Source organism: Meriones unguiculatus, chromosome 9, assembly GCF_030254825.1.
Source record: "Meriones unguiculatus strain TT.TT164.6M chromosome 9, Bangor_MerUng_6.1, whole genome shotgun sequence".
NCBI lineage: Eukaryota > Metazoa > Chordata > Mammalia > Rodentia > Muridae > Meriones > Meriones unguiculatus.
Genome location: NC_083357.1, coordinates 61,239,093 through 61,788,113, shown reverse-complemented (window position 1 = coordinate 61,788,113; position 549,021 = coordinate 61,239,093). Strand labels below are relative to the sequence as shown.

Sequence of the window (549,021 nt, the reverse complement as noted above, 5' to 3'; positions counted from 1 at the left end):
GTGTGGAAAAACCATAGCCTCAGAAATTCGGTTGTCATTCAGCTCCTTGGCTGCTACTGACTCTGGGATGGATTCTGATGAGACAGGTGCATAGTTTATTCTTGATGTGTGCACTTCCTGGCGGAGTCCTTATGAGCTGGTGCCTATTGTGCCTAATTGTTTTATTTTTGTGTGCGGCCTCCAAGTGTGTACACATAAGTCTGTGAGGGCCGTGGGACACATGTGGAGGTCAGAAGGCAACTTCTGGTATTAGTTTGCCTTCGTCTCACTTGAGACAAAATTTCTTATTTGTTACTGCATGAGTTAGCTGTGGCTGGTCTGCAAACTCCTGGAGATTTCACTGTCTCCACCCCACGGGGTTTTACAGACACATGCCAAGATGTCTGGCTTTCCAGGGGTTCTAGGGATCCAGATTTCAGTTCTTCAGGCCTGTGTGGGAATCCATTTACCCACTGAGATATCTCTCCGACCAAATTGTGCTTAATTGTGTATACCAACCGATCAGGCTAAGAAGCTCTAGAATGGCATTCCCAGACTGCCTAAGGCTGGGCTTATTGGAAATTTCAAATTAAATTTCCCATGCCATTTGGGATGAGAGCGCTGATTCACAGATGATCAAGCAACGTTGCCCTCCTTGGCCCCATCTCTAGACTGGGAAACTGGCTACTCAAGAGCACACTGCCAAAATGAGGGCTCTGTGGTTTCCTTTCAAGGAGGCATGGGTCAGTCACACACATGCCCTCAGGGAATGCTCTACAGGCCTCTCTGCCAATAAGACTTAAGCCACGTTCCTGAGTCTAAGAACCCAGTGAACTGCATGGGTCATGGAATGCAGAATGTTCAAAATGCAGCCGGGTGGTGGCGGTGCACACTTTTAATCCCAGCACTCAGGAGGCAAAGGCAGGCAGATCTCTGGGAGTTCAAGGCCAGCCTGACCTACAGGGTGATTTCCAGGACAGCCAGGGTTACACAGTGATACCCTATCTCAAAACAAACAAACAAACAAACAAACAAACAAACAAACAAAACCAAACCCCCAAACAAACAATGTTTAAAATGCAAGTATATCTGTATATCAAAGAAAGGGAGTTACCCTGTATTGTGGAAAAGCCCCAGGATGGGGAGGATATGAATTAACTTGCCTAAGATCAAGCTGTTCAGTGAAGTGCTTGATTCAAATGGTCATTTCTTTTTCCTACACTGTGCTTTAAGGTGGTGGAATTACTGAGTGCCTGTCCCTTTGGGTTGGTGCACTACAAAGCGGGCAGCTTATAGCAAGACAGTTATTTATCATGGATGCAGAGGAGGCGGAATGCCTGCAGATTCTGCATCTGGTGAAGGCTCACTGGCTCCTGTGACGGCTTCCTACTGAGTCCTCACACGGCAAAGGGGGCCAGATGAGCTTTCTGAAGTCTCTTATTTGCGTATTTATTTATTTGAAAAAAAGTAAAGATTTATTATTTTACATGTATGTACGAGTGCGTTGCCGGCACATATGTCTGAGCACCATGTGCATGCTTGGTGCCTAGCCAGCGTCAGAGATAGACATCGAACCTGCTGGGACTGGAGTTGTGGATGGTTGTGAGCTGCCACGTGGGTGCTGGAAACCAAACCTGGATTCTCTGCAAGAGCAACACATGCTCTTAACCACTGAGCTCTCTTTCTTTCTTTCTTTCTTTCTTTCTTTCTTTCTTTCTTTCTTTCTTTCTTTCTTTCTTTCTTTCTATCTATCTATAAGACAGGTTCTCACGTACCCTGTCAAGCTAACCATCAGTCAAAGTTGACCTTGATCCTATCCTCCTCCTCTACCTTCCAAGTGCTGGGATTATAAGGCATATGTGGCTCTATTGTTTTACTACCACTGTTACTACTACTGTAATTATTTTGAGACAGAGGCCTTATGATGTAGCTCAGGCTGGCTTGGAGCTTGTGACTATCCTGTCTTAGCCTCCAAGTGCTTAGATTATAGGCATACCTCACCAACCTTAACCTAGGGGCCTCTTGGAAGAGTTCTGAGCCCATTGATGAGGCTCCACCCACATGACCGAATCATTTCCCAAAGGCTTCGCATTAAAGCACTAAACAGAAGCCACTTTGAGCAGTGTGTGTGCAAACTTTCCCTCACTGGTAGCCCTGACACCAATAGGTGACTTTAAACAAGGGCATTAACATCTGTCTCTTTGTTTTATTTAGTTTTTTGAGTTTGTCTGATCCTCTAGATGGTATGTGCTGTGCTGGAAATGGGTCTTGGAGCAGAAATGTCCCCCTCACCTCTAATGGTCTATGGTTGTGTCATGTTTGTTTCTCCATCTTATAAATTTGATGAATCAAACCAAGATCCTCAGTTAATTTCCTATTTATTTTCTAGGCCAAGTAGGAGTTTGAGGCTGTTCAGATATCTGGATGCAAGTCTCTGGGGTGTCTCTGGGCTGAGTCTACAGAGATGGTCCCCATCTCTTCTCTGGTCTCTCACAAAGAGCCTGTGAAGGAGAATGAGATCATGTCTGAAAAGTGAGCTGAACTTCTTGGAGCAAGAAGCTAATAATCCCACAGCCTAGGAGTGCCATTATCTGGCTCCAATTTCCAATCCTGATTCAAGGGCCATACTGAGTTTATCTTCCAGAACTGGTCAGCTCTTGAGTCAAAGAGCTGAATCCTCTTATTTTCCTCTTCTGAGTTTTCAGATGGTGACAAGAGCTTCTACTGCCATGGCAACGGGAGCTGTGGAAAACTTAACCCTGAAATGTGGGCCGGAGTTGACAGCTTTTGTGGCAGGAGCAGGCACTCCCTCTCTCCCCTGGCCTCCAAGGCTCTTCCTCCATTCCTACTTTGCTCATGGCAGCCAGGATTTAAGGGACCCAAAACCAGAGGCTCTGGGGTCATGCGGTGTCTGGTGTGAAGAATGGCTGCCATGCTTATTGGCTGCGTGACACTTGGCAAGTCACTTAACCTCACTGAGTCCATAGTGTAGGTGTATGACTTATACCATGGGGTAAACTTGAGAGTGCCCGACACACACGTGGTCTGTTTGAAGCGAGAACTCTAGGCTGTCCCCTAACAACTTGGGTGTTCATCTGTCTGTGAGTGTGGACCAGGACAAACTCCTGCATCTTAAGTAGGGAAGATTCTGGGAAAACCACCCTAAGGCTTTCTTCGTTATTCGCATTTCTTCGTAAGATGTGATAATATGAAGGACCAGGCATCTGCCTCCGTGGCAGAGTACTTATCCAGCCTGTACAACATCATGAGTTCAATCTCCATGGCTGACAATTTTTTTTTGTCTTGTTTTCTGAGACAGGGTTTCTCTGTGTAGCCTTGGCTGGCCTGGACTTGCCTTGTGTAGACCAGGCTGGCCTGGAATGTACAGCCATCCGCCTGCTCCACCCTCCCTGAGTGCTGGAATTATAGGCATGCACCACCATGCCCAGCTTTAAAAAATATATTTAAAAAAGGGAAAAAAAAAGAAAAAAATTGGTAATATGGAGAGAAGAAGAAATGTTCAACAGATGGCCAGGGAACAGAGAATCCCGCCTCTGTAGACCCGACCCACTGAGACATCCTGCGTCATTCACTTCTTCTCTGACTTCAGGCTTCCACTCCTTCCTATGTTTAAAGAGTGGATGGATCTTTGAAGACACACATCAGAATAGACTGCCTATCAGGGTCTGGATGAAGTTATCTTTGAAGAGGTGTTTTTCTATCCAGCTTTCCAAGGAAGGGAAGTCTACAGCCAATGCCTCCTCAGTCCACACGGGGCTTCACTCTCTGGGCCCAGGACAGGCACTGAACCTACCACTGAGGGGGTTCTGGCTCTAGAAGGCTGGAGGAAGGAGGGGAGAGGAGAACACAGACGCTTAGGCCCCAGCACAGGTTCTACCTCTGGATGCTCTCCTGGGCTGGACCACCAGCACCTCTCCAGAGTCCCTATGTGTCAGAGACAGTGTGAAAGAGGCATTCAGGAGCTCCCTGTAAGCTTCAGGACGCTTCAGGGTACTGCCTTGTTTCATCACTATGTCCCAAGTACATGGTACAAAGGATGTAAAGCAGAGGACAGACTCAGAGGGTTCAGCTGCTCATCGCTTGGTTCCCACCTGCTTGGGCAGAACATTATCCTGGTGGCAACCTACTGTGTAAGAGAGTTGATCACTTTATGGGCATCTGAAGTAGACAATAAGCCAGGAAGTGGCCTGGGATAATATACTTCCAAGCAGCCTCCATGTCCAACTCCATCTCTTCCAAGGCCAACTTCCTCCACTAGGCCTTACCTCTTAAAGTGGCCACAGCCTTCCTGAATAGTGCTCCCAACTGTGACTAAATATTTGAAACGTGAACCTGTGGGGACATTTTATATTTAATTTATGAGAGGCTACCACGCCTCATGGGGTCCTAAAGGCTACATGTATAAGGCTGGCTCATAGGTGATGATAGATTGACAGGAAAGTTTCCTTTTCGTGTGGGGCGTTAATCGCTTTCTGGAGAGATCTGTATTTCCCAACAAGCAGGTACTTGTGCACATCAGTATATGAAATACATGTTTTGTGCATCCCGGGGATTCCCAGCTTTTCTTTCTTTGTCCTGCTTTTCTTTCGGCTGCTTTCTGCTTCTCTTCCTCTTTTCCCCCCTATGGTTTTCCCTACAAGCCTGGCCCTCCCTATCTCTAGGCCCTACCTTGCTTTACTCTGGTTCCCCCTGTGAGCTGGAGACTGAGTGTTTTGGTCTGCTATGGGCAAACATCAGCCCAAAGCCTAGGAAAGGAAATCCCTGAGGGAGCTCAGTGGGTCTGAGGCTCTCAGTGCCAGAGTGCATGTGCAGAGGCAGGAAGCTTTTGTTGCCTTTTTGATGAACTCAGCCTCCAGGCTGGGGACCCTACTGCAAGACTCAACTTCTGTATGTTTGCCATGAGGGGTGGGTGTGGGGGAGTGGCTATCAGTGTACATACGGTGACATCATCTTATGTATTGAGACAGCTTAGGGTGCTTGTTAGAAGGGAATAAGCTGCAGGAGAACGTGATTCTGGGCGCAGGGTGGGAAGTCTGAGGTTGGTCTGAGGAGGCAGGCGCAAACAGGCACCTGGAGGTGTGCAGGGACGAGCATTTCAGGAGAAGGCTAGGTATGCTGCCCACGTAGAGGAAACATAGAGCGATCAGTCCCGTCACAGAGCTCTGTCCTGGCCCAGGCGCAGAACAACCCCCTCTCTGCCTGGGCTAGAGTAATTTAAATGTAATGGATGAGCTATGCAAATATTCCAGTTAATGACTGAAGAGAGAGGATACAGTTCCACACAAGGGTATGCCTATGTGTGGAACCGGGCTTCAACCGCACACGTAACATCTGCTTTTCTGACACACCTGGGATGCTGAAGTCAGGGGGACGAGGGTGCTGAGGGTGTGCTAAGCTGTGACTAGCATGATGGAGTGTGGTTCTCATGTTCAGGGGAGCATCCCCTGTCTGAAGGATGACTCCCCATGGCTGGCCTACAGATGTGGTAGCCTCTCAGTGAACAGAATGCCTTTCACATTTTGTGGAGGCAGAAAAACTTTAGTTAAGCTTGCTTACCATGCCTATCATGTGTCGCCTCTCTGTGCTCCCTACTTACTTCCTGCTGGCTTATTTGTGCTTTTTGTTGGTTTCTTGGGGACCTTGGTATCTCATACATTGCAACCTTTACAGGCTTGCTGCAATACTTTTCACAGTTCATGGCTGAATTGAGCTTTCATACACTTGTGAGTATATGTGTATGTGTGTGTTTTTGAGGTATAGTTGATACACAATAAACTGCCTGTAGCTCAGATATTCAATTTTATGAGTTAAAAATATATGCACCAACGAACACGTCACAATCAGCTAACATACTCACATCCCCCAAAGATCCCTTGGACCTCTTAGTCATCCCTGTTTATTCTACCCTCACCGATGCAATCTATGATCTCCTGCCCACCACCATAACTCGGCTTGTATTTCCTGGATTTCCCTAAGCAAAGCCATGCAGCATGTACTCTTCTTATTTTTAAATTTGATTTCTTACTCGGTGTAAGATTTTGGATCTTATCTGCATTATTTCTTGATTCCATGGTGCATTTTTTTTTTTTTTTTTTTTTTTTTTTTGCTGTTGTTGCTGACTATAGATATATCATTTTCCCAATGATGGACATTTGTGTTGCTTGCAGTTTATGGATATTAAAAATTATCCTGCTGTGAAAGTCTTTGGCTGTCAAGTAGAATTTGAACAGAATAGGCAGAGATCTACAGGGCCACAGAGAAGGAAGGGCCAGGACATGGGCAAGGGACAGTGGAGTACAGAGTTCATTCAGAGGGAAATGAGAGAAGATAGAGCTGACTGGAGATGTACCTCAGAGAACCTGGAATTTAGGCATGAGGAGCCATGACAATCTTCATTATCTATCTATCTATCTATCTATCTATCTATCTATCTATCTATCTATCATTATTTTTTCAAGGTAGGGTTTCTGTTTGTAGCCTTGGCTGTTCCGGAACTAGCTCTGTAGACCAGGCTGACCTCTAAGTCACAGAGATCTGCTGCCTCTGCCTCCTGAGAGCTGAAATTAAAGGCGGGCACCACCACCACGTTTCTTCATTAAGATGCAGAGGACGTGGTAAAATGTCCAGCCATTCATACTGACATCCCTTCAGTTCATATCAAGTGACTAACGTTCACACCGGTGTCCCTGAGTCCATACCGGATGAGCAGTGTTCACACTGATGCCCCCTTGGTTCATACTGAATGAGCAGTTTGCTTTCAACGCTGCATTAGGAAACATTCCCTTAAGCTTGGTGCTAGGAGTTGATGAGCAGCAGGGTCCCAGAGCCTTGGAGAATAGATGTTCTCTCTGACTCACATTTTTTTTTCTCCATTAATATAGTATGAAGAGTGTCACATAGACAGGAAGATCTGCATTCCGACAACCTCTGTAAAACACAAAACATGGATTTTATGAATAGATTCTACTTTTGAGTCAAGCCCGGTGGCACAGGCCTGTAATACTAGTCAACTTGGGAGAGGCTGAGGTAGGAGGATCTCAAGTTCAAGACCAACCTGGGCAACTTGGTGAGAACTCTATCTCAAAACAAAAAGCAAAAGGTGGCTGGGAATCTAGTCCTGTGGTAGAACAGTGGGTCAGCAAATGTGAGGCTCTAGGTTCAAGTCCCACTGCTGCAAAATAAATAAACAACAAAGCTCTAGTTCCACCGTAATTCCCCCTAAAATGTTGAGACTAAGTTAGTGTGGGAAAATACATCACAGACGAAACATATTCTCCTATAGATATCATCATGTGATCACAGGATGGGGTTTGGGGTGTGCAGCTTGCTGGGGGGTGTGCAAGTTGTCAGCCTGTGCATTGAGGAGCATAAGCAGCTAGAAGAAACCCCTCAAGTGTGTCAATCTCATTCTCATCTTTGCCCCTGGCTAACCCCAGTTATTATATAACCAGAGATTGTGGGGAGCCCCCGTATGGTCCAGACATGTAGACAGAAGGCTGCTGAGAGGGCCGATGTATGGGCACATTTGCTCCCTTCATCTACCCTCTGTCCTCCACCCTGCTTTGTATTTCGGGGCCATTCTTACCCACTGGCTTAGATCTGGCCATCAGGAGGTACCGCCAGGGGGAGTGACAGGGTCTTTATTGCCTTAACTCCCTCCATGCCAGCTGTTGCAGCCAGGACCAAAGGACCAAAGGCCACAGCTCTTCCTAATAGGAAGCACCCCACCACCTTTAAATAGCTATTTCTTCAGGTCCCAGCTACCGGTAACTTCCCAAATCCCTTTGGATGCAGGGCTGGTAATGAGGCCCCGATGATGGCAGCCCTGGGTACCACATCATCCCTCGCTAATTTTTTTTCTTTTCTAATCTTGCAGATGGCTTTATGAATTGTCTCTTTGTGTCTGTCCTTGGTGACCTGGCTCGTATTACCATCAGTTTCTTACCAGGACTGACTGTGTCAGAGAGACTAGGTCCTTCCTTGAAAGGTAGAGGAAGCCAGGCTGTACTTCAGGGAAAGACCTGCTAGCACAGTTTCTTCTAGCGTGTCCCAGCTGAAAGGAACGAGGCTGCATTTATAGCTGCCTTGACTAGTGAGTGATGCTTGCCTAGCAAAGTGGGTCACGGGCTTCAGACTTGTTCTAACTTCTCTTTTAACAGGTTGTTTTATCTCTAACTCCTGGTCCACTTTTATTAATTAGGCTGCTGAGCCCGTCATCTTTTTTTTTTAAGTTAATTAATTTATTTTTCATTCTGACCAGTTTTCCTTCCCTCCTTCCCCCCTCCCCTCTTCCTTCAACCACTCCTCCCTCCTTTTTCTTCAGAAAAGGAGAGGCTGCCCATGGATATCAACTAGCCTTGAGCCTGTCATTTTTTTTTTTCCTTACAGGGTTTCTCTGTGTAACCTTGGCTGTCCTGGACTTGCTTTGTAGACCAGACTGGCCTCAAACTCACAGAGATCCACCTGCTTCTGCCTCCCTGAGTGCTGGGATTACAGGTGAGGATCACTACACCTGGCTTAGCCCATCATTTTATACCTGACTCCTTTCCCTGTTTTCTACATTCCTTGCCTTTGGTGATATTTTTCTCAGGTTCTTGCTAAAGTTGTACAGTATATAAACTTTTCTCGTGATTCTTGGTTTCCAATAATCGATGGCAGGGTTATGAAGGAGCCTCTAACAGTGATGTGAGGCCAGGCACTTGATGATATACAACACAAATAATAATATCAAGGACAGCTGGGCATGGTGGCACACACCTTTAATCTCAGCACTCAGGAGGTAAAGGTAGGTGGATCTCTGTGAGTCTGAGGCCAGTCTGGTCTACAGAGCTTGTTCTAGGACAGACATGGCTACACAAAGAATCCCTGTCTCAAACAAACAACAAACAAAAAGCAAAACAACAACAACCAACATCAAGGACACTTGAACAATATGAGTGTAAACCAGAAGTAAGCTTGTTCAGGGGTAGTTACTGAATGCACACTCCGGGTCAGGCAGTGTTCTAGGAGCCAGGGAGAGGACTTCACACTGGGACTATTTCCTGCCTCATGCTATTCATATGCTGCTATTAATAGGAATAATTAGGTATAACTGGCTTATTAATGCATTATAAATCTGCTGTCTAATTAAGTAATTAAATTAGTGACTGCTTAGCACACACAGTGGGGATGTATTGGACTTGATGAAGTCAGCACTGAGGAATGCTGATATTTTGGTGGAGGTCATTGCAAGTTCTGTTACACACCAGCTCACAGTTGTGGCATGTGTCAGACAATATGGTCTGTGAGTGACAGAGAAGGGTGCAGACTGTGCCACAGGAGAAGCTGGTCTTCAGAGCCTGCCTCTCACTGTATGTGAGCCCAGGTGAGCTTAGGAACCTCTCTCCATCCTAGTTTAGTGGCTTGTCAGCTGGTATGCCCACATCGTGGACTTCTAGGGGCCATGCTTGCTCTCTGCCTGACAGCTGCCTATGTGCAGCCCTTGGTGACCCTTGATGTCCTCTCTTGACTTAGTTATTTTATTTTATTTTAGGACTTTGTTTAAAATTGTGTATACATGTGTGTTCATTTGTAGGCATGTGCACATGAGTGCAGGTGCTTGTGGAGACCACAAGAGGGCATCTGGAGTTACATGTGGTTATGAGCCGCCTGATGTGGATGCTGGGAAGGAGCTCAGGTCTTTTGCAAGAGCAGATGCTCTCTTAATGGCTGAGTCATCTCTCCAGTCCCCACCTCTGTCTTTGCTCATTCTGCATCCCCTCTGTCAGACTGGACACCTCCAAGGCAGCTCTCTGCCTCTCACGGGGATCACAGAGCCAATGACTGAGGTGATGACTGAGAAACAGAGCAGAGGTGGAAACCCTTCTCAGATGCCTCCTGTGGGTTAGATGGCGGGGCTGTCCCTCACCACAGGAATTGCTGTCCACCTCTGTAGTTGAGAGAATAGAAGGACAGAGAGTGCTGAGTAAATCAGATTAAGGGCACAGAGACAATAAGAAACAGAGTCAGGTACTGGAGATGACAGCCATGACAGTTGTATAATCATTGGAATGTGCTTGATGCTACAATTAAAAATGGTTGAAGTGGTTAACAAGCCAAGCAGAGCCCAGATTGAACCCAGGCACCCAGCACTGCATTGTTCTGTTTAATGAAGTTTAACGAAATTCTATATTGTGGCTATCATGTCAGGGGGCTGGGAGTCAGGTGAGGAAGACTCCTTGAGTCTCTAAATTGGGGAGGAAGGCAACTTCTTTCTCCCCATCTTTTCAATCTAGTTTTGTTCTATTAAAGCATTTATTTACTTGTTATTTGGTTTTCTGAGATGGAGGGGGTGCCTTCAGGTAGTCCTGCCTGGCCTCAAGCTTGCTATGTAACCAAGGATGGTTGGGAAGCCTTTCTTGTCACTATGCCTGGCAATTTACTTTTTTGTGTGTGCATGTGTGTGCCTGTATGAGTTTGTGTGTACTATTCTATGCAGGCACCTGCAAAGGACAGAGGGTATTGTATCCCCTGGGAGTGGCATTACAGGCAGTTGTGAGCTGCTAGATTTGGGTGCTGGGAACTGAACCTGGGTCTTTTGCAAGAGCAGTGTTTTCTAACCATTGAGCTATCTCTCCAGCCTCCTTTAAAAACAATTTACAAGTAACATGTATAGTGATGTGTTCACTCATTTTCTTTTCTTTTTTAAAATAAACTTAAAACTAGAATGCAAAGTTAATGATCAAAATAGCTTCTCAGCTAGAGGTGGGACTCTGTGTCCATCTTCCCACTCCATGCTGGGGTTTTGTCCAGCTTGAGGTTTCCTGAGTCTTGTATTTTCTGTCACAATTCTTAACATGAGAATTTTAGCTAAGATGGTGGCTGGGAAAAAAAAATGAAAAGGAAAGGAGATGGCTGCTTTTAGGTATGGTGGAGGAGACAAAAGGGAGACAGCCTTTTGTCAAAAGGGGGACATCTGGGAGAGTTCAGAGTGGGCATGACCCTGAGCCCTGGGGAGAAGGTGAGGGGCAAGGAGAAGAGAGAGAAGGGAGCCAGGTGCAGCAGCCAGGAAGCCCAAAAGTTACAAAGAGTGTGGGTTACCAAAATGGCTGGATTATAGAGAGAAGAGCAGCCCATCCCCCTAAGTTCCAGGTAGGGGTGTGTAACGCCAGGAGGGGCCTGTGACAGGCAGGGACAAAGGTGTGCAAGGAGCACCTGGGGGCCAGGTGCTTTGATGCGTTAAATAGTCACCTCGGCCATTTGTCCCAGGGTTGAAACCTAACAGTGACCCTCTGAAGTACTCACTGAGGAAGGCTGCCCACAGCCACCTCTCACTGGGGACAGCTGGCTGCAGATGGCTTTGCCACGCACATGCACATCTCTGGCTGGGATTTGTTCTCGCCAAGAGGGAAGCGCCTCAACTAAAACTCCGCCCCTCTCTTCTCTCCCGTGGTGGCATGGTGTCCCACAATTGGGCTGAGAGAAGAATACAAAGCCAGGTGTCCTGGTCTCACTTTGGGACAACTCCTTTGAAAGGGCCATGCCAGTCCCAGAAAGCCTGGTTTCAGTCTCCGTTGCCTCTACATCCTGAACCTGCTCCCACCTTATTGTATTCTTGGTGACATCATCGAACAAGACCAGACAAAGACTACATTACCTTTCCTGGAAGGGAGAATTCCCCCGAGCAAGGAGTGCCTCTACGAGGCAAACCTACTTTTCCAAGTCTCCCGTGCAAGGTGGCTCAGCCTTGGACTGAGAGGGCAAGGGATGAAGTTCAAGTCAATGAGTGCACCCCTGGGGTGTATATGCTTGTGATTCAAATACAAAAACTGCCCTGGGGTGACTTGGTTGGGGTTCCAGATCCAATTCAAGCTCCTCCTCCACAGTTGCCCGGCCTCACCCACCCTCTGGTTCTTGGCTGTCTGATCGGCAAAGGACCCCAGCTGCTCCTCTGCCTCCCGTCCCCTAATATTGCCATCTGTCTCATCTTCCTTCACTGAGGGCTAGGCTTTGGCAAGGCCACCAGGATGTCTGCTGTGGTGGCAGCCACAACAGCTCTGATGTCTGTGGGTGCCCTGCACGTGCCCCAGGCCCAGGACTTGGTTTCCCCGGGGCTGCCTGGAGTTGCTGAAGAGCACGCTCTAGATGTGCAGACGGTTATAGTGCTCCATGAAGTGTGATCTGTGATGCTTGGGGGTGGGGGGACACGGAGGAACTAGCAACTATTTGGCTCTGTTTGACCCTTCTCTGCCACCCTGGGCTGTCTAAACACAGAGCTAATGTGTGGCCGCTCATAGTCCGTTCTGTCAGTTAATAAAGTAACACACACCAAACGGCTTAGAAACAGCAGGCGTGTCCTCACCAACTGAGCCATTTCTTCAGCCTCCAGACATGTCTTTATGATGCTGGAGACCTGGGAGTCCCAAATCACAGCCTTAGCAGTGTGTGTCTGAGGAGGGCCTCTTCCTGCTCCTGAAGCCCGTGTCCTTGCATGGTGGCAGGAACAAACAAGCTTCCTGGAGCCTCTTTTACAAAGTCACCACCCTTATTCAAGAAGGCTTAATCCTCATGACCCAGTCCCCTCTTTGAGACCTCACCTCCCTCACTGTCATTTTGGGGTCTGCTTTTAGGCCACAGCATAGTGTTTCTGGAGACTGGCTGGTCTTTGTTGTACCCCTGCATCCAGCTGGGTGACCTGTCATCTTCTGTTTGTTTTTGTCCTTCCCAGCCTTGCTCCTCCCCTCTCTGTATGACCTGGGATTTTATCCCCAGCACCACTGAAAGAGCGACTTTTCCTTCAGGCTCTGCTCCCCAGGAACCCTGAATAGGACATTCCCTGGGGGTTCTGAGGTTAATTTGAATAGTATTTTCTATCTGAGTGTTGGGTCAAAGCAAAATAGTTTATAGTATTTTTGTTTCACTCAGTCATGGAAGACCTTTTCCCTTCCTTCTTTCCTTCCTTCCTTCCTTCCTTCCTTCCTTCCTTCCTTCCTTCCTTCCTTCTCTTTTTCCTCCCTCCCTCATTTCCCTCCTCTCTTTTCTTTTCTTTCTTTTTTCAAGACAGGGATTCTTTGTGTAGCCCTGGCTGTCCTGAAACTCTGTAGACCAGACTGGCCTTGAACTTTGAGATCCACCTGACTCTACCTCATGAGTGCTGAGTTTCAAGGTGTCTGCCACCACGTGTGGCTTAGGACATGCTTTTTACTTTGGCAGAGATGGGATTTTGTTTAATGCTGGGAGTAGAATATCCACTTCCATGCAGAGGTGAAAGGACTTGGGATGTCTCCAGAGCAGGTCGTTCTGACCTTGAATCATTTTGACAGTGAGACTATGGCTCGAGAAATAAGCATGCAGCTTTCAAGACTGCACAGTCTAGCCTTTGAACCTTGAAGGCAGAGGGACTTAACATAGCAATCCCCACTGAGACCTGCCATGAGCTAGCAAGAGCCCTGTGCTGTATACAAATCTTAGGTGCACTCGGAAGGACCTCTTCCTTTCCGAACTTATTTATAGGAAAGTACAGCCTGGGGATCAAGGCTACAGGAACATAAATATGGGGAAACATCAAGCTGCAGGACTATTACAGGGCAGGAAGCATAAATGGATGGCGTGCAGCAGCGTACAAACACCAGTGTTTGAGACAAAGGGGGACCTTCTCCTCCTCCTCTTCCTCTTTCTTCCCTTTTCCTCTTTCTCCTCCTCCTCTTCTTCCTCAAAGGAAAGGGGAGGGGCCTGAGGGTGTGGTGGACACTGCTGTCTTGCTCCCAGGAGGAGGCTGCAGTGGTGTAGTCTGAAATCTCAGTGTTTGGGAGGTTAAGGCAGGAAAGGCTGCATCTCAAGAGTAGCTTTGAGTCTGAGGCCTGTCTGCACCACATGAGTCCTTGTTCCCAAACCAAAAACCAGAACAGGGAACTCAGGTGAGACCACCAGCCTCAAGAGGACTATTCTGTCCACGGGTTCACCATGCCCAGCTCCTGAAAGACTTAAGACCTAGCAGTCATGACCTTGACCTTGCTCACTCTTTTCTCTTACTTACTCTACAGCAAGTGAAAATGTTCACAAGCTTTTCGAGTTAAGCTAGGTGTGCTTATATATTCTTAAGTTAGAAATGTACGTGTCACGTTATCTGCCATTGCTGTGTGTCAGAGCAGAGAAGGCTACCAGTCTTCCCTGGTTGGGCCTCCCTGGATGTGGATTGCTTCCAGGTCTTTTTGGATTTGGATTTCTTTCCTTGTGGGTACAAGCTACCTAAAAACTTCAGAGTCCAAGAGCTGAGACTTTTGGAAGCTACTAGAATGCTGAGCATTTTTTTTTTTTTTTTTTGTTTTTTTTTTTTGGTGCTGAGGATGGATCCCAGGATCTCACACAAGCCAGGCAGGCACCCTGTCGATGAGCTACATCCCCAGACCAGTGAATGTGTTTCACTTAGGTAGAGTTAGGAAGAGCTAATTCTCAAGAAGGAGGGAAAACTGATTCCCCACTGTGCTTTTTGCGTTGAGTTTCAATGAAGTAATTAATGCAGACTTGCCTTACAAACTATAAAGTACTCTGTGACTTGTAGTTGACTAAAGAAGGGATGTCAATGGGAGAGTCTCCATGAAGAGTTCAGGGAAAACACTGGGCTCAACAGAGCCATGTAAGGGGCAGAACTCTGGTTTAATTTTATTTATTTACTTATTTTTAATTTATTTTTACTAAGAATGTGTAACTGTGTGTGCTTGCACATGTGTGGGTGCTCATGCATGCACCATGTGTGTGGGGACCCTCAGAGGTTAGAAGAGGGCTACCTCACATGAGTGCTAGGAAATGAACTTAGGTCCTCTGGAAGAGCACAAAATACTCTTAGCCACTGAGCCATCTCTCCAGCCCCAGAGCTCTGGGTTTAAAAACATACATATATTTGCTTCTTATTTATCCCTACCCTAAGGCTCTCATGCTATAACCAGACATAGACTGGAGCCCAAGCCAAAATGAAGGGAAAAACATCTGGTCATTTTAATCAATCCAATAAAAACATCCTTATAAGTGGATCCATAAGATTTGGTACCCAGATGGCAAGGTAAATGAGTGGCTGAATTTTCTCATCCATCAGATAAGGTAGTGTGGGCTGTATAGATGCTCCTTATGAGGTCAAGGGTCAGGCAGCAGAGAGAGAATCTAATCAGGCTTAAGGATTGGATCTCCAACCTTAGGCAAGCCTGTGTTCTGACAGGGGTCTCTAAGGCTGTGGGTATAATCGGGGAAGCCAGATGAGAAGGAAGGAGCTCATGCAATTTCATTTTTCTGGGCACTGTCCAGAAAGCCCCTTCTGTATGTCCTTGTCCTCCAGCTCTTCCCAGCTCCAGTTTAATGTCATGGCTGATGGATCACTTCCTGAAGGATGCCTCTTTCTTAATGTATCCATTCTGTGCCCCCAGGGGACTGCCCTTCCTGGTGCTTTTCCCTGGATGTCTCCATCTGGGCCAAGGCACTGGACCCACATCACCCTGGGGGCTTTCATCTTAGCAGGAGTCCCACCAATTACTTTCCTTTCCCAGAATCACTTTACAGGCTGAGACCCAAGATAGGCTCAGAGGAGGAAGTTCAGGAAACAAGCTGGACTGATGAGGGCAAGAATGAGAAAGTGTGTGTGTGTAGACCTCTACGCCCTTATTATCTGAGGAATGTTATCCGTGCAACAGCATACAGCGACACTTGAGATGTGTTAGCTGCTGTGATCTCAATTATCACAATTCTCACCCAAGTTTCTTCTGACATGTTACTGCTTTTCACTTTGGGATGACCTGAGATCTAATGAGGTCACCTTGAAAAGGCTCCTGACCCTGACACTGACTCAGAGATAGTGCGCCACTGAAGTTTTCTCCTGCAAAGGTCTCCTGGGGGAACAGGGGATATAGCTCAGTGGTAGACTCTTGCCTCACATGTGTGAGGTCCAGGTTCAAGCTCCATGCTGTAAAAATGTAAAAACTTTTCCAGTAACTCCTGGGTTTCTCTGTGTCACCCCCAGTGCCTAGCCTGAAGTCAATGTGGATTCAATCTGTGGATGGAATAAGGACATTTCTCTCTTAGACATAGCAGGAAGTGTACCGTGGCTGCTTGGGTCAGCACCTGGAAGGGCATCATTAGGCCGTTGGTCTGAACAGCCCTCCAGGACTTCACAGTGAGTGTTGGCCACTGCTGCTGCAGTTTGGTATGAACTCCCCTGACCCCAGGCTTACCTTCTAGTGTAGCGTGTGTGCTTGGTGTCCACATAGATCAGGGGTGGGCATCAGATCCTCCTGGAACTGGAGTTACAGATGGTTGTGAACTGCCATCTGGGTCCTGGGAATGGAACCCAGGTCCTCTGAAAGAACAACAAGTACTCTTAACCACCGAGCCAATCTCTCCTTCTGTTCATCTTATGATAAAGGCTAGATAAGTTTTCAGCCTCCTTTATAGCTAAAAAGCAGTCATCTGAGAGCCCTGGTGAAATCTAGTTGAGATTTCTAAGGAAGGCCTTTGTTTTCCAAGTAGAATCGGTAATGTTATGAAGTCACTTCTGCTTTGTCTTTCTTGAGTATGGCTGAGATATCTGGAGCAGGGGCGTCCATCCCGAGACTGTTGTATAACAGCCTAACAAGCTAAAGATGGCAGAAAGCAAAGAGAAGACTTAGACTTCCTGCTGGCCTCGTGGAGGTCTAAAGAAGCACAAACAGCTACACGTACCCAGGAGCCTACCTCTCTGAAATGAAGTTATGTGGGCCTCCCAGGAGGGGTAGGCAGAATGTGAGAGCCCTCTTCCTGCCTGGTCCCAAGGCAGCTTGAAAGGAGAGGCTGGGCTGAGGCGAAGATGGGCTCGCTGTGAGCTGTCCACCATTGTGGTGCTGATCTGCAGGCTATTTGCAGTGCGGACTGAGGGACCTGGGAGCTGTCCCTGCCTAGTGCCCACCTCCAGGGCATCCTTCAGGAGTGGTCAAGGACGCGTGTGTGCGTGCATGTGTGTGTTTATCAGAATGATTGCCATTCCAGGGGCTCATCGTTTACTGGGAGAAGCCCCTGGGCTTGGCCTTCCAAAACCTCCCTCAAGCAGGGAGAATGGAATATGCTGGGGAGGGAGGTTGGGCTTCTTATGGGGTCTGGGGTCAGGTAAAAGAGCATAAATTCTTTTCCATCCCCTTCAGTCCTGGGGGACCTCTGGCCCAGGGAATGTGGGATACAGAGAGGGGTGTGTGTCTGTGAAGAGCAGGCTACCTGGTTTGATGCTGAATTTCAAATTCCCCGAAGGTCCCATCATGGGCCTAGGTCTGCGGTGTGCACCTAAGGCCAGTTTTGACAGTGAAGAACTTTGTTTTCCCGAAGATTCTGAGAGTTGAGTCTTTTCTTTTATATCCTGTCCCGTCTTGTCAAACACTGTGACATTTGAGACAGGGGCATACTTCAATTCTTTGCTTCCCACCACTCAGTAAAGAGACAACCCTAAGCATTTTTTTTTACCCCTGGTAGTTACTACTGAGAAACTGACATGGGGAAAAAAGGAAAACAAAACCCAAACATAGGTCAGTTGCTAAGTTACATGAACTCTTAAAAGCTTTGGCGAAATAGCTGGTGCTGATCTTGGTTGCAATCTAAGCACAACTTCTAACTGCCTCCACTTAACCCCTTTCCGGTCCTTCCAGAAGCTCATCTGTTGGCTTCTCATTCACCCTCCAGTTTCTTTGCCAGTTCACCGGCTTGATACATTTGTATCTTCACTTTTCTAAGACCTTTGGCAGGACCTGATGGGGAGAAGAGGGGCGGGGGAAGCTGGGAGCACAGAGACAGGAGGGGTTTACCTCTCCCGGGGTGAAAACTTCAAATCCCACCCCACCCAGGAAGTCCCTTCTGAAAAGGCCTCTGTGACCATAACCTTATAGGAACCATGGCAGTATTTAATACATAGCCCTGCGATCTAATAGTATTTTTTTTTTAATTTCCAGCTTATTTAAATTGAGACTTGCTTTGCATTGGACTTTCTTCGACTTATCACACTATATCATAGTCTTTCTCTCCACCCATTTAATTTTTTAAAATTTGAAACAGGGTGTTGCCATACGGTCCAGGATAGACCCAGACTCATGATTATCTCGACTGCCTTTTGATTGGCAGGCTCTCCGGTGGTTATCACCACCCTGACTTTCTTTCCACCTTCCTAGGCCAGGCAAACCCTTTACTCTTTTATGTACGTGTGCACGTGGCACATGTGAATGTTTGTATGTGCACATGTGCAGAGGTCAGGGACAACTTTAAGCTCATCCTTAGGGAAGCCAACCATTCCCTTTGAGGCAGGGCCTCTCGTTGTCTTCAAGTTCATCAGTTTGGTTAGAATAGTTGGCTAGACAGCATCAGGGACCCTGCCCACTCTGTCTCTATAACTATGGGATTATAAAGACATGCTACCACACACGGGATGAAAAAATGCATTTTATCTGCATGTGTATCTGTGTGTCTTATGCATGCTTAGTGTCTGCAGAGGTCAGATTATCAGGATATCAGATATCAGAGGTCAGGATATCAGATCTTCTGGGACTAGAGTTACAGTGGGTGCTGAAAAATAAGCGCTGGTCTCCTCTAAGGGTGGCAATTGCTCTTAACCACTGAACCATCTCTAGAACCTCGTGCCGTGCATTTTTGTACATGGGTTCTATGGGTTGAACTCAGGTCTTAAGTACTCCGCTGACTAAGATATCTACCTACCACCATGTGAACTCTATAAAGGCAAAGGAGACATCCCCCCCCCCAGTACTGGAGACTCAGTTTTCATGGAAGGAATGGACAGTTTCTTCGGTGTTCAGACTTGGGCTATCAGGATGGTTTACTGTATTTTGTGGCCAAGTGTGAGAACCTGAGTGACTATGGGGAACTAGAACCTACTCATTCCCCATTTCCTCATCCTGTTTTCTTTCTTAGAGCTTCCTCGCCAGGCTATCACTTGATAGCTCTTTTTATTTTGGAGTCCATGACTTACACTTGATTACTTAAAGACAGTCTAAGCAGTTATGCCTTTGGATTCAGCTCTGATTGCCTTTTTCTACCTCCCTTTCCAAATTACCTAGCTTTCTCCATTTTTCAATTTCCCATCTGGACTCCATCTTTTCTGGGAATGCATTCCAGGAAACACAGCACAGAGGCTGTCTGCCTTTGGCAGAGTCAAGATATGCAGGATTATTCAATTAACACTAAATTACTCGTGTCTTCCATTGCTTCCCACTAGAATACCTCTCTAGCTAGTTAAGAACTCACAGATGCCCCACAGGTAATTGAATCACCAGCATTTCAAAAACATTGTAGCTATCAACACTCGAAATTTTTCAAAAATCCTTTGACAATTTTGTACATTCATATAATGGATTTTGTCCCTTTTTATTTATCATTATCACCATGAATGTGTGCATGTGGGGGTCAGAGGGCAACTTTCAGCAGTCAGTTCTTGCCTTTCACCCTGTTGAAGCAGGGTCTGATTTGTTTCTACGGTGCTGTGGACTCAGGCTAGTTGGACTCTGAGGTTCTGGGCAATTCTGTGTCTGCTTTTCATCTTGAAGCAGGTTTGCAGGATTACAGATGCCTGCTGCTGCAGCTGCCTTTTTAATGTGAGTCCTAGGGACTGAATTTAAGCCTGAGCTGTCTTGCTAGCCCCAAATTTTTGTTTTTGCCCCTTACCTAATCTATTTCACCCTCTTCCTTCTCCTGCCTAAACGGCTCTTCCAGTAAGTCCTCCTCTTCCTCCTTCTCTCATGCCCCCTCCCCCTTTGGGAGCTACTGAGTTTAATTAGGGTTCTTTGTGTGAGCATGGGTGAAGGGTTATTTACTGGAAAACTGGCAACTTATCAGTGGCTACATCACTGGAGAAAAATTACTTCCTCTCCCCTCCGGTTGCACCAGCAGCCATTAACTACCAACCGTTCCTCAGGGAGGGATGGGGCCTTTGAGCACCTCTTTCATCCATGATGCTTCTTGGATGAAATGCATCATCTTGAAGGTAGGTGAGAGAAGAATCTAGCCATGATTCAAGCCATATCCCCTCATTCTCTTGGTCAATTACCCTTTTGGGTTCATTTTTTTAAACATTTATGCATATATAAGTGTGTGAATGTGTAGGTATGTGTATATGCATGCTACGGCGTACTCTCGAAGGTCAGAGGACAACTTACGGGAGTCAGTTCTCTCCTACCCTTTGGGTTCTGGGACTCAAACTCAGCTCCTCAGGCTTGGCAGCAAGCGCCTTCCTTATCTGAGTATCATGCTGGCTTTATTTACTTAGCTTTTGTTCTGCCTGCTTTCTATACTGTCCATCAAGACACCTACACTCACTGTGTATGCACCTACGCTCTCGGATCATAAGCAAAATGACTTCCCCCACCCCTTTCCTGCCTGCCTACCCATTTTCCCCAAGGCTGGGCTCTATTGCTTTTTAGGGTGGCTTCCTCCACCCCTAGACACTGTTTCCAGGACGCAGACAAGTTGCACTCTGTCAGACATCTTGGTGATATTCCTGGCGCAGTCAGTTTGGGAACTTCAGCTTTGTAAAACTCTAGATTTAACAAAAGCTTCATCAGTGGGGTGATTATCCACTCCACAAAAGATTCCTTTAAATAGAAAATTCCCAAAATGAGCTTAAAATAGCTTTCGTTTAACCCGAGTCCAATTTGTATGCCCTATACAATAACACACTGATTGTTAACAATGGGGTACACTTGTGCTTATTTATAGACTAATTGCTTGTTTGTCCTTCTAGCCCCCACTTCTTACCTAGGAGACCACAGCCTCCTCTTTCAAATTCTTCCAGCTTCTGTTCAGGAGAGGAGGCCATGTCTTTTCTGGGTGAAAGGGAGTTCTGCAGCTCTCAGTCTGTATTGTCATGTCAAGTCCTGCTGTCTGCACTACCCATGACCACAGGGGGTTTTCTCCAGCAGAGGCCAGTCCACACACAGCGGCTTCCATTTCTCTTTGGATCTCTCAGTGAGTAGAACCAGCAACTGCCAAGTCCACGCTTGGTTGTACCTGGTTTTCGGAGTGCTCCATTAGGGCTGTGCCTGTCCTGTTCAAGATCTTGGAGATAAGTGAGGGAAAGTCTATATCTCATTACCCCAAAACTAGATCAAGGGACCTTCCCTCCAGTTCCACGGTAGGTTTTTGATCAGTCTGTTTACCATTGCTGTAACAAAATACGCAGGACTGGAAACTTTATAAAAAGAGCTCAGTTTGGGAGGAGGGATGTCCACGGGGCGTGTTGCTGGTTCTGGTGAAGGCCCTTGGGGTATAGAACGTTATGGTGATCGTTACCATGGCTTGAGTATGTGAGGGAAATATCACATGGTGAAACAGGAAGCCAGGGAGAGACCAGGGAGGTGCCAAGATGGCTCTTTCATAACAACCCCCCCCCCCCGGGAACTGACCATCGCCCCAAGAGAACTGCCTTAAGTTCTTCTTAGAGTAATGTCCCCAGTGACTCACCTGTAAAAAGGTCCCATTACTCCTCACATCAGCACACAGAGGACCCAGCTTCCAACACAGGAACCCTTGGGGGACACACTCAGAACACACCCAGATCAGAGACAGTGTTGCATATTTCAGCGCCTGTGGTTATCACACCACAGTTAGAGCTGCAGCAAGAAGTGTTCAGAGGTTTCACTCATTACCTGGATATTTTAGATAAATATCTAGTCTATACATGGAGACAGTGGCCCCACAGGCAACCATTAAGATACTGTTTGATGAGAAAGTTTAAAGTGTATCATTGACTCGACTCGTAAGTGGTTCCCCCACAGCATCAAACGAGAATCTCCCTTCTTTGTGATGGCTCTTTAATTTCATTGCACAACTGAATCTGGACACTAAAGTGTATAGGTTCTGGGGAAATGGTAAAGTGCCTGGTCTACAAATAGAAGGACCTGAGTTCAGATCCCTAGCACCTATGTAAAGTCTAAGTGTGGCAGTGCGTCTCTGTAACCCTCACACTGGTGGGGGCTCGAAGGTGGAGAAGGTAGATCCCTACAGCTCATTGAGGAGACTGCCTACTTTCCCATCACTGGTGGGCTCTAGGCTCAGTGAGAGACTTCGCTTCAAAAAATAAGATTGAGAAAGTCACCTGACATCTATGCCTGGCCTACACAAACACATAGGTTTTGATTTGGTGTGTTTGGGATGAAGCCTAAGATTTGTATTTTGAACAAGCTCCAGGACAGTGCTGGCGGGGCTGCAGACCACACTTTGAACAAACAGATGCACCACTAGAGTGAGATTCTAAATGCAAGTCTGACCGACCATATCAGTTTCCCCCTTGCATTCTATCAGCTACCCCCGTCACCTCCAAGGTTAGGTCCAATGTTCTTGCCAGACATCCAAGTGTCCTTTATAATCAGCCTCTTGCCTTCTCTTTCTGTGTTACCTGTCACTTGGTGTTCACAATACTGGGCATGCTCTTTCTCATCCATTGGCCTGGAAACTTAGACTCCAGGAATCCCTTGCCTGTCAATTCATGCTTCTTGGCGCCTCCTAAGTCCCTGCCTGTCTTCCTTGGTCACACTGCACGACTGTTTTGTCTCCTTTTGCTCCTTGAGACATCGGCCACCTTTTCTTAATCTGAGAGTCTCCAGCACCCAGCACAGTTAGCTGCTGCACACCTGGCAAACATTTGCATGGATGTGGAAATGAACCTGAACATTTGTTTTTCTCCTCCCTGAAGCATTGCTTGCTTAGCTGAGGTCAGCCTGTCTCTGACTGTTGTTTGTCCAAACCTTGTTCTCAGAAATCTACATTTACGGTTTTGTCTGGGGAGATGTGTCCAATTCCATGCCCTGAGCATTAGCAGTGGTTCATCAGTTGCTGTTGTTGGGAAGATGTTACCAAATCAACAGGGCTCTTCTGGTGCTGGAGGGGAAAAGCCAAATTACTTTAAGAGAAGTATTTAGTTCTTTAGGTAATTAGGTTCTGTTGATCGAGGCAGCGGTTTTTCAACCCAAGCCACCCTTCAGAACCACTTGGAGGTCTTTTAAAAGACACCAGCGCCGGAATTCTCACGGAATTGGTCTTGGGTAAGGTCAGCATCTTTAAGGGCTACTCAGATTCACTGAGAGTCACTGTACCAAGTTAGGCGTCATAACCAGCAATCAGGGAGCTGTCCCAGTAATCAATGGCCACTTATGTGATGGCGGATTATCCAGCTGTTGTTCCTGTTTGCAAAACCTTGACTTAGATTTCCTCTCAACATTAGTAACATGGCTCTTGATCAAGTTTTTACCCAATCTCCCACCCCACCTTCAGTGATTCAGCTCCAGTAGCCCCATCATTGCTGGCTGCCATGTGACACTGACACACTGCCATCACGGTTCTCCCTATGCACATGCTCCACGCACCTTAGAAAGCCTGTAATGTCACAGCCTGCTCTTTCTCCTTTCCATCCCCGCTCAGAGGTAGCCTTTGGCATACCCTCTCCCAGTGGGTCTCATGTATGACTTCTGTTGTGTGGTGTGATTTTATGGTATCCCTTTTCTTCCCCCCCAACCCCCATAGCCGAAAAAAACACATTCACTAGCTGCCGTTTACAGCTGTTTCTAGGCAGCCTGTCATTTTGCTAAGAGGTCTTTGAAAAAAAATATTTATTTGTTTTTTGTTTAATGGGTATGGATATGTCCGTGTGTATGTGTGTGTGGTGCCTGTGCGGGGCATGGGATCCTCCACAAATGGAGTTAAAGACGGTTGTTAGCTGCCATGTGAGTGCTGGGAATTGAACTCCAGTCCTTTGGAAGAGGAGCCGTTGCCCTTAACAGCTAGCCACCTCTCCAGCCCCACTAAGAGGTCCTTTGAAAGAAAACCTGTCTACATAGATCCCACACAGGTTTGGGTCAAAAGATGGGTTGCTTTCCATCACCCCCAGAGGTGCTGCCATTTAACTTGGTTGTAGACACCGGTGTGTAAGAGGAATTTCAGATGAGGGCATGGAGGCAACCTCTTAGCTCCCCGGGCCAGTCTTTCTGAAGTAATATCTTTGAAGCAGTCCGTGACCTCAGGAGCTCTGGACATGACTTTAGATTCACAGTCATCTTGCAATAAGGCTGATAATGATGTATTTCTTCCTTGGCACGGGGAGCTGATGTCAGTGCTTACAGAACCTTACTCCCCAGGGCCCAGAAGAATTGGAGGAGCCTTCTGTGCCTTAAAGGGGATGGGCTGTCAAGAGTTGATTCACTTGCCTGGCAGCACACCAGACTGGGCAGCTTCCCAGTGCCTTCCTCACTGGGCTGAGAGTGGCCCACAGGACCCTGGAAGCCACATTCCCGTGAGGGAATGCAAAAGACTCACACAGCAGTGTTCCAAAGCACTGTTGAATATTCCTCAAGGCTGTTGCATTTCCTGATATTGGGCACATGGTAGAAGGGCTAGTTGTGGGGACAGGACATAGGCTGGTCAATTTCTAGAAAATTGGTATAGTTAAAAACCACTTCTTGTCCATTCTAGTTCAGCATTTTAGTTCAACTGGTTCCTTGAGTAGATGCTCTGTTACAGCACTGGATTAAGACGTAAAGTCCACTCAGGGAAAATTCCCAGAATAAATCACAGCATTCCTACTTCCCTCAATCACTATGAAATAAATGCTGATTTCGCATCTATATGTTAGAGGCATTGGCTTAAAAATCTCAGGTTGTGTGGCTGTCTTCCTTCCTGAGAATTCTAGATAGGGGGACTTAAGATTGAATCTTAGAGTCTAGACAGCAGGAAGAAACTTCAAGTCTTTGTCCCTCTTCCCCATCATGTTCTGCAGGATGGCTGTCCCTCTGTCTTCCACTAGGGGGAGCTCCGCCTTCCCAGGACCCTTGGTGCCATTGTTTGATGGCTTAAGCTACTCCTTCAATATAAACATATATGTATTTAAATTGTGCGGGGCTGGAAAGATAGCTCAGTGGTTAAGAGTACCAGCTGCTCTTCCAGAGGACCTGGGTTTGATTTCCAGCACCCACATGGCAGCTCAAAACCATCTGTAGCTCCAATCTCAGGGGATCTGACACCTTCTTCTGGTCCCTTCGGGTTCCGGGAGCACATAAAGCATGCAGACATACAGGCAGGCCAAACACCCATACATGTAAAATAAGAAATGATTTTATTTAAAGAAGAAGAAATTTGTGTAATACCTTTCCTAGCAGATTGCACACTCAACTCCAGTGTTCACTGTGTTAGAGCCTGCAGCGTTTCAGACTTGGAAAACCTGGCATGAGGCTTCCCGTAGACTCCCATAGACTCCCATGTCTTTCCAACCTTCTGTCTTCCACCGGAGTTTTCTTCCCCAGTTTTGTCGCTAATTATCCTACGCTTTTTGTCCCTCCAAACACTTTACCACTTACCTAAGAACTGACGTGTTTTAGATCTTAGTGCAGAGTACGTGACAGAGCAGATCGGCCGCAAGGCCTCGGGCTGACACACCTGTATTCTCATCCTGACCCCACGGCCAGCCACTTGTACCTTAGTGGGAAGCACCTTGTCTTCCTTGTGCCTCAGTTTCCTCACCTGTGAAATCGGAGCAATGGCAGTTCCTGCTTTACAGAGCTGCCATTAGAAACAAACAGTTGTGTGGTTTCCATAGCGCAACTTGTGTCCAATAAATGACACAGTTATGGTAACTATGGTTGTTGACCTCGAAGCAGCACTTTCTGCAGACCAGATCCTCTCAGACAGCTGGTGAAGGACTGTGAAAAGAAAACAGTGTTTCCAGGCTTAGGTTTGTAAAATATGTTAATGTTAAATAATTAGAAGTACAGAATTCAACCTTCCTATTTTTATTGTTAGAATTGACGGAAGCAAAAACATCAAGCCCCACACTGCTGTCTGTGTTTTAAGTGATTCCATTTCTTTGTTTTAAAAAAAGATTTTTTATTTTATTATGTCTACGGGTGTGTGTGTGTGTGTGTGTGTGTGTGTGTGTGCAGCATTTGTGTGGATGTGTGCATGTGAATGCTGCACATTCAATAGAGCTTCCTCAAGTGGCTGAGAACTACTTGATGTGGCTGTTGGAAATCTAAAATGGATCCTCTGAAAGAGCAAATTTATTTATTTATTTTTTACACAGGGTTTCTCTGTGTAGCCTTGGCTGTCCTGGAACTTGCTCTGTAGACCAAGCTGGTCTCGAACTCACAGAGATCCACTTGCCTCTGCCTCCTGAGTGCTGGGTGAGCATTATCACCACCCAGCTGCCGAGTGTTCTTGACCACTGAACCATCTTCCTAGCCGAAGCGATCCAGTTTCCGTCCTTGCTTGTCACGAACCGGGAGGGAACAGCTTGTAACTGCCACCAGCTCAGAGACACACCCTATTGCCCCTGTTTCAGATTTCTGCACCTGGACTCCTGTCGGAAGCCCATTCCTTCCTCGGGAAGAAGGGTTTTGCAGCCTTTGTCTGGGCAGCACCCGGGTAGTGATTTCTCTTCTTAGCATTTTGCGCTTTCTATAAATAGAAAGGATTTAAAAATAAAAAGTCTTCACAAGAGCTACTGATTGACAGGAACCACAGTTTTCTGTCTGCTTTTAAAAATATTCCTTTTCCTTGTGTTAAGGAATCTTCCTCATAAAGACAAGAGAAATTCACATCCTGAATTTCCAGACTTAGAAATCCAAAGGAGAACAAACTAGGGATTTTTCCAGTCTGTGTGTGTGTGTATGAGTATGTGTGGGCTTGTATGTGTGTGCATGTGTGTATGTTTATGTATGTTGTGTGTGTGTGTGCATATGTGCGTGTGAGAGAGAGGGAGCAAGAGAGAGAGAACACATACATGTGGAGACAAGATAGACAAGATGGCTGCTGTGGGTGTTGCTCCTCGGATGGTGCTCCCTTTTCTTAGAGACGAAATCTCCTCCCAACCTGTAGCTCACTTAGTAGCCTACACTGGCTGGAGAGCAAGCCCTGGACAGCAATGCCTTCAATCCTGTTGGATTGCAGTGTGCTCTACTGCAGCTGTTTTGGTGTTGTTGTTTTTAGAATTTAGTTATTTATATATATTTGCCTGCATGACAGAAGAGGGAATCAGATCCCATTACAGATGGTTGTGAGCCACCATGTGGGTGCTGGGAATTGAACTCAGGTCCTCTAGTTTGGGCGGCTAACGCTTTACAGGAGGAGGTGTCATCTCCCCGGCCCCTAATTTTCTGAGTTTGCATTTGTGTTGTGAGCTCTTTGAAGCTGTGTAACTCTTCCATGCAACAGTCTTCTGGACAAAAGTGTGTTCAAAGATAGCTGCGAGAAGTCCCACACATCCTGTGTTGAGATGTATGATCTAACTTGCCGGTGTTCTGTCTTTTAAGACAATGACAAAGTCTGTTTTGGAGAACCTGGTCCCCTGCGCAGGCTTCAGGTTTGACCTGCTTTACCCAGGGAAGGATGACCTGGTGACCTTCTCCTGACTGGGCATCCTCGATTTTTCATTTTAGAGTTGCTGCCAGAACCTAAGGCCAAAGAGAGGCCTTCCCACCACCCCAGGAATCAGTCAGAGAATTCTCTGCTTGGCCATTCAAACTGGATAAGAGCTGGGTGAACAGAACTGTGGGGGGTGAAATCAGCCGCTGGGATTTCTTTTCAAAGATCCCTTGTGCCCAGCCCATTCTGTCTTCCACATGGATTTCTGTGGTGGCCACAAGTGTATCTGCACTTGACTAAGATGAGGATTTAAGTCAGACAGTTGCTTCCAACTCCTTCACAGTGAGCAAATCTACTCATTTTACTATTTATTTTTAAACTATTAATGTTCATACAAGACTAAGGGTCAGAGGCCCTGTCTGCCTGATGTGAAAATTACTATTTTTAATTCTAACAACTGTGGGGCAGCTTGAATTTTAGTCCAGAACAGTCAAGTGACCCCATTTTAACAAGTGTGTTTGTTTTCCAGTAAGCCCCAAGAGATAAATTTTTTTTTTAATAGTCATTCTTACTGAAATAAGTAACGTGTCACTTTTCAGCTTGCCTGGAATATGCCTTTACAAGATCTGTGCTTGCCACCAGCCCTCAAACCAAGGGACAAGCTGCCAGAGTCTGTCACCAGTGACTGATCCTTCTCGGTGATGTGGGCCTGAGAGGAGTGTGGTCCCTCCATGACAAAAATCCCCCCTTCTGTCTCTTTGTCTTCCCTCCCTGGGACGGCCACGCTGTGCACCCCCATTGGTCTGTCGAGTTCCTGATCCCTGAGATAGCTAACTGTGATTGTGTTTGCAAACAAAAGCCTGTAGAGAAGGTAAGTTACAAGGACGCCGTCGGGGGAGTATTAATCCAGTGACACCGAGGAGGTCCTTCCAAGGAGAGTGTGAAACAGGAGTGGCCACATAAAGAGGCATCAGGGTGGTAGCCATCTGCAAACTAGGACAGGAGTCAGAGGCAGCCAGACCTGCCAGCACCCTGAGCCTGGCTCTCCAGCCTCTGGACTAGACTAGGGGGACTCTCTGTAATTATTGGTTCTGAAGTGCTGTGACTGTGTGCTGATTGAGACCATATACGTCTCTGCTATTGTGGGGCAGGTGTACCCAGCAAGGGCTGTTCCACAGGGTCTGAAGAGATTTTTTTTTTAATTAAAAATATTTTACTATTTTTTTTTTTTTTTTTAGTATGTGAAACTACGTGTGTGATTACATGTGTGTGTGCGCACGTGAGTGCAGGTGCTTGTGGAGGCCAGAAGCATCAGCTCCCCCCGAGAGCTGAAGTCATAGATGGTTGCGAGCCACCTGGTGTGGGAACTGAGAATGAACTTGGGTCGTCTGGAAGAATGGAAAGCGTTCTTAACTGCCGAGCCGTCTCTCCAGCCCCCTGGAGATAGTTTTGATTTTCACAGCTTGAGGGAGCCGCTGCTGGCATCTGGTAGACAGAGGCCAGGGCTGCTGTGGAATAGCCTAGTGATGTACAGAAGGCCTTCACAGCAAAGGGACACCTGGTTAAAATGCTGGGAGCACCGAGGCTGAGAATCCCTGCTGGGGGATCCAGCAACTGAGCAGTGACGGACTGGGGGCGTGGCTCAGGATGCTTGGTTTGAACACCAGTGTGGCATAAACCAGGCATGGCACTGCGGGTTTGCAATCCCAGCTCTCAGGAGGTCAAAGCAGGAGGATCGGAAGTTTAAGGTCATCCTTGGCTACATGAGTGAGTTTGAGAACAGCCGGGACCACCTGTGACTTTGTCTCTAAAATGACCGGGCAACCAGATAGATGGTAGAATTTTTCATTTCTCTGACATGACTCTGGGAGTTGGATTCTTCCTTCCAGGGGTCTGTCACTCACTCTAGAACTGCACGCAGGTCCTGGCTGTACAGTGTTGACCCTTGAAATATTTTTTGGATCTCAGGTCTCAGGGCCCATTCCCATCAGGGTGTATTTCCAAAGCCACTCCACCTATCCAGGACACAGCCGGCCCTGCTGTGGCTCTGGTAGGTGTTGGCAGCCGACAGTACTGTGGGTTTCCTGTCTCAGCTTCTAAGCCGAGGGCAGGAGAACTCAGGCGAGCCCTTGTGATTCTCATCAGAACCTTCATATGCCAAGTCCCTAAGTCTGTAAAATATTGTAAGACACACTCTGTGTGTGTGTTTAAAAAAAAGGGAGGGGGGGAGGACGAGGGGGATAGGAAGAGATTGTGCGTGTTGAAAACTGCATATTCAAACCATTGCCTATTTCTGCACCTCATCCTGCCAATTACAATCTGCTTGGTGGTGTGAAACTGACAGCCGGCAGCAGTGATGGAGACAGGAGGACCGGTGAACAAGGGCTTTGTGCATTCTCAGCTTCAGAGAGAATGTTCAGCGGGGCGGACAGGCATGTAACTGGCAGGTTTAGGAATCAGTAAAAAACCAAGGGTTGGAAGTCCTAATTTATCGTCTGTTTCAATACAAGGCTAGACACAGGCTATTTAATATAATGCATTGTTTTCCAGTGGAGGAGAGTGCAAGTTATTGATGCATTACAAATGCAGGCAAACGCATCTCATAAGCCAAGGGGTAGGTAATAACAATTGCAGAAGACTAAATTTGACTTTAATCCCCTGAAGAATTGCATGCGTGCAGCTTAAAATGATAAAAGCTGGAGGGGGTGGGGAAAGAGGAGAAAGAAGGGAGGGCAAGAAGCAGGCTGAGGGAGATGGGTGTGGGGGGGAAACTGACAGAGAGAGATGGAGAGAGAAAGGAGAGCTGATTTTTCTCTGGGGATCGTACGTTTCTTGGTTAGGAAATAGAGTGGAAACAGGATGAAAAGATGAAGAAGATCTTGTTTTGGTAAGCAGCATCCTGCTTGCCTGGGTGTGTTTTCTGGAGCAGCTCTGGCGCTATGCGTGGTCAAGCAGCTTGGAGCGGTTTAAAGATCTTCCAGTCCCTTAGATAATCCCAGAGGCAGAGAAAAAGAAACTCTGGGTCCAAGAGCACATAAGGCCTGTTCAGTGTCTCCCTCCAGGGGCCTCTGGGAGCCTGGCCACAGTGGGTGTTCTGTCTGTGGGTTAGAATTCCTCACTGTGGAGAATGATATTTCAGATATGGAGGTGCCCCGCGAATGCTGGCAGGGAGAGTGTGAATACTGGAGATGCTAGGATCCCCGCTTCCAACTGAGCCGTGAAAGTGGCTTTAGAGGGAGGAAAATAGTCTCCTCCAGCCAGCTGCGGTGACATGCACCTTTAATCCCAGTGCTCAGAGGCAAAGGCAGGCAGATCTCCATGAGGTCAAGGCCAGCCTAGTCTACATAAATGTGTTTCAGGCCAGCCAGAGCTACACAGTAAAACCCTGTCTCACAAAACAGCAACAACAGAACTCTCCCAACCCAAACTGAACCCCATTGTAAGTGACCAGGGTGTTGACATTCTAGGCAAAAAGTCATGTGGTAGGGCATCTTTTAACCTGGGCAGCCTGCTCCTTGGTGGAACGGGATCTAAAGTCAGTCATTACCTATTGGGGATATGCTGACACATTCATGTTCCTCTCTCTTTATGCCTGCACTCAGCTTAGAAGGGACTCATCATATTCCCCTTCCAAAGATGTAGAAACTGGGATACAGCTGATGATAGGTAAAGAAAGGCTTTAGACCTAGCTGTATGGATCGTGAGTACTGCTCAGTCACTGAGGCTGTTTCTTCTGGACTGAACAGAAGTTTGCTTTCCTTCCCACAGCCATCCACTGAGTGGTCCCTGGCGGTGCTGTGCCCGATGTTGGCTTTCCATTATCAACACGAGTCACATTTGCCTGGTTTATAGATGTGTTTGCAGGGCACCATCTGTCTTCCCTGGTGATCCAGTGACAAACACGGGGAGAAAGAAGGTTGGCACCAGAAGAACTTTCTGGAGCCGCTTTGGAACTGTGGCAGCCAAGTGTATCCAGCCCGGGTCATGGAGCACAGTGTCCCTGGTCGTAGCTGCCCGAAGTCACTGTCTGTGGGCCACTCAGAGATAAACAAATGGACTCACTCAGGAGAACACATGGTGCCTGCATCACCCCATCTACGTGCTTCAGATGGCTGAATGCTAAGGGGAGCCAGTAATTTCACTTCTCCAGGCTCTCTCTCTGATGTCAACATCTGCTAACTCTCTGATCTGACAGCGCTCAGCCTGGTTGTGATATTGCCAGTTCGTGTCCCAAGAAGTGCTTAGCCTGCAGAGAGAAATCCTTTTTATTTGGAAGAACGAACTTGACCATTTGCCTGTGACTATGGGGTAAGTGGACCTCATAGCCCAGGGTCTTACGCCCTTGCAACTGGCATGAATTTTTGTGTTTTGTGTGTCCTGGCTGTTCACTCACGAAGAATGATAGGGCCATTGTTTGGTCCTGGTATCCTTCTGGGAGGTGACCTCTCTCCAGGATATACACGGACTTTTAGGATGCTTCAAAGAGAGACTAATTAAACTACAGCAAACAAACAAACAAACAAACAAACAAACAAACAAACACAAAGCATGTCCTGAATTGAGTATATTATTTTCTTCTGTTTCTGAGAGCCGTTTCTATGGGTGGCAACTTAATTTTCTTCATCATACAAGCTTGGAAAATCAGATGTATCTTTGTCCTCTCTTGTGACTCCCACATCCAATCTGTCCTAGTGAATTTGAGTCTCAAAGCGTGTGTAAGGCTGGCTCAGGTCTTCCTGTCTCTTATTTGATCTGAGCAGCCACAGGAGCCCCTTATTGCTCTTCTTGCCTCTAGCTCTCCAAGGTTTTTGATGAGAAGCAGTTTTTAAACTGTACTTACCAAGCCCAAGGCCTTCCCAGGCCAGTGTTAAGACCTCACTCACAAGTGAAGGAGTCTGGATGAGGCTCTTGGGCCCTCATTGCTATCCAGCCAGTTCTAAGTTCTCATTTTAAAATATTTTTAGAGGTTTGAAAAACTTTTCAAGAGAAAACCATTGAAGGAAAACTCTATTTTAAAAATCCATTTTCAAACTTTTGGGTGAGATTTTTTTTGCTTAAAGAAATCCGTGGCTCAGATTTCTGGAGGGTATTGTGTTAAGTGGAATAAGCCAGGCTCGGAAAGACAAAAGCCCACGTGTTCTCACTTAGATACAGAGTCTTTACGAAGGTGATTTCACAGAAGGATGGACTAGAATAGTCACGGTGAAGAGCTGGGAAGGAGAATGGCAGGCGGGCAGGAAGAAGATACAATTGGGGAGGAGAAATAACTCTTGGTGTTCTATAGCAGAGCAGGGCAGCTATGTCAACAATTGAGTGACTGTTTTTAAAGTAGGTAGTAGAGAGCATTTTGAGTGTGTACAACACAAAAAAGTGATAAGTATTTGAGGTGAAGGGATAAACCAATAACCTTGATCTGATCATTGCTACACATTCTATTTGTATCCTGGAATATGACATTATACTCCACAAATATGTACAATAAAAAAAAAACATTAAAAATGTGTTGCAGTTCTACAATATCCCCAGAGGCTTGCGTTTTGAGCACATCTTGAACACTTCCTGTGACAGATGTTATTTTGGGAGAAGGTAGAAACTTCAGGAGATACGGCTTACACTTGGGGCTGTGTCTTGCTCTGGCCCCTTTGTGGGTTTCTCCACTGCTTCCTGTTCCCTGGGATATAAATTCCTTTTCTGTTGCTTGTCTGCAATGAATGAGCTGAAGAACTCTTCAACACATGCTCCTGATGCTAGGAGGCTTTGCCCACATAGACGGCAGCCTCTGAAGTGATAGGCTCAAACACGCCTCTCCTCCCATCAGTTGCTTTCAGGTATCTTCTCGGGGCAACGCAAAAGTTGCTGACACCGTGTGCAGCAGAGATCTGTTGTTAGGAGTTTTGAAGAGTTTTGTCCCAAAGGAAAGACACTGCTGAGGAGGTTGTGAGACACAGGTTCAGTCTTCTCCTGGCAGGCTGGGAGTGACTTTATTAGCTCTCAAAGGCTAGTGGGACCTACCACACTGAGCTTCTTCCAACAGAGGGTGAGAGACGGTGGGACTGAAGAGAGTGAAGGGAAAGATTGGCAAGGTTTGCTCTGTCCCTTGGAGGCTCGTTATCAAGACACCAGAAAGATAGGCCTTGAGAGGGTCTCTGCTGAAGCTGAGCTTGACATACCACCGTACTCCCCTCCCCCACTCTTGACCTGTGGATATGCTTCATGGACGTTCACAGAGGGCAGCAGCTTCTAGAGAAGACTCAACCCATTTGTGCTCTGCAAGTAAAACCCAATGTGACAAAAGCTCCATTCGAAGGAGACCCAGAAATGAAGAATTTGTGCTCCCACTGCCTGGTTTTTGGTGCGGAGAAGGGTCCGTCCCCTAAAACCAGAGTTAGGTGTGACCTGCCTCCAGCTGTGGCTGAGGTGGCACCTCTGCTCTTCAGGAAAGGGAACTTGAGACTGAGAAAGTTGAGATATCCGTTTGGAAGGATTTACTAATGTTGGTTTTCATGGATCTGAACAATACCACGCCTGGTTACTGGGAACCCAGTGTGTATGACAGGTAGCCTAAGGTTTACCAATCACATCCTGCCACAGCTACCACAGCTCTCCACAGCTCAGCCTAATGGCAAATTCCATGTTCTCGCTGCTGTGGCATGGCCTTTAGACACCATGGATTGTTACATAAGTGTGACATATCATTATCATCATCAGGTCATTACTATTGCTGAAGGACGCTGGTGAGATTTTTGGTTTCAATGAGCATGTCTTAGCAGACAGCATCTGATTAGCCTCACTTGGATCAAGAGGCCATCTTTGGTCCAATCACCTGCAGTTGAGGGGATGACGTCACTTGTCATCGGTCCTCAGCAGGAACGTGAGAACAGGAACTTCTTAGAAAGGTCATGGCAAGGCAGGAAGGGAAACTGATCAAGAGGTCTGATGTGTTAGTGTTTTCTGTGCGCAAGAGGGGTCAAAGTGCCAATAGGCAATGGGCCTCACTATCTGTCAAATACCCCTGAATATAAGAAGTGATCTCTCATATTGAAAAACGATGCACATCAAAGAATAACTTAATTTTGTTCTTAAAAAATAACTCAAATATTGCCTACAGGCTAATTCTCTCCTTAATCTTCACAATTCACATATCAGTTATTCTATGTGAAGAGAAAAGAATGGTGGGGAATGGGTAGGAGAAGAGAATTAGAATTATAGCACCAAGGGAAAAAAATATCCAGCATCCCTCTGTTTTAGCCAAGAACAAATTCTGTTTGTTGACTCACACAGACAACTGTTTTAGATCTGTACGTGGGACTGTCCTGTTTCTATGATCCAGGGTCCAGACATTGCACACTGGGCACTTGTCAGGCGGTTCATGACTGGGTATCACATGTAGACCTGAACAGAGTCAGGGGGGAATGTTCAGTTGGCATCGATTCTCCACCAACCGCTTGAAAGTCAAAGGACCATTTGGGGCAGAAAAAGAAAATGATTCATGATCTAAGATCATGTGTCCTTGAGAAGTTCCTGGTCTTAATTTAGTCTTTGATGTAATTACATGTTTTTATCAGGGTCAGGGTGCTAGGAGAGCAGGAAGAAATCTGACAAGTTTGTTCTAACACAATGGGGGATGTGACTTGGTCAAGTCTCGGGGCTGCTGTTGGCAGGCGGGGTGTGTCAAAGGCTTCAGATTGACAGCGTTTCTGCTGTGTGGGGAAGGAAGCGATTTCTATTTGGATTTGAAAATCACTTCCTGGCAAAAACATCAAAATTGTAAGTTCCCAGTCTTCTTTTAGTACCCTGGGGAGCACAGTATTACAAAGCGGAGGGAGGCAGGGAGAGAGGAAGGGGGGCTGTGGATGTGAACATTGCGGAGGAAAAATGACCTTCCCTGAGCCGATTCACAATGAGCGACCAGCAGAAAAGCAGGCACTTGCTCTTCTTTAAGTGTACCAGGTGAAGACGTTTCTTAAAAAGCCGACAGAAAGAGACGGATATTTTCTGAAATTAATAGTAATCACGGCGGCACCAGGAAGCAACCATTCCAGCACAGAATGGCACAGAACAAGAACACAGTCTAGGACACTGAGATTGGCAGAGAGAAGAAAATGAACCGTCCGGGGCCAGACAAAGGCTGTGCTTTGTCACATCTGATTAAGGGTTTCTACCCAGGCCTCAATGAGGAAAGATTGGAAGTTACTCTAAGAGCCCTGCCGTGGATTTCCTGTTGTTGTTTAAGTTAACCCTGCACCGTAATTCCCCCCTGATCTCTGTGGAATATAGCCTAACAGCCACAATGGATTCATGAAACTATAGCTGGTACCACAGGCAGCAGAGATTTTGTGTTTTCCTTAACAGAGATAATTAGGATGGAATTTAAAATAGAATGATCGTAACAATACACTGTAGCACATGCCAGCGGCGTGACTCTTGCACTTTGGGGCCATTATTGAGTAAGATAAGGATCTCTTAAACACAAGTATTGAGAGACTAGACAACTGATCTGATAACCGAGGTAGTACTAAGAACTAAGGAGAGAACACTGTGTACAGGGCAGAGTCCCGAGACAAAGGGAGAGTCATGTCCCAGGCAAGAGTGGGATGGTATAGAATTTCATCACAATGCTCAGCATGGTGCATAATTTCAACCTTATTATTGGGCTGGGCATGTGGCCTTAGTTGGCAGAGCAATTACCTAGCATGCACAAAGCCTGTAATCCTAGCACCTGGGAAGCAGAGATAGAAGGACTAGGGGTTCAAGGCCAACCCCTGCTGCATTTCAGTCAGGCCTATCTGAGACCTTGTTTCCCAGAGTCAGGGTCAGGAGCCTATTCAGTTGAGCTACCCAAATCTTCAGAGACCCTGTTTCAACAAACAACAACCTATCCCTCCAACATCCCAAACTCTGGCAATATTTTTGCTTCTGGAATCATCCATTTTTCCAACTAAATTTTTTAACTGTATTTTTGAATCAGGATTGACCATGGGTATACTGTATAGACCATGCTATATACAGCTCTTTACATTTTAAAATTAAGTTTATTTATTCTCTCTCTATGTGTATGTGTGTGTGTATATGCCACGGCATATGTGTGGAAGTCAGAGGATGAGTTGCAGAGTCATTTCTTTCCCTCCATCATGAGGTTCCAGGTATAGAACTCAGGTTGCCACAAGTGCCTTCACCCTCTGAGGCATCTCACTGTACCCAGCATATGTAGCTCTCATTCCATAGGGCACAATCACTGATTCACTGGCTGTCTTTGTGTTGTCTTCATGGTACCCTGACTCAGAGAGTTGTTTCAGAGGTCCTTATAGACCGATCTGACAGCTGGTTGGACTTTTCCGACCTCTGCAGGCAGCACGTAGAGTCACAAGTATTGGCCTCAAGGAAAATGGACTTAGCTTGGAGTCTTCACGTGTCTCTCTGCGTTCGATCATCCCTGTGATTCTTCATGGGGCTGATACTTTAGTTTCAGTTTACTGCTTTGATTCTATTGTCTGATATGTTTGCATTTGTGTGTGTCTGCGTACAGGGCAAATCAGTGTGTGTATGTGTGAGCGTTTGCATGTATGTGCACACATGCAGTGTCTTCCTCAATCGTTCTCCATCTCATGTTTTGAAACAGGGTCTAAACATTGAACAGGGAACTCACCAGTTTGGCCAGACTGGCTGGCCAGCAATCTCCAGGGATCCTCCTGTCCTCTCTCATCTGGTGCTGTGTCTGCCCTGCTTTTTTTTATGTGGGTTCTGGTGGTCACACTCAGGTTCTTACGCTCATGTGGCAAGACTTTACTGCAGGAGTCATCACCCCTTTCTCACCCCCTCCCCCAGCTCTTTCCTGATGAATCTGAAGATTTTGGGACATTCAGCATAAGGATGGGAAGGCATACAATGCGAGCAGCTTTGCGTAGAGGGGAAAGAAAAAGAAAGGGGAACAGGAAGGGAAAAGGTAGCCGCACGTCAGCGAAGGGAATTAGGCAGGTTATTACTGGGAGACTTTGGAACAAGGTGGGACTCATTTGTGAGGCTCAAGCAGGGCAGCCTGGAGCAGGGACTTCCGCAGCCAGCTGTGGGCTAGCAGGGTCCTTCCTCTTTGAGATGCATCCCTTTGTGTTTATAGATCGATTAGTCTTCTGACTTGTCTAAGTCTTTCCTTACAACATCTGTTTATAGGCCCTCGGGCAGAGCAGTTGCTCTGCTAACACATGCCCTTGACAGGGACACTTTGTGACAGACATGCTCCCTTGCCACAGCTCCTGGAAGCTGGTATGCCTGCCGGGCTTCCATGTGTTCAGACACTTGACTTTTTCTTTTCTTTTTTCTTTGTACTTTTTTTTTTTTTGGTATGGTGTGTATGCGCGCATGAATGCGTGTTTTGAATGTGTGCGTGCACCTGTATATGGTCGCATGTGTGTAAAATACAAGCTTTTGTGTGTATCTTAGCACACCCCTGGATGAATGCGAATAAGTGTATGTGAATGTGTGTTCACAAGCAACTTTACTCAGTCCTATGGAATTTCTTAAGTAAACCCATGCAGTACTGATATGGTTAGTCTGTTAGTTGTTCTGAAGAAGCTTTTGGGGCTGAAATGAAAGGTGGGCCACCATACTTTCATTATGGCATAGACATGGGTTTACAGGGCTCTGGACTTCAGTCTCCATGCCTGCATGGCAGAAATTTAACCAAGAAGCCATCTCCCCAGCCTATCTGCACGCACGCGCGCGCGCACACACACACACACACTCACTCACACACACACACACACACACCCTTGGTGTGGAGGATTGAGGAACGAAAAGCTAGGCAATTCTTAGGGGCTTAACTTTGTGAAAGCAACATGGCTGTAAAATTCTGTAGTCACTACTGGCTCTTTGGATCAATTCCTATTAGCTCTATTTTTGGTACCAGTGAATTGGAAAATTCCAGGTCATTTCCCTGTGAATCCTTCATGGAGTTTTAAGGTTTGGAAATGTCCTCCAAAGGCAAGGCACTGATGGGTCGCCAGCCTGTAGCATTATCAGGAATTGGTGGAACCTTAGGGAAGTTGGGTCACTGGGGGCATGCTCTTGCAGAGGACATTGGGACCCTGGCCTCTTTCCTTCCTCGACTTCCTGGCCACCATGAAGCAAACAGCGTCGCTCTGCCGCAAGCTCCTTGTCATGACAACTCTGCCACACCAGAGTCCCCAAAGCAGGGAAGCCAACTGGCCACGGGCTGACAACCTCTGTGGCCAGGACCTGCACTGAGTCTTTTCTCCTTTAAAGCTGAGAATCGTGGGTCTTTTGCTGTGGCTACGGAGCGCAGGCGTGTACATAGCCATTGAAGCTGCATTCTAGAGAGCAAGCACTTTTGGGAAAAGGAGTCTAGACTCAATTTTCTGGGACATTTTCATAGATTCAAAAGGCAATTTGAGAACATTTCCGCTCTGGCAGTGTCTGTTACTCATGACGTAACTGCAGGACAGAAGCCCGTCTCCCCTCCCCTCCCCATTACATTCTTCTCTCTTCCTCTTTGCCTTTGTTTAACGCGTCTTGTCAAGCCTGCAATCTTAGACCTTTAGGCTCCTGTGCATACCACTCAGAAACGATTCTATGCAGATCTGGTTATAATTAAACTTGCTTTTTCTCAACAATGTGGTAAGATTGACATTTTAGCAACCTAAGTTCTTTTTTCCCCTCCCCTGATAGAATATTATTATTTACTATTATTATTATTATTTTATTCAGATAAAGCCTGTGTTGTATTTTGAATGCTGGGAGAATGGATTTTTTTTTTTTTTCATTTGGAGTGTGAGGCAATTAGAGCCACAAATTAATTTCTCACATTAAGAAGAATGTTTTGTCGTCTGGTCTGCACCTGCTCAGCCCCATTTCCAGTCATTTGGAGGCTGCTGTCCTAAACAGGAAGAGGAAATACACGTACCGGGACAGAGGGAATCACTAATGGCTAATCGATAACCAGGCAGCGTTTCAGAGCTCTAAAGAGATGTGGCTGCAGGGCTGTGGAAAACCGGGGGACCAATTAGTTGCTGTTTCCCTAGTGTGGGGGTTACCGGAAAGATCCCAAGCTCAATCATCAACTGTCATTGCGGATGTCTGCACACTGCGAACTCGATGGTGGATTTTCCCTGCCCATCTTCGCCCTCTGCCCTTCCCCGAAAACCCTCTGCTGCTTCTCTTGAATTCCAGCCGCTGTCTGGGTGTCACTCTCCGCAATGTCATCAGGGCTGTAGGCTTTCCTTGTTGACCTGCTCCCTCATTCTCAGTTAGGGACAAGGGTTAGCTCCTAGCCCAGTATCTCTTCCTCCCTTCTGTTGCTTATGACACCACCAGATTTTAGCTCAAGGATGCTCTTTTGAGGTTGGGACAAAATACGACCTACACATTGCCCAAGTGGTGGGTCCTGACTAGTTAAGGGGAATCAAGGGAACTCCGTCTCCTTTGCCACAGAGGTTGGCTGAGAGGCCTCATCAGTGTGTGGCCTTCCCCTATCCCTGTGGTTGGCTCAGGATGGTCTAAACAGCTTGATGACCTGGGGAAGAGACCCTCATGCTTGTGTTGAATGAGGTGGGAGATGGGAGGTCCGGACACGTCGAGTGGATTTTACTCCATTGCCAGGTCCTCAGTTATACAAAGGAGTTGGTTTTCTTCATTGTTTCTGACATTTTGCGTGGAATGTCCTGGCAATCAAATGTCTCCTTAGTTACTATACCCCTCCGGTCACTCATTGCATCCTACCCATGATTAGGTTTTGGTTACATCTTAAATACAAATTCCTTGGCTTCCTGGATTTGTAGCGGATAGTTCAGTGGGGAGTCACTATCTTAGTCACTGGACTCAGCTGTATGTCAGAGTGAGGTGTGTGGATGTGTTCGAGTTTGTGAGTGTGGAGTGGAGAGGTTGACACTGGTTGCGTTTCTCACTCACCGCCCCCTACTTTATCTATCTATCTATCTATCTATCTATCTATCTATCTATCTATCTATCTATCTATTTCTGAGACAGGGTCCCTCACTGAGACCGGGGCTCACCTGTTGGCTAGATTCTGACAGTGTGCTCCTAGGATCAACCTGTTTCTACCTCACTAGTCCCTGGATTAGAGGCAGGTCGCCATACCTAGTTTTTATGTGCATGCTGGGGATCTGAACTTAGGCCCTTGTAGTTGCCTGGCAAGTTCTTTACCAACTGAGCCATCTCCCAAGGTTAACTTAATTTTTAAGAGGCTCCGTTACTTTTGAGACATCTTCTGGGAGTGCAGAAGCTTGATAACCCAGAGGTGAGTGAGAAAGCTGACTGCTCCTCACAAGGCTGTCAGATGTGGAGTGTGTTCTAGTTCAAGGAAGAGTCTTATGTGAGCGAGGCCCTTGCAGGATTCGCTTCACTCTAGTTTCCAAGCCTTGTGTTCTGTAATCTTTCTCACATACTCAACATGGCAGGCATGCCATGCTCCTTGTACTTCTCAAGTTCTGTATGCTCTACAGCTGGGTCTCTTCTCAATGCCTGTCTGTAGTCTAAGCCTTTGATTTAGAAAGAAAGCTCCCAGGATTTCTTCTGGAGAGACTCACCCACCTGTGGTCTCACTGGAGTCTCAGGATGTGTTGGTCTGCCATACGGGGACCAATGACCAATACATAGGCTTGACCGGGTCCAGGGATGAGAAGGACCTGACCTCAGCTCTTGACCTCAGCTCCATGTGCTGACACATGGAGGTCCAGCAGAGTCATGAGAAGTCATCCAGAGAGGGCTAAGTGGGTGGGACTACTGAAGAAGAGGTGAGAATTGGAGGGCAGGTTCTACACTTCGGTCTGCATAGCCCTGGGCTCACCAATTTGCTTTGTTTTGTTTTTCGAGACAGGGCCTTTCTGTGTAGCCCTGGCTGTCCTGGAATTTGCCCTGTAGACCAGATGGCCTTGAACTCACGGAGATATGACTGCCCCTGCCTCCCAAGTGCAGGGATTAAAGACGTATGCCGTCACTGTCCAGCTCACCGTTGTTTATGCTAACCAGATGGGAACCAGGAATTAAAATTAGAACCGTATCCTTGGTTAGGGGTGATAGCGGGACATGAAAAACTCAAGTCAGCCTAGCACGGGGGATTCATGATAACGTGGGAGAGATGGGGCATATAGGTAAGTGATCAGAATTACAAAGAAGAGATTGTGAGGCATTGTCCCTGACTTTAGCCCTAACCCTGTGGCTATGAGAGTATGAGAATGTGGTGGAGAGGCAGGACTGTGTGAGATTTGAAGAAATTCTACATGTAATGCTGGGAGATTGTACAGACTCCTGGGTCTGTTTTGTCCCTCACATCCTCTTTGTATTCTTTCTGACTGTGCTCATATTCTGCCTTTGTTTGTGTTGTTCCAGAATGTTTTTTGCAGCTTGCCCTCTTGTCATACCCCAGCTCATCCTAGTCATGTCTAGCATAGCATTGATTAGAACATTGTATTCTTATTTTTTAAGAAGAATTTATATATTTATTTTATTTTATGTGCATTGGTGTTTTGCCTGCATTGATGTCTATGTGAGGGTGTTGGATACCTTAGAACTGGAGTTAGAGACAGTTGTGAGCTGCCATAGGGGGGCTGGGAATTGACACCAGGTTCTCTTGAAGGGCAGCAAGTGCTCTTAACCAGTGAGCCACCTCTCCGGTCTCAAAACATTGTCGTCTTTTTTATTTTATGTAGATGAGTGTGCTCTGTCTGTGTGTACATCTGCATGCCAGAAGAGAACATCTGATCCCAGTATAGATGGTTGTGAGCCACCATGTGGTTGCTGGGATTTGAACTCACAACCTCTGGAAGAGCAGACAGTTTCTGAACCACTGAGCCATCTCTCCAGCAGCCCAACATTGTACTCTTAATTCTGTCTCCAATTTTTCTTTCCTCCTTTAACCCTAGGTTAAGTTCCACACTCCCTTTGCACCACAGGCACTGGGTACCGGGCTGTGGGACTCACATTTTACCATGTTGTCATGTGTCCGTCCACCTTTCTGTCCCACCAGACGGTGAACTCTTGGAAGCTCAGTGCCCTGGTCTCTCCAGCTCTGGAGCTGTAACTGTGCTTGCACATTGGCTCCGTTGATATTTCAATACAGTTGTTTGCTAATGAGCAGATAAGAATTCAGGGCACCACCTGGGACACAGGAGACTGTAAACCACAATGCTTGATGAAGACCTCAAACACTATCACCACTATTTAATACAACCGAACATCTCAAAAATCTTCAGATTTTACTAACCCTTTAATATTTATCTCGCTTTTCCCTCCAGACATAATCAATGGCTTCTTCCTTGGAACTGTCTTGGTGTGCTCCATTAGACTTTTTTTTTTTTTTTTTTAAGGATGGCTTTAGGCAAATCACCAGTTGTGTCTCATGTAACTGTCTCCCTTACCAGACAGAAGAGTCTTACAGGAGAGGGACACAGACAACATTCTCTTGGTTCTTTGAATCGACGTCAGCGCTTTCTTTCTTTTCCCTTCTCCCCCCTTTGTCTCCCTGTTTCTTCCTCTCCCTCTGTGATGGACATTTGAATACTTGCTCCCGAGATGGTAATGCTGTTTGGGAAAGCTTAGGAGAAATGGCTTTGTTGGAGGAGGTATGTTTTTGCTGGCCGGGCTTTGAGAGTTCAAATACTTATACCATTTCTAATTTGGTCATTCTACTTCATGCTTATGGTTCAAGATTTGAGCCCTCAGCTTCCTGCTTTGTCACTATGCCTTTGCTTGGCCATCATGGACTAACCCTTTGGAAGTAAAAGTCCAAGTAAAGTCTCCCTTCAATAAGTTGTCTTGACCATGGTGTTTATCATAGAACAAGAAAATAACTAATACACCTTCCTCTACCTGCTTCTCTCTTTCATGTGTTGTTTCTGTTTGGACAGAGGGACTCATTCTATAGCTAAGACTGGCTCCAAATTCACTCTGCAGCCCAGATTAGCCTTGAGCTCATGGTAATCCTCCTGCCTCAATGTCCTGAATCCTGGAATTATAGGCATGAGTTACTACGCTGAGCTCACATCAGTGATTTGAACATTGATCTTAGTTGATTTTCCATTTTCTGTCCTTGGGGCCAATATCTTTGTGATGGCTAATCTTCCCTGCCAATGTGGCTGGACTTAGAATCATCCAGCTGACACACCCCATGCCCGGGCATGTCTGTAAAGGAAGAGGCTTAACTTTGGAGGGAAATCTCAGCGTGATAATGGGTGGCACTGTCTCATAGGCTGGACTTCTAGACTGAAGAAGGAGAAAGCAGGCTGAGCATGGTGTTAATCTCTCTCTGCTTCCTGGCTGTGGATTCAGCGTGACCAGCTACCTTCTGTTCCTGATGTCACTCCCTCCCTGCCATGGTGAACTGGGCCCTCAAATCGTGAGACAATAATTAGCCTGTTTCCCCTTAAGTTGCTTTAGCCAGGCATTTTGTCACAGCAGCAAGAAAAGTGCCCACTATAATCTTCACCCGTACCCACTTCCTCTCCCCGCCAGGCTCAGAGGAGGCAGCAAAGCTCCTCCATCTGCCTTTATTGCATCCTTGGACTTGAAGATGTCAGTGGATTTGGAGCTGTCCTCAATCACAGACAGCTGGCGTATCCTTACCACGGATATATCAAGAGGCCTCCTTGATCACTGAAGAAGGGCCCTTAAGCCCAAGCTCTGTTACTAAATAGGAAATGCAGAAACCAGTGATAGGGTTGGAAGAAGTAGGCAAGAGGCCATGAAATAGGCCGTGCAGAGGAGAGGCTTTCAAGAGCTGGGAGAGTCTTGCAAGGACTTGTTAGGGTTTGTGCTGGGCCAGAAACATCCCTGATTGGGAAAGGATTAGGAAACGACTGGGTATGAGTTGGTGCATTTATTCAGATCGTGCAAAGCCTTGTGGGAGTCCCCTCTAGAGCTGACTTTGAACCAGTCCAGCTGGATATCGGGGGTGTTTGAATTTGAAATACATAGAGTGATCCTGCTTATTGATTCTGTTTTTCCTAGTGGGATAGCTGCTGTGTCCTCTGTCCCACAAAGTAAGCCCGAGTAAGGGTGAACACTGGTGACAGGGGAGGGAAGTCCACATTCCCAAGGCCTCAGTCATGGCAGATCCCAGATTCTTGCCCAGCATGGGGTTAGGGGTTTGTGGGCATCCCTTAGGACATTCTAAGTGCTTTGCTGGAAGCTGTTCAGATAAATAGTCTGAAGGAGAGCATGTTCCTGTCACTCATAGGCCAGGATCTGTTTCTATCACTACAGAAGGTATTGTCTATAAAGAAAAGGCTCTCTGCAGATCATGTAATGGCAGCTATCCATCCTCAAGGACCAAGAGTCCATGAACAGGGCCAAGAGAGATGTTTTGACCAAAAAGGTACTGAGACTTGGAGGCTGGGGGAAATGGTTCAGTTGGCAAAGCACTTGCCACACCAGGCATGAGAACCTGAGCTCAGATCTCACAGACCCATAGAGAAGGCTGGCATGGCAGTGTGTCTATAGTCTCAGCTCCGGGAAAATGGAGACAGGAGGATTCCCCAGGGCTCTCTGGCCAGCCAGCCTAGCCAAATTGGTAAAGTTCAGGTTCACTGAGCCATCGTGTCTTAAAAATAGGATGAAGAACTTTTTTTTTTTTTTTTTTTTTTTTTTTTGAGTATAAAACTGAGAAGGGGCTGGAGAGATGGCTCAGCAGTCAAGAACACTTGTTTTCTCAGATAGGACCCAGGTTCAGTTCCCAGTGCCCATGTAGCCGTTCACAGTCTGTGACTGTTACAGAGGATCTGATCCCTCTTCTGGCCTCTGCAGGCCCTGCTCACAAGCGATACACAGAAAGACACCCAGACAAAACACCCATAGACATACATACAGATAAGTCTAAAACATAGCAAAAATGGGGAAAGACACAGCATTTACCTTTGGTTTCTGCAAATACGTGGACATATAGATTCACATGTGTCTACGCACACATGCACAAATGAGCGGATACACACATGTATATAGGTTAGTTCCTTCTGTGCACAGCAGTTTCTTAGCTAAAGACTATTCCTGTGGGCTAATGGTGTACTCATGATAAGAAGGCTTGGGTCATGTTGCACCCCACCTCCTCCCCCAACCTTTGTCCCCCTCCTTCTTACATCTTTTACCAGACCCCGGATATGCTGGCACCTTGATGTTGGGCTTTTCCTGTTTCTAGAACTGTGAGAAGCCAATTTCCTCTTCACAGTTTAAGGGAAGTACAGACAGAAGGAAAAAAAAATGGCAGTGCAATCTGCTACCTCAGGTCAGCTCACTGTCCGTGTGCTGTAAGTTTGCCTTCCTTTTTCCTAGACACTGGTAGAAACTCTAGCGTCGGAGGGCTGCCCTGCTGTGAACCTCTTAAGGCCCATAGCTAGACTCAAGGTGAATGGCAGACAAATCTTATTGACTTACTGCTTGCTGTAGCCAGGATTTACAAGTGAAAACAGACAGATACCAAAATCAGGCCAGAGTGTCCGCCAACTTACTTTGTAGCTGAAGAGGCCTCTACTTTATGATTGCTGGAGTCACTGGCTTGTGTAACCATACCAGGTTTTACGTGGGGTCACCTGGAGAGCTTTAAATGGCATACTTCATCTAAAAAAAATTATTTAATAATGGGGAGAGTGCCAAGGCGACTGAGTGGAGGTCAAATCTACAGAGTCCATTTTCTGCTTCTACCATGTGGGTGGTAGGAATCAAACTCAGGGCATCAGTCTCTGTGGCCAGTACCTTTACCCAGTGAGCCATTGTGCTGGTCCTGACACATCTCATTTCTCATTCTAGACTCGGTGTACCGAGTCTTTGTTTTGTAAGAAGAAGCCTCACGGTCTTCTTGTCTTCCACCTCTGCCTCCTTCCTTCCCTTCAAAGATAGCTGCGCTGCGTTCATTAACCTCTTCTCATCCACCCATGGTTTCTCTATATGTAGATTCTATAAGCTTCAAAGGTAAGCCTCACATACATTTTTATGACCATGAAAACATGTTGATTGATATGCAAGCTGCCGACCTCGGCTGTATTCTCTGTGGACCTGCTAATATCGTTACCGTTTTGCTGTTCGCAAATGACTATGACGATGAGATGACTAGCCACTAGTTCAAAAGACCCTTTCTTTCCCATCTTCTTTATATCTTAGGCATGGCATTTGCACACTCGAAGCCATGCTTCTCTTGGGGTTAGTTCCCCGAACGTTTGTGCCTGTGTCCTCCTTGGTGGGACTTGGTCTGTCTTTTAAGTCCATGCCTCTACTCTTGTTTGGAGCCTTCGTTATTTTCTGGGTTCTGTCTTCAAGGGACTACAATCAGTGGCTTTGAACTCAGAAGTGTCCAGCACACTGGTTTGTGTTCCCTCTTCCCCAGTTTACTTCTCGCCCCTGATTTGGCTGCTCAGCCTGATGTCAGGCTGAGGAATTTCTGTCACTTTTTTTTTTCTTGCAACCTGTCATCTTTTTTGTTTTTCTCTTCTTCATATCTTTCCAAGCTCCTCATGCCTGGTGCTCTGAGATGTCATGACTTCGTGGGTAGGTGGGGAGAGGGGCTTTTCCATTCTTTGGGTTTTTTCTATAGGTGGTCTTTAGAAACACTTGGGTCCCTCAGTTCCAGCATGTTCTCTTCTATTATCTCCTTAAGCAGGTTCTGCTTTCTTTACTGTCTCTAGAACAGCTGTCTATATGATATTGGGCTTCAGGGATTGATTACTTGCTCCTGAAAATTCTCTTATTACTTGTGAGAAATGACCTTACATAACCATGCTTAATTAAAAAAAACTCTCACTTCTCAAATCCTTTTTCTTCTGCTTAGAGAGATACTTTCATTTTTCTCCTTTAGTCTCTCTATCACACTTTATATATCCCTGCAACTGCACAGTCAGTTTTTTTTTAATTCAAGAGCTCTTTCTTGTTCGCTCATGCTTTGCTTATTTATAGAATATAATTCTTAGTTTTACAACTTTTACTTTATTTTGTCCTTTATTTATTTATCTGTCTATTTATTTATTTTTAGTTCTCTCTTACGCCTTAAAAGAATCTCTTTCTCTGAGGGAGTCTTTATGTTTTTTTCTGTTTGATCTTTACATTTACTTTGTAAAAATTAGGTATTTTGCTCATACAAAATAACACGGCACTAAAGCGGGTGAATTTGGAGTTCTGTGTATGGAAGTGGGCTGGCTGGCTGTCAGACTCTGAATGGAATGGGTGGGGACTGAGATTGTGTGGGGTGGAGTTAAGTGAAAAGTTTAGCTGGATGGAGGAACGGCTAGCTAGATGCTCTAATTTTTCACACAGGAATTTTAAAGTCGAGGACAATGAAACGCTTTGAGTGTTCACGTGTGGGGCAACGGGTATGTACAGATGTGCATGCATGTACATGTGTGTATGTCTAGAGGTTAGTGATCAACCATTAGTGTCATTACTCAGTTGCTGGCCACTATGTTTCCTCACCAGCCTACGTCTCACTAGTTAGACTAGACAGGTCAGCCAGTGAGCCCCAGACATCTACCCACTCCTGGTTCCAATACTGGGACTATAAGCCTACAACAATGGGCTTTTAACCTTTTTAATGTGGGTTCTGGGATCAAATCCTTGTGCTGTGCAGCAAACATTTTACTGGTTAAACCATTTCTTCACACACAACCCCTCCCCCATAACAACTAAACATTTTTGGACGTTATCTTTATTAAAAAATAAATTGGTGGCTTGGATGAGAAGTGTCTCCACAGGCTCATGTATTTGAACATCTGATGGCATTGTTTGGGGAAGTTATAGAACCTTTAGGAGGTGGAGCCTTGTTGGAGGAAATATGTCCCTGAGGGTTTTGAGGGTTCATAGCCTTGCCCCATTTCCTCTTCCTGTTTTTAATTCCTTTGTGTACAGGAAATATGATCTCTCTGCTTCCTGCTCCTACTGTCTTACCTTCTCTGCCATTAATGGACTCTGTCCCTCTGGGTAGTAAGTCAAAATCCTGTTTTCCTTAAGTTACTTCTGGCCATGGTGTTTTTCACAGCAGCAGAGAAGTAGCAGAAACACATCCTTTGTTCATTAGGATGGTACTTCTTAAAACACGGAGCTAGCTGTGGTGACACGTGCCTTTGGTCATAGCTCTTGGGAGGAAGAGGCAGGTGGATTGCTATTGAGTTTGAAGGCAGCCTGGTCTACACAGTGAGTTCCAGGTCAGCATACATAGTGAGACCTTGTCTCAAATAATAAACAAACAAAAATAAACAGTGAGTGTAGCTAAGGCTGCAGAGAAACTATGAACCTAGTGCATTGGTGAGAATGTGAAATGGGTAACTGCTATGGAAATCAATGTGGCAATTGCTCAAAACAAAAAAATATGGGAACACAACATTTTGCATGTAATTCAAGCCTTCTTATAGGTACAAACCCAGTTGAAATCAGCATCATGAAGAGATGTTTGTGCTCACATGTTCATAACAGCACTAGTCACAATAGCTCAAACATGGAAGCCATCCACGTTTTGATCAACAGATGAACGCTTGAACCAAATGCGGTATATTGTGATATTCCTCAAGTCAGAGTGGGGCCGGGCCCTCATACATCTGCTGCAATTTGAGACCGTCAGACATCAAATGTGAATTCAGCATAGCCAGTCTTTGAACACCAGAGCTCAGTAACGTGGTGTGCTGTGGAGTGTTACTTGGTTGCCTGCATCGTAACCCGCCTAACCAGGAATTAGAGCTCATGGCTATTGCTCAGCGTGGCAAAGAGAGTACTGAATCACAAATCAGTAGCCTGGAAAAAACGAAACAGAACAAAATAAATCCCAACTTCCACAGTACTGTTTCTACTGTTATAAAGTCGAACGCTTACGTCATTTGTACACACAGTGAAATGTGACTGAGTCTCAGAGAGAAGGCAGAAGTGTCACGTGACACTTCTGTGACAGCAAGTGGGTGGAGCTTGAGGGCATTTTGCTGCTTGAACTGGACAATTTCACAGGACATTTAGAGCAGTCAAAAGTTACAGAGACAGACAGGGAGAAAGTGTTTGCCAAGGGCCAGGAAGAGGAGAGAATGGGAAGTTATTGTTCAATGGGTAGAGTTTTGGCTTTACCAGATAAAAAGAAGGGTGGAGAGGAATGCCAAAGATGGTGACAACCCCAAGCACATTGAACCGTGTGCTTAAAAGTGGTTAAGATAGTACATTTAACATTTTTTCTAGATTTATTTAATTTATGTGTGCGAGTGTTTTGCTTATATGCATAACTGTGTACCACATGCATACCTGGTGTGCTTAGAGGTCAGAAGAGGGTGTTAGATACCGGAAGACTTGAGTTATAGATGGTTGTGGGCCGCCATGTGAGTGCTGGGATTGGAATCTAGATCCTCTGCAAGAACAAGTGCTCTTTGGTAGCAATCTACTTTACCCACTGGACTATCTCACCAGCCCAGGATGGGAGTATTTCATGTTAAGTATATCTTATTCAAATTTTTAAAAATTGAAAAAGGAGTTTCCTCTTAAGGTTCTGATGGACAAGCAGTCCTGGCTGCAGTTGTTCTGTTCACCGTAGGAGGGAGGAGCTGGAGCAAATTGTCTGTATATTTATTACACTCAACCATCCCTCCTGTGCTAGATGTCACTCTCCACGCCTGTCCATAGTTTTCTGCATTCTCAAAGTCCAGGCTAAAATAAATCAGGTCCTGTGGATCCCTTCACCTGTGTCCCAGCTTGCCCTCCCTTTGTTTTCACTCTTTGGTCATGGCTTGTGTTTGTTACTTTTGCCTAATTGTGACTAAATACTAACATAACGACTTAAAGAAAGAAAGATTACTTTGGCTCACAGTTTCAGAGATTTCAGCCCATAGTCCTGTCTCCACTGATTTTCTGGTGACACAAAGCATCTTGGTAGGAGCATGTGGAGGCTGTTCTCATGGCAGAAAGGAAGCAGAGAGAACTGAATAGGAAGTTGCAAATGAGGAAGGAACTGGGGACCAGAGACAACCTTTAGGGAGCCCCAGTGACCCACTTCCTTCTTTTAGGCCCCATTGTAGATGTTAGATTTCTGCTAATTCTGCCTCACCCTTTCTTAATTTTCCAGAACCTCCTCCAAAAACAACATCAACTGGGGACCTAGAATTAAACCCTTGAGCTTGCTGGTACATTTGATACTCAAACTCTAATGCCATTATTTCATTTGCAATGTGTTTTCCAGCTACTCTTGGCACTCCTCTCATTCTCTTAGCCTTTGTGTTCATACCTTTCACATTTCTTTGTTTCACTCTTTCATGGGATTCTGAAAGGGAAGGAGATGGCCGTGTGTGCTGGTCACTTCCTTAACTGTCCAACCAGCATAGGCATGAGGTTTGTGTAGAAAGGGCGATTCTCTGCGTTTACTTTTACATTCTTCTACTCAAGGGCTGGAAGGAATGGTAAACTCCAGCAAATAAATCCCCAGATCTTCTAGATGGAAATGTGGACTTTAATAAATAACCTCCACCTCATACTTGTATCAGTCATAGTTCAGCTGGAGAAGCAAAGCCATTAGATATTTGTGTATTTAATTATTGTGGATATTTGACCTTACACAATTGTTGGAGTTGTTGCCTTTGTGTTTGTTCTCGGGGTAGGTATATGAATATGAAGTCTAGGAGGTTCAGGACAAGAACGAACCCAGAGGTCTGACCTGGTGTCCATGAGGATGAGCCAGATCTATGTCAGCACTTGCTGCCTTTGGCTTCATGGTACAGCTCTCCTACGAAAGAAACAAGTGTTCTTTGTCATAGGGTTAAGCGTACATCTTGTCCAAGACTTAGAGAAGCCGAATGAAGATCTTAGGGAGGGTAGGACAGCCTCAGCCTGACTGCTGTCCCGTGACACCACCTGAAACAGCAGGTAAGTGATGAGGAGTGAGAACGTCTTGGTCCCCTGTAGCAACTTGATAAACACGAGACTCCACCTTCTCCATCTGGGCACATGCTCCATCTGTGAGCTTACAGGGAAAAGGATTATAACAACCAGCTCAGACCGGCCATGCTGGCACATTACAGAGGCTTCCAGAAAAGAAAAATTACACTTAGAGAGACGACATACATTATCGGAAGCTTGATAATTCTTTTAGTGGCAGAACTTAGGCGAGAAGCCAGATTCCAGTGTCTTAAAACTTTCCTCCCTATTATAGATATGACACATTCTTATTAAAGACAATTTGAATAACAGGAAAATGAAGGTAACAGCACTCAATGTTCTTGGCTTTTTAGCTTTTCTCCTCCTGTCCTTTCTCTAGACAAAGCTTTATTCAATATGCTACATATATGTGTATACAGCTAGATTTTGTTATGCATTAGAATCTTTATCAGCATAGTCAGTACTAAGTCACTTCATCATTTCTTAAACAAACAAACAGCAACTTGATAACATTAAACTAGGCCTAGTGTCATGGCCTATAATCCCAGCTACTAGGGAGGTTGAGGCAGGAGGATCCCAAGTTTCAGGGATGCCTGATCTGCAGAATGAGTTCAAAGCCAAACTGGGTAACTTAGGCCCTGTCTCAAAGTGAAAAATACAAAAGAGGGCTGGAGGAGATAGTTTAGTGGTAGGGGCTTACCTAGCATGCACCAGGCCCTGGTTAAATTTTGAAGACAAAAAAGAAAAAGAAAAAGAAAAAAGATACAACTTATAGAAGAAATAGACATTAAGTAGGAAGCTGAGGCAGTAGAGTTTGAGGTCAGAATGGTCTACGTAGCAAAGCTCCCAGTCAACAAACAAAGAGGTAAAAACAAAAACAATATGGCTACTGCTATTGTTTTGTATCTTAGGAATATAAATAACAATGTGTGATTCCCATTTTGTCATTAGAATCTAAAAGCTGGAAGCCTTTATTCCAAAACTGCTCTCACCAAACATTATACCAATTTATCTGAAGTGTACAAGAATATCCGTCTTTCTAAATCTTGACATCCTTGGATCATGTCTTTCAAATATCTTTCTTAACAAATTTCGTTTTATCATTGTTTCACTTTGTATTGCTTTGATTACTGGAGAGGATAAAAATTTCACCTTTTCGTTAATTATTTATATTTAATTTCAGCAAACTGTTTGTTTATCCACTTACCAGTTGAGTGCCTTAATTTTTTGTATAATCCTTTGCTGTATGAAACACTTGTCATTTTGTTACAGGTGTGTGAGTGTGTGTGTGTGTGTGTATGGCGTGTGGTATTTCTTTCTGAGCAGTTCAGTTCTGAGCAGTTCTGAGTCATAACCACTAGAACAATGGGCTCCTGGGAACAGAAGTGGCAGCCATGTGGAGGGTGAGGACAGGCTGACATTTAGAAACATTCTGGTCAAGAGTCCCAATTGATGTTTGTTTAGTGAGGGTGCTGGTGTGAAGCCTGGCTGAGTCATGAGGTTTCCCAGATAACTCTTGAGCTGATGAGCAAGGCCAGGTGAAGCCTGTGAGAAGACAAAGAGGGGAAGGAAAGCTCTGGAGCGTCTGGCTAGGGGAGGCACTGAAAGGAGAGAAAGCAGCTCTGATGTCTTAGGGTTCATAGTCTGGGGCTGTGCCCGGATTTAAGGAAAGTGTTTTTGAAGAAAATTTAGATAACAGATGGACTTCATTCTATTGTGTAAAACAGAGGCAGCTACTTTGAAACATTATGCTGACACTCAATGTACAGAGATCCTGAAGATGTAAGTTGGGACGGAGTAGCCAAACCCCTTGCTTTTCAATGCACAGGGGGCAGCACATATAGGAAGGCATAGTTGCAATGAGTTCTACTCCGGAACAACCAACAGATTTTCCACATGTAGGTTAGGGATGTATAGGACACAGGTTCTTCTTAATACATGATAGACCATGAGTAAAGAATTGTATCTGCTCTTGTTTCCTATTGTCTTTGGTATCCTACTTAATTTTTTTTTTAATTTAAAATATATGTACGCATTTGTGTATGTCACATGTATGTAGGTATTCATGGAGGCCAGCAGAGGGCAGCAGATCCCCTGAAACTGGAGTTCCTGGTCGTTGGGAGCCTCCCTATGTGGGTGCTTGGAACTGGGTCTTCTAAAAGCACAGTAAGTACTCTTCACTGCTGAGCCATCTCTCCAGCCCCAGAACTGTGCGTTTTGTTAAAGACTCCCATGGCCGTGTCTGAGTTCACACAGGTGCCCTTTTCGAGACAGTTTTCAAGATTTATTTATTTGCATGAAAGAGACGCTCGGGGCTGGGGAGTTGTTTCCACAGTGAAGGGCGCTTGTTCTTGCGGAGGACCCAGGTTGGATTCCCAGCACCCACACAGTGGTTCACAACCACCTGTAGCTCCAGTTCCAGGGTGTACAACACCTCTCCTGAGCTCCACAGACAAACGTCAGACACACATGTAGTGCACACACATAAACGCTGGAAATACACTCATATACAGAAAATATTAAAAGATTAAATAAAAAAAGAAAGAGAAGCTAGGTAAGGTGGCTCATGTCTTGAATCCCAGTACTTGAGTGCACAATGAGATTGGGGCTATCCTGGGCTACAGCGTGATTCTCTGTCTCAGACAATAACAAAGTAACACAAACCACCTCAAATAAGGCTGGGCATAGTGGTGCGTGCCTTTACTCCCAGCACTCAGCGGGAAGAGCAGATGGATCTCTGTGAGTTCCAGGACAGCCAGGGCTACATAGGGAGATCCTGTCAAAAACCAAAAACCTAAAAAAAAACCAAACAGCTCTCAAACACCCCTCCCCATAAGACAATGGAAAACCCAAACCCAGAAAACCTTTCATTACTATAGCTGAGAATTAAGTGAAAACCATTTGTTTTTATTTCACAAAAAGCTGGGCTATCAAGCTCAACCTTTGCCCTGGTTTAGAGAAGGGGACTTATCTCTCTGGTGGCTGTTGGTATTGGTTTGCTCGCATCTCATTTTGTCCCACAAAGGGTTCGGGCTCTCCTGGCTTTGCCCTGCTGCCTCCTTTAGTGGGAATAATTCCCTTTCTTCTCTCCCCCATCTGCTGAGCTTCTACGCATACTCGGAGAGCCAACTCAATTATCAGCAGCTCTATGAAGCCTGTCCAGCCTACCAAGGCGGAATCAACTCCACCTTTCCCAACGCGTCACATTTGGATTGTTAATGGCTTCTCTTAGATGGCAGGACCCCCGAGGTCTTGTGGCATGCCTTGATAGATAGCCCCAGAATCTACCCCTCGTACCTAAAGGACAGCAGCCTGGGCCTCTCTCCGAGCATCTGTTTTCTCTCTGTGTTTCTACATAGAGGCTCTGAAGGTAACACATCGGGCCTGCCTCTGCTTCCTATTCAGGCCTTTCCTGGAGAATGGTCCCTTTAGTGAGGGTAGGCTCTTTAGTCAGCCTGTTTCCACCGTGAATGCAATCTCCTTCTCTGGGTGGATGGTTCTAACTCAGGGGAGAAACCCGAGTGAGTTCACGGTGCCCTGAATCCAAGCCCAGCTGTTACCTGCAATAAGTCTGACTGTCACTCTCCGTCTGGCTCCCGCGTCTCTCTACTGGTTCCTGACTCACAAATGGAAGAGATGCATTATCTATCGCTCCCCTGCCAAGCCCCCCAACACCTGACATTTGTGTAATGCGTTTCAGTTTACAAAACACTTCCACATCTGATATTTCAGGGGCTGTAAATAAGGCGCACTAGTGCTGTGGAGGATTGAGAGGGGATGATTCATTTCAGCTGGGAAGCCTGGGCTGCCTCGTGAGGAACCGCCTGTTGGTGGAGCTTGTTTAGATCAGGCTGGAAGTTTTGGACCCTGTCTCCTTTAAAGCCTGAGAAAAAGATCAGATCCCCAAGAGGGTGTTGTTCCCGTAGCTCACAGTGTCTGCCTTAGCCTCCACCCAGTGTGCTTTTGTGATCCGCAGAGCCAGCACGGCTCTGAGGTCATGGTTGAGGTCATGGTTGACACTCTGGTCTTCCTAACTCTTAACCGGGAGGCCCTGGCTTTGTCAGCCTTGTTGAATACCTTACTGTGATGTGAGCTGTTTGCGGTCCTGTAGTCATTCCTCCTAGGTTGCCACACCAGATCAGCTTTTGAGTGCCAGCAGCATACCTCACCAGATTTCCAAACTTCAGAAGCAACCGGGGGGGGGGGGGGGGACTCTTTGCTGGACCCCGGAAAAAAAAAACCTCCTGACTTTAGAGAGTTATTGCCGGGACACAGACAGCCAGACTTTGTAGACAGTATTGGTTTTTCTAGGACATAAGTCCACCAAGAGGTGTGCTAAAAGGCATTTGGGGACAAATGGCTTCCACAGAAATGGTGAGTTCTAACTGACATTGTTTTTCAAAATGTCAGATATGTGCTGAATTTCAATGCAAAGGGGAAAGGAAAAAAAAATTGAATTGAAAGTAAAACTGAATTGACAAGTGGAAGTGAAAGGGTCTATTTAATTCCGGAGCTTGTCCTCAACCAGGGTAAAATAACAAACCAGGCTTGTGATAAAAAAAGATATCTAATATTTATAAGGAGTTCGACATCTAAGGGATGATAAATTACGTTTGAGAGGAAATGCTACATTAGACAAATTTTATCTTGACACCGAACCCTTTAAAATGCCTGTAGAGCTTGCTGTGTACATCTGCTGTAGCCCACATACCAGTCTGTCCCTGGTAGTAACGGAGGGTTATTTTGCTGAGAAAAATCTGTTTGACTTTAGGAGCTGGAAGAAAGGAGAGGGAGGCTCAGAGATTGGAATCTAAATGAGTAATAGAGAAATTTCAAATGCCACCGTAGCGGGGAGAAGACGAAGTCAAGCCTGATAACTTGACACTTCTTTTTCACATTCAGTTCTTGTCTACGCAGTCTCCAAACTCCCCGTCTGCTTTCACATCGTTCAGATCTGTTTGGAATCACAATAGAGAACGCACGACAAAGAAAATCACCCCCGTGGAGAGCTCCGTTGGGCTGGGTGGTTATTGGAGGAGACAGGGCATCGGGTAACACCTGAAGGGGCGGGGAGTGTGAGGGTCTAGGTTAGTAGGGGATTTGACAGTTAATTTTGTGTCAGCTTTACTGGGCCCAGGGAGTAGCTGGCGGGGCATTGTTTCTGGGTGTGCTGGAAGGTGTTTCTGGGAGAGATTGGCTTATTGAATAAAAAGGATATACACTCACCGGTGTGGGGGAGCATCACCCAGCATGCTGAGGTCCCGCTGTAACAAAGACACAGGGGGAGGGTGGCTTTGCTTTCTCTTCTGGATGTCCATCTTCTCTGGTCCCCAGACACTGACACTTGATCCCCTGGTCTGTGGTTTAAAAATATTTTTAGACATTTATTACTTATTCTCTGTACCATGAGGGTATGTGTGTGTCGTGGTACGTGTGTGTTGAAGTCAGAGGACAGCTTGCAGGAGTTGGTCCTCTCTCTTGACAATGTGGGCTCCAGGGGTCAAACCCGGGTCACTAGGCTCAACCTGCAAGTGCTTCTACCCATGAGCCATCTCGCTTGTCCTGGTCATCAGATTTTGATTGTAACTTACACTGACAGATCTCCTGGCTCTCTGAGTTATTTATCACCACCACCACCATCATCATCATCACCACCACCACCACCATCATCATCATCATCACCATCATTAAACTGGCTTTTTGAGGCAAGCTTTCCTATACCCATCCTGGCCTTGAACCTACTTTATAGCTAAGGAATAGCACTGAGCTCCTGATCTTGCCTTTGTCTCCTTAGTCCTGTGAGGGAGCAACATTGGCCTGTGCCACCACGCCAACTCTGGGCTGGATTTACACCTCTGGCTCTGCTGGGCCGGCATCTACATGACAGATCACAGAATGTTCGGGCTTCCATGTCCCGAGAGCCAATCCCTTATAGAAAACCTTCCTCTAGGCATCTGTGTGTGCTCTCCTGCTTTCGCGGGTACCAGAAAGCCTGACTGACCTAGAGAGCAAGGGCGTAAGTGCAATTGCACGTGAAACATAGGTACAAGTGTGTATATATGTGTGTGTGCACATGCATTTACATATGGTCTGTGCACATGTATGTGCCTACTCTGGCGGCCACAACCTTCAGTGGGCATTGCTCCTTCTTGGTTTCATGATTCCCCTCATCCATCAAAGCTTCTGAGTGGACATGTGTGAAGCAAGTGACAGATAGGATTTTAGAACGAACTAGGAAAAGCGTTTAGTATCAAAGATGATATACTGGACACAGCTTTATTGTATAGATCAACTATGAGATGAGTGTGGTATTTTCACACCGAAAAGATACTCAGCATGGCACTCTGAATATTGGCTAGATCTGGATTCAAATCCAGTTTGTACTTCTTACCTTAGGAACGTCATTGAGGCCCTTTGAGCCCATTTTCAGGATTTGGAAACTGAGGATTTAAGAGTCTACCTTGAAGACTTGTTTTATAGATTAAATGTAAAAATCTATAAAGAGCATAGAAGATGTTAGATACTCATTAAGTTTTCAGCTTTCTTCCTAAACTTCAGATACATTTTATTTTTTTTTGAAGGAGAAGGTGTTATGCTAGATTTTTATTTAAAAACCGATTGATCTTTAGGCCTCAAATATTTCACCAAGGCATTAATTCTCAGTTGTAAAAAATGAATATGACCACAAATAGTGTGTCATTCCTTTTTGAAATTTTATTGAGAAACACCAGAAAATTTGTAGAGTTTGAGGAACAGTATGAAAAAAACCTGACAAGGTTTAATCTGTTTTAATCTGTAGTTAATGTTATCTCATTATGTATCTATCATCTGTTTCTGTCATTTGTCTAGCTGTCCACCCATCTCTCATCTGCTTTTCTATTATCTACCTGTTATTTATCTATCATCTATATATGTGTTTATCTGTATGTATCATCTACATATGTATAATATATAGTTTACCTATATACATATATCAACTACATATATTATATATAATATATTATATATCATATATATAATATATATTGTATATATCATCTACATATGTATAATATATAGTTTACCTATATATAATATATAGTTTATATTTGTCTATCATCTATATATTTATTTATCTATCTCTCTACTTATCTATTTTATCTATACATCTATCAGCTCTCTATCTGTATCTAGCTATATATCATTTCTCTGTCATCTATGTATGTATGTATCTGTGTCTATCTATCAGTTCATGATGGCACATAGCTCAGTCTTTATCTTTTCATATTCCAGTTTGTATTTACTAAGAATAAGGAATATTCTTTTCCCTTAGCATAGTCTACTTATCAAATTTAGCTAATTTAACATGGATAGAATATTATATTTTTTTATCTAATCTATTGTCCTAGCATCATTTCCCCAACTTTATCAATCAAAATGCTATATTTATTAAATATTTTTTTTTGCATGAACAGGACCCAGTGAAAGATTGGATGTTGTACATCCCCTTTAGTCTAGATTATCAGAAATTATATTTTATTGTCATTTAAAATCATTGATAAATGATATCCTTTTACATGGCTAGCCATGTGTTTAGAATCCAATAGAAAGGACCATGGAGTAGCCACTACTGTTTGTCTAGACATTCTGATGGCTCCTTACTGTTCACAGCAATAACTGCAAACACATCAACACGGCTGTCTAGTTCTCTGAAATCTACCCTATGATGTTTTATTTTCTCTATCAACCTGCTGAGCTCTGATTTGCCCAGACATCTGGCTAACCATTAATTCTGTGTCTGTGAAATATTTCCAGGAGATGTCATAATTGGGGTTGGTGGCCTGAACTAAGCAGTTTGCTTTCCCCAGTATGAGTGATCTCTTCCTTTCTATTGAGGGCCTTAATAGAATGAAAGGCCCCGTGGGTGGAGGCTTAAATCCACCCTGCTTGACTTTGCGCGGGAACAAGCATCCTTTCCTGCTGTTACTATTCCTCGCCCTCAGGCCTGTGGACTCCTTGCCTGTTGGGTGTTTGAACAGCACCATTGACTTCTCTGGGATTATAACTTGCAGACTGCTGGTTGCAGGGACTTCTCAGCCGTCATAATCACGTGAGCCCACACCTTACAACTCTGCCCGGTCATTCTGTAACTAACCTATTGGTTCCCCGAATACTGCATACTCTCACGCCACCTGTTTCTTATTTCCTCTGTGGAGGTAGCAGTGTGTAGCTGGAAAACAGAAGCTTGGTGCCTTGCACGGCCTGCGGTGGCGTATTCTAGTTTTGCCACTTGTGGGTTACACGATCTTGACCGTGTCACCATCTTCTAAGTCCTTGCAAGGAACATGGTGGCCGCTCAAAAATTATGGGATGGCACGAATACTTCCACTTAACAGGCTGTCTGGGAGGGCTGAATGCACGTGTGCAGACAGGTGCCCAGTGCACAGGTCTTCACAACTAGTCTGCTTGCATTCTTTCCTACCAGAGTCAGGCTGCAGTCTTCAGTCTCATGGGCTTCCTTCTGCTTTCATCTCTCGGCTGTGCTGGCGCAGGCATCCCCCCCCCCACTTTGTCCTTCCGCCTTTTGCAGGCCACCCAAAGCTTGAATACTTGCTAACTTTTGGCTCTAATGTTTTAATTGCTTGAAAATTGCTCCCCTACCATGCGTCTCCTGGCTCACCTACCACTTCCCCTCCCGGCTTCATGTCCTTCCCCTTGGGACTTCCCGTGGCCCTCCCCGTGTCTGTGTTAGAATTTTGTCTGGCTCGATTTCACACAGGTCTCATGTACGCAGCCATGGTCACTGTGAACTCACATGTACAATGGTGCCACCGTGTTCAGTAAATACTGTTTCGCTGTAGACATTTGCTATCTCCGGCTCTTAGGATTATTATTTTTTTTGTCCCTTCTTCCACAATGAGCGCCGCGGCTCCAGTGTTTGCGCATGTTTCATTAAGCTCCACTGATCTCAATATTCTCTCCACCTTCTAAATTTCAGCATCATTGTGTACTCATCAAAGCTTCGGTAAATACCAAATGAATGGCATCCCGGAATATTAAAGTTTGTGGGCTGGAGTAGGGCCGGAGAACGAGACTTCCCCAAGATAGAAGCGAAGGGGGTGGGGGCATTCACCGCTACTGACCACTGCTCAGCACCTTATGCTTTTCCTTACCTTGCTGCGCTGACCCTCAGACAACCTTCTGGGAAGGCTTTCTACCATCCATTTTGCAGACGGGAAGTTCACGGAATGAGGTCACAGAGCTAACAGTGGTAGAGGCGGCTTTCGAGCCCAAAGTTGTTTCCATAATTCTTTCACATCGGATGTCCGTCCAGTCCGAATTTTCTGTTTTCTGCTTCTGACTTGTGAACGACATCTTAGAGGATCTAGGAGAGCTGCGGGGGTCGGGTGCTCCCACCTCCTGCTGGATCTAACCTCACTTTTGCCTCTCTTGCACTAAAGTAGCTTCAGTGAGCCCGTGGCTGATTCGGTGTGACTCAAAAGGACAATTTTACATGCTTCAGCAGGAAAATTGTCTAGGCTAATAGGTGGTTCAAAAACCTTTTACAACAAAAAGCTCAATAATTCCCCATTTTTATAGTGTCAGTTGCAGTTAGCGGTTAACTGCCTGCAGTGGCTGCTCCACAAACAGGCGTTTAAGAGAAGGGGTTTAGTGTCGAGAGTTGCTCAAAATGACCTCTCCGGGGCTGCCCAGCAGGCTTAATCAGGCTGATCCAACCTTCAGATCCAGGGCGAGCTCGGAGAAGAGCACTTATCTGACGCTTTGAGCCATTCTACCGCAGTCTCGGGACACACCTCTGACACCCCGACCGGTAGGTTCTGAAAGGTCATAGATGTTGAGGTTGAGTCCCTTATATTTCGTCTCCCACAGCTCTGGGCACAGCAGCAGGTACATAGTAGGTACTCAATAAACACTAGCTGATCAAGATCTTGTAGCCCCAGATACTTGTATTAGAGGGGCACTTAAAGGGAGGTCAGATCTGCAGACGAGGACGCTAAATAATGATCCTTAAGCGCCGTTGTGAAACGGATTGTGTGGGCTCCTCAGGGAGGCACCACAGGAGATGTTTGTTGATTTCCGGCCCTGGATGTCCACTTTGTTGTCGCTCTTCAGGATAAACTTAAGTGATTGAATGGACCTCCTTTTTTTTTGACTCTCATTCTATTCTGGCCTCGCTTCTGATAACGTGTCATAGAGAACTGTGCCTGAATGAATGCTTCTGATGAAGCTTCTTGGGCTAGAAATGCTAAATTGCTGGAGATGGGTGACCCAGCATCCAGGCTCTTATATTGGGAGAGAAAGAAGTCAGATATTAGAACTGCTCTCCCCAAGTGTAAGAATAAACGCTAACATGAAAAATGATCTAAACAATGAGGTTTGTTAAAATTGTCAAGTTGCCTTGAGGCTTACTTAATAGAAAGAGATTCACACCTGGCACTGTAAACCCAGCCAGCTCCACTACCTGGAAAGGTCCTAGACCCTGGAGGAGAGCCTGCTACCGCCATTTCCTAAACCCAAACCAGTTCTAATGTAGTCTAAATACTTACACCAACAGCTAAGTGTGGCTTCTGCTCACTAATGGGTTAGTGCTGTGATTTCAAAAGCGGGTTTCTAATATAAAGATGGGTTGAACTTGGAACCATTTTTGTTCCACCTCTTCCTGTTTTTTTGTCATTCTGTGTGAGCTGAGTAGGTGATGGAATACTGGTCATCTAAAGAGGGGAGAGAGAAAAGCTAGAAGTGTTGGCCCACCCTTTGTCACAGACCTCGCGTGCCCTCTAGGCAAAACGGAAGAAGGAAGAGTTCTGATATGACTACGCAAGTCTTGCCAAGGATAGGCACAGTAGCATAACAACTGTTTTTTCCCCCATATTACCTCTTTCCCCTCCTATCTGATGCAGTGAGCATAGGACCAGCGTTTTAAACTACAAGTGTTGGAAGCAAGCTGATTCCTAGGCAAGGAGCTGGGTATTTTTAAACCTTGGCTCAAGAGTCCTGAGGGCCTGGGGCTGGTGGAGTGTGCCTCCAACCTGACTGGCAAAATCAGGGTTTCCAGTGAATGTAGTTGTTGCCCATTTGTTCTTTACTTCTGGCACCTTTCCCAGTCTCAGTGCAGCTGGTCTAAGGGCACGTACTTGTGAGACTCACATTGCTGCCTGCCTAGAATCTGGATGCGCACAGTAGCCAAACCTAATGCCCCTTCCCAACACGGGAAAGTTTGTGTACAAATGAAGAGAAGGGTATGGTGGTTAATACTGCTGGTTAATCTCTCTCTCCCTCTCTCTCTCTCTCCTCTCTCTGCACATCCCTTACCTCATGTAAGGACCAAAGCCATGCCAGCCTTTGTGTAAGTTGGTTCTGTGCTTTGCATGTGAAATATCCCCCAAAGACTTGTCAACTGGGCAGGATCTAGAATCACCCAGAAGGCAAACCTCTGGACATGTATGGGAGGAGACTTCTAGACTAGGTTAAGTAGGAAGACACACCCTAACCCAGCCATGGCACAGTCTCATGTAGTGGGCTTCCAGTCCTAATAAAAGAGGAGAAGGCAAGCTGAGGACCAGCATTCATCTGTCTCTTTCTGACTGTAGGTGTCACATGACCAGCCACCTCACACTCCTGATACCTTGATGCTTTCTCTACCAGTTCAGACCGTACCTTCAAACTGTGAGCCAACATACCCCTCCTCGCTACTTACGTCGCTTTTGTCAAATGTTTTGTCACAGCAGTGAGAGAAGTGTCAAAGGACTGAGCAAGTGTGTTATATAAGGAGTGAGGGAAAGGCAACATTTTATTAACAGCTCGAAAAATGGCAGAGCAAGAACTGGCATTGTCTCTTAGCTCAGTGACAGTAAATGACACCTGTGAGGGAAAGGCTTATTAAGACTGTTCTTGTTTCTGGAAGCTGGTGAGGTCCAACATACACCTGAAAACTAATGTGGTCTCACCCCAGAAAACAGAACCACATAATTTGGTGATGGACTGGACCAATTACTAATCCTAGAATGGCATTTTAACATTGTGCTGGTTATCCATTTTTTTTTTTTTAAAATGAGTGAACCATATTCGACAGTGTAAAAGAGCTGTAAAGATTTCATTCCCAGCAGAGCTGGCCCGAAAGTGTTTCTTTTCTTTTCGACTTTATCTTCTTGATTCCAGAAATAGAAAACATAAAGACATCCCCTCAAATAGCTTGTCTCCAGTTTGGGGCACATTTTCACCTTCTGAAGAGTGTATACAGAACCAGGGTTAGGTAGCATGCCTGATTGCACTTCTGTGGCTATAATATTTCAATATCTGTAGCCTTGGGTGCCATTCTATTTCAAATATTTTAGACAGTTTTATATACGAATCCTCAAAATGAGCGGGTGTCTTTTTGTGTGCTGATAAATTGACTGGGAGCTTACAGTCTCTGGGTAACTTCAGGATGGGGACTGCCATTACTTATGGAAAGACGCTTTCATAAAACTTGAAGAGGACAGCTCTCTCTCTTTCTCTTGCTCTCTCCTCTCTCTTCACTTCCTTTATCTCATGTAAGAATCAAAGTCATATCAGTTTTTGTGTAATAAGTTGGTGCTGTGTTTTGCATGTAAAATATGCCCTAAGGCACGCGTGTGTGTGTTGTGTGTGCGTGTGCGTGTGTGTGTGTGTGTGTGTACACTTGGTATCCAGCTGGTGCTGTTGTTTTGAAAGGTTGTGGAAACTCGGGGCCTGACTGGGAGCTGTGGACCACAAGCGGCCAGCCTTTGACAGCTTTAGCCCTTCCCTATCTCTGGTCTAGCTCTCCCCTTTCTGATCTGTCAAGCTGTGAACAAGCTTCAGTGTGAGCTGCTGCCACCACACTCCACACTGGCATGTGCGCCCAAATAAGCCCTTTCTACTTTAAGTTGCTTCAGTCAGGAACTTTGTCACAGCAATGAGGAAACTGATAGTCGGGGAGTCTCTCATTTTTAGCAGAAAGTTTCAGTTTACCCTGACCTCTGTGCCTCTGTGCTACCTTTTTTGTTCTCTCTCTTTCTTTCTCTCTCTCTCTCTCTCTCTGCATCTCAGCCTATGCTTCTAAAAGTTGCTTTTGGGCCTGGCGAGGTGGCTCAGTCAATAAAGTGCCTGCCATGCCAGGACAAGGGCCTGAATTTGGATCCCAAACACCCACATAAAAGCGAGGAATGGGGTTGGTAGCCCCATTTAGCAACTGAGATGGAGGGGTGCATCCTTGGAGGACCATTGGCCAGCCAACCCTGCTGAATCCATCAGCTTCAGGTTCAATGAAAAACCCTGCCTCCAAAAGTAAAGTGGGAGAGTCACCAAGGAAGACACCCAGTGCTGATCTCTGTCCTCCACATGCTGCACGTGAGTCCACCTATAGCACCTAACACACACACACACACACACACACACACACACACACACACACACACACACACGGTATGTTTAGAAAAGGATTGCTGCTATAATGTATCTCATTATCATACCCCCAGCCTTAGGAAAGTGTTTTGCTAGGTATGTAAGTTTTAAGTTGACAGTCATTGTTCTGCAACTTGAAGATGTCTATTGTGTCCACTTTTGAATATGACTTGATCCCAGTTGTGTAAACGTGTGTGTAAAAACCCACAGGAAGTAAATACACTGGCAATTATGAATCTTCGGCAACTGGAGTGATATGTCAGTGCTTCTTGTACTCTCAAACAGAAGACTTGTGTCTTCTTAGCAAGGTTTTATATGTGCTTGCTTCTTTTTTTTTTTTTCAATGCAGTTTATTCAGGAACATTGAACAATCCTCGGACCCCGGGGAAAGCCAGCCCACAGCTTAAATAGCCTCTGGGTAGCCAACCCAGGCGTGCCACGGGGGCAATGCAGATAGGTCCACATACATGGAAGCAAGCCAGATCCTCGGCCTTAGCCAAATGTGGAGTTGTTCGTGACAGAGAGCACTCACCATCGGGAAGGTGGAAGGCAGAAACCAGCTCCATCTTTAAGGCATAGCATTCCGCAGCTCTCTACAGTTCCCCCTTTTTGTTTTAGACGCATCAGGCAAGAGTAGAGGTCTGATCTCTGATATTAGAAATAAATTGGGACTTTGTACAGATGTTCATTTAGGTGTCATCCACCCAAAGAGCATCAGACCGTCCGATACCTTTTTCTCAGAGGCGGGACCTGGGGCATCAACACGCATGCAATCAGACATGCTCTTCTCTGGGTCCAAAGCGGCTGACCCTGAGTGCAGTGCTTAGCCTCGCATCCTGAGCGTATCATTTTAGCTTTTTATGGTATCCAACCATGCTTGGGGAGAATGTCCTGCTTCAATGGCTGTAAAGGCCTGAATGATCATGGCTGCATCACACTGTTGTGAGACTCTAATCTTGCATCTATACCACAGGCAAACCAAGGAGACCAACACCAGAAGGCCTGCTAACCCTCCCATGCCCGCCCATTCCTTCAGATGATTCATGGCTGCAGCAATCCATGTTGATAATCCTGTGGCTAGTCCTGCGTCCACTCCGGTAGAATTTGTGCTTGCTTCTTAGAAAGCACATATATGTGTGCTTTCTAACTTGAATATAAAATGAAGACCAAAACAGCACAGAGAATTAGGATGACTGAATATAATTATTATTATATATACTTTCAATCCATGGAGACCAATATTGCTTCCAAAAAAAGAAAGAAAGAAAGCAAAAAGAAATATAATAGGGCTGTGAATGGTGGCTCAAGCCTTTAATCCCTTTAATCCTTTAAGTACTTGAGAGGCAGAGACAGGTGAGTCCCTGTGAGTTTGAGGCCAGCTTGGTCTAGACCAGTCAAGGCTACATAGTGAGACACTGTCCCAAAAACATAGAACAAAGAAAGGAAGAAAGGAAGGAAGGAAGGAAGGAAGAAAGGAGAAAAAAATATATGTCTTGTTCAGTTATAATAGCTCAGCAGGTAAAGATGCTTGCCTCACAAGCTTGGTGACCTGAATTTGGTTCCCAGAACACACATAAAAGTAAGAGAAAACCGAGTTCACAAAGTTGTCCTCTGGCCTTAACACACCTGCCCGGCCATGCACTAGTTTTTGTTTCCTTATCTTTCACTGTAGATACTATTAATAGTGTCTAGTGTTGACACACATACAGATTTTAAACTAAACGACCCCAACCTCTTTCTTGCCTAACTTTTGCTTAATTTTATAGAAAGCTAACTCTAGTATTGAAAAGTATTTATCTAGACATCAGCAATCCCTTCGGTTTCTCTTTATTTTCTATTCCTTCCGTTAAATTAAAATAACATTAAATGTAATGCTTCTTTAATAAAAATAGAAGTTATATTATAAGCCCATTGTTATAAAAGTATTTCCCTGTCTAGTCTATGTATGCAGAGAGAGCTTCAGGAACTGTAGGTATTTTAATATTAATAATGATTTATTTCACATGTTAGTGTTCAGGCTAGATTTTAACTTTATTTTACATTTTCTATATTACTTGAAATTTTTATTACACATATATTATTAAGCAGTCAATGTATTTTTCTAAATGCAGCATCAGCAACTTTGCAGGGCAGCTTGCTCCTTTCTTTTCATGTGCTTTGCGTCTATAGCCTTGGATCTAGCCATCCAGCTAATTATCCAATGTCTGATCTGCCTCTACAGGGCTGTCAATCAATATATGCAAAGCCTTAGTCACCTGTAAAACTCTTCCTCCCATTGGCCCTGGGGATGGAACCTAGAGCCCCCTGAATGCTGTGCAAGCGCGCCACTACTGAGCTGCAATTCTACCCCTGGTTGTTGCATTTCTTGTCCTAAGGCTCTGCCCTTCAGTGCCTGGCCAGTTCTGGTTGCCCTTGTGGCCACCTCCATTACAGCCAGGGTTATCACTTTCTCTCTTTCTCCCCCTCTCTTTGTTGTTTCTTTTTCAAGACAGGGTCTTCCTATGTAGCTCTGGCTGTTCCTGGAACACATTATGTAGACCAGGCTGGCCCAGAACTCAGAGATCCACCTGCCTCTTCCTCCAGGGGCCTGGGATTAAAGGTGTGTGCCACCACGCCCAGCTGCCATGTTTTCTTCATGCCGGACCTCTATAACCTCTGCTCAGAGTGACAATTTTAGCCTAACACACTATACATCTTTGTTCCTAGCTTTGATTATTATTATTTTTTAATAATTCTTAGAAATAGCGTCTGCATGGGGATGCTAAGATAGTCCAGTGGGCGAAAGTGCATACTGACCTATATCCAATCCCTGCCTCTCTCAGTGGAAGGGAAGAAATGACCCCTGAAAGTCGTCCTCCGACCTCCACGTGTATGCGGTGGTGTGCCTGCACTCACATACGCCACACATATGTGTACACAAAAACATGAATACAAACTTAGAAAGAGAAGTGATCTCGAATTACAGGTAATTTTATATGGTTAAACGTGTTTCTGAAAGGGTCATTCTACTTGATGCTTCCATTGAACATATTCCTCGAAAGGTCTACCCCCACATTCTCTTGACCCTGCTAGCTATTTTCTTCCATTGCATGCTGTGCCTATCTGGCAAACAAAAATGATGTCTAATGGATGTCCTCATTAGTATTTTATTATTATTATTATTATTATTATTAGCGGGATTGAGTGCTTTTCAGGTTAGTACTGATTTTTTTTCTAAACAATTCAGTAGCGTTTTATAAAATGTGCTAACATCTGATATACGTAGATACGTGGATAAGTATGTTTAAGTGCTAATTCAGTGGAGAATATGGCTGGAGGACGTGATGGAGGTTAAAGGGAGGAGGCTTGACTTTGGTGATGGAGATGAGGATGTGAACTGGGCAGGAAGCAGGACCTTCATGCCCTGTTCCCATCTCCAACTTCCTTCTGCTTTTCTACCAGTCTTCTCCTTGAAAAATTAGCATAACAAGAACACTTTGGCCCAGTTAACTTACAATGTTCCTAGCTTATTTAAAATTTTGGGGCTATTTTGTAATTCTCCTAACAGGCCAGTTTCTATGTTTCCCTTCTACAGAATCAATAATTCAGGGAATTTGGCTGCAAGACTGTGACATTTGTTCCTGCATGACTCCTGTGGGGGGGCGGGGGGGTAGGGGGAAGCAGAAATGGATTCTGTGACTCTGCCGATGCTGCGGGAACACTAACTTTTGCTAGTATCTGTTAGTCTGTTGGCTTTTACCTTAAAGCCTCTACGTGCTCTAGTTTAAAAATAGAAACTCGAAACATACATCAGCAGGTTTTAGCCAAACTGAACCCCGATGAAAAGAGACCAGCCCTGTGTAATTCTGCGTGGAATTGAAATTCTTTGTTCTCTGTAGCTTTCAGATAAAAGGATTCCTGTGGGATGGTAGATAGGGCGGTTTTAATTTGGATCAACTGGACTTACTGCTGGATTTTATCCCAGCCGTGCTGTGAGGCGGGCTCTTTGTTTTCGGCAATTATCAAGCTAAGCCTAATTAAACTTGCTTTGCTTTGATGTACTGTAATGTTTTCCATAATTTTATATTCTGAGCCATTTTCCTAAGCCCTTGTTTGAAATCAAGGGTAGACTATAGATTCATTTCATGTCTGTCATGCCGTGATTGAGTGTGGCTCTAATCAGGTTAGGGGAGGCCTGGTTTTGGTCGATAGAATGTTCTGTGGTCACCATCATCATCCTGGTTAATTGTGCCTTTGCAGCTTGGACCTGTGGAATTATTTTTTAAATGCAATGTACTATAGATTGGTGTGAAAATGCAAAGGCTTTCAATCCTGCCAATTAATTATGGATCTTAAATTATTGAATGGGTTCTATTCTGTAAAATTTAATTGATTTCCTCTTTGATTGTGTCGTTCCCTTAAGGAGATATTAAAATTTTTATTTAACTTTTTTTAGTCATCTAGTATAGTTGACTTGTATATGCTTTTTTGGTATAGGCAGTTAAACAAAGGGTCTTCTTTTTTTTTCTGTATTTGAAAGCTGTTTTTCTTACTTAGGAGTGCATTCTTTTCTTCTCTCTGTCTTTGTGGGTACTAGAAGAGGTTGAACGGTTGAATTAAAATTTATTTAGTTTTATATTTATGGATGTTTTGCCAGGATGCATGTCTATTAAAATGCCTCAGAGGGTGGAAGAGTGTGTTGGATCCCCTGGAACTGCAGTTACAGATGTTTGGAAGCTGCCGTGTGGGTGCTGGGAGTTGAAGCCAGGTCATCCAGACAAGCAGCCATGTCCCTAATCACCTTATCATCTCTTCAGCCTGCTTGAGTGATTTTAAAAAAAGAATTTATTTTTATTAGTTTAGATTACCTATTTACTTATATATACCTGCGTGTGGGTGTGTGCCTGTGTGTGCAGGTGCCCTCAGAGGATAGAGGTGTTGGGATCTCTTGGAGCTTGGGCAGTCGTGAGCCACCCAGCATGGGTCCTAGGAACGGAATCTGGGTTCTCTGGAAGAGGGATAAATGCTCTTAACCTCGGAGCCATTTCTCTAGCCCAGACTGAGCAATTCTTAAAGAGCAGTTTTCTTTACCATCTAATGGATATAATTTCAAAACACATTTGCTTTCTGCAGCTGTCATTCTCCTTGGAGTTTGCGTTGACTCTGTACCCTTTGCTGCCTTTCAATACAAGTGTCACGGTTTTTGTTGCATTGACCTAACTTCCTGTGCCATTGAACTTCTAGTGTGGAGTGAATGTAGGCTAAAACCAACCAATGATGTTGGTTTTAGAGTCTACTATCAGCCTAGATGGCACAGGTGACCATAGTCAGCACACTGAACGACGCAATGCTTGTCCTTGTACTGGCCACAGAGAGCTATTATTATTATTATATATTTTTTTGTGTGTGGAAATCAGGAACTAAGACCTCAGTTATCATCATTGTAGAAAAAGCTCTGAATCGGTGGGCACGCTTTGATGGCATATGAGCAAGACTGTTGAAATGTGATCTGCACAGGAGCTCAGCCTTCGAAGAAGCTTAGCTTTGTGAATTCTCACAAAGAATGTCCCCACTTAAAATGCCAGTGACCAAAGAAAGTATGTGACACTCACTCCTGTCTTTCTGCCTATTCTCCAGTCACCATGAACCTGGAGAAAGAGACAGTGAGAATAAAGGGAGGGAGGATAGAGGGAGAGGCTCTTCACCCAGACTGAAGTCTGGTTAAAGTTGCTTGAGAGTCAGGAATTCCGCACATAGGGTCTGGATAGATGGCTCAGTGTTTAAGAACACTGGCTGCTCTTCCAGAGGACCTAGGTGCAGATCCCAGTATCCGCATGTAACTCAGTTCCAGGGGACCCAACAACCTCTAAGGGCACCAGCCATATTACAATGCACCCATGTACATTCAGGCAAAGTACTTGATCACGGAAAAGAAAGATAAATGTATCTTTTTTAAAAAAAGATTTCCACCATGGAGGTAGTAGCACATACCTTTAATCCCACCACTCAGGAGGCAGAGGCAGGTGAATATTTCTGAGCTGGAGGCCAGCCTGGTTTACAGAGTGAGTTCCAGGACATACAAAGCTACAAAGGGCAACCCTGTCTCAAAATCTCAAAAACACTAAACCAAACCCAAGCCCAAACATACAGTCAAAAAAGGTGTTCTAATAGAGGCAATTCTCTCTCTTCTTTCTTTCCTCCCTCCCTCCCTCCCTTCCTTCCTTCCTTCCTTCCTTCCTTCCTTCCTTCCTTCCTTCCTTCCTTCCTTCTTTCCTCCCTCCCTCCCTTCCTCCCTCCCTTCCTTCCTCCTTCCCTTCCTCCCTCCATCCCTTCCTCCTTTCCTTTCTTCCTTCCTACCTTCCTTCCTTCCTCTCTTTCTTGGGAAACAGGGTCTCAAGTGTCCTAGACCAGTCTGGAATCCACTATGTAGCTGAGGCTGGCTTTGAACTTCTGATCCTCCTGCCTCACCTCCTAAGTGCTGGGATACAGGTGTGAGCCACCACACCCAGCCTACTTTTTTTTAATAGAGATATTTCAAATAAGAATGTTAAAATAGCAGCAAGCCGCTCTCAAGGCCTACATGCTTAGCCTTACTCTGTTCCCAGCTGTAAACTTACAATTTCCCCGAGAATCTCCTAAGACTAGAAACTGTTCACAGTCAAAATGTAGGTCTCCCTTTTATAGTAATAACTACTCATTTTTACTATAGTGCAATCTGATTTTCTTCAGACCTTACAAGCCTGTGGATATAAATGAGGACAAATCAAAATATGTTTTTTCCCTAGTTTTAATGATATGGAGGTCTGTGGGCACTGCACCCACAGTGCCCATGGAGGACAGTGGAGTCTGAACCTCCTGGCTCTGGAGCTACCGGTGAGCTCCCTGAGATGGGTGCTGGGAGCTGAACTTGGGTTCTCTGCAAGAACAGCACATACTCTACACCATTGAGCTGTCTCTCCAAAGCATGCCTTAACTCCCTTGTGATCTGGTATGGAAAGGGTTTCCTCAACCGCTATGATAGTTTCTCCATCAGCCTGTGACATGTGAGCTCCTGTACGTACACACACACACACACACACACACACACACAAAGACACACACAGACACACACACACATACACAGAGACACACACACACATACTGATACACACACACCCAGACACACATACACACATAGACATACACACAGACACAGAGACACACATACAGACACATGAACACACACACACACTAAATGAGAAAGGCGTATGCCACCATACCTAGTTATCACTCCTTAGGAAGTCATTTACTAAAAAGGTTTCTTAGAAACTCTTTAAACTACGTGGCTTTAATAGTTACCGAAAATCACATAGGTGGCTGTTAAGATACTAAACTGTGGTTCCCTATCAAGAAGCCCTCCTCATGTCATGTGTTTCCTGTCCTTGCTGAAAGCCTGCCCTTTCCTCTCCCCTTTACCCTCCTCTCATTCTTCCTTCCTCCCTCCCTCTCTCCCTTCCTTAATGCCTGTAATTAAAATTATATTAAAACAATTTCTCTCTCCTCCCGCTCTTCTCTCTTTTCTTCCCCCCCCTTTAGAGATGGGGTGTTTAGAGACAGATTATATTGCCGTGGCTGGCCTGGACCTCTCTATATGGACTAAGCCGGCCTTGAATGCTCAGAAATCTGCCTGCCTTGTCGTCTTGAAGGCTGGGATTAAAGATGTGCACCACCACAACCAACATTAAAACAAGTTCCGTTATTATGATCTGATCGTAGAATTATTTATTTTATTTTGTGTATATGCATGCTTTGCCTGTATGCATATGTGTGCGCTACACGTGTGCCCAGTGCCCGTGGGAGTCAGAGGAGGGTGTTAGAGCCTTTGGAACTGGAGCTGTGAATGGTGGTGACCGATCAGGTGGGTGCTGGGAACTGATCTGGGTCCTCTTTGAAAGCACCAACGGCTCCTTTCTTACTGGCTGAAACCTAAAACGGTTTCTTTTGCTCCATGCTGACTCACCCTGGAGTGCCTTTTGACAGTCAAGAGTCCCTACTTCACCTGAATGGAGGTCTCTGAAGAGAACACAAGCCGCTGCAGGCTGGAACACCAAGCTGTGCCTCTTGGCTCTTGTTCCCCTGGACCACCATGCCTTCTGCCATACAGCTTAGTCTATCTGCTGTGACACATCATTTTCGTTACCACTATGTGACCTGCTCACGTCTAGTTTCTTTCACTCAGTGTTATGTAAGTGACACTGTCCCATATCATGCATTCACTTATAGTTATATGCTGTGTGAACACACCAGAATTCATCCATTTTCTTCCTGAAAAGTTGCCTTATGTGAAGGAGATGTGGGCAGAAGGCCCTAGGAATATGGAGTAAAATGGCTTTACATGTAAATCCTGTCTCTGCTCACTATCAGCAGGACATGCAGACAAGGACAGGCCCTGCCTCCCGAGTGCTTGGCTATTCTGCATGGGCGACCTTGTGAGGATGTGGGTCTGCCAACAAAGGCATGAAAATGAATGAGGACGGGATTCAAAACACGGCACATGAACAGAGAAACAAGGAGAGTACCTAACTAATATAAAACACAGGCACACTGAAAACAGATCAAGACCTTCCAGAAACGGTGAGGCTCAGGGATAGGGATGTCGGGGTGGGAGGGGGCAGGTGGTTTGACCGTGCAGGGAATTTACTATGCTGTCTGTGTCCATGAGTCTGGTTAAGCTCTACTCACAGGAAGGTGCTAGTCCTCTGTGGAAACAGACCAGGTTCGCTTTGCCGTTTGCTGGTTTGTGTCTCATTTTTGATCACGTTAAGTGTATTTTGTGCGGCTCCCATGATTTTTTTTTTTCCCAATCCTTGAAACAGCAACTAAACGGAATAAACCAATCATTATGCAAAACCAGTGCTCATCACAGCTATGCGAAGGTCTGATACTTCAGCCGGTTTTGCTTTTCCACTTTGCTGTTTAATTTTTTTTTTTTAAATCAGGATCTGTGGGTCCTATATATTCTAGTATTTTTTTTTCAGAATGTATTATAATTTATTTTTTTCATTTCCTTTATTGACTTGATTGAAGTTGCTCTGAAATCTCAATAATCAGCACACGAACATATTAATAATTGTGGCTAGGTCCCAGCAAGCGGTAGGAAGATAATTGCCAAGCTAATACCAGCACAATATATAAATTATTCATTAAAACATATAGTGCCTATTTGATTATGTTACGGCCTACCAGCAAAAACATGCTTTACTGGGGACTCTCGTTTTGATTAAAGAAATGAAGAAGGGCCATTCATTTGGGCAGACTCGGGAGGTAATAATTTGGCTGCTTTAGGGATTGATCTCAAAGGGAATGTAAATGATTGACAGATTTGAAAATAAGTCAGGGTGGGGTTGGGCTTTGTAGATCTCTGCTGCACCTCTGTGCTGCAGTTTGAAGGGCTGAAACAATAGGAATTTACTTTCTCACAGGTCTGTAGGGTGGGAATCCAAGACCAAGGGCTCAGCTCAGCTGACTTCTTGGCTTGTTGGTGGCCATCTTGTTTCTGTTCCTTATATGATTGTTTCAAGTCTGTGTCCTCATGTGGTTTTCTATAAGAATATAACCAATATGAGGGTCTACCCATTTATTCTCATTTTGCCTTAATTAACCCTTGTTAACTGGATAAATGTTTTACATTAATTAATTGTGTGTGTGTGCATGTGTGTACTTGCCCATGTCACAGTGTGCCTGTGGGGGTCAGAGGATAACTTTTGGGAGTTGGCTCTCTCCTAAAACCATGCAGGATCTCGAAGTCAAATTCAGGTTGTCAAACACCTTTATCTATCAGGCCCTCTTAGCTATTTCTTTAAAGGCTTTGTCCCCAGATGAAGTTATATTTGAGGGAGCAGTGTTACAGGGGTCTCACTGTGGCTTCCCCTCAGCTCCCCAGTCCTTTTGCTCTCCAGCAGGATGAATCAGACAGGAGCATAGTGTAGAAGAGAGCTGGAGCTCTTACAACATAATAGGAGATAGTCTGAAGGGTGAGGGTGGACCAAGACCAAAGGGACCACTGTGTCGAAAAACATTCTCATGGGAGTGACGGTAGATAATGGCCAGAGAGACCATTGTGCCACCCTATGTGTTAGGTGGGCTCTATAGTATTTTCCAAAATCTCTGAAACAGATGACTTTCCTGAAGGGCATTTTTTTGCTCAGATGATTGACAGGCCCATTTGGATGAAGGAAGACAGTATTGCCTTCCTTCTTTTCTAGAAAGCTTCTTGCTAGATAGTGATCTTACACTCTTCCTGGAAGTTCAGAAGTTGTGTTTCCACTTAACGGAAAGACCAAAAACTATGGATTAGAATGGATTAAAAAAGAATGAAAGAGAGAGAGGCAGAGAGAGAGAGAGAGAGAGAGAGAGAGAGAACAAAAATAAATTCATAAGTGTGGCCATGCTTACCAGGGTAGCTGGCCTTGATGGGCTCAGCAATGTCCTGCTGCCTCTGCCCTCTTTTTGTCTAGTCTATAGCTATCCTTTCATGGGGTGGCTGAACTTCTAAAGAGGAACAATTGCAATGTGTCCACTTTCTTAAAAATCTCTTTGTAAGCAGAGACAGGGGAGATGGAATGCAAAGCTGATCATGAAGACCATTCTCAATGGTTGTCCTTCAAGCCTGACCAGCTATCAAATGCTGGGGGTTAAACTCTACAAATAGGCATTTGGAGGGTGTGTTAGTCTTCTCGCTGATGTGACAAAAAGCCTGCCGAAAGCAGCACAGCTTGGCTCATAGTGTGAGAACACAGCCCACCGTGGCAGAAAAGCCTTGGTGGCAGGTGTATGAGGCAGCTGGTCACACTCCATCCACAGTCGGGAGGCAGACACAGAGTGATGCTCATGCCCAACTTGCTTTTGTCAGGGTTCCATCTGGGAACCAAGCCAATGGGATGGTGCAACCAACATTCACTGGGGGTCTTCTCTCCCCAGTTAAACCTTTTTCGAAAGACCCTCGTGCATATGCCTGGAGGTATGTTTTCTAAGTGATTCTAAGTCCAGCGGATTTGGCAGTGAAGACTAGCCACCACAGAAGGGGAGAGCTCGTCCCACACCACCCTCTTTTCAAAATGGTATTTGAGAGCGTTGGAGAGATGGCTCAGTGGTTTAAGAGCACTTCCTGCTCTAGCAGAGGACCTGAGTTCAGTCCCAGCACCTACATCGTAAACCCAGGATCCAAGGTCCTCCTCTGGCCTCACAGACATGTGTGCACTAGGCCAAAGTATATGGTCTACATGAGCAAACATATGACATTCTTGCACATTTATATTTGTTTGTTTTTCAAAATAGGGTTTCTCTGTGTCGTCCTGGCCGTCTGAGAACTTGCTCTGTAGACCAGGATGGCCTTGAGATCCGCTTGAGATCCTCTGCCTCCCGAGTGCTGGGTTTAAAGGTGTGCCCCACCACCGTCTGCTCCATTTCTTTGTAGAAAAGAAATACTTTAAAACAAAAGAAAAATGAAAGGCCTCTCTAAGATGGTAGATTAAGCTAGTGCCAGGATATCTGTTGATCTTCAAGTTTAGGGAGCAATTAAAGTTAGAACAGAAAGTCTATAGGTTCGGGGAGCAGTAGTTTCCAATAAGAAAATAAAACTGAAGAAGTAAAAAAAAAAAAAAAAAAAAAAAAAAAAAAGAAGTAAAAATAAAGAAAAGAGATGGGTGGCCCTGGGTGCTGTCTGATCCTTATGCGGTCTTCACAGCCTGTTGTTCATCCCTCTTGGTTCTGCCTCCCTTTTCACTCCCTGATACTGCTCTGGAGCACTGGTTCTTCACCTTCCTAAAGCTGCAACCCTTTCACACAGCTCCTCATACTGTGGCCAATCCCCAACCATAAAATTGCTTTTGTTGCTCTCTCATAAGCATAATTTTGTTAGTGTTATGCATTGTCATGTAAGTATCTGATATGCAGGATATCTGATACGTGACTACCCAAAAGGTCGTGGCCCACAGGTGGAGAACTGCTGCCTGGCATCGCACTAGGACTCGGATCCTTCCTAGGGAATCCAGACTCTGAGGATATCTTACTCATTGTGGAATTGGGCCTAATTGGAGAAGTGGCAATGTATTTACCTAACAGAAAGAGGTAGGTAGGCACTGTTTTTGAAAATTAATTTTCCAAGTTGGCACACAAAGCCCGTGGGACTCACTGTGGTGTTTTCACAAAGGCTTTGTTTTCACTCCCTCCCCTCTCTTGGTGCCTTCCCTGCCCTTCTGCTGGACCTCTTCCTTCCTCAAGTCGTCTTCCTCTGACGTCACGTCACACCGGTTCCATTACCTTATCCAGCCCTCCTTTTCACCCCCACCATGCTTTCCTTGAAAGAATTTTCTACAAATTTCAGTTTCCACCAAGGCATTGTCAGTTCCTGGGAACACTTTGGATGCACAGCAATTAGTAAACAAGGAGGCTGCTCGATTACCTCATGTGATGAGGGTCACCTGACTACTGAGCTAGACTGCGGGGTAAGCTTTCCGGCGTCCGGAGGGGCAGGAAATTAGTGCTTCCAAACTCTAAGTAGATAGGAATATTCAGGAGTTAAGAATGAGAAATTGAAATATCTGGGAATCCTCAGAAATTTCTTAAATCGTAACTTTTCCTGGCTCTCTACTGCCCTACAAACTTATTAATTTAAAGGTCATAGCTAGTGAGTATAAAATAGCAAATTGGCATATGATGTGATGATTCAATTGTCCAAAGAGTTTTTTTTTTTTTTTTTTTGCACAGAAAACAATCCATTCCATGTATTAAATACCTGGTTTATATACATTAATATGAATATTTGACAGTAAAAATACTGGGAGAACAAACCATTAGTACCAAATAAATAACCAATAAAAATCATTTAAAATGTGAACGATGACATGAACCCTCAGAGTTTAGAAGTCACCATTTTGAAATCTGAAATAGACATTTAAAATTTTTCTTATGTGAATTTGTATGTGTGTGCGTGTGTACATGTGTGCCCATACAATATGCCGCTTATATGAAGGTCAGAGGATAACTTGTGAGGATCTCTTCTCTCCTTCTACTGTATTTGTCCCAGGGATTGAATTCAGGTCGTCAGTCTTGGTGGTAATCACCTGTACCTGCCGAGCCATCTTTCCACTCCTTACATGGACATTTTAGACCACATTCATATACGTTACCCTACCCAATCACTTAGATCTTTGTTTCGTGATGGGTACTTCGGATTTGGAAAAGCTCTTTGGTTTGGGGGGAATCGTTAAGGCTGTATCCAAAATTATGTTCAAGTTAGAGTTTGTGCTGCCACAAATGGGTGTCTCTCTGTACCTCTCCCCTCTGGCTTCCAGGGTGCTAGGCAGTACATTACCGCTGAGCCGTATTTCCAGACCCTCCTTTTACCTGTTAAAGGCACAAACGTTTCACTTGCTCTCAGCAGCCTCGCTCTTATGTCGCTGTACGTTTGGTGACAGAATGGCGTGTCAGCATCTGGTTTCATCTGGAAGCACACCGCCACATTCTGCACCTCACTTACTTTGCGCTTCTTTTCTAGTAAAATCTTTATAAGAGACTGGTTTCTAGGACATGTGCACAGGAGTGTCAATGCTGGGCCTCCTTAGAGTGAGTATAGTTGCACTACACAGAGGATTATTTTGATCCACCCCACCCCACCCTCAAGACAGGGTTTCTCCGTGCAGCCCTGGCTGTCCTGGAACTTTCTCTGTAGACCAGGCTGGCTTTGAACTCAGAGACCTGCCTGCCTCTGCTTCCCTAGTGCTGGCACTAAAGGTGTGCACCACCATCGTCTAGCTGACTTACTTTGATTTTAAAGCTTCTTTCCTGCAGAGTTTTGAGATGGGACTCCAGTACCTTGAATCATTAGGAGGAATCTTTGCCGATTGTGAAAGGCTGTCAAATCGGTAGTGACCCCAGGCTGCTATTTTGATATAAAATTTTATCAGTTGTTGCTCATTAAGGGTTATTTCAAACAGTTTCCTGTGGTCTTTTATGTTTAGAATTTTCACTGTGAGATCTCCTTCAGATTACAAGGCATGGTGTCTAGCCTCTGACTGTATTAGGGCTGTTAGCAGACATGGAGAGAGCTGTGGTAGGCCAGTAAATCTATCACCCTGCAGGCAGAAGCAGGAGGATCATGATTTTGAGGCCAGTTTGGGCTACACAAGCCGATCCTGTCTCAAAAACAGAGAAGGTGGGTGGGTGCTGGGGAGACAGTCCAGTCAGTCAATGCTTTTCGTGCAAGCAGAAGGACCTGAGTTTAAATCTGGAACACCCACATAAAACCTGGGGTGTGTGGAAGTGTGCCTGCAGTCTGAGGGCTGGGAAGCCGGATAAGAGGCTGCCTAGGGCTTGGCTAGGCTTGCTGTCCAGCCAGCCTAGCGGAAGTGGTGAGCTCCAGGTTTAAGAACAAACAAAGTGGAGAAATGACTGAGGAAGACACCAGCGTCAACCTCTGGCCTTCACACACGTGTACACACATATGCTCACATGCCTGCACGCATACTTGGACACACAGACACACATACATACACACACACACAGAGAGAGAGAGAGAGAGAGAGAGAGAGAGAGGCATTCCAGAATCTGCTGCACAGACTGTACGGGAGACTGTGGTGAATCATTTCCTTGCCTGATGGTCTGATAGACTCACGCAAGGCCACGGTTGGGAAGCCACGTGGAAAGCTTTCTTGTGATTTAATTTCCATGAGACATTTCTCATAAGGCATCCATCAACGTGTGACTCCTTTCTGTTAATCCTGCAGGTTTTGTCACACTCAAGAGCAGTTTTGACCTGCGATAAACCCAGGTTTCCAATAGCTGGTGACTCAAGCATTTGTATTCATATTACCAGGGGCCCAGTGGATGGCCTAAGACCTGACCTGCATAAGGAACCCACACCTGCAAAAAGGCGTGAGAAAGCAAGTAGCCAAGCCCCACAAGGTAGCGGGTGGCTGCTTTAACTCTTGCTGCATTCGAGAGAAGGGGGCAAGAGTGAAGGATAAGGGATGGAAGACAGGGTGCCAATCATCAAGCCTTCTTTGGGATGAGAGTTGCAGATTGCACTTGGAGCCTGAGGCCACCATGCCACCTGAGGACACACTGGGCTGTACAGAAAATGGGCTGGCAATGGTCCTTCCACACTGGAAGGCAATGACCTCCACAGCGCTTCATTTCATTCCTTGGGTTTGTGAAAGAAAAATGAGCAGACATCATGAGAACCACCACCACCACCACCACCACAACAACAAAACGCTGTTTGTGTTTGAGGCTCAAGTAGAATGGACTCTGCGCTGTCACAGATAGTGGCTAAGGCGACTTTGAAACCCCAAAGCAGATGACCAGTTGGGACATGCTGGGAAAGAAGGCAGTGAAATCACTTGGATCTACCTGGCTGCCAAGTTAGACCTGGAGAGACTGACTCCTGCTTCCTTCTTTCTTCTCCGAATGGGCTCTTGTGATCAGTGGTGTTTGGCTAGCCTGGTTCAGGCTTCCAGAAAGAAGCTTCAGGTTAAACTGGGGGTGTGTACAGTGAGTGTATAGTTTCTGTACACAGAAAAAAAGTGTACACAGCCCGGTGTTTATGGGCTGGGTAAAGTGGCTCAGGGCTGGTGTTAGTGGGAATCTAAGAGCTTTTTGAGACAATTTTGTGATGTTGTATTGCAGATTTGGAAGGACAGCCAGCTGACTCTGGAAGATTCGTTAGCAAGTGGTATCTAATTTGGTAGTCAGAAGCCCCTCCAAGGACTTCTGTCAATTCTTGTTATTTTTCTTTTTGAGATAGGATCTCACTGTGCAGCCTTGGCTGGTCTGGAACTCAGTATGTAGAGCAGGCTGGCCTTGAATTTAGAGATCTGGTCGCCTCTGTCTGCCAAGTGCTGAGATTGAAGGTGTGTACCACCATGCCTGGCCTCTTAATTCTCTATGAGTGTGTCTTGAACACACATACTCTCACTGAATCTGGAGCACACCTATTCGTCTGGTCTTGCTGATCCGGGAACTCCTGTCCCTGCCTGTCGCTGCCTTCCAGTGCCAGCACCGAAGACTCACTACTCACCTGGCTTTTGGTGCCATGCTGGGGATCTGATGCTCATGCTTCAGAGTGAATGAAGCACTCTGCTAGTGGAGCCATCTCCCCAGCTCTACACCCTCTTGACACTTCAAGAGTTGAGTACAGTATTGTGAACAATAAGCACCAGGCCGCATACTCTACCCTAACCTTTCCATCCCTGACTCCCTCTGTGCAGCATCTCCCTTCTTCCTCGTGCCCAGCCTGGCCACCAACCTTTTGTTTTTATGCTTTCAGATAGTTTTCTTGGCCTTGGTAGTCTCTTCCATCCCAAGAGCCTGTTGTTGCTTATCTTCTTCCTAAATACACTCTTTCCAGATGCCCTAATCATCCCCAAAACATGATTTTGAAGCAACTCAAGGGCTCAACAGCTCAGGATTGTTTAGATATGGGTGATTTTTAAAAAACAGACTGCTATGCATCACTGAAGGAAAACAGCCCCGTGGAAGAACATTTGTCGACACGGAGAGATGTCACCGGTACTGCTCAGTCAATAAACCACGTTGTAACATTGCATGTATAATGTGATTCTGTTTGTACAAAAATAGATAAATACATAATGACATTTAAAGGAATGCTCACCAAAAATATTAGCAGTGTTTATCTCTGGGTGGTTGAATTATGTGTGATTTAAGTATTATTTTTGCTTGTCAGCAATTTCTAGTTGTTTTTTTTTTCTACAAGGAACAGATATTGCTAGCATAATAAAAAAGAAATATGTATCATGAGAAAAAAATTCTCTTAGGATATGAATCCTAGTCAGCCAGTTGACTGTGTAAAACTGCAATAAATATCAAACCAATTCCTCTCTGGCAGTGTCAGCTCTGCTGAGGGGAAGGAGCTCTCTTCTTGGATACTGGCTGGTCCTTCTTCAAGATATGCTTACCATTTTTTTTTTTTCAACACAAGGCTTCCCTCCTTTTTGTAGACTTATACTACAGGTCAGTAATTAATAGACTAGTGATGATCAAGTCTTCAGTATGGCATTATTTCATTCCTGTAGCTATTGTAAGGACTGACCTGCTGTCTGGCACTGGGACACATTTGCAATGCAGTTAGAGAGGGAGAATGTGAGAGACACTGAAGGCTGACTTGGGCCATGAGCTAATCTAACAGCTGCCAATGTGTAACATCTGGATGAGTGTTCTTCTTTAGCCTTGACTAGCCTCAAACTTGATATGTAGCTGAGGATGTCCTTGACCTTCTGATCCTCCTTCACCTCTGGAGAGCGTGGCATGATGCGTGTGCACCTCTATAACCTGTTATGGTACCAGGGAGGGAACCTGGTAGGGATGTATGCATACAAGGCAAGCACTGTACTAACTGAGTCACAGTCAGGGGCGGGGGTCTGGGGAATGAGTGTTTTTGAAGTTGTATGATCAATGTTCTAGTGTTATTATTCATAACATATTTTTGGGAGCAGATTGAAAATGATGGTCATGATTTGTTATGTACTGACCCTATGTAAATGCCATTTAATATATTATATATGTATATGTATTATATATATTCATATAAAACCTCAGCTTAATTTACTTACTTTCTTGTGTCTATGACCAAACACCTGGCAAGATGTAACTTTAAGGAAGTAAGGATTTATCCTGGCTCATGCTTTGAAGGTACAGTTTATCATGGTGAGGAAAAGCATGGCAGCAAAATGTCTTTTGGCTATGGTGACATCTGAAAGCAGAAAAAAAAAAACCCCAGGAAGTAAGGTGGGACATGTCCCCCAGTGACCCACTTTCTCAGGCTCTGCATCCAAAGATTCCACATCTCTCAAAACATCATTGCCACCAGCTGAAGACCAAGTGTTCAAATGCTTGAGTTTGTAGGGTAAGGTGACATATTCAAGTTGCAATAGCACTCTATGAGATAGACGACAGACTCAGAGAGGTCACTCAAAGTCAGTTGACAAGGAGAGAAAGAGGTTGGAGATCTGTCCTAGTTTGGGTTTCATTGAAGAGACACCATGACCATACAACTCTTATAAAGGAACAAATTTAATTGGGGTTGATTTACAGTTCAGAGGTTTAATCCATTATTGTCATGAAGGGAAACATGACAGCGTGAAGGCAGTCATGGTGCTGGAAAAGGAGCTGAGAGTTCTACATCTTGATCCACAGGCAGCAGAAGGAGACTGTGTGCCACCTTGGGTGTAACTATGAGACCTCAAGGGCCATCTCCACAGTGACGCTTTCTTCCAACAAGACCACACCTACTCGAGTAAGGCATCACCCCCTAAAAGTGCCATTCCTTATAACCAAGTATTCAAACACATGAGTCTATGGGGGGGGCATTCCTATTCAAGCCACAAGATCCTTTCTGTGTGGTTTTTAAATATGGCTGACAATGCATACATCAGAGTTATATCCTTATAGCAGACCATGTTTATTGCACTATGTGGTGGTTTAAATAAAAATGTTCTCCATAGGCTGATATATTTGAATGCTTAGTGTGCTGGATAGTTTTACATCATCTTAACACAATTTAAAATCACTGGAGAGGAGGGAACTTCATTTGAGAAGATGCCTCCATAAGATCAGGCTGCAGGCAAGCCTGGAGGGCATTTTTCTACTTAGCGATTGATGAGGAAGGGTCAAACCATTGTGGGTGGTGCCACCTTTGGGTAGGTGGTCTTGGGTTCTATAAGAAAGCTGGCTGAGCAAACCATGAGGAGCAAGCCAGTAAGCAGCACCCCTTCATGGCCTCTGTATCAACTCCTGCCTCCAAGACCGTGCCCTGTTTGAGTTCCTTTCCCGACTTCCTTTGATGATAAACAATTATATAGAAATGTTAGCCAAATATAACCTTTCCTCCCCAACTTGCTTTTTGGTTATGGTCTTTGGTCACAGCAATAGTAACCCTAACCAAGACACTTAGTCACCAAAGAGTAGAACTCTTTCATAGGATTAGAAGGATTAGGGGGTGCGGCCTTGTTGGAGGAAGTGTGTCACTCAGGGTGGGCTTTGAGATCTTCAAAAAAAGCCCACACCCAGATTTGTGTTTCTTTCTTTCTCTCTGTCTGTTGGATCAGGATAGAGGATTCTCAGCTACTGCCCCAGCGCCACGAATGCTGCCATACTCCACACTGTGACGATAATGGATAAAACCTCCGAAACTGTAAGCCAGTGAAATGCTTTCTTTCAGAGGAGTTGTGTTGGTCACGGTGTCTTTTCACAGAACAATGACTAAGACATGCTAAGACATTAATCTCAGTTCAGTCTCCTGTTTCAAAGGTGAGGCGATGCCACTAGAGGTAGTGCTTGAGAGATTGCTCCTCAGTCCTGCTGCGTCTTCAAAGAGGCACCCCCAAAATGAATGAGCACAAGTCACCGTGCAGCCTCCCATAGACTGCCTGTGAAGAACTTCACCTAGAGCTGAGAGCCTGTACATGTGTGGGATTTTCAAAGAATTAAAACAACAACAACAATTAATAATAATAATTCCAAGTATTTCGTGTGTGTGGGGAAATGTCACTTTCTTTAAAATTCTATTGCTTAGACAGCCTGAAGAGGAGTTCCTTAGAAACCCTTGACTTTTTCATATGTTCTCATCACATAAAATTAAAATGTGAGATAACGCATATGCTCATTAGCTTTAATTTGGCCATTCCGCAATGTTTACATACTTCAAAACATCATGGCTATGTAATAATATAATGATTACTGTCAATTAAAAATGAAAGAACATAGGACTGAATTAGGTGGGAAATATCCTGACTTGAGTCGGAGAGGTGGGGTTCTGTCCTTTGCCATCCCTCTGACCCTGAGCGTGTCACTTGAGCTTCCACATCTCCACATTTTTGAGGTGAATCTCTACCAGCACCATCTCCTTGTTTGAGGAAGGGTTGAAGGATCAGGCACCCAGCTCAGAAGTCTTTCTGAGCACCTGGCCTGTAGCGTCAATCTTCACAGAAGATGAGCTCCGAGAGTCTTCAGATTGTAAAGTACTTTTACTCTTTAAATGGCTGATTAACTCCCAGAGGGTAGTGTCTTTTAATGCAAGTCCCATACGTGAAATGAGGTGCCAAGTTAACAGTGCAGGGAAACAGAAGGCTCGTGTTTTTCCGCATAATAAACCGTGAAGAAATGAGGAGCAGGGTAAGCTTTGCAGTCTCTCCATCAGAGCTGGTGCCGTAAAACACAGACCGCACTAACAAAAATCTTCTTGGAGCCACAGTGTTACTCCGGCTGACAGGAGCACAAAGAGGGTTATTCAGGGGTGTCTTGAACTTGTCATTAAACTTGAAGACGGCTGGGGCCACTCTGTGCAGTCTTCGCATGTGAATCCTGGAGTTTGGTAGACCCTGGGTATTAGGCATTCTACAATCCATAAGGCACAATGTTTTTTTGTTTTTGTTTGTTTGTTTGTTTTTTAAAAAAAGACCACCCTCAATTCATGCCTGGGTCTTTGTTCTCAGTAAATGGTAGACGACAGAAGCAGGTTGTAGAAGGTTGCTTGGGGTGCTGTGGAAGCATGGCGGGTCAGCTCCAACACAGAAGAGGGTCTGACACGGAAGATGTCAAGCCTGGTACAATCCCAGGGAAGCCAAGTTAAGTTATCCACAGGGCCCCCACGGGTGCCCATAGAGTCTCCTCCATTAAGAGCCTTCTTCCTTCTGACACACTTGAGGTGGCAGTGTCTGCCTTGACACTCACAGGCTTACAGCTCTGTCACTCCATCTTCATAAGGCCAACTCATCTTCATGCCTCCATCTTCATACGGCCAACTCTTCCACATCATTAACCCAGGCCACCACCAGTCATACTAATCACAAGGCTCACGCCATTCCAATATGACCTCATCTTAACCAATGCAATCTGCAACAACTCTGCTTCCAAAGGTTATGCTTGGGGATAGGCTTTCCACATATTATTGTAGGAAACAAAAAAAAAATCAAGCCATGAGTGGTACTTTGGCATCTGGGTGCTTTTGCTTCTAATGGCCTACATTTGCAAAGTGCTCTGTCAGGGTATTTATATCCTTTATTTCGAAGAAGCTATTAGTTGTGGTGAAAAGAGGCAATATGCCTATGTTACAGTGCTGTGAGGAGGAAGAAATGAGGGCGTTTTAAGTACAGTCCTTTTTTAGCACGTAGTATGTGTTCAACTCATGTTAGTTCTTGTGTGATCTTATTTTCTGTTGCTGTAACGGAACACCGGAGCATGGGTAATGCTATAAAGAGAAAGGGTTTATTTAGCTCATCGTTTGGAGACTGAAAGGTCCTGATTGGGTGGCTGCATTTGTCCAGCCCCTGGTGATGGCTTCCCGGTGAATGGACTCATAATGGGAGCACACAAAAGAGGGATCACACAGCAGACATTCTCGTGGGCCCCTTGTGAGCACAGTACTCCCTTCTGAGAGCACATTGACAACGGTCTAATTACTTTGCCTTAAGCCCCATCTTAAAGATCGGACCACCTCTTCTCATCACTGTCTTGAAGACCATACTCACAGCACATGAGCTCTTGTGGGTACAAACCAATCCAAACCAGAGTAGCTATCCATTTCCTCCTTTTCAACAGGTGAACCACAGCAGGCAGTCTTGGGAGCTACATGGACTGTGGCAGGTGGAGGAAGATGGAAAAAGCAGCCTCCTTTGAGTTTAATGTGACATGCCATCTTCCTAGGGGCTTGGGGAACCACCCAATAGCTTCCTGCAACCTCAACAAATGTACTTCTACAGTCTGGGAAGCCAGCGAGGGAACTACAGGGAGCTGGGGTGGGAATTACCCTGTCTTTCATGGAGGGCAGTTCTCTAAGTCTGTACTGTTGGGTTCCATTGTGCCGTGGTTGGAACGTGGAGGTGGGAAGGCCTGGGGTCCCACCTCACTGAAGTGAGATTCCTAGGGCTCCTTGTCTTGCTCATATTCTAAGAGTTTGCTGAGCCCTGTTCTCATGGCTGAGCTAGGGCTTGGCATGCTTCACAGAGGCATGTTTTATCGCTCTTTTCTAATTTCCTCCTCCAGCCAGAAATAGGAGGAATTAGAATTGTTGATGTTCTATAAGGTGAAGGAATTTGGTTAATTCATGATCCACTCTAGACATTTGGAAGTCAGATGCTGCGACTCCTCTTGAAGGAAGTTAAAGCATCCACAAGCAAACAGGACATCCTTTCTCTCCACTCAGGAGAATCGAGGCTCTAAAACTGTTAAAGTCCCATCTGGTTCCAGCCTGTTGGGAGGTAGGCCTGGAGGCAGTCGGGAGGGATAGTAGCTGGGCTGTTTCATTCTGCTGCGATTGAATACCTCAGAGTGGCAATTTAGAATAAGAGGAAATTTGCTGGCTCATGGTTCTAGAGACTGGGACATCTGAGACCGAGTCAGTGGCACCAGGCAGGGCTTCATTATTGGGTTGCCACGTGGTGGAAGGGCAAGAGTGAGAGCCAAACAAACCCTGTTACAGTGTCATAGCTTCTGTGCTTCTGGAGGAGAGACCATCACAGTCCCCTGGGTACCATATTGGGATGCAGGGCATGCGGCTTTGACATTGCTCTGCCTGCAAGGGGTCCTGTGCTCCGACCTGTGGTTGGCTGGGGAGACCAGGCAGACCCATTCATTTCCAAAATACCTGGGAAATCCTGGAAGGGAGTAGCCAGCTCTCTGATGTCTCTTTCCTAAGCGAGCTTACCCTGTTCATTAAAGTTCTTCCTTATGACCTAGTCACATGTATAAGGCCTCGTTTTCTAAAATCATCCTGTTTGAGGTCAGGAGGGTAAGGGTTCCAAAGGATGAGGACTGGAGAACCGAGACCTCCAGGTCATATGAACATTTGTACACGTGTTTTGGTGTGACGAGTGTCTTTGTTTCTGTTGGGTAAATGCAGGACCAACTTTATCAGGAGTGTGTACTGTATGTGGCGGCACAGGGCCCGGCACTGATTTAGTGTCTTTGTCTTGAAATCCTTAATAATTTCTGAAAAGAGGCCTTGCGTTTGCGACTTCTTCTGAGCACACATGTTCCATAGCATTGATGAAAAAAATAATAATAAAATAAAAACCAAACCCACAAATTACAGCTCTCACCTCAAAGGGAATCAGAGGACATTTATTCTGGAGACAAATTGAGTGACCAAGGCCCAGAAAAATGGAGCTAGGTAAGCCCATGACCTATGTGGAGGCAGTTTTATGAAAAGGCACTTGCCACACAAACCTGATAACCCTCACTTTGACCTCTGACTGGCTCCGCAGAGTTGTCCTTTGACCTCCACACATGGACTGCAACACGTGTGCATGCACACTAATGACCAAGTTTAAAAATTACTACTTGAGTTCTATAAAGTGTGTATTTGCTATAGACTGTTTTTTTTTCTCTCTTAATTTAATTAAAATGAGTACAGTGTTGAAGAAGATATCCCCTTTGCAGGCGTGCCTTCGGCAACAATATAGCCGCCTTTAGACCCTGTCAGAAGCAGGATCAATTCCTCAGAATAAAGGCTTCCTGCAATCCTGCTATTTCACACCAAATCCTTTGCCCTTCACGAGCAACCAGCTATCTTGCTCTAGAGGAAAATTAGATTAATCTGAAAGGCTGTGCTCTTCAAAAAAGCTACCTTTGCTGTGGCTGCATTAAGATTTTTTTTAAGTATTTCCATAATGCAACCAAAACACAGTGTATAGAAGGAACAATCTCTTCGTTACAAAGAACGACTACTGCCTTCTGTGATTTTTAAAAGTGCCATGATAGAAATATTTCTGTTTCTTAAGTGTCCCAATAGACACAACACTCTAAAATGTTCTTTTGGACACATTTTAAACGCAGCAAGCTGATGTGCAGTAACAGTGAATGGACATCATTCAAATGTAGAGCTCCGTAAAGAAAATGTTAAAATTCACCCAGGCTGGGGATAAAAAGAAGCGAAGAGTCACTGATAGGCAGGAGGGCCACAGATGCTGCTCTACCCCCACCTCCCCTACACACAGGTAGAAAATCATCCCAACCAAACTGTCAGAGGACTCTAGCAAATACAGTCAAACCCGAGCCAGGTGTGGTGGCGCCTTCCTTTAATTCCAGCACGTGGGAGAGGTAGAGGCAGGATGGGTCTCTGTGAGTTTGAGGCCAGCCTGGTCTACTTGATGAGTTCCAAGCCATGCAGGGATGCATAAGGGGATCCTGTCATTTAAAAAAAAAATCAACAAATTCATTTCAAATCTATTAAGACAGGGAAGAACAACCAAAGTATGTTGAAAACAAGATTTTTTTTTTTTTTTTTTTACCCTCATAGGGATCAGGTTCAGGCTAATACTATTCTTGTATGGCCATCACTGTCCTCTTTAGGACGGTCCCTACTGATTCTCTGGAAGTGACATGGAGCTTTTAATATTAATAGAGGGCTCAGTCTCCTGCCATTTAGTACATTCTGTATAATGCTAAGATGTTGAGCTTGGTTCCATGAGCAGATGGATGTCGAGAGCATTTAAATGACAGAAAAATAAGTGTATTATTGAAACCTCAAGTAACAGACAGATTCAGTGAATCACCACAATGCCTTCCATAAGCACCCTTCATAATTTCTGGTTTCTCATTTTCATATTAACTAGAATGAATTTCTTCTAAAATGCAATAGGATGGAAGACACGAGGGGACACATTGACTTATTGATGAAAGAGAAACAATCCTCTCACCCCATAAAGAATCAGGTAGCCTTTTAATTTAGAGGTCCAGCTGAAGAATCATGCTGTTATTTCCCCAGGGAGACCGAGAATAGGATTTCCCGGTGGTTTGAGAGAGCCAGAGAAAGACGGAGGCATATTTTCTCACCTCCACACCTGCAGGCTCCCAGTCCCTTCTCATCTGCATCCCTAGTGCTGACTGGGTCCAGGGCTCAGTGCTCTAGTCAAGGGTGAAGATGAGAAGTGACAGCCAGCTCAGGATGAAGATGACAATTGCTCTGATTGGCCATGGGATGCTCATGCAGTCGGACACACGCAGTGGAAATTCTTATTTTTAGAACCCTCCATGGCATCTCTGTGACTCCGGATCTGCACCCTCACTGAGCCTCCCACGTGCCCTGATCCAGAGTCATGTCTAGGCCCCGCAGAAGATGCTCAGCAGTTCACCCTCCTGCAGGATTATCCTAACGCACCGGTCCTACAGGAGAATGTGCGTTTCTTCCTTTGGTACTGCACACACCTCAACGTGGCCTTTCCAGGGGCCGGGTCACCACTGAGCACTTCCCTTTCCCGTAACATTGGTTTTGATTTGTTCCAAGTCTACACCTTCTGCCTTGACCTCTTGCAGGGTCTCAGACATGCACATCCTGCCACCCGTGCTGTGCTAGCGCTGCCCCATGGGGACACTGATGTGACTGCTCCCAGCACCAGATTCATTAACTCTGTGAGTCTTTATGCTTGTCTATGCAGCCTGTCATCTCTCTCAGAGCAAAGTGCCTGGAGAATCTCAGAAACCACCCCCATCCCCATCCATAGACCACAAATCTGGGAGTTTCTGTATTTCCTTCCGGGAACAGGATCTGGGCACATTAGGCAAGAGCTCTACCACTAAGCTACAGCCCTAGCACTAGCTTTTTTATGTTCAAGTAGCAAAGACCTGTTATTATGCTCAACTGTCTCTGCAGGCCCGTCGCTGCTTCTTCAGCAGGAATCCCTCATAAAGTCTGGTCTGGAGTGTGTTAACCTAGCAGGCTTTCTAAGTCTTCTTACGCATCCTTTCAACACAGGGTGTTGCTTCTAAAAACCCAACCAATTCTGGTATTATACCATTGTCCTAGTTTAAAGTCACTTAGCGGCTCCATTACTAGTGAGTGGGACATCCTTGGGACAGGTTAATCACCCACAATCCCTGGAGTTGGCCTCTGACTAGTTTTTGTTTTTGTTTGTAACTTCACTCTGTAGCCCAGGCTGGCCTTAAACTGCCTATCCTCCTGCCTCTACTCCTCAGGTGCTGGGATTACAAGCACATGCCACTCCTCTGGGTCCTGGTCTAACTTTGCAGCCAGCGATGGCTTTATTGTTTTCTTCCTACCTGCTGCATTTCCTGCAGCTACCGAGTGGGTCTGGCTTCATTATACTTTGCCCTTGTGTTTGCCTGTGTGAAATGAACTAGCATCTCTCTGTTCTAGGCTGTGAAAGTCTAGCTGCTCTTCTGAAATGACCTCACTCTTGAAGACTTTCAGAGCCTCCTCAGCCTTCCCAAGGCAGGAGTGACCTCTTCCTCCCCGTGAGGTAACACTGCGTTCTGTAGAGATGACCGTGATAGGTAACACTCCATCCTGTATCCCTGTTCTGGGGTCCTCTCTCCTCCGAATGCTTGGCTAAGCTAGCTTTGCACCCGGGAGCTTGTTTTCCAGCATGGGAGTCCTTGGTCTCCCAGACAGCACTCAGTTCAGGGGCATCACCATGACCTTGAGGGTTAAGTATCACACAAAGAGGCGAGTGTTCTTGGCTTCGTGGAAGGAGGGGTGTGAGTGCGAACAATGTGTTTGCACTTCCCGTCGTCTTATGAGCGGATCCTAAAAGAGAAATTCTATTTTGGTATATGTTGTATGTTCCCGGGGGTGGGGCTAGGCAGCTGTGGGTGTTGAATATGGGGTGACAGAGATGTAGCTGGAGGGTGTCCTGTCTCGACTGTGGTGCATCTAGTCTCACACTCACGGAGCTGCTTTCGTAATTTGGCCTGTGCTTCCTGAGAATACAGGTCTCCACATGCTAGTTTTTATGACCCCCGACATGCAGACCACTCATGGTTTTCCTCATTTCACTGCAAGAATACACTCATCCCATTTTTGTCATCCCATTTCCATCACTTCAATCTTTATCATGTTGTTCTTATTTTAAAGTGTCCCTGGGTTAGAGCCATTAAGATTTCTCTCGGGGTTTTAATACTTACACATTCCTTGGGTACTAGCTCATCAAAACACACCCTATTAAGAGATGGCTAGGAAAGCACAGAGCTCGTAAGCACTGGGCATGTCTGCTGAATAGATGATGTAGTTACAAGTGAGAGCCACTAGATGGCTTAGGGAAGTGAATTTATCTCCAACTGAGACAGCTCAGAAATCGGGAATTTAAAAAGCAAGCCACGGGAGAACAATCAAAAGGCTCTCTGTAACGAACCCCAAATAACCAATAACATCCCCTCACTGTCACTGTGATAGGTTTGGACAGATTTTTGTAGTGAAAAATACCATTTTTTTTCCTTTTAATGTATCCATGCTTTAAGAATAACAGAATAATCACCAAAACTCAATCTAATTCCACAAATATTTGTCGACTGCTTAAGTCTCAATTAAACCTCCTGAGCGGCTTGTGGAAATGAGTACAAAGAGAGAGGAATCCATCCCTGCCTTCCATCTTCCATACCTCTTCCCGTGCCACCCGAAGCACAGCTTTGCTCGACATGGGAAAATGTATGGAATTCGGAAGGCAGAGATGGATTCTTCTCTCTTTGTGCTCGTGAGCGAAGGTCACCATTTCAAGGAGAAGCGCTGGTGGAAGGAAAATTGTGGCCTGGAAAATTTCCGTGTATAATTTGTAGGTGATCTAAGTAAAATAAAGAGAATACTGCAAGCAACCACAATATTTACGAACTAAGATGCGTTTTGTCCTGCATTTGCATATCAAAACCAGAGATGAAGTTATTTGATTAAAAAAGTCACCATCGTCATTTAAAAATAAGCCTAAATGTACTGTCATCTGGGAGGACACAACCATTGGTAGATTGTATTCCACTGCTTGTTTTCTTTTTTTACCCTGAATATTTGGTATTATGTAAAGTGTTTGAAATATGCTTATGTGTTTATTATTATTATTATTATTATTATTTGTAGCTGTAAGGAATTACATATCAGCCTAGTTAAAAAGAATTCCATTCGAGTGCCCCTGCTTGGAGGCCAGAAGTGGAGCCTGGATGTCCAACTCTATCATCCTCTGCCTTATTCCTCCCAGACAAGGTTTCTCCCTGAGCCTGCAGCTGGACTGGCAGCAAGTCAAATCGCTCCAGCTGTCTCCCTCCCCTGCAGTGCGGAAGGCATAGCTGCATGTGGAGGCCACACCCAGCTTTTTAGGTAGATGCTGAGAATTCGAACTCAGGTCCTCATGCTTTCATAGCAAATACTTTTACTCACTAAGCCATCCCCCCAGCTCTTACAGAACCTACTGTTTAATTGTGCATGCTAAAGAAGTCTTTCATAATTCTTCAACATAAGACTCGGAATAAAAGTTGAAGCAGAGTGGGGTGCGGTGGTGGCACACACCTTTAATCCCAGCGTCAGGGAGGCAGAGGCAGGTGGATCACTGTGACTTTGAGGCCAGCCTGGTCTACATACAAAGATCCTGATTAAAAGAAGCAAAGGAAAATAAGTCAAATCAGGTATAAGGGCCTTGTGAAAAAAACTCTTACATAATGTTGAGAGCATAACATGTCCTATAATTATTGGCTATGGGCTCAGAAATATTTGTCTGCTAATAAGAATTGAGCAAAACAAACTCCCCCAAACAGAGAACCAGATCCCTTTGAAATGTAAACTAAAACTGGACAATTAACTACTTAAAGCATTGATTTCATCTGAAGTGATATTTTTTTTTTATAAACCAGAAGCAGAAATTTTATCTTTCCCTTCCAGCTATGAATAAAATAATAGGATGAAGATTAACAAGGTTGCTTGGTAGAGAAAAACCTGAACTGCTTGAAATAGATTGTTTCCTCTTCAAATTTACCAAGAGGTGGTGCTTCATCTTTGCACTTATTTATCTTGTTAAACAAAGTGTTTATTTATTTTTCTCTGGGAAAATTCAAAATTGAAAAGTGTAATGGGAAAATGCAAAATGGCCAGTTAGGAACCTGGAGGCAGGAGCTGATGCAGAGGCTGTAAAAGGGTGCTGCTTATTGGCTTGCTCCTTATGGCCTGCTCAGCCTGCTTTCTTATAGAATCCAGGACTACCAGCCCAGAAATGGCACCAGTGTTCTTGCCAGCAGTGGTGACGCACACCTTTAATCCCAGTATTTGGGAGGCAGAAGCAGGTGAATTTCTGAGTTCTACAGGATAGCCAGGGCTACACAGAGAAACATTGTTTCAACCTCAAACCCCAGTGTCCTACAGGCTTGCTATATGCTGATCTTATAGAGGCATTTTGTCCTTTGAGACTCCCTCCTCTCTGATGACTCTAGCTGTGCCAAGTTGACATAAAACTAGCCAACATACCCTGTTTCAAAAATTAAAAAAGCAAATTATACACAGTACACACACACACACATACACACACACACACACACACATGGGCACACACGGCAGAGGGTGCAGGGGGATGGCAGGATGTGGATTTTTTTTTCTTTACTCTTATTTCCTTATGACTATATGACAGCTATGCAACTGGATATATCCCTGAAGGTTGCCAAGATATCTCAAAAGTTAAGGCAGAGAGCCATCAAGGACTCCTCAAACAAAAGACATTTTGTAGGCAGTGATAAAGTAGCTGCCTAGCATGTGTGAGGCCCTAGGTTCAATTTCTCATTTCTAGAACCCCCAAAATACAATTGGAGGAGCATCCAACTGCTCTCTCAGTTTGTCAAGAAGCTAGATGTGTCCTCAGAGTACAGGAAGAGATGGTCTGCCTCCGGGAGAGGTCCCTAGGACCTTTCCTCCAAAGCTAATGGAACCAGACTTGCCCATGGCTGTTGCTAAGTCTGTAATAGGGAATCAATTTTCCCCAAGGCAAGTGTCTGCCGACCGTGCATAGGAAATGCCTGGAGATCAGCTTTCTGCTCTTCCTATCTGGGAAAAGACTGTGAAGGGAGGAGTTGGGGTGTAGAGGAACCCCACTGGTATGCATGGTGAGGTGAGCCTCCTGAAGTCAGGGACATCTTGGAAGGAAATGAGATAAATTCATTGTGAGCCGAGAACCCAGCTTCTTAAGCTGTGGGTCATAACCCCATCATGTGGGGGCTTGAAAACAAAACAAAACAAAACAAAAATCTCCAAGCTGACAAAAATGGCAATGGTAAAAACTCTTTGAATGCCCAAGGGTAGAAAGCAATTCAAAATCAGATACGTAATGAATGTTTCTGCAAGCGCCAGTCCGTGTTGCATAGCGTTGCTCCACTGCAGCCATGAACGCAGAACAAACCCACAGCCCTTAACGCCACAGCACACAGCACACCAACAAACATTGCCTGCACCATCTCAGCTCAGATTAGAGACCCTTGTGTGGTATGCATGTGTTTTTACTACGCACACAGTTGTTTGCTTTCGTAGAAACAGTGGTTTGATTTCGGAGAACAAAGACATCCAGTATTTTCCGGCCATCATTCTTCAGTGTGTAAGTGTCAAATTTGTATTGTTTTGCATCAGAATGTATGGTTTTAACAAATACTGTTTGAGTGGCAGACTTGCATTTCATAAAACATCATTAAATATGTTTGTTTGTTTGTTTGTTTGGGACTGGACAGAATTTCTAATTCCTGAAAAGAGCTTAAACATGCTTCTGCCATTTTGGACTGTGTGTTTCTGTGAACTAGTGTTCTCAGCATTGATGATTATAAAATCAAAATGTCAGTCAATTCTGGAAGACGTTGGAGACGTCTAAGTCTTATAATATCAAATATTCACACAAGATGTAATGCTTCATGTGAGAATTAACAAGAGCATTTGTCTTATTACTATGCAAGCTTGCTTTTGTCTTTAATAAATAATAAATTTTTATGCATCAAAGAATTGCTTTAAAATACATCTCCTGATGATTTATTATCAGTAAATATTTGATCTGTAGGACTATTATATATATTTATATACCTGGGTCCTGTAAGTATTTCTTGCATGAGAAGGGGTCACATGTGGAAAAGTTTTGAAAGCCCTGATATAAAACACCCCTGCCTAGGTTTCCAGGGGTGAAGGGCTTCCTTCCAGCCAGGACCTTGTCTAGTGGTGGAGCTCCTGTGTCTAGTTGCTGTGCCATGGAAGTCGGACAGAATAGCAGTTTAAGGGTCTGCAAGGGGCCATGGGCAGAGCCAGCAGCACAACCAATGGAGAGACAGGCTGGCAATCCAATCACCAGAAGGTGGACCTGTTCCTTCATCTTTCCTCCCAGTCTCCAATCCTGAGAGAGCCTGACCCTAGCAAAGGGAGGAGGGGAAGATGTGGGTGAAGTCTCCTGAGATGAACCAAACCGGCCTGAGGGGTAGTCTCAAAGGGCAACCGAGAGGTGGCAGGACCCTCTGGGTATCACTGGGTGGGAGGGCGGACCCAGCTGCTGCACTTCGAGCAAAGCCCGTTCCTCTTCTCAGCTCTGATCTTTCTCAAATAATGGTAATCTGTTTGTAATTAGAGAGTCAGCAAAGTTCATTAACTGCTCATCATGTGCCCGGAGTTCAAACTATTTAATAAATGAGCCATTAAACTGCTTTATCTTTTTGAGTTTAAAAAAAAATTGCTATTAATAGTTGAGAGAGAAAGGACGAAGAGAGTAAACATCTGTTCACTGTCTAGAGATTTCAGTGTGGGTGTGCGAGGCTTCCTTCTCACCTCTCCCCCCCACTTTCATCTATTGTTTTGTTTGTAGACAGCATTTCACACTATGTCCCTGACTGGTCTAGAACTCATTATAGACCTGAGGCAGTCCTCCTATACCAGTCTCTCAAATGTTGGAATGACAGGAAGGAACCACACTATACTGTCTCTTCTCTTTCCTACACACACACACACACACACACATGGCAGGGGAGAGTATTGTACTTGTTACCACAGCATCAAAGAAAAAATATGAATGATATATGATATACCTGTGTCCCTTAGAAAAAAGACACAATTAACAGATTGCATTATTTATCTTCTTCATATGGTTATTTGACTGAGTTATTAGTGACTACTAATACCCAAGTAAGTGTTACCCAGTAAACTTTAAAAACAGTCTATTTAGGGGCTGGGGAGATGGCACCAAATGCTGAAATCATTTCCCGGTACCTACATCGGGCAGCTCACAAGTGCCTGTAACTCTACCTCCAGGGCATCCAATGCCCTCTCCTGGCATTGTGGGCACCTGCAGGCCCGCGCACACAACCACCCAGGCACACATGATAATAAAAACAATGATTAAAAATAGTGTACTTAAAACAGGTTTCAATGAGCTGCCCCCAACCCCAGCCCTTCACTGTCTCAGCCATTTAGCACACAGTTTCCAGAGCATTCTTGAGCATGAAGGTCCTGGTAGCTGTTTGCAGCAGGTGACCTTTCAATGCCACCTTTAGCCAGAGGAGCTTAAGAACCACCCACTGATGGACAGATCGCAAAAATGCTCTCTCAGTTTAAAAGACTTTGTGGTTCAATGAGTTTAAGGAACTTGTGATTTCTCCCTCCCGGTCTTCTTAATGTCGCAAGGATGAGGAAAAGGATGACACAGTAACTACCTTGTCAAAGGTCACAGAACTGGTTAATCCAAAACCAGGTTACCATCTAGGCCTTGGCTTGGATGCTGGATGCTCTTTGCTCTCTGCTCAATCCACCAACAAATGTTGTGAGTGGCCTCCAGTGCTCTGGGCTTGTCCTGTTCTTAGATAAAAGGGAGTAGCAGTACTCCCAGTTGTTACACTAGGCAGCCTGTGGAGTGCGCTCACTGGGGTCATCTTGTTTCATTAGCAAATAGTTAGAGAAGAAGAGATAATGTTGATAAGTTTGTTATCATCATTATTATTTAGCAATGTGTGCCAGTGCTTAATTCTTTACACAAATCTGAGGACAATAAGATAGTGAAGTAGGAGCTGAGGAGTCTGTCTTTCTTTCTTCCTTCATAGTTACACAGTCTGGGCTACCCTCAGACTCATGGCTCTCCTGCCTCTGAGTGTGGGAGGAATACTGCTTGTATCTAGCTCACTGAGCATACTGCAGTGATGGGGAAGACAGAGATGGATTCATGCAGATGGTCAGGAGATGCTAAGACTGGGCCATGAAGTCATTCTGCCAGTGTTGGCTCAATGCACACTAAGTGCCTGACCTGCAGCGGGCTTTTGGGAAGCGCTAAACATCAAATACTGATAAGCTCACTTCTTAAATAGAATGTACTGCCCTGTGGAGAAGATGCATCTCTGCCGATTATATGGCTAAATATCTTTACAGTCATAACTAATAGCTACATGTGGAGAAGTATTCTAGGCACATTATTTAATTGTCGTCAAGGAAAATCAACAAAACAGCGAGGTGTGGTGTTGCGTAGCCACTGTAGGTTCGAGGCCAGCCTGGTGTTTATAGTGAGTTCCAGGTCAGCCAGGGCTGTGTAGTGAGTCCCTGCCTCAAAAGAAAACAGATTAAAAACTAATAATAAAACCCCCAAGCAAACAAATAATACAAAGTGATTGTTTGGTTTTGGCAACGCTGGAGAGTGAACCTAGGCCTTCATGAAGGCCAGGCATACACTCCCACTTCGATATATCCCAGCATGTTTTTCCCCACCTCATTTTGGGACACGTTTTCATGAAGTTGTTCTGATTGGCCTAAAACCCACTCTGTAGTTCTGTCATGCCTGGAATTTATAATCATCCCATTTCAATATCCAAGGTAGCTTGGATTACAGGAGTATGCTGCTAGGGCTGGCGCTAAAACATGTCATCTAGGGGCTGGAGAGCTAGCTTAGGGGGTAAGAGCATTTACTGCCCTTTTGGAGGACTTGGGTTTGGCTTCCAGCACTCATGTTAGGTGGCTTACAACTGCCTGTAACTCCAGTTCCAGGAGATCTGATCCCTCTGGTCTACATGGGTACCTGTACCCATATGGTACACATACATCCACACAGGTAATGCGCGCACACGCACACACACATAAAAATAATAAATCTTCTAGCTAGTCGGTGGTGGTGCACACCTTTAATCCCAGCAGTTGGGAGTCAGAAGCAGGTAGAATCTCTGAATTTAAGGCCAAGCTGGTCTACCAAGTGAATTCCAGGACAGCCAGGGCTACACAGAGAAACCCTGTCTCATAAAACTAGTGATGGTGATGATTGATGATGATACATATTCTAAAATGAGATTTTGCTGCAGCTATTAAAATCCTCAAGCATGCCCTTAGGATCTTGGCAGGAAAGGCTCATGGTGTATGAGCTCATTGGAGACCCGTCTAGCTTGGAGCAGGAGGGAGACTGAGGAGCAGTCATTCTGTCTACAAAGGGGTCTGGACAGGCTCCTCTAGGCTGCCCTTCTTGCATCAGAATCTTGGGAGTCCACTGGTTGCTGAGCTCTGGTCCTCACAGTTCCATGTCAGCCACCAGGCAAGGAGATAGATCAGAAGGGAAGTGTGCACCTGCCTCTAAGTTAAGGGGGCTGACAGAACCACACCTCTCCTCTGGGACTGTCCCTTCATCTCAAGGCCACGCTTTGTCATTCTCACCCAGATGGATAGGCCCAACTAGAACCAGGTGGCTCTGGCGGTGTCCCAACAAGAGGTGAAAAAATGCTAGGAGACACATGAGTGTGTCTTGGGAAGGACCCTGAAGGGGGTAGGGGTTCTACCTTTTACCCAAATCATTCCATTCTGTGTTCTACTCACATCCAAACCACAAGTCAGTGTTGAAGAGTTGAGACATTTATATCTGTGTCTGCTCAGTCCACCCCAATTTGTTTTTTTTTTTTTTTTTTTGAACTTGGGTCTTGGGAAAGCTCAGATTTGAATCCAGGTTCTCTCCCTTAAGTAGCTGTTTGTTTGGGCATCTTTCTGAACCTGAGTTTCTTCATCTACAAAAATTTGAAAATGGGTTGGAGCGAAGTTTAAAAATAAAGCATGCAGTGCTATCAGGAGCTCCCTGTTTTGTAATGAAGGCTATTCTTATTTCATTCTCCTCTTAAAAATTCAGTAAAAATAATCCATGCAATTAATTAAATTCTCCAGACAGCTTTGTATCTTCTGGAGACAGGCCGTATATGAAGCCACTTGGTTATAAGTATGCAAATGTAAATGTCACTTAAGCTTTTTTTTTTTATTCATTTATAAGGGTGTCTCTCTACCGAGGTAAGTGAAACCTTATCTACGTGAGTGTGCCAGGGTACCCGTGCCGTATTTACAATTTAATAAAGAGTAAAGGTGACAGCTAAATGTCTGACACATGTTGGCTCTTGAGCACCTTCTCTGAGTCAGTGGCATTTTCTTCTTTGGAAGTCCTGAGCCCTTCATGTGCGTGACCCCACAGATGCTTGACCTGTCTGTGGTGGGACACAGCTTCCTCCTAAACCAAGGCTCTAGCAGAATCTAGGTGTAGTAGTAACACGAATGCATATTAAAGCGAAACAGCTGAACAGTGACATTGGTGATCAAGAAACAAGTATGCTTTCATTAGGGAAGTAGTATACCCAATTTAGATAACAGTCAACTTCTTAATCCACGCTAGATCAAAGTGTCTTTGTGTGGTGACTTCTTCCATCGGGTTTTTGTTGTTTTCTGGTTTGGATACAGAGCTCACGTAGGCCAGGCTGGCCTCAAGCTCTTGGTATAGCTGAGGCTGGCCTTGTACTCTTAATCCTCTTGCCCTCTGTCATGGTTTGAATAGATATGGCCCCCATAAACTCAGGTGTTTGGATGCTTTGCCCGGGGAGTGGCACTACTAGCAAGTGTGGCTTTGCTGGAGTAGGTGTGGCTGTGTTGGGGGAAGCGTGCCACTGTGCATATGTGTGTGTGTGTGTTGGAAGGGGGTGGACAGGCTTTGAGTTCTTCTATGCTCAAGCTCTGCCCAGTGTGGACTCCAATCCCTATGCCTGTGATCACAATGTAGAACTCTCAGGCACCTCTCTAGCACCATGTCTGCCTAGATGCTGTCGTGCTTCCCACCGTCATGACAATGGACTAAACTTCTGAAATTGTAGGCCAGTCCCAATTAAGTGCTTTCCTTTATAAGACCTGTGTTGGTCATGGTGTCTCTTCACAGCAATAAAACCCTAGCTAAGGCACCTCTGCTTCCCAAATACTGGAATTATAGGCTTGCACCATCATGCTTGCTGGCCCTGTTGGTGTGTGTGTCCATGTTCATTTGGTTGTATGCTTGTGGAGTCCAGAGATCAACACCAGATATCATTTCTTCATTCCTCAGGTGTGCCGTTTAATTCGTTTTATTTTTGAATGTATGTGTGTACATATGTATGTATATATTTCTGAGGTAGGTCCTCCTGGCCTGGAGCTCACCAACTAGACTAATTTGGCTGGGTAGACAGTCTCAGGGATCTTCCTGTTTTTGCCTCCTCAATGCTAGAATTACAAATGTTAGGTCCCAAGTGGCACCCCAAAATTGTAACACTGTCCTACAGAAGGACTTTGGTGGGGTAAACAGAAGGATTGTTACTAGGGAGACAAGCTTAAAGGCAGGTTTCTGTTTACTAGAAAATCAGATCTCCTAATGAGGTTTCTGTTTACCAGGAACCACTTTTAATCTTCCCCCAATGTCAACTGCCTCAGGCAAAGGCACCTGGTTCCTAATCAATTCCTAGATAGCCCATATACAGCTAAAAGATCCTCACCCTGCTGTCATATGAAATCTGCTTGCTTTTTCCCATAGTTTGCTTGACCCTCTGCCCCACTCCAAGACACCCTTGGTTAGTTTGATTGCCAATAAACCTTTCATTCTACCCATAGAGTGGTCCAGGTTGGTGGTTTCACTTTGCCCTCAGTTACAACAAGCTATGTTAACTTGCCCAGCATTTTTATGTGGGTTCTGAGTCTAGACAAACATCCCAGAAAGAAAACATGACTGAGCTCTCTTTAAAGCCCACTCACAACGGAAGAAGACCCAGGGTCCTGCTTAGTGGAAGACTCTTCTTCTAGGCTCTGACACTTAAGAGAAATAATCTATCTTTTTGAATGCATTGTAGTTTTAGATTTTTTGTTGTCCCAATGTGTAGACTGTGTCTTGAAGGATACAAATTACTGGAATTTGACAGAAAGCCTGAGTGTAATTACATCAGCATGTGTCAGTAAATTTGAAGGAAGGAAGTGGCTGGAGAATTGAAGGAATGTAAAGACTAGTCTTGAAAATAGCATTTCTCTCCTCTAAAAACAAAACTCAGAGATTGGGTATGGTGGCCACAGCTTTAATCCAGAATTTGGGAGGCAGAGGAAGGTGAGTCTCTGAGCATTCCATGTGAGCCAGGGCTACACAGAGAGACTCTGTCAATGAACAAACAAGAAAAGAAACAACTCAGTTAACACAGCTATTTTGCTAAATGAGGTGAGAAACCATTGTACAAAGGAAATCTTAAAGAAACCGAGATACTCTTTTCCTTAAAAAAAAAAAGAAAGAAACCATTTGTTTTCATGAGTGTAGCACAACCATTGAGAACGTTTAAACAATGTACACAGTACACTTAAAAATGTTTAAAGTGGCTCCAGAGAGATGGCTCATCAGGTAGAGGTGCCTACCACCAACACCAAGACTAATGTTCTGAGTTGGGTTTCTAGGACCACAAGGAAGGCAGGAGAGAAACTTTAGTAGAATCCCGTAACTTTGAACAAGAAAACTCTAAATATTGCATCTATCTATCTATTTATCTATCTATCTACTTATTTATTTATAGCTCATTTTCCCTTAGTAGGTAAGTAGAAATGCACACATCTTTTAAACATCTAAATATTCATGGACTGTGGTTCTGGGGTACCTAGCATTACATAAGCAGTTTCCCTTAAGGTTACAGGCTCTTCCTTCCCTTCTACAGTATTTAGTTACACAGTATTTCTTGCATATTTCCCGTGTTCCATCAACCGCAAAACAGAAAAAGCAAGTCAGTATACATCAAAAGGCAGTAAATAAGAAGTACAAAATATTTTCTTTGACAGCATTTCTTTTTTTTCTTTAGTAACCAGGACCCCCTTCAAGCCTGGAAAGGGACACCTTGGGATGCTTTCAGGCAAGGCCTTTGTAGAAAGAACTTGCTTGGCATAATTTCACAGCAAACAACAAACTGAGAGTAAACTGTTGATACAAGTTTGCCCAGGGGACTTCTATATTGTAAGGTAAACACCTTAATCTGTTTGACGTGGTGTGTCTGGCAAGGTTCTACGGAGTATGCTAATCCCCCTGTCCTTATATCATAGTATCATAGTCCCACATGAACACAGAGTGGTAACTAAAACCACGGAGGAGCTTAGGTTCAAAGCTTCAAAGCCCTGTGGGTGCTAATCCTCTATTTCTTCCTTCATGCGATACTATCCGCCCATTTTGGCAGTGTATAAACCCAAATCTCATAGACCGATCTCTCAAATAACTCATCTGGCCCTAGCCACCTGAAGACTAAGATTGGAGATTTCTTCTAGGAATATGCTCTCTCATGATTTCAGAATTAAGTCTGATCCGACTTCGCCATTAACTTCACCTCAACAGCGGTAACAAAGTATTTGTGCCCGCACCGTCTATTTTATGGACCGTGAGATGGGCGGAAGAATGTATTCATATGTACATATTTCCATATGTATATATAGACATACGTGTGTGTATATATATATTTCAAGTTGAGTACTTGATCCTTTGTGGTGTTGAAAATCATGCTGTGATTTCACTTCTGGTCGATTCGACTGATTATCAAGATGGTTCCAGTAGAAACAGACACATTTCCTAGCTGTCCGTCCACCCGCCTTCTTTTAAGTCTGCCTTTCTTCTAGAGGGCTGCCTTTTAAGGCGCACACACTGATTTCCCTTTTCTGCTTTGCGGTTGAGTGAGTACACCGCACCCGGAAAACCGCCTGCGGAGGTGGGGAAACGGCAGGAACTTTTAACACTCAGCGGTGGCGCGTAGCCAGTGCAATTTTTGGCCCGCGCCGCTTCTCGTACTCTGGGAACTTTGTCCCTCACTGACAGCCAGGCCTGGAGGTCGGCTCTGCAGAACGGACACGCCGCCCATGCTCTCCGCCTCCAGAAAGGCTCTCCAGCTCCTCTCCAGCTCCATCCCGGTACGGAAGATGGGGGACGCAGCCTCGAAGGTCATCAGCGCGGAGGAATCCTTGCCGGGACGCACGGAGCCGATCACCGTGGCTGGTAAGGCGGCACGGGCTCCGAGCATGCGCGCTGAGCCTACGCATTGCGCCCTCCCGGAAGAAGCCGTGCGGGACCTCGGGCGGGTCCTTGGTTTAGGTCTGCGCGTGCGCGAAGAGGCACCCCCACCGCGTGCCCCCCCCCCACACCCGGGAGGGGCGGGAGCTCAGCGGGGTAGTCTCCTGCCTGCGCGCTTCTCTTTGTTTGAGTCTCTCAGTGAAAGAATCTAGGCCTGCAGCTCTGTTTTTGTGGTTGGGAAGAGTGCAGTGGGAACCCAGCCTTAGTCTTCCTTCTAACCAAGGCCTCTCGGAGCGCCAGGCTGTGCCTGTTCCTGGAAGCGCTGGAGGGAGACCGAACGTTGTGGACTTAGGTTTTGAAGTGGAATTTTAAGTCAGAGCCGGTTGCAGGAATCCTCCCCAGTTTCTAGTTAACTTGAAGGGCTTGCTGGGTTGTTTCCTCCGTTTGCAGGAAGGCCTTGTTCTGTGGATGAGGCCTCTAGGAGGTGTCTGTGTGTGCTCACTTAAGCTCCAGGTGCACGTGGGAAGATCAGCTGATTACCTGTGTGACTGTTTTCTCCTTGCACCACTTAAGACCCAAGAGTTGAATTTAGTTTGTAGCTCTTGCTGGTAAGCGCCTTCACTTGCTGAACCACCTTGTCAGCCCCAATGTAATCTTTCTAGCCCCCGATCTTGGGAGTATTCATCCCTGACAGGTCCTCACTATCCCTTGTACAGAATCCAAATTCATTTACTTCCCACTTGGGACGGAACCTGAATATTTTGAGAATGTTTGGGGACAAAGAGAAAGATTTATTTGGTAACCCAGCAAAACCAGAAGAAGGTAGCGGTAACTGTCTTGACAGGTTTTTCAGGCTCCTTTTATCTTCAGACAGAAGCGGGTCAGGGAGAGGGGTTTAGGTTAGGGGATGACAGATCACTGTAGGCTTCTAGGCATCTCTCTGTAGTTTGGAGCGGGGCATCATAAACTTGTGGCATCTGTTGACCTGGCACAGACTCTCAAAGCCACTGAATACTTCTGTGGGCAGTGAAAATACCTTATCTTGATCTCTTCCGACTTGAAGGGGGAGGGGAGAGCTAGGAGAGTTTGCCAAGCCATTAACCTTGTGCTTCTCACTTCAAACAAACGTTTCCTAGGTGCCCACACAGAGTAGAAATATAGTTTAGTACAACTTGGAGGTCGCGGTACTGAGTTTTCTTTGAACCAGCAGTACAGCCACCGTCACAGGCTACATATCACAGGGGTTATCTGCAACAAAGATAGGGGGGAGACGTCTAGTATGTTACCCAGCTGCACAGCCTCCAAAATTAGTGATTTTTTTTTTTTTTTTTAGAATTCAGGTAAAAGGGGAACATGGGCAGCCATCTTATGTCATGTCTCCCAGGTATGTGGCAGGCTGAAGTGTCTCCAGGAGGGAGGGGTCTAAAGTAATTAACTGAGAACAAGGGAGGCTGGAGAATTTGATTAGGGTTGCCTTCGGTTCCAGCAACAGTGTGCCTCACTTTATGTTATGAATTTTGGTGACTACGATTTTGAAAGTTACGGACTTCATGTTATGCAGTGCAACTTCAACCCTCCTCATGTCTTTGTATCATCCATCTAAGTCAGTTGTTACCTGTATCCGATTCTCTCAAATATTCTGTGGCCAGTGTAACCCCCTCCCCCCCTTTTAGATGCCAAGGCCTACTGCCTGTTTAGGATTGCCTAGTCCCAGGTGTAAACTATCATCAAATGCTTTTGGGAACTAACCTTGCCATCTGCAGCCTAGTAGTAGATGGGTAATTTTGCAAGGAGGTAAGTTTCCAACCTTCATGCCTTTTTAATGTTTCTTTTCTCTGGGCTATATGGAATGGATGGAAACATGAGCAGGCTGGCTTGGGTAACTGGTTATTGCTTTTGTGGTAGCGTGCCAGACTGACAAGATGATAAAAGATGCACGAATGAAGCAAGAAAACACATAACAGGAACAGGATGTATGGTCAGAGTGGCATCTCAGCTCTGTGGTATTGGGACGGTCAGAGAGATATGTGGAGTTAGACTGATGGTATTTCTAGTCATCACACTTAAAAAAAAAAAAGGTAAATCCCAAGCAGGCAGAATGGTAATAGCTCCACACCAGGTACCATAGGAAACCACATTAATACATTTTGTTTTCATAATAATGTGATGATGCGTTATTCCCATTATGGATGTGGAAACAGGCGAGGGAGGTCAGATAACATCCATGTTAACTTACACAGTGGGGCCGGTATACGCACCTTGTTCTATATTTTCCGATATAACTGCTCTTTTCCCATGTAGGTATGTATAAATGCACGTGTATATTCTGTTTTTGACACAGTCTTAATGTGCATCCCAGGTTGGTTTTGAATTTACTGTTTAACCCAAGCTGGCTTTGAACTCTCAGCAGTCTTCCCGCTGCAGTCTCTTGAACGCTGGGATTACCAGCAGATAACACCATACTTGCTGTCTTTAGTAAAGAGCAAAAAGTGAACTAATGAGTGTAAGAAAAAGGAGAATTTCTCCATAATTGTAGTATGAGGAAGGTCTTTGCAGCCACAGCTAGAAAATCAAGAGACTGGTAACGAGATTGCGTGAAATGTCTGTGTGGGGCCAGAGAGATGCTCAGTAATTAAGAGCACTTGCTCCTCTTCCAGTGGACCTAGGTTCAGTTGCCAGCACCTACATGGTGACTCATGAAGGTTTGCAATTCCAGTTCCAGGGGATCTGACACCTTCTTCTGGCCCCTGGAGGCACCGCATTTACACAGTGCACAGACTTACGTGGAGAGAAAACACCAATACACATTTAAAAAAAAAAATCTTTAGAAAAGTCTTCTGTGTGACAAAAATCACACAAGCAAAGCCAGACGACAGCCCAGAGTACAGCAGCATGTACCAAAGGCAAGGACTGGTTTCCCCAATAGACCAGAAGCGTCTAGAAGTTTGTAAGAAAAATGCCACAGTAATTACAAATCAGGCAGATGTTTTGAACACTTTATCCCCAAAGAAAGTATAAGTTGTCCTTAAACATATAAAAATGCTCAAGTTCACTCAGTGAGGAAAATGCAAATACCGGTTTTCATTTTTTCAGACTGGCAAAAATCCAGAAACAATGATCCATTCTGTCGGTTAAAAAAGAGAGAGAAGCATGCACTCTTGTGTGTTGTGAGAGGGTGTCAGCCGGCTCCACTCTTATGGAAGGCAACTTGGCTGCATCTACCAAAAATTTAAATGCACATTTACCTTCGAACTCAGGAATTCAATTTCTGGGAATTTGCCTTCCAGATTTGCTCACACACACGCCAAATGAGGACAGCACCAGGCTGTTCGCTGGAGCTTCATCTGCAGCAGACAGAGATTGGAAGTGTCACAGGTGCCCGTCATCAGGGGCTAGCTAAATGAGTGATGGTTCAGCCTCAAGGATGCAGCAAGCAGGCGGAAAAGATGGGACATCTCTAGGAACAGAGAGATGGCCAAGGTATCTCTGCAAAGGCCAGGGCAGATCTGCATGCTATCTCTCATGTGGACAAGGAGCAGGCTAACAGTCTAGAGCCCAAGAAAGCTGGGAAAGGAAAGGCTGACATGAGGATGGTGGGGCCGTCTCAGCTTTTACAATTTGTGTTGTTTTAAACAACTTGCTTTGTCTAATGTGGCTTTGTTGTTGAATTAAACAGCTACTTTGAAAATGGTCTCTGCTGTTTTTAGCCCAACCAGCCACCTTTCTGTCATCCTTTGTCATGCTTCAACTTAAAAAAAAAATTGCTCTCTTTTTCTTGTCAAGTATATATATTTCCCCCAACTTGCTTTTGTAATCAAAATCTACATTTTGGCGTGATTTAAAAAAAAAATCTAAATTTAGAGGGTGAAATTGGAATAAGTTAATCCAAGTCATTTTACATTTCATAAATATTCATTTTTATTGAAGCGTCGATTGTGGTGGCATGATTTATACAAAGGAAGGACCTTTGGGGACAGATTCCTTCCGCTGTGGTGTAGAAGGCATTATGTGTTTCTTTTATGTGACTGGTGTACATAGATTTTTAAAAAAGAAAACGATAGGAAGCTGTTCTCTTTTTAGAAAAAAAAATTCCCTAGTGTGTGATTAATTTCTAAATTGTAGGACGTGGAACTGTTATTTTTCTTCTCGCATCCTGCCCATAGCTCTTAGATTGTTTTACGCTCTCTTCCAGAACCTTCTGTTTCCCTCCCGCCCCCGCTGGGGAAAGGCATTTCCCACCTCCCACCTTCTGATCTTTACCTCCCTCCCCTGCCTCTTTTCCCACCAGGCCCCCACGGAGCCCATCTTCTGCCTGACAGGATTCAGTGTTCCGCCTCTGCAGTCGCCCACGTGATCATATCCTTGTGGATTACTACTCTGATCTTTTGATTTATTTCTTCATTAAATGCTTGCATAGGTAAAGTGTTGTATTTCGCACTATTCCTTATTTTACTCTGTCTTCAAAATTTGCCTGGCTTGAATTCTGTTTCTCCTGTAAGGCAGTCCCTCCTCCCAAGGGCCTAAGTGACTGCTTTCATCTCCACTGGACAGACCCTCGTGAGCTGCTTCAGCCTCTTTCCCACCGGCTCTCGCATTGCTACTCAGATGTTCTGCTGCCCAGTTACCAAACCTGTGCCTTATCTTTCTATGCAGTAATGAGCTCCCGGAGAGAGAGGCCGCGTGTCACTCCTGGAAGGAGCCCTGTGCTCCCGGCTCGGGCTACAGTACATTAAAAGGGATGATGCCCACACCAGACACTCAGTAATGACTTACAGATACTGGGCAGAGAATGTTTAATGTCTGAAAACAGATACAGAAAAGATGGCCTTTCCATGTGTCCATCACGTGAGCACTGGAATGTGGAGATGCCGGCACAGCCAACCCTTTGTCTGCGCTCTGAGTTGTTGCCCCAGCACTGAAGCTGCGTCTGAGCCAGTTTCTTTATACTTAACCGGGGTAAGCTTTGCTTTTGGCTAGGATGAAAGGTGGGTCCCCCATCTCTGAACCCCAAGCACAGACTTTATCTAGACACCTACGGCAGGTCTCTGTGTTTGTGTGTGTGTGTGTATGTGTATGTGTGTGTGTGTGTGTGTGTGTGTGTGTGATTGTGATTGTGTGAGCTTAGCAGTGTCAGATGGGCCTGGACAGGGTGGGGCAAGGGGAGAAAGGAGAGTGGTGGGAGAAAGGAGAGTGAGGACAGCTGTAGCCATCTCTGGGAACCTGTATGGGTGAGGAGGCAGTAGTTTAGGTGCAGATTTTGGGGAGTGAATGGAAACCAAGCCTAGCAAGCCCAGAGAGGAGGCCTTTTTGCTGAGGTGTTCCCTGTTCTTGCCTCTCAATAGGTCCCAGGGGCTTCCAGCAGTGATCAGCCCTTTCCCGTGAAAAGCCCCTCTCTGGCCCTGCTACCTTGAGCTAAGTGAAACTGTGTTTCATCCAATGACGGCGAGAATACCGGGTTCTGCAGGAGGGGGCCCTGGGTCGTCAGTGTGTGTTGAGGGTGGGAATTGTCAATCTTCTCAAAGATCCTTTTTCCCTCATCTGTTCCTTCTGGGTCAGAGACTCACTGTAGCCACTGTGAACGCGTAGCATGAGAGAGCAAACTGCTCAAGGGCGTGGGGTTGTTTTAGGGATTGGGCCTGAGACACTGCAGGACAGCAGTTACTTGTTGGAGGAAATGCTGTGTGGGAGGGGCCACCAAGAACAGTGTGAGGTATGATAAACACATACATGAGCTGCATCGTTGTGACCAGCAGGTGGTCAAGAAATGGCACAGGGAAGGCTGAGGACTGCTCGGTGGATAAGGTACTCAGTGCGTGAGCACAAGTTGAGATCCCCAACACCAATGTGAAAAATGTGGCCCTTGCACTCATGTAATCCCAGCATTTGGGAAGCAGAGCATTTGGGAGCGGCTTGCAGGCCAGCCAGTCTGGCCAATCAGTGAACTCCACGTTTAGTGAAAGACACTGTTCCCCCAGACCTGATGGAGATGATGGAGGAAGACACCTAATGATGTCCTCTGGCCCCCACATACACACATCCGAGGCGCACCTGCACCTGCATGCAATGCTTGCACACTCACACCTGTCAGAAAGAGCAGTGTGGAAAACTGGACTGAAGTAATCTTGACAGCCTGGGTGCCGAGGTGCTGGACTCCATGGTCCTGGATTTTACATCACACCTGAAAGCATTACTGGCTGCATGGAATTTCTGCAGCCAGGCGGAAATATCTCCGGTAGGAGCGGACCACGCCTCTTGCCTTGTGACACAGTGACAGCTTATGGGCCTGCCACATCCCCTCCCCTAGCTCAGGGAATTAGCCCAGGATTGATTTCATGGGGCTAGCCTTCCCAGGCTGCTTGAAGGTTGAGTACTGTGGGCTCCCCAGTGAGGGAGCACAGGGTCGTCCTCACCCTGCAGTTCAGTTATTTCAGTGTATGTCCATTTCCTTGCCTCGTCTCAGTCTACATGGTGGCGGGAGGCTGCAAGTGTGGCTGCATCCCCGCCCCCACCCTCTGCTTTCTCCTCTCCCCAGTGCCTTGCTCCTTCATGGCACCGGCCATGCTCTCCTTTGTGTGCTCTGGAAGTCCACGTGGCACTATGTGAAGGTTCTGCTTTTCCATTTCCCAACACTCCCGGGGTGTGCAGGTCTTGCTGTAACAGGATGTGTGGGTGCCGCCGTGACTCCACACTCAGTAACGCAGCCCACTTTTCCTTTCACAGGAGGGGCTGGGTGTCTAGCTTCCCCATCTCCCTCACTGGCCCTTCTTTAGATGTCTCTCTTTGTGGGGAAGGTAGACTTTCTGCCCTGTGTTTGGCATTCAGTCTTAGATATATCTGTCCCTGTGTTTTCTGAACAGCCGCTGACAGTGGCCTGCTGGAAGAGCCAGGCTTTTGGATTCCAGCTACTGACTTATCCCCCTCCCCACCCAATATTCTGTGCAAACGCTCTTTCCCTTTGGTAAGATGTGTGATAGTGTTGGCTCATGTTACTTGATTTGGGGTCAGATGAAATCACGTAAGCTGGGCCTGCCATGAAAGGCAACAAAGTTGTTAGCAGTTTACGAAAGACATGAGCCTTAGATGACCCCCCTACCAGCCCCTCCTTTCTTCTCTCCCCTCCCTTTATATTTATTTAATTTGTGTGTTTCTCTGTGTATGTGTGTGTGTGGGGGGGGGGGGAGAAGACTCTTGCTTTGTTCTTAGGCTGACTTACTGTGGAGCTCAGGCTTGCACTCACAGTAGTTGGTGTTCCTGCCTCAACCTCCCCAATGTTGAGATTATAGGCAGAAGCTACCACTCCTAGCCCCCTCTACGCTGTCTCCACTGCATGTTGGGGAGTAACCACATAAAAACTCTTATAAACACACTACCTGACTGTCACCCCGGACAAGTTACTGGCGCCTAGTGCACTATCTGTCTGCATTTCTGTCCTTCAGAGTGTTTGCAGACTGAAAAGACACATGACTCTGTGGACTGGAAAGGGCCCAGTGGCCCCAAGTTCTATAGGCATTTGTTCAATAGTATTCATTATGTCTTGTTTGCTTCTTTTCTTCCTTAAGGGAGTGTTAGTCAGTTGATGAGTTTCTTGCTCTGCCTGAAGACTGGGAGCCAGATAAACAGATCTGAGTCTCTGTGATAGGAAATGAGATGCTCAGTCACGGGAACATGAACCAGTACAGTTGGTGCTTAGTGGATGCTAACTGGCAGAGGTGCTAAGTCTGGCATCTCCACACACACGCCATTGCAGCTTGTTGGTCTGTTCTCCATACCTGGCTCCTTTCTCGATGACATCCTTTCTTCACCTCTGGTTCTCCTTTTTCTCAACTCTCTTCCCTCTGCAACGGGTCTCTTTTGTTCTCGAGCCCAGTCAGACTCTCCTGTCTTCTTTTCTTCACCGCCCATGTTCCCTACAGCCCTATTGTCTGAGAGGTCCTTTGTTGTTATTTCCCCTCAGCTTAACTTTGCAGCAGTGACTCGGTTTGCCTGTGTATGTGCATTTTTAGTTTTCTACGTCTGGCGAGGCCTTATTTGTTTGGATCTCTCACATGCCTCTTCTTTGTTATATTACACAGTATCTGCGAGTTAAACAGGAGTGAGAATGTCTGCGCTTAGACTCCATGATGTAGCGTGTGCAAGTCGTTTGTTCAATAAAACCCTTTTTGTGTGAGTAAGTCAATAAATGTGAGTCCTAACGAATCACCACAAACAGGGTGCCGGCTTTCTAGCTTTCTTTGTAGCACAAGCCATCCGTTTTTAGACATTTGATTCTAGCCACTTGTGTGTGCCCAATGGCTGGCTCTCAAAATTGTTATTTAGAAGAGCTCTGAGCTCTCAGCCTCTGTGTTACGATTTGTGTTTACTGTTTGGTGAAGACATGTCTTTCTACAGATATAGAAACATACTGGTGGGTGCAGGAAATTGCCCCCAGGAAGACGACAGAAAGGACCTCTAAAAAGATCCGCAGTTATCTGCAGTCTCCCCAAGGTTGTGTTAACACAAAATAGACATTGTTTTATGATCGAGAATCACGAGATAATTTTATGATTTAACAAGTTCCGCACAGAACCTTTGCAAGCTTATCAGCACCTGAGTAACTGCCATGGAGACCACCCGGCAATTTGAGCCCCTGGATTTATTGCCTTCTCAGGCTCCTTGAGCCCCGCTCCCGGGCTTCTCCCCAGGGCCGTGCTTTCCTCTCTTGAGTTAGTGTGGAGCTACTCAGCTCATTTCTGCTGCAGTGGGGGAGTGGTGCCTGCTCTCTGCTCTGCAGAACTTGTCATAACCACACCAAGTGGTTGGTCCATGTAGGCAGTGACACTTGGGAGTGGATTCCCTTTGTGATATGTGTGTGTGTGTGCGTGTGCGTGTGCGCGTGCGCGAGCGCATGTATATGGATGCCATTTCTCAGGTGCATCTACCTTTTTTGTTTGTTTGAGACAGGGTCTTTTACTGGTCTGGAGTTTGCCAAGCAGGCTCGATTATCTGGCCAGCAAGCCCAGGGATCCAGCCATCTCTAACCTCATCCCTCTCGCAGTTATCAGCATGTCACCATGCTTGGCCTTTTTAAAAATTATGGGTTCTGGGGATTGAACTCAGGTCCTCATATTTTCAAGGCTAGCACGTTAATGGCCAGCTTCCCTCCCCAGCCCCAGAAGAGGGTGCTCCAGTGAGGGGCTGTTGGTTTAGTGGACGAATAGGCAGTTGGCCTTTGGACAGTGTCTAAACCATTCTTCACAGCCCCATTAGCTGCATGACCTTGGATTAATCCGCCTTAGTTTGTCCTTTCTGAACTGGAGACAGTGGCAATAGCTTCTCATGGGTGTTTCTGGTGACAGGTGGGAAAAAGCCCTGCATGGAGCCTGCTTCCTGGCAGGTGCACAGGTTCACCTAGGGACCTTTGAAGCACAGATCACCGCCATGCTGCTGCCTGCTTCAGAGAGGGCAGCTGTGTCTGCTTCTCATTCTCTCCCACCCCCTACTGAGAGAGATGAAGTACAAAGAGGGAGACAGCCAAGCCACAGCCTCATAGTGACCTTGATCCAGCGTGAGTTACAGTATGCATTTCATTACAGTTCCCTTCTTCCTGGCTGTTATTTCGATTCCCAGGATGCTTTGCAGATAAAAACAAAAATAAGGGTTTCTCCCTGACAATTTAAAAGGGATCACCCTTTTCTCTTTTCTCCTGGTTGTTTTTTTTTTTTTTTTCCCCACCTGAATATCAGAAGGGTCATATTTTGGAGAATTTTAAGGATACTGAAAATTACAAACTTTTACCTTAGTAGCCACAAGCAACGATCTCATCTTACTGAGTTACTTTGAATTTAGACAACTTGAAAACTCAGGTGAGTTCTGGTTCCCTGATGATGTTCCAGTGTGGAGACATTGCCAAAGGGCTGTTACATGGCAATGCTGTTTTGGGGCACATGACATATTTGTTGTAGTTTTGAAAAAAATCTCATGGGTATTTTAAGTTTAATCCATCTGATTTTGATCCAAATATAATCTACTCACAATAACCGGGAAACATTTGATACCAGAGAAGCCTGCTGGCATTCCTGAAGCTTCTCTCTGGGGAAATAAGAAATCACATTTCTCTAAGAAGGAATCACAAACCTACAATGTCTACTTTTCTGCTTATTTAACAAAGCCCGAGTTAAATATCAAACCAAGGAGTTCCAGACCAGTTATTTATTTATTTCTGAGTGGTTCTTTTTAACCATGCAAAGGGCATTTTCTTTGAGGCTTTTTTTCTCTCTCTCTCCTGTTATTCTGACAGTTTTCTCTGCTATATTACTTCACTCCCGAATCCCAAACAATGACTTCAAACAATTTGAGGTAATAAAACAGTTTTGATGTCTGTGGATTAATGGCTTCTGCATTGAAGACATTTCATACTGTCAGATGCTTGGACAGAGCAGTGCAATGTATTGCCTAATTTTAATTTTAAAACACATTTTTTTTTTTTTTTTTTTAAGAATTAGATGCTAGTCCTGCCTGAGTGTTTAGAAATTAAAGAGAGGGGACTCAGGACAAGGTACAGCTAGAATCTGCACTCTTGAAAGGCATGAAACCTACGGGCTGTGACAGCGCAAGCATCTGGGGTGGCCCCCTGTGAACTGGGAGAAGGCCTTTGCTGTTCTGAGGTGCTTCTCCTGAGCACCCCAATTTCTTCTGGGGCTTCTGATATCAAGATTCTCCCTTCTATATTCTAAGGATGGTTCCCAGCTCTCGCTGTCTCAGAGGAGGCTTTGCATGGCTGGCCTGTCCTTGTTCCTAAGGTTGTAGCTTACAGGCCAGAAGCCTTAATGAAGAGCTTGCTCTTGCCCCACAACCTCTGCTGCCCTCTGCTGCCCACAGCAAATGGCAACAAGCCCTCCAGGCCTCACCCTTCCCTGTAGTTCAGGAAACAACTCTCAGGCACATACTCTTCCTAAGATAACATCCCACAGGAGACAGAGTTCACAGCCTGGAGGTAGACTGCCTTTGATCAGCCCCACTTGTCAGCCCCACTACCCTGGCAAATTTTAGACCTAGGACAGGTTGGACAGAATTGTCTGTCTGAAAAGTGGGGCTAGCAATGTCTTTATGAGACCTTGGGTGACGTCTCACTTTGAAAAAAACTTGCCTCACAAGTGTGAGGACCTGAGCTCGGCTTCCCCAGAGCTCATGTAAGAAGCTAGGTGTGTTGCTTACAGTCCTGGCAATGTTGAGACAGGAGGTAGAAATAGGAGGAGCTCACTGGCCAGCTAGCCTAACTCACTTGGGAATCTCCAAGCCAATGAGAGAGCCCATCTCAAATAAAGGAAATGTCGTGGGGGTATCCAAAAAGAAAAAGAAAAGACATGGGTGTGGCCAATAAAAGGACTTTATTAGAGAGCTACTACACCAGGTGCTCAGGATTTCAGTATAGCTAGCCCTGAGCTTTCTCAGGATGAGTTGTTAAGCAAACTAACTCATCATGGGTTGACACCTCGGTTAGCATGAACAAAGAGTTAGCCAGAAACAGAACTATAGAAGCCAAAAAGTAAGGTTAGTACATTTAGAGGCTTTTCCAGAACTATGGACTTTGCTGGATTAGGTCTTCGGCTTTCATTTGTTTTGTTTTTTGGCAAGTGGTTCCGTCTGTGTGCTGAGTTTTATGGCCTGAATGGTTCTTCTGTCAAGGAGTTAGTTGTGCATGGTCTGGAGGCCTACCACAGGCTGACAGCCAAGGCTGTCCTCTGACTTCCACATGCGTGTAAGCATGTGTCTCCCCACCAGAATTTCCCTACACAAACATGCAAACACAGGCATGTGCACACATATCCAGGCCACACACAAAGATACATACAACAAATTTAGTACACACACACACACACACACACACAGCAACACACACACATCCAACACATAAATAATATGTCTATGAGTTGGAAGTGTTGTCAGAAAGACGAAAGCGCTGAAGGACAGCTCTGGAGTAGAGCATGGTACATGGTTGACCCTAGGCAAATGTCAGTTCTTGTTGGATTTGTTGCCTGTTTTTAGAGTTTGCCATGGACTGGCCTCTTCCTGAGTGTGAGAGCCACAACATGGTGCTGATGTCTGGAGGGCAAGGCATTAAATGTCACTGAAGCACAGAGAGAGACCACTCCTTCCCAACCTCTTCAGCCCTTCTGACTCCATCAGGGTGAAGAAATCTGCCCAGTGCTGGGCTGCATTTAACCTTCTCTTGTCTTTCTGTGACAGAGAGGCCTTGAGCTTACAGAGAGCTCCTCACTTGGAAAATTTGATGACATCATTGTTAACGAATTTGTTATTTCTGGCAAGTGATGTTGTATGTTTAATATAAACATCTCTTTAAAAATTAATCTATGGCACAAGGAAAAGAATTTTCCATAAGTCATTTTCTTGGTTATCAACTTGGCTACATCTGGAGTTAACTCTAAACCTAAGTCACTGGACATGCTGTGGGGGATTTTGAGTTAACTGGATCACTTGAGGTGGGAAGACCCCCCTTAAATGTGCACCACACCTTCTTGTGTCAGCCTTCATAAAAGATGAGGAAGAAGCCTTCTCTCCGCCTGCTTGCTCCTGCTGCAGGTCCATTCCTGCAGTGGCAGTGCAGCCTACTTTTCCGTGATTCTGACATACACTGAAGACCAGCGATGACACGCAGCCTTGTCAGGTTCTGGGGCTTTCTGCTGGGTTTCCCCTTCTGCCTGACAGCTGGAATCAAAAGGCTTCACAGCCACCAGTAAGCTGTGTGAGAATGGTGAGAAGAGCGGCATATCTGTGAATGCACACAGCCCAGGTACTCAGTATCCCACACTGCACAGATGACAGAGTTCTGTCTAGGACAGGACTGAAGAACACTTGAGCAGCTTCCGGGATGCTGTGTTTGGGGAGAGTGAGGTGTTCTGGGAAGAGGGGACATGGTGTACAAGCAATGCTGGCTGCCAAGATTTTGACTTCATTAGTGCCTGGTCGCCGGCAGTAAGTGCTCTCCAAGGAGCCAGGCTCCTGAGGGCGAGCAGAGACGCTGAGAACGCTGGAGTCAGCTGGAATCAAACTAAGAGGCTGAAGACGCACCAGGAAGTAGAGCTGCTGGGTGAATCCCTGGAACAGATTCTAGAGGGCAAAGGCTTAGCTGGTGTTTGCCATGTCCTGTATAACAGGTAAAAGGGCCCCCAGGGCTATTGCAAGGTGATTAGCCACAGCACTTGTAGACACTGAAGATGGATGGAATATTTTTAAAGTGTCTGACAGAAGCCACACAAAAGACTTGTATGCTTGTGTTCAGCCCATGGCTTTGAGCTCACTCCCCTGCTTGAGTAGGCTGACTCCAAGCATTCACAGTACTCACTCTTCCTCTGTCTAGACCATGAAGCTTTTTCCTGTCTACAGATTTTTCCCTTAGTGTACTCTTAATAAAAACAGCTGTATAATATATGACTTCTTCTTTTGTTTTTTTAAGACAGGGTTTCTTGGTGTAGCCTTGGCTCTTCTAGACTTGCTTTGTAGACCAGGCTGGCCTTAAAATCACAGAGAGCCACCTGTCTCTGCCTCCCTGAGTGCTGAGATTACAGGTGTGTGCCACCTGCTCATTCCTGACTTCTGGTATCTCATCGGTGTTAGAGAGTGTAGCAGGCTTCATTCCTCCTCATTGCTGAGTAAGATTCCACCATGTGTTTCTGTCATACTTGGTTAGCTTACAGCTGCTTGAGTTAGCCTCACTCTGGCTGGTGTGACTAATGCAGCTGTAAAGTTTTTGTACAGATGAGCTTTAAAGTTCTCTTGAGGTGCTGTCCAGGAGTGGAATGGCTGGCTCAAAAGAAACTTTATGTTTAAAAATATTTTTTTTACAGATTTATTTATTTATTATGTATGCAGTGTTCTGCCTACATGCCAGAAGAGGGCACCAGATCTCATTATAGATGGTTATGAGCTGCCATGTGGGTGCTGGGACTTGAACTCAGGACTCTGGAAGAGCAGCCAGTGCTCTTACCCTCTGAGCTATTTCTCCAGGACCCTATGTTTAAATGTTTTTTTTTTTGTTTTTGAGTCAGCATTTGTCTGTGTATCCTTGGCTGTCCTGGACTCGCTTTGTAGACCAGGCTGGCCTTGAACTCACAGTGATTCACCTGCCTGTGCCTCTGCCTCCCTGAGTGCTGGGCTTACAGGCATGTGTCACCACCACCCGGCTTTATGTTAAAATTTTAAAGACTTAATTTTGGTTATTTTTTCAAACGTGTGTATGATGTGCATGTGTGCATTCAAGTGTCAGGAGACTGTATCTGAGCCCCCAGAGCAGAAGTTATAAGTGGGTGTGGACCACACCAAGTGGATTCTGGAAATAAAACTCAGGTCCTCTGCAAGAGCAATGAATTTTCTCCAGGCCCTCATTGTAGGATCTTAAGCCTGAAACACAAAACAAAACACCTCCCCCAGCAATATATTCTGAACCTGATCTTTATCAGATATGTGATTTGCAAATGGTTTCATGTTCTGTAGGTTCTTATTTTACTTCCATTACAGAAAAAATAATGATTTTCTTTCTTTCTCCCCCTCCTCCTCATTCTCTCTCCCTCCTTCTCCCACTTCTTCTGTTTTTCTCCTCTTCTCTCCTCTTCTCTCCCTTTTCTCCTTTTTTTTTTTTTTTTGACTAGTTCTTTTGTGGGGATCATACTTTAGAAAGCATCACAGTCTGAGTCCCAGAGATGTATACCCATGTTTTCCTTTAGCCTTCTGGGGTACATTATGGGTGAACTGTCATAGCTGGCATGAAGTTGGAGTCCAGCTTCGTTCTTTCACATGTGGAGATCCAGCTGTCCCAGGTGCATGTGTGATATGCCTGCCCTGTTTCCCGTTTCAGCTTTTCCTTCAGCTTGTTTAAAGCTACTTGATTATAGTCTCAGTGGCCATCCATATGTCAGCACCACCCTGCCAGAATTGCTGTAATGTGGTGGTGAGTTTTGAAGTGGGAAATGTGAGACCCACATATCGGCTGCTTCATTTTCAAGATGGTCTTCGGATTAGGGTCAACCTGCCAATTTCGGCAAAGGAGTCAGCTGGGATTTCTGACATGTTTTGCATCGGATTGTGCCCATCGGTGTAGAGAGTACTGTGGCCTCCACAGTGTTGCTTCTCAGTTTGTGAACATGGCAGGAGAGCTTTAATGATTTCCTCCAGTGGTGTTTGTGCTGTTCAATGCACAGGCCTTTGGTTACACTTAATTCATTTATTTATTTTTTGTTCTACTAGGGTGAAAACTGGGGCGTTGTGCATGCTTGCTGAGTGTGTACCCTCCTGCTGAGATCACATCCCCAGCTCTGTCTGTTAGTGTCTTATTTTTATTCTCTTGTAAGTGTTATAGTTTTCCTACTTTCATTCTCAGATTGTTTATCACTAATGTATACACATGTAGCTGATGTTTATGGCTGATTTTATATCTGAACTCATTCATTAGCTCTATACATGGTTCTGTTAGATTTTATGTTAGGTGCATACACACATACACATATTTACATGCAGAACTCTGGTAGCTCTATATGTAAGACCTATTGTCCACATAGAGGTAGTTTTAGTCTGCCTCCCCTTTCTGTCCTGCTAAGTGTTCTAGTGTCCTTGTGACAAGAGCCATTGCTCCTCAGCTCTCTTTCACCATTTAGCCACATCCTCTTCTCCATCCAGTTGATTAAAATGTTTCTTTTCTTTTTTAACTGATGAAGGCTGTTTTGTCAAATGCTTTTCTGTGTCCACAGAATTGATTATGTGGCTTCTTAAGTCTGTCAATGCGATGTGTTGTGTTGACTGCTTTTGGTGTTAAACAGGCCTTGTGTTCCCAGAGTACAATGGCGCTTGGTCAAGGTTGGCAATCTTTTATATACATTGCTGAATTCAGCCATGATCTCATTAGTATTTGGTTCAGAAATTCCTCATTTATATTTATAAGAGATGTTGGTCCGTGGTGTTATTTTTAATTTTATTATTTCTTTTTGAAATTGACATAAAATTATACTTATGGAGAACAAGGTGAGATTTGAAATATGAACATGCTGTGCAGTGGCCTAGCAAAACTAATTAGCATGCACATCACGTCACTTGCTCATTGAGTATGTGGTGGAAATGCTGTGGGCTACCCTCGGCACTCGGCAAGTGTACCGTGTGTTGTCAGAACTTCAGCTGCAGTGTGGAGCAGGAGCGTTCTTCGACTTCTGCTGATTTACTTAGATGGTTGTGCTCTTTGACAATCTTCCTTAACCCCTCCCTCTCTACCATCTCAGCTCCTTGGAACCACGGATGCACTCTCTGCTTCCCCTTCTTTGGTGGGGACCACATTGAAGTGAGTGGCAGGTGTCCCTCAATTTGGGTCTATTTTATTTCACTGGGTACCTGGTACAGTCACAGGATTTACTCCTTTTTATAGACTGAGTAGTCATCCATCTTGAGCATATATATGTCTTATTTTCTTTATTTGGTTGCTGCTCGGTCCCACTGATTTCACATTTTGGCTTTTGTGAATACTGTTACAATCAACACACAAGCACAACCATCTTTTGAACGTGGCACTGCTGGATATTTACCAAAGGGGGTTGAGGGGCTTGTTGGATCGTTGGTTGTTCTCTTTTCAGTTTTTTAAACTGTGTAGCTCAGAATGGCCTTAAGGCCCCAATCTTGCTACCTTACTTTCCATGTGCTGGGGACGACAGGCGTGTGCTTCCGTACTTGCTTTTAGTGACTGGAGAACCTGCAATAATGTTTTTTTGTAATTGCTGTGTGTCCGCCAGCATTTCCTTTGTGCGCGTGCTCAGAAGCTGCTAGGTGTCCGCTCTTTTAGACACCGGAAATCTGGCCAGTGTCTCATGCTGGAAGAGAGGAAGCCCACCCCATGCTCATGTCTGTATGAGTATTCTGATTTCTGCCTTCTTTCCTTGCTTCTTCCCTAGTCTTTGTCATTTCTATTTTGGTTATTACCTTATCTTGAATGTCCTCATAAAACACATTTTGGATGTAATTCTCATTGTGAGGTATGAAAGCCGGGATGTAACTATGGAAGTGGAACATTGGGGGTAATTCAGGTTAGACAAGACATTCAAGCAGAAGGCTTTTCTGATGAGGGGTAAGAGCTGCACTAACCTATGGGTTTGCAGATAAGCATTCAGAAGGCAGTTTGACACTAAGCCCATGCAGCAAAAGAAAAGAAAATTAATAATGATAATAGTAATAATAACTTTTTTCCTAAGGCCTAGGGCATCCCTAGCCCTAGGTTCTTGGTCCAGTTTACAGTTTAAAATTCCAGGCATGAGTTCCCTTTTGTTGATTGGATTTTTCAATCCAATAAGAAAGTGATTGGTTGTTCCCATACCATTTATGCCGCCATTGCAGTTGCGTGCATAATTTACCATGATGTTCATTATTATAGTTCACAGGATGCACAGCTGGTGAGACTGTTGATGCCTTTTCTTCCTCTAGCAGTCTGCCTGGCTAGCAGGGAGGAAGTTTCTAGGGTAGGACCAGCATGATTTCTCTGTCTTGTGACCTGTATCTTCAGCAATCGAGCCTGTACCAAATTCTTATGGGCAACCAATGGTTGCCCACTTCTTTCTAGCCTCCATGTTTCCTGAGTAATCCTGTCATTTATTTATTTACCTATTTGTTTATTTCTTTATCATGTTCCTTTGTAATAAGTCACTTTTTTTGCGCTTTTGTCTTAGGTGGCAACAGTTCGACTGTGAATTTAAAATCTCCCAAGATCCCGTCCTTGTTTCATTATCCCTGTTTGAAAGGATAGCTAATGTTTCCCTTTGTTTCTTTAGTGCTTTAATTTAACCTGAATGGTGTTTCTATAGCATTCCCTTGATCTGTCAGCTTTGTGACGTAGCAGGGTGTGGTTTTGGGTTTTTTAAACCATCATTCACAGTTTTATAAAAATTCAGAGTGATGCTCGTGTGCTCTCTTCTCATGACTTGTTCACTCAGTTCTTGCTGAACAGCATTGTAAAGAGGTTTTTGGAAGACTTTCACTTTTGTTTTTTAGCACATCTTAATTTCTTTTTATTTATTTATTTATTTATTTATTTATTTGTTTGTTCGTTTATTTATTTTAATCACAGGTCATTCACTTGTATCCCAGCCGTAGCGTCCTCCTTCTTTCCTTCCCAATCCCTCCCTCATCTCCTCCCTGCCCCCTTCAGAGTCCACTGATAGAGGAGGTCCTCCTCCCCTTCCATCTGGCCCTAGCTTATCAGGTATCCTTAGGACTGGCTACAATGTCCTTATCTGTGGACTAGCAAGGCTGTTCCTCCCTCATGGGGGAGGGGGAAGTTCAATGAGCCAGTCATTGAGAGTTCATGTCAGAAATAATTCTTGTCCCCCTTACTAGGGAACCCACTTGGATACTGAGCTACCATGGGCTACATCTGAGCAGGGGTTATAGGTTATATCCATGCATGGTCCTTGTTGGAGAAACAGTCTCATAGAAGACCCCTGTGTCCTGATATATTTGGTCTTTGTGGGGCTCCTGTCCCCTCTAGGTCATACTAACTCCCCCTTCTTTCATATGATTCCCTGCACTCTACTGAAGTTATGAGTTATGAGTTAGTTATGAGTCTCAGCATCTGCTTTGATACATTGCTAGGTAGAGTCTTTCAGATGTTGTTTATGGTAGGCTCCTGTCCTATTACTTGTTTTCTCCTACTTCCAATGTCGATCCCCTTGGTCTTTCTAGGTGAGTATTGATCATCTTACCCCTGGTCCTCTTTCGACTTTCACTTTTTGTGGGTAAGTGACACATAGTCTTGTCTGTGCTGACACCACATCCAGTTGGTGACTGGAGGATATGAACAGATATTTTAGGAATGCACAGGGAGAGTCAATGAGAACTTCCTAGCCCTTCTTACTAGATGAGAAAATTAGTCTTGAAGAGATTTAGCAAATCCGAGACACTGAGATTATCCAAACGGGAAAGCAACAGACCCATGGATGATGAGAACTCAGACTTCTTGCCTCTTTGACTGAGAGTCTGGTCATTCCGGAGCATAGGTGTTCTAAGTCTCAGCTCCTGGTGCTGTCAACCAACAGAGCAAGCTGCCTCCTTTAGCCAGCTAAAAGAGTGAAGTTCACTCTGGTTGCTTTGTTTCAAAGAGCACACACGCTACAAATTTTACAAAGTGATGCATGCCGTTCAGTTATATTACTGCTAGTTTAGTAAGCAGGTGGTGGCTGAGACTCAGGTGTCACGGTAGGGTCATCTGTACATGCATACACATTACTAATCACGCTAGTGTTTTTGCCAGTCCCTTTCCTGGATATTTCTGTTCTGAGAAGATTTCCTCTTTTCCCTGCATTTCCAGAAGAATTCTGGGTATGGACAGTTTACATACAGTTTCCTTAAAAAATGAGAGTGACTGATCAAACAGAGCCAGGTTCATTGTACAGAGGATGAGGCAAGGCAGTTTAAATTTTTTTAATCTGCATGCCTCCTTTCCTATTCTCCCATGATTCTTTGTGTCAGGGCAAGGAGAAACAAATGTTAGAAAAAGAATGATAGTATGGGTACCCCTAAAGTTCCATCCATCTCCGCTTATAGCAGAGCTCAGCTTTTCAGCAGGCTGAGCACGCATCACATATGGACATTTCTAGAGAACAGATTCCCATCTCCAAGCAGCAAACATGTTAGCTCACTGCGGGGAACATGCTAGTGATGCCTGGGAAAGGTAGGGCACCAGGAAATCTGTAAGGTGATTTGGCAGCAGCCGGTGCTTTCATGCCAGGATCTGGGTACTGTCCCATAGCTTCCTGTTTTCACATGTATTAATTGATCCGCAAAGGACATCCTTTGGAGACAAGAATTCAGACAGACTGGCATAGTCTGGACCTCCGCCAAGACTGCTCGGAAGGTTGCCATACTGGGAGGGAAGGGGGAAGAGAGGGAGAAAGAGAGAGAGAGAGAGAGAGAGAGAGAGAGAGAGAGGGAGAGAGAGAGAGGGAGAGGGAGAGGGAGAGGGAGGGAGGAGAGGAGAGAGAGGAGGGATAGTGAGAGAGAAGAGACAGAGAGAGAGAGAGAGAGAGAGAGAGAGAGAGAGAGAGAGAGAGAGGCAGGCAGAGGGAGAGCTGAGGAAATTTAAAAAAGGCAAGACTTGGCAGGGCTCAGTCCTATCAGCCTCTTTTGTCTGTTTCTCTGCTTGAGCTTCAGAAAGAAAACCATCCTGGGATACAGGAAAACTCACAACTTTTTGGTTTTCAAACTTAGAAGGCTTTTGAAGTCTCTTGGGCTGTTGGAGAGTGTTGGTTCTTACTCTGACATTTAGTTACCAACATTCAGGAAAAAAAAAAAAGCCTGTTTCAAAAAGGCATCCTCCCCAGTGTCCATGCATTCGGGAAATAATGTATTTGATTTTATTTTTTTGCATGTATGATCATGACCGTGAGAAAGAGAATTATTGTAGAAGATGGCAAGGACAGTGTCTAATTAGAAAGAATCGTAATTTTCTACAAAATAAACTTTGCTCATCAATACAAACCTGCTTTCAAATCAAATCAGATATCCTCGGAGTTATGTTTGGAACGGCAGCTTTTAGACTTAAATGTTTTTATTTTACTTAATCTTCCCCACCCCATTTCCAGATATTGAGTTTTCAAGGAGTCTTTCTAAGATTTTTATGGCAGCCTGGCCAGGGGGTCTAAGTCAAAGTTGTTTCATCCATGTGTCTGAGAAAATGATCTCTTAAAGCCACAGCTTTGATTTCTGCAGCTTCATGCCGTCCTAAACTACACCCCCCAGCAATTAGTGACAATACGGAAGACCAGAAAGGCAAGCTGACGACACCCGACTTCGCTTGAAGGGCAAACAGGAACTGTGAGCTTGGTCATTATTTTTTTTTTTTATGTGTGTGTGCGTGTGCGTGTGTGTGTGTGTGTGTACGTGTGCGTGTGTGTCTTGCTTGAACCATTTTTGGGAGGTGGGTGGGGAGGTGTCTGCAGGGATGTTTGTGGTCGGTGAATTCGCGTTGTGAGGAGGAAATGAGCAAAGGTAATTTTTATGATGTTGGCAGAAATGGCTGGAGTGGTAAAGAATAGAAATGTAAACCTTTTGGGTAAGAAGCCGTGAGCTGTGTGTGAAATAGTTGGAGGGAAAAAAAAATTTCATCAGTTTTGAGTTGACTAAGGTTTTATCCAAGGATTCTGTATCTTGACTCTCTCAAAATGTTTTTTTTTTTAATGTGGAAAGTTGGTTGATCTTCTTTTTAAATTCTACCCATTATTTTACTTAGAGATATACTTCTCTAATTTCTTATTAATAAATATTTGCTCTGAGGCCTGCTTGTGGTAGGTTGTGAGAGTTTTGCTCTTAAACAGCCGTGTTATTACAGGGAAGGTTCACTGGCAGGGACAGGTTTTTGTGGACTACCCTAATTACCAGTAAGTATCCTCTTTCTAAAAAGCAGTGTTAAAATGGTGGGGCTGGATGGTATGTCCCTGCACTCCTCACTTTCTCTTTATTTTGTGGGCTGAGAGGACACTGGAAAATTGGCTGTATTCATGTAACTGCTGATCATTTAGGGGCAGTCTGAAAGATGCTCTGAGATCCATGCTTTCGTTTTGAGCTTGTACCTATCGATTTGTGATCCTTCGACAAAAACAAATTGTTCATTGTTTCTTGTTAATGCGCGCCTTCAACGATCGATTGTTGAGGCTTTTTTTTTAAAAATAAAATTATAGAGACACATCAGCCATCCTGGAAATGTCATTTAGTGCGCAAATATGATTTTAAAACATACGAAACTGAATGCAGGTGTGTGAAGTTAAAAGCGAAAGTATTTTCTTCCACCTCTTTAGAAAAAAAAACAACTAATCAACATTTTTATGTTTAATAAAGCGAAAGTAATAGTGTTTATTTGGGTTTCCCACACGACGACCTTTGTTTTATAAGCTCTTTTATCCACTCCCTTGCTGATATAACTAAAATGGATGCTGAGCCAAGGGCAGAGTGGTGGGCACTGGAAAGGGGCGCTTACATGACCAGTCACGGAATCCAGTCACAGAACATTCAAGTCCACACTGAAAACCGCAAGGAGTGAAAAGACAGTCCAGTGAATCGGCTCAGACCCCCTGACCATTTTCTTAGTTTCACAGCCACTTAATACACCCATTTGCCACTGTGGATTGCTAAGTAGGCAGATCATTTGGTTTTAGACTATTTTTTTCCCCCTCGAGTTGAGAGAATTATTATTTGCGAATTTATTTCCTAGCTACTTTGCAGCGAATTCAGTAAAAGAACAAACTTGATCTAAACTATTGTATGACTAATTATTTTCGAACAGAAAAATAAAAGTAAACAAATTAGAAAACAAGGATGTTGGAATACACCTTAAGAAATACTAAATTTTTGGTCCTGGTAAAACTGTATTTTATATTGTAACTGTGTTTTAGATTTGGTAAATGTTAGTCGCTCTACCCAACAAAGTTTCTTATCGATACATTCTCTGTGGCCTACTAGCTATATATCTTAAAACAAGAGAAGTTACGTGCTAGGGTGTTCACTGTTAACTGGCTATTAATAACTGTCCCTCAATTAAGCTTTTTATACAGCTCTGATTAAGAAATATATTCATTAAAGTTTTCAGAAACAAACAAATCAATTCAAGGTACACTTTTTTCTTTTTGATCCTTTAGACAGCAAACACATCAGCATTTATTAACATAGTTTCATTACTAGTTTGATTTTTAACGTATCTAAAGACTGTGGGCTGACTTTGAATGAAGCCATCCCCAGGCGCATGTGCATGACATTTGAATTTGTATTCTGTTTTATTAAGACGGAAATGGGATAACATTTTGCGCTTTTCCCACGACTGCTCTTAAGTTCCATTTCAGTGTAGGCACCGTTTACCCAAGCACCTAGTTCTGTGATCGAATGCAAACCTCTCAGAGGGGTTTCGTCCAGTATTTTATAATTATTCACTCTTTTATTCATTTATTCAACAAATGTTTACTGAGCATCCACTTCTGTATGCTAATATTTTACCGATGAAGTTATTTTGGGTAATTGGGAAGGAAGTGACTTAGGTGAATGGGAGAGAGAATAGATTTAAAAATCAAGCTCCAAAGGCCTGGACAGAAAAGAGCAGTGCTGTTATGGGTTTTATTTCAATAGATTAAGGGGTGTTTACTTTCATTGTACAATATACATATTTTAGAGCACTGTTCTAAAAAAAGAAAAGAAAAGAAAAAGAAAAATGGAGGTTTGCTCCAGTCGATTCAGTTTTAGAAGTATGGCTTTGACCACAGTTTTGGATACCGCATTTCAATGGCCAAAGCATTTCAGTGATTTGGGTCTTCTTACATACGTGTGGGGTGAACAATGTCGGGAATTAGATGGGAGGGTCAGGCCCACTGCTCACGTATTAGAAGCTACCTATGTTATAAGAGCGCGCAAAGATACAGCTTTGGAACAAACAGTGGGTGTTTATAACAATCTTCCTTTGTTTGCTTTGTTTTTGTTGTCACGTAGACAAGGATCAAGAAGCCCATCTGGCCTGGCTAAGCCAGCAGTGGTAGTGGGGCATCTTCAGAGAGTACAATGAATCTCCCCCCTGTATTATGTGGGGGTGGGGGTGGCTTGTTTCAGCCCCTGCATTGAACACAGTGACAGCTATATCCCATATATATATATATATATATATATATATATATATATATATATATGCTGTTCTCCAATATAAGTGAAGTAGAGGTGTAGGCTCTGAAGAGGAGTTAGACAACATGCTTTAGGGGATGAGAAAGGAGGCTGTGGTGGTGGCCATGATGTGGCTGATGAAATAATGATGGTGGAGGCTCAGCCCCAGGTGCTTAATGTTCAACAGCCATGATTAACTCCTACTGTAGGCTGGTGTGGAAGGGGACACAAATAACCGATAAGCGTGAATCACCCTACAGTAGGCCAAAAGCTGCTTCCTAATTCCATCTGCAAAGCCAGCACAGGGATGGGTATTCCATGGCCATGTTGGGTGTCCCACTGAAGGAATAAGCAGGAAGGGGCCTGGTTCTTATCTCATTTTGCCTCTCATGTTTGAAAAAGAAAGCGTTACTTGACTTGTTGTTAATCTTGACCTTGTGTTGCCGGTTATGAATTAAGAGGGGTTAGAGTTTAGCTGTACGTTCACCGTGACTACGGGGAAGACCTCCCCCACAGCCACCATTACGGACAATTAAAATAAAAGCCCCTGCATTCTTCCTGCTTCAAGGGTGGCCCACGGCTCCGAGTCTAATCCTGGACAGTCAGGGCACTCCAATGATGCGTTTTGAACTGTGGGAGGCCTAGGCCCCCTGTAGCCATGCTGTCTTTTCACTGCACCTATCAACACCATTCATGTCCCTCTTCCCATTATTCACTCCAAGGTACTGTCTTTCCTTTGAAAAGATCTAGTTGCTCCCCAAAAGCAGGTGTGCTCAAGTCTGTCATGCGCAGAGGAACTCTTCCTTTGAGGCAAACAGTCCTTTCACATACACATAGAGAGAAAACGTCCTGCAGAGCTTCAACAGCTTGGTGGGAGAATTTGTCTCTATCCTTTAGGCGTAGGGTTCTGGTCAAGTTCCGAACACCCGGTTTTCCATCTGTGAACAGGGCTCATGGTGTCTCCTGCAAAGGCTGTAGGGAGGAGGAATGAGGGAGTATACACAGACCGCTTAGCATAGTATCTGGTACGTGGGTATAACTGGGTAAATGGGAGATACTGAATTACTGTTTAAACTTACACATTTTTTGATAGTGATAAAATATGCATTACATATAATTTATCACTTCAGTCTTTTCTGTACTGAGTACACTGACACTTGAGTGCTCCCAAGGCTGAGATCCAGCCACAGAAATATTTTCATCTTGCAAAACTGGAACTCTGTACTCAGTAAGAGGTCTTCCCTGTACTTCGTGTTCCCTGTGCTCTTCTGTCTCCTCTTGCTGACAGCCTCCCCTCTTTAGTCCCTTGTGTAAATAGAATACTAGTGTTCTTTCTTCTGTAACTGACTCATCCTCTCTAAGCTAGCAGGTGCCAGGATTTCCTGCCTTTTGAGGACCGAATGATATTCCACTGTGCCTACCTGCTGTTTACCTCTTAATGGACGCTTCCTACCTTTTAGCTGTTGTGAAGGAGTCTGCATGGACAGCGGTGTGCAAATATGGTCTTTGAGACCATATTTTCAGTATTTTGAGTCTTATCTCTTGGAGCAGAATTGCTGGATTCATAGGCAGTTTTATGGCTCACAGCAAGTTACAAGGTTTGGAACTTCCAAGGCAGAAATGACGTGCCTTGAACTTGACTTCCTAGCATAGTCAGTGGTCTGATAGGAGGTCTTGACTGAGAGCTCACGAGGCCTGTCTAGCTTTGTGTGGGAATAAGGTCAAATACTACAATGATGCATCATCTCTAGATTATTTTGTGTTTCTCAGGAGTGTTCATCAAGGTACCACCCTGATGAAATAGTTTTTAGATTGTCCCAGGCCATCCTAGTCAAAATTTACTTGTTACACCAAGTGATGTCTTAAGCATCTTTCCCAGTTCTGTTTGGAGAACTTTTTGGGAGCCAGTGCTTTGGGTTGGGTCTGCTGGCAGCAGCTTTTTTGTTTTTCCTTAGTCTAGTGCTGGGACTACTGTCAGGATCCCCCTTTTACCTGTGAATAACATGCTGTCTGTGTGCATGTGTGCATGTGTGCATGTATACATGTGCTCCTGTGAGTGTTCATGTGTGTGTTTGTGTGTATGTGTATGTGAGTTTGCATGTCCAGCATATGTTCATGTTTGTGTAGGTGTGTGGATATGTGACTGTGGGTTTGTATGCACATGTGTGCATATGGAGGTCAGAAGTTAACATTGGGTGTCTTCAATTGCTCAACACCTTATTTTTTGAGACAGGGGCTCTTATGCTCACAGAATGGCAAGGTTGACTGGTCAGTGAGCTCCAGGGAATCACTTTGTTTCTGCACCTCCCTTTCCCAGCTCTGGGTTACAGATGTGCTACTGTCAAGACTCTTACATGGTTGCTGGGGATCCAAATTCAGGTCTTCTGCTTATGCAGCTTTCTCCCCAGTCCTGCCCCCCAAAGGATATCTTTGCTGGGTATAGAATTCTAGGTTGCAGTTTCTTTCTTTCAGCCCTCTTGTGCCCGTTTCTATTGTGTGGATTCTGATGGAGATCTGCTGTGATTTGCCCTTATAATATACACTACTTTCTACTGTGTGGATTCTGATGGAGATCTGCTGTGATTTGCCCTTATAATATACACTACTTTCTAACCTTAATTCTTGTCTTTAGTTTTTAAGAAGTTTGATTAAGATGTGTCTCATCCTACATTTGTCTGGGTTCATTCTGTTCTTGTCTTATTTATCTTCTTGAAAATGTAGGTTACGTCTTTTTCTGATTTGAGGGATTTTTTTTTTCAGACATTATTTCTTCAAGTGTTTCTCAGATATGAATGAATGAACTTTTGTTATACTCCTGCCTGATATACACTTAAACTTCTTGTGTGTGTGTGTGTGTGTATGTGAGTTTCCATATATTCCCACACATGCAGGTGCTTACAGAGGCCAGAGGAATTGAATCCCCCTGGAGTTACATGTGGTTGTGAGCTACTCAGCATGGGGGCTGGGAACTGAACTCGGGGTTTTTTTCAAGAGCAGTATGACTCCTAACCACGGAGACATCTCCCCGGGTCCCTACTTAATATTTTGGTTATTTTTCTTTCTTTTTTTTTATTGTTTGGATCTTCAGGTTCACAGCTTCATTTGTTTGTTGTTAAACCTGTCCAGTGAGCTTGAGTTTGTCGCTGCCTTTCATCTGCTCCCTCTTTACTGAGATAGTCTATCTTTCCCACTTTTTCCCATGTGTAATTTTTAACTTCATTTCTATGCTGATGCTTTTCAGTGTGTCAGATAGCCTCAACACCAAGTCACCTGGTCATTGACTTTCTTTAATTGTGTGTGTTTGTGGGTGTGGAGGTCAGAGGACTTCCTGTAGGAGTTAGTTTTCTCCTTCCTCTATGTGGGTTACATGCATGAGACTCACCTCATCAGCCATGCGGGGATTGGGCATCCCTCTGTGAAGTAGGGGAGAAGTCCACACTCCTAATTAATTTTCATGGTCATCCCAGGGTGTGAGGGGGCCTGGTTAATGCTGGGTGAAATGAAGTGTGGCTTCCAGTAGGTGATACTGATATTTTTGTGTTTGCTTTTGAACTCGATGTAATTAATAACCTGGACAGGGTCTGGGTGGCATAGCGCTTAAATTCAGCTTATATTGGTATGATGTTTTTTGTTGTTGTTGTTAACTTTTGTAGTTTTGCTTTTATATGTATTTGTACTGCATGTATGTATGTTTGTGTGTCTAGTTCCCATGGAGGTCAGAAGAGAGCATCAAATCTTCTGGGACTAGAATTACAGATTGTGAGCCTGTGGATTCTTGAGACTGTGTCCAGGTTCTCTGTAAGAACAAGTGCTCTCGACCACTGGGCTGTCTCTCCAGCCTCAGTGCAATGTATGTTTGGTCAGCATGTATAGTGACACAAACTCTCAGAACAGGAACTGAGTCTACTCTTATTTTTTACTCCCCTGGGATTAGTGTATGTACCTACAGTCACCAAATAAAACACATTCAAAGATAGAATAACAGTTTCTACTTTATTAACTTTGGAATTTTTTATAGTTCTTTTAACTAGCAAACGTGTGTGTATGTGCACGCGTGTATGTGTGTGTGTGTTTGGTATGCATGCAAGTGTGTGGGTACATGTGTTTGTGGGTGAGCATACACATATGTTTACATATATGGGACTGAGGCCTAAGGTTAGTGTTGGATGTTTTCCTGGTTGCTTTTCACATTTTTTTTTTTTTTTTTTTACTGAGGCAATGTCTTTTATTGAACTCTGAGCTGGGAGGTTTAGCTGGTCTTGCTTGCCAGACTGCCCCGAGGATTCCAAGCTTTGGCCTGGTAAATACTGGGATTACAGGGAAGCTACCACACCCACCTGGCTTTTAAGTGGGTTCTCTAGATACCAATTCCAGCCCACTTATGGCAAGTGCTTTATCTCTGCAACCATCTCCCCAGTCTTTCCAAAATCCTACCTGGACAGGTCTTCTGCTCCACTCCTCATTTACACATCCTGAGGTTTGAGATACAGCTTATCTCTAGAGACAACCACTGTATTAGAAGGCTGGTTAGATGAGGAGGATCTGACTGGACTCTGTAAGAGCTTCACTGAGGGAGAACTTTATTTGCTTAATTGGCTCTACTTTCACATTGAGAACCAGACTTTACAGATGATGTAAGGTCTTCGATAGGCCTTCAGTATCTCTGGGTGTCTGTCCCTGGCAATGCCCACAAGGGATCTTAGCAGTAGACCCATCACTACCTGAGTGATCTGGGGAAAAATTCTCAAACACTGATGGCTGATGTTTCCTGTCAGTAAAATGGCTGTCTTAATACCTGTATCCAAGGCTTGGCAAGAATACTAAATGGAGTAATGTGCCTGGAAGCTATTTAGCTGATAGGCCTCACACGGGCATGAGTGATAATGATCTAGCTTAGCTACTCCAAGCACATGCTGGTGATGGATAAAGATGATGTGCCTAACTCAGCGGCACACGCCAAGACGACGGCTATATGCGTATCCTTTTAAAATGCTTAACACATTTTTAGTTAGGAAAAACTTTCAAACACAGAGAACAAGGCAGAACGAATACCCAGTTACTCATTATCCTGGATGAACACATGGCTGTATTTATTTCCTTCAGGTAGTTGTTATTTTTGAGGAAGAAAAATCACTTGAGATGTAAACTAAAGCCTTGAAATTGGCAAACCTTCTGGTGCGTACTTTATAGTGTTTGCTCCACACATAGCTTTAAACAATGTAACTTCTATGTTACATGCTTACAGCTCCCACTAGCTTAGAAGTGTTTTTGAGCGCTTGCTCTCCTCTTTTGCAAAGCTGGTCAAGTACTGTAGAGATGCATCTGTGTTGCCAGCATAGGTCCATTGCAGCCCATCAGTTCTTTGGTGACCGGATATTCCGGTCTTCGCCTAGTGCTAAGGATGATGTCACTCTTCTCCTTGACATGTCACGTGGACAGATGTGAGCCATCTTGGGCAAGGCCTGCACTTGGGGCTCACGGCTGACTATGTCAGCTTTCCTCTGTAACACTGGCTTAACAGCTGCCCCAGTCTGTGCTGGAGCTGGAACAGCTTTACTACATCTTCATCCACACCTACTAGTGTCTGATAACTTCTTACCAATCTAGTGACCAGGCTGTACTTTGCTGTCAGTTTTATCTGTGTATCTGTGTGCTTGTTTGCTTAGAGGGATAGAGTATCTTTCTGGATTGGTAATTTGTATTTCCTTTTCTATATAGTATGTAGAATTAATATGGTTCTTGGCTGTTTTGTCATTATATGTAGCATGCTTTACAATGAGTACTTTATTACATAAATTATGAATTGAAAATGTCTTCTCAATCTTTGTTCTCTATTTCATTTTTCTTGGTGGTGGCCTTTAAATTTTTTTTTTATTATTAATTTTGTGTGTGTGTGTGTGTGTGTGTGTGTGTGTGTATGTGTGTGTGAGATGTGGTTTCATGTAGGCCAGGCTGGTCTTGAACTCCTGATCCTCCTGCCTTTAACACCTAAGTGCAGGGTTACAGGCGTGTACCATACACTCTTTGTGGTGAATTTTGAAATTAGCTTTGACATGTTTAAAACTTTAATTTTTTGTTCTCAGAGAAAATTTTTATCATAATACATAAACTTGCAGTTTACGTTTTTGAATGTGGCAGAGAAAGAAGGGACTAACTACCATTTCTTCCAATGTACAGGATTTGCATCCCCTAATAGCTGGGGGATAAAGTTTCGAATTTTCCTTATAGACTCAATTTGTTGAGTTTTGGGCAGATCCTGCTTCCTTGAAGCCAGCCATGGAGCCCAGGGCTCTGGTGAGGTAGTTTTGTTTGCAGATTCTCGGAACATAGGGCAGTCCGAGCCCACCAAACAGGAGCTCCCCAAACAGGAGTTCTCTGCCTTTAGAAGAAACATTCTTTTGATTTGATCACAACCGTTCCTATCTAGTGAGTGTTCTCTGTGCAGCGAGTGCTTTTTCCTTCCCCTCTTAGTTCTTCAAACAAAATAAATTAATTGAGAAAAGCAAACTGTTGGGGCCAGCAGGGCTGAGTTGTGGCTGAAGCTCTAGCTTGTCTTTTGTTGTGCAATCAAGTAGCACTCAGTCACCCAGGGTGCCACCCTCCCACCCAAACAAAACCTCTTAATCTCCCAAATCACTTTGCAAAACAAAAGGGCCCAGGGAGGCTGCAGACAAGAAGGGCGGGGTGGTGGATGTGACGCTCTGGGCAGTGCCCTCTGTTTAGTTGCTGATTACTGCAGAAATCTGTTTATGAACCTGTTTAAAACTTGGGGTGAGCGGACAGTTTCTTTACCATTTCTTTACCAGGGATCCCGGAAACAAGACCATTAGCTGCAGTCATCAATACGTTCTGAGTGGGAATTAATAACTGGTGGGAGCCACGGCTTGCCAGCCCAAGCTTGCTGGGCCAGCCTTCCAGACAGATCTGGCAAGACTGCCCTCCCTAAGGCCTGGGTCTCCCCCTTGGTGCATGCTGGCTGTCTCAAACTTGGTCCGAACTCAACTCGGAGTTGAGTGAGCTGTCGACAGAAAGGTGGGGTCTGGGAAGGGTCCACTTCCCCGAGCCTTGTTGAATTCTTCCCCTGACGTAGCATCTTTGTACAACCCTTCTCCGTGTGTCACAATTGAATGAGAAGTCTTCATAAAGAGTGTGATAAAGTAATACTGCTTGCAATTGCAGACTCTGCTTTTTCCATGTTATCTAAGCTATAGATAGCAGACAGACAGATAGACAGATGTTCTCCCGTCCTCCCCACTCCCACAGTGCCTGGCCTTCTTAGCGAGAAGGTTAGTGTGCAGACCCAGCCTTCTGCCTCCAACTCTATTGCTGCTGCTGTCTTTTAGCCCTTGTTCACTCTGTTAGGTGCTTATTAGAATAAGGTGCTATGTGCATGCAGATGCTTGTGTGAGTGAGTGTGTGTGTGTGGAGGTCAAAGGACCACCTTAGGTGTCTTTCCTCATGCATTGTATGCGTTTTGAGTTGTTTTTTAAGATAGTCTTTCATTGGCCTGGAACTCACCAAGTAGGCTAATCTGGCTGTCCAGAGAGCCCAGGAAATCTCTGTTTCCTCAGCATTGGGAGTATAAATGTCCAACACCAGACCTGTCTTTTCTGTTTGTTTTTCTGTAAGTGGGTTCTAGATCAAACTTAGGTCCTCAGCTTAAAAGGTAAGCGCTGCACCCAGCTGAGCAATCTCAAGCTCAGGTCGCTGCTGAGGCAGGTGCTTCAGCTTCTATTTCTTCCCCCTACTCTTCTTCTCTTTCTATTTCTTCCCCCGTCCCCTTCTTTTTCTTGTACCTTCTCCAGTAGGCCATCCATCCATTCTTCCAGTCAGCAAGCCAGTCCATCCTTCTGTCTGAGTCTCTCAGGATTAAATCATGAGACACCACACTCATCCCAGCTCAACTAAGCTCTCAGTGGAGTGGAGAAGGACAGAGAAGTTAACACAGCCTGGTGTGCAGCCATTGTGACAGCAGAGAAGGGCCTGGGCCAAAGGTCTGTCATTCCCTGGATTGTTTCTTTCCTTATGTAAAGGAACAACAGAGACTCAAAGAGTTTAGAGAAAATGAACTTTGAGAGTAAGAGGTCATCTTAAATATATACACAACACACACAACACAATACGCACACACAATTAGAAACATAAATACATCTTTTAAGGACTTTAGGATTGTATAGTGAAGAGGTTGTTGGGTTGGTCTCTTTGAGGCTGGATGAGATTCTGCAGTCTGAGCCACAGCTTCCTGAGATAGGCAGTTCCTGGCGTGGAGGCTGCACCATCCGCTCAGAGGGCCCCCACACCATCTCCCACCCATGTTCCTGTTAATGCTTCAGAAGAACAGATCTGTGAGGATGCAGTTCGGTTGTTTCTGGAAATATATAAAGGAGGAGGAGGAAAAGGAGGAGGAGAAAAAGAAAGAACCCCCCCCCCCCAGTGTACTATTTAAATAAAGAAAAGTTTCATCTCAAGAGCGCTTTCGCCATTTTCTTAACACTGTCCTTCTGAGAGCTCCTTACAAAAGAATGACAGTATCCGACCCTTTGCTGGGCCAGCACATGAGTTAGCTTCCAGACTAAGGCCAGAGGAGCTGGCAGAACTGCACCTAAGTGACCCCAGGTAGTTGGCAAGCTATTCTGCTTTTTGAAAAGACCTCCAGGGAGCACCCGTAATCTGCACTGCTTTCCTTCCCGGTGTTTAATAACCTCTGCTGCCAGGAAGCTCTTCCATTTAACCCGGTTCTCCCTTGACACAGTCAATCCCATTTCTCTTGCTGTCCTTGGTGGCGACAGAATAGCGGGTCATTATCTTCTTGATGATACCCTTAATGTTCTTGGGGATGAGGGAGGCTTCGGAGAACCTACACTTCTGTAAGTGAGATAAATATAACACCTCCCCCCCCCCTTCTCCCTCATGTCTTTCTCCAGGGCCTTATTTAGAAATAGAACTGCTGACATTTTGCCCTTGAGTTTCTGGATCCACATCAGGCCCACCTTGGACAACCATTGAAACCAGCACATCCTTTCATGTTCTCCCTTGAAGGTGATTCCCCCAATTTAACTGCTGTTTGCTGACCTGTCTGTGAGGCCCATTCTGGAGGTAGTAGGATGTGAAGAATGACTGCATCACACTTACCTGGGAGGAGGAACCCAAATGCCTCTGCTCAGGATGGTCCTCTGACATGCCCATTTTAACTGACATACCCATTTCTTCTTCATGGGCACAATTTTCCACTCTTGGCTTATATTTTAGTTGTGTGTAGAAATCTGACCCAAATTAATAATTCATCCCAATTTTATACACATATACAATGTGTTTCGATTACGCCCCTTCCTAGATACTTCGCTTATATCTCTTTCTCCTCTTCTCTTCTCTTCTCTTCTCTTCTCTTCTCTTCTCTTCTCTTCTCTTCTCTTCTCTTCTCTTCTCTTCTCTTCTCTTCTCTTCTCTCTCCTCTCTTCTCTTCCTCTCCCTCTCCCTCCCATCCTTTCTCTTCCCCCTCACCTCTCCTTCCCCTCTCCTCCCTTTTCTTCCCCTTCCTTCCCTTCCCTGTCCCTCTCCTTTCCCTCCCCTCTCCTCTTCCCCTCCTCTCCCCTCCTCTTCTCTCCTCCCCCACCTCTCTTAAAAAGCATACTGAGTCTAATTAGTGCACCCAGCATGTGCATGGGTATGAGACCATACAGTAGAACATGGACAGCCTACCAGGGGCCACAACCCTGAAGAAAGATGGCTTTCCCTCCAGCATCAGCCATCAAGTGTTAACAGTATGTCAGCTAGTGGTAGGGCAGTGTGAAGACCAAGCCCAGAGCCATGTTTTTTCTTGATTCATTTTATAAATAACTAAAAGGTGGTTGCCACATGCCAACCTTGTTCTAAAAGTGATGGGTGAACCTATCTGTTTCCACTCAATTCCTATGAGGGGGCATGATCTGTCTTCAGGTCTCCCCATCTTTTGCCAGCAATGTCTGACATTCTTAAACTGCCTGCTGGTTGGCGGTCACATCAGCCTCTGGGAATTTTTGCCTCCTTTTATTTTATTCCACTTTAGTTTCCTTTTTTTGGTTGTTTTCTTTCTCTCCCATCCTTCCACTGAAGCATAAAAGCAGCACAGTGCTTTCTCCTGGCTGCCAGTGCGTAGGCAGCCCTCCCACCTCGGCTGCCGAGCTCTTAGCAGATGAAATAAAAGTCTATTTATAACTGGTCTCTGATGGATTTCCTTTCTACCTGTGGTTGTGCTCCATCAGCAGGTGTGCCGAGCAGATGGAGGAGGGTTTTAATTTTTTTTCAGTTCAATTAGATCAACTCTCCAGGTTCAGACCAGTTCGTCCCCTCTCTCACTCAGTCTCTTCCTCTTGGCATTGAAATTGTCGAGCATAGCAAAACCTAAATTAAGGCTAGGAGATGAAGTGAATATGGTGGCTGCCTTTAAAGTAAGTACTTTGGCAGAGGAACCCTTGGATATCATAGGCTAAGTTAGTGTTAACCCTTTCCTTCCTAGTGCTTAGTTCAATGTGACTTCAATAGTATTCAGAGCATTGGCTAAGAACATCCATGCTTTCTTTGTTTCTTAAGATGCACAGTTGACAGGCAAGTGTGTGCCTCTGAAACTATATTATATGGCCTCTGAAAGAACAGTCTGGTAATTCTGTTTGTGTTATGTGGAATTTTAGTGAAGAGGCGAAGTCATTCATTTCATGAAGCTGATTAGACATCTTTTGGACATTGGAACTGCCCAGGAAAGTGTGTAGTCCAAAACAATTGCCAACATAGCCTTTGCTAGCTTTAGGGAGCAAGTGAAAAGTCAGTGAGCTTGAATCAAGTTAGGTGTGCTCGCCACTTTTATATCAACTTGACACAAGCTAGAATCATCCGAGAGGAGGGAACCTTAAGGGAGAAAATGCTCCTATAAGGTCTGGCTGGGCATTTTCTTAATTAGTGATTGATTGGAGATGGCCTAGCTCATTGTGGGTGGTGCCATCCTGGGCTGGTGGTTCTGGGTTCTAGAAGAAAGCAGACTGAGTAAGCCATGATGAGCAAGCAGTAAGCAGCATCCTTCTATGGCCTCTGCATCAGCACCTGCTTCCATGTTTTAGTCTTGCTTGAGTTCCTGTGGAGACTTTCTTCAGTGATGAAGTGTGATGTAGAAGTAAAAGTAAAATAAACCCTTTCCCCTTCAACTTGCTTTTGGTCAGGGTGTTTAATAACAGCAATAGAAACCTAATTAGGACATTAGGGCCAGGGGAACACATTGTCCCTTAGTGAGGTGATCATTTCTCCTTCTCAAGAGCCTGGATTTTTCATTCCAAGGCTCTCAGGAAGAACGATGAGTCTCACTACATTACACATACATCCACAGATCTCAGAGACATATCTTAGCTCCTGACCAGTGGCACCATGATATCTTTACTGATGCTCTGGTTCAGTAAAGCTCAGGCTTTACTCTGGTTCTCTGTCTCCCCACATTATTTCATTAATAAGCTGTTTGAGGATGAGTTTGAAACAAGCAAGACTTGGCCTATTCCAATGACATCTTTGTTTTGATTGAAAGAGACACAGGGAATAGAGAGATGGGTCAATGAGTAAAACTGCTTGCTGTACAACTAATAGGTCCTGAGTTTGAATCTCCAGAACCGACAAGAACTAACTCCCGACACATTGCTGAGTCTTATAATCCCAGGGCTCCTATGGAGAGATGAAAAATTGAGACATGAGAATGTTCGCAAGCCTGTGGCAGCTGGCTGGCTTACAGAACAGCAGAACAATGTAAAGAGACTATCTCAAACTAGGTGAGGACAGACACCCAAGGCCTCAGCATACACATGTGGTACATGTGCCTGACTTTACATGACCCATGTATATGCACATACACACATGCACACAATTATAGTAGACAGGCTGTTACCCTTCTGTTTTATGTCATTTTTAATTACCTCTGGATGAATTTTTTTCAGGTTGTAGCTTCTGTGGGCCTGGAGCTCTTTCTATAATCTCTCCCAGCTCATTAGCTGTCAAGATTCCCATGGGGTGGGTGTCTGGCGCCAAAAGAGAGTCAACCATGTTAAGTCTCACCACTGAAAGAAGCTTTAGAGTTTGTTTAGAGGAGCCATACACATAAGCTCACTTCTCACCAGCGTGGAGTGTTGATTACCTCTGGAAGAACCTCTGGAAATGTGCCCTGGGTCTTTTCACACTCGCCTGATGATGGCTTCCATATTTTTGCCAGGAGGGTCACTCCTCTGGTCCTTCCATTTCTTCTGCCTTATCTGTGTCAAGTGCCTTTCTCATAGTGGAGATGCCTCACTTACCGGCACCTGGTTTGGCCTATCGCCAGCAGGCTGTTTTCCTGAGCTGTGATGTGGTGGCCTGGTGGTTTTCCCTTCCGTTACTTTCCTATTCACACCCCACCCACCCCACTTTTTTTTTTTTAATCTTTTTAACCTTTGAGGGTTGTTGAGTACAAAGACTGATTAATTCCAACACGGGGCAACCTTTTATGTATTGAAAAGCAACCTTTTTGCGAACAACCAATTCTGCATGATATGGCTCGGCTCCATGGCCTTCCTTAGGTCTGCTGTGGTCAGCTACTGCTGCATTATGGGTGGCATACAGATAGAAAGGTGACATGTTACCTAGAGCAGCCTGAGAAGTGCAGACCATTCCTGTCTCTGTCCAAATCCTCTCTGTGTGAATTGTACCTTAAGTACCACTTGGAGACTGACTCTCTCTATCTGAGACTTGCCAAGTGTCCTTTCCCCAAAGCCCTCCTAACCAGGGCTGGAGCCTGGTTCCTAAAGAAGCATCCCTGCTGTTTTGCAGGTTGAATCCCATGACAAAGGATGGGACAAGATGGAGCATTCTGGAGAGAGACTGGGGAAAAGGCTCTCCAGACCCAGGGAGAAGCTTAGGGAACTAAAGGAGAAGCATTGCCTAGAAGGAGAGCGTGGTGGTTAGTCCTGGTTGTGCACTGAGTGGGACAAGCAGCTAAATTAGTAAAGCCCATGTCTGGGTGCGTCTTGAGTGTGATCCCAGAAAGGGTTATCTAAAGGAGGGAGGACCATACCCAATGTGGGCCACATATCTCTTTCCCTGGGGCCAGCGTGGATTAACATGAGAGAGCTTGGAGCACAGGCATTCTGTCTGCTTCCTAGCTGCCATGGGGTGAGCAGCCTCTGCCATATAATCTTCTCACCATCACATTCTGTTTCACTGTGGACCCAGACCCAGTGCTGCTGAAGACAATGGACCGAAACCTCAGAAAGCAAGGGCAAAATCAAACCCTTCCTCTATAAGTTGCTTGTGTCAAGTAGTCTGTCAGGTAGTGGGAAATTGACCCATGCAGGAGAGCACCCTTAGAAGGGTGTCTTAGTTACGGTTTTATTGTTGTAGAGAGACACCATGACCGCGACAACTCTCATAAAGGAAAACTTTTAACTGGGGCTGGCTTACAGTTTCAGAGGTACAGTCCAGTATCATCATGGCGGGGAGTATGACAATGTGCAAGCAGATATGGTGCTGGAGGAGCTGAGAGCTCTGCATCTTTATCTGCAGGCAGAAGAAGGAGACTGTGTGTCACACTGGGCACAGTTTGAGCATAGGAAACCTCAAAGCCAATCCCACAGTGACACACTTCCTCCAACAAGGCCACATCACCTAACAGTGCCACTTCCTATGTCCAAATATTCAAACACATGAATCTATGGGGCCATATCTATTCAAACTACCACAAAGGGGCAGCAAAGTTAGCCTGGAAATTCTGTACCTTTCCCTGGCTGAATCTTCAAGGCTCCTGACCCATACAGGCCAACATGATATATTTAGTTTAAAAGGTTGTGGGTATGTGGGTTCTAGGAGTATTTCGAGGGCTGGCTCTAAGATGATGCATGTTTCTGCACTCTGGATGTCAGGATGGACTTTAGCTACCGGGGTCATGTTTGTTACTCATCAAACACAGCATCTTATGCTCTTGGATAGTGACACAGGTCAAACAAATGGTCTTGCTCAGTTTCTTTAAGAACAAGCAAACACATTCCAGGGTGTTCATCACCATAGCTGTGAGGAGGCCCTAGCTACCTTTACAATATTTAAAAATTTTCATATTTTGGGCTATTTGTTCTGATGAGCCAGTTAGGAGTAAACCATCAGAGTAAACCTAAATTTGCCATCTTTTTCAGTTGTGAAAGAATCTCTGATTGCCTCAGTAATGAAAGAGCCCAGGTTCCTGTTCCGGTTTGCAGACACATAAATATGACATCTCATCTTGACCAGGGCGGAGTGTAAATACAAACATGGAAACCCTTCATCACTCTGAGGAGATGTTTAATTTTCATCTACCAAGAGAGATGAGGGTGCTAAGTCAAAGGTATCAGTTTTAGAGAAAGTCCCCACTGTTTTTTATTTCTGCTTTCCTTTCTCCTCAGGCTCACCGCAATGGGGTGCAGAGACTGGGGATCTTTGGCATACACTGTGGATTTTATGTGTCTACATTCTTGTTCTTGGTGACAATTCTTTATTTGTTATCTGGATAGCCTTGGTGGGAATATCCCATTGTGGGTGTACCTTTCTCATTATAGGAAAGACTACATACTAGAGGCTCTTCACCTCTTACTCAGAAGCCATCAGCTAAGTATTAGCTGTGTGCCATGAACAGGAATCCATGTAAGGGAGGCAAAAACTCTACATGAAGAGTTGCTCTTATATGATATAAAATACATCAGAGGTCACGTCTACATGTAATTTATGTGTTCATTGAGGGAGTACTGTGGGTCTGGCCATGTCTCCACTCAACAGATTTCTGTGAGTTTCTATTACATCACAGTGAAGTAGGAACAGTTTGTGAGGCCAGGGTACCATGGGATTGAGAAGAGCTGGTCGGACAGGTGTAGGAGTGGGGTTGAGTTGTGTTCAACCCCAGTAGGAGTGAGGACCACTCCTTCCCCGTCCCCAGGCCAGCATGTCCCTGTGGCACATGTAGTCTTTTGGCCCTCACCTCTGCTATCCTTGAGGTGGTCATGTAGCCTGGTGGTCCAGTTACAGATTACCTTCCTCTCTCCTTATAAGGTCATGCCTAGCAGGCAGCTAGAATTCTCAGCACCTTAGTCCCTACCAATGATGTATAGTCACCCCAAAAGCCTCTGCCTACTTCCCAAAGGTTTAAATAGCTTTTGTTCCCTCCAATTCAATGGGCTGCTCAATGAAGCCTACCTCCAGAGAAAGTCTGATTCTCACTTTGTTCATCCTCCACCAGAGGTCTCTTCATCCCCTGGCCATTCCAGCTTCACTTTCCCTCCCAGGCCACGGGTCTGATTGTGGGTGATCACACTGTTAAGGGAGGTGAGTGGGAATGACAATGCTTCAGTGTAGTCTGTGATATTTTACATGGCCAAGCTGCAGCCATCTTGATATTCTTATTTCCCACTGCCTTCCCCCTGCACTGCAGTACAGTCCTCAATTTGAAACTTTTGTCCTGGGTTTTGTAGTCGATAGTCACTCTTAAAGTAGTTTTTGGAGACTCTAGAACAAGTGGTTCTCAGCCTGTGGACTGTGACTCCTCTGAAGGTCAAATGACCCTTCCACAGGGGTTATGTAAGACCATCAGAAAACACAGATAGTTACATTATAATTCACAACAGTAGCAAAATTACAGTTATGAAGTAGCAATTAAAATAATTTTATGGTTAGGAGTCACCAGAACATGAAGAACCATATTAAAGTGTTGCAGGGTTAGGAAGGAAACACTCTGTACCCAAGACTTTGGGAGCCTCTTGTGAACATGGGGGATCTAGGGAGTCACCTTTTGGCCTCTTGGAAATCTCTATAGACTACAATTCTACCTCCTTATAGTGTAGCGTCCTAGCTGCATAAACACCCTTTAAGATCACTGGGAGAATTGAAGCTATTAGCTCCACAGAGACCCATTGTCTGGAGTATTATTTCTGGCATATTCTAATAGTGATATATAATTTGTCCATAAAATGAAAATCTTTATAATAAAATATGAACAGGCCTTTGTGGAAAGAAAAGAGTCTTGTTGAACAAGATGTCAGGACACAGCGGGGCCTGTCATTTGTGTTTTTGTTGGTCACATTCCTTGGCATCTGGAGAAAGTGACAGAAGACCCATGCATTCGTTTTGTACTGGTGGTGTGGGTTGAGTAACTCAGTTGTGGGGTGCCTCTTACATGGAGAAGCAATTGCTGCAAGGTGCTGCTGTGTGTATTTGGTTCTCTGATCAGCATGTGGGTCCCAAAGATGATTCACACCAGCCCTCGTCTTGGAGAGAAAACTGTTCAGAGATGTTATGGCAGATTGAAAAAAAAAAGTGTTGAGTGTTCCATTCTTGGAAAGTTCCAGATATTCAGTGAAGGCAAGCCTTTCTGCCAAAGAGAAAATGTGGCTGGAGGGTTATGTTTCAGAATTGCAAGTTGGGTAGAGTATTGAGGACAATGAAGTTTGGGGTTGTTCTATACGTTATCCTAAGTTCTTGGGGTAGGCTGGGATCATAAACGTGCACTCAGGGTGAGTGACTGACTGAAGTTGAGGAAAGGCACTTTCTATAAAGGTGTGGTCAGGGTTAAAAGACACCAATAGGGGTAGGTAGAGCCCACAGGAGCAGCTATCTGCTCCTAGGCCAGAAGAGGCAGCAGGAGAGTGCAGTTATGAGAATGGAATTCAGTGTTTCTAAGACTTTTAGAGCTCTAGCTTTGCTTAGGATCAGCTTTGGTTATGCTTAAGCAATTCTTCTGAAAGTTACTCTCCATTTGATTTTCCAGATCCCACTGACCCCTCTTCTGTGGTTGGATGGACTACACATATGCCCAAGGGCTTTCTAGCTCTCTGCCTCTGGTGTTGTTGGCCAATGGGAGACACTGGACAGCTGAGAGATTGGTTGGGAATTGATTCCCCTGATTCTCTTGCCTGTGTTTGGCTATGGCAGAATTCCTCTACTAAGGGGCACAATTACTAGAGCCAAATAAGAATGCTGTGGGGTTCTCATGGTTGAGATAAGTGCCTGCTCTTCTAATTGGAAGAGGCAGATGGATTGGAGACGTGGACCAATATGAACCACACATGCACACAGAAGCTTTTGTTTGCATTCAAATCATGTTCAGAATTTTAGAAGAACTCAGCGAAAGCTAGTAACTTAAAAAATGGCACTGGGATAATATGGATAAAATGCCATGAGGCTCTTGGCATGGCTGCAGCTAGTGATGGTGGGTGGTTCCTAGCTTTTTCTGTGAGGGAGGAGTGAGATGGTGGCGTGGGATTTAAGACATGTAAAGGTTTGAGACAGATGAGGTGGAGAGGGGACTTCTTGAAGCCTGGAGAAGGGCTCTATGGAGCATTGGCCTGTTTAAGGCTGGAGTCTATGACTGTCATTGCACCAGCCCATGCCTGTGGTATCCTCAAGCTGTGCTCTGTAGGTTGGGGTGGAAGAAGAGACAGATGCTCAGAACAGTCCAGGGATTTGGTGGGAGTGGATATGGTTGCAGCATAAGTGAGTGAAAATTTGTTTTGATTTATGGTTTGAGGGGTCACAGTCCGCCATAGCAGAGAAGGTATAGTGGCACCATGGTGGTGGGAGATTATGGATCAGCTTGTTGACATCTCTATGGATCATGAAGCAGAGATAGGATTGGTTAAAATAAGGCAGACTATAAATCTCAAAGGTTCCATGATCTCTCAAAATACTACCACCATCTGAGGGCCAAGTTTTAAAATATGTCTGTGGGGGATATTTAATCCCCATACCACATTCTTAAACTACTTTAGGATTTCTCAGTAGAAACTCCAACTCTTGGAGTTGTGCCTTTGGCCACTGAAGATAGGAATCTACCAGAAACATCACGGGAATGGCACCATTCTAGAAAGAATAGTCCACGTGTTACCATAGTAACACTGAAAGAGCTAATGGTGCTACCCAGCATGCTGCAGGTGCTGTTAACAAACAAGTTATGTGGGCAAGACTCTTACCTAAATAAATACATAAATTAAATCAAAGAATCTATCAAGCACAAGTCCCTCTAGGAGTCATGACAGCTTCCTGAAGCTGGTAAAGAAAAAATGAAAAAAGGAGGAAGCTAAAAGGAAAGAGAACAGTGCTCAGTGGAATCTGAAGCCTGCTCTGCCCAGAGCAACCCACTCCGTGGGAGCCAGACGGTAGGGAGCAGGTATCTGTGAATTCATGGCATGAGTGTAAAAGGATAGGAGAACTCTCGGGATGGGCGTGTAGCTCAGTTGGTAGAATGTTTGCCTAGTATGCATGAAGCTCTAGGTTCCATCCCCAGCACTCAAGAAACTGGGTGCAGTGGTGCATGTCTGTAATCTCAGCACTTGGGAGGTATAAGCAGAAGGCTCAAAAGTTCAGGGTCATTTTGAGCTACATGGAATTTTAGACCATGCTGAGATAAGTGAGACCCTGTACTAACCAGGCAAGCAAGGAAGCAGGCAAGCAAGCAAATCTCTCGCCTATGAAAAAGAAAGAGATTGATTGTGCTCTGGAGGAAAGGCACACCCAGAGAACAGAGTAGGGCTGAGACAGTGGAAGTGTGATACTGCCGGAGAGTAGCTATGATGACAATGACCATGTAAGGCAGTGTCAAATAATGGCTTCTTGGCTCTGGGTCTGCAGGAATGGAAGGGTACACATTTGGAGACAGCCACAATGAGCATGGTGTAAGCAGAGGGGATTCAAAGCTATAGAGGAACTTTATGGACACTGAGATGGTCCCAGATGATGTCAGGATTTGGGATGGACAGGCAGATGAGGAGACAAGTGGAAGACCCTCAGTAAATGAGTCAGCATTTCCATGGAGGTGATAAGAGAAAGCTGAGAAGCAGGGGCTGGTATGATGGTGTGGGCTGCCAAAGGCTTATGTTTAGGGAGAGGGGAAAGATGGCTTCTCCTGAGCCATTCAGGGAGTCTTTTTCAGCAAGTCCTAGCTTGAGCTTTTTGTTGGGTGTGGCACTACCATGTTTAGGCCACTTGCCTGCTCTAGGTTTGAATCCCGCAGAAAAGCTTTGGAGCCGTTACCAGATCTGAGATGCTTTCCCTGCTGCTCTGATTCCAGTTTGATATTAAATAGGCTATCTTCCATGAGACTTTAGTCGGCAAATAGAATAGGAGGTATGGCTAAATAGTTAAAATTATTTTCATCATTGTGATTGTGATCTGCCTTGCCATTTCCGACCAGATAGCCACTTATCTTCCTTGAAATTTTGCAAGAAATCTATTATTCAAGGATGCAGGCGTGATTTTGGGGGTGGTTGAGTTAAACATTTTTTTATGGATTAGATATGAATTCAGTAAAAATAATTGAATTAAATTGAGTGATATGAATAATTCATGACATGTAATTTCACATCAGTTCTGGTGTAAGAGTAAAGTGATCAGTTTGTGTGCTGGGAAAATGTATTTTATTATTTAGCAAGGTAGTGAACATTCGCTGTTTTGGAGGATAATTCATTTTGTCATTAAATAGAGATATTAAATTGTGAGAGCAAAGGAAAGCATACACTTCAACAAGAAGCCCTGATGCAATTCACCACTTTCCTCCTTATGCTGAAGCACTTGCTGCTTTTTGTCAGTCATGAGGCACCCCAGTGGACTGGCTTAGCCTTCTGTATTTTCCAGATGAGTCCAGTAATTTGTGACAGATTTTTCCAGGGAGCATGGAAGGCCGGAGCTTCCTTTGCAGCAGCTCTTGGTTGCTGAGAGACGTTCTGGCCTCCATGCCCTGCATACTACTGTCTATGGTTAGACTTGGGATAACTTCAGGGAGAGAGGGCCTCTGTCGACCGTTTGTATGGGTGTAGAGATGGCTTCCACTGACATCAGCGCCCTAGTGGGAGCAGTCTGTCCTCTGGTCAGGGAAACATTGAAACAGCAATGTCACTCATTTCTCCAGGAGCTCAGGGCACAAGATCAGACCTGGGGAGACTCTGGCAGGGAGCCATCACAGCCACAAGAAAGTTTTGATGACATGGAGGAATGAATGGGTTCGGAACCATTTGTTTAAGCAACTCCATTTCAAACCATGCACAGTTTAGAGGTCATGTTTATGTGTAATGGTCATTCTAATGGTCTGTTTTGTTTCTCAAGAGTAGCCGTAGTGTCCCAGGTGCAGTGAAAAGATGTTAGCGTAGGAACTGATAATTTCCAGAGGTCTTGTTAGAATAGAGAAAACCCTTCCCTTAACATTACAGACAGTCAATCACTTAGCTAAGGACCACCTCTCAGAAGGCATGCTAAAGAGGTGGGTAGAATAATTAGTCCTTTAATGAGATATTATTGTTTTTCTTTCCCACATTCCCATCCCAAGTATAGTAGCTTATGGGGCTACAGCTACACTGTTTCATAATTCTGCCTGATTTTCCAGATTATTCAAGAAAAGCATGATTTTCTCACTTTTTCCTTTCTATATCTGTTCTAAGCATGCTTTCCCCAACACTTTCAGCTTTGCCAACATTTTGGGCTTCCTCGTTCTTTCTCTAAAGGCCCCTACCCATGATGTCTGCTTGTCCATCATGTATTTGACCTTTATGCCAGTTTAAAAGCCTTGGCATTTTTCCTTCTCTCCTCCATACTTCTCCTTGGGACTGGAGGTTTATAGCTTTCCTGTCGTAGAGTTTTTGTTCTTTTAAACCCCAACAAAGTTGTCTATTCTTAAATTCATTTTACTAATGAGAATAAGAAACCTGAGGGGACCCTAACTTCCTCTCAATCATCTGATAATCATAGAGGGACCCCAAAATGTAGTCACATTTCCTGAAACCTTTTTTTTTTTTTTAAAAAAAAACACATTAAGCACAATCAATAAATTTTTGATACTGGAATTCAGGCACTTTTTTTGATTGATAAAAAAAAGAATTGGGTTACCACAGCAAGCTTGATTAAAACTCAAAAGTCTGTAGTTAAGTAAGAGAGATCAGTAATTTAAAAATGCCACACATTGAATAAATACAGGTAAGTAATCCAGATACAAAGACCTGATTCTTTTTATTTTTTATCTTTATGGTATATGGATATTTAAGTCCTACTGAAACTGGGGTGTTTTTCTCAGAGATTCTAGAAGGTTGGCTTTTGTATAGACCTCATGTGGGACAGCTTCTTTGGCTGGGATTATATGCCCCCTGCCCAGGGCTCTGAAGGAAATTTCTTTCTGAGCCACTGCACGCCATGGGCCTGCCTGTGGACCATGGTGCAAGCGAGGAGGGGAGGACAGAAGATTGGTGCTTCCTCTTGCCAGATGGCTCTTAGAGACCTTTAAAGTTTCTTTTTAAGATTCTGACAGGACTGAATATTAGCATATGTAGATTCAAGTGAACATTAGCATATGTAGATTCAAGGTCACATGACATCACTGCATATCCATATTTTGACGGCCAGACTCCATCCACTCACATTAACCTAGTCTCCTGAGGTGGAACCTTTGAGGAATTGTTTAGCGGGTCTCCCCACAGGGAAAGGGTGGCTGTTGCACCTGGCTCCTCTCCACCTGCAATAAAGGTCTTTGTTACTTGACTCTTCCTTTTCATGCCATTCATCCAACAAAAGCTCAGTACCTGCTTATTATGCAATGGGCGTGTAAGAGTGAATGGCTTTTAAAGCCTGTTTTGTTAATTGTACTTTACGTTGGCTTTCTACAGGACAGGGGCTCAGGAAGACATTCTGTCTCCTTGGTACACTTCCAAATATCTTGGCTATGTTTCTTCGGACTTTGGACTGAACAATGTGCTGTCTTCATTTTTCTGCTAGTTTGTAATCTCGTGTGTGTGTGTGTGTGTGTGTGTGTGTGTGTGTGTGTATGCCATGGTTTTACGTGTATGGAGGTCAGAGTACAACCTCAGGTGTTGGTGCTCACCTACTACCTTATTCGAGACAAGGTCTCTTGTTTACTACTCTGGCTACTAGGCTAGCTGGCCCCCAAGCTTCTGGGACTTGCCTTGTCTCTGTCTCCAATTTTGCTGGAGGAGTGCTGGGGTTACAGATGAACAGTACCACATCTGGCTTCATATGGGCTCAGGGGCTCCAAAGCCGAGTCCTTATACTTGCATGGGAAGTGCTTACCCTCTACACCCATCTCTTAACAGACAACCAGACATGCGTTTGCTTTGGCTTCTCCCCTCTTGAGGTTTGATTTCTGTTGCTATAATAAACACCATAACCAAAAGTAGCTTGGCAGAGGAAAGGGCTTATTTGGCTTACACTGTCCTGTCACAGCCCATCACTGAGGGAAGTCAGGGCAGGAACTCAAGCAAGAACCTAGAGACAGGTGACGAAGCAGACAGTTGAGGAATGCTGGTTTCCATGGCTTTTTCAGTCTACTTTTTTCCCTTGCCCGAGACAGTGTTTATCTGTGTAGCCTTGGATGTCCTGTACTCACTTTTGTAGACCAGGCTGGCCTTGAATTCATAGCGATCCACCTGTCTCTGCCTCCCTGAGTACTGGGATTAAAGATCTGTGCCACCATGCCTGGCTTCCGCTCACTTTCTCACATAACCTAGGTCCACATGCCTATGGTTGGCTCCACCCACAGTGGCCTGGGCCAATACATGAATTGGCAATAAAGAAAATGCCTAAATGCCTTCCAGACACAGACATGCCCACAGGCCACAAAGGAAACAGTTTCTCACCTGAGGTCTCTTCCTGCCAGGGACTTTGGGTTGTGTCAAATTGACCACTGGAACTAAGACATCATCTATCACAGAGACTCCTTGACCTCACAGTTCCTCTTCTCATGAGCTTTCCTGGGAGCGATGTAGTGCTGTGTGTTGCAGGTGGAGATATGGATATACATAGGTCCCAAAATAAAGAAGATTTGGAAAAGGTACTTGACTTCAAACATGAGACTTAAACACACATACATCTCCTAGGATTGTGAGAGAGTCGAATGAAGTGTTGCATGTATAAAGTAATGTGGTGAAGAAATGATTCGAAACAGTAATAAGTTTACTTGGGTTTTTGCTGAGCCAGTGCCCATTTCCTACTCTTGTTCCACAGCCTATGTTCAGGCAGCCCACGAATGTGAAGATGCAGGACCCTAAATTTCATCATGGAGAGGGGATGCCAAGAGCTGAGGAGCTATTGGCAATTGAGAGCTGCTGGAAGAGGGGGTGTCCATTTCCTCTAAGGATGTGGCCCCTGCTAGGCTGACTATACTCTGGTGGAAGGCCACTGTATACAGCCAAGCACAAGCTGGACTATGTGGGTTATAAAAAAAAAAACAAAAAAGAGGCCACAATGTTGGCTGGGTACAGACTGAGAGTGGATCTGGGGGAAGTTGGGGGAAGGAAAGTAAATATGATCAGAATACATTGTATGATATCAAAGAATTAATAAAAAATGAGAAAACAAATTTAAAAATCAGAAAAGAAAAAGCTGCAGGACCTTGAGGAGAAAAGGAAAACATCGGTATCAGGAAAGCCTAAGAAGGCACAGAGCCAAATCTCAGGTTCCATTGGCTTGGACGGGGCAGATGAGAAAGGAAGAGGTGCTGCTAACAGCAGCATGAAGTTTACCACTTTCAGTTCTCCATCCCAGCCACAGGAGGCTCGGAAAGCAAAGGACCGGGGACCAGGCCTTTGGTCCTGATGTATATCTATAACAGATAACATGTAATATGTAGTGGTAACGTGGATCTTAGACTTGTGTGGCTGTGCTGCTATCCATGCATTGGCTGGCAGTATTGATGGCCCTTGGGAATGACAGGGGATATGGGTGGGGGCAGGGCATGCAGGATGTACCTCAGGTAATTGAAATGACTGAGCTGCATTGCTGGCATTGTCAGGGATGGTAACCATTTGGCAGAGTGTAGGACACCCCCAGCCCTATGCCCGTTAGATCATTGTCCCAGTGAAGGTTCAGGTAAGAAATGCTGTTTATGGTGCTAGGGAATGCTTACCTCAGAGGCTGCTTAAATTAGAAGCTGCCTAAATTCCACCATAAAAGATAATTATTGTTCAGGGGAAACTGAGAGCCTGAACTTTGGCTGATATATGGCTCACTGGAAATGTTGCCGGAATCTTGAGCCCTATCATGACAGTCTTGGTATGTTAAATCTCACCATATGTAAATATCATTTCAGATTTGAGGGCAACACAGGCACTGTTCTCTTTCTATCAGTGTGGGTAAAATAAGGGCCATTACTATTTGGATTATCGTCCCTAGACTTTCTTCACCGGGAAAGTATTAGATAAAAATTGGTTTGGCTTTGTGGATGAGGCATTTCACCAGAAAAATAATGTTCATGTCACTCCATGTTCACATGGAACTGCACACACAAAGAAACTTTGGAGGGTTCTTTTGATATCCCACAGGGAAGTGGGCAGCCAATAATAGCATAGGGTTGTGGCTCTCACCGTGCCTTTGAAAGCATACAAAGAAAATGACAGTTACAATGGTAGCTAAGATAGGTGTGTGTGTGTGTGTGTTGCAGCAGCTGGAAAGGAAACTAGCATTCTTAGCAAAGTCCAGCACATTGTCTCTGTGGCTTTGAAGGCACACAGAAAGCTAACGACACCTCAGAGGAATCGCCTTCTACAGTTTTAGATGCCACAGATGCCAGGGATGCTAAAACTGGGATATAAAATCTTTCTTATAGGGCCTTTCAGAATCCCGCACATGCTTTTATTAGCAGGCTGAGCGTGGATATGGAAATGTTAATGGTCTGTGGAGCAAGCTCAGCTTGTTTTCGCCAACTTCAGAACCATAAAAGTTATTGGAAAGGACATAGACTCCGGCTTCTTCCTTTGTCCCTTTGTTTCCTGTTTATTTCCTTCCTGATGGGCTATCTATCACACAGCCTAGCTACAAAGGTGACTCTGATGTGGAGTCCTCTCTCCCGAAGCCGGCCTTGCAGAAAAAGGGGCATATGTGCAGTCTCATCCACAGTGCAACTTGGAAGGCCCAGGGATTGTACACAACCACACAAAGTCAGTGGAAATTTAGCCGGGGAAGAAATGCCTTCCAGCTAATGGGGTCAAAGCAGGCTGTACAGAGGAGAGAGATGAAGTAGCATTTAACTGTTTTCACTTAGGCAGGCTCTGGGCAGGTAGCAATTAACTTGCAGAGAGAGAGGTGATGATCACAGGGCAGGCGCTCTGCACTGGCAGGAGAGTGTTTGCAAATACCTAGGGCAGGAGTGATGGGAAGGGAAGGCCACTGAGTTAGAAGTTTCTTGACGTGTACTTCCGGCCTCTCAGAGAAGGAATTATTGGCTATTGATTAGGGGCCTGGAGCTGCAGACCCCACACAGAGATGCTCGTTTGCATGCATATAAACCACTGCCTCAGAAGAATATCAGAGAGCTTGCTGTCCCCCCCCTGCCTGTGACAAATCTCGCCTAGCATCCAGCCCAGAGGCTCCATTGCCGCATGCGTTCCTGACCTGGGATACAACATTAGGCTAGCCTGAACAGAGGAAATGTGAGGATGCCTTTTCCAAGAAGCGTAAACCCTGCTTTCTCTTTTATGCAACTAGCAACATCTATTGTATGTCATTCCCTTATAATGGAAAAAGCAGTTATTCTAATTGAAAGCATTGACTTTGTGGAAAAGACATGAACAATGGTGAAAAGCCTTTTAGGTAATCCCTTCCTTCCTTCCTTCCTTCCTTCCTTCCTTCCTTCCTTCCTTCCTTCCTTCCTTCCTCTCTCTCTCTCTCTCTCTCTCTCTCTTCAAAACAGGGTCTAACAGCCCTGGAACTCACTTTATATTTATAGATCAGGCTGGCCTCAGAGATCCACCTGCCTCTGCCTTGCTGTGTGTTGGCATTAAAGGCACCACCAGACCTGGCTTATGCAATTTCTTACTGAGGGCTTTGGTTTCTTAGCTGATTAAAAAGGGAGAACCAGGGAAGATCTGAATGTGTCGTCCCTTCTTGAAAGTTTCACAGAGTGAAACTGCCCAATTTGTCAATCAAATGCCCAAGGGTGATTGTCATTTTCCATTCATCTGAGTGTGCTGTTCATTGATGCAACATAGGTCCTGGTAATTCTGTGAGTAGGGAGTTGGGCCAGAGGAAAGGAAATCTCCATTCACAACACAAGCTTTGTATTGGTTGCCATTCTAATAAGAAACACCTCAAGGAAGGAAGGGCTTATTAGGCTCATGGTTGGAAGGCCCAGTCCATCACGGAGGGAAAGCCGTGGCAGCAGGAGCGTGAAACCGCTGGCTATGTTGTGTCCACAGTCAGGAAGCAGAGAGGGATGAATGCTGGTGCCATGCTCATCTTCTCCCTTTTGTCTAGTACCCCAGCACATGCAGTGGTGTCTCCCATATTTAAGGTGGGTCTTTCCACCTCAGTTAACCCAATCTATCTGTAAACTCCCTCACAGATAGGCTCAGAGGTTTGTCACCATAATGGTTTGTAATTGAGATAGAAACATGTAAATGAGTAACAACCTCAACAAGTTGACGAGATCAACCATCGCAGATTAGAACTCTCTGATGGCTTCTCTGCCATCACTGCTGCCAGATCTTTGCATGACTATAGGCCTGCCAGGCCATGCTCAGGTGTATTTGGGGCATGGTTTTCTGTAGCATCAGGACCTAGTTACAGTGATATCTTCGTGTGGGCTGCTCTAACAGAGTATGATAGCCTGGGAGGCTCAAACAACAGACATTTCTTCCTTGCTGGAAGTTATAGTTGCTGGATGAAGTTGTGTCCTTATTATAATTTCTACAAGGCCAGGTCTGCTGTAGAAACTTCCAGCTTCCCAGCCCAACGGTCTCTCTATATAAATGGCCCTAAAGCTCTAAGTGTGGAATTTAGTGAGGCTGGAAGTCCAAAAGCTGCTGGGTGCATCTGAGGTACTGATGGGTTATATAGTTGGATGCAGTTTTGGCATCCAAGGTCCAGGCACTAGTGGCTTCTGGTGAGAACTGCTTCCTGAGTTGCAGAGGACCACCTCTCTGCTAAACTGATGGAGGGGACACACTCAGAAAGGCACTGATCCCACCACAAGGGTCCTACCCTCGGGGCTGAATCACCCTTAAGAAACATGCCTCTTAAGAACATCACCACATTGAGCTTTTAGAGACAAATGCTCAGAAAGGAGAGTCTTCCGGCACCCACCCAAGAACAAAGAGCTGTCCTTTCTGTTTCCAGCCATGTCTGACACATGCAAGCCTACTGTTCCAGGAGCCTAACTTTGTAACAATAATGAACTCCCGGGACATGTAAAAGCCCGGCAATGATCCTGAATGATGGCTAATAGTAAGGAGCATGCTGCCAAATGCCAGCCTTACCAAGTCAGTAGCGCAGCCAGCATCACAGTCACAGGGCAGACAGGTCACAGAGTGAGTACTCATCAGTAGCTTTTGGACTTCAAGCCTCGCTAGATTCCACGCTTTAGGGCACTAAGACACTAAGACACAGACACTAAGGCTGGGACACTGGAAATGTCTACAGCAGGTCTGCCTGGCCTTGTAGAAATTGTAATAAGGACCCAGTGTTAGCTGAGTTCTATAAGAGTGCCGTTCAAAAGCCAGCACTGCCCAACGCTCAGGGCTGGAAAGTCACTGGAAAGATAGTCTGGAAAGATGTGGTTCCCGGGCCTGTGTTACCAATGTGCATCCTTGCTGGGCTTACAGGTGTGCAGCATCTCGCCCGCTAGGCGGGTACCTTTTGAACCATGTTTTCTTAAGGTTCCTTAGTAAGGGTGGTCAGAAGCAGTGGATCAGCCACTGTCCATTGTAGAGTGTTGACTCCTCATGTCTGCCCCCTAGGACTCATAATTATTGACACATGTTAGAAAGAGGAGGTCCCACAGAGGTGCCCTGGCTCCCAGGTTCTCTACCAAGAAGGCATTTGGCTGCAGTAATCTTGGCCACCCTCTTGCCTGCCTCCCTGTGGCAGCGCCATGTCGGAATCACACTGAATCTCAGGCATATCCCTGTTGAACATGTAAGGTCAAACTTGGGCTTCGTCACTCACCGTCTATGGTAGCTCATCTCACCTCTAGCCCCAAGATGGAAAAGTCACTGCCATCGTAGTGCTGGTGCTCAGTTCAAAGCTTGTGGCTTCTGTGAAGGGGTGTGCTGGAGAGCATGGAGCAGAGCCGACTATCTCAGTGGTGACCCCCTGAGGCGGGCTCTTCCATGGATGTGCCTTCTTACCCATTCACCCGCCTCTTCAGATCCTGTCTTGGAGTAACCTGTGTTGGAGTCAGGTTTGCGAGCTGCCTTCTGCGCCTGCGCTCACACTTTCCTCTCTCTGCTCTGCTCTTGGGAGTGAGTGACATGGAATTCTAGGGCCAAATTGGTTGCTCTTATTAAGGAAACAAGAAAAGATTTAGCCAGCCCCCTGCAGCTGGGCCTGGACCTGGGGCCCACCAGCTGGGCAAAGCCACACTTGACATCACCAATGTGGCTCTTGCTGGAGTCAACAGACAGACTGCATGCAGGGCTTCTCAGGCCAAGTGGTTGCTGCAAATTTTTATTCATACCTGCTCACAAGTACAGTGCCAGCGTAGTCTGTGTGACACACACCGGCGCTGTCTTACTGTCTGCTTGAACATTGTAGTGTGTCTTCCCAGTTTAAGATGACATCCTTCATCATGGGGCAGAGTGGCTGTGATGACCTACAAGAGACCATAGCCCACACAACAAAATAAACACAAAACAAAATAAACAGAACCACACAGCAGGTAGCCTGAGGTAATGAGGCTATTAACAATAGCCCTTGTGGGGCTAGAGAGATGGCTCAGTGATTAAGAGCATTCTTCCTGTGGACCTGGGTTCAATTCCCAGCACCCACAAGGCAGCTTATAACCATCTGTAACTCCAGTTTCAGGGGACCCAACACTCCCACAGGGACATATATGTTGGCAAAACACCGATGGACATATTAAATAAATAAATAAAACATTAAAAAATGCCAGGTGTGGGGCAAAACACCGATGGACATATTAAATAAATAAATAAAACATTAAAAAATGCCAGGTGTGGTGGTGCATGCCTTTAATCCCAGCACTCGGGAGGCAGGAGAATCTCTGTGAGTTTGAGGCTAGCCTGGTCAGAGAGAGATCCAGGATAGCCAAGGCTACACAGGGAAACCCTGTCTCTGAAAAACCAAACTAAACCAAAACAACACCCCTTGGAAGGAAGAGGAAGGGTCCTACTACTCTTATATGACCTTCTGACCTTCCCCCCAAGAAACCTGATCTGTAGTCTCTCCTTCCTCAGCTACATACTGGTTTTACAAATGTTAAAATATATGTGAGGTAAAGGGTGAGGGAGTCGATGAAGGATTGGCCTTGTGAGCACATGGACCGGAATTGAGTCCTTAGAAGCCACATTTAAATGGGCTCTGGTGGCCCATGCTTGTAATAACTGGCCAGCCAGCCTAGTCTAATTCCACATCAAACCCTGTCTCAAATAAGAAAAACTGTATGACGCTCGAGGAATGAAGTCTGAAGTTGACTTGTGGATTCTGCATGCATGAACACATATGTACATGCACACTGGCACCCATATGTGTATCCACCCACACAGGAGTGGGCACACGCTATAGGAAAAGGAGTTAAAAAGTTGACTGGAGGTAGAACTTTTCCATGGTGTACCTGCCCTTAAGTCATTCATGCTCCTGGAAGGAACCCCGAAAGACAAAGACAACTTTGGTCTGTCATCTCTCTGTTTGGGGGTGAGTACCTGTCTTCTAACCTTGGAAAGTCAGGGGACAAGAGCCCTTGGGATGCGGAGTTTCTTGTCTTGCGTGGGCTCTGGAGTCCTTTCTTGTGGCCCGTGGCCACTGTTCTGTCGGTGGACCACTGTGACTGTTACCTCTGAGCACTTAAGCCTCACTGTGACCGAAGAAAGGCCCTGAGCATTTTAGAGAGACAGGACTGGGATATCTGGGAGGACAAAGCTTCCTTTGATGGAACACGGCAGCTAAACCAAATATCTAGTTGAAAAATGTCTGCCAAGAGCCCTCTTGAATTCTTTGTTTAACAATGTCAATGTCATTACATGTTCTGTTCAAATTCTGTTTTACAAACAGTGCTCCAACTGTGGGCTTTCTGAGAAATCAGCCCCAGAGAACTCTTGCTGGAGTATTCTGTATCCGAGGTAGGCTGTGAGAGTTAGAGCTGTTGCCAAGGGAACCAACAGAGGAACTTAAATGAACAAATCCTGCAGTTGCATTTAAATTTTGTTTGACATTTGACCTGAGCTTTACTTGAAGGTAGGGAGCAAAATGGAGTAAAAATTACAGCAGTCAAAGATGAAGGAGATGGACACCCTTGTTTTAGAGCCAAGTGTCGATATTTCACTCTTTATATAAGCAGTGCATTTATTCTCTCTTTCTCTGTGATTGTGTGCGTGTTATGCTCATATGTGTGTAACACATGTGTGTTCACATGTATGTAGAGGCCAGTGGTTGACACTGAACGTCTTCCCTAATTGTACTCCATCTTATTTTTGAGACAGGGTATCTCACTAACCCGAAGCTTCAGCTAGCCAGGCCAACAATCCCTAGAGGTTCCACGTCTCCTTCTCTCAGTGCTAGGATTACAGGTGCACCCAGCTTTTGTGTGGGCGCTGGGGAGCAAACTCACAATTGCATGGCAGGCATTTACTCACCAAGCTGCATCTCCAGTCCCTCTCTCTTCCTGTGGAAAAGTCTTGGAGAAGCTCTTCCCATAGTATGGCCAGCTCGCTTGAGCCCCGCCCTCGATCGATCGGGGAGGTTTCCGTCTCTCGCAGGGGATGGGGGTGCTGACTTCAGAGAAAGGAGACGTGATGAAAGGAAATAGGTTTTTAATTGTCGACACTTGGATGCTAAGGTGGCAAAAGAAATGTCAGCGTAGTTGGTGGAGGAGCACTGCTCTGCCTCAGGTGGTTTTGCTTTTTGTCTGTTATGTTAGGTGAGAATTAATTCCGCGGTGTTGGAAAACAGTAGAGTCATATGCCACAGGTAATATTGCTGATCTCAGTTAGTTGTGTTGGGATGTGGGGCATGTTCAAGATATTCTACTAAGTGTTTAATGTACGTCCCCAGGCTTGTTTGCACGGCAGTAAGATGGAAGTGTGGCTCTCAATCCCCAGAATGCACCACACACCTCACCTGAAATTATGTCCGGCTGTGAGTTTGTTGTCCCCTGCACTGGGTAAACTTAGGCTGCACGGTATCATTTTGGTGAGCCAGGAGGTCCAGATATCAATAGTTTCATATGGCTCAGTCCAGCACACATCTGCTTATACCCATACTGGCAGACACTGTTCTGGACATTCACAGGCCTAAAAACATGGAGGATTTACCCTAGAAAGGCATCACAAACCATGCAGAAAGATAAATCTTTAGATGTTTCATCTGATCATCACCAAGTGAAAAGCCTGCAGATACTTAGGTGTGGTGGTCATGCCAGGCTTTCACACAAATAGGCGCTGGTGAGCGGGGAGGCTGGGACTGCCCCACGGCAGCTTCCAGGACACCATGTTTTCGGACATCAAAGCAAACGTGGCATGTGACGCCTCTGACTTAGAAGAAAGCAACACCTGAGCTCTAGGCAGCAGAGAGCTGCCGTGTAGAGGATAACAATGCAGGGAACAGGCTGCTTGAGGAAAACAAGGTTTATAGCTGGAAAGGAAGTGGGGGCTGTGCACAGCTCAGGTCTTTACACCGCCACATTGGCGGGAGAGCCTACATGGTGGGTAGGCCCGGCTGCCATCTTGAGCCACTTGGAGTTTCTTTCTGTCTGTCTTTCAGTCAGAAAGGACTGCAGGTCTACACATGGCAGCTTGGCTCAGGAGCAGGCTGCTTCTTGCTTCTGGACTCCCAACAAAGGGGTCTTGTTTCCTTCCCTGCCTTAACAGAAACCTTTACCCATTCTCAACAGGCTTCAGAAAGTTGAGTCTTGGAGAGAAATGGTTCCAGATTCAAGGCCTACCTTTTCCTCCCCCAGCCCTCAGAAGGGATTTTACAGATTGGCTGACTCTGCGCTCAACCGCATCCTCCCCATTTCTTTCTCTTCACATATAAGAATAAGGTTCCATAAGGCTCAGTGGGTAGAGCTTCCAGTGCAGGTGTGAGGGGAGGAGCTAAATCCCCAGAATGCACGTAAAGCCAGGTGTGGTAGTACATATCTGTGACCTCGGGGGTTGAGGGTAGAGGCAAGAGAATTTCAGGAATCTTTTGCAGGCAACCAGCCTGGTTTGTGCAGGGGTGAACAGCAAGAGACCACATTTCCAGCAAGGTGCCAGCTGAGGTTTGACACCCACGCCTGTCCCCTGACCCTTACAAGTCCTCCGTGATGCACGTACACATCACTCTCACACAGGAATGTGTTCACACAAATTAAAACTTTATCTATCAGACACGGAGGGAATGCATGTGAAGTAGCCATAGCTCACACACATCGCCATAAGGTTGTGGTTGGCAACTACTGGAAGGGCTGGAAGTCAGGGAAGTGTAAACGGCTTGTTATTTAAGCATACTTCTTCGGACATCGTGGAAACAGGCTGGTGGAGTCAAGGGACTTGATCAGGAGCACTGGTGCTTTTTGGAATGCATGCAGTAGTCTCCTCTTGCTGATCCTGAGGTGAGGCAGGCGCCATGTCCAGCCCAGGGTTAACAATGTACCTTTTGTCTTCACTAATGTCTTTATTAAGATAATAAACTGTGCTCCTCTCCAGTCACTGCGTTTCTCCCTGGTGCTGCCCCCTGAGGCACCTTAGCTCATCATTTCCACAAGCTCAGAAAGACAGCCCTTCCTCATATGGATGCATCGAGTATCGTTTTCTATGGAATTCTGCAGTAATCTTGATTTTGGCCAGAACCAAGAGTTTAGATCTGTCTCAAATCCATGCTAATCACTGAAGACTGTCCATGTTTGTCCTCATTACATCATTGTTCTTGCTGTTTTCCTCCTTCTGACTCTGGTTTTCAGAAACAGCCTTTTCACCTTTATTTCGCAATATTGTTATTATTTCTCAATTCCCTGTAGGTCAGTGTAGAAAGCAATGGGTTTCTTTATGACATTCTGATACAGACATGTCATTGTATCTCATTCTAATTTCCCTTTCCCCCATGTCCCCTGCTCAACTTAAGTTCCTAGTGCACTTTTAGAAACTGGCCTCTGTATTTGTGCATATAAAGAGGTCATTTATGAGCTTATTAAATTTAGACCTTTCTGGTGTGCGCCATGGTTGGTGACCATCATCTGAAAGATCCTTTTGCTGTTGAAAAGTTGCCACTTGGCTTCTTTTTACAGCAGAAAGAGCTGCCCCATATAGATCATTGAAATAGATGTTTGCTGTTATTCTGGATCCACTTCATTCTAAGGGGATTATGATAGATTGAGGGATGGTTACATGGAAAAATTATTTTGTGATTCATACATGAACCCATTAAAAAGAGCTCACCTGAGTTTAATTGAAACTGGTCCCACGATGTTTGAGCTTAAACAGATCAGAGTGGTTTTCTAACCTTATGTACTGTGGGGCATTGTACATCTCAATGGAAGGCTTACTTAGAACCTGTGTTAGTCAGCTGACACTATAACAAAATATTCAAGAGGATTCATGTGCAGAGAGAAAGGTTTGTTTTCACTCACGGCTTTAGATGTTCTGGTCTATGATTGGGAAGGCTCTTTGCTTTTAGGCCTTGTCTGGGGAGAGTACGGATGGTGATCTTGGGGAGCATATGGTAGAGCAGACTGATGGTCTCATGGCCAGGAACTAGAAAGGCAAGAGAAGGGGACTGGGTTCCCACAGTCCCTGATGACTAAAGGATCTCCCACTAGCTGTCTCTTCTCAGAGAGTCCACCACCTCTCAATAGCACCACCATGGGGTCCAAGCCTTTAACATGTGGCCTTTGTTGGAAATTCAGCATGCAAGCCATAACAGAACTGGGTGTCAAGCAGATGGAAGCCTTGTGTGTTTGTGGAGGAGATGTGAGGAGCCCAGAGTGCATGGTTGCAAGCAGCTCTGCTCTTTCCTGAGGCAACTTCCTGCACAGAAGTTTAAACACTGTTATGTGAATACAGCCACTGTATAAGATAAAGGAAGTGAGTCTAAATTAAAATCTTTTAACGGATGAGCTTCTGTGTCGTTTGATTTGAACCCAAAGGGAAAGAGGGGATAGCAAGGGCATCATTATCTCTTGTGTCCTCAGTTCTCACTAAAGGAAACAGTTCCAAGGGTAAAGGCCACACAGGTGCTATGTAAAGAGGTGGAGATTACTATGCAGTTCTCTTTGGTAGGGTGAGAGGGTTGTGTGTAGAGAAAGCCCAGCATTTCTGGAATGCTTTGCTATGTGATGAGATGGAAATGGGAAGCTCTTCGGAGGGGAGTGTGATGGAGATACACTCCCAGCAAGAAGACCAGGGAGACAGGCGAAGGTGAAGCTTCCTTGGAGGTCGTTCATAGTTGAGCTGGTATTAGGGAAGGGGACCAGAGCAACCTCAAGAGGGTCTTGAGTCACACACAGTGCTAGGGAGAATGTGTGGACAGATTCTTTCTGAGTGTCACTGTTGAGCAGCCTGCTGCGTAGGAGATATATATGACCACCGGCTTCCACAGTGGAACCATTGTCCCTATTTGGATCGAGAAATTAGAAGGCTGCCTTTATGTCACTATTTCTCAAATATGTCACCGTTTTAGTGACATTCTTTGATTCAATATCGTAGGCAATCTGAATTGTAACAATATGGTGCATTTCCCCATGGGGCTAAATTATGGTATTTGCATTTTGAATGCAATAAAAAGCTCTAAAAAATGCCATCCCCCTCCTGAATCATCCCTGGGAAGAGTGCTTGCTCACTGTTTTGTTTTTTGCTTTGTTTTTATTTTTTTTCATAATATCTGGATAAAATCAGTTGCAAAAAAACAAAACAAAGTCCTGCACCTATCTTAGCACAGCTGTGCTACCCCAGATCTGCACACAGAGAGGAAGATGCTGGGGAGAGATTTAGAGTGACTTATACAGTAGCAGTGTCCTGAGTAGCTGGCTGGCTGCTGTGATGACATGTTCTGGTGGGATCATTGTGTGCAAAGATGCTGGGCATTGTCTGTCCTGGGTCCAGAGAACAAGCTGAGTGTGGGTAGCCCATTGGTCCCTTCTGTCCTGTGTGTGTGTGTGTGTGTGTGTGTGTGTGTGTGTGAAAATCAAGGTCAGAAAGGCCCTTTTGTTTCTCCCGGTTTCTCAAGTGACAACAGATCATGTTTGGAGTAGCATGTCCCAAGTCCCATCATTTACATAGCACTTCAAAGATTTTCTGTTTATTCCTAGCTCATTTTCAGAGTTCAGGTGCTGTGTTCCCTATGTCTCGCTTGCCTATGCCTTTCTGTGCCTTCTGAGACTGTAGAAGGTTGCTGGGGCAGTAGCTAAGGGCCTGCCACTGCAAGCAAAACAACAAACAAAAGCCCCAGAGGAACACTCTTGTCCTACCCATTTTCCCTTTTTCTCTATTTCTGGCTGGGCTCTTCCTGCAGCAGGCATGGGTGGTACCTTTCCCATCAGAAGCCATGGATACAGAAACCATGAAGCAAAGCGACCAAAGCAAGGCTAACTTCTTTAAGAGGGAAATGTATATTACTTCCAGGCTTAAAAAAATGTGTGTGTGTGTGTGTGTGTGTGTGTGTGTGTGTGTGTGTGTGTGTAAAATTCTGTTCATCAAATGCTAAGAATAAAATCTAGTGCTAGCTTCTGGTCCCACTCATAAACTCACTGCAGCTATGGTGACCAGCACAAGACACACAGAAGATCAAACCAGTATGACTAGGATACATTCCAACAGGCAGCTCTGATTGAGCTCAGTGGATTACAAGTATAAAATACAATAATAAAATAGAAAATGAGCAGGCGTGAAGGAGGAAGAGATATGTTTGGGGTACCTGGGAAGAGAGCAGGGAGCTGGTCCTCACTGTGTGCCATACCCTTAGCAATGTGGTCCTCACAGTAGCCCTAGGAGGAAACTGAGGCACAAAGATGGTTCCTTATTCCTACTGTATTACACACCTGGTAAGTGATGAGCTGAGATTTGAACCCAAAGAATGTGGACTCATAACGGTAAATCTATAATGATACGACACGTGCCATCACTGAGGATGCCCCTTTCTCTCCCTGGCTCTCTGCACATCCGTTTTTTCTTACTACATGGCAGTGAGAGGTCACTGAGCAGAGACAAAGACTCATTCAGAGCTGATCTCCAGGAAATAACAGTTTAGCCTTCTGACTTGTTATGTTAGGGACTTGTGTCATGATTCTCAAGTAGTCATCACTGCTTTGTGCCTCTCAAAGGGATATAGATGGGTCCAAAGTGAAGAAATTCACCCTTGACAAATGCTTGCTTTAAAAGGATTAACTTTTTAAATTATTATTATTTTGACATAAAGTTAACGTGACAAAGCAAATTTGCTAAAGACAGTGAAAACTTGACTGTTTTGTATTTCAGATCAATATGGTATCCCAGGATTATCATGGTTGGTGCCTAGTGTGGAGTAGGCACCCAGGAAGTGTTGCCTAATTAGAACACAAGTCTTGGCAATTATCAGGCAGTAAGTGTGCTCATGGCTTTCATTACACACCATTATGTGACTGATCTTAGGAGCTCCTTTAAGCAAGCAAGGGCTACATTGTGATTCCCATTTCTCATATGGGGAAACTGAGACCCAGAGGGTTCTGTGAACTGATTGGGGTTTTAAAGGTGGATCCAGTCCCCAAGCACTACTGCCTCAAAGCCAAGTTCTTTACCACTGGGCCTAATTGCTCTTTAAGGACTGATAGCCATGATCAAATTTTTAGGGAAATAACAACTGAGTTTGTAGGACTATAGGGGCAGCAGAAGAAACTTGAAGCTCCGGGTTTTGTTTCCTGTCTTAGAATTTAAATATCTGCAGTGCTTAAGTTTCAGGAAGACTTTTTTTTTTTAGATTTTAAATTCTTTTTATAGAATGATGTGGTGTGTGGTGTGTGTGGTGTATGCTTATGTGTGTGATGTATGTGTTCCTGCAGATGTGTGCGTGTTGTGTGTGTGCTCTTAAGTGTTGAGGCTAGAGGCCAATGCAAAGTGTCTTCTGCAGCCCATCTACATTTTAGGTTTTGAGGCAGAGTCTCTCCCTGAGACTCTCACCAGTTATACCAGACTAGCTGGCCAATGAGGTTCAGAGATCCCTTTGCCTCTACCACCCACACCGGGGTTATAGATGCACACATCTGCGTGTGCTTTATATGTGAGTTCTGGAGGTTGGTACTCAGGTCCTCATGCTGCACAGAACTATCAGCCCCCAAATTTGTTTCTAGTGTCTCACTGCAATTCCTCCACAACTGATACCAAACAAGAGTCTTTAAATGCTGTGGAGTTTTGTTTTTTTTTTTTTTTTTTTTTGTTTTGTTTTGTTCTTTTTTTCCAGGCTACTTGATGAGACCTGTGAGCTCAGCCGTGGTGCTGGACATGGTAGTCCAAACATGCTCTTTGCCAGTGAACAGTCTCTATTCATATCCTCTTGGGTGTTATTTTGAGCAAATTCTGGGGGAAAACACTATTTTAAAATCATACGCTCTAAAAAACAAAGATCCCAATAAAAAATTTAGCAGCCTTGGGAAGAGAGAAGGAGCCTTCCCAATTCCTTTTCCAAGCCTTGTTTTACCTCTGTTTCCTGGGACTAAGCCTCACAGGACCATGCTTGGCTCTCTCAGTCCCTGCACCCAAGGGGTTAAGCACTGTTTCCCTGAAAGATGCTAAGGAAGGAAGCTCCCTTCCCATCATTTTGTTTTGTCTTCCTCCAGGGGAGAGGGAGCTGAGCTGAGCTCCCTACATATGCTAAGCATGCGTATTTGTCCCTCATTTTATGTGGGACCGACTGAAGAGGGGCATCGAGGAAAAAGAGGAAAGCCAATGCCCGTTGAGAGCACGGCACTCGCATCTTAATTTTAAGAGCATGCAGAAAGCCACACATTCTCAGCGAAGGGCTCTTTCTGGAGTAATCTTCCTGGTATGCCATCCCAGTCTGTTGTATAATTTCAGGCCCGTTGCCATGGCAACCTGCTTTGGTGTTACAGTGATTGTTAATCAGGATTTGTCCGTATTCCCCTTTCATCCCGAGCCTCTATAGCCTTATGGATTAAATCACAGTTCTCATTGACAGTGGCATAGATCAAACATTATGGCAAGACATAAAAATCCTGTCCGCTCCCCGTCATTTCCTGTTACCAGACTCGGTGAATACAAGCCGAAGCCTAAATTTGCAAGGGAACCAGGGCTCCTCAGGCCTGCTCTGATGGCTGCCCTCTGAATCCAGCATGCTAGTGGGAGGACCACTGGAGTTTAAAATTGCCTTGTGCCTGCAGGATCCACTCCATCTTTCCTGGGTGCGAACCCAGGAGGGAAGTTTCCACCTGACCTCAAGTCTCTTCTTGGGTCCCTTGTGAAAACACAAATGCCAGGCATCTGACCGAATCCTAACTTTGGGAGTGCCCTACTTTCCCTCTTTCTGATCAACCTTTCTGGGTTTCTGTTTGCTGCCTTTCTGTCTTCCTAAAGAAGGGAGGTCAGGTGCTTGCTAAAGCTTCCCCATCATGGGTCCTGGGAGCCCTGAGAGGCCCCTGGGCGGCCTTGGGGTGACTGTTCTTCCAACATTAGATGACATTCTAGGATTAGGAAATCGGCGTCTATACAGTACATACATCTGATCTGGTTGGTTTTCAGTGCGTGTTCATGTGGTGTTGTTTCTTGTTTCCTTTACTTATAAACACCTGCCTATGCAACACTCACACCATGTCTAGCCGGGCTAGAGCCTTTGCCATCTTTGGGAGAACCAGGTTAGAGGAATGTGGGAAGGTGAAACCGCGCTGCACAGTGTGACAGGTGATGTGCAGGGCTCCAGCTAGGAGGCCAAGCCACTGGCTGTTTTGTTAGGTACCAGATCGTTCCTCCATGCTGGTTAATCATGTCACCTGTGAAGCTAGCCTGCCTGGGTCCCGTGTCTGCCTCTACCCCTTTTCTTCTGTGCTTCCTTGGCAAGTGGTTAGAACCTCTCTGAGCTTCAGCCTGATCGTGGCTCCTACCTCCAGTCCGGTGTCTTTAAAGTGCTTTCCTGGCGGCTGACATGGTGTGAGTGTTGCATAGGCAGGTGTTTATAAGTAAAGGAAACAAGAAACAACACCACATGAACATGCACTGAAAACCAACCAGATCAGATGATCAGAAGAGGAGAGAGGTTCAGAAACCAGCACTTCCCTCCCCCTCCCCTTTCTGCTCCCAGCTTTCTCTCCTTGATCTCTGCTATGTGCCCAGCCCCCAAGTATCATTCTGATTGGCTAAATTAATTCTGTAGTATCCTGCTGTGAATAATTATGTTGATCCAGTGTGTATTCTGATGCCTTTTTTTCCCCCTTTGCCTAAATTATAATGTGACAATTGCCGCTCACAGCTGGCTCATCAGAGGTGGGCAGTTTGGGAATTGGCACATCTGAACACGCTTCTCTGTTAACTCTCTGGCTTGATTGCTTAAGACAAGACATATGTAAACCCCATGATTATTGCCTTTTTTTTTTTGGACTTTGCAAAGACTCTGCCTTCAAACATAAAGCTGCTGGGTTTGTTTTGGGGGAGGGGGACATGTTGGAGTTCCCTCTCCCCCCCTCCTTCCCCCTCTTCCCTGCGGTCCCTTTCAGACAATAAATAGCTGTCAGGCTTATGTCAAGGATGAAATTATAGGTGCACATGAGGCCTTGATTACATTGTTTTGGAGAGATTGCTATTAGCATACTGAAATGAAGTCTAATTTTTCACTGACAGAGCCGAGTCAAACGCAAGTGACAGTGGCAGGGCAGACAGTGCAAGCAGAGAACGGCCCACAGGCAGGGGTACCTGTTCTGTATCCAGGCAAGCATTTCTGAATTTAAAACACACAATAGAAACAAAATAGTCAATGGAAAGACTATCTCCTTGCTGGGGGGAAACCCAGGGGTACCGCATGGGACGAGGGGTTTGGGTTAGATGAGGCTTTGAGTGTGATTTCCACGAGCTTTCTTCCATCCGAAGGCCGTTGTTTAGGTGGTGGAGAGAGCCTGGGTTTGAACTGAAGTGTGAGCTGCCTGGAAGTGCGGCCCTTCTGCCTGTCCTGCCACCTCGACTAGGGGCTGTGATAGCGTGAAGAAAGGACAGACAGAGACCCGGGAAAGCTGCGGTCAGGCGAGGTATACACACCCCAGTGGAGTAGCACCTACTGCCACCCAGCCTTGAACCCCAGAGTGTTTATTGTGCACAGCACAGGGAGAGGGGTTGCTGGTCTTGGTAGGAAATCTCTAAAGGCCAGCCGTCTCGGGCGTTAAATGCCCAGTAGAGGAAGCTGCAGTTGCTCCTTTGTGTACACCCTAGTCACTCCCTCAAACTCAGACCCATGAAGATAGCTTTGCCATCCCTTTGAGGCTGGTCCACATGGAAAACAGCTTTGCCATTCCTGTGGGACTGAGGCATTGGAGTGGTCAGCTTGGCCATCCCCATTCAACAGCACACACTCAGGACTTCAACTCAGGACTTCATCTATCCCCTTTAGTGTCCACACCAAACGCAGGGCACACACCTTCTTGATATTGGCTCCTTATCTCTTCTGAGGATGCAAAATATGGCGTTTGGTCACTTTCAAAGTCTTTCATTAAAAAAAAAAAATTCCTTTCATGAGGTGTTCCTGAAATGTATGAAGGAATGGTATTTCATAGTGTGGCAGGTTAATAATTCTCTGTGTTGCTATGAGTGCCCCTGCTCATGGTGGTGGAAGTTCCAAAGCCATACACAGCCGGATGTGACTTGCAAAGCTGTAATCTCAGCACTTGGAAGTAGAGGCAGGAGGAATGACGGTACAGGCACTTCCTGGACTTAACTCCAAAACAGAAAGCCACCCCCACAAATGTACTCACATCTCTGTGTGCGTGTGTAGGTAGTGTTCGTTACATTCTGAAAGATTAAACAGCATCCCTTCACCACCATTAAAGGAAAAGTGGAGAATTAATCCATAGTAGCTAGAGAGAAGATGGCATTCTTCAGTGGCAAAGCTTGTCTCAGAAGAAGTCACAGGCAGACGATGGTGTTGCTTATTTGAAGTTTGTACCTACTGTGCAGAAGAGTCTGTACCGTGGTAATGCTAGGTGAGAGGGACACCTGCAGTTAGGAAGCATGTGGCAAGGACCCAAAGAGTGTGTGAGACAGCGTGGCCTGACTGCAGTGAAGGAAAGTGGGACTGGAGAAGGAGGCCGCTGTTTGCTCAGGGTGTTTGCCACTAGCAATGTAGAAACTGGCGAGTGAGGTCAGTTGAGGGAGAGGAGAACCATTATGGGGTTAACTGGAGGAGGGCACATTGGGAGTGTACCTCTGAGTGTGGGGAGGATATCAATCACGGAAGAGGAAGGAAGGCATCCCTGGCCAGGCACAGCCCAGGAGCACCCAGAAGCATGAGTGGGGAGGTGCAGAGATGCTCAGCATGGTGATGGCTTTGAGTCACTGGAGAACTGTTAATTAAACGACTCCAGCTGGCAGTCCTTAGAGACAGAAAGTAGACTAGTGGCTGCCTGGGGCTGGGACCTGTGAGAAATGGAGAGTCATTGCTTGAGAGTGTGGCTCTTCTCTAGGGGTGATAAAGATGTTCTAAAATGGAACATGACGTGCACGCACTCTACAACCGTGGGGACAGCCTAAAACCACTGGGTCGGACTGTAAGTGTGACTTATGTCTCAATTAAGCTATTATTATTAAATTTTTTTTTTTTGTGTTTTTAAAGCTCACACTGCAGTCCTGTGAAGTCAGACTGTCTGGGGAGGCCTTGGTCTTCTGTGAGGGTTGTCAGGTGATTGGGCTGGGCTTGGCTCTTCATCTAGAGCCCCAAGACTGGAGTGATGGAAGACACAGGAAAGCACTGCGGATCTCAGCTGGGACTTTCTGGCTGGCAGACTTGTGTTTCTCTTGGGAAAGCAAAGCCACTAGAAGTTTGAAGCAGAGGGGCAGTGTGGGGAGATTGCCCTTTGAAAATTTCCCACTGGCCTTACCTGCTACCTCAGCACTGAGGGAGGTCGAGGTTGCAGGCTCCAGTTCAGCCTAGGATACAAAGAGAGACCCAACCTCAAGCAAAATCAAAATCATAACCCAAGAACTTGTGAGTGGGGAGGCCAGAAGGGCTGGTTTTGAGCACTAGCAGAGAGACCTACTGTTGCCGAACCAGGCAGGACATGTGAGAGGTGGCGGGGGTGAGCAGAAGGGAAGAGACACCAAGAAACAGCCTTGACCAGGGCTCGGTGCTGCCTGGCTGGGGGTCTGAGGGAGCATTGGTTTTCCGGGTTGCATTCCTGTGGGGATTGAGGAGTCAGTGCTGATGGAGAGGAGACAGGAGGCATGTGTAGTTTGGCATCTGTTGGATTCCAGGGGACAATATTCCATCCAGGAGAGGACATGTATAATTCAGCAGGGAGGTGCAGTGTGGTTCTGACCCCAATCAGAAAACAGGCAGGAAACCGAGACTAGGGGTGTTCAAAATGACCAGGGGGATCCTTCTCTCACTAACTCCCTCATGTGGCTCAGTTTTCACCTATTGTCTCACCTGGCCTCCCTATTTGCTGCCACAGTGGCTCTCCTCTGAGTGAGTGGCCCTAGAGTGAGTGAATGAGTGAGTTAGTGTTGCTGTGACCTAACCCAGAGGGACACAACCTCCTCTTCTAATGGATACTGTTGGTCACACAGTCCAAACCTGGGGCAGGAATACAGAGTACCGAAAAGGGCACGAAGCCCAGGAGACTCAGGCATGGGGGCCTCTTGGCTACTGCTCTCCAATTTCTGGCACTACCCCGCAAGTAGTGAATGGTACAGAGCAATGAGTGACACAGGACAGGCTGTGAAGAGAGGTCCTCGGCTGCTCCTGGCCCAGGCTCATCCTGTGTTGCCTGGAGGACCCGAGGCTTTGTGTGCCAGAGGATGAATATGACCCAGACTCCCTGTCGCTTCTAGGAACTTACTTTGCCATCACAGAACATGCAGATTCCTGACCCCAACAGCTGTCCCCAGATACGCTGTGGGTGTTAGGCAAAGCTGCAAGAAAGAGCAGTGACTTTGCTGGGAAGAATGAACGAGTCTCCCCTATCACCCTATCACCGGAAGTCCCGATTTGGGTAGCTGTAAATTTGTCTGTTCCATGGTAACTTCCCAAGGGACTCTGTCATGGGCTGCTGTGACAGCCATCTACACACCCTGGCTGACCTTGGACTTGAGCCTCCTCAGGCTGGGTGCTGGGGCTGGGAGAGGAGCAGGTAGGATTGACTCTCCATTTCCTTAGGGGGCTGCATACACCCCCACAGCCTGGAAAGGGCAAGTGTTTTCAGAGAAGCATTAGAATCAAGACTCCATTTTTGGAAACACTGAGATGGGGCAGATCTTTATAAACAGTGTGAGGTAGATCCTCTAACAAAATTCACCCTTTTTCTTTATTCCATAACAATTTCATGCATGTTTCATGCATGCATATTTATCATATTAAGACTTCCAACCTCTGTTATCTCTTTCAAACTCCTTCAGGACTTCTTCCCTTTGATCCCCAATTCCTCCTTCCTCTCTGGCCTTCCCCTCTTTTTAAAATGACCCACTGACTTTAAGTAGGGTTGCTTGCATGAGCATGGATGGAGTGGTAGTAGTATTTCCTGGAGAATGGGCAACTTAGCAGTGTCTCCACTACTGAAGAAAAATGGCTTCCCTTCTCCAGCAACCACTAACTGCCCAGAGCTCTTCAGCTAGGGTGGGACCTCGTGAGCCCCTCCCTCATCTTCATTGGAATGTTGATAGGCTCAGCCTTGTGCAGGAAACCACAGCTGCTGTGAGCTCATGAGTGCAATGGCCACGGTCAGGTCCAGGAGACAGCATTATACAGCACTCCTCCTCATCCTTTGACTCTCACCGTGCTTATTAAGTATCCACCTTCTCCGTGGGCAGCGTTCCAGATTCCCAACGCCTGGGGTCGTCAGGACTTCTCTTGGGAAATGAATGATGTATATTTGTAATAGGAATACCCGATCTCCTTGCTTTCTGCTACTTGAAAATGCCAATGAGCTGAGATAGGAGTTGAATCTTTAAAATTGCTCTTTATTCAGAGAGCCTGCAATCTGGGAAAGGAGAAGATTAACATATTCAAACTCTGCCTTGCATCTCATCCCTAGCTAGCAGATTAGACAGGGGGTGGCGTGCTGGTGGGTTTTTGTCAACTTGATACAATCCTAGACATGTATGGGAAGAAGGAGCCTCAATTGAGAAAAATGCCTTCATAAGATTGGCCTGTAGGCAAGTCTGTAGGGCTGTTTCTAAACTAATGATTGAGGTGGGAGGGCCCCCACCCACTGTGGGTGGTGCCAGCCTGGGCAGGTGATTCAGGACGGTGTAAGAAAGCAGGCTGAGCAAGCCATGAGGGACAAGACAGTAAGCAGTTTTCCTCCATAGCGTTTGCTTCAGTTCCTGCCTCCGGGTTCCTGCCTTGAGTTCCTGTCCTAGCTTCCCTCAGAGATAGAGTCTGACTTAAGAATTGTAAGCTGAAGTCAAGCCTCCTAACCTAAGTTGCTTTTGGTCATAGAGTTTTATCACAACATGAAATATAGACAGAAACAGATAGAAACCCTAACTAGGACAGGTGAAGACAAGCCAGTCCATCGTTCTGGGGCTCAGGCTGTCAGTCTCTGCTCAAATTCAGCCACATTTCGGAAACTTGTGGTGTCTGAGCCTCCCTTGTTGCCATCCTTTGCAGCCTTCCCTCATCCTGTGTCTGTGAGCTTAAGCACTTCTTGAAACACTGAGTCAGGTTAGTTTGTACTGGCCAACTTTGCACTGCTCCAGAGGCATCTGGGTTGGGAGTGGGTTAACTCAGAATAAACAAACCACTAATTACGTGTGTGTGTGTGTGTGTGTGTGTGTGTGTGTGTGTGTGTATGCATGTGTTAATATTCAATACCCTGTATGTTCAATACCCTGACTCCTTTTCACAACGTGGAGTACAAATTTGTCTTTGTAATATGTGCCCTGTCACATTTATAGAGTGTATGAAGAGTTGGGCAGCTGGGCTAACTCCCAGGGGTGGCCTGACTGATGTTTGGAGCACACTGCCTCAGGCTGTGTCACTTTGGTGGTTTCATTCCTGTTCGTATCATGGGAAGAGGTGCCTCAGCTTCTTTAGCAGTGCTATGGTCAGCACCACCCCATCATAGGCAAACAGCCTCCGTTTCACACCTCAACAACTTGACGGCCCTGTCTGAGCTCCTTCTCATAGGACTATTGTGAGACCAAAATAAGAAAGCCTTTGGCAGCTATTAACACTAGCAATTCCATCTCTATTAAACTGGCTTTTCCTATCAAAGATGTTTATATAAGACAACTATAAAAATAGGCTTTTTGGGCCTGACAAGACAGGTCAGGGGTAAAGGTGCTTTGTTGCCAAGCCTGAGTTTGGCCTTGAACCCACATAGTGGAGAGAACTGACTTCCTTAAGTCACCTTCTGGCTCCTACACGTACATGTGTGTGCATGCACACACACACAGGTGCAAACAAGCAATTGAAACAAATGCAAAAACAAAAAAAAGAAGGTTTTTTGTTTGTTTGTTTGTTTGTTTGTTTGTTTCTATAGATGTTTGGAAAATATTTTAAAATGCATTCAAGAACAAGACCAAAGAAAACAGGTATTTCTTTTATCTTCTAGATATTTTCAGATGATCTTATCAACCTCCAGGCCTAATGACTTTTCCATACAAATAAAGAAGAGTTTTAGAATCCTTTTAACCCCAGCCTTTCATTATTCTGGCCTTTTCGCCTTCTATTTCAGGCTTTACATTTGCCAAGCTTGGAATTTAGTTCTGTGGCCTCATTTGTTTTGTCTTGATCTTATGGATGGAGAGAGTCCCGATTATCTGTGGGGGCAGCAGCAGTAGTGTTGTGTGCCTGAGGAGAGCAGGCAAAGCCCTCTTCTGACCCGGGGAGTCCAAGAGATGAGGTAGGTGGTAAGGGAGATACAGTCAGAGAGCAGGAATATGAAGGCCAACTTTAGGGGCAGCCCTTGGTTCTCTCAGTGTGTGTGTGTGTGTGTGTGTGTGTATGCAAGAGTGACCACATCAACACTCAGGACAGGAAGACTGGAAGCCACCTGCTGGCTCTTGTTGCATTTCTTGCTGGATGCTGCAACTGGGAGATAATAATGGGTCACAGGGTTTGGTTCAAAACAGTGATTTTGGAACACAGGCAGAAATTTAAAATCAAATCCTTAATGCTCGTGGTTATTTCTTGGAGGCCACGAGCTTCTTTCGGTTACAGGTGCAGGATAAAACACTGAGTGCTTTGCTAACTTTGCCTGAGATTTACAACGGATGATGCTCAGCCCATTGTTAACTATGGTTTCTACTGTATTTGCTTGCATCCTGTCATGGTTAGGGTTTCTATTGCTGTGATGAAACACTATGACCATAAAGCAATTTGAGAAGGAAAGGATTTATTTAGCTTACCCTTCCACCTTGTAGCCCACCACAAAGAAAGTCAGGATAGAAACTCAAACAGGGCAGGAACCTGGAGGCAAGGGCTGATGCATAGGCCATGGAGGGATGCTGCTTACTGGCTTGCTCCTCATGGCTTGCTCAACCTGCTTTCTAACAGAACCCAGGACCACCAGTCCAGGAGTGATACCACCCACAATGGGCTGGACCCTCCCCCACTAATCATCATAATCACTAATAAAGAAAATGCTCTACAGGCTTGCCTGCAGCCCAGTCTTAGGGAGGCATTTTCTCTGTTGAAGTTCCTTCCTCTCTGATGACTTTAGCTTGTGCCAAGTTGAGATAAAAACTGTCCAGCATTCACCCTGACGGGAGCTGTTAGTTTCTCTGGGATGGCTGCGATTCCTTTATAAGGTAGGTAGGATGGCTGAGTGAGTAAAGGACTTGCTGTGCAAGCATGAAGACACTATGGATCTTTAACACCAAGGTAAAAACCAAGTTTGGTGGCTCACATCTGTAACCCTGAGGCTGGAGGTGACAAGAGGGCAGCGGAGGATCCTGGGGGTTTGCTAGCCAATCCGGCTAATATGGTGAGCTCTAGGATCAGCGACAGACCTTGTCTCAAAAATAAGGTTGGAAGGGGAAGACCTCTGCTGGATCTTTGGCCTCCACAGGTGCCCACACAAGCATACCACACATATGTGCACGTGCACAAACATTGCATACATACAAAATTCTCTCAAGTACTATGGGAATTCTGAGCACAGAAGATGCAGGAACACTCACTGGGAAAGCTGCGAAGGGGGAAGACAAAGCTGTAAAGCAGCTCTTAGGATGCCCATTGTCCTCCCAGCTTTCCAGCTCCTTTCAAATCAGAGGAAGTGGATGAGACAGAGACAGTCACTAATTAGGTCTGTGAAGACTGTGGACTGGCACCATGGCACAGAGCAAGACCAAAGTAACCTGAGAGAGAAAATTCATCTGCCCTATTAGTACAAATGTGTGTACTTCCCTGATAATTACCATAGCCATTGTTTACTATTGCTACTCTATATTAATTATCTATTCAATGGTAATTAAATACATAACTTGAAGCATCATCCCCAAACAAATTACCTTTTATCAATTGAAACAAACCAATTAAAAATTTCAAAATGCAACCATGTAATCAACAGCTTAATACATGATAATTATGACCAAAATTTCAATTAATGTGTTAATATATGACCTCAAATCTCCAGATACAAACAATAACAATAATAAAAGCAGGCTCACATAGCAATTATGGCCTGGCTTGATTGACAGATATCCGGGAGTTTGTTTTTCTTTTTCTGTGTGACTTGGTAATTTGACTTCTGTCAAAAGAGCTAGCGTGTTCTCCCCCATGTTCAGAAGCCAGTACATAAGATGTGCGCATGGCGTGACATGCAGCCCTCTTACTCTCTGCTCCCGAGAATCTTTTCCTTGTCCTTCTGCTTAGCTGTGTCACTGTCTGGTACTCTGGCAGCTGTTCCATGAGCCTGAGGCAGGCAATATGGCTGAGTTTTTACAATGCAGATAGGGACAAGGTGGCACAAACAGACTCAAGTGGCTGTCCGATGTGAGATCCTGCCAAATGGTTCAAGTCAGATTCAAAGACCAGGCAATGTTTCATACGACCTTGTCACGACTGGTTCTAAAGGTTTTGATGGAGCCCATACTATTCTCCAGTGTGTGAACATAATGTGGGAGTGTGTGTGTGTGTGTGTGTGTATGTGTGTGTGTGTGTGTGTTTGGAGCAGAGGATAAAAAGGTTAAGTCATGGTGAGAATTCCTAATAAACTCTTTGCTTCAGCTGGGAGCCATAAACAAAAAGACAGGGAATGGAATAATCTTGTCTACACATGGAATGAAGGTCTGGAGGAAACTGAACTGGTTGGAAGAATGGAGCAGGAAGAAATTGGAATGGAGAATGTTCTGATGTGCTCGGGTTGGGCCAGAGCATCAGTTTGGCCAGAATTCAGGCTGGCATAGACTCACAATGATAATTAGGCCAAGAAAAGGAATGTTTCGTTCTCTCTATGAGACTTGATGTGAAGGCTATGGCTTGATATGTATGTGCAGGACACGGTAATGTAAACCTCCCATTACCCATGTTCCATCAGCTGATCTTTACTTCCTTGATTCTTGATGGCCAATTTTCTCCGAGATGAGATTTTATTCAAAATAGAACTGAGGGTGAATATAAAACCATCCTTCATTTTAATTAGTCTTCCCCTTCCCTTGGAAGCTCAGCCCACTTCATTACACTGATAGACTTTGTGTGTGTGTGTGTGTGTGTGTGTGTGTGTGTGTGTAGTGATCAGGAAAATCCTCCTGAAAGGTCAGACAAATTTGATTTAAGTTTGAAAATTATAAAAAAAATACCCTCTCTATATATAAATATATATTTATATATGTAAATATGTATGTGTATGTATATATGAAACAACACAGAGACACATTTAAGTGTGTGTACATAATAAAGCAAAATAAAACTGAATTGAGTCATAAAAGTCTAAATATAACAAGTGTGAAATCACTGGTGGGGGTTTGTCTTCATGACTCAGACCGAGAAATTGTGTGTGTCAATTTCTTTTTGCCCAATTTCCACCTTCTTGACAGGAGGATGAGTCACTGGTCTGAGTCATGACTCTCTAATGAATCCCAAGCAGACACTCAGCCCGGATGCCTGCAGACATTGGCTAAGGCAGCGATGGGGTACCGAGTGGATTGGGAAGTCAGCACACAAACACTTCTCTTCATTAAAGACAAATTCTCAGGGCCACCTGTTTAGTAACAAAACACCCTTAAAAATTATATCAAGAGGGACGCTACGCCTAGTGGAGTGGGTTGTTACAATATCTCACCCACCCCCACATACAAGAGCATTATTTACAGTCACCAAAAAGGTGGATCTAACCTAGCGTCTGCTGACGGATGAGCAGATAAACAAGATGTGAGTCTCCATATGGTGGGATGTTAGTCACTGAATTAGCAACTTTTCTGTTGCTGTGAGAAAACACCGCGTAAGGCGACTTTCAGATGGAAGAGTACAGTTGCTTTCTGCCTCCCGAGGGATAACAAGACTCCACGGCAGGGCGGCATGGTAGCAGACAGACATGGTGGCTGGAGCAGGAAGCTGAGAACTTACATCCTCCATCACAAGCAAGAAATAGAACTAGAAGTCAGGCAAAGCTATCAACTCCCAAAGCCCGCTGCAAGTGTTACACTCCTCCGGCAAGGCCACAGTTCCTAACCCTCCCCAAACAGTGCCACCAACTGGCGGCCAAGTGTCCAAATGCCTGAGCCTGTGGGGAACATTTCTCATTCAAAGCACTACAGTCAGCCTTGGAAAAGGAAAGGGATTCTGATACTTACTGCAAAATGGGAAAACAATGAGGATATTATGGAAAGAAAGAAAGATAGATGGATGGATGGATAGAGTTTGTTACAGAAGGATAAATAGAGAAAGGTCTAGTTTTGAGGCAGAATGGGGTTGCCAGGTCTGGCAGTGGTCTGGGAAGTATTGTTTAATGGAGTGAGCATGAGTCTTACAAGATGAAAAGTTCTAAAGACAGCTGCACAAAAATGATTTTATCACTACTGAACAGAATACTTTATTAATGAGGTGAATCTGGGGCAAGGACCATGTGAGGCTGTGCCGACATTTCAGGTCAGAATGAATATTTTTACAACAATTAAAAATCAATTTACTCTAAACTTGCCAAATATAAATACTTGATTAAAGTGGCAAATCAGATGTTAAATGCATCCTCCCACAGTTAAAATATGAAAATATAGAAAGAAGTGAGGCAACCTGTTCAGGGAAAGGCAGAAGGCTGACAGGCGCCTGGCTGAAGGAGGTGGAAAGGGATCACTGGGCTTTCCTGAGTCAGTGGTTCTCATCCGTACCTCCCTCTCCTCCCAACGGCTTCTCCTGCCTCCTTCTCACCTAACTGCTTGACCTATTTTTTTCCTTTCCATTGCTCCTTCTCCCAAGTTGGCCCTGCTGCCCCTCAACTCTGTGCCATCCTTGACCCAGGGGAAAACCCTCACTGTACTTGTGTGACTGGCTTTTCCTGTCACAGTGACAAAGTTCTTGACAGAAGCACCTTAACTGAGGAGAGTTGGATTCACGGCTTCGGGGGAAACAGTCTAGGGTGGTGGGAAAGGCGTGGTAGCTGGGGTAGCACCAGACACAGTGGCAGGAGCAGCAGGTGGTGGCTCCCTACCTGTTGGCTGATGAGGAAGCAGAGAGCTTGGGTGGGACCTGTCTCTGGTGGCAGATGTCCACCAAGTAGGCTCCACCTCCTAAAAGTTTAAGAATCCTTCAAAGCAGCATCAGCAGCTGTGACCAAGCTGTCAAATGTGTGAGCCTTTTGGGGGAGATTTGACATTCTAGCCATGACGATTCTATATATTGTTCCCACCTTCTTGCCTCCTTTTCTATTTAAAGTTGACCAGGTGGAAGGTCAATGGAGGAGGGGTGGCGGCGGCAGGGGGGAGCAGCTGAGTTCTAGTAGTCTTCCTTGTTTCCCGCTGGAGAGTTAGGATGTCAGAGCTCAGTGATTGCAGATAAGGAGGCTGTCCACCATCCAGACACGTGACACTCATCGTTGACCTTCTGTGTCTTCCTCTCATGGTGAGGGGTATGTCACCATGGCCAAACTGGGCAGCATTATACAAAGAGATCATGAGGTTGGTTTTGAAACTCATTGAATCTTATGCTCTCATTTTCAACCCCTTTGTTTAGGGCCAAGGTTTCAAAGTATCTGTTTCTGATATCAATTACTGGCACCTTACATCATATAGAGAGAAATTTCGACATAGAGTATTTGGTGACAGTAGTAATAGCCAATCATTAGTATAATGGGGGTATGCTTCAAAGTTTAAATTCAAACCACCACAGACATGCGCTCAGCCTTCGTCATAGATAGTGATGAGTAAGAGGAAACAATGGCCCAGGTTCCTCAACCCATCATAAAATGCAGTGACAAAATGCAGTGACAGATGAGGTTCGACCTTGAGGGATGAGAAACGGTCAAAAGCACTCACTAACTAAATTTGTATGGGTCAGGGGACTGAGAACTTTGCTGAAGAACCTGGCCCCTGCGGTTCTCACAAAGGCCGCAGTAGCTGTGACTGCTCAGTTACAGTGGTCCCTTGTCAGAAGTTCCTCAAATCAGTTTCATAGGATGCCAGCTTTGAGGTTGTGTTTAGATTTTATGGGAATAATATGTTTGTGTTTTAAAGGAGGCAGCTTATGGAATGATGTTAAAGACTGGGTCACACATTAATTGTTAGAAGATCACTTAAAGAAAATTATGTATGTATTAAAAAAGATTTTACTTTTTCTTGGAAATAGTCATCTATTGTTTCTATGGAAATAAGAATCCTAGCTAACGTGTTCTTTAATGTTGACTCAAAAGCTTCCCATCACCTATTTAAATACTACTGGTGCAGGAAAATTGAATGTGAAGGTGAATGTTAAAAGGTTCCACTCTTGTAAGTATGCACAGATTGGTGTTATATTCATATTTTAAGAGAACAAGGTTAACAGAATTAATTAAAAATCCTTTTATAATAAGCTTGCCAAAGAGATTTATTGAGAGGGTTAGATTTTTAAAAATTGTATGTATACATGTGACATGAGGTGCTAAATCAGTCCATATGCAACGTGTAACAGTTAAATAAGGCAATTTGCATCTCCTTGAATAATCCTCTTTCTTTGTTGGTGGGGAACCTTTGAACTCCTCTCTTCTAGTTTAAATAATCTTCTATTAAAACAAAAAATCCCCACACTGCAGGTAGTATAATGACAAGAGGCTGTGCAGAAAAACATTGACATTTTAAACAGCTATGTTGTGTTAGTGGGGCTGTTGATGGTAAAAGTCTGAAGCCATTTTGTGCATACCAGGATTTTCACACAGGGGTGTGTTTCGTAAGTCCTGAATTTGAATGGACAGTGCCAGTGTAAACTCCTATCCAGAACACTCCTGTCCAGAGCATGCAGAGGGGTGGGGTGATGTGTTAAGCACTTGCTGTGCCAGTGTAAGGACTGAATTTGAATCCGAAGAACTTAAGTAAAGGTGCATGAGGCGGTGTGTATCTGCAATCCTGGTGCTTCTGTGATGATGTGTGACACAGAGACAGGAGACTCCCTGGAAGCTTGAGGGCCAGTTCCTGTGTGCAGTTGCTTCTTCTATTGCTCCTGTGTGAGCAATAAGAAGAGGGCCTGTCATCAGACAAGGAAGAAGGTGTCCTCACCTGAATTTGTCCTCTGACTTCCACATACACACACACACACACACACACACACACACACTTCCTGGCCATGTCAATGAAAAGAGTCTAGAAGCTGTGCCCTCTCTGTAGTGCTGAGTATCTCCAATGGCCACGTCTTGCTCTTGATCACATTTTCCACCAAAAGAAAGTATTGGCAAGATGGTGGGTCTTGAGATGTTCTGCTCTGTTCAAAGTATGGAAGCGAGGAAAAACCAATGAGGTTGCATCCACGGGGCCAGCCTAGAAATAGCTCACTGGCCAGACTTGAGAGAACTGTAATATCAGAACAAAACAGTCATGATCATGAAAGTTAAAAAGCCATTGAAATCCCTTAGTGATTGGGAGCCAGGGAGAGAGGGAGGTTGGGGAAGTGCCCTTGTAGAGGTATGTCAGGTAGCCAGTACAGATGTGCTCTAAGTATACAGCCATCGTCACATTGTGACTAGCATGCATTGGCACCAGATGAATACCAGGACTATTGAGTCTCAGGCCAAGAAGGATGAGGGTAGAATATTCTCCTCGGGTTCCTGAGCAGGAAGTGGAGAGGTTGGATGCAGTCCTAGCCTGACAGTCAAGCATGGCTTCACTCACTATGGAGCTGGGATGTGGTAGGGCGGGAGACATACGGCTTCACAGGGTACCTGGCCAGGGTGCCATCCAGAAGTGATATGACATACAGTGTGTGCATGCGTGTGGGGAATTCGGCAGAGGGGAAGGGGCTGGCACATGGTACCGTGTAGGTTGTAGTATGGATTTTGGATCCAGTTGTGAAGCAGGACTTTACTGGAAGGTTTGACCCAATGGTTTGAAACTGACCTATTGGATAATGCATTGAGCTTAGACTGGAATGGGGTCAGTAAAACCAGCTGAGAGGTAAGTTCAGTGGTGGCCTCTGTGCTTGGCAGCCTGACGGGGGGGGGGAGGGAGGAGGGGAGGTGGTGTTAGTGAGGGCTGTACATGGATGGGGCAGTGGCCACAGGGTGGGTAATGTGGAATTGGGACCTGTGTGAGCACCGAGGTTCTGAGAAGCCGCCTGGGCATGGCTGCAGCAGTCAGTACCCAGGGACCTTGATTGTGGAAGGATGCCTGATAGGTGTACAGATGTGAGGTGTGGACTCATTCCTGCAGGCAGAGGCTGTGCATGCCAACCCTTCTTGTGTAGGTTGAGTTCAGAAAAAAGGAAGCATGGCTAGTTCTCAGCCTGGTCTCTGTACCAAGTCAGCACAGCACCGGGCAGGGCTAGGGGAACCCTGAGTCCTTTCTAGCAAGAACTGACTGGCACCTTGAAATCCCTGTGTCCTGGGCTGCTGGAGGAAGTGTTTGCTTTTCTAGAGCCCTGTGACGCCCCATTCCCTTTCAGCAGAGCCCCGTTCTTTACTCAGAATGGAATACACCAGACAAACGTGTTTTAGGGCTAGGTCTGAAGCCTTGCCTTTAGAAAGCCCTAGTTGTGGTGGCCAGGACCACACAAACCGAGCATGGTGGCACACCATTCAGGAGCTGATGGCAGGAGGATCAAGGTTGTTCTTGAGTACATAGTGATTTTGAGGCCAGTCTGATCTACATGACGTCTGTTCCCAGACAGCATCACCGACAAAGTGCCGTGTGGAACTCTTGGTGAAGTAGGTGATTCACTGTGGTGAGGAGAGAGGCCACCTCTTGGGAGGTGGTACTTGGTTGATAACGATTCTTGTTAAGTTGGTGCTTGGATTTAAATGCGGAGCCAGCCATGATCCACAGAAAGACAGAAGCCTACCAAGTGCCTGACTAAGGCAGCGCTTCCCACAGCATCTGTGAGCTCAGCACTGGATTTGGGGATGCTAGTGTGGATTCACTTGTTTATCTATTATTATGTGCGCTTGTGTGTGTGGACACCCATGTGGAGGTCAGAGGACAACATGCATGAGTTAGTTCTCTCCTTCCACTGTGTAGGTTCTTAGGGTTGAACTCAGCTCGCAGATTTGGTGGCAAGTGCTTTTACCTGCTAATCCATCTTATCCGCCTTTAGATTTGTGTGTGTGTGTGTGTGTGTGTGTTGTGTTGTGTGGTGCCTGTATGGTATGTTGTGTGTTGCATGGCATCTATGTGTTGTGTGTATGTGTGAGTATGTATATGTTATGTATGCTTGGTGTGTGTGCTGTGTGTGCTGTGTGTGCGTCTGATGAGGTGTTGTGTATTGTGTGTGTGGTATGGTGTGTGTGTGTGTTGTGTGTGTTTGGTGTGTTATGTGCTGTATGGTGTTTGTGCATTGTGTGTGTTTGGTGTGTCTTCTGTGTGTTGTGTGTGTGTTGTAGTATGTTCTGTGTGCTGTGTATTCTCTATGTGGTGTGGTGTGTATGGGTGTGGTATGTGTGTTGTGTGTTGTGGTGTGTGTGATATGTTCTGTGTTGATGTGTGTCTAAGGTGTGTGTATAGTATGGTGTGTGTGTGTGTGTGTGTGCTTAGGGGCACACATTTCTCAAGAGCCCTCCCCCCTTTTTTTTTGAGACAGGGTCTCTCACTGGATCTGGAGCTCTAAAGCTTCCTGTCCCACACAGAGAGAGCTTACTCGCTGTTTGGGTGCCTGGCTTATCTTCTAAACATTAATGTTTTCTGAGTCCATTCACATTTCTGTGCCACAGCATTGGACAGAGGCAGAAGCCTGTAAACTAGATGTAATCCTGTGTGTCCAGTTTTGGTCTTGTTCTCTGTGCCTTTATCCGTAGCCTGTTTATGGCTGCACAGCATTCCACGGGAGATGCTTACACATTGGAAAGAAGTTTACTGGTCATCAGAGGGACACACAAGCTGATTCCAGCCTTGTAGTTGTTGAGAGTGATGCAGTACACACAACAGTACCGACTTTACTTCAGCACACTGCTTGTATTCCCGTTGGCCCACTGAAGGATTACTGGACTGTGTGGAAGTTCTGTTGTTAATTTTTAAGGGACCTTTGTATGGTACCAAATGGACTGCACTGGTATCCCTGTCAGCAGCTTGTAAGGGTTCTCTTTTCTCCACCTCTGTGCAGCACTTGTCTTAGAGGGAGGGTGTGGTGCTTGGAGGTTGAACACAGAGCCTCGGCAGCTGCTCTCCCACACCAGCAGCTCATCTTTCTGTCTTTTTGCCAGTGGCCACTGTAATCGAGTATGGTACTATCTGGTCTCACTTGCATTTCCTTGGTAACCAGTGATGATGAGTATCTGAAAATGTATCTATTAGCTATTTTGTGTGTTCTCTCTTGAGAAGTGTATACTCTGCTCTGTTATGGCTTGAATCTGAAAAGTCCCTCACATGCTTTTAATGCCAGGCCGGAGATGGCAGTGCTGTTTTGGGAAGCTCCTTTAATACGGAGGGGCAGTGGGCAGGGACGTCAACGGCTATGCCCATCCTGGTTCCTGCCGGCTGGTTTGCTTTTGTTTGTTTGTTTGTTTGAGATGTGAACAGTCTCTGGTTCTTGTCACTGTGAATTGAGCTGCCCTACTTTACCGTCACTGTCGTGATGGATGAAAAAACTTTTCAAAACTGTAAGTCAAAACGAAGCTTTCCTTACCTACGCTGTTTGGCCACAGGGATGCAACGGTAATCAATACATTCATGGGTCATTAGTACTTTTTTTTCTTAATGTCGAGTTGCTTCGGTTTCTACAGTATTTTGGATATTAACCCTCATTGATGTGTGCTTTGCAGTGTTTCCCTCATCTGGGGTTTCTTTGATCTGGTGATCATTTCCCTTCCTTCCTGTGTTCTGCTGAAGGATTTAAGCTCACTTCTCTCTTTTTGCTCTTGTCTGTGTCTTTGAATTCTTTGCTAAAGAAAAAAAAACCTTTGCCCAGTTCAACATTATGGAGCATCTCTCTCTCTCTCTCTTTCTCTCTCTCTCTCTCTCTCTCTCTCTCTCATGGCTTGCATGTGAGGCATCAGTTCATTTGAAATTGATGTAGTGAGTAAGAGATAGGGTTGAGTTTCTCCAGCTTGGGATATCTGATTTTTGTTTTGTTTTGGACCAGTTATTGAAGAGACTTTTTTTTTTTCATCAATATGAATTCTGTTGCTTCTGTAAAAACAAAACAAAACAAAACAAAACACAACACAACAACAGAAACTCGGGTGTTGGTGAGTGGGCTTCTTTCTGGGTTGTTTGCTCTATTTTTGTGCCACTATCCTGTTTTCTGGGTCACTATAGGAGCAGTATATTTTGAGGTAAGATGATGGGATGCCTCCAGCTTTGTTGTGTTTGTTTAAGATTGTTTTGGTCTTTTGTGGCTCCATATGAATTATGAGGTTATTTTTCTCTGTGTGAAGAATGTTAATTGGTGTTTTGATGTGAATTGCATTGAATGTGTAGGTCTCTTTGTGGCATTTTAAAAACATTAATTATTGGTATTTTTACAATGGTAATTCTGTTAATCCATGAACATGGTATAACTTTTCATTGATATGTAGCTTATCCATTGGTTAATTTTCTTTCACTAATGTTTTATAGTTTTAGTGAGATTGTCAACTTCCTTTTTCAAATTAATTTTTTTTAGTATTTTAGCATTTGTACATAGTATAAATAGAATTACTTGATTTTTTTTCCAGACTTTTTTTATACTGATTTTTGTATGTTAATTTGGATCTTGTAACTTTGCTGAATTAATTTTAACACAGTTTTTAGACAGTTCCAGCTATCTGTAATGTATCTCATCACGTCATCTGCAAACAGGGACACATTGACACATATGTGAGCGTTCTTTAGTCCTCTCTCTCGCCTGATTGCCCTGGCTAGGACTTGTAGCACTATACTGAATAGAAGAGGTGAGTGGGCATCTTCTCTTCTGGGATACTAGTTTCTAATGGACTTTCCGCTGTTAAACTTTGAGAGGGAACGTTCCTGAAGTTTCTCTTTATAGCTCCAAGTCTTTTTAAAGCCCTCAGAAAAGTCTCGGCAGTCTTCTTAGCAGGGTGCTGGAATCAAATGCTTTTCTTCTTCTCGTTGCTCACATTTTGTCAATTGAATGTGTGAAAGAAGTTTATTTGAAATTCTCCATGGGCTACAGCTCTGTTACAGGGGGAGTGGGCTAAAAATATTATATATATATATAAAGCCAACAAGTGATTAAAAGCATAGCCCAAGAGAGCTGGTAGCTCACCCTTAAAGTGACAACATCTCTCCGTTGCATGTGTGGGCTTGGGGGTGGGGTGGGGAGGAGGTGGGTCCTGTGTAGCTTGAATTCTAGATAGTGGTCTCCTTTTCTCTTCAGGGATAGGCCAATTAGAAGGGGATGGGCAAATAAGTCTAATCATTAAAAAAAAAAAAAGGTGATTCTAAAAAGTCATTTCAATTCCAAATAAATAAATTTATAAATTCACTTAGGTTCTGGAGTAAATGGAAGTAATTAGGACTGTATTTGTGCAGCATTAATTAACATTACTAATTCTCTGTACATAATTATGCCAAATAATAATAACACTAATAAAATGTAAATATCAGATAAAAAAAGAGACCGCCACTGCCTTTTCTTTTTAAAGATGCTATATTACAGCATTGCTTGTGAACACAGTGTCACCCAGCTTCCAGAAAACCACCCTCTAAGCCCAGGCAAGGTGAATTCTAATGAAAATATGAACTTGTGGTATAAATCTTTGCTGCCTGGTTCAACGAGGGGCTGCCCAGCAAGCCAATAACTTCGTTCCTTAGAGCATTGCTGCGAATATTTATATAATTAAATATCATCTGCTTCCTCATTTAATTCCCAGCTTCCCCCCCTCACCCCCCCTCCCATGTCTGACATGCCATCTCCCTGGGCAGGCATGGCTGTGGTACTGATGGATCATCTTCATTACATACTTGGGTGATGAGTCCCTGAGTAACTCTGAATTTGATTTACCACATGCAAACCCTAGCCTTCTCTCATAAGCCCTAAGTAGGGCACGTTTTATGTAGCTTTCAGCTGGGTTGTTTGAAGTTTAGGGGGGAAAGCTGTTTTCACAAAACAATTTTGGACAATATTTGGTCTCTGAGGGAGCCCCCTTTACAGAGCACCAACAAGCTGTTGACACGAGTCCTTTCTGAGAAATAAGCGGTAGTGAAGAGCAAGCAGGGAGGCAGAGTCGGGGAGAGTGTGGGAGGCTGGGCTGTGCCCAGGGTGCATCTGGAGCCAGGTAGCTTGCCTTCGCTTACTGGGGCCTGTGTCTTCGAAGCAGGGGGCTGGAACATGGCTTACAAGGAACTGCAACAATAATTTGAAGGAGGAACATAGGCTCTGGAGCCGACAGACCCATGTGTGAATTCAGGCTCCGTGTCCACTGCCACAGGTCTGCCTATCTCTGTTGGCTGTAGGCTCTCCATGTTCAAAACATGAGCTCGTTGCTCATTTGACCCACCTGCAGTGAGAATTTTGGTGACTTTAAAAACATGTTCTGTAAACATGTGTTTTGTTTTAATCCCAGGTGTGGGATATGAGGCTGTTTCAGATTGTTCACAGCAGCCTTGTGTGTGCCCTGGCAGGGGTGTGATTTTTGCCAGATGCAGAGAGTTTAATTCCTGGGATTAGGGAGTGGGTATAAGTGGGAGAGCCCCAGGAGGGCTTGCAGCGGATGTGGCCACTACTACTGGTTCATCCTGCTGCTGCTGCTGCTGCTGCTGCTGCTGCTGCTGCTGCTGCTGCTGCTGCTGCTGCTGTTGTTGCTGTTGCTGCTGCTGTTGCTGGATTGCTGGATTGCTGGATTGCTGGATTGCTGGATTGCTGGATTGCTGGATGATTGCTGGATTGCTGGTTGTTTGCTGGACTGTTGGATATTTTGACGATGAGTGCCCAGAACCACTTGTTGATGGGGAGACTAAGGCTGGGAGATTTTAAGTGGCTAGGGTAAGGTTGCCTGGGCTGATTAGAGCTGTCACTCATGGCGGAGTTATGCATGGTAGAAGTCCTTGTATCACAGTACCTGCTATACACTAGATGTTCATTGATTGAGCAGCCCCCCACCCAGGTGCTAACATGTGGTGACTTTGAGAAGTGTTTAGGACCTGCTGGTGGAACCCTTACAAGTAAAGCCTATTCCCTTAGGAAAGGAGAGCATTTATTATTTAGTCTTTGGGACCATGTGATGCTACAGCAAGACATTCTTGCTGAAGTGAGGGCTTATTGACTAGAAGAGGAGGTCTCACCAGGAACTGACTTTGAACTTGTACTCTTCAGAATGAGGAACCAAACTTCAGCTGTTATAAGCCACCCAGTCTGTGGCAGTTTGTTACAGCACCTTGAACAGATGAAGACAGTGCCTTGGCATCAGAGATTATGTACTGAGAACCTAGGACATCCTTGATTCTGTTGCCATCTCTGTCCCTCTTGATAAACAGCACCTACCTCAGGGCTGCTGTGAGAAGCAGCTGCATGTCCTGATAGGTAGCAGTGGCTTCATGAGACTGGCAATTAGGCATACAGCTGGTGGTTTGCCATTGAGCTAGAGGGATGCTATCTGTGCCTTAAAAACTGGAGAGGAAAATGCCTGCTTTGGTGCAATCCATGAACCCAGATAAATCCTCAACATGGAGGATTAAGTGTGAAATGAGTGTGACATGCAGTAGAGACAAAATTCTATGGCATGGTAATGATGTTTAAGATCAAAGGCACATCTGTTTATCAATAAGAAGAAGGCCCTGGGAAGGCTAATATTGGATCCAGGGGCATTATTAGGGGAAAAGTGGTGAGTGTGTTAGAGGGCCCTCAATCCCTGTGTAGATGGACACTGTCTTCCTACATGGCAGCAGATGGCTCCATGGAGTCGCAAGGCATGATACAAATTCCAACATGGCGGCCTCCAGTGCCTGCCTGTGTTAGCAACTGAAGATCCCACTGTATTAAAAGAACTAGCCATTCTATGCCCCGAATCCTCAGCCCACGAGGGAGACTGATACTTCTGGGTCCCCTCCTAGAAATCTAAAATGGGTCATTCTCTTTGCCTTTCATCTCTTCTGCTTAATTTTCTAGGTCTTTTTCTTAAGATTTTGTTTTTCTATCATTGTCTTAAGAAATCCCATGTATCTCTTTAAAACAACACACTCTTAGCTGGATGTAAAGAAAAAACATGAGGCTAAGGTTTATGTAGGCATTTCTTCCACTACTCCTGAACTATCACTATTTATATCCATGGTTCTCAACCTTCCTAATGCTGTGACATTTTAACACAGTTCCTCATGTTGTAGTGACCCCAAACCATAAAATTATTTTGTTGCTACTTCATAGCTATAATTTTGCTATGGCTATTAATTGTAATGTAAATATTTGAAATTCAGGATATATGATATATGACCCCTGTGAAAGGGTCATGCAACTTCACCCCCTTCCCATCCTCCTGTCTTCCCTTTCTCCTCAGAAAAGGGGAGGCCTCCCATTGATATCATCCTGCCTTGGCATATCAAATTGAAGCAGGACTAGGAGCATCTTTTCTCATTGTGGCTAGACAAGACATCCTAGATAGCAGAAAGGGATCCAAAGGCAGACAACAGAGTCAGAGACAGCCCTGCTCCTGATATTGGAGTCTCAACTGAAGCTTGAGCTGCACAACTGTTCTATATGAGTGGAGGGCCATCCAGTCCATGCCTGTTCTCTGTTTGGTGCTCAGACTCTGTGGGCCTCTATATCCTCAGATTAGTTGATTTTGTAAGTTTTATTGTGGTGTTTTGACCTCTCTGGCTCCTTCACTACTTCTTCCCACTCTTCCACAGTATTCCCCAATCTGACTAATGTTTGGCTGTGGCTCTGCATCCGTTTTCATCAGTTGCTGGGTGAAGCCTCTCAGATGACAGCTATGCTAGACACCTCTCTGCAAGTATAGCAGAACATCATTAATAGTGTCAGGGATGGGCTCTCTCTCATGGCACGGGTCTCAAACTGGGCCAGTGATTGGTTGGCTAGTCCTTCAATTTCTGTTCCATCTTCATCCCTTGCAGGAAGGATAAATTGTGGGTTGAAGGTTTTGTGGCTGGGTTGGTGTTCCAGTCTCTCCATTGGAAGTCTTTTCTGGTTACAGAAGATGGCCAGTTGAGGTTCCATATGCCCCATGGCTAGGGTCACCCTCATAGTTTCCACTGTCCTAAGTTTCTAGGTCATTCCAGAGATGACTCCCCTGACCCCACTGACTTCAGTTCTCTCTCCCAGTATTTTTTCCTCCATCATCTCCCATGCTCCCTTGATCCCTGCAGGAGGAACTTTTTCGACTGCTATGGTTCTATTCTTGACCATGAAGTTAGATTCTCAGGGCTGGAGCCTCTGTGATAGCATTTTTAGGTGCTCTCAGGTGATGCTGGTGTGCATCTTAGGCTGGAGCACTGCCCCAAGGAGAATGCAACTGCCTCTCGTTTTGCATTGTAGTTTCTGAGCACAGGCCTCTAGTTAGGGTTCGTATCATTACATCAAATGCATTTGTTTTGCATTGAATTTGAGGAGAACCAACACCCAAATCATCTCTTCAATAGTGCATGCACTTTCTCTGGCTTAGGCACTCTTTTTAAAAAAATTCTCATTTTAAAAATTATGTGCATGTGTGTGTCTGTGTTGGGATATTTGCATGTGAGTGTTGCTGCCCAAGGAGGCCAGAAGAGGGCAGTGGACCTGTGGGTGTTGGGAACTGAACTTGGATCCTATGCAATAGTAGTGTAATCTCTTAAGCACTGAGCCATCCCTTCAGTCCCAACACTTAAAAACAAAACAAAAACCCTGGCAATTTAAAAGTCCAAGCATACTTAAGAACAAGAGTTGTGATCAAATAAGACTTAGGTCATATTCCCTGGCAAACATTGCTGAAAGGTGAGAGAATAGGAATGGGATGGAAGGGAGAAGATCAGGGAGTCTCTTCTGAGCCTTGTGTTGGAAAGTGAGTGGCAGTTGGTACACTTCTGTTACTCTATAGAGCTCTGTGGTCTTTGCAGGTTGTAGTAAGCCCCAAATCAGGACACACAGTCTTGAAAGCAGGGCAGGATATATGGGACCCCCAGTTTCCTCTTTAAATTGGAGATGCTGAGCAGAGAGTCCCACATTGGAAGGTGGCAGAAAGAGTAGAGTCATTGTGACTAGTGCCCAATAACATCCTGAACTTAGAAGAGATTGCGTGCTGCTATTGGGCCATGAATTTGGAGTCATGGCATAAACCACTGTGCTGCATAGCTCAGGGTACACAAAGGTTCCCAGGCTGATATGGACAAGGAAGGTCCCTTGGGAAAGGGCTGCACCATGACTGATGATGTCAGGGTACATGAGCAAGGTGACCCTACCTCCACCCAGAAGAGCCAAGATAGTCAGATGAGGTGGTGTGGAGTGAGTGGGTGGGGTGGTGGTCGCAGGCTTCTCCAGAAGGCTTACTTTCCCAAGTTGCAGGAGTGAATGAACTCAGACCTTATTAGTGACTTTACCTGTCAAAGGTTGACAACACAGGAGGTAGATTTTGGAATAATGGTGCGTGTATGTGTCAAATGACCCTTTCACAGGGGTCACATCAGATATCCTGCATATCAGATATTCACATTACAATTCATAACAGTAGCAAAATTACGGTTATGAAGTAGCAATGAAAACAGTTTTATGGTGGAGGGTCATCACGACATGAGGAGCTGTATTAAAGGTGTGCAGCATTAGAAAGGCTGAGAACCACTGCTCTAAATGGTTATCTACAGGATATGTCAGCTCTCTCTCAGCCCTTCTCTGCTAACTCCGTGTCAGTGTGTTCCCAGGGTGGAGACAAACCTAGACAGGTGTAGCCAACTTGTGAGAAGAGGAAGGACCATGTAAGTCAGCCTCAAATTAGCTGGAGAAAAGTGGGCAACTGTTCCTCGTCTCTCGGTCACACAAAAATCCTCCCCTCTCCCTTCTTTTTTCACCTCTCCATCCTCTTCCAGCACTGCCCATCCCAGCCTCTCTCCCGAGCAGGAATTAAATTGTTTTGTTTGGAAAGAAGTGTACTGGACAACATAGGCAGCCAGGTAGTTTGAACATGAAGATTGGTGTCCAGAGGCACTGGAGACAGCTACCGCCATTTCTATTGTGCTGGAAATCATGGGGCAACCAATGAAATCATCATCTCCACTATGAAATATTCAGTGTACAAGGTTATTAACATATAAAAGACTTATGGGCAAATCACTTTTAAGTATGACAAGGTCTCTAAATGTTCTTGGGCTGAGCACGGGGAAAAAAGGGATTGGTGGGGGCATTGTTTATCAGCAGCGCCATGAGGGAGGCTTACTTCTTCTCTTAAATCTGGCTGAATATGCACGTGTGCGCGGCATGATAATGACAGTCACGCCAGCCGGGAGATTAGCCGGGCTTTTGCTTCAGTGATTCCAGCATGCTAATTCAAAGGACAGGAGGAGGCAGGGGAGGCTAAGCACCATCTCCCCTGTATCCTAGCCTCTGTGCTGTGCCTTACGTGTGTCCAGGACAGCCCCACTGGGACCCCCTCACCGAGTTCAAAGCCTCATGCTCAAAGCCTGTCCTCTTGTTCTAATTGTGAGATAAACAATGAGAAGGAGCCAGACAAGTCGGTAATTGCAGCTTCCCACACAGTCCCCCTCTCCTTCAAGGGCAAGAGCAGTGAAGGTGGCCCAAGGAGGACCCCCATGTGTCCTGCTGCTGTTGGAGGTGAGGTGGCCTCCAGGTGCGTAGGTGGCCGGCTCTGTGAGAAGCTCCGTGGGCACACGGCACTGCTGCCCTTCTTAATGAGTACCTCGGATGTTAGACCCTGGCCGTCTGGGTCAGAGTCCCATCTTTGGGGCTTAGTAGCTTTGTGACTCTGGACAAGCCCTTTGTGCTCCTTCTCCTTCAGTTTTCCTACCTACAAGAAATGCCGGTTGTGTGTGGTGGCCCGCCTGTAACAGCAACCTCAGAATCTGGCGAGCGAGACCAGCCATATCCAGGAGCCTTTGGTTGATTAGGAAAACCTGCCTCGGTGAATATGGCGGATGGCAATCCAGGATCAGGCTCAGCATCAGCCTTGGGCTTCCACACGGATATGAACTCACAGACACATGTACCTCCACGTCACATTACGCACACATATTTGCCACACGCACACACGCACAGGAAAGTGGAAGGAATTCGCCAATATTTTGGTCATGAATCTGTGATGCTTTGACATCCCGATGACAACCTCTGAGGAGTGGTCGTGAGCCTCCAGTGCGTGTTAACCGTCTCTTTGCTTACAGTCCCTGTTCTATAAAATTGCGTTATTTTCCACGTGGAGTTCCAAGTTTGGCCGTAACAAAGGACATCGTCTACTTTGTTCCCAGCCCTCCATTTCACCGAAGTGATGTCTGCAGCCAGCTCAGATGTCCCCGTGTGGGTCTTTACAGATGCGTGGATTATCCTTGCACTCTGAATGTGCCAGTGTGACAGACAGCATACTGACATAAAAGAATAATATTTCTTTATTCTTGAGAATCGCATACATTTATACAATAAAATATGATCGTATCCACTGCCATTTCCCTCTTCCAAGAGCCCCCTCACCCCATGTCCTCTACAACACATCTGCCTCCCAGCCTCATGCCGACTAAATTCATTAGTGCTGCCCATCTACACGTGGGTGGGGTGTGTGGTCCCACAATTAAGCATAGGAAATCTACCAGTGGCCACACCCCCTAAAAGCATGCTTGTTGGAAGGTAGGAAAGAGAGAGGCAACATCAATTACATACTTAAACAGTGTTTTAAGCCTTCGCGGCAGGAGGAGACTGGTTGAGGGGGCATTTGTGTTCCGCCTTATAGGTCAGAATAATGAAATCCAGGAAGGTGAGGCCACTGGCCTGCTAGTACAGACTGAGGGAGGGCTTCAGCTGGAATTTTAAACTACTTCTCTTTAGTAGCTACCGCTCTCGGGTCTTAAGGCTTGCACAATATGTCTTCCACCAAGGTGGGAGACCCGACGCTCTCCCAAAGTGACAAACAGCTGAGGTTTTGCCAGAACAAGTCATTCACTTGGAAGACGTCTTGGCTATGCTAAGTACGTAGCAGTCCACCTGGCTTATTGTTTCCAGTCACAGTAATGCTCACTGCTTTCAGGGCATGTGCTCATGATAAGAATGTTGAGGAATTGCCTGTTCTTAATCGCTCTGTGATATGCGAAGGTTCTTAGAGGTAGAGCAAAGGGAGTGTTCTAAGTACTTTGCATTTATGTAATTTTTCTCATCCCTGCCTGTCTCGGTGGCTGAAGATAGTTCTATCTTTTAAATATTCAAATTGAGACAAGCCTAGTGTGGAGCTGGGGAGATGGCTCAGTGGGTAAGAACCCTTGTGGTCCAAGCATGATGACCTCAGTTTGAATCCCTAGAACCCGTGTACAAAAGCTAGTCATGGCCGTTCATAACTGTAGCTGCAGTGTTGAGGGTTGGAGGTAGGCCAATCCCGGGAGCTCAGTGGCCAGGTGGTCCAGCTGACAAGGGGGAGCATCATCAGGAGACCCTGCCTGAAGAGAACAGGGCGGGGAGTGATAGAGGCACACACTGATAATTCCTTTTGTCCTTTGCAGTGCATGCATGAGCCTTGGGTGTGTACAACCACACACATGTGGCACATGCATATGTACCACCAGTCCCACACAACAAACAACAAACAAACAAACAAACCCTAGTAAGACTAAATTGCTTTTGTTGGAGTCAGTGAATGAACGGAGAATCTGTCTGTGCCTGGGAAAGAACTGACTTGTTCTTTCATTTTTAAAGAAGCCTAACTGGCCAACTAGCCAATTCATCCATCAGGAAACTGGGAACCCCATCACTGCTGCAGAAAGCGAGGCTGCCTCAGCCAGGGCCCTGGGCAGCTGGGATCGGCACCCGTGTATGCCCTTTGTGATTCTTGACTATTTCTCTTTCTCATGTATTGCTGCTTGCATTTATCACTATTTGCTTATCTAGTTTGAATTTTTACAGCTTATTTGTGTGTGTGAGAGAGAGAGAAAGAGAGAGAGATACATAGAGAAAGAGAGAGAGAGAAGATTATATATATGTATGGAGAGAGAGAGGTGAGTGAAGGCATCTGGAATCTAGAAGATAACTTGTTTCAGAAATTGGTTCTCTTCTTCCTCTTTGCTGAGGCAAGAGGGTTTCTCTTGTTTTTGCTATGTTGCATACTCCAGGCAAGCTGGCTTCAGGGACATTCTGTTCTCCTGTTTCCATCTCCAGTTTCACTGGATTATGGATGCACATTACTAAATCTGGCCTTTAAAAATGTGGTTTTGAGGAGGTTTGGGTAGCAGGTGCCTTTACCTGCTGAGCCATCTCACTGGCTCCTGATTTCTTATTTTAGAACCTTATGTCATATGACATTAACTCAAAATACATCAGTCTACCTAAATGTGAGGCATAATGTTGTCCTACTTGAGGAAAACATTGGTGAGGGCCTTTCTGATCTTTAAAGACTGCAGGTGATTGTTAGGACATAAAAATAAGAAAACATTAAATAAAAACAATAGATGTGTCACCCTGGAGCTGTTGCTGAGGAAGATGGAAAGACAAAATCGCATTAAACTTATTTTATTCAGTGCCATATGCACTGTCTCCATCTCCTTCCACACCGAACTACTAATTAATATATAAGCTCATTTGTTTTTTTCTGTGTTAACCTTGTCTCCTCAGACCTGTTAAGCTCACTTACTGAGTTCTAGTAATATTTTTGTTTATTCTTTAGTATATTTATGTAGACTCTTACAGACTGAGTGTGTGTGACCTTCAAAATCCCAACTTCTGCCGGTAGCCGAGCACTTGCCTAGATGACTGGAGTCATTAAGCTCAGTCTTCAGTCAAACAGAAGAAAGTAGAGAAACCCCAATCCTCTGTGTGATGGTGTTGGGAGGTAGGGTTTGGGGATCAATGCTTATTATTGCTGACTGAAATATTCCCCACAAGCTCAGGTTTTAAATGCTAAGTGCTTTGCAGGCTGTAGCATCTATGGTAGTGAGCTCTAATATGTGGGGGCGGATTGCCGGGGAAGGTCTTTGAGTGAGGTTGTTGCTTTCCTGGGTTCCTACCCACTCTTTCAGATGCCTGTTCTGTTGCCATGTGAACAACCTGCTACCTCATGCTCCTGCCACTGAGTACGGAGCCACTCTACCCTACCTTCCCCATGACAGACTGAAACACCTCTGAAATCATGATACAAAATGAGCCATTCCTTTCTGAAGTTGTTTGTCAGAGATGTGGTCACGTGACACCAAACTGATCAATCCAATGTTCCCCCTTCCTTAAGAAAACACAAAAGACCTCAGAGTTCTACCTGCCCTTTTAATCACATGAGGACATGGCATGTGAAAAGTCAGCCATCTATGAGCCAGAAGAGGAACCTCCCCAGGCACCAGCAGAAGACAGTACCTTGATTCTAGACTTAGGGTGAGAACTCCATTTCAGTCGTGTATAAGCCACCTCTGTCAGTGTGCTCTTGAAGCCTTCATGGACTAAGACAGATAATCATGTCGCTTGTGAATACTGATAGCGTTTGCTGGTTCCTTTGTGTTTCGTTCCCTTTCCTGCCTTGCTGAGCTTGCTAGTACCTCTAGCAGGATGCTGCACAGGGATGGTGGGAATTGATCTCTGCCTAGCCTTTACCTGGTTAAGAAAGACATACCCTGTAGGCTCTTTGAGAGCTGTTTCTGTTATTTTGGTTGAGAAGATTACAAATCCCCTTATATCCCCTCATGCCCAAGCTGTTCTTCTAAAGCTGGAACACTGCAGAATGTGGGGGAAGCAAGCGCATACGCTGCCACTTGAAAGTCTATTTCAATGTGTTTTTTGAAGCATTTGGTCTCTGTGAGGTTGACCATCCCCCTGCCTGTCTGTCCTTATCTCCGAACTCCCTGACCCTGTAAAAACTGTGAATTTTAAGAGCATCAACTCCATTTTAAACATTACACTTGGAAAATAAACCTTAAAGAAAATGAATAGCTCCCTACACTGCCTTGTATTTGTATCAGGGCTCTTAACAAATGTTCCCCATCTAAGTTGCTTTGAGAGGAAACAAGGACTTTCTGTCTTTGCTGATGAGATACCAAAATAATGAACAAATTATTATTAGTGAATAGAAATGTATAATGGAATATACTTTTAAAGCTGTCAACACTGCTGTTGCCCAGCCATCAAATTGCTGCACGTTTGACAGCATGGGCAGACACTGCAAACCACCAGTGCAGAAGCACCCAGCTAATTACACAAGATGAGACTTTTGGAAAAGGCAAAATCATCAGCTCAACCATGTGAGAACATTTTGAGAATCATCTCCAAAGTGCCTTTGCAATTTGTCTAGCTGGTGGTGGCGCTGGTGCAGAGTTCTATAGCCCACTGCTTGGATCTGCAGTGTGCTCTGTTGTGCAGATCTGCCAAGGCCCTTCTCAAACAGTGTTATGGCTGCTCTTGTGGCTCCTATCGAGAAATACGACACAGTATCTTAGGTCCGAAGAATTTGAAGTAGGAAATGGAAACAGGAGCTTAAATTGTAGGACAGGGAATGTATAGTGTCACGTGCAAACATAGGGACAACAGAAGCAATGAACAATGTCTGATAAACATCCTCCCAGTGGACAAGGGGTGCTCCACTGTTGCTGGGGTTGGAGGAATGGAATTGTGATAGAGGTGTGTCGTGCTGTGTGTAGACAAAGGTAGTGGGGGCCTGGGCAGTGGAACAGAAGTTGGAAAGTGTGTGTCACCCCGCTCAGGAGATAATGGTAGCTGCTAATGGAGCTCATGGCTTCCAGAAGCACCAAGAGGCACCTTGGACAGGACCAGGAAATGCTGATTGAGATTGGAGGGATGCCTCTGAAGGACATGGTTATGGGACTTCCTTCTGGTGCGGACTCTGGGGCCTGGGTAGAAGGTTCCAGGTGTGGTAGCTGGGGTGATGAGGAAGGGTAGCTGATGGACAAGAGAAGATGGACACTGGCTAGAGAATAGAATATTAACTAAGAGCAGAGATCAGGAACTGTGTTGGAGGACAGCCAACTGATGTAGAGGATGGAATTGAACTCAGGCTAAAGGGTGGAGGAGAGGGGGTGAAGAATGGGTCAAGGCCAACATGGTGTTGGAGGTAGAAGCCAGAGAGAAGTTCTCAGAGAGAGGCTAAAACTGTAGGAAACATAGTCACTATGGTGCAAGAGACAGCCCAAATTCCAAGGTCATCTCACTTTTCTCCTGTCTTGATTTTGGCCGTTTCTGGCTGGTGTGGCATTGGGAGTGGTTCAGTCACCATAGTCACTTAGTGTTTACGCTTCCTATGATTCATGGTAACTATGGGAGCATAGTGACTAAGCTGCAAGAGGCAGAGAGACCATGGCTTGCTTCCTCTGCCACAGACATTTTCTTCATTTGTTGGTGTCTTAGTGTTCTGTTGCTCTGAAGAGACACAAGGACCAGAGAAACTCTCATAAAGGAAAGCATTTAACTGGGGGCTGGCTTACAGTTTCAGAGGTTTAGTTCGTTATCATCATGGTGGGAGGAATGGTAGCACACAGGCAGAAGCGGTGCTGGAGAAGTAGCTGAGGGTTAGACGTCTGGATCCACAGGCAGCAGGAAGAGAGAGATCTCGGGTCTGGTTTGGGCTTCTGAACCCTCAAAGCTTAACCCCAGTGATATACTTCCTTCAACAAGACCCCACCTCCCAATATTTTTAAATAGTGCCACTCTCTGTTGCCTAAGCATTCAAATATGTATCAAAAACATATTTAAATATATTGAAGCATATATGAGACAATGGGGGCCCTTCTTATTCAAGCTACCACAACTGGGCTTTACCTGTCAAGGGCCTGTTAGGTGCTGTTTTGAGTATGTTATGAGTATTCAATCCCAACATCTAGCACCAAAAATAAATAATAAGTCTTTATAGAAATAAGGAGCCTGTGACATACCAGGCTGGGGTGCTGAGGTACAAAGCTGAGAGGACAATGGGGAAGTTATATTGATAAATGACTAACTCATTTCCAAAGCTAGAAACAGCCACAGCCTAGACAGGAGAAAAGTGAGATGACCTTCAAGCTGGGTCTCCTCAGAGTCTGGAAGGTGAAAGTGGGGGATGGGACAGAAAAAACCTTCTAGATGGAAAGCGGAAGACACTTTAGGGGTGTGTTTTTTTTCCGTAGCCATCACTGTGAGCCCCTCTGCTCATAGTCTCTCAGAACAACATGTCTTATTTTAAATCTTAATACTTCTGCTTGCAATATGTGGTTCTTAAGCTCTTCAGAGAGAAGACAGCTACATGGCAGGTTGCCTCCGAGCCGGAGGCTCTATGCCTGCCTGAGGCCTTTGTTCTTTGCTGTGTGAGTCCAAAGGCAGCCCCAGCAACATCACATAATGCAATCCTTGTGAAGTCAAGAGACTGTGGTGGCATAGAAGCTGAGGGGTCAACTGACTATCAGGACACAGTCCAGACTCATGAGGCAACTTGGTCTAGCCAGATAGAGGTCATGTCAGGGCCTGATTCACCCTGTGTTGACAGGGACCTCACAGTCTCTCTTTGAACCCCTGACCTTGAAAACTCAGTTTCCTTGGAATATCTCCAGACATTGCCCCAAAACTGAAACTTCAGCTGCTCTCTAGGCATCTCCCCAGTACCCGCAAACGTATGCTGCCCCCCTCCGTGGGCTCCATGCCCAGGAAGCTTTCCGCTTGTCTCTTTTCTGGGCTTGCAGCCAGGCTCCAGTTTTCAAGATGCCGCATTTTCCAGATCCTGCCTTGACTAGCTCAGTCTGCAGCCCTCATCTCGTCGTCACTGTTTCCCTGTCATTCCTGTGCTTTTTCCTGCAGTCATCTGTGTCCCTTGTCTGTCTCATGTTGAACATTTGCATCAGAAAATGACTGCATTTCTATTTAAGTAGTACATGGCAGGCAACATTTGTCTCCACTAAAAATGATCTGGGCTCTGGGTGGGGCTGTGGAGATTGTTTGGTAACCTCAGGGCCCCATGGACTTGGGTGACTGCATTCAGCCTCCTCCAGCCATGGCTCCATCTTGGGCAGGCTTCTGAGGGGAACTCCTAGCCTAAGATGGATGTGTAGGGTAGATTGGGGAAAGAATTGGGGCCACCCTTAGTGTTTTGCGTGTTGGAAAAAGTACTGGCTGCTTGGTCCTTGGTGAGGTTAGGGAAAAGGAATAAACCTATGCCCCACCCTCAAAAGGAAAGAGGACAGGAGAGACACAAAAGATTTTCTGGCAGTGTGTAGGAGAGAAAGTGGGTTGGCTGAATGGCCTTCTAAGTGATTGGAGGGCAGGTGAGGGAGGACCTAGGTTGGACAGCACTCAGGAGAATAACAGCAGGCAGATATTGTCTGTGGACATAAGCCATGCTTTTCCACAGTGGAGTCATTTAAACCTCCTGGCCTCTCGATGGTTCTCTTCTGGCTGGGACTGCCCCTTCTCCAGATGCCCTTCCAACTCGCTGTGCCCTGCTTCCTTGTAGGAGCAAGTAGGAGGCCCACATACTCATAGGACACCATGATGACCAAATTCCCTCCCCCCACCAGAAGCCTTCCCAGCCTATCCTGAACACTATTGTTCTCCTTGGTTTCCTCAAGAATTGCATATTTCTTCTGTACATGCTAACCAGAAGTGGAAGATGTTGTGGGTTTTAAGGTTGTTACTCTGATCTCCCCAACTTGATGCACACAGCTAGCCAATCGCCATGATCATGCTTCCATTCTCCAAAGGCCAAAAATATAATATAGGAGTAATAAGTACCAGCAGCTTACATGTGGGATTCTTGGTTAAAAAAAATTTTTTAGAGAACTTACAAGTAAGTGGTTAATGGAAAATACCTACATTGAGGTGTGGCTAACATGACTGTCTCGAGTCTGAGAGAGGATCAGGTCTCACAAAGGTCTGTACTGCCAACACCTAGCAAGGAGCCTGCTATATTGACTGCTTCGTGAATGAATGCCCGACTCACATAAACTCTCATGTTGAGGACAATTGGTTCCATTTGGATCTCATCCTTGTGCATAGCTGAACACAGCAACTGGTGATTGAAGGTTTTTCAACTATGTAACATATTGGAGGAGGCATTTTGCTCTCTGTTTTTATCTTGATAGTTATAACTCTATTTCTTATTTTGAATATTTACTTTTGTAGCCTTATCACTCCATCACATTTATTTATTTCTGACTCATTCCTCACAATAGATGTGGGTGAGTGGGCCAAGGCAGCAGCATTTTATTCCATTCCATTTCATCTTTTATCAATAGTTAACTATGGACGCCTTTCCTGAGTCATCAGTATTGGCCTAATGGGCTGGAACAGCCTGAGTTGAAAGGTAATTACTTACTCTGTCGCTGATAGCCCAGACGAAACCAGGACTTATTAGAACTGTAGTAATGGAAATCTCTGTTTAATGCAGATCTTTTAAGCAGTTTGAGGGATCTCAAATTCATCTCTCTTTGCCATATGTTAAAATGTCACATCATGGTTTTAAAATTCAGGACAAGAACAGAAGTTTCCGGAAAAGCCTGCCTGTGGAAGAATTCTTGAGTCTGTTCTTTAAAAAATCAGAAGCATTTGTTCATCTCAGATGACAGCGTCTCCCAGAAGGGAGCCCAGTGCACACTTGCCCCAAGCTGTGTATCACCTGCAGGAAGAGGGTTCAGGTCATTAGTATCCAGCCTGGTAATCTCTGGGTGGTGGGTGTCCACCAGAGGCTGAGTGATTGCATGATGTGTTCAGGGTGAGTCCCAGGACCAGTTGCCTCCTCCTGTGTGCATCACACATCCTCGGGGCCTCAGGAGCTCAGCTCGATGTTAGCCTCTGTACACACCACTCTGTAAATGTGATCCAGAGATGTCTGCGAAAAAGTCCTTCATCCTCCAAACCCAGGTTCATTTGAGTGATGTAGAAGGACTTGATCAGGGTCCTGTGGGTTAACACTGGATCAGGCCCAGGTCGGAATGGAGTTCCCACCCAAGTTCTTGGCATATTCATAGATCTGTGCTACAGTGGGGACTTCTAATTATTCTCTGCTGCGTTTCCAAGCTATTTACCCATCTGCCTCCTTCCTGGGAAAGTCAGAAATAACTTCATTTTTCTCTGTCCGTAAGTTCCTGTGGAGTTGCGGATTGTACTGGGTGGTGTTAATATAAGCTGTTGCTTGTACTGACCCACAAGCCAAGTTTGCCCAGCCTAGAATGTGGTGCCTGGATTGGGCACTTTCCTTGTCATTGGGACAAATGCTTGTCAGAACAGAGGACAGCTTAAGAGATGTAAGGTTTATGTTGGTTCAGTTTCAGGAGATTTAGACCATCAAGGTGAGGAAGGAAGGCATGGTGGAGTTCTTGGTAATGAGAATGTACAGCTAGGGTTCTTCATATTTCAATGGCCAGCAGTGAAACGGTTTATAACCCTCAAAGGCCTGCTACCAGTGGCCTACAGATGCTATATGGACCTCAAGGCCACAAGGTTCTATCACTCCCCAAAATAGCAGCACCATTGGAGAGGGAACAACTGTTCAAACACATGAGTCTGTGGGGGAAATTTCACACTTAGCCAAAAACAGTGCCACAAAATGTGTCAGGCCTTTCCAAGCCTGAGCAGGTTGGTGCTGGTGCCAATTCACTGTGGAGGGTTTGGTTTCTGTTTTGCAGCTCTGAATTATCACACAGGAACAGCATAATCACTCAGAGTCATCTGACAGAGTACCTTAATGGTCGTGGGGGTACCAAATAGGATTCTTCAAAATCACGGCACTCTCACTATATTTGCCAGTCAGTTGGATGTGTGTGTCCAAGTCTCTGTATGTGTGCATATGTGTTTACGTGTGTGTTTATGTATGCATGTGGACAGGGGTCAGCCTTGCATGTTGCTCCTTAGGTGCCGTATGCCTTATTTTTCTTTGAGGCAGGGTCTCTCTCTCTGGCTGGCAACTTGCCAAGTAGGCTAGACTGTCTGGCTAGTGAGTCCCAGGAATTCACCTGTCTCTGCCTCCCCAGAACTAGGATTACACATGTTTTACATTTGGAGGTGGTAGTAATTCTGGGGATTAAATTCAGTTCCTTATACTTACAATCTAAGTATTTAACTGAGTGAGCTATCCTCTCAGGGTGTGTGTGTGTGTGTGTGTGTGTGTGTTTGGTATGTGTGTGCACACAGGTAAATGCTCTAAGTGTCCTGTTCTCTCGTTGTCTCTCTTGTTCTCTTGAGACAGGATTTTTTTTCCCCTGTTCTTAGAGCTAGCCTGGTGGTCAGCACACTCCAGTGATCCTCCCGTCTTCAATCCCATAGTGCTAGGATTACAGACATGTGTATGGCCATATCTGGCTTTTTTTTTTTTCCCAATATGGGTACCAGGATCTGCAATCAGGTCCCCATTCTTGCATAGCAGGTGCTGTTAGCCACTTTTTGTTAGGCCATTTCCTTGAAGTGCTGTGAGTTCACTAGGAACACAGAGATTCACAGTGATGCTAGGACCAACCTCCAACTGGGGAAGAAGTAGCCACATTTCAGTAGCTATGTGAACAGCTGTTCATGGTGTGTATCCACACTGACTATTTTCTACACGTTTTAAAGGGGTGATGCATTTCAGTAGGGACATCTAAATTTTTTTTTTTTTTTTTTTGACAACAGTGTAGTGATTTGAATGAGACATGTCCCTCCTAGGCTCTGATATTTGAACACTTATTCTCAGTTGGTGGCACTGTTTGGGAGTGGCTTAGATGGTGCAGCCTTAGGGTGGGCCACTCTGAGTGGCCTCTCTCTGTCTCATGCTCCCTTAGCTTCCTGCCCCTGCAGCCGTGCCTGCCTCTTGCTCCTGTTCTTCCCTACCATGATGAACTCTTTCCCCTCCGGTACCATAAGTCCAAATAAACTATTTTTCTTAAGTTGCTTTTGTTCATAGGGTTTCATCACAACAACAAAAAAGTGACTAACCCTCTTAGTTTACATCGAGTGCTGAGAGATGTTTTACTGATGAGACTTCTTCCGGTAGATCTACGGCAGTTCTGGACTATCTTTTGTTTGTTTGTTTACTCTTTTTTTTAATTTTAATTTTTATTAATTACACTTTATTCACATTGTATCCCCCCATAAACCCCTCCCTCCTCCCCTCCTAATCCCACCTTCCCTCCCTCTTCTTCACGAATGCTCCTCCCCAATTCCACTGATAGGGGATGTCCCCCTCTCCTTCCTTCTGATCTTAGTCTATCAGATCTCATCGGGAGTGGCTGCATTGTCATCTTCTGTGGCCTAGTAAGGCTGCTTCCCCCTCAGGGGGAGGTAACCAAAGAGCAGGCCAATCAGTTCATGTCAGAGACAGTCCCTGTTCCCATTACTATGGAACCCACTTGGACACTGAACTGCCATGGGCTACATCTGTGCAGGGGTTCTAGGTTATCTCCATGCATGGTACTTGGTTGGAGTATGAGTCTCTGGGAAGACCCCTGTGTTCAAATTTTTTGGTTCTGTTGCTCTCCTTGTGGAGCTCCTGTCCTTTCTAGATCTTACTATTTCCTACTTCTTTCATAAGATTCCATGCACTCTGCCCAACAGTTGGCCATAAGTCTCAGCATCTGCTTTGATAGTCTACAGGGCAGAGCCTTTCAGAGGCCTTCTGTGGCAGATTCCTAACTTGTTTCCTGCTTTCTTCTTCTTCTGATGTCCATTCTCTTTGCCTTTTGGGATGGGGATTAAGCATTTTAGCCAGAGTCCTCACTCTTGATTAGTTTCTTTAGATGTACAGATTTTAGTAGGTTTATCCTATATTATATGTCTATATGAGTGAGTGTATCCCGTGTATGTCTTTCTGCTTCTGGGATAGCTCACTCAGGATGATCCTTAGTTCTGGACTATCTTAACACCAGTACTGGAAAGGAGAAAAGCTATGGATGCCTTGGGTGCCAAGCTGGGAGCTCACATCACCTGCCTATAATCTGTTTCACACTCTCCTCAACTGGGTATTCATAATTTGGTAAGTGAGGGTTTTAAGAATTGGAGGCAGTCTTTTGGGTCCTAGTTGAGAAACAATAAAAAGACACGATCTTTTCAGAACCTGTTACCACTAGCTCTAAACCTCAGGAGCCTCTAGTTCTAGATCTTGGGTGCCTTTCGGTCTAAAGTTTGGGTATTCCTAGGTCTATACCCCAGAAACCTTTGGGAATAGACCTTGAATACTTTTAGATCTGGGCCCTGTATACTTTTAGTCTAGACCCCAGGCAATGCTAGATCTAGAACCCGGGTACCTTTGGTTTTGGTCATGGGCTGCTTTAGTTCTAGATCCTGGGAACCTCTAAGTTTAGATCCCAAATTCTCCCTGGTATGGCTGCTGGTCTCCCTGCCTATTGGCATGTCCTTCCTATCATTTTGTCTAGCTCCATTTTGCAGAAACACAAACAACTTTTTAAAGAACATCAGATCATTTCCTAATGAGTACATTTATACCCAAGGCTGGCAAACTTTGTGATTCTATCAGAGCAAGAAATCTTTGTAAATAAGAGGCTGGCTAATTATCCATGACATTTTAAATGTCTGAATTGTCCTTGAGCTGAGAGTGTGAAAATCCAAGGACCCAGGGGTATACACTCTCTGTAGATTTGCTTAATTTCACATACTCAGACAGTAAAATCAAATGAATCTGAGACATTGAACAATCACAACATTCCGAGCAGGAAAGCAATGTGAAGAACCCGTTAACTGCAAGGCTGCTAGTTTTGTATCACAGAACATACCACTATCTATAAAGACGCTCACTTGAGTAGCAATGAAGACATAAGAAATAAGCTTTGCTGATGGATTAATACTCAGCTGAGTGGCTGGACCAGTGATGGTAACAGCAACTTTAATCCATCACAGTATGGGAGGAATGGCAGAACTTCACAGTCATGTGCTGTTTCCTTTGTTGAAATCCAGAGCACTGTAGGCTGGCCAGGAAACCATGATGAATTAGAGACTCTTGGATTCTGAAGGGTGAGATGGAGTTAAGATGCTTGGGCTTGTTACATAAGGGTTGAGTAGAACATAGTAACACAGCATCTGGAACCACTGCTTACATCCGGTACCCCAAGCAGAGAAGCTTTTGTGCATGCATATGTATGTGTTTGTGTGTGTTAGTGTAGGTGCGTGCATGTCATGCCATGTACTTGGAGGTCATAGAATGAGCTCAGAGGTTGGTCCTTGTTTTCCACCTAGAGACAGTCAATTGTTTGCCACTGCACACCCCAGACTAGTTGACCTGTGACCTTCCAGGGATCCTTCTGTCTCCACCTATCTTGCTGTAAGAGCACAGGGATTACACATGCCTGCCACTATGCCCTGCTTTATACAGGCTCTGAGCATCAAACTCACCTGAGTTTGTCCTCACCTGAGTGCTTGATCACTAAGCCACCTCCTCAGTCCTCATGAAGACTTTTGTTGGCTTGTTTGTTGTTGTTGGTATTAAATTTCTGTGTATATCTTTTTCTTCCTCTGTGGAATATGGCTTTTAGGAGTTAATACATGAATGCATGCTTCTGGACACTTTGTGGATGTAGAGGCATCAGACAGTTAAAAATTCCTTATCCAAAGTTTTTCTAGCAGTGGCCACTGCACCGTGACACCGTGTCTCTTCAGTGTCCCTTCCTGTATCTATGCTGCTTCCCTGGGTCAGTCCTATCTGTTAAAAAATTGACTTATTTTTGTGTTTAAAGCAATATGATCATAAAGTAGGATCATCATCCTTTAAAAAAAATCTGTCACAATTCTTGAGTCTTTTATGATAACTGCAAATAATAGATAAGGGGTTCAGGCTCCCCTGAGCCCTGAGAATTGTTCTATTCATCCTTCCAGAAAAGGGGAAGGATAGAATGAGCTCCATGGTTCTGTTCAGCTGTCATAGTGCATCAGTGACGATTTTGCATGTCCTATCAGTGCACTCCAGGCTTTCTGAGAAGAAAGTTTGGGTTTTGATGCTGTAGTGTATCTTCTTTTTGTTGAATGGATGCTCTCTGCCTGCTGTCTATCTTGGCCTTATCTTGCTGTTTTTTAGGCTGACACTCTTAGAATGTGGTCAAGGCTTGAACACACCACTATCCTGATGGGGCATATAAGTTAGGAATGTGACTCCAGTTTGAAAGGACTTGGATTCGAATACTAGTTCCAAATTTCTCAGGAGTGGATTCCTCAGATAGAAGGCGGGAGCTCTGCTGTGGTGTGGGTTGGCATGAGACTTAGCAAGCTCTTGATAGTCCAGCCACCTCTCCGTGTCTGCCAGCTTCTCTGCACTAGTGCCTCTCCCCAGGGAAGGTTTCAATGTGCAGAAATACGACCATCAAATTGTTCTAGTAGGGAAAAACACTTTGTTTATTCTACACTCAAAACATGTCTAACACCAAATGTATGGATTTCTTGCATCAAAGCAGTCTCTAATTCTCTGCTTATACAGACTGTGTGTCCAGCAGCTATCCTTAGACCCGTCCTAAGTCCCTAGAGCTCCTGCCAGATTTCACATGTTAGGTCTCAGTCCCAGAAGACTACCTGATCCCTTTTTGGATGCCAGATACAAGCCATTGGCCTCATTCTCTCCTAGAAGCCAGGGGATGAGACTAGAAGTGCCAACCTTCTCATCCATGGTCCGTCCCCCTGGCAGCTCCCCCCTCCACTCCTCTGGTGTTCTAGGAGTTAACTCATTAGCATAAGCTCAAGGATGGGGAGAACTTGCTCTGTGTCACCTAAGAATGTGCCTCTTAGCCCTCTCAATCAGAAATTCTGAGAGTTTGAGGAGCTCTGTGCCAGGATCCAGGGCCAGAAACTATATCTAGTAACCAAACTCCCTATATCCCTTCCCTCCCTTTCTCCCTTCCTCTCTTCCTCCTTTCCTCCCTCTCTCCCTTCCTTTTTTAATCTTTGTGTAGTGTGTGTGTGCACATGTATATGAGAGTGTGCTCACGTGTGTGTGTGTGTGTGTGTGTGTGTGTGTGTGTATGCCAGAGCCAATGCTGGGAGTCTTCCTTCATTGTTGTTCATCTTGTCTTCAGAGACAGCCTCTCTTGAGCTCATGGTTTTGGATAGACTGGTTAACCAGCAGAAGCATAGGCTCCATTGTCTCTGCCTGTATCACTGCAGCACTAGAGTTTCAGATGTATGCCAATGCACCCAGCATGGGTACTGGGGAGCTAGACTCAGCTTCTCATGCTTTACAGCAAACACTTTGTCTATGGAGCCATCCACCTTGTGTCGGAGTTGAGTGCATTTAATGTATTTGTTTAGCACTGGACACTGTTGGATATTGGGCTTTAGTTTCTTCTGTTGGCTGCATTGAAGGAAATAATGGGAAACCAGGTGTTTTAAGAAGCTCGTAGGTTGAGATGTGCTCTAAATACTCTTCCTTGTTATTTACTATTTCCAAATATTGCCAAGTAGTTGAAAAATACCCTTTAGCTGACTTCTGAACTTGACCTCTTACCTTTAATGGTTTACCTTGATGACTGTCCATTCTAGCCTTCTTTACTGGACTTGTTTATGAAATACACAGACAACGCAGCAACTGAACACAAGACACTATCCTAAGCACTGGGTATAGGTAAGGGCAAGATGGAGAGAGCCTACACCCTCTGTGGGACATGGGAAGAGACGGAACAGAGCAAGTAGGTACACCATAGTTTCAAATATTATCAAATGTTATGAAGCAGACTAAGCTGCTTCAGACTAAGCTGAAGGGGGTATGAGAAGGGGGCAGAGGATGTTGTAGAACAAAGACTGGGCAAGGGAAGACTTCTCTGTGGAAATAGTGTCTAAGAAGAAACTTGAAATGAGAAATGAGATAAGCAATCATCTGTAGGAAGAATGTTCAGGCAGCTGTAACAGCAGCACAAAGGCCTCATGGGTAACATCTTGGCTTGCTCACATGATAACATGCTGTGTGGCTGAGAGAAGAGAGCAATAGAGAAAGGAAGGATGGATGGAAAACAGCCAGGTACAGAACATTGGAAAGGACCTCAGGCCAAGATGCTGGATATGGGATTCTTCTTAAAGATGATGTACAGCTGTAGGAAACCATTGCTTATGTTGCTCAGTGAAGACAGAATGCAGGGAAGCCCAGAGGGAAGATGAAGACAGAGTCAGGGGATTGGTCACTGGTAGAGGAAATGAAATGAACTAGCTGGATTGATGGAGGGGGTGAGACCTGATCACAATCCAGAGCCCCAGAGGTGGAGCCAGTGGAACCTTTTGGTATCAAGTGCAAGTGTCTCATAAGAGCACCAGGGTCCTGGAGGCCTCACCTCTTACCCATAGGCCATGCTCCTGAGAAGAGCAACACTCCTCCATGGGAATGGTACCTTTGCCTGACTAGGACCAGTGTGCATTTTGTCTGAGGGACTAGGTGGGGAGAGATATTGACTCCTTAAAATGCAGACATGTAAATGAAGTATCAGAGTGGTACGGAGAGAGCAGTGTCATTTTCTTGGCACATGAACCTGTCTACAGCTTCCATCTAGAACATTTTGAGGCTGGAGTGTGGGCAGGGAGGGGCAAGAGGTTTCAGTGGCTTGCCTGTTTTATTCTTAATAACAATGCAGTATGCTTTCTGGTTCCTAAGCCAAGTTTCAGATAATTGCTCATTTTATTTATAGAATGTCCAACAATATCCAAAATAAGTAGCAAAGACGTAGATTTTTGGGTTCATGGATATAAACAACATTGTGCATTAGTTATCTATTGTTTGGTATATTATACTCTAACTTGGCACCCTAAAACAGCACACATAAATGATCAGTTTCTAGGGTCCAGGGTCCCAGATACATGCATCTGGCCCTCTACTTCAGGGTTTCGCTAATGTGTTAGGCAGGGTTGAGGTCTTATCTTGAATGCTCCACCTAGGAGGGGATCCTTCAGGCTCATTGGTATGGTTATTGGATGGAACCAGTTTCTTAAAAGCTTTGGACTGAAGGTCTCATCTCTTGCCGGCTGCCACCCATAGCCGTCCTCAAGTCCTTGTTACACAGGTCTTCCCAGTGTATCACCTTGCTTTATCAAAGCATGAACGAGAGAGTGTCAGCTATCCAGATGGAATTCCAACTTTCTGTAGTTTAGTTCCAGGACTGGGGTTGCCTGAATGCCATATTCTATCAGTTGGAGGCAAGTTACTCAGGGAGAAAGGATTGTGCGAATCCATGAGTTTCACCTGGATGTGAGCCTCTTTGGGACAGGCATAGAGGTTCCCTGCCACAAAGTGATTTGTATCCGATGAGACTGTGTATTATAAATGTTCTCCTAGGGTAATACTACATCAGAAAGACCTTAGTGATCACACTGGACCCTCCTCAGGCTTTATAGGCAAAACCTAAGAAACTCAAAAGAGGTGCCGTGACATCCAAAACCACAGCAGCTCTGAGGCAGAGCTGGACCTTTTGACCTTCAGACAATAGGCAGTTGGGGTTGTTTTAGCCTACTTCAGGTTAGTTGTTTTTAGAGTTCACAATTCCTGCCTCAAGGAAGGGCTTCCATTCATTTGTACACTTTTTGGAGTGTGTGTGTGTGTGTGTGTGTGTGTGTGTGTGTATACACTCGCATGTGGAGGCCAGAAGATAGCCTTGATTATTGTTCCTTAGGCATTGTCCATCTATTTTTTTTTTTTTTTCTGAGACAGAGTCTCTCATTGTCCTGGAACTTACTAAGTACCTGAGTTAGCTAGGCTAGGCTAGTGGGCGGTGAGCCTCAGAGCTCCATTTGTCTCTTCCTCTCCAGTGCTGGCATTACAAGTATATACACTCCCAGCTTCTTGTTTGACAGGCGTTCCTGGGATTAAACTGAGGTTCTTATGCTTGCAAGGCAAGTACTCTACCCGTTGAGCCATCTTCTTAGCCCCTCACTTGTATACTCTAAACATACTGTTGTTATGCCCTGAACCCAGGCCTGCATCCAGATGGGTTGTTTTAATGGCCCATCCAGGGCTTTGTTTGAGACCCTGGGTACTGAGAGTTTGCTGAAGCTTTTCCAACTGAGGTCTGGTGTTTTCTCTTTTTGCTCCTTTTTATCAACATGCCTTTGAAGCATTAAGATGTAGTCTTGAGGTCTTTAAACACACTTCATGATCCAACTGACTCAGATCATGTCTAATATTTCCCTTTATGGTGTCATCTAAGACCAGAGGGGCACTATGTTACAAACCATCACTAAACAGTTTACTTTATCTAAAGTCTTACGCTTTGTGTCCTGGCCATCAGCATGTCTTTTTAAGGCCATTATCACAACAGATTCTGGAAGCATTAGAGACAAACAAGCATGGGAACTAACTGAAGGCAAGCCTGCAGCATATCCCAGCATGTGGTACTTTGGGCCCTTGTCCCCAGGGACCAAATGAGAACAATAGGCCAGGACACAGGGTCTGCAGAGTGCTGGGTCACTGCCTGAAGTCAACTGTTAATAGTGCCTAGATGGATACCACAGCAGAGATGTCTCAGCAGTGTTGGGAGGGTCAGCGTGGCCACAATCAAGGGCAGACAAAGGCACGAAAGCTTGAAGCAGTCATGGCTAGAGCAAAAATAAAAAAAAAATAATTCATGACTTAGAAATCCGGATTAAGTAAACAGTCACAATGATGAGTAGAGAGCAGGAGGTGGCCAAGCTGGGGCTGTCTTACACTTCCTTTTCTCCCTCCTCCTTTCAAGTTGAAGGTAAATGGTGTGGCTTACATAAGCTTTGAGAGTTTTTAATATTTTAGTATTTTCCAAACACTTCCCTGAGCTGTTCCTTTAGAACCTGGTATTTTAAAAGAAGACCCCTCTAAACAGCTACAGGGAACACTTAGGTTTGCCTGAATATCTGAGAGCATCAGGTCCATTTTCTTTACCCAACCCACATAACCACCATGGTTCATTAAACAGGATGGTCCCTGATAGATGGAGAGACCTAGAATCAGAGTCATTCAGTGATAGGTTTGAGCACATGCAAGCTTTCAGTCATGTCACTAGCAACGTTGTGGAACTAGACTCACACCTAGATTTCCCCTTGGTAAATCTGATGCTCAAATTAAACAGAGTGTAGACTGATGTCATCACCTCCTTGATGGAAGAAGAGAAAGGAAGGTTGAACTCAGGCAAAGAAGTAAGCACTGTTGAATAAAACATGAGAATAAGCAGTTGGTAAGTGTGATCTTATGATTATTATTGCCTGAGACCTGGTTCTCAACTGTTTTTTGTTTTTTTTTTTTTTCCTTATGTTCCTTCAGTTTTTGGTAAAGGTTCTCAACATTTACCATGACATCTTCTATCTTAAGGCTAAAGGGCTGCCATTGCCTTTCATAGAGCCCCTGCCAGTAACATCTCTGGAGATGGCTCTACTCTCTCGGTGAACACCAGTCCTCTGCAGGCAGTTAGTGGTGGGGTAGACAGCTGGCTGCCGGGTGGTTTATCAGCATGTCAGGTCAGGGTCTGGCAGACATTAGAATTCACTGGAAATGTCCCAAAGACTCAGGAACCTCATTCTGTTCTTTGTCAGCTGCTGGATGATCTAGAGTTTCCCCCAAAAGATGTTACCTGAGCATGTTGGGGGGTAGGGTAGACAAGTAGGTCAGATAATCTGATGCAGATAGATGGAAATGAGGTAGAAACCCTGTTTATGACTGAAGATGCCATGAGGGAATTCATGAGAGCTATGGGCACAGTTTAACCCCTAGTAACTGTTATGGGCCAAGGAATATTCATGGGTATCCTGGGAAGCCATTAGGAAGGGGTGTATAAGCAGAAAAGAGAAATAGCTGGAGGGATTGTGAAGTGGAAGGGTTATATGCCAGGACTTAATCCTTTGACTGCCTTTTCTGCCTCAATAACCAGGGATGTCTTCACCCTTGATCATGGGGTGAACTGACATTCAGTTCCCTTCCTCACCCTGGAACCCCATGTTCCTATGGAAACGCTCTCAGCTTTCAAAGCTGAGTCCTGCTGCTAGGACTGAGTTCCTTCACATGGGCCATCCCCTTACCCTTTTCACATTGACTCTGAGAGAGGGATATAGTTCCCAGTTATTCTTTGAGATGAGGACATTGATGCTCAGAGAGGTCACATGATCTGCTCAAAGGCACCATGCTGGTGGGGACCAGAACTTATCAGGGATGCATACTCAAAGCTGTAGCATGTCCTACCCTTTACTGCATGTTCTCCAACCAATGCCCCCTTTCTAATGGTTCAGTCCTGTGCTGGACATGGGCACGGTGAGCTGAGCTTGACTTCTGTGTTTCATCCTTCCTCACATAGCCCTGTCCATATGAGGACTCTTCCCTCTTCCCCCATTCCAACATCACGTCCTCATATTCCTCTCAAGCTGGTCTAGGACAGGGCTGGCAAACGAGTTCTGTAAAGGTCCAGATGGTTAATGTTTTAGGTTTTGTAGCCCATACGGTCTTGGTCACAGCTTCTCACCACTGCCATTGTAGAGTGAAGGCAGCATAGACAGTATATACACAAGTGAGTGTAGCTTTACTCCAGTAAAACTTTATTTAATGACACTTGAATTTGAATCTCATAGAATTTTCATGTGTCAAGAAGCATTTTTCTTCCTGATTGTTTTTCAATCATTAAAATATAGGGCAGAAAATACCAAACCCTAGCCCATGCACCATACAAAAACAGGAAGTAAACTGGATCTGACTGGTTGACAGTGTTTTGCCAGCACCTGTCGCAGGGATATAGGATGGTGGCCATTTACCTGTGGGTAAAATTGTCTCTGCTCATTCCCTTAAAAGCAGGTACAATTTAAAGCTTCCTGTGTGGGTGAAAGCTTTGTCACCTAGAGGGATTTTGGGCAGTGGTGGCTGGGATGCAGGGGGTGGGAGAAGTAACAGTGAGCGGAGAGCTGCCTCTGTATGAAATAAGGTCAGTCTTGCTGGGAGACTATTGTCTCTTCAGTGAAAATGTTAGATTTAAATCCTATATGCCATTTATCTTTGAGCTCTGTATAGAGAGAAAGGTCTTGCTTTGGTTTCCGTAAAAATACCAGGCTTAGATCTCTTTGTATGAGCTGTCATCAGCCATTCTGAGGGTTGATCCTGTAAATTCATGCTTTTTAGTGTTGGCAGAGGGATTGCTTTTGTTTTCGGACAATTTCCTGGTGTGTTCTTTTCAACTGGGACTTACATCAGGTTTCAACTTTAGCTCTGCTTTTCATCTCTGATGGGTTTGAAAGACACGGGTCCCTGCCATTATGCCACAGAGTACTGCTTTGGCGCCTTTTCTCTGTGGCGGAAAAGATACAGCCAGCTGCCAGCCATCTTTTGTGTCCATGAAGATTGCAATGCTGAGGTTTCTCAGCATTTGGTTACCAGGTGATCCATAGTGACCTGTCTGGGTCTTAGCCTGTGACTTCTGGATGGTCTTGAAGGGATTGCATTGTACCCACTTTCGGTTGTCCTTGGGGTTAAAATTTGCCCCAAATATTATCACTTTTTGCATAATTTGGACAGAAGCACATTGTGTTAGATATTTTCCTCCTTGCTGTGGTGAAACACCTGACAGAGGCAACGTGGGGGTGGTGGCGCTTGTTTTAGCTCCTGCTTCACAGAGAGCAAGGTGTGGCAGAGTCCCAGAGCTCCTGCTGGTGGCAGTGGGAGCGGGGGTGGGGCTCACTCACATCTGAGCAAATCAGGGTGCAGGGAGAGACAGGAGGAATGAACTCAGGCCAGAGGCAGAGATGGCCTATAACCCTCAATCCCCACCCTTCCTGACAAACGTTGGCCAACTAGCTTCCACAGCCTTCCAAAACAGTGCCACCAGCTGGGTACCAGCTGTTCAAATGTGTGAATCTGTGATGGACATTTCACAATATGCAGGAAAGGAAATGGAGATTCACACAGAGCTTGGTTTCGCTAGCACCAGGCCAGCTTCTTCTTCATCCCCACCCTGCCATATGCTAGAAGATACATGGGGGATGCTATAGCCAGGATTCTGTGGACGGGCCTGACTTACATAGCCACCCTTCAAGGAGACCATCCCATACTCAAAGGAACATTGATAGGGTACCTTTCTCTGCAAACTAGGGCGTGTTCATCTGGGTGGCAGGAATCAGTAGTAACAAGACATAACTTCCTTGTCAGTATTTCTTCCTAAAATGTTTCAATTATATCATGTTTTTTTTTTCATCAAGCAATACTTGTATGCTATTATTGGTTTAAAACTGAGTGTAGAAGGTTCTTTAACATCGTGTTCCCTGTTGGAGTGGATTTATTCTCCTATTATTTCTCTCTGAGGTAATTCCGTAGTGATTTTGTTTTACTAGAGAAGTGGGACGATCCTGTGTCTGTCCTTTGGAATGATTATGCACATAGGCTGCAAACTGAGGGACTTTAATTTGCATAATGGGTTAGCACTGTAGACCTGTAAGAATTATGCCCTGGGAAGAGAAGTCCTTCCAATTTGCTTTGTGCACTTTGAGCATTTGTAAGCTCACATTTTAAACAATTAGGTAATATATTTATATGTTTAGGATTTCTCACAAGGTTAAAAAAAAATACTTGTTTTGAAGTAATTTAAGAGCTGTACATTGAAAAGTAGAACAGAGTTCCAAGACGCTTTTCAGCCAGGGTCCTCTAATCCTCGCTGTGTATGGTCAATATGTCAAGTTCACATTGTTGTAATACTGTTAACTCAAGTGCAGACTTTTTTTTGGGATTTCACCAGTTCTTGTACTTTATTTTTGGTGTATGGCTTTATGGTATTTACCACACATGTGGATTTGTATTTAAAGCTTGAATAACCAGCACATGGAGTTGTCACCTAGGAAACGTTTTTAGTCTGTAACAATTAATAGTCTTCTTAAAAGGTTTTGTTAAGATCTTCTCATTATATGAAAAAGGCAATCTAAAAAAGTGTAGGTTTTGAGAAGAGCATTTGTTTTGAATCAACTTCTGTAATGATACATTTCAAGTGAGTGAGAAGGAAAGAATGGAGAAATCAATATTTAAGCTGTGAGCATGCCCACAATCTATGTCAGCTTCAATCAAGCCAGCTGGGTAGCCAAGAGGTAAGAGTTGACATTTATTTAGTTACACTTAGAATACCAAACTAATTCATTGCTGATTTTTAAAGAATTATGCCTTTGTCAAGATTTAAGTGGGCATTTGTCTACTTATTTATAGTGCCCCCTATGCTCACACCACATCAACTTAACCTTATAGTAAGTCATGAGTTAGATGGTATAAGTCTCTCAAGTGATATTTCAAAATTATTTTCAGTACTTTGGATCATTTGCTTTTTCTATATAATGCTTAGAGTCAATTTATCACTATCAGCAGAAACTCACCTAGCAAGCATGAAGCCCTGGCTTTGCTCTCCAGCACTGATGGGCATGGTGGCATACATCTGAAATTCCAGCTCTTGGGAGGTGGAGACAACAGCATCAAGAGTTCAAAGTCAGGAGCTGGAGAAATGGCTCAGAGGTTAAGAACACTGGCTGTTCTTCCAAAGGTCCTGAGTTCAATTTCCAGCAACTACATGGTAGCTTATAATCATCTATAGTGAGATCTGGTGCAGAATACTGTATAAATAAATACTAAATAAATAAATAAATAAAGACAGAATAAAAAAAAAAGAGAGTTCAAAGTCACCTTTGACTACACAACTGAGTCCAAGGCCATCCTGGCCTCTAAGAGACCATGTCTAAAAAGAAAAAAAATAAGTAAACTTTGGGAAGTATCATCTTAGGAATGTTGAATCTTCTAATCTATGATCATGGTATTCCGATTCCTTAATCTCCTTTAATTTCTCTCAGCAATGTTGTGTAGTTTTCTGGGTACCAGTCAAGAGCTCTCTTTTAAGCACTTCTTCTTATGTGATGCTACAGTAAATCTTTTCTAAAAGCTCAACTTCCACTTGGTCATTGCCACTATGTACACATCTAGTTTACTTTTTTGTATGTCGATCTAATGTTCTGTGATTATCAGAAGCTTTAATTTTGGATATCAGTATCTTCTTTTCTTAGGATAAAAAATTATACAATCATGGTTTTTGCATGAAAAGAAAGTTTTTCTCTTTCATTTTTTTCTTTTTTCCTTTTGGCTTGATTGTATTATCTTTTGGAACTGACAGGGACCGTCATTGCCATGTTAAATACAGACACGAAGTGTAAGCACACTCTTGCCTTGTTCCCAATTTAAGGCTAAAACTTTTATTTTTTGCAATTAAATATGGTACTAGGAAAAAACCCCTTATCCTATATTAAGTTTTCGTTCTAGTTTACCAACCCCCCCCAAAAAAAAAATTCACAAATAGATGCTGAATTGTCAAATGGTTTCAAGAATCCTAGGGAAGATCTAGTTATTTCCCTTGTTAGATTATTTTAAAAGGAAGCTGTAGAGAGGCAGAAGGCAGAAAGAGAGGCTTGGTCTGACCTTTTAGGCAAGAACATGTTTACTCATAGTGAGTGGGCATCTTTGTCACCACATGTGCAAATGGCCAAAATGCCCAAGGGGAAAATGACTTCTGTAGCCTGCAAGGGAAGCTGGGAAATGTAGTCTTTCAGCAGGAAACCATCACCCCTGCCCTTTAGTTTATCATAATGTAGTAAAATCTATCAACCAGCTTTCTTAATGTGAAAATGACAAGTTCTAGGGTCAACGCACTGGTTGATTCTTAGCCTTTTGGCGTTTCTGCATTCAGAGTTCTTCAAGGATTTTTGTGTTTATGTTCAAGGGAAGTGTGTGTGTGTGTGTGTGTGTGTGTGTGTGTGTGTGTTTGTGTGTGTGTGTTTGCTTTTTCTTCCAGTTTTGACTTCACGGTCTTACAAGTCTTATGAGCTTAAAAAAATTCCTTCCTTCTCTCTTTCATGAACTAGTTTACCTAAGACTGACAGTGTCTGTTCTTTAAATGTATCCAGAACTTTCCAGGGAAAACATATGAGCATGAAACTTCTATGTGAAAATTGCTAAATTTTTGTGTTACATGAGGAATCTGTATCTCTCAAAGTTTGTGCATTTTTAGTCTGTTGCTGCTGGCCTCCACTTAATAGCCCTCTGTATAATCTCCGAGATAACACAGGGAAGTTTGGGTATTGTTCATTTCACATGATTCCAGTATAAAGTGCTCTTGGGAGAAGGAACCAGGGAACATTGCTGGAAAAGGTCTCTCCCAATATTTCTTATGGAGTCAAAGTTGGTGTGTATGTATGTGTGTGTGTGGGGGGCACATCCACCAAAGCCTGCCCCGCCATGGTTCTAGAACATAGTTCCTGTCTTAGACTCAGCTCTGTGATACCCTTCCATGGGAAACCAGGGCCCCCGTGCTGCCCAGGCTTACACTGCTCCTGCTCACAGCTGTGCCCAGAACCACTGCAACTGCTCTGAGGCCCTGACCTGGATGGACTCCAACTGGCCAGGCAAAGTGCTTACACTGGCTGCATGTTGCCTGCCTCCTGAGGAAGAAAAGTTCGGTGTCTTTTGAAGAGCTCCCGCTAAAGCCCTCCTTCTCCAAGAGAATCGTTCCCTGACCACCTCCCTCAGCCTTAGTGTACAATGGCAAGGTTCCTCAGCCTAAATAGCGACTCTTTTATTATAGTTAGTATTATGGAGATGAGATTTCCCTTGGTTAGCCTGCTGTGGGGTTTCCATTGCCTAATTGGACACAGACTGTTATACAAGAATTTCTGGTAAGCACCACTTGAATTGAGACTTTTGTCACCTGTGATTTTTGTCCTCATTTTCACGAAGAGTGAGAGATACTGCTGTGTATTCACCTGACAACCGCTCCCAATGTCAACCACAATTAGTTTCCAGACTTGATTTTTATTCCCTTTACACAAGAGACAAAACAAGTCTGTCAGTGTGTCATGAGTAAAAGCAATCTAACCATCTTTGTATGTTCATATAAACAAGGGGGAAAGCAAACTCTCAAACTCAACTAAATAACCAGCCAACTGAGCAAAACTCCACCAAAATCCAGAAAATTCTCTCTATTGTAGTAAGGTCTTTGGCATGAATTTAAGTTTAGCTTCCCTGGGAATTCTGGGAAAACATTTTTCTTCATTGTTTTTCTAAGCCCCGCAAAGCAGAGATAGAACTTCCCCAAACAAAGCAGCGGGAAAAGCCACTAACAATCCCCTGGATAACACAAATGAATAAAAATTGCCAAAATTATTGCAAAAGTGCTAAAAGCTGGGCTTGGATGTTTTCTGCACCATCCCTAGACTTTGCTGGTTCAGAAATGCCTGCTTTAGCAATGCCAACACATGGGAGCAGGGACGAGGCACATCTGTGGAGAAAATAAATCACATAGTCAGTTTCCAACTTAGAAATGGCTTGCATTCCAGGAGTTGATTTGTGAACCAGTTAGAAAGGAAATGTATTTCTTTCCTATGGAAATTAGCTTTATAAAAAGTGGTTTGCTTTCTTGGCTTATGCAATTAGTTTTCCTTTGCAAAAAAAATTTTTTTTGCATGGTTTCCTTTATTATAACATATTACGATTTTATTTTCATACTTCTGGATAATAAGTAATTTCAAAACTCACAGCTTAAAACAACTTCCTATTATCTCATGGTATTTGGAGGCCATAAATCTGTGTGTGGCCTAGCTGGGTCTTCCAGGCCAGAGTCCCTCAGGGGGCTTGTATGTGTCATACGCTCTGTATCTTGTGGGTTTCACTTGTGTGACCTTTCACAGGCCTTAGAGTCTTGTCACAATGGCCTCCTGATAGAGCTGCCTCATCATATAGCAATGGATGCCTCCTACTGTAAGCCACCCAGGAGAGAGTAAGAGATCACTTAGGACAGAGGTCAGTTACTACTTGTGTTCAGAGCTGACCTCCCATTATTTCCTGTGTTCCATCCAATAGAGATACACCACTAAGCCTAGCCCACACTCAGGAGAAAGGCAACTAAGCCCCACCTCAAGACAGAGGAGAGCAGAGAATCCTTGGATATGCAGTGAGAACTGGGGAAGCATCTGTCCTTAAGCTCTCTGGGTGTTACCAATGTCACAGCCAGCCTGACATCTGGGTTTTTGCTTTCTGGGCGACCCTTAGCTTCATATCCTAATATGGAATTGGGCCTCAGAATTGGAAATGTGTGTCACATTCAAATGATGGTTATTCTAAAGCAAGTGATTTTTGCCCTAAGCTAGGAGGGACTGTGGTCTCAATGGGGCTGATATTTGTTTCTATAGTCATGTTAGTATCTGGGCAGTTTGGGAAGGTGACAAGTTATCAGTATGGAGGGTGATTTCTTGATGCTATGCAGGAGAAGGTATTCTCTCGATGTAAAAAATATTTCATAAATAGTGGCCAGAACCTGGGCCGCATAGTTATATCGAAGACTCATAGGCCCATGTGGGGTGGCTCACCATCATACATGCCAGCACTTTTATGGGGAATGGGCTCTATGTCTCAGGCATCCGCCTCATAAACTTGCTTTCAGTGAGACTCATTTTTTTAAGTTGGGGACTTGCCTGTGTTCCCTTGACTGCTTCCCCACAATAGTTTACCTTCTGAGCTATCAGTTTTGGGGATAGGACTGTGACAGAAAACGCTGATTACTGTAATTTACTCTTAGCACTAAGAACCTAGCAGACCTATCAAGATACAACTCTACTCAAAATCAGATTTTCTGCTGGGTCTGTACCAATTTCTTTTGTAGCTGAGGTTTGACGGATCACGGTTATCTGCTCTATCTCTGGGGATATAGGGTCTAACTCAGCTTTTCCAAAGCCCTTGATCCACTTTGGACCCCCTTCAGGCATATCTGTATAGAAGCTGATAGCCCCCTGCAGAGACAGACATCAGCTTGGCCCCAGTGAGGGCTTTCCTGAGTCCTATATTTTAAAAAATTGCTCCCATTTCATTCAGCAGAGGCCCAGGCAGTCATTAGGACATTTCCCCAGAAGTAACCTATCGCCGGAATCTGCAAGTGTTTGCTTGAACATACACACAAGCAAGATAATAGACACACAGCATTTTGCCCTTAGCGCTGTCCCTTTGTGAATTTAGATGCCCAGATTCATATGTAGAAAGCTTAGATGTCCTGATTAGCATAGAAAGGCAAATAAAAATAATCACAAAGGTCTTTCTGTGTCATTTCTAAAACCATGGTTGAGGATTTTTGTTCATTTTGTTTCTCAACATGTATATGTACTGAGTTATCCAACTTCTCTCAATTAGCCATGAATGCACCCTGTTATCTCAGAAGGCCAGGTCCTTAGACGGTGTCTTCAGAGAAGCCATTTCAAAGGTGCTCTGTCTCCAGGAAGAGTGGATTCTAAAGATCTCTTTCTTTCTCTCCCTCTGTCTCTGTATCTCCCCGCCCCTTGTGTGTGTGTGTGTGTGTGTGTGTGTGTGTGTGTGTGTGTGTGTGTGTGTGGTGGAGGTTGCTGGAGGGATGGAGTTGTGGGGGGGGAGGAGCTTGCCGCAGCACACATAGAAACCAGAAGACAGTTTTGTGGATTTGGTTCTCTCCTTACACATGGGCTCCGGGGATTGAATTCAGGGTATCAGGCTTGCCCAGCAAGCACTTTTACCTGATAAGCCATCTTGACGGCCTGGATTTTTAAAAAAATTCACTGCCATATTATTCAGTTGAAGGCGTCATCATAAAAACCTATTTTTAATAGAAGTATGGGATGTTCAAACCGATTTTAAAATCTAGGCGTCATGAACATCTAAGAAGTGTGTCCCCGTGATGTGGAGGAAAATAGCAAGTGTGACAAAAATGGAAAAGATGGAAAAGGGGAGATGTAGGTGGGGCAGAGAAAGAGTCTCCCTTTTCCCTCCTCTAAAATAAAAGAGAGAGAAACTAGAGGCATTTCTAGTTTTACTTTTAATCATCCCTGAGTCCTGCCTAGACTTTGGAGTGACTTATGTTTTAAAAATATTTTCCTCCTTTTAAACCTGCTTTGGAGACCAGGCAGCAGTTTTCAAAAGGAAACACAGCACCCTCTTTTCTTGAGGTCTCTTAGGGTGCTCTTAACCCCTTGGCATTTTAAGAAAGACACAATTTGTCTTTCTTAAAATCACACATTGTTAGCTGCTTTTGTGCTTCAGGTGGGATCTTCTGTGGACTTCATAGAAGGCTGGGTACAGTCTGAGCCCAGAGCAATTCAATAGCCTTCAGTGCAGGGACAAGGCTCTTGGGCTACTTGGGCTACTGAATGCTTGTCAGGTGCTTATCGTGATAATAGAGACTGTGAACGGTTGAAATGTTTGGTATTTGTATTTCCAAAAATGAAATATATCACCCAGAACAGAGCTCACAATAGGGTTTGTGATGTGTGTGTGTATGTGTGTTGTGTTGTGTTTTAAACATACCTCAGTGATCCATCTGTGGGGGCATTCTTATTCCACAGGATTTTTTTTACAGCAGAATGTTGCTGATGTTTTTTTTTATGTATTAACCCTGCACAAATATTTATCCATAAGCAAAGGAACAGAATCTCATCTTGCAGACCCAGTCTTTGCTGAGCCTTGTCCCGCCTCTTTATCAGTGCTTTGTTCTTAGAATCTTTTCTTCCTTTCTGATCTCCTGTAACAGACAATGACTTCAGAAACTGGGAGCCTCTCCATTTAGCAGAGGCCAGCATTGTAAAAAGCCAGCCATTGTGTTCACACCTACCACAATTTGTCTTTCTTAAAACCACGTATTTTTAGCTGTATCTGCTTCGTTCCCCGTGTGGAAGGAAGAATGAGCAGAGATGAGTTTGCTGTGAGGTTGGTATCACTATAGTCTGTGCTTCCAAGCACAAAATAATGTCAAACTTCCTTTCCTGTGGGAGAATAACAGCCACAGAACCTCAGAACCTACTCTCTGGTCCAGACCTAAGTGTAATGCTGCCCGATACTGCCAGAGATGCTGTGGGGAAGAAGGCTGTCCGCCGGAACAGATTGCATGGGGAAGGCTGGGCCCCACGGGCTCAGCTGAGTACCGGGCTGACCATTTATCACTGTCAGAGAGGGTGGGGGCAGGGCGGGGGTGGGGTGGGGGGGGTGGGGAGCCACCGGACCATTCCTGCTCGGCAGCTGACTGACAGCTGACAGCAACATGCGCCACCTTCAAGCAGCCTGCGTGTCATCAAGGGAAAGCGGAGCTACCTGCTTGAGCTGCTGACTTGCTCGCAGAGAAGAAAGAAAAGATCAGCAGAATGCTCTGGGATGTCAGTGAACTGTGAATTGCCGCCTCTGCACAGCGCAGCGCGCAATTGTTAGTGGAAGCTGATTTCGGTGTGTACAGGAAGCTCTGGGTTAGGCCCCAAGGAAATAATATGCCTGGTGATTGGATGAGAAGATGCCTCTGAGGTCTATGTACCTTAATTACATTCCGAGGACTTGACTGCGCTGTGAGGCTGTTATTTTAATATGCCCAAACTGATCTCCCTAACAAATATGAGGGAGAAAGTGAATAACTTTGCATCAGCCATAAACCAGGGCCATAAAGCAATGTGAACCAGCAAAGCTCAGCCCTCACCGTTCTTAGAGAACAAACATTTAAGAAACAATGTTAGAAGTATGGTTCCTCTGTCTTTTCTCAAAGATATGTTTTGCCTTGCATATTGAAATCTACACTGTGCTTTAGAAGCCATAGGGCACAGACATGTTAGTGTGTAAGGGACTGGACTTAGCTCCTGTAAGCCAGCATTTTCAACACTTCCACTCACAAGGGCATCACTGAATCCATCAGGCTGAAACACAGCTCTCAATCCATAAAGGGGCCTTATTTTAAATGCAATTTATACTCTCAAGATTACCTGTTTTTCAAATGTACATATGTGTGGGTGTGTGCATGCTATAGAAGGTGTATGTAGAGGCTAGCGTTTGACATAGGTATGTTCCTCTAGTGCTCTCCACATTACCATTTGAGACAAGGTCTGTCACAGAAGCCGACATTCACTGACTGACTAGACTGACTGGCCATTGTGTTCCGAGGATCCGCCTGTCTTCCCTCACCAGTGCTGGTGTTACGGACGGGTGCAGTCATGCTTGGCTTTCTTTATAGAAATGTTGGGCATCTGAATTCAGATCCTCATGCTTGGGTGGCAGGGACTTTACTCACTGAGCCATCTCCCCAACTGCAAGATGATCGGATCTGGATAGTCACTAGGCATTATGTTAACTTGTGTTAATGGGGGGGGGGGGGTATGTTCATGAAGTCAGGAAATTTCCACCCTATAATATTATATGCATTCCCAAGCGTAGAAGTTAGCTGCAGTTCTTCAATGCGATGATTAATAAAAACATCACCGAAGTGAAACACTCCAGATGAGAGGGATGATGATGGAATGCATTTCCTGTGGTGATGCGGTGAGCATGGGGGCCTGGGGGCCCTGGGGACTGCAGCAGAGCAGGGAGCTTTGAGAGCAACACTGCCCTGACTTAGAAGGCTGGGCTGTGTAGATCTGACCAGCAGTCCTAAGAAGGGGATAGCTGTGCTAGCTGATGAAGGGTGATGACAGGGAAGACACTGACATGAAGCACAGTGCCTGGCAAGGAACCAGCAACCCAGAAGCTTCCCAGTGTGCTTGGCTAGAGGACGGATTCCTCTGCTGTGCCATGCCAGGGCTGCCTCGTGCTCCCCAACCCCCACCACGCCCTGTCAACCTTCTTCATCCTTTCTGCACGGGCCTGTCTCTTCAGTTTATGAACTAATGAACTCATCAGCCCTGCCCTGGTCTGGAGCAAAGTCTCAGCCCCCATCAGACGGAAACAAATAGCCTGGCCACCACAGCTGCTTCCATTGCAAGTCCCTGAGCAGCTGAACCCTCAACCCTCGGGGCAAGACTGAGTTCATGGTGCCTGGAGCAGAGAGAAGAAGGGCCCAGAGTGCTGACAGGAAGGGCAGGCAGCACACTGGCCTGCTGCTGATGTTTATACAGAAAGGCCGGCTTCATTCTCTGGAGCTGCATGGAGCTGCATATGAGACTGAAGTCGGAAGAAAACATGTTTATTTTTAAAATACTGATTTTTAATGGTTTTTTTTTTGTTGTTGTTGTTTTATTTTTAGTTGAGTGATTATCAAATAAATGCTACTCAGGGGAAAAAAACTGGTTCCATGGAAGTCTGAAGCAAGAAGCACACACCCCACCCCACCCCACATTCCCCATGATGTAGCACAAGGCAACAGCCACTGTCCTGTTGTCATTTTTCTGTGCCTTTGTCCTTTCCTTACTGAGTAAGGGTCTTGTGACCTGCTCTCCTAGCCCCGTTCCCTTCGTGATGTCCCAGAAAACCCACCTATGATAATACTTTAGAAATGACTATATAACCTTCTGTCTTAGAGTGTCATAACTAACTTGTGGTGCTGCTGTTAGCCTTCACCAAAACACTATATCCCCAAACTGTAAGAACAGAATGGACAAAAGCAGATAGGACTCCAGTGCCCATGGCCATGCTTGGTTAGAGACTGTTCTTTCTCCTCCTCTAGGGTCCCCGCCCCACATCTTAGTGAGATGCAAACTGTCCTTGGCGATGTGGAAGGGACTCAAGGCGGGAGCTGGTCAGTGATCTGGAGGGACCCCTGCGCTGACGGTGAAAGAGGCTGGTCCAAAATTACATCTTGGTGGCTGCATGGGGACCCTACCTACTTCCACCAGATGCCTTGAATGTGTGATCCAGAAAAGGAGCAGTAAAGAGCTAAAGGGAGAGATTGGGAGACTTCCCTTTCCATCCCAGGCCCAATGATAATGTTCGCCGCGAGAGGTTCTTGCTTTAGAAGCTGTCAACTTGACACACGCTAGAATCACTTGAGAAGGGATTCTCAGTTGAGGAAGGAGTTGCCTAGCTAAGATCGTCCTGTGGCCATGTCTGTGGGGGCTTGTCTTGACGGCTGATGGCAGGGGGAAGACCTAGCCTGTTGTGAGCTACGCCATTTCATGGGCGGCCAGAGTACTAAGCAACAGGCATTTTCCTCTGCTCTTGACTGTGTCAATCCCATCAGGCAAGAATACGCCCACTATCACAATTCTTTTGAGCCAAATTTGAGGCAAGTTTTATTAAATATTGGCCAGAACTATAAACACTGGCCAGGTCCATACCTGGAATTCCCAGAGAATGGCAAAACACACTAGGCTACATTCTTCCTGCCTTCACCCCGTTGGGGACAAGCACACATCCTGCTGTACTTCCTGTCTACGTACCTTCTGCCTACACGTGATCAAGCACATCAAGCAGTTCGGACAACCAACCTTGTTTACAGAAGTGAAAACACATGGCTTGTTATATGAATAACAGCCCCCACCATTCCAGGAAGTTATCTGTCCTTGGGCAAGTGGTGCTTAAAGGTTAGAAGCACTTTTTTGTTTCATAGATCTCTTAAGCACAGCAATTTAAAACATAACTTTAGCTCTCACAACTGTAGATGTGATGAGATTAACTGTCTCAAGAACTTGCTACTAAGACTGCCCTGCAGTGAAGTAATATTACCTGGGATTATAAGCCAAATTAACCACCCCCCCACACACCAATTGCTTTCATCAGGGTATTTTGTGAGGGTGAGGGCGGAGCCCAGAAAAACCAGTTCCTACCACTGACCACCCTGAAAGTCTGGAAACATAAAGTAAGAAAGGAATTTCTCGCTAGGTTGGGAATACTGACAAGTGCTTGAGGAAGTGGCGAAATGGGATATAGTCCGGTAATCTTGAAATCGCATATAGTCCGGTAATCTTGAACCATTTGCAGGCTATTTGCCTTTAAGTCGGATTCTTGGTGAACAGTGCTGTGCTCATTTTTCCTGTCTGGTTCTGTGAGGAACCCCTGGTTCTGGGGATGGGTGTTGCTCAACCTAGTAATTCACTTCTCTACATTAAACTCCCGTGTATGAGAATAGCTTAGGTCACTCATCATGTGTGATTGTTACCACTGAGTGGAGAAAGTCCTGTTGTGGGGTGACCTTCCTGCAAGAACCAATGTTCTTAGGACCTTGTATCTCTGCTCCTTAAGAAGGGTGAGTGAGGTTTGGTGAAGTTGAGGCAAATCAGCCATTTGTCACCACTTCTGAGGCAGCCACTAGATGATCCAAGTGCCTATTGTAGGACTGAGAAGAAGTCTGACTTAAAGGCAAATAGCTGGCAAAAGAGATGATACAAAATGGAGTCATAGATGCTAAACTCTTGTCCTGCTTTCAGCTCTCAGACCCCTTTTCCTCAGTGTCTGTGGCTTGACATGAGGTTAGTACTTTGTGACGAGTTCTTGTTGCAGACATAGTCAGGTCCAAAACCCTTCCCACCTTGTGGCGACTCAGTTCCAGTGGCTGAGTAGGACTTCCGGGACAGCAGCCATTGTTCTTAGACTCTGACTAGGTGATATCTCACTGACTGGTGGGTCAGGAGGAGCTTGAGCCCAGGAGAAGCCTAAGGGTGGGCTCTGCTCTCCAGCCTTTCTGCCCCCTGCTATCCTCTTCATTCATAAGATACAGGTTTTAGCCATCATAACTTGAATACAAGTGAGGCAGCTTAGGGCTGGGTGGTTATATATGGATCTGAATTACTGCAGTCATGCTGTCAGGCAGTGTTTGCTGTCCTTTGTTCAAGAAAGCAGGCTGCCTTAACATTTGGGGCATCTTAGACTTTCACAGAACAAACTCCAGTGGCTCTAGTGCCTTCTTCTGAAGCCTGGAACATATCCCCGGAGCCCCTTTCAAAATGCCTGACAGAGTTGACTCTCACCCTTGCTTACATTAACCTTTGTGTTCCTCAACCATGAGGCTTTCAGAATAGATGAAAATCCACCACCCCCATCCTCAGATACCCTTGACAGAGGACACATCATCACCATGGGCTGCACACATGGCTCTGGAAGGGCCCCCACTGAGCAGGGAGCAGGGGCAGGGACATGTGCTCAGCCAGCCAGATTGGAGGCCTCTACCCTGCTGTGACTGGGCCACAGATGTCTCTGCCTGTCACCCCTCCTGTCTTTCCCTGCAGTAATCAATAGTGAGGACCCAGCTAAAGCACGGGGTTTGTGTTTGGTGAGCTAGCTGGTTTCTGCTGTGAATCACAGCACTGATTTTGAAGCATAAACTTGCGAATGCTGACATTTACAAACACCCATGCCACCCCCAAATCGTTAGCCAATGTAGTGTGTTTTAAGGATGCCTGACTTTTTGGTCTCCAGGTGCCTTAGAGATGGTGCCATAGCAGAGTTTCAATGGGAAATGCTCTTTTGGCTTCCGTGGACAAATCTTTCATTGCTGAATTTTGTTTGTTGAGACAGGGTATCTTATAGCCAAGGCTGGCCCCAGATTCTCTATATAGCTGAGGCTGACACTGAACTCCTGATCCTCTTGCCTCTACTTCCCATGTGCTGTAATGTCTAGTTTTTAAAGAACTCACATTCCTCACATACCCTTCCCACTACTCTCTCCTTCTACTAAAGCAGTATACTGTATTGCTTCTTATCTGAAAATTTTCCTGTTTTTTAGTGACCTGGGATCAACTATGACCAAAACAATAAAACAAAAATTCTAGAAATAAACAAAGAGTTTTAAGCTGTGTACTGTTCTGAGGGACGTGAACTATTTTCATGCCTACTTCCTTCAGCATTGCAGTCTTTCCAGAGGTAATGAGGTAAAAAGCTGGGAAGGTGACCCCAACATATGAGGATGAGACCTTGGCTCCCTGCTCTCCAGGCCAGCAGCTGGGCACTGTTACTGAGTGACTATTTTAAGTGTTCAGCTTTATTATGAGGGAAACATGTTCTTTGTATTAAAAAGAAAGTATGTTATAGGACTGTGCAAATGTCTTAGTTGTTGACATACTTCCCTCGCATGGAATACTGCACCATTCCACTCTGCCTAGGATATGGATCATCCCATTGTCTTCTCATACATTAGCCACTTGGCAGCCATTTTGGCTTTCAAATTGATGTTTGCAGAACTGATGTACTTGGGTTAAATTAACACTAATTTTACTTAATCATGGCCCCAGAATTCATGAATAATGATTCCAAGGAGGCACCAGGAAAAAAGGAAAAGTCAAAAAGCAAAGCAAAACAAAACCAAAAAGAGTAGCTTCCCTTCTCAAAACGCCATGGACAAACAGACAAGGAAGGACAGATTAATTCTGATACTATGTAGCAAGGCTGCCAGTCATATAGAGAAACACATAGTATATATATGGTTGGCACCGTTTGAAGTTCAAAGCATCTACTCTGCCACAGATGAAAGGGTACCACTACGTGGAATTTGGTCAATTATTGAGGGGATTTTACAGCAACTTATTAGTAGAAGTGAGGAGGAAAACAACATTTTTTTTTTTTTTGGTCCCATCTTTTAGTTTCATTCACTCAGCCAGGAATGACAAATGACTTTAATCCGTGTTCTGTCTCTGAACGATAACTGACTCTGGATTGTTTTAATGAGAAAGGATTTTGAGGTCACATTTGGGGATGAGAGAATGCTAAGAGTGATTAGTAATGTCTGCCATGAACACGGATGTGGAGGAGGAGGAGGAAAAGGAGAAAGAGGAGGAAGAGAAAATACAGCAGTTCCTGACTCAGGTCTTTTTTTTTTTTTTTTTTTTTTGTGAAAGCTCCCTTGCAGAGTCCAATGCTAGCCTGACAGTTGTGCCAGGCTTTACATACCTAACATAATTCTCAAAGCTACCCATGACATAATTCAAATGAGGAAACACATAATGTAGAGAATTTTCCAAATGAGAAGTCTCACAGAGGTTAAGTGATATGGCAAGGTCATATAGCCAGGACGAGGGAGAGGCCCAAGGTCAGGCAGCCTCCTTCCAGAGCCCAGCCTGTCGTCCCTAGCCTGTCCTGTCTTTTGCTTGCTAATGTTGCATGTACTGCTAAAGGGCTGACATAAGACTCAATGATCTGTATTCCAAAAGAAAATGCAAAATCAGTTTATGGAAACCATTATCTTTGGACCTCAGGCTCTGGAATAAAAGATGAGATAGGGCATCTCAGCAGAGAGGTCAACATAGACTTCCTCCTTCCTGTCCAGTATGGAACATTTTCATGCCTACTTCCTTCAGCATTGCGGTCTTTCCAGAGGTAATGAGGTAAAAAGCTGGGAAGGCGACCCAACATATGAAGATGAGACTTCGGCTCCCTGCTCTCCAGGCCAGCAGCTGGGCACTGTTTCTGAGTGACTATTTTAAGGGTTCAGCTTTATTATGAGGGAAACATGTTCTTTGTATTAAAAGGAAAGTATGTTATAGGACTGTGCAAGTGTTGGCATACTACCCTTGCATTCATGAGAACCTGAGCACACATAGAAAAGCGAGGTATGGTAGTGTGTGCTTGCCTTTCTGGGGCTGGAGAATAAGGCACAGGGGGATTCCTGGGGCACCGGCCAGCCAGCCTAACCTAATTGGTGACTTCCAGGCCAGTGAAAGTCAATGTCTCAAAAACAGGGCAGGTGGCACTTGAGGACTGACAGCTGAGGTTGTCCCCTGGTCTCCATATGCAGGCGCACACACATGTACATATTTATACTCCCACATACATGCACACAGGCAGATATAACTCTTCTAGTCACATGTCACAACAGACCATAGCTGATGGGAGCCCCCTAAGTAGTGGCAAGCTTTGTTTGCGTAAACATGCAGAATAGTGTTTAATAATCCATTTCCTAGGCTGTCTCCCATTAAGTAATATAGCAGTGTGTGTGTGTGTCTATTTATTGCATCAAGTAAGACACCATAATCTTTCCTATTGGCTTGTAAAGACTATTAATTGCTATCTGTTGCATTTATTAGCTTAACAAATGCTTGCTGAACACCTCTTTGTCACTACATGCTGGGATCATGGAGAGGTGACATGTAAGATGTGGCCTCTGCCCTCCTGAATTTACTATTCACTGGGAGATTTGGTTTTTGTCCATGTAATCACATGAATATTTAGTGCAGCCCTAGTGAGCAAGGCAGAGGTATCTGTAAGTAGAGGGAGGAGAGACTTTGTAGCCAGCCCTTACAGACTCTTGAAGGCCAGCAAAAGCATTGACTCTAGCCTCAGAGTAATGAGGAGCCAGTGGAGATGGGGGAAGTGTAGTTAATCTTGACTACTGACTTGATGGCATCGAGCCTTGCCTGGAAGGTTCATAAAGCATGCCTCTGGGTATATCCTTTCCATTAACGAAAGGAAGGGGGAAACCTTCCATGACTGTGGATGGCATCACCATGTAGCTTGTGGGCCCATGTACCTGGTAGAAGGAAAGAGGAAAAGGGAAAGAGCCCATACACACATGTGTGCTCTCTGCTTCCCTGGCTGCCATGATGGGGATGCTCTGTTCCATCTTGCCTTCCCATCATGACAGAATGAGAGTCTGAGGCTGAGCCGAGTGAACCATTCTTGCCTGAAATGGGCTGCTCAGATAGTTTTGTATCAGCAACAACAATTTTGATGGATACAGGTGGGTACTTGGGAGTTTATGTCATATAATTTAGATTTCTTTTTCATTTTGAAAGATAGCTGTGGTTACATTGGGAAGAGGGAAAGGGCAAGGGTCAGAGAAGGACAGTCACTGGAGGTCTGGCAGGGAGGTCAAGGGCACTGAGATAACACTGGTTTACATGGTAAAGTGAGGGAATGGGTGATTCTGAGGGCACAGGAGGTGAAGTTAGCTAGCCTTGGGGACATAGTATGTATGGGTAGTATAGGAGCAAGAAGGAGCAAGCCCAAGAGGTGGCAGGACGGGTGGCCTGTTCCTAAGGCAGTGATTCAGTCCAATGCCACCATGATGCCACAGGAGACACACCTTCTTTTGTAAGTGTGAGCTTTACTTGGGCTGTAGATAAGTCTCAGCCTGCCCAAGAAACCAATTGCTAAGGAATAAAAGTGTACAGAGAAGTCTATGGTTTTGTGGGTTTTTAAAGTTTGAAGTATTTTCATATTAGAAAACAAGAATCTAACAATGACCAAGGTAGTATCAAATAAAAAGAACTATCTCACACATTCACTGTGTTTTCACTCTCAATATTCACATTTCAGTCTATTGTCCTTGAACTCCACATGAATGGCGGAATAAAATTGTTTCCTCTTGCCAGTACTGCAGATTTTTAAAAAATTTCTTTATTGCTGTAAGTGGTGCTCAAATTCATTGCTGTCCCATCTGTTGAGGCCAGGTAGAGAGGGCATCAGGGCATCAACAAGCCAAGAAAAGACTCCATCCAAGTCTATCTTGGTGACCCAGTGAGTCTACTAGACCTGTTCACAGGACCACAGATTGATGACACCACTGGGAGTCCCACCACCAGCATGGAGGACTCATGAACAGCTGCCCCACTGGGAGTCCTTTGGGAAACTTTTACTGAAATCCCTCTATTGTTTCCCTCTTATGTAATCTAGGGAGGGAAGGAGGACCTCTTGATCTCCTGAAGGTTCCTAGGCTTACCCAAGCCCTCCATGAAGGAAGGATGTTAAGCCCGACTTCTTGATGATATTTGCTGTGATCACAGCTGCTCTGACTCAAGATGGTGATGGTCATGTCCAGTCCAGAGGGAACAGCTGCATTTGATAAAGTTGTGAATGTAATCTCTTAACAGAGTGAGATTTCGTTATGACAAGTGGAACTTTACATTCTGCTATCTATATTCTCTGTCTGTCTGTCTGTCTCTCTCTTTTTTTACCACCTACAATTTTCCTCGAGTTAAATCCTTACAGGTAGGGTTAGTGGGTTAAAGGAAGGAGTTTCTGACTCGTGGCATGGGTAAAAGTTACATTCCAAACTCACCAGTCAGGGTTAAGAGATAGGCCAGGGCTACCCTTAGGGCAAAGCCCTAAGTGACCGTATGAATGAGCATGACAGGGTCATTTTAGACCTTCCAGCATGTCTCTGCTGATTATGTCCAGTAGGGGCTAAGGGCCACAGGAAGCTGCTGAGCCTGCCACCTGTCTGTCTCTACTCTGGGCTGGCCCTTCTCCTCTGTTCCTTGCAGAGCAATGGAAACCCCTGAGTTGAACTGATGGAATCCTATAAACTAAAAGGGGTCTCAAAAACCCACAGGGTCTCCATCACCTGGTCAGTGCTGCAAAGGGTGCTGAGAAGCCTATGGTTTAGGTAGGAGCTTAAGGCCTCCTGTGACATGGTGCCCATCTCAATCTAGTGTCCTACCTTATCACACCTGGACCAGATGCTTCTGTGGCTCAGATCCTCTGGCACTCACTCAGGTTGTTTTCTTGTTACCCTTTGCCAGGGCTCAGTAGATCTCAGTAGATCTAGTGTGACCCTTAAGTCACCGAGATGCCAAGTGTCATGATTTAGCTGTTCCTCTTATATATAGTCTGTGTAAATACTTGTACTTGAACACTTCCAAGGACATGACTGCACATGCTCAGGTGGAACATTTGCCAGAGTTCTCTGTCTAGGGGTCTTGAGAAGCGTATGCCAGGAGTCCTAACCTGGAGGCTCACTACGTCTCTGCTAGCCCTTGCTTTGTGCTGGTAGTGAGACTTGGGGTCTGAAGGGCTGTTGAGAAGCACCGGATATCCATGAGGCCTCCAAGACTTGAATTGTGCTTGAACCACAGTGGGATGCCATGGCCTGCTGCTACAGTTCTTGCTTAAATGCCAACTTAATCAAGACAGTGATTGCTGGCCATCGTCAGGGGAAGCACCCCCACTCAACCTGGATTTCAGGGATTCCCTTGCTCTCCGGGTGTGGTCAGCTTCAGTAGGAATCCTCTGACCAGGGCTCTATTATTTTTTCAGTTGTCCAGGCCTACAAGAACTTAGACCCTGACATGTTCATTTATAATACAACATGCCTTATCACTGAGACTGAAACTCAAGTAAAGGGCCAGGGAGATGGCTGAGTCAGTAGAGTGGTTGCTCTGAAATCATGGGGGCCCGAGTTTCATTCCTAGAACCCGTGTAGAAAGCCGGTTGTGATGGCACATGCTTTTAATCCCTGCTCTGGGAAGGCAGAGACAGGTGTGATCTCTTGGGCTTCTTGACCTTGACCAACCTTGCCAAATGGGTGAGCTCTCAGCCAATGAGAGACACTGCCTCAAACAAACTAATAACAACAGAAACCCAAACAAACACAAGTGGGTCACACCTGAGGAATGATAGCCAAGGGTGGCCTCTGGCCTTTGGGTGTACATGCACATTAGTGCATGTCAGCTTCCTCGACCCCACATGTGGGCATGCACATATGTGCATGAACACACAGAGAGAGAGAGAGAGAGAGAGAGAGAGAGAGAGAGAGAGAGAGAGAGAGAGAGTTATAAAAACCCAGGTAAGTGAAATTCCCTTAGGAGGGTAAGCTTTGCTGTGTTCCTAACTCCTGACTAGAGCCGGGCTCACCGACACATTTAATGACACGTGTTAGTATGCATGTCAAACTCTACACTTAAACTCACATTTCTTTCTTTCTTTTTCCAGCCAAACACCATGTCAGTGGCAACAGAACGGTTGAACCTTTCCCAGAGGGAACACAGATGGCTGTATTTGGTAAGATATCAACTCAGAAAGAAAACCCAAATACTGTGCGAAGCTTCCTGCCAACTTTCTTAGCTGTAGTAAGTGTCCTCAGGGCTTCAAAATCTGGGCTCTTCTAGATATTTACAAGTCGTTACAGCCAAGAAAACTCTTGAGTTCTTAGTAATTTCTGGGCCCAGGAATACTTACTTTGTAGAATCCAGTATGTTTTCTTGTCTAACTTTGACAGCCCAGATATCACACTGTAAGTTTGCTATTTCTTTCATCCACACTGTGAATTAACCTAATTCTTTGAGCTTTTCTTTCTTTCTTTCTTTCTTTCTTTCTTTCTTTCTTTCTTTCTTTCTTTCTTTCTTTCTTTCTTTCTTTCTTTCTTTCTTTCTTTCTTTCTCTTTCTTTCCATAGATACATAACTTTGTAAAGTTGTTTGGAGTTATTATTACTCTCCCACCCCCAATCTTAACTGGATGGTATTGTTCTTCTCCATGAATTAATCACACTCATTGGTAGAAAACATTAATCAAAAGTATTTCAAGCAGAGCTGAGTCCAGTTCTTGGTTACACACCTAAAAGTTAGTTTGTGAAGTTGAGCTATTTTTTTTTTTTTTTTTTGGTTAATTCCAAACCATTTGGTGAAGAAGTCTTCTTTGTCCACATTTTCTACCTTCATAGCTTCTGTCTCCCACACTGCCTTCCAAATGTCCCTGCTTCTGGCAGCTCTTTGCCTGTCCCCTTCCCCTCCTCTCCCCCTTCCCTTCTCATCAGCTCCCTTCTGCCCTTCCTTGCTTCCACCTGTGGCCTTTTCTCTTCAGCAATACCCTGAGGTCCTCTCAGGTATGGCCAATTCTGACTTTCAGAACTTCAACTGGAAGTCGAGCTGTCTTATCCCTTTTAGATAAGCTATGGATTGCTGCCATTCTAGAAACATTTATGTCACCTGACTTGATACCTCCTTCAACAGCTGTCCAGAGGGATGTGTTCTTCCTAGTAGTCCCTGAAAGGACACAAACCTGCTTTCAAGCACTGAAGTATACTTGACTTGAAAGTCAGCCTCATGTCAACACAGCCCCTAAACAAGCACTTTCTTTTTTTAAATTAATTAATTTTTAAAATTAATTACAGTTTATTCACTTTGTATCCAAGCTGTAGTCTCCTCCCTCGTCCCCTCCCAATCCCACCCTCTCTCCTTCCACTGAGAGGAGAGGTCCTCCTCCCCTTCCCTCTGACCCTAGCCTATCAGGTTTTATCAGGACTGGCTGCATAGTCTTCCTCTGTGGCCTTGTTAGGCTGCTCCCCCCTTCAGGAGGAGGTGATCAAAGATCCAGCCACTGATTTTATGTCAGAGACAGTCCCTGTTCCCATTACTAGGGAACCCACTTGGAGACTGAGCTGCCATGGGCTACATCTGTGCAGGGGTTCTAGGTTATCTTCATGCATGGTCCTTGGTTGGATTATCAGTCTCAAAAAAGACCCCTGTGGCCACATAGAGAGCAACAGAACTAAAGAAGCACTTTTATTCTCTTAGTCCCAATGTAGAATCAGAGCTAAACCAGAGGAGGGAGTGTTGGGGAATTGTGCAGCAGGGACTCGGTGCTTCTTAGCAGTCAACCTTGCTCCAATGGGCTAGCACCTTTCAAAATGTACCCATCTGTGGTTAAAAATCACTGTGCTTAGAAAGGTTAAGTGGCTACTTCTGTTTCAGAAGAGGCACCTTGTAACAATGGACACTGTATCTCAGAGTCTGAAATGTTCATTGGGATATCTGATTTAGTCATATTAATCTTTCTACCCTAGCGGTTTCATTGCATCAAAACATCCTATTTATTGATATGCAAATCATCCTTGTGATTTGTTTCAAGTTTCTCAGAATTGACAACCCTGACACGTTAGATACTGGGTTCTGTTTTGTCGTAGTTTGAATATGGAATGTCCTCCAAAAGCTCCACTGGCGGCACTGTGGGGAGAGGGGTTATGGGTGGTGGGGCATAGAGGAAGGAAGTTAGATAGTTGGGAGTGTGCCCTTGAAGTAGCTGTTGGGATATCAGCCTGTCCTCCTCCATCTCTGCTTACCAGCCACTGTGAGATTAGCTGCTTTGCTGTACCACGGCCTCCATGCTGTTCCTTACCACAGGACTCAGGTGATGGGCTGAGCCATCATGGACTCAACCCACGGGTAGCAACTTATTTTCTCAGGCATGCTTGATACAGTGATGGCTAACGTATACATTGTTAAGAGTGACAAATGACACAGGCCTGTCCTAGCAGGCCTCTGTCTCCTCAAGTATAGTGGGAACGTTGACCTCAGAATTGGAAACATCAGGGCATATAACTCTGTGTCCAAATTCCTTTTCTTTTCCATTCCATATTGGTTTTCACAGTTTACTAAAACCTCACCAAACATCTTCACAGTTTGACTCAAGGCAACGCACTACTCTCTCCAGCCCTTAGATTTCTGTTGAGCGGATCCTGGGACCTTTGTAGGTCTGGACCCTTTGTTCTGCCTCCTCCCTTCTCAAGACTCAGGCTCATGTGTCATAGTGAGCCTGGAAAGTGCACTGCAACCAGCTGACTGGAAAATATGTGTGGTGGGAAAAAAGATGGCTCAGAGCCAAGTGTGCTAGCAATGCCTAGGATCCCAGCCCTTGGATCAGTGTTACAGGCAGAAGGATTGCTATACTTTTGAGACCCTATTAAAAAAAACAAAAACAAAACCAAAAACAAAAACAAAACAAACTAATGAACAAACAAAAGGAGATGGACCGCTTGTGGAATTCTTCAAGTTCACAATATCTAAAGGGCAAAATTATATAGAGCCGAAAATAGCATATGCCTGACATCTAAAAATTCTGTCTTTAGAAGTGCAGCTTGGCTCTCCCTGCTGCTTAAATGAAGTTCCCAATTTGGTTAAGTATATGCAGTCATTGCAGGGTGAGGTTTCCAGAGCTCTGCTCCTTTCATGTCCCTTGTCCACCTGGCCTACAGGAGATGAGAGAACGGACGGTTGGCGTGGGGAGGGCGCCTGTCATCCCCAGTTGCTTATAGCTGCACTGAAAAGGTCAGATTAAGACAGTACTTGACTCTGAAATATACAGGGTACTTATCTTGCCCGCGCTTCAAGAGGCTGGTGGGATAGCTTGGCAGTTGGCTCAGAGAGGTCATGTGAATTACTCAGGGACTGCTGGGTTTCTGGAGCGAGGGTTTGAGCTGGAATCGACTTGGTTTGGAACTGACACCCTCTTCCTGATGTCACCTTTCCCTGAACTGCTTGAAGGAGCCCCACCAGGACCCAATAGATTAAGAAAATGCCTTTCAGCCAGATCCACACACAAAAGCATGATTTCCAGCCAAGCCAATTTACTAAATTGATTTGTAAACTCCGGTGTATTCCCAGAGTGCTCTGAAGGACTCTTGAGAATGCAGCTTTTGCTGGGAAAATGTGAAGTCTCCTCAGACTCCCTCCCCCTTTCAATTTTAGTAGCAAATAAAGCAGACAGCACTGGCTGCATCTGCCTGCCTGTCAGTTACCCAGAGCAACAGTGGTACTTTTTACCTGTCCAAACTCCTCCTTCAGCTTTGGAGGTCTCAATACATTATACCAAGACAGTGTCACCAACTGTAACTTCATCTCGTGACTGAAGATTTGAACATGCTGAGTAGAATGCTGTCTACATGGCAGCTTTATGGTTTAATCCATGTTCCTGGTGACTGCTGAGCTGCAGTTAGGCTTTTAGATCGGCTTTGAGGGATCAAGGCCCACTCTGGTGTGAAAAATACAGATGTGTGTTTTTTTGCACCCGGTGATCAGAGATGGCTCCTTAAGCAGTTCCTGGCATTCAGTCTCTTCAAGTTATTTTTAACTCCAAATATATATATATATATATATATATTATCCTGCCTTTTGTAGTCCATCGGTGAAATTTTCCCCAGATCTCCTTCTCCCTTCACCAACTGCGCCAATGTTAACAGGGAGGCCCCTGGTGCCGCATCTCGTCCCTGGTGCTCCTCAGGCTTACCTCTGATGCTCACTTTGAAGTTTGAGAGAGCTTACACTCTGCAAAAGTGAAAGCGAACATTTTGCAGCTCCATAATTCCTCGGTCTGTGCTGTCTGAGAGTGCCCCGTGGCTATCCTCCCTCTAATCTGTACAGAGTTCCCATCAAGTGGTCAGAGAAGCTGAAGCATCTGGTCATTAAGATTTAGCCAAGTTGGGAGGCCATTATGAGAACATCTTTGGGCCAGCCCTCCATGCCAGTCTCAGGAAGGTTTTTTTCCACTCCCAATATTTTAATGAAAGTGACAACAGATGGCTGTGGGCCACTCTGCCCAGCAGAGCATCAGGCTGCAGCCTCCTGGGGTCTGGAGAATGTTGTCAGCTCAGAACAACCACTCCTTCTGAAGAAAACACCTCACAGACAAGAGGACGTATCAGAGCAAATAAAATAAAGAAGGATGGACAGTGAAGGAAGGGCAGGAGATTCTAGTCATAAGACAAGTTATATAAAACTTTAGGGGCTAGAGAGATGGCTCAGTGGTTAGTTAACAGCACAGTCCCCTTGCAGAAGGCTGAGTCTGGTTCCCCACACTCATGTCAGGTAGTTCACAACCACCTGTAATTGCAGCTCCAGGGGCATCTGATGCCCTCTTCTGGCCTCCACATGTACCTGCACTCTCACGCACATACATGCTCACATATAGGCACACATCTGTACACATAATTTTATATACTTGCCACCCAAACTCTGACACTCCCAGATTGAAATCTTGTCCTTGAAAACGATGTCTAGATTGCGGGTGGGTGGACACCTGTGATGCAAGCACGTGGGGGCCTGGGAAGGAGGATCACAAGGATCACAAGTTCCAAACCAAACTGGGTTGTGCAGTAAGAGAATGAGACTTCTGTCTCAATTAAACTTTTTTTTTTTTTTAAGAAAAGAACTAGAAATTGTTAAAATAAGTCTAAGCTTATAGGGGTCCAGGTAACTGGAATATAGCTTTTAAATACATGTTGAATAATGGGGATGTTGAAGAAATAACAAACTTAGGTATGCACTGAGGTTTAAAAGGGTTGTGAGCTAGTGAATGTTATCATACCCTCTGCTTGAGCTAGCTTGGAAGGCTTCCTTCAATATTGAGCTGCCCCTCTTTCTGAATGACTTTAGCTCAAAAGTCAGGTCACACTTTCTAGAACGGTGATGCAAGGCCCTTCAGGGGACCTTGGGGAACTGCCTACAACTTGTACTTTCATATCGTACTAACACAGTGAGGTGGGGGAATGTGGGGCAATGAACGCTCCATCAATGCAGGGATTCAGGCCATGCGTTTCTGACTCATGCAGGCAGTCAGGGGTTAAACAGATTTTCACGATCCCTTCCTTCCAATTGATGAGAGTTTACTGTGGCTCAAAGTGGCAAACCTATTTGCTTTTTTTTTTTCTTTGTGTGTGTGTGTGTGTGTAAATGTGTAGGGGTACATGTGTCCGTGTGTGGTGTGAACTTGAAGGTTAGGGGTTTGTGTCAGGTACCTTCCCCTTTTGTTCCCAACCTTATCTTTTGAGGCCTGGTCTCGCACAGAACCTGAAGCTCACCGATTAGCTAGGGCGACTGACCAGTGAGCTCTGCCGTTACAGGCATGCTCCACCATACCTAGATGTCTGTTTTTCTTAAGTGTGAGTGTTGAGTCTCTGAACTGAGGGTGTTATATTTTTTTTCCATTTATTCATGACAGGGTTTCTCTGCGTGGTTCTAGCCGACCTAGAACTAGGCTGGCCATGAACTCAGAGATTCACCTGCCTCTGCCTCCCAAGTGCTAGCATTAAAGGTGTGTGCCACTACATCTGGCCCTTAACCTATTCTTAAGAGATTGTTCCATATTCAAAACCCTCTTCTCTTCTCATTTCAAAGCCGACAGCTAAGCTGCTCAGAGGTAGGATCCAACAAGGGGAACTTTAATGTGGATTGTTAGGAAGTGACAGCAATTGCTGTCCCTTAGATTTCTGGGAGCCTGACAGTAGCTTTTTTGGGGCGACCAGCCTCTGAGAGGCCTATGATCTGTGTCAGGTTGTCTGGAGTGGGGGTGTGGTCTTCATCAAGGAGAACACATGCCAGTCTAAGACACCAGGGGACATGCTAATACCCTTGTCACCTGCTAGTGTTGATACCAGGCCACATCTATGCAGGCCTTTCCTGGATTAAAAAAAAAAAAAAAAAAAAAAAACTGATCACAGGGGTATGGGAACCAGCAGCTGTCAAGGGGCACAGGATGTACCTCACTCCTGGAGATACCTGTGTCGCCTTAGGAAAATGAGACCAGTGTCTCCATGAGGAACACATCACAAAACATCTTCCCCCTTGAATTGTGATTTTTTTTTTCTTTAAACAGTCCTGGTTGTTTGTTGGCCAGCTGAGAAAACAGACTCAGAAACAGCAGGCAATATGTCAGGCTTCAAAGGAAAATGTATTGGTGTCTCGCTGGCTTGCAGCCAACATTATGTTGGTAAATAATCAAATCCCGGTGTGGCGGGTCTCTCTCTGAACCTTGACTGAAAATTATTGAAGCTGGGTCTGGGAGGGAAAGAGTGGCAGCCACGCATTCCAGCGGAAAGGCTGAGGAGAATGACTGGAAGTGTTTGTAATTAAGCAGTTCATCTATGCCCACAAGACTGATGGGATAGCAAGCTGAGAACCAGAGCAAGTTTCCAAGATGGAGAAGCAATGGGTAGATAGAGATGGCATCTCTCTCTAGCTCAGTGGTTTTCAACCTTCCTAATGTTATGACCCTTTCATACAGTTCCTCATGTTGTGGTGACTGCCCCAACCATAAAATTGTTTCATTGCCATTTCATAACTGTAGTTTTGCTGTCATGAATTGTAGCCTAAATAGCTAATATGCAGGATATCTGATATGCAATCCCTGTGAAAGAGTCATTTGACCCCCAAATGGGTTGCAACCCACAGGTTGAGAACTACTTTCCTGGGTCATCTGAATTTCCTTAAAGAACAGTATTTGGTTTTTGGAGATTTTTTTTCTTTTGAGACAGGATCTCATATATCCCAGACTGGCTAGGATGACCTTGAACTCATGATTCCTCTATCTTCAGCTTCTTGGGCCTGCACCACCATGTCTACTTTATGTAGTACTGAAGTTGGAGGCCATGGGCTGGAGAGATGGCTCAGAGGTCCTGAGTTCAATTCCCAGAAACCATATGGTGGCTCACAACCATCTATAATGAGATCTGGTGCCCTCTTCAGGCTTGCAGGTGTACATGCAGACAGAACATTGTATATATAATAAATAAACAAATCTTAAAAAAAAAAAATAGATGGAGGCCAGACCTTCCTTCATGCTAGGCAAGCATTCTTCCAACCACACCCCAGCTTAGGAGATCTATTTAAGGCAAGTTCTTTTTCGTATCCTTTTCACATGTTGATGGTCTTGACTTCCCTTTTATTTCTGGATGCAGACAGGCCTGATGACAGAGGGATGGGGCATGGAGGCCTCTGAACCTGGCCTGTGGTGTGACTGGAGAAGTGCAGCTATGCTGTCGAGAGAGCAGGGAGCTTGTCTGGAGTGGGGAGAAGAGACATGGTTCTTGCAGGGATTTTCATTTTTTTTTTCACATTGTGACATGATATTGTCATCTACAGAGTTCATGTGTAAGAACCATGCAATCAAGTTATTAAAAAAATGTGTAATTTTAGAATTTTGGGATGGGTTGCCTTCATAACTATCTTAGACCTCTCTTAGGCTGTATGTGGGACATCCTGGTAGGGTGTAGTAAATGGAGTTTAGGTGGAAATTGTCTGTACTTGAAGGATGGTCTGGGCAGGAGTAAGACGACATTTACCACAGCAACACTTTATTGGTTTAGACATCACTTTTCTACTGGCATTAGTCACTTGCAATGTGTGGTAGCGCATGCTTTAATCCCAGCACTTGGGAGGCAGAGGCAGGTGGATCTCTGTGACTTCAAGGCCAGCCTGGTCTACAGAACAATATCCAGGACAGCCAGAGCTACACACAAAGAAACCCTGTCTGGGACCAACCCCCAACCCCCACCAAAAAAAGAGGGGGGGGGGAGAGAGAGCTCAAAAGTAAACCCTCTCAATAGAACAGCTGGGGAAATGTCCAGGAAGATCTGGGGACTCTCAGTGGAATTGTGCTATGGAAACCTAGGGAGCTGCTAGATAAATTTCTTGCTCCTTTTATGCACAATCTATGTGATAAAGAGGGGAGGACAAGGGCAGCATGGAACTTGGGTCAGACTGTTGTAGAAAATGCCTCAGGGGCCAAAGGGGACATGAGATCACCCCAGCACTGCTCACTGGCTCAGGAGAAGGGTGCCGAGCCAGCCCTCCCAGTCCAGGTAAACCATGGCCAAGGTTCTGGGGAGTGACCTTAGCTTCATTCAGCTCCGCTGGTTCCTGCTTCTCTCCTTTAATGCCACACAAGATAGCAGAGTGACAGCCTGTGTCCCGAGAACTGACTTCCCAGCACCCAGGTCCCAGCACTGAACTTCCTGCAAAGCCCTTCCTCACTGGACTGGACTAACCCAGCCCACATTCCTCCAGTGCTCCCAAGAGAGCTCCTCATCTCAGCTATGGAAGCAGCTGGCTATGAATCTTATCATCTCTCCTTTCTCCTGATCCCCACCCAACAGGCCTGTTCTCTTAATTTCTTTTTTTTAAAATAGGACAAGGATCAATTTATTTTACAAATGTGGTAGATATTTCTCAAATTTCTGAGAAAACATGCCCCCCCCCAAAAAAAAAAAAAAACCAAAACAGGCCGGGGGAGCACTCGCGTTTCTATTGTTTCTTTTCACATTCAGTTGTGTTTCTATTGTGTCTCTGCACTCAGGTTTCATAGACAGTAAACAGATGTAGACAACCGCAAAAAAACTGAATTGATTATTCAGCCTCAGTGAACCATACTAGCATTTTATTTCTGAGTACCGAGGATCAAACCCAGGGCTTTGTACATGACTGGTGAGCATGCTATCATTGAGCTGAACCCAAAGGCTCTGACTAGCATGCCTGAAGAAAACCTGAGCACCGCGGGTCAAGTACAGGAAATATAAAACATGACATTCTTTCTCTCGTTCTTATTCTCCCCAGCTATGTATCTCGGGCTTGGTTGTAAAACATGTGAAAATATGTACAAGGCATAGTAAAAGAAAAATAAGTACAAGGCTAGATTAAAAAAAAATAAAAAAGGGCGGTGAGATGGCTCAGTAGATACATGAGCCAACACATTGTGTACCATAATTCAGTTTTTATTTTTAAAAGACAAATTAATAAAAATAGTCTTGAAAAAAATTTAATAACTGTAGAAGGAGGCTAGAGGGATAGCTCAGTTAGTACAGTGCTTGCTTTATAAGTATGAGGCCCTGAATCTGATTCCCAGCACCTGTGGAGAGAGCACTGAGCATGGTGACACACACAGAAGTCCAGTTCTGGGGATGTGGAGACTGGTGGATCCCTTGGCTCAGTGGTTAGCAAGCCCAAGCCTGATTGTTGAGCTTCAGGCCAATGAGAGACCCTTCCTCAAAACACAAAGTAGGACAGTACCCAAGGAATGACACCCAATGTTGTTCTCTGGTGTTCACATACGTGTATAATGTACACCATACATGTATGAACACACACACACACACACACACACACACACACACAAACAGATTAAGCGAACATGCATGGCAATAAAGGAATACCTGGTAGAGAGCATTTACAGGCCCGCTGTTGCTCCACTCAGAGATCAAGGGCACCATGTTCTAATATCCTTATCTGCTTGCTGTTGTACTTCCTCCCTGCTATAGGGCCAGGAGCCAGCTAGTTCCAGGATAGGCAGTCTTGGAGCACACTTGATAAAACATGTCAGAGACAAGGGGTCATCCTCATTCTCAAGAGTCCACTTTCAACTAGTGCAAACAGCACATGACAGTTACCCATACAATTTATATCACGCTGCCCTATTTCATGTAACATAGGCTCTTCCGTGCTGTTGCAAATTACGGCATTTCATTCTCTTCTAATTTAAATTTAATTTTAGGATTATTTTATGTGTATGGATCTTTTGCCTGCTTGGGTGTCTATGCATCATGTGTATGCTTGACACCAAAGGAGGTCAGAGAGGACACCAGATCTTCTGCAGCTGGGGTTACAGACAGTTGTGAGCTGCCATGTGGGTTCTGAGAACTGAGCCACTGCTCTTAACGCTTGAGCTATTGCTTCACTCCTCCAGTAGTTTCATAGCTAAATAGTATTCTGCTTAGGGTATATATACAGCACCCTTTCTTTCTTCACTAAGCCACCATGGACACTGGTAGATTCCATTTCTTGAGTGCCTTGATCAGTCCTCCGGTGAACACAGGAACACAGACATCTCTTCCGCACTCTAATTCCATACTGTGTTCCATGGTGGTTGGGCTAACTTATATTCTGTGTTTGTTGGGGACATGACTTAGGGGTTGCATGTGCCCAAGTGTGCAGTAGCCAGCAAGGACATCTGGTCTTCTCCTCTATTTCAGTTCCTTGACAGTTTCTCTCACTGAGACTGGAGCTCCCTATTTTTCAGCTACACTGGTAGCCAGCAGGACCCAGTGACCCTCCTGTCTCCAGCACCTAGTGGGGGAGGTAAAGGGTATGTGTTGTTCTGTGGTGCTGGGATCTGAACGTAGATCCTTGTGGTTGTCCAGCAAGCCCTTTCACTCATGGAACCATCTGTGTGGTTCACAGTTTTAACAGTGTACACAAGGCTCTGCTTTCTACATTGTCATCAAATTTTTTTTTTTTTTGTCTTCTTAATCTTGGCATTCTTGCTATGGTAAGATGATATCTCATTGTGGGTGTGATTTGCATTTTTCCTCACAGCTAATAAGGCGAGGCACGTTTTCACATACTTGTTGGCCTTGTGTCTTCTCTTGAGAAATGTCCTCAGATAATTTTCCCATTTAAAAATCATCACCACCACCATCATCATCATTACCTTCATCATCACCACCACCATCATCATCATCGCCATCACCACCACCACCATCATCATTATCATCATCATCATCTTTATCTACTATTGAGCCATTTGAGCTCTGTATTTATTCTGTTTGTTAATCCCTTAACAGATGAGGAATAGTCTGTAAACATTTATGCCATTGTGCAGTCTGTCTCTTCACACTATTGCTCTTCAGAAGCAGTTTAATTTGATATACCTCATTCATCTCTTTCTGCTTTTGTTTATGCCTCGGAGAGGTCTTATCTGAGAATTGGTTGCTCATGTCAGTGTTTCCTTCTAGCAGTGCTGTGGTTTCCAGTTTTGGATTTATCTCTAACTCATCCTCTTTGAATGGGTTTTCCTTTAGGGGGCTACTTTCATGGCTATCCACTCTCCAGTAATTATTTATTGACAGATTGCTCCATCTTCACACATTCTTGGTACAATTTGTTAAAAACTCAGTTGGCTGTTACATGTGGAGTTATCTTGGGGTTCTAGCAAGGTGATGCTGTTTGGGTTAGTGTTGTTTTGCAACGCCTTTTGAAGTCTGGTATTATGATGCTGTTAACTTTTTAAAAAATCTTGTTGCTCAGGTTGGGTTTGAATGTGTTTTTTTTTTTTTTTTTTTCTGGTTTGATGTGATTTTAGGGTTGCTTTCTCCATTTTTGTGGAGAATGTTATTGATGTTTTGGCTGGGATTATACTGAACTCGTCAGTCCCTTTAGGTAGTTTGAACATTTTATCAGTATCTACTCTCCCAATATGTGAACCTGGGCTACCTTTTTGCTTTTTGGTGTCTGTTTCACTTTTTCCCCCTCAGTGTTTTATAGTTTTCATTGTATAGTTCATTTTGTTTCTTGGTTAAATTTATTCCTAGCTCTTTTTGTGGCTCTTGTTGAGTGGGATGTTTTAATATCTAGGTCACCCATTGTGTACTGAAACGCCACTGGTTTCTGTCTGCTGCTTTCACGTCCTGCTGCTTTACTGAATTTAATGAACATTTATTGACCACTTACTAACAACGAAACCATGCTGTAAGAGGTCTGTTTCCAGTAGAGGAAATATTGAGAACTAGGGAAAGTCCTTAGCAAGGAAGTTCGTGCAAATGGCTACTTGACACATGGTGCGGAGGTGTAGGGTGCCTCAGAGGTAAGAGCACACTACAACACCAAGTCAGGTGGCTGCTGGTGCAGCCCTGAGCCAGGCTGGCTGCAGAGACTCGTCACTTCGGGTGTTTCTTTTACCATCTTTCTAGAGCAAAATGGCGCCTGACCAGGTCACAAGGGCTCACACGGATACCCTTCAGCCCCATGCAAACACTCAGCTTGTCAGCTGTCCTGTTCCCGCCCCCATCTCGCCACCTGTGCACTAAATGGAGTGGCTTTTCACCAACCCTGCCATCTGTCCTCTTTCTTCCGAGAGAAGGAGAGCCACTTACGCTGACCCAAGTTGCCTTCTGCCATTTTACTGCTTCTCAAGAAACGCTTAAGCAGAGGGGCACACAGTGGCTGCAGATAGCTTTGGAAGCTTTCGGGAAAATGTCTCCATCTGGGGCCTCTTCCCTACGTCTGTATGCCCTGCAGTCTCTCTTAGGAGAGAGCTGGAACCGAGTGCATCTCTCTGTGGTAACTGGCATCCACTGCAAATGTCATGGCCGTTTGCTCATTGACATTCCATAGATCTCCCATCCCCTCTCAAAGGGGGAACCAACTTGTTAGTACCTTGCAGAGCGCAGAGACCATGACAGATACATCTGGGGAGCAGGAAAGTAAAGGATGTTCTTTGCCACATTGAATGCTGGTTCTGGTTTCTCCGGGCTCGTTGCTGGCCCCGGCCAGCTGCTGAGCAAACTTGTCAGGTTCTGCTGGCGCCCTGTACTCTCTCTCTCTCTCTCTCTCAGCCAGCCTCACATCCTCTGGAGCCATTTGCATCCCTGGAATTGAAGGTCTGTGTTTGTCAAATCCTTTGCTATCTTCTGGCACAGCTTGAAGCCACTGGCTCTCCAGCCTGGAGACGTGTTCTGTCTGGTTGCAGAGCCAGGCTTCCATGTGCCTGGGGCATTCTGTTCAGGGGAATGCAGGGCCTCCTCACACCCTCCCTGGGGAAGAATCTGTGGCTCTGCTGTCCTTTAAAGGCCACATACTCACTGGGGTACATCTTGAGGAAAGCAGATGGCCTTGGACCCAAAGGTGTCTAGTGAGGAGCAGGTGTAAGGGCTTGTGTTCGGCATGGCATAGGGGAGCGCCATCAAGCTCTCAGAGCTGTCGTCACATGGTCAGTGAGTCATCAGGTTATCATAAGGAAGAGAGGCTAACTTTAGTTTTTGTGGTCTCAAAGGAGCGGATTAGAGGGACAGTTGGCTCTTTGGTTCGGTGGAAGAAAAGCTTTCCAGCTGTTGTTAGATCTATCAAGGAGAACTGGGCTCTTTCTAGCTTCTACTAGACAGCTGATTGCCAGGATGTGGAAGGAATTTTGAACATTTGCAAGGCATCTAGCTTTAGATTAGAGGCAGAGCCCTTCGAGCCTCGGGGTTCTGCTTCTTGAACCTCTTTGATAAATAAAGACTTAAAAGAGCAATGCCAGGGAAGGGCTGAAGCAGGGCAGTGGTGCAAACCCAGAAATGCTTAATCCTGATGCTAAGGCTGAGTAATACGGACATGCGCATTTCTGGGCATGTGTTCAATTAGAGGGGAGCCTGAAGAGAATGCTTTATCAGGTGCAAGCAGCATTAGGAACGGATGTGGACAGAAAGCAATTAGTTGTCATCAAATATTAAAAATATCAATCAGCTCCTACTTGCTGAATGTATGGCATCTCTAATTAGCAAAAAGTGCTTTTAAATTTTGTAGCTTCAAGTAAGAGTTGTGGTAAGAAGGGCGTCTTGCTGAGTTTTTAAAGCAATGTGTAAAACTAAAGTCACTGTGGAAAACAAAGGGAGTAATTTTATTTTTATCATACTTTCATCTTCTATGAGGGTCAAAACACATTTTCAAACTCTTGCTTTCCTGTCCTCTCCTTCTTTGGGTCAGCAGTGGCTTGACTGGTTTCTGTCACTAGGGCCCACAGAGTCCCTGTTCCTGCCTTGTTCCCCTTCAGAACAAAGGTCTGTGCTGCCCATTGTGGCCAGACTTGAGTGTCCCCGGGATGCCCTTGTGGGAGGTCTCATCTGGGCATCACTTTGTCCCTTTTAAGAGGACAGGGAACTAGCAAGAAGGGCCTTGGAGATGCGTTACATACAGCGTATTCTGGCACCGACAGTCACTGAAGATGCAATATAGTTACATAATATTGGCCTCTGAGCAGCCGTCATCTTTATCAGATCAGCCGTTCCCGCTCGAAAAAGTCCATCAGGATTGGGCCCATTGGTTGACGTTCCCTCGGAGAAGGAGAGGCTGGGAAGGAGCCTTGGCCAAGATTCCCACCACCCCTCCCAAACATCTGTATGTACTCATGCACTCTGCTGTGAGGTCAGGCAGCCTCCTCCAGGTGTTAACAGTATGTAGGCTAGGGGAGCTAATTGGTGAAGGGGTTCAATAGAGTGGCTCTGGGGAAGCCATTGTATATGTTGGGTGGAGACTGTTCAGGCAGTGACACCTCCCGAGTGTTCTGTAAGGAAGCCCAGGGAGCTCATTGGTCCCCAGGGTGCACTTGTAGTTTAGTTTGTTGCTGGGACCATGTGAGGAGGGAATGGACATTGTATGTCCCCTGAGGGGAGGAATTGACAAAATAAATTCCAGCAGAGTGTCCTTTTAACTCTTTCAGGGTCCATAGGCTGTGTTTTTATCTAGTGAGTGATGCTGAACTCTCTGCAGAGAAAAGCAGCACAGAAGCTGTGTCTAGCTCACTGGAAGGGTGCTTAGCTTTCCAGTCCAGTGTCTGGGTGGCTGCAGGGGAAGAAACAGCAGCTTTTAATTCCATGTAAGCCTGGCTTGAATTCCACCTGCCTTGCTTCTATCCTTAGACAAGTGACCTCAGCAATCTGAACTTCCATCTCCTTCTCCTTCAAGTAATGCTGTGTCTTCTCATGGGGTTTGGGGGAAATCAATGAGCTCAATAAGGCTGGTACAATGTGTGGCTCCCAGATCACAGCTGATGGGGACAAATTTCTTCCTTCCGTCCTTCCTACCTTCCTTCTTTCCTATCACCTTTCCTCTTTTTCTGTCATATAAAGAGAAGTGCACCAGGCTGTCTATTGACCAACAGAATGATTTCAGTTCCTTGCTGGTGGTCTTAGTGCCAAAGAGACAATATGAAGGAAGGATATGAGAGAATGGGTTTCAGTGTGCCTTGTGTCATTCTAGAGCTGGCATCACTTGATAGTCAGTGTTAGTTTCAGTTGTCTTCTAGATGACCAGTGAAGACTTGTTGTGTGAGCCAGAGGCATGCCACTATGCCCCCATTGGACACCATCATTCTTCTCAGGCTCAGGATAACAGAGACCCTGCCTGTGGCAACACAGATGTGGCAGAGAAGGGACGAATGTGTGAAACATTAGGCTTTGAAAAGTTTTGCCTCCCGAGTGGTCATGGAAGGGATAGCTGTGTTGGGTGGTGACCAGAGCAGAGCCACAGAGGGTTATGAAACTCCAGATACGGAGGGTTAGGGGAGAAGTAGCTCTCACTGTGGGTGAGGGTGCCTGGAATGTGTGTGTGTGTGTGTTGAAAAAAATCAAAATTAAACTTTTTTAGACTAGCTGGGCTGTGGTGTGGTTTGCCCCTTTTAATCCTAGCACTTGGGAGGCAGAACAGGAGGATGTCTGTGAGAGCAAGTTCCAGAATAGCCAAGGGACACAGAGAAACCCTGTCTTCAAAAACCAAAAGAGAGAGAGTGTGTGTGTAAGTATATTAATACCACTAATAAAAGATAGCAAGTTTTCAAATACTGTTACACGTTGCTTATAAGATTGCATATCTGAAACAAGACATATGGAAGAGTTAAAAATAAAGAATAAGAAAAGATATGCCAGATATATACAAAGATAACCCAGGGGCATTATTATTAGTACAAATAGTTTTAAGAACAAGTCTTTTCATAGCATTCAATAGAGATAGTAAATAAAAGTGCAATGTCATAACAACACAGCCTACACTTACATAAAAAATAACAGAAAAAAAAGAGAGTATGAGATATAAAAGGATATTTCAGGTAGCTTAATCTGCCAGAATGTTGAATGGGCCCAGATGATTTAAGTTATGATGATTTTCTAGTCTGGAAAAAAAAAAAAAAACTGTACCTAAGCCATAGAGTTTCCTATTTGGCTTTAACTGTCAATTTAAAACAGCCTAGAGTCACCTAAGAATGGTAGGCCTGTGGGCATGTCTGTGAAGGATTGCTTTGATTGTTAATTGATGCAAAGGGTCCATTCTCTGTAGGTGGTATCATGCTCTGGGGGAGGGGTCCTGGGCTCTCTAAGAAAGCTAGGTAAGCATAGGGCTGGGATAGAGCCAGCAAGTAGCATTCCTGCTTCAAGCTCTTGCTTAAAGTTCTTGTATTGACTTTTCTTAGTGATGGACTTGACCTGAAAGTATAAACAGAAATAAACTCTTTCTTCCCTTACCTATTTCATTGATAGAAAGTCTCAATATTATTTGGTCAGAGTGTTTTTATCACACCAACAACAAGGAAACCAGAACAGAAATGTTTATAGTTTTCAAGTGCACGTGGAACACTTAGAAAAACTGACTGTTCTGGTTACAAGGTAAGTTGAAACAGGATATGGCGAAAGCCAGTTTCTAGCCCAATACAATAAAATCAGAAAGGAAGATGAAAAGATAGAACCATTTACAACCTCATATTTTGAAACTATGTACTCTTAATTAATCCATGTGATACAAGGAAATAAAATGGGGGCTGGAGAGCTGGCTTAGTAATTAAGAGCCCTTGCTGCTCATGCAACCTAGATTCAGTTCCCAGCATTTATGTGGTGGCTTGCAACCATCTGTGACTCAGTTCCAGGGGATTCCTTGCTCTCTTGTGACCTCTGAGGGCATTGCATGCACAGAATGTTCATATGCACTTTGCAGCCTAATGCGGCATACATGAGATGAGGGTTTAAAAAAATTTATACAACATATTCTGATCACAGTTTCTACTCCCATTTCCTCCTAGATCCTCCCCACCCATCTAGCTTGATACCTTCTTTCTTTCTCTTTAGAAAAAAAACAGGCAAAACAAAAACAAAAAACAAAACAAAAAAAAAAACAAAAAAAAAACGAACAATAAGAGCAAACAAACCAGAATTTTTTTAAAAAGCGAAAAAGCACAAGAAACACACATATACATATCAATCCAGATGAAACACATACACACAAGACCCATAAAAACACAAAATTAGAAACCATAATATACAAGCAAAAGGCCAGTAAGATAAAAATTGTCCAAACAAAGCAATGGCAAGACAACAAAGACACCATTGCGTTTGCTTGGTGTCAGCTGTCTACTGATGGGCATGTGCCCTACCCGTAAGTGTGGTTTATACACCCACCGAGGTTCCATTGAGAAAACCTGATATTTCCTTTGCAAGAAGTTGTCAATCTTCTTTTCTTAACTAAGAGAAAATTTCTTAGTTAAGGATGAAAGATCATCTTCCAAATTAACTGTTTTTTCTGAGCATTTTACAAAGGTACCAGCAAGTGGGTGGGTATGAAATTCTCATCTTGGAAAATCAAAGAGAACCTGGAGACAAACCAGCAGAACTAACCCAAAGAAATTTCTTTGGACTTTTTAAGTATAGAAGAAGTCTACTGAAATCAATGAGTTTCCCCCCCCCATCACTGAGTTTTTTTTCCCCATAGTAGAAAGAGGTGAGAACATGTAATAGGAGAACATGGTATTTATAAGAATAACACAAATCAGGGCACATAGAACAGTGTCAAGTAAAAACATGCCAACTTGTGCAGAAACTGTATCATGGTGTCAAAGAATATCCAACATTTTTTTTACACAAATGGAAAGCAATATTAGACTTCTGTGATAGAAAGACTCAACATTATTAACATGCCAAAACTTTAAAATTAACCTATAAGTTTAACACAGTTCTAGCCAAAATCTTTGGAGGGCATTTTTATGGAATGTGACAAGCTGATATTAAACTAAACTGGGAATATTAAAGGACCAGAGTAGCAATGAAAACTTTGAGGAGTAAGGTAATGAGATTCACTCTGTCAGGTATCAGGACTCATTAAGGGAGGATGATCAGCGCCCTCGATCTTTCCTGATACACCTGGTCTCAGTTTAGTGCTCTCCATGCAAACTAGCAATATGAGTTAGCCCTAGCGCTCTCCCTCTCTCTTCCTCCATCTCTCTCTCTCATCTGCTTCCCTTCTTTCTAACTGTCTTCAAAATATATTCCAAGGCCTGGGGAGATGCTCAGGCAGGTAAGTTCTTGTCTTGCAACCATGAGGCTGGAGTTCAAATCCTCAGAATCCATGTAAAGCTCAGGTGTGGTGGGGCATGCCTGTAACCGTAGGGCTGGGGAGGCAGAGGCTGGTGGAGCTCCTTGGCCAACCAGTCTAACTCAACCTATGAGCTCCACGCTCAGTGAGAGACCCTGTCTCAAAACACTAAGGTGAGGAGCAACTGAGGAAAACACTTGATGTCAACATCTGGCCTCATACACATGGACACACATATGTACATGTACACATACAAGCTACACAAATACATACATTTATGTGTATGGAATATATGTGTATATTACAGAGTCAGTCATGGCTCCTGTTTCTGCCACTAACTGATCTTCACTACCAGAATCTCCCACCTCACAACCAGCTTCCTACCCATTCTCTGTGTCTCTCTCGTTCTGTCTGTTCTATATAGAGAACAGCTGGAGATTCCTCATGCGGTCCCTGCTCGGCACTCACCAGCATCTGGCCATCTCTCTCAGATAAAATTCCAGGTCCTCATATCACCCATCTGTCAGGGCTGTACCTGATCGGCCTCTCCTGTGTGGGAACCTATGTCATCCTTCATGTCATTCAAGCCACACAGTTTCCTTCAGTGTGGCAGACTTGTTGGTGGTACTTGAGACTTCAGTCAGGCATCTCAATGATTGACCCACTGCCATGACATCTGTTTGAGGTCAGCATCTCTTTAGGACCCACTTTGAGTGCAGTTAAATTGCTGTCTCCACTGATCACCCTGATGTGGGTCTGCTCTTCTTTTTGAAATTCTTTTCTAACCCTCTCTGCATCATCTAGTTATTGAATTTTTTGTGTTTGTTTGTATTTATCAACTGAAATCTGTACCCTAGAAAAGGGTAAGATCGGGTCTGTTTCTTAGTTCATATACTCCAAGTACTTAGAATACTTCCTGGCATCCACCAGACACTGTATAAGTAGTAATCGAACACATGAATGACCAAGAGTGTAGTATGGGTGCCAAGATAATACAGACAAATGAATCCCTGAAAGAAAGTTATACCTATTGATGTTTTGAATGGTGGATGGGGTGGGATGGGGTGAGGGGTGGACTTTTATTAAGTAACTATTGGTTTGAGCTATTTGTTCTCCATATTAAAAAATTAAATAAATTGAATTCCTACCTTCCACCTCACACAACATGTACTTCCCAATACTCTAGTAACTAAAATGAAGAGGAAACATAGCTTTCTTGTTTAAATGCTCATGCACAACTACACACACTTAAAACCAAGTAATAGCATGGTTGTATTATGCTGGATCCAGTAAACTCAAGCATTTGTAACTACCCGTGGTATTATTACTTCTTGCTCATGCAGCTCCTCCTAGAGCTCTAACTGGAGCCTTGCTATCCTCCCCACCAGGGATCATTTCTTGCTTCCTATAAACATTAGGAGATTGACTGTCTTTTTACTTGCAGTCGATATTTTGGTAATATATCAGTTACTTTTCTATTGCTGTAATAAAATATCGTGACCAAGGCAGCCTATGTAAGAAAAAGTTTATTTGAGCTTATGGTTCTAGATGGATAAGAGTCCATGACCATCATGCCTTCTATGCCTCCCTAAACAGCTGAGGACTATCCTGGGGACCAAGTATCCAAATTCCTTTAGGCAATGGGGGAGATTCTCACTCAGACCACATATTAACTTACTGACCCCCATATTCTCATGGCCACCTTCCAGTGCAAATACATTTAGTTCAATTTCAAAAGTCCCAAGTCTTTTTTCCTCATTAATTAAGTTATTAACTTATATCCTGATCGAAGCCCTCTCCTCCTCTTTTCCCAGTCTCACTCTTTCCCCTCTTGCCTCATTCTCCCCCTTTCTCTTCTGAAAAGGGGAGCCTCTCCCCAACCCACCCCATCACATAAGTCACATCAGGACTAAGTGCATGCTCTTCCACTGAGGCCAGACAAGGCAGCCCAGCTAGGGGGAAGTGATCCAATAGCAGGTAACAGAGTCCATGTCAGAGAGAGTCCTTACCCCAGTTGTTGGAAGACCCACATGAAGACCAAGATGCCTATCAGCTACAGATGTGTAGGGAGGCATAGGTCCAATTCATGCATGCTCCTTGGTTGGTGCTTCAGTCTCTGTGAGTCCCCATGGCTTAGGCTCATTGACTCTGTTGGTCTTCTTGTGGAGTTCTTGTCCCCTCCAGGTCCCTTTATCCTTCTCCCAACCCTTCCATAAAACTTCCTGTACCTGTTTTGATCCCCTGCTGGGTGGAGCCTCTCAAAGGACAGTTATGCTAGGCTCCTGTCATGTGTGTCTTTCTGGGTCTGGGTTACCACTTTTGGGATGATCTTTTTTAGTTTCATCCATTTGCCTGCAAATTTCATGATTTCTTTGTTTTTAATAGCTGAGTAGTATTTCATTGTGTAAATGTACCACTTTTTTTTTTTTTTAAATCCATTCTTCAGTTGAAGGACATTTGGGTTGTTCCCAGTTTCTAGCTATTATGAGTAAATCTGCTATGAACATAGTTGAACAAATGTCCTTGTGGTATGGTAGAACATCTTTTGAGTATATGCCCAGGAGAGATATAGGGTCTTGAGGTAGAGCTATTCCCAATTTTCTGAGAAAGCACCAGAATGATTTCCAAAGTGGTTATACAAGTTTGCACTCCTATTAGCAATGGAGAAGTGTTTCCCTTGATCTACATCCTCACCAAGATGTGCTGTCACTTGAGTTTTTTATTTTAGCTAATGTCAAAAATATATAAAGAACTCAAGAAATTAAATACTAATAAGCCAAATAACGCAATAAAGAATGGAATACAGAGCTAAACCACGAATTCTCAACAGAAGAATATCTAATGGCTAAGAAACATTTAAAGAAATTCTCATTGTCCTTAGTCATGAGGGAAATGCATCAAAACGACTCTGAGAGTCCATCTTACACCCTAGTCTTTTACAGTATCAACAGTGTTTGAAAGTCTAAAATTCAAAGTCTCCTCTGTTAATCAAGACAGTGTCTTAATTGTAAACCCCTATAAAATCAAAAAGCAAATTACATACTTCTAACATATAATGGCACAAAATATACATTACTATTCCAAAAGAGAGGAATTCGGGCACAGTGAGAAAATACTTGACCAAAGCAATATGGAACTTTTGCGGGGCAAATCCCAAATCCTGTAGCTTCATATCCATTGTCTTGGATATGAAGGCTTGTATAGCTCCACCCTTCTAGCTTTGCTGCCTGCAACAAATACTCCTGGGGCTGTTTCCACTCCCTGTTGGCAGCTCTCTTTGGCAGATAACCCACAGATCTGGCGTCTCTAACATTTTGGGGGTCTTCAAGGCAATCCATGCATCACTTTCACAGCTTCATGCAGGAGCCTTTCAGGGCCTCCATGTCGGGACTCCTCTGCCACATGCCTGGCCTCGTGGCAGTCCTTAACCGTGGAGGAAGATTCTATAACACTGTGTTTTCTTCATGTCTCTAAAGCCAGAAGCATGTCGACAATCCTGCCAAGTTTGACTGCCTGCTTGGGATGGAGCCTGGCCTCCCTTAGATCACATTTGCAGCGTTTCCCCCTTTGTTGTTGATTTTTAAAAGCAGAAAAATTCTTTAGGTCTTTCCTTTTTAAAAGTTGGAAGCTGAGCTGGATGAAGTCTTTCCCTGAGGGCATCCCTCCCTTAATTACAATTCAGATCAGGCCTCTCTTAACCTCCTTGTCTGAGAGCCTTGGCTGCAACATTAAGATTTCTGGTGCTCTTTTTCTTATTAAACTGTATATTTTGTATTCCTTTTTGTCTGACTTGCTCTTTTTCATTGTAGATCTGCACAGGAGTGATCACAATAACTGTGTGACAGAGTCAATAGTAGGTTATCTTGCTCTCTCCTCCACCAAATAAATTAGTACATTACTCAGGCAAATTCTTAGGATAAGACCAGACAGCCATATTTTTTGCTAAAATATCTTAAGATTGATCTCTGGCCCCGCTGCTGATATTGCTCCCTTTGAAGCCCCTTGAGCTGGGCCTCCGCAGTCTGCATGGCTCTCAGTGCTACTGTCTTCTAAGCTCCTACCAGGATGGCCCATTAAGCTCTGCTTACCCTAGTCAATCACTTTTCTACTCTGAAGTCCCAATGTTTTTCATATTTCTCTATGAAACAGCATGGCAGAGTCTGTCACCACAATATCCTGGCACCAACTTCTAAATTAGTCAGTTTTCTACTAGTGTGGTAAAACTTTATGACCAAGACAACTTATGAAAAAGAAAGTTTGTTGGGGCTTCTTGGTCCAGGTTCCAGAGGGCTAGAATCCATAATGGTGGAGCAGAGAGACAGCAGAGAGGGGCTAGATGCTGACAGCAAAAGCTCGGGGTTTACTGCTTGAACCTTAAGCACAAGACAGAGAGAAAACTGGGAATAATGTAAGTCTTTAAACACAAAAATCTCACCTCCAGTGAAATACTCCCTTCAACAACAGTACCTCCTAAACTGTACCAAACAGCTCCACCAACTAGGGACCAATCATTCAAATACCTAAGGCCAAGGGGAAATCTCATTCAAACCTCCACAGCTTGCCCATTTCCAAACATACATTATATTTTAAAAGCCGGTAGAACAGCCAACTCCCCTATCTGTTGGGGGATGCTTCAAGACCCTTCATGGCTGCCTGAAACAACAGGCCATGCTATACCTAAGTACATTCTATAGGTTCTGTTTGGTGTATTGGACTTCCTATGAGTATCATTCTTGCACTTTGAGGCCTTCCCTAAAGCTGGCAAGTGGCGATACTAGCACTGACATACTGCCACAGTGGATCTGATATCTGAGGTGGCAATGTCACTAATGGGTGGATAGCCTACACAGGGTAGACACACTGGACAAGGGATGGCCCATGTACTTACTGGGAAAGGATGGAGTAGTGTGAAATCTCATACTACATGAGGTGGGCTACAATTTAGAAGCCAGGAACTAACTGATCATTTCTGGAATTTTCTACTGTATATTCTTAGATAATGACTGTTCACAAGAAAGCGAAGCCACAGATAGAGCAGGGCCACCGTACCTTAGAGATGGGTGACCCGGACAGCATGGGGCCAACTGGGGCCACAACGAAAGGTCAGGGAGGGATGGTGCTCAAATGGCCTTTTAAAATGGGCTCTGTCTGTGGAAGTCCGCGCCACCCTTACATGCCCTCACTGTTAATCACCGCACAGAGCAGCATTGTTTTATTTGTAGGCCCTCCTAGGCGGTTCTTCAGCTCAGCATGGTTCCTGTCACCTCAAGGGGCTGCTCAACTCCCTTTTTTCTTCTCCAGCCATTCCCTGTGGTCTTTGCTCAGCCAGGACTCTGCAAGAAAATCATCTTACCAGTGACCCCTTTGACACAGACATGGGACACTTCAGTTTTCAAGGTGCTCAGTGCATCTTAATGTTTACTATGAGCAAATAATTCAGTTGGCAACAGGAAAGATGGCATTAAGGCAGGCAACTCAAATAACATATATTCTTAATGCTGTCTTTACATGTTCAACTTTGAAAATGTTTATGTTTTTTATTTTTAAATGAATAGGAAGCTACTACAGAAAAAAAAAGTTTTTTGAGCATAGGGTCTCACTTTGTAGCCCAGGCTGGCCTTGAACTTGCAACAGATCTTACTATCCCAGATTTCCCTGTGCTGGGATTACAGGTGTTGAGCCTGTAATCCAGAGACAGAAAATCCTGAAAAATAAAAAAGTCCTTTTTACATATTTTATTCTGATAAAACCATGATTACAACTTTAGTATATTTCTTTTCAGTCTATTTTGGTACGATTATTTCTTTATAGTTATAATAAAAGCATGCATATAATTGTGTTTTTCCCTTTTAATTTAGCTGTAGATAATTATGATATAATCATATACATGCTGTACTATCAACATAATGGTAATTTTTACCACATTGAATTTCATTATTTTGATCTATCACCGTTGAAAGCTATTAACCTATTTTTGTTAGATTTGGCTCCCATTTTAGCAAGCAGAATATTTCTGAACACTGTAGAACTTTCTGTCCACCATCATTTTTAGTTACCATGTTGCTTTGAAAATTTTGGAAATGCCATGTTAACAGATGTCAAGAATGTCATGAAGTTCCATCAGAAGCCTAGCTAGGCTAGACCTGTGTGAGCCCGATGCATGTGCTGGTTCATCTGCTCTTATTTTACCTAAAACTCAGCGTGGTGGTGTTAAAGTATCTTTTATTTACCTAATTGTCATCTCCGTGGCTTACTGCCTCCTTCAACTAACCTAGCCCTAGTCCTAGAAGCTTCTGGCCTTCGTACAATCTAATCTAGGCCTAGCATGCTTTCAGCCTCTGAGACTTACAGCTGAATAAGCTCACCCCTTCTAGCTCTTTCTGAACTCTACCTGGCCAATTCAACTCCGCTGTTCTGGCTCAAACTCCTTTCCAAGCTGACTGCTTCCAACTGGCTTCTCTCAGCTTTTGACTTTTTGTTCTGCTTGGCCTCAAACTAACTCTAGTGATCTGTTTTAATCTTCTATTTCCCATTCTCTGGGTCATTCTCTCTTCACCTGTGTCTAGTTTATTCTCTTTAAGCTCTCTCTGTAAAACTCTCCCAGTAAAACTGCCTCTGAATTCCACGAACTGAACTGCCACAAACTCATTTCCACTGATCTGCCTCTCAACTCACTGACTCAACTGAACTGCCTGAACAACACTGACTAGAACTCAGAGATCTGCATGCCTCTGTCTCCTGAGTGCTGGCATTTAAAAATGTGTACCAAAACGCCTGGACCTAAGCTTTTGTTTACCTGAAACTTGGTCTATACCAGGCTGGCCTTGAATTCAGAGATCTGCCTGCCTCTGTCTCCTGGGATTAAAGGCGTGTCTGTATTCCAGACTGATCACACAGACCATGAAGGTCTTTGGATGGCAGCCAGGTTCTGAATTAAAATTCTCCCACATGGTGGTTTGGATAAAAATGTTCCCCACATGCTTTCCTTTTTGACCACTTGGTCCTCAGTGCATGATGCTGCTTGTGGACCATTTAGGGGGTGCAGCCTTGCTGGAGGGGGTCCATTGCTGGGGGAGGGCTTTGAGGGTTTATAGCCTCACCCCACTTCCAGTTCTTCTTGGCTTCCCATGTATGATTGAAATAGCATCTCTCAACTTCCTGCCCCTGCCGCCATGCCTTTCCCATCTTTGCAGACATATCACTCTTTAGAACTGTAAGCCAAAATGGACTCTACCTTAAGTTGCCTTTGGTCATGGTATTTTATCACAGCAACAGAAAAGTAACCAATAAAATCATGTATGCCTTAGCAAAAGCATCTAAAACTCGAGAGAGGGAACAGTCTTAAGTACGTATGTGTGGAAATAGGCCAGAGACTAGCAGGTATACTAAGCAGCCAGGGATCTTGCTGAGAAGGCAGAGGCCCTGTGTTTGGGGCAGTGCAGCATTTATGGTGTGTGCGCCTATGGTTTGGAGAGGCAGGCCTTGATTTTCATCAAATGCCAAAGAGATCTAGTAGCTGCTGGTGATAATGGCTAGTAAGCATGGTGATGGTGGCTTTGTTGATTGCCTGTGATTCCTTGTGATTCCAGCCCCCATCCAGACCCCCTCACTCACTCATTATGCTTAATAATAGAACTCAGAAGATTTTACTTTTGGTGACCCTTGCTTTATCACTTGCAAATTTATTGTAACTTATTCTTTTCTTTTTTTTTCTTTCTTTTTTTATCTGAACATGTCAGTGAAATTGTTAATTGGCAATAGCTGCCTCAATCTTTATTGATCCGGTATGTTTTCCCATTTCAAAGAACACAGCCTTATCTATCTTTGTTACAATGATCCTGAAGCTGATCATACATGAATTTCTATTAACTTATAAAATAAATGTGGAAATATTCTTAAAATAGTCACCCTTTTACTATGTTGTTGGGAAAAGTATATTTTTGCTAATATGCGGCTTTGCATGTTTTCGTAGAGGGGGGGAATAAACAGATATTGTATGCAAATAATCTTTAAAATTACTCTAAGGAGTTTAAAATGTTCATTATTATTATTATTGTTCACCGGTGTGTATGTTTACATGTGGAGGACAGACGACAGCATCCTAGGAACCGGTTCTCTCCTTCCACCTGTTGAGACCTCCTGTTATTTCTGCACATGGTTCAGGGTGATTCTCCTGTCCTCACTCCCGCCCCATTTGCTACAACAGCTCTGGGGTTGGACCTTTAGTCATCAGGTTTTCATAGCAAGCCTTTTACCCACTGAGCCATCTTGCTCGGACTAAATTATTCTTCAGTGCCCAAAACCTTTGCTTTCTAAGACAGAGCTTTGGGCCTCTTTGATCATCAGACAACAGGAGCAGCTTCTCCGATCCAAGCAACAGGTGTGGGGACACATAGTGACCAACTTAATATGAATATACGATTTCTCTGTTTTGTTCTCTGCAGGAATGGGCTGCTTCTGGGGAGCTGAGCGCAAGTTCTGGCTTTTGAAAGGCGTGTATTCAACCCAAGTGGGTTTTGCAGGAGGCTACACACGCAATCCCACCTACAAAGAGGTCTGCTCAGGTAGGGACAGTTGTTCAGTCACTGGAAGAACAGGGGGACTCATTCCTGCTGGTGGGGACAACATCTTTGAAATGTAAATATATTTAAAAATAGGCATTTTCTCTGACGTCTTTGTAACCATTCCTGTAAATATACCTCTTGCTTCTCACATAGTAGCTATAGAGGATGATGACTTTCTTGTGGAACGTATTTCATTTTTCTCCTGTGGGGGGAAAAATCACACAACACTTGGTTGATTGGAATAACTGTCCTTTTAGCTCAGCAAATGGGCTGAGCTCAGCTTGGCAGTTCTTTGAGGCTCACCTGGTCTCACTCATGGGACCATAGTCACTTGGTGGAAAGTTCAAGGACCAGCTGGTCTCAGATGACCTCATGTGGCAGTCAGTGCTGGTTCCTGGTCAGTGCTCATGGAGAAATGGGTATGTCTCAGCCTGGTGTGAGCAAATGCAGATGGCAGTCTGGAATCATGGACTTATGAGGGAGCAGGGAGGGACCTTGTTGAAAGATAGCCATGCTGATTTGTTGGCAAAGGTATGAATTTTGCCTTTGACTATTACTGCAGCAATGAAGGTGTTCCAAAAACCTATGTTCTTGTTTTTCCTGCTCATGGGGAAGAACTGAAATACTCCAGAACTAGGAATGTGGAACATGGAATACAGTCTTCAGTGGCCAATCCATATGTTTTTGCTTCTGTTTTAAAATTAAACATGCCTATGTAGAGCTAAACATAGAGATGCCAGTGGGCCCAGGAGATCATTCAGGTTTATTCTCTCAGGCCTCAGGAATGGAAATGAAGAGATGCCTTCCTGGAGTTCTAGATGTGGAATAATGGCTTAGGAGGAAAAGATTGCTAAGAAGACCCACAAGGGCTGGGGAGGTGAGCCACTGGGTAAAGTAATTTGCTCACAAGCTGGATGACTTGAGTTTGAATCTCCAAAACCCACATAAAAGCATCTGCAATCCCAGCATCCCTTGCCTGGAAATGGGAGGCAGAGACAAAAGAATCTGTGGAAGTGAGTGGTCCAGTTAACCAGTCTTAAGAAGCAGAGAAGAGATTTCTATCTCAAACAAGGTGAAAAGGTGAAAACCAGTACCTCAGGCTTTTCCCTCTGACCTCTCTATATATGTACACTATGGTACGCTCACAGCTCACATAGACACACACACACACACACACACACACACACACACATACACAGAGACATACACAGAGAGACACACATGTAAGCATACACATAGGCATGCGCATGCTCACAAGTGAGCAAAGAAACCTCTTAAATACCTGCTCTCCATACTATTACCCTCACTCTGCAAAGGCCAAAAGCCAGTCTGATACTGTAATAGCTTGTTTGTGTAGCCACAGGCCCTTTTCTGTTCCCTTCTGCCTCATTGGCAATATAATTGTGAATTACTAGGGAATTTCTATTGCATGCTAAGCACCGTAAGTGCCTTTTGAGGCTTTGTTTTCTTTCTCATGGCATGCCAGTCTCTACCCTTTACAGAGGCATGGTTGAGGCTCAGAGAGTTCATGTGAGTCACCCTCTGTCTTAGTTGCTCCTCCATTATGGTTTATGCCTCCCAGCTGTTGCTACAGCTTGGTTGTCCTCCATCCGGCCATTCACACTTCCTTCCTCTTTCAGACATAGTCTTTGGCTGAACTTCAAGATATATTACTATGTTTCTAAATGACTCCAATGTTGGAAGTAAAGGATTTGTTTTGTCCTACAGATGTTTGAATTTGAAAGTGAAAAAGGACCAATTCCTGTATGATTTGGTCCATGCAAACAGCTGGTATCAGGCTGCTAGAGTGAGTGAACACGGGAGCCAAAGGGTTTAAGAAAGAGAGCGCCGTCCATGCCATCCCAACAGGACTGCTAACCTAGGGCACAGCAAAAGGCATGGTTGTTATGGAAACTGATTCCTGGCTGCAAAGAGATTATGTTGGGTTCTACCCAGACGCAAAAGGAAAGGTGATTTCTTTGTCTGGAATTTATTGTTTTTCTGATTTATGAAAGTTAGACTGGGTAAAAGGTACCTATTGCCTAGGAGTGGTAGAACCCTCAAATCCAAAGTAGCAGGAAGGAGAACATAGCAAACAGCTAGGGAAGGAGCCAGTTACAGGTTTTTGACCGAGAAAGGGGTATATGGACAAACACAGGCCATTCACCTAGGCTCCCTTCTGAAGCCTCCTGTGCCCAGCTGGAAGGCAACTGAAACCCAGGAGAGAGTTCTGATAGGGCACACGGGAGAGATGTACATGTCTGCTAACAGCTGGGGAGGAGGAGACCTAACCGTGACACAAGGGTAATGTCTCTGTTGTTGTGACAAAATACCACGAACCGAGACAACCTATAAAAGAAAGTGTTATTGGGCTCATGGTTCCAGAGGATTAGAGTCCATGATGGTAGGGCAAAGGCTTGGCAGCATGAGCAGCTGAGAGCTCACACCTTGATCTGCAAGTAGGAAGCAGAGAGACACCCTAGGAATGGCACAGATATTTTGAAACTTCAAAAGCCTGGCCCCAGTGACACACCCGCTCCAACAAAGCCATACCTTCCTAATCATTCCCAAACAATCTCAGTAACTGGGATGAAGTATCCAACTCTATGAGCCTATGGGGGGGGGGCTGGCATTCTCATTCAAACCACCACAGGTGGGGACAGCTGTGGCCTCCAAACTGGATCCATTCCAGGCCATCCCCATCCCTGCATGCAAGCTGAGGCCCAGGGTGTGATACTTCTTTCAGTGTTTCAACTCGTGCAGTCCCTTGGGAAAGGAAGAAAAGGATCCCTGTGTTGAGGCACTGGAGTAGCCATGATGTGGGCAGGGGGAGATTGGTTTCAGACTTACAGGACGCAGAACAACAGGCTGGCCACCTATGACAGCGTAGGGGGAAGCCTAGGATCCCAGCGAGAGGTTGCTGAGCCTGTGAGTCCAGTAGGGAAAGGTGTTGCTGACAGCTCTCGGGGGCTCTGGGTAGACACACAGCCTGTAAGAGCATGGCACTCTGAAATGCTGCCATCCGCTTCTTGCTCTGCTCCATCTGCCTCAGAACCTACTTGTGTGTTGACGTTCTGTGGAGATCATTTCCTGAAAGAAGATACAATGAGATCAGGTCAGTTAGGCAGATGGACAAATTTCTCATTTCAATCCGAATTGGGAGCCACGCTTGGTGCATATGTCAGTCCATGGTGAGTTTAGTTTGCAGAGTTCATTCTCTGCTGGTTGGATTAACCTGGGGTGGCACTGGTGGGTGGAAATGGAGTTTAGGCCTTCAAAGCGGAGAGGCAGAAGGTAGGGCTTCATGGCTCCACCAAAAGCTACCATTGTCATCTTGCATTTCCCTAGAGGGCCTTCATCCTTCACACAGAGCACACATTCCACTGTAATGTGATTCCCTTATTTACCTTCTTACTTACAGACCTGTTTTAAAAGTGCTGATTCTCCTGGGACATGTGCCCACACTTTCCTCGCTCAGGCTTGTCAAATGCTGACTCAGTAGCACAGGCTGCCGTGATCTTCTCCCAGGAGTGCTGTGTTCTGGTGTTTGGGTTGTTTTGTCCTACAAAGTAGTACAGGTTGGCTTGGCACTTGCATTCCTCCTGTCTCGGCTCCCCAGATTCTTGGATTACAGGCATGCCCCTCCCCTATCTTGGCTATCCCAGGTATTTCAGGCCTGACTTTTGACCCCTCTTAGAGCCACGCTCCCAAGCCTTATACCATGCACATGGTCTCTGCTTAGATGTGAGATGGCCTTGCTCATGGCCCACAGATCTTGCAGAGCCACCATTTCTCTTCCCAAGGCCTGCTTGCAGTACAGTGATTTGAAATCCTAGTGGCCACCATTCCCTTCCTACAATCATTTTCTCTGCTAGAACTCAAACTGAACGACATAGCTGTGAGGAGTCTGACTTCCAAGAGGACATTTTCATATAAATACATACATACATAGGCAAGAGATAGGAATATATTAGTTACCATGAATATATTAGTTACATGCAAAAAAACATGATTCTGGATACTGGTAACACACAATGTGAAGATCATAACCCCAATTTCTGTCTTCTGGAACTTTCTTTTCTGTAGTCCATGAACTCTTGTTCCTGTATGCTTGCTTTAAGGGCTCTGGTTTTCTCTGTATGCACATGTGCCCTCATATAATGCGCGCGCGCGCGCGCACACACACACACACACACACACACACACACACACACACCATGCATTCTGCACACACTCCCTCAAAGGATTGTTATGCAGACCTGCTGATTAGCTGGCATGCTGTTGCCTCACTCCATTGATTCTAATTGAGCTATTCAGAGTCCTCAATGCCCTGGTAGAGAATTATTCTTACACTCTGTAATAACAACCATGCAGATGAAAATATGAAAAGGCATTCTGAAATGGGTAAGCACTTCGGGTTAATTTCGGCACATTAGCTAAACATACAAACCCCCCATTGCTGGTGAAGGCGCCTGGGCTGTGTATTCACTGAGTGAGGTCTTCTCATATTTTGCTTACAGATGTCCACAACAGTGCCATGTTTATCATTCTATTCAAAGGCCTTTTGAAGCCTCCTCAGCCAAACGGCACTAGAACCAAAAAGCAAGAAAGGGGCCAGGCCATCCTCCCCTCCCCCTGCCCCACCTCAGGACTCCCATGGTCACCAGAGCAGCCTGAGGAACAGCCAGACTGTCCTACAGTGGTGCCCAGCGGGAGCTCAGTCTGAGAGTAGCCGAGAATGGCAGTCTTTCTGTGGCCTCTCAGTGCTGTCTGTCCCAAGGCACCCCCACCCAACGTCAGTCTCCTCTCTTGTAGAGCAGGAGTGAAGCTACTTTCTGAAGCCATGTGGTTGTGGTTAAATTTTTTTAAATTTATTTTTATTTTATCAGTGTTTGCGTATCGTATTCAAGTGTGTCTATTTCGTATGAGTCCCTGCGTGTGTGCGTCAGGAGGATCTCAGGTGACCCTTTTCTTTTCTGCCTCATTTTCTTGAGACAGGGTCTCTCACTGAATCTAGGGCTCATTGCATGTGCTGGGCCAGGAAACACCGGTCTCCACTTGTCTCTGTCCCAGAGTGCTAATGGGTGTGCTCAGCCGTGCTCAGCCATTACATGTGTGCTGGGAACCTGAACTCCAGCCCTCATGCCTGCATAGTGATTACTTTTACTCCCTGAGCCATTTCTCCAGCTCTTCTATTTCTTATTGAAGATAAAATTACCTCAGGGTTGGGAGACGTCACAGTGGATAAAGGTGCTTGCCACCAAGCCTGGCAACCTGAGTCCCAGGATCTCAGGTGGAGGAAAAAGAAAATCAACTCACACAAGTTGCCCCCTGGCCTCCATAGAAGGCACTGCCCTCCATAGGTTAAATAAATGAATACAAAAATATTTTTAAAGGAAAATATTTCAAATCAGATGTGCCTTAGAAAATCTAGCATTTAGGCTGTCTAGCACTCTAATTCTTAGATTCAAGAAAGCTCATAGGTGTAGTTACAGGTATAGCTATAGGTCACAGTGGCTCTACAGGCCCAGTCCACCTCTGCCTATGCATTGGCCTGACACCTGTACCCCTCGTTCCTCTCACCCTCTTCTGGGCTCTTTGGAATCTTCTCCACTCTTTCCCCAAGTACCTGCTCCTGTTTCCTGAAGTGTCAGAGCTCCAGCTGGGCATTAAATCAGCGTTTCTCCATGAGGGTAAAGCACTCAGTGTGTCTTTTCAGCTCCAGGTAATTTCTGCAGTGTTTGGGTGGAGGTGTGAGGCTGCAATTCTTCCAGGAGTTAATGGCTCCATTCTTCAAAGGAGGGAGGGGCTTGTGAGAGCTCATCAAGTAATGCAGAACCCCTCAATCCCTCTCAGACTGCATTCACTCTCTCCGAGCATAGTCAGCCTCATTGTACCGCTGTCAATGCCAGTCAAGGGAAATTATCAACTTATTGACACATCTCCCCACATGCAAGAATCCTGGTGTTCAATCCTGCAGCAGGCAATTTGATGGCTTTTTGTCCCCTTTACTTGAGACATAAAATTGGGCCCTGAACTTGTCACAGACAGAATGAAAACACGTTTCTCTTTCAAGCAAACAAGGAGAAAAAAAGCTCAGAGGCCACGGAGCCTCAACCGCCAGAACTTTCAACCCTATGCTATTTCAACCAGCTATTCAGTGAATAGCCCCATTACCCAGGTGTCTGGAACACAGGTAGAGGAGACAAATATGGTTTTGTTTGTTCTAACCCCCTAACGATATACTTGGCTTCTTGACAAGGGGCATCCTTGACATGTGTCCATCCATAGGTAATGGTCACATCACAGCATTCAGGCTTGGAAGGGGCTTTGACCAGCTCCTAGTCTGATGGTTTTCAAGGTGGGTGACCACAGCATCAAGCTCCAGAAAGCCGCTGTGAGGTTTCCACCCGCAGTGAAGTGTGTTCCCTAAGTGTATTTAAACTACATAGAAACTGTTACAATTTGACCCTCACTGTCTGTTGGAGCTCTGCTGGATGTTCTGTTTAAAATGACTCTTTAAGATGGCTGCAGCCCACAGACACTCCTTGTTTTGTTAGTTGGGAAAACTGAGGCTGAGAGTGAGTGGTTTAACAGTGAGATTGGTGGTGAGGGGTTGATGCTCTCTTGGCTTCTCAGATCACAGACTTGCTGATTTAAAAAAAAAATCTTTTTTTGTCCTGTTAGGTGAGGTCAGCAGTGAAGGCTCTAGAGTAGAAGGGACTTCCAAGTTTGAAATGTTAAGAGCTTAAGGCATTGTTATTGTTGTCAGCTGTTCCTTGCCATCTTTCTATTAGGCTAGACTCCCCTAAAATGCATGATAGGCTTTCTCCCTTGTTTGTCCAGGATACATCCTAGCATCCCTGTGAATGCTGCAAACTGCAGAAGATCCTGAAACCTGCACGCATGTTGATGTGAAAACCACAATTCTCATCTCAAAGAGAAGTTTATTCTTGAGCCATTATGAGTGACCATGGCCCAGAAAAACAGATTTAGGTTACCCCAAATTCCATGTTTCTGTGTGGAAGCAGTTTTATGTTTTTTTTTTTTTTTTGTTGTTGTTGTTGTTGTGTGTCTGTTTTTTTAATAGAACAGAACAAAGACAGTCATAAATCAAGGCAACTTTAAAATACATTGGTTGGTACAGCAGACGTGTGGGTGCAACAGGATTTGGGGAGCTATCTTAGAGGCCCACAATGTCATCTGATGACATTTTTGACTCTTGGGTTGGTGGAAGCTAGTGCCCCGCTAAGTTAACAGCTTCTATGAGGTTTTTACTTATTATCCTAAGATGTGAGTTCAGAACAGATGGGGGCTGTTACATGAGGCTAAAGCTAGCCCAAGATAAAGTAATTAGCCTCTGAACCTGCAAACTTCCAGTCTCCCCCCAGCACTGAGATTCCCGTCGGCCATCACTCTCTGCAGATACAGATGTTCCTTCCAGGAGTTTGTTTTTGTTCACAGCTAGACACAGCTTCTTTTCAGGCATTTTCCTTCACATGCTCTATGCTTTCCTTGTGGAGATAGATTGGTGGTGAAATTCAGTTTATAAATTAGGCACGGCAAGAGAGAAACACCTCAGAACAGGACAATACAGTACAGTAAGTTATGTGGATGAGGGCTCTCCAGGCACTCTCTGTCCATCTCCCTCCCCCCACCATACGATATGCACCCTCCTTGTTCTCTCCCTCTTCCCCATCTTCTCCCAGTCATCTTACTATCCTCACCCTCCTTGTATGCCCTCCCCCCGTTACTATTCTTACCTTCCTTTGTCTTCTTGAGCCTGGGAAACAGAAACCTTAGCTGACCCCGATGAACAAGGCCCAGCTGTTCTGGACTTTCAGTGGACAGTGCTCATGACCAAGTTGGGGCTTTTCATGCCGGCTGCTCCAGCTGGAAGCGGAGCCGCGGGCCTGACTGCAAAGAGTTTGCAGGGGAGTGCCTTCCTTGCATCATCTCTTCAACCCCACCCTTCCCCTGATGCTTGCTGCCAGCACAGCCTGAACACCTGACCTGGAGGAGTCGCCCTCACAGCTGCTTCAGCTTTGTTGTCCAAGTGAAACCACCATGCTAAGCAAAACCCACCCTCCCTCCCTGCTGCTGAGTCCAAGCATGTCCTTATCATTCCCTGTGTCCTTCTTTCATGGACTCTGACGGAGTCGGGTGGTTTCCCTGTCTCAGGAAGATATGGTCTGCCACGCCCAAGGTCCCCAAAGCAGAAGCAAATTTGACCCAGTCTCCCCACACAGTTTACTAGAAATTTGTGCTTGAATTCAGCATGAATGTCAGAGAAGAGGAGAATTTTCCTATAATTAAAAAAACTGAAGGCTGGCACACACCACGTGGGAGGCACCAGGCCGCTGCTGTCCTTTGGTGGTGAAGGAGGTCGATGACTTCTTCCTTATGAACCCATTGCCCAGAGACAGCAATTATACATCTCCACTCCACTCCCAACCCCCCGTGACCTTGAGATTTTGACCTTCCTGGCTGGTTTGGTTAGCTGACCCACTTCTTTCTTTGAACAACTTAAATCCTTGCTAAGGTCGCAGGTCAGAGGTCCGCAGGTCAGCAAACTAATTAGTTAAGCATGTACTTTCAGATCTCTGAAGGTACCATCCAATTGGGCCATTAAAATGGAAAACAAATGGAAAGAAACAATCGCTGATGCAGCCTTTCTAACCCATCCAAACTAGACAGGGGATGTTCGTTCATTGTCTCTGGATTATATTCTCAAAGATTTAGAAGGGAGATTAAAAGAAAGCTGCTAGGTTAAGCACTTCTTAAAATGTAATTGCAGAAGCCACTGATGGATTGGCCTGCCCTGAAATTTTCACATGACATATAATGGAGCCGTAATGTACTATGCCAAGATAACCTTACTGTGGCAGGGGCCAGCTTCCCTGGCAATTTTATGTGATGAACTTGGATCTTAATTACTTCTAAATGACTTACAATTTTTACAGCCTTTAGAATAAGGTTTCTTTGTTGCTGTTCTCTGTAAATTATATTAAAAATAAATATCTGGGTCAATGACTACCCCACCCACTGAGCAAAAGTCATCCGAGGGACCCTTGCAAACACCCAGTGGTCACAGGGAAGGACCCAGGCAGCTGAGTGGCCCCCAGAAGGGTCATGGCCATTTACCACTGTCTACCTTTCAATGGCCTGGACTCAGCAACAATCCCTAGTCCCCCTCAGCTGCAGAGAAGCCTCTCTTAATGAATGCCTAACCTCTAACCCATTAATGAAAGCAGTTAATTTCTTTCACGAGTAAACTAGAATTTTTAAAACTGCCTGTCAAACATAGCCAGGGCTCTGGGGCCACTTAGAAGATCATAGTCCACAGAAATGAAAAAAAAAAAAATTTTTTTTAATTTGGTTAGTCAGTTCCTAGAACTCATCTTTCCTGTTTTGTTTGTTTGTTTGTTTTAAATTGTGTGAACATGCATGTACTCATGCATGTTCATGAATGTGCATGGAGGCCAGAGGAGAACCCTCGGTGTCTTCACTAGGCACTATCCATCTCATCTGAGGCAGTCTTTCATCAGTGAGGTTAATGCTTGGCCATTGAGCTCAATGGCTCTCCCTCCCGTTGCACATAGCTAGAATTACAGCTATGTGCCACCATGCCTGGCTTTTTCAGGTGGGTTCTGTGGACTGAACTCATGTCCTCATGTTTTGTGTCCAGAACTTTACCGATTGGTTGGTGTCTCATTTCTCAGCCCTTAAGTGAGTTTTAACAGTTAGATGAAACATCAGAATCTTTCCTGTGGGTGAAAACTTTAGCCTAGTATGAAACTATGTCCAAGTTGTACCAGCTGGAAGATGGGCCTTTCTTCCACACTGTCCTTGTTATTCTGGCTACAGATGGTTCCTGAGGACCCAGAAGGAGACTACTTTGTCCCTTAGCATAGGGCCAAAGACCACCACGCTCTGGGCTGAAACCCTGGGGGGCCAGCAGGCATTTCACACACCGGCACCTGCCAGAGCCTCTGTACTCGGTGCTTTCAAATGGGAGGCTGGCAGAGAGAAAGCACTGGAACACAGTGGAAGGGCTGTATACAAAGCAGCCATGCCTGCAAGGATTCCACATCTTTCACACAAGTGGTGTGATCTCCAGTGACCTGGGCCCACCCGTGCTCACTGCTAGTCCTGGAGGTCAAGCACTCCCAGCTCCTGTATCCAGGGATGCCTTCGGTGGGCCTGTCTTGCCCTGGGAAGATTGACAAATGTGCCTGAACCTGAGTATTTTTGTGCCCAAGGAAAAGCAAGGGCCCACCTCACTCCTTTGATCTTGTTTAAGGCTTGATTGTCTCCATTTGCTAGTTTGAAATGTTTTAGGGACAACTACCTGTCCCCAGCGAGGCAGGTTTTAAAATAGACAAAACCACATACTGGAAGCTGAAGCTGGTGGGTGGTGGGTGGTGGGTGGAGGGTGGACTGGAGTGCAGGAGGACCCAGAAGAATTGGGGTGTATCTTTAAAAAAAGCTATTTAAGTTAATAAACTTTTGTTTTTCAAGCAATTGAAGGTTCATAGCAAAATTGAACAGGAAGTGTGGAGACTTCCTGTGTGCTCTCCACCTTCACACACCTACAAGCACCCCATTTTCCATATCCTGCTCCAGAAGGCTGCATGTGTTGCCATGGATACACCTACCCAGACAGGATACATTAAGCTTCGTCTCAGCGCACCGCACATTTTGTAGGTTAGATAAATGTATAACCGCTTACCCCACCAGGGCTGCATTGCGCTGGATGGATCCATAGTCCTGAAAACCTGGGCCTGCTCTGTTCAGACCCCTGCCCTACCCCTTGACGACCAGCAAACTGTGCTTGCTCCCATCTCCATGTGTTTGCCTTTTCCAGACTGTCCTAAAGATGGAAGCAAGCAGCATGCATCCTTTTCAGACCGGCTTCTCTGACTTAGGAATGTGCACTGGAAGCTCCTCTGTGCCACTGGGGTTTTCATCAGCTTGACACAAACTAGGCTTATTGGGAAGAATGACCCTCAACTGAGGGTTGCCTCCATCAGCCTAGCCTGGAGGCAAGTCTGTAGGTACTTTCTTGGTTAATGGTTGATGTGGGAGCACCGCGCTCACGGTGGGTGGTGCCATTCCTGGGCAGGTGAGCTTGGGCTGTACAAGTGATCTGAGGAAGCTATCGGGAGCAAGCCAGTGAGCACCATTCCTGCCTCCTCTCTGCTTTAGTTCCCACCTCCCGCTCACCTCCCAACTTCCCTCAGTGAGAGACTGTTACCTTGGCAGTGTAAGGTAAGATGAATGCTTTCTTCCCCGAGTTGTTTTTGGTCAGTGTCTTATCATAGCAACAGAGAAACAAACGATGACATCCTCCATGAATTTTCATGGCTCAGTCGATGCCTCTTTTTTTTTTTCTCCAGTGCTGAATAATATGTCATTTTCTGGATATACTGCGGTTTATCCATCACTGAGAACTGATCACCACTGGCTATGCCTCTTGCATAATGAACATGCTATCTGAATTTCTGTGGCCTGTATTGGAGCAACATAACTTTATTACCTAATTTAATTTTAAGAGCTTCCGCTGGGGTAAGCCCCCAAGGGTCTGATGTGAGCCAAAAACAATTTTTCACGGGAACTCTACTTCTTCCATGGGACAGGCCTCTTTCATCCCAGACGTGTAGAATTAATCTGTTGTGTGGCCGAAGCCATCATCCTATGTTTATGGAAGTGTTATGAACAGTTTCCAAAGCCTGGATACAATGCGGAAGGAAGAAAGGCAGCTAGCTCGGCCTCCTCCCTCGGACTGGTTTTAGAGTCCCATTTGGGAGGCGACTCACTTTTGTCTAGAAATCATCTCTCAGACCTAAGACATCATCTTCCTCCTCCAGTCACACCGTGACTGGAGTCACGTCAGTGGCTCTGCAGTGCAGCGCAGGCAGGCACTGGCATGTGTGTCAGAAGGTGGAGGTGAACTTGGGAAGGAAAAGACTGCTTATATTTTTTGGCGTTCCCCACGTGCCAGGCCTCACGTCAGCCCCACCCCAGCAGCTTCTTTGGTTCTTATGATAGCTCATTAGGGAAAGGATGCACAGCAGATAGTGTGGTCCCTGTGGGGATGAATGCAGGACAGCGTTTGTCTAGACAAACAACAGGTGATGGGGCTAGAGTTGGTACTGCCCCATCTGCTGCAGGGTATTTATTTACCATCTTTGCTGTGTTTCTCTTAAAGAGCCCAAGACAGTACAAGTGGGTACTATGACAAGAACTCCAAGGTTGGCTAGATGCGTTCCTCTGTCCCCTACACAAAGACAAAGCAGTCACACACATTTACTGCTTCACTGGGCTGGCTGGGAAGCAGGTTACCAGTAAAGGGTCCTCTCATTGGTTGTCCTTTTCCTGAGGTCGTGCCATCTCGTCCTTCCATCTCTCCCGTGACACCAGGTGCAGAGCCTCACACACCAGAGGTCCCAGTCACCGTGTATTGGGCATTTGTTAGTACCCACAAGCTTTAAACCGGGCAGTGATCAAGGACCTAATTGGGAAGCCACGGCAGTGACTCTTACACCTACTTTTAAGGCCCAGGTCTTCAGGGTGACCTAAGAGAAATATAGAGGAAGCCAGGCTCCTTCCAAAGAAAGGGCAGAGCTGAGAGTCCTGTGCAGTGGGATGTGGAAGGTTGACCCTGGGATTTGGAGCAGTTGCAACAGAATGAAAGCTCCTTCAGATGAAGACTCACACTTGTCCAAGGAAAGCTGTGTGACCCTACTGCATCTGGGCCACTAGTGCAGTGGTCTGCAGTGGCAAGCCTCTCAATTACTACCCGGTCAGCATCCTTAATGCACATTTAGCACATGAACAGATTCTTTTAAAGTTTATTCACCTGTACATCAGATATTACGGTGACATGGAGGACCAGTTTCTGCCTTCATAAATGTGCACACACTCTATCTAAGAAAAGGCAACCTTTCAGAACAGTTGTAGGTTTGCAGGAGAATGAAGCAGGAGGTGGGTTAACAGATTTCCCAGGATACCCAACCCCTCCCAACGCTTGCACACTTTTCCCCTGCTAACATCTGGCGTTGTTGTGGAAACTTGCTTTCGCTGATGGAAACATCAGGATGTTACTATTAGTTCATGTCCCTGGTTTACATCAGGACCCTCTCTGTGTGAGCACGTATGGGGGAGGGGGAGCCTGCTGTCCATGAGCTTCGATTCACGTGTAAGAGCGTTATTGACCATTATAATGCCATGGAGCGTAGCATCCCTGCTCTAGAATGTCCTGTGTTTCTGTGTATTCATGCCCGGTCCCACAAACCTCTCGAGACCACTAACTTCTGGTTATGTTTGGAACTTCAGCCTCGTTGCTAGATACATAGTAGTGTCTCCATGTTTTCGTTTAGATTCTCTGCCGGCAGGATCTGGGGGGTCTTGCCCCGTGCCTCTTTGACCTGCATCCTTTGTACCGGAAGAACAGAGTGGCTTTAGGAATGTGGTTTTCAAGCCTTCAAAGCAGGCTCCTTATTCCAGACTGCTGACTGCTATCACTTACTCACTTGCCTCTATTGACCTGAAACTGGATGGTACCCTTGGCCTTCTCTGCCCCTCGCCTATTATTTACTAACACTCTGCCGTTTTGGTAGTGGACCCTGGATATTCTCCCTGACTTCACACTTCCTTTATTCCCTGACTTTTCCACGTGTTCTCTTTATGTACGGATAGAGGTGAGAGTCTTCTACCCCAGACCGCCACAGGCAACCATACATACATCATACATGTATACCACTCAGAGAACCATGGAAACACATTGCCCAGTTTTTTATAACATACCCAATGCTAGAATAATAAGGTCATTAAGGGCAATCAGCATTTTATTCCATCCCTGATTATATTCTTGATTATAGTTTGTTGTCTTTCTTAATATGAACATGGAAGGAATATGAAGCCTGTCTCCTCCACCTTTGATGAGGACAAGCCTATTCCTGGGTTGCAGTGGGAAACCTTGCCCACAGCCTGATTGCGTATTGTTTACCCCACCCCCTCCTGGGTGGGGTAATCATGGCTCCCGCCATTTCCTGGGAGGACACAGTGCTTAATCATGTAATTATGCTTCTGGACGGCTGTCCCAAACAACGTGAGGTACATTCTGCCATGTATAAGAAGAGCAGAAAGAGAAAAGAGAAAAAGAACTTCCTTTAGGTTTTTATTATGATGACACCTGGAAAAGAGAGAGAGAGAGAGAGACTGAGAGAGAGACCTAAAGACAAACAGTTAATTTTGGAGAGAGACAATAAACCAGTGTGAACACATCAGGGTTTTGGTTTTTTCCTCTTGCTTGTCCTTCCGTCAAAACACTGGCCCATGAGCAGAGTGTGACTCAGGCTGCATGCTGCACTTTTCCAGGGATAAGCTAGGCCAGTCATCCCTGAAAACTGAAGAAGGGCCCAGTATTCAACCTGATCTGTGCTTATGGCCACAGTTCCACATAGCAACAGAGACCTATAGAAATGGAAACTGGGATCCAGGGATCAGGGTTTGCATCCTGAAAGTCCCTTATACCAGGTAGGGGACCAAGTCTGAGTCACTTAGGGCCTCCCATTGCTCCTTCCTTATCTTCCGAACAAGGAAGAAGAATATTGTTATAGTGTGACCTATCCAGCACAGTGTTCCCATTAAGGCCGAAGGACCGGACATTCTTCATCCCTCGTTCAGAAACATGGACTTGGACATGTTCAGTCCATGTGGATTGGGGTCCTCCTCCTGGAACCTTGCCTCACCCCACCACCAACCATGAGCTAAGGACATCTCTTACATACCCCACTCCTCTCTGGTAGACTTTCCTCACGGTGTTTATTACACTACAGCGGCCCTCTCCTTCCGGAGTAGGAGTCTCTTCAAAGCCCTAGCGCTATGTAATAAACCCTGAACACCGAACAAGGAAATGAGTCACTTTGAGGATGAGCAGGCAGCGTCCTGTTAAAAGACTCAGTGGCTTCGTGGAGAAGACATTACCCCTGTGAACTGTAACGAGCAATTCATTTATTTGTTTTCAAACAGAATGGGGCACTTCATTCACTTTTCATGACATTATTTTTATTGACACTTAGGATATTTGAGTGTGGTGTGTAATGCTGAAAAACGACTTCTAAAATGAGTCGAAATGTGCAGAGAATTTTTATTCCTGGGTCTGGCCGTTCTCCACCTGACTTGGCTTCTTGTGGCGCCCCACCCTGTCCTCCACAAAGTATGCTGGTCGCTTGTTACACATGCTCACAACACCTGGTTGCCTTTCTTACTCTAGTTCTTTCTCTGTGTGTATGTGTGTGTGTGAGGGTACATGTTATGTGTGTGTGTGTGGGGGGGTACATGTTAGTTCATGCGTGTGCAGGTGTAAGTATGTGCGTGTGTGTAGGTCAGAGGACAACTTCAGGTGTTAGCTTCAAGCACGCTGCCCGTCTCCATTGAAGCAGGGTCTCTTATTGGCCTGGAGCTCACCAATCAGGTTAGGCTGACTGACCAGTGAAGCCCAGGGATCTTTGCGTCTCTGCCTCTCTAGAGCTGGCATTTCAAACATGAGCTGACGTGGCTGGCATTTGTGCATGGTGATGGGGCTTTCAAATTCAGGTTCTCCTGCCTGCAAGGCAAACAGTTTACCAACTGAGTCCTTACCCAAGCTCTGGGACAACAAAGTTCTTCGCTGCAGTCTGTCTCCTCCCTCCCTTGTCCGTTAAAGCAGGGCCTGGTATACAGTAAGGTCTCAGTAAATTGTTGTTGCTGGCTAAATCAGTGCTCCAGCAAGTTCTGCATGAGAAAGAAAAAGACAACAACGCAGATCTCAAAAGTGAGATCTTTCTTTGACGTCATGAGATTCTAGCACCGTTCTGGGACAAAGTCTTCCTTTTAAAGGAGACCACAGGGCAATTTTATTTTTTCTTCTTCCTTCTCCTCCTCCTCTTCTTCCTTGTCTTTATTGTTTTTATTGTGACAGGGTCTTACTCTGTAGTCCAGACTGGCCTCAAACTGTCAATCCTCCTGCCTCCACATTTCAAGTGCTGATATTATAGGTGTGCACCGCCATGCCCAGCTCATGATCTTTTTCTAAACAGACTGCACTGAGCCATTGCATCCATCTCCATATACTCATCAGAGCCAACCAACTGCTTCATGCTACCTTCCTAGAATCCAAGTATAATCCAACTTCAAGCTGTTGAAACGTAGTTTTACAGTGATAACCTTCTCCCACCTCCTGGGACCCTTATTTTTAGTTTTCTGGAAGACATGCAGATTGGAACACAATGACTCTAAGCAGATAAGACATCCCCTGAAACCTACCTGCAGGCTGCCTCTCTGTTCCTCAGGAGTCGTTTGTCTCCAGGTCTGAATGCTTCTCCAGCGCCCGTATTGGCAGCTGAAAATGGAGTGCCAGCCAATGCTGGTGCATTGTTAGTGCAGAATGCAACTGGCCACCACACGTTGTGTTCAGATAATGGGCAAGAGCAGAATTCATCCAAACAATGGTGTTCAAAGGGACCACACTGCAGAGTGAGCCGTTTAAACGGTTCCATTGTGCAACAGTCCTTTGTGGACCCTTCACTGGGAAAATAAAGGTTTAAAGGAATTTCATTTCTTAAAGAAACAGAACTTAGAATCAGAAATATGTTATGATATAGACCTGCCTCTTAAAACAAAACAAAACCAAAAACAAAACCAAAAACAGCTGTGTTACCATTGACTCCTGGATCGCTTTTGTTGGTTCTGTGAGGTTTTTAGTCACAGGATGTACAGGTGTATGAACATCAGGGATGGTTCCCTCAGGGGGCCACAGGGTGGTGATGGGCGGGGCACATAAGGACAGCAAATATGGCCACCAGCTTGCTGCCACTCTCGAGAAAAGCATCTTGTAAGCTAGCTGGTGGCTGTGTTAAGATTAAGCAGATTAATAGCATTGTGTCAGTGAAGGTGAGGGATCCAGGTCTTCCGGAATCTGTACATTCCTGTGTGAACCGAAGTCTTACACTGGGGTTAGGACTTTCCATAATATATTATTAGAAATATTTGTTTTGTTGTGTGCCCATATTTTAAAGTTATATTTATATGCCAGATTCTATTACAAGAAATAAAATAAAGTCCTCGATTTAGTGGGTTATTTCTAAAAAAGACATGAACTTGAGATGGGAGCTGTGTTGGGGGAAGGAATCGTAGGTGGATATGATTGTGTTTCATTATATACATGTATAAGATTCTCAAGAATAGGGCTGGTGAGATGGCTCAGAGGTTAAGAGCACTGTCTGCTCTTCCAAAGGTCCTGAGTTCAATTCCCAGCAACCACATGGTGGCTTATAACCATCTATAGTAAGATCTGGTGTGCAGGCAGTATATTGTATAAATAATAAATAAAATCTTAAAAAAAAAGATTCTCAAGAATAATACAAATTAATATAAAAATAAGCCAGGTGTGGTGGCCTATGTCTTTAACCTTAGCACTCAGGAAGGAGAAGTAAGTGATCTCTATGAGTTTGAGACCAGCCTGTTTTACATAGTGAGTTCCAGTAAAAAAACAAGTAAAATAAAGTTCTGCCTACCAACAGCTATTTCTTGCTTCTAGATAATGTACAGAGATGTGGAACTGTCTGTAAAAGGCAACATCATATCATTTGCTAGGGCATCACATGTCTACTTATGAGAAATTGTCTTCTTTTGAAGTTATACAAAAAACAATCCATAATGAACACATTGCCTTATTCATGTGATTAAATTTTCACCCAAACTTAATTATAGAAGGACAAAAAAAGGGAATTTTTCAGATTACTGTTTGGCATCGTGGCGTTTATCACCTCTGATACTGTCACAGTGATGGAGGCGATGGTTACCAATAGCAAGTCAGAAGTCATGAATCCATATCAGAATAGCGATGGCTCTAATATCTGGGCAGGATGCCAAAGGGGAGTCCAGGGTCCCTCGGTGAGTATATACAGGGTTCTCTGATTTCATGAGCATCAACATGAGGGCTTGGCACAGCGCATAACATTAGCGCATTCGTGTGTGAAGAACTGAGGGCCTGCTTAATTCCATAGTCTTTTGGGTTTTCCTCAACAGGAGAAAATTGGCCAGCAGGCTGAGGGACACAGTGTGGGAATCTGCAGCTGAGACCAGGTATCCAGGCTCAAAGGCGAGCTGGGTACTTGCCCACAGCCTGGCTGCACCTCACACAGACATAGAGTTGGCAAGAGTCTCACTCCATCCCTGCAACAGAAGCTTTGGTTTCTTTCAAACCTTCTCTTTCCTGGGACATGGTTTGCTTTGGCAGCAAATGACTTAAAGTTTGTCTGCAAGTTCCCTTTTTTCTTTACTTCACAGAAGAATAAAAGTTTTTTCCCTTTTGAAGAATGCTCAAAACTTAGTAATAAGAAAGCTAACAACTTTTTGAAAGTAGACAAAAAGCTCTGAATCGAGGCATCAGAGAAGACCTACAGATGACATATAAGAATTTTTCCTGAGATGTTCAACATCATTAGTCACCAGAGAAATGCAAATAAAAACCACATTGATCTGCTACTAGCATTCTGTTAGAATAGTTAAGGTAAAGCAAAGTTACTGTCAGGGGAGGAGACGACTCAGGGGATAAAGCACTTGCCATACAAGTGTGAGAACACGATTTGGATTCTCTGAGAACACGATTTGGATTCTCCAGGACCCAAGTAAAGCCTAACACAGTGGCTTGACTCTATAATGCCAGCACTCCTAAGGTGAGATGGGAGACAAAACCGGGAGGATCCTGCAAACTTGAGGGCAGCTAGCTTGGCATACACAGCCGGAGACAATAAAGAGACCCAACAATAGAAGGGGAGAGGACCAACACCCAAGGTTTTTTTTTTTTCTGAATTCTACATTTGTACCATGGCATGCACATACTCCCCCAAGCAAAGATTTGAAAACAGTGACTGTCAATGTTGCATACTAATGAGGGTGCTGAGCAACTGGAATTCATGCAATGTTGACAGGAATGCAGAATGGCACGGCTGCTTGGCAAAAACCATTTGGAAATATCACATGAAGTTTAATATGCATGAATCGTATGGCTAGGAAGCCCACTCCCGTACATTTACCAAAGAGAAATGAAAACTTACATTTAGATTAAAACCCTATACAGGAATGCTGATCGTATCTATTTCTCTAACAACCCCAAACTAGACACCACCTAAATGGTTATCAGGAGGTGAATGTATAAGCAAGTGATGGTATATCCATTCAGTGAGAAACTATTCAGCAAAAAAGGGGGACAAACCACTGCTAAAACAAAATGGGGGAGCCTCAAGACAGTTATGCTCGAATACATTTTTTCCTATACATTTTGTGTAGGAAAAAAAAAACAAGCAAAAAGCACGTTGCATTATTTAATTCATAAAATTTGAAATAATCTATAGTACCAGTGATGGCTTGCACTGGTGCGAGATTAGCACTGAAAAGGGATGTGTGAGGAGATCTCTGGGAGTGCCAGGCCTCCCTGTTCTTTACTGAGGCTACAAGAACTTCAAGGACAAGAGAATAGGTTAGAATTTTACCGTTCCTTTAAAACATGTACACATTTTTGCGCTGATGTCATGCAGAGCCTATTTCCTGTTCTTAATTCTCCATCTACTGTTAACATGGCAATAATTGTTTAGTCGGAACCACCATTGCGTAGCAACCTCTAATGAAGCAATGACCTCAGTGATGTCCACTCTGCTAAGAGCTCTTGACAGACATTCTGTGCTCACTTGAATCCCCCAGTTCTTAGCAACCCTAAGTATCTCGGCTTCTTCTGTTGCTGTCAGAAAAGGTTCTTGACAGAAGCAACTTAAGAGGGAGCTGATCACTTAGTGTCCACAGTCAGGAGAAAGAGATAGTGCAATTGCTTAGCTCACTTTTTCCTCTTTACACAAGCCAGGACCTAAGTCCAGTGAATGGTGCTACCCATGGTGGGTAGGCTATTCCCGAAACAATTAATTCAATCAATGTAACTCCTTCAAAGCATGCCCAGAGGTCTTTATCCCAGGTGATTCGAGATCTCATAAAGTTGACAACTGTGATTACGTATCACACTACATATGATCTATAACATATGGAAACAGAGCATCCTTTGGTGCATAGACATGACTCATATGGACCATCTCCTAATTTGATGTATGCTGGAATGTGCAGCATTATTTGTGAGAATTCATGCTACAGGATGGAAATTGATGGGGGGAGAAACAACCCAAGAAGAGCTTAGGTGGCATCAGTCAGGGAAGTTTGAATATGGGCCAGGAGCGGGCTGTTCTAGAGCACAGCTGCTAGCACTTTTAGATGGAGTGGAGTCCAGTCATATCCTTAAATTTATATGAACAGCTTCAATTCTTATTTTCAATTCTGTGTGACAATATTGAGAGATGATGTGAAAGTTTTGCCATCAAGCAAGGAAAGAGGAAGAGGGAGAGGCCTTGGTAAGGTAAGTAGTCTGCCATGGGGGCAATCTTTGGATTTATTTAACTGAGTTTTACCTTTGTATATGCTCAGAAACGTACAAAACAAAAATTCTATATATCCATCTTCCTCGAAATGACGTAGACTGTGAAACATAAGTAAACAGGTCATCTCAGATGCCGTCTGCGTGTGGCACACAGAGCAGATACCTGCCTGAAGACTTGGTTAAGTGTGGTGCTATTGCCATGAAAAGTTCACATTTCTCAGGCAGGCAGTCTGCGTCGCAAGGAGGCTGTTTCTTTTGTCAAAACAGTTACCGGGGATTCTGTAAAATGTCTTACTTAATTTTCACGAGGTCCCCGTCTCCAACCTCCCCAGTTCAGCCCCTCCTCCCCTTTTGTCTCTTCTACTCTCCACCCCATGGTATCACTCCCTCCTTCCAGAATTTCTCCTCTCTGACAGCCTTACTTTCACCTTTATAAGCTTATGTGTCGTGTTAGATGGTGTAATGTTTATCTCCAGAGAAAGAGGGCCAATCAGATGATACACAGAAGAGGGGCGGGAGAGAGTGAAGAATCGGCCCACGTGGCCTGGAAGCTGACATGTCCTGGGGGTTTCAGCTAGAGCAGCTGCTAATGTAGCTCCAGTCCAGACAAGCTGGCCTTTCAGTCACAGTTCAAAGGCAGAGAGAAAAGATTCAGTGTTGCAGCTTGGCCATTCAGGCAGGAGTTCCCTCAGACTTAGCCTTCACATTTTGTGCAGGCTTTCACCTGGATGCCACAGGTCTTATGTCCTTGATTCACAAATGTTCATCTTTTTCATAGACAACACCCAGGAAAAATCTTGACTAAAGGACATAGACACAGTGATACAGAAGACTAACCATCATGTTTATCTATGCTTTAAGAACAAACCCACAGTCTACACCAAGACCTCTAGATACCTATGCCACACTGATGCGTGTGTGTGTTTTGTTTTAATCATTGGCTGCAATTTAGATGCAATGCTGGGAATTGTCTCATCATATAGGCACCGTGGCTTGGAACAGAACAAGGAGGGATGCTTCATCAGTGAGACAGTTAGGAGGAACTCTTAACTTTTCTCATAGAAAAGTCCATGCTCTGGTGTCATTTGCAGTGTGACTTTGGCAAGAGTAAGCTGCAGGATGGATATGGGCAGTCCTGCAGGGAGACTTTCAGAAAGACAGCCAGGAAGAACAAAACAGGGTTATCAAGTCTCTCTCCCTCCCTGTCCCTCCCCCATCTGATGTGGAGGGGAGGGCAGGGGATAATGCTTCGTGTCCATTCTCACCTTCCACCTTGGGTGTGTTCTGGAGATCAAACTTATGTCGTCAGGCTTTGCAGCAAGCACTTGTACCCACTGAGACATCTCTGTTCACAAAACATTTTAATAATTCTTTGATAATTTTATTCATACAAAAAATGCATTTGTTTTATATTCACTGACATTATCCCCTTATCCCTTCCACCCTTACTGAACTCCATCTTACCAAGAAGTTCCCTTCTACTTCCATGTTGTCTCTTTCCTTCTCTCCCTCCCTCCCTGCCTGCCTGCCTGTCTGTCTGTCTGTCTGTCTCTCAGTGGTCCACTGCGTGTAATTAGGGTTGCTTGTATGAGGAGTGTGGGGTTCTTTATTGGCCACCCCACTGAAGAAGAATGGCTTCTTCTGCCAGCAACCATCAGTTGCCAAAAGCTTCTCAGCTAGGGGTAGGGCTTCATGAGCCCCCTCTCCCAGTGGCTTGATCTTATGCTGTGAGTCCATCTAAGTTTTGTAATAAAATGACAATATTAATGACTATAATTGAATATAGAAACCGCGCTTTCCCCGCCACCTTCCTCCATGCATCACAGTCCCCTCTTATCTGCATCAATGATACCTTTTTAGCAAACCAGGAAACAGTGTTGGTATCATGGCCACAGAAATGTGTTTTGCCCTGAAGTAGACACATTTCCGCACTTGCTCTGGCTGTCACTGTATTTTCACTTTGTACGTTGGAAAGTGTATACCCTGCAGCTCAGTGTTTGAATTCTGATCTTTCCCTAGCTAGCATACACAATGTGGTCCTCTTTTGTGGGACATTGCCCAGCAGTGATCTGAGCTTTAACTCCTGTCAGCCATGATCACCAGGACTGCTCATACCACACCTTGCACTGTACTGAACAGATGGGGTGGTCAGGAGGCTGTGTGTAAGTACACCCATTTAGACTTATGACATTTTCGGTGCACCATCTGTGAGTTGGGGTGTAGCATCCTTGTAAACTGAGAAACTTTGAATTTAGATGGATTTTTTTTAAAAAATCTATTTTTATTATTTTTAATTATGTGTGTGCATGTATGTGTGCAAGTGATACAATTTTAGATTCCCTAGACTTGGAGTTATAGGAAGTTGTGAACTGCCCACCATGGGTGCTAGGAACCAAACTTAGGCCCTCCGAAAGAGCAGTAAGTGCTTTTAACCACTGAGCTATCTCTCTATTCTCCCAGAGTGATTTTTAATGTTTACTGTTTGTTTGCAGAAAACAAGCTATTTAATGATCTTAAGCAGAACTGGGGTTTACGGTATGATGGATCAACACTGTATATTGGCTGAATGGCTTCCTATCTGGATGATGGAAGGGTACTCTCATAGGTCCTCCTGAGTCTCCTGAGAGCAAATGGCATAAGGGCCGTTTGTAGACATAAGGGCTGGAAAAAGCTTACTCTGTTGTCTGAGACAGGAAACCTCCAGAACCAGAAGAAAATGTCTTTCATTCTCCCATTTCCTCCATGGCCATCCACTGTCAACACTCTGAGCCATAATGTTAAGGCGCCATTCACAGGGCCAGCTCCATTATAAGAAAGCAGTGACAGAAGGGTGGCTTTGGAGCTTGAGGGATGCTGAGTTACAAACTGGGTTTCCTGCTAAGTCGAAAAGACATCTAACATGCTGTTGTCATCAAGAGTTTGGCTCTGTGTGGTGGGAGGGGGATGCATGGCAGCAGTTTTTAATACTGGAAGAACTGCCACGCAAGGGGCAGGGACTGTCATCACTTTTAAAGGGGTAACACTAGAAAAAGAGAGTAGGAAGCTGGCTCCTGTATGCCAGGAGGAATTTAGATGTGTTTGTTTAAGTATCTCCATCCCCCATCCTCAGAGTCATGGTACAGAATCCAACAACAACTCTTGTTGTTGTCAAGCTGTGGGACTGGAGGGGAGGTTAAGCTGCATGACCTCCAAGGTCAGTTCCAATCTGGAGGCTCTGTACACTTTCTTTGTTACTTAAGGTAAGGCATGACTGTGCCTCTAACAACCCACATCACCATTTGTTTATATTTACCATCCATCCATCCATCCATCCATCCATCCATCCATCCAATCAACCATCTGCTGGCCATCCATCCCTCTTTCCAGCCACCTACCCAGCCACCCTTTATCCATCTGTCTAGCCATCTGTTCACCCATCCATCTGTCCATCTGCTAGCCATTCATCCATACATCCTTCCATCTTTCTATCCATCCTATTTATCTATCTGTCCATTTATCCATTAATCTATGCTTTAAGACCCAGCTAAGTAATTTCACTCAGTTAAAATTAATGTTATTTGGATGCATTTATTAATTGGCTTTCAAGAGCTGTCATGTTAATAGAATTAACCAAGGGCATTATATACAAACCCATCATTTTAGTTCAGTTTAAATATTAGAACTGATGTTTCATTTGCTCACTTCTACAGATAGGAATCCTTCTTCCAAAAAATTCTCATTGTGTGCTAAAAGGTAAAACTATGAAAGTAAAGAAAATGAATATAACCACATCTAGGCAAGCATCTCAACAAGAACACATACATATTATACACTAAATGAAATGACTGCAAGTTAATCCTCGCACTGTTGGGTCTGAGTTTTGGATTGACATGTACAGTCGTTTAAAGAGAAAAAGCAGAGGCAAGTGTGTGTGTCTTCTGTAACAGTGGGCCAGGCCTTATTCCTCAGCCTTTTTGGAAATGGTTAGTAATGGTTTTGCTGTCCATATCTGAATATGCTTTCTTTTCTGGCCCTTGGGAGTTCTGGGAGACTGGAGTCCTAAAGCAGAAAGGAAATGGCAGAAAATGTTTCTCCTTGGTCAAAGATGAAGTCGCTCATAACGCTGACAATAGTCACAGCTAGCTGAGAAAGGAAGCTGAGCTTTTGGCTCTGGATCTGTTGTGTTCTTCCCGAGGACCGTTGGCCCTCAGTTAGGGGGCTCTGTGGGCAGTATGGAGCTGGTCCACTCTTTGTTTCTAAGCTCTGAAACGCACGGCTGGGAATGGTATCTTGATTCTGAAGGAAGTGGGACCCTGAGAACACACACTGACTGCCCTGGTGTCACTGCAGCCACAGTTACACATCTTAATGCATAGCTTGCAATGTGTTTTGTTCTAACCTACGTTTTCTGTTTCACCACAAAGGTATCCATCTTGCTTATGGAAAAGACAGTTCAGCTTGAGGAGGACGTCCCTTCTGCTACTGCTCAGGCGTATGAGTGTCCTATAGTGTGCGCATGCCGCTGTGTGTGGAGGAGATGGGCAGAGACAGGCAACTGTCCAGTGGTTGCTGTGCTGTTGCCTTAGAGTGAGCCTTTTTCTAATCTGTAACCTCTGCTAGTGGTCCTTGAGTGTGCATCCCGCAGCAGCTGCAGGGGCCTGGGAGAGCACGCCACCCATGCGGGCAGTGAGTTCGGTAATCATATATAATCCACCCCACAGAGGGCCGCCTTGTCATTGTTCAGGGCCCTTTCAATGTCTTGCAATTTCTTTTGTCTCCGCACTTCTGGTCGCGTCCTGAAAACTGTCAGGCTTCCGTGTTGCTGTGAGGACCGGACAATTCTAGCCTCACAATGGAGCTCAAATTGGACCAGCTGCTTCCTCAATGGAGCAGGCTGCCCATCTCTGAGGCATTAAGCCCAAAATTATTTCGAAAATTGAAGCCTTTGACTTGCTGTGGATTAATGTGATTAAGCGGGGCTTGCTTTAATTCATACTCATCTCTTCCTTTATTAATAACATCTCATCAGTCAGGGCAGCATGCATGTGCCCGAGACTGCAGAAAGTTAGGCTGATTGCAGTTTGTCTGTAAGGGGAGTCCTTCACGTTCAGAAGGAACTGATTCCAGGCTTCGGTTGGGTCACACTGAAACTGCCTGTTATCTTTAATGTTTTTTTTTTTACGGAAACCTAATAAGCAAATGAACCCTCCCCCCATCTCCCCCTTTATCCCCACCCCCGTGGAGGTCCCCATTTGATTTAAAGCTCCCTGTAAGTAATAAAGAAAGGATCTCTTTTTCATCTGGGTTGTATCAGCGGGTGAGATCTGGATGAAATACCCTTCAGGGTTAAGAAAGGTGGAATTAAAAGGGATTTGAAGTTTTTTTTTTTTTTTCTGTGTAATTGAAAGTGTATCACCACCACAATGATTATAAATCATCCAGTAGCTTTTCTAAATAAGGAAGTATTACCTCATTGTGTGAGACTTTGGTTTTTATAATGACAGCAACAGATCATAGTGGGAGAAATTAGGGCAATGTCTTAAAACCAGCTTTAATAAGTTTTAAGCTCTGTGAAATTATTCTGATGAAGTTTACTCTAGCAAACTTAAGATGGCAATAACACCAAGTCTTAAGTCAGTCTCTTGTAGCTAAACAAAGCTAACGAGTGTATTTGTGTGTTTGTCTTTAAAAATACTTTTTATTTGTGTGTGTGTTCATCCCTGAAGGTCAAAAGTGGGCACCAGATCCTCTGGAGTTGGAGGTATAGGTGAGCCACTCAGTGTGGATACTGGGAAGGGAACATGGGTCCTTTGGAAGAACAGAAAGCTCTTTCAACCACCAAACCATCTCTCCAGCCCCCAAATACATTTACTTACTCATTTATTTGTTATTTGCATAGTGGGTTTTTTTTTTCCATTAAGAACTGTTCATGGGCTTGTCCTGTGGTAGTGGACACCATCTTCAGCATCTGAGAACTATTCATAGTAAGCATGAGAAGTGATGCATACGCCAATAGTTTATTTCATGGTTCCACATTGTGTGGGTATATATATATCAGAATGTTAAATTATTTACTGCTACATTACTTTCCTCATCCTTGTGTCAAAATGCTGACAAAAACAATTTCAAAGAATAAGGTTTTGTTTTGTTTTGTTGTTGTTTTGTTTTGTTTTTTTGGCTGGTGGTTTGAGAAGACAGTGTCCTTTGTTACTGGACTTGGCCTATGACCCAAATCCAGTAACAAAATCGTAACAAGCTAGAATCATTCCCTTGTCCTCAATGGAGCAAGTAAAGAAACAAAGTAACTGAGAAAATTAGAAGAGGGACATTCATTAAATGTGGCCACATTGGGGAGAGGGAAAAAGAAGCCTAGTGACCAACCACCTCCCAGGGTCTTCATATAAGCCTTAGGTTTAAGGTAGAGGACAAGAGGTATGGAAAATAAATCAGTCCTGATCAAGGTGTGGGCCTACCCATCCTCACCCTAGATCTGGCTATCTACAGTCAGGGTATCTTTACTTTATCTACTTTTAGGGTATCTACAGTCCTTCCAAGATACCTGTATCATCGTGGTGGGGAGAGCATCACTCAGCTTATGGTGGTAGGGCATGCAGCTAGGGCTCCTCTAATCTTGTAGGCTTGAGCCAGAAGCAGAGGCAGAGATAAATTTTTAAGTCCTACCCTGCAGTGACCCACAGCTGCCAGCTGGGCATCAGAACACCTTTCTTCTTCGGACTTTTGAAGTTTTAGATTGGTCTCTCGGAGTTGTCCTCAAAGTACCAAGGCGGCTCCACATTCCTACCAGACTTGGCATCTGGATTGGTCCTCAAAATTCTGAGCTGCAGGTCTTGCAGGTGCCATTTGATTGGTGCTTATGTGGACAATGGTCATCTCCATGAGCATGCCTGGTGACCTGACCCTACGATTAGATGCATTATCTTTTCAGGAGTTCTTTGTGAAAGGGGTTGTTGCAAAAAGGGGTTGTTTAAGTTGTTGGTTGGTGAGAATCCTGTGGGTTTTAGCTCGTACTATAATTGTTTTCAGGACTCAGCTGCTAAGTGTCCATTTTGAGTGTCTCTTGGAGCCTGTCTATTCATTATGGCAGTGAGAATAGGAAATCTTACCTTGGTAGGTGGGGTGGTAGTGGTGGTGGTATATACTGCATGTCTCCCATGGAGCTGTTTGACATAGTTGGCTGTCCAGACTTTCATAATGAGTGAAGACGGGAGTTTGAACATTCATGTTAGAAACACACAATCTTTAAGGTTTCAGAAATCAGTAATATTGGGGTTATCAAGATGGCTCTGGGTAAAGATGCCTGTTGCCAAGCCTGACAACCAGAGTTTGATTCTTAAGACACGCATGGTGGATAGAGAACCAATTTCTACAAGTTGTCTTTTGACCTCCACATGCATAATATAGCACCTGTGCTATGTGCTGCACACACAGGTGTGCATGTATGAGCGCTCACACACACACAGACACACACATGCACACAGAGTGGTGTGGGGAGAAAAGGGGAGAGGAAAAAGGAGAGAGAGATCAGTAATCTCAAGACTAATTTTCACTGTGACCCAAGTGAGGCATCTCTTCTTTGGGGGTGACCTTGCTTGACCACTTGACCTCAGAAGTCTAGGTCCAGTGTCTCAAGTGCTCCTCTGCACCAACTGCATTTCACTCCTGCCTCAGCTCTGCCAAAGACAGCTGTAGCCAGCTTCAGGTGCCCCTAGATCTAATGTTGGGCAGTTCCACACCAACCAGGATTGTAATGCATAAAACCATCATTGTTGTAAGAAAAACTATTAATAACTCCAAATAACCCAACACCCAGAAGATGAGCTATTTTGTTGTTGTCTGTCAGCTGATGATCTGCTTCTGCAGTATTCTGAATTCCAGGCTGCATTCAGAACCCGTGATGCCCTGAGCCATGCTTTCTGGAGTGTGCTCCCTCAGATATCCCAAGGGTCTGCAGACTTATGAAGAGGCCAGTGTCTAGTGAATGCTTTGTCTTCCACAACACCACATGGCCGTGGAAAGTGGGGCATGCTTCCTACTTGCAGATGTGTGTCTTGAGTTCCCTTTTTAAATTATAGATGAAGACTGGAAGTCTCAGAATTGGGAAATGTAAGTGACTCGGTGGCAATCACAGAGTCTGACAGAGCAGCACGTGTGCTGGGTGGCTTGTCTCTTCTGCCAGTGGCATGGTTGTCTTTGACTTGTTAAGGATGTCAGCATGATTGACAGGAGGCCTTCCTGCTCTAGGCTTTTGTGTGTGCATCATCTGGTTTCATTGGAAGAAACACCAAATTTGGAATCAGACCTGATTGTGAATTCAGCTATGCCATTTACAGGCATGTGACCTTGGCAAAAAAAATATTGAACATTTTGCTATTTTATTTGTTTTTTTTCTTCTAAGCCTGCTTTATTCCACTGATGTGAGAATTTAATGAGATCCAAGATCCAGTATGTATTTATTTAGAACACTTTCAGCAATAAGCTGCAGGAATCTCAGCTAATACTGGCTTAAGATTGGGGATGTGTACTTTTTTTTTTAAATATATATAACCAGGAGTCAGAATGTTCCAGATGAGTAAATAAAATATTAAAACAAGTCTTAAGAATTCAGTTCCTATAATTTTGCTCTGCCATCCTAGGTTTTGGCTGTGTTGTCACTGTCACAGACTGCCTGCCACAGCTTTATCCATCATGATCTCAACCACAATATCCCAATGTCAAGAAGACATCTCTTTGTCCTTTAGTGAGGAGGACTTTCTAGAAGTCTTCCAACAAGCCACCCTCCTGTGTCTCTTGGCCAGAGATGTATCATGTACCCAGATCTAAATTAATATCTAAAAATGTGAATGAAATGGCCAGTAAGAGAACAGAGAATACCTTGAGGCATCCCAGGGACCCCACGTGCCTGCCATTCTCTGCTGTTAGGCAGGCACATCCGCAGGAAGACAGCTGTTGGATGGCCAGCAATCAGTGTCAGCCAAACCACGTGCCAGGACTTGCCTGATCGTTTAGTATAGTGACTGTGGTAGTTTGGATAAGAAATGACCCCCACGGGTCATGTTTTGAACACATGGTTTGCATTGATAGCCCTGTTTGGGAGGTTGTAGAGTCCTTAGAAGGTGGAGCCATGCACACTGAAATGTTTGTACTTAGGCATGTGTTTACCAGTGTGCATCTACAACTCTGGTGGGTGAGCTTCTCTAGATGTTTGCCTCATGGACACATAGAACAACTATGTTCGTCAGTCTCACTTCATATAGAGGCATATGATTTAACACAGTTCCCATTAAAGCTAATGTTTGAAAATGCTATAGGATTTAATGCTGAGATACATCCATGTGGATAAAAATAGTGTTCTTTATGAGTCTTTCAGCCTGCCTGCCTACTGTACAAATTTTAGGGCGAACAAATTCCTTTTTCCATAGTGCTGGTTTCACAAGAGATCTACTCTCACATGGTGATCTAATTCATCCTCGTCCTGATGACTTTGCATGAAGATTTTGTTTGCTCACAGGGACCCACAGAATGAAACTTAGAAGTCTTTCTAGGCATATTTTTACATCTGAAGAAATATAAAAATTGTGACTTTGTTTTACTGCATAATGGCTTCCAGCTCATCCTTGTAAGTGAATTGTGTGTATCGGCCTCTTCTGGCAGTCTTCCCCACCCCCACAGCATAAACCGTGGCATCATTGTGACAAATGAGTGGACACACACTATTCCCGTCATCTGTTGAGTGGTTGTCCACACACTTTACAATGCAGGTGCTAGAGGGAACAGAAGCCCATAGACAACGTGCTGTAACTCAAGCAGCTCATCATCTAAGAACAGAGACAATAGTTCTGATCTGGTGTACAAATAACTGAGGCTCTCCAGTCCCAGTGGAGAAAAGAGTTCTGGGGGTTCCCAGGAGTAAAAGGACAGGAAGGAGTCACTAAGGAGTTGGCCAGATGAGGTTGGGAAAGAGAGTGAATTCAAGTGAAAGCATCTAGCCTGCATGAGGAACTTTAGGAAAGGGTTCCCCGAGGATAGTGATGGGAGGAATGAGCTGTAAAGGATGATGGCACCAAGTCACACACCACACTCAAAACTATGTGACACCAAGTAAATTACCCACTAACACAGACATATGTTTCAAACTATTTCAAAAAGATAGTAAAGACTCATCAGCTTATTCCATCTTCTGAACCCCGTGAATCCCAGCTGACCTCAGCTCTCAAAGATCAATGCATTTAGAATCTGGTTAAGAAGCACTTGGTGGTTAGCTGCTTTGCAGAAAGCTCTGATCTTAGATGCCTAGGGTTCAAAGACAGAATGCAGCCCAAAGGCAGCCTTTCAGAAGATTAGGTCCCAGGGTTCTCCCAGAAACAAATCTCAGGCTGGTCCTCCTGTCTCATTGCACATGGGGAACAGTGGTACAGCCAACTCATTTTGCTCACCTGGAGGGAAGAGATGGCAATCCAGCCCAACAGGCCTCTTGGTTGAGCTTGTATCTGGTTCTGCCTCTTGATCATCAGCTCCCTTCATGTCTTTCAGAAAGCAGGCAGCAGGAACAGGAAACAGCTAGATGCTTAACTCTGCAGAGCCCAGGACAAAACAGGAGAGTCTGAGCACCAACTTCATCATAGGGGTTTTGTACTACTTGTATGGTTCATGGAGATAGTTATAGAACTCTTTAGACCAGCATCACACAGAAGGTTTCAGGAGATTTCTTTTGGGAAGTTAGATGGAGCATCCTTCCTACACAGAAGAATCAGCTAAGTGGATGTTTTGTCATGACCTCAGATCAAATGAAGTAGACTTCTGGGAACATCTAGTCACTTACTATTCATTCCTGGAATTTGGGGGGATGAGGTAGGTATAGAATTCCTGCTGGGAAGGACAGAGATGAACTCCATTTCAAGAGGTGGACACGCCACTAGGAAGGGTACACAATGTTAGATGCTAGGTAGATCAGCCACGCTTCCGGCCACCTGCGCTAAGCTTGTGTATGTCTCAGAGATAGACCCTAGAGATGACAGCCACCTCAGCATGTTTTCAGACACTTCTCTCCCACAGGCCTGAGGATGAGTCAGCGGTGTAGGAGGTAATGAGGTTCTTGTGCTCACAGATAAGCACTAAGAGAACCAGGGATATTAAATACACAGGGTTGTTCCTTGGAAGGAAGGGATGCATGTTCTGTTATCTGCCCAGAAGCCTGGGAACAGATGTGGTTATTAGTCTGGTGACATTTTGTTCTAACTGTGTGGTGGAGGGAGACCACAGTGGATCCTCCCTGAGGCCCTCATGAGCTTGTCAATCTATAGAACCTATCTTTGTGGAAGGTGTCACATGTGGTCAATCTATGGAACCCATTATGGAAGATGTCACATGTGCTTTATGAAGAGTTCCAATGTAGTCATGTCCGAAGCTTTATTGTGCACACAGGATTGAGTTAATTATCACCTGGCACATTTTCATCAAATTGTGCTGTGCTTGAATATGTTCAAAGGAAACTACTGAGTGTCGGGCTCCCAAAGTTTGCGTCAACACCAGCTTTTTAGTTGTATTGAACCAAACTACCTTCTTGCCTCCTAAAGATCTGTACTCTGCTGGCCATGGTGGTTGCAGAGTTAGTCAAGGGTTTGCCACACAAGCAGGTCTTAAGTTTGATCCCCAGAATCCAGTAAAATAGCTAGGTGTGAGGGCAGGAGAGGTGGCTCAGAAGGTAAAGCAGTACAAACATGATCACATAAGGGGGGATCCCCAGCATCCATGTAAAAAGCCAGGCATGGCAACAGCATGTCTCTAGCTCCAGCACTGGAGGAAGGTGCAACAGAGACAAGATAAATCCCTAGAGTTCACTGGCAGGCCTGTCTAGCCAATCAGTGAGTTCTCAGTTCTGTGAAGAGACCAGACCCTAGCTCAAAAACTAAGATGGAAAGTATTAGAGGACACATGATGTAGACCTTTGGCCTCTGTAGGCATACGAGTACATACAAGCTGGGCGTGATGCTGGCAATCGTGATACCAACACTAGGGACTAGAGACAGCTGGATCTATAGGGCTTCCTGGCTACCCAGCCTGCTTGGTGAACAGTGAGAGACCCTATTCTAAATATTGGTCTACCATTATGTGCCTGGAGCCTGTGGAGGTCAGAAGTGGACATCAGACCCCCTTGGAACTGGAGTCATGAATGTCATGAGCTGCCATGTTGGGGCTGGAAACCAAACCCAGGTTCTCCGCAAGGACATCAAGTGCCCTTAACTACTGAGTCATCTCCCCAGCCCTTAAAAGAGCAACAGACACTTCGATTGTAGCCCTTCCCGTTTTCTTCATTTTAACTTCATGACCAAATAAAGTTTCTGAATATACTGCCATCCTGAGGTCCTAGGCATTGAGCTTGATTATACAAGTCTAGCGTGAAGGACACAATGCAGCCTCTGACTCCAGGGGTTTTAGGATCTGCTTTTGCAATGAAAATGGCCACTTTCAAGTCTACATGTTAAGTCTTGGTTCTTAGCATGTGCACCATGCATGTGTATGTGTGCATACTTGTGGGGGGGGTGTGTGTATGTGAGTTCAAACCATTTTTTTCCATGTGGTTTAAGGGTAGGAAGGATCCGAAAGGTCTGTGGCCTCACCAATAGGCAAGGCTGGACTCTTTCCCTCTATCAGTCCTGGAGAGGTCAGAGAGGTGGGGGGGGCGGGGGAAGTAAGTGGACAAAGCCCAGAGCGAAGAAGCCAGCCCCATCTCCTCCTGCTCCATGCTTCCTTACCTGATGCATCCTCAGACAGGGCCTCCCCAGCCTTATCAACGCTGCTCCTGGGTCACGGTCTAACTCTTGATTAACCCAGCCATCCCATGGTGCTATTGCCATGGTTTATTTTCTCGTTCACTTTAAAGTTTGCTGCAGAAAGCAATCCTGTTTAACTTCCTGGCAGATACTTTCCAAGAATCAGGGCACACTCTCCAAACATTGTTTTAGATTCTGTCATTTACAAGGCTGAAAGGTGAAGGCTTGAAGGTTAGAGTTTAATAGAGTAGGGAAAGGGGGTTTCGGTCTCAGCCTTTGCAATGAAAACAATCGTTTTCAGGTGTGCATTAGTGTGGGGTCACTAGAAAACTCAGAAGAGTAAACAACTTGTGTTTGTGCGCAGATAATTAAAAGTTAAATTCTCAAGTGCGGTGTTAGTCAGGACTTGTTCTGAAGTGTGAAAATAAAAATTAATGCTGCCTTTTTGCTTTTCGGCGTGAATCACTGAGCTATGAGGTGGTCCAGGACTATACCAGGTGCTAATTTTTAGGGAAAATGGGGCATTCACTCCACAAAAGAAACTCTGTGAAGTTAGCTGAAGTTGCAAAGCCTAGGGAAGCCTAATACAAGGCTCTACCTACAGCAAAGCCCCTACCTCGTTGCAGAGAACGAGGCAGCGGGAGGCGCCGTCCACACCCATCGCAGCTCTGGGAAGGCAGCATTTATCGGCCCCTGCTCTTTGTTGACATTTTTTAATGAGCATGCGTGCATGCATCCATGCTTGCATGCGTGCATCCATGCACATCTGTGTTTGTGTGTGTCCCAAGGCAACACATCTACTTTTTCCTGTTCGGGCTATTTTTTAAAGTGCTACCATGCTGACCATATCTTGCGTGAATTTTGTCCTCACCAAATGTTTCTTCGTCCTTGAGATCCACCAACAGGACTTGTGGGCTCTAGTGCTTTGGCTTTCTTTTTCTCCCACTGACCACCTATTCCTTCCTGGTTCAGTATCTTTTTAAACTTACAAACATTCAGTTGTTCTTGCAGTTTGTATCCAAATCTGCAGGCTCCAAGATTTGAGCACTTGGTCTGGAAGTGCTTTCTAGAGAGGCTGGGAAAACTCTTGTGCAGGGGTCCTCGCTGGCAGGAAGAAGTAGGACTACAGGGCCCAGATTACGAGGTCATAGGCCAGTGCTGGTTCCCACCCAGCTCTCTGCCTCATAACAAGCACTTCAGCCACCAGGGAGTCACTTGTCACTGTGCCTTTCTCACCACGATGGACATCATTTTTCTCACTGTGTGCTAAAATCAACCTCCTCTCCGTACTTTGCATTTGTTGGTATTTTGCCACAGGTTGGTGAAGATTATTTTTGTTTTCCTTCTGTGGCTGCATCCTCACAGGTGCTCCTGCTAACTGCCCATCGGCTACTGTGTCTGTCTAAAGGTGTCTAAATTGCTGAGTCTCTGTAGTAATCTTAGCCATTGATTTCCAAGGTAGGATGTCCCTATTACCGGATGTATGTTTTGGTTGATGATGAGTCTATGGTTTCAAACGGCATCTTGTGCTTTTAATTTGCCTCCGTTTGGTTATAGTAATTTCATGTGTTTGTTGGCCATTTGTATTTTTCATCTGTAGAATCCTTCTTTATATGTATGACTAATTTTATTCTGAGATTTTTTTTTTGCTATTCCCTTCTTCATTTTAAAGAGTTCTTTGTCAATTCTAGATGCTTATTCTTTGATGCTTTTATGCATAACAGATATTTTTCTTTATTGTGTCTTGTGATAAGAAAATTTTCTTAATTTAATCTTTTTCTTCACAGTTCCTACATTTTGTATCTTGGCTAAAAATATTTCCTAACCCAGGATTATACTATAGTATAAGTTCCTTCTGTTGGCTCTGAAAGATAAAGAGTTTTTCCTTTTATAACAAAACTTTTAGTATATATAGAGTTGGGTTTTAATTATTATGTAGGGATCTAACTTTTTTAATGAACCATCAATTTCTCCAGAGATCTACCACAGAGACTTGGTCTTATTCCAAGCTTACTGTTTGCCGGGGTGTCTCTAGGCTGCTGTTTTCTCTTTGGGTCTATGTGTCTCTTGCTCCATGAAAGCACCATGGTGGTCATCAGTTATGCGTTTGAGGAGGAAGGCCTTTTCAGAGAGATTTTTTTGGGAGCATCTGGGCCATTCTTAACCCACTGCTCTGCCATACATACTGTAGAATCAACTTTCATGAAATGTGCTGAGGTGATTTTTATCACATTTGGGGGTAAATCTGCACTGCATGAAATTTTAGCATTCACATGTACTGCTGGGTTCGGTTTACGGTCGAGCTTGATTTGGTGTTTGTGCTTTAGTTCATTGATGTAATGGACTTAACTTTCCTTTCTCATACTGTTTGCCTGATTTTGAGGTTAAATTATACAAGCCTTGTGGAATGTGTTGGGAGGATTAACTCCCTTTTTCTATCATTTTGAAGAGTTTGCAAGCGATGGGACTATTTTCAGAGTGACTGCGGTGATAGTTGCCCAACTCTACATATTCTAAAAACCCTTTGAAGCATGCACTTTAAATGGGTGAATTGTATCTCACTAAATTTGTTACCAAAGGGAAAAGCATTTTCTATTGAAATCACCAATAAGTTAAAATAACCCTGGGCTCCATATTTTAAGTCTTCATGAGCCAATTCTTATCACCCCTCCTGCTTCCTCCCTTCCTTCCTTTTCCATTGGAAGTATCAATTAAGAAAGTTTAACTCATTATCAAAAAGGGTCAACTTAATGAAAATGAATTGGGATAGTGGACCCATCATCTTCCACCAAGGATCATGTGCCAGGAGTCTAGGCCGACAAAGCTTGATAGCATGGCAGAAATCATGACCATGGCAGTACCTGCTCACTGGCAAGCACAGCTTAGACCCTCTGGTCCTGAAAGCACAATGCTGGAATAATGCAGGTCTGGTGAGTGTGGGAGCTAACACACCCAGTACAACCCACTTCAGGAAAGTGCTAGACATATGGAACTGTCTTTAAAGGACAATTCTGGCTTGTGCTACAGGGAGAAAATGGTATCAAAGCTACACAATGACCGGCCTCTGTGGAGTGGGTCCTCTGTAGGGAATTCTACTTTGTTCTTTATGCCAGAAACCTTGACCCCACCCTGTGTGTGAAGCAAGGGCCTGCTTTGTGAAGGGGCGCTGATCAAGACCACAGCCATTATTGTGCTGGGAGCCAAACATCTGAAGCTTGTCACTGTGAACAATAGTGGAGGCTTCTTAGCCACATTTCTAATTATATTTCCTCTGCTTTCGAGATAAAGGGACAAAGAAATATGGGACTTACTTTTCAGGTTTTGAGGCCACTCTGCAGTGCTCTCTGTAAAATGGAGGGAGGTGATTTTGTTCTGTCACGGTGCTGTGAACAGAGCCCCTGCTTCCCAGCCCTCCACCTTGTACGTGTGGATGTCAGAGATGCATTGGGACCTAAAACAATTCATTTGTCCTTGCTAATGAATGGTAATAATTTATCATTTGTACTAATCAAAACCCTTTCATCCATGAAAACAAACAAGCTTTGCAAACAGTCCCCTCTCCCAACCTCTGCAGCAAGATCAGGCAAGTGTGAGCACTGGCAGTTTGGAGAAGTGGCGGAGGCTGAGAACATGCTGCAGAAGTCATGACCAGTTTGCCTGTGTCTTAGAAGTCCTGTTTCCAAGCTCATACTCACTGGCTCGGCTGTGGTTCACTGTGATAGGGATCTTTGGAATGGGAATCTATCTGCCCAGACAAAAATGACAACATTCATTTAGCAAGATGCTTTCAGGCATTAGCATGCCCACTGAAGATTGAAGTTGCCAGCCTTGCTGTCATTTTGGTTACAGGTGTCCATTTTGTGCTCCCTCTGTGGCCAACCTAATTGACTCTGAAGTCTGAGGTGACAGAAATAGCCATTGTGACACTGGGCTGGTTGCAAAGCCTTCTCTTGCCATCTGCTGGGTCCTCTACTCATTCTCTCCCCGACCCCTCTCAGTTCCTAATGCTTATGTTCCCCAGGCTTTGTGCAGTCTTGCCCATATCTGATTGTGCATATTTTTTTTAATTTAAGCTTTCTTTAATTGAGTTTTACTAATGTCACAAACTTATTTTTTAATAGAAATGAAGTTCTGAACATTTTCTAGTCTTGTTTCTTCTCTAGATTGATATCTGATTAAGTTATTCAACTATAAGATAAAAAAAATTGATCTAAATAAGTTTGGAGACAACATCAACTTTCTTGGTTAATGTGGCCATCAGCCGTGAGAAGAAACCGTGGTTGGGGGACCCAAGACTTAGGGAAGCCGCAGAATTCATCTGAGTCATTTTCTGATTGCAATGTCAATGTCCTTGGCACAGCTTCCCAGCACTCCATTGTTGAATCTATTTGGTGTGCTCCTAAGGACATGTCTATGGGGCCTAAATTAATTACAAGCTGTCATCAGAGCTTACTAATCAAATTTAAAAGATTCCCAATATCAATCTAGCCACAGCTGAGTTTGGCTCTATGGGAATCCATTGGTACAATAATTTAGTGGCTGCCCCTTATCTGGGTGTTTATGAGAGTAATATCATGGTCATTGAGAATGGTTTGATTAGACCCCAGTGAGCTAAGCTCCTAGAATTGCCTGGTTTGTGGCTATGCATGTATATGTATTCATGCATAAAGATGTAGCCTTCATTGCTTATCTGGTTTGCATCATTTTGAGGTAACAATATCGGGTTTATTTGTGTGCCCTGTGGTTCAACAGGGATCTTGGGCCTGAACAGGTGGAAAACCTCAAAGCTTCACGCAGGGAGGCAAAGGCACTCAGATCTCTGTGAGTTTGAGGCCAGTCTGGTCTACAGAGTGAGCTCCAGGACAGCAGAGGCTACACAGAGAAACCCTGTCTCTAAAAACCAAAATGCAAACAAAAACTAAAACAAAACAGTGCAATTTAGGAAAAAAAAAAAAAACTTAAAAAAATCCAGGTGTGGTAGTGCATGCCTGTAATCCCAGCACTGTGGGAGGCAGAGGCAGAGTTCTGTGAGTTCGAGGCCAGCCTGGTCTACAAAGTGAGTCCAGGACAGTCAGGGTGACACAGAGAAACCCTGTCTCAACAAACCAAAAACAACCAAACCAAACCAAACCAAACCAAAACAAAACACCAACCAACCAACCACCCCTCCCCCCCACCAACAACCCAAAGCTTCCCAGGCAGCTGGTAGTATTTCTATGTTCTGAATAAATCTGAAGACTTGGCTTTTAGTTACATTTCTCTCAAAAGTGGTTTAATGCGGGCGTGGGGTGGATTTCAGCAGGAATGAGCGTATACAGGAATTTCTCCAGCACTGCTAATAAACAACAGCTACATCCAGATAAGTCGAAGCCCCTCTTGCCCTGTGACCCTCGGGATATATTCTGTGTGGGGCGTTTGTATACCATGCACGCTAGGAGAGTATGTGGCCACGACACGGGCTCAAAAAACAAATGTCCTGTGAGTCAGATGCAAAGGGCTGTGTGGTTGTCTGTGGATGACTTTGGGCAGCTCCCATGGCCATCCTGTGCAAGCAGCTACTAGGTTATCATAGCAGCCTCTGAGGAGATGCTCTTTCTCACCCATGTCATTCAAAGCTGAGAATGCTTTTTTAAGAGTATGAAAAAGAACAGGACTTGGTTTCAAGACCTCTTTGTCACCATCATATCAAGGGGTCTCTAGCTGTTTTCTAGCCCTCTTGGAGCTGGAGCACACTTTGTATCACAAACCTCCTCGTGACAGCTTACCCAAACAAACCCACCCAAGAGCTGATCCTGCCAATACAGCTGTGTAAACCCAGATTCTAAATCTTAGAATAGTTTGAGGGTAAAGGAATGAAGCTGCATTATAACGTGGCTCATCATTCTTGGTGGTGTGCAGTAATAGCAGTTCCTAGATTTGATTGCTACAGGTACATTCCCAAAGCGCTTTGCATTGTCTGTGTACCGTTGAAGGCTTCTGACCCAGTAGGTAGCTAGTAGGGGATGGATGAGACAGTGTTGGTTCTCTATTTCACAGACAAATAACTTGTGGTTAAAGGAGGCCTGACTCTCTGTGAGCTGAACCTCATGAGGGTGTAGGGGCTTCTGACTCCTAGTCGGTGCCTGTTTAACAACCAACAATGCTTTGGCTCGACCCTTCTATTCATTGTGGAGAGATGAATAGTCACTAAAAGGCACAACATGGTCCCAGGATAGAAGGAAGTGGATTTGTACTCAGTAAAGATGGAAATTTTCAGCAACTAGGATATTCAAGCAGTGGCATGTGCTACGTTGTTCAGTGGTGTGCAGCTCCTGTGGATGGTGCAGTGGGGTAGGAGACAATATGACCCTTAAAATTCCGAGACTGTTTATAGCCATGTGCCCAAAATTTCCCTTTCCAGCTCTGAATGGAAGCACCCACGGAGGCCATGAGAACACCCAGGCCTATCCCCAGGAATCCTGGGGTTGGAATTCTAGTTGGGAGTCAAGGGGCAGGGGTAAAGATAAGTGTCAAAAAGTGCCACAGGGAGATGGAAGATGGTTTTGAGAACTTGCTGTTCTTGCAGAGGACCTGGGTTCAGTTCCCAGCATCCATGTTTCAGCTTGTAACTCCGGTTTCAAAGGATTTAGTATCCTCTTCGGGTCTACAAGGACATCAGAAACACACACATGCAGTAGTACACTTACCTACATGCAAACAGAATATTCATATACATAAAATAAAAATAAATAAATCTTTAAGCAATCCTACATTGTAGTATTTGTGAACTGCTTTCCTTGTGTAGCCCAACACACAACCTGGTACATCAGCTTCATTTCATACTGAGGGATTTAATCTCACCTGCTCAGAGAGTCCTGCTTTCTCAGTGTGCAATACCTGTGTTAATATCAGGCCATCCAGCATAGTTTGCATTTGTTCTTTCAGCTCCAAAAGGCCTGTGCCTGACAGATATGTCTGCTAATAGCTTATCCTGCCTACCCGTTTCATGGTAGAAAGGCTCTGGTGCAGCTCTGCAAAATGAGCATCAGCTACTTCACGCATGAACCCTTCATATACTCGTTGTCCCGTAAACCCAGCTCACCTGCTGTTGGCTGCCTCTGCAATCAGCATGTTGCATGCAGAAATGAGTAAAAAGCCTGTTCCTGTACTAGGCCCCAACTTTTCCCTTCACATATCTGTGGCAGTGGTGAAAACTGTTCAGTATCACCAAAAGTTAAAGTTAACGGCCTTCTTGGGGGATTTTTCTGAGCAAGTACCCACTTGTGGTTATATCAGTCCTCTGAGAGAATAGTCTCAGGACGATATGTCCACATAAAATACCTACTGGCAGATTCTGAAACTCCCCACCATGTCTCCCCATGGAGGACCAGATTAAAAAAAAAAATACAATCACTCTAACAGATTTTTTCCCCTGTTTCAATCAATAGGATGCTTTTTAAAGCCTACATTTTTTTTTCTTTTTTTTTCTTTTTTTTTTGTTGGACGCTTTAAGTGACAGGTGAGACAAAAGGAAGAAAGCCAAGATAAAATGGCAGCATAGACGCTCCTCAGATCCTATAATGAACTCCACAGGGCATCCAATTTTGATGTATTAGGACTTTTTTTTATAATGAGTACATTGTTAGAAATCGCATTTTCTATCGGCGGGAGCTGGAGATGAAACTGAGCTGACACCTTACCTCTTTGTAGTTAATTAGCAGGAGAGAAGTAGTGTTTTGAATCTCGTGTGGGAAAGGGGAATATTATTCATCCACCCTCTCTCCCGTCTTCTCCCTTCAAACACCTGGGTCTTTTTGTGTTCTTTTATTTGGTTCCGTGGCTCAGCTGAATCTGGTTGGCAGGGAAAGGATGCGGGGTATTGAAGAATAGTTATTATTTAATGAAAAAAAAATCTCTGTAGCTCACTTCTCCCATTCCTTCAGCCTGCAGGGTAAATAAAATAGATCTGGTCTTTTTATTCAACAGATCAGTTCCTTACCTAGACTGCGGCGTGAAGCAATGCACATGGGACAGGGGCTCCTTGTTGTTATTCTATTACCATTTGTCATCATTGAATCCTCAATACTTGGCACAGCATGTGGGACTTTGTGAGATTTGATTCATGCTTATAAATCAATGAATAAATAAGATATCATGTTGGCCCATCTGTATTGTTGTTTTGGTTCATTTGGTATCTTCCTCTGGGAGGTAGGATGCCCATTTTAGGATGAGAAGTGGAGCTCATGTTGGATTTGGGAGGTTAGAGGCAGGGCGTTCAAAGCACAGCATGTGCCATTAGGCTAGTGGACAGTATTTGGGTCTTTATGGACCTCCATCTGGACGAAGGCTAAATGAATGGTGGGAAAATTCAGTACACCTTGTCATCTGATCCATGTGTGTTTATTCACATTGTGTCTTGTGCCCCGTCCCAGGGAGGGACAGGGGAGAGCTGCAGGGGAGAGTAGCTGTTAGGTCTCTTCACTCTAGGAGCTCACTGTGTCCTGGAGGGGGCGGGGCGGGTGATAGAACACCCTGAAGACAGCTAGCATGGGAGTATTACCTGCAGAGAGCTGGCCCTATGGAGCCCCGTGGGACTCAGGGTCCAAGAAAGGCTGTCCATTGGTATTTGGAAGGAATCATTGTCATTTGAACTCCTTCTGGGTTCTGGGTTCTGGGTTCTGGGTTCTGGGTTCTGGGTTCTGGGTTCTGGGTGTAGCTCTCCTCTTCACAGAGACCCTTTGCATGACCTCAGGGGACATAACTCTGCTGAGGTGCTAGGCCCTGAGCTGAGCTGATCCCATTGGACCCCTGTGCACCAGCTCTTCCTGTGTCTCTCGATTTGGTATAGTTCTGGGGAAAGCTGGGTATCAAGAGGCCCTGGGAGTGGGGAGGTGTCCGCATTACAACTTAGAGGCTCTGCGGATAGGGGATCTGGGATCCGGTGGAGAGGGGACCTGGATCCAGGAGAGTGCAGGATCATACCTGTCCTAGAGCCCTGGGGCCAGACCAGGTGCCACATACCACTGCACAGAGGATGGGAGAGCGTTGTTGGCTGCTAAGTTCTTGGTTGTCCCTTTTGCTTGGGAGCTTAGCCTTGATTTTCCTAGCAGTCAAAATGGACTTTGTAAATTTTATATTGACAACCACTCAAAGTGGCAGAGAAGCAATATTCTAGGCATGGATGGGTTTTCTGTCTCTTATTGACAGTAGTAGGTACCTGGGGAATGGACAGCTGTGGGTCTTTACCAATGACAGGGCCACAAGAACTCCTCTGACAGAGAGATCAGGCCTGTTTCCCTTTATCCTTCCTGGAACCCCTGCCTTTGCTGAGATCTTGGCCTCACTGAGGATGATGCCTTCCTCTCCTCACCCTGCCTTCTCCAGCCGTAAGGAACATGCCCTTCTGTGACTCTCAGACATGCAAAGACACATGGGACAATCTTCATTATCTTCACGTTCCCTGTGGCCCTGAGCCATCTTAGCAGGACTCAAATCCAGTTTTTTTTCACGTTATATATATTTGGGAAAGGTCTCTTGATTTCTGTATCTTCGCTTTTTCCTCCACAGAGTGGGAATGATAAAGTTGCCTGCCTTGAGGTTATTTGTGAGTGTCAGCTTGGACCATTCATCTCAAGAGCTTGGCACAGATGCTGCCTGTCTATATTGTCATTATTACCAGAGAACATGAGGTCCTCATTCTCTACCTGCTCCTTTCTCTCAGCACAGACCTTTGCAAGGAGTGAATGACCTTTGTTTCCTCTGTCTTTTCCTTCCCATCTCTTCACCTGCTTCCTCCTTCCTTTACAGCTCTGCGCTTCCCTGTGCGTCCTGACCTCCAAGACAGCTAGTGTAAGACGCAGGAGAGCAGCGCAGAGGGATGACCCCTAAAAGAGCTCATGAGTCCACTCCAGATCTGTGGGTTTGGAACTATTAGAAATTATCTAGAGAATCCTGTAAAAGTACAGATTCCCAAACAAAAGAACAGTTTTTGAAATAACAGTAACTTATTAATCAGACCAATACCAAGAAGGCTATTATTAATAAAGTTGATATGGATGTGTTCTGTGTTGACATATGTCTACACAGCAGAGCTGATTGTAGAGCTGTCCTCCTTTGCAAGGCGGCTGTCCATTTTAGGATGGGAAGTGAGGATCACATAGGACTTAGGGGTCCCAGGAGTAAGGCAGAAGAGCATGTGTCCCTAGGTAGTGGACAGTGATGAATCTGCAAGGACTCGCCTCTTGATGAAGGCTGAGTGGGTATTGGGTAAAATCTAGTACAGAACGAATCTTGAGTATAACCCCATGCAGTCAAAGCTGTTAGTGTTCCCATTTTGCAGACGATAAAGCCAAAGCCCAGTGAGGAAGAGTTTCAGGAGGCGATTCAGCTGCTCAATAGCCAAGACGTTACCCAGCCTCCCAATCTCCCAGGATCTGCCTTGTCTGGGTGGCACCTGGCCACCCTTGCTCAGTGTGGGTCCCACTATCTCTTCCTAGGTGCTTATTTTGCAGGAAACAGCAGCCCGCTAACCACTCCTCTGAGGCCGCGCTCCTTCCTTTGGATCTGGAGGGCCAGGCAGAGGAGCAGGACTCTCAGAAAAGGCACCTACCTGGTCCTTCTTTTTCCTTTCAAGCTACTTTTGTCCGGCAGTGCGAAGACACCTGCTGTGCCACCGCTAACTGTTAACAAGCATGTTTGCACATCGCTCCCATCATGCTATTTGCACGATGGAATGTGAGGACGCAGCTCGAAATATTTTTAAGATCTGGCCTTTTTATCTCAGGAAGCACAAAACAGTGTTTGCAGTTTGGCCTCTGGAATGAAATTAGCTCAGCGCATTAGCTCGTTCCTGCCAAGCTGGAGCATTTCCATAAAGCTCCTGAGTCCCTTGAATCCTTTTGATCGTTTGCAGTGTGTATTTTTATACAGATTCTTTTGCTTTGGAGAAATAAAGTAAAGAAACTGAAAGGTGAATGCAAATTGGGGCTTGAACTTGAATGATAGTTTCCTTTAAATGGTCAGACTCCTTAAAGCCTCTTTACAAATAATGTCGGTGGCAATCATAGCTGTAAGTGTTTGCTAGGGAGTGGAAATCTTCCCTGGGCCGGCGAGGTGGCTCATAGGATGGAGCTTGCTCCAAAAGCGTGTGTTTGATCCCTGGAATATAGAAGGACAGGACCAACTTCACAGCGTTGCCCTCTGGCCTCCACACATGCAACCTGCATGTACCTCCCACCACTCACCTCTCCTACCACTGTTCCCCGACACACACTAAAAATTAAAAAAAAAAAAAATCTTCTTGACCCCACATTGCTATCACAAACGAAAAAGCTAATGTTTTTGACAGCCTGGGTATCCATTGCCGTACAGGTGCGACTTTTCATATAGGTCACTGCTTGTGTGACGTTTGCTCTCTCCTGGAGACTTCAGGCTCCTCTGTTCTGAAATACTTACTTGTGGTCATTGGATGGGCAAATAGCTCACCTCCATTTAAAACTTGGTGGGCTTGGATCCTGTTTCTTCCTAGATGTGTGACTTCTGTGAGAAAACCTGTGAAGAGGCCTTGGCTTGCCCACCTGTGGAGGAGGCAGTGCCTTTCTTGCTCCAGTAAACAGCAGTATTTGTATCTTGTGTTCATAGAAGCTAAGGGATAGGGGCAACTCAAGTGTCCATTGGCGGATGGATGGATAAACAAAACATGTTTTGCACATGGCACGTGGTGAGGTGCCTTCCTCACAAATTTAGGGGCCTTGGTTTGAATCTCAAGCACCCACGTACCAAAGCTTGGCACGGTGGCTCCTCTCTGTAACAAATGCTGGGGTGAGTGGTACGAGCCGGTGGATCCCTAGAACTTATTGCCTAGGTAGCCTAGCCAAACAACCTGGTTCCAGTTCAGGAGAAACCCTGTCTCAGAAAAAAATACTGTGGACAGTGATTGGAGGAAGAAACCTGATGCTGACTTCTGACCACCACCATCATATTTGGTGTGAAAAGCCATTGGAACCTGACAAGATACGGAAGTCAGAGCTGCAAGCAGGTGCTTCGCAAAGCAAGCAGCTACACAAGACATGTCCAACATTTGTAGTGATTGAATAAAAGCGGATAAATGCACACTAGAACATTAGGGGACCCTCTCTTATTGCCTGTAAAACCGCTTGGAAGTATGTTGGTGATGCTGAAGGGACGGTGAGACCGGCCTCAGTTGACCCATGACAGGGCAAAAATGACTAAGCCATTTCAGAAAGGTCCCTTGCAAATGTGGCAAGAGCCAGGAAGCTGTGCATGTACCCCGATGACGTGAGTCAGGAAATAGAGCTCATGAGGGTAACCCCCAGCAATGGGAAGATACATTGAAGCCCACAAAATGTACCCCGCCATCTCTACGGCAGTGACATACTGTTAAGAAATACATGTAATTAAATGTTGCCGTTCTGACTGCACAGAACAGTGGCAGTCATACATGCAATCTAGTATGCGTCTTTTGGCGGCTGTCCCGGTTCATTTGGCATAACGTGCTCAGGTCCATCTATGCTGTGGTGTATTCGGGAATGTCCTTTCTTTTGTCTCTCTGTGTGTTGCACGCGCACACATATATGAGCATGTGCATGTGTGTGTCATCTTCCCCTTAATACTTTTCCTATTATTGGGCCATTAATAACTATAGTAGTTAAATCATTCAAATGATTAAATCAGCTGTGTAATAGACAGCTGTTGTGCATGCTGTGTCTTCTAAGCTCTCACAACCCCCCCCCCCTTTTATATCTGTTACCATAACATCTACTTAGGGGCCTGGGAAGAGGCTCAGTAGCTAAAGTGATTGCCACTCGCCATGAGTCCACAGTTCAGATCCTCAGAACCTGTGTAAATGCTGGGTGGGCATTCGGCTCACCTGCAATCCCAGCCTCTGAACAGAGGTTGTCTTTGGCAAACTCTGGGTTTGATTGTGAGACCCGGCCTCAGTGCATAAGGCCGAAGAGGGCTCAGGTGATTGTGGACATCATCCTCAGGCCTCTGCAGGTACACACACCCAGACAGGAGCACCCACACGTGCGTGCTCACACACACACGTAAACACCGCAGGCACGTGGAAATGGAAAGAGCAATAGATAGATGTAAAATATGCTGATACTAAATTCTATGACCATGGTATCTGAATAAAATTGTATGGATTGACTATTTAATAGAACTTTAATATAGTAGCTACAAGTAACTCATTGTATTAAAAAACATGAAAAACAGGGCAAAGAAAAAACTACATTGACTATCAACAGGAAATTCAGTGTTCACTTCAGTAATATGAACCCACTCCCACTGAAGCGGAACCCTCTCCTCCAGCTATGAATTATATGGAGTAAGAAGATCACAGCAGTGAGAGAGACTGGCCCTCATGCTTGCCCGTGGGGCAGGAAAACACAGCCAGCTTTACTGAGGGGAAGTATGTATGGCACTGGGCACTAAGAAATTTCAATATTTATAAATGTTGATTCAGAAATTCCAGTTATTCAACTGTGGCTTGAGATGTTTCTGAAGTGTGGGAAAATATTTACATTCATGGTTAGAAATAGGATTTCGTGTAAATGTCCAGTGATAGAAAATGGATGAAGATGCAATCGGACAACCATCTGATGGGGTGTTATGCAGTCATTATAAGTGGCGTTTGCTCATACTTTATTGCAGTGGGCAATTTTAATTCTTCCTTGTCTCTTACATTTCTTACATCTTCTCGGCTTAACATTGTTCATAAATATTGTTCCTGTAACCCAAAAGAAATTTACATATTAAAAAGATTGGAGAGAATGGGAGAATTTATTTTCTTTCTGGGCTCAGGTTTTCTATGTTCACCTTGCTCGCTCTCCTTTGACATACTGAGTGTCCCCTGGATACGAGGTCAGAAGGCGTGTATTTTTAAGTTATAGCAGTGAAATTCACTATGCCTGTGGCCTTGGGTGAGCCTAAATTACCTGTATCTTGGCTGTCTGGTTTGTAAAATGGAGCTGCTGTCAGACACAACTAAAGTGAGAAAGCCCACGTGCCAGTGAGCCCTCCCGCCTGCTGAGGCTTAAGTTCAGAGCTCTCCCCAGACTATCTCACACTTGGCCATCTACATGAAGGACCATCAGCATTCAGTGAAGCAATGGTCAGGATTTATTAGCAGGACAGGACAGGGCTCCAGATCAGCCAGAGAGGCCAAGTGCAGTGTCTGGATGGATTCCATGGACTTCCGCTCTTTCTCCAGGAGAGCTGGGATAAGTTAATCTCCATCATTCACTCATGACAGTTGCCCAGCAGTGAAACCTAGCCAAGCCTCAGTGTCCCAGGATTTTGCACAGGCATCACTCATTGTGTCAGCGTGATCAAAAGAGTGATTGCCCAGTGTGGCTGGGGTCAGCCTCCCAGTTAGCTAATAGCACACCAGCCCAGGGCTTCATGGTTCTTTCTGCATGGTCAGTCCCACCTTAAGACTGCTGGGTTTAGTTTTCTCCTCATCCTGAAGTGCACTGTGAACAGTCTGTTTCATTTCTATTAGATATCTCAGGGTTTTTCTGTCAGGTACCAAAGGCAAAGGCCAGACCTCTCTTTGGAGAAGGCCAATCTCTTTATGATGCAGAAGGTGACAGAGAAGAAAGAGTGAGCAGGTTTGAATATGGAGATTGTGTCACGTGGGAAGGCCTGTTATTACAGGGTTCTGGGACTGGCCAATAGGAAGAACATGACCTTAAGAGCTATGAGGCATGTACTTCCCTCCCCATTGTGGAATCTTCAGGATTGCCTGTGAGAATAAACCCACTTATAGCGGGCTCTGTGAAAGACCTTTGCTAGCATTGATAGTGTTCACAGAGAGGAATTAGGCTGAGGAAATGCAGCCTCCTGGGTGTTTGACTCTAACTGGGGCCCCAGTGTCCAGGGCACAGCAATTGTGTCTCACTGCTAATTTATCTAATGGGAGTGAGTTCTCGGTGTAGTTCTGCAGGTTTCTCTCCCTGGTACTACTCTGATCTGTACTTCAGCTAAGCTTACTCCTTGTAATTTGGCGTGATGTAAAAAGAAATTGGGAAAATTTCCTTTGCAGCGTGTCCAGTCCTGAGCATTGGGTCAGACTGACCGGCTCTAGACTTTGTAAAAGTGAGATTTGAAAAATGAAAATCCACACTGGGGACGTGGCTCAGCAGTTAAAGCACTTGCTGCGGAAGCATTCGGACCGGAGTTCAGATCCCCAGAATCCTCACATAAAAACAGCAACCCGCCTATAATCCCAGCAGCAGGTAGAGATAGAAGACCCTCAGAGCAAGCCGGCAACAAGCCATATAATCCATCTCTAGGTTTGAGAAATCTTGCCTCTGTGAAGAAGGTAGAACAGTGAGCAGGAATAATTCCTGACATCCACTTTAAATCTCCATATGAGTTCCCACGCCCATGCACCCACACACCTGAATAAATGTGTGGAGTGTGGAGGGAGAAAAATTAAAATGGAGTTTAGTTCTCATATGAAAGGAGACAGAAGCCTTCTTCCCAGGAATCTCCAGGGAGGACAGCTCTGCTTTTGTAACTGGGGACAGAGGCTGGGGATGAGACCAGCAACTGAAATCCAATTACACTTATGGCCTTCCATCAGAGAGAAGAGTTCAGCTTCCATCTGCAGGGTCTTTTGAGCACCAATAGCTTGCAATGACTTGATGTTATCAGTAAAATTGGGTTGTATGTTCTGTCTCTCTTCTAGAAAAAACCGGCCATGCAGAAGTCGTCCGGGTTGTGTACCGGCCAGAGCGCATCAGCTTTGAGGAACTGCTCAAGGTCTTCTGGGAGAATCACGACCCGACCCAAGGTAGAGTGAGGAGTGAGCCAGTATTTAATTATCTTACTAATTACAGCTGGGATAATTAGTGTTTGAGCTGCATGGGAGAGATGAACCTTGAAATCACAGGAGCTCAAGAATATGATTGCAGACATTTACTGACGGATCGGGGGCGGGGGCACACGGGGAGCAGAGGGCTGAGAGAATAAAGGCTCAGCCACAGTCAGTGCTCCTCCCCCCTTTACAGCTGTCAGGGGTGGGAAAATTCCCACAGAGAAAGACGCTAGACAATGGAGATCCCTTCACCTTTGATTATTGCATTATTCTTCCTTAATGCAGCCTTTTGTCTACAAAATTAAAGTGTCTTTCCAGTAACTACAAAGTTTTCCTGATTTATGGTCCCTTTGTTTTCTAAGAGTTTAGCCTTTTGCATCTTTTGACATTATTGAGTTTGTTTTTAAAGAAATGTCTGTGGGTGATTACAGGAAGAAAAAAAAAGAATATAAAAGTGAAACACAGTATTCAATAGTCCACAATACTTGGGTTATTCAAACATTTCATTTGTCCTCCTTGGAATCTGTTATGTGGGGATAGTAATGCATTTTGACTACAAACAGTATCTGGTGGCCAGAAACATTATTTGGATATATTCGAAAGCAGAAAGTCCTCCATTGGGTTATATGGGGGCATCATGGGGTAATATGGGGTAATATTGGATAATATGGTAAGAGTCAACAGTGAAGGATTTATCCACCCCATCCTAGCTATTTTACAAGAGTGGCTTTGTCAGTGCTGTGCTTGGGCATGGTGAGGCTTGTGAACTGGGATCTTGAATGAACACCCTTTGCCCAGTCTCTGCCTACTCACAGAAACAATTTCCCAAAGGGAAACTGGGTTTGCCATATTGACAGTCTCTTGAAGGGTGGACATTTCCGTCTCAGATACCTTGGTGCTTGTGGTAAAATCTTAACATGGGCCCAACAAAACAAGTTGGTGGGCCTTAAGTGTGGTGTCAAGTGTGTCTCCCCAACATGGCCCACTAGAACTATCTATTACTAGAGTCACTTGTAAAGGTCAAAGGTCAGAGTGAAGGCAAGTACAGCCAAATGAGAGCTGTAGCTTGATCTGGTAAGTTAACCACGTAGATGAAGGCTAAAATCTGGGTAGAGCTGTTAGCATACTTCTTAAATCTGTTTATTTATGTTTCTTAATATCTCTTTCTCCCTTCTCCACCCCAGTGTCTTCCAACGGCCCAACACTGGGTAGGAGAGAAAAAATGTTAGTGAAGAGGCATAGTTTTTCTTAGCTGCTTCCTGCTGGCTAGGGCCGTCGGGTTCCTTGGGGCAAGTCCAATCTTTGTTTCAGGATATCTACAGCTTTTCATCCAAGTGCATCAACAGCAATCAGGAGCAGCACGGAGGAAGTGCCATCAGCCTTCTTTCTCAGGGCTCCCTTTTCTCTCTTTGGGCCCTGGCATTTATTCCCTCTCCAGAGTCCTCAGAACTAAACTATCTGCACAACATAGAGCTATAATGGAAGCATCTGGCTTTCTATGGGGGTGGGCCCTTGGTGGAAGAGAGCTGAGATGTGGGACAGTAGGTCAAGGCCTGCAGGGACAAGAGCACGACTGTCAGAAGGTTTGCCTTCACCAGAGTTTGGACCCCTGGTCTGCTCTAGCACACGAGGAAGGCTAGCCTGGCAAGAAGCCCTGACTGGTGCATATGTCCAAGAGCTCATGCGTACATCCAAGTGACTCTCCATGCGTTGACGCAGACATTCGACCATATGTCTGGTAAAGCCAGGAGTTGAAAGAATGCTGAGAACTTCTAAACCATCCAGGACCCCCACATCAGGAATCCAGACAGTCTGAGGCAAAGTCCCCGCAGGGAGGCGTGCAGCCTTTAACTTGGCTGCCTTATACAGTGTTCTGTTCCTGTGGAATCCCGGAGGCTTCACTTTAGCGGCATCTCAGACAAGGCCCGTGTGTCACTGGCTTTTCTATTTTTACCTCCTTAAACATCTTACCTGGTTCATGAGTCTTTGTCAGCAAGGTCCTGGTCCTTGACCATCCAGGAGAGCTTTCCTGAGGATGGCCCTTGAAGACTCTCTGATCTCTTCCACAATTACATTATATTTGCCTCAACAATCCTCGCTCACCCACCTCCTCTTGGTTTTATTTTTTGTTTTGTTTTGTTTTGTTTTTCTTTTTGTTTTGTTGTTTGCTTTGTTGTTGTTTATACTCTGTGTTATTTATTCTTCTAGAGTGGCATAAGAATGTATGAATGCTTAGATGGCTTCAAAAGCAGGCATTTATCTCCTCAAATTTCTAAAGGCTTCTCAACTTGTAAGTTTAAGGTCAAGGAGTCAGCAGGTATTATTTTTCCTGAGGCCTCTCTCCTTGGTGTGCTAACGGCCTTCTCCTTTCTGGGTCCTCACGTGGTCTTTCTTAGGTATGTTTCCTTGTCTTATAATGACACCAGTAATATTGGATTAGGGCTCACCATAGTGACCATGTTACACTTAATTACCTTTTACAAAACATCAGTCAGGCTGGAGAAATGGCTCAGCCGTTAGGAGTACTCTCTGCTCTTCCAGAGGACCCAGATTTGATTCCTGGCATCTACACGATGGCTTTTATGTCCCTTTCCAGCCTCCAAGGGCACCAGGCACAGACATGGTACACGGATATACACACAGGCAAAACACCCATACATGGAAAACAAAACGTTTGAAGAATCAAAAATATCTTTTTTTAATCTACAAAAGTAACCACATTCTGTGGTCTAGGAGCAGAGACTTCCGCCTGTGAAGAGAGGAGGGGTGCACTATTGAACTCTGTCACACTACTCACTAGAGTGACAGCACACAGCACTATTCACTGTGACAGCTTTGCCTGCTTTTCTTCTAGGGGTGTTTTTAATGCCATTCATGGACTCATAACCTGGGAGTGATTTAAAAACCCATTCAGGTGAACATCATGGGCCGCAGGCTTGCCTTTCAATGTGCTTCCCATGCCATTACCAGAATTACTTTGGGGATAACTCAATGCAGTGGAACATGGGCTGTTACATGAAAAGGAAAAGAGAAGGTGTCTCCCTTGGCTGGGATGCCAAGAGTAAGAAAGCCTGCTCACGAGGGAAGAAAGATAAGCAGAGCCACAGAGACGTAACGCCCAGCAGCAGACTCTAGAGGCCTGAGGCCTGTCCTTCCTGCAGCTAGCCTACTACGCTGCCAGCTCTCTCATGGCTTCCTAAACCCCAGAGCCATATACTCTCCCTGTTCTTCTTCAGCTGGACTGTCACTCCTGTGCCTTCGTTCACGGAAATTCAAACTCATCCATTTGTCTGATTTCATCGTTATGCTTACCATATTAGGAACTGTTGGCTATGCTCATTTGCCTTCTGAATCAGAGATCTAAGCCACCTGGTAGTAGTCTCACCATTGACTAAGAGGAAAGAGCGGTCACCAAAAAGTGCTTCTTCAAGACTTGGTGGCTTGGTTAGGGGCTTCCTCAGTAATTTGGAATTAGTATTCGGGATCTGAGATATGGGGCCAGAAAAATGTGTGACTCTCCTATTACCATCTCTGAACTGCTGTGGAAGCGGTTGTCCATCAAAGACCTTGTGTGTCCTTTGTCAGGAATACCATTTGGTGGTGGTAATCACTAAGTGGTCCAAATAGGTAGGAGGACCCAGCCCCTGAAACGGGGTGGGGGGATGTGTCCTCATAAGAAAAGAGTCAGAACCCAGTGGACCAAGATCAAATGAACACCCAGAAAAGTGTATGTAAGACCGCATGGCATCATCAGAACAAGTGTAAATGAACACTGGAAAAATAGAAGCCAATGCACAAATTCAGAGGAACCCTGGGTCATATTCCAAAGAATCTCTGAAGCTTCAAAGTGTGTGGTCATGTGTAACTTTTCCAAGGTTTGGACATTAGATTTGAAGTGCATTGCCTGAACGATAGGCAGCTGGAAGAAGAGAGTTAGCCTGTAAATGAACTTGGCCTGCCCCCCTCCTCATGTTCCCCAGAGAAATGGCTGTGCAAAGAGAGCAGCCAATGGTGTGAGTGAGGGACCTGAAGGCATGAAAAGTGGCTACCTCACACAGAAAGGGGACTTTCAGGAGAGAGCTGTGTGGTGGGTGTGGGAAACTCTAAGTTGCGAAGCAACAACCCCCTCCAGTTGCTTTTCCAGAAGCAAGAGTAAGCGATTCCTAAAGCCACTGGGAGAGTGCTCCCATGTGCAGGGAACTGCTTGTCAGCAGACAGACTGAATGTTGAAGAAGCTGAGATGGGCTGGCCTGGCCTTTGATGAGAGGGTACGCCCAGAAAACATGCACATCTCTCAAAAAACACGACTCCAGAGGCGCAGACCATGAACAGCATGTTGGAAGATTTTAGAAGCTTCTTGATAAAGTTGTTAGGGGTCTGAAAGGGTCACTCACATTTTTGGATTAGAATTTAATGTATATGGAGGGAAAGTAGAAGCCTTGGACGGTATTTACAAGTGCAGGGATTTTTGCTAATGTCAGAGGTCCTAACACAGAGGAAGCAGCATGAATTTAAGCTTAAAATCTCTTTTTAAGTGAATCAGATCCTTGGGACATAGAGGAAACAGGAAATGCTGTGAGTTGTTCTCTGCTTCCTGGGACTGAAAGCAGCATGCACAGTGTCTGTCCTTATGGGTAGAACAGAGTCCCAGAAATGGTTACCATTTAGAAGAGAGCAAAGCTGGCAAGAAATGGAAATTTTTGGTGTTTTAAGATACTCTTTTGACATCTTACCCAGGGTCTCCTTCTTGCTTAGCTTCTTGAGGTATACAGATTTTAGGATGATTATCCTATATTGGATGTCTAATATCCACTTATAAGTGAGTATATACCATGTGTGTCTTTCTGCTTCTGGGATACCTCACTCAGGATGATCTTTTCTAGTTCTCACCATTTGCCTGCAAATTTCATGATTTCCTGGTTTTTAATTGCTGAGTAGTATTCCATTGTGTAAATGTACTACAATTTCTGCATCCATTCCTCAGTTGAGGGACATCTGGGTTGTTATCAGATTCTGACTATTACAAATAAAGCTGCTATGAACATGTTTGAGCAAATGTCCTTATTGTATACTTGAACATATTTTGGATATATACCTAGGAGTGGTATAGCTGGATCTTGAGGTAGCACTATTCCTAATTCAGAAAGACAAACAGGATAGACCTTGGGAGATGAAGAAAGCAGGGAACAGGACAGGGGACAGGACCATGCCACAGAAGGCCTCTGAAAGACTCTACCCAGCAGGGTATTAAAGCAGATGCTGAGACTCATAGCCAAACTTTGGGCAGAGTACAGGGAATCTTATGAAAGAAGAAGGGGACTGGAGTGCCACAAGGAGAGCAACAGAATAAAAAAATCTGGGCACATGGGTCTTTTCTGAGACTGATAGTCCAACCAAGGACCATTCATTGAGATAACTTAGAACCCTTACACAGATATAGCCCATGGCAGCTCAGTCTCCAGGTGGATTCCCTAGTAAGGGGAACAGGGCCTGTCTCTAACATGAACTCAGTGGCTGGCCCTTTGATCATCTCCACCTGAGGGTGGTGGGGCAGCCTTACCAGGCCACAGAGGAAGATAATGCAGCCAGTCCTGATGAGACCTGATAGGCTAAGGTCAGATGAAAGAGGAGGAGGACCTCCTCTATCAGTGGACTGGGGAAGGGGCAAGGCAGGAGAAGAAGGAAGGAGGGTAAGATTGGGTGGGGACAAGGGAGGGGGCTACAAGGTGAATAAATTGTAATAAATAAAAACATTTTAAAAATTTTTAAAAAAAGAAAAAAAAGATGTTTTGGGCTGGAGAGATGGCTCAGAGGCTGTTCTTCCAAAGGTCCTGAGTTCAATTCCCAGCACCACATGGTGGCTCATTACCATCTATAATGAGATCTGGTGCCCTTTTATGACCTCCTGGCTCACATGCAGGCAGAATACTGTCTAAATAATAAATAAATAAATCTTTTTTTTTTTTTTAAATACTGTTTTGGGGCTGAGGAGCCAACTTAGCAAAATACTTGTTGTACATACATAAGGACAAGCATTGGAAGAGCCCAGAGCCCATGTCAGAAACTTGGTAGGATATCACCTGCCTGGAAGTAGAGACAGAAGGATTCCTGGAGTTCATCAGCTGGCCAGCTTAAGCTCTGGCTGCATTGAGGAGCCCGGACTCAGAAAAATGAACTGGAGAGTGATTAAGGAGAATAACTGACATCAACCCCTGGCCTCCATGTGTGTGTGTGTGAGAGAGAGAGAGACAGGAGAGAGAGAGAGAGAGAGAGAGAGAGAGAGAGAGAGAGAGAGAGAGAGAGAGAGAGCTGTCTTTCTATACTTACAGTGAGCCAGTACCAAGAGATTGTCTCTCATGGTTCAGCTTCAAGTGGAGTAACTGACCAGAAAACCTCAGTTTACATTTAGCTAGGGAAGAAGAGAACCTTTCACCTCATCTTCCAGTTACCACAACACCTGTATTTAGCCCAAACCCTCAAGTTTAGGCCAACACACCCTACATTTGCTTTCTGTCTTTACCCATGGGGCAGATATAACCTCAGATTTCAAAGGACAGAGGGGAGTGTGCCCGTTTATTACCACCTGGCTTCCCAAGTTGCTGAGATTACCCCGGGAATGTGGAAGAGACTGAGATTGAAGAGATTTGCTGTCTGGCCCCAGTTTAGACCCTCTAGAGCCTTGAGATGTTGGTCGAGAAATTCAGTTCTGAACTTCTCTGTTTTTCTTATCTGCTAAAGATAGGACCTCGCCTCATGGGGTATCTGGCATAAGAATTAAATAGATTAGCATGAAGACCTCAAGGCCCTGGCAGGCAGTGCTAGATCTTTCACAAAACAAAACATTATCACCAGATTTTGAGATTTGTGTTTATAGCCACACCCCCTTCATCTGCTAAAGGTTTGATTTTAGATTTGCAGGGATTCTCTTGTCCCTTGGGTGATTAGAATGAGTTCAGCATTGCTCGCTTTTTGATCCCATGACGCTGTTGGTGCAAACAGTGGCAGCAAGCTGGTGAACCTCCCTCATAGGCTCCTGAATTTTGCTGCTGAGACAGGAATGAAAAGATGTGGGTCAGGTCCCACCCTCTCATGCCTGGTCTATCTCCTTCCAACGAGTTAATACGCACACTGGTGATACAGCTCAGTATTCAGATTCCCGCCTAGGGCATAGAGTACTGACCATGGACCCTGGGCCAAGGCACAGTACCCAATGCTGAGATTCCAACTTATAAGTCTGATATCTCAATGACAAGCTATTTCATCTCATCTCTCTGGGGCCAGAAACCTCTACAGTTATTAAGAATCTTTTAGGAGCTAGCTTGAGTGATGAGAGTAGCTACCAGGCAGAGATAAAGAAGAGAAGAGAAGGCATGAAGAAGACAAAGGCATGACCTTCTGGACATGCCTCTTGTAGATAGGGTCTAAGAAAGCCAGTATGTAAGCAGATGTCAGTAAGCACACGCATAGCAGCAGTAGGGGCTTCAGAGAGTGAGTGCCAAAGCCCAGTCAGTCAGGAAACATATATTTAAGCTTTTGGCCAATGTCAAACTAGACAGACAGACAGACAGACAGACAGAAAGACAGACTGATAGATAGATAGATAGATAGATAGATAGATAGATAGATAGATAGATAGATAGATAGTAAAAGGAAAGAGTTAGAACTCAGAAAAGAAGGCAGGCTTTGCAGTGTTGTGTGGATGATACTCTGCAACTATAAAGGGAGGGGCTTTTGGGAAATGCAACATGTTATTTCATTAAGGGCATACTTAATCCTCCCATCTCCTTAGCATGTCTTCATGGTGAATCCTGAGGGCTGTGCTCCTGGCCAGATGATTGACAGGTGCAGTTGGATCAACCCGTAAGAAGGAGTCAATAGGACAGTAGCATGTGACATTCTAATCTGTGGAGCAGGTCAGAATGTCATGTCCCCATGCTGGGTCAGAGGTAGGACTCAGAGTCCATTGTTTTGACTTAGAGGAAGTAACTGTCACTCAATCAGCCTCACCAAAGTGCAGTACCTTCGATTCTTCATGCCTTTTATTCCCTTTCTAGTGAAGCTTCTCCTTTATAGTGTAACCAGGGAGATAGGAGATGTCTAAAGTGGATTGTGAGGAAGAGGTCCATCCTCAGTGGCCTCCAAGCCTGCTAATTCCTGCACCATTGCCCTTTCCTGATCTGCTGTCCACAGTATTAATTCACAAAACGAGCCCCTCTTCTGCTTCAACCTCCTCTTTGGTTGTCCTTCTCTTTGGGGCCATTTACAAACTCTACAGAGGCCAATGTGACCTTAGATTAACCCATGACCTTACATTAACTCCCTCTCTCTGATAGGGTGTCTCAGATACAGTGGCCTTCCTTTCTTCATTCTGTGTCTTGAAGAATGCCCCCAGCCCTTGACAAGCCTGGCTCCTTTTCCTCTTCATTTCTGCTGTCTTCCAAGAAGTCTTCCTTGATCTGCCCACACTAAAGTAGGGCTCTCTGCCCTCGCCACCTGGGTCACTTTCCACCAACAAGCCTTATGACCTTCTTAGCACCAAACCCAAACTAAATGATTGGTCTGTGTATCTATCAGGGCTTTCTAACTTGATAGAGAGTGTGTGTGTGTGTGTGTGTGTATGTGTGTAATTAGACTGGCTTATAGGATGTGATCCAAGTTGTCTAACAATGGCTTTCTTACCTTGGGGAAGCTGAGAATGGTAACTGTTGAGTTCATGCAGCTGGATGGCACTGCAGTTGCGATCTGGCACTGGAGGCCTAGAGAATTCCTGGATTGCTGCTGGTCTTCAGTCTACACTGAAATCCTGAAGAAGTAGGTTCTAATATCAGTGAAGACATCCCTCAGTAACAGTGTAAATGAACCTGCCAGTGAGAGGGAGGGCAAGCAACAAAAACAAATCCATGCAGGCTTCCTCAGCTCACACTTAAGACTGGTGTGTGTGTGTGTGTGTGTGTGTGTGTGTGTGTGTGTGTGCGCGTATGCAAGTAAACTTGTAGAGGCCAGAAGTTTATAATAGGTGTCCTGCCTATGGCTTTCTACTTTGTTTTTTGAGGTGGTGTTTCTCACTAAACCTAGTACACACCAATTGGCTAGACCGGCTGGCCAGAGAGGTCTGGACATCTACCTATCTCAGTTCCTCATCCAGCATGAGGCTTGCAGACACGAGCCAACATGTCATCTCTCCAGCCCTCCATGGACACTGAGTTCCCTTTGGTCTGCATATACACCTTCCTTACACTCATTCCATCAACCCTTACTCTGGCCATATCAGTGTGGTTGCCCCATAGCCTCTTTCCAGGTGCACGGACGAGCAGCCAGGGTCTCCCCCCATGCACACCCCGCATGCTGTCTACTGGGAAACATTAATTGCAGGGAGAAAAATCCCGTTTTCCTCCTGTTTCCCATCAAGTGGGCAATTAAGTGCTAGTGTACGTCTATCTGAACTTGCCAAATTAATATCTGAACTTTATTCTGCTGACCCTTTTAAGTTAGTGTTTTTTTTTTTTAAACAAGTCACCAGTTTTGAAGGACTATACTTTTTTTAGATCCTGTATAAGAAATCTATCATCTGCAAATAATTAGACAGTGGGAATGATATTGTATTGCTAATGAGCAGATGTGCATGCTTGCAGTGCGGGGACAGCTGCACACACACACAAAATGCAAAAGTGGCTCAAACCCAGCATTACAAATTCTGCAAGGAGCTTCATTCTTTTAAGAATTTCAGGGAACAGAGAAAGATGAAACAAAGAACCTGGTGGGTTTTTTTTTCTCTTTATTAATTGTTCTCTCAAGTGAGTTCTCCCTGTGTAGCATCATCACACATGTATCCTGCTATTTGTACTCCCAATCTCTCTTTCATGGAATGCTCACGTGGAACAGGTTTGCTCTGCCTTTCAGTGCTGTAAGGGTCGGGCACCTCCAAACTGACTGAGGGACTCTTAGGGGGTAGCATTTCCATGCTGGCCCCGGTGCTTAGAATCTTATGTATGTGAAGCCCTTTTTGATTCTTAAAGGCACCTGTGAAAGCTAGACCCATTCTGCAGATGGACAGACTGGCCTGGTGAAGCAAGAGGATTTGCCTGGCACCTGCTCCTACATTTCTATTATGTTGCAAAGATGGAATTCATTCCCCAGGGCTCAGTTCCAAGCCTTGTGCTCCTCCTCTGGTAAGACACGTGACTCTACATTGTTAAGTGATGCTTTCAGAGGGGAGGAGGCATGACCCACAGTGACTGGAAACAGCTGCACATTTGCCAGTGGCGGTGAACCCCTGCAGTGTCCATTACAATTTCATACATGCTGTTAAGGATTAGCAAGAGGAAGATAATTGGGCTTTTGGAAACATTCAGAGGAATCACACACATTTTACATCATCATTTAGAATTTGAAAATTTTGCACTTCAGCAATAAAATATGAAGTCAGAAGAACTACTACACTTCATATGAGAGTCCTAAATTAGGTAAGGAGGAGATCAGAGCTGATAGCATTGATGGGAACTGGAGTTTCTAGATTCTAGTAATGGTGGGCTGGGCCATTCAGTTCAGCTCAAACACCGAAAACTGCTTAAGATGTTGGATAAAATATTTAGAACACACTGAAAACATCACAACAAACAGTTGACAAAATGTGAGGAATGACCAGACTAAGATAAAAGGAAGCAGGAAGCAAGACAGGCAGAAGGGGACTGGAGACATGCATGTCCTGAGAGAACACTCCAACACCATAAAATGTGGGGTTTGGGGTTCTCACTGAAGACATTGGAGGTGTGAGAAGCGCAGAGCTCTTAAGTTGTTGGACACATAGGAAGCACTGCACTGTCCTTGGAAGTGGCCTGTCATCTCAGTCACACACAGAACATACACGAGGCCGGAAAAAGATCAGCGTGTCCAAAGGGTTTAAAATCACGCAGATCAGTATTCTCTTACCATTGCACCATTCTCTAGAAATCAGCAGCAGAAAGTGATCTAGAAGAATGATCTCATGTTAAAAAGAAAATTGAATTTCTAACTATCTTAGCACCTTAGTTTGCACGTGAAATGTGCCCCATGGGCTCCTATGTTTGAACACTCGATACCCAGCAGGTGGCCCTGTTTTGTGGGGTTGTGGAGCCTTCTGGGCGTGAGAGCTAGCAGGAGGAAGTGGCTCACCTCGGGGCAAGTGTGAGGCTTACAGTGTGATCTTTTTCTTGTCCTGCCTCTGCTTCTGGATCTACAGTTGGGTAAGCAAACAGATGTGGAAAGTTCTGCCACTATGTCTTTCCTCACTTTGAGGGACTGTGTCCCCTCAAAACATGAGCCAGAATAAATCCCTTTAACATTGCTTCTTGTTGTGCTGACAAGAAAGATCACTGGCAAAAATAAATAAATAAATAAAAATTTAAAAAACGATAAATCATGAAAATATTATAGAAAATATTTTAATTAAGTGATGATTCATCTTGTGAGAAGAAAGAAGAGCATCCATTTCAAGAAACAAGAAAACCAACCACAAAATAATCTCAGACAGTAGGAAGAGATAATTAAGAACATAAACCAATTATGTAGAGTTCAAACCAGCAGCAGAGATGACCATGAAAGCCAAGACTTTCCAAATGAATATGCATCTGGTAAAATGTTAGAATGGTTTGTCAACAACAATAAAACCAAGGCAGAGATTCCCAGTATGAATAATAATAAAAACAAAAAAAAATAGGAATGTCACTGGAGACACTAGAGACATTGCCAGACTTAGAGGATATCTGGAACAATGAACTTGAGAAGCAAGTTACATTGAAAACAAACCTTTTAAAAATAGAGCCCAACAAAGAGAAATGAACCTGGGATCCTTAGAGAAACTGAGTCCATACTTCAGAGGACCAGATACTTCGGTGAGTTTTACCAACATTTAAGAGAGAAATGGTTGCTGTCTTGAGGGAGAGAATGGAGGTTTGTTCCATTCCTCTCTGTAGTCCTGATCCCCAAGCTGAGCACAAGAGAAAACAAAATCACAGGATAGTCTGACCTAGGAATATTACACAGAAATCCTCAGTGGACCGTGGGCAAACTGAAATCAGTGACAACCTGAAGACAATGGCCTTGACCAAGTAGACTGCAGGGCACATGGTTTAACATCTCAGTGTTTACTGAGAAAACGGAACAGATTAAAAGAAAAACATGGCTACCAGAGTCGAGGCAATAAGGTATTCAGCACAGTTTGGTGTTCCTAAGTGAGAAAAGCATGGAAAAGAGTCTTCACAAAAACCTACTGTGTGCACGCACACTATTTAATAGTGAACTATTCAGAAACTGCAGCATGCTGGAACAACTACTGTAGTTTGTTGTTGCTATTTCTTTCTCACTCTGTAGCCCAGGGCAGCCTGGAACTCATTGTCAGGTAGCCCAAGGTGGCCACTATTAAGAGATGTGAGCTGTCGGTCCCAGCTCCATTACAGCCTCATGCTGGGGAGGGTTGAGGGGATCTTCCTTCAGACCTAAGTCAAGGAGAGAGGCAACGTGCATGACTGACTGCTGCTCTCTTCTCCCCAGCTCTCTGGGATGTCCTTGTCTCTGAGTGGTCACGTGACTGAGTTCTGACCAATGGAATGTGGCAAAAATGACATCAGCTGCTTCCAGTCTTAACCCCTAAGACTCCTACCCAGCCTTTGAGCTCTGAATGTGAGCGCCCACAGAAGCAATCTACCAAAGGTGCGACAGCTCCCACCAGCATAGACCCCGCCTTAGGCACTCAAGAAGCAGGAGGAGTTAGCAGCCCTCTTTACTAAATGAACTTTGCATAAGCAAAAAGTAAACTGTTAGGTTCAGCCATAAGAATTTCAGAAAGAGGTTCCTTGAAGATAAGTGTCATTACTAAATGTCTGATAGTGTTCACTTAGCCATGGGGCAGCTGGAAGACCCAGTAACGGGCCTGTGAACATGTCATTCTCCTTAGGCTATTTTTGTAAATTTAGTACAAACCCCAATGAACGCCGCAGTCCTGCTGCTATGCGGCTATTCTTACTCTCTCCTCCTCCAACCCCTCCTTCTTCAGATTAAAAAAAAAAAAAAGATTTCCAGTATTTATAAAAGCAAATGTTTTCTTATGTAACAAGAGCACAGGAACTTTTTCTTCTGCGTGTCTTGAGTGCACTGTAAAACAGCACCTGCTAGGCTGCTGTGGGTTGGATCTGGGGACAGATAAACAGACAGTGCAGAGTCCCTGAGCCCAGAGGTGAGCACAGACACCGTCAGCACTTCAGAATACTGTGGAGAATTGTTTAATTAATAAAGAGACTTTGTTTTGTTTTTTATTTTATTATTATTATTTTTATTTTTTGATTCTTAAGGGGAAAAAAATCAGTGGATTTTTTTTTAAGGAGTTTCTGCCTTATGCCATACTGCCATACACACACACACACACACACACACACACACACACACACACACGTACACACACGTTCCTTGTACATTTAGGACCTAAAAACCAATGGTATAATATGCAGGACTTCAGGTGAATGACTTCATTGTGATGTGGGGTCTGGAAGTATTTCCTATGAAAGACGCCAAAAGCGATAACCAAAAAGGCAAAATAAGTTTGACAAATTCACCCACGTCAAAATTTTGGCTTATCCAGATTTGCGCACCACAGACATTTCCCACTTTGCTCTCAGTGATACTCAAATAAGATTAGTTGAAACATTAGATCAGTAAAATATTGTCTTCTTTTTAGATTGTAACCATTGTCATCTAAGGATGGAGAAAACAGAACAATTTGAATAATAAATATTCTCTGCAAATAAAAAAAAAATTGGCTTATCATAAAGCACCGTAGGGACTGGAACAATGGCCCAGCAGTTAAGAGCACTTCTGCTCTTACAAGGGACCCAGGTTCAGTTCCCAGCACACCAGCGTGGCCCGCAGCCATCTGTAACTCTAGTCGCACAGGACCTACACCTTCTGGCTGCGGAAGGCAGCAGGTGTACACGGAGACCAACACTCCTGTACATAATTTAAATATAAATAAAAATTAAGCAAACGTAGAGCTTTTAGAAACACAGATTACTGCAAAGGAACGCGGCCAAAGTATTTAAATAGCAGTGGAGAAGCATAAAATGCAAAACAACATCATTATCAATTAGGAAAATACAAATTAAGATCATGTGAGATTCCATCATGAGCCATGCTGACTGACAGAAAGTATCAGACTGGAGCACAGCCTGTGAACTGGCAGGTCCTCAGAGCTTCAGGACTCTGGATAGAGCAACTCGGACTTTGTAGAGCAAAGAGGCTTTGTAAATCAGGCCACTGCTCCGGGCCTATGTATGTATGTATGCATGTATGCAGTTCCATTGAAGATGGGCAAACCCCACTGGCCAACAGCTCCATTTCCTGGTATGCACCCGTAAGGACGTCGTGTGTACATGTGGCGGAGTGCGTGCTGAGAGTGTTTTTGGCAGTCCTGGGCTGCAAACTCTCATCACAGGATGAATGCACCCATAGTGTGTGTGTGGGGGTGCTCTTTCAAGAGATGTTCCGAAAGAAACATGAGGGTGAAACCACCATGTAGTTTTATTTGTATAAATTTCAAAAGTAGGTCAAACTAAACTGGAAGACACTGTCATAGATGGGAAACAGGGAGGACAGTGGCACTTCATTCCTTTAGGTTGGTGGTCTTTGTCTGCGCATTCACGTCATGACACTGTCATATTACTGTGTACGCTTGAATAAACCATGTACTATGTTTTATGTACTTTGGTACGTGTATGTACATGCGTTATATACTTTTCTGTATTAACCATTGTCTTAGTTTCATTTCCTGTTGCTGTGTTAAAATAATCTGACACAAACAACTTAAGGGAGAAAGAGCCTATTTTTGTCATAGTCCAAGGTGCAATCCATCATGGCAGAGAAACCAAAGTCATAGGAGAGCTCAAAGCAGATCCCATTGATAGTCAACAACAGAGTGGGAGATGCATGATTACTAATGTGCAGCTCACTTTCTCCATTTTATGCCGTCTGGTTATGCTTGGTGTTGTTTCTGTAAACATCCTGAAAAGCTCACTGATGCTCTGTGCTGGCATTACATATGTGCCCAGGCTTTCAGTGGGTACTAGAGATGGAACCCAGGTCCTCATGCTTTACTGGCTCAGCCATCTCCCCAGGTTTTGGTAGCTATTTTGATGCCCTCTCTACCTTCCTTTTGATGAACCAACGGCTATCCATTCGCTTTCTCATTTTAGATTTAAAACGAGCTGTCAGCTAGAATTGACAGAATTAATTTTCCAGTCAGGTAAAGTGAGACTGTTCAATATTCATGGGGTTCATCTCAGACACCTGAGAGAAAGGCCAGGTGTGCCAAGAGGAGCTCTTGGGTTGTAGGAAGAAACCATGTGTCACTGTGAGCGAGGGAGGCTCACGACCTGGTGGAGGGTGCTGGAGCAGAGCGGTGCCCTCTCTAGTCCCAGAAGGGAGGCAATGCTGCAATGAGCTGTGTGACCTGTGGTCTTCTGTGACACCGAGTGTGTGGGTTTTCAGTGCCATCTCTGTGCAGTCAAACTAGGGGGTCCGCTCATAAGCCAGGAGTAGAAGACAAGCTTCCTGTGTGTGTGTATGTGTGAAATGACTGCAGTTCTGAGCCATTCATCAGTAGTTTACTTTCCTTCCTTCTTTCCTTCTTTCCTTTTTTCCTTCCTTCTCTTTTCTTTCCTTTTCTTTCTTTTTTTTTTTTTTTGAGACAGGGTTTCTCCTTGTATCCTTGGCTATCCTAGACTTTGTAGACCAGGCTGGCCTCCCACTCACAGTGGTCATCCTGCCTCTGTCTCCCTGAGTGCTGGGATTATAGGCGTGCATCACCACGCCTGTCCAGATTTTCTTTTCATTGAAATAGATTTTTGAAGAAGTAACTGGGGGTGTTCAGGATTTTGTAGAACAAGCTGTAGCTTCTAAGCCCCTTCCCATGATGGAGTCAAGCACGAACATAGGTGCATCATCCTAAGTGGGACCAAGCGGTGTTTAGGACTTTCTCTGAGCATGACAGAATGCGAGAAACAGCAGACTGCAAAGGCAGCCTGCAAACCAGTTTGAATGAGATCAGAATTGGTAACCAGCACAGAGTCAGTTAGTTTCCCTGATGCAGCAGCTCCTGAGGCTCAGGGATCCAGGCCTGTGATTGGAGGAGGACAGAGCCATAGAGGGGAGAACCTGTAAGGAAGAGTGAGAAGTAGAGAGGGAAGGAGAAATTGAGTGAGGATATGGTCTCCAGAGAGATCTAGGCCCCAAGCATAGGGGAGTTTGGGAGGTATGGCCATGTGCCCAGGTTCTGATCAATAAAACGTAACTAATGTTGCAGAGTGAGTCTTCTAGGAAGGCTGCTTAAAGATGGAGGAAGTCAGGACAGGCTGGAGGCTCAGTGGGTGAAGGTACTTGCAAGGAAAGCCTGGAGATCTGAGTTTGGTCCCCAGAACCCACATAAGGGTATAAGGAGAGAACTGACTCCCTAAAGTTGTCCTCTGTCCCCCACATATGCACAGTGCATGCACCTGCCCACCCCATACATCATACATACACATGTAATAGTAATAATAATAATAATAGTAATAATAATAATAAATGAAAATAATAAGCAAAGATGTAGGAAGTGAGAGGTTTTGTCCATTCACTTTTCCTCCTTCCCTCTCTTTTAGTCTGTGCTTTAGCCATGGCAGTTACAGGACCAGAGATGTTTTTTTCCCTTAAGAGTGAAGCTATGTGCTAAAAATAACTGAGTGAAAAGAGACATAAGTCCCTGGTGACCGTGGAGCCACTGACTCCAGACTCCAGTAAAGTTTCACTTATTTAACTGAGAAAGAAGTACAATTCTACCTTGCTCCATCATCTTTGTTTTCATCCCTGGTAACATGGATGCTGTTCCCATGGGCACCGTGAGACAGGACAGATGTATAGAGATTCCTAGGCAGTGTGACAGCCACACTGGTCACCAGCAAAGGCAGGATGCTACTTTAACCCTTCTCTTTTCTCCTGCCCAGATTTTTAAATAGAAAGCAAAAAAGACCTTTTGCGATTTTCTTTATATAGCTGAGAGCCTTATATCTAGACTCTATACATACTAATTTTAAATTTTACTGTTCCCAAGTCTGCTGCTTTAGATTTTAAATGTCAAAATGCTGCCTCGGGCTGGGCATAGTGGCACACGCCTATAATCACAGCACTTGAGGAGGCAGAGGCAGGCAGATCTTTGTGAGTTCTAGGTCAGCCTGGACAACAAAGTGAGTCTAGGACAGCCAACGCTACCCAGAGAAACGCTGTCTCAAAAAACCAAAAACCAAAAACCAAAACCAAACCAAACCAAAAAGCTGCTCTGGAACAGTCCATGGGTATCTTCATCAAACCCCTGCCCTCAGGGCTCAGGGAGCTACTTGGAAAAGAAGGTGGGAGGATCATAGGGGCCAGAGAGATGGATGATGCCAAGGAAGCAGTGTCTTCAGACACAGTGGACTGTCAGATATATGAATACACAGACTGTGGCAGCGTGCACAGGGCCTGCACAGACTCAAGCCGGATGGGGTTTCAACACTAAGAGGAGAAAGTGGACGGGAGAGTCCATTCATAACCGGAAACTTAGCTCTAACTGACAGCAGAGAAAACATTATTTTCCCACAATGGAGTCTCACTGGGTCTACAAACCACACTTGAGGGCAGGCCCCACGCCCAGCAGCAGATCCTGACAGAAAACAAGCCCAATGATGTTTTGGTAGATTTTTGTTTTGTTCTTCTTTTGCTTTGTTTGAGCATTTAAAAAGAAAATCTTACTTGCCTTCTGCTTGTATATCATGGTTTCTGATTTTATGGCTTTTATGGGTCTCGTTTTTTATGTGTGAGCACCTCTGCATTTGTGTGTGCTTCTTGTACCTTTTCTTTGTTTTTATTATCTTTTTTTTTTTTTAAAGTTGCCTGTTAGTTTTCAAAAGGGAGAGAGATAGAATGCATAGAGTTGGATATGTGGGGAGATGGGGATGATCTGGGAAGAAAGGTGGGAGGGAGGAAAGCAAGATCAGAACATAGCACATGAAAAAAAAATAGTTTCAATTTAAAATGCTATTCAACAAAACAATTTTTAAAAAAGCTTGCATTCTCACGAATTCAGAAGAAGTCAGCATGCAAGTGTGTGTATTGAAAATGCAAACATAATAATAAAAATTGAAATTAAACTTAGAAACTAAAACAAAACCACAGCGGTGGCCATAGAACTTAGTGAATACGAACACAAATATGGACGGGGAAGACTGCCGCAATTCTTCTGAAGCTCCTGGCCTCTGCCCTCCCAAGGATCTCACTTCTCCCTACCCATCTGCCTTGAACATGATAACATCAGAGGTCATGGTCCCTTAATATAAAGGAATGGGTCTCAGTCAGAGACAGTTTTGCTACCTAGGGGACATGTAGCAAGGTGTGGTGGTATTCTTGTGTGTCACAACTAGGTGGACACCAAAGCATAGGGCCTGAGGATGCTACCACGTGTCCACGAAGGCATAGGGCAGCCCAAGGACCAAGGCTCATCTAGCTTAGGGTATGAGCAGCGCAGAGGCTGAAGTGCCTGAGTGTAGAGAACACCCACTGTGTTTTAGCAGTTTGGTCGTCAGATAGTGTCATAAAAACACTTACTTTAAGGATATTAATCAATTTCTTCACTTTCCCTCCATCTTGAGAAGAGCCCAAGTTAGCTGTGATTTTCCCCCAGCTCCCACCCCAGTGACCTAGTTAGCACTGTCCCTAGCTGACAGCTTATTAGCTCCTGACAGACAAGCGCTCACGGAAGCCTGATGCCGAACCAAGATGCACATTTTGATGTTCTCTCCTGGGGTGCTGTGACTTAACGCCCAGGAGCCGAGCACATTTCTAATCTCACCCCCAATGGACTGTCTGAAGGAGGCTTTAGCTTGTCTTTGGAAAGCATTCTTAAGGAATAGCACATGGACAAGAGCTGGTCAGCGTGTTGGCCCTTGTACAACTTAAAGAGAGACTCAACAAGTTGAAACTCTCAGTCTGTCATAAATCTATGAACATGAGTATGTTTAATAGAGCGAGTTAAAGACCACTCCCATTTTTTCCATCCTGTTTTGCTCCAATAATGAAGAGTATGAAAGTGGTGACCCTGCCTTTGTTCCGGGCAGAGAAGGAGGAGTGAGATGTGGAGGAGCCTAGAGATGGTGGGATGACCCACCATGGCCACGTGGTTAGATAACCCACAGGACAAGGCTCTGCCAGCTCACTCGCTCAGTCTGCATACTGTGTCAGTGACTTTCTCATTTCTGTGACCAAAGATTTGACTGAAACAAAGGAGGAAAGGCTTTCTTTTTTTCTGGCCTGTGGCTACAGAGGCTTCAGGCCATGATTGCTTGGCTCCCTTGACTTTGAGCCCCATGGTACAGACAGGGCATAAGACAGAGGATGTTTACCCATGACATGGAACAAGGCACAAAGGGCTCAAGTAATAAACACCGCTCCCCCCAGTTACCTGCTTCCTGCAGCTAGCCCCCCTACCATTTCCAGAACCTTCCACAACAGTGCCAGGAGTTAAGAACCAAGCGTTTAACATGCTTGTCCGTGAGGGATGTTTTATACTCACATTGCGGCAACAGTCCTCAATGAGAAGCTTTTGTGATCTGGCCCCGGAACAGCACCCTGCAGCGGATCCATTTACTCTGGGTTTAACACCACACCCCCTGATGTATTGATCTCCTTAGGGTGGAAGACATTGGTAACGGGCTGCAGGAAACAAAGGGAAGGTTGAGAGGTGCTGGTAAGAGGTCGGTTACCCCAGGGTCAGAAGGAGCGGCGCTCATGCCAAAACAAAGATCAAGAGAAAAGTGAGATCAGCGAGAGAGAAACAGTGGGGTTGAGAAGAGGTCTGGGGGCCTTGTCACGAGCATGCTGGTGGGAATGTGGCACTACATGACTGAAGCCTGGAAGGGGTGAAGACCAAAGATTTGGCTGTGCAGACTCTCAGTGGGAATGAGGGAGCTGGCCTTCTGGAGGGCTCAGGGCAGGAAAGGGGCAGCTGGGCTCAGCATGAGGAGGACTAGGGAAGAGCAAACGGTGGCAGAGTGGTTAGGATGTAGTGAGGGACTTCCGTAAGAGCCCTGTTGTTGTGGGGGTAGTTAAGGAAGAAAGACACAGGGAAGTCCAGGAGAGCAAGGATGGATGGGTAAAACTGGACATAAGCCACTTACCGATTCAAGGTTCTTGTCAAATCTGATGCAGCTCTGTCGTCTTAGTCTGAATTGTTTTACTCAATTAAAATCTGAGTCCATGTGTGTGTGTGTGTGGGGGGGGTGTTAGGTTAATTTCTTTTGTTATGATAAAGTACCTGAGATAAACAATCAAAGGGGAAAGGAATGTGTTTTCACACGCAGCTCTGAAGGGTTACACCCATGGACTGAAAACTCTGAAATTGGGACCCCAAACCATGCTTTCCACCTTCCAGCTACAGTGATGGAGAACTGGCTCACCGAGGGTGCTCCCCAGCACGGTACATGTCATAGCGATAAATAAGTAAATTATCCATTAGGTGCTTTCATATAAAATGGTTGTTCATGGAGTATCTAGTGGATAAATTTACCCAAGTTTGAGGTATCTGTCACAATTAAAGACTTAATTTTTTAATTACGTGCACTTGGGGAAGTGGTGTGTGCACATTGACTACAGGAACCCACAGACTGTGAGCCACCCTGCATGGGTGCTGGGAACTGAATCGAGGTCCTCCGTGAAAGCAAGACACTCACGTAACCACTAAGCCACCTCCGCAGCTTTCTTCATTATAATTAAAACAAATAGAGTTCATGCTCGTTTCAAGAAACTGATGTCAAGATAAAATTGAAACAAGCACTTGGTGAAAGCAGCCACAGCAACCACATCCACTGCAGCCAGCACTATTGTCCCAGCAGCCCCCTAATTCTCCTGGTTCTCACCCTCAGGCATGCGCCAAGGCAATGACTACGGCACCCAGTACCGATCGGCGGTCTACCCTACCTCCGCTGCACAGATGGAAGCAGCCCTGAGATCCAAAGAGGAATACCAGAAGGTAAGACTCCTTCACTTTGGCCTCCCCAGGCCAGTGAGGCCTGGGTCAGCTCAGTGTTAGAGGGAAATTTGGCTCTGTCTACCTGTGACCATACACCCAGGCATATGTCTTAGCCATCTCTGCCAGCCTCTGAGCAGGGCCATTGCACCAAAGAAATGTGCGTAGTGAGAGTCTAAGAGTGGTCCACGTGTATTTGTCTTTAACATCAACCCATCCTGGTGACTATGTGGTGCTGTCCCTCAGTGAGAACCTGTTGAATCCACAGATGTTGTGTGTCTCTGTTCTGCAGCTTCGGTCTGGAATCAGGGCAGTGTCAGGGAGGCCTTCTCCTGGGGCCTGAGGGAAGGACAGGTCCAGACGCTTTCCCTGTAAATGCCATGTCTTCTTCCCTTTCCACGTGTTTCATCTTCACTCCTGCATTTATAAGAACACTGGTCATGCTCGATTCAGGCTAGCCCTGGTGACCTCATGTATGTAACTGGATGACTTCTATAAGGACCCAGCTCCAAATAAGGTTGTGTTCCAAGAGCTTACGGCTCCAACAGATACTTTCTGGAAGACATAGATCAACTCATGATATACATTTTCCATTGCCGGCAACCGTAAACTTAATCATAATAAAAGCACTTATCAGAAACATATACATTACATCATGAAATCATTGTTCTCACTACCAGCTCTCTAATCTTTTAGAAAAATCCCCTCCAGTAGAGATTTGGTTCTCTCAAAGACAACTTGAGTTGCTTTAATTTTTTTGAGTTTTGTGACGGTACTCAAATTTTAATTAAGATAGTTTCTGATTTAAGGATAGTAGACACTGCGGCGCCGTAAATAGTGTGGGATAGCCCCACAGTGGTAGAGGGGGCAATGAGGAGCAGGCTGGGATGCGGCTTCTCCCTCTGCTCAGTTCCACTGCGCTAGGAGATATGTCCGAGAGGGATCTCATCAGGCATCTGAGGCGGTGGTATCAGCTTGGCTGACACAGTAGGCAGATTGGGGCACAGTCCCTGTGAGTCTGGGCTGAAGTTTGTGACATTTCTCTTATTGTTATTATTTTTTTTTTTCTGGAGACTGTACCATCAAGAGGTCTTGATATTGAGCCAGGAACCAACGTGTCTCAGGATGTACCTGTGGGGGAAGGGGACAATGAGGCTAATTACATACCTGTACCTAGGTGGCCCCTGTGATGTCTGTCTTAGCCTGAGTCCCACAAGTGGCAGAGCCCAGGGTAAGGGGGGCTTTTTTTGTGTGGACTTTCTGGGATAGTTGGCACTAGGAAACATGATCAGAGGATAGGAGGAATAGAAGAGGGAAGGAGGAAGGCCCATGCTGGCCACTGCCTGCAGGTTGCTTGCGCCTCATGGAATCACCTGTTATTCCTGGAAAGAAGCTGATTTCCCTGAGAGCCATCACGCATGGTGTTACCTTGCACTTCCGGCTGTGGAGACTTCATCTCAGGGTAGGAGGCAAGAAATATATGGCGTGAGGATGAGAGAGGCATTATCAGCCCATGGAGCTGCAAAAGCCAAGAAGAGTCCCTGCAGGATAGGCCACAACAGCAACATCTGTGAGCCACGGGGCCTGAAGTGAAGCAGAAGAAGCACCTGGGATTGTGGACACGCTAGTTTCGTTTCTGTTGCTATGATAACATATCCCGACCAAAAGGAACTTCAGGGAGAAACAAGTTTATTTGCCTCATAGTTCCAAGTTACAGCCTGTCATCTCTGAGAAATCAAGGCAGGAACTTGAGTCAGCTAGCCATACTGTAACAAACAGTAGAGAGACAGAGAAAATAAACGCATACATGCTGCCTCCATGCTTGTGCTCAGCTAGCTTCATCCTCTCTTCTACAGGTCAGGACCCCCCTTCCCAGGGAATGGTGCCACCCATAGTGGACTAGGCCATCCCATATCAATGAACTTAGTGAAGACGAACCCCTGTACAGGCCTGCCCACAGGCCAACCCAATGTAGACAATCCATCACTGAGACTCTCTTCCAAGGTCATTCTGTGTTGTACCAAGTTGACGATTAAAGCTAACCATCACAGTGCGTAAGCAGCATCCAAAGCCGTCATCCACAAAGTGTCCTTCTCCCACCAGCTCTGCTCCCTAGCCAGGAAAGACAGCTAGCTCCAAAGGCTCAAAGCTGATCCCACCAAGGGGTGCTCTGAAGTTGTGATGGAGCTGAGGAAGAAGAGCTTGAGGTGACTTCCCGGAAGGACCTTGTGCTCTGATCATGTAGTCATGTGGGAGACAGCTTCAGACACAGGAGTTATGATCAGAGTGATGTGCAATACATAAACAGCTTTATAATGGCAGAGACAGTCATGATAGGATTGCAGCCACAGAAAAGGGTATTTACTGAATGCCAGTCACTCTTCTAGGCTTTATGCACAAACTGCATCTTTTACAGATCTTTGATAATTCATCTGCCAATTACCTATGTATCTGTATCATCTATCTGCCATTTAGCTATCATTTATTTATCTATCATTTATCATCGATCATGTCTATTACTAATAAATCTATCAATTAATCTATTTATACATCATCTGTGTATCTATATATAATCTATCTCTATATCTATCATCTATTTATCATCTATCTATAGTCTATCTATAGATAGAATTGATACACTTAGACACAGTTGTATCTCTCTGTATCTTTGTTTAAAATTGCATGTGTTGGTGTAATTCTGAATCTTTGTTTTTACTTTGGGAGTTTATGTAATTTTTTTGCCCTTTCTCTTCATTTAACTGATAATCTCTATAACCCACCTCCAAAGAAGTCAATGATTTGTCTATGAAAGGTGACACACTTGGATTTTACTTAAAGAATCCATCTTTTATATTTACCTTAAAACTACTCTGGCTTCCAAAGGGCCCCACACCATCAAGGTTGGTCCTAGATCCTGCTTTTGTCTCCTCAGCTGGCCAGAGAGCAGTCCTGATGGCCTTGCCTGTGCTCTATGCCAAGGCTGACCTTGGATAATTTCTGAAACAATAAAGACATTTACTCTTAAGGGCATAATTCCTTCACAATACCAGCTAGACTCTTGCCCTCCATAATCTTGGCCCAAACATCCAGGCTTATTTTAAGAGCACGTATTCCTTCCCTACATTCCACGCATCTTCTTTTCCCCTTCAGAGGTCGCCATTACAGGCCTTTCGCCCTGGCCATTGATCTTCTCTGGGTCTGCAGGGACCCTCATGTACTAACTATAATGTTGACTGAGGTTACTAATTTGATAGTCTCTGCTAGTTTGTCCCCCAGTGACCTGCAGGATCCGGCTTCTTCAGCAACTTCTTTATATGTGGTGTTGGAGTGACTGCGCTGCTTACCACAAAGCAGCCATTTGAACATAAAATTAGCTGATTTTATCACAGGGACCAATTGTTGAGCTAATTAGATGTGTAGGAGTGCTGAGGAGCCAGAAACCAAAAGTGATTTTCACTCCAAACTGTGGTTTTCTGCAAAGTTGGCCGAGCTGTCAGTCCCAGGCCCACCAGCAACCTGAAGAAGAATTTTTCTCACTTCTGGGCTGATGGTGGAGGTTGGAGGCAAGAAGGTCCAAGTAGGAGGGTCAGACCATCAGGAGTGAAACCCAAACTTCATGCTGGGTTTAATGACCTTAGCAGGGCTGAGTTCTGCTAATGGAACCTGCCAGCTACTTCATGTCTTGGTTAAGTGAGGACATTCAAGAAAATGGAAGTACCATCCTTTTGAGGGTGGCTTTTCAATACTTTCCTAATCTTGTCTTAATGTTTAAACCTCCTTCCTTAAAGAGGAAGGACTCTTGTGGTAGGATTATTTGTAAGCAAATAATTAGAGATATTCATAAATAGCATTGCTTGTGGATTATCTTACACTGTGGACAATTCTCCCAAATGAGTCTATCCTGAACCGACACCTTCCCACTCTCACCTGAATGAATCAGGCCCTAGGGGAAGGGGAAGGTGCCATCTATGTGGGATTCCTTCATTTAGGAATTAAGTATTTGAACTTCCAGCAGATTGTGGATCTTGAAATTTAGAGGTGATAGATATGAAGATAGTTGTGGCCAATCATATGACCTAGCCCATCCCAACTCCTCAAGACTCATGAATGATTCTTTGACCTGTTTTGTCAGGAAAGAGAAGAAAAATCAGGGTTTTCCTCTGTGTATAGTTTAGAGCATATTGGGCTCTAATAAGCACAAAATCTTTCTGGGGTATATTCTTAATTACTATATTTCAAATATAAAACAGTGTTTGAAAACCTGTCTCTTTAATCTCTCTGTCTATTCATCTGTCTGCTCACCCACCCATCCATTCATCCTTTCACCTACCCACCTGGCCTGTCCATCCCTCGACCCATCTATCTGTTTACACAACCTCTCATCAGCCTGTCTGCTCACTCACCTATTCATTCTTCCATCCATGCAGCCAGCTATGCCTTCAACATACAGCTACATTCTTTAAATAATTTCCATTATTCTATCTTAATTTTCAATTATTTGGCAATTTGTCATCTATCATCTGTGCATCTGATTATATGCAGTACAATGTATAATATAAAGAGAAACACCCAAAAAGAAATACACAAAACAGGATGTAATTATTGCCGCCAGCAGGTTTTAGAATAAAGGCTCATCTCTGATTATTTGAGTTTCTTCCCACTTAGACTGCAGCCAGATACTCCCCAATGCCACATCTTCCCGGCGAGGCCCTTACATGCATGGAGAGGTGTGTGTATGTGTGCGTGTGTGGGGCAAACACAGAAAGAGAAGGATGGAGAGGTATAACTCGAATTCTCTCCCTGTCTGTGCTACCAGTGAGGTTTCTGCCCTCTTCCTCTTGTGTGATATAAATGTTACCTCTATCCCAATGATACTCAGCTTCTTGGACCACAAGAGCCCCGTGGCCTCCAGATCCCTGTACCCAGTGTTTATCTCCACATCCTCACCCACACAACACGCCCCAGATTGAAGACTCTTTAACAAGCGAGTCTCCCGCCCACCACCGACTGCAGGTCCATCCATTGTGCTCTCCCCTCAGCACCACTTTTCCAGGCTTCCCGGGTGCATTAGTTTCTGTCCTCGTCGCTGTGACCAAATACTTGAGAAGCAGCAGCTTTAGGGGAAGAGGGTTTATTTGACTCACACTTGGTGAGGATACAGCCCCTCACAGTGAGGAGGGCATGGTGGTAGGATCTTGACTTGGCAAGTTGTATTGCCTAGACAGTCAAGAAGCAGAGAGGGAGGACAAGAAGTGGATGGGATTGAGGAACCTCAAGACCTGTCCCCGCTAGCTCACTAACCCAAAGCCCACTCCCCGCAAAGGACCAAACATTCAAATGCATGAGCCTCTGGGGGCTTTCCACATTCAAACCACAACCTCTGGATTCAGCCCACAGGCACAACTCCCATGTACCCGCTTCTCTGCCATAGCCACAGTCACCATCATCACTTAAGTACCACACCACCTGTTCCTGAACCAATCTACTTATAATTTCTGTATACTCTAACTGCCTACACAGGGTAGCCAGATCATGCTCTTCTCTGGTGTCTAGTTTTGCCACGGCCTCCCTAGTAGTAACAGACCCTACAGTGGTATGTCTACATGTAATCCCTGTCCAAAGCCTGGGGCCTTTGAATGAAGCTGTAGGATTTCTGGATGCCTGAGAACCACAGATTTGGATAGGGGTGTCCTTGCAAGGAATACTGTCTTGAGGCCTTATCTGGTTTTGCAAGGAGATAGAAATGTGCCTATTTATTCCCTTTACCTTTTTTTTTTTTTTTTTTTTTTTTTTTTAAGGTAAAAGGCCTAACTTAACACTCCTAAAATAAAGTGGCACACCAGAAAACAATTGTATAAAAAAATAACCTTAAGAGCTGGGGAATACTTGTGAAAGAAAAAAAAAATCCCTCTCTGTGGATATTACTCTCTGGAACTCTGGATCTCTGTTTCTCTGAATCTCTGAATCTCTGGATCTCTGGATCGCTCTCTCTGCTGCCTCCCTTCCTTTCTCATGTCTCCCTCTCCTTTCTTCTCTCTTTTCAAAATAACATTTGGATGGTTGACAAGAATGTTCTAGTACTATCTTAGTTACTATGTTTGAGCTTGAGTTAATTTCTCTGGGTAACAAATTCCCTTACAGATTTGCTATAAGAATTAACTGACATTTCACATATCTTCATTTTTCTTTTTCTCCTTCTTTTCTTCAATCCAGCACACATGCACATGCACACACCTGACAGTGACATTTACATCGCACATGTAATGATTATATATATATATATAAATGCTGAGTCTTTTTAGTTTCTGGACCCCCAAAATAGTTTTAATTATTCCAGCCCAGTACAGAAATCCATTACATTCAATGATTATCCCATAATCTCACCACTACCAGAACCGGACTGGCAACCTCTCCCACCCCAGGAGGTGCTCACAGATCCTATGTGGCTCCTTCCAGGCATCTGTAGGCTGAAAATGACTTATCTCTTTCCCTTCCACAGTAAATTAATAAATTAATTACCTTATCAAATATTAATTATGTCCTGATTAGCTGCCAGACTCATATTGTAGATGTTGTGAGCAGAGCTATCTGAAGAGAGATATTGGGAAGGTTGTAACCAACCAGGCCCCGTCCTGTCCCTGGTGCTCACGTGTCACACTGACCCTTCCCTGGAGAGGATCCCCTAGGACCTGTTCTGACATGCTCTGTTCTAAGCCATCATCCCATTCATCTTTGCGTCCTGGTACCCGCAACTGTGCGTGGCTCCTAGCACATGGCCTGCAAACATTTGTTGACCTAAATTAAAGAGATACTGAAGATGAACACATCCATCATCTTGTCTGTTATTACGGACTGAACCTTCCTGTCTTGTCTCTGTTGAAGCTCCTCGGCTGCAGCTTTCCCCTTCCCCTAGTGTGATGGTTTTTGATCTGTGTAATTTGGGTTAGATAAGGTCATAAGGGTAGAGCTCCCATGGAGGAATTAGTGTCCTTAGAAGAAAAGACGGTGGACACCGGGGAGCTACTGCCTTTCTCTTCGTGCTCCTGTGTCCAGAGAGGTTGTATAAACACTAGCTAACCATCTGCAATGCGGGAGAAGGAGCCTTGGAATACATCACGCCTTGCTACACCTTACCCTTTACCAAAGTCCACAGTGGTGCTGTGTGCCTTTCAGTCTGAGGTATTTTTCCAGAGCAGACCGAGACAGCTGTGTTGTGTGTGTTCAGCTCCGTGGAGGGCTGGGAAGAATCATAGCCTTGGATGGGAACAGCCAGCTGGGGCCCTGGTTTTGCCCTCACCCACCATGACCTTGGATCAGTCTCTGCAGCTCCAGTTCCTCGTGTGAAGCGGAGAGAAGACACGCTCTGAAAGTCTTCATAAATCTCAAGGGTTCTTAGCATTTTCCCTCCCATTATGCCGAACGACCTTCACACCACACAAGGGCATAGGGCAAGATCTGTTCTCCTACCTCTGTTGCTAGGAAACTGAAGCCCAGAGGGGTACATCCTCCTTCCCAGAACAACCCCAATAGAAAGTTTAGAGAGTTATGGTCCCTTCACTCAGAATTCCATGTGTGTTTCAGCCATGTTGCATGGATAATAACCGCACAATCTGTCTAGCAGTTTATGAATACTGGGGTGTAATGGGATGACTCCAGAGACAGGCTTCTAGCGGTGGCTGTGTCATCTTTTCCACAGGCCCCAAAATTCCCAGCGACTGTTAAAATAAAGGACTGCAAAATATTCCCTTTGTCACAAAAAATGGCAGGATCACTCCGTATTCTTTGTTCCCAGGGAAATGATTAGGTTCTGTGGCATTATATTCTCTCTGCTGCTATGTTTAAAACCTGTAAGCACCGCAAAGGATTCCTTCGTAAAGCCACCACAACCATTGGGAGAGCCTGCATAGCTCTGGGTGTCAGGAGCTGTTTTATGGCTTGGGGATTAGACAGCTTTTCATCTTTTAGAATTTTTTTTTAATTTGTGCTATTGTTTACAGCACGAAGTTATGATTTGAAATGCCTGTGGAAGTTCCTGAATAATTCATGCATTTACCTTAGGCTAAGAGAACCATCCCTGTCTGTGCTCTGCACCAGAAATGGAATTCCTGTTAGACCCCTCTTGGAGCTTGGAGGTTGTAATTATGGATAGTGTTATGAACTCTAAATAGAAACCTGTGAAATAAATATTTTTAAAATGCCCCATTTCTGTGAGCCAGGCATCTGCATTTCTGTGTTTGTAGCCAGACAGAGGGCTAGCTCTTTAGCCTAATGGCTCACTTGCCTCTTGGTGATTATTTTCATTTCCACTTATTACTGCATGTTAGACTCCCTGTGTATGAGTACAGATTGCCCTTTCTTGCACTGTATTTAGAAATCTCTGCATTACCCCTGGGCATTTGTTCATTAATAGGGGGTGGGGAGAGGAAAAGCTTGTAATAATGGGCTTTATGCATTAAACTGCGCACATCCACTCTCAGGCCCGAAGGAAACAAATCCGGTTTGTGTTACTGCCCCCTGGTGGTTGCAGATCTTCACTTCAGTGTCCAGGAAGCTACGTCTTCTGCAGGGGGATTTTGGGCTTGCAGTGAGTGGCAGCTTCCTAGAGCTGTGCAGTCCTGGGCACTGTCAGTCAGTCTTTCACTCTTGATCATTGCCTTTCGTTCAGGTGAGCCACAAATACCCAAGGATTTCAGGTGCAGGGCAGATTGCGGATAAAATACAGCAGTCTTGGCAGGGCTGGGGAGACGTTTCATTTTAACGGAAGTACAGACACAAAACACCATACCAACACAGGGTGGCATTTAAATTAATGAATACAGATTGCCCGTGGGGCCACCCTCACTCATCATGCAAGGGCATGGAAAAAGTCCAGCGACACCCACTGTGACACATGAGCAGATTCTAGGCTCTATCTAGATGAACAATTTTTTTTTTTATTTTATTTTAACTGCTGTGTGTTTAAGGTGTGTTGGGGAAGCTGCAGGGACTGTTTGAAAGCCATGATCTTTTGAACCTTGTTGCTTAGGTGAAGCTCAGAAAATGACAGGTATGCTAGCAGCTGCATTCTGTGCTGGGCTGCATCTTCTGCCGGTCTGTAGGCAGGAATGCAGGGCAGAATGGCCATGTCCTTGACAGATGACCTTGGGCTGTAAACCATGCTAAGCTTGGGTTTTCTGACTCTTTTAAAAACCAGAAAAACAGTGACTTCTTCTTAGGGAGTTCCACGATCCATCCGGTGTGCTGTGTATGCAACACGTCTGTCACAGAACAGGAGACACAATGCCAGATTCTTCCTGCTCATCTCTCCACACCCCAGGACACCTCTTTCTGAGCCTGCTCCTCTGCACATCCCCATAATGCTTTGCCTGCAACATTCACTTTATCAAACCCATTATAAGAGTTTCTGTGCTGTTTCTGCCTCTTGGTGATGAATGAGATCGCCTTGGCTCTGCTTGCCTCCCCCTCCTCCCGATGGCATTCCTTGGCACAAAGCAGCCACTCTGAGCATGCTGGTCCTGTGAATTAAACCCCAGTGCAAAATAACTATATGTAGCATTTCCCCATCCTCCCGCACATGCAATGACTGTCATGCTTCTGATTAGACTAGCACCTCAGCCTTCTCCCCCTTGTCTCCAAGTTCCCGTAGTCTTAGACTGGGGTCTCAGCATTGGGCTAAAAGCATAGAGGAAAATAGGCCACCGATGCCCGGCATTTTCCTAGTAGTCATATAATATCTTATCTTACCAATGAATACATGGGTTTATCACATTATTGTACACATATATACCAGTTCTGTGTTGGAGAAATGGAAAGTAGTGACAATTTTTTTTTTTTTTTAATGCAGCCATTTGGGTTCAGCTAGGATAGATCTATTTTAGGGACAAAGAGCCTTTGGGTTCAGACAGGTAGATCTATAAGCCTTGCCCCAGTTTAGTCTGTATAAAATGGCCTTTGGCATGATATGATCAGAGACCCCACAGGGAGGAGGAAAGAGACATAGGGACTCTTTCATTTCAGCGACAAGCTTATGAAGCCTGGAGCTGGGTTTGTCGTTGTCTGCAGAGCCCAGTGTGCTTGCCTTTCAATTTCCCCTTGATTGGTCTCTGCTCTGCATGATTCTAGGTTCCTTGGACTCACCCAAATGGAGCCTCCCGGCCAGTCCCTAAAAGACAGCAGAGCGCTGCCTGCTCGCGGCTGTGCCACCGAGGCGATGTTCATTTGAGGCTTGGAGAGATAACAGCTTTCATGTCCGCCCAGAAAGCTGTGAGCCTCCAGCACCTCAGGAGCGGAGATGAAAGGCCATTTGTGTTTGTGCATGTATGTTTAGAGCTTAAAGGACGAGGACAAGAAAGAAAATAGATGCTCTTGCTCCTCACTCCTTTCCAAATGTGACTTACTCCCTCTGGTGGGACCATTTAACTCCAAAGGCACAGCCCCTCCCCTAGAGCCCCCACCATGCTCCCCACCCCCAACACAAGCACAGCAGCCCATGTGACATCTGTTCTGGGCACCACAGAGCCATCTTCCCGTTGCCATGGCAGCTGGCGGAGCAAGCCCGCCCACTGGCTGCTAGTGGAGGAGAAAGAAAAGGCCCACAGTGTCGGGTCCTGCACCCTGCTGCCCTGCCAGTGAGCAGCCTTCAGTGATGCTGGGCCGTGAGCACAGTCACCCATGGGGGTCTCAGGGACCCCACTCAAGCCGCACGCATTGCCCTGATGGGTTGGAGCCAAGGTCAAGGTCATTAGTTTCTGCCTCAGGTGGAAGGCCTGTGAAGGACAAAGCAGGGTGTGCTTTGCAGACTGGGCTGGCGTCTTCACCTTGAACTGCTCCGAGCTGTAGTCTTTTGTAGTGCTGGGATTTGAAATTCGAGGTGTTCCCGTGTACTCTAAGCGCCACAATGGCTGTGAATTCAGGTGGGCCTGAGTTCAGCTCCCAGATCCTATCAGGTGATTCAGGTGGTTCGGGGTCAGGGCAGAAGGGGGCTGGGTTTCACTCTAGAGCTCCTTGCAAAGGGATGGTTTGCAAAGTCGTTTTCGTCCCACTGGAGTCATCTCCAAATGCACCCAGGCAGCTGAAACCACTACTGGCTTCAGAGCTGCAGATTACCCTGTCCTGACCTCATGACCCCGGAACCTGGTCTAGCATTTGGCTGTGCAGCTCATCCTGTTCTTATGATTTCATTAGTGAAAGCCACCACCTGGGTATCTTAGACCCTTTGTGCCTAACTTGATGCCTGTTGTAAATTAGCCAGTGACTGAGGAAGACGTCAGTGTCGGGATGGGCCACACAGAGAAGTTAGGTAAGCTCCGCTCTAAGTGGGGGCCTTCAGTGGGGTTCAGCCTTGTACTGCCCTGTGTAGCTTTTTGTTATCATTCCCCAGATTGTCCCTCATGTGAAAAATTACAAGTCTGTATTTAGTCTTTCATTAAATATGTAGGTTGTTTTCAGCCGTGTGTGTATGTATGTATGTGTATGTATATTTACATGCTTTCTTTTCTTTTTTGTTTTCTTGTTTTTTGGTTTTTGTTTTTGTTTTTTTGGTTGTTTTTTTTTTGTTGTTGTAGTTTTGTTTTTCGAGACAGGGTTTCTCTGTGTAGCCTCGGCTGCCCTGGACTTGCTTTGTAGACCAGGCTGGCCTGGAACTCATAGAGATCTATCTACCTCTGCCTCCCGGGGTGCTGGGATTACAGGCATGTGCCACCAAGTCCAGCTTACATATTTTCTTAAAAGCTGATGAATTTCTAGCCAGGGCCCAGTAACTAAAAGGCATTTCTACACTTATTGTTTTAGGCTCAAAGTATGCCTTGAAGAAAATGGGAACTAACATCTTCTCCAGACAGACTTAAAAGTTCCACCCTGGCCTCTTGTGTCTTTTTTCTGGTAGCAGGGCTGAGGCAGACCCTGGCCATTGTTCACAATACAGAGCCAAGAATATAGGGTCCAGGGAACCCCCCACAAAACCAGCCTGAACATGCTGTGCTGTGGGTACAAGTTTCAGAGTTGAGATCGATCACCTGTATGCAAAGGTACACTCGCACATCCTTTGTGACATCCACACATCATGAGGGTGAGCCAGCACTTCAGGAACCCGGGTCACGTTCAAGCAGGACCTTACGAGAAAGACTACCATCAGACCTCAGAGACCAGCTTCCATTCGCCGTACACTGATCTATATTCAGGCGGGTTCCTTTCGCTTCTTGAAAGTGGTTGATTTTTCTGGTTATAATAACAAACACCATTACGATTTTCTTGCTGATATCATATGGTTCATGGCCCCCATCTTGTCTTATGCTCCCTTTCAGCCCAGTCTTCCTCAGTCACACTGGGATGCAGCAAAACTGCTTAACTCCCCCTATGCAGCCACGTCAGGAACATGTGATTAAAGCATTATTAGTATGCAGCAAGGTGCCCTTCTCCAGCTAAATCAGTCTGCAAAGTGGTCCTCACCAGCGCACGAGCATCCTTTGTTATGAAGACAGGGCTGTGGATTTCTGGAGCAAGACTAATAGGACCTGGAGGTAGAAGGGAAATTAGGTGACCCAGCCAAGCAAGGGTTAGGGAGGCTGATAACAGATAAGGAAAAAAAAAAATGAACCCTAAGGTCAATCAAGGGGCAGCAGAGGGAAAGAGGGCCCTTCTGTAGGAGAAAAGGCAAATAGGATTGCAGGGACGTAGACCGAGAAGAAAATGCGGGCCACTGTGTGCACCTTGGGTGTGGAAAGGGAGATCTCGAAAAGTGGGCCAGGAGAGGGAAACAGTTCCAGAAAGCAAAAGGTGGTCCAGAAAACTCGCAGGGAGAACAAACGGCATTTCAGAGAATTTCAGGTATGCTCTGTGTGTTTCAAAGCCTCTCGCACCCATTGATAGAGTTGTGGTATGCTTCGGTGACTTATTTAACAACTTTTAGAACATCCTTATCTAATCCACATAACAGAACTAGCTGCCTCAGCCCCACCTGTCACACTGGGGCCTGTTGTGAGGCTCAAGGGAGGTTGCCAGCCGAGAGGCTCAGGAGTGCAGGTGCCAAGCAAGAGGTCCTGTGCTAGTTATGTCCCCTGGGTGTGACCAGAAGGTCCGAAGGAAACAGCTTAAATGGGGAGAGATTCGTTTTGGCTCACGTCAGCCACAACAGGAAAGGTGGAGGAAAATTGTGTGGCTGAGATGATGCACATCATGTCTGACAGGGGAAAACAAAACCAGAACCAAGGGCTGGCTAGACTATCAACTTCTGAGACACTCTTCCTGTCCCCCACCTCCTATATCCATTCCTGGACCCCCACCTAAAGGTTTCTTTGGTTCCCAAATATCTCCACCAGCTGGAGAATAAGGGTTCAAAGCCTGAGCCTGTGGGGAACGTTTCACATTCTCACAAGAGAGACCCTGCTTCTCCGGCCCTTCAGCATATGAGCATCAAGTGTAATTCACAGGCAGGTGACCAAGGGTCAGTGCTTGTAAAGTTCTCACACTACCATCCTTCTCTCTGACTGTGGAGGAAGCTTCCTTTGGAGGAAGCTTTGATGGGTAAACAACCTTTATCCAGGAGGGTACCCAGCCCTGAGCTGAGTCTGTGTCATGAATTGCTGGAATTTGGGGTTCAGGACCTGTACCAGCTACTTCTGCATGGGGTCTATGATGTCAGCCTGAAAGGACCAAGAAACAAGTCTTGTAGGCATTTCTGTGAGAGATTTTCTAGTTGTGGTTTCTTGAAACGAGGAGACACACCCTAAACAGGGCTGGTATCATCTATGGGTTACCATTTGGACTGGATAAAAGAGAAAGCAAGCTGAGCGCCAGGGTCCCTTTCGGCCTTCCTGCCGAAAAATCCTTCCAGATTTCCTCTCATCTCTAGAATTTGTTTTCTTCTGCTCGATTTCAACTTATTTCGTTATTTTTATATTTTTTAAGATAAAAAGATTACAAATTTTGTATAAAAACACCAAATGCTATGAAGTTCCAAGTTTTTTATATACCTCACAAGTTTTGTATCTTTATTTCATGAGTATTTTTTTGTATGCCCTAAGAAACGTCCTGTTTGACCTGTGGATTAAGTCTAAGTATACATACTGTGTAACACTTGAGGGCCATGTGACCAGCTGCTTCAAGCGCCTGCTGCCCTGCCTTCCTCTGTGGTAGGCTGTATCCTCCACCTGTGAGCTAGAAAGAACTCTCCCTTGCTTATCTTATTTTGGCTGGGTATTCTGTTGCCACAACAGGAGAAGAAAGCAGTACAGGATCTATGTGGAACTCAGTATATACATCAGGAGTCAGATTGACTCTATATCTGCCTGTCCTCGACTTGAGTTCTTTTTGGTTTGTGTTTCCTACAGTAAAGCAACAGGCTTTTCCATCACATTGTCTCATCACATAGGAAGGAGGGGACATGAGGGCTTGTTAGCCTGCTCTCTTATCTTCTCAAGCCCTCTTCCACCCCAGCCTCAAATTTAGATGGCTCCTCAAAGCAGCCATGCAGACATGACATCCGTTCTGTGTGGCATGGGAGATGGAGTCTTCGTGCATGCTGAGACAAAGAGCCCAAAGTTAGGACACAGCCCCCAGGTACATGGAGCCATGGTGGCCTGTTCCAGCTGAGCTTTGGGTCTGAGCCAATGCTGGCACCTAGACTCTTTCAGGCCCATAGCATCAGATTGCCAAACAGTGTCACAGTGGTCACGTGGACCTCATGCCCATCTTCTACCCATACATGAGGCTATAAAGTCACCGTGCCCACTGCAACACATTCAGTTCGGCTCTCAAGGTATTTTCCAAGAGCCAGTATGTTGCAGAGAGGGGTGTCATGGAAACCTGTAGGCGGAACCAAAATCACAAATGTGCATGGGTGACTACTGGGTGTGGAGTCACTGGGTGACACACCCATGTGTCACTCTAGTCACTCGGTTTCTCTAGTCACTCGGTACCTGCTTGTCCTCATACAAAGAATATTTCTCACGTGAGAATGAAAGTCTTATTCTTCAAGAAAAGCATGACCCTAAAGAGAGCCATCAAGGTATGCTGGCAAGGGCTTGGCTTCCAACCTCCCCAAATGCCATTTGTAGCTGAGTCCAAGCAGAAGTGGGTCCTCTGATAGGCTCTGAAGCTTCTGGAGCCCCACCCATATCCATGGAATTAGAATCTTTAGGGGTAGAGCTGATTAATGTGGATTTTTAAAAACTCTCCAAATGATTTTGATGCTGAGTTCAATCTGGCACCTCAGGATAGTGGACCTAAGATTTGGTATTTAGATTTTGGCATCAAATAAGACCCAGTTCCTTGTCTAACCCTGAGTAAATAACTCACACTCTGCCTTAATTTCCTAGTCTCTAAAATGGATCCAATCCTATGCTCATTGAGGATGGGCCCCTGGTCTAATGCCAGGCCCATTGTCTGCCTTCTAACCCCTAAATGTTCTTCCTTTTCTAAGATACCACAGTTCACATGGAAATCTTCAAAGATACCAGCAAAGTGAGTTTCCCTGGAGTTTTGACACGGACTGCTCAGCTGATGGGCAAGGAAGTTGTGGACCGGGAAGATGGTGCTAACTAGGAGAGAGTTATAGCTGTTTCCCAGCAATGTGTTTCTCCCTCTGACTCCTGTGAGGGATGAGGGGAGGTGAGCCACAGTTAGGAATTTAGGAGAGAGTTAACTGCCAGCCCCCTATGCCATGTGGGTGGCTGGGCCTGCTCATGGTGTCAACAAGGACAACTTAAGAGTCAGCTGTGCTTGAGCCTTTCTGGTCTTGCCTCTGTCTTCTGTTGCAGACTCTAGGCCCATGGATTTCCATTGTCTTTCAGGCTTAACCTTGAGCAGTGATTATCAGACCTTGGGCCTTTGGGACCTCTTTCAACTTTTGAGAATTATTCAGGAGGCCCCCTCAAAAGAATTTCTACTTGACATTTATCATCTAGAGATAGGAACCAGGCACTTTCTAAGGCCCAAGAACATGCCTCTGCTGCTAGAGTGAGGATGTCATCACATCCACGTAGCTCCTGGGAAATTCTACCTATACTCCTGAGATCATAAGGGCAAAAGAAAAGATATACCACCTTGCCATTTTAAAAGGCTTTGACATTGTAGACCCTGGGAGAGAGGTTGGCGGTTCTCATGGTCTCTGAGGCACATGGACCCATGAAGCTTGAGTACACAGAACATGCTCCATTCTTTCTTCTGTTGCCGGATGGTGGCATCTGACATTCAGATACAGTAGAAATGAGCCTGATCTGAGGCTGGAGAGATAGCTCAGCGCTTAAGAGCATCTACACCACAGCTCACACCATCTGTAACTCCAGTTCCAGAGTATCTGGTGTCCTCTTACCTCCCCAGGCACCAGGCATACATGCACAGACATATATGAAAGCAAGATACCCATGCACCTGAAGTAAAGCTATTTTTAAAGGTGTGTGTGTGAGAGAGAGAAAGAGAGAGAGATAGATAGATAGAGAGAGAGAGAGAGAGAGAGAGAGAGAGAGAGTATGTGTGTGTGAGCCCAAGCTACAGGTCCTAAACAAAATAAGCAAAGCTTTACTGGGACCTCAGCTGAAGCCACAGGGCATTAGAAGTGATGAGTTGTTCACCAGTCAAAGGATTTAGTGGCTTTATTGATTTTCTGCAGTGGACTAAAGTTTGGTAATTGTCCATTGGTCATGGGCACAGTTTCAAAAGATGTTTTTCCTATCTCGTGTGCAAGCAGTCTGCCCTAGAGGTTTGCAGGCTAATGGGTGGTTACATAACCCAGGAACTGCTGCGTCCTCTTTACTGCAGGCATCACCATCCTGCATAAACATCCTGGCCTATGGTCTAGTGAGGGCCTTTTGAGAAGGCTGAGGGACCTATAGATTCTAGAGTCAGCGAGAAAACACAATGGAATGGAAAAAACACATTTGCCCTCTGTCAGGAGACAGCCCGAGTTGACCCTGTGTTGTAGTGCTGGGGAAAGCATTTCTGTTCTGATCAACATGGCTGTTCATACAGCTGAATAGAATCAGCAAAGTGGAACAGGCAGTCAAGCCAGAGAGGCCTCGTCATTCTTCCTGTCATCATCACCCATCAGATAACTATGTATTTTTATAAAGTCCCCATGTTTAGGAAAGGTAGCCCTCAAGTTTCTTCAAAGGAACCTAGGCAGGTATTTCCCTGACCATCTCTAATGGAAGTGACGGGGAGCTGGCCATGTGTTGGTCAGCTGGGTGACCTCCAACTAAGAGCAAATGCTGTGACTTTACTCTGACAGTTGGATGTCCAAGTTGACACTGGGCCTACTGTAGGAATCATATGACATGAATTCCTTGTCAGTTCCCCCTTGCCTTTGATTGTTGTGTCCGTAGCCATTTCAAACCCGCTAAGTTTCTGCTTGTTCTAGTCAAAAGGGCCTCTGAGTCTATAAACATCCTGGGCTTGAGGCCTAAACTGGTCACAGTGGTATCTATTGTAAATTGTATGGTGTATGTATGAGTGGGTGGGTAGGTACACTCACTCATGTACATGTAGAGGCTAGAGGTCAATGTCTGCCTCTACCTTATTTCATTTTATGGATATTAATGTTTTCTCTGCATTTATGTCTGTGTATCAAATGTATGCCTGGTGCCTGGGAAGGCTAGAAGGTGTTATGGGAACCCCTACAACTGAATTTACAGACGGTCATAAGCTGTGATGCAGGTGCTCTGGGTCCCCTGGAGGAGCAGCCTGTGCTCTCCACTGAGTTCTTTGCAGCCCCCCATCTTATTTTCTGAGACAGGGTCTCTCACTGGAGCTCACCATTTCGATAGCTCAGTGACGTCTCAGTGTGAGGGTACTCCACTTGTTGAAAATGCCTCCGTCTGTCTCCCTTCCCAACAGTACAGAAGCAGAGCTGACACGGGATGTAATTGGTTGCACGTCAGAGGCAACAGCCCATGCCGCCTGTCCTGCAGGAGCGATTGTGTTCTGAAGGCGGCATGAAGCCTCATAATGAGCTGCGGATTGTATTATTACAGTTGAGCAAATGGAAGCCTGATTTACGATGATTAAAATTTGTTTCTAGCATGTGTTCTTCTCCATATTCCCCGCCCAGTGGAAAGTATATGTCTGTTGTGCCACCCATTTGCAAATTGCTTTCTAAAGCCATTGTCTCCTGATCAACAGTTCAGGCAGGAGACCGTGATGGGAGGGAACCCAGTGCTCCTTATTCCACAAATGTAAATGTGGCATTTTGCTCTTTGGGTGTGGATCCCTTGTGGCCATTGAGTACAGCCAACAGGCTTGTGCCACATCTTTAATACCTTTTAAATGGCATATATTCATTCGAAGGCTTCACGGGCAAACAGGAACATGACGATAAAGGGCAGAGATTTTTAAGTCAAGTCCTATAAATACCTCCAGTTCTACATATCCAGCCAAAGAGATCATCTGTACACTGTGCGCCCTGCTAACTCAGCTCCTGCTCTGACATATGTGTGTATTAATAATGAATGAATGAATTGATTCATCCTCTCTCTAGCTGAGCATCTCTCTGGGTGACACCACTTGTGGCTCTTGTTTATCCCAAGATCACTTTGAAGGAAGAACCCTCCACAGTCCCAAGTAGCGGCCTCTTACTCCGCACCGGCATGCGATCCTTACCTCGAAGCCACAAGCCTCTCATCCTGTCAAAGAGGAGCAGGTGTCGCCCAAAACAAGATGCAGGGGGAGGCCTGGGTTCTACTGCTGCCCTGTGCTCACAGCTGGGTGGCCACCAAGGCGAGGCCTTTGTTATCCCATCCTCCACTCAGCTGGCTGTCATCTGTCAGCAGCTGCCCGCCTGTGATTGTGGTTGACAGAGGCCGGTCATAGCCAGTGTGTTATGTACAAGAGAGTCACCAAGGAGTGGGTGAGTTAACTGCCCTGATTCCTCTTAACAGTTAATGGCGATAGAGCTCTTGCTCTTCTCGCTCGGACAAAACACCTGATTAAAGCTGCTTTGCTGTAGGGTTTATGGGTAGGTAGTACATTGCAGAGAAGGAGGCTCGGCAGTGAGACTGAGGCAGCTGGCCACACTGCATCCATAAGCAGAAAATGGAGAGAGTACAGGAAATGAGCCTGCTATAGAATCCAAGCCCCACCCCGAGTGGTCCCCTTCCCTCCAGAGAAGCTTCACCTGCAAAATCTTCCCTAACTCTCCCAGAACAGCACCAACTGGGCACCAAGTGTTCAAGCCCATGAGCCCATGGGGGCATTTCGAGTTTGGCTCAGGAGGCACAGGATCTGAGGCACTCGTGTCAGACTTGTGCCTCTTTGGTCCCTTCTCTCTGCAGTCTTTCTCCTTCATGAGTACAGTCAGATCTGGGACCAAATAACATGATGCAAGGCCCATGCATCCCTCCCATAATACATACTCCTTGCTGAGCATGCAAATACATATACTCCCTCCAGGCATCTACACACACTTATACATGTATGTGAGCACACATATTATACACTATTTCCATTCCCTACCCAGGGTGGAAATTGATTATGATTAGACATATCATCAGAGTGGTAAAGAACCCTATAAATTCAGTACCTTTTAGCCAACAGTGTTTGCACATCTATCAGATATTAGGCATGCCTTTTAGAACACAGCACAATGGAGTTGCATTGTAAGAAATGTCAACTTCAGAGTTCCTTTTCTTTGTTTTTTTTTTCCTTGCTGATGTTTTAAGTTCACAATAACACATTTTAGCCAGAGCTGGGAGGTGGCTCAGTGGGTAAGAGGGCTTGCTGTAGGAACATGAGGCCCACACAGGTCTACAATGTCAGTGTTGGAGTGTAGGGCAGGAATGCTAGAACCTGCTTCAGATTCAGTGAGAGACTTTCAAGAGGATAACATGGAGACTGATAGAGCAGGACATCTGGCATCATCTTCTGGCCTCCCTATGCAAGCAAGGGAACACACACATTACATATGCATGTACCACATCCAAACACACACACACACACACACACACACATTGGCCAATCACCAGTTTGTTTGCATGAAGTTACACTTAGATAGGGACCTGGAAATCAAATCTGCTGTTTGGGTGCAGCCTTGGTTCAAACTGGAGACTGGCTAGTCCACTGGGCATTTATCACAATGCAGTTGGAGTTCAGCTCTTGTCTTCTTCTCTGCTCCTGTTTGTGTTCATTTTCCTGTTCTCTGCGCTGTCTATAAGCCTATGCACACAGAAGGATAGTCCAACGTGACCTCTTTCTCTAGTAGGCATCTCATAAGCATCTGCAGACATTCATGGACCTTCCTTCTTCCACAGTGGCAAGGGTTGCATGATTTTGGCTCCTCTCCTTAGTAAACATGTAGTGTCGGCCACAGGCTGTTCATCTGCCTATTCTTTGGACATGAAGGGATGAGGTGAGCACTCAGAATGTCCCGCAATCCTGGCTTTACACTCAGTGTAGAATCTACCCTCTGTCTCATGGCTTATTGGTCTCTCATTTATTTATTTATTTATTTTATTTATTAAAAGATATTGTATTTTACTTATTGGTAGGTAGGTAGAGTGCCCATGGAGGCCAGAAGAGGGTGTCAGATCTAGAGCTGAGTCACAAGTATCTGTGAGCTATCTGCCATGGTCACTGGGAACCAAGCTCAAGGTCTCTGTAAAAGAAATATGTACGCTCTCTTAACTGTTAGGCCATCTCATTAGCTTCTTACTTGTCATTTCTTTTTGTTGTTGTTTTGTCTCACTACGTAGAACAGCCAGGCCTTGAACTCACAGATATCTACCTGGCTCCTGAGTGATGGGATTAAAGGAATATGCCACCATACCTGACTTTGCTGGCCATTGTTAATATGTGTGCTTGTCCCTGCCCTTCTAAGCCCAAACTCTCTCTCTCTCTATGCCCCCAGCATGCATCCAGGGGTTTAGAGGTCACATGTTCTTGTGGAAACAGGGAGAGGGTCTCAGCTCAGAGCTTGCTTTGGTAAGGCTTTAGCCACTGTAACACAGAGATCCAAGCACACAGAGAAGAGAGGCCTGAGAGTGGAGAAAAAGGAGGGCTTCACGTGACTGCCTAGGAAGTTGTAGGGGTGACACAGAGCAGGGCCACATATGTCATGGATTGGCACATGTTTGGCTTTCTTCCTTAAGACCTAAGTTGGAAGCTGGGGTAAATAAAGGTCCAGGAGACAATGAGCTGGGCTGGTTGCTACAGGGATTATTGTGACCTCCTGAGATGGCCACTGAATGGTAGGGTGGCTACCCAGGATTGTCACCGTGTGCCGCCTGGAACAGTCACTGTGGGCAGTAGGGTAACCTCCTGCGATGGCCACCATGTTCTTAGATAAAGATAAAATCACCAGAGACTCCCAGTGCCAGGCAGAATGTCAGTCTGGGGGAGCAGAAGAGAGATAGAATGCCTACAGAAACCCAAAGAATTACAGGCACTATATTGCTTCATTTTAAAACATGATTAGGTAATGCAAATTATACACAATAACCATAAATTAAAGCAATTACACACAAAGCAGAATACATTTATTATTTAACTGCTCAAGTTTATATTTAGAAATTGCTTTTGGTGGGTGACAGCATTCCCAGCAACAGTAGCTTCACCTTGCCTGCCGTGGCAGCTGCCGTGGGCTTACAAAGCAGCCATTTCAGGTTCTGCTGTTGTTGGGAAGTGGGGTTCATCTGTCCTCTGCAGCTTCCTGGTTCTGCACATTTGTCTGTGTGCACCCGACCTCATGATGCCCCTCCAGCTCAGGTCTTTCTCCTCTGTATGCTTCCCCTCCGTACCCCTCAAAGACAAGGTGCCCTCTGAACAAGTTGCTTTCAAAGTCCTGTACCCCGAGCCCAGGCCTGACACAGAATTAATGAGCACAACATTGGTGCTCTAAGAGCTTGGTTCAGACAGAATTGCTGTCTTCCCTTCCTGCTCCTTGAGGCCCCGCAGCCAGTGGGTTAGTCCATTTAACATTGCTATGACAAAACACTAGAAACAAGCTATTTAATAAAGAAATGAAGTGGGCTGCAGGGGTGGCTCTGCCTGGAAAGCGCTTGCCTCAGAAGCCCAAAGATCTAAGGGTGGATCTGTAGAAACGCGTGTAAAAATCTAGATGCGGTGGTGCACACCCGTGATTCCAGTGATGACAAGACAGGAGCCGGGTTCAGGTGGACGCCTGGAGGCTCACAGGCCTGCTGCCTCGCCTGTCTGGCAATGCTCCAGGCCAGCGAGAGACCCTGTCTCAAACAAAAGGTAGAAGATGCCCACGTGCCAACAACAGAGGTTGTCCTCTGACCTCCACACACATGCTGTATAAGCACTTACCCACACATGTGCCTGCAGACAATGTTTTACCGGTGTGTGTGCATGCATGTACACACACACACACACACACACACACACACACACACACACACACAAGAAAAGAGGCATTGCTTTTGTTCACAGCTTTGGGAGTCCAAGCAGCATGGCGCAGGCTCTGACAAGGGTAGATATGTACTGTGTGCACATCTCTATGTGCCGCTTGACCCCTCCCTATAAAGCCACCCAGGTGCAGCCATGGGCTTCTCATGAATACTTTTGATTGCCAACCAGATAGAGTTTAGAGTCACCTCGGAGGAAACCGTCTGGGCATGCCTTGTGTTTGCAGGGAGGACTGATTAAATGGGGTAGGAAAAGCCGCCCTGCATACAGGCAGTACAATCCCGCCATCTGAGGTCCAGAACTGAATAGCAAGGAAGCAATCTGAGGACCAGCATCCATCTCTCTCTACTCACTGGACTGTAGACGAGATGGGACCAGTGTCCTCATTCTCCCACTGCCACGCCTTCCCATCATGATGGATGATATGTCCTCTAGAACTTGAGCTAAAACAAACCCTCCCTTCCTCAAGTTGTTTTTGCCTAGGCAAAACCAACTTGTTTTAGACACAGAAATAAGACAAGTAACTCAGGCAGGGGCCTGTGTCCTAAGAACCCAGCCCAGCTGTATACACTGCTGTTCTCTGTACTACCACAGAAGATTTTATATTCAGACCATAGCCCACTTGTCCTGTCTAGGACAGATCATTTTTGAGCTCTCTGGCAGAGGCTCTTGAAGGCTAAAATGTCAAAGTCCTTAGGACCCTCTCTGATGGCCCCCTAATGTCACAAAGTCCAGAGTGACAAGGCTGCCCTAACTTCTGACTTTAAAAGCCAGGGGTCCTTCATTGGTTTTTCATCTCCCCGTAACCTGCCAGGCCATTTGGGGCACTTTCCCCCTTTCATATGAAGTCATGAGTCGCAGACCAGTGACCTTTAAATGGTCTTGGGGCTTTGGTCTTCTTTTCTTCAAAGCTTGAATTTTAATGCTTTTCAAACAAGTGTCCCTCCATGGTTCTCTTTCCTCGCCAACAGACAGCTGCATCCATGGGAATCTTTGCGCTTTCCAGTGCTTCTCAACCAGGGTTAGGCCACCACAAGCCTTCACAGCACCAGTGTTGGGCAGGTCAGTCTGGGTGCTCACTGCTTTGGTCTCACCGTCTTTGTGGCTTCTCGAGGTTTTTGGATGTGACACCCTTGGGTGGGAAAGAAGAACAAAGCCCTCCATACCCTGTCATCCTGTGAACCTCCTGGGTGAATTTCTGACTTCCATGGCTCCAGACCCACCATGGCTGCCTCTCTGAGTTACACCCACACCTCACCTCCATCCCCAGGGTTACCAGCCTCCCTGCCCCCCACCCCCAGTCACAGGGTCACTCAGGAAGACGGCTTGCCATAGTCAGCCAGCCTAGGAGTCAGAAGCATTCCGAAGTTATCTCACTGCCCTGCCCTGATGCTGACTGCACAAAACTCTTGATTCCTATTCATTCTTCAGATCTGCACTAGAATCGTAGGACAGAACAGCTCAGCTAAGCATCCTCAAGATGCCCCATTTGTGTCCAAGTGAGAACCTGCACGGTTCCCCTCCCTGAGTGCATCTCTACCATTACAACACTATGTCACTAATAATGAAAGCTTTTTTTCTTCTAAAAGTAACTCTTTTCTTTGTAGATGATCACACTAAAACATGAATGAGGGGACTGGAGAGATAGCTCCACCTTTAAGAGACCTGCTGCTCCTGCAGAGGACCTGGGTTCAGTTCCCCGCACCCACATAGAGTGATTCACAGTTGCTTGTAACTCCAGCTCCAGGGGATCCAATGCCACTGTCCTCCAGGGTACCTGTGCTTGTGTGCACATTCACACACACACACACACACACACACACACACACACACACACACAAAGACACACACACACAAAGACACACACACACACTTTATTTTTTATTTTATTTTTATTTCTTTTTTAAACATGGAAGATATCCCTGAAAGCCTGATACTTATCTCTTCACTGGAAAACTGGTTAAACCATCTCCCACGTAGGGCAACGCAGCCCGTAGGAACACTTGGCAGGCGGACTCTAAGACAACTTCCCACAGTAACTCGGCTGCTAAGAGTTGCCTCTCACAACCTGACTGCACACCGCGTCCCCGGAGATGGTGGGTGTGGCCAGGGCTGTCATTTCTACTAAGCTCCTGGGAGAGGCCCTGGCTTAGGGGTGGTGGGTGACTTTTCGTGGGCCTAGGCTACAACAGTCACAGTTAATGGGAACAGAAGCCATTTGTGTAGCTGCTGGCTCGGTAGAGACAGCGCTGAGAGCAGAGCTGACTGATGAAGCTGTGACTTCAGTGTTCATGAGCCAAATTGCCATGATTTCTAAATAAAACAGCAGAAAATGTGGGAGTTTTGGAGGAGGGGGAAAAATGAGCTGTACAAAACAGTTTCCCATTTCCTGATCCATCACGAGGCATCAACTGCTTTGTTGGCTGGGCCTGAAGACCCGGAAGAACTCAGCCCAAAAAAGTTGTAGCCGAGAGGGACAAGATGGAAGTCCTACAGAGTTCATTTAGTAGGTCATCTCAGGATCCAAAAACTGTTATGTGCAAGAACAGACAGGGAAGAAAACATTAAAAACGTGCATTAGAACTGTGAGCCGGCACGCCTGTGCACCATATACCCTGTGGAAAGCGAGTTTCTAGTATGCAAAGAGCAGATCCAGTATTTGAAATGAGTTCTTTTCTGTACTCTGGGGACCACAAGTTCAGCATTCAGCAAGACACTGGAGCTGGTGACAAGGGCAGGGGACAGGGCAAAATGAGACCACCATGCTGTTCAGCTTATAGCCCGTGGCTTTAATTTTGGTGTGCACATGGTCCGAGGAGTCAGCTCAATGCATAGGAGACCACAGTTGCAATTTGCTGGTCGGTCCCTTGTTTTGAACGCTTTCCTGAAGTGCCATTTTGTCTCGGTAAAATGCTCCCTAAAAATACTCAAATATTTTTAGTTGTAGAGTACAAATCAGATTGAGCTGCACATTTCCCTGGTGAGCAAAAGTGATGAGTTTGTGTTCATTAACTCAAGGCCATCTGGTGCAGACACACTGCAGTCTGTGAACCAAACGTGCATCAAACTCTAGGGATCAGAAAGCACGCCAGACCCAGCGTTTTGGAGAGTCGATAGCAACCAGAGGGAGGAAGAGGCCTCGGCTATTTTTTTTTCTTTGATTTTTTAGAAATCAGCTTCGCTGCGCAGTATATCAGAGCCTTCCACACTGCTCAGCTGGCAGACCACACTGCCTCTTCCTCACGGCCATCTGAACTGTCTTTGGGGTGTGCTTCCACCAGGCGAAGTCACTTCACCCATTTCCATCTCCGTGTGGGTGGGAGGGGGAGGGTGCACAACAGTCCCTCTCTCTCACTGTTTTTTCTATCACTGTGGACCACAGCCAGAGCACGCTTATGCGTGCACACGTTTTCACTGTGAGACAAAGACTTCGGAGCAAAGTCATGTTCAAGGGAGCTGCCACGCTCCGGCAGCTTGGGAGATGGAGCTGCCTTCTGCAGAGACTCAGCTTTGTGACTTAACTTCAGCTTCTTGGGGTCTCGCCCAAGAAAAACCCCTTTGGTAGCAGCGAGCTTTCTGGTTAGCACTTTGACCAGAGTTTGGCATGTGAATTGCTGCCGCTGGTTGCCACCACACTCCTTCCTGGAGGGGCTGAGAGGGGCCCCAGAGATGGAGTGCGTGGTGGGGGTGGAGGGGTTCTTCTTGGAGATCCCTCCCACCTCAGAGGCTGTGCAGCCCAGCTTTGGGAAGGAGGACCTGTGTCCTGGTGTCAGGAGTCAGCCCTGGAGAGCAGGATGACCGACTTCGGTGTGATTTCTGTGGGTCACCCAGACCCTCACCTTCCAACTCCAGTCCTGCCTTAGAAACCCAGACATGTTTGATGGGAGACAGTGACTTTGAGAAGATGAGGATCGTATTGTCTGTCTCTCCCCTCCCTCCATCTCGCCATCGCTTTCCACACCCACTCACCGCCCTTTACCTTCTGTGTTCTGAGATGTGAGGCACATCAAGAGCCTTCCACTTCAAAAACTCTTTTGAACCCTACACAGGACAATAACACAGAGAAATAAATAGCTATTTGCCCACGTAACGTGTAGGAAAAAATTTTGAATTTCAAAAACTGCAGAGATTAAACAATGAAACAAAATGCTTTCAAGATGCAAACAGCCTTATTCTGAAAGGGAAACAGGACCAGTGGGGTATAGAAAAATATCCCTAAGCACAAGGAAGAGAACCACAACAAGCTCTCATTGTTTTAAAAGTGTGTTGGCCCGCACCAGCATGGAGTTCTCAGTGCAGGGTCCTGCTAGGCTACTTGCGGTGGCCACCCCTGCCCCAGCTGCTCTCCGTGGCTTAGCGTCTGCAGATATGCTGAATGCGTAGGAGCACTCTGTCTTACCTCATGTATCTTTCTTTGGCTAGTGCCAGCCTTTATGTACATCATTTTTATTTTGCTCTGAAGCCCCGAACGAGGGTGCTCTTGCGTGCGTGAGGGCTCACCTCCCACTCTGCAGATCACTGACGCCTTGCTGAGCCTCTGTTGAGTTACCACGCACATTGCCTGTGAAATCATAACACGAAATAAACACCCAGACTCAGGACAAGTAGAAAGGGTGGAGTCAGTGAACTCTTAAGTTTTCTGAAAGGGAAGAATTGTGTTTTAGTCTTTGTTTACACAGTGAGTGTTTATCAAGGAAAACACAGATAAGCAACAAGAAGAAAATAAAATAATATTGCTAATAATATTTTTATGTTTATTTGTCAATTTGTGTGTGTTTGTCTGTCTATCTGTCTTTCTGTCTGTGGGATGGACTGAGATAGGGGGTGTACCTGCCAGAAAACATATCTGGATGTCAGGACAACTTGTGGGAGTCAGCTCTTGTCTTCCAGCATGCAAGTCCTGGATCATCAGGCCTCACAGAGCCGTGTTTGCCCACTGTACCATTGGAAAGTATTTTGACACTCGTGCTGCTTTTCTCTGGTAACGAATACCTTAAGCAATAAGATCCTGCTACGACATAGCTGTGTTTTGTAATGTAACTTTTCATGGATCCGTATTTTATTACTATGTACGGTAGTTACTTTTCTCTTGCTGGGGTAGAACACCATGAGCAGGGAGACGAGACAGAGTTTAGTATGGTTTATGGTCTCGGGGGTTCGAGTCCACCGTGGCAGGGTGGAGGCATGGCGGAGGGTAGCCAGGAACCGCGAGTTCACATCTTCAGCAGCAAGCACAAAGCAGAGAGGGAGAACAGCAAGTGACACAACAGCAAAGCCTACCTCCAAGGGGTGCCTCCTCCAACAGGGCCACACCTCCCCAAATGGTGTCACCAGCTGAGGACCAAATGTTCAAATATAGAAACCTCTGGGGAACATTTCTCTTCCAAGCAACCACAGTATCTTTCATACCTTAAATGTTATTTTATTGTGTTGTTATTATTGCAGCACTATGAAGCGTAGTGTCTGTTAAATCGATCCACCATACTTGAAATGGTCCAGTGCTGTTTGTCCTTTGGGTTGTTTGCATTTCCTCGCCCTGTTGCATGGATGTCAGTTACATGAACAGGTGCACAGACTGTTGTGGCTTTTGGCCTGTGTGTCAACAGCATCATGGACTTTCTTTATGGTCCCATTCACCCATGATGGGATAACTGGTCATTTGTGACAGCCGTTACTTTTCATCTTTACTTCCTTCAGGGCAGGGCTGTGTCTGTCTCCTTCATCATCTGCAGTGCCAGGATTCTTCCTCCAGCATCTCTCCCTCATCACTCCTCTCTGGTCCGCACATGTCCTGATGCATGGTTCAGGCAGCTTGCATGTAGGTGCTGAGTAAGGATGCGTGATTGAAAAGAGACGGTGACTGTGGAAGGACAGAGAGGAGGTGGGGAGAAAGCCAGGTCAGAGACTCTGGGAGATGAAGCATGTGTGGACCATGCTGTCACACCTTTGAGTCTCAGTTTCCTAGCCAGAGCCAATAAAGCCATTGGAAAGGATGCTCCACCTGAGGGCACTGCCGTGTCTACAAGTCCCGAGTCCTTGGTTCTTAATTATGTGTAAGAAATAAGAAACGATGGCACGCCATGGCAGAGACAGAGTATGGGAGTCTAGCCTGGCCTATCAACTCCTTTAACACATGAAGGATAGAGGCCTGGGCAGCAGGGCATAGTTGCTGTAGAGTCAGGCAGCCAGGCTGCTCTTGGATTCTGGGTTGGATTCCAGCTGCAGAAAGCAGATTCTGAGAGACTGGGTCTTGGGAGAGTGTCCACAGGAGACATGGACAGGAGTCCATCAAAGCTGAGGGCCTACACCAGAAAGGCCCAGCCAGCATGGGACAGAGATTCAGAGAGGGACAGTAGAGAATCCTTGGAACTTGACCGTAATTATCCATGGCCTCATTCTATAGGAACCGGGTCCTAAAGTCTCAACAACAGAGAAACTTAATTCTCATATTTAAAGAAGGGGATTTGAAGAAATGGCCTGTTCACACTGAAGCTGACAGAAGCCCAGACCCTTTACAGTCCCACGGTCAGGATGCACCCACAGGACAGACTATTGAGCTTTCACATTGACCTAAAACTCCTTCATGTTGCTGGGAAGCCTGGAGCAAGTGGTCCCCATTCGTTGGAAAGGATGGGTTCAGAGACAGGTAGGCTAGATAAACCAACTTTAGTTGGCAGTTCAGGGTGTTGTTTGTCCCATAGTCCACACAACTAGACCCTGACCTAATCTCTTTGGCAAAGGATGCTTATGCTACTTCAGTTTTTAGAACATACACATACGAAGTACGTGTGAGGAGAAGTGCCAAATACTTTGTGAATTCAAACTGTTACTTCAGATTCCAAGCCCTATAGTTTTCACTCAACTAATTTTTATCTCATTTGTATCTCTTTTCTTCAAAACCAAGAATCCTTATTTGAAAAAAAAAATCATAGAATTGGAACATCTCATGATTAGACCAATCATTTCAAAATATCAGTGACAATATCGACACCATCTGGGACAATCCTGAAAACACCTCAACATGTTTGAGGTTGTTGTCGTCCTTCCTCCCGTGTTTCACAGTTGTGTTGTGTCTTCACTAGCCGACTAGCTCACACGCATTGCTGCTCATTGCATCATCTTCCCCTTGTAGTTCCACCGGCCTTGGGCCTGCAGGTGGCTGCAGAGTTAACACTCACCTTCAGTCCTTATGCTGAGCCCCATCCTTGTTCCAGCTGCCTGAGACTAATTTCCTAGTCGATTCCCAGCAAAGGCTCGTGTCATGGAAATGATGTTTTCTGAATTCTTGCCTGGTGATAGCAGTGCGTGCCCTTACTGGAAGGCAGTTTTGCTGGATATAAAACTGTTGTTCACACTTCTTTTTCTATCATGGGTGTGAGTATATTGGGTATGAAAAACATAAGAAAATAATCTAAGCTCTTCTAGCATAAAGTGTTGCTGTCCAAAAGCACATGATAATTTTAATCTTTACTTTAAAAATCATGTGCTCTTTTAGCCTAGATGCCTGGAGGATATTAATCTTCTGATTTTAGCCCTGCAGACTTTCTGCGTCACGTTTTGGTACTGGTCATTCTGGGTTGACGATCTGAAGTATGCCATGTGACTTTCAATATGTCACTTTAAACCTCTTTTAATGTGAGGGGAACTGCCTTACCAAGCATGTTGATGCTTTTCTGTTTCTTGCTCTGGTTTCTTTTCTTGGGGACCAGTTCCTTTTCTCTATCAGTTGGATTTTCTTTGCCAGTTTTCAGTATTTGGCTTTTTCTCAAAGAAACTCCTTATCATTTTCCTCATCTCTTTTTTTATTTTTAAAAATGTATATTCTGAGGCTCAGTTGGTCAAGTGCTTTTCTGGTATATGCAAATGCCTGAGTTTAATTTCCAGCACCACATGACACAGGCATGGTGCTACCTACCTGCTGATCTAGCACTCAGGAAGTGAAGGCAAGAGGATCAAATACACAGTGACTTCAAGGCCAGCCTGGGCTGCACAAGATCCTGTTTCAAACAAACAAACAAACAAAAATACTTTTGTTTTGTTTTAAAACTTCTGTCTTTCACCTTTCGTTTCTTTTAAGGTATCATTGTTGTAAATATTAGCTCTTACGTTCCTTAAAGTTCTAAAATTATCTCAAAATGTAACTTAAGGTTTTCCATTAGGTTTGCAAAGCATTTGTGTCATTAGAAAGCAATGTGCTATGATTTTGATTGGTTGATTTTTGGTGGGCTTTTGTGATTCCTAAGGATGCTCTCCTGCACCCTAGTTTTCTGTTTCTTTGGGTTAGCTTTGACGAGGATTTGACCCCAGAGAATCTCCTTCTCCCACTTCCTCGGGCTCCCCCAACATAGAGGGAGGTGCCTGACACAGGCCTGTTTCAGACCTGAATTTTTATGTCTATGTAGGTCTCCTGAAGCTTTGGAAGAGGGGGTTCATCTGGCTTTTCTGGCTTTGGGGTTTCCTTATGCTGCTTCACGGAGTATAAAAGCCATGTTGTAGCCTGCTTTCAGAAGCATCCCTCTTAGTTCTCCTCACTTCTTTGGCTTGCCCTCTGTGGTTTCTGACCACTCAATAAGTATTTTGCTTGTGTGACTCTATGGCTGGGTAGAGCCCACCCCTCACAGCTTCAGCTGGATTTGCCTCCCCCTCCCCCCACTCCTGCTTGTCAACAAAAACCATGAATGTGTTGATGCTGGTCCCTCAGATCCTAATGGCTTCTCTCTGTTTTCTCTATCACGGATGGCTGCCCAGTGTCACATGACCACTGGTGACCTTGTCCATTGATCTGTTTTGTTGGTGTCCTGTCATCTAGTGTGGTTGTAAATGCTATGAGCTGTGGGTTTTGAGTTTAATTTCTTGGTGTGCCTTTGCTATGGACTTGGGGGCAATGCCGTAGTAGTTGCCATCTGCTCAGAACACCTCTCCCAGTGGGATTTTAAGGTGATGGCGGCAGAGCTTGCCATGGTTGTCCAGCAATGATTCATATGGTGTCCTGTATGTGACATGAAGCCAGCACAAACTGGCACAAAGCTATGTTTTGGCAATGTGTCTTTCCCCCCAAGAGAAGAGCTGTTCATTTAGATGACAGAGACGCAAGATCTGGGCCTTATCTGGGAAGAGGCCACCTCTAGGATGCAAGCAGGAGCTCTCTGCTACTTGTTCAGTGCAGACAGCGAATGACAAGTGTTCAGCTGGCTTTCTCATTTCCCCGTCTGCCGTTCTGAATGAACCTACCTGACCAGGGGAGAAGGGCTGGGCAAGCCTGTGGCTCTCCTGCCACTGTCTATTCCAGCACTTTCTTCAGCAACCACTTATCTGTGCCTTTGCTTCACTCCCTAATTATAAAGCAGTTTCCAACCCAACAAACAGCCTTGCCCAGCTAATAGAGCCAAGTAACACCCTGGTGGCCTCTGCCTTTGTCCTCTGAGCTCACAGCGCACACTCCTGTCTCGCCACCCCCACACTTAATGAGCAGAAAAGTATTGTTTCTTGAAGACATAATTCAAAAGACATTTTGCTACCTTCCTTGGGATAACAGGGCTTTTGAAAGGCACAGTGCTAGGGAAGACGGAGCCAAGAGCAGGGATGCCTTCTTGTTACTGTCATGAGTCACACGAATAGCTTCCTAGCCCCGATTTGGCCACCAGCTCTGGAGTCCACACCTAAAGTTCATTGAACTTGGTTTGAGAGGCTCGTGCCAGCAACCTAGAGCCCATGTTTCTTTTCCCAGTTTGAGCCCCTAACTCACCTTTAAGCACTGGTGGCTCAGGGCAAGGTGACAAAATTGCCCCATGGGCTCTGACTGTCCCCTGGCAGGGCGACAGATATCTTTGGGTGCTGGGGTGCACCAGCCTGTCCTCTCATTCACAAGGGTCCTCAAGATGGACACTCAGAATAAAAGTAGGAATTGCTCCCGAGAGACTCACGTGGCCACGCCCTGCCTGCTCAGGAGCCCTCTGCCTTCCTCACAACTCCAGCTGTTTAAATGTGTCTGTACAGTGCCCAGCTGCCTAGATAAAAGAACTCTCAAGAGAGCAGCGTTTGGGGGGGGGGTTGGTGATATGACTCGGTGGGCAGTGTGCTTGCTAAGCAAGCCTGACATCAGAGTTCAATACCCAGATCCCACCACGTTGTCTTCTGACCTACACACACACACACACACAGACTGTGGCGTGACATATACATTTGAGTGCACACACACACACATATACATGTATACATAAGTGAACACACATGTGCACACATATTGGCATGCATGTACAGACATGCCTATACATGGATGCACACACGCACACGTGCACACAATGGTAATAAATAATGTTCAAAGAGAAAATTACTCTTAAGTCACTCTGACTTCTGCCATGTGAACCATGGGTCTCTGACACACACTTAGCACCTTCAACATAAGAGTGTCACCCTTCTGTGTGTCTTTTCTAAGTGACACCTTTTTGCCATAGCCCTCCTTTCCATTTTCTGGAGAAAGTAACTCCCTGCACAGGAGCTTCGTGCTTTCTTTCACTCCGCTGTCCAACCGGAGTTTAATTTTGCTGAAGTCTCCCCCGGAAGCAGACTAAAAATGCTTGACTTGAGAGAGAAAGAGAGCTGAGGTTTCCATTCTGAATTTTCTCTAGCTTTCTGTGAGACTTGGATGAATGAGTTAAGTTTGCTGAGCCTCAGTTTTCTCACCTGTAAAATGGGTATAAAAAACCCCACCATTACTTTGTTGCCACAGGACTAATCTGATAATAAGTGTGTCTGTAGCCGTGCCTGGAACAGTGAAAACGATGAAAATGTAACTGCCTTTAACCGGAAGCGTGCCCACCAGTGAATGTGCCACTCACTGGCAGAGGGAAGCTCTGTGATAGTTGTGCCATAGGTGACACTCATCCCTTTACTCTTGTGTTGCTAAGGACATGTTTGACAGCCTGTCAAGGAAATCTGAGATACCCACAGTCACACTGTGAACAAAGAAACACAAACCCCACAGTGGGTCCAGCTTATGAGCAGTTAGCATTGAGGGTGGTGGGAACAGACCCCGAGACATCTCTGCCTCTTTCCTTCCCTGGGTTAGGCTTATGGCAGAGGTTTTCCATCCCTGGCTCTTTGCCTTGACCCTGGCCAGGCCATCCACCTAGAGGCTCTCACTTTCCTCCCACCATTGCCAGCAGAGGGAAGGGTGCTCTCAGAAGGGGTCCCTCCTGCAAAATATTCCTGCCAAAACCAGGAGATCACCTCACACCTGCTGGTCCTGGACCCTGCTTGACCTTGGAAAGGACCCTGTCTTTCCTTGTTCATTTCTGACCACAGTTCCCTCTCTCTCCCCCCCCACCACCACACCCACTCCTGAGATCTCTGGTTCCCACCGCTGCCTTCCCTCCCCACAGACTTAAATGTCACCACACAGCAACAGAAGGCCATGCTGTTTTTGCAGCATCTTGGGGGAAGGAATTTCTTTTTGATCCATTTGGTGTTCAGAGCACTCACGACACACATCCGGGAACCCTTGCCAGGCTCTCACTGATGTGGTTCTCATGGCTGGGTTGGGACAAAACCAGCAGAACACTGCTCCTCTCCTGCCACTCACAGCCTCCTACAGACCCCCTGTCTCCAGAAGCTCCGATCCATCTTCTGGTGGGAGAGGTCTGACCTAGTCTTCCTCTGGCCTGTGGACCAGGGGATACAGTCATCTGGCATTCTGCTTTGGACTCCAAGACAAAGGAAAGGCCCCACCAGAAGGGGAAGGGGCCCTTTCCAAATTCAGCTCTATGGACGCAGCCCCTCCCAGAGGAGCTAGGAGCACAGAGCCTTCATGTGCTCTTCATCCCTTCATGGTCTTTTTTTTGTCCAAACCCCACTAGGCTACATCTTGATGAGACTGTCTGCGGCCACACTGCATGCCTTCTGGGCAGGAACCACAGCAGAGACGTGTCTTTGTCCCTAGACACTAGGAGCTGCTAAAGATTTGCTGAGAGAAGCCGACTCTTCACTCGGCTGAGGGTTCAAGCCTGTGTCGGGGCTGCATCCTGGCCACACTCAGCTGGGGAGACTGCACACAGACTTGAACTTTCTAAGACACAGAAAACGTTTGCTCACCACTCAGGGCCCAGAGGAGCAATCCCTCTGTGAATTCGAATTCTGATCAGCTTGTCTTTCCTGCCAAGACAACCTGATTGCAATAGCATGACCAGGTCAGCCCTGCTCATCTCACCAGTGACTCTCCTAAGGACCACGGTGCTGAGTGTGTTAGGTTGCTCGCCAGCACCTCAGGAAGGGTTCTTGCTGGGTAGTTATATCACCCAAGCCAGGTCCCCCGCCTCAACTGCACCGGGGACCTTCATCCGCCTCACAGAAGGCCCTAACCCAAGCTCTCAAGGCCTTACCCAGGAGCTCTGCACTGCACCATCTTCGCCAGGCCATCTTTCTAGTCACTTTCAGCATCCTAGGAAGAGAGTTGAGGCCTTCAGCAGAGGCGTCCCTGTGTGTTTTCAGTACTTCACGACACAGAAAAACACTTTAAATAGTGCAGATCACACACGCACATACAAACACACACATTCTCACAATACTCACACAAAACAGCACACATTCACATACAATTACACATATGCAATCACACATGTACACAAACACACATTCACACACATACTCACACATAGAACACACACAATTACACATACACAGATCACACACTCAAACATACAAACACTCAAACACACACTCACAAATACACACAACACACACAAACACACTTACTCAAACACACACAGTCTCACACACATAGTCACAGACACATATACAAACACGTATACAATACACATATGCTCAAACACATATACAATCAAACACATATACAATCACACATACTTGAACACACAAACACACTCAAATACACACAGACTCACACTATACTCAAACGCACACACAAATACACATATACAAACACACATAAAACCAAACACATACACAGTCACACACAACTACACATACTCAAACATACTCAATTGCACAAATGATCTCGAACACACAATCACACATACAGCCTCACACATACCCACGCAAACACAAACACATATACACAGTCTCATATACACTCACATACATACACAGTCTCACACATATACAATCACACACAATCACACACACAGTCAAACACACACAGTCTCACAAACACACTCAAATACACACACAAACACTCAAACACATAGAGTCACACACACACACACACACACATACACACACACAGGAGTGCCTGTGCTTTGCTGAGCCTTTTTAACATTCTAAGGGGAGGCTGCGGGTGTGTGACCTTTTTAAAAACCACTCACATGTCTTCACTGACTTTGAATGGACCGCCTCTGACCTGTTTCCTCCCTGGGTCAGCACAGCAACACCTCGTCCCCCCCCCGCCCAGTGAAGGCGGTGGGGAAGCCTTTGTGGTGGGGATCTTTGGATGAGAGACCCCGCCTTTGTCAGGGCTGTTGTCTTCCTCAGACTCTGGCCCTTCCTCCCTACAGTGGTGCCTGCGAGGTGCAGGCTCCCTGCTTGGCGCTGTCATTTGCACGTGGCTGTTGAGTAACACACTCGAGATCCCCTTTATCTGCTTTGTCCTCGACTTTCAATTTCTCAAGGAGCCTAAGCTCTGCCCAGGAGACTGATCATCGGAAGCAAAATTAGAAGCTCTTCCTGAAGCTCTTCCCTTGCTCCTGACTTCTAAGGGCCTTCCCGAGTCTGCACAAAGCAACGGGAGAGAAAGAACGAGAATGAGCAGAGACCAGAAGAAGCAAACTTTCAGCTAGTTACCATTCTCCCCTCCCCAGCTCCCAGAACCGTTCTTAATTTCCTGACCAGCTTGCGCCCCTCCCCCGCTCCCTCCGAGCATCTGTGGCGGTTTCGAATTGAGCCCTGTACCTGCTGCTCCCAGTCCTCAGCATACCATACCAGTTGCATTGCCAAACAGCGAACTGCCAGCCATCTGCCATCCCAAGGCAGAATTTACATTGTTTTATCTTAAAATAACGCCTCCGGAATAGCAAGCCACGCTACGCATCAGGTTTTAAAATTGACAATCAGCCAGGATTAAAAACAAATACCAAATGGGCATAAAAAAAGAACAGGGTGTGTGTGGTGGATGGAGGGAGGGGGGGTTGGCATTTGACAGAGAGCTTATTTTTTGGCTTTTTTTTTTTTTTAACCTGACTTTCTACCAAAATAGCCATGCCATTTAATTTTATCTGCAACCGCAGGAGCTACTTATAGACTGAGATTATTAACGTGTTCCTCGCCTGGCTCTGCATAGAAACGCAGGTCCACGGGCCTAGAGCAGTGGTCCAGATCCCAGAGAGCGCTTTCTGCCACAATCCCGGACTGTCTCAGCCTCTTTGGGCTGGGCTTCCTTTCTGTGGCTCAGAAACACCATAGCCAGGACAAGCTGGAGTTCCCTGACCGAGGTACATGCTTACTCACTGGAGAAGCACACCTGAGCCCCAGCCCCTGGCTCTGCCTCCTGTGCTCCCCCTTCCCTTCTGAGCCTGTCTTGACCCGCCATTATACTAAAAGAAGGCCCTCCAACCCCCTTCAGTTCTTGTTTTGTTTTTTAGAGACAGGCTTTCTCTGTGTAGCCCTGGCTGTCATGGAACTTGCTTTGTAGGTCAGGCTGGCCTCAGATTCACAGAGATCCGCCCTGCCTCTGCCTCCTGAGTGCTAGGATTAAAGGCGCGTGCTGCCCCACCCAGCACCCCTCAGTTCTTAATGTCAACCTGTAGCAGCCTTCAGCTCAGGCCAGAATGAACAGGGGCTGGAGAGATAGCTCAGCACTTAAGAACGTACTTTTTTTTTTTTTTTTAACAGAGGGACCTGGGTTCAATTCCAAGCACCCATCTAACATCTACAACTCCAGTTCCAATGCCGTCTTCTACCTCCTCAGGCACCAAGCACCCACACAGTGCACAGACTTACATTCGGGCAAAACATCTGTACACATAAAGCAAAATAAAATACATCTTAAAAAATTAGAAAGAATGGACATACATATACCCACAGGGCTTGGGGCGGGGGACTCCTGGGACCTGTGACGTTGGCCTGTGGTCTCAGAGGATGAGCCACCGACATATCTGGATGGCTTTCAGAGCAGATGGTCTCAGGGGGATGTTTTATTCTGAAAGAGAGAAAGAAAAGAGACTTCGTGTTCCTTTTAGGGAGATGGTTCCAGACGAAAGCAGGTTGGGGGAAAGTGTGAAGTCTGAGTGGGCTGAGGAAGTACAGGACTCAAAATCTATACCCAAGACGCCTGCCTGCTGTTTGGAGCTGCACGATGGGTGTGCGGGTCTGAGCTGAGAAAGCCCAGCAGGACTCCCGCTGGTCAGAGCCAGGCCTCTCGAGGCAGGACCGCTCGGGAATATTGATTAGTATGCTAGACGATACTGACTAACTTGCGTCTCTAAGTCCTTCAACCTTCTCTAGCCAAGAAGCCCCCAGCTTAGCCAGCCTTTGATGCGGGTTGCAGCACGTCTGGAGTTGAAATTGCTTCAGGTTGCTTTAGCTTGTGACTAGCTGGGGGCACGGCCTTCTGAAAGCTGCCTCCCATCCCCAGCATGGATCAGGACCCTCTTCCCTCCCTGCAACCCTGACCTATGGTCTTATGTGCTGGTCTGCCTGTCCCTCTTGTGGGCCGAGAACCTGTACCTGACTAAGTCACCAAGGCAGCGAGCACTCTATCAAGAAAATAGCCATGTGCTAAGCCATCACACTGGGTATGCTGGGTGCATTTCTCTGTGACGTACCACAACTCATCTTATTATTAATAAAATAATCCTGCTAGGTGACGAGCTGATGCAAACACAGGGTACTGCTTTGCCTTGTCCATAGCTGCCAGAGTAACTGAGGAAACACTGGGACGTGTGGAGAATGTCCCATTGCTCTGTCCCCACCCAGCACCTGTGACCCTCACCATACCAGGGCATGTATTTGTCTCTGGGACCAGCCTGCCTGACACCTGTTGCCAACAAAGGGGAGGGTAATCAAGCTAAGAAGGGAAGCTGAGGAAACCCTCCACCAAGAAACAAAACAAAACAAAACAAAAAACAGCAAGGCTGACCCTGCACCCAACGCTCACTCGCTCAATCTAGTGGATGAGAGGTGGGTGTACTTGCTTATTACAAGGGACAGAAAAGGAGAGCGCCTGACTCAGGACACAGAGAAGACTTGTCTGTGCTAGTGCTTATGTATCTTAGTGATTAAATACTTAGTGATGAGTTATCAAAGGCCAGAACTGCTTAATAATCATTCATGTTATCTGTTAAAAAATTAAGATGACAACCAGGTGTGGTGGCACACGCCTGTAATCCCAGCGCTCTGGGAGGCAGAGGCAGGCAGATCTCTGTGAGTTTGAGACCAGCCTGGTCTACAAAGTGAATCTAGTACAGCCAAGGCTACACAGAGAAATACTGTCTCAAACAACCAAAAAAACAAACAAACAAACAACAAACAAACAAAACCCAGCAAAAACCCTAAGATGACTCTTTAAACATGTCTGTTTCCTTTTTCAAAGCATCGTCTTTGAAAAGAAAAGCAATACAGATTCCTACCCTCATCTCCAGCTGGAATAGAGACAGCAGTTTTTGTGGATAATCATAATCGTGACCCTACTGCCACCTAACGGTAGAGAGCCTTAATTGCAGATAAAGTGTCCAAAGATCAGACATTGTATTTTAAAAATATAATCATAGCAAACAAGAGGCCACCCACCTAGGGGTAATGATTTTGTGAGTTGTCATCATACCCTAGTAAGATATTCTCACCTTCTGGCTTTACTTACTTTTTTACTGGTGGAGGCTGCATTAAACAAGAGTCCATCTGGGAAATAATGTAAAAGAATCATTAAAATCTACAGTCTATCAGAAATTGGTTTTAGTGGTAAAAAATGTTCTTGAAAAATGAGATGCAGATTAAAATAACTATTAAAATAGGATAGTTCTTGTCTATCTATTATCATATGGATGTGCTGAGCAATAGCCAGATAATTTATTTGGCTTGATTAGGGTCTATTAATTGCAAAAGTGTTTTCAAAATGATAATAAAATAAAATTGTGTGTGTGAGAGAGAGAGACAGAGAGAGAGGGAGAGAAAAAGAGAGAACTGTTGATCAGTTTTCTGGGGTTTAAAACATTTACAGCAGGTGATAGGAATATATCTGTTAATTCATTCTTTCTGTGGTTATGAAAGCAGGGGGTTTGATGCTGCAGGGACCGCTCAGGCAGAGTTCAGACCTTATAGACCCTTCGCATGTATGTTCTGTTCTTAAAGAAGAAACTTAATGCTGAGCCCTTACTGCTTTATTGATAAGCAGCATTTGTATTGTGCTTTGTAGTAGCAGAACCCATTCTCGTGTCATTTTTATCCTCCCAACCATGAGATAATTAGTACCTGTGATGGTTAGCATTAATTGCCAACTTGACAAAATCTTCAATCACATGAGCAGAGTCTCAGTGAAGGATTGTCTACATTTGATTGGCCAATGGACATGTCTGTAAGGGATTGTTTTAATTAAGTTAGTTAATTCGGGAAGACCCAGCCAGTCCACTGTGAGTGGCACCACTCCCTAGGCAGGACATCCTGACTGGTGTAAGAGTGGAGAGTCTGAGCTGAGCACAAACAAGAAAGCTCGTGACCATGTTTCCCTGCCCTTGGCAGTGGATGTGGTGCAATGTGGTCACCTTCTTCAAGCTCCTGCCGCTGTAACTTCCCCACAGAGATGGATGCTAACCTAGAAGTGTAAGCTGAAACAAACCCCTTTTTTTCCTAAACTGGCCCCTGTCCGGTTAGGACAGGAATGGCCCCTTTATCAGAACAGCATAATTGAAACTTCGCTTTCTAGGCGTGGGAAGCATTCATTCAAGAAAACGAAATGATTTCCCTGTAGTCACACAGAAGTGTCCCAGGAGGAGGTGAATTTGCTTTCCTGACTCCATATCCCATGCTTCTCCCGCCGTGAGGTGTTGCTTCCCAAGACACACATGAGGGATGGAAGACTCTTCTATGATGGTGGCAGAGTGCTCTCCAGTACTGGTAGGAAGAACCTCACATCCGGGGGTTGTGAGGAAAGCTATTTTGTGCATGCGCTGTGTGGTGCACATGGCTTTTAATCCAATGCTATTATCCATTCTTTTTTCCTCTGACAGTGTCATACCAGAGCAGTGACATTATCCCCTCACTGTTCTCTTGGAAGGCAGAGGCCTGGTCCATGGCACTGGGAATTCTCTTCTGCCAACCCCTTTTCTTTATCGGCCACTTCCTGCCCAAATTGCATCCTGAAAATCTGAAGCTGCCTTGGGGTACAAGAAACCCCCCTCACCCTCCATGGAGAAGTCTTGTTGCTATCCCAGGGTTGATGTACAGGTTTGTTCTTTTGCTGAGGGACTTAAGTCAGCATGTGAAGTTACTGGAGCAGATAGATGTCCACGTTGCCATGGAGAATGGCAGTTTGTTCAAGAATGTGTGCCACACACCTTTATAGGCTAAGCATAAAGAATGTATCTTTGTTAGGATCCAAGCCTGTTCTCCACAGTCCACCCTGCCGAGGGTGCTCGCCCCGGGCACGTCACACCCCCAGGGATGACTTCAAACTGCATTCACACACTGCCCTCGTGCAATACCCAATGAAGATGCAGAGTTCTCTGCTTTGAGAGGTGATTGCTAAAAACTTAACTTGTTGGTTATTTTTATTATACGTAGTAACTTGCGATAAGATCTGAAAGGAAATAAATTCCAGAAAGCATTTTGAAAGTCAGAACAGGAGTGGTTTGGCTCTTCAGCCTCTAAAGATAATGTAACCTTAACATTAGAAAAGTGTAGGTTATGGGTGGGGCGCTGGGAATCTGTATTCACGGACTCTTCTTCCTGCTGGCTAGAAGGAGTGTCGTCAGACCCACACACTGATTCCTGCCTTTCTTAGCCCTGCATATGGCAAATACAAGAGCAGTACAAGCTTTCCCAGGAGGCCCCTAAGCTTAAGTGAGTGTCATGGTTTGAACGTGAAATTTCCCCACCAGCTGTCTATTGAGCACGTTGTCCCCAGCTGTTGGTTGCAGGACGTTTAGGAGCTGAGGCCTAGCTGGAGGAAGTAGGTCCCTGAAGAGTTGGCTTGAGGTTGATAGCCCAGTCCTGCTTTAGGTCTGGTCACACTCTGCTTGTTGGGCCTCGGAGATGTAAGCAAACAGTCTCGTCCTCCTACTGCCACTACAGCCTCTGGCCCCTCCCATCACCACTCCTGCCCCACCAGGATGGAATGTACCAAGAAACCCCGAAACTAGACAAGTCCTTCCCCATTTCTGAGGTTGCTTCATGCCAGGCATTTAGCAGTTAACATACAGAGTGACAGAGGGTGTGTCTCTCGTCCTCAGCAGTTAGGCTGGCAGAGTAAAGGGCAGGGAAGGCAGCTGGCGAAGAGGAGGAAGCGAGTCATCTGTCCTGATGGGGTGGGGATCCTTATCGGAGCATGGGAGGCCATCCACACTCTGCCAGGGCCCACTTGCCACCTCCCTGTACTCTCTGAGGCATCCTTGTTTGCTTTGATGCCACTGGTGTTCTCCTATTTGCTCTAAGATGGCATAGGACCCTACCAGTATCTGTGTATCTATGTAACTATGTAACTATGTATCTATGTATCTATGTCTGCCATTCATGCCCCTGCCTGAGAAGTAGCATCTTGGCACCTGCCCTCAGACTCTAGATCCTATAAACCTCGGGAGGTGGCAGGCACAAAGTCTCTTCAAGAACTGACTCTACTCCCTGTAACTGGGAAGTCTCTCTGGGCCTTCAGACTTTCCTTCCCACCCTCCTCAGGGTGAAACTGGATGTTGCTGACACCCAACAGGCCTAGGCAGAACTTTGAGAATTTGGAGCTTCTCTGCACTTGTGTTTGGTGATCAAACACCCAGGATGATGGCACAGCCCTGGCAGACTCATGGCCCTTGGAGGGGCCTTGTCATCCCTCCAGCCAGGCCGCAGCCTCCCACCTTTCACCTTCAGGCCCCCTGGGCTTCCCTGCTGGGCGAGGTAGGCTGCACAGTGTAGCCCCTGCCATATGAGCCAGAGGGGTCCAATTAGGAATTAAGAAAGAGCCGATTATAATCACAGGCCTCATTGAACTGAAAGTGTTCAGAGTAATTTTCCAAGTGAACTCTAGGGAGACAGTTTTCACTGTGCTTTGCAGATACGATAAACAGATAAACGTGTGTATGTGAGGGGGGGGGATCTGCAGCATATTATCTCAACTAAATAAGGAAGGGGGCTGCTTTCTCGGTTCCTAGATAAACAAAGCAAGTCTGTGAGTCTGACTTACACAACCACTATGTTCTTAGCAACAGAACTGATCCAGTCAGAGTGAACCTACCCTCCTACTCCCCTCTGGATGGAAACAAAGGAAGCCAGCCAGCAAGCAATTAAACAAAACGAAGATCAAAAACCGTAATGAACAACACTGAGCCATTCAAGACAGACTGGAGGTGCTGTAGGGATTTGCGAGAAAAGGTTCAAATGGTCAGGAAGTAATGATTGCAATAGGAGTCGCCCAGTTTTGAAGATTTGGATAGCTCTTCATTCCTTTAAACCCAGCAGCTTCTATCTTGATTATTATTACCTCATCTTGAACCTAGACTGAGAAGGTAGCTCAGTGGCTGAGTAGTTGTCCAGCCCTAACAAGGCCCAGGATCAATGCGTAGCTACACAAATCAAGAAGACAGGATGAGGGAGGAGAAGGAGGGTGAGGTGAGAAGGAGGAGGAAGAAGAGGAGGGAAAAGGGAAGTGAGAAAGGAAGGAAGAAGGGGAGGGAGGAACGGAGGAAGAGGAAAGTTGATAACAGAGAACTAATGCCAGTTTGATAAACCTCAACAAAATGTTTAAGCAGTGGAGGTCCTTGCCCTCATGGAATGAACAGTGTGTCAAAAAAACATGCTGAGTGATGACTGACAGGCATGATCATATTCGATGTTTCCGCTTCCTCCAGTCCATGAGGTAGGCACTGTTATTGTTACTTTCCAAAGTAAGATTAGACAAATCGTGGCGGGTGACTCACTTAGGTATTAGCAATAGCTCCAACCCATGCATGTGACTGGCACCAGCACCATCTTTTACCACTGCCTACAAGGGCCTTGTGGAGGAAGTGGGGCAGACCTGTTACTTGAATAGGGTCAAAGTGCGTCTGTATTGGGAGAATGCTGCTAGAAGGAAGCCAGCGTGACGAGAGGCACAGAAAAGCAAGGCATGACACGGCATAAGGAACCCAGGACCAAGCTGTACCACTGTCCTGGAAGGATATCGTGTCCAGGCCTCTGGGGATCAAATGGGTAAAGGTGGAGTGAGCTGGATTTTAAGAGACCTTCAAAGACAGAACAAGGATGCCTGGCCTAGCAGGGCAGGTCTGAAGCTTCAGAGGGTCTTCAATAGGATGACAAATTTATCTGAAAGGGTGTTTTGTTTTGTTTTGTTTTGTTTTGTTTTGTTTTGTTTTTCCAGACAGGGTTTCTCTGTGTAGCCTTAGCTGTACTGGACTGGCCTCGAACTCACAGAGATCCACCTACCACCTCTACCTCCCTGAGTGCTGGGATTAGCTGTGTGAGCCATCTCAGCACTATCCTAAAGGATCTTAAGTGAGGTTGTCAGTGTGATGCCCAGAGTTCGGGGTCCACGGAAAGCCTAGCCAGCCCCGAGGGCAGGTGTGAACTCATTCACTGTCTTTCCCCAGCGCTCCACTCAGCCTGCTGCTGGCTTCTTCCTTGCAAGCTTAGGGAGCGTGGGGGAGACCTTCCCCTGCTACCAGGCTGATTGATCGAGAAGTCAAGCTGCCTTATGTTCAGCACTGAGAGCTGATGGGCTTTTGTTCTTCAGGCCAAATTGCTAGGATGCTTTTCATCCCATCGGCTTTGCCCACGGAGCTCGTGAGAAGTACGGAAGTGAGCACTCAGACCACAGATTTGGGGTTTGTGGATGGAGCTGTGATAGAGGGAACAGTGGTCCTCAGCTCAAGGCCCGGAGCTGTCAGGTCTGTTGGCTGCTTCGGTGGAACTGCTGACTCCTCTTGAGCAGGCCTCAGCATCTTGTTAGAGAGCAATGATGAATCCCCAGTTGCTTGTATGCCAGGCTGCTAAGGCTCCTGACGAAGGAGCCCTGTGATGAGGAAGGTATTGATCAGAAAAGTCAGTCATGCAAACACGCTGTAACTTGCTCCAGCATGACATCAGTCTTTCTGCGAGTCCCCCCTTTTTTTTTTTTTTTTTTTTTTGCTGGAGTTCAGAACCATGCAGAAGGAGCTGTCCAGGTCAAGGTCTTTGCTTTGCAGCCTTCAGAGTCCTGCTGTGTCATTTGCATTTCTCGACCAGATTTGTCTTTGAAATTTCCTGTGCATCTGCATAGACGAGAGTGCTTTGGACCTGCCTTGCAGAGTCACACCTGCTCCCTCCCTTTCTTCTGCCCCCTTCCTCTCTCCATCTCCCATGCATTCAGAACAAAGCAGGGCTGTCACCTGCTCTCAGGCAGCCTGACCTCTGGTTAGACTAAAGCCACCAGGAGCAACCTGTACCCTCCTACACACAGAGGCCCACCCAGGGGTTGTCAGCTCAGCATCAGTGGACCTCTGGAAGGGATGCTTGGGCCTTTGATGTAGACGCAGCTTTGTCCTATCAGAGGCAGTCCCATAGGTTTTATTTGCAGACCAAGATCTACGTGTTTAAATTTGTTTTGTTCTTTGTTTTTATTTTATGTATGTATGTATCATTGTTGGTATTTGTGTGTCTGGCACGTGTGTGAGTACACACAACTGCCTGTTATTGTGTGCGCGTGGAGAACACTTCTCAGAAGTGATTCTCTCTTTCCATGTGGGGACCAGGGATTGAACTCAGATCATCAGGCTTGTGTAGGAAGAGGCTTTGCCTGCTAAACCATCTTGTTGGCCTGGCCTGTGTGTTTCTATCTCATTACCCTCTGGAGTGATTTTTGTGAGTCAGTGGTTCAGGGATGCCTCAGAAAGAGCAAGAGCAAAGGGCAGGCTACACACCCCAGCAAGTGAAACCCAGGCAAAGTCAGTGGGGGCTGTTTCTCAGCTGGCACCCAAGTCCCTAGGCTTTGGCTTTTTCTGAATGGTAATCCTTTACTAAACCAGCAACCGGCTCTCCTTGTCCAAGGGAGACCACTTCACAATACCAGAAAACAGAGACCAAATATTAGGTTTGAAACAGATATTAGGTTTCAAACCTGAGACAAATGGCTGAAGTGGCTATTTAATATATCAAAACAGCCCTGGCTGCCAGGTTTTCCCTGCATTCCCCAGTCCCTACCTGTTACCAGCTATGTCTGGCATAGCCAGCTCTCTACCCTGAGCTGTCTAGGCTGGGGGCATGGATGTCCTTCTCCCAGAGGCTCTTTACTATATAATCCAGAATTTCAGTTTCAGGCTATCTTTGTACCTTTGGGCCTTCTGGATACTACACCTTGTTCTCCTCTCTTCCCTCTGCCCACATGTGGTCATGTCCGCTCTGGACTCTTCTAGGTGTCTCTGACTCTGGCTATGCTCTTCCACATTTCTGTAATAAACTTTCTCATCCACCAGACCTATGAACAATCATGTCCTTTTCTTTCCTCTTTTCTTTCTTTCTTTGTCTCTTTCTCTTCCTTCCTTCCTTCCTTCCTTCCTTCCTCCCTCCCTCCCTCCCTCCCCCCTTCCTCCCTTCCTTCCTTTCTTTTCTTTTTCATTCAACAGACACACCCACAGTGTCGTACAATTGGATGACAACCAACAGTTTTTTTTTGTGGGGCAGGGGTGGGGGTGTCCAGGTTGTGAAGTAAGGACTGGACAAGTAGCCTTCATGATCGTTCCTGTTCTGTGATAGTTGCCTTGCCTTGACTTCTCTGAGTGCAGGAGTTAACTCTGACAATTCAAGTGAATTAAGAAACACCAGGGACATCGAGGCACACCCCCAGACACGCCTAAGAGGGTATTTTTAGAGAATTCTTAACTGAGGAGAGAAGACCCACCGAGAATGTTTATGGCATCATCCTATAGGTGGGCTCACAGACTGAATGCAGAGAGAAATGATAAAGAGTGCACAGGCGTCCCCCCTCTCTGCTTCCTGGTCTGCTGAGAGCTCCGGCCATACCTCCCAGCACCATGAACTCCACCATGCCATCCCTACCTGATCGATTGTACCCTCAAACTGTGAGCCGAAACAAGACCTTCCTCCCTTAAGTTTTGTCACAGCGATGCAAAAAGTAGCCAATAAACTGAGGAAGGGAGCCTCCCCTTTTTCTATGCCTTGCGCCTGAAGTGCCTGCAGGTTCCTTTAAAGGCTTGGTTTTCAGTCTGTGGTGCTGTTCTGATGGTTCGTGGAGCTTTTAGGAGCTGGGGCTGGCTGGAAAAAAAAAAAACAGGTCCCTGGAAATGGCCCTTTGAGGGTGATGTGGCCTCTTGGTCTGGACTGCTTCCTCTGCTTCCTGGTCCACACCAGATAGATACAGCCGCTCCAGCCACTGTACCTTCTCTATCATAATCAGACATGCTTCCTTCCATGCTTACATGTCTCTGCCAGGTGATTTGGTCACTGGGATGGGTGAGGCAGCTAGTACACACCTCTCCCTGGCCCTAGAATGGAACAGGGTGTTAAGCCAATCAGATCACAGGAGGAGACATTGTGGGGTAGATCTGGGGTAGATGTGGATGGAGAAGTTCCTAGCAGGGGTTCTTGCCCCTTCTTAGCCACCAGGTTAAGGCCTTCCCTCCGAAAGGCCTTGGTGGCTGTGTTTCCCTGGAACCTGGAATGAGGGTGGGTGGTGCATATTTTACTACTTCATTCAGGTTTCTGAGTGGACTCCCTTTCTGGTTGCAGGCTTATATTTTTGACATTCTAAGTAGCTCATTCTGGTTTAGAGGACAGAAAACATTTTTCCTGTGAGTGAGTCACTCGGCAGACATCAGACCCACTTGTAAACCCGAGGTCACACATGCTGTGCTAGTCAGTGTTCTATCAGTATATCAAAATACCCAAGGCGATCAATTTAAAAGGCGGAGACATTTATCTTATCTCAGTGTTGGAGGTATTAGTCTACCGCTGGCCCTGTCTCTGTGGGGCCTGTGGGGGGAGCAGGCGGGGCACAAACGGCCCACCTCACGGCATCTTAGAAGAGAAACAGGGAGGTAAGGGCTGACACCCCACACATCCCTTTCAGGGACTGACAGCAGTATCTTGAGAGCTCCACCAGGTCCTGCCTCTAAATGCTTCAGTACCTCCCAGCAGTACCTGGGGCCGGAGGCTACTTCCCAATCCATAGTGTGTCTCCCTCACATCTGTATTCCTGTGGGGAGCAGCCAAAGTCACACCTGTCATTTAGCTCCCAGGTTCCCTCAGGCTGGCATCTATATTTGCAGTGGAGTACAGATGAAGAAATTGCCCAGTGAAAGGCCCTGGCTTCTACTGTCCTCCTATCTTGAACCTCAGCTCTGACCGTACGTTCTTAGGCAGAGCAAATTGCTATTCTGTTTTGCCTTAGCTTCTCAATCTGCAAAAGGAGGACAATGACTGTTTCTGTTTTCTGGAGTTTGGCAAGTAGGAAGTTGTTAAGTTTAATTTTATAAAACTGTGTTTGTTTCTCGGTTTCTCTCTTAACGCAGCTATCACACAAATAATTGGGACTCCGTTATATTATTTAAACAAGCTTCACAGCACAAGAACTGAGTAGTTATTACTCTGTTTGTAATCCTCTAAGCTAATTTGGCTTCCTCTTTCCCAAAATCTCCAAGATACTTGTGCTTTGTGACTTTACCTGCTCCAGCTCCTCACTTGATATCTTCTGGACCTCTGCCCATGCCCCTACTTTCTCCTCCAATTCCTCCTCTGACTGGCAGGAAGTCCAGCCCTGTTCTCTCCTCTGCTCAGCAATTGGCTGTAAGCTGTGTGATTAGCATATCAGGGGACAATTGAGGAGCAGTGTTTATACAACATTGAGACAGGCGAGTCTCAGAACAAGGATTGCAACCAGATATGAGTGGTACAGATACCAGCATTTTAATTACACGTTAACCTTATGCCTACAGTAAATAGTGTTCTGTGTAAAGCTCGTAGGAGAATGACGGGCATAAAACATGCTCAATAAATGTTAACAGCCTTTGTTACAGTTTTTAAAAACTCAAAAGAAAGCCTACATTTTCCTCTTCAGTTTGAATTTTAAAATTGGTTTTAGTTGCCTTGTTCAACTCTTTTTAAACAACAAAAATTTTTTTTTATCATATTTAGTTATTTGTATGTGCTGGCCCGCACACATGCTGTGCTATATTTGAACAGGTCAAAGGCCAGCTTTCAGGAGGCTGGTTTCCTCCTTCCCCCATGTGGGTCCTTGGGACTGGACTCGGGTCCATTAAGGTTGTCAGCCGAGCACCTTCACCAATTAAGCCATCTCACTGGCCCACTTGACTCAGCTCTGACAACTGCAAACATCTGTGGCTGTGTCATCGAGCTGCTATAGGCTGAGGACCAAACATGGACAACTGAGTAGAAGCCCTACCTTAGTCTAGTCTATGCCTTAGTCTATCCCAGACAGAGACGCAGTCAGTATACGGATGCTCTCTGTGCATTAAGAAAAGCCCCTTAAACCTAGGAGAATGGGGTCTTCGACAGTCTGCATTCTTTAGGTTTGACGTGTAAGACTTTCAGCCTCTTGGGTGGGACCTGACCCACCCTCACGGGGTGCATTCACAGAAGCCATGCCTTCTCTTTCCATGGCTGTTTACACTGCTGCCCTGTATTGAGAGATCGTGGCGGGGCCTCTTCACGAACTGGCTCGCAGTTCCTTCTGGAACGGTTCCCCCTCTATACAGGTGGGCCCAGCCAGAGGGTCAGAAGCAGGCCAGTGTGCCCGCGTGGCTCTACATTAATTATACTTGACACTCTTGGCTGTCGTCCTCCCCGACCGGAAGGTGGCCTGGCTCCCTGTAAAGGGGATTTCTGCCAGCATCTGTGTGGGACCCCTGACTGGAACCACAGCTTGCCTTGTTATGAAGCAAATCCTTTGATGTCACATGCAGCCATCTTTGTCCCCACTCTGTCAGAGCCCTAGCCAATCCTATGACCATATCATGTGCCCTGTAGCTTGGTGGGTGACAAAAAGACACGTGGAACATGTTTGCTTTTGTTTTGTTTATTTTTTAAGCAGAAATGTACTTTGGTTTGGCCTCTGCCTACCAAGATAAGTACCAAAATGGCCCAGAGGCACCGAGGAAGCTGTGAACTGGGGATAAGTGGGCAGTCCATGTCTGTCAGAGCTGGCTTCAGCTCTCTGCTCAATGGAAACCTCTGCTGGGTCTCTACCTCTGTGGTAGGTTCACAGGCTAACTCCCAATGGCCAAGGGCAAGTTCAGGGGGGCTAAGTGCTGACCATGGAGGTGGCTGTGTCCCCAGGCTGTGTCAGTAGGACCCATTCTGCACGGTTCCTGGCCCACCAGGAAGTTTTCTGGCAATTCTGGCCTAGGAAGGTCCCAGTTTGGGTGTGAGCATTGACAGCTGCGTGTGAGCCCCAACCCTGGGAGCTCTGGCCTCAGCACAGAAGCATCTAATCATTGACACCTGCTCAGGATGTAGGCCCCAGGCGGCCAGGCTGGCAGACGTCTTTATTGGTGACTGAATGCTGGCAGCACAGACAGAAGGAGCTGTGGATGAGGTCATGCACCCTGGGTTCAGGTCTCAGCTCTGTCACAGCCAGCTGGACGGCTTCTCCCCTCCAGGCCTTGTGATAGAAAAGACGAAGGTCTGGTCTGAAGGATGCTCAGCAGGTAAGGGTGCTTGCCTCAGACCTGATAGATGGCCCTGGGACCCACATGCATACATACAAAATGAACGAATATAATTTTTTTAAATTAAAAAAGTAAAAACAAAACAAAACAAACAAACAAAAAATGCAGGGTACATTAGATCAGCCCAATGTCTCTTGTACCGGCAGCTCTGGGCCTTCGGATCCTTTGACATCAGAGAAGGGGCGTTGCCTGTGAGCAGCTGCCTCAAAGGAACGTCCTGTGTAGAGAGCCCTGCAGTCAGTCACCACACTGCCCAGAAAGCAGGAGGGCTAGCTTGCCACTGACCTGCCTGTAATGACCCTAAAGTCTCTGAGAGTTGCAGGGGCTTCCAGTCAAGGCCTTATCTCTGGCCATCTTGCTCATTTGGTGAGCTTGACCACGGGGACCTTGGAGGAGGCTCTGTTCCTATGGCCACGGGGCCTGCTGGCTGCAAAGACCCTCTCTTCTTCACAGAGGCCCCTTACAGGTGTGGTCCTATGGCCTCGGCACCATCTGGGAACTTTTTAAACGTGCAGATTGTGCCTGCACCTGCACTTTAGGCTCAGGAACCCTCTGGGGGGTCCCGAGAATCTGGGTAGTGACTGTGCACCCTGCGTGTGTTCTGGGGCTCGCTCAAGTGTGAGAGCCACTGCAGCAGCTCACTCCTCCCACTCCTGTCTGTGGGGCTGGCTTACATGTCAACCCTCTTCTTAGTGTTCAGACAATGCCTTGGCCAGGGTAGCGCCTTTTGAACTCGGAACCCATGCCTGTCACAGCCTTCTCTTCCTGTCTCTGTCCCTTTGTAAACATTATGCTTCTTACCCAAAGGGCTTCACTTCACACAGATGTCCTTGTGATGTCCACTCTCCATTTAGGTTATTATTGGCTTCTTCCATGCCTCCTAACCTTGGTGTGTGTCACTTCCCACTCCCGTCAACTGTAGAGAGCTCTCTCCGCCATGACCTGCTTTACATCCTTGACCGTCCTGCCCCGCCACATTTGGCAACTCGTCACTTTTCACTATTGGACAAGTCACCTGCCTGCCCAGGGCAGGATCAGCGTCTGGGGCATTCCACATGACCTCCTGTCAGCCCCATGTCCAACCTTGCCTATAAGCTGTAGAGGCCATTGGAAAAGATTACTTAATGAAGGCAGGCAGGGGTGGGGCGTGGAGGTGGATTAAAATAGCAAGCCACAAGGGAGCAGATCCTAGGTCCCTGTGCTGTCTGTCAGCTAGCCAGTCTCTGCCCTTCTCCAGTTCCTTAACTCTCCTCATCTTACTCACAGGTGGCCTCGGCAGAAGGGGAGCCAGGGCCGGAGCCCTTTGCTTCAGTGCCAGGCCTGCCTTCTGGTCATTTCCTGAGCATCCTGGTCTCCCAGCAGGAAGGCCCCTCCTTCTTCTCCTGTTCCTCCATGGACCCTAGCACTTCCCCCTCCCCAAGTTCATTGATTGACCTGTATGCCCCCTAATGGTAGGCCCTTTGTTTTCACAAGACCAAGACTTACTCTTGCATCAAAAGAACAAAGCTATCCTAAATGACTTGGTTAAAGTACAGGCCCAGAATCCATGTCCTGTGGGGACATCGTCATGCCTGTGTCACTCCTGTCAGTAGCAGTCTACACACGTGACCTCTGAGCCGCTCCATACTGCCCAAAAGACAAAATCCAAACTTTATGACATGGCAAACTGGATCGTAAAGCCAGCTCAGCCACCTGCAAGGGTCAGGTCAACACAGGAGATGTTGGCTTGCCCAGAAAACAGAAGAAGCCGAGCATGCAATAAACAGAAAGAATATTAACCTGTTCACAGTCACATTCAGTGTCATGTTCCAGGGAAAGAGAAACAGTAGCTGGCATTTTTGTTAGGGGTGAAGCCCAAGGTCTTCTATGATCTAGGGTTCCACCCCCATCCCTAGTACCCTGGAGCTTGTCTTTGGTTCCATGTTCTTCTCTCAATTGCCATCCATTCCCCAGCGGGTGCCAGTCATTCCTGAGTGGCGATGCTCCCACTGGCCTGCATTGATGTTCTTTTGCCTTCTCTGTGCTGTTTCCTATGCTTGGAGCATCTCTTCCCCTATTTGGGTGCTTCCTGCTTGTGCTTTCAGACTCAGATGGAAGGGCTGCTTCTTGCTGGAAGATTTTCAGGGCTTACCAAGGAAGAATGCCTGATTTGGGGCAGGGCCCCTGCTCAGGGCAGCTCCCCACTTGCCACCCCCCCCCCCTTTTTGAGAGCACCGCTACAGTCCAATTTGGAAACATCCCAAAAGGATTTCCCAAGGGCCTTGCTCATGAGAAGTGCTAATGACATGTGATTATCAGGCTGTTAGCACAGACAACCCATACTGGGCTCTAGACCCTTTTTATGGACAAACCAGGACAGGAAACAGCAATTATATTTAGTCAGGTTCCCTTTTGAGTCTCTCTATATATATATGTATGTGTGTGTGTGCGTGTGTGTTTGCCTTCTTTGTTCAAACCGTGACAAAAGGAGATGGTTGGGAGAAGCCAGCTCTTACACCACCTGCAGCAGCAGTTCATCTTATCTGTTCCCCTGGAGGCTGGGCTCCTGAGAATGAGAGCGTGTATTTTTCTGGCGTTGCCAGATTGAACCACGGAGCTATTCGCCTCATCCACCCACCTCTTAATGCTGAGGACTGTGGTAGCCAGCAGTCAACAGCGTCCCACTCACAACCACAGGCAGACTGTTTCCTTGCTTAAAGACCTGGATGTCCTGGCTTTCCTGGAGACTCAAATGGTCACCCTGGGTCTGTCTGCGCCCTGACCTGGCTTGGGCACTGGCCTTTCTGAGGATCCTAGAGGATAAGAGGCATGTCAGGGCTTTCAGGCAGCAAACATGAACAGATCACTCTAGGGAAAGTAGGATATAGTTGGAGAGTAGCCCTGATAAGCCTTTTCATCTTAGACAGGGTGTGGTCCAGGGGAAACTGAGGTCCAGTAAAGTTAAGAGGCTTCCCAGATATGGTACTGTCCCAGGGGCCATGAGCCTGGGGGAGGCTGTGGATTTGAATGGCTTGACTGTGGCTAACTAAGATTTTATTTTAGCTGGAGCAGAAGGGCCACTTGTTTCCCTTTCTGGATGCTGTCCAAGACCTCAGGCAGTACCAAAAGCTCAGGAGCCTTGATCTTAAAGATGGCCCCTCTCTAAGCCCACCAACTCTGTACTCTTCCCTGGTCTTTGGCAAGTCCATGGCCCTGGCCTGCCTCATCTTCTCCTGACACATGGAGTTTGAGGAGATGCCAGCAGCTAGAGTCCCCCAGTCTGAGTGTAGTGGCCAGAGCTGCTGGTGGCAGCTGGTCCCTCGGACCTTCAGGGAGGTCTACCTTGAGTGCCCTGTTCGCACAATGACCAGGCACTGCCATTCTACACCTGCCTCTCATTTAGAGCTCTGGTCTACAGTCATAAAGGTGGTGCCAGGCAAGAAAGCTGCCAACATTTCTCATAGTAATCTGTCCAATGGGCCTTCAGGGTCTACTAGCTAGAGCTTCAGGGGGCATGCTCAGTAGCTCTATTTTCAGATTCACAGGTGGCCGAGAGTGGCAATGGCTTAAAGAGATCATTCCAGTGCGAGAGTGTTTTCTGGACTCTCTTCTCCATAATGGAAACCCAGGCTGGCCTTGGAAGAGGTCCTACTCAGTCCCCAACTGGCTACTGCTACAGACTCAGATGGCCAGTGTCTGCCTCTTACCGGGTCACTTCCTGACCCACCCCATATCCACTCCTCACCCTCCCAGCCCACTCCTCTGTACTCCTTCAGCTCCCAATGTGTATTCCTCTTTGGAAAATTTCTATGGGGTATGTTGTATGGGGGTGGGTTGTGGGAGTGGTTGGGGCTGGCTCCATGAATGATGTGCTTGGGCACAAGCCTGAGAATCTGAGTACCATCCACAGCACCCACATAAAAGCCAGGTATGGTGGCTTGAGTGTCTCCTCCCAGTACTGGGGAGGCAGAAATGGAGAGATAGCTGCTGGCCAGCCCGCCTAGATAATCAGTAAGATGATGCCTGAGGGTCAACACCCATGGCTGGCTTCTGACACACACACACACACACACACACACACACACACACACACACACACAGAGACACACACACACACACACACACACACACACACACACACACACACACAGGAAACAGTTAGAAAAGAAGCATCCATTTCTCTTGAAGTTCTGGGTCTGAGACTAGAATCCCCAGACCTTCTTTTTTAGAAAAGGCAAAGAGTGTGGGGACTTCTCCTAGCATTCCAGGAGCATCCGTGAGAACATCTCTGTTAACTGACATGACTTTGGAGTCAGCATTAGAGGCCTAGTGACACTCAGAATCGCAGGGCCCATTGATGGCAGGATTGGGCTGATAAGAGAAAGTACTTGGCAGCTGTGCTGCCATCTGTAGCTGGGGCAGAGGTGGGTGTACAAGCCCAGAGGGCAGACCTATAGAGCCTACAAGAGTGGCTTCTATATCCATCAGGTTCATTACCCCCAAGCTGTGTGTGTGTGTGTGTGTGTGTGTGTGTGTGTGACTGAGAGAGAGAAAGAGAGGGAGAGACAGAGACAGAAAGATCGTGTGTGTCTGTCTGTGTGTGTGCATACATGCAACATATGTAGTCTAGTCTAACTCGAGCTACCTTAAGCTCTACCAAAGTCATTTAGTTCAGTTCTTGTGGCTGAAAAGGTCCCCGAAACATTTCAGCGAAATTACAGCTTCTTAATTTAACAACCTGTCACTTAACTTCTTTCCAGGTGGTTTCAGGTTGACAGTGAGTTTGACATTTGCACAAACGTTTAGGAAGCCATTTCCGACACTTTGAAATAAGAAGGAATCTAAAGGACGTTTACTCCGGGAAGCATGAGAGGCTTTATTTTTCTGGCCACTCCAAATCGAATCTCTCTCTTGGCCACAGTCCATGGACTCAAAGCCCAGTGATGGTCTGTAAAACTGTGGCTACTCTTAAGCTTCTGTGACTCCCCTCCTGCCCCGATGCCCTTTCACTGCAGCAAGTTCGGCTTTACTTGGGCACAGCTAAGGTGAAAGCATTTCCATGTTTTTCAGGGTTCTGTTGGATAGGAGGCCCTTACATCGTCATGCATGCACCCCACTCTCTTCCCAGGGGCTCAGGAGGGGGGAGACAAACACACTCACATTCTTGATGTTTACTCTTGTCTGTGACCTGGGGTCACCCCTGCTCCAGGCAGCCACACACTAAAATGTTATGACATTCACCTGCCTGTTACATAATAGCTATGAGCCTAGACCTTGCGGTTTAATTTAGCCTGGCATATAGGGCTGCGCCATCCTGAACAACATGTGACGATTCCTCTGTGCCCTTAAGGGAAGGGAGGGGCGGGAGCTCCCGATTTGAAATAGAAGCACGTCCTTATCCTCAAGCCGCTTGCTCTGCCACCTTCAAATCGCTGCAGATCAGAGCCAGGCCCCGTGCCATGCTGGCAATGCAGGACAGCCACCCCCTGCCCTGGAAAAAATTCTAGGGAACACTGTGAGGCAGATCTTGCGGTGGTCTGTCCATGAGAACCTTTCCGGGAGACAGAACAGCACAGAAATGAGGGCACAGGTTGCTTTCTGTACTCTCCTTGGGGAGGACAAAAGGGTGTCCAGAGAAAAGCTCTCAGCCCAGACTGTGCATGGGGTCACCGGTGTTTAGAAGCCCCCAGCCAAAGTCGGATATTTAACCTGGTTGTTTTTGGGGTGTGGCCAGGTAGAGAATCCCTGTGAGGTAAGAGTCATGTCAGCGCTATCTGGGAACAATGAAAGAAAAATGAATGATTCCATGACTCACCAGGATGTTTTTGTTATCGAAGGTACCATTAGAATGGAGTCTCAGGGTTTGGAAAAGCTGATTATGCTCAACTCCGAAGAGGGCAGAGAAGTAGGAAATCGGAGCCTAGGAGCAGGGTAGGGCAAGGGAACGAGATTGGGGGGGAGGATTCTGCCTTTATCAACCAAAAGGGTGGGATGGGAACCCCATCAGATATGGAGGGGATCCCATGGTGGGCTTGGAGGTTCTGGTCAAATCAGTTCAGTGAGATTCTTGTTAAAGCTGGATGGTATAGGGAGAAACGTAAAAGCCCAAAGTCAACAGCTTATTCGGAACAAGGATGGTCAGAACGCCACAGTGCAGGAGGAGTCAGAAGTATAAAGGGTGGAAGGCAACCCCCACGGTCTGGCCCTTCTGGGATGAGCAGCCTGACAGTGCACAAGACCCCTCTGTTGCTGGGATCTTACAGGGTGATCCCTGGCCTTCGTGTAAGGTATGGCATTGCCGAGGCTTGCAGGGCAATCCACATGGAAACTTCCAAGCAGCAGTGAGGAGGTATGGATAGAGTGTTACCCACGCGGGAGGTATTGGCACTGAAGTGGCGTCTGCAGGCCCAGGTGAGTCATGAATACCCTCACCTGTCAGGGAAGACATACAGTCAAGGTGAAAGACAGAACAGCGGCAACTACTCTACAAAGAGCAAAGGAGGAGCTTGCAAAGGTGACCAGAGGGGAAAGTGCCAATGGCGCATTGGTAGACACCCACTATGGCATGAATAGGGGTGTCCTCGTGTGCTCCTGGTACAGTGCATCCTGCCGTCGTCTGGCTTGTGTGTATGTGGTACTAATGGCCGCCCTGCTGGGTCATCCTGCCAGCTGTCCTCCAGGATCTGGCTATGCTGTACGCTGTCCAGACAGCCACTGTCCCCATCCTCACCCACCACAGGAAGCCCATGGCCTCCCAGAGCATTTGGGACAAGATAGAAGGCAAAGTGAACATTTATAGAATAAGGCCGGTCATGGTGGTGTGCGCCTTTCATCCCGGCACCCCCTAGGCAGAAGCAGATGGATCTGTGAGTTCAAAAAACGAGCCTTATCTACGCAGCAAGTTCCAGAATGTGAGACTTGTTAGAGAGTAGAGACTGTAGCTCTCCTGCTGTTTCTGTGCATTGTAGCTTATTTGAGCCTCCATTTTGAAGATGAAAAACATTACAGACATAAGATCAAATCTAAAAAAAAAAAAGAAAAATACCCACAGTGGGACTGGGGACATGGCTCAGCTTGCGAAGTGCTTGTTGCACTAGCATGAGGGCCCCAGTTCAATCCTCCACAATCACCTCCATTCTGCTCTTGGTCCAGAGCTCCACTTTCTGCTTTCATCTTTCTCTTCTACCTTCTCCCGAGATCTGGTTTGTGGTATTCTTTTTGCTGTGGGTAAATGCCCTCAGCAGCCAAGCATGTTCTGCAATTACAACACCCCGGTGGCTAAGCTTGTCACTGTGAGTCTACATCATGCTGGAATCAGTGCTGTGGCCCGTGGCCATCACCGTTCCCATTGCCCCTTGTTTTGCTCATGGATGGTATTAGAGGAGTAAAACTAGGTGACTTCAAAAGGCTGTTTCCACCCTAAGAAAATGACTTGTATGCCTGGGACATGCACTTCATGACGAGGGCAAGGCCTTTCTCACTACCCGCAGCCGTCCCACGTGCCAGAAGAATTCGGGAGCATCGGAAAGCAGCCTCCCTACCCCCAAAGCATTTCTATTTAGCATGAAAAGCTGGGAGGCCCTTCTTCTCGGGCAGTGAGTGAGCTATCTGGCTGCCTGCTCCTGGCTCTGGTTGGATTGGTTGGATGGTACCGGGTTGACAGTTTCCTCCACAAGGGTGGACACATCCTCGCTGCCTTGTTTTCCATAGTGCAGTTTTTAGACACAGGGCCCGAGTGCTAATATGTTCTGTAGAGCTGACAGGAATCTCTTAGGTTTGGGTGAAAATGGGCTTGCCTTCTAGGCACAAAAATACCACGTCAAAGGGAAAGGCACAATAGTTCTGCGCATGGCATGTCCACATAAGGCTCTGGACACAGGCGAACCCCATGTTGTGCCTAGTGCCTTGGTGTTGTTGGAGACCGTGGCAGTGGTGCCAACAGAATGTGTGCTTTGTGGCTGGACTGGAGATGGTCTGTAGTATTCAACTGCCGAGCAGAGTTGTGCTCAGAGGTGGCCTAGATACAGCCTGGAGTAGCCTCTAACCCGTGCAGAGGCAGCTGCCGTTACATCATCAGCACATGGGTATGGACGGACGGCTCCATGAGTAGCAAGTAAATGTGCATGGACTTGAATCAGGATGATTTTGTGACTGTTCTTAGGGTCCCATGTGTGACTGGGCACAAGGTCACTGTGTAGGTTCCACGTTGTATGTGAGTAAGGCCCGCATGAAAATGCCGCATTTGTGCTCATGCGAGCCGCGGGGCACCCAGCAAATAGATAACCGGATAGCTGGCTCATGGGACTTATGCAGCATAAACCTTCGAGAATCAGCAAATGGGGCAGACCCTAAGACCACAACCACACCCGTGTCTACACTGGGTTTCTAGGGAGCTGATAGCCACGGGCAGCTCCGTAGCTGGTATGTTTAGACTGACCCCTAGGTATCGAATCATTTCTTCTTCCTTCTCAGAGCTGTTCTCGTGATTCTTTCCAGAAGAAAGAGGCGGCCTGGCAGTTCTTTTATAGGGAAGCCAGAGTTAGTATTAGGCACCTGCGCTGTTGGAAGCTAGAACCTATGGTCCCACAGACAGTAGTCTGTGTTTTCAAACAAGCAGTCCCCGGGTACCAGAGCTTCTACCAAGAGAAGAGGCAGAGACTCTGAGCCTCCCCTCCCCCTTCCTCTTGGGCAGCCCAGCGAAGGGGATGGCTAGAATGTTAACAACAAAATGTTGCTTACCATCCCAGGCCTCGCTAAATGATCACCGAAGCACTTGCACTGACAAGCCCACTTCTTAGACCACTGGGCTAAATAAAGCCAAACACTCTAAACACTTAGCTGTATTTAGGGCAGGAGATTGCTATAGATCTCCTGAGAGCTCTAGGACCTTGTGTTCCAGAACGATAAATTAGACTAGAGGCACATGGAGGGTGGCAGAAATAACATTTCTATCCCTTCAGCCTATCGAGGAAAAGGAAAGGACAGTGCATGGAAGCAGGTTAGTGAGCTGGGAAGGCAGGCACTCAAAGGCTCTGGGCCTCAAGACGTTCTGATCCTCGGTGGGTCGTTTGCATAACACCAGCCTTCTTTAGAAGGTTTTGTAGGCTTTTCTTGTGCCTAGTCTGTTTAGCTACATGTAGCCCATGGCCATAAGGGTTTCTGAGCTTTCTACCAATTAGCTTCTTTTTATAAAATATAGTTTTAAATTATTCTTTGAGAATCATATATATGTAGACAATGTATTTTGATGAAATCCACCCTACCCTCTCCCCACTGCTCCTACTATTTTCCCCTCAGAACGTCATGTACGCTTTCTTTAGCCCACTGAATCTAATTAGCTGCCAGTATGTCATGGGTGTAGGGCCATACACTGTGGTATGGCCAACTAACGTGGGGCCACATCTTAGGAGAAAATCAACTCTCCCTCCCCTAGAAACCATGAATTATCAATGGCTCCTCAGCCAGGGCTACGGCTAAAACTTGATGGTAAGACCCTATTGCTGAAGACATCATGTACTTGTATCATATGACACAAAGAAATCACATGAACACAAAGAGGCCACATGAACAGGGCAGGGGAGGCAGACGGCAGAGGTCCAGGCCAGATTGCACATGGTTACAGAACTCTAGGCAGCAGCTTGCCTGATCCACCTCAGCTCTGAGCCAGGCATGCTGGGATCACTGCTCCTGCATCCACAGTGGAAATTTCGGGAAAGTCTGGATTTCCTGATTCTGTGTGCACCTTGGCTGCAGAAGTTTCTTCAGTAGAGGATAGTGAAAAGGCTCCTTGAAGCCCGGGGAAACCACACCCATCTATCCCTTACTTTTCCCAGCTTCTTTTTTGCCCTACCTGCTTGAAGAATGCTGAAGTCTGTGAGACTGTGGACAGCCCCCTTTCTGCATCTTTAGAGGCAATAAAATAAAATAGGAACAAAGTGATCTGAATCATATAGGCCTACACTGAAGTTAAACAGGGCACTTCAGAGAGATTCCTGTTTTTGTCAGGAAACAGGTTGTCCGGGTGGGCTGCCCTCAAGTGGATGCTGGCTTGTCCACACTGCTCATCAGGGTTCCATTGAAATCATTCTGCATCCTTGGCACCAACACAGCCTGCCAGAATGAAGCCCTCATAAGGCTCCAAGCATGCTCTTCAGAGACGTCTCTTCCTCCATTCCCGAGCCCTGCTCCCTGCTCTGTAGTCTATTTGCTATCAAGCGACAGGAGCTACGGAAGGAGACGCCACTTCTCCAAGACAGAGATGTGGCAGTTCAATGAGTTCTCATTTTCCCCCACAGGAAGAGCTTAGAGCACAAGGGGCTGTATCGTTGAAGGGAAAACGTCCGTGGGAGGAAGCCCAGAGGCATGGTGAAGGGACACGGGATTGAAATGGGCTTTTAAGACCATGATGAGTATTCACATGGTGGTCCCCAGCACACGCCCCGTCTGTTGACAGCTGCAGGATGAGTGCAGATAGTGGCGGGCTCTGCTGGGGAAGGACTTCAGGTGAAGCTTGCAACTTGCTGCTAGCATAACGTTAACGTGTTTGTTGACTGCTCTTGGCTCTTTACTCAGGGGTGCTGTCCTTGTCAGCCAGATAGGGCGGCACAGGCCTTTAATGTCAACACTTGGGAGGCAGAGACAAGCATGAGTTCACTGCCAGCCTGGTCTGCACAGTGAGTCTCAGGCTAGCCTGGGCTCTACAGTGAAACCTGGTCTTTAAAAAAAAAAAAAGCATTTCTAGTACCTTCTGTTTTGTTCTGTTTATGTATGTTTTGTTTTATTTCTTCCTACCTTTATTTAGAGACTCTTTTTGTTAAGTGAGTAAAGTTCCTCAAGTCCATTGAGGATGAGCATATGGAGTGTGGCCCCTTCTCCCCAAGGAACCTCCTGGATCTTGGTGAGAGGTATTGGGCAAAGACTTCCTGGAGCCTCTGGCCAAAGCTAACCAGTCTGATATTTGTGCCCCAAGGCATGGCCTCTTAGGGACTGCTGTCGTTGGCTGCAATCCAAGCAGCAACATCTCAAGTGCCCAGTGTGTGCCAGACTCCATCTTTTGCACCCTGGGATGCTGTGGAAGGCTTTTCCTCCCCAGATGGCTTGGAGACTAGGTTTGCTGAGCTGTTTAGCCACAGCTGTGTTCCTGTGTTAGCAGCAGGGAAGGACTCGGTGAAGGAAAGGTATGTTTTACCTTTATCCCCAGCTCAGCCTTCTCTTCCACCACATACTTCCTCTGGCCCTGCTGTATTGCTATGAGCCCCCTCTGATGTTTATGGAATAAATTGTGGGTATAAACAAACCAAGGGCCCAAGCGACCAGAGCCTTCTCTACGTGCACGTTACTCCTCTGGGACTAAACATGGGTCCTGGTACTTCACAGAAGCTCCATGAATATCCTTTGGGTTGAGCCCATTTGCAAGGAAAGCCAGAAGAGCCATGAGATTGGCAGGGGGGCAGGACGCTGGTAGGTAGGGAAATCAGTACAGCCTATCATGGGGGAGCACTAGAGAGGCTGCCAGGGGCTGGGTGCCCTTTCCCAGCACCCTTGGCTGATCCGGGATTCAGTGAGCTGTCCAGAGGTCCCCTTTGACAGAGCCCTGCCTTCCCCGTGCTGTCACCCAGGGTGGGAGCTGAAAGCAGGCTGGCACACACCTGGAGAGCTCTAGGCTTCAGCAGGCGAGCACTACGGCATCTTCTCCGTGCTCCATACTCTCTTGCTTTAGATTTCCATTTTAAAACATGCCACGTTCAACAGGAAGATGTTTTTGAAGTATTGGGTATCTGGATGGAATATTAATGTAAAAAACCTCACTTGAATAACACTGTGTGAGGTTTTTTTTTTTAATCTTTAGGACATTTTATTCCTGTTCTAAGTTAACAGAAAAATTAAGAAGACGGAGAAAGGAGGACATTGTCCAGGTGCTCTGATAAGCAGAGTAGGCAGAAAGCCCTGCTCCTTCTTGAGCTAGCCTTGACCTTGGGCTGTTACATCATCATCCTGATAGGCAGAGCTGACTGGGCTCAAAGTAGACTGGCAGTAATGCTATGCTTCTGATCCAAGAAAACTGATCTTTTAGGTTCTGTAGAGAAACCTACATTTTGGAGGCTGTTAAAAAAATGTGAGTCTCGGGCTAAGAATGAGGCTCACTTGGCGGAGTGCTTGCCTAGCATACACGGGGCCCTGGGTTCAATCTCCAGCACCATATAAACCAGGTGTGGTGGCACAAGTAGTGGTGTGTGCCTGGAATCCCAGCCCTTAGGAGGTGGAGGTGGAGGATCACAAGTCCAAGGTTATCTTCGGCTACATAGTAAGTTCAAGGCTAGCCCCAGACAAAGAGACCCTGTTTCAAGAAAAACAACAACAACAAAAATAGCAGGCCACAAAGTCAATTTCATAGACTCCCCCCATTGTTTTCCAGTGCCGCCTCCAATCTAAGAAGCTGGACTCCTCTCACTCAACCCAAAGATGATTCTATTTCCAACAGTCCTGGAGGCTAGGCATTCCTACTGGTGTGAAAGGTCCGGCTACACTCTCCTTCTCAAACACCTACGGACTGCTCCCTTCATAGAGAGAGGCCTGCACCCTGGCTTTGTGTCACTTCACTTCCCGGTCCCCATGTTGCTTTAGGGCAAGATAACACAGGCCTCCTCCACATTTCAGCAGAGGACTCCCCTCCATGGCAGCAGGGTGGATCCCCTTGGAGTAAGCAGCTCTTTCTCCCCAGGGTCCCTCAGATCCTGTGGACCTAGAGGTCCCCTGGGATTTCTGTGCCCTGAACCAATCCAACTTGTCAGTGTCGTTAACAGGCAAGTGTGAAGCCCAGCCCCAGACAGGGCTCCTCTGCCCATGCAGTGTCATGCCCCTGCCTCAGTGCTAAGGAGATGCTGCCTGCTGCCAGCAGCTCCTCACCAGCTGCATAGCCAAAAATAAGTCCTCAGCTGTACAGGGCTGATCTTTCCGCTCCCCTTCTCCTCAGCAGCGAGAGTCCAGCAGCCTGCCAGCTGGAACTGGAGATTGGTTTTTTTCCCCCCCACCCAGCTGAAAGGAAATGCGGTGCAGTATTTTTTTCCTCCCCCCCCCCATTTCTTTTTTAACCTTATTATGTCAAAGGAGTTGTCTTGTTCTTAAGGGCAAAAAATATCACCATTGCTTCTGAATCCGCTTTGAAAATAGCATTGGGAAGGGGAGGGCTGCGTCGAGCTTTTCCTGGCTCCTGGCAGAAGCACCTATCAGGGGAGGCAGATGCAGCCCTGCTCCAGTGGAAGGACCGCTCTGGGAAGGAGCCCGAGGCTTGAGTCGGGCTCAGCAGATCTGTTGCCAGCCTTGGATTGATAAAGTGCCTATTTGCACAGAGGACAGGAGCAGCTGCCTAAACTGTGGAATTTTCCAAGGGCTGCAGAACTTTAAAAGCCGGAGTTTGAAGTCATGCATTCCTTTATTTAGCAAATATTTATCGGCACCTGCTGTGTGCCAGGTTCCGGCTGGGGCTGCAAAGGTGAAAAGAGGACAGTCCCTGTCCTCGAGTGCCTCATATCCAGGGGACGAACCGGACAAGACCAGGATGAGAAGCATGCAAGATCTCCTGGGCTGAGTGTTTTGTAGGGGTCTCCACCCACTACAGCATAAGAGGCAGTGACAGTGGGACTGGGCTGGTTCCGGAGCCAGGTATGGCCACTGGTCATCAGGGTAGCTGTCAGGCCAGTAAACTGCAGGGCTGCACAACATGTAGGAAGGACACAGCTCTGCTTCAGGGACACGGTTCTGGGGACAGTCCAGGACCATCAATCAAGAAGGTGATAACTGAGCTGCTCTGGAAACAGAGGGCGGGGGGGGGGGGAAGCGAGGAATCTCTCGACAAGAGAAATGATGGGAGAAGGCATGAGGATTAAAAGAATTGGGGCCAGAAGCTTTGGAGTCTGGAAAACTCTCCTCTCGCTCTGTCTCCTTCTCCCTCCTTCCCTCCCTCCCTCCCTCCCTCCCTCCCTCTCTCTCTCTCTCTCTCTCTCTCTCTCTCTCTCTCTCTCTCTCTGAGTGTGTGTGTGTGTGTGTGTGTTTGGCACATTACAGGATCTGAATCTGCAGGGGGGCAGAGGGTGGCCTGGCCTGGCAGGCCTGGGACAAGGTAAGAAATGAGAACAGCCTCTCTGGAGGAGAAGGAAGACGACAACGAGAAAAAAAAATCAGAGCTAGTGTCTTGAAATCTTCATGACATGAAGCAAATTCAGCTGTGTGCTTGGACATTTTTGTATGTAGGTGTGTGTGTGTGTGTGTGTGTGTGTTGAGTGAGAAAGGCTGGGGCAAAGAATACGAAGGTTCCCCGTGGTGTAGCTGATGAAAGGGAAAACAGAGAAATGGAAACAGATGTGTGTGAAGAAATAAATCTGTGGATCCATGCTGACTCTGAACGCTATACCTGCTGTAGGGGCCTACACCCTGCAGGCCATGACAGTCTAGTTGAGAGATATCTGGATGAACTATTATCACCCTCCAGTGGGAGTCACATTGCTTAGGTGGCAGTGGTATGAGGAGAAGGCTGAGGCATGTTTAGGACAGGACTCACATGTATGATTTCCTGTGGCAAAATGCCTAGGTGAGGAGTATTTTGGCTCCCAATTTCTGATGGTACAGTGCACCAGAGCAGCTGAGATGGGTTCATTAGTAGTGATGGGGTTGGAAACATCAGCTCCTCTTATCTTCGAGATCACAAAGCAGAAAACAGGACTGGAAAGCAGGGCAGGGCCGTAACCTTCAAAAGTGTGCCCTGGGTAGCCTGCTCCTCCAGCCAAGGTTCTACGAGTCCTAAAAGTTCCACAGCTTCCCAAAACAGTGCCACCAGGGGGACACTGAAGGCTCAAACACACTAACCTGTAGGGGACAGTTCACATTCAAACCAGAACAGGTGGTCATGGGGAAGGGTTGGTATTTTCAACAGACAGTGCTGGGACAATGATACAGCCAGATCTATGAGTGGAGATGTGTGCGAAAGAGCTATGCGCTGTGCAATAGCAGGCTCAAAATAAACCACAAACCTAGGCCAAGAGCTGAAACAGTGAACCTTCTGGACAAGACATACAGGAAAACCTTCATTCTGTTTTCAGTACATTCAATGGAATTTGACTTTGTTTTCTGGGCTGTGGTACCCAAAGCACGGAGAGTTAAAGACAAGAAAATTAATTGGACATCAGCAAATTAAAAACTTATGTGCATCAAAGGGTGATCTGGAGAGTGAAAAGACATCCCATCAAACTGGTAAAAGGGTTTTCAAATCATGTGTCTGATAAGGAATTAGTTCCCAAGTTATAGAGAAAAGACCTCTGTTCTGCAAGAAAAATACAAAAACCCCATTTCAAAAATGGGCAGCAGCTGGAGTGTGGGCCAGCAGCAGAGCCCCTGCCTTGCATGTCCATAAGCCTGGGTTCAGTCCTCATCACTGAGGAAAAAAAAAAAGGTTATAGTCATTTCACCAATGACGATATAAATTACCCATAAGCCCACAGAAGGATGCTTATTAAGAAAATGAAAAAGTCAAATCAAAATGATGGTGAGGTTCTCATAACCTCAGGGATGGATGCTATTTTAAAATATAGAAGATGGAAAATAAGAAGTGCTGGGAGGCGGTGCAGATATTAGAGACCTGTGCCCTGGGATGGCAATGCAAAAAGGCACTCCCCTCTATGGGGTGGTTCCTCAAAGAGTAAAAATATAGAATTCCTGCATCTCACTGTGGTTCAGATGGTCCCTCTGGGTTGGACATAATGGTCTCCATCTTGAATCAGAGCAGCTGTGATTCCAAGGTATAGTCCGTCACTGTGGGGAAATCAAGGCAGCAGAAACCCAAAGCAACTGGTTATATTAAATGCACAATCAGCAGCAATGAATTAACCCTTGTCAGTGTTGAGCTAGCTCTCCTCTTTTTTATCCAGTCCAAGACCCCAACCCTAGAGCATGATGCAGGCAACAGTGAGCAGGTCCTCCCACACCAATTAGCACAATTAAGATAATCCCTCCCAAACATCCTCCGAGACCCTTCTCCTAGGTGGTTCTACATTTCTGCCAACTTGACAAAAGGAGCCTTCATGAAGAGGGAAACGATTGAATGAGCAGGGAACTTTTCCATATTGCAGCTACCTATGTGCTGCGCGGGATTCTTCAGCAGTGCAGCTGCCTTTAATCACCCGTATTCAATAAACACCTTGGTTCACCAAGATGGACTTTGACAGAATCCTTTCATTGTGCCTCTCTGTTTGGAAGGAATAGACATTTCTTAAATAGTCTCCCCTGAAAAGTCACAGGACATACAGCAATTCCACTCCTAGGTATCTACTCAGAGGAATTGAAAGTGGAGCTCAGACATTGGTACCCCAAGATTCACATAGGTGACAGGCACACTGTGACAGGCATACAGATGTATAATGACCCACGTATTGTCATTCACAAGAGTCAAAAGAGCAACGACCCAGTTGTCCATTAATGAACATATGAACAAAAATAATTGTGGGCCACACGTGCAGTGGAACAATATTCAGCCGGAGGAAGAATGAAATTTAAATACATGCTGTAATATGAGTGACCCATGTAGACGTGAGACAAAAATGAAATAAGCCAGACACAAAAGGACAATGTCATATAATCCAGCTACCAGGCAGTTGGAATAGGCAGATTCATTGAGGTGGAAAGGAGAATTGGGGTTCCAGGGGTGGTGGAGCAGGAGGCCCATTGCGGAGTAGGGATGCTGTTTGGGATGATGAGGAAGTTCTTGAAACGGGTGGTGCTGAGGTCTGCACAATGCTGGAAATGTTTTCACACTTAAATGCTTCAGAAGGGCAACATTATGTGAAGTAAAGAGGAAGGGATGGGAGGCTCTTCCTCAGCTCACTGGCTCCCCCCTCCGGAGCTCTCCTTAAGCTTGGCTATAGCTCAAGGCTCCTATCCATTCCCTCCACGATTCCCATTACCTCATCTGTACCCGGCTTAATTCTTTCCCATTCTCAAGCATTTGGCTGATATGGAGTTGCCCCCTAAACTAGGGAAGAAACCCTTATGTCAATGTTTCTCAACCTTCCTAATGCTGTGACCCTTTAATATGGTTCTTCATGTTGTGGTGACCCCCACAGCCGTAAAATTATTTCATTGCTACTTCATAACTGTAATTTTACTGCTGTTATGAATCGTAATATAAATAGCTGAAACGCAACCCCCAAAGGGTGGTGATCCACAGGTTGAGGACCGATGCCTAATGGAGCACATCTGACCGTGCCAGGTTCACACTCCTACCTGGGCATGGTGGAGAGCCATGGCAGGCCTCTTGCTATAGACAGCCTCCATACTGAGGGGTCTCTTGCATCTAGTAGAATGACTTTCTGGGTAGAAAGTCTTCCATACTGTGGGGCTTCCTCTTGCCTTGGTCTTCCCTGAGGCAGGAAGCTCTGCATTTGGCATAGCGTCATTCCAAATGAACAACTATATAATATTCTCACTTTGTGTCATCCTGTAGCCCAGTTTCTCAGTGAAAGCAACTGAAAGCCTAGAGTGTTCAATTCCAAATATGGCGGTTTGCTTGGGAGAAAGACACAGAAAAGGAGTGAGAGAGTGTCAACAACAGAAGCCCTCTGCCCAACAGGGGTGTGGGCAAACTGGGGAAATGCCCTTTGCACAAAGTGCTTAGTCGTAAGTGACCAACAAGCTCTCAGGAGGATGTGCTTAGATGGTGTCAGTGGTGAGCTCTTCACCCAATATAGAAGCTGCAAGGAATTTTCCAAACTCAATGTTTAAACTGTGAATTTGTTTTCCAGGCCTGTGGCCCTGGCATTGGTCACAAGCCTGATTCTTTCTGCTGCTTAGAAGAGTTTGTTTCTGAGGCCTGAAGGGAACATCATAACTACTCAAGTCTTTGCCCACAGATTCCCACAGCCAAAGCCCCTCCTGGTTAGCAGAGTGAGAACCAGATAATAAGCTCTGAGGTCTGTGCATCGTGGCCACCATTTTAACTCCTGCATGGCTCTTAGGCACTCACTCATGTGAAGGCGGAGATTCTTGCTCACCAGCCCCTATGAGTGAGAAGCCACAGCTTGGGTATTCCGGGAAGGTTCTGGGAACTTGGCACCTGGGACTAAAAGAATAACACGGAGAGAAAGTACATGCAAGGATTTAGACTCCAGATGCCTCACTGTGTGACACCCCTAAGTGACATAGCCAGTCGTGGCCCCCTGTGAGAGGGAGAGCGCCATGTCCTCTCACACCGCCCAACAAGCCTGTGCTGAACCAGCTGGACCCAGGGATGCTGGGGTCACTGGTCCTGCGGAAGGTCCGTACAGACCCTGTGGCTGCTGGGGTGACCCAGAGCTAAAGGAAGTGAAGAGAGCCCAGGCAGGAAGCACCACTAATGGTGTTGAGCTGTTCCTGCCTGTGATGTGAGCTTTGAACAGGGCTGTTGCCTTCAAATGGCGGGCCAGCTATCAGACGGCTCTGATAGAGCCAGAGGCCACGGCATATATCCCGCATTCTGGCACCCACCCCGGCATATGCCAGGACATCTCATGATCACAGGCACTTCACTGAGGCCCAACAAACTGGGATGTGTTGGGACAGAGCTAGGAAGAGGTAGCAGCAGATGGCTGGGCCTGAGCCCTGTGACCCCTTTGAGTCTCTGTATTCTTGACAGCACAGCCCTCCAATCTGGGGAAGAGGTACAAAAGCTACACCTACTACTGAAAATGATTTCAGGGTAACGGAGGCAGCACCCATGAGCTATGGGTATTTAGCATGAGGAACGCATAAAGACTTGGTGCCTGGTGAAGGCATGACAGATGGTGGAGTATATAACTCACTTGGAAAGATTTCTCACTAAAAGTTGTTACAGTGTTAAAGTTTTTTTAATTTTATGTTGATGAAGTGAAATTCATTTACCTAAAAAGAAAAGTCCAGATACTTTGGGAGATCAAACCCCATCATGGTGGACCATATAAGAAAGGACCCAGCCCATCACCTCAGTGCCATGCATATGGGCACACCTTTCCAAAAGAGCCAGGAACATGCCCAGTGCCATTTTTTTTCCTATAGATGTACCTGGGATATTCACCACAGGAGGTCTTAGGCTTTCCTCAGGATTGTTCTGGAATTTCTCCTTCCCCACAGGGGAAGCTGTCTCTTCTGCCCACGAGAGTGACAACAGGCTGGAACCTATGTCCAGGGAAGCAGGAAGTGGTGGTGGGCACCCTGCCTGTGGAAGTGAGGGACAGGGTTCTCTCACTGAATCCCTCCACACCACGCACACAGTTGGCATTCCTGTGGGCCGGCAGCGTGCCCAGCTCCAGGCCACCACACAACGCCCCCCTCCAGCCTCCTATCTGCCGTCAGCAGCTGTTTCTGACAGGTGTCCCACTCTCCACTGCAGATGGTGACCGAAATGGGCCCGTTGGCAGGCAGCACATGGTGCCGCCCCCTGCACATGCTGATGTTCACTGACACACAGCTCAGCCCTCACTCTGCTCTGAGGCAACCTCGCCTCCGGCTGCAGGTGAAGCTGGGATCCTCTCAGGCTCCCACCTCAACCTGGGACCCTTCCGCATTGGACAGACTGTTAATCTAGTGGGTCCTTGTTCCAGCCAGGTCCAATTCACTCTTCCTTCATGGGAGTGGGACCAGGTGTCTCTCTTTTCTCGTGTAGCACCCTAGGTATCACTTTGGTCTTGGCCTACTGAGGCTGTAAGGTTGAGCTGCAGTGACCCCATATTCAGGGGCCTTGGCCACTCTTGGCTCCTTCTATCTGTCTTCCTGAATGGGGTTCCATGTATAGAGGACACACAAGCTCCTGAGAGCTGTGCCCCTGGTGAGGTGAGTGGGAGTCTGGTCTCTTGATAAAATAGTAAGATATGGCCATGGCCATAGCTGAGATAGGGACCCAGGAGGAGAAGGAGGTCAGAGGGGAAGGCTGTTGTCCTTCCGGTGTCCTCTTTCCTGCTGCCCGCCTGCACCGTAAGCAGAGAGATATCTCTGGGCATCGCCAGGGTTCAGCTTTTCTGCCCACAGCCTGGCAGGGGCCCCGCCTGCCCCATGTTTGGGCTGCTCATTCCAAACACTGAGCTAGCCAAGGCCGCCAGATGAGAGTGACATCTGGCTGAGACTGTGGCCAAGTCTCTGCTGCTCTGTCCCTGGCAAGCAAGAGCTATATTCCCAGTGCCAGATTCTCAGAGAGGGAGACAGAGAGATGGGGGCAGAGCGAAGCTTCGTGCTCCTTGCCCAGCCATTTTCCTTCTTTCCTCCATGATACTTCGGTTGCCTCGCTGATATTTTGTCAGAGTCTCGGTAGGTAAGGAGTAAAGTATATCCTCCGGAGCGCTGGGGATCATGGGAGCAGGTGGAAAAGATTGCAGGTGAACACTGAGGAAGTGTGTGCTTATCCGCATGCACACGTGGGCCACAAAGCACAGAGGCTGGTGGGGAGCCCTTCAGTCAGCTGGAGTGACCTGAAGAGGATCCGAACCTGCCCTGTCTCCTGCTTCCCCGGAACAAGGTCAGGCTCTCCTTCCGTGTAACTCTGTGGAGTGACAGCTGGTGCCTGTAAGCCAGGCTAGAGCTAGAAACAGGGATCATCCGGTGTCCAGCAGGACAGGGGAGAGTGTTTCCATCCAGAGGCACCGGAAGGAAGTCTAAGACTGATGACCCCAGTGGTCATGGCAGCTTGTCAGCTGCGTGACCTTGGGCAAGCTGCTAAATCTCTCTAAGTTTCTGTTACTTGTCTAGAAAATCAGGATAATCGCTGCTTGTGTTTTGTGAGCTCTCATAACACCTCCAAGGAGAATGTTATCATTTTAGAAGTGAGCCAAGTCAGGTGTGGAAAGGTTAAGGGACCTGGCCAAGGTCATGTAAGTAGGTGAGGTACAATCAGGAATGGGGTTATGCGGTCCCCAGAGGAGGAGCTTTCAGTTGTCTGAGGGTTGGGGCAGCGAGGCTCAAGGCACCTGGGCTTCTCTCCTCAGCACTACGTGCTATGTACCTGTCTGTTTCTCTGTCCCACCCGACACTTCAGTGACACTTCAGAACACCCTCAGGCACAAATGGCATTGTTGCCTTTTCACACGTGAGCCATGTCCCCCATTTCTCTGCTTCTTATCTTGACTTCTGTGAGGTATGCAGGGATTTTCTTTCTCTCTGTGAAATCCATGGTTTAGACTGCTTCCCTGCCACCCAAGGCACCTTGAGGTCCATGGATGGGAGAAGTGCTGGTGGAGCTGGATGAGTTCTATGTATGTTCTTGAACAGAGGACCAAAAAATAAGCGCCATACTTCACATAGCAGAGAACGATGGGTGAACCCCAGGCATTCACAGTTAGTCTTCCTCAGGTCCCCGTGTCCGTGGTCAGCATTGGGGGGTGAGAGTGGTAACACGAATGAGCAAGACCAGCTTCAGGGGGATGGACAGACAGGCAAAGGCAGGAGCTGGAAGGTGAGACTGTGGTAAGGCTCACACGAGACCATAAGTAAGTAAGTAAGCAGGCACTGTGCAGCTCAGAGCCAGGCCTGTGCAAGCGCAGCATCAGCTTCCCCAAGCCCAGCGCTGGCTTGCTCCTTCTAGCCTTTGTCTCTCAGAAGCCCAGGATGTAGGGCTTGTAGTAAGCACAAATGAAGACGGTCATCCCTGGCCATGTCCAGACTCTCCCTCGCAAACTGTATGTTCTGTGGCGTCCCGTACGTATGTGGATGGAGTAGAGCACGTGGTCAGGTGTCCCGAAAACTAGCATAAGACAGCCTACTGGCTTTGTCCTCAGAGCACCGACGACCTGCACGACACACAAGAATCAGGTCACCCATTTGGGTGGCACACAGCTTAAGCCAGTCAGGCCCTGACTTCCACCTGTTCTGGTCACCATCCAGTCCTCCTGAGTCCCTGGTGTGGCATTCTGTGGGCTCAGAAAGGCCACTGCATCTCAGGGCAGAGTCTGAAGATTTCTGATACTGTGAACTGGATCCACGTGATTTCGTTTCTTCCTGGGCACAGCCCAGGAAGGAAAGGAAGGCTTCTTATTTCCACACCCCGTCCCCCAACTACAGGAGAGAAAGCCAGGCCTCAAGGTCAGATACCCAAGGTTATGTGGTTTGGCCAAGCTCAGGCAGGTTCAAAAGCAAGCTCGGTCCACTTGAGGGTGTGATGGGGAATTTTTAAAACCTACAGATACACGGTGCCACTGAAATACATCATGTCTTCGCAAGAAGTCTAACAAACACGGATTTTATTGTCTTTGCCGGAAGGCATACCAATTATATGCAAATGCAAATGATGTAATTAGCTTCTGTTCTAGCTCTCTTCTCTGAAGGGATTTCCAGTTCTTTTGAGCACTGAAGAAAATAACAATTGTGTTTTGGCAAAGAGCACTCATTGCCTATTTTGAGTTTTCACCCCTAATACATACTTTCTTGCCTTCCTCCATTCCACACCCCCTCCTTCCTTTTCTTCCCTTTGCTCCTCTCAAGAACATTAAAATTAAGGTTAAAAATAAAAAAAATCTAGGGGCTAGGCAGATGGCTAAATCAGTAAAGGTGCTTGCCACGCAAGCAGGACAGGAAGTAGTTCGATCCCCAGGGCCACATAAACAGCCAGGAACAGTGGCTCGCTCCTACCAGTAAGGGAAGGCAGGGAGTCAGGAGGGTCCCCAGGGTTCAGCTGGCCAGCCTGCCCAGTCCTCTAAGTGAGCTCTAGGTTTAGTGAGAGACCTTGTCTCAGAATGAGGTGGGAAAGGACAGCGGAAGATGGCTGACATTCCCACAGAACAAGCACGCCAGAACATGCACAGATACATAAGTAAAAGCCGATTCCTCATCCTCATTCTCAGTACTAAGAAGCCAAAGTGGCTCACGTGGAGACCTGTATGCAGCTCTCCACACACAAGCTTTAAGAATCTTCTAGTGATGCCTGAATGGGGAGGGGGGCAGGGCTGGGGCTGTGTGTGTGTGGCGGGGGTGCTTTTGTCTAAAACAAAGCAGTTTTGTGTTGATGAGCCACAGCCTCACATACAGCCTTGCAGTCAAACAGCAGTGCCCTAGTGTGTTACACTAGGGACACACACACACTCGTGGCACCATTCACCCACACCATCGATTTCCTCGGCTTCCCGAGAGGCTGACCAAGCTGCCTTCCTCTTGGTTTTTCATCATCTAAATTCTCGGCCCTACAAGGCTGGGAGCTCAGTCAGAACAGCTATACATCTTAAATGCATTTTCTCTTATCGCTCCTATATTAATTGACAGTCCTATTTTTAGTTTCCCTGGGTAATGATTTAAAGGGCCAGCATTTCATTCTGGGCCCTGGCCAGTCCAGTGTGAAGTTATTCAGATCACAGCTCATGGGGGAATCTCTGCGTGCAAGCTGGCCAGCCTGTTGCAATGGGCAGATGGACCCTCGCCCAGGGCAGAGGAAGTCTCAAGGGAGATTTTAATTCCTTAATACTGAAATTAGCACAGTTTTTTTTTATTGTCTTAATCAGTGAATAAAAAAACAATTAAGTGGCCGAGTTTCACTTTTATTTTAGCTTGGCATCAGAGAATTTTAAGAGGCTGCAACTGCTTTTCGCACACCTTACCACTGAAAGTTGATTGTGTCTGCTCCAGAAGGGTCTGCCAGCAGTCCTGCAGATAGGGAGCTGCAGCACCATTAAATAAAGCATTTATCACCACCTCTGGTCAGGGGCAGGTGTGCACCGAACCCCGGGTGGTTTTCTCTGGACTGGGCCTTCACTGTGTTCCATATTTACTGCACAGAAATGCCTCCTTGAAGTTGCTACTGGTAGGGGCTGCATTCCTTCAGAACGCAGGACACTTTAAGCCACGGCTGTGCTGCATAACATTTTGACTCTTAATGAAGGAGAGGTTTACTGATAACAACGAATAACCTTTATAAACACGTAATGGCACATTTTGATGGCTTATGGGAACATGTGATTGATTTTCTGCTAAAAAAAAAATGCCCGTGTGTTTCTTAATTTAATCTCTAATCCACATCTATTAAAAAAACAAGGTTCTAAGTTTCTGGGCCTATAACCTAGTCACGTCCAATTTCCTCCCACCATGAGTAATATCTGAAGAGGGGCACAGATTTTTTTTTCTGAAATAAACCAAAGAGCTCTCTCTCTCTCTCTCTCTCTCTCTCTCTCTCTCTCTCTCTCTCCTTGTGTATTTGTATGTGTGGTGGTGGTGGTGGAACAGATAGATAAAGATATTATGTACAATAGAAACATTGTATTGCATTGTATTGTGGATATAAAAGCAGGGAGCTCAGTGGACCCATACTAGAGGCTTGGGGGCAGATGTTATGCATGGATATCAAAATACAACTTCAGAATACACCTAGAATTGTTAAAATGTCAGCAATGAAAACCAACCAAGTAGTTACAAAATTAACAAAAGCCAGGTATGGTGATACATGCCCTCAATTCCAGCAGAGGCAGGTGGATTTCTGAGTTCAAGCCTAGTCTATTTTTACAGCCAGGGTTACATAAAGATACCCTTTCATAACAAAAGGGAAGAAAGAAAGAAAGAAAGAAAGAAAGAAAGAAAGAAAGAAAGAAAGAAAGAAAGAAAGAAAGAGAGAGAGAAAGAGAGAAAGAGAGAGAGAGATTGAGGTGGGGGAGCTTGAAAGATGCCTCAGCACAGGCCTGAGTTTGATCCCCAGAACCCAAACTTTAAAATGCTGCACATGATAGAAACATCTGTAACATCAGCACTGGAAAAGCAGGCAGGCAGATGCCTCAGTCTCCCTGGCTAGCCTGCTTGGTAAGTTCCAGACTAATAAGAAAACCTTGTCTCTTAAAACAAACAAACAAACAAACAAACAGACAGACAAAACCCAAAACAACAACAACAACAACAAAAACACCAGTGGAGAGAGCCTGAAAAATAACACCCAAGGCTGTCTTCTGACCTCCACATCCATGTGCACACAGAGACACATATGCAATTATACACACACAGGCAACCACACACAAATATTTGAATAGACACCTGACCTAGAAAGGTATACAGAGGACAAGTAGTAAAACAAAAGTGTGACTGACATTGCTATTAAGAAAATGAAGACTAAGCCTAACTTGGTGTTCGGTGTCTTCCAGTTAGAATGAATACATTAAAAATTCTGGTAATTCCCAGGGCTAGGATGGAGAGCCAAGAGCACTCTCAACATCACAGGTGAGGAGTCCAGCTAGCCCCACCAACTGGGAAAGCCACTGTGAAACTTTTTACCCAGGTAAATACACATTAACATCACGTGGCTTAACAGGCTCACCTCTACATTTCTAGCCAAGGTAAATACAACTTGTGTTCTCCAGTACTTGTGGCAGCATTAAAAATAATAATAATAATATCCCGAACTAGAGAGAAAGGAAATGGCAAGCAACCCGAAGGCACAGTCTCCTGACGAGGCACAGATTGGGTTCGAGAAACAATACCAGAAGTACCGTGCCTTGGCATGCTGTGTGCTTTTAAATAGAAGACATCCGAAGGTGTGGATACTGCCTCAGAAGCAAGGACTCTCTAACCTTCTTTTGTCCCCACCCCCGGCACCCAGGGAGGGGCTGTCTCTGAAGTTCCCTCACCAGAGGGAGGAAAGTTCTTGCAAAAGAAATGTCATTCTCTTAAGCCCCCTTCCTAGGAATCTCATCAAAGAGCAGGAAAGATTAGCCACTGGCAAAGAGACTCAAAGTCCCCAGCCCAGACAGACTTTGATCTGTTCTTCTGAGGGTGCCTCTGAGAGGTCACCCAAAGACTTTATCTCAGTCAGGAGTTAACTTTGTTCAAGGTACAATTCTGTTCCTCACCATGCTCTAACCTGCCTCCCCACAGGAGGGGAACTTTGTCCCAGGCCATTGTGTGTCCTTTGGGCCCTATCATTTCTCCTAAAAAAATCATTTACCAGCCCTCTAAAATACCCAACACCCAACTCCCAGCTCCATTTCCCTCTAGGAAGAGAGACCTTAAACTTTCACCTTCTTGACCTCTTTTGGGCTTCTGTCTTGCATCTCTTCCACGAGCATGTATGTGTCGGCGGACCCTATTCACCATCCTCTCCTGATGCAATGCTTGGTTTCAGTGGAGGGGCAACTTTCCCCTTGACGCTACAGCTCATGACCCCAAGTCAAGGAAAGAGCAGGAGAGATGGTACCCTAGCATGGACAACACCTGTGCTCCAACACACAAAGAGAAACTCATGGCTCATGGCTTCTTAGCACGTAAGCAGGGGCCAGTCAGGGCCACATGGAGAGGAGTCACAGCTGAAGAGTGTCAGCGAAACGAGCAATATGGACTCACTGTGGAGTGACCTGATTTTAGAGTACTTGTATTATAGGTCAGTTGTTTCTCTCATTGCTGTGGCCACATGACCAAGTACCTGACAAGAAGCAACTTAAAGAAGGAAGGGTTTGTTCTGGCTGGGAACTGGTTTATCCTCAGTTCCAGAGGATAGTACCCACGGTACACCATGATGGGGGAGAAAGTTGCAGCATTGGGAACAGGAGGTAGCTGATCACATTACATCCAAAATCAGATAGAGCGACAGTCAACAGGAAGTGGGGCTGGGTGGGCCAAACTCAAGGCCCGCCCCCAGTGACCTACTTTCTCCAATCAAGCTTCACTGTAACAGTTTCACAACAATCCCAAATGGTGTCTCCTGCTGGGAACCCAGTGTTCAAACGTTTCACATTCAGACAACAGTACATGACTTCAAATGTCTACTTTTCAGAAGACATTTATGAGACAAAAAAAAGCATTGAAGTAGAACTCGGTAAGTATGACTTTAACGATAAACGTGCTGGTATAAAACAACAGAAACCAAGTCAGAAGAGTTAAAGGGAAACATGGAAACAATATCTCATCAAAAAGGAATATCAATAAGGAGGAAGAAATTACAAAACAACCGAGCATGGATGGTGATGCACCTCTTTAACCCCAGTACTCAAGAGGCAGAGGCAGGCAGACCTCTGTAAGTTTAAGGCCAGCCTGGTCTACGTAGCAAATTCTAGGACAGCAAAAGTTGATAAATTAAGACCCTGTCTCAAAAGCAAAGAGAAAAAAAAATGAAACAAAGAACCAAATCAACATTTTGGAAGTAAGCAGGACCAGGTAAAACAAAGCTTCAACCTTAAATAAAACTTCTCTAGAGGGAGAGGCTGAGTTGGCTGGAGAAAGGAATGAACTCAAAGATAAGTCAGCAGAGATTTTATAGTCCAGGAGACAAAAAAGGAGCAAGAATGGGCAAAAGGTGGTTATGTAAGTCTAAAAGTAGCCAGTTCTCCATCACTGTGACAAAGCACCTGAAAGGATCAAGTTAAAACACTGCAGGGTTATTTTGGTTCATGGTTTCAGAGTTTTCAGTCATGTTTGGTTGGTCTGTTGTGTTAGGCTTCTGACACATGGTGTCCAGGAAGCAAAATTATAAAGGAGGAATCTGATCATAATTGCCTTTTCCAGGGTACTCTGCCAATGACCTACCTCAATAGGTCCCACCTTCTAAAGGTCCCACCAGGTCCATAACCCCCTACGATGGGGACCAGATCTTCACATAAGATCTTTTGGAGAATATTAAAGATGCAAACTATAGCAACGCTAGCTGCTGCAGTATAAGCTCTAAGGCTCTGGCAGTCATGAGTCAGAGAAGGTTTCAGAGGGTTTCTCTAGGTTTGACTGTCTCATTTCACACTCAGAGAAACAAAGGCCCAGATGGTAAGCAGCAATCAACCAAAGCATGTAACGACTAGACACAGAGTCCATAAATGTTCTGTGACCCAAGACCCTCCTCACTTTATTGCTGAAAGTTCCGACGCCCAGGGAAGTCCCCAAGGCCTGGGAACAACTGGCACAGTTGGTCACTCTGTACTGTACAAATTGGGACCTGTCTCAGAGCTGCTGAGGGTCTAGCATGAGTCTAGCTCCTGGCTTTGCTGAACGCGCTACCCTGATCCAGCAGCTGCCATGATGCTTTGAGTCCTTTTCTATTCAGTCTCTTGGGATGAAGGATCTTTCCTTTTAATGAAATCTGCATTTCATCCCCAAGGTGAAAACCAGTGTCCTTGGCTCTTCTTAGAAAACAAGAAGTGGTTTCCTTTGTGTAATGAATGTTAGGAACATGCAAAAACAGAGGTTGTTCTTCACTGACTGCAGATACGGAAAAGCAGATCATAACCCCTAAAGATACATAAAGCAGGAGGTGGGAGGAGGGAAGGAGGGAAGAAAGGAGGGAGGGAGAGGAAGAGAGAAGTAAAAGGAGATAGAGAGTGGGAGAGGGAGAGAGGGAGGAAGAGAGAAAGAGAGGTTTCTCGTGCTACTGAAAGCCACAAAAGGAAATCTCCCTTAAGGACAAAGTCGTTTGAATTTCTTGTGACAACCAGCAGATGTCAATGGCAAGATCAAATTCAGAGAGGTCCTTGATCCTTGATCCCATGGTGAGTGTGAGGGGTTAGAGGCAGGCTGTGCAGTCTGTGACACTCAGCCATCCAACTGTGAGCCTTGTCCTCTGGCACCCAGCAGGAGGTCACTAGTCAGGGCTCGGAAAGTAGAGAAGGGACTTGGACCCTCTGATGCCTCAGGAGGATTTGGCATTTAGAAGATATGGGGGGAGATAGAGCCCTGAGACACACGAGAGGGCCACCCGTTTCCTCAGGGTCACCACTTTGGTTCAGTTACTTACAGACCTGGCTGCAGACAAGCAGGGGAGCCCCAGAGGCACCCACCACCCTTGCCTAAGTTCAGATCTCCCCATCTCTGCTGCAGTCTCCTCCTGCTTCTAGCCTCCCAGGCCTTTTCTCCTGGGGCTCCTGAGCCAGCCCATTTCCTGTTTATCCCTCCAATCACCAAGGGCTTGCCTTTCTCTCCCTCCAGGCTTTCCCGAACACTACCATTACAGGGTTACCCGCCTCCTCCTTGCCTTTGATCATGGCATTCTCCTTATCCAGGGAGGCCCTTCATTCCATCAGGGATGCTCTTTGACCATCCAAGTTCAGTCCTACATCTCCAACCTCGATGACCCTCCCCCACCTCCGCACCCCCAAAGGATGTTCTTTGTCTTTCAGGAATTTGCAGCTTTCCCTCTGCCTCAGGGTAGATATTTATGGTCATGGGACTGATACACAGGTCATCCCAGAAGTGGGGCGGGGCCTTGGAGAATGCTGGACAGAGCTATGAACCTGCCCCAGCAAGCTCTCGGATCTCTGCTACAGGCAACACGCTGCCAGTCACTGTGGCAGAGGGAAAAGGGACAAAGCCGATGCTGCTTCATAGATTCCACCTGGAAACCCCAGTTTGGCTCACAGTTCCTTGGTCAGTGCAGGTCTCATGGACAGCCTGAGTTCAGGACGGGGGTGAAGGGTTTGGAAGACCCCTCTTACTCTGTGCCACACTCCTCCCCAAGGGCAGGGTTTCTCAGACTGTCACAGCCACGTGGGCCCCTTGCAGGTTCTTTGTCTGTGTGTATGCGTGCATGTGTGTGCAGGTGTATATATGAAAGCCAGAGGACAGCCTTGAGTATCATTTCTTGGGTGCCGTCCACCTTGGGGTTTGAGGGTCTATCATTGGCCTGGAGCTCATCAAGCAGACTTGGCTGGCCAGCCAGTAAGCCCCAGGGCTCCATTTGTCTCCGCCTCCTCAGTGCCTGCATTCAAAGTATGGGCCACTACACTGGCCTTTTTCATGTGCGTTCAGGGATCACACTCAGGTCCTCATGCTTATGTGGAGGGACTTTACCAACGGAGCTATCTCCCCAGTCCCCTGACGATCATTTTTTTAAACCCAAGTTCCAATTCAGCGGGTCTGGCAGAGGCCCAAATGTAGGTTTCTAACAAGCGGTGGCCATAGTCCACACACTATGATGGGTCAGATCCTCACCGGCCAAGCGAACAGCTGTGGTCCTCTCATCCTCCCTTCTGGGTGGAGACAGAGCTCAGCCCACTGGATCTGCCCCTTTGCTTCGCAAGCCAACGGGTTAGAAGACCTTGGGAGGACAGAGGAGTAGTCATGAGAGCCATTTAGCTGTGTGGCAGAACTGCAGCTTGGGGGAAGGGCACCGCCCCAGAATTCAGCGTGTCCTCAGAAGCCAAGTCCTCCGATGAGGAGAGCTCTCATTTGCACAGGCAGGGCTTAGATTTAAGACAGAATTAGGTGTAAACATGCCATCTCCTTTTCTGCTTGCCCTGTGGAGGGTTTGCAAGGCAGAGAAGGGCCAGCACACTAGAACTCAGCCTTGCGGGGGCGATCAGGCATCTCTGGTCATTGTCTGTGACCTTGGGGACCTGTCCTTGCATGTGCCATGGCAACTGCTGGACTCATGGGTACAGAGCCATCCTTCTGCTCCTACAAAGCAGTCATCCCACTGTGGCTGGGCCACACTGGTAGGCAAGACTCCTCTCTAGCTGGTTGACCTTCCTGCTGTGTGCTGCCCTGTACCACAGACATGCAGACCCCCCTGCTCAGCTCAGAGTGGAAAATGGCTGCTTTTCTTGTTTCTAAGTAGTTTTGCTGAAAAGACATTTTAGCCGCTTCAGAACCTCCAGGCATTTTTCCCCCTCCTTCGTGTGTGGCACATGCGTGAGTTCCCATGTACGTAGCGCGTATGTGTGGAGGCCTGAATTTGACATAGGGTGCCTTTTTCAACCACTGTCCTCTTTATTCATCGCAAGTATCTCCCAGTTCAATCCAGAACTTGCCCCTCAGCTACTCTAGTTAGCCATTCTGCTCCAGGATCCTGTTTCTTCCTACCTAGTGCTAGCATTACATGTTCTGAGATTCTGAGCTGTGGTCCGTATGCCTGTGTGGCAAGTGCTTTAGCCACCGGTCCTGTCCCCTCACCCTGCTTCACAGACATTTTGACGTGTGGCATTCTGGCCATCTGGAAGCTTCCTGGAGACTGACGTCATTGACGGGGGCCCTGAAAGTGCTAAGCTTAAGCCTGAGCAAGGTGTGTCTCTGTGTTTGGGTGTGTCTGTCTGTGCGTCTCTATACGTCTTTCTGTGTGTCTGTATGTCACCGTGTGTCTCTCTTTGTGTGTGTGCCTGTCTCTGTGTGTCTGTGCGTATGTGTGTCTCTGTGTGTCTGCCTGTGTGTGTCTTTACATGTGTGTAGGTCTTCCTGCGTGTGTGTCTGTGATTGTGTGTATGTCTGTGCATGTCTGTGTATGTCTCTGTTTCTCCGTCTCTCTCTCTCTCTCTCTCTCTCTCTCTCTCTCTCTGTGTGTGTGTGTGTATGTGTATGAAAGACACACCATAGTACAGAATTCAGTGGAACTGGGTCTGAAAGAAAATGAAGTGGTCTCTAAGCTCAGAAGCAGAAGGAAGATAGAAACAATCAGGCGCTGCACCCAGTATAAGCTCTTGAGCCACTAGAGGGCAGACTGAGGAATGGACACCCCACCCCACCCACCCACCTCCCACTCCCCATCCCCCATCCTGCTGGAGCCTTTTCCTTTAAGGCAAGAGAGGTCAGCCCCCCTAGAAGTCCGACCCCAATTTCCTATGGATCCCAAACTGAGCTTGTGTTCTAGATTTCATACTATTAAAATGTTTAAGTGAGCACTGCTTAAATACATGGCATATATTTTACAAATAATGACATACAAATCTAGCGCTTAAAGCCTAAATTCCTTTAGTTGGTAGAGATGGAGTTTGGATCCAACTTAATGTCACCTTCAGTAACGGAAGGGTGAGGAAGTTTGAGTGGCAGGTGCCCCCCTCTTTCCTGGTGCGTCTGTTTCTCTTCATAAGCGCCTCAGACTGTGATGGGGATTAGGGTCATCTGTTCTGAAAATGCTTGTCAGTGATTGGCTCTGCCTGCACAGTTGAGGTCAGGGCTGGCTCTGGGGCCAGGCATACTTCTAGCTGGGCCTGTGGCTGCTCCACATGGCCTGAGCTGAGGGGTCTCTGGCCTGCTTTCCCAGGGATGGAGGGAGAGGGTCATTTCTATGCAGTGTACCAAGTATACTGGGCACTTGGGGGATGCCAGTGACTAATGGTGAGCTTATTAGAACGTTCACAATAAGCATAATAGCCATATTTATCTGTTAATTTTATTAAAAGGATAGCTTTCCCAGGCAGACCTTGAAGGTCAGATGGGCCCACTGTGCCTCTGCTGGACACTTCCTTACATCTGCTATGCTCATAGGGGCAGCTGGGGCTGGGGCCATCTGTCTGGGCCCGAGGTCACTGCGGTCTGGAGGAACGCCCCTCTACATCTCACTGTTGCCTGCTCATATACTCAGATACAAAAGAGGGGAGCATGTGGAGGAGGGTCATTCTCCTTCAGGAGGGTGAGGGGTGAGCTGGCTTCCTTCCAGGGTGAAGACTTGGCAGGGCTGTACACTTCCTGTGCACATCCTCCTGTCGCACCCTCAGGAGAGCAGTGAGCCTGGCATGGGACCCACTGGACAGACAGAAAAGAGCCCCCTCCCAGTGGGACCTGCAAGAGAAGGAAGGCCCAGGAGGCTTCCTGGGTTACATCAGAAAAGGGAAGTAAGGGCTGTAACAAAGGTAGGGCTGAGCCCTTCCTTTAGGGGACCTAGAAATGTCCTGAGCCAGGTGTCACTTCAATTAGGGTGTTTAAGGTTGAATTCTTGCCCTTACATCATACACACACATGCAAACAACACCAGAAAGGGAAGAAAAGAGGAGAGAGAGAGAGAGAGAGAGAGAGAGAGAGAGAGGGAGAACACAAAGCAGTCATGGAGTCAGGGAGATGGTAGATGGGAAGGGAGTGGGAGTGGTCCGGCAAGATGGCACTCTCCTCCTGAAGAAATGGCCCTGGCAGAGGCCTGTGGCCCGAGGATAGCTGTACCTGATGAACCAGGCTGGGGCTGCCTGCAAGTCAGGGGCAGGGGTTAGTCCAGCACAGGAACCTGGCACATCTGAGCCAGCCTCGTCAGTCTTCCTGCCCAGGACCCATTTCGGTGCCAAGAGGTGGCCAGTAGGGCCTGAAGGAAGCACCAGTCTCCTAGGGTGGGTGGGGCTGCTGCAAAGAAGGTGGCCGGCAGTCTTCTCAGGATTGCTGCCTTTGGCTTCCAAGAGGTTTTACGAATGAAGTTTCTGCCATCTTGTGGCCAAGACTGGTACTACCTGAGTCCCAGTCCTGCTGCCTTCCCCTTGCTCCCCAGCACTGCCCAGCTGGTGTGCACTAGGTGGGAAAGGTAGCCTGTGAGAACAGGAGGGTTCAGAGAGGCCTCTCCCGACAGCCCAGCCTCACAGAGATTTCAGAAGGCCCCTCGTGTGGGATGGCCACTCTTTCACACGAGGACCATCCTTGTGAAAAACAGAATACAGTATGAAAAAGAGTCGGCCGTGTAGGAGGAGGAGCCAGGCCCTGTCCAACTTCCCAAGAGCAGACCCTCCCAAAGGAGGCCAAGAATAGACACCTGTGTGACCTGGGAAGGGGAGAAGGAAGCAGAGGACTCCCCAACCCCCTTGACTACAGTGTGGCAACATGGTTGAGGTCAAAACAGGAGTTTCTTTCCAAAGAGCATGAGGCCTGATAGACAGGTTCAAGGTTCAAGCTAATCAGATGGCTCTGCAGTGAGAACACAAGGCTCTCTGAGGGCCAAAGTGTGTGTGCTTCTGGAAGGTATGTGCCTTTCTGGGCAGTGACCAAGAAGGTGTGAATGTCACCCGCTCAGGCCTTTGACTCAAGTGTGTAGACACAGGCACAGAGCTCTGTTGGAGTCGCAGAGCTCTGACCCCCTTTGGTTGCCTTGGGCCAGGAATGTCAAACTCTTCTTTCTGCAAACTCTCTGCCACCTGGAGCAGAGAGTATAGTTGTGGCGTGGGGTTGCCCTTTACTGGAATATCCCATCCTCGCCACCACCCTGTTCCCCAGAACTAGCTGCACATCCAGACGCTGGTGACGAGTCGATGGCCTGTGCTACTCCTACACACTCAGGACACACCCATCCTCCCTGCAGTGAGGTTTCTCTGTCTGAGGTAGCCATGTCAGCAGCTGCCAGCCCAAGTCCTCATCCTCCCGAGGCTCCCCTTCTCTGAAAACTCAGGTACCAGATGGTGAGCTCCACCATGGAGCAGAGAACTTTCAAGGTATTCCAGAGAAGGGGTTTGCAGAGGGGACTGAGCCTCCGCAGACTCCTTTGAAGGGCAGTCAGAGCTCAGAAAAGCACTAGATTCCAACATGTGGAGTCATCACCCAGCCACAAAAACTTACTGCCACAAGGCCTCAACTGCCCACAGCCCAGGAACAAAACCCCCTCACAGGTGACCAGGAGATGTGACAGAGTCACAGGTGAGCCTGCTTGGTGAGCCTGCTTGGAGGCGCCTGCACCTGTCCTAATGGCCAGGCCTTGGGAAGCTCGACCTTTCTTTGTGTCAGCCACCAGATTCTACTTTGGTTTCCCCCATGAATGGGAAAGAAAGTGGGTGGGCGCTGGCATTAGAACCTGGGCGGTGTGGTCTCCAGGTAACCTGCCTCCGTGGGCCTAGACCACCCAAGCCTGTCAGGGATCTGGGCGCATGATCTCACACGCTCTTATATGGTTGGTGACAACACAAGGCTTTTTCCGGTGGCTGCCGTGAGCTGGAAACTAACACATGAAGTCTTTGCCTGAAAGTCTTTGCTGTGACTCACATCAGTCATTTTACCAGCATGTAGTAAACCCTCAGCAATTGCTAGTGTAAAGAATAAGTTTAAATGGATTTAGAATGATTTCTTGCTCTCGTTTCTAATGCCAAAACCACAACGATAACGAAAACAAAAACAAACAATAAACCTGGCTGCCTCTGCATTTTGAGGTCCAGCTGCAGGCCTTGAGGCCTTGACAAGGACATTAATCCTCACTCTTTCCAGGCCCTCTTGGCCTTAATTCAGTGATTTTGCCTCTTTGTTAAGAGGGCTAAGCAGAGGAAGCCTGAAGTAGTGAGTGGGGCAGAGGTAAGATCCATTAACTGGCAGTTTTGATGCTTCACCTCAGACAGGCCAGCAGCCGCCTGGCCCACACCTCATCAGAACCCAGGCTCCACCGCTCTAATGCCTTACGCTTGAATACTTCAGGGTAACTGGCAGCAAGATGGAATAGGAACACAGCTGAAATCCAAAAGGGAAAAAGGCAGGGCTGAGATCCACAGGGAGCAATGTCTGTTTCCTAATCTGTCTCCTGCCCCAAATAGCTCTGCTCTCCTCCTCCACTTTATGTTGACGTGTTTCCTGCCTGTGGAAGCAGATGCCACCAAGACTCAAACTGGGTCACAGAGGGCCCTGATGGGCTGACACAGGCCCACAGGCCATGTCCTCCTCTGACTTGGATGTCCAGGTTCCAGGCCCAGAGCTCAGTGCATAGATTCCAAGAACCACAGAACATAAATGCTCTGCAAAGCAGGAGTGGGAGGGGCCTGTCCCTGAGCTGGGCACAGTGCCCCTGGCTTGCTTGTCTTTCTGGTGCTCTTTCCTCGTGGACAACCAGGGAGCCCACGGGGCCCTGCTGCTACCCTGGAGGAGGTTTGGTACTGCCTTCCAAAAGCAGAACTCCTGTCAGCTACAGGGCAGCGAGCAGAACATAATTATACAAACAAACGTTGACTCATAGGCTCTGAAGCAAGGAGATCAGGGTACTTTGCTGTCAGGCCGGGCAGCCGAAGTTCAATCATTGGAATCCCCGTGGTAGAAAGAGAACACTAACTTTCCCAAGTGTACATGCACACACGCACACACATACAAATAAGTAAGTAAATAAACAAACAAATACATGCATGGTCAGTTTCAAGACTCAGTTCACCCAGGCAGATTGATAAGTACCCATCTAGAATTATACCAGGGAAAGGGTAGAGCCAGCACATGACCTAAGCTATGTGTTCTCCTACTGGCCATACTCCTCCTGCGCTGGAGTCCTGTGTCCAACATTAGGTCCTGAGGTCTCTCCCTCTCTCTCCACAGGTTCTTTCGAAGCATGGCTTTGGCCCCATCACCACCGACATCCGAGAGGGACAAATGTTCTACTATGCTGAAGACTACCACCAGCAATACCTAAGCAAGAACCCAGATGGCTACTGTGGCCTTGGGGGCACCGGGGTTTCCTGCCCAATGGGCATTAAAAAATAATTTCTCTCCATGAAGTTGGCCCTGGAGGTTCCAGCAAAACCGTGGTTGCTGGATGGGAGAGGGCAGCAGCACTGCTGTGATTCACGCCGGCCACCTCCTGAAGAGCACACACCACACGGGCATTTACACGAATCTGGGTGTAATTGGGGTTTGATTTGCAGGAAGCATTATGACAAGCTGGTACGACGTGATCTGTCTTCTGATCAGTCCAGGTGGGGGGTAGCTGGCAACATTTCAGTGGGTCCTTTGGGATCTAAGTGGAGATAATGAATGCCCTGTGTCCACCTGCCCAGGCTAGAAGAGATGTTGAAGGTTCTGAAACAGGGAGACGGCAGGAGAACACAGGGTATTGGGACTCCATGGTCTGTGCTGACATACCTCAGCCCCTCCCCTGCCCTCAGATGCCCAATTCATTAATGTCTACAGGCTCCATGAATCATTTGCCGAAACGCTCTGCTCTGCTGACTCTAGGCATGTGTGAAGGGTTTCTCTCCCTCCTCCATTCCTCTCTGTGCAGAGGAAAGACATGAGTGACCTTTATGAATTCTAACATTCTGCTTACAGCTATGAAAAAGATTGTTCTAATAAAAATCTACGGTTCAGTAACAGCAGCCGCCTGCTGTGTGTCTGTCTCTCCTTGTTCAGGAAGGATATTTGGAATTATTGTAAAGCCACGTTAAGAGCACAGGAGGAAAACCAAAAGCAACATCAAACCCTCCTGATTTTTTTTTTTTTTTTTTTTTTGCCTAAATGGGAAACATGATTAAAAATTTTGGCAAGTGTGCACACCTCTGGCTCTCTGTGGCTTTAGTAACAAATAGTTGGACTCAAGGTGCCCGCCACACGTCATGTCAAGGACAGTTGTACTTGGAGAAGACACCTTCAGTCTTTGCCCTTGAAGAAAAAAGGCTAATGAGTTCTTGATGCAGGATAGAGAGGTACATAAGAAAGGTGCTGGCTCTGAGGAACATGGAGCTGTGTGCAGGGTCATGTCAGCTAGGTGGGTCCACCACAGCCCCCATAAGGGGGCAAACTTAGCGTGGAATGGCCTATCACATGTAGCAGTCTTCCGGTTGAGTGTGTGCTAGGAACACTCCCCCACACCACCACCACACACACACACACACACACACACGCACACACACACACGGGTCAGACGTAATAGCCAGCAGCTGTCAGCTCCTCATCGTGTATACTTCAGCTAATAGGAGAAAAGGGTTTCTAGGCAGGAGGACCATAAATACAAGTGGTCATGGCAGGAATGGAGAAGCTGAAGGCCAGTGGGACCTGAGCCTGCAGAGGGATGCCCTGTAGGGGCTGTACAAGGTGGGCAGAGCTGGCTCAGGAAAGATCATTGAGAAGCCCGAGAATGGGTGGCACTAAGCAGTTCGGACTCCTTTCTCTATTTTAACTTGGGTACAAGCGAGCAGGGTGTTGTTAGCACGTGAGGGCAGAGATCTGGGCCGGGGAAGAGTGGGTGTTTTTGGCTTCGTTGTGGAGATGTGGAAGAAGGCAGTTGAGCTGCAGATCTGCGGCTTGGAAGGAACGAGAAAATGGTAAATTTGAGAGTGATCTGCATGCAGATGCTGTGGAACCATTAGAGCTCATGTGGGAGAGATGGAAGGGAGAGGAGGCTGAGGAGTGAGGCCCCCTAGGGACGTCCAGAGATATGTGATCAAAAGAGAATCGGAAGAGCTTGGGAAGTGACACTCGAGGTTGGCTGTGAAGGGAAGGTGTCCTCCAGGGAGAAGGCCCAGGGCCCTCAAGGCATTCCAAGAGAGCACTGCTTGGGCCTTGCCCTAAGCCTTCCACGGGAGGAACTGAGATTTTTGCCATGCTGACTCTGCTCTGGGCACTGAGAGTCTGGGTACTCTTAGAGTTGCAGACTGCTGGTAACAGACATGAGTCCCAGGAGGACCACTGGATAGAATCATAGACATTTGGGGTCTTGCTTTAGCTCTGTCTCATGGGACTTGGGATATCTGACTCTCAAATCTGAGGCATTTCCCCACTCCCTGGAGACCCCAATCCATCTACCATAGCTCTACTTTGTAACATCTACTTTATGTACACATGTTTTCATGTCTTGAACCAGAAAACGCACCCATCCAACTCAGTCTCCTCGACTTGACCTTCTGTCTGTACCCTCATCCATCTTGGCCTTCTCCTAAGAGTATGCTTGTCCATACATGAATAAATGCTGACTTTGCATGCCCCAACCACTGCTTTTATTGGATGCCGACATTCCAAGCCACTATCTACCTGTCCTCATCACCACAGGGCCCACGACACTTCTCCTAACCCTCCCCATAGCTGTGCAGCCTGCCTGTCCTGACTGGCTCATCTCTTCCTATAGAAACTGCAATAAAGTCACCCGTTGTCCACCCTTCCTCTGCCTCAGGACAGCCTGGTGCTTCTCCAGGCAGGTCTCCATGCCTAATCTGCCTACCTCCGCTGGGATTCAAGGCGTGCATCACCACACCCACCTGAAAAGTGGTCGTTTTTCCCTTTGTTAGGATTTGGTTTTATTTTATGTGTGTGTTTGCTTGACTGTGTGCCTATCTTGAATGTATTCGAACGTACTGAGACTTCTTTTGTGGACGTGAGTATCAGCTGCTGTGGCGTGTCATGTTCACCAGAGAGTGATGGGTATTTTGTAGTTGCCGGTGGAATAATTCACAGAGTACAGCAGAGTCATTGGATGGTGTGGTCCAGGCCTTCTCTCTCACTACCAGTGGTCTATACCTGCCTGCCTCATCGGGTGAGAGAGACGTTGCTATCTCCAGCTTCTATGGTGGGTGGGTTTGTTTCTTCATACAGTTTCAACGGTTTTGCTTTGTGGGTTTGGAGGTTCTGTCACTAGGTGCAGAAACATTTACGATTTTCGCAGCCTCTTGAGGTAAGGACCCTCTCCGTCCCTAGCAGTGATGCCCTTCTATTAGACATCCTCTTGGTCGCATGTTAGCGTGGTCCCCCTGCATTTATGTTGTTCACTGGTGCCGTGCTGGTCTTGGTTATCAGCCTCACCTGGAGCGGAGGCCATTAAGAAACAAGCTTCTGAGCACCCGTGAGGGGTTTGCTTGGCTAGAAACGTTCATTTACCTACATAGCCAGCATTTCTCCTGTTCTTTATTCTTTGGTTGGCTCCTATTTCTGTTTCTATCCCTCTGCTTGCATGATTCGGTCCTTCCTGGAGTGTACTGATAGATTCATTCTGCTTTTGCACATCTGGGGAAGTTTTCATTTCACTTTATCAGATACATTTTTGCCTCGTGTGATTTTTCTTTCTTTTTTTTTTTTTGTCAGTAATTTAAAGTTGCTTTTTCACAGTCTTTTCCTCTCCTCGGACACACATAGTTTCCAGGGGGAATCTGCCGCCATCCTTTCTCTGCTCCTCTGTAGGCGGCGGGCATCATTTTTCACTTATCTGTTGCTTTTAGCATTCTCGATCAAGTAATTTGATCATACTGTGTAAAACTGCGCTGCTGCGAGAGAATCTGTTATTTAAAATAGGGCGGTTGCAGATTACGCATTTGTAGTTTCCCTGTGTTGGTTTGGTTTTTTTGTTGTTGTCATTTTGTTTGTTTTTGCTTTGTTTTGTTAACTTGACTTATGCCGGGAAGAGAGAGCCTCAGTTGAGAAAACATCTCAATCAAATTCGCCTGCTGGCAAGTTTGTGGGACATTTTAAACATTGATTGTTGATGCGGGAGGGCACAGCCCCACTGTGAGACGTGCCAACCCTGGGAAAGGTGGTCCTGGGTTGTATGCGAAAGCAGACTGAGCAGGCAATTAGGAATAGGCTGGTAAGCAGCATTCCTCCATAATCTCCCGCCTCCAGCTTCCTTCCCTGACTTCCCTTCATGACGGAGTGTAAGCTATAGGTTGAAATAAACGCCTCCTACACACCCCAAGTTGCCTTTGGTCACAGTGTTTATCAGAGCAATAGAAAGCAAACTAGGACACAAGTCTTCAAAATCTGCCGTTGGTAGAACAGTTTTCACAAGACAAACCCACCCCTTCATCTCATCTCTTTCTCAGTAGCCAACCGGCTAATCTGTCTTATCTGGGCCTTGATTAGGGCACTTGCCATGCTTGCCAGTGTTATTAGATATTAGGGCTTCAGTCTCCTTTGTCCCAAATCAGAGGATGGATAGAGGCTCACATTTCCATGTGAATGCTTAAAACATGTGTTATGGGAACAGGCTGCTGTGGAAAGGAGCTGTACATTTCTCAGAAGGCTACAATTCTCTGCTCTGTTTAAAGAGTCAGTAAGTGTGCCATCAATCCTGTTTGAAGGCACACACCCAGGACCTGCCCCTAGCCCTTTGTCCCAGATGAAATTAATGACATTGGAATTCAGTCTCTATCATCTTGTGCTCAAATACCCCTAGCAGACTTGTAACAAGAAAGAATTAGGACACAGCTCAAACACAGAAGTGGAAAAAGAAATGGGCCGAAATCCACAGGGAGAGCTTTCTTCTTCTTCATCTGTCTCATGGCCCAGATAACTCAGCTCTGCTCCCTGGCTGTGTTTATGTGCTACCTTTCTTCCCCTTATCAACAGACCGGTGGTCCTAAACTAGGTCAGAGAGAGTGGTGATGGGTTAATATGGCCCTCTGACTCTGTCATTCTATGTCTTCATGCCTGCCTGCAGTCCCTAGCAGGATTTCTGTGCCATATCAGGGTGATCCCTGACCCCCCCCCCCCAGGACCAATAGGCTCCTGGATTTATCTCTCCAGAACAAAATTCTCAGATCCCAAGCTGGAAGGAGTCAGGGGGTCCTTGACTGTTCTCACCTCTCACAGTCCCAGGTCCTTCTCATTACCCTACAGCACTAACAAACAATATCAGAAGAGTTCTACATTTGTCACAGCAGCCAGAAAGACATACTGGTCTTCCAGAATGTCCATTACACGAGGGGCCTGTTTCAAACTGGAACCTACAAGTTCAGATTTGGGGGTCAGGTCTTGGGACACAGATCAGCAGCGGAGTGCCTGTCTACCATGCATGAAGTCTGAGATTTGATCCTCAGCACCAAATATAGGTCTGAAATGCCTATAATCCCAGCACCCCAGAGGTTGAGGCAGGAGAATTTCTACCAGTTTGAGGCTAGTCTGTGCTACATAGTAGGTTCCAGGCAGAGGCACCACAGCATGAAACCATCTTAAGAAAAATAAAAAAAGGCTAAAACAACAAATGAAAACCAGACAAGATCCAGGTCAAGGCTCCTAGGACAATTCAGACTGCAGAGCTGTAATGCAGAGAGGAGAGGTTTTTCAGGCCAAACAAACCTTATTCCAAAAAACAGCCATGAAGGAAAGTCAGTGGAGCAGTGGGTGGTAGAGTGGGGCCAGACTGCCCCAGACTGTTCCATTCCTCTCCAGAGCTCAGTGTTGCCTTTCCGGTCCCAGGTAAAGCATGCAATACCTCAATCCCCCTCCTTCCTTACCTGCTGTTAATACTTCAGGTACAAGCTTTCCTTCTCCTCAAGATGCTCAAGAGAACAGATAACACAGACTAAGTCTGGTGTTTGAGAGGGGCTGTTATACAAAAGACTCCCTCAGGAGTAATGTAGCAAAAGTCCTGGTGAGCACAATGGACTCGAGGGTAGACCATTTTTGCCTTTCTGTTGGAGTTTTAAAAACTAAGCCTGCAGGCTGGAGAGGCAGCTCAGTAGTTCCAGCTAGAGTGGATCTTTCTACTTTTAATGATCTGTGTTTAGGGTGGGTCTCCTACCTCAAACGATCTAATCAATAAAAATTTCTCACAGGCATGACCAGCCACTCCGGCTTTGGTTAATAGCAGATGTAGTCAAGTTGACAACCAAGAAAAGCCATCACAGGCGGGGAAAGAAATTCTAAGGAGCTTTCTGGAAACAAAGTTGGCTGAAGGAAAAGGGGAGTTGAAAGCGTTTTTGTTTTCATGAGCTACCTGCTGTGACTTTTTCCAGAGAGATATAAAATCAGTATCTGCCAATTTATAATGGGCATTCACAAAGCCAAAGACTGACTCACTCAAGTTCATTTTGACAGATGAGATGAATTTATCAGGGGTGATTTATGGAGCAGAGGATGACCATGAACAGCTAGGTGTATTTTTCCCAAATCATGGCCCCAACTCTCTCTCCTATGAAACTCCTGCCTTATATTGTTCTAAGTTTACAGAATTCCTTGGTTCACGGTGCTCCCTGGTGTTGTTAAAGGGTCAGAGGCAGAGGCTCGGAAAACATGAGGCACAGACACGGCAGACTTTGGGAAAGTTCTGTGTTTGTATATACCTCACCTTTGTTTTCTTCAGGGATTCTTCTGGTTTTGATGAATACTGTCCATTGTGGAGAAGACTGTTTCTTCTGTAGCCTGGCTCACAGGACAGTTAGACAGTAGCTTGCTGAAAGATAGACAGTTATTCCCATTGTGTGACTGCTCCACAGATAAAGGCTACAGGTGTATGAGAGAGGAGTGAGTGAACTCCCTGCCTCAAGGGTCCTTAATTGCCCCTCTTCCTAATGGACTAAACGTGAATTTCTGGGATTCTTGATCTCATCAGAGAAAGAATTCAAAGGTGGACACAGTGAGCGTGCTCAAGAATGAACAGTTGCCCCATGATTCCTTTTCGGTCAGGTTTTATAAGGGTGTCATCTTTGTGTCTTCAGGCTGGTTTTATGTCTTCTCTCTAATTATGTGGAATTCTCCTAGAATCCAGCCCGTGTATCACAGATTCTTCCCATATGGCAGGCTGGGAGTTTTTGAGCTTGTGGGGTCCATACAGGACTGTCACGGTGCATGCGGTGGATGGCACTGGTTTTCCCCAAGGTTGGTTGGTTGATTTGATTAATTTCCAAGCTACTTTTCTTGGCCAATTATGTACCGACTGCCTGACTAGCTCCACTATCACCCCTTTTAGAAAGAGACTCTGAATGCTTGGAGAGGACTCACCCTGCTTTCCAGTCCCATTTGAAACTCCTCGGTGAGCCCCAGGTTTATCTGGTACCCTCCTATAGATGGGTAGTGAAGGACATTTGGTTTTGGAGTCAGAATCATGTTTAATCACCAGGTTAGAAGAATCGTCACAGAATATAGTAACAAGATAACCCAGCAAGAGACTAACAAAGGGCACACAGAGTCCTGTGTGTACACATAAGGCTTCCCTTCCTTTGCGGTCTCTTCACTAATCCACTTCAGGTAGCGTGTCACCTTGGTGTAGACTCCGGGAAAATTCTCCTTGCCACAGCCCACGCCCCAGCTGACAATGCCCAACTGGTACCAAGTGCTTTTGTTTTTGCCTTTCTTTTTGTTGCAAACCAGACCTCCTCCGCTGTCACCCTAGGAAAGAAAAGTTGTTGGGAAGTTGAAGGGCAGTAGGAAGCTACTCCCCTAGCCTGCTGAGGTGCAGGTATCTTGACCAAAGGTACTGAAGGGTTCCTGTGATGGCAGTTTCTGTCTATTACTCAGGATTCCAGCCATGCGGCTGGGACTGTTTGCATAGGTAGCAAACAATGTCCTCAAAGGCAGTTGGATGAGTGACCACCATTCAGTCCACTATCGATGAACATATCATTAGTTTTTAACGTATCGAAAGCTCGTGCTTTCCCCATGAATTCTTTTTTCTACCAGCCCAGCACTCTCTTATTTTGCTCTCAGTTGCAAAAAGTGAACAAAATAAGCAAAAATCCATCATGACTCTTAAGAAGCCGTTGGTGGAAATCTACCAGGTACACAGGCATATATCTAACTAGATATGTGGCAAATGCAAAAGGAAGAGTATTGTGTTAAAAACCATAAAATGTACTCAAATAATCTCAAATGACGTAGGAAAAAAAATAAATCACAAGCCACACTCATAAGGGAGAAGATCCCCTCAGCCCAAGGCAGAAGTTAGAGCAAGGGCCACACCAGGAGCTAGTGCCCATAGCTACCCCCCTACACACACACACAGCTGGGAGGGTACAGGCCTTGCCCACATCTTGATATGGGGCTTATGTGATCCTGAGCCTTGATCATGTATGTTGGTTAAAGCTACCCAGCTTGTGGTTATTTGTTACAGAGGCCCCAGGGAACTTCTGTGGTATCTCATCCCTTGGACAGAAAAGCCAGCCACCCTCCTCAGGCAGAGCCTAACCCATTACCTGGCAGGCATCTTTCCCAGCCCTTCGAGACCCAGCACACAGCATATTTTTGGTAAACACAGAACCAGCAAAGCCACACCTGTCAGATCTAAACAGCTCCACTTGGACTTTCTGCAGCTTTGGAGATATGGTTTGTGGTCCACCTGACCCAGAGGAAAAGCAAAGGGAGAGCAGAGCTTTAGTTAAAACGGCCCCTTTCAGTTGAGTGCCAGCACCCACCACATCACCCCCATGACAAGAGAACTTCTGTTCACTCAAAGACCCATCAAACTTGCTATGAATGCTGGAGAGGAGGAGGTGTCTAGAAGACGGTCAAGATCACCCAAGCATCCATAGTTCCCTAGGACTAGGTGCTTGCTTAATCTCAGCCTGAGTTTAGCATCTTCCAATTCTCTAATAGGCACAAGCCCCAGCTGGAGGCCTGGAAATGTGCTTTGTTTGAATCCATGATGGTCAAGAGAACCCAGGCAGATAGAGGGTCTTGTATCACTCTAGGCCCCTTGAGACATTCACCGGGAGCCAGGGATGGGGGGGGGGAGCTCACTTCCCAGGCTGTAGATGCTTTCTTTCTCTTTAGGTATTGCTGAATCCTATGTCTAGGATGCTTCCAGAACAGAGAAAAGGTCAAGGCATGTGTGTTGAATGACATTTGAGGACTTTAGAGTTAAGGACTTTTTTTCCCCCTTTTAAGCTAAGAAAAGTCATCAGAGACTGACTCCCACCCAGGTTGGAACTTTGGAACAAAACACAGGCTCAGCCATGTGAGGGCCTTCGTGGAGGAACAGCCACGGCCTGCAAAGTGGTTCCTGCCGACTTGTTTATGGGGCAAGACATGCTTACCAAGAATATGGACAAAAGGGGTCAGTTTGCAGGCGTGGCTGGGAAGGGGTCTAGGGGTGGACTGCAGCTTGCTTCTACGAAGGACGCTTTACGCGCAGTGAAATTTTCCTTGTCCTGGATCTGTGGCTGTCAGGTTCTTAAAGACTTGTTTGTAGAAGATCAACACCAGCACCATCATCTGGAGCCGAGGGAGTCCACACTGCCACCCTGTGTCCCTCCAGAGTCCTTCAGAATTCGACTGTGTGACCATCTGACCTTGATCTCCCCCCAGGTTCTCTCCAAGGTTCATGTTCTAGAGCGTAAGTACGCAATTCACTCCAGGCCCCAGAAGTCTCATGAAGCCTCGCTGCTTGGAGGACTGAGGATAAGGTATGCCATGAGCCTTCAGTGAGAACTGAAGTCACCAGATCCACCAGGCAGAATTTCAAGGGCCAGCAGAGCTCCTATAGTTTTCTAACTCTTCTGAACATCAGCCTCATGCCACCCTGTATACCCAACCCGGAATCACTCACTGGTAGTGGTAACGCCCCATCCTGTCACCCAGCAGTTTCTCCATGCCAGTATGTCAGAGACTTCTGAAACGCAGATGGGTACCCTGTTGATACTCAAGTTTAATGGGGATTTGAGCAAGAGCAAAGCTATGTCATTGTCCAGGAACCAGCTATCATACCCCGGATGCATAATCAGCTTGTCCACTTTCTTATACTCCAGATTTTTGGTGGTGAGGTCATCTGTGTTGCAAATGATCTCCAAGTGAGCGCTCGTTTAAAATAAAAAGAGAGACAAGGTAAATAACAGAAGTGGAGAGGGGGAATCCTTAAGTCAAAAGTCATTCTGTCACCAGGGGCTGTGGCTCTAAGTAGTGAGGGGCTAAAGGCAGCTGAACAGCCGGAGGCAGATCTGTGTTCCGGCTCTTAGCCTGATGATCTTACTTGGATAAACTAGTGTCTAGGAAGCTGGGGATGGGAGCGGGCAACAAGGTGTCATTCTTGATTCTCAACAAGGCCTGGTGTGATTTTTAGAGCAGAAGTCCAGGGGACTCAGGACTTGTACACAAGCCCAGAGCTGGTGATGTGTGTTCAAGGGCTAGAGCCCCAACCCTCACACACCAATGACTCCAAAATCTCCCCAACACTGTACTCACACATCGACCACTGGGTCTCCAGCAAGAGCAGACAATTAGTGATAAACTTTATTTTTGTCCATTTAGAGTCCCTGTTCATTTGTCCTTAAGACAAGGTCTCTCTATGTAGCCTAGGTTGGCCCTTGACAAGTCATCCTCCAGGTTCATCCTCTAGAGTGCTCAGTGACAGGCATGCACTACCACAACCAGTTAGGAAAAGTGTTTACTAGAGGCCAGAAAAAATCCCAAGATGCAAAGCCTGCAGCACACAACAAGAGGTATTGAATCCTGGGAGAACTGCCCACTTCCCAGAGGTCGGGTGGAATACTCAGCCATGAAGGCCATTTTAGCACCTGATAGCATCCCATGGCTTTTTGAATGAAGTTCAAGGGTCATTAGCATCTAGGACAAGCATTCAGCTACAGTGGTCATAAAGAAAATTCCAAGTTAAGCCTGTTGGCACAGGCCTACAGGGTTAGCTGCTTGAGAGACTGAGGCAGGGGAATTACAAATCCAAAGCCTATCTGAGCTACAGAATGAGTTTAAGGCCTGACTAGAAACTTAGGGAGACTTTGTCTTAAAATAAAAAGCAATGGATCTCTAAGTCAAGGCCTGTCTAGTCTTCAGAGCCAGGACAGTCACAGCTATACAGAGAAACTATCGATATAGGTAGATAGATAGATAGATAGATAGATAGATAGATAGATAGATAGATAGATAGATAGATAAGAAAGCAAAAGAAGGCTTGAACTGCAGAGAGCACCTGCCTAACGTGGTCCCCTGGGCTCAATCCCTTGTGCCTCTACCCACATCCACCTTCGCCCCCAGTGTCTATGTATACTTACTCCTCTAAATTGTTGAAACAATGGGATGCTGTTAGGACCCACCACTCGCTGAGAATAGTTCCCCCACAGAGATGATCACGGTGATCCATAATCCCCACATTCCACGGGAAATCTGAGATGCTTGCAAATTCCCCTCCCACGATAGAAGAAATGTTCCACGGTTGAGATCTGGCACTTATTCTCGTTTTTCTCTGGCCACATGTCACTAAAGGAAATGAGAAAGAGACAGAAAGTTCTAGGGCTTAGGAGTCAAGTGTGGGGGTCTCAGAAAAAGCTTAACTGCAGGCCTGTTCTCCCCATGCACATGAGCAGCGGGGATCAGCAAAGGGACATCAGGAGGGAGCCACAGACGACTCCAAGTGGACCACATGCCTCTCTTGGACCCTGCCACACAGCGTGGGGTGCACCGCCATCATTTGCTCCTTGGAATGATGTCATGAGGCCTGGAAGAAGAGAGACTCAAAGCCACACGGTGGGCAGCTGGATCTCGCTATTTCCCTTAGGTCTGTACAGTGTTATCCCTTTCTTATGTTTGTGCCTCACCGTCCCCTAGGAAAGTGCCGTGGGTCTGGTGTAGCACTATGCATGGACCCTCCAGACATCAGAGAATAAGTTTCCAGAAGAAGATGGCTCGGTCCCACCTGCTCTCCAGTTCCTGTCCTGATTTTCCTATTGTGATTAGGGAATAAAGCCTTTGTGCAACTTTAAACTCCAAAGATCATTCCAAATCTCCCCATAAGAGTTTGACGTTTCCTTTGTGACAGGGTTATGTTGACATCTTTTGATGCCTTTTCAGTATTATTTCATTCCTCCCCCCTTCTCCCGTTCCTGTTCTCGTCCTCCTTTTTCCTTCCTCATTTTTCTCTACCTTTTCCACCTCGTCTTCCTCCTGCTTTGTACTGTGGTGGCTCAACCCCTGGGCCTGGCACACACTGAGCAAACATTCTACCGCCAAGCCCACCCACACCCTTCCAGTATTATTCCAATTAAGAGAGACGTGAATGCAACGAAATCTACAGTATGGCATACTGTTTGCAAAGCACCGTCCTGTTTTGCCTTACTGCCCTATTTTAAACAGCGAAGCCTGAGGCTGAACATTGCGCCAAAGCCCAACAGCTACTCTAGAGCAGGGATAAGTCGGGAGCATGGGTGACGGTCTAATGACAATGGCATTCACACAATTCGTACAGGAAAATATAGCAATATTTCTATTCCAGCGTCCTCCAGTCACAATCCCATACCCACGTGACACCTTAGCCACCACCCTGCGTTATGCTCTCTCACGCTGCCATCCCACAACTCCACCACATCCGTCCCGCTAACACCCCTGTGGCCACAGACCTCTGGCACACACCACCCCATGCCATACAGCCTATCCATACAATATCACTTCACACCCGATCCCTACCCTGGCCATCAGCCGAGAGCTCTGTGAGCAAACAACTACAACCCCCGCAAGGTCCCACCACATAACCCACCGCCGTGTACCACAGACCTTTACCACATGTCTAGCACCACACAACCCCACCACGAACACACACATGACACCACAGACCACTACCACACAAACACACACCTGGAGCACTCATTACCATTGCCAACCCTGAGTCACCACCTCGCACCACCCTGCACCCACGACCAGCCATTGCTCCTCTGTCTTTCTGTTTCTTTTCCAACACCACAGGCCTTCTTTCATTTCCCTAGAGGTGACCTGCAGCTTCCTACCTCAAGGTCTTCCCTTTTTCTCCTCCCTGATCTGTGCCCCTGTGAATTCTTGATATTTTAAGGCTTATCATAAAGGGAGTTTTGCTGATCTGGGCAACATTGAGATGGGAGAAGCTGGAGTTTGAAGCTTGGTTACAGAAGTATGGTGTGTGTAGGGGGTGTGTGAACTCATATGGCCTCTATTGAAGTATTATTTTTGTATTAGGAATTCTCCTCAGAATGCCAGCGACAGTCAGCAAATGTTTGAAAACTCTTGATGTCTGCTTCTCTCATTAGACTCTTAATCTCCGTGTGGGTAGGAGTCATATGTGACTAATTCTTAAGGCCACACCACCTAGGCAAAAGGCTGGTATGTTGTAGAAACCCAAAGCACAACAACAGAATAAACAGATATATTGGGTGATGGTGTAAACTGGATGGGTGGGTAGATGGAGTCAGTGGGGAGATGAGTGTATAGATGGGTGGATAATTAGGAATGATCTTAGTATCCGTGGGAAAATTCCTTGAACCACCCATGGCATGAACAGGGGGTCGGGGATTGAGGAGCCTCTGTCCAAAGGCATCAACCCTTTGAGTTATCCAAACCAGGAAGCCAGAGTAGAGAGAGAAGGGGCGATCAGCAGAAGAGTCATCACATCCGAGGGACGCCTCTCAGAAGCAAATGGAAAGAATCATCTGAAGTCGTGGCAAGGCAGTTCGCAGCTGCAGAACTGAGTAGTGACTGACAGTGGTATGCACTGCACTGTGGAGAGACACGATTTTGCTAGATTCAAGCCCTCAAACTGATGCATCGCTATCACTGTTAAGAACAGACAGGGCTGGGGAGATGGCTTGGTCAGTAAAGTGCTTGACATGCAAGCATGAAGGCCAGACTTAGCTGGGCATAGCAGTGGGCTCCCTCACTGGGGAGGTGGAGACCAGCAGATCCCTGGGACTTTCTGGCCAGTCTAGAGGAACCAGAAGTTCAGCATACTGACAAAGATTAGCATATCTGGGCCCTGCAAGTCTCTTATCTCTACACGGAGCCCTCTTTCCCCTCACTCCAACCAATTTTTACTGGCCTATTTGCAATGTATTAAGCTCTATCTCTGTGCCGAGTCTTTGCATTGTGTTTGCAAATGTGCCTCACCATCAAAAATAGCAGGTGCAGGAAGGCTCTACCTGACTGTACAATTTCGTCAGCTCCTCCCAGGTTTTCCACGACACCATTGTACAAGAAACATAACCAACAAGTTTCACTCGAGGATTTTGTTGTCATACTGGGGAACTGAATTTGGGGTTTCTTGCATGGTAGGTAAGCACTCTTCCAGTGAGTGGATATCCAAGGCCCCGTTTCACTTTTTTTTGGGGGGGGGAACAGGATCTCATTAAGTTGTTTAAACTACTCTTGAACTCACTCTGTAGCCTAGGCTAGGCTTGAATCGGAGATCCTCTTGACTCCTTGGTAGCTAGATTAGAGAGGCCTGGACCAAGCATCCAGTTCTTGTGTTTATGTTTAAGGCTCATCCTCACCATCACCTTGCCGAAAACTCTCTGTCCTTCTCTGCTGTAAATGCAGTTTCTAAAAGAGCACACCCTGTGTCTGGGATTTGAAATTTGTTGACCAACCCATTGGCCCCGGCTACATAGGCTCCCTGCCCTCAAGCAAGATCCCATCACTGGGGGTACTGACACCCCACCTTGCCTGGGTGCTGTAATGTGGTGGCTTTCCATTAGGCCCTTCAGAAGTTTTTCAGCATGGTGGACTTAATCCTTCCTGATGTGGCCAGTAGGCATTACTGGCAATAGCTGATAAATAATAGCTGATAAATGTACTGGTGTGGCCACTCACTCTGGGAAACTCTAGTATCTACAGATGGCAAATCACACACACACACACACACACACACACACACACACCAGGTTCTCTCTCCAAACAACTTTAAAGGGAAGGTGTTACAAGAATCTCACTGATCATTTGGTTAGGGACTTGCTACCTAGGATCCCTAGATCCTTCCCCTCCAACTACGGCATCAGGACCCCTTGGGAACTTGTCTTTGGAACTAGCTCCCATATGATTCCACCACCCCTTGGAGACTGAGCCACAGGGTCCCCAGAAACCTACATGCCAGTGAGCTATGTGCCCAGGGCAACAGGAGGGCCAATGGCAGCAACAGCCCTGTTCTTCCACCCCTCCATCTTTTCATCACCTTGGGCTGCATATCAGCACCGGGGGAGCTTCAGCTGAGGCAAGTGGATGCAGGGTGGGGTCTAGAAGACCACTGAGATCACAATGGGCCTGGGTTGGCCATCCTAAGCAGCAGGTGGACTCCCAAGTCCTGCAGGAAATGGAGGATAGGGAAGGTGGGATGATGAGGGAGACAGGAAGTAGAGTGTGTGTGTGTGTGTGTGTGTGTGTGTGTGTGTGTGTGTGTGAGGGGGTGCTCCAAAAACAGTGGCACTCCCACAGTGGAGCTGATGGAAGCCGCAGGACGCAATTTCTGAAAGCACAGCATTTGTTAATGAGAAGGAACCTGAGGTGTGTGATACAGATAAATCAAGTGACAGCAGAGATACCAGTGCACACTCTATGGGAGAGAGGTCATGTCACCAGTAGGACCAGTAGGACCTTGGGGGAGTTACTTAACTTGGACTCCCATTGTAATCTGGAAATGGATGATGACACATCTCTTTGAATACTGACTCAGTGCACTAAGACAGTGGTTCTCAACCTTCCTAATGCTTTGACCCTTCAATATAGTTCCTCATGACCCCCAACTCTAAAGTTATTTTCATTGCCACTTCATAACTCTAATTCTGCTGCTGTTATAAACTGTATGTAAATACCTGTGCTTTCCAGTGGTCTCAGGAGACCTCTGTAAAAGAGTCATTTGACCCCAAATGGGTTGGGACCCACAGGCTAAAAGCCTGTGTTCCCAGCACAGGACCTGTCAATATTCTAAGCCTATGATGTAAACTCTCCAGATTCACTGTTACTGTCCTTTTGCAAAGACAGTACCTTGGCCAGCAGCTCAATAGGAAAGCTGGAAGGTGGCTCAGCCTGGGGTGGTGGGAAACCCCCTCCGTGGGGTGTTTGGGTGGAACCTACCTCCACCTGCTTCTCATTTGTATTGTCTCCTAGCGTTTCTACATGCTGGCCTTGGAAGATGAAGCCAGGAGAACAGCGGATAGTTCTCTGAATTCTAACCACCCCCATTGCCATCTTGGTGAAAGACAGAGCAGAGAGTGCCTTAACATCATGGAGTAAGGGTGTGCCTGGGGGTCAGGGCAAGGGTCAGAGTGTCGGGTGTGGGAAGGACCATGAGGCAGAGTTCTCTAGAGAAAAAAGCTGGTTCTAGGAGAGGCATGGAGAAAGAGCAATAAGAATTTTCTGCAGATTGGATTGTGACCCTCAAAATTCCCATGATTAGGTTGGGGAGGCAGCTGAGTCCATAAAGTGCTTATACACACAAGTGTTTGATCCCCAGGAACCCACAAAAAAATAAAAGGCAGGTATAATACTCTTATAATCTCAGTGATGGGGGTGAGCAGAGGTAGGTTGCTCCTTCAGGGCTTTCTAGCCAGTAAGCCTAGCCTCCTCTAATTCATTCCAGGCCAATGAGAAACTCTGTTTCAAAATAAATGGATGGCATTCATCTCAGGAATGATACCCAAGGTTATCCTCCAGCCTCCACATGCGCCTCTCCATCTACACACACACTTACACACACAGGCAGGGACACACATGCACATTCTCATGTCAAGTCACAGCCACAGAAATCAGAACCCCTTGGAGAACTCTTCAGGGCACGGAGTGTAAAATCATTTGCAGTGAGTTCATGCTGGAACAGGCAGGCCCATTGTCTATCATGACTTGACATCCTTAAAGGAACCTCCAGACAGACAGAGTGAACTCCATGTGACGAATGGAGCTGGGCTGTCACAATCGGGTGACCACCGGGAGCTAGAGGAGAGCCTACAACAGAGTCCTTCCTGGCACAGTTGGAGGCAGTTGTGGGAGGTCCTGCTGGCATTGTGAGTTTGGACCTCTTCCCCCAGGACTCCAGGCAATACTTCCTGGTATTCTAGGCTACCCAGTTGTGGAAAGCAGGCTCAGCAGTCCGGGGAAGCTAACACAGCATTCCAGGCGAGAGGAAGCCTCTAGCAAGCTGTAGAGAATATGAAAACTACAAAACTATCATTTTGGTAGCTTGGAAATAGCAGATTGCCGCAACTACGCTCAGCTCAGACTAAACTACTGTGAGACTAATCATGTGGGGCTAACTGACTGAATAAGGGTCAGGTCTGGATAAACAGGCTCCCTTATTCTGTGGTCACCAAATGAATCTCAAAGAAAGCCCCACAAGGTGACAGGCAGGCATGTAAACAGCCTTTATTACTGGAGGTTGACCAGGAAGCTGCAGATGTGAACAGTTTCCATGGGGTTTTAAGGCTTTAAAATTTCTCATTAAAACTTTTGAAAGTGGGCCAGCCATCTCAGCAAAGAAAGGGACTTGCCGCCAAGGACCCAGGACCCACGTTATGGGCATGAAGCAATTCCCACAAGTGATCCTATGACCCCCCACACGCACTGTGCAGCACATGCGCTCGATCACACCCCTCCCCCCCAAATAATCAAATACAAATAAGTTTAAATTCTTGGAAATGTCGCATCAGAATGACTGGAAGCCCCGTGAAAGGTCACACAGTTCACGATTGGATGTGATATTTGTCATAAGAAGAAAGTGTGTGCTTTGGAATTCAGCAGGCAGCTCCTGCATTTCACTGCCGGGTTGGCGGGGTGGGGGGGAGGCAGAAATGATGGGGAAAGCTCCTCTCCTTGTTTCTTATAACACAACCATGTGGCCCTCACTGTTTATAAACACCTGGGGTGAGGGGTGGGTGGATAGGGTCACTTGTGGATGGGAAATGGAGTAAGCCATCTGTAGAGATTTTCCAGAAATTCCCATGCATGCTACCCAGCTTGCCTGCATGGCTTCCAGGAGAACACATGTGTGTTCTCCTCATTTATACCCCCCAAACAATTCCCCACCATTCACATTGTAACCAAAAGATCATGGGGTCAGGCCTAGTGGCACAGGCCTATAATCCCCAGCTTGGGGAAGGAGGCAGAGGCAAGAAGATCATAGGTTCAAGGCCAACCTGGACTACAGAATGAGTTCAAGGCCAGCTTGAATACCTTAGATTTTATTTCAAAATACAAAATACAGGGGGGGGGGGAAAGTAGGGCTGAAGACACAGCTTAGTGTATAGCACCAGCCTAGCATAGGTGAAATTCTGAGTTCAAGGCCCTGTTCTGCAAGAAGGAAGGAAGGAAGGGAGGGAGGGAGGAAGGGAGGAAGAAAGGAAGGAAGGAAGAACGGAAGGGAATGAGAGAAAATATATATCCACACCCAAACCACTCCCTAGCATTTGTAGTGGCTTTATTTATAACTACTAAACCCTAGTAACAACCTACATGCTCATGCTTAGGAGACTGGTTACACAAAATGGCATTGCCTACATAGCAATAAGACTGCTCAGCAGCAAAGAGGAACCATTGCTGAACCAGCCAGCACCCCTAAAACACACAAGGGCATTAGGCCAATGATGAAGTCAGACACACACACACACACACACAAGAATGGCTCCTTGTCATGCGTTTTCTATAGTATGACATTCTGGAAAGACAGGACCATGGGCAGAGAAAAAACACCTGCCACGGCCGGGGGCTGGAGCTCGGGAAGAGGATGGACCGAGGAATACGTTCTACGTCTTACTGTACAGTTATGTGCCTGTCCTTCCCTTCTCGGAGCCTCAAAACAGTACACTTGCTGCATACAAGTGACAACTCAGAAGCCAGACTTTTGAAATGCCACTGCGCTTGGTCCACAAGCAGATCCCGATATAAACAACAGGAGTGGTTTATCCCACCGTGGCTTGAATGAAAAACGTCCCCTACAGGCTCTTGTGTGTGAACGCTACAGCTGCTGGTGCTATTTGGGGTGAGGTGGAATCTTACAGACATAGAGCCTGTCCAGCCAACAAAACCTCCTGAGGGCGGGGACTGAAGGTTATAGCTGGAGCCTACTCTGTGCTCTGTGCGTGCATGCGTGTGTGTGTGTGTGTGTGTGTGTGTGTGTGTGTGTGTGTGAACTGGGTCATCTTCTATTGTTCTCTGCCTTATTCTATTGAGACAAGTCTCCTACTGATTCTGAGTCTTACTGTTTGGGCTAGGTTGGCCAGCAAGTTGTCGGGATCTTCCTGCCCGGCCTCCCTATCTGGGACCACAGACAGGTACGTGCAGCCACGCCCAGACATTAGGTCGGTGTTGAGAATTCAAACTCAAGTTCTCGAGCTCTCACAGCCACTGCTCTTAGCCACTGAGTCATTCACCGCATGGGCCTGCGTCCTCAGCTCTCTGCTGCCACGATATGACCAGCTATGGGCTCCCATTGCCAGGAGCAACCAGGCCTCTCCTATCAGGATGGTCTGTGAACACTCTGGAACACGCCGAGCCAGCCTCTCTACTGAGGAAGGTGACAAGTACACCCCACTTGCTGACAGCACCTTCGCCGGAATTCCAAGGCCCAGCATGTGAGCAGAAATGAGTTTTTAATACTGTCTTCTTCCGCCAAGGCTGCCACCACAAGATACCATAGGCTGATTGGCCAAGGCACTCAGGGCTTAGTTTCTGAGTTAAGGACAGTGTTGCTGCAAGTTTCTCAGAGTGATTAGAAGTTCAAGATCTAAGTTCCCAGTGAATTCTTTTTCTAGCTTCCAGCCAGGCAGCTTCCTGTTTCCTTATGTCACCCTCATTCTGTGTGTGGGCATGTGAGTGTGTGTGTGTGTGTATGGTTGTGTGTTCCTGTGTCACTTTTACAAAAGAATTTTCATGACACTATTCTGTAGATCAGGGCCCCACCCTTCTGACCTCATTTAACTCTAAATGTCTTCCTTAGTGACTCTACCTCCCCAACCAGTGATCCAATGGGTTAGGAACACAAACCTTGTTCAGGATACATATATACCGCTCTGCTCAGGCAATGCTGGTGATAGTCCAAACAAAAAAGACAGAGAGGGAAGGGTTAGTGCTGGGGCATGTAGCCAGGTGACATTCACCTTGCTTTGCCTCAGCGAGCTGGGATTTGAAGTCAGGTGCAAGTCCAGGTTTCAAGGCCATAATTTACATTATACTCTCAGCTACTCTGCTGGAGCCCTATTGTTCAGCTGGAAGGAAGCCCCCAAGCTTTCCCAGCAAGCAGAGCCATAGACACCCATAACAAAGAGGGTCAGGAAGGGACAAAGGGCTGTAGTCTTGGAAGCCTCTTGTCCCTATTTATATATCAGATCCCACCCAGTCTCTGGCTGCACAGAGGACTCTGTGCTGTGGCTTTTGGGAGCAGAGACCCTGAGAGCTGCGTTCTGTGCTGTCTGTGCTCTGAACCCCAGGCCAAAAACCTGGGAAGTCAGGTCAGAAGAGGACATGGCCTGTGGGCTTGTGTCAAGCCTATCACCATTTTCCATGACCTAGTTTGAGTCTTGGTGGCATCTGCTGCTCAGGCAGGAAACACATCAACACAAGTGGGGGGAGGAGAGCAGAGCTATTTGGGGCAGGAGACAGATTAGGAAACAGACATTGCTCCCTGTGGATCGCCAGCCCTGCCTTTTTCCCTTTTGGATTTCAGCTCTGTCCTGATTCTTTCTCATGTGAGACCAGTTGGATCACTGCGTGCAATGCTACAGAAGTTCTGTTCCTTATCTGGAGACTTTAGGATTGGAGTGAGAGGTGAGAAAGTGCCCGTATTTCCATCAGGAGCCCACCTGGTGATAGAGATAGAAGTGCCCCAGTAGCTAAGGACGGTGGACCTAGTCTGAGGGTTCAGTAACTGTCTTTTGGGCCTCTCACAACTATCTGAATCCCCGAGGTGGAATTGAGGAGGTTGATAATTCTGAAATTGGCAAAGCCCTGGGTTAAAAGGGTGGAGCTGGAATTCCAACTGTGAAAACCTGAAAAGAGACATTTTAATGTTGGCATGAACATCATGGACATCGTAACAATTAAACAGACTAGCCAAAGCAGTCAGCCATGGGAGAAAGACTCATTCCTTCCTAGACCCAGGGAAATCACAGGGGTGAAATCAGAGGGAACTGGCCAGGGGCAGCCCTGTGACCTAAATGGGAAGGGGACAAGAAAGAAAAATCCCTTGGCCCTCTCATTTTCTCCTCCTGCTAGTTCTTTCTGAAGAGGAACCTAACAGCATCTGGTGACTCAAGCCTTAGGAGACAGCCTCCTCAGACCCAGGCAAGAGCTGCAAACAGACCTAGAGTGGGAGGCCTGGGAGAAACGAGGGAAGTAAAGGGCCAGCATCTTCCAGAACCTTCTTGTGGTGGTGACTTGACTGATGTGTGCCGTGCTGATTTCAGGACTAAGAAGGACAACATGCTACCTGTGCTTAGGCATCATCAGACGCAGTGCACTGTGATCGGGACTTAGGAGTGTTAGCTTCACCCCTCCTGGCAACTTTTTGCCAGATAGTCGGTCCCCACACCAGAGACTGCATCTTAACTCTCTGCCATGCCAGCTCAGAGATACTAGCCACTGGGCACCTACAAGCTATGTTTCTCAGATGCCCAGGATGCTTTGATGAGGAGGCGGAAGGTTGGACAGGCCTTGGTCTCCTTTCCTGTTTCTGCGATACAATACTAACAAAAGCAATTTAAAGGAGAAAGTGTTTGTTCTGGATCCTAGTTTAAGGGTACAAACTATTATGGAAATCACAGCAGCAAGAGCTGGTCATTGTCATCTACAGTTTGAACAAAGAGTGATGAATGCATGCTCAGCCCCTTCTCTACTTACACAGTCCAGGATCCCTGCCAGGCCTCCTATCAATCCTCCCCAATACTGAGGACAATTAGGAGAGCATTAGGAGCGTGTTCTTCTGACTTCCTGTAGTTGGCCAAGCTCAGGCAGGGAGCCACTTACCCCTTCTCCTGACCTCTGCATGCAGCCTTTCAATGTGTCCCGAGACTTCACTTCCATGCCCTACAACCCTTTCTGCCTGAGGTCCATGGAGTGCTTTCTGCTCCTTGACACATTTCTAACCAATACAGAATTTGCCACTGAAAATTCTAGAAAATGCCACTTCCTGAGTCATCAGGAAAATGCAAATCAAAATGACTCAGATTCCATCTCACACCAGTCAGAATGGCTAAGATCAAATTCTCAAGCTACAGCACATGCTGGCAAGGGAAAAAGGGGAACACTCCTCCATTGCTATTGGGAGTGTAAACTTGTACAACCTCTTTGGAAATCAATCTGGTGCTTTCTCAGAAAATTGAGCTTTACCTCAAGACCTGGCTATATACCACTCCTGGGTGTATACCCAAAAGACGCTCTTCCATACAACAAGGGCACTTGCTCAGCTACGTTCATAGGAGCTTTATTCACAATAGCCAGAATCTGGAAACAACTTAGATATCCCTCAACTGAAGAATGGGTAAAGAAACTGCGGCACATTCACACAATGGAATAATACTCAGCTATTAAAGACAAATCATGAAATTTGCAGACAAATGGATGGAACTAGAAAAGATCATCCTGAGTGAGGTCACCCGACCCAGAAAGACAAACATATACACTCACTTATAAGTAGATTATAGCCATATAGTATAGGATAAACAGGCTATAAGGCACAGACTCAAAGAAGATAAGTAACATAGAGGATCCGAGGGAGGATGCTTAAATCTCACTCAGAAGGGGAGCTAGAATAGACAGAGGTAGTGGATGAAGAGAGAGAACAAGGTAGGAGAGGAAGCGCAGAGAGATAAGAGAGTGGAGATCAGACCTGGGGAGAGCAGAGGTGAGAGGTTGGGGGTATCTCTGTGATAAGCTGGAGACCTAAGTCAAGGTAGGTTCCTGGGAGGATATGAGGGGTACTCAAGCAGAGACTCCTAGTAGCAGAGACCACAGAAACTGAAGATACCCACTAACTAGACTATTCCACTCCCAGAGGGAGGGGAACACCAACCCACCCACAAAAACTTTGACCCAAAATTTACCCTGCCTACAAGATACGCAGGGATAAAAATAGAGCAAAGATTGAGGGAATGCCCAGGCAATGTCTGGCTCAACCTGAGGACCACCCTATCAAAGAATGCCAACCCCTGACACTATGAATGATTCTCTGTTAAACTTGCAGACAGGAGCCTGACAGAGTTGTCCTCTGAGAGTCGCTACCCAGCAGCACCTCAAAACAGATGCCGAACATTGGGTGATGGGTAGGGAGTCTTGTGGAAAAGTGGGAGGAAAGAGAAAACAACCTGGAGGTGACAGGAGCTCCACAAGAAGACCAACAGAGCCAACTAACCAGGGCACAGAGAAGTTTGCTGAGACTGAAGTACCAACCAAGGACGTTGCGTGAACTGGACCAACAACCTCTACAAAGATGTAGCAGATGGACAGCTTAGGCCTCATATGCGTCCTTTACAAGGGAAGTGGGGACTGCATTGGACATAGACTAACTTGCCATTTCTTTGATCACTTCCTCCTGGCAGGACTGCCTTGCCAGGCCACAGGGGAAGAGGACATGCTCAGTCCTGATGCAACTTGATGAGCTGGGCTGGATAAGAAAGGGAGCTCCCCTTTTCTTCAGAAAAGGGGAAGGGTGAGGGGAGGGAGGGAGGAAGGGTGGGACGGGAAAGGGAGGAGGAATGGGGCTACAACAAGAATGTAAAGTGAATACCAAAAAATAAAAAACTTGAGGAAAAAATGGGACTCTTAGGTATGTTTTTGGCCTGACTTGAAGGCAAGAATGACCTCATTGCTAGTGAGAAAAGGAATGTGGGAGTCTTTGGCTGGCTGTGCTAGTCAATTTATCCCCTGTCATTCTTGAGCTCAGTTACTAGGAAAGGGAACCAAGTGGCTTTTGCAATAGGATGCTCTGATGGAAGAGATAACTACAAAGGTTGTAATTGCTGAATTCAATGTAAAGTTAAAAAAAAAGCCAACAGAAAACAAAACGACCCAAAACAGCAACCCCCTCCCCCAACATCTTGGAATTTTAAATTTGCAATGTAGTTGTAATCAAAGATCCAGAAAAGCTTCTACAACTGGTCCCCAAAGAATCTTATCTATTGTATAAAAAAAGAAAAGAATTAGATTGATTGCTTCTGATTATCAGAGTTTTCATTTCCTTGTCTTATGGACTCTGCTCTCCCTTAACCTTTCATTCGCAGGCATTTCTGAAATGATTGGCCAAATATTTTCTATGGCCCACCTTACTCCATCAGCATTCTCCTTTGTTCCCTCTAACAAACCCGAGAAGAATGCCAGACAGTGGCATTCTTGATCTGAGAACCTAGAGATGGACTCCCAGTCCTGGGTGGTTAAGCTTCAGAAGCTTCCTTAGATGTGGTGTGAAGGTTAGGGTTTACTGACCTCAAATGCTCCCACACAGTGATTCCCATTGCACACCCCACCCTTAGATCTTGATGCTAGTTAGTGAGCTGGGGTAATTTACTGCTGTGGGTGGAATTTCCCAGTTCCTGTCTTCTCAAAGGAAAGAATTCAGTCAGGAGGCACAAATGATTTAAAACAAATTTATTTGTCATAGCAAGGAAAAATTGGAGCGGGCTGTCCCCGAGCAGGGTATAGCATAGTGAGTTCTTCATTGCCAATATGAATGTGTAGAGGCGCTTGGTACATTCATGAGCTACGGTGACCCTTTCTCCCTCTGAAATTATGGTGGACCAAATCTCCCTTTTAGGGTACTGTTCTCCCCTTGTGATCCTCTTGAAATGTCCATAGGGGGTTAACCACAATGAAAATGACATAGCAAAGCTAAGGCTTTTTGAGGTCACATATCTTTCCTTAGTGTACACATGTGGCAACTGGGAAAGTGCCCTGGCACCCTGGTTCCTTATGAGGACACACCCTAACTGCAGCTTCAAAGGAGCACCCCGACCTTCAGAAGACGTATCTATGAAGATATAGCTGCAGTTTGCCTTGGTCATGTGTATCTAGTCCTTGCTTACCCAGAATTGGTGGCGGGGTGTGTGTGTGTATTGCTTTGTGAATTGTTAGTTCGAGGTGTTTATATGAGTGTGTACTAGACCACAAACTGGGACATAGTTCCTAGGGTAAGTTATAAAGTACCATATGATCCCTGTTACGGTCCAGTGCCCCTTCAACAGATGTTAGACCACCCATTCCCCACAGTTATTAGAAAACAGACGGACAATATAAGATAGAATGAGGCACACACATATGTGTGTGTACATATACATGTTTGTATAATGAAATCAAGTACTGAGAAGACCCTGTGACGTGATATATAGTACATGAATTTGGACTTACCATACACATTTGAAGACATGAGCCTTCCATATCTTGTATTTTCCTGTGTTCTTACTATACACACCATTCACAAAGTATCCAGGTGAATGAATGAGAAAAAGAAACCCCTACGTCCGTATAATTGGTTGCCTCCTTTAAATCTATTCCATTTAGACCTGACCTAGGAAATACCTAGAGATGTAACCACCATTCATCCCTGGATTCATGGTTTAGCACGGGTCTTATGGCCTTGTGTTTTTCTAAGCTCAAATCCTTACCCTTCGTGTGACTGTTAAGTCATCTCTAAAGGAAGAGCATGCTGTCCCTGGATTCATTCCATCCACTCTCACACATGGTAGCTGCCTTTGGTCACCGGATAGTCTCAGGCTCCATATGGAAGGAGAAGTAGGTAGACCTCAATGCTTCTGGAACAATGTGTTATCAGGAAGTATTTAGCTTTGCTAAGTTAAGAAAGAGAAGGAAAGGCGTGGTCTCCAAGTCCTGAGTTATAATCTCCCACTTTTAGTTTCAAATCGGACCAGACATCTCTGACCCCTCCTGCTACATACAGAGAGGTCTTCGCGCATGTGAGGGATTCGGAAGGCACCTGCGGACAGCCTAGGTTAGGAGCTCCCTGGGTCCAGGCCTAGGTTAGTTGCTGGACTGACAGAACCAAGGCTGGTCGATGGCTGGGCATGAGTTCCAAGAAAGAAAGAAGCAAGTTGGAATGACAGAATGGGGAAAGACTCACAATGTATGCGGAGCCTCCTTCACAGACAGGGAAGGATAGGGTGACGTCCCATGGGACATTTTCAAAGATTTCCCAATCACACCCTCCCGACCCTGCTTTGAGAGGACATGATGTTTTTCTCTGGGAAACGTCCCCCCTACACTGACGGCACCTCTTTCAGCATGGAGATGGGGAACTAAATCTGTGGCTCACTCAAATGATGGAGAGACCAACATATAGTCAGCATTCATCAGATGCCTTCGTGAGGATGGGTGAGAACAGACTGGGCAAACAGGAAAAGGGTCAGAGCTTAGCAATTTGATTTATCCCCCAGCAAACATGACAGAACCAGTATTTGAGACCCCAAGCTTAGCAATATGGTGTAACGTGGAACGCAAGCCAAGGGGCTTTTGGAGGCTTTTGAGAGGGTGAGAGATCTGCCTTCCTTTTGTGTCTCCTCCAGGATCCATGGGATAAACCGAGCCACAGACACAAACACACCGGGCCTTCCCCTGAAGCCCGAGGTTACACCCCAGCTGAAGACACCCACTTGAAAGAGCCTCCGAGTCGCGAAGTTAGCACAGACCATGGGTGCCCCGCTGTCACCCTGAAAATAAGAAATGCAAGAAGTGCTATGTGTGAGAAGCCGCTGGAGCTACTCAGCAAGAGGATATGAAGGGGTGGCTAGTGGTAGGAGCAAGGGCCTCCCTCCTGGACTTCTGGGAACATAAGGAGGGTGGGGGGTGGGGAGAAGGGAGGGGCTGAGTACCTGGCACTGGCCGTTGGTGCTTGCCTCCTTCCAGGCACAGAGCATGTTCCTGGAGAGTTGACTCACCCTCTTGGCGCATGCTCTCCACTTAATCTGAACCACCCTCAGCTTCTTCAGGTGCATGTTTAAGACTTTAGTTGAGCCTGACAAAGTAGGGAAGCTAGCCTGAGGATGAGCATGCATTGGCCATTGACAGTGACAGGCCTATACACATCAGAGTGGAATTCTGGTGATTCACGGGTTCCTTTGTAGTGCAAGACCCCACTCTGTGTCATCTAGGTACCCCAACAAGTAGTCCTTCTGCCTAGAGGACTGAGGCTCTCTCCAGAAGCAATCCAGTCCCTTACACTATAGACACATTAATTTGTGGCCCCATCCTTTCTCCAAAGCTGTCTTTTGTCCTTGTGTTGAAGTTTAGAGCAGCCAAAGTGCTTTGGTAACAGTGGCCCACAGCTTGTCTTTGGCAAGCCAAGTGGAAACACTTGGAAGAGAGGACACATCTGGATACGCCATCTTGGGGGCGGGGAGATAACCACAGTGCTAAAGGAAACCGTGGCTTTCTCTCTGTACATTCTCCCCCCACCCAACCCAGGAGCCTTCCATGGGTGACCAGCCCAGTTCTCTGCAGGGAAAGGAATGGAGTCACGGTGCCCACTGCTCCAGGGACACCACCAAATGATGCCTATATCAGCAAATGGTGGACTATATGTGAAGCTAACAGAAGAGCGAGATGAACTGTTTTTTACGCAATCCATAAAGATGACCATTGTTCTCAGGTTTTGTCCCATGTGTTTACAGGGGACTTTGTCTACGTGATTTCATCCATTTCATCTACATGGCTTAGTCGAGGGAGGCATTGCTCTTACTCTGTGGATGGGAGAAGGTGATAAAAAAAGAAGGCTATGGGTGATGCCCCAGATTCAAAACTGAGTTCCCCCCACCTAAACCATCATTTTGCTTAGCACAAGTCAGGCTACATGTGAGCTTCGTACTGTCATGAAGGCAAGGTGCATACCATGGCCATGAGTAGATGCCCACTCTGCCATCCAGCACCGGTCCCAGGAGCTCTCCTTGTGTGGCAGGCAGACAGGAATTTTGACCTTATTGAATTGGACTGGCGTGGCAAGCAGGAGCAGGCAGAGGTCACTGTCAAAGAGGGGTGGCTTATAATCTTTGTGGACGATGATCTTCTGCACTTGTTTTCTCTCCAAGTTGATGTCGCTGAAAGTCTTGGCTCCCATGACCACAGTGATGTTTACTGCTACAACTTCTAACCTGAGGAATGAATACAAGAGCACCACGGCTGACAGTGGTTGGGGAGGCACATTACATCTACACATTTACAAGCAGTAGAGCTTACCACTAAATAGTACAGCAGAGTGGGTATGCTGTGGGAGCCTAGAGAGGCCAGGAAGGTCAGAATCAGGGCCCAGACCTAGGTGGATCTCTGAGTGAGTGAACCATCAGCTCAGGGGAAGCTCTGACCAACACAAGTTTAATGTACCCATTGAGAAAGGAGGATGTGAACAACTTGGCAACAAGAACCTTGGCTATTTTATCTACTGCTACATCCCTAGCACTTGAAAAAGTACCCAGTAGTTGTGCTCAATGAATGCACAATGAATGAATGAATCTAATGCAGTGTCTTTATATACAGGTGGTGGACAGGAAAAAGGAAGCCTACGCTGTTTTGTTTGTTTTTTTTTTTTCAACACTACAAGAAACAGCCAACTTTAGATATAGTTGACTAAGCCAAGCGGGACAACTAGATAGGAGCAAACTTCAGTCCAAAGCCACTGGGCACAGAGCCTATGACTTCAAAAGCTTCATATACCCACCAACGAGTGACTGTCCCAGACCTCGTGTGTACTAGATGCAGTGTAGATGAAGGTGATGCCCCAGACACTTACAGGGTTCTTGGGAAGCAATGTGCTGCTGTCAGAACCCACCACTGATGGATGATGGCGCCTCCACACAGGTGTTTCCCAAGCATCTGGATACTCACTTGCCACGGGAACTCACCATTCTGGACTTCAAGCAGCTCCCGGAACGGCAACCATGATGAGTTTGGGAAGGCAGGTCTGTGGCCACACAGAACTGATTTTGAGAGAGAAAGCAAGGAGCCATTGGTATGCAAAGGGCCCAGAGAAATCCTCACTCTGCATTCCCAGAACCTTCCCAGCTAAAATCAAGTGGCGTCTGAAGAAAACTGAATGAGACGGCCCACGGGACAGATCTGAGAGAATATGGCCAGTGCAGGGAAATGCAAATTAACAAAAATGGACCTGCCACAGAATCATAAAAACATACTGTATGTTTCTTAAAGGGTGTTGGAAGAGCAATGGTGTGAAAAGCAACAGAAGTCTCCCGGTTAATGCTGTTGCTTGATAGAATTGTAAATAGCTGTGAGTGACTGAGAAAGAAGTCATGTGCACACACACACACACACACACACACACACACACACACACACAGGAGAGGGAGAGAAAGAGAGAGATAACGAAGATGCAATACAGCAAAGCCACTTTGTGAACCATAATAAAATTTGGCATCCTTTTGTGGGGGACACCTGCTATAATTCTGTGGGAAGAGTACCAAACATCTGCACATCTGGTCTACCCACAGAACTTTCCCGATGGGGTGTATTCCAGGACCACAGAGCAAATGTTGCGTGAACTGACTTCTTACAGCCATGTAGCCCAATGTTTTCTAAATTGAAGACATTTTTATTTTACCCCACACCTTTCTGCTGCCTCTTTCAGGGTCTGGGCCTAGAAAGATCCTCTGTTCTTTTACAGAGAGGGAGTGAGGTGAGAGCAATATAGCCAGTTATTGATCTTGCCACAAGTCTGCTGTGCTTCTCGAATCTGGGCCCTGATCCTCAGAGCTTCACAGTAGAGAGCAATTTCATCCAGCCCAGTACGTCTGCATTGATTATTTGGTTATGGTCTCCTCATTTCCTAAGCCAAACTCCACCTACTGCTACCCTGGCAGTAAAGAGCTTTGGGTCTCTGGGTGAGATTTTATGTTCTCTGGATTTGGGTTAAAAACCTCCGATTCTGCACCTTCCCCTCCCCCACTGGAGCTCCCTCTCCGTTCCAGGGCATCCAGGGAGGAGGTGGCAGGCTTTCCCCCACCTTTTATTCTGGACTGGCCTGACACTAACCTTGGTGGTCCTGGGCATGTGCCTTGGATGCCATGAGCAGTGCAATTAAAAGTGGGAGCATCGTGTTGTCATTCTAGTCCAGCGCTGCCTGCCTTGACCATCCTGCCCGCATTGCTGGGCACCAGCACCAGCAGCTGCCACAGTTGGGCATCACAAATGCATGGCAGAGCCTGGCCTGGTGACGTCACAGTAAGGGCTGGGGTTAGAGAAGAAGAGCAGGTACAGCCTGACGAAGCCAAGTCCCGCTCCCAGTCCTTTCTCGTTATCAGTCCCTTTGCGTAGTGGCTAAGGGACAGTTGTGATGCTTTCTGCTGACCATCATATGACTATGTGCTCTGGCCCTGCCCCTGTCTCTGAGCACTTTGAGACACCATTTGTTCTACTGCGACTTCTGGCAATAAAGAGCTTGGTTATCTGGGTGAGATTTTTATGTGCTCTGAAATTGGGTCTCAAAAGTTCCGTGTGCCTTGATAGAAAAGTTCAGCTGTATCATGGGTGGTTGGAGGAGAAGAATCATAGTAGGGGCACTGTACCATTTCCATTCAATGATCACTCTGGGATGGTGGCAGGGGTAGGTCAGGCAGCAGAGTGCTTTCCCTGCAAGTGCATGGGCTTGAGTTCAATCTCTAGAGCTCCTGTTTTATTAACATACGGGGGTGGACATGGTGGCACATGCTTGTACTTCCAGCCCTAGAGAGACAGAGAGAGGTAGATCCTTGGAGCTTACAGGCTAGTCAGCCTAGCCTGGCCAGAACAGTGAGAGAGACCCTATATTTAAAGAAATATGCAGGGTCAGGGGTGGGACCTGGATACAGGACTCATCAAGAGCACTTGATGCTCTTGCAGAGGACGTGGGTTCAACACTCAGCATCCACAAGGAGGCTCACAGTGTCTGTAACTCCAGTTCCAGGGCATCCTATGCCTTCTTCTGACCTCTGAGAGAGCACTGTGAACCACATGGTACACATACATGCATGCAGGCAAAACACTCTTATACATAAAACGAATACATATATATATATATATATATGAATAAAGCCTGAGGAATGACACCCAAGTTTGCCAGCTTTGTCCACTAGCCTCCACACACGCCTGCACATGCACATGTACCATACACACACACACTCACATATACACACACACACACTCACATATACACACACACACATATACACACACACACTCACATATACACACACACACACTCACATACACACACACACTCTCTCTCACACACACACACATACATACATGAGTGCATACACAGAGGAGAGAGAGAGAGAGAGAGAGAGAGAGAGAGAACTCTGGATATGATATCGAAACATGGATGTTATTTGGGGGTGGGTCATGAAGCCAGAGCAGAGATGTTAGTGGCCTGGGGTCAGAAAGAGACTGTGGGACTGCAGAGAAACAACAACAGCTAGTGAGGTACCACGGCCACTGGCTCCACAGACCCTGATTCCACAGCCTAGCCTGGACCAGTGCAGACCGGAAGTTCAGGGGGTAACAGATAGTCCGGGAAAGGGTCCACCTGTGAGGTCGTAGGATGAAGGTGATACCAGGGACAAAGGAAGACTGAGACGAAGTACCCTGTCTGCCTTGATGATTAGTAACAGGAGGCAGAGCCAGAAAGGAGGCTGGAGATTTTAGGGAAGCAGAGGAGTTCCCGAGGTGGTGTTGGGTGAGAAGTGGAGGAGAGAGGATTGTCTGGGGATGGTGTTAGGTGAGTTCTGAATCTCTCCCTCCTCCCATCACCTCACTTCATCTCTCCCCTGTTCATCTTCCATCACTGCTCCCTCCACATCTTCATCCTTCTCACCAGCGTTTTAAGATGTTAGCTTTCCCTAACTTCAAACTGACAAAGTAAGCTGGTCCAGGGTGCTCCCCCTGTCTTACTGGAAAACACTGCTTTATACACTCGTATTCATCAACAGTCCTGTCACTCAGTGAAGGAGTGTCCCTTGACTGAAGGAATGAAGTGCCTACTTCAGAAACAGTGGTATGTACACAGTTCCCAAGTCATCGAAAAGCCTCTCTCCTTCCTCAAGGTCAAAGAGACCTGCCTAGATTATTACTCGCTCTCTTGCTGTGAAAAGATGCCCTTACAAATGCAACTTAAACAAAAACTTTTTTTTTTTTTTTTTTTGGCTCACAGTTTGAGGGTACAATCCATTGTGGTGGGGAAATCATTGTGTTAGCAACTTGGGGCAGCTGGACTCATTGCCTCCACCATCGGGAAGCAGAGAGAGATGAATGTTGGTACGTAGTGAGAATTTTGTAACTTTGGTTTCTTAAAAAAAATACAAAACAAAACACAGAAATGTGAGTCTCAGCATCTGTTTCAGTCCGTTGGGTGCAGCCTCTTAGAGGACAGCTGTGCTAGGCTCCTATCTGCAAACAGGGCAGAGTATCATCAATAGTGTCAGGGGGTGACTCTCTCCCATGGGTTGGGCCTTAGGTTGGGCTAGGCATGGGTTGAACGTTCCCTCAATCTCTGCTTTATCTTTATCTCTGCACATCTTGTAAGGCAGGGTACATTTTGGATTGAAGTTTCTGTGGGTAGGTTGGTGTTCCCCTCCCTCCACTAGGAGGCCTGTCTAGTTAGAGGGTGCCCTCTTCAGTCTTTATGACCCCTGTTACTAGGAGTCTCAGCTAGAGTTCCCCCCATATCCTCTCAGAAGCTCACCCTGTCATAGGTGTCCAGCTTGTCGCAGATGGCCCCGCCCACTGTTTTTCTTTTTTCTGTTGGCCCTCTGTCTTCCTGCCCCTGCTCTCCCCAGGTCTGATCTCCACCCTCATTTCTCCCTGAGCTCCATCTCCTACCCTGTTCCACTGTCTATTCTATTTCCCCTTCTGAGTGAGATTTAAGCATCCTCCCTTGGGTCCTCCTTGTTACTTGTTATCTTCTTGGGGTCTGTGCATTGTAGTGTGTTTATCCTGTATTATATTGTTAATATTTGCTTATAAGTGAGTACATACCATGTGGGTCTCTCTGGGTCTGGGTGACCTCACTCAGGATGATCTTTTCTAGTTCCATCAATTTGCCTGTAAATTTTATGGTTTCCTTGTTTTTAATAGCTGAGTAGTATTCCGTTGTGTAGATGGACCACTGTATTTTTTTTTAATCCATTCTTCAATTGAGGGACATCTAGGTTGTTTCCAGATTCTAGCTATTACAAATAAAGCTGCTATGAATATTACTGAGCAAGTGTCCTACAGATGCTAAGACTCACAGCCAAACACTGGGCAAAGCACAGGGAGTCTTGTGGAAAAGTTGAGAAAAGGAGAGAAGGAACTGGAGGAGACAGGGGCTCCACAGGAAGACCATCAGCGTCCAACCAGGGCCCAGAGGGACGATGAAGCACAAAAGCAAGGACCATGCATGGACTGGACATAGGCCTCCTAACACAGATGTAGCTTATGGGCAGCTCGGGCTTCATGTGGCTTCCCTAGTAAGGGTTGCTAGGGCTGTCTCTGATATGGACTCTTGCCAAGAGCTATTGAATTGGGGACATTCAGTAGGCACGTGAGCTTTCTGGAAGGTAATCCAGTATTTTGCAAGGTCTGTACCAAGATGCACCCCCAGAATTGTTTCCAGTCTCTGACACCCCTTCTTCATGTGCTTCTGCATCTCTCAAAAATCTGGCATGGTGTGAACTGTTAGTTTCTGGGTATTTACCCACTCTGATTGAACTAACTTCCTATGGGACCTTTATGAAGATGCACTGCTGTTCAGATGAATTAATTCCTGAGAATGGAATTTCTGATTTGATTCAAACAGTTTTAAAAGTTTACAGCTTCAGTAAATACTTTTATGGACCTCCAGATGCCTCACTAGGAGACAGGCTTGAGAGATTTGTGGCTTCAGATAAAGTTTCACTATGGCACCACACATTCTGGTATGCACCGTAAGTTTAGGCAAGTTGGTTTAAGCTTCCCATGAACCCAAAATATAATGAGACTACCAAGAAATGTCTAAATTATGTACAGACCCCAATGTCAAAATTGTCAAAATATACAAACTGTTTTGTTGTAATTTCTTATACCTTTTCAGCTTATGGCATAATATACATAATATACAAATTAAATATAAGTTTAATTTGTATTTTGAAATGAAAGACAGATAAAATTATTGTCCTGAACTCACTATAAACTAAGAGACTGGAAAATGTGTAGGAAGGTCAGTCCTAATTGAAAAGACACATATTCTTGTAGTTCTTGGACCGTGTTAACCTTTAGGCCTTTTCAACCTTCATCGTTCTGAACTCACTATGAACTTACGTAATGGATACATAGGTAAGAAATGTTCGGTTTTAATGAAAATACATGTAATCTGTTGTATTTTAGAATTCATCTGTTTCTGTGATTAATTGCCTTTTCATCTATGTGGTAATTCTTTTTCTGACATAGAAAGCTTTGTCTCAGGAGTATAAAAATTGCGACCAGACAATAAACGGTTGAAGCTTTTCTCTTGAATGCCTGTGTGTGACAGTGGTCTATTCTCTAGCTCTGTCTTATTTCTTATTCCCCTGGACAGTCACAAGTAAGAGGCTCAGGGCTCTCCATCAGCCCTATCAGAGAAACAGGCATACTTTAGCCTATTAGAGAGCTCCACAAAGAGGCCTATTTACAGATCAAAGAGCCTCCTTTTCCACTCCCTTGCATTTTTTTTTTTTTTTTTTTTTTTTGGCTAGAAGCCTTCACAGCCCCGGCTGCAGAAAAAAAGTGGTCAGTTTAAGTTTTCTTCCTTAGCCACAGCGCAGCCAGTCCCAAGTCACTAGAGAAGGGATCCTGGACTTCCTCCCCTCTCTCTTGTTCTTTCAGTTGTCTGTCATGATCAGTTGCCTGAGCCGTCAGCTTGTCCACCGAAGAGATAAATGGACCCTAAGACAGAAAGCGAAGACTGGATTCTGCAATCCTGTCCCAGATTCTCCCCTGGACCTGCCAAAGCTGAACCTCGACAGACTCTGTTGCCTGCTTCTTCATCACTTCCCCCTGGCAGGACTGCCTCGGAGGCCACAGGGGAAGAAGATGTGACTTGATGTGCTGGGGTGGTTTAATGTGGGGGTCTCCTTTTCTGAGGAGCAAGGGACTAAAAGAGAGGGAGGACCAGGAGGAGAGGAAGGGGCTACAATCAGGTGTAAAGTGAATAAATCAATAAACACACACACATACACAGAAATGTTATGGGAATATGTTTTCATTTTGATTCCAGGTGTGGGGATAAGAGGCGGCTTTTCACAGAAGGTGACTATAATTTGCCAAGCAGGGGTGTGTTTTTGCCAGCTGCAGATCGTTTCTGCGAGTATGTGATGTTTGGAATTCTGGGAAGTTTTCAAATACTTTTTTGTTTGTTTGTTTGTTTAAGATTTTTTTCTATATACAAGTACTCTGTTTTCATGCACACCAGAAGAGAGAATCAGATTTCATTACAGATCGTTGTGAACCACCATATGGTTGTTGGGAATTGAACCCAGGACCTCTGGAAGAATAGTCAGTGCTCTTAACCTCTGAGCCATCTCCTTAGCCAATTCTGAGAAGTTTTAAGAGGCTATATAAATGCTAGGGCCAGAGAGACAGGGTTGCTGTGGTGGCTGTTTGGTGGTTTGTTGCAGTTGGTCAAGTCATGCACAAAGAAATGAGAAGGAATTAGTTATTGTGACTTCCAAGATCAAACTTGCCCCAAGGAACTTGATGCCACTAATCAGCAGAAGTAGTCTAACAATAACTTCGACTCCTTTCACCTCTATCCTTTTCTCTCTCCTATCTAGTGTTAGGGGGTTAAAAGGGAAGAATTTATAGGGTGGAAGAAACCCACAAAGTAGTAAAAAAAAAAAAAAAATCCGGCTACCCTGGTGTTCAGTTTTCTTGCTCCGTTGTATTCAGTCTAGGATTCTAGCCTGGGAAATGGCACTGCCCATAGCTGATGCGGCTTTTCACACCTCATCTAACTTAATCTAGATAATCTCTCAAAGGCGACCTCATCGGTGACTTCAGATCCTGTCATTTGGATAGTAGTAGCCATCACACTGCCCCTTGCCCAAGCCTCTCGCTCTACATCCTTTGCCTGCTCTGTTTTCCCTTATCCCCAGGGGATAGCCAACACAGTCCACATCCTCGGTCTTACCATTTTGTCCCCCTTGTTAGATTGTAACTCAGGTGAGGGTAAGGGTCTTTCTTTCTTTCTTTCTTTCTTTCTTTCTTTCTTTCTTTCTTTCTTTCTTTCTTTCTTTCTTTCTTTCTTTCTTTCTTTCTCTCTTACATGCACTGCTCTTGGAATGTTGTCCGGTACTTATTAGGTACTTACTAAGTTGTTGGAATTGAAATGGTGGGGAGCACCACAGGGGACAAAGGGCAAATAAACTCTCAGCCTTCAACTGTTTATTCTTAATATCAGAATTCCCTTCAGCCTCAGTGCTGACCTCTCTTGGCTTTGTTGTAAAACACCACATAAGGCCACAAAGGGAGAATGGTTATTTTCTGGTTGGAGTCCTCCCTAAACCTTCAGACTGTTCAGGTCCAGTGGGTGCTGCTAAGTGAGAGATGCTTGAGCAGGCCCTAGGTACCATCCCGTACAGCCTGCACCCCTTTGCCTAGCTCACAGCTGAACAATGTATCAACTTCCACTGGCTTTGCTTACAGATAGCTCCTATGACCTGGGTTAGGACAATGGTTACCTAAGCTTCCTTTTCAGAATGTAAAAGTATCTTTTTACTAAGCTAACCCACCCTCATAATGTCAAACAAAAGCCTCTGATGGACCATTAGAGCCAGGCCCTCCTGTTCTCAAGCTGCCTTTCTCCCATTTTTGCCTCAAATAAAGTTTTGAATGTCTTATTCAAAATATGTGGCTTAGTCTCTTTTCTACTGCTTCCACACCAAGAAATCCCTCACTTCTACACCAGAATAAATAACACATAAATAAATAAGGGCCTGAGAAGAGAAATCTCACCAAGGTAGAAGTTGATCTGTGAATGGCCATAAGTAGTTTCATCCTGGTCCTATCATTGAGGGACTGTACTGTCTTGAGCAAGTTATTTAAAGTCCACAAGTGTCTGAGAACATTAATTAAAACTATGAGAGAGTCAGAGGTTGTCTGTCGAAAAGCAGCAGGGCTCTCAAAATGTGTCTGAGTCTCTTTTCTTCCAAGGAAGGGCTAGCCCAGCATAGTCTGGGGAATTTTTCTGCACACTAAAGATGACAGCAAATGACTTCACTACCTGGAGGAACCATCAGAACAAATCAGTACCCCATACCTGAGGTGTGCCTCACTTTGAATCTAAAAGCAGGAGACATCAAGGTGACCTCTAAGTACATGGATAAGACAAGTCAGAGATTATGATCTTTCACTGACTCCAAATGCAAACTTAGTGGTTAAACTTGTGACCAGGTCATAGATCTTTCTTGTCATTGTCAGAGCAAATGTGGCCACCATGACCACAGCTATCCTCTCCCCAGCTGGGGAGGGTATTAATACCAAAGCTCTGAGAGATGAAATACCTCCAGGTCCCTTAAGGGCATGATGGAAACTATATTTGGAGATGGGTGGTATGGTGGTTTAAATAGTTATGACCCCCAGACTCATGTGTTTGAAATGCTTGGCCATAGGAAGTGGCATGGTGGTACATACATTTAATCCCAGCACTCAGACAACAGAGGCCTGCAGATCTCTGACTTCAAGGTCAGTCTACAGAGCAAGCTTCAGAACATCCAAACTTAGGCACTGAAGGAAACCACCGAGAACAAAAAGCTGGTGAAGATATGATTGAACAAGGGGTCAATGTTCAGTCACAACAAACAGCAGGACTTGACAGCTTCAGCCATGAGGTTCTGGATTTAGAGGCAAAGGTAAAAGAAAGGGGTTATGGAATCTCCTTCTGGGACTAAAGCCACTGAGCCCAGGTGTGTGGCAGGGGTGTCCCTGCCTAGAGGCCCAGAGAAGCCATTGTGTGAAGCTGTGAAGATGAAACCTGGATTGCCTTGGGATGCCAGAGCCATGGGACACCTGCCAAACAGAGCTGCTAACAGGGAGTGGAATCAGCCCAAGGGTGAGTCGTAGTCAACAAAGCTGAAAGGAGTTGAAGATCTAAAGAACATTTTGACCTCAGACATGGAGATGCAGAGTTTGGGGGTTTCCCAGTTGGTTTTGGATCTTGCTTTGGTCCAGTATTTCCTCACTATGCTCCCTTTCTTCCATTTTGGAACAGTAAAGCATAACCTATGCCATTACATGTTGGAAGTATGTGATCTTCTTTTTTATTTTGCTATTACAGGGGATTACAGTTAAGAGATGCATGGCTCTCAGAAGAGACTTTGAGCTTTGGACTTTTAAGCAATATTGAGACTGTGATAGACTACAGGGGAACTTTTGAAATTGGAGTGAGTGCATTTCTGTATTATGTTGTGGCTACAAGCCTAAGGGAGTCAAGGAGTGGAATGTAGTGGTTTGAATAGATATGGTCCCCATAGACTCAAGTGTTGGAATGGTTGGCCATAGAAAGTGGCACTGTTAGGAGGTATGGCCTTGTTGGAGTAGGTGTGGCCTTGTTGGAGGAAGTGTGTCATTGTAGAAGTGAGCTTTGAGGTTATATACATCTAGGCTACACTCAGTAAAACATACAGTCCCCTTCTGCTGACTTGGGATGAAGATGCAGAATTCTCAGTTCCTTCTCCAGCACCATGTCTTCCTGCGTACCCCCATGCTTCTCTCCATTTCACCAAAGTGTTTAAAACAAATATACAAACCAAATCTTTATTAATATAAATATTTTGTTTCAAAACAACTCTTATGGATAAACATGATCTTACCATTTACTTAAGGTGAAAGCAAATTTGTGTACTAGAGAGATGGGTAAGTTTGCTTAGTTTCATATAAAGAATTAAATCTTTTCAGATGTGGTGGTACCCATCTTTAGTCCCTTTTCTCAGGAGGCAGAGGCAGATGGATATCTGTGAGTTTGAGGCCAGTCTGGTGTACATGATAAGTTTCGGGACAGACAGGGTTACACAGCAAGACTCTGTTTCCAAAAAAAAGAAAGAAAGATCTTGGGTTAACATTTGACAGAACATCTTCAATGTTTTTCAAAGTTGATCAATACAACATCATATAGACATGTAGTTCAAAATGACAGGATGGGTTTTTGTTTTTTTGTTTTTTGTTTTGTTTTTGTTTGTTTGTTTGTTTGTTTTTTTCAGAAGTCGTTGGAGAGTCTGTCCTGATCCCAAACCAAAATTCACTGAACAATTTTTAAAACTCAGTATCTTAAACAGCAACTTTCAATAACCAAATACTCTAGCCCAACACAACCAAAGATATCCAAATTTGATACTTACATGCAGAGGAACGATGGTAGGAAATATTAAAGCTCTCTGTTTCCCCACCATGAAACTGTTTCTGCAAGAGCAGAAAATTGTATGTGCAGTAAAAACACCACAGTGTGTGACACGCAGTAGTCTTGGATCTGAGTTTGAGGCAGTGCCTGTTGACATACTGTGAAACACGGCACACTGTAACGGGAAGCATACATGTGTTCAAAACCACAGACACCATATCAAGTCACAAGATGACACACAGCGAGCTCTGCCAGAAACACCTCTTTTATTTTCATTCACTGTTGCTCAGGTCTTCAAGCTCCCACATAGTTACGTGACCCTCCATAAGGGGTCATGACAAGAAGCCGTGGTCTATTGAGACTGTACGCTATGGAACCCAAGTGGCTGTGTCCCATGGCTGTGCTTACACCATCTGTTTTTCCATCCTCTGGGACAGGAAGAGCTGAGGAAGACCTCCCATGTTGTGGTCATATGGAGTATGTATTTCAGGATTCCCCAGAGAAATATAACCAATAGAATGAACACATATGTATCAAAAATTGGACTGTGGAAGCACAAGCCCGTCTTCCCAACATTCAGGGCAGGCGAATCTCTGTGAATTTGAGGCCAGCCTGGTCTACAAAGTGAGTCCAGGACAGCCAAGGCTACACATAGAAACCCTGTCTCAAAAAAAAATGGGTTTATTAGATTGACTTCTATAATGTGGGCTGGGCAGCCCATCAATGACTATTTACACACCAGAGAGGCTGAAAATCTGCTATCTACTTATTCTACAAGAACACTGTCTCAGAAATGCTAATCTACGACCTGATCTGGCAGCCAGTTTGCAAGCCTCACTTTTCTTTCACAGGTATGCCCCAATGTGAGAGGCGTCCCAAAAGGGAAACTCGTGAACCTTAAAAATAATCGGTTACAACAAGACCAAGCGTCCACAGAGGGCTGGGTAATAAGGATGGGAGTTGGGCTAGATGTAGGGGAAGTTCCAAGGAGAAAGTCTTCAAGGATGAAGTCCTGGGTGAGCCATCACAGAAAGAAAATGACTTCAGAGGAGTCTTCATGACTTCAGGTGAGTTCTCAACACAGTCATTATGACATCGGTAGCCTGGCCAACTTCAGGAGTCTGAGCCGCCAGCTGGCACCATTCACACAGCCCAGCCTCCTAGCCTCCAGCACACAACACAGCCAGGGCCATGATCCTGCCCTCCATTCTTCTGCTTCTTGCCCACACCCTGGAAGCAAGTGTTGGTATGTGGACTCCTCTCCCTCTGGCCAGAGCTGCTGACCCTAGCAGGGCCAGCCAGGACACCTGCTCTCCTCGCCTCCCTTCGTCCTATCAATATGTGGTGAGCATTAAGGATGAAGAAGACAGAGAACATGACCTATGAGTTAGCTAACGGGCCACCTGAAGCTCACCTCCGAGAGCACATACCCCTTACCAATCCCTCCCTATCTAACCCTGGAGTTTTGGCTTGGAAAACTAAACTTCTACCTCACCAATAGCAATGAAGATGAAAGTGCCCAGAGCTTGGGCCAGGAAGTAGCCAAGTGACTTAATGTGGTTTTTCTTCTTCTTACTGTTGCTGTGATAAAATACTCTGACAAAAGCAAGTTAAAGGAGAAGGGATTTATTCTGGCTCACAGTTCAAACTTAGAATTCATCGTGGGTGGGAGGAGCGTGGGTTGTTGGTCATATCCCATGCACAGTCAGAAGTCACAGACCCATTCTCCTCTTGTACAACCCAGGTTTATCTTATAGCTTCAGGGGAAGTTAGCCCAAAGCCACTCGACAGGGACACAGCATGTCCTGACTTGCAGCAGTCTGAGCAACACAGAGACCACCTTCTGGCACCCTTCACATTGCCTCTGAGCAGAGCCAGGCTGTCTCCCTGGCCTTCAGAGTAGTCTGGGGCCACCCCCATGGAGTAAGGCATAGGGGCACCATTGGCAGGACTGGTCCCTCTGGGGTCCAGTAGGAAGAGGCTCCGAGTTGCTCAAAGGACTCCTCACTGTGGGAGCCACTGACGTTGCCTCCCTGCTTTGTGTCCCAGCTGATTCCACACTGTCATTGTGGGGTGTTCTCAGGACCAAGGATGTAGACAGCGGGATTTGTCTGCCAAGTCCCATGGGGACCTGAGAAGTCCTGAAAACAATGGGGGCTTGAGGATTTTGCTCTGTGCCAAGCACTTTGAGGGATGCTTCATCATCAGATTTGATCCACAAGCCAGCCTACTGGGGTGGAGTGCTTGATGCCCATTTGAAGAATAAAAAGAGAGGAGATAAGCGAGGGCAAGTTGTGTTTCCTCCAGTCATTGGATAAGGCGAGCACAAGCCAGGATTCAGCCTCTGCTGTCTGCCTAGAACCTATGCCCTTCGCAAGCTCTGTCACTGAATCAGAGAGGAGCCTGGAGCAGACACTCACCCCTCAGCCAAGCCTCTCTCTGTGGTCATCTTCATATATTTTCTCCCACACTTGTATATCCACCTTTTAGCAAGATAAATCACACAAGTCTCAAATATGGTTTTTTTAAGTTATATTTTAATTTAGTGTGTGTTCAAGTGTGTTGTGAGTGTGTATGTTTTTGAGTGTGTAAATGTGTGTGAGTGTATGTGTGTGTGAGAGGGTGTCTGTGAGTGTGAGAGTGGGTGTGTGCGCCTCACAGCACACAGGCAGAGGTGAGAGAACAGTTTGTGGGAGTCAATTGCCCCCTTAGGCCATTTAGTTCCCCTGAGGTGAAACTCAGATGGCCAGGCTTAGCAGCCATGTCTTTACCCACTGAGTCATCTTATTTAATCCTCCAGTCTGATTTTTTGTTTAGCTTCTCTGTATAGCCCTGGCTGTCCTGGGACTCACTCTTTAGACCAGCCTGGCCTCGAACTCAGAGATTCTCCTGCCTCTGCCCCTCAAGTTTAAATCTGATTTTTATCCTGATCTTTTCATTCAAGTTTATATCACGAGAATCCCCCCCATCCCTGTACCATTAGAAATGCCCCCTGAGCCTCATTTTCATGGCTGAGAAATAGTTCAGGGCTTAGATGCCATGACACCAGCTTGTCTTCCATCTGCTGCTGTCAAGACCCCCATTGCAGGGGACATCTTCCAGTATGCAGATTTTCCCCTTAAGATGGCGCTAGCGTAGAATCTTCTGGTTGTTGAGTGCCTCAACAATGACAGACGTGGTCCCATCCTTAGGACACTTCAGCAAGACAAGCATGCCTCTCTCTCCACCTGGAGCTGGCATTCCGGGTCAGCAGCAGACAGAAGCACTCCGAAATGAGCTGATATCACTGTAATGCGGTGGAGACACCTAAGGCTGCCTAGACAATGAGGAATGGCCAGGGCGGGGGCCAGGTTGGAGGAGGCTTCACTGAAGAACTGACTCATGGGGGGGGGAAGCCTAAACAAAGAGAGAAAGCAGGCAGTCCAGGCGAGAACATTCCAGGCACAGGTGGCTGGGCTTTGGGTTCGGTCAGGCCACTGACCAGGCTGTGTCTAGATGTCACTACAGTGTAGATGTATGGTGAGCCCTGGGAGTGTGTTTGGTGAACAAAAAGAATTTGAAGACCAAAAGGCCCTTAGGTATTGTCCACCTTGTCTTTTGTGACGGTGTCATCACTGGCCTCGAATTCACCGTGTAGGTATGGCTGGCCGGCCAGTGACCCACCAGGGCGATAGCTATCTCTGCCTCTCCAGCCCAGATGTTACAACCAAGCTATCACACCTGGATTGCTTTTTTTTTTTTTTTTTTTACGTGGCTTCTTGGGGGTCCAACTCAGGCCCTTGTGCTTGCATGGTGAGAGCTTTGCCGCTGAGCCATCTCCTCAGCCCTGTCTCTGTTTTCTGCATTGCCCTTATGCCGACAAGAAGCCTACGCCGCCAGCCACTCAGTGGTCAGCAGATTAACTAACTTCACCCTCGAAACCTCTGCTGCTTTAGAAGGGAAGATATCTGACAGCGCTACGACACAGTTACGAGACCTGGTGTATACCTCTGGTGGTCAGTGCTCTGCCCGCCACACCGGAGTTGGCTTTTGAACACATTTCCTTCCGGGTTCACTGGGTAGAGATAGGCTTGGCAGAGCTGCCAGCCCGAGAAGCCGTGCAGGGTGATGAGGACAGAGCCAACACCTTCAGCCCACACTCAGAGCCAGGGGCTCTTCCCTACCACAGCAGCCGAAGCCCTGGTGTCCTGGCCTCACAGTACAGCCAGGGACATCTCCTCCCATCCTAGACCCTGCCAGACGCTGACTGAAGCTCTGTTCTCCATTTCTGCAGAGTGTGGCGTGAGACCCCTGTACGATAGCCGAACTCGCCACTCCAGGATCATAGGCGGGCAGGAGGCTGAGGTGGGTGAGTTTCCATGGCAGGTGAGCATTCAGGAGAACAGCCATCACTTCTGCGGCGGCTCCGTTCTCAGCAAGTGGTGGATCCTCACGGTGGCCCACTGCTTTTACTCTGAGGAGGTGTCGTAAGTATTGAGGGCCCGGGTTGTCTGGGGGTGGTGTGTACTCGGTCACACCAGGCTGTGAGAGGGATTCTCAATGTGGTTCCCCCTTAGATAGACAGGAGTGAGTCCCTCCTTCCCTCCAGTCTGCAGACTCTAATGCAACTGGCTTGAGACGGTGCCTGAGGTCACCACTGTCCCCTTCAGGACCTGCAGCTGCTGCAGCCCAATGCTTGCCCCTTTGCCTCTCAGCAGCTCCTCGGAGGAAGTTCTACTTCACACCAGGCCTCCTTGGCTATCTGTCACCCTCCTTCTTGACTTCTTATAGAGATTTCTTTGTCCTAGGCTACCAGTGGGCACCTAGCATTGGCTGACAATTACTCATGCTTTGCTAGGAATTTGCTTATATACTAATTCATTTGACTCTACAATGACCTTTGGAAAGAGGTAAAAGAAATTATTTTGTAAATAGGGAAACTGAGGTCTGATGAATGTATATGGCTTGCCCAAGTTCATGTCCAGTAGACAAAGGCAGGAAGGAAATTCTGGCTTTTAGCTTCACCTCCTTCAGAAAGTTCAGAGACCTGCAGGAAGGGGAGGCATAGCCAGCTACTAGGAACCTGAAGACAGAGGAACACACATTTGAGGCCAGCTTGGGCAATTGAGATCTTGTCTCAAAATAAATAAAAAGATACAATATAAAGTGGGGTGGAATGTGGTAGGGTGTTTGCCAAGCATGTTTGATGTCATGGGCACTATCTGCAGACCCACAAGTGTGAGGGACTCATCCTGACAAAGCCAAGACCGCTGTCGCTCCTGCTCTTGAGACCTGGTTAAGATAATTAAGAATCCTATGACCATCTTTCCTGACAGATTCTTTTTCTTTTCTGGAAATCTTTGTGTGGCCAGTAGAGGCTCCAGATGAAACTCTGGTCCTCGTTTCAAGATGGTTGGTAGATCTAATGACACGAACAGTGACTGCTGCTGTGTGTAACGCTACCTTGCCTCTCTGACAGTTGTTTTGTTCTGCCAAGAGCTCCTCTGCGGGTGTTTGGTTAGGGGTTACTGTTGCTGTGGTTGAACACCACAACCAAAAGCAACTTGGGGAGGAAAAGGCTTTATTTGGCTTACGCTTCCACATCATAGTGTATCACTGAAGGAAGACAGAGCAGGAACTCAGACAGGGCAGGATCCTGGAGGCAAGAGCTGGTGCAGAGGCCATGAAAGGGGGCTGCTTATGGGTTTGCTCCTCATGGCTTGCTCAGTCTGTTTTCTTATAGAGCCCAGGACCATCAGGGATGGCATCACCCACAATGGGTCTGGCCATCCCCCACAATCCCTAATTAAGAAAATGCCCCACAGGCTTGCCCACAGCTCAGTCTTGCGGAGGCACTTTCTCAGTTGAGGTTCCCTCCTCCCAGATGACTTTTGCTTGTGTCAAGTTGACATGAAGCTAGCCAGCACAGGAGTGCTCTTCAGAGAGCGCAGAACTGAAGCCCACTTCTGTCTGCTCAGCACTAGCGTCCCATTCAGGCCTGGGCACCCTCCGGACACAGGTCTACTCCCTGCCCTCTGTTAGGGTCCGAATGTGACAACACAGCTTGTCTCGCATGCTGGGCTCCAGCTTGTGGTGCTGCTTTGGGAGGCTGTGGACCTTTCAGGGGTTGGCTCTAAATGGAAGAAGTATATCACGGGGTGGTAGACATTGATAACTCAGCCAGCTTCCAGCCATAGATTCAATTTGCACCTGGTCTACACAGATGTGAGCATGCAGCCTTAACCCCCCACCACCACCAATACTGTGCCTTCTCTGCTGTGAACTAGATCTTCAGCTGAGCCCAAGGAAGCTTCCCCTCACTTATTTTCTTGTCAAATGTTTGACCCCCAACAACAAGAAACATAGCTGACATGGTCTTTAAACCTTCTGAGCAACTGCCCCAGTAGGACAAGTTCGAAAGGCCTTTAGAACTATGTTGGGTTTAATTTTCAGACCCATTGGCTTCTGTTCACTCAGGCTTCCTTTCTCCTTCTTCCCTCCCTCTGGTTCTGTGCCACCAGCCCAACAGAACTGACAGTCATAGTGGGAACCAATGACTTAACTACTTCACCCATGAGAATGCGGGTCTCTCACATAATTCGGCACAAAGACTTTCAAAGACACAGCATGGACAATGACATCGCCTTGTTGCTGCTGGCCAAGCCCATCCAGTTCAGTGACCTGATAGTGCCCATCTGCATGCCTCTCCAGCCTGCCCCTTCCAGATGGCATGAATGCTGGGTGGCAGGATGGGGCATGACCAACTCAGGTATGTGATTGCCCACAGCCTCATGGAAACCCCTGGGGCAAGAGATACAGGATCTAGGGAAATGGTGAGGAAAGACATGAAACAGTGAGAGAGTGGTGGAACGGCTTTCGGTGGGAGGGAATCTCCACACGCTGGGTTCTTGGGAGCCTCCGTTCATCCTCTTCTGGGTTCCAGAGAGATGCTTTGGGTGAGACGAGAGCTCTGAGCCGATGCACGGGTGCAGTAAGCCCAACATGGAGCAGCTGTGTCTGTGTGTTAAATGGAATTTCAACCACCATAGTTGTTTACAGGCCTCTCCATTCTAGTCTTAGTTTTCACCCAGGACTGCCTCCTACCTGGTTCCTATAGGCTTTCATGATGCCCAAACCCAGGCTGTGCTTCTGATGATACTGGAGCGTTGCTCGGCCACTCTCAGAAGCGAATCTGTTCTCACTTACAGTGTCAGGCTGTTACTTGGTCAGAATAGGAAGCATGCGTGGAGCAGAAGGTATGAGTAAATTCCTGCTGCACTGTCCCCAAAGAATGCCCCTGCACCCCTGCCGAAGCAGAGCGGTTGATAGGAGACGGATAGGAACCACACAGCCAAGCCTCGGGCCCATGAAGATGCCTTGTTATGAGCTGAGCTCACACGGAATTTGGCTTCTCTCAGTAGCTAGCAGAGGGACACAGGTAGAGCATGGCTGTTGGCTCCAGACAAGACGTAGAGGTGGTGAAAGAGGCAGATGGTGACCTGCAAGGTCCAAGCACTCTGTAAGGAAAGTGATGATGGACTTCTGTGATTAGAGCTGAGGAATCCAGGCAAACCCTTGCTACTGTAGGCCAGGCTACTTCTCCCTTTCACCCTTTGTACTAATTGCTCTTGCGTAGGAGTAAAATATCTCCCAGAAACATATGGGAAGAAAGATTTTATTGTTGTTGTTTGGGTTTTTGTTGTTGTTTTGTTCTGTTTTGGCTCACAGTTTCAGGGATCTTGGTCCACTGTATTGGGAAAGGCATGGTATAGCAGCTCTGATCCCAGGGGTGGTAACGTGGGCCAGAGACTTCCCACACTCCAGTAGGCCGGGAACAGAGAACAGGAGGGGACCAGAAACCAAGACTCCCCTTCAACGGCCTGCTCCCAGAAACCTACTTCCACCAGCTAGGCCCCACCCACGAAAGATCCCACAGCCTCCAAAGCTACACACTGCTCTTGCAGAACATCCGAGTTCCCTTCCCAGCACCTGTGTTGAGAGATTCTCAACTGCCTGTTAGTCCAGCTCCAGGGGATCTGATGCTCACTCTCATGTGCCTGTGCATACACAGATGCATACACATAATTTTTTCAAGTTTAAATCTAAAAGGAATATATATAATATATATTTACCATGGTGCAAATGGGTTTCCAATGGTGCTAGGAGTGGAGGGCTGTGGGATAATCATAATCACATAATAAGCAATAGTTATGGGAGTTGCTGTGGAAGTCTCACTCCTGTGTTTTCTGGGGAAGTCAAATCCTGGAGCTTGGTGGAGTCAGCAAGGAAGAGGACCAAGGTTCAGAATGAGAGGAACACGTGTAGGAGGTGGGGTTGGTCAGAGAAGCTCGGGTGACGATAGCTCAAGCTACGGGCTCTCTGAAGGCTGTGCAGTCTGGGTCTGTGGGCATCATGAAGGGGAGAGTCTTCTCGGCCTGTGTGGGAGGGTATGAAGCTGTCTCCAGTCCGCAACCATGCTTCATTATCTCCCTGTCCAATGCACTTTCTCTCTGTGCCAGATGACAAAACTTCTATGAAAACCGACCTGATGAAGGTGCCCATGAATGTTATAGATTGGAAGGAATGCTCTAAGGTGTTTCCAAAGCTTACCAAAAACATGCTGTGTGCGTCATATGATAACGGGAGCTACGATGCCTGCCAGGTAATGAGGGCGTAGCAGCCCCCCCCCCCCCCGCAGCTCCTAGGCGTTTCCCTTGCAAGAGTGTCTCTTCTCCCCTGGGAATAGATTATTACTCTAGAGGGCAGGCTCGGGAAAAGGCTCAGTCAGTAAAGCGCTTGCCACGCAGACATGAGGACCTGAGTTCGGTCCCCCCTAAACCCATGTGAAAAAGCCAGACATGGTGGCACACACTTGTGTTCAGCATGGAGAAGGCAGAGACCTTCTGGGGCTGGCAGGCCAACTAGGCTGACAGGCAAGTCCAGGCTGGTGAGAGACACTGTCTCAGAAACAACAAGAAAACAAGCGAGCAAGCTAAAACCAAAGCAGAGGTCAACGGTAGATAACCGTAGACACAATGTCCAAGAAATTGGAGCTGAAGTTGTCCTTTGGCCTCTGAAGACGCTTGAACCCATGTGTACACTTGGAAGCCTTCATATGCATACACACACACACACACACACACACACACACACAGAGAGAGAGAGAGAGAGAGAGAGAGAGAGAGGACAGACTCCGAAAAGCACATGGACACAGGGCCAAGGCAGAGATTTCAAAGTCTTCGTGTGGCTTCTACTGTGTGTCCACACTGTAGCCCTTACATTGTCAGCCCACCTGAGAGTCAGCGTGTGACAAGTCTACAGAAGTTTTCTGGTCTCTGGGGACACTAAGTCGATAGGATTCTATCACTCTTTTTACCTGCCTCTGACTCTCTGGCACTGGGATTGCAAACGAATGCCACCATGCCCAGCCTGGCCTATTAATGTAGCTTCTGGGAGGCGGAGTCAGGTCCTGACTGAGTCCTCTCTCCAGCCCTTGTGTACTTTTCTTCTCTGCCCTTTTCAGAGTCTGGTTTAAAAAAAAAACAACAAAACCCTCATGCTTTACATCCCTGGGTCATTTTTCCTTCTGCCTGCCTGTCTTCTGTGCCCTCTCTGGAGTTTCTTTCTCATCAGGCCCTCTCTCTTTGATCTCGCTCACCACTGGCCTTTTGTGTTGTATCCTATGCCTCCACAAACTTCCCATTGGCAGCACACTTCTTCCACGGGGGCCAGGAAGGGGTGATAGCCTTGGTCAGTGGTAACAAGATGTCTTTGATAGTCTGTCTCGACAGGCAATTGAAGATGGACTTACTACTGAGCTGTGTTCTCTGCCCCCACAGGGCGACAGTGGGGGACCGCTTGTCTGCAGCACAGAGCCTGGGACCAGGTGGTACCAGGTGGGCATCATCAGCTGGGGCAAGAGCTGTGGACGAAAAGGCTCCCCAGGGATATACACCGAGTTGGCGAACTACACCCTGTGGATTGAGAAAATAGCCCAGGTAGAGGGGAAGCCCCTGGATGTTAAGGGTCTTCGGGTCCCTGTCAAGAAGAAGAAGAAAAACAAAGGGCGCAGCCAGTCCTCCAAATGCCCAGCACTGGGCTTCCCCCAAAGCAGGCTCCTGTCCTGTCTTTTGTCCTGTGCGCTGCTCAGAGCCTTGTCCAACTGGGAATAAAGAGGTCCGTTCTCAGAACCCTGGCAGGTGTGTGAGTATGTGCTTTGGGGCTTGCTACGAATATGAACCAACACCGAGGAGCTTAGGGGGTGAAGACAGAAAGAGGAGGACCCCAAAGACAGGCTGGAGCCCTGGCTCAGTGGCTGAATTGCAGATATAGGCAGGTGGAATGCACTGTTGACAATTCACTCTGGAATGAAGCTGGTTGCCGTTCTTAATCACCTGCCAGGTTCAAGGAAGTTTCTCACGGGAGAGGCCTTTTCTAGCTAGCGATTTGTTTGGATGGTAACTCTGAGTCCTTTCACTCCTCCTATTTGACCCTTCCTACCCATCATCCTTGAAGTTGGGAGAAACTGCTCAGCAGTTGAGTGCTTGCGCTTTTGCAGAAGACTCAGTCCTACCCTCCCCCCAGGACCTCACTACATGACTGTGCTTGGAGATGGGGACTGTCAGCCTGACAGGGCTAATATAACCTAGGAGACAGACCTCTGAGAGGTCAGTGAGGAAGTTTTTACATTAGGTTAATTGAAGTGAGGAGACCTATGCTGAACATGGGCAGTGTGACTCCAAGGGCTGGAGTCCTGTCTGAACAAACAGGATAGCGAGCTGAGCCTCAGCATCCATCATTGTCCGTTTCCTCACTGTGGATGCCAAGAGAGCAGCTGCTTCCAGCCTCCTCCTGCCTCCAGGCCTTTCCTGCCCTGACACTCATACCCTTAAACTGTGAGCCAGAATAAACCCTCCCTTAGTTGCTCTCTGTCAGATATTCCGTACCAACACAGGGGTCTTTTAAAAAGTGCCGTTAAGGTCAAACGACATCATGAAGGAGACTGAGTCCTTAAGGAGGAAATCAGGACCCAGGGACAGAGGGAAGACTGTGAAAGCAGAGACTTCTGGAAGTGAATTTGCAGTAGAAGCCTCAGTTTGAGAGTTTAAGATGCACTCTGACCCTCCCCCACAAAGTCACTCCTCTCTCCAGTCCTTGCTGACCAGCTGACTGAGGCAGCAAGAGACAAGGCTGAAAACGGGTGTTTTTCTAGTCCATAGGCTGCTTTGCATTTTGCACAGTTCCCTCTGCCCACACTGCCTGGTCACTGTCCCCAAAACATGTCCATATGACGGTCTGCTGACTCTCAGGTGCCAATGAAGGAAAGCACGAGACCGCTGCCCAGTGGAAAGCCTGAAGCCCCAGAGTATCATCAGGAGCTAATCTTGAACTGAGTCCCTGAGTCCTCAAAAATGGAATGCACAAATGCAGCTTCTAACCTGCTATACAATGGCAGAGAAGATCAAGTGTGACCCTGTGTGTATATGTATATGCACAAATATATATATATCCACATGTATGTGTGTATATATGTATATATACATATAGGATATGGAGTGTTAATGATCTTGAGGATGGTAGCCTTGCAGTATTTGCTGTGAAATGTTTGTTGAGCTTTTTTAGGTAGGTGGGAATAAAAGCAGAAAAGCTGCCTGCAAGATGGCAGAAGGCTACCTGCGGTTACACCAAACAGTAAGTGTCTAGAAAAGGCACATTTGATTGTCCTGAGTTAGCCATCAAACACTTGCTGAGTCATATCAGCCTGTTTCAGCCACCCGGATGAAGCAGGGAAGAAAATGCATGCCCTCCGTGCTCCTGGGGAGGACAGATACAGCACAGAAGTGTCACTGCCTATGACAGATAGAAATGGCGCAGGAGGAAGGCTGGGCTTGGGCAGGACAGCTCCTCGTTAGTGGCAGAGAAACTCAAGGGCAGACTAGGTGAGGATGCAAGCGTCAAGCTGCTGTGACGAGACTGGCCTGGTGGGGCCGTCATTTCTAAAGTTGCCACTAGATGGCAGAGTGGTTCAAAACAGGCAGTCTATCCCTCCCAATTCTGAGACCTTCAACAGGCCTCTGAGTACCCAAGGAGCAACAGACACAGCCTTAAAGTGAATGAGGAGATAGAAGGTCCTATTCTGTTCTTGGTGATTGCTTGTAGCTTTGGGTTAGCCCACAGCTCAAGCCCACAAGCCAGCCAGTGCTGGCCCCGCTCAACAAATGTCCAGCTTACCCAGCTGAACTGTGTCCCAGATGTCATCATTAAAGCAGAGGTTTCTCTCTGCTCTCAGAGCGAGGCTGCCTCTGGATGTAGAAGCCATGGGCTGAATGGACCAACACCAGCATCTAGCCTTTTCAAATCAACTTGACCTCAAGCCTGTATACATTTGGAGTGTGTCTCAGATCACCAAAGATCTAACAGCTAGCATGCTGGAGTGAGGAAACAGCAGGTACACAGCCAGAAGCTCCCTCTCAGCAAGTCTCTGAGCCACAATTTCCTTTTTTGCAAGACAGAGAGGTCAAAGGCAGCCTGGCCTCAGCCTTTTGGCAGTGAGATGGAGTATCTCACTAACCTCTAGGCACCCAAGATCCTCAAAGGCGCGTGTCTCCGAGAGGAACTCTAGGGTCAGGGTCACTGTAACTCCAGCATGGAGAACACAAGGCCTCCGTACACAAGCAGGGCTGCTGCTGCAGAGGCAGCAAGGAAGGACGCAGGATCTTTAGGTGTGTGGTCCTGCTGCTCTGCTCACCACCACTAGGTGGCAGTCACTAACTGTGGATTTGAGGGGGTTTTGTTTTTGTCTTGTTGGAGGTGGTTTTTGTTTGTTGTTTTGTTTTTAGGTGGGTATTGCTAAGTAGCTTGCTCGGCCCTTGACCTTGGCTCCTTCGGCCTTTGGAATGCTGCGAGGGAACCACTATGTCAAGGGTGTTCTGGGTCCTGGGATTTGGGATGGGAATTCTGAGGTAGCTTCCAGGACTTACCCAGACAGAACCCCTTTGCTCTTTAGGCACAGGCAATCAACCCTGCTCCCCATTTTGGAATCAGGATTTCCTCCAGTTTCCCCAGCTGCCCGCCTTTCACCTCCCCACCTCCTGTGAGGCAGGAGAACGTAGGAGCCTTCCCTGGAGCATATGGTGTTGGGGTTTCTGCCACATACACGTCCCCAGAAACAGTTTCCATTCCATGTCTGTGTAGCCTACACAGAGTACTTCAGAGAAGAGGGCAGCTTTGCCTGCGGGCACATGTGCACGAACATACATATGAGGTGAGGGAAGGCAGGGGTGTCGATTCAGTTAGCCAGTGTCTGTCACCTTCAAGTAATGGGTTCTCAAATCACAGCTGTTCCTCCTAAGATCTTTTCCTTATTAGGAAAAGCCAGAATTGCCTCTGCCTTCCCCCCACCCCCCAGGTCCGCCTTGAAGGCCTTGCTCTTGTCACTGTTTGGCAGTGTCTTCTTGCTGGAGAGCATGCTTAGGAGGTCCTGAAAAGCGAGGGCTTGGAGCACTGTCCTGGAGGATATCCTTTAGAAGCCATCTGTGCTCAACAAGTTGTAAAGGTCATGCCTCAGCTGAAGGTCAAGAGGCACAGGAAGCAGTTGGACACCCGGGCCCTCTCCCTGAGCCCTTCCAGCTTGCTCGCCCTGGGAAATGGAAACCTCAGCTTTAAGACGCACTCGTGCACTCCCTCCCTCTTTTTCTTGTGCTAGTCAGTCTGCATGGTAAGTGTGCGTGTTCCTGTGCAGAGGACAGACAGGTGGCTCTTGGTCTCTGTCTCAGGGAAGCTCAACGCCGCCAAATTTTGCCTCTCTGAGTGCAGTGTGGTCAGAAGTATGAAAGAGGGCCACTGCGTGTCCCGGAAGACCCGAGGATAAGCAGTCCTGTGACTGTGCTGGAGGGCCTTGTCCCACAAAGGGATGACTTCTCTCAGGCAATGCTGAAGCTGAGCCCAGGGTATGAACGATGAGGAAGAGCAGGGCTGAGGCGATGGAGCGGTGCCTTCTAGTCTGCTCTGACCTCCACTGGCCTAGTGTTCTTGAGGATGGGAACCGCTCCCTGTTTGGTCCTGAGCTGAGACCTGTGGCCCTCACCATGACACCCCTGGCAAGCTCTGTACTAACCAAAAGGGCAGCTGAGTAGTAGGCCATCACTCTTTCAAATAACAGATAGACAAGGTATTGAGAAATGCTTCAAAAAATTTTTTTTAGGTCCTTGGGATGCTCAGCCTACCTGAGTAAGGCTTAACAACCAAGATTCACTGCCCTATAGGAAAGGGCAGTGTAGGAGCCATTGGTCATGAGAAACTCTTGGTTCTTCCCTTAGAGTATCTCCTTTACGATGCCACGCACATTCACTGAGAACTTCCCATTCCATTTTGCCCAACTAATAACATCCCTTGGAGGCATGGCCACAGGCCACCCTAATCCAGAGACTCTCTCACAAGCGCATGCAGATTTTGTCACGTACACAAGTAACGCTACCATTATCCAAGTATTCAAAGAATGGACAACCCAATAGCAAAAAGACAACCTGAGTTTTAAGGTGAGCACAGAGGATCTGATAGTCACTCCCCAAGAAGATAAAAAAAAAAACAGCCAAGGAGCATTTGAGAAAGCTCAGTGCCACTAGTCACCAGGGAAATACAGATCAAGACCACTCAAAAGGGCACTCAAGAGGGCATCTGTCAGAATGATGGCCATCGGAGTTTGTAAGTGTTGACAAGGACGTGGAGAAAAAGAAGCCACGTACAATGTTGATAAGGAGTGTGGACTATTTTGACAACTGTAGAAAACAGTATGGAGGTTCCTCAAAAATAAGATTGGTTGTAGCTCTGAGGCAGGGTGCTTTCTTAGCATGTATGAGGTCCTGGGTTTGAATCACAGCTCTGAAAACGAACAAACAAAAAAAGACAAAAACTGAACTACCATGTGACCCAGAGATCCCCAGCATGGTGGCTGAGTGATGGCTGGCATCAAAAAGAAAACCTTGTGATCCCCTTGCCAAGCTATACAGATCGTCTCCACCAGCTTCCCAGGAGAATCATAGGTTTTAGTTGTCTGTATATCCAGGCCAATTCCGAGAGACAAATGGAGGGAGTAGATTTGCCACAGTCTCTAGCAACCTGCACGGTCCACATCAGCTCCACGGAAGCACAACTTATCAGGGTTTCGTCAGAACAGTGTGTAGCCACAGAGCTCAGAGGACAGAACCTGTGAGAAATTGCTGCCAGCCTGTCCCACCCCTCCCCGTCTCTGGGGAGGCCTCTCCTGGTCTGAAAAGATGCGGGAAACCATTCTGCTCCACCTAGAGCAGAGATACAAAACCTAAGGCCACTTCACTGCAGCACCTAGAATTCACGCCTCAGCGACTGGCTGTCACACTCGAGGGCTCCCTTTGCTCTGGAGGTGTTCTTGTGTTTCTAGGTCACGGGGAGCTGGTAGCTTTGGCTCATGCTTTTCTATCTTCAGCTGGCTTCAACAGTGGCTGGCTGGGCTAGGCCTTGGCTTCTCATGTGTGTGGAGGGACCCGGAATATTGTGCTTAGAGTTTTGGGGCAGACACACATAAGCAGTCCTGTGACTGTGCTGGAGCACCTTGTCCCACAAAGGGATGACTTCTCTCAGGCAATGCTGAAGCTGAGCCCAGGGTATGAACGATGAGGAAGAGCAGGGCTGAGGCGATGGAGCGGTGCCTTCTAGTCTGCTCTGACCTCCACTGGCCTAGTGTTCTTGAGGATGGGAACCGCTCCCTGTTTGGTCCTGAGCTGAGACCTGTGGCCCTCACCATGACACCCCTGGCAAGCTCTGTACTAACCAAAAGGGCACACACACACACGTGTGTGTGTGTGTGTGTGTGTGTGTGTGTGTGTGTGTTGTCTTTGTCTGTGTGTGTGTGCACATGCGCAGAGACCAGAGGCAACCTCTGGTGATGGTCCTCAGGTGCCTCCCCACACACACCTTTTTTTTGAGACAGGGTCTCCTCCTTGGCCTATAGCTTGGGATCAGGCCAGCTTGGCTGGTTAATAAGCCATCTCTGCCATCTTGGTTCTAGGGTTGATTAGAAGCACACACTACCAGGGCTAGCTTTTTTTTTTTTTTTTCTTTTTTTCCACATGGATTTGGGGGGTTGTAGTCAGGCCCTCACATTTGTGGCCCAAGTACTTTATCTACTGAGCCATCTCCCCAGACCTCTATGTTTAGAGTTTTGATTGTTATCTTTTATTTTGAAGTATGAAACCACAGAAATCTATAAAATGGCACACCAGAGGGGGTAAGTATTGCTTTCCACAGCTTCCCTCACTATAACCTCAGGGGTAGGTCCTGAAGGTGACAGTAGCAACCACATATGGACCCTGCCAAGTTTTACATCTTGGGGAGTATAGCTTTGTGTGGTTTTATCGGCAAGTGGCACCCGCGGTCTCACTAAACCACAGGCTGCTTAGCCAAGATGTGTTAAAGGCCATCCGGGCTGCTTGTAGTTTGGGGCTATTACAAATAAAGTCACAAGTGCTTAAATGCACACTCTCACGAGCTACTTTTCATCCCCTGGTGTAGATGTTTAAGATCTGGTACTGGGCTGCTTGGTGGTTTCACATCCTGATTTAGAAGACACTTTCCAATCATTTTGCGGAGTGGCTGCCTAGCACTGGGCTTTAAGCTGCTGTTTAGGTTCCGCGCACCTCAGTGCTGCGGAGCATGGCTGTCCACATCAACAGAGGCCTTCCCAGGGCGGCAGGACTTGGGGATTCCTGCGGGGCCTGGTTGCTAGGAGCAGAGGGCTCCAGCGTGGGTTAAAATGGGCTTCCTTGGCAAGGATGATTCGGGGAGTCTTTCTGAATCCTTCCCCAGTTACTGAAGCAGGTCTCCCCACCTTCACTTTGGTGCTTAGAAGTGGGCCTCACTAGAAGAGTCTTCTTGGGGCTTCCTCGATGTTCTGAAGCCATTGTACCGCATCTGTTCTGGCCACGGACTGGGCATGGAGTACAGTGTCTGCTAGGGACATTGTAGTGATTCCTTGAACTCATTTCCTGAATGTTAGGTTTGAAACCCTGAAACAAATGGCTGAGAAGCCTGTTGAACATATCAAAGCAGGCCTCACTGCCAGGTTCTCCCAGCATCCCTCAGCCCCTACCTGTCACAGAGCCCTCCTGGCCCTCCACCCTAAACTCTCCAGCTCAGGGGGCTGGGCTGCTTTCCCCTAAATAATCCAACCTTTTTGGTTACCTACTCTCTTTGTACCTTGGACCTCCTGGCTGCTACACCTGATTCCCTCTCCCCTCCCTGCATTGCTCAGGGTCAGGTCTGCTCTGGACTCTCCCCAGATATCATTGACTCTGGCTATGCTCTCCCTTTTATCTACAATAAACCTTCTCCTCCGCCACAGCTAGGAGCAGTCATGGTCCTTTTCCTTTTTCTTTCTTTTCCATTCACTGGCATGCGGGGAAGGAGCCGGAAGTTGCTGAATATTCCAGCCACTCTAGCTTTCCCTCCTGACAGAGCTCCTGGTCCTGGTTCTCCCACCCCTCTAATAGCCACCAGTACCCGCCATATTGGGTTTGTTCACTTACTGTCCCAGACACTTTCCACAGAGCTGTTCAGGGATTCACTCTGCAACAGCAAACCCCAGCATGCAAGGGTCCCCCTCCAGAACATTCCCTCATGGAGAACTCAGAAAGCCTCTCCTAAATCCCATCACCCTCCTCCTACCTGGCCCCTCTCTGTTGGCACACAACCCCTCCAGACTCTTGGACCAGGGAAGTCAAAATTGGGAGAGGGGTTCAGCAGTTGCTGAACAATTTTTTTTTTTAAGGGGAAAGCAAAGTAAGCAAGCAAAAGAAGAAATCCCCTGTCCTCCCCGGAGTACACAAAGGAGGTGGTGGGAGAGGAAAGTCCCAGCAAGGGGAGCTGAGGGTCCCCTCATTGTTCTCCCCCGGGTAGTGATGACAATCACAGATCCAGGTCATGGCCCCCCATCCCTGCAGCCCCACCCCCTCCTCTTTCCCACCTTAGGCCCCTGAGAAAGATGCCTTAAGGCAGATGTCCCTGGGCTCAGGAGTGGTTCCCACAGGGGGAGGAAGTGTGGGCTCACAAAGAACCGGCCTTTCCCTGAGGAAGCAAGCAGCAGTGGGTGTGCAGGACGGACTGCTCAAGGATGAGGGACAGGGGAGGCTGAGACCCAGGGGACAGCCCTGGAGAGGAGCTGCCTCTCCGGAGGAAAGCGGGCATTGTAAGTATTTGTTTACGAGGGACAGGGGGCCTGACCTTGCCATTTGTCAACAGGCTGGAGGTTCCCTCCTCCACCATGGGTCCCATATTGTTGTGGAGCTGGCCCATTCATAATTTTATTTGGGGGGAGGTTGGGTTTTGGCTTCTAGCCCTGCCCCCAACTGGCTCACTTTCAGCATTGTAACCCGGATAAAAGGCAAGATATCCTTCCCCTTTCCGGGAGCCAGCTTCCTATCCGGCCTGTTAACTCTTGGAAGAAGAGGAGGGGAAATGGGGGCTCCCCTCCACAGAGCCCCTTCTTTCCGGAATTGACTGGGGACGGTGGGACCAGGCTCTGGGAAGGCCTGAGATAGAAGCATTTGGACATCATGGGTTCAGACACTGAAAGGCAGACCACTGAGATCCAGAAGAGCACAGAAGCAGGTGGGCAGAGTGTCAGGCTGGGATAGTGCTAGAGGAGACCTGGCACTCCGTAGCCCCCAGGTCATAAACAGGCTTCCAAAGGAAAGTGGAGGCCTGTGGGAGGGGTTCCATACTAGGGGCTGCTAGTATGGAAAAGTCTGGAAGGTAACTGGAGAGCAAGAGCAGATGAGTTGGTAAGGGGGGGGGGGGCAGGCCTAGAGAAAGACAAAGAACTGAGGTTCTTAGAAACTAAGAGACAGGACTGGGAGCCGGGTAGAAGCTATTAGTTTATGTTGAATGGATGCTTCCCAGGGGAGCAGTGAACTCCCACCAACCGGAAGGTATCTTGGAGGCCAGACATAGAAGACCAGGATGCTGAGGTCTACCCTGAGAGCTCTTCAGGCTGCCTAGAGAGCCAGGATCAGGAGCCTGGATGTACCCTTGGATCAAGCCTTCCCTTGTGGCTCATTCACCCTGAAGCCAGCTGCTCATCTTGGACCCTCTGAGCAAGCTACAGGTGGAGCAAGAAGCACAGAGGTCAAGACCATTCCCTGTGGAGGCCCTGGGCTCAGAAGACTGCCTGGCTCCCCTCCCTCTCCCTCTCCCTCATCCTTTCTATCCCTGCATATTCAGAGCCAGGCCTTTCCTCAACCAGCCCGTCACATCCCCCACCTCTTCTCCCTGCGTCCCTAGATCTAGTTCAGAAAATCCAAAAGCTTGACAAAGATTCTGACCCCCTAGCCACAACCCCCCTCCAAAGCTATTTTTCTCTCTTAGAAGTGTCCATCCACCTCCATCTACCCTCACACACCATATCCCTGAGTCTATCTGGCTAGCATGATGGCTCACCTGCCCACCAGAGCCACCCCGTGTAGGGCAGAAGGTTCTCAGGGTCTCTAGACTCCACCTCTCACAGCAACCGCCATCCTTTCACTCTGCAGACACTTTACCACCCTTTCTGTCATTCACATTTCCTCTTTCTGTGGAATGTAAATGAGCAGAAGGCAAAGCCTGATGTGTTGTCCCCCTTTGGGGGCCATTGCAGGGTGTAGGGTGGGTGACACCCCTGTCTTTAGGAGGGTTGCAAACTCATAGCATGCCCATCACCACACTGGGAAACCCCTGCAGCCTCACTTCTTCCCATGGCACGCCCTGAGTCATCTGTACACAGGGTGGGCTGTCGGACCAGGCCACCAGAATAAATGCCACAGACTCCAGGTTTGAACCAGAAACTTGTCTGTTTGTGTTCCCAGTCCTGGGTGAGGTGGGAATCTATGCTGAGGTGAAACATCTGAGCTGGGCCATCAATCAAGCATGGTTCCTTTGGAATCGTCTCTCCTAGCATGGGAGATGGCAGTCTTCCTGTTGTTCCTCATGTTGTCCTTCTGTATGTATGTATGTCCTTCTCTCTGTACATACATGTGTTCTTCTCTCTATATGTGTGTCCTTCCCTTTGTATGTGTCTTGCTTTCCTCTTTCTATGAGGATACTGGTCAGATTGTTTCGGAACTCATCTTAACAACCTCATTTCTCTTAATCATCTTCATAAAGACCCTGAAGTTCAGGAATAGAATGATGACATGCAGCTGGCGGGGCACTATTTAGCCCACAGCAGAGAACTGGGGTGCACTGAGGTCATCTCCGGAAGCCAAATGTCACGAGAAAAGGGGAAGGACAGTGGAAGGGGCAGCAACTGAGAGCCAAGGCCTGGAGAGCCCTCAGACCCACTGGAGGAGCAGCTGTGCCTTGGGTGGCTCTTTAGTCACTATGACGCCACACTTGGGATAGTCCCAAACCCGTGGACTTACAATCTCATTCCTGCTTGAGCAAAAGGACAGCGGCATTTATCATAGAGGCATGGACAGAAATCACCTGAAAGAAGCTGGATCCCCTTTGTGGGTGTATGGTGCCTTGGGAGAGAAGACTTGACCGGGACAGGGTGAAGCACTTGGGTTGGTCTGTTTAAAGAATTGTTGTACTCTCAGACCCCCACAAAGGACAAGCACAGCCTTCTTCTGAGTGCATGTGTGTGAGCATGTGTGCGTGTGTGTGTGCACATGTGAGTGGACACACACTAAGTATTTTCATGCATGGACACATACACCTGCTTTGCACACAACTGTATCTGCATGTGTTCTGGGAGTGTTTGCTTGTGCCCAGATGTGTGTATGTGGATATGTGTACCTATGCACACACCTGCATGCATGCTGGATGTATTTACATGTGTGTGCACATGGGCACACGTCCTTGTTCATATATGTGTGTGCAAACATGCCCTGTGCCTTTGAGTATGTGTGTATGAATGTGCATGTATGTATACATGTGTGTGCAGGGAGGAGGTTTGGATGTGTCTGAGCATGTACAGTGTCAGTGGCTGCATGCTGAATGAGGTGAGGACCTGTGCTTGGTGAGATGACAAGGCTTAGACTCAGGTTTCAAGCCCATTGCCTGGGTGGTGGCCCTGGCACATCAGGCATCAGGCACCCACAGGCCTGTTTCCAGGGCTTCCTTAGGCTCATGGCTTTGCTGCTTGTTTTTCTAGAAGCTGCCTTCTCTGTGGCAACACAGACTATGAGGATTTGAGGAGATGGGCTATTTTTCTTGAGCTGGAGTGAAGCAAATCATTCTAAGAAATGCTCCCCCCAATGCCAGGACACACAATATGCCCTTCATTCCATTCCCATGGTGACACTGAGCAGGGAGGGTAGCATTGTCCCCATGGGGCAGCATGGCTGGAGGATAGACTGGAGCTTGGCTCAGTCACTTTGCAGTTGTGTGACCCTGGACTCATGGGTATATAGGCTTCTACCCACCCCTTTCTGCTTGCAGGGCAAAAGGCCACAGAGCTAGAGACAGAAAGACACAGACAGACAGAGAGGCAGAGGAGGGACAGGGAGACGGAAAGGGGGGGGGGCAGGAGGAGCAACAAGGAACATACCATCTCACGTAGCCCTCAACTTGTCCTCAGCCCAGTATTTTCTCAGCTGTCTCTCCTCCAGCCAGATTTTACTGGGATCCATGGAGGTCAGAGGTTGACCAGTGTTTCATGTTACTATAAAGTGTTCTTTTCCATGGCCAGGGATTCAAAATCAGCATAACTCCAGATTAGAGCTAAAAAGATAGGGTAACCAGAACCTGTAAGAGTTGAGGATCTAGGCCCCCAGAGCCTCCCCTTCCCACAGGAATGCTGATAGCAGCTCGGGGGAGGGGTGCAGCTTCACACTCTCTGCTTCCCTCTCAGTCCCTCTCAGGTACTCACTGAGGACCAATCCCAGGAAGCAGTAGAAACAGCCCTGTTTTCATCCCAGAGACCTGGACCTCAGCGACACGCAGCCAAGACAAGATAAACGGCAAGAAGTACCAGTTTTCATCACTGTGTTCTTGTCACTAATTCCCAAGTGAGGGTCAGGACAGGGACCCAAAGGCTGAGGACCCCATGGTTTCCTAAAGCCCTTCAGTCTTGGGCTTGGAATCAGAAGGTAACCAAGCCATGATCTAGACTCAACTGCTAGCAAGAAAATCCTGTCATCAACCTCAGAGCCATGGTCACCCAAAATACAAAGCTGTGGCTGTTGCTTGTCAAGCTGTTTCCATGTTTTGGGCAGAGCATGACCAAAAGCTTCTCACGAGAGAAGTTCAAGCAGGTTCCTTGGCACCTGATTTCCTGACTTGAGTTCCTCCTTGGGTTCCAGATCTGTCCTTGAAGAATTCAGTTTTGCTCCGAATCTGAGAAGGTCAGCTCATAGGCAATTTCTTTCCTGTTGGTGTCTATCCATCCTCCATAGCCAAATTCCTCACCACACCACCCCTGACCCACCTTCAGCAATAGTCCTTGTAGGGTGGTCTCCCAGAAGTTTCCATCTTCTAACCCCCCATCTGTTCATGGCAATATGCCCAGCCTCCCATGCCCTTGAATTAAATGTCTTTCTTTCCTGTTAGTACAGTCCTAACACCCACCCATTGGGAGGGTCCTCAGTAGTCTTCCTTACTATTCTGATACGTCAGAACAATATTCTCTAATAGATGATGAGATCAAGTAAAAAAATGAAGCGCTTGTCTGCCCTGTGTGCTGTGACACCCAAATGTTCACTCATACTATCTGTCTGCTTGTTGGAGGAGCAATTATGAAGATCATCACCAAGCCAGGGAAATGGGAGACGGAAGCTGTCAGAGCACCCTTAGCGAGAAGAATCTGGGTCATGGATGGAAGCCTCAGCAGCTCCTGGCATTGGCCATCTGTGGAGAGTGGCAGGTACCGTTCTGTTGATGGCTATCAAAGCCAGAAGCATCACTGGGGAAGATCTGATGGACCCTTAGCGAAATTCTCTCATGGTCAAGGTGTGCTGGCCAAGGTGTCTGTGAGGCAGTGTTGGCCCTGGGGTTCTTCTGGCTTCCTGTGGAGAAAAAGCCAGTATGCTCAAGTCCTCTTCAAATGTAAGTTCCCTTCCGTAGGCCATATGGACAAGAAACTGTAACACCAGTGACTTCCCAGCATTTGGGGAATTGAAGATCCTCTGGATCTAATCCACATCTCCTTCTGATATCTGGGAACCAAACCATTGTACCATATCCCTAACTTCATGCCAACTCTCCAAGTGGGAGTCAGGCCAGTACTGGAATGTAGAGCTGGTGCTAAGAGGGGCTCCTTGCCAGCCTAGAGTCCCAGAAGATTTCAATGAAGAGAGACAGAAAGGATGGAGCAGTTGTTTTTCACAGTTAGTTCTTAGGGTTGAGAGAAAACCTTCTACATTTTTTTTTTAATTGTAAGAGTAGGAAAAAATAAGCAGGGACTCAGACGAGAATGCAATTTTAAAAATAAGTCTTGGAGCCAATGTGTTTAATGCCTGCCCCGTGGGGATCTTGGACCCATAACTCAGAAGCACAATGGCTTTTCTTGTTATGAATAAGTGTGAAGTGCCAGCAAAGGAAATAGGAAGCCCCCAATGCAGGCTGAATGGACCTGTGAACAGGGATAATAAAAGTTGTCCTGGATTTCCGTTACCACCAGGTGTTTCCGCCAGGACTTCCATTCATTCAGTGCCCGGGGAAGGCCGATCTTGCCAAACCTTCCCCCCACCGACCCCAGGCCTTTGCTCTGTGCCCCTGCCCTCACCCCAGCCACAGGAGGCCATTCATTCCTGGAAGGTTCCTAGGCTTCTGTGATGGACATGATCTGATCCCTGTAGCTTCAGCTCCATAGAATTTCTCCTAGGGTACAAGGTATGTCCAGAAGTAGAGGACAGGGCAATCTGATGATGAGACACCCTCCAACAAACACACGCCAAGATCTGATACCCTCCTCAGTTTCTATAACATGATCATGGGTGGCCAAAGACTCTGGATGACAGAATGACCAGGGCCAGGAGATGCTCAGTAGTAAGGAAGGATGAGAAGGGCTTTCCTTTTGGAAGCTGAGAAGGGCCACACATCCTATATGAGTGCCGAGACACGTCAACTCAAGCACACATCCCAACAGCCAGGCTGAATCTACTGGAATCCATCTCTGCCTTGCCATAGAAACTTAATGGTGTCTCTCATGTCACCAGACCCATCCCCCAGCTCCCAGATGGGAAGTCAGCAATGCCCTGGCCATCCAGCACAGCCCTCCATCATCAAAAACCAGCTGATAGTCTGGGAATGTCTGTACTTAGCATGAGAGGCCTCCACCTCCAAAGCTTGTAGTGACCAAGCAGATGAGTCAAGTTGGCCTGGTGTCACACCACAGGGAGAGGTGGGGACCAGCATGAATGTAGGCCACCACCCTCTCTACGGGTGTACGTGACCAGCGCATTGCTAAATAATGTGGGCCATAGAGCACACAGCTGTCTGTAGCATGCTAAGAGCTTTCTTGTCAGAGGCTGGGAAGCTACCGGGGTGTGATGTCAGAGCTGTGTTGTAACTGTCTTCACAGAAATTTCCCAGTTACTTTGCCCCAATCTGGGAGAACATTATCATTCTGAAGTGGGAGGAGGTTAAGAATCCTCTTGAGGTTAAGAAGAAAGGCATAACCACCTTGGCTCTGTGCAAGGTACATGGTTCTGTTAGTTATTTTCCTCACTGCTGCTGTCAAATACCTGAAGAGAAAGGAATGATTTGTTTTGGTTTACATCTTGAGGGGATACATTGTGATGGCAGATGGGTGAGGTAGCTGTTTACACTGTATCTGCGGTCAGGAAACAAAGACAGAAGTAGGGCCAGGCTTTGACACGTCAAGGCCCACCTCCCAGTGGCTTACTTCCTCCAGGCCTCCTCAGGTCTGCCTCTAGCTGGGACCAAGTATTGGAATACATGGGCCTTTGGGGGACACTTATTCAGACTGAAATCAGGGTTTACCTACCACTCCCATTGAACGTCTTGGGCCAGCCAGGATCAGCCTCATCATCACTGTGGCCAGTGGAGGAAGTGCACTGCATTCTGCCATTTCCACTTGGCTTCTTCTGGTTCGGTCTTTGAGATAGGTCAGGTTGCCAAATGATCAGTGTTTACAGAGAGCCTGATGGGAGTAGAAGAATCTTCACAGGGAAAGTATTCAGGACTCAGGTCCTGACAGTGGATGGCCTATTAGTGTGCCATCAATAGTGTCTTCATCAGCCACTGCAGGCCTGAGTGCAAGCATCCATAAGAATGTGCATCTTCAGGTCCCCCGGGGCCATGAGGATGAGGATGACGGTAACAGAGATGACACTATACACTTGATAAACAGCTTTGTGCTGAACACTGAGCCGGCATTCATCATGACATATGTTTTAATTCTGGTCTGCCAGCTAAGGATGTAAGAAGGGAGCCGACCATGGTAAGGACCAGAGCTCTGAGGCGCTTAGAAGCACGCGAGGTGCCAGAAACCTGGTAACTGATAAGGGACAGAGATGACCTTTGTCTTTGGGGCCAAGGAGGCTGGTCTGCTAAGCACTGTGTGCCATAGTGTTGACTCAGAAGACCCTGAGCTCCTCAACATTGGGGATATTTGCTGGGCTCTGGAACATTCCCTGGATGAGGTTACTTTAGCTTCTCAGACCAGAAACATGGGATACCAGGTTCTCCTCTCGCTAAGGAGAGCCAAATGGGGTAAGAGCCTCAGCTAGAACCCTAAGGATGCTGATAACAGTCCTCTGCACACGCATTGTGCTGGGCACCAACAGGCCAAAGAACACGAGAAGCACAGTAAGATATACGTGCCTCGCTGGTGCCCAGAGGCTTCAGTTAAAACCCAGAAGGAAGCCACTCAGTGGCTTTGTGTTCTTACCCAGGGGAGCACCTTCTCCCGTGGCCCTCAGTTTCTTCATCTGCAGTGTGGGGGTCCTAAATTAAATGCTTGGGGGGAGGTTCTGTCTAATTTATCATTATGCTTCTAAGCTATTTCTGGGCCCCTTTGGGAGCCACTTACTCTATCAGGAAGCCACAAAACAGGCTGAGGCTACCCAGTATCTCAAATAATTGGAGACCAAGAAAGAGCAGGAGTCAGGGGGCTGCCTCCACGTGCTGCCTTCCCAGTCTGCTTCCTATCCAAACCCAGTCACACCCTTGGAGAAAGATCCTGCTATAGAAAAGCCACTCCCAGGGGCTTCAAGAACTTTCCTCCTCAGCTGGCCTAATCCCTGGCCAAGGAGGGGGAGCATTCCCTCAGCCTCAGGTCTGCCCACACTGAGTTGCAAGGTTGGCAAACAAGGAGAACTGAAGGGTTTGATGGCTGGGACTGGGTGTGGATGAAGCATTGAAGAAGTTTCCAGACTTCATGGTGGGAGGAGGCACGTAAATGAAGGGAGGTCAGCTTTTGTCTCCTCATCCACCCCACACTTATCTTTCTCTTTCTCTCTATCTGCTGCTCTTTGACGTCATCACGGCTGCTGAAGCATCTTGCTTATCATCTCTATATTGTTCCTTTTCTGCAGCTCTCGCTGGAGAGTTCCACGGAGCAGGCTCCAGTTCTTCTCTGTCATTGTGTGTCCCACAGGTAGAAGAAGAAGGGTGATAGCTGGTGCTCAGGAATGAGCCTGCAGATGTAGAGATAGAGCCTGTGTGTCACTGTGTCCAGCTCAGAGTTCAAGGAAAGGGTAACACAAAGAGCTGAAGTTATCTGTTTATGACATACAGATAGAGGCAAGCCCAATCTCAAGTCTTCAGAATCTCAGTTACATTACAGAGGACATGTCTCATGGTCCCTTGAAAGCCATGGCGAACTCTTCAGGAGTCTTCCTTTGGAATGTTCTCTTGTGAACAGCTCTGTATCCTCCCCCATCTCCAACTGCCTTTCCTCTCTTCAGTTAAACAATGGGAGCCCTTTCAGGTCATCTAAAGGCCACTGGTTATCTTATCTTTGCATCAGGTCAGCAAGGGCTCCCTGGGAAGGGTCTGCAGCTACCTCTTGCTCTATCAGAGTGCGGGGGATGACACCCCCTTCCTCATCGACTACACCCCATCCAAGGCCAGGGGCTGAAGTGCTTAGGGCCCCGAGACCATCTTGCATGGTTACTAGAACTATCAAAAGTGGGATTGGGAGATGTGGGACTCAAGTGCCACCCCCTCCCCCAGGGAAAGGTTCACTCTCTCACTGAAGACGGAAATGAGGCTTTACTTGGGGCCTCTACAGCCCCAAGTAAGTGGCATGAACCATTCCAAGGTATCAGAGTGTACTATGCATGGTCGGGCCTCTATAAGTGACAGCTATTGTCAGCAGCAAAAATGAGAAATGGCAACAATGGTCACAGATGAAAAGTGGTCCTCACGGAGGGGCACTTTCTGGTCCTGTTCCAGGTCAGCAATCTCACCCTCAGGCAGGTGGGGGGAGGAGAGCAACTACAGCCTCAGCACCCAGCACTTGGCTGTGAGCTGAAGATGCCATCCTGTGGGGGCCTTCCAGGAAGGAGGATTTAGGGGGAACATCCTTGGTGGGCCCGGCAAAAGAAGGCTCCTGGTTCCAGCTCCCCAGCTGTGGGGCCCCAGGCAACTTCTTCAACCCCACTATCTCCCAAGTTCTTCTTTGGCAAAATAGAGGAGGGGAGATTTCCAAGGGGCTTTCTTTGTGAATTGGGCCTGGAAGCACCGAAAAGATGTAGAGATTTGGAGGAGGGGAAAGCCCAAGTGGTGGAAACCTGGATGGGTGAGCAACCATTTCCATCAGAAACATGCTGAGGGAGACAGTTCAGGACTTTTGGGTGCCAGATGAGACGAGCTTTTTGGCTGAAGGTTTAGGCCCAAAGGAGGCCATCTTCCCTGTGCCTTTTGACTTGACTTATAGGTAGTTTCATGATGTCGAGTCCTGTTGTGGATTTTAGGAAGCACCAGCAATATCAGGGTACATGAGGAACCCAGGGCATATCATGTTATCATGTCCTTGAATGTCCTTCTACAGGTCTGTGTGGCTCAGACTTGAACTTGGCCCTCTGAGAGGAGGTGTGTGTGTGTGTGTGTGTGTGTGTGTGTGTGTGTATGTGTGTGTTTCTTCCCTTTTTCACACTATACTGCTGAAGTGAAAGAAAACAAAGACAGGTTGACAAGATCTCTGGAAAGTTCTGCCCTAAGATTGTAAAGAGCAGCAAAGATAAGCGATGCAGCAGCATCTGGAGTTAGGATAGAAGCAGTTATCCTGGGCTTGTGAGAGCTGGCCACCAGAAGCCAGCATAACAGGAGCAGCTGAGGGCTGGCACTGCTTCACGTCAAGACAAAGAAGAGGTCTAAGTCCTCGGACTCTGGGAGTTGGGCAAGAGCTGGCTGGTGGCATCATCAAAGCCAGAGCTCAGGGTTCAAGGTCCAATCCCTGTTTTTCTGGCAGATCCAACACATCTGTTCAAAAACAAAACACCTCATGAGCTTTCATACTATATCATACTATCACCCTTTGAGGGCAATCCAAGATGGTATGTGAACTGGCACAGATGTGAACAGGGGCTACACCATGTCCCCATGTGCTAGAAGGGGCACCAGGGTCAAGTCTGATTGGCCATGGCTAGGATGAAGGTAATGGGTGGGGTCTCTGGCCTGCTGTGCTGGCAGGAAAGAATGAACAGAATGGAGTGTCTAGACAGAACTGTGTGTCATACTCTGTCTTCCAGAACAGCAGCTGCTCAGCTCTGTCTTTGCAGACAGAGAATAGATGGTCACAAGTTGGGAGTCAGAGTCCAGAAAATCGCTTCTTGTTAGAGAGTGGCTTGCAGCCAGGCACTGTCGGTGCCTCTGTCTCCTGGGCTAGGACTTGTGTTTATCATTCTATATACAGGCACTTTGTTTGGTGGTGCTGGGGAACTAACCTAGGGACTCAAGTGCATCAGGGTAAATGCTTTACCACCGAGCTAAACTCTCAGCCTACCCACACGTTTTTAGTTTGTTGGGAAACTGGAAATGTGTATGTGTGTGTGTGTTTAATATTTTAAGAACTTCAGGCCAAAAGGAAGATAGATTCCATTGGTCTGATAACAAAACAATGATATTTAATGAAGTTTGAAATTTGCCTGCAGGGAGAAGCAAATGCTTGTCCCTCTTGTCAGGAACTTTGTTGGGAAGACAGTACCCTGGGGAAGGAGTGCCGGCCTGGCAGCAGGGTCAGGGTACTCCAGAGGGCAAATCTTCTTGCACGTAGTGTGAGGTCAGCTGCTGGCCTGAGGTGTGGGGTGTAGGATGGGTAACAGGGCTCTATGAGCATAAAGGCATGCTCTGTATACTGTAACGTGCTGTCAAGATGGGGGTAGTCCTAGGTTTTGAGTTCGTGGGATGCTTCTCATAACCTGAGTCACCTTCTGTCCAAAGTCGCTCTTCTTGATCTTGGTTTGTCCCCAGCTCAGCTCTTCTCCAGCTCAGCTTGTCCCATCTCTCCCTGGGTGGCTAGGATGGTGGAGCAGCCAGGAGGGTCACTGGTTCAGGTGAGGCCTTGTTGGTGGGGAGGGGGTGCAGGGAGCACCCCGTCAGCTACCTCCCAGCCCCTTCCTACTTGGTTGAGAAGCTAGCACAGAGCCTGTGCTGGGAGCACTGGGAAAGAGCTTATTGGGGGGCAGATGGAGTGGGGCTAAAGGCGCTGACATGGGTACTCCTTCAATAAGTCCTGGGAATTCCTGGCAAACCACTCTGGGGCTGAAAGGCCAGTGGCTCACAGGACCTCTTTCACCGCTGGAAGTGGTGTGGTGCAGGAGGAAGAAGCTAAACACAGAAACGCTCCATTCCCACTTCGTCCTCTCACCTGCTCTGTGACATTCAGGGAGTCACACCCTCCATCCCTTCCAAGCTTTAGTGTGAAGCCTGCAATTATTTCTGAGATCCTTGATAACTATTTTAAAATTTATTCTTAATTTGGATTTATTCACCTTATGTGGATGAGTGTTTATTCTGCATGGATGTATGTGTACTAGAGAGGGCTTTGGATCTCCTGAAACTGGAGTTGTGAGTCTCCGTGTGGGTACTGGGAACCGGAAACCCAATCCCTCAAGAGCAGTCAATGCTCTGAATCACTGAGCCCATCTTTCTATTCCCTTGTCAATTCTCAAAAATCCCTTATAACCTGTGCCTTGGGCTATGAGCACCAACTTGAACAGAGGCTCCAAGGCCCCGAGAGTGTATGCATAAGGTTCGTGCATAGAGCCCAGCACGACAGATGATCCCTTACAGTGTGTACTGCGGCTAGCTCTCTGGGTGACCACCTGCAGGACTGTGTGACCTTTGCCCTTGCATTTACCACTAAACACAAGATCGTCTCAACAGACTTCCCACGATGCGAATTGAACCCAGGGCTTCTTGCATAGAAGGCAAGTGCCATCTGTTGAGTTACATCTCAAACTTCCTTTCAATCCCACTAAATGACCCCAAGGGCCTGGCTGGTCCCAGGCTAGTCCCTTCTTACCCTCTCTCCTTGTAGGCCTTCTCTGACATGCTGTCTTTTCCTAAGCTGAGATCTAGACCCCAGAGAAGTTAGTGGGGACCCCCATCCAGTATATAATGCCTGATCTGCTTACAATAAACTCCAACTTTTGGAGTCAATTATTGAGTGATCCTGTGAGACAGAGGTTACCTGCTAAGAGAAAGATTCCAGGTTTGCTAAGAGTGTCCAGAACTTGCCAGGCCAAGACACTTAGGCAATAGGCTGTGCCACCTCACTGAAGGATGAGGTACCTGGGTACAGGTTGGTACCCAGGCAGGTTGGCAGCTGGATAAGTATAGCTAGAATGGGGTCTGACAGGGACCAAGGGCTAAGAAGACAGAAGATATACCTAACCTGCTAACTGCACAAGAGCAAAGCTCAGTGCTCAGATAGTTTCTGTTGCCCCTTCTAGTAGCCTGTGCTATTTCCACAACCCTCAGAGGAAGCGTCGAGAGCTGAACTTGGTCTTGAGGATGCTCCTTTTCCAGGCGGGGACTCAAAGGCAGGAGTTCCAGGGATGTAGCCAAGCTCATTCTACCAAGTGAGGGGATCTGGGGGCACTTTCTCCAGCCTTAGTGCTTGCAAAGACAACACAGGGTCCCTCACAGTTCTCCAGAAGGTCACCCAGAAAGCCAGCCACAGCTCCCACTGGGAGGACCCATCCACAGTGCTGGGCTCTGGATACACACCTTCAGGGCCTTGGGACCCCTGTGTACACAGAGCCACCCTTCAGTCCAAGGCACAGTGAATGGGGATTGTTCTAGGAGATGGCTTGCACTGTACTCTTCTGAGCTGTTTGGGTCTGTGCCAGCTCCTCCCCAAGCAGTGCCCTCTTGGCTATTGTGTCAATTATGGCTGATGGTTATCTCACTTGTTTATCCAGTTGCTGTATAGATTGCCTCTCTGAATGTCAGGGTTTGGCTGTTTCCATAACAGGAAGCGGCTTGCTGTCCTACTGTATTAAGAACCTCCAGTCAACACAATAGAATCTCAACAAAACCCTAAACACTCCGTTTGCTGGGGGAGCCTCATTGAATCCAGCTCTTATTGTTCCATTTAGAGTTGGAATCCTGTATTTACAGTCAGAAGGGTGTGTGTGTGTGTGTGTGTGTGTGTGTGTGTGTGTGTGTTTAATGAGGTCAAGCCTGGCTTTTCACTTTCTAGCTTCCCCACCCAAAGCTCAGCAAACTCAGCAGAGACCAGGGTGCCAAGATTCCCTAGCTGTAGACCTCCTGACGCTGGAGGGTGGGAACAAGCAGGACGGAGTCCCCAGGGAGCTTCCTCCTGGCTGGCTTGCCTTGGGTCACAGGAAGAGGTTTCTGTTTGCACACCAAGGCACAGTCAGACAGGAGAACAAAATTGCAGTGTGGAACCTAGGCGCCCAGAACCCTGCAAAGGAAACACGATCAAAGGGGAACCACCGGGCTGTCCCATTTCTTACTTTCTGTTTGTTATCCTTTGCGGTGGCTCCCGTGCCCTGGGAGTTTCCCAGAAACCCTCTGGCTACCTGGTTAAACAGTATGGGTTTCTTTTCTTAACTTGGCTTTCTCTCCTATCCTCAGCTTGGCAAGGGGCTTAGAGAGGAAAGCCAGTGGCCATGGTAATACATGTGATTCTGCACGAAGAGCCACCTCCTCCAGGACAGATGTTAGCACAGGTGGTACTATTTCAGATGGCAGGCAGAGAGCAAGCACCTAGACACTACCGATGTGAAAACCTGAGGGTACCCTTTTCTGGGAGGCAGAGAGCAAGCACCTAGACACTACCGATGTGAAAACCTGAGGGTACCCTTTTACTGGAAACCTGGGGATAAAGTCTAGATCTGCAATGAAGCAGCTTGTGAAACCATCCACGTGGGTTAAATGAAGGATTGGGTGTGGTGTGGTGACTTCCTGGGGACCAAGGGTTCTCCTTACTCTCATTCTTTCTTACACCACAAGTGAATAGCTACATTCTGTCTTCAGATATGAACACAGGTTGCAGAGGTACCTGGAATTAAGCACATTGGGGATGCTCCTGATGTGACCCTCTCATCTCTTTCCAGGAAAGGGACTGGTCCACCCAGGAAGAGGCTACCGGAAGCTTGAGAGGGAGAGAAGTGAGGTCGCTGGGTTTGGGAAGGGAGGTGAAAGACAGTGCAGGTACCATCCTGTTCAAGTCAAATCATCACTTTACAGGTAGAAAGGGAAGGCGAGAGCGTCCAGCAAGTGTGTGGGGTCAAAGGAGGCTCTGGTAAAAGGGAGTAGAGGGAAGAATTCTCCCTGGAAAGCCAGGTGGGAAAGGATGACAGCTGTTCTGCACAGAAGGCCAAGGAATCAAGGCAGGGTGGACAGGAGGCATTGGCATCAAATGGCTGAGGCTGGTTCTTTTAGATCACCATGTAAACTCTAGCCTTCAAACCTTCTTAGGCTTTCCAGTAAAAATATCTTTCATATCCCACAAAGCACAGGGGACGACAAGCCTGACCTCTTGAAAAATATTTTCTTTATTTTATGTGTACAAGTTTCTTTGTGTACGTTTGTAAGTGTGCTACATGTATGCCTGCCTCCCAGAGTCCAGAAGAGGGTTACAAGAAGGTTATAGGCTGCTGTCTGGGTGCTGGAAACTGAACCAGGTCCTCTACAGGTATAGTAAGTGCTCTTAACTGCTGAGCCATCTCTCCAGGCCCCAGGCTTGACCTCTTATGCCACATTAAGCTTCCATATGGATGCCTGTGCTCTACCACAGCCTTCCATTCCTCTGGGGAGGTGTGGATGCAATCCAATCCATTGGAGCTAACTAAGCAGAAAAAAAGAAAAGTCCTTTGGCTTTTGATGGTCCAGTAAATTTAAACATTCTTGTATCTTGATGCTAACAGAACACTAACCTCCATCTCATGCAAAAATCTAAATAGTTATGCCTTGGTATTCACAGGGGATTGATTCTGGAATCCCAGACAGGTGTCCAAAGCTCCAGATGTGTGAGTCCCTTATAGAAAATGGCATAGTCTTTGCATGAAACCCATACACATTCTTCTACATGTTTTAAGTCATCTATACATTACTCATCATTCTTAACACAATGCAAATGTTGTGTAAATATTTGCTCTGATGTATTGTTTAGGGAATAACAGGAAAAATGTCTGCACGTTCAGAACAAAGGCAGCCAGCATGGACGGACCTAATCATGTTTGGAATCCACAGGTCCATTCCTAGAACACAAAACCCCCAGTTTCTGAAGGCCGCTGTGTGTTGCTGATGGCTTGCTTGCAGATGCTTGGCGTCTTACGGAACACACCGTTTTCACCTGTTCAGCTTGCCCCTGTTGACCAGTCTCCAGGCAAAGTAGCTGCCCTGGGAACAGTCATGCAAGCAACACAGCAGTAGAGGGCACTGTGTACCTAAACACAAATCATGAACGCAGCAGGGACTAGGATTCTAGTCCCTGAGAGTAAGTCATCATCCAGAGAGTCCTCAGGGCTCCTCCAGGCCCTGTCCAAATCAGGCCAGTGACCAAGAAAACTGTTGGCTCACAAAGAGCTTCCTTGCCTTGCCCAGGAACTCAGAACTCAGCCTGGTGAGCTGTCCTCTGTGCGGAATGGTTCACACCAGCCTGTGTCCATTGTGTTGTGTTTCCTCCTGTTCCTCTCGTTCTGTTCCACTGACTTTGAACCTTGCCTTCACATCTCAGGAGAATCAAATTACTTCCCTCAAGATGCCTCCCCGCTATTATTCTTGTTTATCAAGCAGTCGCTGCCATGTTGATGTCTCTAGGGTGGAGGGCAGGGTAGGGTGGAGACAGTACCAACTGAGCCCACTTTAAACATTGGCAGGTAAGACTAATATTGCTTCAGAATTGAGGAGAAAGATGGATCTGGAATCACTTTCACTAGGCTGTGCTTCTTGGGAAAGTACCCACATAAACACACAAACAACATCCACCCACCCTAGTAGCATTGTCTAATTGTCAGCAAGAATTTTGTGGGCAAGGCTCACGTTACCTGTGTTGAGTTGTCAGCCTCGGATTGCAGGTTTTTTAATCCCAGCACTTAAGAGGCAGAGGCAGGTGGATCTGAGTTCAAGGCCAGCCTGGTATACAGACCACCTGGGGCTGTACAGCGAGACCCTGCCTCAAAACAAACAAACAAACAAACACACAAGCAGAAGCCAAAACAAAATAACAAATGTCCTGCTCCAGTGGGAACGCTGATAATGGGGGACACTGTGCAGGGTGAGGGCGGGGGCAGCATGGGAACATGGGAAATCTGTGTACCTCAACTGTCTTTTGAGCCTAAAACCACCTTAGATAATAACATCTGTATCAACACATGTTAATTGCAATTTATCTATTCTTTCCAAATAAACGTTGACTTCCAACCTGATGATGGAGTCACGATCTTGCATTGTTTTCCTGAGAGATTTCTGAAGAGTTGAGGACCCACAAAACCTAGGTCTGCCCTGTCTGTGGGTACTAGAGCTTGTGTGAGTTCAGGCTCACAACTCTACCAGTGTTCCATGCAGAGCATAAATACCACGAGGTTGAAATTGCTCTGCGGGGTCCTAGGTGTGGTACCTGGTATGTGGGCGTCTTCCTCTCTGTGGTTGTTATTGGTGTTGGGGACCTGTTGAGCAGAGTATAGAGAATTGTGCCCAGAGCTAACTGGCCATTTGGAAGAGTCTTGAAGTAAGAGGGAGAGAATCATGGGGAGCATTTAGTCTTCCATAGCAAACAGAACGCATAAACAAGTGGCTTTGGAATTCTTTTGGGGGATGAAGGGTGGTCTCAGACTCAGAGAGGGCTCAGAGGCTTCCAGGGCAAGACATGATAAAGACTCTGTAAATGTCTGAAGTTGCCAGCAGGGGGCGGAGGAGACACACCACCCATAGAAAAACTACTAACAGAAAAGCTGGGCTGGCTGCTTCTGTGCCCTGATAAAGGTCCCATCTGAGTCCTGATAAAGGGCTCTACCAAGGAAGAAGGAAAGAGCCTGGGGCCCAAACTTTGACAGAGGCTGCTCTGGAGTCACGGTGTGGGAGGATCCCCAGACCCCTGGAGGTCTTCCTCACTCTGCTGGTGGACCAGACAAAATAAAACATAGATTACCCAATTATTCTTGTATTTCAGCTTAGCATCTAAATGATTGGGCTAAAGATCACATAACTATATCTATGTCATCTCACTTATATGAGATCAGGTCTCAGGTAGCGCTGGTCCCAAGCTCAATATCCTGACCTTGGGGACCTCTTGGCACCCCCATGGCTCCGATCACTGGGGTGTACCACCATATCAGAGGGATATATATATATATATATCCCTCTGACATATATATATATATATATATATATATATATATGCCATTCTTTGTTGATTCGAATATTCCATTTTAATTAGGTGTCTAGTAGTTTTCATTTGGTGCATTTGTGCCACCCATTTTCCTTAGTGCTCTAGAATATTCTAGACAAGGGTAGACCCAAAGTGAGTTGTTTCTGCTAGACCTTGTTCCCTAAGCTCTGGGTAGGAGCTATCTTATTGGGTCTAAACCATTCACTTCAGAACAGGTCCAGGAACCTCGGATGGTATGGCCGCTCCCGGCCACCAGTCTAATGTTCGCTAAGGATGGTCCCTCAAGCATTTTCTTTTCCTCTCTCAATAGCATGAGTCTGTGCTTCGCAGTCACGGACCAGAGATTCCAGCTCTGCGGGGCACCAGGAGTGACTGCAGGGAGCTGGCGGTGCCACGCACGTCTCCTGAGGTCACCAGGACTGGAGCCTGTTCTTCATCCTCTGCTTTCACGACCCTGAGGAGAGCAGGGCCGGCCGAATGTCGCCATCTGTCACGCTGGTGGACAAGTTTGTCTGGGTCCCGGGGTTGGCCGGCAAGGTCAATTGTGCGGCAGGACACCTGGCATCCACCACCCAGGCGACAGCCTCGGTGGTAGCTGTGCTTTCCTGTGCGGCCACTGCAGTGTGTAGGATGCTGATAAGGGAACAATGGAGCAGAGGAAAAAGAGGCAGCACCGGGCGGGACAATGAGCAGCGGCAGGGACTCTCCAGGCTGTGGCTCGAGAAGGATTTGCGAGTCCCAGAAGCGACAAGAGACTGCTCCCTGGGTACTGTAAGCTCTGGTCCCCGGGGGAGCTGCCTGCCTCAGTCAGCCTCCCAGCCTCTCCTCTTTCCATCTCGGATCAGACAGAGCCACTAACCCAAGAAGGGCCCTTGAAACCTTCCCCCGGGGGACAGGTAGATGGAAAGAGCTCCTATGGTAGCCCAGGGCTAGCTTCTCCAATTCTTTCCCCTGTCCCCCAGTCGTCAGGGCATGAACTAAGGACAAGAATTGACAGCCTTCAATTACAACATTGAACATTAATGGGTTAAATTCCCCAATCAGAAGACACAGACTAGGGCCAGGGAGTTGGCTCAGCAGGTGAAATTATTTGCTGCGTAAGCCTGACAACCTGCCTTCAATCTCCAGGGTCCATGGTGGAAGGAATGGACCAACTCCTGAATATTCTCCTCTGGATTCCATGCCCAGGCACTGCCACATGCTGTACACACACACACACACACACACACACACACACACACAGAGAGAGAGAGAGAGAGAGAGAGAGAGAGAATTTATTCAAAAGACATAAGCAAACAGGAGGGATCAAGAATCAAGAGGCATGTATTTGACCCTAGGCAGGGCTGATAGTTACTCTGATAGGCTATCCCATGGAAGCTTGTGCCCAACAGGAGACCAAGATGCCTTGTGGCTAAATGATCCACAGATAGCAATCCAGGGGTCTCCTGGAGGTTCAGTCATCTTTCGGCAAAGACAGGCTATTGATGATAGCAATGCTGTCACTGGCAACTGTAAAACACAAGTGTGGTGGACATAAAGTCACAACCCTGTTGGGGTAGAGCCACTGCAGACCCAGTCCAAGGTGCATAAGAAGTCTTGAGAGTCTGCTGTCCCTCCCTGGTCACAGGGCAGAGTACTTCTGGGGCTGGCCTGGCTCTTCATTGCCAAGCCCATATTTTGCAAATTGGGTCTTAGAGTAGTTTGGAAGAGGTGAACAGCATTATAATAAAGAAGAAAGAGGAGAGTGAAGCCAGGCACGTGCTGGGCCAAAGACATGTGTGCACCATGAGGTTGGGTGCCCAGGATCTGTACCTATGGCAAAGCACCAGCTGCCACACTGCTTCAGAGGACTAAAGACCCTGTGTGCTGTTTCTTGGAACCAAAGAGAGATTGTTGCACTGTGTCCTCCGGGAGAGAGCAGACTCTGAGGCTATAGCTGAAGGGTCTCACTGTCCGCAGCCAGCAATTCTAGGCCATTGCTGGGAGCCTTTCGCCGTAAAGCCAGAATACAGATAGAGGCTGGTCAGCAGAGGCCATGAGGGACCACCGAGCCAGGTCCAAGGATACAGCCTTCTGCATCTGAGCTTTGGGGAGGGCATGTTTTAGCGTGTTAGAGAGGCAGCGAGATGTGTGCCCCTACAACTCTCAGCCTCCCCTGATTCTGTCTGTTCCTGGTAAGGTGCCAGGGGGCAATGAGTTAGAAGTTCTCCCCTGAAGAATCTAGGAGGTCTCCATGTGTGGCCTTAGTGCCCTCTACCTCTGCGCCGAGCTGCGCACCACAGTGGAATACCACCCTCCTATGAGTGACAAGATGTCAGAAAGGCCTCTTGCCTCCCTCCATCCTGAAGGGCTCCTAGGACATCAAGGTCTGGCTTAACCCAGTGTTCTGGGTCACAAGGCAGTCACACTTGACTACCATGGAGCTGTGCTAGCTCTGTGATGTGTGCTGTAGCTAAAATTCATTTGGGCTAAGATGAACATTGACGGGCTCTTTGCTGGCAGGAGCCAAGGAATGGTGGCCCTTGAGGGCCTCCAGCCCTTTGTCCCTAGCACATTCAGCTTTCGAGGAAGTTGCACACAGGATAAACATTGGGGGGGGGATCTGGAGTCTTTGGTGTGCCACTCCCTCGGTGAACCCGAATAGGTTATGGGCTGTGCTGGATCATTTCCCAGCAGTCCCTTCCCCATGCAATCAAGGACAGAGCACGGAGCCCCTATTACGGGCTGTTTTGTCAGCACTTGGCATGCGACCGTGGAGGTGACACCAATTACTTGTGTCACAGCTTCTGGGGAAGACGGAGATGCATGAAAGCCAGCTCAGGGTCATCCATCAAGACTGGAGGGGGCTGAGGGCCTGTCGCGGTGACAGGGAATAGAGGGAAGCAGGGTCTCTCAGGGCACAGAGTTGGCAAAGTGTGTTCTATCAGCAGAATTGATGCCTCTGCAGGCAGATGGGCCAGAGTGAGATAAGAAGGACTTCGGGGGTTAGGTGTCAGGTCACAGTGCCACCCCCTGTCCCCAGGCCTGCCTCTGCCCTCTCACAGCTACATACATAACTGAGCTATGAGTTACCGTTTCCTCCTCCAAACACCCCTTAACTCTCAACTCTTCCTGTCAGAGCACCCTGTTTCTTTGGAAAGCCAATTACATGCTGCCTCTTATATGAGGTCTCTCCAGCGTGAGCCCCATCCCTGTTAAGATGTGTCCTGTAGGAGTCACCCCTAAGCTAAATTAAATTTAACCCGTTGAAGTAATAGCTACCTTACATTTTCTGAAGCACTGTCCATACCTGCTGTCATGCTATCGGGTTTTCGTGACCATGCGGCAGATAGGAATGAAGCCAGTGTTGGTAGATGGGTAAACTGAGGCTCAGCAAAGGTGTCAACTCACCTCAAATCATGCTGTCAGTACACATACAGTCTGGAATGGAGTAGCAGCTGGGCAAGGCTGGCACAAAGAAATGAGAGCTCGCCCTCCGATTCCTGCTGACCTGCTGCTGTACGTATAGGGACCATGTGTTGTTAGACTGAGGCTTCCTGGAGAAAGCAGGCAGCCGGAGTCACCTTGTCCAAGAAGCCCTAGGGGTCTCAAGATAGTCTGGGATCTGGTGGCACCTTCCAGGGGAGGGAGAAGCTCTTAGACCCCTGCTCAGCATGCCTTTACTTTGAGCTGTTACAGCCCATGGTCCCTGGCACCTCTCCATAAGAGCCACGGACAGCAAGGTTTTCCTGGTGCTCTGCCATCAAATGTATTCATTCCTTGTCTCACTGCTATTATATATATATGAATGAATGATGCAACATAAAGGAGGAACATCTACTTTAGCTCTTAGTTTCGCGGTCGTTCAGTCAGTTGTGAGGTGAGGAGATATGGAGTCAGGAATAGCCTGGTCCCTGTTGGAGACAGTGTGAGACGATCATTCCCTTCCTGGTACCCCACCAAGAAGCAGAGAATAGGATTCCGAATAGGAATCAGAGCCAGGCTCAGCGGCCTACCCGGCAGTGATCAGCCTTTATCAGTCAAGCCCCACCTCCTAGAGGTTCCACATTTCTAAACAGCGCCACCAGCTAGCTGAAGGCCAGGTGTTAAGGCACATGAGTCTGTGAGGGCATGTTTCACAGTCACCGGCTTTTTTTGTTTGTTTTTTTTTTCCTCCAGCCTGTTCCGAGGGTACAAAGGATACTAGGTGGGGCTTCATAAAGCACAGAAGACCCTGAGCTATGGAGAGTGTAGGTCTCAGCCAAGGTCAAGGCAGGCAATAGATGGAGGAGCCCAGGCTCTGGGCCAGAAATCACCAGAGTTTACAGAGTACTAGCACAATGTAATGATGTAGCAACAGAGAGAGGCCAGGCACTCCAGTAATTCAGAGATGGGAGGGGCTTCCCAGACTTTGTGGGTGACTTGGAGGAGTGAAGGAACATCCAGTTTATCTAGAAAGAACTGACCCCTAAATTCACATCTCTGAGCTTCCAGTATTCCTTACGGTCTTTCTAGAGGGCAACAAGGAGTGAGCTATCTTCCATCTTTGCTGCATATTCTTCACCCAAGAAACCAGTTTCGCTGCCAGTATTAGGCGATGCTCCAGTCCCCATGCCCTTCAAAGATTAGCCAAGTAACAATGGTGCATGCTGCCCCAAAGATCAGCAGATGACTGGCTTCTGTCATCAAGGAAGTAGAAGACAGAAGAATGATAGTGACGTGAACAATGACTCCCAACCTGTGCTAGAGAAGGGCTCCAGTGCAATGCCCTCACACCCACATCACCCTATGTTATAGACCAAGTCACCTGTCCCCTGGTCTGCTGGCCAGGGTGCCAAAGGCTTCCCCTAGTTTTCCTCCCCTTTTCCTCCATCCCTGGGTTCAGCTCACCTTCAAACTCTAAGACTCAACCAGTGTACCCAAGTCTACGGTGTGGGCACCCTGACTAAGCACCCACAGCTGCAGCAGAGGTGCTCAAGGAGTGGGAAATGCAGCCATCAGCACTTCTATTTACAGCGACCCTGTAGTGTTAATTAATTAAAGCCTGTGTCTCTGAGAGATAGACATAATGGTATTCTTGCTTAAAGCTGGGGGGAGGGGGCTGTGGCTTTGGGCTCAATCCAACCCTAAGAAGGAAAACGTGGAAGCAGGGTTTGGGGGTTACAAGAAAGGGAAGTGGGCACCTCCCCTCCCACCACCCCTTTGCGGCCACACAACCTGAGTAAATCGCTGAAAAGGGCTTTCCACCCCTTTCCTCCTGCTTAGCAGGCAGTGGGGGAGGGGCTTCCATGTTGCCAGCAGAACACACTGATGAGGGGAAGGAGGGCGGCAGGACTACAGAGAAGATGCGCATCGGCTTCAGGAGAGCATAATAGGGAGACTTCAGCGTGATGTATGGTTCTGGGGACATTATTAATGATTTGCTGATTTTTACCTTTAAAACCTTTGGGCAGATTATTTATTATGTCCTTGGCGTGTCTATGATCTATGGAGGGTTCACTAATCTCTGAGCACGCCCCCCTCATGTCGCTACTCCTTTACAGTGTCTAATTAGGCTGAGATGCTGCCCTCCCCACCAGGCTCCACCCCACACCTGAGCAGGGAGGAGGCCAGATCTGAGATTCATGTTTTTGCCCCACGGAGCCCGCAGAGCAGGGAATCTGGTTCCTGCGCTCAGCTACGCATGAGATTGCTGTGTGACCTTGAACTGAAGCATGACTTTTCTGGGCCTCCTGTCCTGAAGGAGGCTGCTTGAGAGATGGGGCATCAGTTACAGATCAGAAAACAGGACATGTGGCCCTGAGACAAAAGTCTCAGACTTGGTGACGGGGAGGAAGAGGAGGACTGGGACACAGTGTGGGCACTCGCAAAGGCTTCGGAGTCCTTCCTCATCCTGGGCCCTCTCGGGCTGTTCCACACAAGGCCTTCGTGTCCTCCCAGGAAGGAGAGACTTCGGATCAGCTACTTGTTGGGGACACGGCAGGGATAAGAAGCTAGGTGCAGGGAGAAAGGCCATCTTGGCTGGCAGACCACATGTCTGTGGAAAAGAGGAGAGTACCCCCACCCAACCCCCAGGAGCCCTAAGCCCTCTCCCGGAGCCCCTAGAGTTGCTGGTTCAACTTCCTAACCTGGTAAGTCTCCTCTAGAGGCCAAGTGTATCCCGGTAGCAGCCTTACGCCAAAATGCCAAGGGCTCCTCCTATACCTGTGTTTTGAGGACCTAGTGGGTCTTTGGGCAGAGCTTTGGTGGCCAGCCAGCTGGATGGAGTCCCATCCTGCCTGGGGCCTAGGGAGAGGCCAGGGTCTTGACTACAATTCAATGTCATTTCTTAAACACTCAAGAACGAGGGTCCCAAAATCCTGTTGCCACCTCTCCTAACCTATGCTTTTTCTCCCTGAACCGATCAGGTCACCACCTGGGGGGCATCAGGACCCCTCCTCAGCTAGGCAGCCCTTCACTGAGCCTCAGCTCCTTCTCTGCCTAGAATCCACTACCCACACGGGGCCCTCCATCCCCCATGCATGTCGACACATACATACCTCATGACTTATCTTTCTCCTCGTGGGCCCATCACCTCAGATGACAGCCCCTCACCCCAGTCTAGGACAGACTAATGACGTCAGCTCCAGAGCAACCACACCCTAATACCTGCCCAGAACCTCCAAGAAAACCTCTGTCTGCGGTGGCCAGGGTGACTACCGAGGTCATTCCCACTGCCCCTCAGCCTCTTTACCCATCACCCTGTGGGCACACACTGGGAGCAACCGCTTGTGCAGCAGGAGATGGGGCTCCTGCCCAGTGGGTGCAGGATGAGGCTTCTAGCTCACATGCATATAAAAAGGGGAGATCGGGCTATGGCTTCCTCTCTGATAGTCACAAGACCTGCACAGACCAGTGTGACTCAGTCCAGAATGCACCCAACCCTCTCCAGCTTTATCCTGGGGTAAAAGGCCTCTGGACCCAGAGACCCAGGACCCAGGAGGAAACAGAATCCTGTTTGTCCTATAGAAACTTTCTTACTCCCTACCCATACATTCAGAACTTTTATCATTACAATTACTGTTAATACTGTTACTTTTTTTAAAAAAATGTTTATTTTATTTGTGTGTGTGTGTGTGTGTGTGTGTGTGTGTGTGTGTTGGTCACATGTCTGCAGATGCCCTTGGAGACCACCTGATATAGATGCTGGGAACAGAACACAGGTCCTCTGGAAGAGCAGCAAACGTTCCTAACCACTTAGCCATCTCTCCAGCCCTTATTGTTATAGATGGGTTTGTTTGTTTATTGATTGTTTGAGACAAGATCTCACTAAGTAGCTTAGGCTAGCCGGAATCTCGCTATGTAGCCTGAGCTGGCTTCCAGCTTTTAGCAATCTTCCTGTGTCAGCCTCTCTAGTTCTGGGATTGCAAGTATGAGCCTCCACAGCCTCTTATGGACTTGATTCTGAGGTATAGGAAGGGATCTCAGATGTGCCCAGAGGGCAGAGGCAGGAGAGGAATGCTCACAGCTTCTTGATAGCAGACAAAAACTACTCTGGAGGCTTCTCTTCATTATGGTTCCTGGTGCTGTTTGTGGCCTCATGCTCTGTTGGGTCCACATCTCCTGGGCAAGCACAAGCCCAGGTGCTGTGGCCTCACAAAACAGGATGTGAGGCTCAGGCTTGCTCCAGAAAATGAGTCACACCACCCTTCCCTCCCTGCACCCAGCCAGCGCCTGTCCTCTGGCTCTGTCCTTCCCTGGAACTGCATGATTGACGGGGCTCTGAGATGGAAAGTCACCCAGTTCATCCTGGGCCTGGAGGGAGCTCCAGAACCAGCCTAGGGTTCAGGGAGCAATTCCGTTCTTTCTGGGAACTGACGTGGGGAAGAGTCAAGCACCGAGAGAGGGAGGCACAGGCCCACTTCCCTAGAGCCTTGGGTCAAGAGGGAGGCACCCTTCCCCCAGCTCCAGGATAGAACTATACCCTTACAAGCCATTTGAGGTCATCCTAGTGCTAACCAGGCAAGCCCATGGAGCAAAGTTAAAGAGAACTTGGGTGCTGAGCTCAGAGACCTTGGGGTGCTTCACCCAGACCAGAGAGGTCAGGGCTTCTGGGCCCAGGGCAGGCTATCTTCCAGTCCTGAGGAGTCCTGAGGACCGAGCTAATGGGCATCTGAGGTGTTAGTCCAGAAAGGGACAAAGGACTCTTTATAGCACTGACCATCAAGCCCAGGCCAGGGTGAGTCTATGGGTTCTGGGCAGACTAAGCTCCCCAAATTCAGCCTGTGGCCCACACAGCGGCTCCCCCAAGGGCAGCTTCAGTTTGGAATTGAGCCTACCTCTTCCTGTACTAGTGGATTAGAGGGAGGGAGAGAGAAGAATGAGGGGCTGTGGTGGGACTAGCCGAGGCAAGGAAGAAAGGTGGCTCACTTGGCTTGGGGTGATCCGGTTGGTTCCAGCCTAGGTTTGTGTGTTTGTGGATATCGGTTTTACAGAGGCCCAGGTGGCTTGAGCTGTCGGCTGGGCTCCAGGTAGAGGAGTGGGGAGAGGGTCATGGTGGGAGAATGACCTTTACCCACCTAATTGCCTCTCAAGAGATGAGTAGGAAGAGAGACTGACTCTGGCTGACCCGCATTGTCCCTTGGGCAGAGCACGTAATGAGGGAGGGCAAGGAAGCCGACCCATCTCCGGGTGTGCATGAATATTTGTGCATGCCGCCGAGTAGGTGACCGTGTGCGTATGTGAGAGCATACACACACGTGCACGCGTGAGGATGTACGTGTGCTCAAATGAGTGCATGCACGTACACACACCCAAGTGGTGCCCATGTGTGTGCTGGCCTGTGAGCCTGCATGTGTGTACAAGCATGCATTCATGTGAGTGGGTCCACGGGTGGAGCTGGACATGGTGAGTAAGCCTCTCCCGGAGACGCAGTCCCAGTGGAGATGCTGAGTGTCTCGTGATTCCATGCAGGCAATGAGGGTAGGGCTGTTAAGCTGGCTATCCTTGGGTCCTATGCGGTTGACTTCAGACCCCTGGGTCAGAGTGTGACTGGACCTGACAAGATAGTTCAGCTTCTTGTGCTTTCCCTGACCACAGAACTGAAAGACAGGGCAGATGGCCTAAAGTTGCTCGGGGTACCTCTTCAGGCCTCCCTGCAGCAAGCTGATGCTTGCAGCAAGGCCTTCACAGTTTAAGACAGGTCACCTCTCCCCAGGCCATGCAAATGGTCAGTGACGCTTGTGGCAATGAGACTCGGGTGCTGGGATTCGGTGAAAAGAGAGGTGAGGACAAAGGTGTATGGTCTGGATGATCAGAGAGTAGTAGGTCTGCCGTTTTCTGTTTTCTGAGGGTTTCTCTGGCCTCTGGACAGACAAGAGATATGGAGCTATGGAGAAGATTTGGGGTCTGGACTCAGCCTCGCCTGCCTGGCTGTGTGACCACTTCTCCAGGAAGGCTGTGTGTGTTGGATATAAGGCTGGTCAATTCAATGGAGTGCCCAATATCATTTAAAAAGGAGAGGAGCCGAAGATCTAACAAGATCAACAAAGACAGACTCTGGGTGTGAGGCCCCAGAGGCTCTGGCTCTGTAGACATTGTGAAGCTGTCCCTGTGGGCTGGAACCTCTGATCCCTAACACATGAACAATAAGGGTAGGGCAGAAAGGTTGTTTCTCTCTCGAACCATTCAAAGCTGAAAGGTTTTTGGGTTGCCATGGATACCGTGAGCCCTTGCAAGCATTTGGGTGATGGATGATTTGGGTTTTCATGAATCAAGAGTCAGCTGAGGCTTACAGGAATGCCACCTTCCCAAGAGATGCCCTGCCACACAGGCTCGGACAGCTTGGTTGCCATAGTGAAAAAGGCGGGAAGGGGACACCAAGGTTCCGGCCTTAGCTATGGCTGCAAAACTCCTTATCTCCAAGTGACGGGGAGGAACAGCTCAGGTTGTCCATTAACAGCAAACGTTTTAAAAGATAGAAGGCAGACATATTTGTGGGCTTAAAGTAGGTGAATCTGTAACCAAGAGAATCCCACAAACAGATACGTTTTCAACGTGACGCTGGGCTTTATGGAGCTAGGAATGGCCAGCTCCTGATAAATCTGCCCATGAGTAGAACATTACTGAGGACATAATGCAATCATCCCAGCAGAAAGAATTCCACTGAATTCCCTTTCCCGAGCCTTCAGTGTTTTGCAACAAATTCACTCGGCAAAGTGTTCAGAGCCTTTAGTTGTTACTCATTCACACAACCTAGATTGAAAGGAAAGAGAATGATGAGATACAACGGGAAAGGGCGTGGACTCTGAGCTTCTGGTATCTCCCTTGCAGTCCTGGCTTTGCAGCTATCTAGCTGAGCCAAGTTAGGCAAGTTTATGTATCACCCCTACGCCTCAGTCGCTCTGCTTGTGAAATGGACATGAAAATGCCTGTTTGCGTACCTGGTGGACACACCTGAGAGAGTAATTGGGACTGATTCTGTGAAAGGTACAGGATGGCACCAAGTATACAGTGGGCATCGAGCATATGGCGATTGTACATGAAGTATGGAAGATCCCCAGTGTACATGTGATGACGTCTCTTGCATCTGTGCTGGCGGGGAGGGGTGAAAGAGGGTGGGCAGGAACACTGGTTAGCCCATTTCGTTGTGCTAAAACTGAGATGTGAGCACTGGCTTTGAGCCCAGGTCCTTTAACCCCAGGACTCATGCCCTTTCTATTGGTTTCTTTTTTTAATGTTTTTAATTTTGTTATGTGTGGAATGTGCACACACGCCACAGTATTGGTGTAAAAAGCAAAGGACAACTTGCAGGAGTGATTTCTCTCCTTCTACCATGTGGGTCCTGGGGACCAAGCTCAGGCCCTCAGGCTTGGCAGCAAGCTCTTCTACCCACTGAGCCATCTCGAAAGTCTCTGCCTGCTCTTCAGGGGGGAAGAAGAATGCCATTGTACTGAAGTTCGGGTCAGCGGAGGGTAAGGCTGGGTGCCGCCGGCATCTGGGGAAGCATTGGAACACTTCTTGGGGATGACTGGAGACCCGGAGGAATATTCTGGATGCTTCCTGCCAACCTGTAGTGATAACAGATGGATGACCGTGCGTGCGATCACCTCCAGACCTAGTTCACGATGCAATCTGCTGGGGGAGGGGATGCTGGGGAATGCCATGTGGCTTGCTGGAGCGTAGTCATCCAGGCCCTCCACCCTGGGTCAGTATCAGCTGCTCCCGATTGGCTGCTGGGAATCAGTTCAGCCTCCAGGAGCGCTCTACCCCGGATGTAAACAAAAGGTGATGCGTGCCCGTGAGCGCGTGTGAGTGAGCATGCTCTCGTGTGGCGTGTGCGTGCTCGGGTGCGCGCACGTTCGTGTGTGGGCTCTTACGTTGTTATTGTAAAAACCTTAAAGAACGACTTCACAGAAAATTTAAAACAAGTCAGGTTTTAGAAGGGCCATCTCTACCATCTCGGTGGTAGAAGAGTGACCACAGACATTGGGGTTCACCTCGCCTTTGCGTCAGATGGCTACCACGCGTGACAACCCTGAGCGATAAATCTGGTCCAGTGAATGATTAAGAACAGGGAAGTGGAAGAAACCCAGAAACTTTTGTTTCCCACACAGGAGCCCCTGGGACAAAGGTCTTCTGTAGAAGGATGTGGACAGAAGGCATCTACTTGTTAAATTAAATATCAAAAACAATAAACAGGAACAGTGAGATTACTCTGCAGGTAAAGTCACTGAGTCTAATCCTCCAGACCCTCCTGACCTCCACACGCTTGCTGTGATACTCAAGAGCCCCCTAGAAAATAAAAAATAAATAGATGTAATTAAAAATTTAAATGATGTCAGACTTTTAAACCAACAACAAGAAGACCCATGTAAATAAATCCTTTAAAAAAAAATTTAGGCCCTCAGCAGGAAAAAAAAAAAATGAATGAGCCTAGTCATGCTGAGAATGGATCTTGTTAATCCCTAGAAAAGGGTTTTAATTTCATTAGTATATAAATATAGCTAGAATAGTGCCACATGAAAATGAGATCCTGTGGCTGCCCCCAGAGTTAGCAAGTGATCTCTGCTTTTGGAGGTTGGTACTGAACAGTGGTGGGCATCATTCAGTGACCCAGACGAGGCTGGTTAATGCTGACCTTTAGAAAAACAATGTGTCAAAGTATATATATATTAATAATGTGAATATTAATTTATATATTAATAAAGTATATATTAATAATTGAACAATGTGTCAAATATATATTAATATATATTAATCTTTTTTCCTAAGATTTATTTATTATATATACAATATTCTGCCTGCATGTACATCTGCACATCAGAAGAGGCCACGAGGTGTCCTTATAGATGGTTGGGAGCCACCGTGTGGTTGCTGGGAATTGAACTCAGGACCTCTGGGAGAGCAGCCCGTGCCCTTAACCTCTGAGCCATCTCTCCAGCCCCCCAAAGTATATTATTATCCCTACAAATGGTGACATCCTTTGGCCCTATAATTTCATGCCTGGGAATCAAGCCTGAAAGAAGCAACCAAAAGTTGGCCAAATGGTCAAGGGTAGGAAAGAAGTGTTATTTTGTTTGCTGGTCTGGTGGTATGTTTTGTTTGCTTTTTTTGAGCCAGGGTTTTGCTAAGTATCCCAGGCTGGGCTCAAACTCACTGTGAAGACCAGGCAGGCCTTGGGTTCATTGTGCTCTTCCGGCCTTGGCCTCCTGAGTGCCAGATTTCTCCACCTGCACTACCATACCCAACTTGGGAACAGTTTTAAGAACAAAATAATGGAAACCTAAGGTGTTTGTGGTGGATGTAAGTACCATGCCAGCACTGGGGAGGCTAAGGCGATAGGATCTAAAGTCTGAAACTACTTTAGGCTACAAAGCCATTCCAGGCTACGTAGCAAGAGCATTTGAAAGATATTTTTAAATGTGTGGGTTCAGGAAACAGCTCAGTGGGTAGAATGCTTGCAGTGAAAAGCATGAGTTTGGGTCTGCAGAACCCTCTAGAAAGTGAGGTGTGGCTGAAGATATTTGTGACATCAAGGCTCAGGGGCCAGACACAGGCAGATCCTGGAGTAATCTGGTTAGTCTAGCCAAAACAGTGAGCTCTGGGTTTGATAAGAGACCCTGTCAAAAAATATACCACAGACTTTCCCTTGTCAGCCTCTCCACTCTACATATGCCTGCTGGGTATGCGCACTGGCATGACTATAATACACACACACACACACACACACACACCACAGAAAGAGAGAGGGGAGGGAGAGGGAGAGGAAGAGGGAGAGAGAGAGAGATAGAGAGAAGTCAGTGTTAAGGGAATGGTGAAATTTTTTTTCTTTTACCATCCAGGAAAATTCTTCAGGAATTAAAATACGAATTTGAAGCTTGTTTAAGATAACTGAATATATATTTAAGCATGTGTAAAAGCAGAATTATGCACGTAAGTATTATACATAGAACAGTCTCTATGAAACAACCAGAAAATGATGGAGGGCATTGCGTTCATTCGCTTCCCAAAGCTGTCTCTGATCCCTGGTCGATGGGAGATCACTTTTCCTTCTGGCTCTTTGCTTTCCCCCTTACAAATAATATGGATTGTGGGTGCTGGAACCCAGGGCATTGGGGCTGAGAACAAACTTTATCCAACGATCCTGAATTGCCTGCTTTTCCGAAGTAACCACATCTGCAGAGTCGCCACATATATTCTGGACCAGCAAAAAAAAAAGTGCCTCAAAGTCAAAAGAAGTGAGTGTACACGGAAAGACCAAGGGGAAAGCAACGGGGGATCAATAGGGAGAGAGAGAACTACTGTCTCTCTCACACACAAAAAGCCAGCACAAACAGAAGCGCCAATGCATCTTTTCTAGATCCTCCTATCTCCTTGGGCTGCATGGACGGAGGAACTGGTTGGCGCCTGGTAATATGTCAAGCCCACAGCTAACCCTTTGCACTGAGCGTGGGACCCTTGAAGCTTAGATCCGAGGACAGCGCGGTGTCCTCTTCATTGCTGTTGCTGTCAAGGTTGAACCTAGAGCCACAAATACACTAGGCAAGCCCTCTACCACTGGGCTGTATTCCCAGACCCTGAAACAATATATCACTAAGTTGCCCAAGTTGGCTTTTAAATTTGCTCTATACCCAGGAGGGGCTTTCTATCCTCCACTTTCTATCCTCCTGCCTTCATCTCCTGAGTAGCTGGGGTGCTAGGCCCGCAGCTCCAGGGCAGATAGCAATTTCTTGGTCTTTGTCCATTGCTCCTCAGTGGCCTGAGCCTCTCTCAGGTAGATGGGAGACATATTTATGCAAGCAGCACTCAGGTTCATTACTGTCCTAGATGTCTAGAAATCTAAATCTTCCTGGCCAAAGCCATCTACCCTACTCCCTACCGGGGTACAAGCCAAGCTTCCAACTGTCCTTTCATTTTCCACATGCCAGCCTTCACCCTTCCCCTGCTTTGGAGGCCTTGGGCTGGAGGGGGCTTCTTCTTGCTCAGAAGAGGAACTTTCTAGATACATCATGGTGACCTTTCTCTCTGCATGCAAGACCTTACTGTTCTCGGCTGTGGTACACTTGAGGTCTCCACTTGGAAAATCTCCCTCTGAGACTGTCTGAGACACCTGTGAGCAGTTGCCCAGAGATGACACCCTGGAGGAGTGCGCTGCACAGTGGCTTCGGGAGCCTGGCCTTCCATGGTGGTTCTGGAGACCCCCGTCTTGGTCTAGGCTGGTGTTTTCAGAAGCCGTCCTTCTCTGGCTCTCTGCTGAGCTCACACAAGAGCTGCTTTCCTTTCCATCTTGATTTCCTCCCTCTACCTCTGGCTCTCTTTCTCTGGATGCTTCCGGAACCTCCACAGAGTGGCCTCCGTGTGTTCTGGAAGCCCACGAGGCGCTTCTGTCTCTAAAGCTCTGGTGCCGGGAGGTTTCTCCCTTCTCTATCCCTCCCTCCTCTAACTGCTGGCTTTCTGGTGGGGCAGTGATGTCGAGTTCCCCTTCTTTCTCTGCGGCTGCCTCCTCATCTAGCGCATGGCAACCAGCTCCTTCTGCTTTCAAGAACACCTCTCCTCTCAGCCTCTGCCTCCCTTCCCCCTCCTCTCCCTCAGCTACGCCAGGCCCTTGTGTCAACTTCAGCTCTTGCTTCCCATCGGCTCCCTGGACAGTACTGAGGTCCTCCTGAGACAGCATCATCCCTGTCTTCTGAGGTGCCACCTCCATGGCCTCTTCGTTCCTGCCTCCTCCTTTTTTGCTCTGTAGAATTTGCTGCAGGTCAAAGGCCCTTCTGACTGGAGCACTGGAGACCACTGTGGCATCCTTTGGGAACCTATGGTTCATCTTCTTTAGGCAGACTTCACAGGGACAGAACTCATCCCCTACGGCCCCTGTACCTGGTCTGGTCCCTGAAGCTGTGCCTAGAGTGAACCCATCCTCCAGGGTGAAGGAAAGGTGACCCTGGGCGGGGAAGGCTGAAAAGTTGCGCAGGCCCTGAATGCGGCGCCTGCGCTGCTCTGTCTGTAGCGATGTCTGACCTCTGAGGGTTTCCCGGGGTGGTTCTGAAGCCATCCTCCCTGCCCGGCTCTGGATCTTCCTAACTTCCCTGAAAATGCTTGCTTGAAGCCGTCGGCCGACATCTTGCTCTAATTCTGTCACCATCTGGTCCAGAAGGCTGTTGTCATGAAGGCTCCATCGAGCTCGGAGTTCAGCTGTGGCATCAGCCAGGTGAGCCATGAAGGCTTTCTCTATCTTCTTCAGCAGCTTGGACACCCAGATTGGGTCAGGGTCCAGAGATCCCTTGTGGGCTGGAGGTGTGTCTCTCTCCCTGGTTCCTGAGCTGGCCTTCATGCAGGCTTGCTCGTGGCCTGTTGCATCTGCTCTGGACATCTCTTCTAACCCCTGCTCCAATATGGGAACACTTTCACTCTCACTAACATTTGGCTTGCTCTCACTGAAATGGTGAGAGGATTCTGTGGGTTCCTCCTCTCTTCTAAGCAAGGGCCACGGTTCTCCAGAGGCAGCATCAGTTCCTGCTCCATCTTTTGGCACTCTGGTGTCCTCTGGTGAGCCCTCCCCATCCCGAGAGCCAGCTCCAAGCATTCCCTGACTGCAGACTGTAGCCTCTTCTTCCAGAAGCCCTTTCCCATGGACACTACCTTCCTGCAGCCCTTCTCTTGCTTTCCATTCTCTTTCTTCTGGTTGTGCCTCTTCTCCCAGCATTGTGGTTTCAGCCGATTTTTCTGGGGCCTTGTCCCACACATGCATCCTACCACCTTTACCTGACTCCTCCCTGCTGGTGGCACAACCCCGTGCCTGGGAGCCAGATGAAACTGTGGAAGGATTCACTCCCTCTGGGTATCCCTGGTTCTTGGAATCAGGTCTTTGAGGGGGGATTTTTAAGGGCAAGTCTATCTTCTTGGGAGCCGTGGTATTATCCATGGCACAGGGCACATTGCTCTCACCCGAGCCTCCAGAGCCACTGCTGATGTCCACACCAGAGGAGGAGGTGGGTGTGAAGACCTCGGTCCCAAGCAGACCCTGGTGGGAAGTGAGTCTCCTGAGGCCCATATCCAGCTGGCCTTTCCCAACCTCACTCCCAGGCCACAGGCTCTGGAAGAGGCTCACCATCTCCTGGTACTTAGGTGATTCTTCAAGCCTCACTTTGCCATCTGGAGGCCCTAGAGCCTCATCAAAGAAATGGAGCCTGGCAAGGCAGGCAATGAGGGTCCTGGCAGAGCAGCTGAGCCTCTGGGCTACTGTGGTAGAGACCTCTGGTAGACTGCTGGGCCGGCCTGGCTTGGAGCCCAGGAGGGCCTTCATGATCTGTGTGGAGGCTGAGACCCTACTGGGGAGTGCATACAGCCTCACACCGTGGTCCACAGTGGCCCTTTCTCCCATTCCAGCTTCTGCAGGGGCCTTGGCCCCTTCACCTGGTGCCTCGTCATGATGTGGATCACCCCCTAGTTTGCAGCTCACAGAACCAGTCCCTGGGAGGATTCCTGCTGGCTCTGCATGCTCATCAGTAACCCCTTCTGGGAGCTGTGGTCCAGTCTGGGCCAGTTCCCCCAGGACTTTCAAAGAACAGCCATCACCAAGGTCTTCCTTGGGACCTTCTGGGCTATCATTGACCACCTCTGCAGTCTCACTTGCCATCTCATACGTCATGAGTACTGGCTTTTCTGGGATGTTACCTAGCCACTCACGAACCATGGCATCTGGAGAGCTGTGGGGCAGAGCACTGGGCGTCACACCACCATCCTCTTCCTGCTCCTCAAGGCTTCCCCTGAAACCAGGGGATGTCCCCAGCAGAGTCCTCCTGGGCCCAGCATGGCCGCCAGCTCCACTATGGTCACTGCTGGTACTGCTGCTGCTTTGAGGCTCCTTCCTGGAACATGTTTGCTCCTTGGGGGCAGTTGGGCAGAAACTGCTGTCCCCCAAGCAGGCCTCAGGTATAAGGCCTTGCATTTGATCACTGGGGGCTGTGAGGGTAGAGGATGCTGCACCCAGTAAGCAGCAATCATGGTGGGTTCTTGGATCCTCTGTCTCAGGCCATCTGTCCAGCAAAGTGGAGGCTGAGGAGATGGTCTCTGCCTCGTCCCACAGGCCACCAATCTCTTCTCTGTGGACAGGTGTGGGAGCTAGAGAGTGAACAGGGCATTCAGTGTCCCCTGCTGGCTCTGCAGAGTGAGTGCTGGGGTTGTGAAAGCCGGAAACACAGTCAGAGTCACTCGCAAGTATGGTGGCTTCTGGGTCCTGAAAGTCAGGAGAACTAGAGAATGGTGATTGCAGAGTCCCAGAGGCCTGATTCCCAGCACTAGGTGAGTTTGGAGAAAACTGTGGTGCTGGGCCTCCTGGGCAGGCCTGTTCTCTTTCCTGAGGCAGTGATATTTGCATGGCTGTGTCCGGTGAAGATAGTGTGTCTCTGCAATAGTGACACTGCTTAGCATGGCCTTTCTGAGCCACTTGGCAAGGGACAGAGACACAGGGCAAGCGCACACCACCAGCCGGCCTCTTCTGCTTTCTTTGCCTCCGTTCGGCTGGGGCACTCGCAGGAGCTGGGAGAGCATTGCTCTGTGTGTCCTGAGAGCCATGGTGGCCTGGAACCAGTGGCAGTTTTGGTGCAGGCTCACCTGTGGCCTCCTGGCACCTGGTGCTCTCTCTACACTTCTCTGTCTGAAGGCCGATGTGGCTCAAAGGTGAGAGACTCTGGGTTGGAATACAGGGGCTATCATCACCTTGGGTGGCTTGCCCCTGAGACGCCATGACCCTGGCCTGGCTTGAGCCTCTGTGGTGCCGGCCACCACATTCACTGGGCTCCTCAGGAGACTCGGCACTGGCTGGTGTATCAGAAAGGGCCCTTTCTATACCTTGGGTCTCTGGTCTCAAGCCACGGGGTCCCGTGTCTTCTCGGCAGGGGCTGTCACCAGATTCAGCCCCACTTTGGGAAGAAGCTGAGGAGATTGGATGCAAGGTGTCACTGCTCGTCTCACCATCCGGAGTCCAGGGGCAGCAGGAACCTGGCTGAGCACTTCTAGGGTGCCTGGGAGTTGAGACTGGGCTGGCATCATCCTGGTCATGTCCCTTCCTGCCACTGGCCCTCTGGCTCCAGTGTCTCCTGCCTCCAGAGAGCTTAGCCAGGCCCCATCTCCTCCGAGCAGTTGGCCCCGCACCCTCAGGAGTCATCAGGGGGTTCCTCCAGATGTCATAGCTGGGTCGTGATTGCTGGCTCACATCAAAGGCTCCCCGGCATCCTCCATCACGGGGACCCAGACCCTGTGCCCCAGGGTCCAAGAAATCCCAAGGGTGGCCCTCCTGTCTGCAGCAGAAGGAACCGGCCTCCCTCAGGACCTGGCCTTCACCGCTGGCTGCTGTAAAGACACTGGCATTCCCCACCCTCTGGGACCACCGCAAGGTGTCCTCGCCCAGAAGCTGGAAGCGGAGTTTCATCTCCACAGACAGGCTGCCGTCCTCATTCATGCAGACCTTCTTCTCCACGTCATCAGCCGCTACCAAGGAACCACACGGGGCAGGGGTGTCCTGAGGACACCTGTCCAAAGCAGGCCCCATCCAGGCCTGATGACTGGATGCTGGATGGTCACTCGGAGCAGACCTCTCCGATATCAAGGAAAACTGCCGCAGCCTACCGCCAGACCTGGCCCTCAAGTGCATCACACTCTGCTTGGTGTTCGGGCCCCAGGAACCTGTTGCACAGTGGAGCGAGAGAGAAGAGAACAAGGTAGTGAGCCACTGGGGTGAAGGACAGCAGAGAGACAAGGGCAGACACAGAAAGAAAGTGGGTGACACAGACAGAACTGAGTCTAAATCCAGTCCAAGGCCACCCGCTACCCACCACTTCTGTTTCTGAAGCTGACTAGCGCTGCTTCGTCGTGCAGCCGTGCATATAACACTTGCTGCGCAGAAAGCTTCTTGCACGGGACATTCACTGCATGTTAATGTTTGCTGAACAGACACCAGCATGTCAGGGTCTGGAGAGATGGTGGCGTTGCTGGGGGAACCACGAAGTGAGGATTCAGTGACCCGGTAGGAGAGGCAAGCTCAGGCTGCCACCCATGATCTGACCTGAGCCGGTGATGGTATGATGACTCCTGGTAACCCATCCCCCTCACAACAGCCAGGCTCTTGGGCTGAATGAAGGTTGCAGGAGAGGTCTAAACACATGACACCAGCTCCTGAGAGTCTAGCCTGCACCCAGGGTAGAAAACTAGATGGGAGACCCAGGGAATAGAAAGTAACCCTCGGGAAGAATTGAGCCCAGGGTGCTTCTCATTCTGTCTCTTGAGCTAGGCTTAGTGGGACGCACATATGTCCAGCAGGACATACCTCGTGAACACATCTGGAAAGTAGAAAGCATCAAGCAAACCTGGTGGCTCTTTTCGCATGGACCTAGCCATTGTCTTGGTTTCCTAACCACTGGTGTACCACAGTTGCTGGCACTGTTGGTCATTTTCTTAATGGAGTCTCACAAAGGATGACCCTTTGTTCATTCACCAGTAGTTTTCCTGCAGTTTTATTCTGCATTTATGAACTGTGCCCTCAAAATAATATATATGGCTGCTTCCTAAGACAGCCATGTCTCCGAAGGACTTAGATGCTACCCTCAGCAGGGCTTAACGCCTCCATGATGACGCGCCCATGGAGAATCTTAATGGTTATTTTAGACCCTAGAAACCTTTAGCTCAAATTTCCTTGTGTTAAAATCTACACTGCTCTCAGGTGTCCCCTGGCAACGCTGTGCTCAGTTAAAGCTGATGGGAGGAGAAAGAAGTAAGAGAGACCCAACGTAGTTGGAAGACCAAGGAACTGGGCCAAAGCACCTTCCCTCGGGGCTGTCAGTGATAACTACCAAGCTTGTGGGGCCATTGTCCCTCTTGAAAGAAGCCAGGAAACCCTGGAACCTACTCACCATGGTCACTCCTTGCATGCACACCAGATAAGGTTCTGGTCCTGTTCCCTCCATCATTTTCCCTCTCCAGACGTCTGAAGGCTTCGTTCCCAGCACACACTACCATAGAGGGGCCATCCAGAAGTGTCTGCAGAGACTCCACCTAGAAGAGGTGAGCACGGAGTTAGAGGCCTGCCCTGCAGAGCTCCTCTGCTCCGGAAGGTCCAGGAAGGAAGACCCCATCTCCTCAGCCCTTCCTGACCCTTGCACATACCATTCTGGGTTCCCACACCCCACAACGCCTCCATCACCAGCCAGGCGCTGAGAGCCCACTGCCTGCATGATTTCTCCGTCCCTGTCAGAGGTTACTCTAGATAGAAAAGAGGTCGAGACCATTAAGCTGCTTCCTGAGCATACATTTACTCTCCAGAATATGTTTTGTAAAGTGCTTGCAGCAGACTGTTCAATGCCTCCATCTGGAGATCTGATTTTCAGACTTACCGTTTTTCCCAGATGGAATCCTCTCCAGTATTTGACAACTTTCCAGCATAATTCAAGCCAGTTACCTCTACTTGAGTGGATCAATGAGGGCAAAACACAGCTCTCCGAGGGAGCCCCTCCATTCTCGAATTCTATGCCTCCCTTGAACCCACCAGCAGGACATGCTTCTGCTCAGCAATAAGCAGGGCACATCACTCTAGTATACAGGCCCCAGAGGCCCTGTGTATCTGAAGGCCTGTACTGCAGCTGTCATGAATGGCCATGTGCAGTGTCAGGGGCTCTTAAGAGTGTGTTCCTAAACTGCATTGAAAAAAAAAAAAAAGAGTGTGTTCCTTTTAATAATTTCAAATTCGAAGGGTGTGCTCACTAACATAGAGATACCCACCCCACTAATGGAACTATTAGAATGACCAAACCCCAGAACACTGACAGCATCAAACGCAAAGAGGTGGACCTGTCGCTCAAGGCCTGTTGGGAAGAAAAAAATTCTAGCCAATCTGCAAGTCAGTTTCTTGCAAAACCAGTCATGTGGGCCAGCTCCTCAGGATTTATCCAGAGGACACATGCCCCTCCCCCAAATCACACACAACTGTGTTATACTCCATATCACCCGACCCAGTTCATTAAAAGGGCTCTTGGTTCTTTTCAACTTCGAGGTACATTTCTTCTTTGGGTAGATTTCTATTCCATCTCACAACTGTAGCATCAAATGCGGAGGAGGCAATGGAGTGCCAGAAACTCTTGCGTTACAGACCCACTCAGGGTCCATGAAGGGTGTGGAGGGCTGTCCAGGGGATCGCTGGATTTGGTTGACTCTTAGAGAAGGAATAATGGCTGTGCAGTGTCTAGATATTCCACCTGAGAGTGAAGGACTCAGAAAGACCAAGATTGGAGGGCTGGTGGCAAGAAAACCTAGAGAGGCACCCCCCAAAAGCTCCCCCACGACTGGCTTGTGGGCGAGGACATCCTTGTCATTGGTAAGAGGTCACCAAAAGGTGATTATCGCACGGACACATCAGCCTGATCAGTGAGTGCCAGCTTCTCTCTCTCTCACCAGCCACCCCAGAGCCTGTTCACCCGGAGCAGGAGCAGCATAAACACAGGAGCACTAGCAATACCAACACCGCTCCTTCATGCACAGCTGGTCTGTCTTCTCCGAGGATGCTACTGAGGAGACTAAAGCTGGACTTGTGCTTTGCATACCTGCAGGGAGTCATCCAGACACCTGGTGGGAAGCTAATCAAACCAAACCCCTCCATCACAGCTGTTAGGTAGTGAGGGCATCTCTGTTGGGGGCAGTTTGAACTCACTGGAATGGAATAGACTTTTGTTTTCATTGAAGATGGTCCTCGTCCATTCTCCTTTGAGTATCACCGTCACGGACTTACGGAATACCTAGTTATCACTGGTCTAACCCAGGAAGGTGGCCAACTTTGCAGTGGAAGATACAAGATAGTGGACTAACACCAAGAATTTTGCTGTGTATCTGGGTGTGGTGATATCCACCTTTAATCCTACAATTCAGGAGGCAGAGACAGGTGGATATCTGTGAGTTCCAGGCCAGCCTGGAGATTATAGCCAGTTTCAGGCCAGCCAAGGCTACATACTGAGACCCTGTTCCAAACAAACAGTGAAAAATAACTTTTTAGCCATACACTCCATCACCCCCATAATGTGTAATAGTGGAATGGATATTCTCTGCAAGATTCTAAGTGGGAACCAGCTGGGAGGCACTCCTTTATGAAGTTGAACTGTGGTCCCTATAGGATGTGATGTGCATTTCCAAGGCAAGTGATATGAACTGATGCCTTGTTTACCACAGACACCTGGCGATGAGAGTGATTCATTCTCACTACAAGGCAGACAGCACAGAGATAATGTGGCTTGAGGCAGAAAGCAAATATGATGCTTTTTCTTTTGTTTTGTTTCTTGAGATTACCCTAGAGTGCTGTGTCCCCTAAATGTGCAGCTCTCTTGCCTTCATCTCCTGAATTCCGGGGTTACAGGCATGTGCACCACACTCCGTCACTGGCACATCTGTGGCCTAGATGCATGTGCTACTTTTTTTCAATCGTATCAACTTTGGGCTTTGTCGTCTTGGTAGGCTCGGGAGAATGCTCCGTGGAACTGGAAGTGAAGACAGTCACTAGGCACCCCAAGCTAAAGCATCAACGGTCAGTGGGAAGGTTCCTGCGGAGGATGGCTGGTTTGCTGTTTGCAGTGGGAACACCCTTGTTGGGAGCTGTCTGCGGCTGCCATGTACAGTAGGACGACATATCAAAAGACCTCAGCAGCCCTATGCATAAAGGGCCCCACAGAACTCTAACTCCCAGGATCATGGTTCAGTCATTCCATCAGGTACAAAACCACAATCAGGAAAGGGGCCAGGAGGAGCACCAGATGAAGAGAGGAAGAACAATGTAACTGCTAACAAGAACCTTGTGGGAGATTGCCCAACTTTTTTTTACAGCTCTCTGAGATAAGTACTATAACTAATTTCCTGGCTTTTGCCCTGGGTTGATACTTTCTGAAAGGAATTCTGGGGGCTACTGACTTTGATAGACTTTGAGAGAGGACAGCAAGGAGGGATCGCAACCAGACTCCAAGGACAGCACAGGGATGATGTGCCTTGGGGCATGAAGTAAATATGACAACACTTTCACTTTTCTTTCGTTTCTTGAGACTAACTCTGTGTGTAGTGCAAGCTGGTCTCAAATGTGCAATTCTCTTGCCTCCATCTCCAGATGGCTGGGGCTTATAGGAATGTGTCACCACGCCTGGTTAGCAATATGATTCTGACTGTAGGTGGCCCCAGCGTTAAGTAGATACAGGAGCAGACTGTGGGGAGATGGAATGAGATCAGCCCAGCTCCATTTCCTCAAGTACCCACCTTTGACAGAGACCCCTGTTCTGCAGCACCTGGAAAGTTACCCGTTAACACTCGCTAGCTAGCCTTTGCTGTTACGGTTGTGTGTGGGCTGCATTCTGCCTCAACTGGGTGCCTTTAATCAAGACTTAGAAGGAAGCTATTCAGTAGACACCGCCTCCTCATGCTTCTGGCTGGTGGTGATGTATGCCCCTCATGTAAGAATCAGGAGGTGATGCCGCTGGGGTGGCCATGGCAGATTCATCCCTCTAGTGGTCCTGGGAGCTGATTTGTAGCTGAATTTGTTGACCACTGCCTCCCAAGCCTGACTGTCAGCCCCACCAAAGTGTTCTTGAGCTCAACATTCACAGTGCTTCCGGTCCTGCAGGAACTACCTGCAGGACGTGGTGAGCCATCTCTGAAGACCCCGCCCCGATCTCACACTCCAGCCTTGCGGACCTGCCCCCTGATGCCCTGCATTAAATCTTGCAATGCTCACGGTACTGTGGATGACCTCTTTCCTGCACTAAACCCCCATGGAGGTGGCCTGTTGAGAGGCCTGCATAACAACTGAGGAGCTTGTGCAAAGCTCAGAGCCTACTGAGTGCTAAGTGCTTACTAAACGGGAGCTATGAGTAGGGTGACTGTGCGTGCGTGGGTGGGTGCGTGGTGCGTGCATGCGTGAGTGTGAGTGTGAGTGTGTGTGTGTGTGTGTGTGTGTGTGTGCGTGTGTGTGCGTGTGTGTGCGCGCGCGCGCGCGTGTGGAGTGATTGGGACTCAAGTCCTCATGCTGGCATGGCAAACATTTTACCAACCGCGCCATTCCCCCGGGTCTGACGATTGCTGTTTAATGAACAGCTTTGACATCATGCTTTCACATTCTTCCGTCACCTTTCATTAGCAGTGGGCAATCAAGGCTGCCTTGCTAGCCCGTCTACGTATTTTGAGCCAGCATCCAAGGGAAATACCAGCCGCACAGCCTAACCTTCTTCCCTCGGGGCGTGTACACCTGCTTCACGGGAAAGCGCAGAAGCTCCGAGGCTTTGCTGAGGAAGGCTGCCAGATTCCTGGTGTTCTTGTGACTGAGAACCACTGTCTGCTGGCATCTGGGGTCCCCGTTCTTCACCAGTGTCAGCCTCCTCGGGGCCATGGGACCCTTCCAGGAAGAGGATGTTTCTGGAGCTTCCAAGCCCTGTGACTGCCCAGCAGAAGCTCTTTGCCTTTGCAGCCGGCCTGGCTCTCTGGGAGTTTTAGAGGGCTTCCTATCAGAGCAGAGGTAGCAGCCCCCGTCTTGCAGCTGGTCCAAGGCACTGAGGCCGTGCAAGCCCCGGGGTGTGGTGACAGAACGCACCCCAAAGGAGAGAGGCATGCGCTGAGACAGCTCATCCATCAGGGCACTGAAGGTCTTGAACGTACGCTGGTGAACAGCCAGGCGGACCCCAGCGAACTGGGGATCTCCCCTCTTGAGAAAGGTTATCTTCTTGGCTGGCGTCACCTCAGTGACGGAGGGAGTGTGAGCCACAGAGGGCAGGAGACATTGCCGGTGGCTTGGTGCAGGAACAGGGGCATCCTTTGTGTCTCCTGGGGTGCTGCTCATGGTGTGACGACCCAGGCGGCTATAACAAAGGAAGAGAGGCTCAGAGGGTACCTCACAGAGTAGGACTAGCTAGCTTCTTCCCTTCTTTATGAAGCTGCTTCCTGACACCCCAAATTAGTTCCACCCAGCTTTATATAGCAGCAGTTTGATCCACCTGGGTTAAAAGGTAAAGATTTAGCGTTGGGGAGATCTGAGTGCCAACCCTCCCACCTCCACCTCTTGCTACCCATATGAGCCAGGAGGACAGTGACTTAGTCCCATCTGTAGAATTCAGCTTAGTCATTTTGGATAGTGGTAATAGCAAGCAAACACACTTCTACAACTGAAGCACTTGAGGTAGCCGTAGGGCAAAGGTCAAAAGTCTAGATGCTTCTGTCGCCCTGGATGCCCCATGCTTTCTCTCCTAAAATGTAGGTAGACAGAACAGTGGCTGGCACTCACAGGTAGGACGCTAGAGAAGAAGTCAAGAGTTCTGGGCAGCAGGCTTCCCTCTCCTACAGTCTCCCCATGTGCCCCGGAGGCTGCCACCAGCAGGAGAGACCAAGACACAGACCTGTCCCCACCGGTCATGTCCACTCCCAAAATCCAACGGTGCACAGCCCTGTTGCTTCCCACAGGACTCTTGCAAAACCTTCCATGTACTTCTCCTGTCCCAGGCCACCACACTCTTCTCTGCCCGTGGCAGCCAGGTAGCTCTGAAACTCAGCTTCCTCCTGTGTTCTCAAACCTTCCTTGGCTCCCCAGCATCAGCAGAAAAAAAGTCTTCACCCTTTACCCCACTACTCAAAGGCTTCTCCCTCTTCTCATGGAAAGACTCTAGGGTGCTCTTGTGAGGTGGCCCTGCCTTTCTGCATCCCACGGCTGTCCTCTTTGTTGAACCCTTTCAACCCCCTCACCCCTATTATTGGAGTGACCCTCAGTGTTGGCATAGCATCTCCCACAGCTTTTACCACCCAGGCCATGCCTTTCTCAGCCTGTTTCACTTGGGAACCAGAACCCATGCTCTGCATGGCATCCAGCCTCCTCGTGCCCAGGAAATAAAGGTGGATTAATAATCCTGATCTTCACAAGGGTTCCTGCTGGGGGCTGGACCTGTCACTTATCCAGGACCTGAGGGGATGGGGTTAGAGGAAGAGTTTCTGACTCAGGAGTACTCAGAGCCAAAATGGACAGTCCTCGGAGTGCATGGGTGGTTCCCAGAGCCACACCCCTCCTCCCTGGCACTGATCTTTATTTAGGCCCATTTGCTGGACAGAAAAGGACTCGTCTCTCATATTCAAAACCACGAGGCACAAAAGGGCCCGGTAATCCTCTTATCTCTGGACAGATGTATAATTAGCTCATGTGGCCTCCTGCCTGCGATCTAATCCCCACAAGCTGCTGTCATTAGCTCTCTAGCCAGTGTTACTACTGCTCCAGACACAGCTACTCCTCTGCGCCTGCCCACGGGGCTATTTGTCCCTCCTGATGTCCATTTTTACTCACAACGGCAACCTTTGTTGATGAACCCAGAGAGGATGGAGGCACCGTACTGTCTCCGTACTGTTTGTGGGCATCATCATGTCCCTAGAACCATCATGTCTACCATGCCCCACAATGTCACTACATCCCAGAGATTCACTCTATCACAAATATTATCACATCCTCCGGTCGGCATATTCTCTGGCATCACTACGTTCCACAGTGTCGCTGGGACCTCCAACATAACCATGTTCCCGACATCATCATGTCCCCACCTCACTGTGCTCCGTGGTATCACCCTGTCCCCAATACCGTCATGTCTCAGTGTTGCCCAGTATCACCATGGCCTCTAGCACCCCCAGCAGATAGGACTCCTGCCCCTGCCACCCTCCTTCTGCACAGAGGGCCCAGTGGGACACAGTTTAGCAGGACACTCAAGGAAAAGCAGAGGTATAAGGCAAAGACCCCCTTGGCTCCTCCGAGCCCCAGGCAGGAGTGCAATATCACAACCCATGGGTCTGACAACCGCATGATTCCAACATTCTCCTAGAATAGAATCGCCCCCCTGAATGAGGATTTCTGATCCCCTAACAGGCTTTGTGACCTGCAGGATCCTAAGTGCCAAATCAGAGCTGGCAATTCCCGATGCTTCTCCCAGTGAATGTCTTGCACTAGAGAGTGACAGCACTGTGCAGGTCACTGCATATACATGCCTAGAAGCACGCACTCGCACACACACACACACACACACACACACCATCACCACCGCCACCACCACCATCACCACCACCATTTGTATACATGGACCCAGTACATCATTCACACCCTCAGGCACACTCAGGCATAGTTTTATGGTCACGCACACACATTACACACATATGTGTTGCACAAACACACATTTTAGAAGGAATCTTAGCCTCAGGAGAAGCAGCTAGTGAAGCAGAGGTGCCCAAGTGGGGTCTATGAAGGGGACACCATGGAAGGCATCACTGGAAGAGGTGGCACTGATCCTTGTCAACACAGTAAAGGAAGTTCTGTGGGAGTCACTAACAAGAGGCACTTACAGTCCCAGGGATAAGCAGTCAAAGCACCAAAGAGTCTCTTCTTTGAAGAAGTGTGGCAAATCTTTGGAGTCCTTCCCCTTCAAGTCTCTCTGGCTGCTTGGTCACTCATATTCACACAAAAGTACTAAATACCTGCTGTTCTGGACTGCATATTGGGTTACAAAAACACGAAGACTAAAATGCGTGGCACCCGCCGACAAGGCCTGCACACTCTCGTGTGTCTGGTAGCCACACTATGATGAATGGCTACAGCTTTTTAGACTTTATGTTCCCATCGCCCAGTGTACAGCCCAAGACAACAGATGTTGCGGGATCTGAGATGAATAGAAGAATGAATGAGTGAGTTGAGTGACTGGGAGAAAACAGCAAGTAGTTTTGAATGGGAAAGACCCAAATGGTCCTTGAAGATGGACTGTTCAGTAACAAGAGCCACAAACTCTACCTTTATGAGTTCGAGTTGGGGGGTGTATGTCATAGAATTCAAGCCTTACATATGATGTTGGCTAACCAAAGAGCAGCAGCAGCAAATACCCATATTCCAGTGGATACAGAAGCTAGAGCTGAGGCTAGGGAAAAGCGTGGGCTGCAAGGAGGGTTAGGGCCCCTGTTAGATCTACTAGGTGTCTTATTTGCTGTCACAGATATAAATCCACGTTCCTATAGACAATCTTCAGAGGTGAGGCAAAGGACCAGTCCCCGGCTAATGCCTAGTGTGGTGCATCTTAATTTCCCCTCCTTTCTTGGTCTTTATCCTCCCTCCAGTGGGAGCCTTGAGAAGTCTCGCTCTTCTTCATTAGCCAGGCTGAGGCTAGACCCATCAGGATGCCCTGTACCTGTGAGCACCTCTTCTAGCAGGGAACCCACGATCGCAGAGCTGTCTGCAGCACAGGAAAGTTCACTACCCTGACATTTACATTTACATGAAGGGCCAGGGAAGCTGGATGGTAGACAGTGTGTTCCCAGCACCACTGTCCTCCCGGCTAGGGGTTACCTGGGTGGGACTAGTATATATAGATTTCATCCAGGAAAGAGGTAGGATCCCATCAGGCAATGCTGAGTTCAGTTGATTATAGGGGCCTCTTTCTCAGTTTTCTAAGCCCATGGGTAGAGACAGGGCCACCTGGGAGTCAGCATCTTGCTGGAAATCCGCAGCAAATGATCTTGGTGGCCACAGACTCTGTGTGGCCCCACCACACAGAGTGATGAAGTACCCCAGGGAAACCCAGAGCTAGAGGCACTGAGTCTGCCTGGAGGGGTGGGGTCAGGAAGGATGGGGAGGACGGAAGGGTGCGGGGATTTTAGGGGAAGTGGACAGAAAACGGAGGCTTCCAGCTTGAGGGGGTGGAGAGGTAGATCGGAGAAAAACAGATTAAGGGATAAAAAATAGAAACCACAGGAAATACTCAAAAAGGTGACAGGCTAATGGAGGAATTGGGCTGGGTGGGCCCTGAGGGCCCTGGGGGAGGAAACAGTTTAGCTGGCTAGAGACCTGGAAGTGGGCTCTGCTGGGGGAAGGGCTGGAGGCCAGAGAACAACAAGATAGGATTCAGGAAGAGAGTAAATAGGGTGAGAGAAATCAGCAGGCAGGGACAGGAGACAATGACCTCACTGCCAGAACTAAAGGGGATGGGCAGGAGGGAGGGGACATTATGGAGACCTTGAACAGCTGATAGGTTTACACACAGATGCTGGAAACTCTAGGCAGTAGGGCACATGTCTCCCAGAAACAGCCAGAGCCACAGACTATCACTCGGCAGGGAACTAACTTCTTGGACTCCCCTTTGCAACAGGGGTCTGAATAGGCCATAAGGGGCCACATGATCATTTTAGCGCAGCCTTCCAGTGGCTCAGCTCCACCATAGTTGCATGGAGACCGATATCATTTTACAATTCTCTAAGAAGAAGACAGACATGTTGATGAGCTAATCTGTAGTATTAATAATAGGCTGCCATCTAAACTTCAGGGATATTAAAATGTGTGTGGGGAGGGGCCATATCTTTGTGTTAGAGGCTGATCAAGGGCGGTGAACGCATATCCATGATGGAATGTAAAGCTGTGCAGGCAGTGTGGCAGAGGATCAATAAACTAACTATAGAGTTAGCACAGAGCCCAGAAATCCCACTTGTGATATGCCCAAAGCAACTGGAAGCAGAATCGGAAAGAGATGTGTGGCACAGCAATGCCCATAGAGGTCTGGTCACAGAAACTGGACACCACCCAGGTGCCGGTTCACAGTCGGATGGAGAAACCCCGCATGATCTGTCCACAGAATGGAATTATTAGTGAGCTTTGAAAATGCCGTGAGGACACCGTGCTAAGCGAGATAAGCCAGTCACAGCCGGAGGAGCGCTATGCAGTTCCACTTTTAAGCAGTCCCTGGAGTGGCTGGAGACAGCTGGTAGAGAGAGAGCTACAGCAGTGGAGGTGATGGGGAGTGAGGGGTTGGTGTTCAATGGCTCAAAGTTTCAGTTTGGAAAACTAAAAAGCTTGCAGCGGTGATGGTGGACATGGCTACAGCAAGAACACGTATGAGCCTCAAACCACTGAACGAAGCACTTGAAAAGGTTAAAAGGGTAACTTCTAACTTTTGAACCTTTTACAACCATTAAAAACTATAAAATACTTTTTTAAAATTGAATTTTAAGAAGAGAGGCTTGCAGGGGATAATGCTACACATCTATGGTCCTAGAACACTGGGGATGATGAATTCAAAGCCGTGTTGAGAGACCAAGAAAGACCCTGTACTTAAATAGTTAAAAATAAGTGGGACTTGTGAGATGGCCTCATAAGCCGAGTTCAATCCCTAGAACTCACAGTAGAAGGAGGAAATCAACTCCCAAAAGCTGTCCTCTGAACCCCTTATACTAAGCACATGTTTCCTTCTTCCCACTAATAACAAATACAAATTAAAAAAAAAAAATAAGTGGGGGTGGGGCTGGAAGGATGATGGCTCGGTGGTTAAGAGTGCTTGCTGCTTTTCCAGAGGACCAGAGTGCAGTTTGGAGCACCCATTCCGGGCACCTTATAACTACCAGGAACCCTAGCTCCAGGGGACCTGCTGGCCTCCAGGGGCACCCAGACACAGATACATACACATGAATTAAATGAAATAAACATTCAAAACAGCGCAATGGGATCAGGGCTAGGGTGAACTGCCTTTTAAGAAAGGCCACCTAGTGCAGGATATCATTTCCAAGCCAGGTGCCGAGTTGGTGAGAGTTTGGGGGGAAGAAGACCATGCCTGTGTGGCACAGCGTATTCCTTGACACTCAGAGTTTGGAGCAGAATGACAGGATGAGAGCGGTTGTGGAACTCACAAACAGGAGCAGTCACCAAACACTGATTCTTTTCCGTGTATCAGACACTGGCCAAACAGAAATGAGACAAGGGGTGGAGGGACAGTCTCCCACCTCATGGATTTTATCACTCCAGGAGGACGAGAAAACTCCCGTGCCTGGTCCTCACCTTTATGACACTGCTGCTTCCTGACTCAGCTTTGGCTCTGCAGGGGACTGGCTAGCAGCTGTTTGGTTCCTCCATGCTTTCATGACCTCAACCATAAAATGGGTGCTGAATTAAAGGCCACCGAAGTTGTATCAGAACTGTCTGGAAAAGGCCTGCACACAAAATCTTCATGAATCTGAGAGTCTTGAGAAGATACGGAAGATGTTAGTTCTGGGTCATATTTTCTCCTTCTGTCACAATGATGGGGGAAACTGCTAAGACAAAACAAAACAAAACAAACAAACAAAAACCTCACATGCTCCCTTTCTTTCTTTGCAGATAACTTCAGCATTACAGGGCCAATGATGTCCACCTGCAGATTCCTCCAAAGACCCAGAGCCCAAATTAGGAACTGGGGAGCAGAGGGCAGAGGGGCAATACAGAGAGATCTCAGGGCTGGCCAGGGGACCTTGTGGTGTCTGATATAGCCAGGAAAGTGCTTAGAAGCCTTTGTCCATCTGCCACCACTAGGAAAAGTCTTCCGACTGTTGATAAAGAAAGATCACAACCATGACAACCGAGGAAAAGACACCTCAGGCAGGAAAAGGCCTGATACTGGCACAGGAAGGAGAATCCCTGGAAACTGCCAAAAAGCAAAACAAAACCCAGCGTCGGAACATCTTCCTGCCCTCTGCCCCACCCGACGTGCTAATATTCTCTAGACAGCTTATCTGTAGGGGAAGCCCACCACAGGCATGACATCCACTTAGAGGGCCGAAATGACAAGTGAGATGTGCAGTCTGGCCTGGGCTCTTCAAAGGCAGGAAGCAAGGCTGCTGTGTTTCTGTGCCCCAGACTTGGTGTACTGAAGTGTCTGAAAAATGTGTGTAGACTAAACGATACTGAGAGTGCAATGTGGGGGATGTGGGGGCTGAGAGAGAAGTGCATGCAGCAGAGAGAAGGGTCTGAGATGTTTGTGAACAGAGCAAGCACACACACACACACACACACACACACACACACACACACCACAGGCTGTGCGTGGCCCTCAGAGCTGAGAAAGCAAGCCTACGGCCTGTGGCAAGATGGAGCCAACGGCATCAAAATGAAAACATCAATACTAGGAAAGAGGGGGAAGTTGGAGAGGACAGTGGGTTGATTTGGGGGGCAGGTATCCCTGAGGTAAAGGGCAGAGTGAACACTAGTAACTGTCAGGGCAACAGGGAGATGGCTTAGGGAAGTACTTGCCTTGAACGCATAAGGACCTGAGTTCAACTCGAGAACCTATGAAATAGACAGACAGACAGACAGACAGACAGACAGATAGATAGATAGATAGATAGATAGATAGATAGATAGATAGATAAGCCTGGTATAATACATAATGGTGTGCATTTGTAGTCCTTATACTGGGGAGGTGGAGACAGGGGGATCCCTGGGGCCAGTCTAGCTCATGTAGTAAGCTCCAAGCAAGTGAGAGACATGTCTCAAAAACCAAAAATAGATGGATGGGTGCTGAGCAAAGGCTCCTGAGGCTGTCTGCTATTCTTCACACACACGCACAGCCTCCCACAGTCACTGTATCTACATATACAGAAGCATGTAACTAACACACTAACACACACACACACATGCACACACGCAGAACATGCCAGCGCTCTTTTAAGAGACTGGGACAGTCATCAAAAACTCAGGAAAACAGCACTGAACACGGAAGCTCTCTGGAGGATGGGTAGTGGCACCAGGAATGAGCAACAGGGGCCCCACTCTGCCCATGACTTAGCCCAGGCCGGAAGTTTAGAAGCAGAGCCTATGAACCTGGTGTTGAGATCTCCTGCCTGCAGGAGAAGGAGACATGGCCAGCCAATGTTCCCAGGCAGAAGAAGTGATGAGCCAGGCTGCAACATCCCCCAGTCACTCCCAGAAACCTCTAGGGAGGGGAAAGCCTGTGCCAGTGACTGGGATTAAGGTGTCATGGTCACCGTGTCTCAGGGCACCTAGGTCAGCAGGCACCTAGGTCAAGGAGGAACCTTCTGCGTTTGGCAGAGCTGAGTCTCCTGTTCATCATTCTTACAAGCTTAGGCACAAGGCACTCAGCCATCAGCTATGAAAGAACCCCAGGAGGCTCTGAGAGGCACTAAGGTGCCTGTTCTTTTGACTGGTGGTGCCAGAGTCTGTTCATGAAAGCAATATATATATATATATTAAGTTGAGGCTGGGCAGATGGCTCAGCCAAGGTGTTTGCCACACAAACATAAGGACATGAGTTTGATCCCCAGAACCTGTGTAAGTCAGATAGAGTGGCACAGACTTGTTATCTCAAAGAGACAGGAGGATCCCTGAGGCTAAGTGGCCAGCCAGCCTACCAAATTGGTAAGCCCTAGCTACCCATAAAATATCTTGTCTCAGAAATCAAGATGGGCCAGTGAGACGGCTTAGTAGGTCTGGCTGCTAACCCTGATAACCTGAGTTTGATCCCTGGCCCTCGCATGCTAGGGAGAACTGACTCTGTTAAGCTGTCCTCTGACCTCCACGTGTGTGCCATAGCATACATTTGCATGTGCACTCAAACGCACAAACATGCATATGCATGCATGAACATGAACACGCAGAGATAATGATCATATACACGCTATGATAATAATCATATAGGCAAAAATGACTGGAGCAACAGAGCCATGGCTGTTAGGCCTGCAGCAGAAGACACCATTAGTTTCCAACTGAGCGGCTGAGGCAGCTGTTACACAGGAGGGACCCAATTGTTGCGGCAGAACCCCAGACTCAGGAAGACTCTGGAGGGAGACGCAGTGCAGCTGGCCAGGGAGCCCTGCCTCCATATCCTGGGAAGCCCCTAATGCTGTTGAAGCTGAGGACTCCTAGCCTCTACCCACAAACCTTTGTGTTTGGGATAAGACCCAAGCACTGGGATGTCACAGCCTTCAGTATTTGTACTTTGCAGACAGGGCTGGAACTCACTGGTGTCGCCCACTAGGCATAGTTGGGAGGCAACTGCACGCTGCCCCATCATGACATTAGGTCTAGGTGCAGCTGAGGAGCTAAAAGGAGAGTCAACCACCCCACCCCACCCCACCCACACCCTTGTCGGAGCTTGGGGAGGTGTACGTCTATGCAGCAGGGTAAAGTTGAGGCCTGAAGCCATCTCACTAAAAGGAACTTGTTTGAAGTAATGGGGGTGACAGCATTGCAGGATCTTGGTGGTGGGGGGAGTGGAGAGTCGGATTGTCTAGAAGCAGCCAACCACCGTTGGGCACCATGACAACTTTGGAGCAAGGCATGGTGTTACAAAATGGGGCAGGGGAGCAAGACCCAGGTGCGGGTCTGCGTATACTCGGGCGTGTTATTTCAGCCTGTCCTACTGTTCCTATGAGGCAAGGCGGCTGGGAAAACCCCTCAAACAGAAGGAACCGGTGGCTTGGCAAAGTGCCATGCTTTCCCCTGTGCCCTGGTCCTAAGTGGCGGAGACTACGCCAGAGCCAGCTCGCAGCTGGTAGCACGGCTTCTTCCCTGGCCTGTTTCTTCACAGTGTGGGCTGCGTGGAGGCAGACATCCCTGGTAGGTTAAAAAAAAACAAAACAAAAAAAAAAAACAACCAAGCACCATGGACCCCCAAAGATTCTTCACCCTGGGGACAATCATTTGAAGTCCAAACAGGAAGGGGGACCAGCCCGGAGCACTTGGAACGGTTCCATGGCGGCAGAACTAGTGACTCTCTGACACCGCTGTGGCCTCCGAGCAGAGAGGCTCATTTCCTCAAGAATGTTTTTGTCATTTTGTCATCATGCTTCTCACCATGGTCGAGGTCGCCCTTGAGGCCACTAGAGGCCAAGTCCCGGTGAGGAAGGAAAGAGACAGAGGTGGGGCAGAGCCCAGGAGGAGACCAGGGTGAGGCCTGGGAGAGTCCAGTCCTCAGGGTCCCATCGGCTGTCTCCTGAGTGACCCGAGGCAACCTGTAGCCACCACGGGCAACAGAAACCAACAAATGTCCCCTGTCCCTGTTTAGGGTCAGTTTCAAGTGGGTGATACTCTATGGTACTTCATCAGGGTAGAGATAGCTCATCCTAAAACATTCTGCTTCAGCCTCTTCTTCCCTCTAAATACATGGAAGTAGTTTTCTGTCCTATTATGGATACAGAAGGGGCTGGGGAGATGGTCTCTGAACCTGCCATTTGCCTGGCAATTGCCTTCAAGGTTGCAAGGGTGGTTGGCATAGTGCTTCCCGGTGGATGAGGTAAGAGGGAGGCACCTCTCACAGGTCACCGACTCTCTTCTAGTTTCACTCACCAGTCAGTAGCTATTCAGTCCAGTCAATGGATTGATACGGATCCTTCCACACGAAATACAGGGCCTGCCTGACTCCCTTGGTGAATCATTTCGGCCTCTCTCATCCCCACGCCAGTCGATCTGTGCCAGCTGTGGGCACAGTTGGTTTATTTCTCCTATCAGGTCGGGAGGAAGCCAGGGGTCCCCAGTACACACTACAGCATACAGCACACTGTAGGTGCTTGGAAAGTGCTTACTGAGTGAATGAAGGGGGGAGAGGTTAAACAGTCACCCGGCACAGGCTCATGATCTTTTCCAGTCTGTGCTTGACCTGATGCCCAGTCTGTCGGGTCTGAGGAGCCCAGAGAGCTCTGACAGTATTTGAGGTCTTTGGGAATTGATAGGCCCACCATTCAGATAACATTCTGCTGGCCACTTCTTGGGCTGAGACTGGAGTGGTTGCTGCAAGGTCCCCCAGGGCTGTGAGTCCCAAAGCTCCAGGCATCACTCTGACAGTGACAACTATCTGAAGACCATTTGGGGAGGAGAGCACTCAATGCTCTGAGTCTAACCTGCCCCTAAGGATGTGCCCAGGAGACAGTGCCAGTAGGAAGCTTTGGCTATGTGCCTGTCTGGCAGCAGAGGGAATGGCACTGTTGGACCAAGAACCACAGAGCTAAAGAATCCAGGGAACTTGAGCAGGCAAATGTAATCATGGTCAAGACTGTGGCTGGGTTAGCAAATGAGGAAGCAAAGACACCATCTTTCTTCTCTTTCTGATCCTCTCCTGGTGCTTCTTATTGTCTAAGTGCTTTCAGAATCAAGAGGGCAAAAGAGCTAGCAAGACAGCCCACAGAAGCTATGTCCCTAGCCCAAAGGACACAAGGGTAAATGGGCATTTGGTAAACCCCAATGGTTTGTTTTCTGTTGCTAAAACAAAGTATCTGAAACTGGGAACTTACAAATTATATATATATATATATATATATATATATATATATATATATATATATATATATATATATATATGACTATTTAACTTAAGTGTTTTGGAGCCTGGAGGTCCAAGCTGAATTGTCTCCATTGGTTCAGTCTTAGGAGAGGACCCCTCAATGTTTGGCTGCATCCTTTCATAGCAGATAGATTGACACCATGGTGGGAGCACATGAGAAAGAGGCTTCCACCAAGGGCTAGGCTTTTATAGCAGTGCACTCTTGCAAAAACTCACCAGGAATCCATGAGAACCATATTGACCCCTTCCAGTAGTAAGGCTTCCAGTGACCTAATTAGACAAGGCCACACCTGTTAAGTGTTCTACCGCCTACTAATGTCATCCCAAGTTTCCAAAACATAGTGAGAAGCAGGGAGCCTGTGTGTCTCCTCTGCTCTCTTTTCCAGGTGGTATGAAGCCACCAGGAGTCATGTGGACTCCACTTGGAATGACATCACCAGGACACAGTCATGCAGATTCTACTTGTAACCTTTCCTCCTCCCAGCCACCTCCCAAAGTCCCTTCTTTACACAACACAGTCAAATGAGGTTTTCACCGGCTTAGTGTCTCACAGGGGGGATTATACTTTAGCACATGAAGCCTTAGAGGTCACTCTAAGGTGTAACCAGGCTGATCTCTGGTCTTCTTTGCCCACTATGGCATCTTGTTTCTCCTACTCAGCCGCTGAGCCCAATGCTTCCAGATTTTCTGTTTTTGCAGATGCTCTGAAGAGCATTGCAACCCTCGTGGTTGTAGACCAATACCGAATGCATTCTTGTATTCTGCTGCTGTTGGCTTTTTTCATTTGTTTGAGATCCAGTCTCACTGTGTAGCCCAGACAGGCTTCAAACTCTTGATCCTCTTGCCTTTCAGGTGCTGGGATTATGGCATGAGCCACCATATCTGGCCACAAATACCTCTCCAAAGCCTGATAAACTCTGGACAGCACCAGAAAGAAGCCAGGGAACTTTTCAAGAGAAGTGAGGTTCCTTATTGCCCTGAGCTGCAGGTACCATGATTGGAGACATAAGAACCTTTGATCTTAGTGACACCAGAAACTCTAGTACTCCCTGCCCTTTGCTTTTTTTTTTCCTTGGGCTCAGGGCTCTTTGAGATTAAGGAAGCTGTGGACAGGAACAATGGGGAGACTTTCTGCACTATGCAGGCAACTTTTCTAAAGGTTTGGAATTAGAGTGAAATAAGCATTAGTTACCCTGAGAACAAGGGAAATAGGGACTTGGGGTCAGATCCAGCCCTGGCAGGATTCAGCAGATACTGAAGATCCCTGGTCAGGTCACAGCCCTGATGGGTAAAAGCTATGTGTAAGGGGTGACCCTTGTGCTGGCTGCTTCATCTTCATCCAGGAGGCTGCCAGCCTGGAATAGCAGCAGCTGGAGTCAGTTGGAATCAGTTCTAACCTGTGGGCACTGCTCTGACTCCAACCTACCAGCTAAAAGGCAGACAGACCTGGAGCCCTAAGCTATGGCTCAGATGACTTGTTCTTTTTCCTCCCTCATTTATCCACAAGCTCTTGACCACTTGCCCTGAGCAGGACACAGAAAGTGCTGTATGTGTGTGAGCACGTTGCTTTGCCTCATTGGCCTGTGTTTTCTCATGCATACAAAGAGTTATTGAGAGACAGAGATGCTATGAGTCTATGACAGGAGCTTAAGGGCCCCAGGACCCCTGTCTCAATTCTGTGGAGCAGGTAGCCCGCATCGCTTCCTTTATGAAGGTATCTGCTTGAGAAGAAGCAGAGAAAACAGGTTTAAACCTGGCCCTACACCATCTCAGCACGGGTGAGAATTCACTTCCCTGGGCATGGACATGTCCTCTATAAAATGGACAGACACACAGACACATGCCCTTCAGGCTCTGGGGGGCAGTGGAATGGCTCCTGCACAATCATAGCGCATGCCCCTCCTTCCCCACTACCCTTACTCCTATCTCAGGGTTGATGTCTGTGGCTCAAGGAGCTTGCTTTACAGTGCCCCCTGGATGAAAGGCCCAGGCCACAGGAAAGCCTGTTGTTTCCACAGCTCTGGGCTTCCTCCCTTTGTCTCTGCGTTATAAACAAGCCCATTCCCAAAGCCACAGCTGACGATCCAGCTGCAGGCGCTCGGCAATCCAGCTATGGAAAGGGCCCTTAGTTAGGATGAGTATAGCCTTGAGTCAGACTGATGCTGGACTAGTCAGCCTGTTCACATAGTCCCTTGGTACACCACATAAAGCCAGAGTAGCCTTGGACCCCACTGATCTGAGACCAGGGCACTAAGTGTCCTGCAAGGAATGCTATTTATAGGATGCAAGGCATTATCACCTATTTTCCAGCTGACCCAAAAGTGACTTGTCTAAGTTGGGTCCTTGGAGGAAAATAATGCAAAAGCCAGAGCAGAGAGCCCAGCCTTCCTGGTTGTCTCTAACACCTTCCTCTTCCAGCAGAACCTTGTAGCCACCAGTCCTCCAGGCCAGCCTCGCAGCGTCACGGTGGCAGGGAGCTCCTACCCCAGACTCTCACGAGAAGAAATGAGATTGCTTTTAGCATGTACCTATTGACAAAAGAGCAAACCAACTGATCGATATATTTGATGATGCCTGCTGTGTGATGATAATAAGCCCTACAGGTGCCTTTAAGCTCTTTTTGACGAGCTGCTTTTCAGATGGGGGAAGAACTGGGTGTGGGGCTTGGATGCCATGATGGCCCAGGGGGTAAAGTGCCTCCCACACAAGCATGAGGACCCCAGTTCAGACCTGCAGCATCCGTGAAAAAAGTTCTGGGGAGGTAGAAACAGGAGGATCCCTGGGGCTCCATGGCTACCTAGCCATGCTGAATCAGTGAGCTCCAGGTTCCAGTTAGGACATTTATGGTCTAAACACACATGCACACCCATCCACGCACACAAGCACATAAGCTGAGTGCATGGTGGCACATGATTATAATCCCAGTATTCAGAAGTCTGGGGCAAGAGGATCACAAGTTCAAGGACAACCTGTGTTACATGAGTCTCTTTCTCTCTCTCTGTCTTTCTCTCTTTCATTCTCTCCCTCTCTCCTACTCCTCCCTCTCCCTCTTTATACACACACATGCACTATTTTAAGATGCCCCCATTTACAGTCACACGACCTTCTGGAAATGGACTCTACATCCTTGTCAGTTCCAGCTCAGTTGATCTTTCCTGCCAAAACAGAGCTAACTCGGCTATTACTTGTGGCAACTTATCACCTACACATAGGAGTTGATTTCCCTAAATTGGTGGAGGAGGGGAAAGGGAGGGAGGAAGTAGGAAGAGAGAGAGGAAAACCGCCTTCGGCTCCAGATCAAAGATGCACTGGGATCCAAAAGGAAGCAGGGGCTCGGAGGGTGGGGGGATTTTCAAGACTGCATCCTCCTGATAAGGACTGGATCTTGAGATGGCCTCTTCCTCCAGCAGGCAGACCCCCAGCTGGGTCCCCTTGGCTACCAGAGCAGGCAGTGGCACTAGCCACAGGACCTAGGAGGTCCCAGAGGCAGCCCCAGGTGGAGGAGGCATGCCTCAAGCCAGGGCATGAAAGAGTGGTAGGAAATATCTATGTTGTTTACACGTTGCCAGGCTGGATGTGTTGTTAGCTGCAGGTCCAGTTCACGTCACTGATGTGTATGAATGCGTGGTGTTAACTGAGCTCACCCATCTATGCCAGCAAGGGCACAATTAATTCCATGCCATGTGTTTACAGGCACTTGTGAGTCTTATCCAGGCCCTGAGCCAGATGGAACATTAGGAAGCAGCTTCCTAGGCAGCTGGGGACCGGAACAGGAGATTTAGTTTTGATGCAAGAAAGGAATTAAAGAATTGCAATAATTCACTACCTTGGCTCATGTGTGTATGTGTGTGTGTGTGTGTGTGTGTGTATGTGTGTGTGTGTCTGTATCTGTCTGTCTGTCTTCACCTATGTCTATGCATGAATGGTGGCCCGAGATTGTTCTCAACCTTATTTTCTGAGACAGTTCTCTCACTGAACCTAGACTTCTCTGATTTAGCTAGACTAGCTCTCTAGGGAGCCCCAGAGATCTTCCTGTCTCTGTTTCCTCCCAGCTGTGATTAAAGTCACACACTTGCCATGTTCACCGTGTGTGTGTGTGTGTGTGTGTGTGTGTGTGTGTTTAATGGTTGCTAGAAATCCAAACTCAGCTCTTGATGTTTATATAGCAAACACCTGACAACTGAGCCATCTCCCCCAGCCCCCTACTTCTTTGGTTTTTATTTCTCACAAAATTAGATTAAAATTTCTACTCAGAGTGAGAAGTGGGGGCTGGGAAACGGCTCAGAGGTTAAGAGCACCAGCTGTTCTTCCTGGGTTCAGCACCTACCACTGCAAGTTGGCTCACAAACACCTTCCAGATTCAGAGGCCGATGGCCTCTCTTTGCTTCCTCTTCTGGATTCCTTTCTTGGCTTCCTTAGACACTGTATGCATGTGGTACACAGATGCACATACAGGAAAAACTACCCATATATACATACATACAGACACACACACACAAGCATGTGCACACAACACACACTAACTCGAGTGTGTGGTGAGGCGTGGACTTGCTGGGCCCTGAGCTCGGTACCAGTAAGGAGTTTTCCAACAGAAGGGTATTCTTAAGCCCATTAGAGGCTCAGCAGATGAGTACAGGCTCTAAGGCTGCTGAAGATCCTACTACACTCCCTGAAAGCTGTTGTGTTGTTCCTGTTGGGTGTTGCTCATGCACACCTTAAACCTCTTATATACAACACTCTCATCATGAGAAAGTCCTTGTATCCAAAAGGAGGAACAAGAGGGGGCTAGAGAGAGAAAGGGAGAGGAAGAGAGAGGATGTATAATAGGATTCTGGGAATGCACGTCTGTCCTGACACCACTAACCTTCCCCAACTCTTTTCCTTTTCCCTCTGTAAAATAATGTTTTGCAACTTATTATTAATGAATGTTATTGGGGCATCTTACTGTGAACCTATTTCATGACCTCAGGGAAATCTTGACTAAACTAATACTTAGACTACAAGATCCCCAGACCACAAGTATGAAAGAAGAAGGGACTGAATACGCTGAATGGAATGGAAAGAGTCTCTGGTACACAGGAAAGGGTGGCATGAGTAATGCCCTTGGGGCACTCTCCTCCTTCTAGAACCTGGCTGGCAGTTGCCACCTGACATGTGGTTTTCAGTGTTCCCTGTGGTCAATATTCTTATTCCATTTTTTCTATGATATTATGATAATAAAACAAGAAGTAAGGAGCTGGGGAGATGGCACAGCTGGTAAAGTGCTTGATGTGAGAGCATGGAGGTTTGAGTTAGATCCCTGGAACCCATGTGAAATGCCAGGAATGGTGGCAAACCCGTGTAAGCCCAGCACTGGAGATACAGAGACTGGTGGATCCCTGGAGTGCCCTGTCTGGCTGAATTGACAGTCTCTGGGTTCAGTGAAAGACTCTGTTTCAAATTAGACAATGGAGAGACTGAGGAAAGACAGTCCATGTTGACCTCTGGCCATCACACAAATGCACACATACGCTTGCACAGACACATGCATGTGTGTGTGCGTGCACCCACACACACACAGAAGGAGTCTATTGCACAAGACACCATAACAGGGAAGAAAGTTTGGAAGCTGGCTACAAGGTTGGAGGACCCTCATGCCAGCCCAGGAAATAGAGCATGTGGTTCAAAGAGGTCTACGTGGTCTCTCTCATCATAGCCAGAACAGGGAGGACTCAAAAGTGTCCAAAAATATAAAAAATTTCCCCTCATATTAGGAATTAGTCTATAATTCTATTTGAAAGGACAGCAACTCTCTGTCATTGAGATATTAACCCGTGTGGCCTGAGCCGCTGAGGTATCAAGATTGTCTGAGGAGGCAGGCTGTCCACAGGAATAAACATCCACACAGGAGACAACAAAGAGGCACAAACGGGGCTGGAGAGATGGTGCAGCTGTTAAAGGCACTGGCTACAGAGGACCCAAGTTTGACCCCCAGCACTCACACGGTAACTTATAACCATGTGTAACCCCAGTTCCTGGGGATCAGATGCCCTGTTTTGGCCTCCGTGGGAACCAGGCAAGCACATGGTGCACAGGCAAGAGAAATGTTCAAACACAGAAAATGAAAAAAGAAAAAAAAAAAAAAAAAAAAAACATTCACCCTGAAAGGTGTAAGGAGAAACACCACAATATTTACTGTGGTTTTTACTATGATAATTACTTACAGGTCATTTAATTGTCTTCTGTTTTTTAATTTGCCAGTGACTAATGCCTGGGCTAACTGCTTCTTGAATGCTTATTCCAGAGAAGTAGAATGTGGACTCCCCCGGACAGCCTCTGCACAGATGTTCACTCAGCAGCTTTAGAAAACTGGGAGGAGAGCCAGGACCGGGTTCAACAGGTAAAGGTGCTTGCCATGAAAATCTGGCAGCTGGAGTTAGGTCTACAGAATGCGTGTGAAGGTGGATGCAGGGAACGAACTCCAAAAAAAACAAAAAAAAAAAAAACAAAAATAAAACTGTCTTCTATCCTGCACACATACACCATGGGCCATGTACCCACATACCTACATCATACACACAAACATATATGCAAACAAATGCATACACTTTCTTGTATGATCTCATTCTGTGGGCCGGGATGATCTGGAATTTTCTACACAGCTCCGACTCACGTGATCCTCCTGGCCGTTAAGATTATAGGCTTGTACCCCCCGTACAAGGAAACAGCCAGGTGTCCTTCAGAGAATGACACCGACAGCAATGGCAGGATGTAGTCCCGAGCCGTGGACTGCAAGCCAGCAAAGAGAAAGAGCTCATCATTCTCTGACCCCACCCACACAGAATCCAGAAATGACAAAATCACAGACAAGGAGACTCCCATGGTTGCCAGGACTAAGGAGGCCTCAGAGGGAAGGAGGTGGGTATGGCATGGCTGCTGAGGGGCACCTAGAGGCTTCCTGGGGTGACGTGGTGACATCAATGTCCCTATCATCACTGGATCAAGGTAGTGTCCTGGTTGTGACATCTCAAGCAGCAGCGTGCTGAGATGTGTCGAGGGTGGGAAACTGGGTGAAAACATGAGCAGTTCATCTGCGTTATTTGTTATACCTGATAAAAATCAGCACTTACTTGAAATAAAAGGCATAATTCCTTAAAAGCAGAGTTTTAGCAGAAACTCAAAAGATGACAGAGATAAAAATTGTTCATTCAGTCCTGGTTCATAAATTCACCAAAATCCTGTATATGACACTTGATTCGGTATTTTCAGTTAATAAGACATTTCAACATTCCTTTTCAGACGGTGTGGGCCAAGGAGTTTTAAGTGAAGTCCTTTGGGAGGGTTTCTAGGAAACCTCTTAAAAGACTGGCATTCCCTCTACTCCACGTGTCTTGCTCCTTCCAGATACCTGGAAAATCACACGTAACAGCCCAGAGCTCCAGAAATCATTTTGTAACCACAAGGGAATCCAGCCTTAATGATAAAGGACAGAAGGAATTCCAATATCAATGGCCTTGGAGATAACGTAGCAACCTCGGACTGCCCCTGAAACACTGAGAGATGATTTTATACTACACGCCTTAAAGCCAGTCTGAATCGCTGCATCATTTCTGTTTGCCCAGGTCCCCTTACCACGTCCCGGACTTCCCCAGCCCTAACAGAGGGATTGGTAATTGGTTGATTGGGTTTTAGTTGTGCCTAGAAGTTAAGGAGTGGATTTGAAGGACCAGAAAGGGCAAAGAAAGCCTGTGTTTACTCACACTTAGATGCTCACAGCTCAGACAGATGGAAACTGACTGGGGAGTCAGAGGTGGAGGAAAGTAAGAGAATAGCATCTACACCAGATAAGATTAGGAGAAGAAAAGATTCCAGAAGCTTCTTAGAAAAAAATTAGGGGTGGGGTGGGGGAAGATAAGCAAAGGAGATGTTAGGTGATTTCCTGCAGAACTGCCTCACAGGGGCCTTTCAGTGGTAAATAATTATTTATATCTGTATATTCGGGCAGGCACACTTGAGGGGGAGATATGTGCACATGTGTATGCGTGTGCTTGCTAAGGCCAGAGAATGACATCAAGTGTTGCTCCTCAGGAATGCTAAAACCCTAATTTTGAGACACGGTCTCTCCCTGGGACCTGGGACTTTGACCAGTCTACTGGATGGCCAGTGAGCCTCAGGGGTTCCCACCCCCATCCCTGCCTCCCCAGTGCTGGGATTACAAGTGCACGCCACCACTTTTTGATGTGGGTTTTGGGGGCGTCAAACTTAGGTCCTTGTCAGCCAGGCAAGCACTGCACTAAGTTGTCTCCCAGCTTAGATAATTGAGTTTAAAAAGTCAACTTAAAATGTGAAACGGTGCCTCTTTGGATGTGCTGTTAAGCTGTCCACCTGTATTCAGGTTGCACAGAATGAATGCTCTGTATGTCCAGGAACCCTGAAGTAGCTGCTGCCACCAAGAGAAGAAGGGTGCAGGAGCTTTCAGGAGACAGAATCGATCACGGCAAAACTAACCATTTTCAAAGTGAAAAGCAACTCTCCAAAGTCCAGGGGAGGGTTTTGCTTCTTCCTAGATGCCCAAAGGCTTTGAAGCACACAATACATTTTGAGTTCCACCTCTTTGAGAGGCCTGTGCACAGTGGTGCTGGAGCGTAGGCTTCATTCCTGCTGATCATCTTAAATGCTCCTGCACTTCAGGACATCATCCAGGCCTCCGTGGGTGAGTTGAAGATTTGAGGCCAGTGTTGCAGAAGGAAGGAGAGCATTCACGATCAAGAGGAAGACAAAAATGAGGGAGAAGAGGGGGATATAGGTGAGAGGAAGATGAAGAAGAGAAAGGGAACAAAGGAGAGGAAAAGAAAAAGGAGGAAGAAGAGGAGATGAGAAGGTGAAAGGGAAACAAGAGAGGAGACAGGGGGAAGAGAGAAAGGAAGGACGAAGATGACAGTCTTTTTCTCTCTCTTTCACCAGGTACCGGAGATTTTTAGAAGGATTGGAATGACACCATGCCTGCCTGCATGACGAAAGCAGCTTCCAAGAGAAGGTCCCTGGTACAGCCAACAACCTGATGTGGGAGCTAGAAAAATGTCCCTTTCTTGCCTGTGGTTTTACCGGCTCACCTCACGTGGGCAGGTGGTGGTGTGTACTAAGCCCTCCAAGCTACAGAAAAGGTGTTGATAGATGCACGGAAATTCAGGGGAATAGAAGCAACCTTAACATATGAGAAACTTATCCATAAGTCCAGAGCAGTAAAACTGGCTGCAGCCTGGGTCATGCTGGTAGAGTCTCGAGGAGTGGGTGGGGTGAGATTGGAAGGTAGAAGGGAACAGAACCTTCCAAAATCTGTCAACAGGGGGAATGTCGCCAGGGAGTGGCTTGGGATGTGAGGATGCCTTTTCAGATCCTGATAGTATGCAGCCCAATTCCACTTGGGGAAAAGTCTACTCTGCTTCCTGTCCCTTTTATCTTGATGGGCCCAAATTCCACCCAAGGAGCATGCAATCATCACTATAGTTTACTCAGGAGTTGTGGGACAGGCAAGCCTACAGAGAGCTTGGCAACCAGAGATCCCACTTGGCTTGAGATATTTGATGAGCACCCCTTTTTTAACAACACACCTAGCAGCCTAGGACCCCACCTACATAAAATTTCACACACACCCCTCTCTACACTCTCTACACAGCAGTTGAGGGCCTGCCTTCTAGCCTTCCAGCAAATTTTAGTGACTCCTCTTTTGTGGCCAGACACATCCTGAAACACATCCCAAAAATAGGGGCAGTGAGAACACCCCCATATTGATTGGTTTTGGATGCATGTGAAGCAGGGAGACGCCTCTATTTACCATCTTATAACTATGTATGATTGGGAGTGCATATGATTAAAACCAAATGCATTGTGGAAAAGGATACGCACAGTAAATAAAGGCTTACATAACCCAAGCCTGTCAATTAGAACAGAAAAGCGCCCGCACTCTGCCCGTAGCAACTCAACTCCTCCACTTGGGCTCATGAAAGAAAGCCCTGGGCAGTGACCATGGCTCTTGAGCTGCATGCTGGCTCTGGGCCCACTGCTCTCTTGGAGTTATATCTAACCTGTACTTCCACTTTGGCTTTGAAAAAACAACAACAACAACAAAAAAAAAACAAAAACAAAAAAACTCCTTGCTACTCTGGTATTTGTATGTGCTTCTTTGGTTCCATGAAGATGCCGAGAACCTGGAGGCCCAGTGTCCAGACGGAGACAATATTCTTTCATTTCGATCTCTCCAGGATGGTGAGGCCTCTGGGCCCTCGAGTCACACTCTAGTCATCTAGTTCTTCTCCAAAGAAACTCCAGTGAGGAGCTGGATCAGGTAGTCCTAAGGAAACCATCTTGGAGGCTTGCAATGTCAAACCTCCTGCTGCTACAGTCTCCAGAGCACATAGCTGGTAGCTCATTTTCTGAGCTGTCCTCCATGCTAAAACAGCCCTGCCCCTTGAAGGCACAGACCTAGCCATGGGACCTTACTTCTCACATGTGACTACAAAAACTGTGACGGCTGAGAATGACTCAGGAGATATCGCAGCACCCATGAATGGATCTCTGCACGCCTTACCAGGCTCCTTGGGAGTGTAAACCCAGAAGAGAGTTGACACAGAAAACTCAGAGACTCCCATGTCCTTATGGGAACTCTTTATGGGGCAGGAAGGCACGTCCCATTGGCCTTTGGACTCCAGGCCCTAAGACTGGCCCCTTGTCACATCTAAAGTGGTCTAAAGTGAGGGTAGCAACTGGACTCATAGACCAAGAGGGTGGCTCTAAGCTGGCCTGTCCAATTCTGGCCCTGAGGACTTAAACAAGCAGCTTCTGTATGGTACAGGAATAGTCCTGCTCGCTCAAAAAGTGCAATGAAGAGTAAGGTAGTGGTACACAGAAGCCTGCTGGGAGCCTTCGGGTGTCGGTCTTCCATCTTCGTCTTGGTCACTGGTCTATTGCTGTGAAGAGACACCGTGAGCAAGACAACTCTTACAAAAAGAAAACATTCAACTGGCAGCTGGTTTACAGCTTCAGAGGGTTAGTCCATTATCAGCATGGCAGAGAGCATGGTCGCAGGTGGCATGGTGCTGCAGAAGTACTGAGGGCTCTATGTCATGATTCACAAGCAGAGAAAGAAGCAAGATTGGGTCTGTATGCACTTTTGAAATCTCAAAGCTCGCCTCCCCCAGTGACACACTTCCTCCCAACAAAGTCACGCCTCCTAATCCTTCTCAGAGAGTGTTGCTCCTTAAGGACTAAGCATTCAAATATGTGAGCCCATTGACATTCACGGAGGCTATTTAAACCTGCACAGTCTTCTCAAGGTACAGCCTTAGCCTGGAGCTTACTTCCACATGGTGAGTCTGACCCTGAGTCTCCCCTTGTAAGGCAATAAGCACCCATGGATTGTCCCCATCTCATAAGCAGTCCCCAGGAGCTGCAAAGAACAGCAGAATGGAGCTGTTCTCCCTTCAGAAAGCCCAGAGAAATTGTCTCAGTGTGCATGGATTCATCATGACAGGTGGCTTCTCCCTCCTCTTCCCTGCTCATTGCCCTCCCTCTACAGGGATATATGACAAGGCTACCTAAGGAGCCATGGCCCTCTAACCTTCTCCTCAGTTGGCTGCCCACAACCTGCCTATGACAGCTGAGAGCCTGTGACTTGCTGTACTCTGCGTGGCTGTGTATTTGAGTGTGTGCCATCTCTACTCCCGTCCCTGCCTTCTTGCAGGGCTGTCTGGCTGTTCCCATGCTCAGACAGGAATGAAAGGCTTGGTGGGTTCTCTTCCTTAGGAACCTCTGATTTACTCCCTGTGGATTAAAAAAGCTCTGAGAGGAGGAGGAGAGAGGGGGGAGGGAGGAGGAGTAAAAGAAGAAGGAGGAGGAGGAGGGGGAGGAGGAGGAGGAAGAAGAAGAAGAAGAGGAGGAGGAGGAGGAGGAAGAGGAAGAGGAAGAGGAAGAACCCATCCATCTTGAGCTGGGAGGATGGCTCAGTGTGTAGAGTACTTGCCTGGTAAGGGTGACAACCTGAATTCAATCTCCCAAACCCTTGTTAAAAATACAAAAATAAATAAGAATGTAAAACACCAAGTATGGTAATGTGTTCTTATAACCCAAGCCCTGGAGAGTAAAGACAGGAGACCGCTGGGGTTCAGTGACCATCCTAGACTATCTGGGGAATCAACTATAGCTACCCAGAGAATGCTGGACCTAACTAAAGCAGGACGCACTCTAGTGACACAGCCATGCTCATAGGCTTCCCCAGGTCCAGGACTTCACCAGAGAAACACCATAGCCAGTAAATTCAGTAGACCATGGTCTTTCCCTGACCTATGGAGACCTGGCCTGCCCTTCCATCAAGAAAACTACTTTACTGTGATTTGCTGGCCCTGGCGGCCAGGGAGCTCAGGAGCCTCATGAAATGCAGCTGGTGAGAGTTTGCCAAGTCTGTCTCTGGCTGTGCCCCCTGAGCCAGGGAGATCCGCCTGCATGTAAATGCGAAGGAGGACTGGAGGGTGGGTGGACAGGTGGTCCCCTCCCCACAGTCATTCCTGCATAGCTTGGTGTTTCCACAGAAGTCTTTTGGAATGCCTGTGGTTCATGGATCTCTTTCCACCCAGGGACTGAATAGCCCAAAGCCAACTGTCTTACTCTATCCCCCATATTCCAGGTCGTGTGACAGAACCCTAGGCAATGAGAAGATTCTAAGAAAGCTTTTTCATCCATTAAAAGGACACTAGTACGGCACTCGTCTCATCTTGCTTTTGGATGTTGTCCTGTGTGTGCACGATGCTTTGTGCGGCTGCAGCCACAATGTAACCATGAAGACAAAGTCAAGATTTCAGAGTCTTCATCACCAACTGAGTTAATCAACCATATCTCTGGATTGTTGTTGTTGTTGTTGTTGTTAGTTGAGCCAAGAATATCCAGGCCCTTAAATGCACTTTTAGTTTGGATCCTTTTATCTATTTTAGCCAACAGTGGTATAACTGCAGCCCCAAATACGGCTTTGACCAAAAGAGTCAACATGCCCCAGAGCATCCACAGAAGATTCAGTACTCTTGCATTGCCGGCATCCATAATAACCAGCTGTCCTGTGACTGAGTCTGGCCCGTGGGATGGCCCATTGGGCATCCTGTTACAATACGGGTGAGGAAACGGTGACTCCCCTCCCCGAACCCTAACGTTACTTTTGTTGTTACTTCATCACTGTAATTTTGCTACCGTTATGAACCGTGATGTAAAGATCTGTGTTTTCTGATGCTCTTAGGTGACCGCTGTGATGGGGCCATTCAATACCCCGAAGGGTCTCGATTCATGGGCTGAGAACTGGAGCCTCTAGGGCTCTCTAGTTCACCCTGCTCTAGGGTGAGAGCTGTGAGTGAAGCCCAGTGAGGTGCCTTTGACTCCAGCCTCCACTTGGTAGTGATATAAACTCGAATTTGAGAAGTGTGGCTTTACCCTCAACTGTTTTCTCCTAAGTAGAATTTCCTCACCAGGTTAGCTGCAGGTCACTGAGCAAGACTGAGTACTTGCTAGCACTGCAAACAGATGCTAAACCCAAACATACAGCAGGCCCAGCCACAAAGCAAAAAACAAAAACAAAGACAAAAAAACAACAATTAAGGCCAGCCACACTGCCGAGCCTAGACTCTTTGGTCCCAAGGCAGGGAACCATGTTAAATGAGACTGCCTTTAAGGCTAAAGGAAGTGTCTTTGATATAAAAGTGAGGACAGTCCTGTACAGATCACACAGGTAACTCAAATCGTTGCTTATGCATTATTTCAACACAAACACCTAATGGAGGGACATAAAGGAGGAAGGGTGTCTTTGTCTCGTATTTCTGAGAGACGTTTGTTCATCATGGCCACAGTGGAAAAGGCATGACCCCAGGTGTGGGCCTTGGTGGATGCTGGAAGACAGTTCTCACAGCGGTGGCCCAGAAAGCTGAGAGGGCACCGGAGGTGGGCCACGCTATAACCTTCAAAGGCTCATCCCTGGGGACCTACTTCCACCCACTAGCTCTTGCTTCCTAAAGGTGCCAGGACCTCCAAAACACAGCCACAATCTAGAGAACGAGGGTGCAGTCATGAGCCTGTGGGGGGCTTTGCCAACTTAGGCCATGACCCTAATTCATAGAGCATAGCACACCCCCAACCCCAGCTCCCGGTGTGGTAATCAGTATCCGTCACACGCATAGGAGCTACAGAACACCCAGAAACTAGGTCACAGTGTCAGGATGTAAAGACAGGAGTAGGGGTAGTGTGTTGAGGGGAGATGTCTATGATGCCCTACTCTGTGCCAGACACCCAGATAAATGACCTTTTTCAGCTTCCCAGTGGAACCCTCCTTCCTTAGTGCCTTAGGGAATATAGACCTCTGAAAGTTGAAAGGGCTTGCTCAAGGCCCCTGCCGCTGTCCAGTAAAATACTAATTCGCTCTCCCCCAGGTTCTGAGCAACCTCACTTTGTCTTCATCAGACCGTATCAGGAAATCAAGCTCTGCAGAGAAGCCCACAGGGCAATGCTGATGTCTGGTCTGTGACCTTGGCCTTCATGGCCCCTGACCAGGGCTCTTTGCCCTTATTGCTTCCGCAGCCTTCTACTTCTTGCCTCACCTGCCTCTCACTCTGGTGGCCAGGGACTTCCCACTCATTGTCCCTGCCCTCACAGTGCCTAGCCAAGCTCCGAACACAGCTGGCACCCAACTGATGTCTATACGCGATGTTTTCAGAGATGTTGGGTGAAGGCCCTGTTCTTTTGGGAATAGTGCCACAGAAAGAATCGATGTTCTCCCCAAGAGTCCAAGGCCCCAGGGCCACGGCTGACCAAGTGAACCCTGGAGCTGAGGCAAGTGAAAGCCCTTTTGGTTACAGAGTGGCTAAGTTATATCAGCCCAGAATCTCCTGCAAGCCGCAGGGTGCTTGCTTAAGAAGGCCTGCTGACAGACTGATTTACTGACTCATTTATGTGACATACTTATGGAGTGACACAGGTCTCTTGGAAGGAGTTCAGAGGAAGACAAGCATGAGGATTAAAGGACTGGAAAGCGAGGTTTTCTTTTTTTTTTTTCAGGGAAAAGTTCTAAGGACCAGGCTGTAGAGATGGATGGTACAGTGCCCATCTTCAGGCCACCTCAAATTCTCCAACATGTAGATCAAAGCCAGAGAACAAAGCTCTACCTGACCAGCCAAAGCAGGGTCCCACATGGGACTGACAGGCCAGGGGTCCCCTGCCATACCAGCTTTTCCTCTTAAATACACACACGCATGAGCACAGCAGCACATGCACGAACATGCAAATCCATGCCTATACGATTGCCCAGATGCACACCCACGTGTGTATCCCTCCCTCCCATTTTTCCTCCCTCCCTCTCTCTCTCTCTCTCTCTCTCTCTCTCTCTCTCTCTCTCTCTCTCTCTCACACACACACACACACACACACACACACTCAGGTGCTAAGAATGACAGACAGCTCTTCCCTTGTCTCCTGGGTTAAGAAAGTGAGCAGGCCCGTCTGAGGTCATTTAGATTTGTAAGAGGATTTTCAGAAGTCTCCATCACTAAGGAGAGTAAGTAAGGATCCAATCGCACCGCTTCAGGAAGTGGGGGAGGAGCCCCCACTGTCTGGCCACATGCATTTCTGAGCATACACCTTCTTGTGGATTGAGCTGCAATCTTCTCCAGGGGTTCGTCCACACTTGTGTCATGATGAGGCAGTGTCTTTCGCCTTGAGCCTCTCCCCACTTACTGTGTAGCAGTTGGGGAGGGTGGGGACTTCCCCTCCACCGAGGGAGCTTTGAGTGCTCAGTGAGAGGGATGCAGGGTGTGGCCCCGTGAGAAAGTCAAAGCTCGGGCACAGGAACAGTGATGACCATGATGAAACTGGTCTGAAGAACCTAGACTCAGCATGAACTCTTGCTCACTGGCCTTGTGACCTTCAAGGCACTGACAGCCCCATTCCTTGGCCTTCCCATTGCTGAACCTGGGCCAGGAGAGTGGCACTGTCTCCACCCTGCTGAGGAGTCTCTGATTATAAAAAAATATCCTCAGTTTGACTCTAGGGTCCTTCCAGTTCTCAATCTTTCTGCCTCTTGGCTACTTCTTGTTGAAACGAACAAGGATGAGAACCCTGAGGCTAACCTAGAAGACTCCATACAGTCATACCCAGGGTTCTTTACACCCCTTTTTTTCCTTTCTTTTTTCTTTTTTCTTTTTTTTTTTTTTCCATGCTAGAGATGGAGCCTAGGTCACTGAGTGTGCTAAGCAAGCTCTCTGCTCTAGCCCTGACTCCAGCTCCCCCAGACCCTGTTTTGCCACTCTCTATTCATCAAGGGTCTGCTTGAGGCCCGGGTCTTCTGGGAGCAAACTGGACCCTTTCCTGGGTGGCAGTCCCACCTGGTCATCCTCACCCCTGCAGGGCCAGTTGACACCCCTTCTTCCACTGCGGTACCCCAAGTATCCTAGGAAGAAACTTTCCTCTTTCTGGCTCCAGCAACTGCATCATTTCCCCTGCAGGTCCAGGTGGGAGGACAGACAGGCTGCAGCACTGACACCCATAAATCAACCAGCAGGAACCTGAAACTCGGCTGCCCTGACAGCACCATGTTTCAACATGCTCTGCTCCCAGCTCGGCAGGCTGCAGGGAGGCAGCCGGAGACCTGTGTCACCATCTGCCTCTGCAGCAGAAAAGCCGTCCCATTTTCTAGGACTTCCTGGAGTCAGACTTCCCACCTCCCTCACAGTGCCTCACCTCACTGGTGATAGGTAGCCACCCACTCACCGTCCTCCAGAGAGTACTTGGGCATAGCTCTGCTTCCTGGACTCAGGGAACAGCCAACCAAGGTCAGGCTAAGGTAGATGCTGACCCTCTCCCAGTACCTCTGTGGTCCTTTTGATGGACCCACCGGACACGCTTCAGGGTTGTCTTCTGCAGTTTTCAGAGCCCTCTGGCTCTCTCACACCTCAGCAGCTTCCAGAAGAGCTGGATTACGATGAGCCCAAGAAGATTAGAGGGGCTCGCCATCTGCAGAGAGAATGATTAGCTTTGTTTGGTTACACAAATGGCTTCTGGCCCTTGGCCTGAGAAGATCTTTGTGAGGACAGCAAAGTAGCTGTGTGCTCATGGAGAGCCTTCAAGCACCTAGGGTTCCCATTTAACTTCATCCCCTGTGGTGGCCACAGCCCTGGTGATGACAAGCAGGGCACGAGGCAAAAAGAGAAAAGGGGAGATGTGGGCCACCAGCCCAAGGAGAGCTGGCAAAGAAACAGGAGGACAGTGTATGAGATGGCGTGATGGGTGATCTTGATTATTTACTTAATGGGGGGTTGGATCACCATGGAAACAACCTCTGGGCGTATTTGTGAGAGAGTTTATTAAGGTGGGAAATCCCACCCTAAATGTGCATGGCACTATTCCGTGGACTCCGGACTGCTCTACATTCCTTTCCCTTAAGCCTTCCCTGCTGTGAAAGACAGTATCTCCAAACTATGAACCAAAATAAACCCTTCTTCCTTCCCTGGTTGCTTTTCTGAGGTATTGGGAGAGCTCTCACCTGCGCCTCCCTCCACCACCTTCCCCTCTGAGAGTTCCCATTACTCACTTCAGACTGAGTCAGCCATATTGGTTTTCTGTTGACCACACTTGTGGGGAATAGTAGAAGCCTGGAATCGTCAAATCCACTTTCTCTGAAGACAAAAACAAACAAACAAACAAACAAACAAACAAAAAAACCCTCTATTTTACAAAAATGCCTCAGTTTAGGTCCAGGGTTTCTGGGAAAAATGGGGTGAACTGTGACCTACACCCTGTCACTCTGTCAGTGGAAACCTGATGGGAGAAAGAGCCACCTGTGAGAATTCCTGGTGATGTTGCTTTCAGGAGACAGATTCTGAGCGGCCATGCATTCACTCCAGCCAGGTCCTTTCAAGATCAAGGAGGGTTTCCTTCTGGGTGACAGGCACATCACCTCATCCCAGTGATCAAACTGGCATGGATGTGGGCCACAGGGATGGAGTCACTCATAATGTGCCAGGTGGTCTTGCCTGAGGCATTTTGCTAAGTTACAACAAACACTGTCAGATCCCATAGGCTAAAGCTCTGATTCTTCCAGAACATGAGCAACACGCAGGGAGCTCAGTTCGCATCAGTTTGCTCATGTCTATCTACTGAATGTCTGCAAAGTGTGTGAGGTCATTGGTATCTAAGAAATGCTGTTCCACTAAGGATGTGCATAAGCACACAAAGGACAGAGGAATGCTCATTGGGGTTTGCGTTGGTTAACATTTTAGGTCAGCAAAGGGAAGATGTCGTTCATTCAATGTCTGCAGTTCATGAAATAAGGATAGTGGACACGGTAGCCTTTATTTGGGTGACCACATGTGTTTTTTATTCCATCAAGACCAATACTCTTTGAAGAGAAAATGAGGCCACTATCAGTCAGGTTGGGGACAACAAAAGAGGTGAATTCTAACAGGAAATGGGCTCTAATAGCAAATAGTAAACCTGGACCATCCTCAGGCAATCAGGGCGTCTGGTTGCCCTACTACAGCTGGCTATAAGTCAATAAGTTGGCTAGCCAACTAGCCGTTAGCACATAGAGAACGTATTCAAGTTATTTCACCTCTAAAAAGGTCACTGACCCGTAGAGTTATATCCATCCTCAGGAGGCTCATGACTCCATTCTCTATCAGAGTCACTATATTCCAACTTCCCCAGGAACTATAGTGTAGGATACCAAGAATTTGCAAAGATTCTGCCATCAAGTTTTAGAGTCAAGAAAAAAAAAAAAAAGCCAGTTAGTATGAAATGCTGGTCTGGGTTCCATAATAATTCAAGAGACACAGAGGAGAACCTGTCAATGGAACAAAATTGACAGAGGGGCTACTGAAGTCCTGCAGCTAGAGTGACGTTGTGATAGGAACAATGCCACTCCTGAGGGACAGAAGGTAGAGGACAGTCCCATTTCATTAGAATAAATATGCACCTTTTGCTCCAAGTTCATCAACACGGAGAAGAAAGGAAAACCAAAAAGATTCAAGTAGGCTGGCCCATGTCCCTTCATAGGAAGCCCGGCCTGGCTACTACCTCAAAGGAGGAGTCAAGCACAAGTTGGGTAGCAGGGCTAACGTGGGCTCATCCACCCTTCTCAGAAACCAAAGCTGTGCAATATTATTCAGCATTTGTTCCTTTCTCTCAGCTCTGACAAAAGCAGCTTGCAGAAGGCAGGTTCATCTTGGCTCACGATCTCAGGGTACAGCTCATGACAGTGCAGAGAGGTGGTGGCGGAAGTCACGTTGCATCCACAGTCAGGGAGACGGGAGAGATGGATGCTTGGGGTTTCTCTTATTGGCCTTTTTACTCAGTCTAGGGCCTCAGCCCATAAGGTGCTGCCACCCACCTTATGGTCAGGGTAGGCCATCCCTCCTCTGTTCATCCTCTCTGGAAATGCATCTGGAGACATGGCTGCAAGTGTGTCTCCTCAGCAATTCTGACTCTGGTCCGGTTGATGGTGAAAATGAACCATCACGGGCACCATGGCTTTGGAACATCAGGTGTCAATAGACAGGCAGAAACCGACCCCAGGGAACACAAGACAAGGATTGGAGATGCTGTAGTCACCACAGTTGGTGGGGAGCCTGCTACTAACATCTAACCAGCAGAGGCCTCGGATGCTGCTCAGCAGCCAACAGTGAACAGGATGGCTCCCCCATAACAACACTGCTGAGGTTAGAAGCTGGTTTATGTGACACCATTGGCCTCATGAGTAGAGTGGGGAGGGGGGAGACCAGTTAGTTCTGTGGTTGGTGATAGGGCCAAGGAGAACCTCAACATCACCGCAAAACAGAGCTCATGTGAATTCTGGTTGTGAGAATTGTTTCTGACCAGAACTTAGAAAGCCACAGGGATAGTCACAAAGCTACAGTACACAGAGAGAAACCAAACCACTGAGGCTAAGAAAGCCTGCAAACTGGGGCTCTGAAGCACACTGCAAATGGTATATATAAGTATAGAGATTGTCAGTTCAGGAGGTAGGGCGAGGAGGAAGTAGGCCAATGAGGAACGTACCCATGATATTGGGTCCTAGTGCCCCCTTACCCCAATGTTCTTCCCTGGCTACAGTAAGGTGAGAAGCTTTGCTACGCCCTATGTTTGCCACTACGATCTCTGATTTAGCACTGGCCCAGAATCAGCAGAGCCAAGTGACCACTGGTTGACAACTGTGAAACCATGAGCCTAAATAAATCAGATACTTAGGACAAGGAGAGGACACAGAATCAAGAAATAGAATTTACTGTAGATGAAATTGGTCCTCTTGGATGGTCTAATTAGACTTAATGAGAACTCAATGATACAGATTCAGCAGACACCACATACCATACTTGGTTTTTGCAATGCTGGAACCTCCTGTTTCCTGGATCTCCCTTCCAGGTCCCTTCCCATACTCTCTTCTTCTTCCTCTGTAACAAGATGTGAGTGGATGCTATTCTCTCTGTGGAAGGCACAGCAACTTTTTGCCTTAAAATCTTGACTCCAGCCCCTGGACCCCACACACCTCATCCCAACCATCCTAAGAAAAGCCCATGTCCACACACTGTATGTCCCTGCTCAGGCTCCTGTGACAGTTCTTTGCTGTGACACTCGAAAGAACTCAAAAGCAGACACATTCTCAGTCCTGGAGGTAGGGTGTCCAAAGTGTCCACAGACTGGTTCTTTGTTGGGCATTGCTCCTTGGCATTTAGATGCCTATGACCTCACATGGTCTTTCTATGTCTGTTGCCCTCTTCTGATACTTCCAGTTCCCAAGGTTAGGGGTTTAAGATCAGGGTGTCCACATTAGATGAGGGTCCATTCTAAAGATCTCATTTTTCTTCGTTGCATCTTTAAAGACCTTGTGTGCAAGCAAGCTTACATTCTGAAGTACTGAGGACTTCAACCCAGGAAAGAGGGGGCAAGGGGCACAGCCCAATGCACAGCATATGCTGCTGTGGACACTCAGGCTGCGCTACAGCACCCATATCTTTTCCATCCAACTTGCAGCACTTGCCAGGAGTTATGCTTGCCCAAACGGATGTGGCTAAACTGTCAGAATCCCGGATCATTTCTAATATGGCCAAACAGCTCTTATATGCTCTGTGGCCAATTTGCAGTGAGCAGATGGATGAAGAAAGGGCACAGTGAAGGTGACTGTCCCAGAGATGCGTCCTCTTCTCTTCCCAGCTGAAAGGCTCAG

At 46.4% G+C, this 549,021-nt stretch overlaps 5 protein-coding genes and 1 long non-coding RNA gene across 14 annotated transcripts; 2 read left to right on the top strand and 4 right to left on the bottom strand.

Moving 5' to 3' along the window:
• The first annotated feature begins 103,252 nt into the window (after positions 1-103,252).
• Msra (methionine sulfoxide reductase A) lies at positions 103,253-417,105 on the top strand. Of its 7 annotated transcripts, none has more exons than XM_060391310.1 (6): positions 103,268-103,577; positions 233,167-233,235; positions 260,047-260,166; positions 309,101-309,205; positions 330,181-330,287; positions 416,330-417,105. In XM_060391310.1, exons 1-6 carry the CDS (start codon positions 103,442-103,444, stop codon positions 416,492-416,494), a joined length of 702 nt encoding a protein of 233 aa, XP_060247293.1. In that variant the 5' UTR covers positions 103,268-103,441; the 3' UTR covers positions 416,495-417,105. The 7 variants fall into 7 exon arrangements, with proteins under 7 accessions (XP_060247294.1, XP_060247293.1, XP_060247295.1 ...); XM_060391312.1 differs by lacking the exon at positions 103,268-103,577 and adding an exon at positions 108,945-109,089; XM_060391314.1 differs by lacking the exon at positions 103,268-103,577 and adding an exon at positions 123,980-124,427.
• On the bottom strand, positions 251,111-268,122 carry LOC132656490 (uncharacterized). 3 transcript variants are annotated; one of them, XR_009594237.1, is made up of 6 exons: positions 267,930-268,122; positions 267,596-267,680; positions 265,796-266,065; positions 263,590-263,728; positions 263,017-263,256; positions 251,111-257,306 (listed from the first exon to the last, which is right to left on the bottom strand). It is a non-coding gene; the product is annotated as an uncharacterized LOC132656490 (long non-coding RNA). The 3 variants fall into 3 exon arrangements; XR_009594238.1 differs by lacking the exon at positions 251,111-257,306 and adding an exon at positions 260,161-262,932; XR_009594236.1 differs by lacking the exon at positions 251,111-257,306 and having other exon boundaries at positions 260,161-263,256.
• Positions 417,106-423,544: 6,439 nt separating the features above from the next.
• On the bottom strand, positions 423,545-431,342 carry LOC110553600 (serine protease 52-like). Its single transcript, XM_060390654.1, is given in 5 exon segments — positions 423,545-423,820; positions 424,624-424,740; positions 425,932-426,223; positions 427,432-427,636; positions 431,261-431,342. Coding segments are annotated over 5 exon segments (972 nt in total).
• An 11,170-nt stretch (positions 431,343-442,512) lies between these two features.
• Positions 442,513-444,996, bottom strand: Prss51 (serine protease 51). The gene is made up of 4 exons (XM_021645606.1): positions 444,977-444,996; positions 443,987-444,246; positions 442,972-443,114; positions 442,513-442,809 (listed from the first exon to the last, which is right to left on the bottom strand). The coding sequence occupies exons 1-4, from the start codon at positions 444,994-444,996 to the stop codon at positions 442,513-442,515; spliced, it is 720 nt and encodes a 239-aa protein (XP_021501281.1).
• Positions 444,997-456,659: 11,663 nt separating this feature from the next.
• Prss55 (serine protease 55) lies at positions 456,660-465,619 on the top strand. Its single transcript, XM_021645604.1, has 5 exons — positions 456,660-456,714; positions 459,742-459,934; positions 461,969-462,216; positions 463,967-464,109; positions 465,287-465,619. The coding sequence occupies exons 1-5, from the start codon at positions 456,660-456,662 to the stop codon at positions 465,617-465,619; spliced, it is 972 nt and encodes a 323-aa protein (XP_021501279.1).
• Positions 465,620-505,329: 39,710 nt separating this feature from the next.
• On the bottom strand, positions 505,330-516,538 carry Rp1l1 (RP1 like 1). Its single transcript, XM_021645605.2, has 3 exons — positions 515,927-516,538; positions 511,596-511,737; positions 505,330-510,372 (listed from the first exon to the last, which is right to left on the bottom strand). The coding sequence occupies exons 1-3, from the start codon at positions 516,536-516,538 to the stop codon at positions 505,523-505,525; spliced, it is 5,604 nt and encodes a 1,867-aa protein (XP_021501280.2). The 3' UTR covers positions 505,330-505,522.
• Positions 516,539-549,021: the final 32,483 nt, after the last annotated feature.

Coding starts and splice junctions, on each gene's coding strand:
- Prss55 (XM_021645604.1), top strand. CDS start 456,660: ATGATCCTGCCCTCCATTCTTCTGCTTCTTGCCCACACCCTGGAAGCA. Junction 459,935..461,968: donor TTTTACTCTGAGGAGGTGTC/GTAAGTATTGAG, acceptor CTGTGCCACCAG/CCCAACAGAACTGACAGTCA. Junction 464,110..465,286: donor GGAGCTACGATGCCTGCCAG/GTAATGAGGGCG, acceptor CTGCCCCCACAG/GGCGACAGTGGGGGACCGCT.
- Rp1l1 (XM_021645605.2), bottom strand. CDS start 516,538: ATGAGCAGCACCCCAGGAGACACAAAGGATGCCCCTGTTCCTGCACCA. Junction 511,738..515,926: donor ACACGCCCCGAGGGAAGAAG/GTTAGGCTGTGC, acceptor CACCTCTTCTAG/GTGGAGTCTCTGCAGACACT. Junction 510,373..511,595: donor GCATGCAAGGAGTGACCATG/GTGAGTAGGTTC, acceptor ACTGTGCAACAG/GTTCCTGGGGCCCGAACACC.
- Prss51 (XM_021645606.1), bottom strand. CDS start 444,996: ATGGTGAGTTCCCGTGGCAA. Junction 444,247..444,976: donor ATGGTGAGTTCCCGTGGCAA/GTGAGTATCCAG, acceptor TTCATTCCTCAG/GTTAGAAGTTGTAGCAGTAA. Junction 442,810..442,971: donor GCACCAACGGCCAGTGCCAG/GTACTCAGCCCC, acceptor TCTTATTTTCAG/GGTGACAGCGGGGCACCCAT.
- Msra (XM_060391310.1), top strand. CDS start 103,442: ATGCTCTCCGCCTCCAGAAAGGCTCTCCAGCTCCTCTCCAGCTCCATC. Junction 103,578..233,166: donor GGAGCCGATCACCGTGGCTG/GTAAGGCGGCAC, acceptor TTCTTTTTCCAG/CCAAACACCATGTCAGTGGC. Junction 260,167..309,100: donor CTACAAAGAGGTCTGCTCAG/GTAGGGACAGTT, acceptor TCTCTCTTCTAG/AAAAAACCGGCCATGCAGAA.